At 42.0% G+C, this 544,241-nt stretch overlaps 5 protein-coding genes and 1 long non-coding RNA gene across 7 annotated transcripts; 3 read left to right on the top strand and 3 right to left on the bottom strand.

The window, feature by feature from the left end:
• Positions 1–126,509: 126,509 nt before the first annotated feature.
• igsf21a (immunoglobin superfamily, member 21a) lies at positions 126,510–393,017 on the top strand. 2 transcript variants are annotated; one of them, XM_014166637.3, is made up of 10 exons: positions 126,510–126,976; positions 235,577–235,689; positions 282,165–282,286; positions 312,155–312,273; positions 350,446–350,561; positions 363,313–363,808; positions 379,401–379,486; positions 382,565–382,757; positions 390,257–390,295; positions 391,655–393,017. In XM_014166637.3, the coding sequence occupies exons 1-10, from the start codon at positions 126,838–126,840 to the stop codon at positions 391,735–391,737; spliced, it is 1,506 nt and encodes a 501-aa protein (XP_014022112.1). In that variant the 5' UTR covers positions 126,510–126,837; the 3' UTR covers positions 391,738–393,017. The 2 variants fall into 2 exon arrangements, with proteins under 2 accessions (XP_014022112.1, XP_014022111.1); XM_014166636.3 differs by having other exon boundaries at positions 379,401–379,507.
• Positions 155,663–158,376, bottom strand: LOC106582979 (uncharacterized). Its single transcript, XR_014382250.1, has 2 exons — positions 157,760–158,376; positions 155,663–155,901 (listed from the first exon to the last, which is right to left on the bottom strand). It is a non-coding gene; the product is annotated as an uncharacterized LOC106582979 (long non-coding RNA).
• Positions 393,018–398,572: 5,555 nt separating the features above from the next.
• LOC106582980 (kelch domain-containing protein 7A-like) lies at positions 398,573–402,144 on the top strand. Its single transcript, XM_014166639.3, has one exon. The coding sequence runs from the start codon at positions 398,702–398,704 to the stop codon at positions 401,078–401,080; it is 2,379 nt and encodes a 792-aa protein (XP_014022114.1). The 5' UTR covers positions 398,573–398,701; the 3' UTR covers positions 401,081–402,144.
• A 4,787-nt stretch (positions 402,145–406,931) lies between these two features.
• Positions 406,932–417,494, bottom strand: aadacl4 (arylacetamide deacetylase-like 4). Its single transcript, XM_014166641.2, has 4 exons — positions 417,210–417,494; positions 413,189–413,414; positions 407,946–408,009; positions 406,932–407,819 (listed from the first exon to the last, which is right to left on the bottom strand). Exons 1-4 carry the CDS (start codon positions 417,384–417,386, stop codon positions 407,030–407,032), a joined length of 1,257 nt encoding a protein of 418 aa, XP_014022116.1. The 5' UTR covers positions 417,387–417,494; the 3' UTR covers positions 406,932–407,029.
• A 2,617-nt stretch (positions 417,495–420,111) lies between these two features.
• On the top strand, positions 420,112–433,549 carry LOC106582983 (short-chain dehydrogenase/reductase 3). The gene is made up of 6 exons (XM_014166643.3): positions 420,112–420,807; positions 425,821–425,964; positions 430,355–430,474; positions 430,870–431,108; positions 431,242–431,367; positions 433,061–433,549. The coding sequence occupies exons 1-6, from the start codon at positions 420,613–420,615 to the stop codon at positions 433,143–433,145; spliced, it is 909 nt and encodes a 302-aa protein (XP_014022118.1). The 5' UTR covers positions 420,112–420,612; the 3' UTR covers positions 433,146–433,549.
• Positions 433,550–491,158: 57,609 nt separating this feature from the next.
• Positions 491,159–522,132, bottom strand: LOC106582984 (leucine-rich repeat-containing protein 38-like). Its single transcript, XM_014166644.3, has 2 exons — positions 520,563–522,132; positions 491,159–495,036 (listed from the first exon to the last, which is right to left on the bottom strand). The coding sequence occupies exons 1-2, from the start codon at positions 521,188–521,190 to the stop codon at positions 494,789–494,791; spliced, it is 876 nt and encodes a 291-aa protein (XP_014022119.1). The 5' UTR covers positions 521,191–522,132; the 3' UTR covers positions 491,159–494,788.
• Positions 522,133–544,241: the final 22,109 nt, after the last annotated feature.

Raw genomic sequence — 544,241 nt, 5'->3', positions numbered from 1 at the left:
CGTACTTTTTGGAGTAATGTCCTCTGGTCTGATGAAACAAAAATAGAACTGTTTGGCCATAATGACCATCTTTATGTTTGGAGGAAAAAGGGGGAGCCTTGCAATTCGAAGAACACCATCCCAACTGTGGAGTCAGGAATTGTCAGGAATTGTGAAAAACTGAGTTTAAATGAATTTGGCTAAGGTGTATGTAAACTTCCGACTACAACTGTATTGCTGAAGATGTATTATTTCAAGAATTATCCTTTCTTCTAATGCTATCTTTTATCTATTTATATATGCTATAAATAGAAAGTCTAATACAAATTATTTTACAACATTCCTTATCTTGAATGGTAGTGTATTTGTAGTTTATTTCTTTATCAATTGTTGTATTTTATTGTTTTCCTATATATATATATTTTTTTAAAATATATTCATTTAACCTGTATTTAACTTTATTAAATGTTTTAATTCCAATCTCTACCATTGATAGTATTGAGTGTTACATTATTTTACTCTATGTGAACTGTAATATTTAGAATAGCCATGGAGTAGTCTTGGTGATATTGAAAAGTGGCTGGCACAGTACTCCTGTTGTCTTGAGAGATGTGGAGGGTTAAACACCTTTAGTTGACTCTCCCTATTTTATGTTAAAAAAACATTCCTTGGTGGAGGAGAAAATCCTTCTGGAGAGGAAGGTTTGTAAAAAGGGTCCTGTGGGTGGTAGAGTACACCCCATAGACATGCAACATCATTTTTGTTTTGCTCAACTTTTTGTTTTGCATCCTGTCTTTTAGTTTGGTGTGGGTTTTAATTTTGTTTGCCTGTTTGTGGGCAAATTTAGTGGGTGCTCATGGTGGGTGTCTTTTAGTTTCCAGTTGTTGTTGCTAGTCAACTTTCAGTGGACACCCCATGAGTGTCTTTCAGATCCCCTCCTAAACCCCACCTGTTTCATTTTGGTTATTCTTGCTGGGGAAGTGTAACATAATGGGGTGTCATCCGGGATATTGTTTCCCATGAGTATAGTATTCACTCTCGTCACCTTCTCTGAAGCTCTGCTGTGTCCAGATCTTTGAGTGTTCAAAATACACTTTTGCGGTAGAGTTTCTGTCACTGGCTTCCATTTCGAGGGGTTAAAAGATTGGTGGGATCATTTTGAAAGTTGCATAAACACACAGGCTGGAGAAGTATGAGTGTTTTTAAATCCTCAAGGTCCTTGACCACTTAAGAACCACGCCACCAATCAAAAAGACATGCTTGTTCCCTTGTGAACTCAACATGGCTTTGTCATAACTGGCCTGTTCCGGTCAGGTTACCATGGACCACACTCCTACAGATTATATCTCTCACACCCACCAGAGGGGGAGAAATCGAGAGGTACGGAGGTGGGGGGTTTATGACACCTTCCGCCCATTGTAAATCTTAAAGCAGCAGACAAAATCCTTTGTCCTCTCAGTATGGAGGAATGGAATGTATGATGGGCCTATGGAGAACCTACCTCAGAACAGTAACATGCAATAAATGGACTTTGGGACAATGATGATAGATGGAATATGTCAATTTATGTTGTTTTTGTTATCTTATTAGAAGTTAACGAAAACATTGTAACTTGAAGAGTTTTCACAATATGTTCCTGATATTTGCACACTGTACGTTGTGTGGAAAATTTTTGTTTTGTTGTTGTCTGGGGTTGTTTTTCTTAAGGTGCTTCCGGGGTTAGCACCTTTAAGGGGGGGGTACTGTCACGTCCTGGCCAGTATAAGGGTTAATTGTCATTTTAGTTTGGTCAGGACGTGGCAGAGGGTATTTGTTTTATGTGGTTCAGGGTGGTGTGTTAGTTAGGAGGGCGTTTGATTTATTATTTCCGGGTTTTGAGTTATGGTCTATGTTGATGTATTTCTATGTGTAGTCTGGTTGATCTGTTTCTATGTTGAGTTAATTGGGGTGGACTTCCAATTGAAGGCAGCTGTGTGGTGTTGCCTTTGATTGGAAGTCCTATATTAGTTGGGTGTGTTTGTCTGTGTATTTGTGGGAGATTGTTTCGTGTTAAGCGTGTGTAAGCCTAACAGGACTGTCTGTAAATCGTGAGTTCATTTTGTTATTTTTGTATGTTCGTTTTTTGAGTTTATTAAATGTTCAAAAAATGAACTATCACAACCCTGCTGCATTTTGGTCATCTTTTTCCGACGATGATTTCGCTATATCGTCCTCCGACGAAGAAATCCCTGACAACCGGTGCCTGTCTCAGTTGTTGAATCTTGTTATGTTCATACAAATATTTACACATGTTAAGTTTGCTGTGAGAGGACGTTTATTTTTTTGCTGAGTTTATTTAAAAAATGTATATTAAGGGAGAGAAGCTTAAGCCTAGCTCTAGAGACCGAGAATAAAATGTAGATATGCCAGCGCCATGGATTTCTTTATACTTGTAAGATAGGCTACTACTGCTAAACAGATATAGGCATACAGAAGGAGGTTAATTTGTTAATTTTCAATCAGTATATATTTTTTAAATATAAGCATTAGAATTGTTAGATTAAAGGAGTAACTCTGGTAGTCCTAAAACATTCTTCCTCACCTCAAGTTCCACTGTCAGAGTCCGTTGGAGTGCGTACTGTCTTCATAGGCCTGCAGTAGCTACGCCAAATAATAGCAATACCACACCAAACCTTCACAAAAGTTGCTTAACTTTATTAGGGTAATATCCATAGTATGTCAAGTCATTATTTATAGCACCCCAACAGATCCACAGATGACACAATCTCAATCACACTCCACACTGCCCTTTCCCACCTGGAAAAAAGGAACACCTATGTAAGAATGCTGTTCATTTACCACTGCTCAACATTCAACACCATAGTGGCCACGAACCTCATCACTAAGATAAGGACCCTGGGTCTAAACACCTCCCTCTGCAACTGGATCCTGCACTTCCTGACGGGCCGCCCGAAGAAGGTTAGGGTAGGCAACAACATGTCTGCCACGCTGATCCTCAACATTGGAGCCCTTCAGGGGTGTGTATTTATTTCCTTACTGTACTCTGAACTCTAACACCATCATTAAGTTTGCTGACAACACAAAAGTGGTAGGCCTGATCACCGACAACAATGAGACAGCCTTTAGGGAGGTCAGAGACCTGTCAGTGTGGTGCCAGGACAACAACCTCTCCCTCAATGTGAGCAAGACAAAGGAGCTGATCGTGGACTACAGGAAAAGGCGGGCCAAACAGGCTCCATTAACCTGTTATGGCTAGGGGGCAGTATTTTCACGGCTGGATAAAAAACGTACCCGATTTAATCTGGTTACTACTCCTGCCCAGTAACTAGAATATGCATATAATTATTGGCTTTGGATAGAAAACACTCCAAAGTTTCTAAAACTGTTTGAATGGTGTCTGTGAGTATAACAGAACTCAAATGGCAGGTCAAAACCTGAGAGATTCCTTTACAGGAAGTGGCCTGTCTGACCATTTATTGTCTTTCTTTGACATCTCATTCAATTACAAAGTATCTCTGCGGTAACGTGACACTTCCCACGGCTCCAATAGGCTCTCAGAGCCCGGGAAAAACCTGAATGTCGTCATTCCAGCCCCAGGCTGAAACACATTATCACCTTTCTCAAGTGGCCGATCAAGGGACTGTGGGCTTAGGCGCGTGCACTGGTCGCCCCCGTCTTTGTGTTTTTTCCTCTGTTTGCCGAAAAGGAGATTCCCGGTCGGAATATTATCGCTTTTTTACGAGATAAATTGCATAAAAATGTATTTTAAACAGCGGTTGACATGCTTCGAAGTACGGTAATGGAATATTTAGATTTTTTTGGTCACGAAATGCGCCATGCGCACGACCCTGATTTACCATTTCGGATAGTTTCTGGAACGCACGAACAAAACGCCGCTATTCGGATATAACGATGGATTATTTTGGACCAAACCAACATTTGTTATTGAAGTAGCAGTCCTGGGAGTGCATTCTGACGCAGACAACAAAAGGTAATCAAACTTTTGTAATAGTAAATCTGATTTTGGTGAAGGCTAAACTTGCCGGGTGTCTAAATAGCTAGCCCGTGATGGCTGTGCTATGTACTTAGAATATTGCAAAATGTGCTTTCACCAAAAAGCTATTTTAAAATCGGACATATCGAGTGCATAGAGGAGTTCTGTATCTATAATTCTTAAAATAATTGTTATGCTTTTTGTGAACGTTTATCGTGAGTAATTTAGTAAATTGTTAGTAAATTCCCCGGAAGTTTGCGGGGGGTATGCTAGTTCCCGAACATCACATGCTAATGTAAAAAGCAGTTTTTTGATATAAATATGAACTTCATTGAACAAAACATGCATGTATTGTATAACATAATGTCCTAGGTGTGTCATCTGATGAAGATCATCAAAGGTTAGTGCTGCATTTAGCTGTCTTCTGGGTTTTTGTGACATTATATGCTAGCTTGAAAAATGGGTGTCTGATTATTTCTGGCTGGGTACTCTGCTGACATAATCTAATGTTTTGCTTTCGCTGTAAAGCCTTTTTGAAATCGGACAGTGTGGTTAGATAAAGGAGAGTCTTGTCTTTAAAATGCTGTGAAATAGTCATATGTTTGAAAAATTGAAGTTTTTGTATTTTTGAGGAATTTGTAATTCGCCTATCATTGGATATTGGAGCAGGTGTTCCGCTAGCGGAACGTCTAGAATCGACGGGTGATAAGGGAATTTATATGTTTAAAGGTAATGATGAAATAATTCCACCTTGAAACCTAACTATTAGTGATTATTGGGTTATGTAGCATGTATAATGAATAATTAAAGTACTAAATGTAAGTCCAATAAGGTTTGGTAGAGATGTGAGGGATAGAAATGTGTGTGTGTGTGACAAAAAAAATACCGAGAACAATTCAACTGTGTTTGACCAGACCTGGCTAGAACTCTGAGAACCTTATGATAGGAGAGGGAGTCATTTTCAAGGTTCCTCTAATCTCGAGGGAATGGAACGGACAGCGCTGGGTAGTGATAAACAGTGGTGAGAACTCTGGGGAGGGATACAACCCACCTACTGTTCGTGTGTATGTATGTGCGTAGGATATCTACTGTTTGTGTGGATGTATGTACGTAAGTAAGGAATGAACTATAAAATGGATGTCTTTGTATTATGGACTTCAGAACGTTCTCTGAATAAACTGTACAGACCTTTTGCAGAAGCTGAGTCTTTGACTAATTATTATTAACCCAGTGTCTTACAAACCTTGGGGATTAGTCAAAGCTTATTGATTGTTAGTTATTATCATTGGGATCCAAAATTCTCATGACAACGGGGCTGTAGTGGAGCGGGTCGAGAGTTTCAAGTTCCTTGGTGTCCACACCACCAACGAACTATCATGGTCCAAACACACCAAAACAGTCGTGAAGAGGGTATGACAACACCTTTTCTTCCTCAGGAGACTGAAAAGATTTGACATGGGTCCCCTGATTCTCAAAAAGTTCTACAGCTGCACCATCGAGAGCAGCTTGACCGGTTGCATCACGGCCTGGTATGTCAACTGCTTGGCATCCGACCATAAGTCGCTACAGAGGGTAGTGCGTACGGACCAGTACATCACTGGGGCCAAGCTTCCTGTCATCCAGGACCTATATACTAGGCGGTGTCAGACGAAAGCCCCAAAAATTGTCAGAGACTCCAGTCACCCAAGTCTCTGCTACCTCATGGCAAGCGGTACTGGAGCGCCAAGTCTAGGAACAAAGGCTTCTTAACAGCTTCTACAATTAATAAAATGGCCACCGGACTATTTACATTGACACCCACTTCCCCCCTCCATTTGTTTTGTACACTGCTGCTACTCGCTGTGAATAGTCACTTCACCCCTACCTACATGTACAAATTACCTCAACTAACCTGTACCCCCGCACATTGACTCGGTACTGTTATTCTAAAATCTGCATAAAGAAAATATGTGCATTTTCCAACCATTTGTGTGTTCTCACCAATCGGACTTGTTGCGATAAAAATCAGTGTGTGATGACTTAGTGCACACAAAATGTACTTTTTCACTTATGTTTTCATGTACTGAATAAAAATCTCAAATCTAAATCTAAAATGAAATTCCATTGCATTTTTAACTCTACCGTTAGTAGAGAAAAAACTATGCCTACTCTGTTATTGGCACATGCGCTCTAGCTAAAGGCTCGCAGATCCAGTGCGGGTAGGCTGCACAGGTAGACTAGTTTACATGATGAGATGATTATGGAAGATTTAATTTTTATTTGTAAAACGACAGCCAAGCATCGATCATGTCACCAGAATAAGACCCTAAATATTTAATGAAAAGGTGCAACATCATAACTTACTTAATCTGTAGCCTAATAAACTGCAAATGAAATGCAACATGCAACAATTTCAAAAATGTTACTGAGTTACAGTTCATATAAGGAAATCAGTCCATTGAAATAAATTCATTAGGCCATAATCTATTGATTTCACATGACTGGGTAGGGGTGCAGCCATGGGGGGCCTGGGAGGGCATAGGTGCACACATTTGGAAGCCAGGCCCACTCACTGGGGAGCCAGACCCAGTCAATCAGAATGAGTATTACCCTAAAAAGGGCTTTATTACAAACAGAAATGTGACTCGTTTCAGGAAACTAGGCGTATGTCACACTTCACTAGTTCACAGGAGAGGCATTTGAACGTAAGCATAAATGTTTTTATCAAAATGCGTTTTTGGCAGAAATGCCATCTGGAACAATGTGAACTTTCATGTGCCTTAAAACCTCTTACATCTATATGTTCCGCTAGCGGAACGCCTCGCCAATATCCAATGATAGAGCGTGGCGCGAATTACAAACACCTCAAAAATCCCCAAACTTCAATTTTTCAAACATATGACTATTTTACACCATTTTAAAGACAAGACTCTCCTTTATCTAACCACATTGTCCGATTTCAAAAAGGCTTTACAACGAAAGCAAAACATTAGATTATGTCAGGAGAGTACCCAGCCAGAAATAATCACACACCCATTTTTCAAGCTAGCATATAATGTCACAAAAACCAAATCCACAGCTAAATGCAGCACTAACCTTTGATGCTCTTCATCAGATGACACTCCTAGGACATTATGTTATACAATACATGCATGTTTTGTTCAATCAAGTTCATATTTATATAAAAAAAAACAGCTTTTTACATTAGCATGTGACGTTCAGAACTAGCATACCCACCGAAAACTTCCGGTGAATTTACTAAATTACTCACGATAAACGTTCACAAAAAACATAACAATTATTTTAAGAATTATAGATACAGAACTCCTTTATGCAATCGCGGTGTCCGATTTTAAAATAGCTTTTCGGTGAAAGCACATTTTGCAATATTCTGAGTAGATAGCCCGGCCATCATGGCTAGCTATTTTGACACCCACCAAGTTTGGCACTCACCAAACTCAGATTTACTATAAGAAAAATTGGGTTACCTTTGCTGTTCTTTGTCAGAATGAACTCCCAGGACTTCTACTTCAACACCCAATGTTGTTTTGGTTCCAAATAATCCATAGTTATATCCAAATAGCTGCGTTTTGTTCTTGCGTTCAAGACACTATCCGAAGGGTGACGCGCCGGCGTGTATCGTGACAAAAAATGTCAAAATATTTCATTTTAGTCATTTAGCAGACGCTCTTATCCAGAGCGACTTACAGTAGTGAATGCATACATTTCATACATTTTTTCCCCATACTGGTCCCCCGTGGTAATCGAACCCACAACCCTGGCGTTGCAAACACCATGCTCTACCAACTGAGCCACAAGGGACACTTCGAAGCATGTCAAACGCTGTTTAAAATCAATTTTTATGCGATTTTTCTCGTAAAATAGCGATAATATTCCAACCTGGAGACCTTGTTTTCGTTCAAACACTGAAAATACAAAATGGAGTCTTCACATGCACGCGTGCGGCAGTGTCATTGTTCTCAGAACGACCACTTTCCAAAACCCCTACTGTTTTTCGCCCAGGGACTGCAGAGTTATCATTCAACGTTCTGGCGCCTTCTGAGAGTCTATGGGAGCCTTAGAAAATGTCACGTTACAGCAGAGATCCTCTATTTTCGATAAAGAGGCTACAGAAGGCCAAGAAATGGTCAGACAGGGTCCTTCCCATATAGAATCTTCTCAGGTTTTGGCCTGCCATATGAGTTCTGTTATACTCACAGACACCATTCAAACAGTTTTAGAAACTTTAGGGTGTTTTCTATCCAAATCAAATAATTATATGCATATTCTACTTTCTGGGCAGGAGTAATAACCAGATTAAATCGGGTACGTTTTTTATCCGGCCGTGAAAATACTGCCCCCTATCCTAAACAGGTTAATAACAAACTTGTATTCCATCCGTAAATATGAATAAAATTGTTAAATTACGAGTCTAGTTGGCTTAGCTACGGAAAAAATCAGGAACCTTCCCGCTAGCCATGATTGGCTGAGATATTGGATGGGCTGGACATGCTGGGAGATGAGCTTAAAATGGTCTGCCATGTAGCATGCTTCTGTCTATAATAACATGAGCTGCTTGGTTATGTGTTGATAGTCCTTTCTACCACACCATTTTTGTAAGATGTAACATTAGCCATTGAGAACTACAAAAGTTGTGCTACTTTTCTCAACAACCTTTAGCAGGCGCTATTGTATTGACAGATCTATTGGAAAATGTGATGGGCTACTTTCTGCACACGCCACAGTCAGTGTGAACCGGAGTGACTTGACACAACACTGGCCAAACAAGATGTAGCTACAAACAAAACTGAGTTAAATGGTTAATCTGTCATGAAGCGTTCATCCATGTAAGAGTCTAGCTACATTTTCAGATATTATACATTTTTATTTTGCCAGAAAGTCGTTTTCATTGCAAGTTAAAGTGTACTGTTAGCTAGCTAGCGAATGTTAGCTTGCTGGCTTGCTAGCTAACGTTACGTGTATGATCTATGTAGCAATATTATTCAAATCAGAAATCATTTGCATTGCTAGTTATAGCCTAATGTTAACTAGCTAACATTGAACCTAGCTGTTTGTTTATACCTACCTGCAGATTCATACTACAGCTATGACAATGTTTGTATTGGTAGTAGTATGAGTTGGGATTATGCCAGTTCATTGTTTAGCTAGCTAGCTACATGTCTAAACTAAAGACGTCACTTCACCAGATGATTACATGACCGATCAAGTTAGCCAGGTTTTTCTGGGGGTGATTACGGCCGTCTATTGTATTTCATAAACATGTGTACATGTCTAGACAACAGTGACCCATCCACTTAGCTAGATGTGGCTGGGGGGCTAGTTTTAGCATTTCCTTCACATTACCCATCAATTTAGATAAGAAATAATCTAATATTTATAAAATATTTTATCTGGACACTTTCTGTTTTTAATATTGCTACTATGCAAGTAACCATTTCACTGTACCGTTTACACCTTCTGTATCCTGTGCATGTGACAAATAAACATAGATTTTGTTTGATATAGTGTGAGACGGTAATGTGAAGTACAACATTATCTGCACTAATGTCAGACTAAGATATAGGCCAAGGACTAGATGAAGTGTATTTTTACCTGGAATTTTTCCTTATTGTAGGCTACTACTTTTACCATGATTAGTGGTGGGTGGGGCTGAGTGAGGCTAAAGCTTAAGAGGGTGTGTACAATGCTGAATGGGTGTAGACAAAGACGAGCTCTACAGTAGTTATACCAAATTATTCAAGAGCCATTTTCTCAAAAGTGGGCTTACAAGTTTATCAACTTTCAAAGCAAAATGACTTTCCCATTATTCCTCAACTGCATTGTACTTTTTCGAAAGTACTCCTCAGTTTCATCAGCAGACGGGACCAAGTGACTGGTCTCAGACGATCCCGCAGGTGAAGACGGATGTAGATGTCTTGGGCCGGCGTGTTTGCAAGTGGCCTGAGGTTGTGAGGCCAGTTGGTTGTACTCTAAACTGATGTTGGAGACAGCTTATGGTAAAGAAATTAAAAATAAATTATCTGGCAACAGCTCTGGTGGACATTCCGGCAGCCAGCATGCTAATTGCACGCACCCTCAAATCTTCAGACATCTGTGGCATTGTGTTGTGTGACAAAATTTCGCATTTTAGAGTGGCTTTTTATTGTTCCCAGCACAAGGTGCACCTGTGTAATGAACATGCTTCTTGATATACCACTCCTGTCAGGTGGTTGGATGATCTTGGCAAAGGAGAAAGGCTCACTAACAGGGATGTAAACAAATTCGTGCATAACATTTTTGTGAAAGAAGCTTTTTGTTCCTATGGAAAATTTCTGGAATCTTTCATTTCAGCTCATGAAACATGTGAGCAACACTTTACATGTTGCCTTTACATGTCACGGCTGTCAAAAGGAGAGGACCAAGGTGCAGCGTGTGTGTAGTTCCACATTTTATTTACTCTGTGAAACTAATGCAATACATCAAATAACTGAATAGACAAAAACAACAAACCGTGATGCAGAGGCGAAAACAAACACTAGTCAAAAATATAATAACCCACAAAACCCAGGAAGAAAAACCCCTACTTAAATATGATCTCCAATTAGAGACAACGAGGAACAGCTGCCTCCAATTGGAGATCAACCCAAAAACAACAACATAGAAATAGAAAAACTAGAATTTAAACATAGAAATACAAAACATAGAAAAACACAAAACACCCCCTGTCACACCCTGACCTACTCTACCATAGAAAATAACCTCTTTCTATGGTCAAGACGTGACATTACAGTATATTTTTGTTCAGTGTAAATCAATATTTGTGCATAATATTTTCCATCGCTAACACAAAAAGATCCCACCATGTCAAACAAAATGTTTTTCTGCAGTATGACTTTACGCCAATAAAAACAGTGGAATATCACATATCAAACTAGCGTGGGGGATAGCATGGTTGATTGAATCAAATAAGTGCTCCCAATATGTACATGTAGGTTGAGCTATTAAAGTGACTTTATATCCTCCAAACACCGGCTTCGAGGGCATTATCACTTTTATACAACGGGTTACCAACATATTCAAATAATGATTTATCCTCAAGATATAGTCCCGAAACAAATCTAGGGTTGCTACCCAAGCCGGCTGGTCGTTCTTTCTATTGGTTCGGTTGCCAGAGACACGATCCAGTCGTTCAGTCTTTTTGTTCTGTATCTATGGCTGCGACCCAGTCGTTCGTTTTAAATGTTCCATTGCCATACTGGCTGGCAACATTCTTATCCCTTGCTTGCTAGCTAGCCAACTACGGCTAACTTACAGTAGTAACAACAGTAGCTGTATTTGTTAATGAGGTTTTCTATTGACATTTATTTGGATACATCCATAACAATGAGCTAATGAGGCACGATTTTGCCTGGCTTAGAAAATGTGCTCTCTCTTTAGGACACTGTTGTTCAGAGAAGCTAGGCAACAACACATTGAACACAATAACTTCAAACCAAATCTGGAAAGACTACAAACTACATTTACATTTACATTTAAGTCATTTAGCAGACGCTCTTATCCAGAGTGACTTACAAATTGGTGCATTCACCTTATGATATCCAGTGGAACAACCACTTTACAATAGTGCATCTAAATCTTTTGGGGGGGGGGGGATTAGAAGGATTACTTTATCCTATCCTAGGTATTCCTTAAAGAGGTGGGGTTTCAGGTGTCTCCGGAAGGTGGTGATTGACTCCGCTGTCCTGGCGTCGTGAGGGAGCTTGTTCCACCATAGGGGTGCCAGAGCAGCGAACAGTTTTGACTGGGCTGAGCGGGAACTGTGCTTCTTCAGAGGTAGGGGGGCCAGCAGGCCAGCGGTGGATGAGCGCAGTGCCCTCGTTTGGGTGTAGGGACTGATCAGAGCCTGAAGGTACGGAGGTGCCGTTCCCCTCACGGCTCCGTAGGCAAGCACCATGGTCTTGTAGCGGAGGTGCCGTTCCCCTCACGGCTCCGTAGGCAAGCACCATGGTCTTGTAGCGGATGCGAGCTTCAATTGGAAGCCAGTGGAGAGAGCAGAGGAGCGGGGTGACGTGAGAGAACTTGGGAAGGTTGAACACCAGACGGGCTGCGGCATTCTGGATGAGTTGTAGGGGTTTAATGGCACAGGCAGGGAGCCCAGCCAACAGTGAGTTGCAGTAATCCAGACAGGAGATGACAAGTGCCTGGATTAGGACCTGCGCCGCTTCCTGTGTGAGGCAGGGTCGTACTCTGCGAATGTTGTAGAGCATGAACCTACAGGATCGGGTCACCGCCTTGATGTTAGTGGAGAACGACAGGGTGTTGTCCGGGGTCACGCCAAGGTTCTTAGCACTCAGGGGGGAGGACACAATGGAGTTGTCAACCGTGATGGCGAGATCATGGAACGGGCAGTCCTTCCCCGGGAGGAAGAGCAGCTCCGACTTGCCGAGGTTCAGCTTGAGGTGGTGATCCGTCATCCACACTGATATGTCTGCCAGACATGCAGAGATGCAATTCGCCACCTGGTTATCAGAAGGGGGAAAGGAGAAGATTAATTGTGTGTCGTCTGCATAGCAATGATAGGAGAGACCATGTGAGGATATGACAGAGCCAAGTGACTTGGTGTATAGCGAGAATAGGAGAGGGCCTAGAACAGAGCCCTGGGGGACACCAGTGGTGAGAGCACATGGTGCGGAGACAGATTCTCGCCACGCCACCTGGTAGGAGCGACCTGTCAGGTAGGACGCAATCCAAGCGTGGGCCGCGCCGGAGATGCCCAACTCAGAGAGGGTGGAGAGGAGGATCTGGTGGTTCACAGTATCAAAGGCAGCAGATAGGTCTAGAAGGATGAGAGAAGAGGAGAGAGAGTTAGCTTTAGCAGTGAGGAGAGCCTCCGTGACACAGAGAAGAGCAGTCTCAGTTGAGTGACCAGTCTTGAAACCTGACTGATTTGGATCAAGAAGGTCATTCTGAGAGAGATAGCAAGAGAGCTGGCCAAGGACGGCACGTTCAAGAGTTTTGGAGAGAAAAGAAAGAAGGGATACTGGTCTGTAGTTGTTGACATCGGAGGGATCGAGTGTAGGTTTTTTCAGAAGGGGTGCAACTCTCGCTCTCTTGAAGACGGAAGGGACGTAGCCAGCGGTCAAGGATGAGTTGATGAGCGAGGTGAGGTAAGGGAGAAGGTCTCCGGAAATGGTCTGGAGAAGAGAGGAGGGGATAGGGTCAAGCGGGCAGGTTGTTGGGCAGCCGGCCGTCACAAGACGCGAGATTTCATCTGGAGAGAGAGGGGAGAAAGAGGTCAAAGCACAGGGTAGGGCAGTGTGAGCAGGACCAGCGGTGTCGTTTGACTTAACAAACGAGGATCGGATGTTGTCGACCTTCTTTTCAAAATGGTTGACGAAGTCATCCGCAGAGAGGGAGGAGGGGGGGAGGGGGAGGAGGATTTAGGAGGGAGGAGAAGGTGGCAAAGAGCTTCCTAGGGTTAGAGGCAGATGCTTGGAATTTAGAGTGGTAGAAAGTGGCTTTAGCAGCAGAAACAGAAGAGGAAAATGTAGAGAGGAGGGAGTGAAAGGAAGCCAGGTCCGCAGGGAGGCGAGTTTTCCTCCATTTCCGCTCGGCTGCCCGGAGCCCTGTTCTGTGAGCTCGCAATGAGTCGTCGAGCCACGGAGCAGGAGGGGAGGACCGAGCCGGCCTGGAGGATAGGGGACATATAGAGTCAAAGGATGCAGAAAGGGAGGAGAGGAGGGTTGAGGAGGCAGAATCAGGGGATAGGTTGGAGAAGGTTTGAGCAGAGGGAAGAGATGATAGGATGGAAGAGGAGAGAGTAGCGGGAGAGAGAGAGCAAAGGTTGCGACGGCACAATACCATCCGAGTAGGGCAGGGTCGAAAATCTGATATCAACTTTGGAGGGGACAATTACATTACATTTTCTCAAGAGCAATTTCTGAGGGGGACACCAAAAGTAGTGCTGTAACACATAGCCTACGTTGTAATATGGTAAATGTATTTTGAGGAACCAAAGAAATAAGGTGTTTGCCGTACTCCTAACTACCGGTACCCAAAACTACACAACTAATCACAACAGCAATACCATTGCCTTTAACAAATCTTAGTTCAGTCACCAGTTTAAGTTGAGAGTGGGGGTATCCATGGCATTTTCCAATTATGTTCCTATTTTACAAGTAAAAAAAATGGAGAACCTTTCATAATGTTGCCAAACAAAGACTCAACAAACTTACCTGAGACTCCCTGTCTCTGCCAGTCTGTCCCTGCATATCTGTCCCCAACTCTGCTGTCTGTGTGCCATCTGTTGCCTGCTCTGCCTAATGATATCATTGTGAAACATTCCATTAGCATTTCACTTCTTTCTTATGAACATTTTATCAACTAGTCTGAGATATTAGGCTACTAGGGTTCTTACTTTGCGTTTTGGTGTACTGAAAAATACTCTGATGTCCGTCTTTTTTCTGCCATTTTTCTGCCATTTTTCTACCTGGCTGGCTACACACACACAGTATGTAGGTTATTTACAGTAGGAGATGGGCTTCTATCATCTTATCTTCTATCATTCTATATGGGCTTTGATCTAAAAGGTAGCTAGCAAATGTGAAACGGATTGCAGTGACAAGAGTTGACAGCTGTATGAGTTCACCATTTACACAACATATGCTGCAACCTTTTGTAATTTTAATCGTTTGTTTCATATTGGCTGGCTTCTAACAATAGCTGAATTTGCAAAGCTAGCGAGCACCAATTCAGTGGTGTTTGCTATAATCTTTTCTACCCGGGTTAAATAAAGGTGAAATAAAATATATAAAAGTTCCCTTGCGACAATTTAGCTTTTGCAACGAGACCATTAAATATATTTAAAACAATGGTAGAAGAGTGTGGTTCTGTTCAGTTTATCGCTAACCTTATCACAGGGACTTTGAAGCACTAACTTACATGCATGCTGATCTTGGAATAAATTGACGATAGCAAAGATTCCATCTTTGACGACGCCACATAAATGGAATAGGTACCTGCTAGCTTAATAGTTAATATTTGCGCGCTAGCTCTGCATATTCAGCTAGTGTGTGTGCGCGATTGACTGGATTAACCTCACGTCAGTTACGTGCATTGAGTGCCTTTCAGACAGTAGATACGACCTCTACGTTACCTAGCAAGCTAAGGAACAGGCAGTGGATCAAACCATTGTGAGGCAAAGGGTGGGGGGGTCGCAATCTTTTGAAACTTAAAAATGCGCTATTAAGTGTCTATAATCAGCACAATTGCTTTCATTGCGTATTATTAATATTATTTAAATTCCATAGTTATGTTTCAGTGATATATTGGGGGGGACAAATCATATTTTTCCCAGGATGGGGGGGTCGTGTCCCCCCCGTCCCCCCCGGGATTTCCGCCCCTGGAGTAGGGGCAGAGTGAGAAGTGTTGGAGGAGAGCGAGAGGGAAAAGGATACAAGGTAGTGGTCGGAGATTTGGAGGGGAGTTGCAATGAGATTAGTGGAAGAACAGCATCTAGTAAAGATGAGGTCAAGCGTATTGCCTGCCTTGTGAGTAGGGGGGGAAGGTGAGAGGGTGAGGTCAAAAGAAGAGAGGAGTGGAAAGAAGGAGGCAGAGAGGAATGAGTCAAAGGTAGACGTGGGGAGGTTAAAGTTGCCCAGAACTGTGAGAGGTGAGCCATCCTCAGGAAAGGAACTTATCAAGGCGTCAAGCTCATTGATGAACTCTCCAAGGGAACCTGGAGGGCGATAAATGATAAGGATGTTAAGCTTGAAAGGGCTGGTAACTGTGATAGCATGGAATTCAAAGGAGGCGATAGACAGATGGGTCAGGGGATAAAGAGAGAAAGTCCACTTGGGAGAGATGAGGATTCCAGTGCCACCACCCTGCTGGCCAGATGCTATCGGGGTATGCGAGAACACGTGGGCAGACGAGGAGAGAGCAGTAGGAGTAGCAGTGTTATCTGTGGTAATCCATGTTTCCGTCAGCGCCAAGAAGTCGAGGGACTGGAGGGTAGCATAGGCTGAGATGAACTCTGCCTTGTTGGCCGCAGACCGGCAGTTCCAGAGGCTGCCGGAGACCTGGAACTCCACGTGGGTCGTGCGCGCTGGGACCACCAGGTTAGAGTGGCAGCGGCCACGCGGTGTGAAGCGTTTGTATGGCCTGTGCAGAGGGGAGAGAACAGGGATAGACAGACAGGCTATAGAAGAGGCTACGCTAATGCAAAGGAGATTGGAATGACAAGTGGACTACACATCTCGAATGTTCAGAAAGTTAAGCTTACGTTGCAAAAACCTTAGACTAAAATGACTAAAATGATACAGTACTGCTGGCTGGTGAAGTAGGCTAGCTAGCAGTGGCTGCGTTGTTGACTTTGTTTGAAAGTGTAGCTGGCTAGGTAACCTCGATAATTACTCTAAACTACACAATTATCAAACTATGACAAAGACAACTATGTAGTTAGCTAACACTACGCTAATCAAATCGTTCCGTTGTAATGTGTTAGTTTCTACAGTGCTGCTAGTCGGTAGAAGTTGGCTAGCTAGCAGTGTTGACTAAGTTTTGGGGAACGGCGTCACGGGGGACGAAAATAGCTGGCTAGCTAACCTCGATAATTACTCTAAACTACACAATTATCTTAGATACAAAGACAGCAAAGACAACTATGTAGCTAGCTAACACTACACTAATCAAATCGTTCCGTTGGAATGTATTAATTTTTATAGTGCTGCATAGTCGGTAGAAGTTGGCTAGCTAGCAGTGTTGACTAAGTTTTGGGGAACGGCGTCACGGAGGATGAAAATAGCTGGCTAGCTAACCTCGATAATTACTCTAAATTACACAATTATCTTTGATACAAAGACAGCTATGTAGCTAGCTAAAAAATTGCTCAGATCAAACAAATCAAACCGTTGTAATGTAATGAAATATAATATTACCTGCGGAGCGAAGTGCAGCACGACTACTCGCTCCAAACCCGGAAGCATGAGCAAAAAAAATTGTTGCACTATGTTTTGTTTGACCTTTTTTCAATTTATATTTCTTTGTATATACCCATACAAATGATGCCAACTGATTCATGATTTCGACTAGCTGTCACGTCCTGACCATAGAAAGCTGTTATTTTCTATGGTAGAGTAGGTCAGGGCGTGACAGGGATGTGTTCTAGTTTAGTTTTTCTATGCTGTCATGTTCTAGTTTTGTATTTATATGTTGGCTTTTGTTTGGGATGATCTCCAATTAGAGGCAGCTGGTCATCGTTGTCTCTAATTGGAGATCATACTTAAGTAGGTGTTTTTTTCCACCTGGGTTTGTGGGAGATTGTCTTTGAGTTAGTGTTTGTTTCACCTCTGTGTCACGGTTTGTTGTTTTGTTATTCAGTTTATTTATATGTATTGCATAGTTTCACAGTTCAATAAAAATGTGGAACGATAATCATGCTGCACTTTGGTCCTCTCCTTCCTATGACAACCGTGACACTGGCTGAGAAACGCTGCCTGCCTCTCTCTCGTCCCGACTCCCGACCCCTACACGTTCATTACTATGGGACAGAAACAATGTTGCGAATGTCGGAGAGACAGACAGTAAGGTTTATACAAATCTCCTCTGTTGAAAACTAAATGTTAGTTTAAAAGCAATGTGAGATAATGTCTAGATGCTTTTTACAGTGGAGATCAAGTTTTTTAACTGCCCTGGCTGGGCTGATGAGACAGTGGATTGCACAGTCAGATGGAACAGAGTAAATAGGCATTTTAACGTCATAGATTTAGCCAGTGGTAACTTGTGGAATAGACACTGGCTGGAATGCGGTTTTAACCAATCAACATTCAGGATTAGAACTACCCATTGTATAACTGAACGTTTACAACGGATATGACAAAACTTTTATTTTGACTGTGCTAATTAAGTTGGTAACCAGTTTATAATAGCAATAAGACACCTGTGGGGTTTGTGGTATATGGCCAATATACCATGGATAAGGGCTATATCCAGGCACTCTGCATTGCGTCGTGCTTGAGAGTAGACCTTAACCTTGGTATATTGGCCATATACCACACCCCCTCGGGGCTTATTGCTTAATTATGTCACAATAGGTGTAAATATATGGGTCATGACATGGTTATGACCATCAACGTCAACAACACTGCTTTGGAAGAGATGGATGAGTTAATTTATCTTGTGAGCAAGATGACCAAGGATGGCGATTACATGAGCAATGTGACCAGCAGGCTCAGTCATGTTAAGACCAGTATGAACTGAGAAAATCAGCCAATCACTCAAAATCTGCATCTTCAAAAGCAATGTCCTCAGTGTTCTCCTATATGGGTCAGAATGTTGTAAAATCACAGCCACAATAGCATAAAAACTGGAAACATTTAAAAACAAAACACTCCGAAGGATAAAATGCAATCACAACTGAACTCAACAAAATCACAATAATTGAGAGTGAATAAAAGGAAGGCGATTGTAACGGCTGTCTTCGTGAAGAGAGGACCAAGGCGCAGCGGGTTGCGTGCTCATCATTATATTTATTGAATGTGAACACCAAAAAACAATAAACAACGACAGGAAACAGTTTTGCAGGCTACACCAACGCAATGCAAAAACAACTACCCACAATTAACAAACAAAACACATCCCTATATATAGGACTCTCAATCAAAGGCAACTACAAACACCTGCCTTCAATTGAGAGTCCAACACCCAATTACCTAAGATAGAAAATACTAAAACATAGAACATAACCCAAAACCGGAAATAATAAATCAAACACCCTTCTAAACAAACCACCACCCCGAACCACATAAAACAAATACCCTCTGCCACGTCCTGACCAAACTACAATCACAAATAACCCCTATACTGGTCAGGACGTGACAGCGATGGCTTGGACATGTATGTAGATTACCATGAGATGCACACCCTGCGAATGCTCTATGCTGGACATCCGATGTGAAGAGAAAGCCAAAAGAAACATGGAGAATGACGATTGAAAAGGAGATGAAGGAATGTGGCTTGACTTGGGGAACCCTCACCAAGAAGCCTGTGGATCGGAAGCAGTGGCACTCTCTTGTGGATGCCTTACGCGCCTAAAGGCACGAAGAGGATGAAGTAAGTAAGTATAGGGCATAAGGCAGGGTTCACTAACTGGCAAAATAGCCCGCAAGCTATTTGGCCCCCAAGTTTTTATTTTATTTTATTGTTGGATGAAAAATACTGTAAAAACACCAGCAAATCAACTCCAAGTGATTTTAATTTGGGAAATGTTTTTCAAAGTATTCCCATGCATAATAGAGAGATACAGTATATGTGATCGTACACAAATATCAATTTTACATTACAAATATAAGTAATGTTTGAAATTATTATGTTTTACTCATCTTATTATGTTTTACTCATCTGTTTTGGTGGTCAATTTGCAGTCTAGAAATTATTTGAAATTATGTTCCGGGCCACTGACCTTCGGCTCAAAAAAGAATTGTCCCTCGGCTGAATTTAGCTGATGATCCTTGGCATAAGGTCTAGGGGTCGATTTGGGATTGTCCCAAAATTAGAATCAATAAGGTGAGTGTGCAAATGTGTGTGTGTGTGTTTCTCTAGGCTGTCTGCATGCTTGAAGCTGAGTTTGGAGAGGGAGATTATGGGCCTGGGTTGTGTCTCTCTGCTTCCACTATTCATACCCACCTTACTGAACTTCGCCTATACACACATGCATGTGCACACTTGCTATCAGCATTTAGGTGCTGGTAACAAGGAACACACAGAGAACTTTCATGTAGTGGTGGAGTTGTCTGTTGTGCTAAAGAATACAAAAACATACAGATTACACTGCATTGAATCCATTATATTCCCACTAGGGTCCTGTGTTGAAAAGTGACTGCCGCTCAAGGTATTGGCCAACAGCTTCCTCCTTGTCGACCTACTGGTGTGATCTGTACAGGGGCTCTGGTGCGGAGGCGGTCAAACCGGCGATGCTATTGCTTAGAACAGTCTGGGAGGTGGTGTAGCTTTCTCTCAGAGACTCCAGTAGGGCTGATACATACGCAATAAAATAAAATATAACTCTTGGTTGAATCAAGTGAGGACAAGTGAGGAGAACATTACAGTAAAAGATCAGAGAATATGCTCTCCTTCTATGTTTTGAGTAAAAAGATACTAATCTGTTATGCATTCAAATTGCTTACCGTATGAAGGTTTCTCCATGACAAGGTGGACAGTACAACCTCCTTTGTGGATCCTTGGGTAGCGCACTGCAAAGAGAAACGTTCTCTTGTTGGTTGTAGCCACCTCTTTGATGCCATTGGTGTTGTAATGGAGGCCTGCCAGAAGGATCCTATAAAACAGAAATAGATGCAATGAGGAATGTAGATTATTAGTAACCCGTTTAGTTCATATCAACATTCTATTACCAATCACATGAATTTGTGTTAAATTACCTGCTGTGCATGCCATAGCACCCTTTGTGCTTTTGAGAAGCAAAGAGTCAAGGCAGTAGGTCTGATACTGTGGTGACAACTGGCGGACCCCCTTCAGGAACAGTGTCAATTATTTTTAAATCACCATAACATCTTATTAATTATGCACTAGATGTACTACATACAGTACAATATAGCTGTTACAAAAAAATACATACCTGGCTCCAGCCCCTCATTGTCTCATTCTTCTCCCTCCGGTGGCAGATGCAAACAACTGCGGAACGCATGGGTGTTGCGGTCATGATGTCCTGCACGTGTTTCATGAGGCTTATCCACTTGGCCTCCATCACATCCAGATTTCCACTTGGAGTTGAAGCCACCACCCAGTACAGATGACACACTATGGACAGCTTCCAGAGCCTCAGGTCAATGCACCCCTTTTCCCTTGACAAAGCATCAAGTTTTTTCTCCAGGACTGTTATGGTGGCAAAGGATTTTTTTAAAATCTATTTAACTAGGTAAGCCAGTTAAGAACACATTCTTATTTTCAATGACAGCCTAGGAATAGTGGGTTAGCTGCCTTGTTTAAAGGGCAGAACGACAGAGTTTTACCTTGTCAGCTCAGGGATTTGATCTTGCAACCTTTCGGTTACAAGTCCAAAACTCTAACCACTAGGCCACCTGCCACCCCAATACTGCCACTAAATCCTGTTTCCATTCTCATAGGAATTCAGCACACAATTAAACATGCCTTTAACATACACTACAAAACCAAAAGTATATAGACACCTGCTCGTAGAACATCTCATTCCATAATCATTGGCATCAATATGGAGTTGATCCCCTTTGCTGCTATAACAGCCTCAACTCTTCTGCGAAGGCTTTCCACTAGATGTTGGAACACTGTTGCGGGGACTTGTTTCCATTCAGACACAAGAGCATTAGTAAGTTCGGGCACTGATGTTGGGCGATTAGGCCTGGCTCACAGTCGGTGTCCCAAAGGTATTCGATGGGGTTGAGGTCAGGGCTCTGTGCAGGCCAGTCAAGTTCTTCCACACCGACCTCGACAAACCATTTCTGTATGGACCTCGCTTTGTGCACGGGGGCATTGTAATGCTGAAAGAGGAAAGGACCTTTCCCAATCTGTTGCCACAAAGTTGGAAGCACAGAATCCTCTAGAATGTCATTGTTTTCTGCAGCATTAAGATTTTCCTTCACTGGAACTAAGGGGCTTTGCCGAACCATGAAAAACAGCCCCAGACCATTTCTCCTCATCCACCCAACTTTACAGTTGGCACTATGCATTCGGGCAGGTAGCGCTCTCCTGGCATCCGCCAAACCTAGATTTGTCCGTAGAATTGCCAGATGGTGAAGGGTGATTCATCACACCAGAGAATGTGTTTCCAGTGCTCCAGAGTTGGAGGTGAGCTTAACACCACTCCAGCTGATGCTTGGCATTGCACATGGTAATCTTAGGCTTGTGTGCGGCTACTCTGCCATGGAAAACCATTTCATTAAGCTCCCAAAGAACAGTTCTTGTGCTGATGTTGCTTCCAGAGGCAGTTTGAAACTCGTTAGTGAGTGTTGCAACCGAGTATAATTTTTACGCGCTACGCGCAATTTCACTATAAGAGCACTTACAGTAGACCGGAGCAACTCTAGCAGGGCAGAAATTTGATGAACTGACTTGTTGGAAAGTTGACATCCTATGACGGTGCCATGTTGAAAGTCACTGAGCTCTTCAGTAAGGCCATTCTACTGTCAATGTTTGACTATGGAGATTGCATGGCTGTGTGCTCGATTTTATACACCTGTCAGCAATGGGTGTGGCTGAAATAGCTGAAACCACTAATTTGAAGGGGTGTCCACATACTTTTTCATATATAGTGTTCCATTTGCCACAGTGTCAACAATCATATAAATCTGTTGATCCATGGGGACACAATGTCTCTCACCCACTGGGCTACCTTCAGAAGGGGGGAAATTACAGAATTAGGCACTGATAAGCCACAGTAAGTAAATGCAACATGTCTACCACAAATCTATTTTACATTCTGAAAAGTCCTTATGAGGGATTTGACAGGAATTACTTTTGTATCACACAACCAAACCTTTTGTACTGACTACATTTAACCCTTTACTCTCGTGGGAATTGGAACATATATGAATAGTGCTAAATGTAAATGTTTCTTACAGAAGAAATATGAAAAGAATATGCATAACCATGGGTCTAATTGAAAGGGAAAAGTTTGAAGATCGTGGGAAAGTTATTAGACCAAATGTGAGGACACAACAGTTCACCTGACACAAGACTAAATCCAAACATTACACTGTTTTATGAACATTTTACATTTACTGTACTTTTAGCCGCATTTGTTGATAAAGAAACCTGAAAATACTCTGGATACATTCAGTAACATGGTAAGAATATTCCTGGTAAATGTGGGGTAGGTGTAACATAAGACAAAACAATGACAAGGGTTTAAAGACTAACTGGTGTTGCCAAGTGGCCACACACCTCTTCAAAGTCTGCACAGTTCCTAAGTAATTTCAATGTACTTTTATTACTCAAAGAAGAGTCTTCAACTATAACATACTTTTTTGAGCTTCTACTAGTGGTGCCTTTGAGGAACTAGAGCAACTACAGTTGTAGTTGTTTTTTTTGGAACACAACCCTCCATCCCCGCAATCACACAATTACTAGTGGTTGTTTACGCACGTCCATTATACATCGAAATCTAGGCCAGTTGGGCATCATTCGAAAGCTTGTTCTATTGCCAACATGGTTACCTAAGTTATAAAATACAATATTACATGTTAGGCTTTTACAATGCAATTCAGGGAAACTCATCGTAATTTAGGTGTGGATTTAAAAGAGTCATGAGTGCATTCAGGTACGTGTACCGTGGCGAAATATCTTTACAATAGACAAACACAGGCACATTCTATTCAGAACAACCCAGGTATGACTCCATGTCATCTTGCAACTGTACATAAAACATAGTGATCATAAATGTTGACACTGTATATGACATCAGTTTTATGATATGAAAATAGGTCCAAATGTAAGACATCAAAGCATTATTTTTTATAATCCTCAACGTCTCATCTTTCAAAATACATAGAGTCCTCTTAATTTACAGCATTTCCTTCACTCAGAAACAACAAAGCTATATGGAATTGTTTTAAGGCCATACCAAGGATAATTTTGCTATTTGATTTAGAACTATAAGACCCCTTGAAGAATCAAAATTATTATTATTATTTTATTTTTTTTCACCTTACTGCTTATTCGCCAATACAATCACATTGAATAACAGATTCACTACATGGAACAATAGATTATTTTTTTTAAATCTAAAGGGAGTTTGCTCTGAAGTGTCTGTCCTACAGTATATCTGAGAGATACAGTGCATTCGGAAAGTATTCAAACCCCTTGACTTCTTCCACATTTGATTACGTTACAGCCTTATTCTAAAATTGATTAAATCGTTTTTCCCCCTTATCAATCTACACACAATACCCCATAATGACAAAGCAAAAACAGTTTTAGAAATTTTTGCTAATTTATATTTAAAAAAACCTGAAATCACATTTACATAAGTATTCAGACCTTTTACTCAGTACTTTGTTGAAGCACCTTTCTCAGCGATTACAGCTTTGAGTCTTCTTGGTTATGACGCTACAAGCTAGGCACACCTGCATTTGGAAGGTTTCTCCTATTCTTCTCTGCCTATTCTCTCAAGCTCTGTCAGGTTGGATGGGGAGCGTCGCTGCACAGCTATTTTCAGGTCTCTCCAGAGATGTCTGAGGTCATGAGCAGTCTGGAGCATGTTTTCATCAAGGATCTCTCTGTACTTTACCTCAATCCTAACTAGTCTCCCAGTCCCAGCCGCTGAAAAACATCCCCACAGCATGATGCAGCCACCACCATGTTTCACCGTAGGGATGGTGCCACGTTTCCTCCAGACATGACGCTTGGCATTCAGGCCAAATCTTGGTTTCATTAGATAAGAGAATCTTGTTTCTCATGGTCGGAGAGTCCTTAAGGTGCATTTTAGCAAACTCCAAGCGGGCTGTCATGTGCCTTTTCCTGCGAAGTGGCTTCCATCTGGCCACTCTACCATAAAGGCCTGATTGGTGGAGTGCTGCAGAGATGGTTGTCCTTCTGGAAGATTCTCCCATCTCCACAGAGATGGAGCTCTGTCAGAGTGACCATCGGGTTCATGGTCACCTCCCTGACCTAGGCCCTTCTATCCCAATTGCTCAGTTTGGCTGGGCGGCCAGCTCTAGGAAGAGTCTTGGTGGTTCCAAACTTCTTCCATTTAAGAATGATTGAGGCCACTGTGTACTATGGGATCTTCAATGATGCAGACATTTTTTTGGTACCTTTCCCCAGAGCTGTGCCTTGACACAATCCTGTCTCGGAGCTCTACGGACAATTCCTTCGACCTCACGGCTTGGTTTTTGCTCTGACATGCACTGTCAACTGTGGGACCTTGTATAGACAGGTGTGTGCGTTTCCAAATCATGTCCAATCAATTGAATTTAGAACAGGTGGACTCCAATCAAGTTGTCAAAACATAGTTGTTAACATGATTTTTGAATGACTGCCTCATCTCTTTACCATACACATACAATTATCTGTAAGGTCCCTCAGTCGAGCAGTGATTTTCAATCACAGATTGAACCCCAAATACCAGGGAGGTTTTCCAATGCCTCGCAAAGAAGGGCACCTATTAGTAGATGGGTAAAACATTTAAAACATTACATATGCCTTTGAGCATGGTGAAGTTATTAATTCAACTTTGGATGGTGTATTAATACACCCAGTCATTACAAAGATACAGGCATCCTTCCTAACTCAGTTGCCAGAGAGGCCAATGGTGACTTTTAAACAGTTACAGAGTTTAATGGCTGTGATAGGAGAAAACTGAGGATGGATTAACAACATTGTAGTTACTCCACAATACTAACCTAATATACAGAGTGAAAAGATGGAAGCCTGTACAGAATAAAAATATTCCAAAGCTTTTTGTTGTGAATACAAAAGTGTTATGTTTCGGGAAAATCCAATACAACACATTACTGAGTACCAATCTCCATATTTTCAAGCATAATGGTGGCTGCATCATGTTATGGATATGCTTGTAATCGCTAACGACTGTGGAGTTTCTCAGGATTAAAAATAATTATGGAATGTAGCTAAGCACAGGTAGAATCCAAGTGGAAAACATAATTCAGTCTTCTTCCCACCAGACACTGAGAGATTAATTCACCTTTCAGCAGGACAATAACTTAAAACACAAGGCCACTGCTAAGGATCTCTACAGATCGGTGTCCCACCCTCGGGACGGTTGAGCTAATGTGCACTATTGTGATTTCATGACATTGTAAGTAAAAAGAACAGGACATAGACATATCTGATATTGGCAGAAAGCTTATCCTCTCTGGGCTAGGCGGGACGAATTCGTCCCACCTACGCAACAGCCAGTGTAATCCAGTGGCGCGATTTTCAAATACCTTAAAAATCCTATTACTTCAATTTCTCAAACATATTACTATTTTACAGCTATTTAAAGACAAGACTCTCGTTAATCTAACCACACTGTCCGATTTCAAAAAGGCTTTACAACGAAAGCAAAACATTAGATTATGTCAGCAGAGTACCCAGCCAGAAATAATCAGACACCCATTTTTCAAGCTAGCATATAATGTCACAAAAACCCAGAAGACAGCTAAATGCAGCACTAACCTTTGATGATCTTCATCAGATGACAACCCTAGGACATTATGTTATACAATACATGCATGTTTTGTTCAATCAAGTTCATATTTATATCAAAAACCAGCTTTTTACATTAGCATGTGACGTTCAGAACTAGCATACCCCCCGCAAACTTCCGGGGAATTTACTAACAATTTACTAAATTACTCACGATAAACGTTCACAAAAAGCATAACAATTATTTTAAGAATTATAGATACAGAACTCCTCTATGCACTCGATATGTCCGATTTTAAAATAGCTTTTTGGTGAAAGCACATTTTGCAATATTCTAAGTACAAAGCCCAGCCATCACGGGCTAGCTATTTAGACACCCAGCAAGTTTAGCCTTCACCAAAATCAGATTTACTATAACAAAAATGTTATTACATTTGTTTTCTTCGTCAGAATGCACTCCCAGGACTTCTACTTCAATAACAAATGTTGGTTTGGTCCCAAATAATCCATCGTTATATCCAAATAGCGGCGTTTTGTTCGTGCGTTCCAGACACTATCCGAAATGGTAAATCAGGGTTACGAGCATGGCGCAATTCGTGACAAAAAATGTCTAAATATTCCATTATCGTACTTCGAAGCATGTCAACCGCTGTTTAAAATCAATTTTTATGCAATTTATCTCGTAAAAAAGCGATAATATTCCGACCGGGAATCTGCTTTTCGGTAAACAGAGGAAAAAACAGAAAGACGGGGGCGGCCAGTGCACGCGCCTAAGCCCACTGTCCCTTGATCGGCCACTTGAGAAAGGCGATAATGTGTTTCAGCCTGGGGCTGGAATGACGACATTCAGGTTTTTCCCGGGCTCTGAGAGCCTATTGGAGCCGTGGGAAGTGTCACGTTACCGCAGAGATCCTAAGTTTTGGAAAGAGATGTCAAAGAAAGCCAATAAATGGTCAGACAGGCCACTTCCTGTAAAGGAATCTCTCAGGTTTTGACCTGCCATTTGAGTTCTGTTATACTCACAGACACCATTCAAACAGTTTTAGAAACGTTGGAGTGTTTTCTATCCAAAGCCAATAATTATATGCATATTGTAGTTACTGGGCAGGAGTAGTAACCAGATTAAATTGGGTACATTTTTTATCCAGCCGTGTCAATACTGCCCCCTAGCCCTAACAGGTTAACTTCTTAATCTAACTGAACTGTCCAATTTACAGTAGCTATTACAGTGAAATAATACCATGCTATTGTTTGAGGAGAGTGCAAAGTTATGAACTTGAACAGTTATTAATAAACCAATTAGGCACATTTGGGCAGTCTTGATACAACATTTTGAACAGAAATGCAATGGTTCATTGGATGAGTCTAAAACTTTGCACATGCCGCTGCTGTCATCTAGTGGCCAAAATCTAAATTTCACCTGGGCTGGATTAATACATTATGGCCTTTCTCTTGCATTTCAAAGACGATGATACAAAAAATACAAAAAAAAACGGTTGGGTTTTTCTTTGTATTATCTTTTACTAGATTCCTTTCACATTTCCACAACGTCAAAGTGTTTCCTTTCAAATGGTATCAAGAATATGCATATCCTTGCTTCAGGTCCTGAGCTACAGACAGCTAGATTTGTGTATGTCATTTTATGCAAAGATTTATAAAAAGGGGTGGATCCTTAAGAGACCAAATATACACTGCTTACCAATTTTACAGTGAATGTTTCTGAGTGGCCAAGTTACAGTTTTAACTTAAATCTATGGCAAGACTTGAAAATGGTTGTCTTGCAATGATCAACAATCAATTTGACAGAGCTTGAAGAATTTTGAAAAGAATAATGGGCGAATGTTGCGCAATCCAGGTGTGGAAAGCTCTTAGAGACTTACCAAGAAAGACTCACAGCTTTAATGTCTGCCAAAGGTGATTCTACAAAGTATTGACTCTGGAATATGATGTAAATTAGATATATCTGTATTTCACTTTCAATACGTTGGCAAAATTTTGTAAAAGCATGTTTTTACTTTGTCATTATGGAGTATTGTGTCTAGATTGCTGAGAACAATTATATTTAAAATCTAAATATTCATAAATTTTGAATTCAGGCTGTAACACAACAAAATGTGGAATAACTCAAGGGCTATGAATACTTTCTGAAGGCACTGTATACATATACTTCCATGTATGTTTTCAACTGATACTGGGGGACATTCAGTCTTGTGAGGCCTTTGGGCATCCTAGAGCAAAACATGTCCATGTTTGTGAGAGTATCACCTTTCCACAGAGGGATCATATATGACCGACAGCCTTGATATGTGACCGACCATTTTTTACATTGGATAAACGCAGAGACACATGGCTACAAAATTGTATAACATACACTGCATTTGAGGAACAGTGGGAAAGTAATTCTGCTTTGAAAGTTGATTAACCTGTAACCTCACTTTTGCAAAAATGGCCTTTGATTATTTTGGTACCTACTGGAGAGCTCTTCTTTGTCTACACCCATTCAGCATCGTTCATATCTTATTAAGCTTTAGCCACCACCCAAACTCACCCTAGCAGAGATTAGTTAGGCTGTTTTCATGTTATCCTGAGCATTGGTGACTGTAACTGTGCTGCTGGCAACAATTCAATTATGCTTTATTGCAAGAATTTACTGACACCAGCCATATTGAACGGGTGTTGAGCATTCATAAATTCATCAGTTATTCTGCGCTCTGGCACACCCAGAAGAGAGTGCTCTTAAATCAGAGTAGATGGCCTGACTGAATTTACGAACACACCCGGAATGGTTACTTGCATAGTGGTCTTTTGTTAAGACATGTAGCTAGCTAGTTAGCCAGCTAAACAATGAACCATAACCCAACTCATGATCTTACTACCATGCATGAATCTGCAGGAAGCTAACCAACCAGGTTCAATGTTAGCTAGCTAACATTAGGCTATAACTAGCCAAGCAAATGGCTCTGAGATACAAATAATAGGATCATACATGTAACGTTAGCTAGAGAGCCAGCCAGCAAACGTTAGCTAGCGAACAGTACACTTTAACTTGAAATGAAACCACGTTCTGTCAAAATTAGAAACAGGTAATATCTAGAAATGTAGCTAGCTAGACTATCTTACCCGTATATATCATAGATCAACGTGTCTTCTGTCACAGATGCCATGCTTGCCCTTAGTTTGAAGATGTAGTCTGGAGACAGGTGTTTTCTCCATGTCCTTAGCTATCATACTCGAATTCCACTGGACTTCAAAACTCAGTCCTCCAGAAAGTGGAGAGCCACACTTATGCAGTTTTAACACGCAATACATTAATGCAAAATGGAGAACACCATCGTTTGCAGGCCAAACCGTTCGGACACTACAGACAATTTTGTGAGAAGACCGATTTTCGGTATGTCTCATGGTCTGACATACACCGATCTAGCTTAGTCACACATAGGTGTGACATGTGGATGCAGTGGATTGAGTTACATCCAATGCAAAAAAACAGATATCTCTATCTTAAACTGACCGATTTTTATGGGGATTTTTTTATCATGCTAATTAAATTATTGTAGGATTAATTGAATGTAGAAATATTAGTGGATATATATAGTGGATATATATATATTTTTTTTTGAGCAGTATATATATATATATATATATATATATATATATATATATATATATATACTGCTCAAAAAAATAAAGGGAACACTTAAACAACACAATGTAACTCAAAGTCAATCACACTTCTGTGAAATCAAATTGTCCACTTAGGAAGCAACACTGATTGACAATAAATTTCACATGCTGTTGTGCAAATGGCATAGACAACAGGTGGAAATTATAGGCAATTAGCAAGACACCCCCAATAAAGGAGTGGTTCTGCAGGTGGTGACCACTTCTCAATTCCTCTGCTTCCTGGCTGATGTTTTGGTCACTTTTGAATGCTGGCGGTGCTTTCACTCTAGTGGTAGCATGAGACGGAGTCTACAACCCACACAAGTGGCTCAGGTAGTGCAGCTCATCCAGGATGGCACATCAATGCGAGCTGTGGCAAGAAGGTTTGCTGTGTCTGTCAGCGTAGTGTCCAGAGCATGGAGGCTCTACCAGGAGACAGGCCAGTACATCAGGAGACGTGGAGGAGGCCGTAGGAGGGCAACAACCCAGCAGCAGGACCGCTACCTCCGCTTTTGTGCAAGGAGGAGCAGGAGGAGCACTGCCAGAGCCCTGCAAAATGACCTCCAGTAGGCCACAAATGTGCATGTGTCTGCTCAAACGGTCAGAAACAGACTCCATGAGGGTGGTATGAGGGCCCGACATCCACAGGTGGGGGTTGTGCTAACAGCCCAACACCGTGTAGGATGTTTGGCATTTGCCAGAGAACACCAAGATTGGCAAATTCGCCACTGGCACCCTGTGCTCTTCACAGATGAAAGCAGGTTCACACTGAGCACATGTGACAGACGTGACAGTCTGGGGACGCCGTGGAGAACGTTCTGCTGCCTGCAACATCCTCCAGCATGACCGGTTTGGCGGTGGGTCAGTCATGGTGTGGGGTGGCATTTCTTTGGGAGGCCGCACAGCTCTCCATGTGCTCGCCAGAGGTAGCCTGACTGCCATTAGGTACCAAGATGAGATCCTCAGACCCCTTGTGAGACCATATGCTGGTGCGGTTGGCCCTGGGTTCCTCCTAATGCAAGACAATGCTAGACCTCATGTGGCTGGAGTGTGTCAGCAGTTCCTGCAAGAGTAAGGCATTGATGCTATGGACTGGCCCGCCCGTTCCCCAGACCTGAATCCAATTGAGCACATCTGGGATATCATGTCTCGCTCCATCCACCAACGCCACGTTGCACCACAGACTGTCCAGGAGTTGGCGGATGCTTTAGTCCAGGTCTGGGAGGACATCCCTCAGGAGACCATCCGCCACCTCATCAGGAGCATGCCCAGGCGTTGTAGGGAGGTCATATAGGCACGTGGAGGCCACACACACTACTGAGCCTCATTTTGACTTGTTTTAAGGACATTACATCAAAGTTGGATCAGCCTGTAGTGTGGTTTTCCACTTTAATTTTGAGTGTGACTCCAAATCCAGACCTCCATGGGTTGATAAATTGAATTTCCATTGATTATTTTTGTGTGATTTTGTTGTCAGCACATTCAACTATGTAAAGAAAAAAGTATTTAATAACATTATTTAATTCATTCAGATCTAGGATGTGTTATTTTAGTGTTCCCTTTATTTTTTTGAGCAGTGTATATTAAAGCAATAGTTATTTGTTTAGATTTAGTCAAGGAAATGTTTTGCATAATTCTACAGTGCTAGAAAAAAACAAAGGCTTCAAACCTATTTTCATTTACCTTATGACGTTACAGTGTAAGCATTTATCAACTTTATTTGTAGATTGGATTAGTAATAGAGTAATAGTAATTAATAGATTCCAGTTACAGCTTCTTTTGACAAAGTATAAACAAAAAAGATATTAATAATAATATAACCAGCCAGGTGCGCAGGTGAAAGTATTTGCCAAATTCCTAAACAAATTCACCAGTGCATGATCAATTGTGAACGATATATTCATGACAAGATATTAAAACAGTCATTTGTTGATCGTATTGTACATTGTATTGTGCCATTATACGCGTGCTTTTACGCATGAATCGTCTTCTCTTTATGATTTGGGTTCACAGTCAGCACAAGAAGTCGGTTGCACTGCACACAGTTTTCATGGGCCATGTTCCGTGTGCACCTGCTGCAGGTCCCGCACAATCTCTCTGAAGCGGTGGCGTGGCATGGTCTCTCTGAAAAAGTCCACCCCATATCTATCAGACCAAAATGACTCAACATCCATGTCTTTCTGCCATGTGCCCCGCGGATATACAAGAGTGCAATAAATGCTTTGAATTCATCCATAGACATTTCCAAAGTACTGTTTCCTTTTCAGTTCGCATGAGCAACAATACAATCTCTGATGTGTTGCAACATCTCCATGTTACATAAACTCATCACTCTTTTCTACCCAAACCATGCCATCCCTCCCAGACTCCTGTCTCACCGTGGCAGTTGGGATCACCATCTTAGTTGGCTCTGTTTTTGTTTTTCTGAGGTGTGGCTCAGGCATCGAAGTCAACATCCGAATCAGATGAAGACTCTTCATCAGCAATGTCGATTTCAAGCTCAATATCTGACCCTCCACCCAACTCCAACTCACCTAAATTCATGTGCCTATTCGGTTGGTTCGGCTTGCCATTGTGAACAACACACATTGTATGTTGTACTCAGTGTCTTATTTGACTCTCCAAGGAGAAATTATATACCATTTCCAGCCTTTCATAATAAAATAATTGGTCTAAATTCAATCATCCACTTCACCCTCATCATTCAGATCAATCAAGTTAAATTACCCTCTTCAACCTCCTCATCATTCAGTTCATTGAAGTCAAATGCACCATTATCAGTTCTATCTGGTTTCTATCGCCCATTCATCCATTGACGACAGAATAGCATATTTCAATTGTATTATGTTACTAGTTTTTGCTTTGTAGCAAGAGCAATGCTGTCGCGCGAGTGGTCATGTGATGAATGCATAGACAGCACCAATATTCTTGGAACAAATAAAATTTGGAAATAGAGCTGCACCTCTTGAAATTTGAGCATTATTTGACAAAGGTAAGTGTCATTGAAACTGCATAATATGCTCTTTCTGATACTACATAGACATCAAAATGTTTTACCTACATGTGACTCTGAAGGAGGATTTGATAAAGTGATGCTCCTTTCCCTGTATCTGTCAATTACAAGATGTGAACATCCCTTCATGTACAATATGACAACTGAAAGGCCTAATATTGTCACTCATCAGATTATTGTCAATTTAATATTGTCTATAGGCTAACTCCTATTATGTGTGAAATTAGTTTCGGTATTGTTTAGTTGTAGTTTCGATGGGCTGGCTGTGCAGGCTGACTGGCATCATTTGTTTCCTGCTTGTGAACTTGGATCGAGTCAAGGATATGTTTTACATTTTTCTAAAGGACTATAGCAACACGAATAATGTTTCCCTTATAATACATTTAATTAGTAATAGAGTTACAATACATAAAACAGTCAACGCTGATAAATTACCGTAGCACAAGCTCATCATTACACTAATGTTGTTCTAAATTAAATCAACCTCTTCACCCTCATTCAGTTTGGCCTAATTTAAATTAGATTGTGAAGTAACTTGCACAATTATCACCCATTCCATCCATTTGTCATTCATTCAGTGGGCTGGCATTGTTTGCTTCCCTGGATAGTCAAGGATATGTTTTGCATTATTCTAAAGGTCTACTGCAACATGTCACATGTTTTCATTTCACTTACAATAAATTTGATTAGTAATAGAGTTACAGTAAATAAAACGGTACCACAACAGTTTATTTTTTACAAAGTATTTTATGAAAGAGAGTGGTATCAATCTGCAAGGCGTGCGGGCAAATTATTCGCTTCTGATAAATAGGCATAACTGTCATGTCCTGACCAGTAAAGGGGTTATTTGTTATTGTAGTTTGGTCAGGACGTGGCAGGGGGGTGTTTGTTTTATGTGGTTCGGGGTTTGTTGGGATATGTGTTTATGTAGAGGGGTGTTTGTTTAAAGTGTTCCGGGGTTTTTGGTTATGTTCTATGTTTGTATTTCTCTGCTCTATCTATGTTGTGTATTTCTTTGTGTTGGCCTGGTATGGCTCTCAATCAGGAACAGCTGTACATCGTTGTTGCTGATTGGGAGTCATACTTAGGTAGCCTTGTTTTCACCTGTCCTTTGTGGGAAGTTGTTTTTGCACTGCTAGGGTTAGCCTGCAAAACTGTCTAGCGTTCGTTCATTTTCTTGTTTTGTTGTTACGTGTCTCAAATAAAGTTAAAATGAGCACTCAACCCGCTGCGCGTTGGTCCACTTCATACGATGCCCGTTACAGAACTTCCCACCACCAACGGACCAAGCAGCGGGGTAAGGAGCTAGAAAGGAGTTATTTTGAGTCGTGGACTTGGGAGGAGATTTCAGCTAGAGAGGGACCATGGAGGAAGACTGGAGAAGACCGGGACTGTCATATTGGAACACGACTGGCATGGAAGCCTGAGAGGCAGCCCCAATTATTTTTGTTTGGGGGGGCACACGGGTAGTTTGGCTGGGCCAGGGTTAAGCCCCAAGCCAAATCCCCGTGCTTACCGGAGGCAGCATGTTACTGGTCAGGCCCCGTGCTATGGGGTGATGCGCACGGCGTCGAGGCCGAGCATTCACAGGCCGGTGTGCACGGTGCCAGCGTCCCGCATTTGCCAGGGGGAAGCGGGCATCCAGCCAGTAAGGGTGGTGCCAGTACTGCGCTCGAGACCGCCAGTGCGTCTTCACGGCTCAGTGTATCCTGTTCCCGCTCTTCACACTAGCCCTGAGGTGCGTGTATCAAGTCTGGCGTCTTCAAAGCCAGCACCACGCACCAGGCCTTCAGTGCATCAGCCCAGTCCAGGATGTCCTGTTCCCACTCCTCGCACTAGCCTTGGGGTGCATGTCTCCAGTCTGGTACCTCCACTACCAGCACCACGCACCAGGCCTCCAGTGCGTCAGCCCAGTCCAACTCATCCTGTTCCTGCTCCTCGCACTAGCCCTGAGGTGCGTGTTTCCAGTCTGGCACCTCCAAAGCCAGCACCACGCACCAGGCCTCCAGTGTGTCAGCCCAGTTCAACACGTCCTGTTCCTGCTCCTCGCACTAGCCTTGGGGTGCGTGTCTCCAGTCTGGTACCTCCAGTACCAGCCCCATGCACCAGGCCTCCAGTGCGTCAGCCCAGTCCAGCTCGTCCTACTCCTGCTCCTTGCACTAGCCCTGAGGTGCGTGTTTCCAGTCTAGCACTTCCAAAGCCAGCACCACGCACCAGGCTTTCAGTGCGCAGTCCTTGTCCAGAGTGTCCGGCGACAGTGCCCCTTCCAGAGTGTCCGGCGACAGTGCCCCTTCCAGAGTGTCCGGCGACAGTGCCCCGTCCAGAGTGTCCGGCGACAGTGCCCCGTCCAGAGTGTCCAGCGACAGTGCCCCGTCCAGAGTGTCCGGCGACAGTGCCCCGTCCAGAGTGTCCGGCGACAGTGCCCCGTCCAGAGTGTCCGGCGACAGTGCCCCGTCCAGAGTGTCCGGCGACAGTGCCCCGTCCAGAGTGTCCGGCGACAGTGCCCCGTCCGGAGCTTCCGGCGACAGTGCCCCGTAGACAGACGGCCCACAGTCCGGAACCAAGTGAGACGGCCCACAGTCCGGAACCGAGTGAGACGGCCCACAGTCCGTAGCCGAGTGAGACGGCCCACAGTCCGTAGCCGAGTGAGACGGCCCACAGTCCGTAGCCGAGTGAGACGGCCCACAGTCCGTAGCCGAGTGAGACGGCCCACAGTCCGTAGCCGAGTGAGACGGCCTACAGTCCGGAGCCGAGTGAGAGGGCCTACAGTCCGTAGCTCCGGGAGTCGCCCTACAGTCCGTAGCTCCGGGAGTCGCCCTACAGTCCATAGCTCCGGGAGTCGCCCTACAGTCCGTAGCTCCGGGAGTCGCCCTACAGTCCGTAGCTCCGGGAGTCGCCCTACAGTCCGTAGCTCCCAGAGTCGCCCTACAGTCCAGAGCTCCCTAAGTCGCCCTTCAGCCCGAGGTCTACAGCAAAGCGCTTCAGCCCGAGGTATACAGCGACACGCTTCAGCCCGAGGTATTCAGTGGGGGTGGACAGGTTAGGTGGGGGACTAAGGCCAGAGCCTGAGCCACCTCCACAGTAGGAGGATTGGGGAGGGGGGTTGTAGCACGGGAACCACCGGTGACGGTAGCCACCCTCCCTTCCCTCCCTTTAGTTTGGGGGGATTATTTTTGTGTTTATTTTTTGTGTGAGGTGCATCCGGGGTCAGCACTTTTTTGGGGGGGGTACTGTCACGTCCTGACCAGTAAAGGGGTTATTTGTTATTGTAGTTTGGTCAGGACGTGGCAGGGGGGTGTTTGTTTTATCTGGTTCGGGGTTTGTTGGGATATGTGTTTATGTTGAGGGGTGTTTGTTTAGAGTATTCCGGGGTTTTTGGTTATGTTCTATGTTTTGTATTGCTTTGTGTTGGCCTGGTATGGCTCTCAATCAGGAACAGCTGTACATCGTTGTTGCTGATTGGGAGTCATACTTAGGTAGCCCTGTTTTCACCTGTCCTTTGTGGGAAGTTGTTTTTGCACTGCTAGGGTTAGCCTGCAAAACTGTTTAGCGTTCGTTCGTTTTCTTGTTTTGTTGTTACGTGTCTCAAATAAAGTTAAAATGAGCACTCAACCCGCTGCGCCTTGGTCCACTTCATACGACGCCTGTTACAATAACAAACTCAACATTATACTATTGTCTTCCTAAATTAAATCAACCTCTTCGCCCTTCTTATCCTGTTGGGGCTAGGGGGCAGTATTGAGAATTTTGAAAAAAATATGTGCCCATTTTTAACTGCCACCTACACCAACTCAGAAGCTAGGATATGCATATTATTACCAGATTTGGATAGAAAACACTCTGAATTTTCTAAAACTGTTTGAATGGTGTCTGTAAGTATAACAAAACTCATATGGCAGGCAAAAACCTGAGAGAAAAAAATAATTTTGTGGCTGTACTATTTTTTTTAATCATTGTTTAACCTCTTACATCTAGACGTTCCGCTAGCGGAACACCTGCTCCAACATCCAATGATGGGCGTGGCGGGAAATACAAACTCCTCAAAAATACAAAAACTTCAATTTTTCCAACATATGACTATTTCACAGCATTTTAAAGATAAGACTCTCCTTTATCTAACCACACTGTCCGATTTCAAAAAGGCTTTACAACGAAAGCAAAACATTAGATTATGTCAGCAGAGTACCAAGCCAGAAATAATCAGACACCCATTTTTCAAGCTAGCATATAATGTCACAAAAACCCAGAAGACAGCTAAATGCAGCACAAACCTTTTATGATCTTCATCAGATGACAACCCTAGGACATTATGTTATACAATACATGCATGTTTTGTTCAATCAAGTTCATATTTATATCAAAAACCAGCTTTTTACATTAGCATGTGACGTTCAGAACTAGCATACCCCCTGCAAACTTCCGGCGAATTCACTAAGAATTTACTAAATTACTCACGATAAACGTTCACAAAAAACCTAACAATTATTTAAAGATACAGAACTCCTCTATGCACTCGATATGTCCGATTTTAAAATAGCTTTTTGGTGAAAGCACATTTTGCAATATTCTAAGTACATAGCCCAGGCATCACGGGCTAGCTATTTAGACACCCGGCAAGTTTAGCACTCACCAATATCAGGTTTACTATTATAAAAGTTTGATTACCTTTTGTTGTCTTCGTCAGAATGCACTCCCAGGACTGCTACTTCAATAACAAATGTTGGTTTGGTCCAAAATAATCCATCGTTATATCCGAATAGCGGCGTTTTGTTCGTGCGTCCCAGACACTATCTGAAATGGTAAATCAGGGTCGTGCGCATGGCGCAATTCGTGACAAAAAAAAAATCGAAATATTCCATTACCGTACTTCGAAGCATGTCAACCGCTGTTTAAAATCCATTTTTATGCAATTTTTCTCGTAAAAAAGCGATAATATTCCGACCGGGAATCTCCTTTTAGCTAAACAGAGGAAAGAAAACAAAGCATTCGGTCGACGCGGGCACGAGCCTGAGTCTCACAGTACTGTAACCAGCCACTACCCAAACGCGCTACTTTGTTTCAGCCAGAGCCTGCAAAGCCACGATTCAGCTTTTTGCCGCCTTCTGAGACCCTATGGCAGCCGTAGGAAGTGTCACGGGACAGCTAAGATCCTCACTCTTCAATAAACAGAGACAAGAAGAACGACACCTTGTCAGACAGGCCACTTCCTGCCTGAAACCTTGTCAGGTTTTTGCCTGCCAAATGAGTTCTGTTATACTCACAGACACCATTCAAACAGTTTTAGAAACTTTAGGGTGTTTTCTATCCATATGTAATAAGTATATGCATATTCTAGTTACTGGGTAGGAGTGGTAACCAGATTAAATCGGGCACGTTTTTTATCCAGCCGTGAAAATACTGCCCCCTAGCCATAACAGGTTAATAGATACCACAGTGAGAAAGGATTCATTTCGCAACTCCTATGGCTTCCACTAGATGTCAGCGATCTTTATAAAGTTGTTTGAAGCGTCTATGATCAACAGAGACCGGATGACAAGGAAGGGAAGTTGACCTCCCTGGGATGTCGTCACTTCATTATTGGCTGCACCTGCGCAATCACGTGATGCGATACATTTTTCAAATACGTTTTTCAAGACACAGGAGAGGTCGGGTTGAAACATTACTGATGTTTCACGTTAAAAATGGCTCTAAAGATTGATGCTAAACAACGTTTGACATGTTTGAACGAACATAAATAGATTATTTTTTTGACTTTTCGCCGTGACTTCCCCCCCCGCGCTACTTTTTAGTAGCCTACCGAAGCGCTAACAACTTGGAGTTATTTGGACATCAATTATGAACTTTGTTGAAAGAAACCACATTTGTTGTGGACATGGGATTCCTGGAAGTGCCAATGGATGAAGATAATCAAAGGTAAGGGATTATTGACAATAGTAATTTTGATATTACATGGTTACAAGATGGTGCTAACCTGTATAGCCTAGCCTATTGTTCTTAGCACAGCACCTGGTTTATTGCAAATTGTGATTTCCCAGTAAAGTTATTTTGAAATCTGGCAATGCAGTAGCATTTACGAAATGTTAAACTATGAATATTTGAATGACAATATTATAATTTACCAATGTTTTCGAATAGTAATTTTGTAATTTGTAACGTTGTTCACCGGAAGCATTTCAGAGAAGAAAAAAATCTGAATTTCACCGCTACTGTAAAATGCTGTTTTTGGATATAAATATGAACTTGATGGAACAAAAAATGCATGTATTGTATAACATAATGTCCTAGGAGTGTCATCTGATGGAGATTGTGAAAGGTTAGTGCAGAATTTTAGCTGGTTTCTGCTTTTGGTGACGCCTGACCTTGAATTGAAAATGGATGTTTGTACTTTTGTGGCTATGTACTGTCCTAACATAATCTAACTTTATGCTATTGCCGTAAAGCCTCTTTGAAAATCGAACAATGTGGTTAGATTAAGGAGATGTTTATCTTTTAAATTGTGTAAAATAGTTGATTGTTTGAGAAATTGAAATTATTAGATTTTTGATGTTTTGAATTTCCAGCCTTGCTAGCAATCCCGTCTCAGGGTTCATTGCTAACCTGTAGCCCCAACAGGTTATCATTCAGTTAGGCCTAATTTAAATTTGATTGTGAAGTACGGTGCCCAATTATCTCCCATTCATCCATTTGTCATTCATTCAGTGAGGAGAGAGAGATGCATTAGTGCCTGGCTGGGTACCAACGTTCTACGACACATTGTCTTGGCAGGTTAAGTTGGAAATAGGTGTGAAGAAAACAGGTAAAAAGGCTCTAAATACTTTTCTGTTTGTGATTTCAAAGTTAGTGTGTAAAATAAAACGATTTAGGAAAAGTCAGGGAAGGAGCAAGACAGCTTTTTTGGGGGGCATATTTTTTTTATTTACAAAATCAAACTTCAGTGGCCGTTGGCCTATGGTAGTTCTAGTGTAAAATCAATCAATCAAATGTATTTATAAAGCCCTTTTTACATCAGCAGATGTCACAAATTGCTATACAGAAACCCAGCCTAAAACCCCAAACAGCAAGCAATGCAGATGTAGAAGCACGGTAGCTAGAAGAAACTCCCTAGAAAAGCAGGAACCTAGGAAGAAACCTAGAGTGGAACCAGGCTCTGAGGGGTTGCCAGTTCTCTTCTGGCTGTGCCGGGTGGAGATTATAACAGTACATGGCCATTAATGCCAGATTGTTCTCCAAGATGTTCAAACGTTCATAGATGACCAGCAGGGTCAAAAAATAATCTCAGTGGTTGTAGAGGGTGCATCAGGTCAGTACATCAGGAGTAAATGTCACTTGGCTTTTCATACCCGAGCATTCAGAGGTCGAACAGCAAGTGTTGTAGAGAGAGTGAGTTGAAAACAGCAGGTCTGGGACAAGTTAGCACATCCGGTGAACAGGTCAGGGTTCCATAGCTGCAGGCAGAACAGTTGAAACTGGTGCATCAGCACGAACTGTGTTGCACGCTGCTGTGTGGCTGGTGGTGAAACTTCTGCAGCCTCGAACTCAGCCTCATCTTCATCATCAGCTAGTGTTGAGACATGCACACCAGGCTCAGATCTGTGCACCTCTCTTAGGTCGTACAGAAAGATAAATGAATGTTAGAGGTGTCATATCATCTAGAGAAACATTCATATGTGCCCTCAAAGCAGCAAGGTTGTACAGATGTCCCTGGGGCAAAAGATGTTGAGCTATATAGAGAAATGTTTATAGGTACCCTCAAAGCAGCAAGGTTCTACAGTTTCCCACAGGGCAGAAGAAAGATGAGTTAGCAAGAGCAGGGGTGCCCAACCAGTCAATCGAGAAGTGCTTGCCAGCCGATCGTGAGATGATCATACATCTACTAAAATTCAGCCACACAAATAAATGCCTGTAATCTCTTTCTGTTTTAATGTTCGACGATCCTCAATTCACAGCAATGTCTGAAAAGTCACGTGATTTACATAAAATATGACCAGTCCCTGTCCACTTATTTACGTATGCCTAGTTAGCGCGGTCAGATGCCACCCGCCAACTCCAAGTTGAGGTAACGGTAACGCCAGGCAGGGGGCTAGCTAGCTAACTTTGTAGCCAGATTAATTCTTAAAACCTCTCTAGGGGGTGTGGGACGCAAGTGTCCCACCTGGCCAACATCCAGTAAAATTGCAGAGCGCCAAATTCAAAAACAGAAATACTCATTAGAAAAATTCATGAAACATATAAGTGTTATACATTGGTTGAAAGATTAACTTCTTGTTAATCCAACCACGGTGTCAGATTTCAAAAAGACTTTACAAACCATGCAATTATCTGAGAACAGCGCCCAGCAGACAAATCATTACAAACAGTTAGTAGCCAAGAAGAGGAGTAACAAAAGTCAGAAATAGCGATAAAATGTATGACTTACCTTTGATGATCTTCATATGGTTGCACTCCGAAGACTCCATGTTACACAATAAATGTGTCCACCCCCCCCCTTTGTCCAAAAACCTCCATTTTGTTGGTGCGCTTCGTTCAGTAATTCAATGGAACAAAGCGTGCTCTCAACAGACAGACAAAAAAATCTAAAAAGTACCATAAGAATTTGTAGAAACATGTCAAACGATGTTTAAAATCAATCCTCAGGTTGTTTTTGTCATAAATAATCAATCATATTTCAACCGGACAATAACTTCGTCAATAGAAAAAGAAAAACAAGAAAGGCACGCTCCTGGTCACGTGCTGGACTCATGTCTGGAAATTTCCACTGTCTTCTCATTGAAAGTGCTGTTTCTCCCTCATTTTTCAGAGTAAAAGCCTGAAACGATGCCTAAAGACTGTTCACATGCTGTGGAAGCCATAGAGATTGTGAACTGGGTCCTAAGTCTTTGTATCGTGGATAGGCTTTCAATGGAAAAAAAGCAATTTCAAAATAAAAGCATTTCCTGGATGGATTTTCCTCAGGTTTTTGCCTGCCATATCAGTTCTGTTATATTCACAGACATTATTCTAACAGTTTTGTAAACTTTAGAGTGTTTTCTATCCAAATCTACCAATTATATGCATATCCTAGCTTCTGGACCTGAGTAGCAGGCAGTTTACTTTGGGCACGCTTTTCATCCAAAATTCCGAATGCTGCCCCCTACCCTAGTGAAGTTAAATTGTTCTTACGTTGTGTGGTCGACAGCAGCAATAATGAGGGAGGGAAGGATGCAAAAAATCTGAGTGGAAGGAGGATAATTTTTTCGTCATGTCAAGCTCAAAATGTGTGCCTCATCTGCCATAATAGCATCGCTATCCCAAAGAAACAACATTTTAAAACCACACACAAAACCCAGGAAAGAGATGTTCCAGTAAAGACTGAATTACGAAGAAGAAAGGTACAAGAACAAAAAAATCAACTGGCAGAGCAGCAGTCAATTTTCACAAGGCCGGTGATCAAAGGGAAGGCGGCACCAATGGTATCTTATCGTGTGAGTCGTGTTTTTGCAAAGCATAAAACGTTGTTCAAAGAGGGGGAGATGATCAATGAAGCATTTATGGAGGTTGCAGACTCGCTGTTTGGGGATTTTAAGAATAAGACTGAAATTATTGCTGCCATCAATGACATTCAGTTGACCAGAAATACGGAGACAAGAAGATGAGGGAATAGCAGAGAACCTCGAGTATCAACTGAAGAAGGATATTGACAACTGTGAGTGTTATTCCCTCCAGTTTGATGAGTCCACAGATATGGTAGATGTGGCACAGGTATACATTTTCATCAGAATGGTATTTGACAACATGAGTACAAAGGAGGAACAACTAATCATTTTGACAATGAAAGGACATAAACTCAGCAAAAAAAGCAACGTCCCGTTTTCAGGACCCTGTCTTTTAAAGATAATTCGTAAAAATCCAAATAACTTCACAGATCTTCATTGTAAAGGGTTTAAACACTGTTTCCCATGCTTGTTCAATGAACCGTAAACAATTAATGAACATGCACCTGTGGAACGGTCGTTAAGACACTAACAGCATACAGACGGTAGGCAATTAAGGTCACAGTTATGAAAACTTAGGACAATAAAGATGCCTTTCTACTGACTCTGAAAAACACCAAAAGAAAGATGCCCAGTGTCCCTGCTCATCTGTGTGAATGTGCCTTAGGCATGCTGCAAGGAGGCATGAGGACTGCAGATGTGGCCAGGGCAATAAATTGCGATGTCCATACTGTGAGACACCTAAGACAGCGCTACAGGGAGACAGGACGTACAGCTGATCGTCCTTGCAGTGGCAGACCACGTGTAACAACACCCGCACAGGATCGGTACATCCGAACATCACACAGGATGGCAACAACAACTGCCCGAGTTACACCAGGAACGCACAATCCCTCCATCAGTGCTCAGACTGTCCGCAACAGGCTGAGAGAGGCTGGACTGAGGGCTTGTAGGCCTGTTGTAAGGCAGGTCCTCACCGGACATCACCGGCAACAACGCCGCCTATGGGCACAAACCCACTGTTGCTGGACCAGACAGGACTGGCAAAAAGTGCTCTTCACTGACGAGTCGTGGTTTTGTCTCACCAGGGGTGATGGTCAGATTCACATTTATCGTCGAAGGAATGAGCATTACACCGAGGCCTGTACTCTGGAGCGGGATCGATTTGGAGGTGGAGGGTCCGTCATGGTCTGGGGCGGTGTGTCTCACAGTATCATCAGACTGAGCTTGTTGTCATTGCAGGCACTCTCAATGCTGTGCGTTACAGGGAACACATCCTCCTCCCTCATGTGGTACCCTTCCTGCAGGATCATCCTGACATGACCCTCCAGCATGACAATGCCACCAGCCATACTGCTCGTTCTGTGCGTGATTTCCTGCAAGACAGGAATGTTAGTGTTCAGCCATGGCCAGCGAAGAGCCCAGATCTCAATCCCATTGAGCACGTCTGGGACCTGTTGGATCGGAGGGTGAGAGCTAGGGCCATTCCCCCCAGAAATGTCCAGGAGGGGGGGTAACATCTCACAGCAAGAACTGGCAAATCTGGTGCAGTCCATGCGGAGGAGGTGCACTGCAGTACATAATGCAGCTGGTGGCCACACCAGATACTGACTGTTCCTTTTGATTTTGACCCTCCCCCCTTGTTCAGGGACACATTATTCCATTTCTGTTCCACATGTCTGTGGAACTTGTTCAGTTTATGTCTCAGTTGTTGAATCTTGCTATGTTTATACAAATATTTACACATGTTGAGTTTACAATGGGCGAAGATATTTTTCAAGTTTTATGGAGTTTGCTAACAAATTTCAACTACCCTTTTGTAAGCTTGTCTCCATTACAGGCAATGGGGCACCCACTATCGTAGGCTTCATTGGTGGGTTTGTTGCATTGTGCAAACGGGATGATTCTTTCCCAGACTTTATTAGTTATCACTGGGTCATTTATCAGCAAGCTTTGTGCGGGAAGATGTTAAACATGAAAGAGGTGATGGATGTTGTGATGAAGATTGTGAGTTCTATTCGAGCAAGAAGCCTACAGCGGAGGTTATTGTGTGCTCACTTAGTCTCCTAAGGATATACCCCTTTTTTTTATTTTCACCTAAAATGACATACCCAAATCTAACTGCCTGTAGCTCAGGCCCTGAAGCAAGTATATGCATATTCTTGATACCATTTGAAAGGAAAAACTTTGAACTTGGTGGAAATGTGGAAGGAATGTAGGAGAATTTAACAGAATAGATCTAGTAAAAGAATACAAAGAAAAAACAACCGTACTTTTGTATTTTTTTGTACCATCATCTTTGAAATGCAAGAGAAAGGTCATAATGTATTATTCCAGCCCAGGTGCAATTTAGAGTTTGTCCACTAGATGGCAGCAGTGTGCAAAGTTTTAGACTGATCCAATGAACCGTTGCATATCTGTTCTAAATTTTGTATCAAGACTACCCAAATGTGACTAATATGTTTATTAGTTATTATCAAAATTATGCACTCTCCTCAAACAATAGAATGGTATTCTTTCACTGTAATAGCTAGTGTAAATTGGACAGTGCAGTTAGATTAACAAGAATTTAAGATTTCTGCCAATATCAGATATGTCTTTTTCTTGGTAATTACAACCTCATGCTAATCACATTAGCCTATGTTAGCTCAACCGTCCTGTGGAAGGGACACCGATCCCAAAGAAGTTTTAAAAGAGACTGAAGCGGAACACACAGACCTGCTGCTGCACAAGGATGTGCGGTGGCTAAGCCGAGGTACATTTCTGGGGAGATTAAGTGAGCTGTTGCCTGAAATCAAGGAGTTTCACAAGGTCTTCAAACATGCAGAATATGCACAGCTAGAGGACACAGTGGCTTCTGGATTTAGCTTTTCTCACTGACCTAACTTACATGCTTACATGTCAAGTTTATTTTCCGACCGGTCAGTCCCATTCGCCAGCGTCCTCTCCGTGTTGAACTCCTGCCTCTGCCCATTTTATTTGGACACCTGACTGAACCACTTTTAATAGCTTCTCCCCTTAGGGGTCTTACAATAACTAAAACTCCAACAAGCATATGGCTCGAGTCAAAATATTTAGTTCAAAGGGGGGGTCAATGCAGATAGTCCAAGTAGCTATTTGGTTAACTATTTAGCAGTTTTATGAGTTGGGGGGGTAGAAGCTGTTCAGGGTCTTGTTGGTTCCAGACTGCATCGGTATCACTTGCCATGCGGTAGCAGAGAGAACAGTCTATGACTTGGGTGGCTGGAGTCTTTGACAATTTTAGGGCCTTCCTCTGACACCGCCTGGTATAGGTCCTGGATGGCAGGGAGCTCGGCGCTAATGATGTAGTCTACAGCGCCTTGTGGTCGGATGCCAAGCAGTTGCCATACCATGCGTTGATGCAGCCAGTCAAGATGCTCTCAATGGTGCAGCTGTATAACATTTTGAAGATCTAAGGGCCCATGCCAAATCTTTTACGCCTCCTGAGAGGGTATAGGCAATGTCGTGCCTTCTTTACAACTGTGTTGATGATGGTGTTGGAGAGGCGTGCGGCCAGCCGTGGGTGAACAGGGAGTACAGAAGGGGATTAAGCACGCACCACTGAGGGGCCTCCATGTTGAGGGACAGTGTTGGCGGATGTGTTGTTGCCTACCCTGGGCGACGGCCCGTCAGGAAGTCCAGGATCCAGTTGCAGAGGGAGGTGTTCAGTCCCAGGATCCTAAGCTTAGTGATGAGCTTGGAGGGGCTATGGTGTTGAACGCTGAGCTGTCGTCAATGAACAACATTCTCACACAGGTGTTCCTCTTATCCAGGTGAAAAAGGGCAGTATGGAGTGTAATGGAGATTGCGTCATTTGTTAATCTGTTTGGGCGGTATGCAAATTGGAGTAGGTCCACGGTGTCGGCGATGATGGTGTTGATGTGAGCCATGACCATCCTTTCAAAGCATTTAATGGCTACAGATGTGAGTGCTACCAGGCTATAGTTATTTAGACAGGTTACCTGGGCGTTCTTGGGCAAAGGGACTATGGTGGTCTGCTTGAAACATGTAGGTATTACAGACAGTGTCAGGGAGAGGTTGAAAATGTCAGTGAATACACTTGCCAACTGATCAGTGCATGTTCTGAATGTTAACCTGTTTTAAGGTCTTACTCACATCGGCTACGGAGAGGAGAGTTAGTGTGGAATGATCAATGAATTTTCTAACATCTAGAACAAGCAATCCATGTTCCTTTATTGAAGCAAGAGATTTCTCGAGTCTGTAGAGCGTTGGCTGCGTTACATATACCAACCTCTATTAGTAATGGCCCACGAGACTGGTGATCCTACTGTAGTCGTTAGTCAGGTGATAGAACACAGGGCATATGGTGGGATAGATCTGGCCCTGGGCAGTAAATACATAGGCTTGGTGTCCGTACAGATCTGCTGTGTGGACCGTATTGACTCAGAGAAATGACTGTGCGGCCAAGGGAGCTAAAGCATGGTGCCTGCGAGATAAAATGAAACAGTTAAAAGGAAAAGGAAATCAATGAGTCAGTTGAGCCAGAGACGTGGCTCTCTCCCTCTGGGCATCGTCCCCTGTGTTTGTTTCCGTGACACATCTGTCAGAAGGAGTAAAAGTCACACAAATATTGTTTTAGTCACTGGATCAACTGAAATGAAGAAAACACTTCACTGCCATCTGTCATATGTCACCGTCATCTGTCACATGTTTCGTAGACAGAAGCATTTTATTTTATTTTAACATTAAACACTTGGATGAATATTAATTAAAAACCAACAATCATACTAGGTCATTACAGATTCAAGTTATGACTTGGTGGCTTGAAGAGAGTTCCATACAAAAGGAATGATTAATGATTCATTGAAGATTTAAATGCAGGAGCATCCCTTTGTACTAAGTTGTTTATGCCTGACTGAAGAAATTATCCCCATTCGGAAAGTTTAACTTCTCCGTTTCAAGACTGTCTGCTGGTGCTACAGCTGCTGATGCTAACATGGTGACACTGATTAAAGTGTCAACTGAGAGTGGAGAACAGTGAGAGGTAGTGGAGGTTAACCTGGGCCAGCCCGCTGGACCCACACTATAATGAGACGCAGCCATATACTGTTGGTCCTTCTGTTTCTACAGGCTACTCTGTGACAGTTCAATTGTTTAATGTTAGGGAATGTCGGAGTAGATTTCCATAGCCACTCTTGCTTGTCTAGATAGCACCTTTTTGTGTACAAATAAATACTACCTGGAGAGAAAGTTTGAATTAAGAAACATGCCCATTGGTAAGTACATGTTTTTTTAAAGTACAGCTTAAAACAATTAGAGAGTTCCTCTCTAATTGCACAAAATTTGTATTCCAAGTTGAAGACTACACATTGCATAGGAATTCATGCATTGAAATGTATTTAAAATGTTATGTTATGGATTTGCTAGAACCCCATCCTAGAGTACAATCCCATCATAAAATCTGTCAACCTAAAATAAATAAATACTGGAACTGAAGAACAGAAATAAATCAATGTTGAATTTCCTTTACATCAGCTGAGTATGTATTGTACATAATGGGTTGGTTTGAGATGTTCATAATAAAAAGAATAACAGTAAAAATTGCAGTGAATGTACTGAAAATACACTGAGTATACAAAACATAAGGAATAGCTAAATATTACGAAGGTGTTCCTAATGTTTGGTATGACTGAATAGAAGATGACTATGAGTAAGTATTTTACTTCAGAGAACTGTCTCCTTAGTGATTCTGAGTAATCTAATAGCAAATTTAGACCTTGGACAAGATATACACTGCCGCCAGAAAGTATTCTCACCCCTTGACTTTTTCCACATTATGTTGTGTTACAGCCTGAAATTTAAATGGATTAAATTGAGATTTTTTTTGTCTCTGGCCTACACACAATAACCCATCATGTCAAAGTGGAATTATGTTTTAAATGTTTACAAATGAAGAAAAAGGAAAGGTCTTGATTCAAAAAGTATTCACCACCTTTCTTATGGCAAGCCTAAATAAGTTCAGGTGTAATTATGTGACTTGTTATTAAGCACATTTTAAGGTGCATGGACTCACTCTTCAAGCAATACAAATGTTTAATAGGAGTTTTGAATGACTGCCTCATCTCTGTACCCAACACATACAATTATCTGTAAGATCCCTCAGTCGATCAGTGAATTTCAAACACAGATTCAACCACAAAAACCTGTGAGGTTTCCCAATAACTCGCAAAGAAGGGCACCTGTTGGTACAGTAGATGTGTAAAAATAAAAAAGCAGACATTGAATATCCTTTTGAGCATGGTGAAGTTATTAATTACACTTTGGATGTTGTATAAATACACCCAGTTACTACAAAAATACAGGCGTCCTTCCTACCTTGGTTAACAGAGAGGAAGGAAACCGCTCAATTATTTCACCATTAGGCCAATGGTAATTTTAACAGTTAGCATTTAACGGCTGTGATAGGTGAAAACTGAGGATGGATCAACAACATACTAACCTAAATGACAGAGTGAAAAGAAGGAAGCCTGTACAGAATACAAATATTCCAAAACATGCATTCTGTTTGCAATAAGGCAAAGTAAAGCTGCAAAAAATGGGGCAAATTAACTTTATGTCCTGAATACAAAGTATTATGTTTGGGGCACATCCAACACATCACAAGAGTACCACTCTTCATATTTTCAAGCATGGTGGTGGCTTCATTATGTTATGGGTATGCTTGTCATCGGCAAGTACTAGGAAGTTTTTTTTATGATAAAAAGAAACAGAATAGAGCTAAGCAGAGGCAAAAATTCTAGATGAAAACCTGGTTCAGTCTGCTTTTCAACAGGCAGTGGGAGACAAATTTCACATTTCATCAGGACACTAACCTAAAATTACAGTTAATTACGGCCTAATTACAGTTTTGACTTAAATCGAATAAACAACCAACTTGACAGAGCTTGAAGAATTTAAAAAAGAATAATGTGAAAATATTGTACAATCCAAATTTGCAAACCTCTTAAAGACTTAGCCACAAAGACTCACAGCTGTAATTGCTGTTAAAGGGGATTCTAACGTGTATTGACTCAGGGGTGCGAATACTTATGTAAATGAGATATTAGTGTACCTCGTTCTCAATAAATTAGCAAAAATATTTAAACACATGTTCTCACTTGGTCATTATGGGGTATTGTGTGTAGATGGGTGAGAAAACAAATCAATTTAATCCATTTTGAATTCAGGCTGTAACAACAAAATGTGAAATGAATCAATGGATATGAATACAGTCATGGCCAAACATTTTGAGAATGACACAGATATTAATTTCCACAAAGTTTTCTGTGTCTTTAGATATTTTTGTCAGATGTTACTATGGAATACTGAAGTATAATTACAAGCATTTCATAAGTGTCAAAGGCTTTTATTGACAATTACATGAAGTTGATGCAAAGAGTCAATATTTGCAGTGTTGACCCTTCTTTTTCAAGACCTCCGCAATCCACCCTGGCATGCTGTCAATTAACTTCTGGGCCACATCCTGACTGATGGCAGCCCATTCTTGCATAATCAATGCTTGGAGTTTGTCAGAATTTGTGGGTTTTTGTTTGTTCTCAATGGGATTAAGGTCTGGGGAGATTCCTGGCCAGGGACCCAAAATATTGATGTTTTGTTCCCCAAGCCACATAGTTATCACTTTTGCCTTATGGCAAGGTGCTCCATCATGCTGGAAAAGGCATTGTTCATCACCAAACTGTTCCTGGATGGTTGGGATAAGTTACTCTCGGAGGATGTGTTGGTACCATTCTTAGATTCATGGCAAAATTGTGAGTGAGCCCACTCCCTTGGCTGAGAAGCAACCCCACACATGAATGGTCTCAGGATGCTTTACTGTTGGCATGACACAGGACTGATGGTAGCGCTCACCTTGTCTTCTCCGGACAAGCTTTTTTCCGGATGCCCCAAACAATCGGAAAGGGATTCATCAGAGAAAATGACTTTACCCCAGTCCTCAGCAGTCTAATCCCTGTAACATTTGCAGAATATCAGTCTGTCCCTGAAGTTTTTCCTGGAGAGAAGTAGTTTCTTTGCTGCCCTTCTTGACACCAGGCCATCCAACAAAAGTCTTTGCCTCACTGTGCGTGCAGATGCACTCACACCTGCCTGCTGCCATTCCTGAGCAAGCTCTGTACTGGTGGTGCCCCGATCCCGCAGCTGAATCAACTTTAGGAGACGGTCCTGGCGCTTGCTGGACTTTCTTGGACGCCCTGAAGCCTTCTTCACAACAATTGAACCGCTCTCCTTGAAGTTCTTGATGATCAGATAAATAGTTGACTTAGGTGCAATCTTACTTGCAGCAATATCCTTGCCTGTGAAGCCCTTTTTGTGCAAAGCAATGATGACTGCACGTGTTTACTTGCAGGTAACCATGATTGACAGAGGAAGAACAATGATTCCAAGCACCACTGCATGAAGCTTCCAGTCTGTTATTCGAGCTCAATCAGCATGACAGAGTGATCTCCAGCCTTGTCCTCGTCAACACTCACACCGGTGTTAAAGAGAGAATCACTGACATGATGTCAGCTGGTCTTTTTGTGGCAGGGCTGAAATGCAGTGGAAATGTTTTTTGGGGATTCAGTTAATTTGCATGGCAAAGAGGGACTTTGTAATTAATTGCAATTCATCTGATCACTCTTCATAACATTCTGGAGTATATGCAAATTGCCATCATACAAACTGAGGTAGCAGACTTTGTGAAAATTAATATTTGTGTCATTCTCAAAACTTTTGGCCACGACTGTACTTTCCAAAGGCACTGTATCTGTTAAAAGATATAAGAGGGATAAAAAGATCTTTATTGTTATTAGTATGTATTATATGGGCAGGGCCAGCTCCAGGCATAAGCGTCATAAGCGGTCGCTTAGGGACCCAGGACGCTAGAGAGCCCAACCTCCCCCCAAAAAAGAATAGTAGAATACATAAGGTGCAAGTTCGAAATTTGGTAGTGCATCAGACATTTGTATCTTGTTATGTCAGTCACTGACAGTCACTCAATTAGCCATGCCAGCTAACAATTTTTCAAATGGTAAATGAGTCTAGCCAGCTATCAAAATTTGTAGTAATCATAGCCAAATACCGACCGGTCACGGAGGGCACGTGCCCAGGGGCCCCCATTTATTCTGTTAGTCACTCTCACTCAGATATCATTAACAAGGCATAAGTTATGGCAAAATGTGTAGTTGTGCAGGAAATTTCCTTAAACTGATTTTTTTTTTTATCTCCACCGCATGGCAAAATGGGTAGAATTGCAGGAAATTAGCTGTAAAATGACAAATATTTTCTTTCTGCCCCATGGCAAAATTAGTAGAATTATATGACATTTTTTATAAAATTGCTCAAATGTAACTCCACCCCATGGCAAAATGTGTAGAATTGCAGGAAATTCACTTTAAAACGTAAATGTCTCTCTGCCTTCAAGGGGTGGGGGGGGGGGGGGTGGTCACTAAAACGTTTTGCCCATGATGTGGGGAGGTGTCACAGCTGTTTGAAGGAGCGGACCAAAATGCACCGTGTTCGTAGTTCCGCATATTTATTAAACGTGAAACTGAATGCAATACACATAAATACTTGAAAACACAAAAACAACAAACCGTGACGCAGAGAGGACAACACACTACTCAAAAGATAATAACCCACAAACAGGAAGAGGAAAACCCCTACTTAAATATGATCTCTAATCAGAGGCAATGAGGATCAGCTGCCTCCAATTAGAGATCAACCCCAAACAATCACAGCATAGAAATAGAAAAACTAGAACTCTTCGGTCTCTTCGGACTGGGGAGACGCACTAAAGGCTGAGTGCTCACAGCAGGCACTGGCTGTACCGGGTTATGAATGCGCACTGAAGGGAGAGTGCGAGGAGCAGGAATCGGTCTCACCGGACTGGGGAGACGCACTAAAGGCCGAGTGCTCACAGCAGGCACTGGCTGTACCGGGTTATGGATGCGCACTGAAAGGAGAGTGCGAGGAGCAGGCACAGGACGTACTGGGCCGCGGATGCGCACTGGAGGTCTGGAGCGTATGGCTTGCACAACCCACCCTGGCTGGATGCTCAACTCAGCTCGACAACTGCAGGGTGCGGACACAGATCGCACCGGCCTGTGAATGCGCCCTGACGACACAGTGCGCATCACCACACAACACGGTGCCTGCCCCGTCACTTGCTCCCCACAGTAAGCACGGGGAGTTGGCTCAGGTCTCCACCCTAACTCTGCCAAACTTCCCATGTGCCCCCTCCCAAAAAATTGGGGGGAATGCCGCTCGTGCTTCCTTCGTTGTCTTGCCTGTTGATCTCGTCACTGTACTTCCCTCGCTGCTCCCACCTGTTCCCATGGGAGGCGATCCATTCCAGCCTGGATTTCCTCCCACGTCCAGGATCCTTTTCCCTCCAGTATGTCCTCCCATGTCCACGACTCCCGCTGCTCCATTCCACGCTGCTTGGTCCTTTGTTGGTGGGTTATTCTGTCACGGCTGTTTGAAGGAGCGGACCAAAATGCAGCGTGTTCGTAGTTCCACATATTTATTAAACGTGAAACTGAATGCAATACACATAAATACTTGAAAACACAAAAACAACAAACCGTGACGCAGAGAGGACAACACACTACTCAAAAGATAATAACCCACAAACAGGAAGAGGAAAACCCCTACTTAAATATGATCTCTAATCAGAGGCAATGAGGATCAGCTGCCTCCAATTAGAGATCAACCCCAAACAATCACAGCATAGAAATAGAAAAACTAGAACTTAAACATAGAAATAGAAAACATAGAACAACCCACAACACATCCTGTCACGCCCTGCCCTATTCTACTATAGAAAATGACATCATACTAAGGTCAGGACGTGACAGGAGGGGCCCCCAACCAAACCTTGCTTAGGGCCCCCTAAAGGGTAGAGCCGACCCTGTATAGGGGTATACCATTAACTTTATCCTCTATTGTTCCAGTGCTAAAGTGATGTACATTGCCAAGGGGAGGCTGAGCGCTAATAACACAGACCGTTGTTTGAGGGAAGAAGTATTCAACTTTCTTGTGGCATTTTAGACTCCTCGAATGTTGAGTCTCCTCTGCTGTGTGTGTTATGTAAACGTAACCTGGGACCTGGGTGGCAAAGTGATTGGGCATTGGCAATGACAGAAATAATGATTGAAAATGAAGTGCTGTTGGACCGGTAATTAAAACACTGATGGGCTTGGAATCAAGTGTGTTAGTGCTCATTAGGGGTACTGGCCAGCGGTTGCGTTTACAAATGAACAAGCAACCTTCTCCAGGGGCCCTTCAGCGGAAATATTCCCAGACGCTTCAAATCAAGTTTGCCTCTCCAAAAGAACAATCGCTTTTGGCACCTGCTCGATAGTTAAGCAATCCTTAGGTGTTGGCAATAAATGTGGCAATATTGTGGTGTAAAGTACACATATCTATATAATACTTTACTATTTATATTTTTGACAAATTTAACTCCATTACATTCCTAAAGAAAATAATGTACTTTTTACTACATACAATTTCCCTGACACCAAAAAGTACTCTTTACGTTTCGAATGCTTAGCAATTCACACACTTATCAAAAGAGCATCCCTACTCCCTCTTATCTGGTGGACTCACTAAACACAAATGCTTTATTTGTAAATGATGTCTGAGTGTTGGAGTGTGCCGCTGGTTATACATAAATAAAAAAATAAAAAATAAAATCATGCCATCTGGTTTGCATAAAGAGATACTTTAGGATTTTGGCAATGAAGACCTTTATCTACTTCCTCAGAGTCAGATTAACTCGTGGATACCATTTTTGTCTCTGTGTGCAGTTTGAAGGAAGTTGCTAACAAGCGTTACTACAATTACTAATCAACATTAGTGTAATGACTGGAAGCCTATGGTATCTATAGCACAATGACTGGAAGTCTATGATAACTGCTAGCATGCTAGTAGATACACTAAAAGTATGTGGACACCTCCTCGTAGAACATCCCATTCCAAAATCATGGGCATTAATATGGAGTTGGTTCCCCATTTGCTGCTACAACAGCCTCCACTCTTCTGGGAAGGCTTTCCACTAGATGTTGGAACATTGCTGTGGGGACTTGCCTCCATTCAGCCACAAGAGTATTAGTGAGGTCAGGCACTGATGTTCGGTGATTAGGCCTGGCTCACGGTCGGAGTTCCATTTCATCCCAAAGGTATCTTTGGGACAAACTATTTCTGTATGGACATTGTCATGCTAAAACATGAAAGGGCCTTCCCCAATCTGTTGCCACAAAGTTGGAAGCACAGAATCGTATGGAATGTCATTGTATGCTTAGCGTTAAGATTTCCCTTCAATGCAACTAAGGGGCCTAGCCAGAACCATGAAAAACAGCCCCAGACCAATATTCTTCCTCCATCAAACTTTACAGTTGGCACTATGCATTGGGGAAGGTACCGGTCTCCTGGCATCTGCCAAACCCAGATTGGTCCGTCGGACTGCCAGATGGTGAAGCATGATTCGACACTCCAGAGAACGCCTTTCCACTGCTCCAGAGTTCAATGGCGGCGAGCTTTACACCATTCCAGACAATGCTTGGCATTGCGCATGGTGATTTTAGGCTTCTGTGCAGCTGCTCGACCATGGAAACTCATTTCATGAAGCTCTCGACTAACAGTTCTTGTGCTGACGTTGCTTCCAGAGGCATTTTGGATCTCGGTAGTGAAGGTTGCAACCGAGGACAGACAATTATTATGCGCTACGCACTTCGGCGGCCAATTCTGTAAGCTTGTGTGGCCTAACACTTTGCGTTCGAGCCGTTGCGGCTCGTAGACATTTCAATTCACAATAACAGCACTTGTGTGTATTAGGTAGTTGTTGTGGAATTGTTAGATTACTTGTTAGATATTACTGCGCTGTTAGAACTAGAAGCACAAGCATTTCGTTACACTCAAATTAACATCTGCTAACCATGTATCTGCTAACCAATAAAATTTGATTTGATTAGACTTACAGTTGACCGGGGTAGTTGGTATCCTATAATACTGCCACTTTGAATGTCACTGAGCTCTTCTGTACAGGCCATTCTACTGCCAATGTTTGTCTTTGGAGATTGGATGGCTGTGTTCTCGATTTTACACACCTGTCAGCAATGGGTGTGGCTGAAATAGCAGAATCCACTCATTTGAAGGGGTGTACCATAGACTTCCAGTCATTGCGCTAGTTAGCATTGGCTTGCAAAACTACCTCTAACTTACTTCATACTGGATGCAGAGACATAAAAATGTTATCCATGAGTTCATATGACTCTGGGGAAATAGATTCATTTAGTTTAAGGAATTTGAAATTATTTATACTTTGATACTTAAGTATATTTTAGGAATTACATTTACTTTTGATACTTAAGTATATTTAACATCTAATTATTTCAGTCTTTTATCAAGTAGAATTTTACTGGGTTACTTTCACTTTTACTTGAGTTATTTTTTTTACTTAATTAAGTATGACAATTGGGTACTTTTTCCACCACTGGGCAAATGTTACTTATATGGGAAGGAACTACACAGATTGTATAACCTGCTGAGCTCTCATGTGCTTCTTAATAAATCATTGGGAGTCGCTGCTGTCATTTGGCTAGGCCGCTCATACACACTACACCATCTCAGAGCTGGAGTGGAGAGACTGCCTGAGCAGTGGTAGATTACATCACCTAGCTAATTTGATCAGGTTTAACCTCAAGCCCCTGGTCATCCATGCTGAACATATGGCTGCTCTGGGTACTCATTCGACACCTCTGCTTGTTACCCAGGGACCTTGCAATGCCTTATCTATTTAGATAATAATTAAATTCAAGTGGAAAGGACCATGCTGAATCCACACAAAATGTGCTTTCATATATCTCCGAGTGTAGACAGTTCATGGGAGGATATCTGTTATTTGGTGACTGTCAGTAAAAATGTAAATTCTCATTAAGCTCAATTATGGCACAGAGGCTAGCACATCCATTGAGACAACCTTCAAGCATATAATTTCCTCAGCTGACAGACACCTAATAACACAATATTTAGTTATTACTACTCAGATTATCCTTTATCCGTGTAGTTTTAGAATCATTGAGTACATGATTGACTAGCCATATTTTGAGAGAGAGGGAGCGAGATTGAATGATTTAATGAAACAGTTGTGTACCTCTGTAACTAGCCTCATTTCAGATATGCCAACCAAGGCCTCCATAGCAATTATAAATCATCAAGAACATGCAATTTGAACAGATGGCAAGGTAAAACACTGCTTACTTCCATGAAAACTGAAAGCATTGCTCCATCAATCACATTTCAGTTTGTTTTCATGTAGCTCAGTGCTGATTTACATAGGTACAGTAGGCTACCTACTTAATTAAACATAGTCCATCTGCATATTTTCAGTAACTTTGTTCTGTTTCTGACTCAGATTAAACCCACCATGTAGGCTATTGTGGGTATAACACTATAGTAACGGTAATAATAATACTTTAGGAATAACAGTAAAAATATAGTTTGCCAAAAAACTCCTGGTAGTTTGCCAAAAACCCACATCTGGCAAGGAACAAAGCTTAGACACAGACATCATTTAATGATGTAAAGTGGCCTGTCTTCCAGTAAGTAAAATTGTGCATATATGTCTTCTTCAACCTCGTGTTTCGTTTGGGTTTGCGACTACATCGGACCTTGGCTGCAGCTCGTTGTCACCTGTTCTGATATGCTAATTATTAACGCACATGTTTTATACCCTCAGGTCAGAAATGGGCGTTTCTCTGGGCGTAACTAGTTACGAATTTTACTCAGATACAATTTAGACAACTAACTTCACATTTCATCCTTACAAAACATTCTCTTTGATCTGGACATTTTTCACACAACGTACAGTATGCAACCATCAGTTACATATTGTGAAAACTTTTCATGTTACAATGTTTTCATTAACTTTTAATAACATACGAAACATTCATTTTCATATTCCATCTAGCGTCATTACTACCATTTTGGCTGACGAAACATATTGTCCCAAAATCCATTTATTGCATGCTTCTGTTCTGAGGTAGGTTCTCCATAGGCCCATCATACATTCCATTCCTCCATACTGAGAGGACAAAGGATTTTGTCTGCTGCCTAAAGATTTACAATGGGTGGAAGGTGTCATAAAACCCCCACCTCCATACCTCTCGATTTCTCCCCCTCTGGTGGGTGTGAGAGATATAATCTGTAGGAGTGTGGTCCATGGTAAGCTGACCTGAACAGGCCAGTCATGACAGTCCCCCTCTGGTGGGTTAAACTTGGAAGGATTCTGCATGTTGCAACCCACCATAAGAATGACCATCGGATGTCCTGGTTTGTGGATCATCGTAGCAGTCCACCCCTGGTGGTTTACCCCAGTAGGATTTCTGCAAGCTGCAGATCACCACCAGAATGGACATGGGAGGTCTGGCGGTGGCTCTGTGTTCCCGGACCGTCGTACGGTTGTCTCGGCTAGTGGATCTATGCAGTAACTTGGCAGGCGTTAATAACGCACAACACTCAGGCAATACATCATTACATTTCTTCCCCAAATGAACGGCGTTGTGGCTCTAACTGGTGATTGTATGGGGAACTTGTTTATGGCTCTATCACTTCCTAAGTGTCAAAGGAAATGAAACAAAAATGAATAAAAACATAATCAGAAGACATACAAAATATAGCTACCACATCTTAATCATCTAATTTGGACTATGTTCTATATATGTCCAAGGTCTTGGCTAAATGACTATCATGGCATTGTCTCTAATGTCATATCTAGGGCAATCCTACTTGAAGGTGGGTAGTTAAGGCACTTGGAACAATGGCACCCTGAATGACAACGCTCACATTGGGGACATTACCGGGCTGACCTAGCGAATTTGAGAGAGGAGGCTGGGGATGCTGTGGATGGACCCCCTGATGGGGTTTCAGGATCTATTGCTAACTTTCCGAAAATTGGGATTGCTTCCATCCCATGGGTGATCCTAGTATAAGACCTAATTAGGTCTTCCATTGCATGTGTGCCTGTGTATGTAGTAGGTGAACACGACCAAGGATCATGGTAACAGTCAGGATACTGTCCGGCACCGTCCAAGAGCTGATGACAGACCGATATTTTGGCTTGTAGTCAGTCGGGTCAACTAAAAGTGCCTCAACCAGTACACTAAGATCAACAGTCATTGGTCCCTCGTACTGGATTTGGTTTTGAATGACTTGTGGTAATTCAAGGGAACACTTAGCAAAAGGGTTAGGCGTTTCAATCTCTGTGTCTATCCTGTCATAGGGAAGTTGGTATAGAGCGAGGTCGTCTATGTGGATAATCGCCCCCTCTGGTACCTTAACAAAAACAGTCTGATTGGGGAGGTTCAATTGGGTGGTTGAGTCATGGCGTTCGTAAGTAAATAGTGGCGGACGCGAACCATCGATTCCCTACAACCTCCACTTGTGTGGTGGTGGCCCCATCCCTTGCTTTTAGTTTGGCTCTACAGCGTTCTTCGCTGGTGATAGGCTTAAGACCACAAAGACGCTCAGTGTTATCCCTGACAAACGGTTTGCTAGGACAGAGGTAGTGGATGTCTTTGGATAGAGTACACATTAACAGATTAGGGGTGAGATAGAAATCTGGATTGTTTTCCTGATAAGCTACGACTGGGGCTGTGGCAATTTTCACATGGGTACTGTCGCGCCAAAATCCTACATTTAGAACCATTTTCAATCTATCGATATTCTCCAGTTCAACAACTGGCAGCGTCAACTGGCACAGTCATGGTTCATGACCTCTACTAGCATTCCTGCAGACAGGAGGGTTCAGGAGAGTAGCGTGTGTGTTTACCACCAGAATAGTGTCCTGATTTTTCAGATTTTCATATTTGGGACAGCACAGCGCAAGACAATATCTATAGTGACAACACGCATATCTTGTAGCTGGGAAGAGAAGACAATATGTTAGGTGCAATGTACTGATCTCCTGGAAGGGATCAGCTGAGAGTACTTAAGGATTTTCTTAGTACCTCTGACTTGCTAGGTTTCTGTCTATTCGGTGCTGGCTAGCACCCCTTCTATTCCCATGGGGGGAGTGTACAACTTGATTTGGTTCCTGTGGACCCACTTTTACGTGGTGTTTTGTCGACCTTTGCTGATTCTGATTTGATAAGCTACAGGTGACAGCTTCACCACAATCTTGTGTGGCCCCATCCAGTGGGGCAGGAACTTTGTCGCTACGCCTGCAGGTTTGGTGTATATGTAGTACCACATCTTATCCCCGACCTCGAACACCTGGTGTGAGGCCTTTTTGTCTTAATAGGTCTTGTCACCTTCTGCACTTCTCTCCAACTTTCCTTGAGCATACGCAAAGGTAGTTTGGAGGTGGTTTCGCAAGTCCGTCACGTATTGATGAACTGTGTAGGCGGTGGCTGCAGCGACATCTCCCGGGTTGGTACAGGAGATGCAGTGGAAGTGTCATTTGCCAGCCCATCATCATCTCGAATGGTGTTATTTCTGTAGACCTGTTGCGTGTGGCTCTGATCACCATCAGTACCAGTGGGAGTTTGAGGTCCCAATCTTTGTGGTTGGCTGCCACATATTTCCTCAGGATTCTGATGATTGTCTGATTGCTCCTTTCTACCCTGCCGGAGCTCCTAGGGTTGTGAGCGATGTGGAGTTTAGCTTTGACTCCCAGGAGGAGCCACAGTTCAGCCATTATAGCTGCCGAAAAGTGGGTTCCTCTGTCACTGTCCATTGTTTCTCCTGGCAGGCCAAAACAACTGAAAACGTGGTTGAGCAAAAGAACGGCCGTGGTTTCCGCTGTGTCATTGGTTGTGGGCAGGCACTCCACCCACTTTGTGAATGCGCAAGTCACTGTGAGGAGATACTTGTTACCTCTGGCTGACCTGGCAACTGGGCCGACCCAGTCGATCTGGATCGAGCTCCATGGGTAAGACACATCCTTGTGTTGCAGGGGTGCTCTGTGAAGTGGCTTGGAGGGTTGAAACTGGTGGCAAACTAGACACCCCCTCACGTAATGTGCCACGTCTTGTTCCATGTGAGGCCAGTGGGCCACCTGTCGCAATGTTTCACATGTAGGCTTGACGCCCCGATGGCCTCCACATGGCTCGGCGTGGGCATTGGCTATCATTATCCTCCTCTGTGTTTTAGGAACCACCCACCTTCGTGTGGCGTCAGTTTCTAAAACATAAACCAGTAGGTTATCTACAAGTGTCAGGTATTGTTTAACCTGTTATGGATAGGGGGCAGTATTTTCACGGCCGGATAAAAAACGTACCCGATTTAATCTGATTATTACTCCTGCCCAGAAACTAGAATATGCATATAATTATTAGCTTTGGATAGAAAACACTTCAAAGTTTCTAAAACTGTTTGAATGGTGTCTGTGAGTATAACAGAACTCATTTGGCAGGCCAAAACCTGAGAAGATTCTGTACAGGAAGTACCCTGTCTGACCATTTCTTGGCCTTCTTGATCATCTCTATCCAAACCAAGGGATCTTTGCTGTTACGTGACACTTCCTACAGCTCCCATAGGCTCTCAGAAGGCGGCAAAAAGCTGAATCGTGGCTTTGCAGGCCCTGGCTGAAAAACAGTAGTGCATTTTGATAGTGGTCGATCAGAGTACAGAGACTGGCGCGCGCGTGCACAAGGTGACCCCGTGTTTTTATTCTTTCGTCTTTGAACGTAAACAACGACTCCTGGTCAGAATATTATCGCTTTTTTACGAGAAAAATAGCATAAAAATTGATTTTAAACAGCGGTTGACATAGTTCGAAGTACGGCAATGGAATATTTAGAATTTTTTTGTCATGAAACGCGTCGGGCGCGTAACCCTTCGTCACCCTTGGATAGTGTCTTGAACGCACGAACAAAACGCCGCTATTTGGATATAACAATGGATTATTTTGAACCAAACCAACATTTGTTATTGAAGTAGCAGTCCTGGGAGTGCATTCTGACGAAGAACAGGAAAGGTAATCAACCTTTTCTAATAGTAAATCGGAGTTTAGTGAGGGTCAAACTTGGTGGGTGTCAAAATACCTAGCCGTGATGGCTGGGCTATCTACTCAGAATATTGCAAAATGTGCTTTCACCGAAAAGCTATTTTAAAATCGGACATAGCGAGTGCATAAAGGAGTTCTGTATCTATAATTCTTAAAATAATTGTTATGTTTTTTGTGAACGTTTATCGTGAGTAATTTAGTAAATTCACCGGAAGTGTTCGGTGGGAATGCTAGTTCTGAACGTCACATGCTAATGTAAAAAGCTGTTTTTTGATATAAATATGAACTTGATTGAACAAAACATGCATGTATTGTATAACATAATGTCTGTTTGGATGCTCAAGATGCAAAAATCACAGAGGCGGCCATGGTGTCTGCGGTAACGCGTAGCCATGTAGAATCCTGGGAAATGTGGTACAGGGGGCAGTATTTTCACGGCCGGATGAAAAACGTACCCAAATTAAACGGCCTACTACTCAGGCCCAGGAACTGGAATATGCATATTATTAGTAAATTTGGATAGAAAACACTCTGACGTTTCTAAAACTGTTTGAATGATGTCTGTGAGTATAACCTCTCTGGGCTAGGTGGGACGAATTCGTCCCACCTACGTAACAGCCAGTTGAATCCTGTGGTGCGATTTTCAAAACGTTTGAAATGCTATTACTTCAATTTCTCAAACATATGACTATTTTACACCATTTTAAAGACAAGACTCTCGTTAATCTAACCACACTGTCCGATTTCAAAAAGGCTTTACAACAAAAGCAAAACATCAGATTATGTCAGCAGAGTACCCAGCCAGAAATAATCAGACACCCATTTTTCAAGCTAGCATATAATGTCACATAAACCCAAACCACAGCTAAATGCAGCACTAACCTTTGATGATCTTCATGAGATGACAACCCTAGGACATTATGTTATACAATACATGCATGTTTTGTTCAATCAAGTTCATATTTATATCAAAAACCAGCTTTTTACATTAGCATGTGACGTTCAGAACTAGCATACCCCCCGCAAACTTCCGGTGAATTTACTAAATTACTCACGATAAACGTTCACAAAAAACATAACAATTATTTTAAGAATTATAGATACAGAACTCCTCTATGCACTCGATATGTCCGATTTTAAAATAGCTTTTCGGTGAAAGCACATTTTGCAATATTCTCAGTAGATAGCCCGGCATCACAGGTCTAGCTATTTAGACACCCACCAAGTTTAGCACTCACCAAAATCAGATTTACTATAAGAAAAATGTTATTACCTTTGCTGTCTTCGTCAGAATGCACTCCCAGGACTTCTACTTCAATAACAAATGTTGGTTTGGTTCAAAATGCGTTCAAGACACTATCCGAAAGGGTAAATAAGGGTGACGAGCATGGCGCAATTCGTGACAAAAAAATTCTAAATATTCTATTACCGTACTTCGAAGCATGTCAACCGCTGTTTAAAATCAATTTTTATGCCATTTTTCTCATAAAAAAGCGATAATATTCCGACCGGGAATCTGCGTTTAGGTAAACAGAGGAAAGAAAATAAAGCATTCGGTCAACTCGGGCACGCGCCTAAGCCCACAGTACTCTGATCGGCCACTTGCCAAACGCAATAAAGTGTTTCAGCCAGAGCCTGCCTCGATATTGTTCAGCTTTTTCCCGGGCTCTGAGAGCCTATGGGAGCCGTAGGAAGTGTCACGTTAGAGCAAAGATCCTAAGTCTTCAATAAAAACAGCCTAGATGAAACACATCTTGTCAGACAGGCCACTTCCTGCATGGAATCTTCTCAGGTTTTGGCCTGCCATTTGAGTTCTGTTATACTCACAGACACCATTCAAACAGTTTTAGAAACGTTAGGGTGTTTTCTATCCAAAGCCAATAATTATATGCATATTCTAGTTACTGGGCAGGAGTAGTAACCAGATTAAATCGGGTACGTTTTTTATCCGGCCGTGTCAATACTGCCCCATAGCCCTAACAGGTTAAACAATTCTCTCAACTGATGTCGTTCAGTGTCATTGACAAGTGCATCAGCCTCCGACAGTTGTTGTACTACCTGTGCTTGGAAACTAGGATATGGTTTGGCAACATTGTACAGGTCTTCATTGGGTGGTGACGGCATGTCAATGGTGGGAGAATCATTGGTTGTTACCTCAAAAAGGGTGTACCTCACATGCAGGAGGAGATGCGATATCGTCCTCCATGACGATGGAGTATAATAACAGGTTGTTGTCAGAATCGACATCCAGCCTGAACGTCGATGTGTCGTCAAGTGGCAATACAGGAGTTATTGTATACAGCATACCATCCTCACCACCTAGGTCTAGGGAGGACGGAAGAGGCCAAATCACGGGAACAACAAGTTCAAAATCATGGAAGAAGTAATCAATCAATGTTCCTAGCTCAGTGTGCCGAGGAATGGAAATATCCGCTTGAGTCAGATTCTGTACCAGGAGGGAAGTGGATCTAGCGTTTAGTTCCAACAGCGGGTTGCCATTGATAGTTAGCTCCAAGTCGAATAGTCGCGGAGAGGGTTGGAAAAACGCAGTGGTGCCTTCCATCCGGTATCCGGGCGCCAGGTTCAGGTTCTTGCTGGAATCACCATGGCGGACTCAGTTATCCCCTTGCAGGCTTCAGGTATAGTCTGCCCAGATGCCATTCGCACCGGGTCGAAAGACCATGCATATTGGTTTGGCTGTGCCAAAGAACTTAGTGTATGGTATCGAGTTTAACACCCAATCTTACCAAAATGTCCACTCCCACATAGACTGTATGTAGGAGGTTGACGACAACCAGTAGGTAGTGAGATGCTTCCTTGGTTCCAATGTGGATTGATAGCGTACACACCCCTATAGCACTGAGTGTCGCCTGGGGAGTCGTTCCCAGTGGAAATCTGAACATTTTCGGAACAAGGGGGTGGCAGTTAGCCGTTTTTGAAATGAACATATCCAAACTGATTGTGGATTTTTCCGACCAGGTTGCCAGTATGGCATCCTCAACCATAGTGCAGTTTAGGCACACGCCACCTATCAGAGCAGGGTGGTAAGTGTCGGCTGGTGAATCACCCAAGCCACACAGGAAAACCTCATGTTTGGTTAAGTTCTGAGTTGAACTTGTCACCTTGTCATTTGCCACCAATGGCGGACTCATGACCAATTTCATCGGGGTCGAACCCATATCGTTGCGCAATGTATGGTATGTGGCCTTGGAAGAATGCGGTAAAGTCAATGGAGTTGGCATAGTTATTTGTGACCAGATACCAAACGGTCAATTAAATCTATCCCAATCAGCATCCGTTCGGTGTCAATGCTAGTCACGTACACAGGGTGGATCAGTGACACACATTCCAAGTTGAGTTTAAGTAGCCTCTTGACGGTCTCCGTCCCGTATGCGGGATCAACATCCAGCGAAAAATCCTATCGCCATATTCATAACAAAATGTAATATATATATTTTTTCAAATATAGGACTATTTTATATCGTTTTATAGATACACCTCTCCTGAATCGAACCACGTTGTCCGATTTCAAAAAGGCTTTACAGCAAAAGCAAAACATTAGATTATGTTAGAGGAGTATATCGTAAAAGTAGCCACATAGCCATTTTCCGACCAACCACATGCATCACAAATAACAAAAAAACAGCTAAATGCAGCACTAACCTCTGACAATCTTCATCAGATGACACTCCTAGCACATCATGTTACACAATACATGCATTCTTTTGTTCGATAAAGTTCATATTTATATATAAAAACAGCATTTTACATCGGCGCGTGACGTTGACTAACTATTTCCCCTCAAATGCATCCGGTGAAACAGCGCTACAATTTACTAAATTACTATTCGAAAACATTTTTAAAATGTAATATTGTTATTCTAAGATTTATAGATTAACATCTCTTGAAAGCACCTGCAATGCCAGATTTAAAAATAACTTTACTGGGTAATCACACTTTGCGATAAAAGGGGATGCGATACTCAGAAAAATAGGCTACCGTTACAGGTCAGCGCCATCTTGGAACAATCGCATATCAAATTTACTCTTGTATACTATTGTCAATAATCCCTTACCTTTGATTATCTTCATCAGAAGGCACTTCCAGGAATCCCAGGTCCACAACAAATGTATTTTCGTTCGAAAAAGTTAATCCTTTATGTCCCAATAGCTTGTTGTTGTCAGCGCGTTCTGAAGGCTGCACCAAAAGTACCGTCATCCGCGGGACTCCTCTCTTACCAAAATGGAAAAAATATATATTTAAGTTCGTTCAAACATGTCAAACGTTGTATAACATAAATCTTTAGGGCCTTTTTCAACCAGAGCTCCAATAATATTCAAGGGGGACGATTGCATTGTCTTTCAAAACGTTTCGAAAGGGGAGGGTAGCCAGGGGCGCCGGTGTCATAATGGTGATGGCCGTCCCCATGTGACCACGTTCCACAGACTCTCATTCTGTCAGTTTTCACAGTAAAAGACTCAAACCACTTTGTAAAGACTGGGGACATCTAGTGGAAGCAATAGGAAGTGCTCAATGAACCATAGCTCACGGTGTGATTTATAGGCAAAGTGATGAAGTTGAGTCCGCAATTCAGAATTCCACATCCTGTTACGATATGTCTCGGGGTTTTGACTGCCATATGAGTTCTGTTATACTCACAGACACCATTCAAACAGTTTTAGAAACTTTAGGGTGTTTTCTATCCAGAAGTATTAATTATATGCATATCCTAGCTTCTGAGTTTGAGTAGGAGGCCGTTTAATATGGGCACAATTCTTTTTCAAAAAGCGCAGTAGCGCCCCCTATCCTAGGCGAACTTCAAGAGGGTAGGAGACACTTGGTTGGAGGTGAGGTAGCTTGAGTGAAACCTCGAAGTTTCGTATCGCAACATTCCGTTTTCAACCAACGTTTTGCTGGGTCCACTGTCCTTTGAGTTCATCCAGCGAAGTTTCAGATATGAGGGAAATTGTTGAACCTGAATCTATCAGAGCATCAAAGGTCAAACAGTCCTCCAAGACTGCTCTAAGGTATGGCCTGTTCGAGTTGAATTTTCTCGTCATATCCCCAACAAAGTGGACTGGGTTGGAAGAACAGGGGCGGGGGGGGGGGGGGGGGGGGGTTGTTATCTGTGTCGATTTTCAAGACAGATACCCACCTTCGTGTCCCAGTGGGTCCTCCATCGGAATGGGAATCATCTGTTGCAACGCTGCTTACCTTGTGCGTCTCCACATCCGTATCAAAGTCTGTGGACAAAACCTGTGGGCTTGTGTCTAGAACGAGTGGTCCCTAGACAGGGTTTGAGGGAGGGCAGGCGGGGGTAATGGGAATGTTTTGCAACTTTCTCACTTGGTCTTTCTCATCCTTCATTAAATCAGCGACTTCGAGGAATTCTGCTGTTTTTTCATCCAGCTTGGTCATTGTGTTCATTAACTGATCATCTTTGGTCTGCAGCTTTTGGAATAGAACATTATTGCTTTGAGTGTTCCGTAGCATGGATTGTTAAAAGGTTCCTTTGTCTTATTTAGCCTCATGTTGCGTTTTGGGTTTACAACTAATTGGACCTTGGCTGCAGCTCGTGTTCCCTAGTCATCATGTTAATTTTTACCTCACATGTTTTATACTCTCGGGTCAGAAATAGGCGTTTCCGCCTTTAGGGCAAGTTCTCTGGGCGTAACTAGTTATGAGGCAAGGTGTGGATTTTACTCAGATCCAATTTAGACAACTAACTTCACATTTCATCTTTACAAAAACATTCTATTCGATCAGGACATTTTCCACAAAATGTACAATATGCAAACATCAGGTACATCTTGTGAAAACTCTTCAAGTTACAATGTTTTTGTTATAATGTCGTCATTTTACTTTTAATAACACAACAAAAACGACATTCATTTTCATATTCCATCTATCGTCATTACTGCCATTTTGGGTGACGAAACATATTGTCCCGAAGTCCATTTATTGCATGTTACTGTTCTGAGGTAGGTTCTCCATAGACCCATTATTCATTACATTCCTCCATAGTTAGAGGACAAATGGATTTCTTCTGCGGCCTTAAGATTTACAATGGGCGGGTGGTGTCATAAACTGCCCCCCCACCTCCATACCTCTCGATCTCTCCCCTGCTGGTGGGTGTGAGAGATATCTCTGTAGGATTATGATCCACAATAACCTGACCCGAACAGGTACATTGGCTAGCTAACATTATTTATTGCATTAACTAGCTAGCCAGCTAGTCACAATCCATATTTTGGCTGTCAAGTATTTAGCTAAGCCAACAAAATCATAGTTGGTTCATATAATGGCAGCTAGCTGATTTAGCTCAGTTACTAGTTACTGTACCATGATGTCTACCCAACTCGGCATTCATTATCCTCACACCACAGCTCCATCTCTCTCTGATCTCCATTTAACCTTCTCCTTCTTTCCTGCTAGTCTTTTTGTCTCCATCAAGGCTCAAAATTATAAGGCTGTGGTCCTGGTACTTGGTCTGGTCAACATTTTCTGCGAAACTGAATGTAGCTAGCTAGTGATGTACAGTGGGGGGGGAAAGTATTTGATCCCCTGCTGATTTTGTACATTTGCCCACTTACAAAGAAATGATCAGTCTATAATTTTAATAGTAGGTTTATTTGAACAGTGAGAGACAGAATAACAACTAAAAAAATCCAGGAAAACGCATGTCAAAAATGTTATAAAATGATTTGCATTTTAATGAGGGAAATAAGTATTTGACCCCTCTGCAAAACATGACTTAGTACTTGGTGGCAAAACCCTTGTTGGCAATCACAGAGGTCAGACGTTTCTTGTAGTTGGCCACCAGGTTTGCACACATCTCAGGAGTGATTTTGTCACACTCCTCTTTGCAGATCTTCTCCAAGTCATTAAGGTTTCGAGGCTGACGTTTTGCAACTCGAACCTTCAGCTCCCTCCACAGATTTTCTATGGGATTAAGGTCTGGAGACTGGCTAGGCCACTCCAGGACCTTAATGTGCTTCTTCTTGAGCCAGTGTGTTTTGGGTCATTGTCATGCTGGAATACCCATCCACGACCCATTTTCAATGCCCTGGCTGAGGGAAGGAGGTTCTCACCCAAGATTTGACGGTACATGGCCCCGTCCATCGTCCCTTTGATGCGGTGAAGTTGTCCTGTCCCCTTAGCAGAAAAACACCCCCAAAGCATAATGTTTCCACCTCCATGTTTGACGGTGGAGATGGTGTTCTTGGGGTATAAGGCAGCATTCCTCCTCCTCCAAACACGGTGAGTTGAGTTGATGTCAAAGAGCTCCATTTTGGTCTCATCTGACCACAACACTTTCACCAGTTGTCCTCTGAGTCATTCAGATGATCATTGGCAAACTTCAGACGGGCATGTATATGTATTCTTGAGCAGTGGGACTTTGCGGGCGCTGCAGGATTTCAGTCCTTCACGGCGTAGTGTTACCAATTGTTTTCTTGGTGACTATGGTCCCAGCTGCCTTGAGATCATTGACAAGATCCTCCCGTGTAGTTGTGGGCTGATTCCTCACCGTTCTCATGATCATTGCAACTCCACGAGGTGAGATCTTGCATGGAGCCCCAGGCCGAGGGATATTAACCTCTATGGGCTAGGTGGGACGCAAGCGTCCCACCCGTGGTGCACTCCATCAACAGCAGGTGCATTTCAAGAGCGGCAAATTTGAATCCAAATAAATGTCAAAATTCAAATTTTTCAAACATACAACTATTTTACACCCTTTGAAAGATAAACATCTCCTTAATCTAACCACGTTTTACGATTTCAAAAAGGTTTTACGGCGAAAGCATAAATTTAGAGTATGTTAGGACAGTACATTTACAAGAGTTGTGTGTAATGTTTTGTCAATTCAAAGACAGGGTCACCAAAACCATAAAACCAGCTAAAATGATGCACTAACCTTTTACAATCTCCATCAGATGACACTCCTAGGACATTATGTTAGACAATGCATGCATTTTTAGTTCTATCAAGTTCATATTTATATCCAAAAACAGCGTTTTACTATGGCATTGATGTTGAGGAAATCGTTTCCCTCCAATAACCGGCAGTCAAGTCAACACCACAAATTAAATAATTAAAATTAGAAAACATTGGTAAAATATTATATTGTCATTTAAAGAATTATAGATTTACATCTCTTGAACGCAATCAACTTGCCAGATTTAAAAATAACCTTACTGGGAAATCACACTTTGCAATAATCTGAGCACTGCGCCCAGAAAAATACGCGTTGCGATACAGACTAGACGTCATGTTGGGGAGATCTAAAATCGAAAATACTATGTAAATAATCCATTACCTTTGATTCTCTTCATCAGATGTCACTTCCAGGTATCACAGGTCCATAACGAATGTAGTTTTGTTCAAAAAAGCTCATCATTTATATCCAAAAATCTCTGTCTTGTTAGCACATGATCTAAGCCAGCCGGACTTCTCGTCATGAACGAGGGGAAAAAATATATTTACGTTCCTTCAAACATGTCAAACGTTGTATAGCATAAATCATTAGGGCCTTTTTTAACCAGAACATGAATAATATTCAAGGTGGACGAATGCATACTCTTTTATAACGTATTGGAACGAGGGTACCCAACATGAACTCGCGCGCCAGGTGTCTAATGGGCCATCATCGTTCCATGGCTCTTGTTCGGTCAGATCTCCCTCCAGAAGACTCAAAACACTTTGTAAAGGCTGGTGACATCTAGTGGAAGCAATAGGAAGTGCCAAAATATTCCTCAGCCCCTGTGTTTTTCAATGGGATAGGTTTAAAGGTAATACAACACATCAGGTATCCACTTCCTGTCAGAAAATGTCTCAGGGTTTTGCCTGCCAAATGAGTTCTGTTATACTCACAGACACCATTCAAACAGTTTTAGAAACTTTAGAGTGTTTTCTATCCATATATAATAAATATATGCATATTCTAGTTACTGGGTAGGATTAGTAACCAGATTAAATCGGGTACATTTTTTTTATCCAGCCGTGCAAATACTGCCCCCTAGCCCTAACAGGTTAACAGTTCTTTTGTGTTTCTTCCATTTGCGAATAATCGCACCAAATGTTGTCACCTTCTCACCAAGCTGCTTGGCGATGGTCTTGTAGCCCATTCCAGCCTTGTGTAGGTCTAGAATCTTGTCCCTGACATCCTTGGAGAGCTTTTTGGTCTTGGCCATGGTGGAGAGTTTGGAATCTGATTGATTGATTGCTTCTGTGGACAGGTGTCTTTTTTACAGGTAACAAGCTGCGGTTAGGAGCACTCCCTTTCAGAGTGTGCTCCTAATCTCAGCTCGTTTCCTGTATAAAAGACACCTGGGAGCCAGAAATCTTTCTGATTGAGAGGGGGTCAAATACGTATTTCCCTCATTAAAATGCAAATCAATTTATAACATTTTTGACATGCGTTTTTCTGGATTTTTTTGTTGTTATTCTGTCTCTCACTGTTCAAATAAACCTACCATTAAAATTATATACTAATCCTTTCTTTCTCAGTGGGCAAACGTACAAAATCAGCATGGGATCAAATACTCCCCCCACTGTAGTGGTGTGAAAATAGCTAAATAGGTGGGTAAACGCTGTTTAGCACTGCACAATACATTCCATATTTTTCTAGAAATCCTTGTTGGATTTTGCAACCCTAGTCAGCGGATACCACATGCAGTACATCTACCTCACTGTGCTATTAACAAGTTACGAATGCATGGGCATGAATGAAATTCAAAGACAATATACTAACATGCCAAGCAAACATATATTATGCATTTGTACTGCAAGAAGTAGTATGTACACATGTAATGTAGCCTACTCTATGTGTACCGCTCGTCAGCAATCCTTCAATGTTAAATATAGATATTTTAGCCACCCTGTCATTCATATTGGTAATTTCAGGGTTGCTCAAGGTGACCTGTGAACAAGTCAAACACTAATGAAATGAGGAAATCCATCTGCAAGCAGATAGATTACTCTGAAAGTCGGCAGGAATTCCATTAAATCCTGGCAAAGGAGACTGATACCCCATGTCTGAACCAAAGACAAGTGGCATGAATGTTGAATGTGTCACTGGGAAAAATGTAACGCATCAAGGTGTTTTTGCCTAGCAGGAGTTTTGACAGTCTGTATATCTGTGATTGAATAGAAATGCATTAGACATAGTAAGCCAAATAAATATCTGATTTTCACGTGTAATTAGATTTAGCAGCATTGGCTTTTTGTCTTCGCCCTTTTTGTTTATTTATCATTATTTTAGCACTTATTTGTGAATGTGCGCTTTGAACTGAAAAACTGAACTGAAAATCAATAGAATTTATTTTTAATTAATGTATTTACTGTTCTGTGAGTTCTCTGCTTATCTTCTTCTATTCGTGAATATATTTACTGAACAACTCTTTTTACAATATGATTGCTTCAAATAATAAAACGTTAGTTTCACTGTTTCAACTCTGGTTACTTTTTGCTCATCCAAGATGTGAAAAGACCATTAGGACATATAATTGCATATTATACAGAACAAGATTGTGTAATTATGTTGACAGTGTAGGTAAAAATAAATAAATAATTCTGAACATGCACTACAGTATAATGCAAATCGAATTTAATACCACTCACACTATGAAAGTATCCTTTGTGTATGAATGGTGCGTTTTAATTATGCTTTTTGCAGAAGGGCCACTTTAAACAAGGCCTCTCCTTATGACTGTTATTACTGTATAAATAGCTTTACCAAACTCATCAAATACACCATTTTACTGCTTCAATTCTTTGAAATGGAGAGAGGATAAAAAACACAATTCTCATCTTGTATAACTGTGATTTCTATAGACTTCTATAAACTTGCATTCAAATTACGTTGAAGTGTGTCCAATAGATTGTGTCCAATAATTTCATATTTAATAAACCTCAGTTATATCAATAAGATATCGCTACAGAAGGCCACCATGTCAAGTATGTCTGGACCACAACTAGGGCTGTTGCAGTGACTGTATTACCGCCACATGAGTCATGACCGCAGTAAAATTCCATGTGACAATTGAGTCACGGTAATCTCCTTTTATGCACTCTAGACATGCTTTGGTAGTACTGTACCCAACTTGTTAACTACCATTAGGTACTAATGGTCCGGTACTCAGGGCTCTATTGTCCCTCTAACCACTTATCATGCTTTTAAAACTCACCTGACTGTGATCATCAATTTGAAGAAAGAAGTTCAACAGCAGGTTGAAACTGAATGTAAAACATGGTTGTTGTGGATGTTGTTTCAAAGCCTAACACAACGAAAATGGATAGTGTTTTCTAAGGTGATGATTCATTCATTCAAATGCATATTAGAGTTTATGCATAGGCTTATGAGCCCAAGCCTGAAAACCTCCCTGATAAAATGATGTTTGTGCTGCTACTGTATACAATACATAGCCTACACATAAAAAAAAGAAAAGAAAAAAAAGATTTAAGATCACTTTGCTACCTAATTGGTCTAGCCTGTACTCCAAAATTAAACAAATTTGAGTAATTGCCAATGAGTGTGGACTGTATTTTTATTCATAATGGATGGACTGGTTACCTTATGCTACGCTCCAAAAATTCTATCTATGAGTCTGGGAGAGGGCGTAAAACCCTAGGCAATGTTTAATTGATTGTGCAAGGCGGCTTACAGGGTTAGCCTACCATTATAGTGAATTTGTATTTGAATAGTATAGTAATAGGGCATTTTTTATATTTTCATAATTAATTGGTGACACATGTGTTTCCATCTCCTCCTCTCTCTCCTCAGCACACAGAGGGGCTGTCAAAAGTTTATCAAAATATGTTTAGTTGCGAAAACATGTTACATGTTCCCGAACAGATTTGACTTGGTTTCCCAAATTAAGCACTGGGTAGCTGCAGGAACAAGGTTGGAGAGCCTATGGCATACAGGAGTTTGGGCAGAATATCACCTGTTGTGCAGCGAGAGCATGCTCCTCAAACAGTGGTTGATGCATGGAGTGAAATAAGTGTTGTTATATGTATTCATCAGCTGCTTATATTAAACACATGCTCCACTATAAAACCAAAGTAGCCTACCCGGCATAATTGAAAAACGGACCGGTGTGAATGCATGTGACCCCAATTCGCTATACAGGTATTTTTTCCCCTGCTCCTGCCCATTTAATAATGGGCCATTCTAAATCAAAACTAACTTTACATGTTAGTACAGACAAGATAAAATTGAGAATAGTCTGATGTGTGAAAATATGATCACTTGATGAGAGAATGGCTGTGCAGACTGAGGCAAGGAACAGAGTGCAAGCTTTTTTTGTGACTTTTTGCAGTCCATATAAATTATGTTTTGATTTCTAAGACATTCTAAAGGTTTGTATCATTCACAACGAACGTTGCCAAATAACTCTAAATCTAGCCCATAGGACCTGTTTCAAATGATCACTTTTACGCTCAATGTAGTCACTTCATATGAGCACTCGCTCCGGAATGGGAAACATATCCTTTCTATTTTATTCAGCTAAGTTCTATTCATCTTGTTATCGTTCCTGTACCCAAGAAAGCAAAGGTAACTGAACTAAGTGACTATCACCCTGTAGCACTCACTTCTGTCATCATGAAATGCTTCGAGAGACTAGTCAAGGATCATATCACCTCTACCTTACCTGTCACCCTAGACCCACTTCAATTTGCTTACTGCCCCAATAGAGTCACAGACGATGCATTCGCCATCACACTGCACACTGCCATATCCCCTGTGGTATAAAAAGTACCCAATTGTCATACTTGAGTAAAAGTAAAGATCCCTTAATAGAAAATGACTCAAGTAAAAGTCACCCAGTAAAATTCTACTTGAGTAAAAGTCTAAAAGTATTTTGTTTAAAATATACTTAACTATCAAAAGTAAATGCAATTACTAAAATATACTTAAGTATCAAAAGCAAAAGTATAAATCATTTCCAATTCCTTATATTAAGCAAACCCGACGGCAAAGTTTTTTAAATTTACAGATAGCCGGAGGCACACTCCAACATTCAGACATCATTTGCAAGCGAAGCATGTGTGTTTAGAGGGTCCGCCAGATTAGAGGCAGTAGGGATGACCAGGGATGTTCTCTTGATAAGTGTGTGAATTGGACCATTTTCTTGTCCTGCTAAGCACTCAAAATCCAACGAGTACTTTTGTGTGTCAAAGAAAATGTATGGAGTAAAAAGTACAATATTTTCTTAAGGAATGTTGTGAAATAAAAGTAAAAGTAGTAAAAAATATAAATAGTAAAGCAAAGTACAGATACCCCAAAAAACTACTTAACAGGTACTTTAAATTATTTTTACTTAAGTACACCACTGCCTATCCCATGTGGACAAGAGGAATACCTATGTAAGAATGCTGTTCATTCACTATAGCTCAGCATTCAACACCATAGTACTCTCCAAGCTCATCATCAAGCTCGAGGCCCTGGGTCTGAACCCTGCCCTGTGCAACTGGGTCCTGAACTTCCTGACGGGCCACCACTGTTGGTGAAGGTAGGAAACTACACCTCCACTTCGCTGATCCTCAACACTGGGGCCCCACAAGGGTGAGTGCTCAGCCACCTCCTGTACTCCCTGTTCTTCCATGACTGCATGGCCAAGCACGCCTCCAACTCAATCACCAAGTTTGCAGACAACACAACAGTAGTAGGCTTGATTACCAGCAATGATTAGACAGCCTACAGAGAGGAGGTGAGGGCTCTGGGAGTGTGGTGCCAGGAAAATAACCTCTTACTCAACTCAACAAAACAAAGGAGATGATCATGGACTTCAGGAAACAGCAGAGGGAGCATCCACATTGATGGAACCGCATTTGAGATGATGGAAAGCTTGAAGTTCCTTGGTGTTCACATCACAACATCACACATCACAACCTCAGGAGACAGAAGAAATTTGGCTTGATATGTAAAACCCTCTCAAACTTTTACAGATGCACAATTGAGAGCATCGTATCGGGCTGTATCCCCACTTGGTACGGCAACTGTACCGCCCGCAACCGCAGGGCTCTCTAGAAGGTGGTTCGGTTTGCCCATCGCATCACCGGGGGCAAACTACCTGCCCTCCAGGACACCCACAGCACCCGATGTCACAGGAAGGCCAAAAAGATCATCAAGGACAACAACCACCTGAGCCACTGCCTGTTCACCCCGCTATCATCCAGAAGGCAAGGTCAGTACAGGTGCATGAAAGCTGGGACCGAGAGACTGAAAAACAGCTTCTATCTCAAGGCCATCAGACTGTTAAATAGCCATCACTAGCACCTAGAGGCTGTTGCCTATATACATAGACTTGAAATAACTGGCCACTTTAATAAACTGAACACTAGTCACTTTAATAATGTTTACATATCTTGCAAAACTCATCTCATATGTATATGCTGTATTCTATACTATTCTACTCTAGCTTAGTTTATGCCGCTCTGACATTGCTCGTCCATATATTTATATATCTTTTAATTACATTCCTTTACTTAGATTTGTATGTATTGGGATATGTTGTGAAATTGTTTGATATCACTTGTTAGATATTACTGCACTGTCGGAGCTAGAAACACAAGCATTTCGCTACACCCGCATAGAAACACAAGCATTTCGCTACACCCGCAATAACGTCTGCTAAACACGTGTATGTGACCAATAAAACTGTATTTTATTTTATTTATGAATAGCCTCATCTCAGTATCTCCATTAATGGGAGATTTTAGAGCTGTACCCGTTCTTTCAGGCAGGTTGACATTTATTGTCATGAGTCTTGTCCTGGAGGCATAACTGAATGATTTCCCCTTAGATAGGCTAGCAGCAAAGTCTGTCCATAATAAAGTGTTACTCTGCCTTCTTAATTAACAACACTATAAAAAAGGCAGGTCCTACAGGCTCTAGTTTTGTTGCACCTGGACTACTGTTCAATGGTGTGGTCAGGTGCCACAAAGAGGGACTTAGGAAAATAGTAATTGGCTCAGAACAAGGCAGCACAGCTGGCCCTTAAAGGTACACGGGGAGCTAACATGTCAATCTCTCATGGCTCAAAGTGGAAGAGAGATTGACTTCATCACTACTTGTTTTTGTAAGAAGTGTTGACAAGCTGAATGTACCGAGCTGTCTGTTTAAACTACCAGCACATAGCTCGGACACCCATGCATACCCCACAAGACATGCCACCAGAGGTCTCTTCACAATCCCCAAGTCCAGAACAGACTATGGGAGGCGGCACAGTACTACATAGAGCCATGACTACACAGAACTCTATTCCACATCAGGTAACTGATGCAAGCAGTAGAATCAGATTATAAAAAAGGTAAAAATACACCTTATGGAAGTGGGGACTGTGAAGAGACACACACAAAGGTTCAGACACACGCATACGCACACAAGCGCTAGCACACACACTCTACAGACATCTACATTATAATATTGTTGTATGGTGGTATTATACGTTTTGTATTGTAGATATGTCCTGGTTTAATAATGTTATATGATGTACTCTTTCTCTTTTGTCTTATATGTAATGTAAGTGCCTTAATGTGTTTGGACTCCAGGAAGAGGGGTCCCCATTGGCAGCAGCTAATGGGGATCCCTAATAAATAAATATATAAATAAATAAATAAATATATATATAATATATTTTTTAGGCATATTGTAAATTTGTTTTAAAACATTTGGTTTTTGGTGTTAATTTAAGGTTAGGGTTTGGCATTAGGATTAGCAGTGTGGTTAAGGTTAGCGTTAAGTCTAGTTTTTTTTAGGATGTTATGTGTAAACTAGTGATCACTCTGCAGCGCTGCCTCGAGAACAAGATTCCATTTTATGTCCAAAACTGAGATTTACGGAAGCGTTACGTTTCTTGGATGAATTGGGTTTTAATTTAAATGCTGCTCACTTTCCCACTAACACAGGATGGTAACGCCTAGGGAGAATTGTCATGTACGGGGAAACAGCAGTGCTGATTGTGCTGTATCCTATCGTAGCAGCAGAAACTCCAGACAGTGAAACAGACCTGCCCATTAACCTCGGACTTGTTTACATAAGACAACATATCGCCAATGTTATGTTAAAAGAACACGTGGCCCCTAAGCCAAGTGTTTGATAGTGATCACTCCAGTCTGCCACTGTTTTGGGCAAAATGAGAATTGAGACGATGGGCACTTGCATCCCAACTGCAACTTGTCAATATTCCAACATTTGAAACCCATTTACGAGGATCTTGTGTCCCGCCACAATCTACTTTATAACATGATTAGCATGAATCACTGCCAGACATACGCACACTCCGGTAATTTATAGTGAGAAAGCTCGAAAAACTAAACGTACTGAAGCACACATCGCCACTCGCCAGTGACTTGATAAGCTGATTTAGCTAATGCAGGTTATCCTGTTCAGTGTGCCTGCTAGCTTCTAGTTAGTTTCATTGACAAAAACAGAGATTGAATTTAGTTATCTGGAAAGTGATTTTGGACTGGTTACCTTATGCTACGCTCCAAAAATTCTATCTATGAGTCTGGGAGAGGGCGTAAAACCCTAGGCAATGTTTAATTGATTGTGCAAGGCGGCTTACAGGGTTAGCCTACCATTATAGTGAATTTGTATTTGATTTTGAATAGTATAGTAATAGGGCATTTTTTATATTTTCATAATTAATTGGTGACACATGTGTTTCCATCTCCTCCTCTCTCTCCTCAGCACACAGAGGGGCTGTCAAAAGTTTATCGAAATATGTTTAGTTGCGAAAACATGTTACATGTTCCCAAACAGATTTGATAAACAGCATGTAGTTTGTGCTTTATTTACAATAGTTTGATAGCTTGCTGATTTTAAGTTGTAGACATGTTCTTAGATATCATAAATTGTCGGAGTAGAGGACCTTGTGCATTTCAGGTAAAATAACAACTCAACGTTTATATCCCAGGACAAATTAGCTAGCAACAGCAAGCTAGCTAAATAGGACAAATTAGCTAGCAACTGCAAGCTAGCTAGCTAAATTGCCATTAATGTTTAATGCTTTTCGATCTGTCCCCAAATTTATATAATTGATTCAGAGTTTGTTTTGATATTTTAACCTGTTTTGCACATATGGATTGTACAATAATTGTATATTATTCTCTTTTTAATTCTTCAAACTCTGTCAAGTTGGTTGTTGATCAATGCTAGACAGACATTTTCAAGTCTTGCCATAGACTTTCAAGCCCATTTAATTCAGAACTGTAACTAGCAACATTCTATGCCATCTTGGTAAGCAACTCCAGTGTATATTTAGCCTTGTGATTTAGGTTATTGTCCTGCTGAAAGGTGAATTTGTCTCTTGGAAAGCAGACTGAACCAGGTTTTCCTCTAGGATTTTGCCTGTGCTTAGCTCTATTACATATATTTGTATCCTAAAAAACTCCCTAGTTCTTGCCGATGACGAGCATACCCATAACATGATGCAGCCAACACCATCTTTTTTTAATAGATGCCCTTCTTTGTGAGGCACTGGAAAACGTCCCTGGTCTTTGTGGTTGAATCTGTGATTGAAATTCACTGCTCAACAGAGGGACCTTACATATCATTCATTTTAAGTGTGGGGTACAGAGATGAGGTGGTCATTCAAAAATAATGTTAAATACTAGTTTTGCACACAGTGTCAGTGTAAATTGTCATATCATATATTAAGCATTACTCGGATAAATTAGACATTGAACTTGAACCCTGTCGAGTTTCCTGGATCTAGCCGTAAGACTACCTTGAAAATCAGACATTTTGTCAATTTAGTGCTTGAAAAGTTATTTTAATTATTGTAGCCAATTGTATAAGTTCTCCTGCTCCCTTATAATTATCCATGATTTCATTTTTGATCTGTTTTTGTGCGAGATGTTGCCACTTTTGTTTGTTTCCAGCCGCTTCAATTGAAGAGCGTTGCGCTACTCTGTTGCGGAAAAACAATGTGCTGTTATTATTGGCTGGAACCAGTTTTTTGGTCACTTTCTCATTATAAAAACAGTGACGGTGTGATTCAAATGGTGAGATTAATGCTACCGCTATTCATGGCTTTATTATGTGTGCCTGCGTCGACCACATAGACTACAGTAAAATCGCAGTGCTTGCATCCAATCTATTTAGTCAAGCAATGTCCACATTATTCTCACATATCTTAAAATGTAATAATAATTTGAATATCAATGCATTGGCATTGATATATCAATGCATTATTCTTTGTGGTAATGGCCTCTTTTTTGTACACTTTTTGCATGCTTTTTTGGGGGAGGGGGGGTTCTATATTGGGCTCTATATGTACAATTATATAAATTATACAATTGCATAACATTCAGGTCTTTGAAAATTACAATTAAGTGCTTGAAAAAGTCCTTGAATTTGACTTGCCAATGTCTGTATGAACCCTACTTAAAGGATGTACAGCATAGTCCTAGGCCTATGTTGTTATATTGTTGGAGTTATGGGCCAATTTGAATATACTCACTTTTAGTCCTCTAAGTACATAGTACACAGATAATGTACTTTTTTGCTTAAACTTTCGTGTACCGAATAAAAATCTAAGGTTCAATGTGTCCATCACATTTCCAACACTCTTTCAACTTTTGCGTTGAATAGCAAATGACCTTACTCTGGTCTTGGCACTTGCCCAACAGCTCTCAGATACAGTGCAGGTAGGCTGTGCTGGTAGATCTACATGATCTGCATGATGAGATTATTATGGAAATCTTTATTTTTCAAAACGGCAGTCAAGCATCGATCATCATGTCACCAGAAAAAGACCCTCGATATTTACTGGAATGGAACATCTAGATCACCATGCACTTTCACCACCCTGTGAAGTTCATCATAACTTATTTAATCTGTAGCTTGATAAACTGCACTGCTTCCTGAGTCATAGTGGGAGGACAACACAACATATCATCGTGTGACTCCAAGTTTAGTTGTATTTGCGCATAAAGGCTTTTCCACCACCATTTCTTGCATAATTAATATTACAGACACAAAAAGATCCCATCATGTCCAACGAACAAATTATCTGTTGACATTTATAGAATTCAACTGAAATTACCTGTTTCCATCACAGGTGTTGTGATTTCTTTTTTATAGGGAACAACTTTACTCGCATAAAAACTGTGGATGGAAACATGGTTTATGAGAGCTCTTAAAGAGGCTTGTACCTAATAGGACTGTTGAGTACTACTATCTGAAGAAAGCCCCATGATTACTCATCAGAAGTCTGGCACACTCTCTATCATCCCAGGTTTGAAAAACTTCCTCTATGGGAAACTCTGTCTTCCACCAATCACAGTAGATCTCAGTGGAGACAGTGATACTCATGAAGATACCCTGGATGCGGACTGTACAATTGCTTGAAACAATTGACACCAAATCATACTGAGGGTGACTGTGTGTAGAAAGACTAATAGAGACCACCCATGAGATGAGTTTATGTAGCCTAAAGACTTTGGAGGATCTTGGACTGATCACATTACTACATAATACACTAAATATTTGCTCTTCTTTTTCATAGACATATGAGCACTGTCCAAAATGTCAATGCTGTATTTAAACTATTGTATAAAGGATGTATTTATAAACTAAGGAGCGAGAGCTATGCCTACTTGCTTCATCAGAACTTTTATTTCCTCTGCACCTCCTCTCATACAGTAAGGCTCTATTTTAACAAACCTAAGGCAATGGTAAATCTTAGCGCTGGCGGTAGGGCTATAGGTCTGGGTGTGTGTCAGAAATATTTTTACTGCTGGAATTATGAGCGCAATAGCTGGCGGTGGCGCAAAACAGCTAGGTTTTAGTTAATAAATACATTTTAGGTGTGAGGAGGGCTTGGCCACTTTTCATAGCTTAATACCGCATGGCATTGTCTCATGTTCTGTAGGTTATTGACCGTCTTTGTGTTCTCATCATCTCCAATTCAGCTGGGGACACCAAATATTATCTTCACAGTCCATTTTGGATCGATACAGTTTATTAAATAGCTTAGGCTATAGTAACAAGTAATTGCAACAATAAAAAAAACATCCAGTGTTTGCTCAATATGTTTGGAGTGTTGACAGTCAACATTGTTGTAATTGACTTCAACAAGTATGGGCCTTTACATATCGCACTTCTCCTCAAATAAAAAAGAACAGGCTTCGGTAAATTGTATTGTATGTGTGAGGCATGTTCTCAATAAGCAAGATATAGCCTAGGCCTACCGTTGATATGCTGTTCTTGGCTATATTAAGAGTGGCTGGCCCAGTGCTCCAGTTGTCTCGAGAGATGTGGAGGGTTAACACTTTTAGTTGTCTCTCGCTATTTAATTTCTAGAAAAAAAAATAATATCTGATCTTCCCTGTTTTCGTTTTGCTGCACTTTTTGGTTTGCTTCCTGTCTTCAAGTTTGGTTTGGGTTTTTCTTTTGTTTGCCTCTTCTTGGGCAAATTTAGTGGGCACTCATGGTGGATGTAATTTAGGTCCCAGTTGTTGTTGCTAGTCCAAATGTAAGTGGACACCCCTGTGAGTGTCTTTCAGAACCCCTCCTAAAAACCTCTCTATTTCGTTTTGGTTGTTGTCAGTGACGCTTTGTTAGTTCCCCCTTCTGTTTGAGTGACAATTTTTGGTTTTCTTGCTAAAGAACGTAACACATCACTAGCACACATTTCAATAGTCAGTCTACTGGATACTGTTAGAGAGAGAGAGACACATTTTGGCCCCTCAAACGGGGGAAGGTCATACTGGCCCATAAATCATTGTCCTTTGTGTCTTCCTGGGCCATTTGCCATGCAGCCCTACATACAGTGCATTTGGAAAGTATTCAGACACCTTGACTTGTTACGTTACAGCCTTATTCTAAAATTAATTAAATCATTTTTTTCCCTCATCAATATACACACAATACCCTATAATGACAAACAAAAAGCAGATTTTCAGAAAAGAAATTGAAATATCACATTTACATAAGTATTCAGACCCTTTACTCAGTACTTTGTTGAAGCACCTTTTGCAGCGATTACAGCCTTGAGTCTTCTTGGGTATGACAATACAAGCTTGGCACAACTGTATTTGGGGAGTTTCTCTCATTCTTCTCTGCAGATCCTCTCAAGCTCTGTCAGGTTGGATGTGGAGCATCGCTGCACAGCTATTTTCAGATCTCTCCAGAGATGTTCGATTGGGTTCAAGTCCAGGCTACAGATGGGCAACTCAAGGACATTCAGAGACTTGCCCCAAAGCCACTCCTGTCTTGGCTGTGTGCTTAGGGTTGTTGTCCTGTTGTAAGGTGAACTTTCACCCCAGTCAGAGGTCCAGAGCGCTTTGGAGCAGGTTTTCTTAAAGGATCTCTCTGTGCTTTGCTCTGTTCATCTTTCCCTTGATCCTGACTAGTCTCCCAGTCCGTGCTGCTGAAAAACATCCCAATGGCATGATGCTGTCACCACCATGCTTCATCGTAGAGATGGTGCCAGGTTTCCTCCAGACGTGATGCTTGGCATTCAGGCCAAAGAGTTCAATGTTGGTTTCATCAGATCAGAGAATCTTGTTTCTCATGGTCTGAGAGTCCTTTAGGTGCATTTTGGCAAGCTCCAAGAGGGCTGTCATGTGCCTGTTACTGAAGAGTGGCTTCCGCCTGATTAGTGGAGTGCTGCAGAGATGGTTGTCTTTCTGGAAGGTTCCCCAATCTCCACAGAGGAACTGTGGAGCTCTGTCAGAGTGACTATCAGGTTCTTGGTCACCTCCCTGACCAAGACCCTTCTCCCCTGATTGCTCAGTTTGGCTGGGTGGACAGCGCTAGGAAGAGTCTTGGTGGTTCCAAACTTCTTCTATTTAAGAATGATGGAGGCCACTGTGTTCTTGGGAGCCTTCAATGTGGCCGAAATGTTTTGGTACCCTTCCCCAGATCTGTGCCTCGACACAATCCTGTTTTTTGCTCTGGCATGAACTGTCAACTGTGTGACCTTATATAGACAGGTGTGTGCCTTTCCAAATCATGTCCAGTATCAGGAATCAAGATAAGACCCAGATTCAGACACGTCGAATTGACAATGGTTTAATATTCCAAACGTGGCAGGCAAAAGACAGGTCAAAGCAGGCAGGGATGAGTAAACCAGAGGTGGGGCAACGGTACCAGCCGGCAGGCAGGCTCAGGGTCAGGGTAGGCAGAGGTCAACAATCCAGAGGTGGGGCAAAGGTACAGGTCGGCAAGCAGGCGCAGGGTCAGTGGCAGGCAGAGTGGTCAGGCAGGCGGGCTCAGAGTCGCCCTCCTGCAAATCAGGAGGGCGAGAAAAAGAGAGACTGGGAAAAGCAGGAGCTGAGACACAAAAACGCTGGTTGACTTGACAAAGAAGATTAACTGGCCACAGACAGTGGCGTAATTTGTTTTGAAGAAAAAGACTAGGGGTCTGAATAATATCTGAATGCAGTGTATATTATGACCGAGCCTACATTCCCATTAAGACCAGCTTTCGGTTGGTCTTAAATATTCCCAACAGCACATACTGACATTGACACTTTGACGCACATTTTAAGATCACACCTCAGATATTGCTATCCCTCCCACCTCAGTTTAAGGAGCTCATACAAGACCGGTAAATTACAAATCCTTGCATTAGGGGTTTGCAAATGAGTGTGCATTTGACAATTGCTCTGGCTTAACGCCAGCCAAAAATAGAGCCCCCTGTGGCATTGCTGGGGTTGAAAACAAGGAGCCTGGAGGTCCCACTGCTGCTGCACTCTGACGAACACATTCCATTAATTATCTTTATAATTTATAAGCCAGGAGCTGTTTGATGTACCGTGACAGATTGTTATAATAAAGATGGAGCACAGTGGACGGAGCTGCGCTGTAAAGCCTGTTTTATTAAAACAATTCAGGCTCCTCTCCTTTACTGTGGTAACAGCCACTTCAAAGCAGGCTTCAGGAACTTTTAAATAATAAACTATTAGCTGCTGTTCCAGAACTTATTTCTCCTCAATCTGTCAAACACAGAGTGTTTTGCCAGAGAAACAATGGGCTCTGAGCAGAATGTAAAGAAATTGGGCTGAGAATGTATGGTAGTTCCTCAGGAAAGTAATGGCGAGGATTTTGAGACCTGATGCCACTTGACATTTTCTTGTCTCAGCACAGTTACACCACCTGGGGTTTAGTGACTAACGGGACCTTTTGAAGGGTAAAGAGCCCATTTTGACTATGGATAAAGTTCTTTTGGAAATCTGCATTGACTGGAATCACTTTCATACTTTCATCACATTTGCATTATTATCATACTCAGATGTGGCAAAATGAGACTACATTTCTATTTATTTATTTTAAACATCCTGCAAGGATATTTGTTGGCCAAGCTGCTGTCAGTGGTGCACATTGTCCACACTACATTATCTATTCTAGAGTATCTTTGTTCACTGAAACTTCAGACAAAACATTAGTACAATCTGTAAATAAAGTAGATTTTACAGCATGCTTTGCTTGCTGTTGGGTCTAGTAATAAAGACCACTCGGGCCCACCCCCACCACCTGATGAGCCTGCATCTCTACTAACCCTTATAACAGAGACTCACAAACACTGCTGGGCAGTGCCTCCTCCATCTCCTCCTGGCTATACGGCCAGTGCTGTCACTGGACTGAGAGATAACCAGCTTTACTAAGCCTGTCCTGGCTTTATGTGGATGTGAAAGTATCCATGCAGGGGCCATGACACATCTTTGGGAGCCATTGTAGTGTGCAAAAAACCCTGCTTCAGCAGCTAACTGCCTCGAAGAGGGCAAGCCTACACTCCTCAGCTCCATGGCCTGAGCTTGGCCACATGTCGGGTGTACAGTACATGCCTACAGGAGCAAAATAGAGACATATCAGAGTCTCCCAGACAATCAATCACATGAACATTTTAGGTTTCCCATGCCCTCAATGTCTTTATAACTTTATATGGAAGCTTCCATGGAGTTGAGGTTGGCACTTTATCATCCAGTCCAGACGGCACAGTGAAGACTCTATGCTCATCTATCACCGCTCTTATCAGGTTAAACTCAGGTTGTGGGTGTCAACCCAGACAGTTCTCTGCGTGCTGTCATGTGTCACTTCATCTCATTCCATTGTCACAGCCACAAGCCGGCCACCGGGGATTACATGTACAGTTGAAGTCGGAAGTTTACATACACCTTAGCCAAATACATTTAAACTCAGTTTTTCACAATTCCTGACATTTAATCCTAGTAAATGTTCGCAGTTTTAGGTAAGTTAGGATCACCACTTTATTTTAAGAATGTGAAATGACAGAATAATAGTAGAGAGAATGATTTATTTCAGCTTTAATTCCTTTAATCACATTCCCAGTGGGTCAGAAGTTTACATACACTCAATTAGTACTTGGTAGCATTGCCTTTAAATTGTTTAACTTGGGTCAAACGTTTTGGGTAGCCTTCCACAAGCTTTCCACAATAAGTTGGGTGAATTTTGGCCCATTACTCCTGACAGAGCTGGTGTAATTGAGTCAGGTTCGTAGGCCTCCTTGCTCGCACACTTTTTCAGTTCTGCCCACAAATGTTCTATAGGATTGAGGTCAGGGCTTTGTGATGGCCACTCCAATACCTTGACTTTGTTGTCCTTAATCCATTTTGCCACAACTTTGGAAGTATGCTTGGGGTCATTGTCCATTTGGAAGACCCATTTGCTACCAAGCTTTAACTTCCTGACTGATGTCTTCAGATGTTGCTTCAATATATCCACATCATTTTCCTACCTCATGATGCCATCTATTTTGTGAAGTGCACCAGTCCCTCCTGCAGCAAAGCACCCCAACAACATGATGCTGCCACCCCTGTGCTTCACGGTTGGGATGGTGTTCTTCGGCTTGCAAGCCTCCCCCTTTTTCCTCCAAACATAACGATGGTCATTATGGCCAGTTCTATTTTTGTTTCATCAGACCAGAGGAAATTTCTCCAAAAAGTACGCTCTTTGTCCCCAGTCTGGCTTTTTATGGAGGTTTTGGAGCAGTGGCTTATTCCTTGCTGAGCGGCCTTTCAGGTTATGTCAATATAGAACTCGTTTTACTGTGGATGTAGATACTTTTGTACCTGTTTCCTCCATCATCTTCACAAGGTACTTTGCTGTTGTTCTGGGATTGATTTGCACTTTTCGCAACAAATTACATTAATCTCTAGGAGACCGAACGCATCTCCTTCCTGAGTGGTATGACGGCTGCATGGTCCCATGTTGTATATACTTGCATATTATTGTTTATAGAGATGAACGTGGTACCTTCAGGCGTTTGGAAATTGCTCCCAAGGATGAACCAGACTTGTGGAGTTCTACATTTCTATTCTGAGGTCTTGATTTCTTTTGATTTTCCCATGATGTCAAGCATAGAGGCACTGAGTTTGTAGGTAGGCCTTGAAATACATCCACAGGTACACCTCCAATTGACTCAAATGATGTCAATTAGCCTATCAGAAGCTTCTAAAGACATGAATTTTCCAAGATGTTTGAAGACACAGTCAACTTAGTGTATGTAAACTTCTGACCCACTGGAATTGTGATACAGTGAATTATAAGTAAAATCATTTGTCTGTTAACAATTTTTGGAAAAAGTACTTGTGTCATGCACAAAGTAGATTTCCTAACCGACTAGCCAAATCTATAGTTTGTTAACAAGACATTTGTGGAGTGGTTGAAAAACGAGTTTTAATGACTCCAACCTAAGTGTATGTAAACTTCTGACTTCAACAGTATTTAACCCTCCTGTTGTGTTTGTTTCATTTGAATTCATTCTGTGTTCCCGGTCCAAAATGACCGCTCCATTTTAGCTGATTATAAATCCACAATAATACATATTATCACCTAATGTTGTGTTAGATCTTTTAATCAATAAGTTATTGTGAACATTACATGTTTTGAATTTCTACTTGCTATTTATGGCCTGTAGGCCTCATTGACCTGAGCTCATACAACTAGTTTTGAGTAAAGAAAAGCATAATGTATGGATTATTTTGACTATAACAAATACTCAGATGAAACATATTGTGCTCTTTATCACAGACTACTTTGTGTCAACGTTTAACAAGGACTCTCTCCTCCTCACCAGTGTCATGATCAAAGATATGATCAAAAGCCTCACATACAGTATATCGTTTGGTCATTGTGCTGCCACAGAATTAATTGTGTGCAAGGCCTCAAAAAAGCTTAATATACCAGAGCGGCTAGAAAAGTTATTTAAAATATTGAAACAATGTTGCGATTGTTTGTGACTATGCCAACAGGTGTGGTTCCCATGGGGGAAAGATTCTATTGGGGAAGGGGTTGCCTTGGAAGCCAAGAAGGGGAGTGAGGTGTGTGTGTGTGTGTGTGTGTGTGTGTGTGTGTGTGTGTGTGTGTGTGTGTGTGTGTGTGTGTGTGTGTGTGTGTGTGTGTGTGTGTGTGTGTGTGTGTGTGTGTGTGTGTGGGTGTGTGTGTGTGTTCAAACACACATGCATGTGGGGTCTGGGAGAGGAAGTGTGTCCATCTGATGAATGGACATGTGCCTGAACTCAATTGTATACACTAATTGTAGTCTCACCCATTCATTTCTAATGACCGGTCATTTTTGATCGGGGACTCCACAAGTGTACAAAAGTTAAATAAAACACCCAAAATGTAATGAAAAACATGTATTTTGTGTGTTCAGATGTCCTGTGTGGACAAAGTCATGGAACCTTATGACAATCAAATTGAATTAACTACATTTTTCAGAGAGAAAACGTGTACATCGTTACAATTCGGCCGAAACACAGCAGGAGGGTTAATCAGTTGCAGAAAAAATTTCACATTGGAAATTACTGGAAATTACTTATATCACCAATAGTTTTATCATACTTAACTGAAATAACTGCTTTGTTATATTGGCAACACTGTGGCCAAGTAGAACATATTAGGCTCTAGGTCCAATAATTCAAAAAGAATAAATCTAGGCGTATGCATTCACTGTGTCCAATAACTAGGTAAAGAATCACATATTAGCCATTCTGTAGAAGATTGTACTACCTAGCTTCCACTTGCTATGGAAATAATATTTAGTTAACAGCCCAAACTCCAAGGCTCATATGTTCCCATCCTTGAGCTTCATTACCTGCTGCTCTACCTAAAGATCCAATAATACCACTATAATGTATTCAGGTGCTGGGAATATGAATATGAAAGCAGCTCATCTCTCCAACAGTTGTAAATTAGCTAATGGTCCAAACCTACTCGGATGCAATTGCAGAGCTACTTTTAGTTAGAGCTGAGATGGATTCTCTGAGGGTAATATAAAACATGTGATCATTCAGACTACTGATTGAGGATACAGGTGGATGAGAAGAAACAATGACATACAATGCCTTTTGCTGTAGATTTGCAATGTACTGGAAGTTTTACTGTACAGTATACTCTCTGGAGGCAAGGCCTCCCCTGAGCTTGTCCGACCCTTGTGTCTTGCAATAAATATTTAAACGTTTGACAGAAAAGGTCTGTTTTAACTCGTGACTGAAATATGATGTAAATAAAATCTCTAAAGTACAGAGACACCACCAAAGGCTCCCCCTTGAGATTGAATTAAAGAATGGCGTGTCCCAAATATTTCATTCATCTATCAATTCAAAATGTAGTAATTCATTTACTTTATAAAATGTACTCTTACTTAATTGCTGTCACATTTTCTATGTAGTTACAAACTATACATAACAATCAGTTAATTTTCTAAACTACAGAAGGATAGGTAGTGGTCATTTTAAGTGGGTGGAGACATAAATCTATGTTCAATTGGCATCTTCTCTGGGCCCACCTTGAATTAAACCAATTGAAGGCTTTAGGTACACAGTATTCACTTAAGTGAATCCATACTCCACCCACTTCCACCCACTTCCACACACACACACACACACACACATACACACACACACACACACACACACACACACACACACACACACACACACACACACATGTGATTAATAATTAATGGACTTTGATGATGATCTCATGTGCTGGTCATACTTTATCTATGCCTGCTTCCTGTTTCTCATTTGCAGAGAGCTTTCTGGGCATTGCAACACCTATCAGTCTGATACATAAAATATTCCTTGCTCTCCTTGTAGTACAGCCCATGTATAGAATGTATCAATTAAGTTAATTGTATTTATTGCATTTAAGCCCAAATTACATCTACAATTTAGATTCTAGAAAATTGTGTCAAACTCTCAGGTCAGATCCATGATCCATCTGCTGGATTAGAAAATAAAATCATGCAAACGGATTGTTTTTTGGTCCATTGACTGTCCTAATGAATATTCAGTGGCTATCCTCAGCCACTGTGTTCTCTGATGGGGAACACAGGCGGATAAGGATCTTTACATAAAACACAAATGAATAAAAGTGTAGCATGATTGTCTCCTGGGCCCTATACCCCCATCTTCAGCGTCAACTCTGCCCAAGGGCAAAACAACTGACAACGGCACACTGAAGTGTGCAGAGGAAAATGTGAAACGACTGAGTACATATTCAATGTTAAATTTCATCCCATCTGGTAAACATGCATTACTATACAATATGGAGGGGGCGAGAGTTGTTCAAGCTAGATTCCCTGGCACTTATTGGCCTGAATTCTATGTTATGAACCTGAATGCTTCTCTCAAATGGCATTGCATTGAGTGGTTAAATGGATGCATACATTTCCAAGATTTCACACAATAATCTGTTGCAGGGATTGTGTCTCTTCTGTCAAGATGCTGTTTAATCCATCACTTGAGATGTGTTGTATGTCCAGTATGGGAGGAATATGATACCAAGCCAGCAAGATACTTCACAATGATTTAACAGCTGCAGATTTGCATTGTAACTCGCTTACCCTTGAGCCATGTTTGATTCACGAGTGATTTTAATTTATTGGACAAAATAATACATTTGGGCTTCAAGGGCACTGGGAAACTGCCTTGATTAATTCAGAATTGGTATTTTTCCCCTCAGTGTCACCTTCCATCATTCTGAAAACAGTGAACTCCTATCAACTTTCTGTTCACAGGAATGAATAATACACAATATACTGAATGTGGAGGATACTTTGTGGGTGTAATGGGAAATTATTTGATTAATTAATTTGAGTCTATAATTATCTGTTGTAACTAATTACTGATGTTCCTACCTTTTTGACCTGTTTAACTGCCATTATCAAATGTCTAAGAGTGTCGAATGTTATGGTTAAAGTTTGATGCCAGACTGAGCCGAGAACACGCTGATATCTGTGACACTGTGTGATTCTGTATCAGCTGATGTTGTGACTTCCTACAAGCCTCTCAGGCTGGTGTTTAAAAACAAATCAAATCAATATTTTTTTGTCACATGTTCCGAATACAACAGGTGTGGACCTTACCTTGTAATACTTAGTTATAAGCCCTTCACCAAAAATGCAGTTCAAGAAATAGAGTTAAAAAAATATTTACAAAATAAAATAAAGTAACAAATAAAGTAAAAAGTAACACAATAAAATAACAATAACGAAGCTATATACAGGGGTTACCGGTACCGAGTCAATGTGTGGGGGTACAGTTTAGTAGAGGCAATTTGTAATGTAGGTAGTGGTAAAGTGACTATGCATAGATAATTAACAGCGAGTAGCAGCAGTGTAAAAACAAAGGAGGTGGGAGGAGGTCTTTGTAAATAGTCCAGGTGGCCATTTTTTTTTATTGTTTAGCAGTCTTATGGCTTGGGGGTAGAAGCTGTTAAGGATCCTTTTGGACCTAGACTTGGTGCTCCGGCACTGCTTGCTGTGCGGTAGCAGAGAGAACAGTTTATGACTTGGGTGACTGGACAATCCTCTGACACCGCCTAGTATATATGGTGAGGGAAAAAAGTATTTGATCCCCTGCTGATTTTGTACGTTTGCCCACTGACAAAGAAATGATCAGTCTATAATTTTAATGGTAGGTTTATTTGAACAGTGAGAGACAGAATAACAACAATAAAATCCAGAAAAACGCATGTCAAAAATGTTGTAAATTGATTTGCATTTTAATGAGGGAAATAAGTATTTGAACACCTCTGCAAAACATGACTTACTACTTGGTGGCAAAACCCTTGTTGGCAATCACAGAGGTCAGACGTTTCTGGTAGTTAGCCACCAGGTTTGCACACATCTCAGGAGGGATTTTGTCCCACTCCTCTTTGCAGATCTTCTCCAAGTCATTAAGGTTTCGAGGCTGACGTTTGGCACCTCGAACCTTCAGCTCCCTCCACAGATTTTCTATGGGATTAAGGTCTGGAGACTGGCTAGGCCACTCCAGGACCTTAATGTGCTTCTTCTTGAGCCACTCCTTTGTTGCCTTGGCTGTGTGTTTTGGGTCATTTTCATGCTGGAATACCCATCCACGACCCATTTTCAATGCCCTGGCTGAGGGATGGAGGTTCTCACCCAAGATATGACGGTACATGGCCCCGTCCATCGTCCCTTTGATGCGGTGAAGTTGTCCTTAACAGAAAAACACCGTCCAAAGCATAATGTTTCCACCTCCATGTTTGACGGTGGGGATGGTATTCTTGGGGTCATAGGCAGCATTCCTCCTCCTCCAAACACGGCGAGTTGAGTTTATGCCAAATAGCTCCATTTTGGTCTCATCTGACCAGAACACTTTCACCCAATTTGTAAGTCGCTCTGGATAAGAGCGTCTGCTAAATGACTTAAATGTAAATGTTAAATGTTGTCCTCTGAATCATTCAGATGTTCATTGGCAAACTTCAGACGGGCATGTATATGTGCATTCTTGAGCAGGGGGACCTTGCGGGCGCTTCAGGATTTCAGTCCTTCACGGCGTAATGTGTTACCAATTGTTTTCTTGGTGACTATGGTCCCAGCTGCCTTGAGATCATTGACAAGATCCTCCTGTGTAGTTCTGGGCTGGTTCCTCACCGTTCTCATGATCATTGCAACTCCACGAGGTGAGATCTTGCATGGAGACCCAGGCCGAGGGAGATTGACAGTTCTTTTGTGTTTCTTCCATTTGCAAATAATCGCACCAACTGTTGTCAACTTTTCACCAAGTTGCTTGGCGATGGTCTTGTAGCCCATTCCAGCCTTGTGTAGGTCTACAATCTTGTCCCTGACATCCTTGGAGAGCTTTTTGGTCTTGGCCATGGTGGAGAGTTTGGAATCTGATTGATTGATTGCTTCTCCCTTTAACCTGTTATGGCTAGGGGGCAGTATTTTCACGTCTGGATAAAAAACGTACCCGATTTAATCTGGTTACTACTCCTGCCCAGTAACTAGAATATGCATATAATTATTGGCTTTGGATAGAAAACACCCTAAAGTTTCTAAAACTGTTTGAATGGTGTCTGTGAGTATAACAGAACTCATATGGCAGGTAAAAACCTGAGAAGATTTCATGCAGGAAGTGGCCTGTCTGACAAGGTGTCGTTCTTCTTCTCTCTGTTTATTGAATAGTGAGGATCTTAGCTGTCCCGTGACACTTCCTACGGCTGCCATAGGCTCTCAGAAGGCGGCAAAATACTGAATTGTGGTTTTGCAGGCTCTGGCTGAAACAAAGTAGCGCGTTTGGGTAGTGGCTGGTTACAGTACTGTGAGACTCAGGCTCGTGCCCGCGTCGACCGAAAGCTTTGTTTTCTTTCCTCTGTTTAGCTAAATGGACATTCCCGGTCGGAATATTATCGCTTTTTTACGAGAAAAATGGCATAAAAATGGATTTTAAACAGCGGTTGACATGCTTCGAAGTACGGTAATGGAATATTTAGATTTTTTTTGTCACGAATTGCGCCATGCGCGCGACCCTGATTTACCATTTCGGATAGTGTCTGGGACGCACGAACAAAACGCCGCTATTCGGATATAACGATGGATTATTTTGGACCAAACCAACATTTGTTATTGAAGTAGCAGTCCTGGGAGTGCATTCTGACGAAGACAACAAAAGGTAATCAAACTTTTATAATAGTAAATCTGATATTGGTGAGTGCTAAACTTGCCGGGTGTCTAAATAGCTAGCCCGTGATGGCTGGGCTATGTACTTAGAATATTGCAAAATGTGCTTTCACCAAAAAGCTATTTTAAAATCGGACATATCGAGTGCATAGAGGAGTTCTGTATCTATAATTCTTAAAATAATTGTTATGCTTTTTGTGAACGTTTATCCTGAGTAATTTAGTAAATTGTTAGCAAATTCCCTGGAAGTTTGCGGGGGGTATGCTAGTTCTGAACGTCACATGCTAATGTAAAAAGCTGTTTTTTGATATAAATATGAACTTGATTGAACAAAACATGCATGTATTGTATAACATAATGTCCTAGGTGTGTCATCTGATGAAGATCATCAAAGGTTAGTGCTGCATTTAGCTGTCTTCTGGGTTTTTGTGACATTATATGCTAGCTTGAAAAATGGGTGTCTGATTATTTCTGGCTTGGTACTCTGCTGACATAATCTAATGTTTTGCTTTCGCTGTAAAGCCTTTTTGAAATCGGACAGTGTGGTTAGATAAAGGAGAGTCTTGTCTTTAAAATGCTGTGAAATAGTCATATGTTTGAAAAATTGAAGTTTTTGTATTTTTGAGGAATTTGTAATTCGCGCCACGCCTATCATTGGATATTGGAGCAGGTGTTCCGCTAGCGGAACGTCTAGATGTTAGAGGTTAAGAGTGTGCTCCTAATCTCAGCTCATTACCTGTATAAAAGACACCTGGGAGCCAGAAATCTTTCTGATTGAGAGGGGGTCAAATACTTATTTCCCTCATTAAAATGCAAATCATTTTATAACATTTTTGACATGTGATTTTCTGTATTTTTTTGTTGTTATTCTGTCTCTCACTGTTCAAATAAACCTACCATTAAAATTATAGACTGATCATTTCTTTGTCAGTGGGCAAACGTACAAAATCAGCAGGGGATCAAATACTTTTTTTTCCTCACTGTATGTAGGTCCTGGATGGCAGGAAGATTGGCAGCAGTGAAGGACTGGGCCGTACGCACTACCTTCTGTAGTGCCTTACGGTTGGATGCCGAGCAGTTGCCATACCAGGCGGTGATGCAACCGGTCAGGATGCTCTGGATGGTGCATCTGTAGAACTTTTTGAGAATGTGGGACCCATGCCAAATCTTTTCAGTCTCCTAAGGGGGGGAAGGTGTTGATAGTTTGTTGGTGATGTGGACACCAAGGAACTTGAAAGTCTCAACCCGCTCCACTACAGCCCTGTAGATGATAATGCGGGCCTGTTTGGCCCTCCTTTTCCTGTAGTCCACGATCAGCTCTTTTGTCTTGCTCACATTGAGGGAAAGGTTGTTGTCCTGGCACCACACTGCCAGGTCTTTGACCTCCTCTCTAAAGGCTGTTTCATCGTTGTTGGTGATCAGGCCTACCACTGTTGTGTCGTCAACAAACTTAATGATGGTGTTGGAGTCGTTCTTGGCCACGCAGTCGTGGGTGAACAGGGAGTACAGGAGGGGACTAAGTACACAACCCTGAGGGGCCCCAGTGTTGAGGATCAGCATGGCAGATGTTTTGTTACCTACCCTTACCACCTGGGGGCAGCCTTTCAGGAAGTCCATGATCCAGTTACAGAGGGAGGTGTTTAGTCCCAGCGTCCTTAGCTTAGTGATGAGCTTTGTGGAGTGGGTCTAGGGTTTCCTGGATGAAGGTGTTGATGTGAACCATGACCAGCCTTTCAAAACACTTCATGGCTACCGACGTGATTGCTACTGGGAGGTAGTCATTTAGGCAGGTTACCTTCTCTTTATCGGCACGGGGACTATGGTAGTTTGCTTGAAACGTGAGGGTATTACAGACTCTGTAAGGGAGAGGTTGAAAATGTTAGTGAAGACACTTACCAGTTGGTCTGCGCATGCTCTGATCCTGGTAACCCGTCTGGCCCCGTGGTGAATGTTGACTTGTTTAAAGGTCTTGCTCACATCAGCTACAGAGAGCGTGAACACACTCTCATGCATGCTTTGGTGTTGCTTGCCTCAAAGCGAGCATAAAAGTAATTTAGCTTGTCTGGTAGGCTCGCATCATTGGGCAGCTTGTGGCTGGGTTTCCCTTTGTAGTCCGTAACAGTTTGTAAGCCCTGCCACATCCGACGAGTGTCAGTACCGGTGTAGTAGGATTAAATCTTAGTCCTGCATTGATGCTTTGCTTGTTTGATGGTTCGTCTGAGAGCATAGCTGAATTTCTTTTAAGTGTCTGGATTAGTGTCCTGCTCCTTGAAAGCGGCAGCTCTAGCCTTTAGCTTTTAGCTAGAGCGGATGTTGCCTGTAATCCAAGGCTTCTGGTTGGGATATGTACGCACAGTCACTGCGGAGACGACATCATCAATGCACTTATTGATGATGCCAGTGACTGAGGAGTATACCACATCAGTCACTGGCTTTATCAATAAGTGCATCGAGGACATCATCCCCACAATGACTGTACGTCCATACCCCAACCAGAAGCCATGGATTACAGGCAACATTCGCACTGAGTTAAAGGGTAGTGCTGCTGCTTTCAAGGTGCGGGACTCTAACCCGGAAGCTTATAAGAAATCCTGCTATGCCCTCCGACGAACCATAAAACAGGCAAAGCATCAATACAGGGCTAAGATTGAATCATACTACACCGGCTCCGACGTTGTCTTATGTGGCAGGGCTTGCAAACTATTACAGACTACAAAAGGAAGCACAGCCGCGAGCTGCACAGTGACACGAGCCTACAAGACGAGCTAAATCACTTCTATGCTCGCTTCGAGGCAAGCAACAGTGAGGGAATGCATGAGAGCATCAGCTGCTCCTGATGATTGTGTGATCACACTCTTCGTAGCCGACGTGAGTAAGACCTTTAAACTGGTCAACATTCACAAGGCTGCCGGGCCAGATTACCAGGACGTGTGCTCTGGGCATGTGCTGACCAACTGTCAGGTGTCTTCACTTACATTTTCAACCTCTCCCTGATTAAGTCTGTAATACCAACATGTTTCAAGAAGACCACCATAGTCCTTGTTCTCAAGAACACAAAGGAAACCTGCCTAAATTACTACAGACCAGAAGCACTCATGTCCATAGCCATGAAGTGCTTTGAAAGGTTGGTAATGGCTCACATCAAAACCATTATCCCAGAAACCCTATAGCCACTCCAATTTGCATACCCCCCAAACAGATACACAGATGATGCAATCTCTATTGCACTCCACACTGCCCTTTCCCACCTGGACAAAAGGAACACCTACGTGAGAATGCTATTCATTGAATACAGCTCAGCGTTCAACACCGTAGGGCACTCAAAGCTCATCACTAACCTAGGGATCCTGGGACTAAACTCTGCAACTGGATCCTGGACTTCCTGACGGGCCACGCCCAGGTGGTGAGGGTAGGTAGCAACACATCTGCCACGCTGATCCTCAACCCTCAGGGGTGTGTGCTCAGTTCCCTCCTGTACTCCCTGTCCACCCACGACTGCGTGGCCAGGCACAACTCCAACACCATCATTAAGTTTTCAGACGACACAAAAGTGGTAGGCCTGATCACCGACAATGATGAGACAGCCTATAGGGAGGAGGTCAGAGACCTGGAAGGGTGGTGCCAGAATAAAAATCTATCCCTCAACGTAACCAAGACTAAGGAGATGATTGTGGACTACAGGAAAAGGATGCTCCCATTCTACATGCCCCATTCTACATGCCCACATTCTCATCTATGGGGCTGTAGTGGAGCAGTTTGAAAGCTGCAAGTTCCTTTATGTCCACCAACAAACTAGTAGAGCGGTCCGGACAACAGGCCCTCCGATTTGACACACTGAACTCTATCTGAAAAGTAGTTTGTGAACCAGGAGAGGCAGTCATTTGAGAAGCCAAGGCTACTGAGTCTGCCAATAAGAATGCGGTGATTGACAGAGTCAAAAGCCTTGGCCAGGTTGATGAAGTACAACCTCAATTAGCCCGACTAACCGGTGCCCCCAAACATTGGCTACCCGGACTATCTGCATTGTGTCCCGCCACCCGCCACCCGTCAACCCCTCTTTAACGCTACTGCTACTCTCTGTTTATTATATATGCATAGTCACTTTAAACATACCTACATGTACATACTACCTCAATTAGCCCGACTAACCGGTGCCTGTATATAGCCTCTCTACTGTTGTAGCCTCACTACTGTATATAGCCTCGCTACTGTTATTTTTCACTGTCTTTTTACCGTTGTTTTTTATTTATTTACTTATCTATTGTTCACCTAATACCTATTTTCTACCTAAAAATTGCACTGTTGTTTAGGGCCTGTAAGTAAGCATTTCACTGTTGTATTCGGTGCATGTGACAAATAAACTTTGATTTGATTTAATGTGGTACACTACTCAGTGCCATTGGATGAATCCCAGAACATATTCCATTCTGTGCTAGCAAAACAGTCCTGTAGCGTAGAATTTGCATCATCTGACCACTTCTGTATTGAGCGAGTCACTGTTACAGTGAGGGAAAAAAGTATTTGATCCCCTGCTGATTTTGTACGTTTGCCCACTGACAAAGAAATGATCAGTCTATAATTTGAATGGTAGGTTTATTTGAACAGTGAAAGACCGAATAACAACAAAGAAATCCAGAAAAACGCATGTCAAAAATGTTATAACTTGATTAGCATTTTAATGAGGGAAATAAGTATTTATAGTGCTATGATTAAGAGACATAAAACTTCAGTTGACTAATTAATGAGGCTCATAATTAAGTGAACATGTCATAATCAAAAAATTTAATTGACCTCCCTCTCGACCATATTATACCAGTTTACTTATACCAAATATAACTATGCATGGTCTTAGTGCTTACTTAGTAATCATATATTGCATTCGGAAAGTATTTATAACCCTTGATTTATTCCACATTTTGTTGTGTTACAACCTGGATTAAAAATGTATTAAATAGATTTCTCTCAACCATCTACACACAATACCCCAAAATGACAAAGTGAAGACTTTCTTTTAGACATTATTGAAAATGTATTGAAAAATGAAATACAGAACTAAATCATTTATATAAGCATTCTCAACCCTGAGTCAATACATGTTAGAATCATCTTTGACAGCAATTACTGCTGTGAGTCTTTTTGGGAAAGTCTCTAAGAGCTTTGCACACCTGGATTGTACACTATTTGAACAGTATTCTTTAGAAAATTCTTCAAGCTCTGTTGATCATTGCTAGACAACCATTTTCAAGTCTTGCCATAGATTTTCAAGTCGATTTAAGTCAAAACTGTAACTAGGACACATTCAATGTAATTTTGGTAATCAACTCCAGTGTATATTTGGCCTCGTGTTTTAAGTTATTTTATTTCTGAAAGGTGGACTGTGTCTGTTGGAAAGCAGACTGAACCAGGTCTTCCTCTGGGATTTTGCCCATTCAAAACTCCCTAGTCCTTGCCGATGGCAAGCATACACATAACATGATGAAGCCGCCATCAAGTTAGAACATATGAAGAGTGGTAATCAGTGATGTGTTGGATTTGCCCCAAATATAACGCTTTGGATTCAGGACAAAGTTAATTTCCTTTGCCAAATCTTTTGCAGTTTTACTTTAGTGCATTATTGCAAACAGGTTGCATGTTTGGAAAATGTTAATTCTATACAGGCTTCCATCTTTTCACTCTGTCATTTAGGTTAATATTGTGTAGTAACTACAATGTTGTTGATCCATCCTCAGTTTTCTATCACGGCCAATAAACTGTTTTAAAGTCACCATTGGCCTCATGCTGAAATCCCTGAGCGTTTTCCTTCCTCTCCGGCAACTGAGTTAGGAAGGACGCCTGTAATTCTGTAGTGACTGGGAATGTTGATACACAATCCAACAGTGTAATTAATAATTTCACCAAGCTCAAAGGGATATTCAATGTCTGCTTTTCTTTTTCTTTTTTAACCATCTACCAATAGGTGCCTTTCTTTGCGAGGCATTGGAAAACCTCCCTGTCTTTGTGGTTGAATCTGTGTTTGAAATTCCCTGCTCGACTGAGGGACCTTACAGATAATTGTATGTGTGGGGTACAGAGATGATGTAGTCATTAAAAAATCATGTCAAACACTATTATTGCACACAGAGTAAGTCCATGCAACTTGTTAAGCAAATTTCCTACTACTGAACTTATTTAGGTTTGCCATAACAAAGGTGTTGAAAACTGACTGACTCAAGACATTTCAGCTTTTAATTAATAAAAAAAACATAATTCCAGTGGTGTAAAGTACTTACAGTTGAAGTCGGTAGTTTACATGCACCTTAGCCAAATACATTTGTACTCAATTTTTCACAATTCCTGACATTTAATTCAAGTAAAAAGTCCCTGTCTTAGGCCAGTTAGGATCACCACTTTATTTTAAGAATGTGAAATGACAGAATAATAGCAGAGAGAATTATTTATTTCAGCTTTTATTTCTTTCATCACATTCCCAGTGGGTCAGAAGTTTACATACACTCAATTAGTATTCGGTAGCATTGCCTTTAAAATGCTTAACTTGGGTCAAACATTTCGGGTAGCTTTCCAAAAGCTTCCCACAATAAGTTGGGTGAATTTTGGCCCATTCCTCCTGACAGAGCTGGTGTAACTGAATCAGGTTTGTAGGCCTCCTTGCTCGCACACACTTTTTCAGTTCTGCCCACACATTTTCTATAAGATTGAGGTCAGGGCTTTGTGATGGCCACTCCAATACCTTGACTGTGTTGTCCTTAAGCCATTTTGCAACAACTTTGGAAGTATGCTTGGGGTCATTGTCCATTTGGAAGACCCATTTGCGACCAAGCTTTCACTTTCTGACTGATGTCTTGAGATTTTGCTTCAATATCTCCACATAATTTTCTCCCTCATGATGCCATCTATTTTGTGAAGTGCACTAGTCCCTCCTGCAGCAAAGCACCCCCACAACATGATGCTGCCACCCCCATGCTTCATGGTTGGGATGGTGTTCTTCGGTTTGCAAGCCTCCCCCTTTTTCCTCCAAACATAACGATGGTCATTATGGCCAAACAGTTCTATTATTGTTTCATCAGACCAGAGGACATTACTCCAAAAAGTACAATCTTTGTCCCCATGTGCAGTTGCAAACCGTAGTCTGGCATTTTTATGGCGGTTTTGGAACAGTGGCTTCTTCCTTGCTGAGCGGCCTTTCAGGTTATGTCGATATAGGACTCATTTTACTGTGGATATAGATACATTTGTACCTGTTTCCTCCAGCATCTTCACACGGTCCTTTGCTGTTGTTCTGGGATTGATTTGCTCCTTTCGCACCAAAGTACGTTCATCTCTAGGAGACAGAACACGTCTCCTTCTTGAGCGGCATGATGGCTGTGTGGTCCCATGGTGTTTATACGTGCGTGCTATTGTTTGTACAGATGAACATGGTACCTTCAGGCATTTGGAAATTTCTCCCAAGGATTAACCAGACTTGTGGAGGTCTACATTTTTTTTCTGAGGTCTTGGCTGATTTCTTTTGATTTTCCCATGCTGTCAAGCAAAGAGGCACTGAGTTTGATGGTAGGCCTTGAAATACATCCACAGGCACAGCTCCAATTGACTAAAATGATGTCAATTAGCCTATCAGAAGTTTCTAAAACCATGACATCATTTTCTGGAATTTTCCAAGCTGTTTGAAGACACAGTCAACTTAGTGTATGTAAACTTCTGACTCACTGGAATTGTGATACAGTGAATTATAAGTGAAAAAGTCTGTCTGTAAACAATTGTTGGGAAAATTACTTGTGTCTTGCACAAAGTAGATGTCCTAACTGATTTGCCAAAACTATAGTTTGTTAACAAGAAATTTGAGGAGTGGTTGAAAAACGAGTTTTAATGACTCCAACCTAAGTGTATGTAAACTTCTGACTTCCACTGTAAGTAAAAATACTTTAAAGTACTACTTAAGTAGTTTTTTGGGGTATCTGTACTTTACTTTACTATTTATATTTTTGACTACTTTTACTTTTACTACACTACATTCTTAAAGAACATGATGTACCTTTTACGTCATACATTTTCCCTGACACCCAAAAGCAATAGTTACAATTTGAATACTTAGCACTACAGGAAAAAGGGTAAATTCATACACTTATCAAGAGAATGTCCCTGGTCATCCCTACTGCCTCTGATCTGGTGGACTCACTAAACATAAATGCTTCCTTTGTAAATGAGTGTTGGAGTTGGCGCTAGCTGTCCAAAAAAAAGTAAATATGTATTTTTTTGCAGCAATCTACACACAATACTGCATAATGAGAAAGTGAAAACAGGTTTTTAGAATTTTTTGCAAAGTTATTTTAAATAAAACCTTATTTACATAAGTATTCAGACCCTTTGCTATGAGTCTCGAAATTAAGCTCAGGTCAAATCAAATTGTATTTGTCACATGCGCCGAATACAACAGGTGTAGACCTTACAGTGAAATACTTACATACAAGGCCTTAACCAACAATGCCGTTTTAAGAAAAATACCTAAAAACAAGAAATTAAACTAACAAATAATTAAAGAGCAGCAGTAAAATAACAATAGCAAGGCTATATACAGGGGGTACCGGTACAGAGTCAATGTGCGGGACACCGGTTAGTCGAGGTGCCGGTTAATTCTGTTTCCATTTATCAACCTTGAGATATTTCTACAACTTGTTTGGAGTCCACCTGTGGTAAATTCACCTGATTGGACATGATTTGGAAAGGAACACACTTGTCTATATAAGGTCATACAGTTGACGGTGCATGTCAGAACAAAAACCAAGCCGTGAAGTCGAAGGAATTGTCCATGGAGCTCCGAGAAAGGATTGTGTCGAGGCACTAAGGGTATTGTGTGTAGATTGTTTTTTTAACCTCTATTTAAGAAGGCAAGTCAGTTAAGAACAAGTTCTTGTTTACAATGACGGCCTACCGGGGAACCGTGGGTTAACTACCTTGTTCAAGTGCAGAACAACAGATTTTTACCTTGTCAGCTCGGGGATTCGATCTAGCAACCTTTCAGTTACTGGCCCAATGCTCTAACCACTAGGCTACCTGCTGCCCTATTGATGAGTATTATTATTTTTTAAATCAATTTTAGAATACGCCTGTATTCTAAAAGTCAAGGGGTCTGAATACTTTCCGAATGCACTGTATATAAAAAGTCCTTTCCTTTAAGCTGAAGATTTAGTAATTCACACAACAATACTGTGATAACCGGAATTGTATGTTGGTCATTTATCATCACTGCATATAGCAAATTATTACATAGCCTGGCTATTTGAACAGCCTAGAGGACCTAAAACAGATTTGCTAGGAACATAATATAAACATATAGTATGAGCAGAATAGAAGCATTATAGAATAAAATCAAACACCAAGCTGAAAAGGATTTTACTTGGCCAGTGTAAGTAGTGACGTTATTATGGGACTTCAAGATGGACTCTGCGTTCTGGCAACATATGCCATTAGACTAACTGCTGCAATTGCAATGTTTATCATAGACACTCCTCTCTCCTAGAGTCAAAGTCCACGCCCTCGTGGAAATCTAATTAGCATAATAATTAAACATTCCCATCAAAATCTGTCTGTTTTAAGCTACAGAGAACTGGTTTTTTGCATGGGTTGCGCCTCAATCCACCCCATCAACCGACGTCGGCCTTCCACATCTGCGGTTGAAGGTGGCAGAGCTACAGTGGTGTTTGTCAGACCAGAATAATCAATGTTCTAACGAAAATGTCTGTAGCGTCTGAACGGTTTGACCTACAAACTGATATGACCCCTCTGTGGAAAGAACTACAGTACATATCGGTTGTTTTGATCCAGGATGCCTACAAGACTCATGTGAAGGTAGCCTGGTACCAGTTAAAAAAAAATATGAAAGTATACAGTAAATTAAGTACTTTTGTGCAAAAAAGGGGTTAAATATGGGTAAAAAAGAATATTATAATTCTTTTATCTCTCAAATATAGGACAGACACTTCAAAATATACTTCCTTTTGATAAATGTTTTGACTGTTTTGCCATGTATGAATATGTGGTCCTGCTTAAATGAAGTTCAGCTTGTAAAAGCTTCATAAAGCCTTCATAAACACTACAGAATATGTCACAAATCACCCATAACCATATGTCATGCTCATATGTCATAAATGTGGCATAACTGTGTGACATAACCACCAATGTAAAATGTGACATAACACACTATGTCAAATATGACATAAACCTGTGCTTTATAAAGTGTGGCATAAGCACTGCTTAATAAAAGCTTCATAAATCATATTAAATTGAGGCTTCACCAAACATTTATAACCTTGTACTGCATCTTGGTAGAGCATTGCAATGCCAGGATAGTGGGTTCGATTCCTGGGATCACCCATACGTAAAAATGTATGCACGCATGACTTTAAGGAGCTTGAGATGAAAGTGTCTGCTAAATTGTATGTATTATTTTAATCCCCAAGAATTGTAGGATGGCCCAACCTCTTTCCCTCTTGGGTACATAGCCAATATTGGATCTGACCTAAACTTTCTCCAAAATGCTGTGCTGCAGGGTGACACACATGCTAAAATGCAGTTATACACAGCAAAAGACGTTGGTAGGACCTTTTTATAATTAATTTATATTTTTGGCCCAATTCTGTTTTCTTCCCAAATCCTGTTTTCTCAGTTTTGTTTTTCCAGGTTTCTGATTTCCCCCAGCATCCCCCCACACTTCTTAATAGAAAAACTAAAAAAGAGGAAGACTTTTGATGTCTGGGAAAAATCTAAGAAAAGTTTAGTTGAGTGTAGTTGTCCTTTAATTCAGTGTACATGCCCAGCAATGTTGTTTGGTTAGCGGTGTTTCTGTAGCGCAGTAAAGCGCACATGTGATGAATTTGCAAATCAAATACCCACTTTTATTTATTGTAATATATATTTTTGTAGTAGTTTAGTATTACATTAGATTACATAGCTACCTCAATCAGTATTTCAAATAATTTTGTTGACTTCACAGCAACTGCTTGTTAGCTTGCTTATGAAATTTTGCGCGGCCCTGAAATTGTGGCTCGCAATGATTTTCCTATTTTTCATTCATAATACATAACAATGATACACTTTCAATTCAATCTGTTTAAAGTAGGCCTGAATCACTAAATTGAATATATATATATATATATATTGTTCCCTGGATGGCAGATAGATGGCAGTATAGCGCGACTTTTGAACCGAAAGGCCAAAATAGAACGTTTGCCAAAATAGAACGCAACTTCTCAGCTACAGCGACCGACACATATGAGTTTACTAGCTAATTTTGCAGTCTGGTAGACATGGATCAATTTATTGTAAAAAAAGGAAATATAAATCTTTTGACAATGAAAATAAGGGGGAAGAGCTGGAAAACAACGTGACAGCTATGACCAAACAACCACCGGAGAACCAGGATAATCAGGTAGATGGCGGCGGGGAAATGCAGCTCGCTAACGTAGTTAACGTGGCTCCGGTGGCTAAAAGAAGGATACGGTTGATTTAAGAAGAACACAGAAAGTTCCAAGAGGAATGGACAGACAAGTATTTTTTTGTACTGCATAAAGGAACTAGCTCACTTTGTCTTGTTTGCCAGAAGGCAGTCAATTGTTTTAAACGAGCAAATTTAGAGCAACATTTCCAGTAACACCATGCCCACTTTGACAAAACATATCCGCCACAAATCAACCTCAGAAACAACAAAATAGCGCAACTCAAAGGACAGCTCAAAGGACAACAGAGAAAATGACAGAGGCAACATATGAGATTGCTTGGATACTCACGAGAAACAAGAAGGCATTCACAGACGCGGAGATTGTCAAATAATATTTTTGGGCCTCAGCCGCAATATTGTATGCTGATTTCACAAACAAGGAAGCTATTTTAAAGCAAATTAAGGGACTGCAACTCTCAGACTCAACCATAACAAGACACATAGAAGACATCGGCGAGGACATCGGTAAGCAATTGATAACTGACATATCTGTCGCGCAGTGTTTTAGTATTGCGCTTGACGAAAGCACAGTAAGTGGCATTGGCCAATTATGTGTTTGGGTCCACTTCCCTCAAAACGGGTCATTCAGAGAGGAATTTTTATGTTTACTGTCCCTACAGGGACAAACACGAGCAGAGTATATTCTGAAAGCCCTTTTTTGCTGATAATAATATTGACTGGTCAAATCTGGCATCTGTGTACACTGACAGCGACCCAAACATGCGAGGGAAGGAGAAAGGATGAACAATCAACAATGAACATTGTGAAATAAAAACAGAGAAACAGACTGACCAATGCACACCTGGATTGCCTCACAAGGATAGCAACAACAGACTGTACATTTAGAATTAATTCAGTCAAGGAGCAGAAGGGACATTTTCACTCATCCAACTACTGAGAGTAACCCTTAATATGGGTCGTATACATGTGATGTAGCCTATTTGATGTGTGTATGTATATATTTGTGATGTGCTGGTCATCAAATCAATTGCATGTGCTCTATTGCTATGAATTTGCTTTCAAGTGATAACTGATAATATTGGAAGAAAAAGTACAACAAATTAAAGATCTGTGCGGACCTCTGTTTCAACCGAAAGTGGCCCCCTTACAAAAAATTGTGAGTAACACTGACCTAGATACAGCCACTTTTCATAATCATTTCATGAGATTTGTATTTGAAAGAGGAAAATAATAATACGAATCGAATGGAGTTTCCCATCTCCCCATTTACAGTATTTGTGGCGCAGTATAGAAATGACCTTATCCAGATGGTGTGACAAAGGCATTTCCTAACAGACCTGCTAACTTTCTTTGTTTTTACTTTTAAGGTTGTAACCAACATGCAGTACCTCCAGCGGGCAGAGAGGCAAGAACGATTAGTCCGACGGTGTAATGTACAATGTTATTGCATTGCTGGACATTTTAAAAGGTAATGTATTTGTATTGTTTTAAAAATGTAAAAATAAAAGGAAGTGTATGGTCTAAACATGTCTTTAATGTTTATTTTGTTTTAGCTGATAGCGATAATTCCTGAAGTGTTAATACATTTGTTTTTGTATCATTAAGCCTTTATGTATGTGCTATGAACGACCAAAGGTGTCTGACGTCATAGTAAGTACAGCTTCATATGATATAAGGCATTTATGTATGTGTTATAAATTACCGAAGGGGTCTAACCTTAAAGTAAGTACAGCGTCATCCGAGTCTTTATGGATGTGTTATGAATTACCGAAGGGGTCTAACTTTAAAGTAAGTACAGCGTCATCCGAGTCTTTATGGATGTGTTATGAATTACCGAAAGGTGTCTCACTTCAAACAAAGTATTACTGGACATTTCGTTTGTGTCAATGAATAGTTTATTAACATTCTGCTGATTTAAGAAAGACATCCACAAGTCATAATTATGGTAAAATCCTGCCCATTTCCACAATGAGTCTTGTTCAAATGTGATTTTAAACCTAACCCTAACTAATGAAGGACAAGTTTGATGCCTTGGTCCACCAGTTCTTCCGTGCATTCAGGCATAAGTCACAGTTAGGCCACATTTACGAATCATTTATAAAGCTTGACATATGGTTATAGATGCTTTGTAACACATTTATTTGGTACTTATGAAGGCATTTTGAAGGATTTATGAAGCCTTTTTGAGCTTAACGTCATTTAAAGTGGGACCGAATATGTTATTCAATGCATTTCGATGCGCAAATAGCATTAAAGCCAAATTCAATGTTTCATCAAATAATTATTTTCTATATGTTTTTATATGTACAGGGGTCCTACAATTCTAAATAAAAGAGCTAAATAATCTTTGGTATGACTTTCTTAAAACAATTCTGTGTGTTAGCTCAGTAGAAGCCCAGTCCCTGGCCCTTAGAAGATTGAAAAGTAAATAGGATGAAGGTATTGGCTGTGCTTAGCCTAGAATCAAGGCCTCAATAAGTGATGGTTACATGGCTTAAACACGAATTGAAGTAATTACCCCATTAAATTTGTTTTCGAGAAAGAATAAAAGGGAAGTGATTCAGACCATTACATTTACTTCTCAGTCAACCATGCAGAGTTTTCTCCCTGCATTACATACCTATTCCAACAGCTAATGGAATGTTTAAAAAAGTCCCATTTGAATTCCCTATCAGTTGTTGGCGTTTGAGGGAGTATATGCCCTGTCTGAATTCAGCAGAGAACAATGGGTGGTATTTTAAATCCAGCCTACATGAGTCTTCTATTCAGTAGGCGACGGCATGGGGTTCCTATGACTTTACACTCAGGTCAGGGGATGTCTGACGACCCTTATACGTGGATTAGGTATAAGGTAGGGAAGCAGGTTGAACCAATTAAATGGCAGTATTTTCAGACACACTCCATTTTCAACTCCACTCTTCTGCAGAAGAATGGCGCACTGTGAGACACAATTACTAATTGAGTGAACCTTGTGATAATAAAGGAATTTCATTGCACACTTAATATCTTTTCGGTGATATTCAATGTGCCATTATGAGAACCCAATTGGGGAGAGAAAACGGTAATAGGTCTGTGAAAAATGAGTAGTCATTAAAAACGTTCCCGGCAAACGTATTTCTCAACCACAACTTGTATTCTCAGATCAGCTTCATGTGAAGGTTTCATTGGCAGAACATTCAGCCTACATTAAATTATTCAAGGGTAACTATAAAAGGAATAACTGATGTAATGACCTTGTAACAGGTATGTACTGTATACATTCAGGTACTTGTTAATTCTGTTTTTCACAAACATAATTGTTTTACCATACAATTGTACTGCATGTACTAGCTACAGTGCTATTGCTTAATTTGTAACTGCTACTTATTTTGTTATACTTTGGACAATTTTTAACATCCTTGAGATGTTTCTATAACTTGATTGGAGTCACCTGTGGTTAATTCAATTGATTGGACATGATTTGGAAAGGCACACACCTGTCTATATAAGGTCCCACAGTTGACAGTGCATGTCAGAGCAAAAACCAAGCCTTGAGGTCCGAGACAGGATTGTGTTGAGGTACAAATCTGAAGAAGGGCATTGATCTGAAGAAGAGTTTGCCAAAAGGCATCTACAGGACTCTCAGACCATGAGAAGCAAGATTCTCTGGTCTGGTGAAACCAAGATTGACCTCTTTGGCCTGAAAATAGCTGTGCAGCAACGCTCCCCATCCAATCTGACAGAGCTTGAGAGGATCTGCAGAGAAGAATAGGAGAATTGCCCCAAATACAGGTGTGCCAAGCTTATAGCGTCATACCCAAGAAGACTCAATGCTCTAATCGCTACCAAAGGTGCTTCAACAAAGTACTGTGTAAAGGGTCTGAATACTTATGTAAAAGTAATATTTCATTTAGCAAAAATTTCAAGAAGCCTGTTTTTGCTTTGTCATTATTTGGTATTGTGTGTAGATTGATGAAGAAGAAAACAATTGAATCAGTTTTAGAATAAGGCTGTAACGTAACAAAATGTGGAAAAGGTCAAGGGGTCTGAATACTTTCCGAATTCACTGTAAAAACATTTTTGTTGTTGTATATGTGTGAGTATGGGTGGCTTTATGATAACTCATGATTCAGCTGTTCTGGAATCAGAGGGTTTAATTGCTGCAGATGGGGGAATTATCTATTAATTTGGTCCATATTAGATTGATTACCTACAGGTTCCTTGACGTATGTGCAGAAAGCATAGTTGTTAAAGGCAGTACAGGACCTCAGAGTTAGCTAAATCAATCAACCAACAAACTATTTTAAAGTGCGCAATTGGTAACTCCTATTAGGTTATACTGTACTCTGCCCCCCCACCTATTATTCAAATGCTGTTCTAGGCCCTTGCATTTCAACATGACCCTTGAAAGACTCCTTTTAAAAGGTTCCCAAGGAAGCCACAATCCATCTTCCTTAGCCAGTGCTACTGTATGTTCACCTCCCCATTCATGCTCTCTCAGACTTAAATTAGAATCTCTCAAGCTCTGGCCAGGGGCCTTGCAGAGAAAAAAGGAAAAACATTTTCACCACTAGACAGACTGAAAAAGCTTCTGGTCATGTGAGATACGAAAGGAAAGAGTGTAAAAAGATAAAAAAAAGAGAAATAATAGTTTTTACAGATATATTATTATCCTTACCAAATGCTTTATTAAAAATGTATCACTGAGCTTCAGGTGTAGCAATCCATTCTCCTAAGGAATGCTATGCTGGTCCATCCCCTGTCATATTATTCCAGGGGATCTGTGTCAAATTAAGTAGTACTGGGTCAATATATTTGAATGGCATTTTAACACTATAATACCATACAGTATATCCAAACCTGCAGATAGGTTGGTGAATATTTTTCCTGGAAACCTTGCCCATTGTGCTCATGATTGTTCCTGGAATGCCTGCCAACATTTTCCAGGGGAGCCCAATTTCCCCTTCTTACCACTGGTAAAAATTACCACTGATCTCAAACTGTGTTTTTAATACACAATGAAATTAAACACAGACTACCCCTTGCTAGTCAGGAGTCTCTCAGGTATGTTGTGGTGCACTGTCTGTCATTAAAATTGCTTCACGGGAACCTGGTAAAATATTGTGTGGCTAGCCACTGGATGGCATGCAGCCAAAGTTACTAACCACTTTTGTGGCTAACTAGTGCTCTCAAATTGTATCCTGATGTCGACAGCACATAATAATAATAATAATAATAATAGTAGTAATAATAATACATTACATTTTTATAAATAGCGCTTTTCATTACAAACAAGAATCTCAAAGTCGCTTGAAAACAAAAACAAATGTAGGGATCTGGGAGTTCATGGCTGATGGTCTTCCATAGTTTCAGGTGTAAAGGCAGTTCGGAAAGGCAGTCAGCAGCAGTAGCTTGAGCATAGGATCATTGATGAGACAGACAGGCAGGGAGAAAACTTCAGTCAGATACTGGTAGACAGGCCCGTAGCTCTTCATCAGGCACATCGTCTACTCCTCCTCCGTAAGTAGGCTGGATCATCCACTATCAAAGTGTAACACCTACCAGGATGATGCTTCGGCGACTGTAAGAGCGCCAGGAAAGACCACCACATCTCTACAGTAGTCTTGAACAGTCCCCTACAAGGCCTTTTCATACAAGATGAGAGTTTTATTCATAACATGGCTAACTTAGCTAGCTAACATACATTTAGAAAAAAAATGCTTAACTGGCTAGCTAACGTTAGCAACGTTGGGTTGTCTGAGATAACTATCTAAACAGCTGAGCTAGCAAACAATGTAACAAAAGTATAATTTTGGATTAGAAACATTTAAGCAGGAAACACCAGTGACTCAGTCTATAAAAAAGTAGTCAGATGAAGCAGATGATAAACTACAGGACTGTTTTGCTAGCACAGACGGGAATATGTTCCGGGATTCTTCCGATGGCATTGAGGAGTACACCACATCAGTCACTGGCTTTATCGATAAGTGCATCGAGGACATTGTCTCCCAGTGACTGTACAGTGGCTTGCAAAAGTATTCACACCCCTTGGCATTTTTCCTATTTTGTTGCCTTACAACCTGGAATTAAAATAGATTTTTTTTGTGGGTCTGTATCATTTTATTTACAAAACATTCCTGCCACTTTGAAGATGCAAAATGTTTTTTATTGTGAAACAAACAAGAAATAAGACAAAAAAACAACAGAAAACTTGAGCATGCATAACTGTTCAAACCCCCCCTCCCCCCACCCCAAAGTCAATACTTTGTAGAGCAACCTTTTGCAGCAATTACAGCTGCAAGTCTATGGGGTATGTCTCTATAAGCTTGGCACATCTAGCCACTGGGATTTTTGCCCAATCTTCAAGGCACAACTGCTCCAGCTCCTTCAAGTTGGATGGGTTCCGCTGGTGTACAGCAATCTTTAAGTCATACCACAGATTCTTAATTGGATTGAGGTCTGGGCTTTGACTAGGCCATTCCAAGACTTTTAAATGTTTCTACCTTAAACCACTCGAGTGTTGCTTTAGCAGTATCATTAGGGTCATTGTCCTGCTGGAAGCTGAACCTCCGTCCCATTCTCTAATCTCCAGAAGACTGAAACCGCTTACCCTCTAGAATTTCCCTGTATTTAGCACCATCATTTCTTCAATTCTAACCAGTTTCCCAGTCCCGGCTGATGAACAACATCCCACAGCATGATGCTGCCATCACCATGCTTCACTGTTGGGATGGTGTTCTCGGGGTGATGAGAGGAGTTGGGTTTGCGCCAAACATAGCATTTTCCTAAAGCTACATTTTAGTCTCATCTGACCAGAGTACCTTCTTCCATATGTTTGGGGAGTCTCCCACATGCCTTTTGGCGAACACCAAACGTGTTTGCTTATTTTTTTCTTTAAGCAATGGCTTTTTTCTGGCCACTCTTCTGTAAAGCCCAGCTCTGTGGAGTGTATGGCTTAAAGTGGTCAAATGGACAGATACTCCAATCTCCGATGTGGAGCTTTGCAGCTTCTTCAGGGTTATCTTTGGTCTCTTTGTTGCCTCTCTGATTAATGTCCTCCTTGCCTGGTCCGTGAGTTTTGGTGGGCGGCCCTCTCTTGGCAGGTTTGTTTTGGTGTCGGATTCTTTCCATTTTTTAATAATGGATTTAATGGTGCTCTGAAGGATGTTCAAAGTTTCGGATATTTTTTTATGAGCCAACCCTGATCTGTACATCTACACAACTTTGTTCCTGACCTGTTTGGAGAGCTCCTTGGTCTTCATGTTGCCGCTTGCTTGGTGGTGCCCCAGACTCTGGGCCTTTCAGAACAGGTGTATATATACTGAGATCATGTGACAGATCATGTGACACTTAGATTGCACACAGTTGGACTTTGTTTAACTAATTATATGACTTCAGAAGGTAATTGGTTGCACCAGATCTTATTTAGGGTCCTCATAGCAAAGGGGGTGAACACATATGCACGCACAACTTTTCAGTTTTTATATTTTTTAGATATTTCTTTAAACAAGTTATTATTTTCATTTCACTTCACCAATTTGGACTATTTTGTGTATGTCCATTACATGAAATCCAGACACTGTAATGGTTGTCGTCTGGAATGGAGGACCAAAACGCAACAGGAATGTGGATGCTCATCTTGTATTTTATTTTAAATAAAAGAGAACACCAAAAACAACAAAATGAAGAACGAACGATCAACAAAACAGTCTTGTCAGGCTCACACACACAAAACAAGAAACAATCTCCCACAAACACTAAACCAAACACATACCCATATATAGGACTCCCAATCAGAGGCAACGAGAAAACACCTGCCTCCAATTGAGAGTCCAACCCCAATAAAGCAGACATAGAAATATACTGCTCAAAAAAATAAAGGGAACACTTAAACAACACATCCTAGATCTGAATGAAAGAAATAATCTTATTAAATACTTTTTCTTTACATAGTTGAATGTGCTGACAACAAAATCACACAAAAATAATCAATGGAAATCCAATTTATCAACCCATGGAGGTCTGGATTTGGAGTCACACTCAAAATTAAAGTGGAAAACCACACTACAGGCTGATCCAACTTTGATGTAATGTGCTTTAAACAAGTCAAAATGAGGCTCAGTAGTGTGTGTGGCCTCCACGTGCCTGTATGACCTCCCTACAACGCCTGGGCATGCTCCTGATGAGGTGGCGGATGGTCTCCTGAGGGATCTCCTCCCAGACCTGGACTGTCACGTGCTCAGTGTGAACCTGCTTTCATCTGTGAAGAGCACAGGGCGCCAGTGGCGAATTTGCCAATCTTGGTGTTCTCTGGCAAATGCCAAACGTCCTGCACGGTGTTGGGCTGTAAGCACAACCACCACCTGTGGACGCCGGGCCCTCATACCACCCTCATGGAGTCTGTTTCTGACCGTTTGAGCAACACATGCACATTTGTGGCCTGCTGGAGGTCATTTTGCAGGGCTCTGGCAGTGCTTCTCCTGCTCCTCCTTGCACAAAGGCGGAGGTAGCGGTCCTGCTGCTGGGTTGATGCCCTCCTACGGCCTCCTCCACGTCTCCTGATGTACTGGCCTGTCTCCTGGTAGCGCCTCCATGCTCTGGACACTATGTTGACAGACACAGCAAACCTTCTTACCACAGCTCGCATTGATGTGCCATCCTGGATGAGCTGCACTACCTGAGCCACTTGTGTGGGTTGTAGACTCCGTCTCATTCTACCACTAGAGTGAAAGCACCGCCAGCATTCAAAAGTGACTAAAACATCAGCCAGGAAGCATAGGAACTGAGAAGTGGTCTGTGGTCCCCACCTGCAGAACCACTCCTTTATTGGGGGTGTCTTGCTAATTGCCTATAATTTCCACCTGTTGTCTATTCCATTTGCACAACAGCATGTGAAATGTATTGTCAATCAGTGTTGCTTCCTAAGTGGACAGTTTGATTTCACAGAAGTGTGATTGACTTGGAGTTACATTGTGTTGTTTAAGTGTTCCCTTTATTTTTTTGAGCAGTGTACAAAAGACCAGAGACCACATAGAAATACAAACATAGAACATTACCCAAAAACCCGGAAATAATAAATCAAGCGCCCTACTAAATAAACCACCACCCCGAACCACATGAAACAAATACCCTCTGCCACGTCCTGACCAAACTACAATAACAAATAACCCTTATACTGGTCAGGACTTGACAGTACCCCCCCCCCCCCCCCCCCCAAAGGTGCAGACCCCGGATGCACCTCATAAATAAAAATAAATAAAAAAACAACAACAAAAGAAAAATCCCCCTAAACTAAAGGGAGGGAAGGGAGGGTGGCTGCCGTCACCGACGGCACTTGTGCTACACCCCCCCTCCCCAACCCACCTATACAGGAGGTGGTTCTGGCTCCGGCCTACTGTCCTCCAGAATGCAGACAGACTTGATTAGTTTCGGGCCGTAGGCAGACTCCCCTTGTTCCGGATCGTAGGCAGACCTCTTCCTTTCCACACTGTAGGCAGACTCATTAAATACATAGTTAATAATTTTTTGTTCCGGATCGTCAACTGACTTACTTAGTTCCGGGTTGCTGATAGACTCCTTTGGTTCCGGGTCATAGGCAGACTCACCCGGTTCCGGGTTATAGGCAGACTCACCCGGTTCCGGGTCGCAGGCAGACCCCTTTGGTTCCGGGTCGCAGGCAGACCCCTTCGGTTCTGGGTCACAGGTAGATTCCCTCGGTCCCGGGTCGCAGGCCGACCCCCTCGGTTCCGGGTCACAGGCAGACCCCTTTGGTTCCGGGTCACAGGTAGACCCCCTCGGTTCCGGGTCACAGGCAGACTCCCTCGGGTCTGGGTCACAGGCAGACTCCCTCGGGTCCGGGTCTCAGGCAGACTCCCTCGGTTCCGGGTCGCAGGCAGACTCCCTCGGTTCCGGGTCGCAGGCAGACTCCCTCGGTTCCAGATCACAGGCAATCTCCCTCGGTTCCGGACTAGACACTGTTGCCGGATACTCTGGACTGCACACTGTTGCCGGATACTCTGGACTGCACACCGTTGCCGGATACTCTGGACGGCACACCGCTGCCGGATACTCTGGACGGCACACCGTTGCCGGATACTCTGGACTGCACACCGTTGCCGGATACTCTGGACTGCACACCGCTGCTGGATACTCTGGACGGCACACCGTTGCCGGATACTCTGGACTGCACACCGTTGCCGGATACTCTGGACTGCACACCGTTGCCGGATACTCTGGACTGCACACTGTTGCTGGATACTCTGGACTGCACACTATTGCCGAACTCTTGAGGCTGGGCTGACGCACTGGAAGCCTGATGCGTGGTACTGGTACTGGATGTGCCAGTCTGGGGACACGCACCTCAGGGCTAGTGCGGGGAGCAGGAACAGGCCGAGTCAGACTGGGTTGACGCACTGGAAGCCTGACGCGTGGTGCTGGTACTGGAGGTATCAGCCTGGGAACACGCACCTCAGGGCTAGTGCGGGGAGCGGGAACAGGCCGAGTCGGACTGGGTTGACGCACTGGAAGCCTGATGCGTGGTGCTGGTACTGGAGGTATCAGCCTGGGAACACGCACCTCAGGGCTAGTGCGGGGAGCAGGAACAGGATGTACCGGACTGGGCTGACGCGCTGGAAGCCAGGTGCGTGGTGCTGGTACTGGACGTGCCAGACTAGGGGTTCGCACTTCAGGGCTAGTGCGGGGAGCGGGAACAGGACGAGTTGGACTGGGCTGACGAACTGGAGGCCTGGTGCGAGGTGCTAGTACTATCCTCACCAGACAGCTAGCACGCACCTCAGGACTAGTAATAAACGCTAACTCAGGTGATATCATTAGGACACGCTCTGTAGGGCGAATGTCATGCCTAATACACCAACACAGTAGCTCTCTCATTCCTTTCTCCTCCAATTTTCCCATCAACTCCTTTATAGTCTCTTTCTCTCACCTCCAATTTTACCCCGACTAGCTCTGGTTCCATCCTCGGCTCCGCCGATCTGTCCGTGTGCCCCCCCCAAAAAAATTATTGGGGCTGCCTCTCCAGTTTCCTCGCCAGTCGTGTACCCCGGTAGCGTTCCCGGTCCTCACCGAATTCCCCTTGCTCCTTACTCCACTGCTTGGTCCATTTGTGGTGGGAGATTCTGTAACGGTTGTCGTCTGGAATGGAGGACCAAAACACAGCAGGAATGTGGATGCTCATCTTGTATTTTATTTTAAATAAAAGAGAACACCAAAAACAACAAAATGAAGAACGAACGATCAACAAAACAGTCTTGTCAGGCTCACACACACAAAACAAGAAACAATCTCCCACAAACACTAAACCAAACACATACCCATATATAGGACTCCCAATCAGAGGCAACGAGAAAACACCTGCCTCCAATTGAGAGTCCAACCCCAATAAACCAGACATAGAGATACAAAAGACCAGAGACCACATAGAAATACAAACATAGAACATTACCCAAAAACCCGGAAATAATAAATCAAACGCCCTACTAAATAAACCACCACCCCGAACCACATAAAACAAATACCCTCTGCCACGTCCTGACCAAACTTCAATAACAAATAACCCTTATACTGGTCAGGACGTGACAAATACAAAGCCATTTAAATTACAGGTTGTAAAGCAACAAAATAGGAAAAACGCCAAGAGGGATGAATAATTTTGCAAGGCACTGTATTTACATACCCCAACCAGAAGCCTTTGATTACAGGCAACATTCGCACTGAGCTAAAGGGTAGAGCTGCCGCTTTCAAGGAGCGGGACTCTAACCCGGAACCTTATAAATGATCCGGCTATGCCTTCCGACGAACCATCAAACAGGCAAAGCGTCAATACAGGACTAAGATCGAATCGTACTACACCGGCTCTGACGCTCGTCGGATGTGGCAGGGCTTGCAAACTATTACAGACTACAAAGGGAAGCACAGCCAAGAGCTGCCCAGTGACACGAGCTTACCAGATGAGCTAAATAACTTCTATGCTCGCTTCGAGGCAAGTAACACTGAAACATGCATGAGAACATCAGCTGTTCCGGACGACTGTGTGATCACGCTCTCCACAGCCAATGTGAGTTAGACCTTTAAACAGGTCAACATTCACAAGGCCGCAGGGCCAGATGGATTACCAGGATGTGTACTCCAGGCATGCGCTGACCAGCTGACAAGTTTCTTTATTGACATTTTCAACCTCTCCCTGTCTGAGTCTGTAAAACCAACATGTTTCAAGCAGACCATCATAGTCCCTGTGCCCAAGAACACTAACGTAACCTGCCTAAATGACTACCGACCCATAGCACTCACGTCTGTAGACAAGAAGTGCTTTGAAAGGCTGGTCATGGCTCACATCAACACCATTATCCCAGAAACCCTATATCCACTCCAATTTGTATACCGCACCAACAGATACACAGATAATGCAATCTCTATTGCACTCCACACTGCCCTTTCACACCTGGACAAAAGGAAAATCTATGTGAGAATGCGATTCATTGACTATAGCTCAGCGTTCAACACCATAGTGCTGTCAAAGCTCATCACTAAGCTAAGGACCCTGGGACTAAACACCTCCCTCTGCAACTGGATCCTGGACATCCTTACGGGATGCCCCCAGGTGGTAAGGGTAGGTAACAACATATCCTCCACGCTGATCCTCAACACGGGGACCCCTCAGGGTTGCGTGCTCAGTCCCCTCCTGTGCTCCCTATTCAGGCATGACTCCAACACCATTATTAAGTTTGCTGATGACACAAAAGTGGTAGGCCTGATCACCGACAACGATGAGACAGCCTATAGGGAGGAGGTCAGAAACCTGACTGTGTGGTGCAAAGACAACAACCTCTGCCTCAATGTGACCAAGACAAAGGAGATGATAGTGGACTACAGGAAAAGGAGGACCAAGCACGCCCCCATTCTCATTGACGGGGCTGTAGTGGAGCAGGTTGAGAGCTTCAAGTTCCTTGGCATCCACATCACGAACAAACTAACATGGACCAAGCACATGAAGACAGTCGTGAAGAGGGCACGACAAAACCTATTCCCCCTCAAAGATTTGGCATGTGTCCTCAGATCCTCAATAGGTTTTACAGCTGCACAATCGAGAACATCCTGACGGGTTGCATCAATGCCTGTTATGGCAACTGCTCGGCCTCCGACCGCAAGGCACTACAGAGGGTAGTGCGTACGGCCCAGTACATCACCGGGGCCAAGCTTCCTGACATCTAGAACCTCTATACCAGGCGGTGTCAGAGGAAGGCCCTAAAAATTGTCAAGCGGTACCGGAGTGCCAAGTCTAGGTCCAAGAGGCTTCTAAACAGCTTCTACCCCGAAGCCATCAGACTCCTGAACAGCTAATCAAATGTCTACCGAGACTATTTGCATTGCCCCCCTCCCCTTTTCTACGCTGCTGCTACTGTCTGTTATTATCTATGCATAGCCACTTTAATACCTTTACCTACATGTACATATTACCTCAATTACCTCGACTAACCGGTGCCTATGCACATTGACTCTGTAACGGTACCCCCTGTATATAACCCCGCTATTGTTATTTACTGCTGCTCTTTAATTGTTATTCTTCCCTAAAATAAAAGTAAGAGATATTTTCTTAAAAATGCACTGTTGGTTAAGGGCTTGTAAGTAAGCATTTCACTGTAAGGTCTACACCTGTTGTATTCGGAGCATGTGACAAATACAATTTGATTTGATACTCCAACAGGCTCTGTTTTTCAGAAAGTACCCCTGATGCACTGTTCAATTATTATTAAGCAATTTAAACTATTTGTTCTTTTTATGAAAACTTGTTTTGTAGTGCCCTCAATGGCTTTCATATGTTGTGAGCTTGTCCGAGGTGTTGGACTGGACTACAGTTGCTATCCATTGGAGTGCTAGGATTGGTTGTCCCAAATTCTGGGGAGAGGCTTAGCTAAGGGTCAATTGATTCCAGAGTTAAAATTCCAGAGAGGTGTGAAGAGATCAAACACAGTGAGGGGAGGAAATAAATCTAGATCTGAATTCCATTCATGGCCACTTTGTTACATTACATATTGTTGTTGTTTTTTTCTCCTTTTTTCCTTCTCTGTTTCTGATCAACACATTCACGGCAAACTCGGTAATTCCAGATGGGAGACCATTGTGTTCTCCAGACATGAAGATGATGCACGTTGTGTCAAGTGTCCTGATTGCCTATTGAGCGTAACATCCCCTGTAAAATATGGACACTGGAAAGAGGCATAATAGTATGAGTGCAAAATGAACATGACCACGTGTCCTGTTATCTGTAATCTGAGACCTTAAGGGTTCCCACTTATCCTCCCGTGTTTCCATGAGTAAATGACAAGTATGACACTCTCTTTTGAAATCTGTATCATTCCTTCAATCAATATGATGCTTTGGTTGTTAACATGGCCATCATAATATCTATTCAGGAAGACCATTTTACACTACACAATTAACACTCAAATTCTGAATCTGGAACAGCTCTATGTGCTTGGAGATGTCATTTTCTTGTTCCCTCTTTCTCTCCTGCAATGCATTATAATTTGTGTTGATTCGTATAATGTTCTGAGATTGCATAATGTTTTTGAAAAGTGATCCCTAAACGCATCACTTAGATACCTCTCATTCATCCCATTTACAATACAAGAATATCCTCTACAAAGTAATTTAGGCAAATAATAACAGTGATGCCAGGATCTTAACATGACTACGGTATTCCTTTATTTGGTTGTAATAACATTGCACAGTATGGGTGACCATTTAACGTGAAAATAAGCTTTAGGCCTATTATGGATGGCTTACTATTATCTCAATTTGTCAGTACTGGAAAATTCAAGAAGCATGCAGAATTTGCATAATGCTTTGTTTGGATTAATGGTGTTGAGGTCCAGTGCACACACATTCATGCGGTTATTGCTTACTATCAATAAGAAGATGAGGGGAGCGAGATGAGTGGGTCTGGTCCCTTCAGTGCATTTAGTCTGATAAAGTACGACGGAGACAGCGACAGAGGTATGGATAGAGATTCTATGACGGATAGCAGAGAAATATGAAAGCCAATGTAGATCTGTGATGCAGGCAAGCAACCGATGCAGACAAAAGGCATTGCCAAGTAATGTGTATAGTGAGCGGGGGATCTTCTCCTATAAGAGCTAACCAACTGCATTGTGTCTCAATTGTTGTTTTCAGCATAGTGATAGAACAATGGATGAATTGTCAGCCACAACCTCATCCCATGATCATTGACTAAAAACCATGGGTAGTCTGTACTTGGCAAGTGTCACGGTCATAAACATCGTGTAGCAACACAAGGGGAGTTTAAGGGGTCTGTGGCATTGAGACATACCCCATGGACTGTTCTCTGAAATGCAGTGTTACTGAAAAGATCTAAATTCAGCACCATGGACAGCGTCATGTAATGCATTGCTACTGAACAGATCCAGATTCAGCATCATAGGCAGTTGTAATCAATGCAGTGTTGCTGACTAGATATGGGCTCACCACCATGGACAGTTCAGTACAACACAATGTTGCTGAATAGAGACAAGACCAGCACCATGGACAGCACAGCTCATTGCAAGCACCACTCGGACACAAGACATCACTTCTTTCCAGGATTCCTAGAAGTCCACTCCTTTCCTTAGTCATAACATTCAAAGTATATTTTTTAAAATACATTTTAGAAGGTATGTTTTGTACATGTCTCTCATTCTATAGAATACACCAATCAATAACCATGTTTCTAACCACAGTTTTTATGCGAGTAAAGTCATAATGTATAAAAAAACCCAGCTGTAATGGAAACATGAATTTTATAAATGCCAACAATAATAATGTGTGTGTTCGACATCGTGGGATCTTTTTTTTCTGTAAAATTAATTATGCGAGAAATGGCAGTGGAATCTCCTTTATGCGCAAGCATTGATATAATAACCATCATATTGAAGTAAACTTGTAGTCACGAGATGATATGGTGTGTGGTCCTCCCACTATAACTTGGAAAACCATGCAGTTTATTAGGCTACAGATTAAATAAGTTATGATGAACTTCACAGGGTGGTGAAAGTGCAAAGCGATGAACTTGATACTCCCTTCCAATAAATATTGAGGGTCTTATTCTGGTGAAATGATGATCAATGCTTGACTGCTGTTTGACAAATAAAAATAGTATTGCTCTTGTCCATAATAATCTCATCATGATCATGTAGACTAGCAAACATTACAGCGTACCCACACTGTATCTGCGAGCAGTTGGCTAGAGCGCACGTGCCAAGACCAGAGTAGGCAAATTTGTTATCTAACGCAACAGTTTTTGTGAGAGCTGAAAATGCGATGGAAACACATTGAACTTCAGATTTTAATTTGGCACATAAAAATGTAAGTGAAAAAGACAATGTTGTGTGCACCACGTCATCACGCACTGATTTTTATCCGCAGAATTCTGTTTGATGGAAACACCACTGGTGGGGAAAATGTGCATGTTTTCTTTAAGCAGATGTTTGAATATTTGCATGAAAGTCTATCGCCAATTGGATGGAAACCTAGCAATTGACTGAGAAAATATTTGTACTGTTGTTCTGTCTGGTCCTGTCTTATGTCCTCTTGTCCTTGTCCAGTATGTTACACTCCAAGAATGTGACTGCATCACAAAGGTTGGCTAGGGACGCACAATTCTTGTTGTAGTTCTCAGAAATAGAGGACATATCCAACAAATACATATATTATTCTGAATTATGTTTAAGACAGGACACACATCTGAGAATACATATGAGCCATGACCTTGGGAGAACTAATAGGAATAAACATAAATCCCACTGTAGAGCTCAGCTCACTTTTCTTTGGTATTTGAATTTCTCAACCTCAAGGGTTTTTTCTGCCCAGTGCATTTTCATTTCTTGTACATTTCAGGATAATTCAATCAGTTTGATGTACAGTGGGCCCTGTTAAGGGGCACTCAGTGAGACTAATGTAAAGGTGACCCTCAGGAAAGCTGGTCCATTGGTCAATACTGCCTTGCTAGTATTATCTTGCAGTGCAGTGCCCACATATGGAAGACCTGTCCTAAAGTTATCTGCCTCTAATCTGTTCAGCATCCCACATTATGGAAACACCCCTCATGTTTTCAGTGGATTGCCACTAATCAACTATGACAGATTTTAAATTATTTTAATCACAACATGGATTGCCTGATGAAATGTCAGTTAGAACCTTGCAAAAATGCATTGGGAAGATCTGAAATCTGACCAAACACCCTTCAAGGGAGTAATGACCGTTAACATGGCTAAACACATTCAGTTGAAGATGAACAGATACCAATACACACACACACACACACTATATATATATAGTTGAAGACAGATGTTTACATACACCTTAGCCAAATACATTTAAACTCAGTTTTTCACAATTCCTGACATTTAATCCTAGTAACAATTCCCTGTTTTAGGTCAGTTAGGATCACCACTTTATTTTAAGAATGTGAAATATCAGAATAATAGTAGAGAGAATTATTTATTTCAGCTTTTACTTCTTTCATCACATTCCCAGTGGGTCAGAAGTTTACATACACTCAATTAGTACTTGGTAGCAGGACTCTGTTGTCCTGAAGCCATTTTGACACAACTTTGGAAGTATGCTTCGGGTCATTGTGCATTTGGAAGACCCATTTGCGACCAAGCTTTAACTTCCTGGCTGATGTCTTGAGATGTTGCTTCAATATCTCCACATAATTTTCCTCCCTCATGATGCCATCTATTTTGTGAAGTGCACCAGTCCCTCCTGCAGGAAACCACCCCCCACAACATGATGCTGCCACCACCGTGCTTCATGGTTGGGATGGTGTTCTTCGGCTTGCAAGCCTCCCCCTTTTTCCTGCAAACATAACGATGGTCATTATGGCCAAACAGTTCTATTATTGTTTCATCAGACCAGAGGACATTTCTCCAAAAAGTACGATCTTTGTCCCCATGTGCAGTTGCAAACCGTAGTCTGGCTTTTTTATGGCGGTTTTGGAGCAGTGGCTTCTTCCTTGCTGTGCGGCCTTGAAGTTAAAGCTTGGTCACAAATGGGTCTTCCAAATGGACAATGACCCCAAGCATACTCCAAAGTTGTGGCAAAATGGCTTAAGGACAACACAGTCAAGGTATTGGAGTGGCCATCACAAAGCCCTGACCTCAATCCTATAGAACATTTGTGTGCAGAACTGAAAAGGCTTGTGCGAGCAAGGAGGCCTACAAACCTGACTCAGTTACACCAGCTCTGTCAGGAGGAATGGGACAAAATTCACCCAACTATTGTGGGAAGCTTGTGGAAGGCTACCTGAAACGTTTTACCCAAGTTAAACAATTTAAATTACAATTTAAATTATATACACCAAGTACTAATTGAGTGTATGTAAACTTCTGGCCCACTGGGAATGTGATGAAAGTAATAAAAGCTGAAATAAATCATTCTCTCTACTATTATTCTGACATTTCACATTCTTAAAATTAAGTGGTGATCCTAACTGACCTAAGACAGGGTATTTTTACTAGGATTAAATGTCAGGAATTGTGAAAAACTGAGTTTAAATGTATTTGGCTAAGGTGTATGTAAACTTCTGACTTCAACTGTATGAAAAGCTTGTGATTTTTGATTTTAATTTACTATTAAGGTTTTGCATTTGAAAATGTCCTAACAAAATATGAATCATACACTATACTCTAGACTGTTACTTTTGCTTATCTGGTAACAAAAAAATATTTCATCAAATTCACTCTAAGAGCTCAGATGGCACTGTTATGCAAATCAGGAGCAATAACATACCTTTCCCAGTAAACAAATAAATTGCTTTTTTGTTTTTTGTTTTAGACACTGTAAATACAGTTGGTTGACTCCTCTCAAATACTGTTGAGACCTCCAGAGTAAGACGGATACTGTATGTGTGCCAGCAGCCAAAAAGGAACTGGGTAAAGATTGCTATAGCAGGAATGAATTGAATCTGGCCCTATAAAGCCATCCTCTGCACCCCAACCTAACATCACAAAGAGATACATGTGTTCTTGAGAGTTCTCATGTAGGCCAACCCAACCAGTGGGAGTGGGAGGCTTTTCCAGTGACACATCCTGTGATTTAGAACTTTAACATGTGATTAAGACCAGTTAAAGATATCCAGCTGGTTTGACAAAAGGGAAGAATGTACAGGAGAGTACAAAATGCCATTAGGGTACATTAGTACAGCATGTGGTCAAGTGCATCTGTAATGCTGACATGTAAATGCTCTATCTAGATCATCCTGTGATATTTCCAATTAATAGAGGTCTTACAAACTAATTCAGTTAGCAAAATAGCCACAGCTCAATCAAATTTACATAACTATCCCAAAAACAGTATAAAGCATATTACCTTTCTACAGGTCATGTGAGGTAGCATGTGAGGTAGCAGCTCTAGGAAAATACCTTAAGCTGACATCAAGGTTTTATTGTCTGTACCTACACAGGCTGCTTGACGTAAAATGTTGCAGCTCCAGCATGTCTACAGCTGGTTCTGACCTGGTCAACCCCTCAAGCCTGATCTCGTTCCATTTTCAGAAATCAGTCCTAATCTTAGGTGATGGTACGGGAACATTGCAATGTGTTTCCTGCTGGCAGGCTTCTGAGTCGTCCCCCATACATAATATCCATGCTATTCTGCCTCTCACATGTGCTTGAAAATGAGCATTTGCACCATGTAAGAGCCTCAAAGCTGTGAGTTTCAGTAGTAAGAGGGAGGAAAGGACAGAGGCATACTATACTGCACTGCACTCATTCCCTTGCTTTTGAGTATGGAATGTGTAGTTTGATGCAAATATCTACATCTTAGAGTTTAACCAGTTACATCACAGTTTATGTTATGACATTTTACTGCTGGTTGAAACTTACACATTTGAATAAAATGTGAACTTCACAAACACAATAGTTGAAAATACCCTATATGGGAGACTTTGAGCGGTTCTGGACTGGTTCCGACTGATATTTTGATGTACAAAGGGCTCTGTGATAGCCGTAGGGTCCCGTGCCTTTTAGTGCCAGGAAGCCCCATCTGTCTGCTCTCCTCTTCCACTCTCTCAACGGAGCTGACTTGAAGTGTCAGGTTTCACAGCCCACATTTGCATAGGGAGTGACTTGTCACATTTTCTGGCCTATCCAGACAAATAATCGATTTGCTTCTCCTCTGAATGACGACCAGCCTGGGAGACATGATATGGTGAAAAAGATGACAGTCTTGTGAAAGCAACCATTGTGGTTTCATCTCGCTGTGATATTCTCAGGTGGGAATATACTAAATCATTTCATAGAATTGAAACAAGACTACTTATCTTGGTTACAGACGGACAAAATCACTTTGTGCTTAAAGCTGAAGTTGTAACGAGTCTGCACACATTTTAATGGTGTCTCTGCATATCATTGGACGTATAGGAGAAAACTCTCTGTCGGCAGTTATATGAAATAGTGTTGTAGCTGACAGCGTAAAGTTATGCCTGTGGTATACAAGTGCATTTTTAGTACAGGTGTCAATGAAAACATGATATTGCCTTTTTTTATGACTAGGATATCTGGGACAAGAAAAAACAGGATTTGGACTCAAGTCTATTTATATATCTGCTGTCCTTCAGTCCACAAATAAAGGAATAAACACCATTTATGGTTTATCGAACCAAAGGCTTCCCTGTGTCCCCTAACTTAATATTGGTTGGTATGAAACCTGTGCTTGCAACACCATACATGACAACAATAGAAGATGTGTATACCCTCGAGACTGGAAACCCCTCTTTGTTCATGGGGCAGGTGCCATATAGACAGGAACACGTTTGGCTCTGTTGCCTCAATAATTTGCTGTTTACACTGCCCTCTAGAGATGTGTGATACTGCATTAGTACTGCAGAACTTATCCTAGACAGCCTTAGTGCATTAGTACTGCAGACCTTATCCCAGCAGCCTCTAGTTTTCTATTTTTATGTAACAGCTCTCCTTGCTAATTCATTTTGGGGAGAAGTGTTGTATAGGGAAGGTCATACAAGATGCAAATCTCTTTATAGAATACACTGACCAGAGAGGATAAATAAGCCACCATTTGTTGTTTATTCTACTGGTATATATCAAAGTGCATACTTTATACCACATAATATTGAAGGATTACAACCTGGTATGTGGGTGGAAGTGAACACCTTGTGTGGACCTTGATGCAGCTTCAGGTGTTTCTGTTTGTGTACAGTGTGAAAGCAGCAACCTGGTCCTTTTACACCAGGCTGGACTACCATGTCATCTTCATTTGATCTAGTGGAAATGCTGTCTCTGAGTTAAAAATCTAACTCTAACTCTTTTTGTGAGCACCTGCAGTGAGTGCATAACCCTAGAGAATTGCATGGTAATACTCATGCCTGAGTCACTCTATTGTGTACTATTTTACAGAAACGGACAATGGATCGCTTACAAATAATGTATTTGTGGACACAAAATCCACAATAACCTCAATGACTCATTTGTACTTGAAGGGACTCATGAAAAAGAGTAAAGGAGGGGACTGAAATTGACATCATTGAAATAGTAGCATGGCACACAGGCTACCAAAATACGAATAGTGGGGCAGGTACAAATCTGGGTAAAATAATACAGTTGTCCATGATGAGTGGCAGATAAAGATGTTGAAACTATCCACGTTCATTGCTGTTAACTGTAAATCATCACAGTATTTTGGAGGTTATAATAATCTTTAAAAAACCTTTTCACTAAGTAAAAACAAAATCCTGCAGAAATAAATCGGCTTAGTGGGCAGAATTAGAGGGGAAGGGTTTGGGGACAGGGTAGGATTAAGGAAAATTGTGCGAAATAAAGAGCGAGTGATCAAGAGTGACTGTGTGCGTGCGTCTGTGTCTGGAGGGCAGGAGGATAGAGCGCGCAGGAGAGAGAGAGAGAGAGAGTGAGAGAGAGAGAGAGTGAGTGAGAGAGAGGGAGATACGCATTGACTGAGAAACATAGATTTTCATCCAACCTATCTGTTTTTTTCTAATCCTCGACTGCACTGTTTAACGTTGATTGTCTAGCTGGACAATATTTTGTATTAGCCTATTACGCCGTTTCTTTTGACGAATATTGGCCCTCGTTGCTGTAATTTAAGTGTATTTGTGGCGAACTTCTCATATTTCCCATTTATACTTAAACTGCATCATGAATAGTTTGTGGGCACCTCTCGATCTCATACCTTTGGAATGGTGGGGATTACGCAGCCGAAAAACGGGGAGCATGTAAACGCGGATGGAGTTTGGGATTTATTGCAAAATAAGGGAAAGATGACTGTCTTCTCTTTGTGTCTCCTATTGTGCGCAGATCTACTGGATTTAGCTGTTGGTAAGTCATTATTTCTGCATAAAACAATCTGTGAGAGTAGGATACAAAAGCCTCTCACATATTTCATCATTCGTGAGGTCATAATTTTAGAGACGCGTGTGGAAAGCAGATGGCTCAGTCCGTGTACATTTTAAGCACTTTTAATGTTGGCCGCTCATATTATGAACCATAGCATTCGATATGTATCATATCCACATACAATTGTCTCAACTTTTCCCCCTTCTGATGGAGTGAATGGTTTCCTTAAGACCCTAAAATGCTATTCCTCCGCAGCTTCAGTTTTGACTGCAGGCATTCTCCGATATGGTACCCAACTAGGATTGTGTAAAGGAGGGGGCGGGGGGTTAAATACACACACATCAAGCTATTTATTTGTAATGGTCCATTAGCTTTACAGTGTAAAATTAAGTAATATTCTTCTTCTTGTTATTATTTTGTTATGATTATTATCATTATACTGTTATTACTTGTACCATACCACTAGCCTACTACTTTTGGTCTACCATATTTTGCAATGTGATATAAATCAGCAACAGATCGCTTTCTGTTGCTGCCTTTGAGTAATGGCAATCAGCTACAGTATAGGCTACCGGTATGTTTAGGGCTCTTGGGCGACTCACATTAACTGCAGCCTTAGCTCAACTGCTCTCCATAGTCAGGACCAGACTTCCATTAATAACAAACTAACAATAGCCTATTATCCGTGGTTAAAGTCAATTGGAACAGGTACATACCTCCCACATATAATAGTTAAAATGGTGAGTGGGAAACAGATTAATCACTGGATGCTGCAACTTTCTGATAAGATCGAGACGTTGTGTACTGCTGCATATTTTATCAACATAATCGAAGGTTGTACATGGGCTCCAGAGGGTTTGGCTTAAGCTTACATATAAGATATGGATCAATAGCATTGATTTATCCAAACAAGGCTACAGCACATTCACCATTAGAGTAGGTTTTGTTTATTTGCCTGACACTCAAAGATCTGGCAAGATTTTACAGCATTGAAGCTAGTAATGTGCAGTTCGCTAACAAATAGTTATTTTTGATAGACTCTTTTTACTGACTCATGATTCGTTGTTCTGAGTGACTCGTTCATTTTAGTCGTTCGTTTGGCCTGCTGTTCGCAATTAATTCCACAGCAGTAGGAATATGCGCTTCTCTGGTGACTCCGGAGACGTGCTTAGACCAACAACTGTCTGTCATATATGCACGCAGGCAAAATCGATCATGCTGCAGGCAGCAGGCAGCATAGAGAAGACAAATACATATTTAGAACAGATAATTGATCATATGGAGCAATAATGAATCGATTAATTTATTATTGAATGTTATGATGGGCACAGCTTTGTAGAACCAAAACATACACAGCCTCTGCTCAACAAACTCGAACTCGAGAACGAACCGTTTGGGGTGCTCTGGTCCCTCATGGCATATAAACAATGCATTTTGCCAAGAGTCGTTCACCATCTAGTCCGATTGTGGCCACAACTAGGCCTTGTTTCAAATGTAGGCTACCAATAAATTATGTTATTTGTATGCCTAGCAATCAACAAATATACATTGTTTAAAGCACGCTTTTACAAGTATCTGTCACAAATGACAGCTCAAATAGGCCCATTAAGGTGAACAACATGTGAACAAGGCTTGTAGAATCATGAATATTTCGAGTTTTCAGTGTATGTTTGCCAGTAGAGGGTCCTGCATGCTCTGGGCATTATCTACCACTTTGCATGTGCACAGTATTCCGGATAACGGTTAAGGCATTATACTGGAGAAGCAGTTTACATGCACCTTTCATATCCCGCTAACGAGCATTTCTGTATCCATGAATTAACAGAATATTCCTAATTTGCGGAAAGATTTTTTGACAGGCGGTGCGAATTCTAATAAATTTAAGCATCATTTTAGATATTGCTCTGCTTATAATTTTCCGACATTAGGTTGGCTATTTGTTAGGCAACTTGTCTAAAATTAGATGCATGCAGCTTCTCTTCTGTCATTACTTAACGCTCTAGAATACTAAATAAAGCCTTACTCACCAAAATAATGTTATAAATTGATTGAGTAAATCATCAACAATCCAGTTAACATCAGTAAAGTTTTGCCTTTCATTTCTGCTTTTCTCGCTGAACAATGGAGTTTAGGGACTGGGGAGATTTTTCCGTGCAAAATTTCCAAATGAAATCAGTTTGTTGACCGGTTTTAAGGAAATTAAAATCTGTGAAAATGACTTCAGTTCCTATTCCAACTATAGCTGTTCCTATCTGAACTGAGCCTGCGCAGACCGCGAAAAATAACATCAAATGTGATAAGGTATTTACATGCCACAGTATCCATTCTATGATCAACAAATCCCAGGCATCTTGTTCGGGTTTCTTAATTAAAATCGGGATAGGAACTATTAGGGTTATTGTAAAAGGGATATGATGTTTATATGCGTCAACTCAAAAACACATTACTTGAGTATCCCGAATAATGATGGGATATTGGTGTGCATGTAAATGTGGTCACTGACTCGAACGACATGAGTCGAAACATTCGCTCTTTTGACTGCACAAGTCAAAAAGTTCAGAGTCAGTAAAAAGAGCCGACCTTCCCATCATTTTTTGAAGCAAGCTACATTCACACGTTGGCCTTCACAGATGTAATCTATAGGCTGTCTCTTGACTGTCCCGTCCCATTCATACAATGTTAAAATAACTTTGCTGCTAAATAAGACGTTTGAAATACAGTGGCTGAGCAATCTAACCAACTGGTCACTGAAAGCAATAGATGGTGACAAAATATTATGTCATTCATTTTCAATGGAAGGATTGAGATGAAAAGTTTGAGGAAATTTGAATTTCACGCAAATCATCAATCATGCTGTTGCACAATAACCAATTGAGGGGGTGAAGACTTTGACACTTTCCTCCTGAACCGAGGGTGATACTCATTTTGAAGTCGCAGGCAGGGCTACATCATCTCGACACCATGAGCCAGATGTATATCTTCTACATTCACCCCCCTTTGACCTCCTCCCCCATGAGAGATCCTCCCACAGTTGGGCACCATTGTCATGGGCAGGAAATGAACCCTGGTCTCCCATGGGAAAAACCAACATGTTGACCATTTGACGAGGGCAACACTGATTTTGAAGTTGCAGTCAGGGATACCTCATCACAGCACCATGAGTCTGACTCATGTCCGCTACACAATGTCAGGGGAAGACGTTGTTTCTAGTGAAAGCATACAGTTAGGAATGTGAGGTTACTTGCCGTTAGATCTATGCTGCTCTGGAAATTGCACCAGCACATGATTAGGTTGCACCAACCTGAGGAGATAATGGCCTAACCTGGGTCCCATAATGTACCTGCATTCCATACAGAACCAGGCTAATAATGACTAGTCCTTTTTTAAACTAGCATGCCCCTATGTTCTTACATTGATTTGGATAGATTTTCTCAGGTTTCAATGTTAACTTTTTTTATCACTGTCAGTTTATAAATGCATTGGGGGCCTGTAATTTTATGATAAAAAAGTAAGCCATTTCATCTAACATATCCAGGGAATGCATAATTGATATTTTGATGTGCAACCTGTTGAAATAGGATCCAGAATTATTAGATTTATTTTTGGACATCTTTGTGCACATTGGCGTAGACAAGTGGTTGCCAACTGGTCGATCTTCAAGGCATTCCTAGTCGATCACCAAATATTTCTGTAGAAAAGCCAACAAACGATAAAGGCTTGCGCTCCTTTTTAAAAATCCTGTTGTGCTGTTGCCAGTAGGTGCACTTGATTCAAAAGTCCTGAGCATCAGGTAAGAAAAGTAAAACTGACCATCCTACCGATCCTCGACTTCGGCGATGTCATTTACAAAATAGCCTCTAACACTCTACTCAACAAATTGGATGCAGTCTATCACAGTGCCATCCGTTTTGTCACCATAGCCCCATATACTACCCACCACTGCGACCTGTACGCTCTCGTTGGCTGGCCCTCGCTTCATACTCGTCGCCAAACCCACTGGTTCCAGGTCATCTACAAGTCTTTGCTAGGTTAAGCCCGCCTTATCTCAGCTCACTGGTCACCATAGCAGCACCCACCCGTAGCACGCGCTCCAGCAGGTATATCTCACTGGTCACCCCAAAGCCAATTCCTGCTTTGGCCACCTTTCCTTCCAGTTCTCTGCTGCCAATGACTGGAACGAACTGCAAAAATCACTAAAGCTGGAGACTCACATCTCCCTCACTAACTTTAAGCACCAGCTGTCAGAGCAGCTCACAGATCACTGCACCTGTACATAGCCCATCTGAAAATAGCCCATCCAACTACCTCATCCCCATACTGTATTTATTTATTTATTTTGCTCCTTTGCACCTCCATGTTTAACTCTGTGTTGTTGTATGTGTCGAACTGCTTTGCTTTATCTTGGCCAGGTCACAGTTGTAAATGAGAACTTGTTCTCAACTAGCCTACCTGGTGAAATAAAGGTGAAAAAAAAGTGTCCCCATGGTCACGACTTCTACTGAAGTTGATGCCCCTCCTTGTTCGGGTGGTGTTTGGCGATCGACGTCACCGGCCTTCTAGCCACCATTGATCAGTTTTTCATTTTCCATTGGTTTTGTCTGGTCTCTTTACACACCTGTTTCATATCCCAGTAATTATATGTTGTGTATTTAACCCTCTGCTTCCCCTAATTTCTCTGTTGGTGATTGTTTGTTTGTTATGTACGTGTTGTTTCTGTATCGGTGTGCGACGGTTTATTGTTTTACCCGGATTCTTTTCTACGTTGGTTTTGGAAATAAATATTCCATTTTTAAACCACTCTGTTTTCTCCTGCGTCTGACTTCCCTGCCACCTACTTACGCGGACTATGACACCATGAGACAAACTTACCCGGCGGACCGGCAAATCTGTGACTATATCGAGTCCACCTACTGCGCTGCCCAATCAGATAGTTCAAATCTCCGTGGCTACAGAGATTCCATGACCCTGGCCACAGCCAAGTTTAATAGGCTAATAGCGTACGGAAGATTTAATAACCTTTGAAACCATGACCACAGAGAGACTCAACGAATACTGCAAAGAGCTGCTGTTTTTATGAGTGAGTTGCTTAAGTTTATATTCAGCACTGTCACTGTTTTATTCAAGACTATTACAAAACGCACTTCTCCCTACTTCCGCTCAGGCTGCAGCTGCAATGAATGAGTAGTCAAGTATCGATAGCCCTGCGTTTTATTATTATTAACAGCTTGTCATGTCGATTTTAATATTAAGGAATATTTCACTTTCTCTGGTCATTGGAACAACATGAATTTGTGCATGAAGCAGATGCGGGGCGACTTGCGTTTCGCCATCAGGTGGAAGTCGGTGTCCCCTCTCTCTGGTCAGTCTCACCGGAAGAAAGGAAGGAGAGAGCAGGGACTGTAAGAGGCAGTTGGAAAATGTTTTTTGAACAGTCATCCAACTTGGAATTCCAAGTCGGAAACTCGGGCATCTTTCTAGTGCTCCGACTTTTCGACCTGAAGATCACTGACGTTGTGATTTGACCTCGTTGACAATCAGTCCAGTAAAATAAAAAATAAAATTATTTCAATTCATGCTCCACAGTGCCTCACAAGTGCTAAACCAACTGATCAATTTTGTTATCAAAGCTCGAATTTTGAAATATAATATGGTCTGATTAACGATTTTGGCAGGCCAATCATATAGCCAATATGCTGTGATAATGTATTAGGCCTACTGCCAAAACCTCATTCATACAAAACTGTTTGTGTGAGGTTAATGTTAAAAATAAATCATCTGAGCAGTAGATCTCAGTTTGCTTTTTGACTGCGGAAGTGATCTTTACTCAGAAAAGGTTGGGGACTGCTGGCCTACGCTATATTATTCACCACCTGAGGAAGTACTAACTCTAAATATTATCATGTTGCTTAATAGATAGATTAATCAATTAGCCTACATGGCTATCAGTAAATGTTATGTCCTACAAAAACTTCCCAGCGCTAGGCCTGTACTGGCTACTTGATGTTGGCCTATTCACCACAAATGGGGTACTCCAATTGACTCCACTCTGCGGGCACATAAAAACCACATACTACATAGCCTACTCTGGATGTAAAGTGGTGCTATGAACTAGGGGAGAACGAGTGCCCCCTCTCATTGTAGCCACGGAAGAGCAAGGCCGACCACAGTACTGCAGGTAATGTTAGCAGGAAATAGGATCCCCCATTATGGTGAATGTAAGAATTGCAATATTACTGTAAATAAAAAACTATTTCCAAGACAATCATAATTGCTTCTAATACACCAGCTGTATGTCCTTGAAGTTATTATTTTAAAATCGCACACATAAGTTCTAAGGATAATTTAGTTGCTAATGGCAGCCTGCAGTACACTGGTCGACTTCAAATTGAGTTACAATGAGAGGGGGCAGCACTGAGCTAGCCTGTAACATCACTTCCTGGACTAGCTCAAACTGCGGATGTTGTGTTTCCATGATACGCTATCTTAACCGATTTCATTTGGCTTCAATGTGCTGTTGAATCTTCAGAGGTATGAATGAGAGGTATGAATGGTGTCACATGATTGATGGCTTAGTCCTTTAGTTCATTTAGTCATTGCTATGAACTCAATATTTAGAGGTGAGAAATACATGATATACTCCCAGAAAGCTGTAACTGTCCTCTCTGTAACTAGAACAACAGTAGTTGATTTGAAAGTGGTATTTTCCTCGCAATTTCATTTTGAGCAACAGTCATATGCTTGTGCTTATTACAATGCACCTATCACTCTTCAGTACACACAGTAGGGAGAGTGAGTGGCTCGCTCACACAGCAGCTTCATTAAATAATACCTGCAAAACACCAGTCTCAACGTCAACAGTGAAGAGGTGACTTCGGGATACTGGCCTTCTAGGCAGAGTTCCTCTGTCCAGTGTCTGTGTTCTTTTGCCCATCTTAATCTTTTCTTTTTATTGCCCAGTCTGAGATATGGCTTTTTCTTTGCATCTCTGCCTAGAAGGCCAGCATCCCATAGTCGCCTCTTCACTGTTGATGTTGAGACTGGTGTTTTGCAGTTTCTCAAACTAGACACTCTAATGTACTTGTCCTCTTGCTCAATTGTGCACTGGGGCCTCCCACTCGCTCTTTCTATTCTGGTTAGAGCTAGTTTGCGCTGTTCTATGAAGGGAGTAGTACACAGTGTTGTACGAGATCTTCAGTCTCTTGGCAATTTCTCGCATGGAATAGCCTTCATTTCTCAGAACAAGAATAGACTGACAAGTTTCAGAAGAAAGTTCTTTGTTTCTGGCCATTTTGAGCCTGTAATCCAACCCACAAATGCTGATGCTCCAGATATTCAACTAGTCTAAAGAAGGCCAGTTTTATTGCTTCTTTAATCAGGACAACAGTTTTCAGCTGTGCTAACATAATTACAAAAGGTTTTTCAATTAGCCTTTTAAAATGATAAACTTGGATTAGCTAACACAACTTGCCATTGGAACATAGGAGTGATGGTTGCTGATAATGGGCATCTGTACGCCTGTGTAGATATTCTTTTAAAAATCAGACGTTTCCAGGTACAATAGTCATTTACAACATTAACAATGTCTACACTGTATTTCTGATCAATTTGATGTTATTTTAATGGACAAAAAATTTGCTTTTCTTTCAAAAACAAGGACATTTCTAAGTGACCCCATACTTTTCAACGGTAGTGTATATAAATATCTATACAGATGATCCTAGATTGCATTTACAGTATATAGTACTTTTCAATTGCTCTCAAAACATTTTACATTGAGAAACTCACCACATCCAGCACCAATGTATAGCACCTATTTGGGTAATTAGATGGCCGTGATTGTCTGAGGGGCCAGGCTGGAAATCTTTCCCACAGATATACACATAAAAAGGCCATGGTATAGATACACAGCAATAGTTTGTAATGTTGTTCAGTATACTCCTTTTGCATTCCAATGCAGCTCTGTCTTCAATGTTTCCTGGCAGCGTTGTCCAACTGTGGGCATGTGTATTCTCACCTAAACGTCTTGCTCTCTTTTGTTTTCTGTGAGTCAACTCTGCCAGAGCAACTGAATGCCTAGTGGCTCTTTTTTTGTCTAGCTGGGCACTTTGTATAAGTACCCCACATGTGGAGAGACTTTTTTAGTCACCTATTTTTATGTGCACATTGTGGTAACACTCTATTGTCTATTATTGCTGAATCCCAAATGCTTGAGATGTATTTAATTGCTGTTCATGTCATGTGTGAGTCTGTGGAGAAGACACAAGCCAAAGGATATTTTGTATTGATTTGTAGCTTGCTCTAATGTATTCCATGTCAATTCTTCAGGTCATAGGGCAGAGTTTAACCTTCTACATTGAACTAGCCATAATCCTATTTACCCACGCCGCCCTCTCCTCCACAGGGTCAGGGTGTAAATGCAAACAGAATCAAAAATCGATTGGAAACACAATTCCAATGGAGAGGACACATTTTGTCAGCATACATTTTGCATGAGTGATTTTGTTATTTAATGCTTTATACAATTTACTAAATTGTTTGTAAATACCACAAAATACATGTATGAATTTGACTGGATTGATATTATTAGATCATTATTACGTGATCTTGGTAATTCGATATGAAACCAAACCAATTTGAAACCAAACCAATATGAAAAAGGAAATCAAGTTGAAGGGTGCATTCCTATGCCCAGGCGTTGCTGACGCATACCAGATCTTACAACACCTGGATAGGTATTTTACGTATAAGCTAACCACATCAAATGTTAAAGCAATCTCTCAGTCAATGACACAGTCGGTGAAGTGGCACACAACCATTGGTTGATGCATGCAACGTCTGAGCGATTTAACACAATGAAATTTAAACTCTGGGTTTAAAGGGCAACGTGGGGAGAACAAAGCCCTTTTTTAAATATTTGAATCAAGAAATGGGATGTGGTCACATGATGTGCTGCTGATTGGATCTGATAGGAACATCTCTCCATTACAGGGTTAAGTATAGTAATAATCATTGTTCAGGCACACCAGGGACAGAGGGCTCACGGATACTGAACATCATGTGTTATTGCAATTCCACAGACACAAATACTGTGTGGTGGCTACGCACTGTAGTTGCATCTCTGCTCTGTTATAGGCCAATGTACTGATTCAATTTTCTCAACCCACTTCTCGTTAAGAGTGATCAGATAGTGAAATATTTGAAATCATAGTTTTACATACAGCATTTTTGTTTGTTTTGGCTTATAGTCTGTTTAGTCTCTTTCTAATTCTTTCAGACTATAAGTCATCTTAGATGTTTACTTTGATGGCTTGATTCACTTCAGTGGATCATAACACAAGGGGCAGATTTAGTGGAGAATGAAAAAGCTGTGTGTTGGAGTTGATCTGAGGCTTTCCTGTGCACTGTCCACGTCTGCTAGTGACAGCTGGGCTTGACTCACAGGAAGTAAGAATAGATATTGGCAGGAATATGGGCTTTGGTGGTGCCTACATCCACCAATCACTTGGCTTTATTTCAGGGCCGCTTTCAGCAGTTATATAAAATGATTATGAACAAATCCGAAGCCTACCCTCTTTGTGGTTTAATTTGCATGTTACTTTGCTATTGTGTGGTCAGCGCAGCTACCTGATTTATCTGATATGTGTCTTTTTTACATGCAGGGTCATGTAATATGGCAACCATGCATTGTGATTCCGAAAACATGTTTGGTATTACAGTGGGCACTGTTACGAGCAATATACGAATGATATCCTGAACAAAGTGTTAGTAGAGGTGTTTTTGTTCCATCTAGATGGAGAACAATGATTGCCTGTTGAACTTTTTTAACCTTGCAATTTGGATCTTCTGAAGCCTTGTGACCCCTGTAAAAAGAGGGGTATAAGAAACCACAAAGACCACAGTTACTCACACATTACGACTTTTATTGAAGATTTTCAGCTTTTTACCTCTATGTAGACCAATGGAATGCAAGTAATTTGGCTGTTATAGAAAATCAAATTGACCTAACATTGCCTTTCTAGTATTGTGTAGCTCAATAAGCTGTCCCCCAGTGAAATAGTTTTGTGTTCTGTCAATGATAAGGAAAGGAAAGGAAATAACAGAGAAGAGGAGGCAGGGCTGGAGGCTTCTTCCTAATTAACTGTAATGTGTTGTTTAGATTCCACCAATACACAATGTTCCAAACTGCTGCTCAATAATGCTGCTCAGCTGTCATATAAAACAATTTTATAAACCGGTGTGGACCCATCTAGTTTACAATCATCAAATGTTTGGCCACACTCAATCATGTTTTACATTATTTTTGTTTACTCTCTTCTTCAGACAGTGCTATAGTTGGGAGTAATGGCCTTACTCTACTTTTTAGTACCCAATCACAGATTCTTTAAGATTCATGCCATGATATGGCAACATATGAATTTGTTTGATCTTTTATGACACAACATTGAGCCACATACAAAAAAATGAACTGTGGATACCACCAAAGCTCATAGGGTCTTTGCAGTGGAGGCTGCCCATTAGGGTGTTAGGGGCTGCGCCCCACTTGTGATTGGTAAAAAAGTATATATAAATCATATATATTATGTAATTCATGGATTATGTTTTAAATGCTCATAAAAGTGTGGTAAATGTGTACATTTTCCTGTTTCAAAATATATTGTTTAAAGCTAGCTGGCTGAGAGTCGGGGCACTCGGCTGAGAGTCAGACTCGGCCGACGTCATGTGGCCTGAGTCTGGGCCACATTCGTCAGTAGTACTTATGGCTAGGATGCGGGGATTGAGCTCGGGCTGATTCCGGTGTGAGTTATCTTGCCCAAATATATTACTTGGGGCTCGGGCCAATTCCGGTGTGAGTTATCTGACCCAAATGTATTACTTGGGGCTCAGGCCCATTGGGTGTCAAGGGATGACGCTGGAAAGGAGAAGCAAGTACAGGGAGTCAAACATTTAATAGGGAACAGACATAGAACAAGACCGGACAACGTCAGCACACGGGTAACAGACAAAATACAATCAATGCAGCAGAGCTGGGGAACTGACAAATATAGGGGAGGTAATAAACAGGTGATTGAGTGAGTCCAATATCGCTGATGCGTGTGACGAGGGAAGGCAAGTGTGCATAAATGATGGTGGCAGGAGTGTGTAATGCAGGGCAGCCTGGCTCCCTCGAGCGCCAGGGGGGAAGAGCGGGAGCAGGTGTGACAGTACTCCCCACTCTAGGGGCACCACCCCGCTTCCCACCTGGGCGAACCAGACGAGACATGGGCGCTGGGTAAGCCGGCTGGGGGTAAACTCCCCACGAACCAGCAGGGGCGTGGGAGCCTGGCGAGCTGGCTGAGGCATAGGAGCCTGACTATCCGGCTGAGACAAGGGCGCCTGTCGATCCCGCTGGGGCGTGGGAGCCCGATGATTCAGTGGAGCATGACGTGGGATGGAAACCTGCCGAGCTAACCAAGGCAAGAAAACCTCTCGAGCCAGCTAGGACGTGGAAGCCCGGCGAGCTGGCTTAGGCACCCCCGGTTCCATCGGCGGCGGAATCCAAACCCGACATCACTAACAAAACAAAATAACTCCTGTGCCGGCTGGGCGAACAAGACCTGACGATCCGGCTGAGGCCCGACGTGGGATGGGCGCCTTCCGAGCCAAACGGGGCAAGGAAACCTCTCGAGCCAGCTAGGGCGTGGAAGCCTGACGAGCTGGCTAGGCACCCCCGGTTCTATTGGCGGCGACCCAGGGCCGACGTCGCCACCAACCGGAACGGCAGTACTCCCCAATGCTTCGTGTGTTGGCTGCTGCATTCTGTCAAGGGATGACGCTGGAGAGAAGCAAGTACGGGGAGTCAAACATTTAATAGGAAACGGACATAGAACGAGACAGGACAGCGTCAGTACATGGGTAACACAGACAAAATGCAATCACTGCAGCAGCGGGGAACAGGGCTGGGGAACTGACAAATATAGGGGAGGTAATAAACAGGTGATTGAGTGAGTCCAGGTGAGTTCAATATCACTGATGTGCGTGACGAGGGAAGGTAGGTGTGCGTAAATGATGGTGGCAGGTGGCAGGAGTGCGTAATGCAGGGCAGCCTGGCGCCCTCGAGCGCCAGGGGGGAAGAGCGGGAGCAGGCGTGACATTGGGGCTACTCTCTGGCAGATGATTACAGAGGCTGCTTTATATAATTAACATTTCATTATTTATTTATTTTTTACATATTTTCCTAATTGTTTCTGTGATCAATAAATACAATTAACGTTATAAAGAAATTCTTAAAGAGTCCTGTGTAGTATTTTAGTATTTTGATACTTTGTGCAAGGCAATTGATAAGAATTAAAAACTTTGTGGATGGAACCTCCCGAGTGGCGCAGCGGTCTAAGACACTGCAACGGTTGCTACAGATGCTGGTTCGAGACCCGTGCCTGCCAGGACCGGGAGACCCATGAGATGACGCACAATTGGCCCAGCGTCGTCCAAGTTAAGGGAGGGTTTGGCTGGCCGGGATGTCCTTCTCGCATCGCGCTGTAGTAACTTCTGTGGCGGGCTAGGAGCATGCACTCTGACACAGTCACCAGGTGTATGGCGTTTCCTCCAACACAGAATGTTTTTTGTGGATGGGTATAATTTGTATGTATAAAATGTATAATAGTAATATTTAAAATGACTAAATTGGGTAATTTTGTATACAGTAATTTAAATTTTCATTGGGCCGCTTCTGAGGGGATTCGGCAAAGTCGGCTGTATTCCGGTAGACGGAAATGGCCCGATGTACTTGGGCCGATTCTGGGCAGTTATTCATTTGACTCCAGGCTGACTCTGACACCCGATTCCGGGCCGATTCAATCAATTCCGGCCCCCCGGAAGAGGGCCGCTTCTGGACCGATTCCTTATTGCTAGCTGGGTTACTACGCTGCCCCTCTGTGACCCTGCCAGCAGCTGCGAGGCCACATAGGTCGTGCGAACATTGCTTGGATTGTTTTTCCAGCTATTTGCTATGAGGGGGAACTGCCCCAATGAAATCGCAGGATTTTATAGCATAAATGATAATAGCACAAAGTAAATTGACCATCCTGTCACCTCCAGTCAGAACTTCTGGGTCTGCTCTAGTCTCTCTCTCAATAAGTATCTTCTGCCAGACGGCATAATTCCGGACGTGAGACTAGATCAGGTACAGATGGTGCTAAAGCAAAAATCTAATTGTAATTAACTTGTAAATAAATAATCATAACAGCCATTGGAGCTTGGTACCTGATAAATGCAACATCTACACTATGTATACAAAAGTATGTGGACACCCCTTCAAATTTGGTTATTTCAGCCACACCTGTTGCTGACAGGTGTATAAAATGGAGCATAAAATGGAGCACACAACCGGCCAATCTCAATAGACAAACATTGACAGTAGAATGGCCTTACTGAAGAGCTCAGGGACTTTCAACGTGGCACCATCATAGGACTCCACCTTTCCAACAAGTCAGTTCATCAAATTTCAGCCCTGCTAAAGCTGCCCCAGTCAGCTGTAAGTGCTGTTACTGTGAAGTGGAAATGTCTAGGAGCAACAACGGCTCAGCCGGGAAGTGGTAGGCCACACAAGCTCACAGAACGGGACTGCTGAGTGCTGAAGTGCGTAAAACTCCATGGTTGCGATACTCACTACGAATTCCAAACTGCCTCTGGAAGCAACGTCAGCACAAGAACTGTTAATCAGGAGCTTCATGAAATGGGTTTCTATGGCCGGGTAGCCGCACACAAGCCTAAGATCACCATGCGTAATGCCAAGCATTGGCTGGAGTGGTGTAAAGCTCGCCACCATTGGACTATGGAGCAGTGGAAACACGTTCTCTGGAGTGATGAATCACGCTTCACCATATGGCAGTCCGAAGGATGAATCTTGGTTTGGCGGATGCCAGGAGAACGCTACCTGCCCAAATGCATAGTGCCAACTGTACATTTTGGTGCAGGAGGAATAATGGTCTTGGGCTGTTTTTCATGGTTCGGGCTTGGGCCCTTAGTTCCAGTGAATTGAAATCATCACGCTATAGCATACAATGACATTCCAGCTGATTCTGTGCTTCCAACTTTGTGGCAACAGTTTGGGGAAGGCCATTTCCTGTTTCAGCATGACAATGCCGGGCGTTGAACGCTGGCTAGCGCATCATGCTTTGTGACATCATGTTAGCTAGCTACAGTATTTTCAGTTAGATAATCTACTTTCACTTATTGCATCTGCATGTTTGTTGCTTTCTCCCTGATGCACTCATTCGTTCATTAGCTGGCTGCTCATTCTAAATATGCTGAACAAAAATATGACTGGAACGAATTGCAAAAATCACTGAAGCTGGAGACTCATATCTCCCTCACTAACTAAGCATCAGCTGTCAGAGCAGCTTACAGATCATTGCACCTGTACATAGCCCATCTGTAAATAGCCCACCCAACTACCTCATCCCCATATTGTTATTTTTTATTTTTTGCTCCTTTGCACCTCAGTATCTCTACTTGCACATTCATCTTCTGCACATCTATCACTCCAGTGTTTAATTGCTAAATTGTAATTATTTCGCCACCATGGCCTATTTATTGCCTTACCTCCCTAATCTTACTACATTTGCACACACTGTATATAGATTTTTCTATTGTGTTATTGACTGTACGTTTGTTTATTCCATGTGAAGCCCTGTGTTGTTTGTGTCGCAATGCTTTGCTTTATCATGGCCAGGTTGCAGTTGTAAATGAGAACTTGTTCTCAACTGGCCTACCTGGTTAAGGAAAGGTGAAATACAAAAAATATATTTAAAAAAACGTAACATGTAAAGTGCTTGTCCCATGTTTCATGAGCTGAAAAAAAAGATCACAGAAGTTTTGCACAAATACACTCAAAAAACACATTTGTTTACATCCCTGTTAGTGAGATTTTCTCCTTTGCCAATACAATCCATCCACCTGACAGGTGTGGCATATCAAGAAGCTGATTAAACATCATGATCATTACACAGGTGCACCTTGTGCTGGGGACAATAAAAGGCCACTGTAAAATTTGCAGTTTTGTCACACAATACAATGCCACAGATGTCTACAGTTTTGAGGGAGTGTGCAATTGGCATGCTGACTGCAGGAACGTCCACCAGAGCTGTTGGCAGAGATTTTAATGTTAATTTCTCTACAATAAGCCCCTTTAATTTGGCAGTACATCCAACCGGCCTTACAACCACAGACTTCACAGTAACTTCACCTAGGGCTGTGGCGGTCATGAAATTTCATCAGCCGGTGATTGTCAAGCAAAGAACTGTCGGTCTCACGGCTTTCTCCTGGCTTCCACACATAGCCTACAAGCCAATGATGCAGACATTGGAAACATCTACATTTTAAAAAGTATAACGAATCCATGTAATATAGCTTACCCATCACAATAAATCCATTATTTATTTTAGATACAGTTGAAGTCAGAAGTTTACATACACTTAGGTTGGAGTCATTAAAACTCGTTTTCAACCACTCCACAAATTTCTTGTTAACAAACTATAGTTTTGGCAAGTTGGTTAGGACATCTACTTTGTGCAAGACACAAGTAATTTTTCCAACAATTGTTTACAGACAGATTATTTCACTTAGAATTCACTGTATCACAAATCCAGTGGGTCAGAAGTTTACATACACTAAGTTGACTGTATCTTTAAACAGCTTGGAAAATTCCAGAAAATGATGTCACGTTTTTAGAAGCTTCTGATAGGCTAATTGACATCATTTGAGTCAGTTGGAGGTGTACCTGTGGATGTATTTCAAGACCTACCTTCAAACTCAGTGCCTCTTTGCTTGACATCATGGGAAAATCAAAAGAAATCAACCAAGACCTCAGAATATAAATTGTAGACCTCCACAAGTCTGGTACATCCTTGGGAGCAATTTCCAAACGCCTGAAGGTACCACATTAATCTGTACACACAATAGTATGCAAGTATAAACACCATGGGACCATGCAGCCGTCACACCGCTCAGTTCTGTCTCCTAGAGATGAACGTACTTTGGTGCGAAAACTGCAAATCAATCCCAGAACAACAGAAAAGGACCTTGTGAAGATGCTGGAGGAAACAGGTCAAAGGTATCTATATCCACAGTAAAACGAGTCCTATATCGACATAACCTGAAAGGCCGCTCTGGTCTGATGAAACAAAAATAGAACTGTTTGCCATAATAACCATTGTTTTGTATGTAGGAAAAAGGGGGAGGCTTGCAAGCCGAACAACACCATCCCAACCGTGAAGCACAGGGGTGGCAGCATCATGTTGTAGGGTTGCTTTGCTGCAGGAGGGACTGGTGCACTTCACAAAATAGATGGCATCATGAGGGAGGAAAATGATGTGGATATATTGAAGCAACATCTCAAGACATCAGTCAGGAAGTTAAAGCTTGGTCGCAAATGGGTCTTCCAAATGGACAATGACCCCAAGCATACTTCCAAAGTTGTGGCAAAATGGCTTAAGGACAACAAAGTCGAGGTATTGGAGTGGCCATCACAAAGCCCTGACCTCAATCCTATAGAAAATGTGTGGGCAGAACTGAAAAAGTGTGTGCGAGCAAGGAGGCCTACGAACCAGACTCAGTTATACCAGCTCTGTCAGGAGGAATGGGACAAAATTCACCCAACTTATTGTGGGAAGCTTGTGGAAGGCATCTGACCCAAGTTAAACAATTTAAAGGCAATGCTACCAAATACTAATTGAGTGTATGTAAGCTTCTGACCCACTGGGAATGTGATGAAAGAAATAAAAGCTGAAATAAATCATTCCCTCTACTATTATTCTGACATTTCACATTCTTAAAATAACGTGGTGATCATAACTGACCTAAGACAGGGAACTTTTACTAGGATTAAACATCAGGAATTGTGAAAAACTGAGTTTAAATGTATTTGGCTAAGGTGTATGTAAACTTCCGACTTCAACTGTAGGTGTAAAGAAACATGATATGAAGAAATGTTCTATTTCAGAAAAACAGAATAGCATACTCTGAGTTGTCCTTATGTTAGGTCCAGATCTGGCTATGCCATATGGCTGTGGGCAACACTAGTTCATTTAGCAGACAAGATTTGCTTAGAATTCCGTGCCATTATTTTATATTATTTTATAGTATGAAGAATACAATTGAACAAAGCTGAATAAAATAGGAAGGATTTTGTCTCCAAACGATTTGAGAGAGTGTGTGCAGGCGGCTATTCTGTGTTGAGCGGTTAACAAAGAAATAGGCACACCTATTTGCTAAATTTAGAGTTATTAATGTAACTTTAGTTGTTCTACAAACGTTGGGCTATTTGTTTCGATTTTTGAAAAGTTGCTTGCTTGTTTTTTGCGCATGCTATACACACTTCATCTCTCATTCACAACTTGATAATGCCTCTAATTTGCCGGCGGCATCCCATTTTATTATACACCTTAAAAAAATCCATTCCTTTTGCAGCCCTTCTCCCTGAGTGCTGCCTGCTCCGAATCACATCTGATCTGACTCACAGGGCACTCCATCACGTGATCGGGTCATTTCGCACAGACTACAAGTGAAGACAGACACATCGGGGACGCAACACCGTGTGTCCTTATACAATTCTGAGGTGCATAATGAAGATATTGGAAGAACTGTCCATATTTATTTTTCGTCAGCCAACAAGATGAGTTGGCCTAACGAACAGAAAAAACCCTAGCCTATGTCAATCTACTATCCCCCATAGTACAAAAGTTGACCTATTCTATTCTGTGTGAGAAATAAATATTCCAAACATAGTCTGGGACAGTTGTGGGATGAGAGATCCCAAATTAATACAACTATTAGCATCAAAAAAACGTTTTTTACGAAATGAGGCTGACGCAACAGATCAGAACTTTTAGCTTAAAATGTTGCTAAACTATTTGGCTATTTCTTCACATTATGAGCACAGCAATGCGCACACGGCAGTAGGCTGTAAGTGCGAATGTTCCATTAGCGGGAAAACACCATTATCAAAAGTGACTACAAGTGCAATTATGTATGTAGTGCTTTTATTAGAAAGGTGCATTTTTGTAGTGAAAGTTACCTTCCCCAAACTTGAAATTCACACGCTGCATACAGTATGTATGCCAGTTAGGCTCTACATCTGTTGTAAAGCGGATTAACGTGCTTCATTTTAAGAAATTATTTGGGCACTTTAGTTGTGATACAAATCTTCTTAAAACATGTAGGCCTATGGGCTAGGCTACATTAGGTGTGCAATTATGATTAGAAAGACAAAAAAAAAAAGGCATTGTTTCTTGCCTTAAACTGGCCATCATTCACAGGTGATATTGTCTAACATTGTCATCTATCAGACTATTTTTGATTTAATCTTGTCTTTACATATACTAAATAATATGTGTGAGTTTTGATTTAGAATGGACCATTATCATGCACCTTTCTCGAAACAGCGGCAGGGGAAAAAATACATGTAATCTCTGCACTTAAACAGCGAATGGAGGACACTTTTCCTGTGGTTCATTGTCATGCCAGCCAGGTAGCCTATACTCCTGTTGTAAAGATAAGAAATGTGCTTAATATTTGCTTAATATTAGGAAAGTTGAGAAATCGATATAGTAGGCCTAGCCTGAATGGATCCTCCTCTTTTTAAAAGAGCCATCAATTTATTTTCTCTCGCAATTGCATAGCCTATAGAAATGTTGTGCAACATGAGCTCATGGAACATCATGAAGTGTTTGATTAGATTTTCTAGGAACAGTCTTGCTGTTTCCAAACTTCTTCCATTTAAGAATGATGGAGGCCACTGTGTTCTTGGGGACCTTCAATGCTTTGTACCCTTCCCTAGATCTGTTCCTCGACACAATCCTGCCTAGGAGCTCTACAGACAATTCCTTCAACCTCATGGCTTGGTTTTTGCTCTGACATGCACCATCAACTGTTGGACCTTATATAGACAACTGTGTCCCTTTCCAAATCATGTGAAATCAATTGAATTTACCACAGGTGGACTCCAATCAAGTTGTAGAAACATTTCAAGGATGATCAATGGAAACAGGATGCACCTGAGCTCTATTTCGAGTCTCATAGCAAAGGGTCTGAATAGTAAATAAGGTATTTATGTTTTTACATTTTTATAAATTTGCAAACATTTCTAAAAAAAACATTTTTTGGTTATTATGGGGTATTGTTTATTTTTAGATTAGGCTGTAACATAACAACATGTGGAAAAGGTAAAAGGGGTCTGACTACTTTCCGAAGGTACTGTGTCTTCTCAAAGAAACTACCGGTAGTTAGAAAACTTGCCATCATATTTCTGTCATGCTGCTTTGTTGACTACTCCAAACACCCCGAGCCCTGGGTATTCAGCCAATCAGCGTTCCCATGGGGTATTTGCATAAATGTCAGATCTATTTGCCTTTCAGATAATGGTAATCCCAAACCATACTTTTGCCATTTTGGGACCAGCTTTAAGTGCTCCATTTGTTGAAAACCAGTCATAGTAATTTAATTAGCATATTGTATTAACAGTGAATCCACTGAAATGAGTTCTGCATACAGGATCACTTGTTACTGAGTTGCCTTACATCCTAGGGGAACACCCGAGGACTTCCCATACTGCAAATAATGTAACAGAATCTGTAGCCATTATACCAAATCTGTCCTCCCTCACTGCCATCATACCCGCTTCTTGTGTAGGGTAGTGGGGGGAAATCAATGGGAAAGTCCTGGTAGATTAACTTTGCTTGACCTGTATTGCTGCAGTGCAGTCTCCCATCTCAAGTAAGGGCTTTGGATATGATAAAAACTATGATTAGTGGAGACTAGGGGCAAGAGAGTTCAAACAGCACTGTAACTTCCCCCTTTACCCAAAGTCCTGCACTGTGTGCTGTGTTGAAGAGAGCATGCTTGCTGCTGAGTTTAGCACCTGTGTGATTTTTAAGGAACTCTGATTCCTCTAGCAGCTGGTGGTGCAAATGAGTGGATCGGCTGTGCTCTCAGGGGGTCCAACAGTTAAGCACAAAATGTGTGGCTCCTGTTCATGATCTGTATAGGGCACATGGTGGAATTTAGAGGTAGGTTCCCTCCCTTGATAGAAAATGGCATAAATCTTTAGCAATTTACAATAAGCTTCACCCGTGATAACTTTGTATTTGTAAGTCGTGTACATCATGTACATGACAGCTTTGTGCATTGGTCAAAATAGCAGAATATCCTTATCTCTGCAGTTACTTTTAGTGAGATTAGTGACTGTCACAACCTGGGATGTCTTGATCAGCAGTTTCACTGAAATCTCTCCTCACTGTTTCCTACATCCTAATATGTATTATCTGGTCTTGTTTATTGTGTTCAAACATGGCTGCTGAGTAATAAGAATTGCTGTCCCACTGTGTCTCCACATTAGGCTTCTTATTAGAGGCTTGGTAAAGTACCTCAGCCTACAATACGGTGTGCCACTTATCTCTGTGTTCATGGTTCATCACAGGGGGCTTAAGCCTCTAGGAATAGCACTCCTAAGCACTGAGGATTTTTCATCTCTGTCAACACCTTAACTCATTCTTATCCTTTTCCCTTCTACCATTCATACAATAACATTCCCCAAGAGACTAGAACATCTGCCTACCAGGCAGCACTAGATTTATTCAGCGTCACCATGACCTCAGCTTTAAACAATATGCTTCTGCATTTCCTTGATGCATGCTATATCAAGAGTAGAAATGCACATAATAAAGTATCGACATGGAATCCATTAGCATTTATAAAGTATGTCAAATCTGAGATAATAAGACGGAAAATATGTCTTCACGCTGCGGTGCCTGTTCTAAAAAGGAAATATGTGTGTGGAAATTACATGGAGAAAAGAAAGGACTGGCAGATTTACAGGAAAAAATATTCTTCAAGGAACATCCTCAAAGATGTTTAGGTCTCCATGACAGGGAGTGTCTTAATGTGCTTGAGCATGCACATTCAAATATCTGACAAATACTGCTGGTACTATCACCATTGCAGGCTAAAGCCCTCCCTTGTAATGAACCCTACAGCACCCTATAAGTGTGTGTGACATCAGTATATTGAAACGATTTATCTTTCCATCTCTGTCTTCATCTTCTGCCCTGATAGAGTGATACCTGCCATATCTACCCTAACATTTGCTATGATTCCTGCCCCCTCCCAGAGCTGATGTTTCCTCAAGCATTCCTTAGCTACGTTACATTTGGGTATTATTCATTTGTCTGCAGTTCCATCAACATAGCATTGTTGTCTGCAATAGCCTGAGATTCTAACTGAAAATATTGTACATCAGTGCTTTTGGTTTGACATTATGTTTGCCTTAGTGAGGGAACCCAGTTACTTACATCTCCAGTTACAGTATCTAAAACCCATATTCCCTACAGTGAATGCACCATCTCTGGGTTTTTTTTAAGTCCTGCATTCAGATTAGGCGAGAAGGGGGAATAAGAGATAGAAAAAAGAGGAGTAGTATCCTAATTTGCACATTGACGTCAGTCTGGATGGGCAGGAGCTGCGCAGGACGGGATGGTTGAGGGGGGGATTGTGTAGGCAGTACGTCTTATGACCACAGGCTTTTTTTCTTTATGCATGGTGACTTCTTTCCTGTGAGCCATAGACAAGCTTTCTTTCTTGGGGATTGCAGTCCTGAGGCGTTTCTTCCCAGCGACGCATTACCAAAAATCGTAAAGACATAATTTAGCCAAATCCTCTGCCACTTGAGGTCTTAGCCACAGTATTTGGGTAGGGTTTTATTGAAGGGGTCTATATAAGCCCTACAGTATATAATCATCACATAACATCTGTCATTTAGTACAATGTTCACCTAGCTCACTAAAATCTTTGATCCATCGCTTGACCTGACACGCAAGTTCACTGAGTTAATTTCCCATGTGCAAATTAGATTTCTCATGGTGACAACTAGTGGAAATATGAATAAACGTTAACAAATGGCTCCTGCCACGTGATGGATAATGCTAATGTTGACACTTTCAAAACTGGCTTTACCTTGTACTGATGTGTCACTACTTGTACAGGTCTAGCAGTTGTTGTGGAAGTACATCTGGTATGGAACACTTTGTCACTTACTGTAAATAATGATGGGAAGATGTGTTATCATTGTGTCTCAATATGCAGGACCAAAGCATTTATTGTTCATTCTCAAGCATGATACTCATTTATATAAGAGGTTGAGCCCAATCTTTATTTTGTGGATCATTAGCGATGTGCAAACAGACTTTGCAGTTAACATTAAGTTATATACTAGTCTGCATGGTGTTTGTTGTAAACATCTTTACTTTTAAGAAAATCTATTGTGGTTTATGTGAGTATATGACAACATCGCAAAAACTGACCTAAACTGAGATTTAAAAGATGATCTTCATATTCCAAGCACAGCAACTCAAAAAACTGTCTCTGGGTAAGAGCATCAAGGGAAGTTAGGGAATGTTTTCACAATAAAAAAAATGTGAACCACCATCTCTTTTCAATACTATGCTCAAAATTTGAAATGATGTTTTTAACATTGTATAAAAATACAGACTCAGAGCTTGAAAAATGCATATCATACAATTTATTTTGAGGGAACATTGGTCAATTATACTGCTTTAAAAGTCTAATCCCATTTAGGAAAGAAAGACATTCGTTTTTTTTGCTGTGATTTGCACACTTTCACACTTTACATGAATCTTTGGGATACATACACTATGTATACAAAAGTATGTGGACACCCCTTCAAATTAGTGGATTCGGCTATTTAATTTGCACCTGTTGCTGACAGGTGTATAAAATCGAGCACACCGCCATGCAATCTCCATAGACAGACATTGACAGTAGAATGGCCTAACTGAAGAGCTCAGTGACTTTCAAATCAAATCAAACTTTATTGGTCACATATACATGGTTAGCAGATGTTAATGCGAGTGTTGCAAAATGCTTGTGCTTCTAGTTCCGACTGCAGTAAAATCTAAGAAACTATCTTATACACACAAATACACACATTTGTAAAGGGATGAATAAGAATATGTACTGTACATATAAATACATATAAATATATGGATGGTGCGGCATAGGCAAGATGCAGTAGATGGTGTAGAATACAATATATACATATGAGATGAGTAACATAGGATATGTATACATTATTAAAGTGATACCTTTATTAGGTCAATTTATTTAAGTGGCCAGAGATTTGAGTCTGTATGTTGGCAGCAGCCTCTCTATGTTAGTGATGGCTGTTTAATAGTCTGATGGCCTTAAAAAAAGAAGCTGTTTCTCAGCCTCTCGGTCCCAGCTTTGATGCACCTGTACTGACCTCGCCTTCTGGATGATAGCGGGGTGAACAGGCAGTGGCTCGGGTGGTTGTTGTCCTTGATGATCTTTTTAGTCTTCCTGTGACATCGGGTGCAGTAGGTGTCCTGGAGGACAGGTAGTTTGCCCCCGGTGATGCTTTGTGCAGACCGCACTACCCTCTGGAGGGCCTTGCGGTTGAGGGCGGTGCAATTGCCATACCAGGCGGTGATACAGCCCGATAGGATGCTCTTGATTGTGCATCTGTAAAAGTTTGTGAGTGTTTTAGATGATAAGCCAAATTTCTTCAGCCTCCTGAGGTTGAAGAGGCACTGTTGTGCCTTCTTCACCACGTTGTCTGTGTGGGTGGACCATTTCAGTTTGTCCGTGATGTGTACGCCGAGGAACTTAAAACGTTCCACCTTCTCCATTGCTGTCCCATCGATGTGGATGGGGGGGTGCTCCCTCTGCTGTTTCCTGAAGTCCACGATCATGTCCTTTGTTTTGATGACATTGAGTGAGAGGTTATTTTCCTGACACCACATTCTGAGGGCCCTCACCTCCTCGCTGTAGGCTGTCTCATTGTTGTTGGTAACCAGGCCTACCACTGTAGTGTCATCTGCAAACTTGATGATTGAGTTGGAAGCGTGCATGGCCACACAGTCATGGATGAACAGGGAGTACAGGAGAGGGCTGAGAACACACCCTTGTGGGGCCCCAGTGCTGAGGATCAGTGGGGTGGAGATGTTGTTTCCTACCTTCACCACCTGGGGGCAGCCCGTCAGAAAGTCCAGGACCCAGTTGCACAGGGCAGGGTCGAGACCCAGGGTCTCAAGCTTAATGAAGAGTTTGGAGGGTACTAGGGTGTTGAATGCTGAGTTGTAGTTAATAAACAGCATTCTTACATAGTATACACTGAGACGGTGACTGAGTTAATCAGGAAGTATATAGGGAATGTTGTTCCCACTGTGACGATTAAAACCTATTCAAACCAAAAACCATTTATAGATTACAGCATTTGCGCAAAACTGAATGCGCAAACCACCGCATTTAACCACGGCAAGGTGACTGGGAATATGGTTGAGTACAAACAGTTCAGTCGTAAGGCAGTCAAACAGGCAAAACATCAGTGCAGAGACAAAGTGGAGTCGCAATTCAATGGCTCAGACACGAGATGTACGTGGCAAGGTCTACAGACAATCATGGATTATAAAAGAAAACCAGAACAAGCTAAACACCTTCACCCGTTTAGAGGAAAACTGTCTGGTAGACTGTGAGCTCTCGTTCTCCGTGGTCAACATAAGACATTTAAGAATTTGAACCCTCACAAGGCTGCCGGCCCAGACGGCAACCCTAGCCGCGTCCTCTGAGCATGCGCAGACCACCTGGCTGGAGTGTTTACGGATTATTCAATCTCTCCCTATCCTAGTCTGTTGTCCCCACTTGCTTCAAGATGTCCTGTTCCTGTACACAAGAAAGCGAATGTCACTGAACTAAATTATTATGGCCCCGAAGTAGTCACTTCTGTCATTATGAAGTGTTTTGAAAGGCTATTTAAGGATCATATCACCTGCACCTTACTAGACACCCTAGCTAGACCCAATGCTATTTGCATACCGCACCAATAGATCCACAGATGCTGCAATCGCCATTGCACTGCACACTGCCCTATCCACCTGGACAAGAAGAATACCTACAGTGGCTTGCGAAAGTATTCACCCCCTTGGCATTTTTCCTATTTTCTTGCCTTACAACCTGGAATTAAAATAGATTTTTGGGGGGTTTGTATCATTTGATTTACACAATATACGCCTACCACTTTGAAGATGCAAAATAAACAAGAAATAAGACAAAATAACAGAAAATGTATAACTATTTGTGCATAACTATTCACCCCCTCAAAGTCAATACTTTGTAGAGCCACCTTTTGCAGCAATTACAGCTTCAAGTCTCTTGGGATATGTCTCTATAAGCTTGGCACTAGCCACTGGGATTTTTGCCTATTCTTCACGACAAAACTGCTCCAGCTCCTTCAAGTTGGATGGGTTCCGCTGGTGTACAGCAATCTTTAAGTCATACCACAGACTCTTAATTGGATTGAGGTCTGGGCTTTGACTAGGCCATACCAAGACATTTAAATGTTTCCCCTTAAACCAATCGAGTGTTACTTTAGCAGTATGCTTAGGGTAATTTTCCTGCTCGAAGGTGAACCTCCGTCCCAGTCTCAAATCTCTGGAAGACTGAAACAGGTTTCCCTCAAGAATTTCCGGTATTTAGCAGCATCCATCATTCCTTAATTTCTGAACAGTTTCCCAGTCCCTGCCGATGAAAAACATCCCCACAGCATGATGCTTCCACCACTGTGGAGATGGTGTTCTCAGCGTGATGAGAGGTGTTGGGTTTGCGCCAGATATAGCTTTTTCTTTGATGGCCAAAAAGCTACATTTTAGTCTCATCTGACCAGAGTACCTTCTTCCATATGTTTGGGGAGTCTCCCACATGCCTTTTTGGCGAACACCAAATGTGTTTGCTTATTTTTTCTTTAAGCAATGGCTTTTTTCTTGCCACTCTTCCATAAAGCCCAGCTCTGTGGAGTGTACTGCTTAAAGTGGTCAAATAGACAGATACTCCAATCTCCGCTGTGGAGCTTTGCAGCTCTTTCAGGGTTGTCTTAGGTCTCTTTGTTGCTTCTGTGATTAATGCCCTCCTTGCCTGGTCTGTGAGTTTTGGTGGGTGGCCCTCTCTTGGCAGGTTTGTTGTGGTGCCATATTCTTTCCATTTTTTATAATGGATTTAATGGGGCTCTGTGGGATGTTCAAAGTTTCAGATATGTTTTCTAACCCAACCCTGATCTTTACTTTCCACATCTTTGTCCCTGACCTGTTTGGAGAGCTCCTTGGTCTTCATGGTGCTGCTTACTTGGTGGTGCCCCTTGCTTAGTGGTGTTGCAGACTCTGGGGCTTTTCAGAACAGGTATATATATACACTGAGATCATGTGACAGATCATGTGACACTTAGATTGCACACAGGTGGACTTTATTTAACTATTTTTGTGACTTCTGAGGGTAATTGGTTGCACCAGATCTTATTTAGGGGCTTCATTGCAAAGGGGGTGAATACATATGCACGCACCACTTTCCGTTTATTATTTTTTGAATTTTTTGAAGCAAGTATTTTTTTTGGTTTCACTTCACCAATTTGGACTATTTTGTGTATGTCCATTACATGAAATCCAGATAAAAATCAATTTACATTACAGGTTGTAATGCAACAAATAGGAAAAATGCCAAGGGGATGAATACTTTTGCAATGCACTGTATTTAAGAATGTTGATCATTGACTACAGATCAGCCTTCAACACAATAGTACCCTCCAAGCTCATCATTAAGCTCAGGGCCCTGGATCTGAACCCTGCCCTGTGTAACTCGGTCCTGCCCTTCCTGGTGGCAAAGGTAGGCAACAACACCTCCACTACACTAATCCTCAACACAGGGGTTCCACAAGGGTGCGTTTTGAGCCCCCTGCTGTACTCCCTGTTCACCCATGACTGCGTGGCCTCGCACGTCTCCAACTCAATGATCAAGTTTGCTGAAGACACAACAGTGGTAAACCTGATTACCAACAATGATGAGAAAGCCTTCAGGGAGGAGGTGAGGGCCCTGGCAGAGTGGTGCCAGGAAAATATCCTCTCCCTCAACGTCAACAAAATGAAGTAGCTGATTGTGGACCAGGAGACAGCAGAGGGAGCTCACCCCCACCCACATCAATGGGCCGCAATGGAGAAGGTGAAAAGCTTCAAGTTCCTATGCGTACACATCACTAACATTCGGAACCACACAAACAGTGTGCCTCTACAACCTCAGGAGGGTGAAGAAATTTGGCTTGGCCCCTAAGACCCTCACACACTTTTACAGATTCATCCTGTCGGGCTGTTTCACTGCCCGGTAAGGCAACTGCACCGTCCGCAACTGCAGGGCTCTCCAGAGGGTGGTGTGATCTGCCCTCCAGGATATCTATAGCACCCGGTGCCACAGGAAAGCTAAGAAGATCATCAAGGCCTTCACAAACCCGAGTCAAATTGAATGCATAGAGATCCTGATGCCCATTGTCATGCCATTCATCTACCGCCATCACTTCATGTTTCAGCATGACAATCCACAGCCCCATCTCGCAAGGATCTGTACACAATTCCTGGAAGCTGAAAATGCCTGCATACTCAACAATCTTTACTAACGTCATGCCACTGGCTTTGAGTAAAGCCAGTGTGTCTATGTATGCGGATGACTCAACACTATACATGTCAGCTACTACAGAGTCTGAAATGCTACTACAGCGACTGAAATGACTGCAACACTTAACAAAGAGCTGCAGGTATTTTCAGAATGGGTGGTTGGGAAAAAGTTTGTCCTAAATATTTCAAAACCAAAAGCATTTTATTTGGGACAAATCATTCTATAAATCCTAAACCTCAACTAAATCTTGTAATGAATACTGTGGAAATTGAGCAAGTTGAGGTGACTTAACTTTTGAGTAACCCTAGATTGTAAATTGTCATGGTCAAAACATATTGTTACAACAGTAGCTAAGATGGAGAGAAGTCTGTCCATAATAAAGCGTTACTCTGCCTTAACAACGCTATCAAAAAGGCAGGTCCTATAGGCCCTAGTTTTATCACACCTGGACTAGTGTTCAGTTGTATGTTCAGGTGCCACAAAGAGGGACTTAGGAAAATTGCAATTGGCTCAGAATAGGGCAGCATGGCTGGCCCTTAAATGTACACGGGGAGCTAACATTAATGATATGCATATCAATCTCTCATGGCTCAAAGTGGATGAGAGATTGACTTCATTGCTACTTGTTTTTTTAAGAAGTGTTGACAAGCTGAATGCACTGAGCTGTCTGTTTAAACTAATGGCTCGCAGCTCAGACACCCCACAAGGCATGCCACCAAGAGGTCTCTTCCCTATCCCCAAGTCCAGAACAGACTATAAGATGCGCACATTACTACATAGAGCCATGACTACATGGAACTCGATTCCACATCAGGTAACTGATGCAAGCAGTGGAATCAGATTTTTTTAAAACGGATTAAAAAACAGGTACAGACACACGCATACGCTAGCACACGCACTCTACACACGCGTAAATTGGAATATTGTTTTATGGTGGTATTATACATTTTGTATTGTAGATATGTAGTGGTGTAATAATGTTATATGATGTAATGTTTTATCTTTTGTTTTATGTGTAATGTTAGTGCCTTAATGTGTTTGGACACCAGGAAGAGTAGCTGCTACCTTGGCATCAGCTAATGGGGGATCCCTAATAAATAGAGAAAAAAAAATTGTTATGCGGAGTGGAACAGGGAAACCCATGAGCAGACTCAGATGAGGAGACTGGGATGAAGTAACCAAGGTATTTATTGAAACACAGGGGGAAGATGGAGTGCAGGGCAGGGGAAGCTCGGGAGGGTTGCAGGAAACCAGGTGCGGAGGGTGAGGCTGGAGCGATAGGGGTTGGGACATGGTAAGCAGGTCCGGAGGGGAATCCAAGGGAGCAGTAGAGTGGGGAATCCAGGGCAGAGTAGCAGGATGAGGAGACGTGGGACTGGAGACAGGGACCAGAGTCAGAGCGGGCAGAACTGTAGCGGAGAGGAAAACTGTGTCAGGCAAGGAAAACAGTCACAACAGGATCCACATAGTAACGAACGGCTAGAAACGTAGACTGACTGAGCAGAGATTATGATCTGGCCATGTGGAAGTGGCAGGACTGAGTATTTGTAGAGGTCTTGATTACGGAACAGGTTGCTGCTGGTTGGGATCTGCTCTGACTCCAGCACACCTGTCTCCGCCCACACAATCACACACACAGAGAGAGAGGGAGAGGTAGAGAGCACTGGGGAAGTGGCGGCAGGTCAAGGAGACACAAGTTGAGCAGGAGAGGGCGTGGCAGGAGCAGATGTAACAAATGTCACCCATTGAGCATGTTTGGGATGCTCTGGATCGACGTGTAGGACAGCATCTTCCAGTTCCTGCCAATATCCAGAAACTTCGCACAGCAATTGAAGAGGAGTGGGACAACATTCCACAATCAACAGCCTGTTCAACTCTACAGTATGTGAAAGAGATGTGTCATGCTGCATGAGGCAAATGGTGTTCACACCAGATACTGACTGGTTTTCTGATCTCCACACCCCTACGTTTTTTTAAGGTACAGTTGAAGTCGGAAGTTTACATACACCTTAGCAAATACATTTAAACTCAATTTTTTCACAATTCCTGACATTTAATCCTAGTAAAAATTCCGTCTTAGGTCAGTTAGGATCACCACTTTGTTTTAAGAATGTGAAATGTCAGAATAATAGTAGAGAATTATTTATTTCAGGTTTTATTTCTTTCATCGCATTCCAAGTGAGTCAGAAGTTTACATACACTCCGTTAGTATTTGGTACTTTTGCCTTTAAATTATCTTACTTGGGTCAAATGTTTCAGGTAGCCTTCCACAAGCTTCCCACAATAAGTTGGGTGAATTCTGGCCCATTCCTCCTGACAGAGCTGGTGTAACTGAGTCAGGTTCGTAGGCCTCCTTGCTTGCACACGCTTTTACAGTTCTGACCACACATTTTCTATAGGATTGAGGTCAGGGCTTTGTGTTGGCCACTCCAATACCTTGACTTTGTTGTCCTTAAGCCATTTTACCACAACTTTGGAAGTATGCTTGGGGTCAATGTCCATTTGGAAGACCTATTTGCGACCAAGCTTTAGCTTCCTGACTGATGAACATTTTCCTACCTCATGATGCCATCTATTTTGTGCAGTGCACCAGTCCCTCCTGCAGCAAAGCACCCCCACAATATGATGCTGCCACCCTCGTGCTCCATGGTTGGGATGGTGTTCTTTGGCTTGCAAGCCTCCCTCTTTTTCCTCCAAGCATAACGATGGTTTTTATAGCCATATTTGTTTCATCAGACCAGAGGACATTTCTCCAAAAAGTACTATCTTTGTTCCCATGTGCAGTTGCAAACCGTAGTCTGGCTTTTTTATGGCGGTTTTTGAGCAGTGGCTTCTTCCTTGCTGAAATAATCAGTCTGTTAACAATTGTTAGAAAAATGACTTGTGTCATGCACAAAGTAGATGTCCTAACCAACTTTCCAAAACTACAGTTTGTTAACAAGAATTTCAACTGTATCTGTGACCAACAGATGATTATCTGTATTCCCAGTCATGTGAAATCTATAGATTGGGCCTAATGAATGTATTTAAATTGCATGATTTCCTTATATGAACTGTAACTCAGAAAAATCTTTGAAATTGTTGCATGTGCGTTTACATTTTTGTTTAGCGTATATTATACATTATAAAGACAAATATATAAAACCTGCTGAAATATAATGTAAATCCTGTGCCTGAGGTCACTCGGTGTCACTGTGTATCTTTTAAGTGGGAAAGTGTTAGTAATCCTCTCAGTTGGTTTACAGTAATTTCTTCAGTTAGACTGACCTATGTTTTCAGATGTGCAGTTTACCCGTGTGACTGCCTCTTTTCTAGGAGACTGGCACATGATGGAAGGCTCACATTAGTCCTGGTCACAGCTGACTGAACATCACATTCTGCAGGGTTCTGAGACCTCGGTCATGTTGCAGTAGCACGCTGGAATGTAAAATGGCAGTTAAAGTATGCGTTGGGATTGTAGATAAGCCCATTGGCCGTCCTGTTTACTATATTATCCATTCCCCCAGACCGGGCTCAGGAAAATGAATGCACACGTTTCACAGTAATAGGAATAAATAATGTATCATATTGTATATGTTTGTAGCTTTGATCAGATTTATGGTGATATGGGTGCCGTCAGTTGTTAGATATCTGATGCTACAACAACAATAAGACGACTGTCATATAATTAGAAATAACCTAGTTTAGTAATTTTATTCCATTCTACTAAAAAGGACGGGCAGCCCTGCACACAGGAGCAGCTAAACATGACTCACTGGGTTATGGGATTATCCTGTTAGGCTCACCCTGAGTCCTTTTCTGGATGGAAGGAAGGACCAAAGGTCAGTGCCCCAGATTCCTAGTGTGGCACAGGAGATAACGCTTTAGACGATATCAGAGAATTAACACCCAATTTGCTTGAATATTTGTACAGTGCCTTCTGAAAGTATTCATACACCTTGACTGCCTGAATTCAAAATGGATTAAATACACTGCTCAAAAAATAAAGGGAACACTAAAATAACACATCCTAGATCTGAATGAATGAAATAATCTTATTAAATACTTTTTTCTTTACATAGTTGAATGTGCTGACAACAAAATCACACAAAAATAATCAATGGAAATCCAATTTATCAACCCATGGAGGTCTGGATTTGGAGTCACACTCAAAATTAAAGTGGAAAACCACACTACAGGCTGATCCAACTTTGATGTAATGTCCTTAAAACAAGTCAAAATGAGGCTCAGTAGTGTGTGTGGCCTCCACGTGCCTGTATGACCTCCCTACAACGCCTGGGCATGCTCCTGATGAGGTGGCGGATGGTCTCTTGAGGGATCTCCTCCCAGACCAAAGCATCCGCCAACTCCTGGACAGTCTGTGGTGCAACGTGGCGTTGGTGGATGGAGCGAGACATGATGTCCCAGATGTGCTCAATTGGATTCAGGTTGGGGAACGGGCGGGCCAGTCCATAGCATCAATGCCTTCCTCTTGCAGGAACTGCTGACACACTCCAGCCACATGAGGTCTAGCATTGTCTTGCATTAGGAGGAACCCAGGGCCAACCGCACCAGCATATGGTCTCACAAGGGGTCTGAGTAGCTCATCTCGGTACCTAATGGCAGTCAGGCTACCTCTGTGCGGCCCCCCAAAGAAATGCCACCCCACACCATGACTGACCCACCGCCAAACTGGTCATGCTGGAGGATGTTTTTGGCAGCAGAATGTTCTCCACGGCGTCTGCAGACTCCGTCACGTCTGTCACATTTGCTCAGTGTGAACCTGCTTTCATCTGTGAAGAGCACAGGGCGCCAGTGGCGAATTTGCCAATCTTGGTGTTCTCTGGCAAATGCCAAACGTCCTGCACGGTGTTGGGCTGTAAGCACAACCCCCACCTGTGGACGTCGGGCCCCTCCACCCTCATGGAGTCTGTTTCTGACCGTTTGAGCAGACACATGCACATTTGTGGCCTGCTGGAGGTCATTTTGCAGGGCTCTGGCCGTGCTCCTCCTACTCCTCCTTGCACAAATGTTACGGAGGTAGCAGTCCTGCTGCTGGGTTGTTGCCCTCCTACGGCCTCCTCCACGTCTCCTGATGTACTGGCCTGTCTCCTGGTAGTGCCTCCATGCTCTGGACACTACGCTGACAGACACAGCAAACCTTCTTGCCACAGCTCGCATTGATGTGCCATCCTGGATGAGCTGCAATACCTGAGCCTCTTGTGTGGGTTGTAGACTCCGTCTCATGCTACCACTAGAGTGAAAGCACCGCCAGCATTCTAAAGTGACCGAAACATCAGCCAGGAAGCATAGGAACTGAGAAGTGGTCTGTGGTCACCACCTGCAGAACCACTCCTTTATTGGGGGTGTCTTGCTAATTGCCTATAATTTCCACCTGTTGTCTATTCCATTTGCACAACAGCATGTGAAATGTATTGTCAATCAGTGTTGCTTCCTAAGTGGACAGTTTGATTTCACAGAAGTGTGATTGACTTGGAGTTACATTGTGTTGTTTAAGTGTTCCCTTTATTTTTTTTGAGCAGTGTATAAAGTGAAAACATGTTTTTAGAAACTGTAGCAAATTTATTGAAAATGAAAGAGAGAAATATCTAATTTACATAAGTATTCACACCCCTGAGTCAATACATGTTATAATCACTTTTGACAGCTGCGAGTCTTTCTGAGTAAGTTTCTAAGAGCTTTGCACACCTGTATTGTACAATATAGGCACATTATCCTTTTAAACATTCTTCAAGCTCCGTCAAGTTGGTTGCTGATCATTGCTAGACAGCCATTTTCAAGCCGATTGAAGTCAAAACTGTAATTAGGCCATTCAGGAACATTCAATGTCATCTTGGTAAACAACTCCAGTGTATATTTGGCCTTGTGTGTTAGGTTATTGTCCTGTTGAAATGTGAATTTGTCTACCAGTGTTTGTTGGAAACTGAACCAGGTTTTCCTCTAGGATTTTGCCTGTGCTTAGGACTATTCCATTTCTTTTTTCGTAAAAACCTCCCTAGCGACAAGCATACCCATAACATTATGCAGCCACCACTACAGTATGCTTGAAAATATGAAGAGTGGTACTCAGTGATGTGTTGTGTACGATTTGCCCAAAACATAATGCTTTGTATTCAAGACATAAAGTTAATATCTGTGCCACACTCTTTGCAGTTTTACTTTAGTGCCTTATGGCAAAAAAGTTTTGGAATATTCTGTACAGGCTTCCTTCTTTTCACATTCACGTCATTTAAGTTATTAATGTAGAGTAACTACAATGTTGTTGATCCAGCCTCATTGTTCTCCTATCACAGCCATTAAACTCAAACTTTTTTTTTGTCACCATTGTCATCATAGTGAAAAATCGTATTGTTTTTTGTCTTCTCCGGCAACTGAGTTAGGAAGGATGTCTTTATCTTTGTAGTGACTGGGTGTATAGATCCAAGTGTAATTAATAACTTCACCATGCTCAAAGGGCCATTCATTGTCTGCTTTTTATTTTATTTTTACCCATCTGGTCTTTGTGGTTGAATCTGTTTGAAATTCACTGCTCAACTGAGGGAGCTTACAGATAATTGTATGTGTGGGGTACAGAGATGAGGTAGTCATTGACAAATCATGTTAAACACTATTATTCCACACAGGTCAGTCCATGCAACTTATTATGTGACTTGTTAAAGGAAAAATCCCCCCAAAACCACAAATTCCTTTACTTTACAGTGTTAAATATTTTGCCGTTATAATAAGGTTGGTAGCAACATGGTAAATCGTTGGGGAAATCTCTTGCAGCTCAAATCGACTACAAAATCCACAATACAATGCTCTCTCTATGGGCTGGCTGGCTAGCTAGCAAATGTATCTAGCTAGCAAACGTAGCTACAAACAATAATACCAAAGACAATATCAGCATGTAACGTAACTAGTTATATGTAAAATCTTCTAAACAAACTCCATTGTCAATTTAGGAGTCTAGAATCTCACCATATTCAACCTGCAGATCAATGTGCCTCAAAGAGTGGAGTCTAACGTTCACAACGGCAGATATACTTTTGAGGAGATGGGAAACGTTGCTCATACAACGTCAATGAGCCAAGTAGAGCATTCCGGGACAAGGAGCGCTCTCCTTCAAGGAGTGAATGGGAGTCTATTGTTTGCTATATCAAAAAAATTCAACATTAGCACAAATAATTTGCGCAATGTGAGACAATTACCTTGCTATCTGTAGTATCGAATAGCTTTGGAATCGTGACATTACATACCTTAGAGGAAAATAGGCACGTTTCTCGACATATACACTGACTTTGAGAAGGGATTGCATGACGATTAGATTACCAACCTTGTGACGCAGCACGACAACGTGCTGCTGGGACAGTCTGCAAGGTGGGCTGGTATTTGTTCCTTCATTGAATGCATTCCTATCTCCTTTATATAATATCTCTGGCAATGGTACCGTGCAATGCACCCTGGACTAAACAGGCAGACAAATAGGAAAAATGTGCTAGACCCGTCGTTAAATAAAAAAATTGGCGAGGAGGGAATATCGCAAAAATATGATAAATTGCTCATTCAAGAGAAGACATCCTCTCAGCCAGTATTGAAATCTGACATGTATTCCTATTAACTTCAAGTGTAGTGAGAGCAACTTTATCATTGTGCTACGTCATACCAGCCGGATTTCTGCCTGCTTGAATTCATTGTATTTATTTATTTAACCTTTATTTTATTTAACCCTGGGAATCGATAGAACATCACTCAGAGATGCACAAAAACAATATACAATTCGAAATGGGTGAACTTTTCCTTTAATCAAATGTTTACTTATTTCGGCTTGCCATAACAAATGGGTTGAATACTTATTAATATTTTGATTAATTCCAACATGCTCTTAGAAATCCTTGTCAGGAGCTTACAATTATGTGATTTTAAGCATATCTTATTTTTTCCATGAGCCTTGTCATACTTTTTGGCTAAAGAACCAGGATATTTATTTATATTTTGTAGGCCTACAGCAGCATTACATAATTCTGAAACTGTTTGAATTTGAGCAATTGGAAAACGTCCAATAAATATTCTGTAACTTTATTTTCAACTGAGAACAGTGCAATGTTTCTAGTACTTTTCTAAGTTGTCTTTGCATTCACAATGTAATTCAATTTAGGGACATGACTGTGATCTGAAAGCTTACTGTTGCGTAACTACACTTCAGTCAGACTTCTTTGCTCTCTTAAACAACATTTCTATAAGGATAGAAAGCACACTTTGACTGGGAGGCATTTTCTGTCTTTATTCTCCGTCTTTGAAGATGGCATTTGGAAATCACGTAATAATTCCTAAAGCTAAATGCTTTCCAGTGTCGTTGCTGAGTATGATGGAATCATTAATCTACTGATGTTAAGAGCTGCATTATTAACTGCTGGCGGCTAATTGCTGATGTCTGTGTTTACAGTGTGTGGCATTTACCATCGGTTTTGATGATATACGCACCAAAAGGCTTTTTTAAATGTCAGCTACATAGGTCTACCTCACATCTTTTATGTAGCTTAACAATATGACATCTCTGATGTAAATGAACATGGCTCATTCTATACTGTCAGCTAATTCCAAGCTACATCACAGAAAGAAAGACAATGTCATTTTTGTCAGAACAGAATGGTGACATAGATAATCTTTAGCACTGATAAGGAGAAGAGGCCATGGAGAAAGGAACTTGGAATCTGTGCGAAAATGTAACACATAAATGAGACTGAAAATGGAACACATAAAGGAGACTGATTATATCAACAATCAAGAGGTTGCCAAAGAAGTGGAGGACTGAGATGAGACAATATGTGGGTCTAATTAACCCCCTTACACTCTTGGGAATTGGCCTATATGGACACGGCTGAATTGAAATGTTTCTTACAGAAGACATATTGAAAGCATATGCATAACCATGGTAGCAATTAAAAGGGAACAGTTTGGAGATTATAGGAAAATTATTAGACTGAAGGTGAGGACACAACAGTTCACTTGACACAAGACTGAATCCAAACATTACACTGTTGATTTTATGCGCATTTTACATTCCCTGTACTTTTTACTGCATTTGTTGATAACAAAATCTGAAAATACTCTGGGTACATTCAGTTACATGTTAAGAATATTATATTGGAGTAGGTGCAACATGCACAGTTCCTAAGTAATTGCAATGCACTTTTTTGACTCAAAGAAGAGTCTTCAACTATGAGGTGCTTTTTTAAGCTCTCCGATCTGCCGTTGCAACCTCAGGGCATTTCGTATTATTCTGTATATGTAAATCCGAGACACTTCATTTAGTATGATATGCTACGTTTGGTATGGTTACATAAGACAGATAGTTGCTTAAGGCAACAACAAAGGAGGGTGGTTGGTTGGTTGGTTGGGTTGGGTTGGGTTGGGTTGGGGTGGACTGGTCAGCATATAATGTGAATGTCTAGCAATTCCAAGGTTGAGAGTTCGAATCTCATCACAGACAACTTAGCTAATTAGGAACCTTTCAACTACTTACTACTTTTTAGCTACATTGCAACTACTTAGAGTGCTAGCTAACCCTAACCTTAACTCTTTTAGTTAACCCTTCCCCTAACCCAAACCTTAACCCTTTTAACCTAACTTCTAAACTTAACCCTAACCCCTAACCCTAACCCTGAGCCTAGCTAATGTTAGCGAGCTAGCTAACGTTAGTCACCTAGCCACCTAGATAGAATTCGTAACATCATACATTTTACAAATTCATAGCATGATATTCATTTTGCAATACCTTTAGTAAATTGGTAACATATTGTACATTTAGAAATGTGCTAATTCATTACATATAATACGAATTGTAATAAAAAAAATGTATTCAACCTTTATTTAACCAGGTAGGCCAGTTGAGAATAAGTTCTCATTAACAACTGCGACCTGGCGAAGATAAAGCAAAGCAGTGCGACACAAACAACAACACAGAGTTACACATGGGATAAACAAACATACAGTCAATAACACAATACAAAAATCTATAAACAGTGTGTGCAAATGTAGTAAGATTAGGGAGGTAAGGCAATAAATAGGCCATAGTGGTGAAATAATACAAATTTAGCAATTAAACACTGGAGTGATAGATGTGCAGAAGATGAATGTGCAAGTAGAGATACTGGGGTGCAAAGGAGCAAAGAAATTAATAGCAATACGGGGATGAGGTAGTTGGGTGGGCTATTTACAGATGGGCTGTGTACAGGTGCAATGATCGGTAAGCTGCTCTGACAGCTGATGCTTAAAGTTAATGAAGGAGATATAAGACTCCAGCTTCAGCAATTTTTGCAATTCGTTCCAGTCATTGGCAGCAGAGAACTGAAAGGAAAGGCGACCAAAGGAGGGTTTGGCTTTGGGGATGACCAGTGAGATATACCTGCTTGAGCACGTGCTATGGGTGGGTGCTGCTATGGTGACCAGTGAGCTGAGAAAAGGCGGGGCTTTACCTAGCAAAGACTTATAGATGACCTGGAGCCAGTGGGTTTAGCGACGAATATGAAACGCGGGCCAGCCAACGAGAGCATACAGGTCGCAGTGGTGGGTAATATATGGGGCTTTGGTGACAAAACGGATGGCACTGTGATAGACTACATCCAATTTTCTGAGTAGAGTGTGGGAGGCTATTTTGTAAATGACATCGCCGAAGTCAAGGATCGGTAGGATGGTCAGTTTTACGAGTGTATGTTTGGCAGCATGAGTGAAGGATGCTTTGTTGCGAAATAGGATACCAATTCTAGATTTAATTTTGGATTGGAGATGCTTAATGTGAGTCTGGAAGGAGAGTTTACAGTCTAATCAGACACCTAGGTATTTGTAGTTGTCCACATATTCTATGTCCAGAGTAGTGATGTCCAGAGTAGTGATGCTAGATGGGCCGGTGCGGGTAGCAATCATTTGAAGAGCATGCATTTAGTTTTACTTGCATTTAAGAGCTGTTGGAGGCCACGGAAGGAGTGTTGTATGGCATTGAAGCTCGTCTGGAGGTTTGTTAACACAGTGTCCAAAGAAGGGCCAGAAGTATACAGAATGGTGTCGTCTGCGAAGAGGTGGAAAAGAAAATCACCAGCAGCAAGAGCATCATTGTTGTATACAGAGTAAAGAATCGGCCCGAGAATTGAACCCTGTGGCACCCCCATAGAGACTGCCACAGGACCGGACAACAGGCCCTCCGATTTGACACACTGAACTCTATATGATGAGTAGTTAAGGAACCAGGCAAAGAAGTCATTTGAGAAACCAAGGCTGTTGAGTCTGCCGATAAGAATGCGGTGATTGACAGAGTCTAAAGCCTTGCCAAGGTTGATGAATATGGCTAATTCATAACATATAATAAGAAATGGGTGATGGACATCCACAAATTAATACATACCATATGAAATTTAACATATCATCCTAAATGTGTTTTGGATTTACATACAGAATAATATGAAATGCTCTGAAACCAGGTTGGCCGTTCAGGAACTGGACCAAGCACACTTTTATTTGGACCTACATCCCTGCCTTTACAAAATTACTGTTGTTGTTTACGCAATCCAAAAATTGTCCATTATAAACCGTAATCTGGGTCAGGTGGGAATAATTTGAAAGTTTGTTCTATTGTCAACATAACTTGCTAAATTATCAAATATGACCTGACAGTGTTAGACTTTCACAAATTAATTCAGAGAAGCAGATTGTAATTTTGGTGCACATGGAATGAGTGCAATGAGATGCGTGGTCCGGGGCAAATTTTCTTCACAATACAACAAACATATACTCACTCTGTTCAGGACAACCCCGGGTATAACGCCATGTCATCTTGTAACTGTACATCAAACACAGTGATCATAAACCTTGACACTGTATATTACATCAGTTTTATTATATGGAGATGTGAAGTACATATTTGTACATTTTTGGTTCGCTTGTATGACATCAAAGTAGTATTTATTATAATCCTCAATGTCTCATCGTACAGCAAGTCCTATTAATTTACAGCATTTTCCTCACTCAGAATTATAGTTTTTTTCAAAAGTTGTCCAGTTAGCAGGAGGGGACGGGCAACTTCTTGTTACGTGCATGCGGTGCTCAAGTTCAGAACGTCTGTCAGTCAAAACCCTGTGAAGAGACACTGAGCTCTGATGTCATGTATTGCATGGTACTGTACAGCCACTGCGTTCCAATTTAGGTGATTATCAGTGTCCAAATCTGGCATTTTCAATGGGTACGAGTGTAAAGGGCTATGGAAAGAGTGGCAAGGAAAACCCAGAAAAGATACGTCACATTTTCTGCTCCTCCATGTTCTAATAAGGGACTGACAGCTTGCACGATGGTGGTGGTGCTATCCTTTAACAGTAACTTCTTTTTCTGATTTTGACCTTTTTTCTATCATAGGGTTATATATTTTGGGATATATTGTTTTTATTTCCAAAACGCTATATGTAGGTTTTCATCTGCAATTATTGTTTATGGGTACTTTCATGTGTGTGTAAAATATTACTGTTCTCATATTTTTTATTAATAGATTTTAGATGTGAATTCAAATTGTTTTTCTTTGCAAAATGCTATATAACCATTGTTTAACTGGAATGGAATGTTGGTATCCTGTATATTTGACTGTGATATGTGGTTGTCTCACCTAGGTATATTAAGATGAATGCACTAATTGCAAGTTGCTCTGTATAAGAACATCTGCTAAATGACTAAATGTTTTATTTACTGATCTAATATTACTGTATTGAATAAAAAATAATCTATATTTTTTAAAAATATTCAGGTCACAAATGTATAATTTGTAAAGTTCTTTATAATAAATGTAGTTATTCGTTAGATTTGACTAGCAGTGCTACTTATTTCTCTGAGTGAGGCAGAAATATAGCATTTATTATTTGTCTCTCTGAAATGAAAGCATCAAGTGATAGATTTTAAACTAATACATGTCTGTCATTGAACAACCCTGATTAGATAGTGAAAAACCCCACCAGTCTCTTTCATAAGTTTCTTAAACTTATGATATATAGCATTTTTGAAGTGTGAATGAATTCCCATTGCTTTTATCGAATAAGTTATATAATTTATTGGGACATATAGGCTATATGAGCTGTTGAATGTTGCACATTTAAAACAGGAAATTACATTGTGGTAGGGTGAAGGACTCAAATGAATCTCACAACCATCAATCCAGGATGACATTGTTATAAGGTTTTCATTTTAATTTTCTAGAATAACAAGATAGTCGATATAAGGAAAGCAATGTGATAGGTGACTGTGGCAATTGGTAATGAATATTGACGTGTTTCTCTGAGTGAGTCTACTCTGATTCATAACTTTCAGCGTGGAGTCAATAATTAGTCACTGACACAACATTGTTCCCTGAAATCTGAGCTTTAATAAGAAATAAAGAAACAGGACTGATGATGATGATGACGAACGGTGTGATATGGTATTGATTGGTCGTGATCAAATACAACACAACTGAACTAATGATCCTAACAGTAGTCTGTAGATATAACACAATAACTTAAACTGGAAAATATATACTGATTAAAACTGTATTTCAGGTTTGCTTTATTATAGATGTATTGTGTAATGACACTTAAAATGTAAGGAAATCAACTACTGCTTCAGACCTGTGATGAGAGCAGAAGCACTTCTTAGCCATAGTGGAACAAGCTGAGGAAATAGGGTGTTTTGCTCATACATTGGATGACATGTCATTTTATCTATGTCTATAGTACATTCACTTACATGACTTGAAATTGATTATATAGTATGTAACCTCACTACTGTAGCAGTATTTCTATTTCTAAATTAGATATGCGTGAACATGCAGTGTATACAGTATATAGGTTAAGTGAAAATGTCAGATATTTACAACCAAATTGCATTAACAATATGTAATGAAGCAGCTAAGATTTAATCTGCTCACACTGCCAAGGACATGCGCTCTGCAGAAATACATCTTGACTAATATTGAGACTGAGTTGACTGAGTAAGTCATCCTGATAAAATAAGTGGTGAGTCTAAGAAGTCCAAAATCCACATTTCTTTCATCAGGCCTACCTCTAATAAACTTCTAGGCACATAGTCTCCTCGGCAGAAACAAACTCTGTATTAATATGGTATGTCTGATTATGCCTGAAGTTCCCTCAACCTTTATATGTCTCACATAAATATTGCGAGTAAATACGATTGCCTTGTCCCCCACAACCACTGCATTAGTGGTTATTTTGTCAAAGCCCTGGCCTGGTGCCATAGGAATAATCGGAGACAGTTAAACTGTAATCTCATATAAATTCCATGTTCCAAGGGCTGTGGCCAGACAAGGCTGTGATATATGAAGTCAGTGGCATGGAAAAGGGCAGGTGACGAAGCTCAGACTGTTTGATATTCAGATGGATAGTTTTCCTCCAGATGACCTAAGTGGGCAGTAAAATGCCCTTGCAGTTGCAGGGAAAGGGACAATAACAACGTGATGAGACTTTAAAGTCTAAATGTCAGTCGTTCTGGCAATTTCAGACTTTTATTGTCTTGGAGTTTTTGTTATTGGGATGATAGGTATGTGGGGTGAGGTCATATCTGGTAGCATGCTATTATGATATTACATATGTATATTTTGATATGCTAATCTCTGAATGAGTATAGAGATTCCTTAGTCTGAGTTATATTAAAATGTTTGTGTGTTCTCTGCACCACACAGTAATATTAAAGTCTGCCTCCAGGTGTTCTCGACACCGTGATATATGACAGTGTTTCATGTGAATGCTAAAGTCAAACGGCCAGGGGCAAGGATGAGTGTATTGTTTGAAGCTGACCTTGGCTAGTCCTCTTGGCTAGGACTCAACATGTTTTTGTTCTGTTTGCACCATTTTCATTGTTTATGCCCACTGCACATATGAGGGTTTAATGCAGTTAGAGATGCTATGTAGATTATTTTGAATGTAATTTCTAACTTTAGGAAGGTTTATATATAAAACCATTTTGAGGTATTTAACTGTCTTAACCATTTAACACCATCATTGACTTGCAGTAAACGTAACTGTTCTTGTATCACGAGGCCAGTCGGACAGGTGCTTTCATGAATTGAGAGAGGAGGGGGACTAGAGTACATACATACTGAATGTGAGCCAGTCAAGTCTTCCCAATGAAGTTTATAGTCCTCCTCATCAGTGTGAAATGTCAGCCTATCTGGGCATCTCCAATAGGCGTTTTACCACATGTATTTCTTCTCTGAAGAGCACCCAGACAAAATCAACTTCCTGCCAACCTCTGCTGCAAAGTGTACGCGTTGGGCAATCGTTACACATTTACAGAGAACAGGAAAAACATTTCACAGCCATCAGCATGTGTTTTGTGTGCTTGTGCATCCTAACAGTCACTTAAAGGAACCCACTTCCTGTCTATCTTGAAAGTTTATCTCAAGCATCATTATGACATTGTTGTGCTTTTTTAGTTTCATATTTTACATTTATTCAGACAGTTGGAAAGAGAGGGAGACAGAAGGAAGTGGATGAAAAGTAGAGAAAGTGTCAGACCGGGGATTCGATCCTCCACCACAGTGACTAATTGGGGGTAGATATGTATGTCACTCACATGGAGAGTACAGATGTAGGATCTTAATTTGAACCAGATTTCTACAGCAGAAGAATAATCCTGCAGCAATAGGAAATGTGGATTATAATGAGTGGACATTTTTGTAGGGGTTGATACATTTTTTATTAGGGAAATCAAGTGTAAATTACAAACTTTAGAAGCTTTTTTAAACTCAAATACAGTACAAGTTTGCATTTCCTACTGTGCAGTGAAATTCTCAGCAACAAAAGAGTGATCAAATTAAGATCCTACATCTGTACAGTTGCAGAGCTAACCTTTGCTTTGTCTGAGTGTGAAACAGCAGTATAACATATGGGACTGGCTGTTGGTTAACAAGGACATATCTTTTTAAAGGGAGTCAAAAGCACTGAAATGTGTCAAGCAGGGAGTTCCTAAGCTGTGCGTTTCCTAAACACACGTCATACTCATTAAACTCCCTCCTCCACTATACCACTAAAGCCACTCCAACAACGAGTCTGATGCCAGCAGCCATATCAAATCCTCTGCATTCAAGTAAACACTGATAAATGTGGATTGTAAGGGCAATTACATTTCTCATGTATCCTGAATACATTAAATAGAAGATGTTGTAGCACCTTTTTTTGTTGCTCTGGATACTGTTATATGTGTTCAGGGGACAGTTCAGTGCATCGGTCTTGTTCAAAGACTTTGCCAGCTGTAAAAGAAAAGAACAGGTTGAATTACTCTTGCTCAATCTGCCCACATTATAAGAGACCGTTTGATCGCTCCCCCGTGTTCCAGACTCATAATTCTAACCAAAGCAGGGTTTTCCAATCGAGGGGCAGCTACTTGAAATATAAATCTTTCAGTGTTTGTCTGGTGTGTGAACACGACTTATTTTGTCAGACGAGGCAGTGTGAAAGAAATGAATAACATTAGAGGGGAATAGTATGGGAATTGTATTAGACAGCGAAGTCCGAGGAAATAGTTGCTCAATCTCGGCTGAAGGATGAAATAGAAAGACAAAACATTGTGGAGTAAAACCTTGAAAAGTAATGCAACTACGCTGAGATATTGGGTTTGGAGGGTGTTTGAATGTAAACCCAATGTAAGTGTTATGATACACTAAATATATATCAAAACAGAATTGAAGTACTCTGAAATACCCAAAGTGGTTCTACAATCTGAATAATTGTGTTTTTTTTTGTTGAGTTTTGTGAAAATACTTTTTGGTGTTTTGTAAAAGGCAGCATCAAAACAGACTGTCTCTCATTCAATCACATGGTTTTCAATTTCTAATTGGTTTATTGCATAAATATTGACTGAAAATCTTCAATCTATGTTTTGATTAACATTTTAAAGAAGAGACTGGGAAATTAGTAATTTCCCTTGGTTAAACTTTGACACCTATTATAGAGTACCGTTCCCTGGCTCATTGTGAGATTATAAATCATTTTACAATCATTTTACAACAGATTAGAAACAGGAGGAGACAGAGATGGAGTGAAAGATGGACAGGCGAAGGTGGGAAATGAACCCCCGACGTACTGTGTGAGGAACTTGGGCCACAATATCAGAAGCCAGTCTGTGGCATGGAGGTGGAGACAGGACATGCGTGGCAGGTGTGCCCTCTAGAAAACTCTACGGCTTTCCCCTAGTTACCACAGCCACAAAGTCAAAATTGGCTATATAGTAAAAATTCATGAAAACAAAAATGTGCTATTTGGTCTTTCATTTAAGGTTAGAATTCAGCATACGGTTAGAAGGGTTAAAGTTAGGTTTAAAATCAATTGAAGAAATAGGCAGGGTTTATGACTTTATGTCTGTGGTAACTATCGTCAACTATAAAAACAGGAACATTTGCGGGCGCCTCCCCTGTATTTGGGTCCTGCACGAACACAGACAGGTGAGAGCAGAGCAAACTCTCCAAAATAATCCAAGAAAGTATGTGTCAATGAAAATGTGAATACAAAATGTTATCACACAAGAATTTAGGTTTTCCAGACAATTTTGTCGAAAATAGGTTCATTACTGGAGGCAAGTATTTTGGGGGTTGGGGTGCTGCGATTCTTTTCACCAATGCGTTAGGGTTGGGCGGGTTTGGTGGCGATGCAGGAAAAAATGTATTGCCCGTGCTACAGAAGTAACAAAGACAAATAGAAACAAATTTGTGTTGATTCGGCACTCGAGCATCAATACATTACCCATCCCCCAACACTGTCAACCAAGAGTCAAGACTAAACCAATTCACCTTGGTGGTGTGCAGACTGGTTTTATATTATTCTTAATGATTTTGCACAAACCAGAAAAAAAATGCAACAATATGTCTGTGAAACTATATATTCAGGGTATTATGAATGAATTGTAGTTTATTTGGTAGAGTTTCATTGTTTGCACCTTTCATGCAATTGTTTTATATACAAATTGAGTCCTGCTTTTTAGTTAGTACTGCTGGCTTATTTGGATACTAACATTGTGAGCTTTATCTATTGTTTTATATGCTACACTAAATAGCTGCTGCCAATTTATCCTGCTCTAGCATTGGCCTACCACACCACATGTTATCACATCCACTTTTGACATTCATATTGTTTTATTGTTGCTATATTTGCATAGCTTAATCATGTATGCATTTTGCAATTGATATGTTTAATCATTTTTACATTTTAGTCATTTAGCAGACACTCTTATTCAGAGTGACTTACAGGAGCTATTAGGGTTAAGTGCCTTGCTTAAGGGCACATCAACAGATTTTTCACCTAGCGACCTTTCAGTTACTGGCACAACACTCTTAACCACTAGGCTACCTGCCACTCCTATAATTATGCACTCATGTACTATCATTATTGCTTTTTACTAGTTCCTATTTCTCTGTTTCCCTGCAGAAAAACATACATACAGTTTTTTACTTTTTCAAAATGTTGTTACGTTACAGCCTTATTCTAAAATGTATTCAATAAAAAAAACGTCCTCAGCATTCTACACACAACACCCCATAATGATGAAGCAAAAACAGGTTTTTAGAAATGTTTGCAAATGTATTAAAAATAAAAAACAGAAATACCTTATTTACATAAGTATTCAGACCCTATGAGACTCGAAATTGACCTCAGGTGCATCCTGTTTCCATTGATCATCCTTGAGATGTTTCTACAACTTGGAGTCCACCTGTGGCACATTCAATTGATTGGACATGATTTCGAAAGGCACACATCTGTCTATATAAGGTCCCACGGTTGACAGTGCATGTCAGAGCAAAAACCAAGCCATGAGGTCGAAGGAATTGCCCGTAGAGCTCCGTGACAGGATTGTGTTGAGGCACAGATCTGGGGAAGGATACCAAAGGTGCTTCAACAAAGTACTGAGTAAATGGTCTGAACACTTATGTAAATATGATATTTTAGTTGTTGTTTTTTTATAAACTTGAAAAATAAAATGTAAAAAACAGATTTTACTTTGTCATTATGGGATATTGTGTAGAGTGACGAAAAAACAACAACAATTGAGTCAATTTTAGAATAAAGCTGTAATGTAACAAAATGTGGAAAAAGTCAAGGGGTCTGAATACTTTCCGTATGCATTGTATACTACGTTACCCATTGGCTGGCCAATCCTAACCAAAGACAAAAATCACAGACTAATGCCAACTGAACTGTAAACTGTCAATCATATCATCTAACTCAACTGTACTGTGATTCAATCCATTTGAACAACCTTCCGTGCCATGTACCATCATCTGAATATAAAGACTCAGTTCAGATACACTAGTATAATGGATGACTGGTAGATCGTATTGAGCCCTGGGCTGAAATTTGTATAAGTTAACGCAGTATGGTGCGTTTTTCATGCAGAAAAGAAAAGATGAAACACAGAAAAAGTATTTTTACGCAGATATTCAATGCTTCTTATTGTAAATTCTGCTCCGCTTCAGTCAGGGTTCACTCCAAATCATGAATCATGAACAGTTCATTTGGCATTAGTCTGTGATTTTTGTCTTTGGTTAGGATTGGCCAGCCAAATTCATGAAAGGAAAAATGTTGCACTTCTCCACTCGGATAAAATATATTTGCTTTTGTCTGCACAGCCAGAAGAGGACTGGCCACCCCTCATAGCCTGGTTCCTCTCTAGGTTTCTTCCTAGGTTTTTGGCCTTTCTAGGGAGTTTTTCCTAGGGAGTTTTTCCTAGCCACCGTGCTTCTTTCACATGCTTTGCTTGCTGTTTGGGGTTTTAGGCTGGGTTTCTGTACAGCACTTTGAGAATATCAGCTGATGTACGAAGGGCTATATAAAAATAAATTTGATTTGATTGGATCACCAGACAGCGCTCTGACTGACGTATAGGCTACTTTTCCCCCGGTACTTTCTTTCTGTGTAGTTTTTCTCAGATAGCAAGATTAACTTAAAATTAAACATTAGGAAATGTAGCTCGCTACATTATTTCTTTAATAAACACAAAAAATATGATGGCCATGCATCGTTTTTGCAAAAAAATACTTAGCTTTTTCATTGTAAGCTAATTTACTTATGTGTGGCTGCTAGCCAAATAATAATAATTATATTATTATTCAGAAAGTGTTGTGCTGTTGTTGTCATCTGATGAAAATGATTTTCTGCTGAATGTGTTGCACTAATGTATTTTGTGGGGGAAAAAACTGCAGTTGCATGCCCCTTATCACTCTATTGAACGAAACAAACACTGGACTTTCAATTTGAAACACAGGTGAAATGGTTTAAAAAGCAGATTTTTTGATCGTCTGCATTCTGAAAATGACTTCTGACTTCTGAAAGGTAAATCAACCCCTGAGTGCTACTGATAACACGTTTTGTATAAGTGCTACTTCTGACATTAGCAGTCATTATGCTGGTTTCCATTGACACGTTTTTTTTTTTTACAAAATCAATGTTGGAAAAACAACAACATTGCGACGTGTAATGGAAATGGCAGCTATAAGAGACATGTTGTAAAAATTTCAGTTCGACGGGGAGATTATTTTGTCAATCTTTCATCATATTTCTTTATTCAACTTTGATGGAAACAATGTTTTCTGAATAAGTTATGATTGCCTAATCATTTTGAAGGTATATGGGGCACATGATGTCGTCACATATCTATAAAGCTCAACATTTATTTCTATACCTTACTGCTTGCTAAATCTATTTTTCAACTATTAAAATAATGTTTCATTGCAGAGCAATGATTGTCTCGACTTTCAAGAATGCCTGAATTGCTGCTCCTTGCTTTTCTTGTTCAAATCAAATAAAATTTTATTGGTCACATACACATGGTTAACAGATGTTAATGCGAGTGTAGCAAAATGCTTGTGCTTCTAGTTCCGACCGTGCAGTAATATCGAACAAGTAATCTAACAATTTCACAGAAACTACCTTATACACACAAGTGTAAAGGGATTAATAAGAATATGTACATATAAATATATGGATGAGCGATGGCCTAACAGCCATGCAAGTTGGCTGGATGCAAGTTTCACCATCCTAATTCTGCACTACAAAGGACTCGAAACACCATAATAGTGTTTTCAACCTTTTCCGAGTTAGTGCTCCCAGTCTCTGGCAAGGTGTTGAACAACTCTTGATTAGGTGATGTTACAACACACCATGTCATGTTTCAGAACACCTCAGGATGAACATTTCAGTACACCTTAAATCTGTCCCAATAATATCACAACCGTGTATTATAATACTACTGCAAATTTCAGGTTTCGGTTCTTATTTAAGGTCAATGTTGATGTTAGCTCAGTTGCCACTAGATTTAGTGTTACAAAGCATTTCATTTTAACAGTGTATTTCAACAACAAAGGAAACATAAAAATGATTCTAGTGTGGACTCTGACTATATTAAATGTATTTTTTTTTACAGTAATGAAAACAGTGGATTACTTTTTTAAACACTCATCATATCCCAGGATATGCTCATACTTACTGTGGCAATGTTTTGTTGTTGTTTATAATGCTTCATTTTGAATGCCCACTTCAGAACTATTTACCATACATGTTGGTGTGGTTAGCAGTGGAAGTTTACCTTAGGTTAATTTGATCAAATGCAGCTTCTCTCCGTCTCTATCGCGCACGCTTTCTAGTGACAGGGTCCCTAAAGAAGACCACCTGCCATTAAACATGGAGCTCTCCAGAAATTGACACAATTGATAAAATTAACATATCCATGTTAATATTAAAGCAATAATTAAGGTATCTGGGAATCATTATTAGCCATAATGGTATTTTTTTCTTAAATTGGGATTGAGTGGCTTTGTGAAGCCACCTGCATTGTAAGAGACACTTCACAAATTGTTAATTTGATTTGAATATTAATACAGGAATCCCTCTCAATTTTTTTTTTATTCAGCCTGGATTTAACCAAATATGTTCCAATATCAAAGCAAATATTGAATACCTACCATTGGTATCTCATCGATAGGATACTTTTTTTTATCTCTGATTGAATGAGCCAGGCTGTCAGGTTGCTGTGCTTGGCTGGGTTGAGTGAGAGAGGAGAGGCCTAGAAGAAGACCAAAACAGTGAAGCTCCACAGCTGTACATGGTGAATTGATTAAATGCTCGATTAAATGCTAGGCAGAGCAATCTGTTGGGCTAATTAAAAGGCACATGCAAATGATCTTGTTTTGTATATTATTGCCCTCTTGCAAACACTCACACACACCTAATGGTACATTTAAAAGAGGCTAAGGACAGTATGTTGTCGCGGAATACAACTTGGCAAGTGAGTTTCCACCCCAGGGATACATTTTTGTCAACTGTATTGTGTGCTACAGGGCTCAAATTGCAAAACAGCACTGAACTGTGAAAAATGCTGTAAAACTCACTAAATATATAAGAATGCATAAATTGCACATACAGTGCATTCAGAAATTATTCAGACCCCTTGACTTTTTGCACATTTTGTTACGTCACAGCCTTATTCTAAAATTGATGAAATAGTTTTTTTCCCTCATCAATCTACACACAATAGCCTATAATGACAAAGCAAAAACTGGTTATTAAACATTTTTGCAAATCTATCAAATAAAAAAAACTGAAATATCACATTTACATACTGTAAGTATTCAGACCCTTTACTCAGTACTTTGTTGAAGCACCATTGGCAGAAATTACAGCCTCAAGTCTTCTTGGATATCATGCTACAAGCTTTCTGTATTTGGGGAGTTTCTCCCATTCTTCTCTGCAGATCCTCTCAAGCTCTGTCTGGTTGGATGGGGAGCGACGATGTACAGCTATTTTAATGTCTCGCCAGAGATGTTTGATTATGTTCAAGTCTGGGCTCTGGCTGGGCCACTCAAATGTTACATATGCCCCTGCCACGCCCTCTACTTCTCATCCTGTGTCTCCCTAACCTGCCGCCACTCCCCCAGTGCTCTCTCCCTCTCTCTCTCTCTATGTGTGGGTGTATCTGACTGTGTGAGTGGAGACGTGCTGGAGTCAGAGCAGATCCCACCAGCTGCGACCTGTTCCATAATCAAGACCTCTACAAATACTGAGCCCTGCCACTTCCACACTGTCAGATCGTAGCCTCTCCTCAGTCAGTCTGCATTTCAAGCCGTTTGTTCCTGCGTAGATCTTGTTATCCTGTGGTGCCTGTTTTCCCTAGCCTGACGTTGCTTTTCTCTCTGCTACAGTTCCCTCCGCTCTGACTCTGGTCCCTGTCTCCAGTCCCTTGTCAGTCCTGCTTCCCAGCCCTGGACCACGCTCTACTGCTTCCTTGGATTCCGCTCCTGACCTGCTTACCCTGCCCCTACTCCCCTTGCCCCGGCCACAGCCGCAGCCTCAGTTCCTAGTTCCCTGCTACCCGCCCTAGCTCCCCCTGGCCTTCACCCCTCCGCTTTTCAATAAATACCTTGGTTACCTCATCCCTGTCTCCTCGTCTGAGTCTGCACTGCTCCACCCCACGTAACATCAAGGACATTCAGAGACTTGTCCCGAAGCCACTCCTGCATTGTCTTGGCTGTGTGCTTAGGGTTGTTGTTGAAAGGTCAACCTTCACCCCAGTCTGAGGTCCTGAGTACTCTGGAGCAGGTGTTCATTAAGGATCTCTCTGTACTTTTCTCCATTTGTCTTTCCCTCAAGCATGACTAGTCTTCGAGACCCTGCCGCTGAAATAAATCCCCACAGCACCATGCTTCACCGTAGGGATGATGCCAGGTTTCCTCCAGATGTGACGCTTGGCATTTAGGCCAAATAGTTCAATCTTGGTTCCGTCAGACCAGAGAATCTTGTTTGTCATGGCCAGAGTCCTTTAGGTGGCTTTTGGGAAACTCCAATCGGGCTGTCATGTGCCTTTTGCTGAGGAGTGGCTTCAGTCTTGCCACTCTACCATAAAGGCCTGATTGGTGGAGTGCTACAGAGATGGTTGTCCTTCTGGAAGGTTCTCCCATCTCCAGAGAGGAACTCTAAAGCTCTGTCAGAGTGACCATTGGGTTCTTGGTAACCTCCCTGACCAAGGCCCTTCTCCCCCAATTGCTCAGTTTGGATGGGCGGCCAGCTCTAGGAAGAGTCTTGGTAGTTCCAAACTTCTTCCATTTATGAACGATGGAGGCCACTGTGTTCTTGGGGACCTTCAATGCTGCAGAAATGTTTTAGTACCCTTCCCCTTCCTTTGACCTCATGGCTTGGTTTTTGCTCTGACATGCACTGTCAACTGTGTGGCCTTATATAGATAGGTGTGTGCCTTTCCAAAGGGACTCCAATCAAGTTGTAGAAACATCTCAAGGATGATCAATGGAAACAGGATGCACCTGAGCTCAATTTCGAATCTCATAGCAAAGGGTCTGAATACTTATGTAAATAAGGTATTTTTTTCTTTTTACTTTTTATACATTTCCACAAATTTCTAAACCAGGTTTATTACCTCAGGTCATAAATACTGGGTAGAAACTGCCATGCAGTATGGAGGTAGAGAGCCTAGAGAGAACAAATAAAGACTTGGCCAAACTCCTAAATCCTCAAAATTAGAGAATTAAACAATATTTCTACTTTTGAGAATGTGGGAATGGTCCGTGGACACTTAAGGGACAGTCATGTTGAGTGTGTTTCATTTGGTGATCTCATGAAGGACAGGAAACACACAACTGTACTTCTGATTGTGTACACTTCTCAATTATGGGGTTTGCATCTAATTCCTGTATAAAATGAATGAGTAAAGATGAAACTATTTGTGAAATTATGTAATGTGATGTTTACCTTCAAAATGAGAGAATTGTCTTCCATGTAAAGTTGAACTAGTCAGTGGCCACACCCCCGTGAGGCCAGCCATTACATCAGGCGTCATGGAACCGCCCTTTTCTCTGAAATTAATAAAACCACCCGTGACGAAATGTACATTTCATGCCAAAGAGACCCACGGTAAGCCGGACGTCTCAAATGGTTAAGACCACGCAAACCACAGTGTAAACTAAGTTTGGAAATGGTTGAATTTCTAAGACCAAAGCATGCCGGGTGACGCTGGTGTGTGAAGTGGTTTAAACTTCAACAAGCCAATATTACGCTAGAAATTACGTAAACCTAGAACGAGAATACCGACAACCGCTGAAGCATCTATTCTATTAGAACATTTCTGAATGGTACTCTGATGTATCCATTCTAACCACGAAAGACTTTGTGACTTCAATCAAAGTTAACCAGAGACTCTGATGAACCCTACAGGATGATCGAGCATTCCAACAGAGAAGAAAACAATGACACACGGACATAAATATATATATATTTTGCAATTATTCTCGAATGAGCGGCCGTTCATGTGCAAAGGATTAGCATTTAAATGAATATAATTATAGTCTGTGTGTGATGAAGCCATGTTGTCTTTCCCGCTCTTTCTCAGTCCACACCCCATTCCCTTTGTCTACCAAGCCATCATATAGGCTTAGCCCACTAGGGAATTTTCCACCATTGTTAGTAACCAATATCTACTGTTTGTTTGTTAGGTAATTCTGTGTGATTATTGAGTTAGTTAGTAAATAAATAATAAAGCCAATTTGTATATTGCTGATTCATTATGGAAACTAGGGATAGTGCAGATAACCAAGAATTTTACGACGTTTGGAATGAGAACTGATGAGGTAATAATTCATTAATAGAAGACTAATTGATCAGATATTAAAATATTTGAGAAGTTAATATTCGGAAAATTATAACTTTGTAATCTCAACATTTTTCGTGGTGTCCCGACTTCCTAGTTAACTAATATTTGTGATTAGTTTAATCACGTAATAATTAAACCTAGAGAACTGATTTGATATGTCTTCACATTTAATGATAGTCCAGACACGACAGTGTGAATACTTTCCAAATGCACTGTATGCTTAAACACTTGAGGCCATAGATGGCACCAGACAATGAAAACACCTTGTTGAAAAAAGCTAATAAAAGTTTATATTGGTACATTTATTCTAGTACGCTTGTTCAGGTGATTTGTTTTATATGAGCACATTAAATTTGGCTCTTTCATTTTGGCTGAGTTGTCTGATATAATGAAGCCAGTTTAGAAGTAGACAGACGTGTTCTCTGGAGATCCACCAGAGAATCCTTACCCCTTATCCTGCAGTCTTTACCCTTTGTATTTAAGGACATGCAAAACTGAAGAGATCAGCTCTCCCTGGAGCTGCTAAACCAATAGGAAATCCTTTCATTAACAAAATCAATACGCTCCCCAGTTTCTGGGTGGTCATAGATCTCACTATCCATCTCACTATCCTTATTTGCATATTAAGAGTGTGGAAACAGGGCCTCACTTTGGTTTTCGGTGCCTATCCCTTCACTTGTACTTTCATGTTTCCTCCTGTTTTCTGTACAGCATGTGAGCAGCTGTACGAGTCTTATGAAATGGTTTCTGTTGAGGTTAAGTTTGTGTCAAGGTCAAGAAAGATCAATGGAAGCAAATTATGTTACTCTGTGTTGTTGCAGCATCCTATACACTCTTCTGCTCAAGATCCCCTTTTACTTCGTCATCTGTTAATACACTTTCTCTCTACATTGTGTGAATGAGGCTCGCTAAACCAAAATGAGAGAAATTCCCTGCAAATTATCACTCCACATTGCATTATTGTCACATAGCTAATTCAATTAGACTAAGTAGCATTAACACATGCCTAACATACAACTTTGACAAAATGATAATATTTAATTAGCTAAAGAGCCTTATATTTAACAAATGCATGTCATGCTCTTGCTGGAGAACAGAGAGGGGAATTCAATGGGTCATTTTAATATTAAAGCCTCTTTTTTCTGCATGCGAGCTTTGAGAGTTTCTTACTGAGCAATGGTATAACAAATTCATTCTTATTATTGTATATCATTCAATGCACTCTTGAACCTTCTTGAATATATTAAAAACATCTGAATATGTAACAAATTATTGTTAGTTTCTACATCTCCATCTGAATACAGTTTTAACAAAATATTTATATTGCATCGTCATAATAAACATATTTGCTTAATAAAACAGTAACACAATAGCCTGAAACTCTTTCCAACATGGAATCAAGTGGATCTTCCATTTTGCAAGGCTAGTATAATAGTTACATTCTGCTGGAATAATGGAAATAGGTCTTCTCTGAAAATGATTTGACAAGCACAGGCATTACCGCCTTTCTCTGATTAGCCCCATAATGCATTTGTTTTATCTATATCTGCTAGGTCTATCTTCCACTGCAAACGTCTTTAAAATTATATATTCTGTTTTACTTTGGTTGAGAGAGGGGACTAATATGAATCTCAGAGAATTTTTGGGATAAGATGGGGATGGATTTCTCTGAAACACAATAGTTAATGACTCATTATTGAGGTCAGCCACTGAAAATAGATGAGATATACATTTTATCCTTATTAACGCCCCTAATGGGTTTGCCCATAAAACCAAACTGCTCCTTCAATGATGCGTGCTGAGCCTGTCTCTCTTGTAGTTTTAGGTCGATAATGCACATGCTAATCCATCAAAATTGACAGTGATGATTAGAATAATAAGGGAAGCAGACATTTGATATGAACCCTCCTGGTGGCTGTTTCCAGCAGAGTGAAATTGTCTGAGACAGTCCGGCTATCAGGAATCAAGGTAAGACCCAGGTGCAGACTGTCGAGGTAACAATGTTTATTGTAGCAACAGGGGCAGGCAAAGACAGGTCAAGGCAGGCAGGGATCGAAGATCCAGGGTAAGGCAAAGGTACAGGACGGCAGGCGGACTCAGGTTCAGGGACAGGCAGAGTTCAGTAATCCAGAGGTGGAGCAACGGTACAGGACGGCAGGCAGACTCAGGGTCAGGGACAGGCAGAGAGGTCAGGCGGGCGGGTACAAGGTCAGGACAAGCAGAGGTCAAAAACCAGGAGGACGAGGAAAGAGAGGCTGGGAAACGATAGGAGCTGACAGGAAACTGCTGGTTAGCTTGAAAGAAGAAGACGAACTGGCAACAAACAGACAGAGAACACAGGTATAAATACACAGGGGATAATTGGGAAGAGGGGCAACACCTGGAGGGGGGTGGAGACAAGCACAAAGACAGGTGAAACAGATCAGGGTGTGACACCGACAGTGTTGACAGGAGGAGACAATAATGTGGTAGAACTTTCCTCATCACTAAACTCACCTTGATTGAGTTCCCACTTTCAGTCATAAACTGAAGGACTTTTCTCAGGCCTGTGAGTGTGTAGTATATTTTGACTCAATATAATGTAGTCTACCTGTGCCTATGCTTCAGTAAAGATAAGCTCCACAGTAGAATCAGCAGATGTATATAAACACATTATTAACACAAATTATTATTCAAGTACTGTGTGGGACAACTACAAATATTTAAATCTGATTACTCTTGTCCAACACTTTGCAGATAGAATAATTAGGGACAAGGTTGATGTAAGGCCATTCCAGTTTAGTCGCAGTTACCCTTGATTGTAGAGTCATACCATCTTATGATTATAGAGTCATACCATCTTATGACTGGGATAAGTTCACCATTTTACATTGTTTTCATGGTAATTTATATGAAGGGGGTATACATAACACATCCCTAACATCTGACATAGCTACTTCATAGCACCTTAATAAATGTTGTCAGCCTTTATAAAGTATTTCTGTAACATCCATGTAATTTATGACATGAATGGGGAACAGTGTGTTAGATTGTTAGATATTATTTCAAAATAAAAGTCGCCATAAATCATACTGTTTTCTGTAAAAATGTTAACCATTTGCATTTGTCAGGTGTTCTTATCATAACAAACTTACAGTATGTTGTAATCAGTGGAGGGTGTTGGATATTTGCATAGATTCTTGAATAACACAATAACTTTTCAAAATAACATCATCAAGCTGCACACGTTCTAATAGTTTGTAATTGCACCCATGGTGATTTAACCTCACAAGGGGGTGTGGAACGCTAGCGTCCCACCTGGCCAACATCCAGTGAAATTGCACAGCGCCAAATTCAAAAACAGAAATACTCATTATAAAAATTCATGAAACATACAAGTGTTATACATCGTTTAAAGATAAACGTCTTGTTAATCCAACCACGGTGTCAGAATTCGAAAAGGCTTTATGGTGAAAGCATACCATGTGATTATCTGAGGACAGCACCCAGCAGACAAATCATTACAAACAGTAACAAGCCAAGTAGAGGAGTTGCACAAGTCAGAAGTAGTGATAAAATTAATCACTTACCTTTGATGATCTTCATATGTTTGCACTCACAAGACTCCCATTTACTCAATAAATGTTTGTTTTGATCGATAAAGTCCATGTTTACATCCAAAAACCTCCATTTTGTTAGCGCGTTTGTTCAATAGTCCACTGTCTCAAACAACATCCGGTGAAAAATGCAGAGCGTGAAACTCAACAAAACAGAAATTCTCATAATAAACATACATAAAAAGGTACAAATGTTATACACCAGCTTAAAGATAAACTTCTTGTTAATCCAACCGCTGTGTCAGATTTCAAAAGGGCTTAAAGCAAACCATGCGATTATCTGAGAACAGCGCCCAGCAGACAAATCATTACAAACAGTTAGCAGCCAAGAAGAGGAGTAACAAAAGTCAGAAACACCCTTATTGATGTCAGTTGTTAAATTCACTTCAATCAGTGTAGATGAAGGGTAAGAGATAGGGTAAAGAATAAGCCTCGAAACAATTGAGACAAGGATTGTGTACGTGTACCATTCAGAGTGTGGATGGGCAAGACAAAATATTAAAGTGCCTTTGAACGGGGTATCGTAGTAGGTACCAGGTGCACTGGTTTGTGTCAAGAACTGCTACGCTGCTGGGTTTTCACGCTCAATAGTTTCCCATGTGTATCAAGAATGGTCAACCACCCAAAGGACATCCAGACAACTTGACACAACTGTGGGAAGCATTGGAGTCAACATGGGATAGCATCCCTGTGGAACGCTTTCGACACCTTGTAGAGTCCATGCCCTGATCAATTGAGGCGCCACACATTTTCTGTATACATTTTTGCTCCACAATAAAGGCCTAGTGCACAAATTATTATATATTTTTTTATAATATATATTTTTGTTGTTGTTATATTAATTATATGTTTTATTGTGATTTATCAGGAGCTGCTGCAGCAGCCTCACCATCCCTACTTCCCGCAGCTATGCATTTATTTTAATTTAATGTAATATTTCTATTGGTGCCTGATATGAGAGCTATCCATTTTGCTTTCAAGGGCCACTTTGTAAGCTTAGTTCCGTGCATTGATATAGATACCTTCTTCTATCAGTAGGCAAAGCAAAATATGTTTTCCTCATGCTCAGGCAAAATCAGTATTTGAATTATAGCTCTTATACTTACCCTTCAACTCCACTTTAATTTAAAGTAGTAAAGCCATTTCAAATCGAATGAAAGTTTATTGGTCTCGAACACAGATTTGCAGATGTTATTGCAGGTGCAGCGAAATGCTTATGTTTCTAACTCCAACAGTGCAGTAATATCTAGCAATTACAATGATCAAACCGTAATATAAACTAGGGTACCAGTGAGGATGTCCTACACTGGACAACTTGTTACAACTGTTGTTAAGTCATTATTAATAATCTGCCGATTTTTAAGGGGATCATAGCTATATTCAATAAATGTAAAACCTATGTTTAACTTTATCATGGTCTTGATGAATTTGTCCAACATCATGTGTAACGACTGCCTTTAGAGAGAGTGGACCAAAACGCAGCGGAGTTAGTGTTCAACATATTTAATTATTCCCAGAACACTATTCAAACAAAAACAAGGAAACAGACAGCCGAACAGTCCTGTTGGAAATTACGCTAAACAGAAACAATTACCCACAAAACCCAAAGGAAAAACATGCTCCTTATGTGTGACTCCCAATCAGCAACAACGAGCTTCAGCTGTGCCTGATTGGGAGCCACACACGGCCCAAAACAAAGAAATACAAAAACCTAGAAAAAGGAACATAGAACGCCCACCCAATGTAACACCCTGGCCTAACCAAAATAAAGAACAAAAAAACCCTCTCTATGGCCAGGGCGTTACATCATGTGATAAAAAAAATATATTGCTTTTCTGTCCTTGCATTTATGACAAGGTGGTTGATAAATCATATATTAATCATTAATCAGTTAAATTGAACATTGAACTTGAACCCTGTAAGAATCCTGGATCTAGCTGTTGGACAGTTCTTTGTATAAAGATCTCAGAAATGCAGTGAATATCTACAGTTTCGGGTCTCCTTATGTTATGGGGTAAAAACAATTTTCATGGGCACACAAATCCAAAACAATACATGCAATTGCAAAATCAAATGGTTCTAACCAAAAGAGTCACCTTATCTTGATACTTAATCACAAATCGATACTGTCCAACGTGGTTCTTCAATTGTTATGCATAATACTTGTTGGATGCGCATTTGGTGACCAGATGATTAGTTACTCATCTAATCCAGGAAGGAATTTTCTGAATGACAGTCAAGTAGGATCAGCTGTTGTGAAAGTGCATGTGATGCAACGACAGCCCAAATGCTGGAAAAAAATGTGTTTGTCAGGAATGTCCAGAATACTTGTGTCTCATTCGTTATGCAGGTGAAGACAGTTGTGCCTGGATCCACATTGGCTCTAATATCCCTAGCGAATTGAAGGTGAATCATGAGTTAATGTTTTCATATGTTTTGTGTCTCGGATTAGACACAGAGTGTAATGTTTGCGGTTGTGTAGGATAGACTATTGCGCAACACCCAACGTTATTCCTATGAATTATTCTGGAAATAATGACAACAAATTACATAGCCTAGTGGGCTTATTCGCAATATGATCTGGTAATGAAATAACATGACAAATACATTTTGATTTCCATGTTACACCTGCAATTTTTAACAATTAAAGGGGCCTGAAGTAGCGTACTTTAACTTGAATTTGGAGCTCAGAAATTCAAATACTGAAATAGGCCTACCTACTGAATTTGGTGCTTGAAAAGTCCTTGTAATCTATATTAGGCCCTAATTGTGACCAACCACCTTGATTTGGATCTTAGGTAGTACAATTGGAAATTATGTTTTTAACATTGGATAAAGCAGAGACACAGAGCTACAAAAACGTTGATAAATTTGTCACCTCAATTTTGAGAAAATGGTCTTTGAATGTTTTGGTACTACTACTGGAGAGCTCTCCTTTGACTACAACCATTCAGCATTGTTCACACCCTCAAGCCAGCCCCACCCATCTCTTTAAGGATTCACATGTGAGGTCATGTACTAAACAGTGAGTAGTGTAGTAAAGATTAAGACTAAAAGTGTTGAAATGAGGAAAAATTCCAGGTAAACAGAAAGTTAAAAATATAATACATAAAAATATTTAATAAATATTAGATGATGCTTATCCAGACACACTAAATTTGTGGGTCATGTGAAAGAAATGCTATAACCCCCAGCCACATCTTGATAAGTGGATGGGTCTCTACAGAAGGTGTAAAGTAAATGGTACAGCCAAATGGTTACTTGCATAGTAGCAATATCAGAAATAGATAGTGTCAATATAAATAAAATAATATACAGTATGTAAAAGAACAATATCAATAATGATATCAGTGTTAGATGAGGTAGTTATATGCCTACAATCAGGGGTAAAGTGGCTGAGCAGCGGGATATATGTTTTTAATAGTATTAGCAACGTATGGCGTGTGTGTTGGGAGAGAGTCATGTGAATGGAGGCACTGCAGATAGTGCTGATGACTGGTCCATCTGAACCACGCATGAACAAGGGAATCGGAGAGCCTGTTTCTGTCATGCCCTTGACTTTGGTGCAGGGCATGTGATGTCCATAGCCTCTTTGTCGCAAAACTTCCTGATGTTCTCAAAAATAAATGTTTGTCTAGCTGTGTCCAGTCCAGGTGGTGCTTGTACAGGCAGACAATCTACGAGAAGAAGAATGTCAGAGTTGCGCAGCAACTGTAACCTGGTCCCGACTGAGTTTGAACGCTCCTTGGCGACAATAACACCAGGCTCCAGAGCATCGAAGCAGTAAAACAGGAAATAACAAAACAAATTGAGAAGATATTACAACCTTGCACAACATCCATTCACCTCCAAAGTTTAGATAAGAAAAATAACCTCATACAATGCAATGAAACTTATATTCACCTGAAGTGCTGGTACTGCTTGATCCGTGGCAGCGGCTGTTGTCAGGTGTTGTTGCCAGCCATAACTTTCCACCAGCACCATACTCCAGTCCAACCAGCTGTGGGATGTTGAACCGCAAAACACCAGTCTCAATGTCAACAATGAAGAGGCGACTTGGGGATGCTGTGTTCTTTTGCCCATCTTAATCTTTTATTTTTATTGGCCAGTCTAAGATATGGCTTTTTCTTTGCAACTCTGCCTAGAAGGCAGGCATCCCGGAGTCACCTCTTCACTGTTGATGTTGAGACTGCTGTTTTACGGTTACTATTTAATGAAGCTGCCAGTTGAGGACTTGTGAGGCATCTGTTTCTCAAACTAGACACTCTAATGTACTTGTCCTCTTGCTCAGTTGTGCACCGGGGCCTCCCACTCTTTCTAATCTGGTTAGAGCCAGTTTGCGCTGTTCTGTGAAGGGAGTAGTACACAGCATTGTATGAGATCTTCAGTTTCTTGGCAATTTCTCGCATGGAATAGCCTTAATTTCTCAGAAGAATAATAGACTGACAAGTTTCAGAAGAAAGTTCTTTGTTTTCTTGCCATTTTGAGCCTGTCATTGAACCCAGTAGTTATATAGGATAAGCCATGACTAGAATACAGTACGTGTATATAAAGTGGGTAAAACAGTATGTAAACATTATTAAAGTGACCAGTGCTCAATGAGTCTTCTCGGAAGTTTACATACACTTAGGTTGGAGTCATTAAAACTAGTTTTTCAACTACTCCACACATTTCTTGTTAACAAACTATAGTTTTGGCAAGTCTGTTAGGACATCTACTTTGTGCATGACACAAATCATTTTTCCAACAATAGTTTACAGACGGATTATTTCAATTATAATTCACTGTATCACAAGTGGGTCAGAAGTTTACATACACTAAGTTGACTGTGCCTTTAAACAGCTTGGAAAATTCCAGAAATGATATCATGGCTTTAGAAGCTTCTGATAGGCTAATTGGCATCATTTGAGTCAATTGGAGGTGTACCTGTGGATGATCTTTCAAGGCCTACCTTCAAACTCAGTGCCTCTTTGCTTGACATCATGGGAAAATAAAAATAAATCAGCCAAGACCTCAGAAAATAAATTGTAGACCTCCACAAGTCTGGTTCATCTTTGGGAGCAAGTATAAACACCATGGGACCACGCAGCCGTCAATCCGCTCAGGAAGGAGACGCGTTCTGTCTCCTAGAGATGAACGTACTTTGGTGCGAAAAGTGCAAATCAATCCCAGAACAACAGCAAAGGACCTTGTGAAGATGTTGGAGGAAACAGGTACAAAGGTATCTATATCCACAGAAAAACGAGTCCTATTTCAACAACCTGAAAGGCTGCTAAGCAAGGAAGAAGCCACTGCTCCAAAACCTCCATAAAAAAGCCAGACTACGGTTTGAAACTGCACATGGGGACAAAGATCATACTTTTGGAGAAATGTCCTCTGAAACAAAAATAGAACTGTTTGGCCTTAATGACCATCGTTATGTTTGGAGGAAAAAGGGGGAGGCTTGCAAGCCGAAGAACAACATACCTACCATGAAGCATGGGGGTGGCAGCATCATGTTGTGGGGGTGCTTTGCTGCAGCAGGAAAATTATGTGGATATATTAAAGCAACATCTCAAGACATCAGTCAGGAAGTTAATGCTTGGTCTCAAATGGGTCTTCCAAATGGACAATGACCCCAAGCATACTTCCAAAGTTGTGGCAAAATGGCTTAAGGACAACAAGTCAAGGTATTGGAGTGGCCATCACAAAGCCCTGACCTCAATCCTATAGAAAATTTGTGGCTGATAAACTGATAAAGCGTGTGTGAGCAAGGAGGCCTACAAACCTGACTAAGTTACACCAGCTCTGTCAGGAGGAATGGGACAAAATTCACCCAATTTATTGTGGGAAGCTTGTGGAAGGCTACCCGAAATGTTTGACCCAAGTTAAGCAATTTAAAGGCAATTCTACCAAATACTAATTGAGTGTATGTAAACTTCTGACCCACTGGGAATGTGATGAAAGAAATAAAAGCTGAAATAAATCATTCTCTCTACTATTATTCTGACATTTCACATTCTTAAAATAAAGTGGTGATGCTAACTGACCTAAGACAGGGAATTTTTACTAGGATTAAATGTCAGGAATTGTGAAAAACTGAGTTTAAATGTATTTGGCTAAGGTGTATGTAAACTTCCAACTTCATCTGTACACAAGGCAACAGTCTCTAAGGTGCAGGACAGGATACCGGGCGGAGGCTGGCTAGTGATGACTGTTTAACAGTCTGACTGCGTGGAAATAGCTGTTTTTCACTCTCTTGGTCCCATCTTTGATGCACCTGTACTGTCTCTGCCTTCTAGATGGTAAAAGGGTGAACAGGCCATGGCTCAGGTGGCTGAGATCCTTGATGATCTTCTTGTTCTTCCTGTGACATTAGGAACTATAGATGTCCTGAAGGGCAATGTGCCCCCGGAGATGCTTTAGGGCTGACCGCACCACACTCTGGATAACCCTGCGGTTGTGGGCAGTTCAGTTGCCGTACCAGGCGGTGATACAGCCCGACAGAAGGCTCTCGATGGTGCATCTGTAGAACTTTGTGAGGGTCTTTAGGGCCAAGCCAAATTTCTTCAGCCTCCTGAGGTTGAAGAGGCGCTGTTGCACTTTCTTCACCACACTGTCGGTGTCGAGGGACCATTTCAGGTACTCAGTGATGTGCACGCAGAGGAACTTGAAGCTTTTGACCCTCTCCACTGTGGCCCCGTCGATGTGGATGGAAGCGTGCTCTCTCTGCTGTCTCCTGCAGTCCAAAATCAGCTCCTTTTTTGACGTTGAGAGAGAGGTTATTTTCCTGGCACCACTACTCCAGGGCTCTCACCTCCTCCCTGTCACGTCGTTGTTGGTAATTAGGCCAACCACTGTTGTGTCGTCAGCAAAGTTGATGAATGAATTGGAGACGTGCGAAGCCACGCAATCATGGGTGAACAGGGACTACAGGAGGGGGCTGAGCACGCACCTCTGTGGGGCCCCCGTGTTGAGGATCAGCGTGGTTGAGGTGTTGTTGCCTACCATCAAGCTCATCACTAAGCTCAGGAGGTGGAGGGCACTATGGTGTTGAAGGCTGAGCTGAAGTCTACGAACAGCATTCTCACCTAGGTATTTCGTTTGTCCAGGTGGGATAGGGTAGTGTGCAGTCCAATGGCGATTGTGTAGGCAGTGGTTCTGTTGGGGTGGTATGTAGCTTTGTTGGTAGAGCATGGTGCTTGCAACACCAGTATTGTGGTTTTGATTCCCTGGACCACCCGTAAGTAGAATGTATGCATGCATGACTGTAAGTTACTTTGGATAAAAACGTCTGCTAAATGGCATTTTTCTCGCGGGGGCTGGTGTTGGGTAAGGTAGAGGTGATATGATCCTTCACTAGCCTCTCATAGCACTTCATGATGACACAAGTGAGTGCTTCGGGGCGATAGTCATTTAGTTCAGTTACCTTCACTTTCTTGCATACAGGAACAATGGTGGACATCTTGAAGCAAGTGGAGACAGCAGACTGGGATAGGGAGAGATTGAATATGTCTGTAAACACTCCATCCAGCTGGTCTGCACATGCTCTAAGGACGTGGCTTAGCATGCCGTCTGTGCCGGCAGCCTTCAAAGGTTAACATGCTTGAATGTCTTACGTCAGTCACGAAGATCAGGAGCACACAGTCCTCGTGAGCATCTTGTGTCCACGTCAGTGGCTCTATGTTTTTTTCCTCGAAACGGGCAAAGAATGTGTTTAAATTGTCTGGGAGTCAGGCATCGGTGTGCGCGACGTGGCTGGCTTTCACTTTATAGTCCGTGAGTGTCTGGAGTCCCTGCTACTTGCATCCCGTGTCTGAGCCATTGAAATGCAACTCCACTTTGTCCTTATACTGTTGTTTTGGCTCTTTGATTGCCTTACAGAGATCATAGCTGGTATGTTTGTACACAGTCCATGTTCCCAGTCACCTTGCAGCGGTTGAATGTGGTGGTTCGCGTCATCAGTTCTAATCGTCACTGTAGGACCAACATACTCTATGCACTTCCTGATGAACCAAGTCACTGACTCAGTGTATACTACGTTGATACTATTCACAGAGTTTACTCTTCTTAGATTAATATTTCATAATGCTATGAGTAAACATATAGTGCATTCAGAAAGTATTCAGACCCCTTGACTTTTTCCACATTTTGTTACGTTACAGCATTATTCTCATCAGTCAACACACAATACCCCATAATGACAAAGCCAAAACAGGTTTGTAGACATTTTTGCAAATGTATATACACAAAAAAGGAATCAGACCCTTTTGCTATCAGACTCGAATTTGACCTCAGGTGCATCCTGTTTTTAACATCCTTGAGATGTTTCTACAACTTGATTGGGGTCCATCTGTAGTTAACTGAATTGATTGGACATGATTTGGAAAGGCACACACCTGTCTATATAAGGTCCCACAGTTGACAGTGCACGTCAGAGCAAATACCAAGCCATGAGGTTGAAGGATTGTCAGTAGAGCTCCGAGACAGAATTGTGTCGAGGCACAGATCTGGGGAAGGGTAGCAAAAAATGTCTGCAGCACTGAAGGTCCCCAAGAACAGTGGCCTCCATCATTCTTAAATGGAAGAAATTAGGAACCACCAAGACTCTTCCTAGCGCTGTCCATCCAGCCAAACTGAGCAATCGGGGAGAAGGATATTGGACAGGGAGGTGAACAAGAACCCGATGGTTACTCTGAAAGAGCTCCAGAGTTCCTCTGTGGAGATGGGAAAACCTTCCAGAAGGACAACCGTCTCTGCAGCATTCCACCAATCAGGCCTTTATGGTAGAGTGGCCAGATGTAACCCACTCCTCAGTAAAAGGCACATGACATCCCGCTTGGAAATTGCCAAAAGGCAACTAAAGGACTCTCAGACCATAAGAAACAAGATTTTCTGGTCTGATGAATCCAAGACTGAACTTTTTGGCCTAAATGCCAACCTTCACATCTGGAAGAAACCTATCACCATCCCTATGGTGCATTATGTTGGTGACAGCATCTAGTCAGGATCAAGGGAAAGCTGAACAGAGCAAAGTACAGAGAGATCCTGAATAAAAACCTGCTCCAGAGAGCTCAGGATCTTAGACTGGGGGCGAAGGTTCACCTTCCAACAGGACAACAACCCTAAGCACACAGGCAAGACAATGCAGGAGTGGCTTCGGGACAAGTCTCTGAATGTCCTTGCGTGGCCCAGCCAGAGCCCGGACTTGAACCCGTTCTAACATCTCTGGAGAAAACTTAAAATAGCTGTGCAGTGACGCACCCCATCCAACCTGATAGAGCTTGAGAGGATCTGCAGAGAAGAATAGGAGAAACTACCCAAATACAGGTGTGCCAAGCTTGTAGTGTCATACCCAAGAAGATTCCAGGCTGTAATTGCTGCCAAAGGTGCTTTAAGAAAGTTCTGAGTAAAGGGTCTGAATACTTATGTAAATTTGATATTTCAGTTTAAATTTTTTTTATAAATTAGCAGGAAAATCTAAAAACCTGTTTTTGCTTTGTCATTATGGGGTATTGATGGGGGAAAAACAATTTAAAACATTTTAGAAAAAGGCTTTAACATAACAAGGGGTCTGAATACTTTAACGAATGCACTGTATGTAACACTTTCACCACAATGAGTTTTTAATATGCTATAATGAAGAGACCTCCATGCTAGTTTTAATAGCCTAGAGCTACAATACATCTGTACCATTTTCAGGCATGGCACATTATATCATGAGTTTATACCCATGATATATGAATTGACTCGTGTCCCTGTAAATTAAAATAACATAGGAATAGGACCATAAAGAGATCATGGTTATCTCAATTACACTATGCTCAAATTGTATGATTTATCAGTCCAAAAATTTGCTCTTCTCTGCTCTTCTGAATTGACAGTGAGTAATTTATAGAAAATCACAACCAATTTGTGACACTTGTCACATCTGGTTTGCTTGATGGAGGAGGAATTCTAGTCAGCAGTACTCCAATCATCACCCATGCCTCTATAGAATAGTATGCCTCATATTTCTGTCATGTCCGTTGTTTCCCTTAGGTCACAGTGGGGTGACACTCCTACTATTGTAAAATGTATTCGAGGAGGATGGAAGAAAAAATCTTATGCTGTGTTAATAACTGACTTGTGCAACGGTTTGCTCTACCATTTGGAATTGGGAAACAACATTCTAAAATACCAAATAAAACAGATTCATTTCAGCAGATAAGTCAAAAGTTTGTACTCAGAGCGCATCGTGAAACTGCAGACTAGCGACTAGAGACAGGAAGATTAAAATACTCTCGCATCAACGGAAGAATATTTTCAAAATGTACTTTTCAAGATAAAAATGTGTCTCCAAGCTCCCTTCCTTTTCCCACACAGACAAATGTTTTAATTTAGCTGTGCTTTGCAAATGTTCTTGTATGCAAAATAACACAATTTCAACTGAAGCTTGCTCGATCAGTTTATATCAAACAACACAATGTGAACTTGGTGCCAGAGGCAGGGGGTGCATACAAAACAGCCACCTTCCTTTGGAAGGAACATAAAGGATAGGGTACAGCAGAAGAGTACAAGGTGTCCCTTCAGTTGGGCCGACAAATCACTTGATTCAAAGTCCCCACTGGATAAAAACTGGTTGCATTAACGTTGTTTCCACGTTATTTCAACAAAGACATCTATCTGATGACATTGAATCACGGTGGAAAAACTGATTGGACTTGCAAAAAGTCATCAACGTAAGGGAATTTCATATTTTTTCACAACTTTTAACATAACTCCAATGGCATAGCGACATTTTTTTGTTGATTTCATGTTGAATACACGTTAGTTGACATCTCAACCAAATGTAAATCAAAACTAGATGTTGAAATGACATCTGTGCCCGGTGGGTCCTCTCCATGTAATGGATAATTTATCTGTTAGACAAAGTAGGGGGGAGTTGGGGATAACATTATTAAGGTGGGCAGAATATTACCAAACTGTGATTGTCTGATAAACTTTTCTGATTTATTTGACTTAGATCAGTGATACTTTGTGATACTTTTTAAACTGTTTTTGTAACTTTACAACCGGCCCTCTCCTACAGTCGTTGACACATAAATTACAGCCCTCAAGGAATTGCCTGAGAAATGCCAAGCCTTGCACCGTGGTCTCTTTCTCTGCAGAAATGTGTCACATTGTGCTGAACCACCTCATTAAACCATATAAGTGGAGTGGCTGTCATGGTTGACACAGGTGTGCCTGAGTCCAGGGCAGAATTGTGCTTGTGTTGGCACCCTGTCTTGAATCATCATGATGATGTAGCCGGTGACACTTTGCTTCTTGAAAGTCCAATATCTTGAAAACTTGACTATTGACATGCAAAACTTTTGGGACTGTGTCAACAGTGGACTATTGAGTGGATTTTCAGGTAGCCTAGCAGTTACGAACTTTGGGCCAGTAACTGAAAGGTTGTTGGCTAGAATCCCCTAGCCGGCAAGGTAGAAAAATCATCTGTTCTACCCTTGAGCAAGGCACTTAACCCCTATTAACAACTGCTTCCCAGACGCCGATTACGTGGACGTCGATTAAGGCAGTTTCAGTTGAATGCATTCAGTTGTGCAACTGACTAGGTATCCCTTTTCCCTTCCCCCTTTCCTCAGTCAAGCCAGGATTTGCCGACGTCTGTATTTCTGCGCTAAACTGTGTTCCTCTGTGGGGGATAGAGAGAGACGAGAGGATACAAGGAGATTGATTGGCAGATATTTATGTGTGGTCTCACACCACTGGCTCCCAAAGAGCAGAACCCTAATAGCTTAAGTTAAGTGTGATTTCCTTGGAGACATGGTAAAAAGTATATTTTGGCAAGTGAGTAGACATCAAATGACTCAATGAATCAATTCCTGTGCCAAATTGAAGGCATTTTGAATATGTTGTTTCATCATAGCTCTCCTGCTGTTGCTCATTACATTTATTTTTGCACCTTGAAATGCTCCCTGAATCTCAATTATTAGATGGTGTACTTCCCATTCATAACTAGATCAGGCATCATCCTATATACTGCAGTAATGTCTTTCGCAGTTATTGCTGCTTATTTTTTGACTAACTGTCCTATTCTTAAATGGGATAGTCAAATGGAGTGTTGTATCCATTTTGGATAAGCAGTTTGGTTTTTCAATGAATGTTGAGTGGCCAGTAATGTATTGCAACAATGTTTCCAAATTACTGCTCTGCAAACAGTGGGACTGCAGATGCTACGCTGCCTGGTGCCTTTCTCAGCTGAGTTTCAACGATCCATTATCTTCTCATTACATCCATTTGTCCATTTCAATGTAAATGTTCTGCTCGCCAGACCAGCCATGCCGGCCTTTGGAAATGTATTGAAAAATGAAATTATAGGGATTTCAACCATTGTGCCAGCCTCCATTGTTGCTGGTATATCTGTGAAGACCTTGAAAACAAAGTCTGAATGAATATATTCAGAGATTATAAGTACAAGCTGCACTTACTCTGAACAACAGACCACTTTCACTGAAATTGGCAGAAAATACATAATATGTTCAACTCTAATATTTTAGCAGTGCTGGAATTACAATATGAAATTAGTCCCACGTGCTGTAAACAATTAGGTTCATTAGCATGTGTTTGCGTCATTTTGTTAGAACATGCTTTCATATAGGAAACAAAGGAAGTTATAATGATTCTGAATCAGTCTACTAATAATTTCTCTGCAAGCAATTGCATTACACTATGCTCTCTAGCTCCGAACAATGATTATTCCAAATGAGTCATGAGAACCACAGGACAGCTCTATCCATCATTGAGTTCAGTATGCCACAGTCTTCCACTAGCCCCCTCTGTTAGGTCTGATGAATCTAGGTACCCTTTTTTTCTGAAAGAATTATGACATACTGGGTTATGTGATCCACTCTGGCCCTGCACTAGAACCACCGTATTTCATGACTAGGAAGCAAACTTGTAATGACAAAGATTTCTAAGGAAATCAGTCATAATAGTGAAAGTGCTGTTTGGTTAGTCACAATGCCCTACCTTATTACAATGGTATATTAGCCACTCATGATACAGTTTTCTGTATACAGTAACCAGGTATGAACAAGCTCTAACAATTTGTCATAACCAGGTATGAACAAGCTCTAACAATTTGTCAGTCAATTGCTTTTTCAAAACCCCTTCACTTTAAGCCAATATTTTCTATAGTGCATTGTATTCAATGGGAAATACAGCAGTAAGTATGATTGGATGTAGCACAGTTAGTCTACTACAAGGGATAGTCCAAGAGCATTATCTCCCCTCAGCCAAACTGTGTGTATTTTCAGGTTTCATAATTAATGCACAGCGCTACTGCGATGCTCTACTTTCCTGTGGTTGACCTAAAGTGGTTGAAAGGTCAGACCCAAGAAAATGTGTCTTGCTGTCTGACCGCTCTGCTAGGTTACATAAAAACACAGATACTATCAGATTGAACCAGGACAGCTCTGGACCTCCAAAGTCTCTCACAATACTCTAGTAGACCAATAAGGCCTTGCCCAGAAGTGAAGAGAGACACAGGAACAGAAATTAGTGACCATGTCGTTCCCCATCTGTAGACACGTCACTCAATACGCACTCCGTAGCATCATTACCTGCTCTTGATCCATGAAGAGGTTTCATCTGAATAGGTTTCCATGGTAATGCTTTTGTGAGTAATTTGTTAAATAATTTAATTACTGGCTCTTGGGGCCCTTTGGTATCAGACAGATGAGTGTGGAGACACTCCTCACATCCATTCATCTTGTCTGGAACACAGAGGTTTTTTCCTGCTCATTAGAGGTGTACTTACGCACTAATGAGGAGGCAGGAGGGACGCTGGCCATGGGGTGGAGACGTTCAGCGGTCACTTTATTTTTATTTGAAGGTGACCACCAGTTCTTAATGTGAGTTCACTGCTCATAGTGTGTGATCAGACTCCCCTGAGCTGTTTAACCCAGTACTCTGTCAGAAGGGTTGGGTGAAATGAGGAAGACACATTTCAGTTGAATGCTTTGTTGCTGTCTCTCCATTCCTCTCCTCCTCTCCCTACATCTGCTTCTCCTTCACCAGTGCTGAGGTGTGTGCGTGTGAAGGAGAATCTCCCTATCGTGAATAATGTGCATCAACAGCAGAGGTCGAATGGAATGGGTTTCTAGAGATAATGACTGGAGTGATGGTACCTGGGTGCCACCAGATTGCAGAGTGTCTGAGCCTGTCATAAAGCGACAGAGGAGGAGGGCTTTGGATGCTTACTGTGTCCTTTAGCCATTATGAATGTCAAGAGAGGACAATGTCAAAACAGTCCTGTTTTTCATCCCCTCCCTCCCTACCTCCACTACTCCATCCATCTCAAGAAATCCCTTTGTCATTTTGTCCTTCACCCAAGCAGAAAAAAATCCCCCAGTTCATGCAAGGGTCACGCATCTATATACAGCATTTACCTTACACACTCAATGAGTGATTGACGGCCAATTCGGGCAGCTCAGTGTCATCATCTTATGAGGAATATGTCTTCCTGAGCTAATGTTTATTGCATCTGTCTTCCTGTCATTGGCTGACATTGATGCTCCTTTCCTATGCCACAAAGTAAAAATTATCTCCTCAGTCTCCCCTGTAGTCTGGTAGGCCTCCCTTAACTGTTGTTCTTTATACCTCCTACTGCTACATGTTTACAAGCCTCAAAGGAGCCCATGTCAGTGGTGAGGAGGAACAGGAGCAACACTCCTCTCCACCTTTACCACCACACTGCTCTAAACACAGAAATGCTGCTCAAATTGCATCCTATTAAAAGTCAATGAGGCGTTGTCACATTATTACAGGCCCCAAACCTGACAGCTCGCAAAATAATCTATCAACAGACATGCCTATGAGTCACTTTGTTGCTTTTTCAGTGAACAAGATTAAACTTCATATTTGGGACAAGCAAACTAGTGTGTCATTTTGAGGTTGGGGACACCATGGAATGATTATTAGATACAAAATAAGGTAAATAAATGAAATGAGGGCAGATTTGAAACTGGAAGCCTATTTATTTATTTTTACCCAGGTAAATGTGTGTATAGTGACTTTGCAGGCAGATGGAATGGATAGTGGGAAGAACCAGAGAGAAAACAAAGCCTACGTATCTGTCAGGTCTCTGTCATCTCTCCTAGTATCCCATTGACCTTCACTGGATATGGCCTGTCTGGATGGCACTATCACAAGCTACCACAGACAATCATTATTATTTCCACCCAATGCTCCCATTCAGCTGTAAAGGTGTGTGTCCTCACCCGACAGGGCCTCAGGGAGGGGACGCCTTGCCATGGAGAGAACTAAATGATGTATTGATCTCTCAATTTTTCTGGTGACTTAACTAAGAATTACCTCATAAAGACAATTAAAGGACCAATTAGAAAATCTATGAAATGTGAACCTTGGATATCAGCCTCTTCTGCAAAATAACCAATTAGTAGAAGCATATCATGTAACCTATTGAGCTCCATCAAAGCAGTGTGTTTGTGTTAGAGTTTAGGAGTATTGGCTTAGCTCCCTCATCCCTTTTTCCACCCAGACCTTTGCTGGCCTCACCCAGCCTCTCTACCCTCACGACTGCCCAGTGGGCCCCTGGAGCTACAGCACCATGGAGCCCAGGGAAAGCTCTCTGAGAGCAGATGTTCACACCTGATTGCTCCAGACTTCCTGACAGTAGCCCAGGGCCCCTATGGGATGGCTGACCTTGTGGAGAAGTTCAGAGCCACGGCAATGATGCGTCCTGTGTTCCTTATTTAGGCTGCTTTTGTCGGCAAGAAGCAGAAAAAAAAGAGTATTCCCAGTGAACCTTCAGCAGGGATTTTCATACATTTTATCCCCTCTTGGAAATGCTTCTTACCTGCGCATATTTAGGCCTCTGTATCAGCTTTGCTCATGTAAAGTGCTATAACCATAAGCGCATGCTGCTTTTACCAAAGTTAACCTAACACCCTGCTTTCTGCTTTCTGAATGAGCAAGTCTAGGTGTAGATAAGAGATTGTGAGAGACCCCTGTTGTGTGCAGGGGCATGGGGCCTGTTTGTCATTGCAGTGGCTGATAGAAAGGGTAGCTGGAGCACACAGTGCTGCTGAGGGAGAGGCAGCTGCCATTCTAACCTGTCTCACTATTATAATATATACCATTGTGCAGACGCTTTTATACAAAACAACTTACAGTCATGTACATATTTTTGTAATATGGGTGCCCCCCAGGAATCAAACCCACAACCCTGGCAGTGCAAGTGCCATGCTCTACCAACTGAGCCATACAGGACCACGTATTTAAAATGTTCTCTGGACCTTAAATTGTTACTGTGCTCAGACTTTGGTTATTTAGAAGGGACATATTTTTCTGGCAGATATGTATTGTTTGAAACAAATTCAATTATTTATGACACGCTGAAAATAAATAAATAAGCACAAACACAAGCCAAAGAAAATAGTAGCAGTGTAACCATCAAAAGTAGCCAAGCGTTTAGCAGCCTCGATGTGACACATGTACCTGTCCTTTGCCGCTGAAATCCCCTCATCGCACACAATTATTGCCTTCTCAAAGGCGTGAAAGGAGCTGTCAAAAATAATATTGTGTTTGGATGTTGCTGTAAAGAAAACTTTTAACATGTTTTTATTGAACAGTTTACAGCTGCAGTCGCTGAAGTAAAAGACAAAAGTGTCAGTTCAAGACATCCAGACAAAACACTACTCATTTATATCAAAACCATCATGCAATTATTGCAGCTTAAAGTGGAACTTACAGCATTTGATCTACTTTGCAAATATGAAACAGACAATCATAATATCAGTAAAAAAATATACAATTCCCAGTTTATGCTACAAAACAAACTTTGAGGTTTTAAAAATAGGTTCTATTTGACTCAATTCCATGACGTACGGTAAAGCATTGGATGCAGTTGAATGCATGATTAATATAATTCACCAAGACATTTCTTGGTAGTCCAACAAATATTGTTATCAGGTTGTAAATCACAGCTGGCCTGGTACATTGTTTGCTGCCTCCATCCATTCAGGATGCACTGTTTTAGTTTCAATGACTCAATATGTTGGACAAAAACTGACTAATGTAACTAAGGCTGGGAATGTCAATAAACTACAAAAATTCAGGATGTGTCCTTGGGTGGGGCGCTTGACCCTGGTTGCTCTGGATGGGAGCGTCTGCTAGATGATTGAATGTTATGCAATTTTGAGCAGCTTCACTGCAGGTGAATAATATACTACTTCTAACCAGCTCTGCTAGGGTGAGTAAAATTATCAGAGTGAGGTATTCTCTCATTTGTGTCTGGAAGTAGCTAGCAAGCTAGCCAATTTTAACCAGTTATCTTGGGTGCTTGACTGCCACTGTGGAACGCTCTAAACAAATCTACTCCTCGGCCAGAGCGTCCAGTGTCAATAGTGCAGTGTGCGCAAGGACAGTGAACGCTCTAAATTTACAAACAGACAGTCTGACAATGTTATGATTTACGAACGCAGAACACACTGGAGGCAATTTACGAATGCACCCTTAGTTGTCAATCAAATGTATTTGGCATCGACCAAATCGGCAGGCAGGCAAGTTCCCATTCAATTGTCAAAACATGGGTTGGGAAAAGCATGCATTGGCAGACAAGATGCAGAAGGATGAGCAGGTGTAATGAATACTCAGGTAGAAAAAGGTGTAGATTCACTCGCAGAGCACAGCAGGTGTTTAGTTTGCCTTCGCAGAAGGCAGGAATCCTGGTCACAGACAGGCAATGGTCATACACCGGTAGACATACAGGTAGGTGAAACAAAACTATTACTGAAAGCTATAACTGGTTCTCACAAACAAGCTAGGAAAAGGCTTAGTAGAGTCAAAACAAACAATACCTCAAAGGCACAAACAGAATTAACTAAACTAAATAAAAGAGCTGATGAGATCAGGTGAGTAACTAACACAGGTGAAATCAATGAACTAAAATGAAAGACAGGGCTATGTTCAAGAACAAAGAAACAGGGATATGTTCAAAAACACAAAGAAACAGGGCTATGTTCAAGAACACAAAGAAACAGGGCTATGTTCAAGAACACAACAAAACAGAACACAAGATTGACTAAGAAAATACATAGAACCTTACAGCAGGCTACTATTCCACATCGTTTAGAATTGCAATTTTGATGGCCAACTAGCTGAAAAAGTTTGAGAGGGTTTATCTAATGTTGCCTATTTAGATATTAGCTTATCTCACTCTGGCTAGTATTAGCTGTTGATCTTGTTATTGTGCATAACAACCTTTTTCATGGTTGTTTGATCAATAGAGCCGTGAAGTTCCCAAATGTAAGAGGACTCCCGTGGTATTTACTGTATATATTTCCAGAAATATATTCAGGTGTATTTTGTGGCGTTCTGATTATCTAAAGTCAAGCTATTTCTATGGCCTGTAAACAAATTCACAGTCCAGTTCAAAGTGAATGATGGCAGGCCTGTGTGGCAAATGGCTTATTTGCATAAAGGCCTATTGTAGCTCTGATTGGCTATGGCGCACCTGTCTGATTGGCTATGGCGCACCGGTCTGACTGGCTATGGTGCACCGGTCTGCGTAGATGCCGGTCCTGGACGCGACAGGTTTTTTTATTCGGTTTTATTTACTGCGGTGTCTATTAATTGTCCAAATTGTTAAACCCCTACAACTCATCCAGAACGCCGCAGCCCGTCTGGTGTTCAACCTTCCCAAGTTCTCTCACGTCACCCCGCTCCTCCGCTCTCTCCACTGGCTTCCAGTCGAAGCTCGCATCCGCTACAAGACCATGGTGCTTGCCTACGGAGCTGTGAGGGGAACGGCACCTCCGTACCTTCAGGCTCTGATCAGGCCCTACACCCAAACAAGGGCACTCCGTTCATCCACCTCTGGCCTGCTCGCCTCCCTACCTCTGAGGAAGCACAGTTCCCGCTCAGCCCAGTCAAAACTGTTCGCTGCTCTGGCACCCCAATGGTGGAACAAGCTCCCTCACGACGCCAAGACAGCGGAGTCAATCACCACCTTCCGGAGACACCTGAAACCCCACCTCTTCAAGGAATACCTGGGATAGGATAAGGTAATCCTTCTAACCCCCCCCCCCCTTAAAAGATTTAGATGCACTATTGTAAAGTGGTTGTTCCACTGGATATTATAGGTGAATGCACCAATTTGTAAGTCGCTCTGGATAAGAGCGTCTGCTAAATGACTAAAATGTAAATGTAAATGCAAACGCACGGCTGATTTCCCGCTCTACATTGCTATAGAAGTTTCACAAATGCCTTACTCTACAGTACGTCATTCCCAAACATTCAATGAATTCATGAAAATGTGAAAATGACCATATTTAAGTGGTTGCTTGTCAGAAAATGTAAAATACGGTGTCATATTCTTCCTGGGGGTTTATATGAACAGATTTGAATAAGATTTCATGTTGCTAAAACACTGTCAGTTCCACTTAAAGTGCCTTGCTTGGTCTAAAAATCACCAGTCTTTGATATGTTTTGTGTTTGATTGCAACCAACACTGGCAGCAACCAACTACATGCTCTGCCTCCCTCTGTTTCTAATTATTTAAATAAGTACACAGGGAGTAGGAACTGTTGTTATTTTGGTCCAAGTATCCACTAAGAGAAAATGAATAATAATTAGATTTTCTTTTTTTGGCTCAAGGTGAATTTAATTAACCATTCATGTTAGTTGCTAGTACACGGTATGACTCAACAGGCTGATATGAACCAAATTGTGGAAGAATCTTGAAATATATCAAATAATGGTTGCGGAATGATCTATTTTTCAGCCATTGTTTTATTTCAAGATGCAGGATGCTTCAAGATGTTTTCTTCCATCAACATGTTGTGTGAAATGGTGTGCTTCCTACATACAGTGTGCCTCCTATAATATTTCACTAAAGGAGAGGGACTATAAGAATAAATAAATCATGTATATATGATAACAATTTAAGCCTAACTTCCTGGTTTAAACAGTTCCTACAGGATGAGATCTCCCAGTATCTTTGCCAATGCATCTTTTTTGTTTGAGTTGTGTTTGAAAATGTTGACTATCAGCTTGTGTTCAGTGCAACCATATTATCAGCCATAGGCATTTTATCTTGGCAGTGAGGCTCCACTAGGACATAGCTCAGGCTAGTGACAGGGTCCCTAGAGAAGACTACCTGCCATTAAACATGGAGATCTACAGAAATGTACACAATTAATTTAGAGAATTAACATATCCCATGTTAATATTAAAGAAATAATGAAGGTATCCGGGAACCATTATTAGCTATAATGGTAATTTGTTCTTTAGTTGGGATTGATTGGCTTTGTGAAGCCACCTGCATTGTAAGAGGCACTTCACAAATTGTTAATTTGATTTGAACATTGATACTCTCTCTCTCTCTCACACACACACTCATACACACACTGTCTCACACACACACACACACACAAACACACACACAACACACACACACACACACACACACACAAAGAGAGAGAGTGAGAGACACTTCAGCAGTTGAATCATGACGCTGGTTGCTTCAGCTTGAGGATTAGCGTGGTTTGATTTTACGGTTACATGGGAAATAAAGATGTCGCAACAGGGTTTCTCAGACATTGATTTGTGAGATGTACTGTAGAGATGGACATGGATGTTTACTGTCTGGGTGTCTCTGTAGATCTACTGTACATGATTACTCGAGTCACGACCATCAGATTGCTACAGTATAACATCACACGGTTCATGGTTGTTATAAGGGGGTAACTCATAAGCCAGACACTTGGAAATAAACGATGGCTTCTCTTTATGAAAGACCCAATACAACTGTGTTGTCACGCCTGCTCCCGCTCCTCCTCTCTGGCGCTCGAGGGCGCCAGGCGGCCCATCATTATGCACACCTGTCACCATCGTTACGCGCGTCAGCGCTTCATGGGACTCACCTGGACTCTATTACTTTATTGATTGCCTCCCCTAAATATGTCACTTCCTCAGTTTCTTCCCGGTGTCTGCATTATTGTATTTACTTTCTCCTATCCAGACACTGTCTGTGTTTGTATTATGTTGGTTATTTATAAAATCTTCACTCCCTGTACTTGCTTCTCGTCTACCAGCATCTGTCCTCACAGAATGCAGACACCAATATTGGAAGCATCGGGGTGCCTCAGCTGGCTCGTTGGGCTTCCATGCCAGCTGTCTCGAGAGGTTTTCTTGCCTCGGTTGGCTCGGCAGGCTCCCATCCCACGTCATGCCTCAGCCAGCTCATCGGGCTCCCACGCCTCAGCCGGCTCATCAGGCTCCCATCCCACGTCATACCTCAACCGGCTCGTCAGGCTCCCACGCCTCAGCAGGCTCGTCGGGCTCCCACGCCTCAGCAGGCTCGTCGGGCTCCCACGCCTCAGCAGGCTCGTCGGGCTCCCACGTCTCAGCCGGCTCGTCGGGCTTCCACGCTTCAGCCGGCTCGTCGGGCTTCCACACCTCAGCCATCTTGTCCGGCTCCTACGCCTCGGCAGGCCCGTCAGGCTCGCCCAGGTGGGACGCCGGGTGGCGCCCCTAGAGGGGGTACTGTCATGCCTGCTCCCGCTCTCCCTCTCTGGCGCTCGAGGCTCTGGCGCTCATTACACACACCTGTCACCATCGTTACGCGCATCAGCGCTTCATGGGTCTCACCTGGACTATATTACTTTATTGATTGCCTCCCCTATATCTGAGGCGTGGAAGCCTGACGTACCAGGTGGGTACGGCAATTGCACCGCCCTCAACCGCAAGGCTCTCCAGAGGGTAGTGCGGTCTGCACAAAGCATCACCGGGGGCAAACTACCTGCCCTCCAGGACACCTACTGCACCCGATGTCACAGGAAGACCAAAAAGATCATCAAGGACAACAACCACCCGAGCCACTGCCTGTTCACTCCGCTATCATCCAGAAGGCGAGGTCAGTACAGGTGCATCAAAGCTGGGACCGAGAGGCTGAGAAACAGCTTCTATCTCAAGGCCATCAGACTGTTAAACAGCCATCACAAACATAGAGAGGCTGCTGCCAACATACAGACTCAAATCTCTGGCCACTTAAATAAACGCACTTAATAAAGGTATCACTAGTCTCTTTAAATAACGTCACATTAATAATTTTCGCATAGAGTATCACTAGTCATTTTAAATAACGCCACTTTAATAATGTTTACATATCCTACATTTCTCTTCTCATATGTGTATATTGTATTCTACACCATCTACTGCATCTTGCCTATGCTGCACGCCATCGCTCATCCATATATTTTTATGTACATATTCTTATTCATCCCTTTACATTACTGTGTATTTGTGTGTATAAGGTAGTTGTGAATTTGTTAGATTACTTGTTAGATTTTACTGCATAGTCGGAACTAGAAGCACAAGCATTTCGCTACACTCGCATTAACATTTGCATGTGACCAATAAAATGTGATTTGATTTGATCTGTCACTTCCTCAGTTTCCTCTCCGTGTCTGCATTAATGTTGTTTTGTTTCCCCTGTCCAGATGCTGTTCTTGCTTTGTTATATGTCCGTTTATCCATTAAACGTTCACTCCCTATACTTGCTTCTCATCTCCCAGCGTCTGTCCTCACATGTATAAAATACCGACACACACTGTAGGATTTTCTATGTGGATATAGCACACATAGTGATTTAAATGTAGATTTTTTTCCATTAAGTAGAGCAAGCTGTCCAGTGCACCAGATACAAACAGAAAATAAAACGCTATAGACACACGCACTGTACGTCTTCTTTGATCTCATAAACCTGACAGATGTGATCCATCCATTCCTGCTTAGAGCCGTGCATTAATTTCCCCTTCCCTCCTAATGCAGTTTAGCCCAATTAACACAGTGGCTCTTTTACTAACAGTGTGAGGGAAGATGTGCATGTGTTAGGGCTGCAGTTGGCCGCGGCCAAGTGCTGAAGGAGATCCAAAATGGAGACACCTCTGTGAATACCAATGCTTCCCATTTCCCCTCACTAGAGGCAAGTGGTGATGGGGGAGTCATCTCTCTCTCTCTCTCTCTCTCTCTCTCTCTCTCTCTCTCTCTCTCTCTCTCTCTCTCTCTCTCTCTCTCTCTCTCTCTCTCTCTTTTTGCCACTGCTCCATCTTCGTGCTAAGTTTGTGAAGCAGCAGCTCTAAAAAATATAAACAAAAAGAGCTGCAGAAGCACTAGACTAGAGCTAGGATGGAGGAAGGTAATTGAGGTTCATAAGATTAGGAAAGTGGGTCTGACATAGTAAAATAAGTTTAGCCAATTCAGCCCTGCAGAAAAGCGAAAACTAGAACTGTCAGCCAGTGAGATTCCCCCTCTATCTTGAAACACACTGGTTGGTAATATAATGGAGCGATCTCTTTCAGCTGTTGTCAGATTGTCCACTCCTCAATTCTAAACCTCTGCACTTTGATCCCCAGGCTCTGACTAGACTGGCATCCACTATTACTGTTATCACTGTCAGTTCTCTGTATTTCTAATCCTGAGTAGGATCTCTACAGGATAAAGACAAAGTAGCTCATCTCACATTCATACCTGTGGATCAGGGGAAGGAGGGGGGGTAGATATGCAGGTGAAAGGACAGCAGAATTATACATGTGACCCCAAAGGTCATGCAGGCTGATTAATGTTAGGTATAAATGTAGACACAGAGTAAATGTGTTGAAAGATAATCACACCAGTGTCTGTCTAATCAGTGCTGATGCCCTTGGTTCAAGTCAAAGTAGGTAGGACAGCTGTAGGGATGGGATGCATTGACATCCGTCAGAACACTGGGACTCTAACGGTCAGTGAGTGGGGAAAGACGTGTAGTCGATTTGCATAACCAAGAAGCAGTAATCTCCTTGTTATTGTGACATGTTGATATTGTTGGGTTGCAGGGTTATGATACCTGACATGACTCCTATTTGTGACAAACATGTTTTGTTGTGTGTGAAAAGCATACAGTATTTATATATGACCTGCTAAAAATAATTCTGGTTTGGTTTCATCTCAGTTATATAGACATGCTAGATCCTCTGCAGATGTTCCTCACAAGTTTAGAACCTGTATCTATCATTTTAACCACAATGGCAATTCTTGCATACAAGAGCAACTTCGATTCATTGTAGGCTAATCATAAAACACATATAGGCTACTGAAGTGTACGATGATTTCAGTCCAATAACATCCTTTGTTTTCTGTCCTCTAACATTTCAGTGAACATTACCAACAAACGTGCAGTCATGAAAATTACTGTGTTGTAAAAATGCATTTTCAGCCATTCTCTGGAAGTTACATGGCTACAGTACCTTATACACATACGGTAATAAGACTTTAAAGATTTCTTACTTTCAATTCTTGCTATGTGACAATACTAGTTTCTGTCTTCACATGTAGCCCTCCCGCTCTGCCCCTGTTACTGAGGCCTGGAACTTGATGTGAAGGTCACAGTTTTGGCCACCAGGCAGGACCTTCTATTTCCTACAATGGAGAGCAGAGGAGCTGCAGTGGCAGGCTCTAATCCTCTTTAATTTGTTTTCAGATGGGGTTTTGGAAATACCAGCCTGCTCCCTAAGCAGAGATCACATAAGAACGTGGGCAGGGACAGCTGTCTCCTCTTCAGGCAAATTTTAATACAGGTCCGCTTGCCGCTGCCTTCCCCTCGTAATGAATAATTCCAGCCTGGGCTGAGTAGTTACTTTGGATTTTGCAACCGAATTGAATGATATTCTCCACAATACAAAAGCATGGCAGGACTGGTTGTAGTCTGCAGTGTAGGAGAAACACAGAAGAGGATGACGGTGGGATGGTGGGGGGTGGTTGTGATCTATCAGTATGCATGTGGGTCTCTGTTTGAATCAAAACAAACCCTGTAATTGGGTTTGGGTGTGCTCCTTTCTCCTTCATATGAAGGCAGAGGTTGAGTTATGAAAAAAGCTCTTTACTCTTCTCACCAGAATGCTTATGTACCTTGATAGAGGTGATTTGTATCAATGAGCAGAGCGTTCTATCTCTGCTCCGCCATGCAATTCTTTTTCTGCGATGTGGGTGAGAAGAAGGCATAATTCTACTGAAGTGATGAAGCACATCTTGAGAGACAGAGGGGGTTTAAAAGCTGCTGAAACAAAGCAAGCCGGCAGCAGGTTGGCAACGCAGGCAGGAGGCTGGCGGTCTTTTAATCCTTGCCGCAGTGCTGATAAATCGGCATGCGTGTTTCATTTTTATCCTCCTCACCAGTTTGCCTGGCCCTTGAGTGATGAACAAACCCCCACTCGCCTCTCAGGCCCTTTGATCAAATATCCAACCCCGGATTACCCCCACTGCCTCGCGACAGATTGGTGGAGGGGAGTGATGGGCCAGCAGGTGCATGGTCGTGTGGTTCACTGGATTACTGGGGAGCGGTGCAGCTTAAAACACAGCCGGAACGTTCCATCTCACTACCGGACACACCAAGATCACTCCTCCCTAGCTAACCAAGCACAGCCAATAAAAGCTACTTGGGATCTCTCCCTCCCTTCTCTCCCACTCTTTAAAACAATGAGAGACAGATTGCCTCAAGTGTTGCATCTGAACTCTGCTTGACCTGTTACCCGGGTGGCACAATTGGAGAGGTTAATCATGACTATGTTGTATGGCCACAAAGACTGTGGTCCAGAGGTATAATAATAACAACTCTCATTGTGGTTTGAATTGATGATTTAGCTGATTCTTTGAAACAGGTATGTTAGGCCTGGTCTGGAACTAAAGCCTCTCCAACCTGTAACCCTATAGAACAAGAATTGTCCACCTCTGTATGGACCAACATGGTGAACTTCCCCTCACTACCTTCAGGCTAAGAGCATCTGCTAAATTACTAAAATGTACAGAAAGTGTTGCTGTTTCACCAGACCTTAAACCAGATCTTTTCAGTCTTTGCTGTCCTTCTTTATTTTTTCTCCTTGTTGTATTTTGTAATAATCATAGCTGCACAGTTTAATTAGCCCACTGTTTGATGTCTTCCTGTGCAATATGTCAACCAAACCCTCAGAGTATTTTTGCATTTGGGAAGCACCTAAGGCCGTCATAGGGTATTTTTTTCCCTTAATCATATCACAATCAACTTTTACCAGTTGAATGTCGACACAAATAATACTTTTTTGTATATTTTTTTTCTTCCTGAAAGATTGTATTAACATATGCAAATGAGGACTGGACTTGTCCAGAGAAGATTGTTGATAAATACTTTTTCCGTCTTTGTATCTGTAAAATACTAAAGACGTATGCAAAACATATTTTTCCAAAGAAAATTTGATCTAGAATAAAAATGTACTAAATATCAACAATTCCCTCTGGGCAGGTCTGGAGAATATATCTTTGGATAACCACACACAATTTGGTGAATGCAGATCATCCTGAAGCTGAGTTGGCGTGCGGGAAGAGTTCGACTTTCGGGAAATGGCAGGTAGCACTTGTACCCACATACGGGTTGAAAATGGCAGATTTTGATAAATTGGAACGCCTAAAGTTGAACGCAGTGGCTGTACAGTAACATGCTATAGATGACTTCAGAGCTCTGGCTCTGCGCTTTTAAGCACTGTATGAGTCTTGACTGACAGCCGTTCTGAATTTGAGCATCTCGCATGATAAGAAGTTGCCTCCATCCCTCCCACTAATTGGGCAACTAATATGTACATGTAAAATGGAATGTCATACAAGCAAGCCAAACACCTGTGAGTAAAAATGTGCACTTCCATATTATAAAACTCATGTCATATACAATGTCAACATTTATGATCACTATGTTTGATGTACAGTTACAAAATGTCATGGCATCATACCCTGGGTTGTTCTGAACAGAATGAGCCTGTTTGTCTACAGTATGTGAAGAAAATTTGCAGCGGCACACGTGCCTGAATGCTTTCCTGACTTTCTATGCGCACCACAATTATCTGTTTCCCTGAATTGCATTGTGAAAGCTTAACGCTGTAATATCATCTTCTATGACTTTGCTAGTCATGTTGGCAATAGAACAAGCTTTCAAATGATGCCCATGTGACTCAGATTGTGATTTATAATGGGCCGTTTTTCGATTGCATGAAACAACAACAGTAATTGTGTGATGGCAGGGATGTAGAGTTGTGTTCCAAACAAAACAACTACAAGTTTGCATGCTCTAGTTCCTTGACGGCACAGCTAGGAGAGCTCAAAAAAGCACCCTATAGCTGAAGACTCTTCTTTGAGTCATAAAAGTGCATTGGAATTACTTAGGAACTGTGCACTTGGAGACACTAGTTAGTCCTCTCACTCAAACCCTTGTAAAACATTTTTTGTCTAATATTGCACCTGCCCCCAAATAATATTTGTATCATGTTACTGAATGTATCTAGAATATTTTCAGATTTCATTGTCAACAAATGCGTCAAAAAGTACAGCAAATATAAAATAGACATAAAATCAACAGTGTAATGTTTGGATTCAGTCTTGCGTCAGGTGAACTGTTGTGTCCTCACATTTGGTCTAATAATTTTCCCATAATCTCCAAACTGTTCCCTTTCAGCTGCTACCATGGCTATGCATTTCATATTTCTTCTGTAAGAAACATTTCAATTTAGCCCTGTCCATTTAGGCCAATTCCTACCAGTGTAAAAGGTTAAAGACAAGTACACTGAACTTAGACTGTCAAACGCCAGTATGCTTAGACCCAATCACTATCTCTTCAAAGTAAGTTACTAAATATAGTCCAGTGGTTAACAGTTTCTATGAATTCGTCTTTGCAATTATGTGTAATCTAATGTAGTGAGCTTTGAAATAATTGATGTATGTCAATTTTAAAGCAGTTAAAATTCATTACAATTTTGATAACGGTAATATGATAAACTAAAGAAAATATACATTTTCATCTAGTTTTTAACATGTTTATGTTTACTTTTTGAAAATACTAATATTAATGGAACAAAATACCATCAAATCTCAAACTTGATAGGTAGATGCAAAAAAATGTCATTTCAGCCTGACCTTATAGAAAATAATGTAAGTGGTTTTTTTTGTTGGTTTTTCCTGTGAAATAGTCGGCATCCTCTCTCTCTCTCATTTTATAAATTGATTCCAGCACCCCCTAAGCTGCATCATGATTGTGTAGGCGTAGATTGTAGATTATGCGATCCAGTTCTTCATTACGTCAGGCACAATGTGTCTTTTCTGTCCCCATTTAGATGGAGAGTGGATAGAGTTTTTTTCCGGTGGTGTCTTGTAGCATTGGTTCAGTATGAGAGGGAGGTACACATGCAGGGCCATAAGCAAAGAGACAAGGATACAACTTCAGGGAAGTTTGTTTTGGGGGCCAAGCGAGTTAATAGAAATACATTATACAGCACAAGGGAGATGAGCACTAGCAACACTGCAACCCGGCAAGGCTCACTCAGGCACACTCGAAAGGCGGTTTGATCTCTTAATTGAGGCCAGTCCCCGAACATTGGTTTTTCTATTTTTTGGACACATCAAGACAAGCTGGAAATACATTGTTTTCACCCTCAGTGTGTGGTTTTTAACTGTGAAAGACTACTTACTGCCTGTGGTCTTTGGATGTGACGAGTGTGGTACTTTATTTAGAGTGAGGCATGAAAGAGAAGGAAGTGAGAAGAGCACACCATTGGAGAGATTGCAAATGAACAGTGAAACAGGGTTCACTCTACTCAATGAAATGTAACAGCAGCAATTCCACTTTGATAGATGGACTCTGCAGTTTATGTTCCTGTATGCAGTATGCGTTCCTCGAATCTGCCCATTTGACAATTGAGAATGGCAGTTTCTCTACACTGCCCCCGTCTCCTCTTTCATTTCCTGCCATTGCTCATGACCTGTAGTGATGCAGAGGTCTCCAGATTGTTCAAGTTCAAGTTTTATTTGTCACATGCACAAGTACAGTGAAATGCTTAACTTGCAAGCCCTACCCAATGCAGTATTCAATATCAAAAAAGTATAACTATTAAGAAAAAAAATACAAGAGAAATAAGAAATAAGAGAGGAAGCTATATACAGGGTCAGTGCCAGTACCAAATACTGGAGTATTGAGGTAGATGCAGTATGTACATGTAGGCAGGGATTTGGAGAAAGTGGCTAGTAGCAGGATTAATAATAATAATAAACAGTATGGCAGCAGCATAAGTGGTGGGTGGGTGTGCATGGTGGTGAGTGTGTGTATGTACGTCTAAGTGTGTGTGTGTGTGTGTGTGTGTGTGTGTGTGTCTGTGTGTCTGTGTGTGTGTCTGTGTCTGTGTCTGTGTAGGTATGATAGGCGGATATACATGTAAACAAGGCTGAAAATTGACTGGTAGCAGGAATATATCATTATGACTACTGGTAATATATACATGTAAACAGGTAGCAGGATAAATAGGTAGATTATAATGGTAATGTAAATCAATAATCAATGAACAGCAGCGTAGTGGTAGTAATACATCTAATCAGTAATCATTTTAGCAGCAGCATAGGTGTGAGGGGGAGCAGATTGAATGCACAAACAGTGATTGATCTCTCTGGGTTACCGAGACAACATGCTCCCTGGGTAACTGTGGACTGGCTTGTCGTTAGGTAAGAGGACTGGATTTATCGTAAAGTGGGGTCCTTTTTACCTTATTTAAACAGATTGGAATGACTATTTGCCAGGCTCTTCCCAGGTTCCATGTTGGTTTTTATTTTATAAGAAATGTATTTTTTAGGGCTGTTCATTGAAAGATAAAAAATGTTCAGCACAAGTGTTAGGTTAGAGGTCAACATGGTGCTGTGAAATGCTATCGTTATGGTAAGGAAAACCTTGTATCCTCTATGTCTGAGCAAAAGGTTTTGATTGAGTGTAGTAGAACATCTTTATCTCTGGATGTTTAATCACAATTCTATTATGAGATGTTGTGACAGGTTTCTTTAGGCATGTTCACACCACACCTTAGCCCAGGGCTAAAACTTAACAAAAAAGGTTAACAAATGCTTGTGTGAACACAGGATAAGCTAGCTCCGGGCCAGTCTTAGCCTAGGGCTAAGATAGCCCGGGGCTAAGAACAATACCGTGTGAAAAGGAAGCCATTGCCATTGTAATCCATACATTATTTATTTTCTATTTCTTCAGCAGATACAGTGATCAAAATAGTAATTTTGTTTTCATACATTTTGTAATTCAGAAAATAATTGCCAAATAATTGCCATTGTCAAGTCAAAGAAGCAGCCTTTTTTCTCCCCTACCTTTATGAGTTTTGACTGTCTCATACACTGAGACAAAATTGCTTGGGAAAACCTTCTCCAAATCAATCTCGGTTTGCCTCAAACTGTCTATCTTTGATTTCCCTGGACTCTCATTTTTTGAAGGCAATCTGTTTTCTTTTTTCTTGTACTGTAGGTCCATAAATAGAAATATAACCATTTGCATAGCAAAAAAAAACTTCCATGCCACCCCAAAAAGGACCTCAACTTTCCACTTGCCTTAACAGATTATATCATCCATTAGAGTTGTGAGTGTTGTTTGCATTGGTACAATCTCCAGAAAAAGGCACACAAGCTTAGGGCTCATTTGTTTTGCACATGCAATACAATTTTTTACTCAGCAGTCTGAGATGGATTTGCACCTATTGGGAGAAAACGTGACTCTCACAGTCCCTAGGGAACTTTAGCACGCCATGCTAGTGGTCATCCGCGACCATACTCTGGGAGGCAGGCTTTTGCGAAAATTGAGGAAGAGAGGGGGAAAAAGGAAAAAAGAGAGACAGAGGGAGAGAGAGAGAGAGCTGTGGTTTCATTAGACTGTGCCTGGTCAGCTGTGCCATTGGCAGATATGCCAGTGCATCGAGGCACACGTGGCCAAGTAGCCTGCCTGGCTGCGTTTCCCTACTGCCCCAGACCCCTTGTGCTGGCGACGAAGAGATAATTCCACTCGCCCAGGGCTCTTCAGAATGAGGTCCTGGTGATATGAGTTCTTCCTGATTGCTATCCACTGTGGCAGCATGGGCCTGTGGGAGGGGGCTGGATTACAGCGGACGGCGCTGACACTCTCCAAGCTGAAGCGTGTCATTAAACAGTAAATCACTCTGATTGAAAAACGCATCATCTCCCAGCATCCTGTTTACAAAGCAAGACCTGCTCCACAGGCCCAGATTGTGTTCTTCTGCAGCATAAATCAAGAGCCAGTCATACTCCTGGTTCACCCCACTCAGAGCACTTCTCAACCAACCCCTTTGGAAATTGATTCAATGACAAATCATCGCATACTGAACCCTATTATTTGGGGGATAAAAATGTACTTTTCATGGACTCATACTAGTCATGGATTCATCATGATTCTCTTGGTGTTTGTAAGTTGTGACAAACATAACGCTCAGTCATGCAGCAATTATGTGTAGCATCATTGTGCTTCCAGATATCATTTGCTGTCAGGAATGCCATTTAGATTGTTAGTGCCACAGGAAATGAAGCATTTTGGAGCAAAAAGATGCACTCTACATTTAGGCTTCATAGAGACTGATGCTTAGAATGTTAGAATAACCACTTTGAGTTCTTTAAAATGGTTATGTCCACACAACAAACTGTTACAATAATGTTGCAAAGGACAACCACCTGAATAACTAAACTACTTTCTAAAATGTTATAGATTATAGGATTCAGTTACGATATCATGATAGCTGGATTGTGTTGGTGAAATGTTCTTCTTCTGATCTAATTTCTCACAATGTTTTTCTTTCTGAGTTGGAGTTGACCTTCATTGACCCACTCCGATGTGCAGATTGGGCTGAGAGACAAGAGGCAATGTTCCCAGCATCAGCTCAGCCGCCTCTCTACTCAACAGCTTTAATTGACACCAGCGAGTGTCTCATATTACACATTATCAGAGTGTGGAAAGTCTGCATCTACATTTTATATTTATAGATTCACATATTATATATTTTTTATATTCAGACTAAGGCCTTGGCTGAATGATGAAATAGTTTACCATTTAATGGAACATATTGATCAGAACTAGTATTTCTGCTCATTACATGTATGCCTTTCACCATAAGTGAAAAGGCAGGAGTGAACAAATTACCAGAAAAATACTTGCTGCTTAGAAGTCATTGAAGTGGTGAAAACATGCAGAGCCCTTTGGGCATTCTGTTGTATTAATAGAGTATTAATGCCGTATTATATAGTTGCTCAGTACCCATCCCTACTCCCTGTTTTTGGGGGCAAGCTTATGTTATACTGCAGTTCAAAAGAATGCAATGTAGGTGTCAGCTTAACCTCGACAGAAACAATAAATGAAACATGGACCAAATACATTTTCTGGTGTCCTGCTACTATGGTATCACCAGTCTTTGTTCTCAACAAGCATCATCTACATGAAACACTACATATTGTCATTACAGTTTCTGCTCTCACTCTCCCCCTCTTTTGACATGATATTGCTGAAACATGTCCTAGACACTACAAATCAGCTCTCTTTGTTTATGCAGCTTTCAAGGCAGGGAGAAGGAGACCCGGTGGAGCACTAACTCTGCCATACATTTTTCTCATACAGTCAGTTGCACTGACATCTATATAGTAGGACATTTTGGGCCGCACGATAGCGTGACATTTTGGGCCGGTTAATCATTGGGAATGGTTTTGTTTTCTCATTGCAGTTGAGCAAATTGCTGTTAATAATGGAAGAAAGCATAGTTTGCAGCCCTCATTAGATGTTGTTCTAACAACGTCTCTGATGGAGCGCCTCAGACGGAGGCCTCGTCTGCCTCTACAACCAGTTAACATGAGCCAATTAAAGCCATGCACTCTGCAGCCTCTCCACAGTGTTTTATGTTACCCAACAATGATAATGCAGTCTGCCGCTTTATTGCACAAAGATTTTGATGTTATGGAGGTGTACACTTACACTACTTTACACTTACTGTAGCTTATGTTTAGAGTTTTAGTAAGGGATCTGCGCTGATGGCAGCAGTTCGTATCAACCCAGCACCACACCAGTTCCATGGTATTATAACTACCGCAGTTGTTCATGTCAGTCTGGAGACAGTGTGCTTTAGTCAGTGCCTGAGGAGCCATGATGATGTATTCATTGTGCTTGGCTGTGTGACATCTGATGGTAGAATCAGTCCAACTGAACTACTGATTCATAAGGATAGGAACAGATGGTGGTGAGAAAGGATATAATTGTATCTGCTCAGCTTCCTCAGAATGTAGGGCTTATGGCACTTGAAGGATCAATATTGTGCAGTACTAGCATTAAAACAGAATGTAAGCCTCCCTGTTGAATTTAAGCCCAGCTAAACCTGAGGTGTTTCTACACAGACAGACAGACCTTGTCAGAGCTTACTGGAGATATCCACCACATGACACTAAAGATGGAATTTCTTCACTGAAACTTGGTATTATGAAGTAAATTCAAAAGCAGAGCTCATATTGAATAGTACCTTCCTAAAAAAATGTAATTGTCTCCAAAGGAAATTGATTTGCCCAGCTTCTGCCTGGCCTATGTCCAAATCCTGCAGCTGCCCCTCTTCAACTTGTACACAAGACAAAATTATATGCTTATCAGGAATGCAGTGATGGGGGAAATATCGACACAGTTACATATCACAATGTTATTTTAGACAATATTGCATCGATACTTTGAATCGAAACGTGTGTATATATACAGTACCAGTCAAAAGTTTGGACACACCTACTCATTCAAGGGTTTTTCTTTATTTTTACTATTTTCTACGTTATAGAATAATAGTGAAGACATCAAAACTATGAAATAACATATATGGAATCATGTAGTAACCAAAAAAGTGTTAAACAAATTAAAATATATTTTATGTTTGAGATTCTTCAAAGTAGCCACCCTGTGCCTTGATGACAGCTTTGCACACTCTTGGCATTCTCTCAACCAGCTTCACCTGGAATACTTTTCCAACATTCTTGAAGGAGTTCCCACATATTCTGAGCACTTGTTGACTGCTTTTCCTTTACTCTGTGGTCCAACTCATCCCAAACCATCTCAATTGGGTTGATGTTAGGTGATTGTGGAGACCAGGTCATCTGACGCAGCACTCCTTCTTGGTCAAATAGCCCTTACACCGCCTGGAGGTGTGTTGGGTCATTGTCCTGTTGAAAATCAAATGATAGTCCCACTAAGCACAAAACAGATGGGATAGCGTGTTGCTGCAGAATGGTGTGGTAGCCATGCTGGTTAAGTGTGCCTTGAATTATAAATAAATCACTGACAGTGTCACCAGCAAAGCACCACCATCACACCTCCTCCTCCATGCTTCACGTTGGGAACCACACATGTGGAGATGATACGTTCACCTACTCTGCGTCTCACAAAGACATGGCGGTTTGAACCAAAAATCTCAAATTTGGACTCATCAGACCAAAGGACAGATTTCCAAGTCAGCAAGTCTCTTCTTATTATTTGTGTCCTTTAGTTGTGGTTTCTTTGCAGCAATTCGACCATGAAGGCAGTCTCCTCTGAACAGTTGATTTTGAGATTTGTCTGTTACTTTAACTCTGTGAAGCATTGGGCTGGTAACTCTAATGAACTTATCCTCTGCAGCAGAGGTAACTCTGGGTCTTCCTTTCCTTTGGCAGTCCTCATGAGAGCCAGTTTCATCATAGCGCTTGATGGTTTTTTGCGACTGCACTTGAAACGTTCAAAGTTCTTGAAATTTTCCGGATTGACTGTCCTTCATGTCTTAAAGTAATGATGGACTGTCATTTCTCTTTGCTTATTTGAGCTGTTCTTGCCATAATATGGACTTGGTCTTTTACCAAATAGGGCAATCTTCTGTATACCACCCCTACCTTATCACAACACAACTGATTGGCTCAAATGCATTAAGAAGGAAAGAAATTCCGCAAATTAACTATTAACAAGGCACACATGTTAATTGAAATGCATTCCAGGTGACTACCTCATGAAGCTGGTTGAGAGAATGCCAAGAGTGTAAAAACCTATTGAGGGACAGCTATTGCGGAACTGTGGAGGGATCTTGGAGGTTTCGGGTTCACGTTTTTTGGCCTGGTGGTAGATCGGTGAACATGCCCTTGAGCAGGGCATTGATCCTGGATGCTTTTGTGTGTCGTTCCGAATGGGAACCTGTTGGATGACTGGTATGATGTAGTTGTTGAGTGGCTTCACTGCAAGTATATTGTATGTTTCAAATATTCAATGAATAAAAAAAATCTAATTTTTTAAAAATAGTGTAAAAAGCTGTCATCAAGACAAAGGGTGGATACTTTGAAGAATCTCAAATACAAAATATTTTTGGATTTGTTTAACACTTTTTTTGTTTCTACATGATTGTAGAAACAATGTAGAGAAAAAATTGAGAAAAACCCTTCAATGAGTAGGTGTGTCCAAACGTTAGACTGGTGCTGTATATACAGTGCATTCGGAAAGTATTCAGACCCCTTGACTTTTTTCACATTTTGTTACGATGCAGTCTTTTTCTAAAATGGATTATATCATTTTGTTTCCCTCATCAGTCTATACACAATACCCCATAATGACGAAGCAAAAACAGGATGTTCGATTTTTTTTACAAATGTATAAAAAACATCAACTGAAATATCACATTTACATAAGTATTCAGTCCCTTTACTCAGTACTTTGATGAACAACTTAGGCAGCTATTATATCCTTGAGTCTTCTTGGGTATGACGCTACAAGCTTGGCACACCTGCATTTGGGGAGATTCTCCCAATCTTCTTTGCAGATCCTCTCATGCTCTGTCAAGTTGGATGGGGAGCATCGCCGCACAGCTATTTTCAGGTCTCTCCAGAGATGTTCAAGGACATTCAGAGGCTTGTCCCGAAGCCACTCCTGCTTTGTCTTGGCTTGTGTGCTTAGGATCACTGTCCTGTTGGAAGGTGAACTTTCACTCCAGACTGAGGTCCTGAGGGCTCTGTAGCAGGTTGTCATCAAGGACCTCTATGTACTTTGCTCCGTTCATCTTTCCCTTAATCCTGACTAGTCTTCCAGTCCCTGTTGCTGAAAAACATCCCCACAGCATGATGCTGCCACCACCATGCTTCACCGTAGGGATGGTGCCAGGTTTCCTCCAGACGTGACGCTTGGCATTCAGGCCAAATAGTTCAATTTTGGTTTCATCAGACCAGATCTTGTTTCTCATGGTCTGATAGTCCTTTAGGTGCCTTTTGGCAAACTTTAATCTGGCAGTCATGTGCCTTTTACTGAAGTGTGGCTTCCAATACTAGCTTCCAATACTCTACTCAGCAAACTGGATGCAGTCTATCACAGTGCAATCCGTTTTGTTACCAAATCCCTTTATACCACCCACCACTGCGACCTGTATGCTCTAGTCGGCTGGCCCTCACTACATATTCGTCGTCAGACCCACTGGCTCCAGGTCATCTATAAGTCTATGCTAGGTAAAGCTCCTCCTTATCTCAGTTCACTGGTCTTCATAACAACACCCACCCGTAGCACATGTTCCAGCAGGTATATCTCACTGATCATCCCCAAAGCCAACACCTCATTTGGCCGCCTTTCCTTCCAGTTCTCTGCTGCCAGTGACTGGAACGAATTGCAAAAATAGCTGAAGCTGAAGACTTATATTTCTCTCACCAACTTTAAACATCTGCTATGTGAGCAGCTAACCGATCGCTGCAGCTGTACATAGTCCATCTGTAAATAGCCCACCCAATCTACCTACCTCATCCCCAAACTGTTTTTATTTACTTTTCTGCTCTTTTGCACAGTAACTCTACTTGCACATCATCATCTGCTCATTTATCACTCCAGTGTTCATCTGCTAAATTGTAATTCTTCGCTACTATGGCCTATTTATTACCTATTATCATGCCTTTTGCACACATTGTATATAGACTTTTTTTTCTACTGTGTCATTGACTTGTTTATTGTGTTATTGGCTTGTTTATTGTTTATTCCATGTTATTCCATGTGTAACTCTGTGTTGCTGTCTGTGTCACACTGCTTTGCTTTTTCTTGGCCAGGTCGCAGTTGTAAATGAGAACTTGTTCTCGACTAGCCTACCTGGTTAAATAAAGGTGAAATAAAAAAATAATAAAAATAGTTGGCTATACCTGTGCCAAAACTGGTATACACTGAGTGCACAAACCATTAGGAACACCTTTCAAATATTGAGCTGCAACCCCTTTTGCCCTCAGTACATCCTCAATTCATCGGAGCCTGGACTCTACAAGGTGTCGAAAGTGTTCCACAGGGATGCTGGCACATGTTTACTCCAATATTTCCCACAGAGTTGTGTCAAGTTGGCTGGTACTGGACCTCTACTCCGAATAGCTTGTTTCATCTCATCCCACTGATGCTCAATTGGATTGAGATCTGGTGACTTGGCAGGCCACTGTAGTAAGCTGAATTCACTGCCATGTTCATGGAACCATCCTAGCCTTGTGGCATGGGGCATTATTCTGCTGAAAAAATCAATTTGCAGATGGTTACACTGCTGCCATGAAGGGATGCACCTGATTGGCAATGATGTTCAGATATCCTGTGGCATTCAAACGTTGCTCCACTTTTATCAAGGGGCCCAATATGTGCCATGTAAACACACCCACACCCTCACATCACCAGCCTACAATGTTGATATGCGGCATGATGGATACATGTACTCGTGGTTTTCTCAAAAACTCTAGTCCTCCCATCAGCGTGAAACAGCAGGCACCGGGATTAATCAGACCAGGCAATGTTTTTTCCAATTCGCCAGTGTCCAGTGTTTTCATTCCATATCCCATAGCAACTGCTGTTTTTTGCTGAAAGAAGTGTAACTCCAGGGGGTGCTGAGGAGATTTTTGTCGACGTAGCACCCCCTGATAAATTTCTATTTATTAGTGGGGTGCTACTGCACCCTCAGCACCCCTACTTCTCATGGCTATGGCTTCATCTCCTTTCTTTTTATCCTGAAAAATTCCTCAGTCTTTGCTGATGTCAAGCATACCCTTAGCACGATACAGTCACCACCGTGCTTGAAAATAAGGAGGCAGTTACTAAGTGATGTGTTGTGTTGGATTTCCACCAAACCTAAAGCTTTGCCTTTAGGCCAAAAAGTCTATACCTTTGCTGTGTTTCTTTTTCAGCTAAGTTGTATTCTTCTTTTCACTCTTTCATTGAGGTCATTATTGTGGAGTCGCTACAATTTTGTTGAACCATCCTCATGATCACTAACTACAGTGCCATCAGAAAGTATTCACACACCTTGACTTTTTCCATGTTTCATTGTGTTACAGCCTGAATTTAAAATGGATTACATTGAGCTTGTGTCACTGGCCTACACACAATACCCCTACATACAATAACTTATTTAAAAGTGAAAAGCTGAAATGTCTTGAGTCAATAAGTATTCAACCCCTTTGTTATGGCAAGCCTAAATAAGTTCAGGAGTAAACATTTGCTTAACAAGTCACATAATAAGTTAAATGGACTGACTCTGTGTGCAGTAATAGTTTATAACATTATTTTTTTTATGACTACCTCATCTCTGTACCCCACAAATACAATTATCTGTAAGATCCCTCAGTCGAGCAGTGAATTTTCAAACACAGATTCAACCACAAAAACAAGGGAGGTTTACCAATGCCTCACAGAGAAGGACACCTATTGGTAGATGGGTAAAAAAAACTGACATTGAATATCCCTTTGACCATGGTGAAGTTATTAATTACACTGGATGGTGTATCAATACACCCAGTCACAACAAAGATACAGACGTCATTCCTAACTCTGTTTCCGAAGAGGAAGGAAACTGCTCAGGGATTTCAGCAAGAGGCCAATGGTGATTTTAAAACCGTCACAGAGCTTAATGACTGTGATAGTAGACACCTGAGGAAGGATCAACAACATTGTAGTTACGCCAGAATACTAACATTAATGACAGAGTGAAAAGAAGGAAGCCTCTACAGAATATAAACAATACAAAACATACATTCTGTTTGCAGTAAGGCACTAAAGTAAAACTTCAAATTATGTGGCAAAGAAATTATCTTAATGTCCTGAATACAACATGTTATATATTTGGGGCAAAAACAAGACTTTACTGAGTACCAGTGGCGGTCAGTGCCATTTATGATGAGGGCGTACATAAAAAAAAAATAATGAGCATGGCCTTATTTCTATTACAGCATATTGGATGACTGTCATTCATATTTCATTCACCCAGTTCAATGTAACATTGACAGGTTTAGGCTACATAATACTCAAATTGTACCTATACCCATCATGAGGTTTCTACAACCTAGCCTATGAATGAAAGTTTACAACGTAGATGCACACAGGTTGAGAGCAAAATTTGAGGCTAACATAGCATCCCTCTATGTGAGCCGGGTGTTTGAGTAGGCTAAACTAGACAGCTGCATTTGCTGGCTAAGTAAGTGAAACTGAAAGTGAAAATAAATGACCAAATCTCTCTTTCTCTCTCTCTTGCTTCTCCTTCATTTTTTAAGAAATTCATTTGTTGAAAACTGGTCAACTATTGTCTCTCTCTTTGAGTCAACTACTTACATTTTATGCACTGCAGTGCTAGCTAGCTGTAGCTTATGCTTTCAGTACTAGATTTATTTTCAGAACATTTGATTGGGTGGACACCATGTCAGTTCATGCTGCATGAGCTCTGACAGGTTGGATGACGTCCTCCGGAAGTTGTCATAATTACTGTGTAAGTCTATGGAAGAGGGTGAGAACCAAGAGCCTCCTAGGTTTTGTATTGAAGTAAAAGTACCAAGAGGAGGACTGAAGCTTGCTGTCATCCGGCTACAGCATGATTCTACCCTACAGAGTGCTGTTAAGGCTACAGTAGACCATTGCAAAACAGAGTTTTAATCAATTATTTGGTGACATGAATATGAGTCTGTCATACCAACATGTTTCAAGCAGACCACCATAGTCGCTGTGCCCAAGAACACTAAGGTCACCTGCTGTCACATCCTGACCAGTATAAGGGGTTATTTGTTATTCTAGTTTGGTCAGGACGTGGCAGGGGGTGTTTGTTTCATGTGGTTTGGGCTAGGTATTTAGGTAGAGGGGTATTTGTTTTATATGGTTCGGGGTGTGTGTGTACTTAGAGGGGTGTTGTATTTATGTGTTCCGGGGTTTTTGGTTTATGTTCTTGTTTTTGTATTCTAGGTTGTCTTTGCACTGCTGTTAGTTTAGCCTGCAAAACTGTCGTTCCTTGTTTATTGTTTTTCGTGTTCACTTATAAATAAATAATGATGAGCACGCAACCCGCTGCGCCTTGGTCTAATCTCTTCGACTACCGTGACAGAACTACCCACCAACCACGGACCAAGCAGCGGGGTAAGGAGCAGGAGGAAGAAGGATGGACATGGGCGGAGATGAGGATGAGCATTTCCAGGGCTATGGAGGAGTTAAGGGAGCCCGAGAGGCAGCCCCAATAATATTTTGGGGGGGGCACACTGGTAGTTTGGCTGGGCGAGGATTGAGCCCCAAGCCAAACCCCCGTGCCTTTTTTAGGCGACATATGACTGGATAGGTCCCGTGCTTAGGGGTGGTGCGTACTGTGGCGAGGCCAGGTATTTTCAGGCCGGTGTGCGCAGTGCCAGCGCCCCGCATTTGCCAGGGGGAAGTGGGCACCCAGCCCGTACGAGTGGTGCTAGTTCTGCACTCGAGACCGCCAGTGCGCCTCCACGGTCCAGTGTTTCCTGCTCGTCGTACTAGCCTTGAAGTGCGTGTCTCGAGTCTGATACCTCCAGTACCAGCACCACGCACTAGGCTTCCAGTGCATCAGCCCAGTCCAGTATGTCCTATTCCCGCTCCCCGCACTAGCCCTGAGGTGCGTGTCTCCAGGCTGGTACCTCCACTACTAGCCCCACGCATCAGGCTTCAAGTGCGTCAGCCCAGTCTCGAGCTTCTGAAGACGGTGCCCCGTCCAGAGTGTCTGACGACAGTGCCCCGTCCAGAGTATCCGGCGACAGTACCCCGTCCAGAGTGTTCGACGACAGTGCCCCGTCCAGAGTATCCGGCGACAGTACCCCGTCCAGAGTGTTCGACGACAGTGCCCCGTCCAGAGTATCCGACGACAGTGCCCCGTCCAGAGTATCCGACGACAGTGCCCCGTCCAGAGTATCCGGCGACAGTACCCCGTCCAGAGTATCCGGCGACAGTACCCCGTCCAGAGTATCCGGCGACAGTACCCCGTCCAGAGTGTTCGACGATAGTGTGCAGTCCAGGACCGAGTGAGACGGCCTACAGTCCGGGACCGAGTGAGACGGCCTGCAGTCCGGGACCGAGTGAGACGGCCTACAGTCCGGGACCGAGTGAGTTGGCCTACAGTCCGGGACCGAGTGAGTCGGCCTACAGTCCGGAACCGAGTGAGTCGGCCTACAGTCCGGAACCGAGTGAGTCGGCCTACAGTCCGGAACCGAGTGAGTCTGCCTACAGTCCGGAACCGAGTGAGTCTGCCTACAGTCTGGAGCTCCCAGAGTCAGCCTACAGTCTGGAGCTGACCAGTATAAGGGGTTATTTGTTATTTCAGTTTGGTCAGGACGAGGCAGGGGGTGTTTGTTTCATGTGGTTTGGGCTAGGTATTTAGGTAGAGGGGTATTTGTTTTATATGGTTCGGGGTGTGTGTGTACTTAGAGGGGTGTTGTATTTATGTGTTCCGGGGTTTTTGGTTTATGTTCTTGTTTTTGTATTCTAGGTTGTGTTTGCACTGCTGTTAGTCCTCCTCCCCCCCACCCCCCCCTCCTCCCTCTCTGCGGATGACTTCGTCAACCATTTTGAAAAGAAGGGTTGACGACATCCGATCCTCGTTTGCTAAGTCAAACGACACCGCTGGTCCTGCTCACACTGCCCTACCCTGTGCTTTGACCTCTTTCTCCCCTCTCTCTCCAGATGAAATCTCGCGTCTTGTGACGGCCGGCCGCCCAACAACCTGCCCACTTGACCCTATCCCCTCCTCTCTTCTCCAGACCATTTCCGGAGACCTTCTCCCCTACCTCACCTCGCTCATCAACTCATCCTTGACCGCTGGCTACGTCCCTTCCGTCTTCAAGAGAGCGAGAGTTGCACCCCTTCTGAAAAAACCTACACTCGATCCCTCCGATGTCAACAACTACAGACCAGTATCCCTTCTTTCCTTTCTCTCCAAAACTCTTGAACGTGCCGTCCTTGGCCAGCTCTCTTGCTATCTCTCTCAGAATGACCTTCTTGATCCTAATCAGTCAGGTTTCAAGACTGGGCATTCAACTGAGACTGCTCTTCTCTGTGTCACGGAGGCTCTCCGCACTGCTAAAGCTAACTCTCTCTCCTCTGCTCTCATCCTTCTAGACCTATCTGCTGCCTTTGATACTGTGAACCATCAGATCCTCCTCTCCACCCTCTCCGAGCTGGGCATCTCTGGCGCGGCCCACGCTTGGATTGCGTCCTACCTGACAGGTCGCTCCTACCAGGTGGTGTGGCGAGAATCTGTCTCCGCACCACGTGCTCTCACCACTGGTGTCCCCCAGGGCTCTGTTCTAGGCCCTCTCCTATTCTCGCTATACACCAAGTCACTTGGCTCTGTCATATCCTCACATGGTCTCTCATATCATTGCTATGCAGATGACACACAATTAATCTTCTCCTTTCCCCCTTCTGACAACCAGGTGGCGAATCGCATCTCTGCATGTCTGGCAGACATATCAGTGTGGATGACGGATCACCACCTCAAGCTGAACCTCGGCAAGACGGAGCTGCTCTTCCTCCCGGGGAAGGACTGCCCGTTCCATGATCTCGCCATCACGGTTGACAACTCCCTTGTGTCCTCCTCCCAGAGTGCTAAGAGCCTCGGCGTGACCCTGGACAACACCCTGTCGTTCTCCACTAACATCAAGGCGGTGACCCGATCCTGTAGGTTCATGCTCTACAACATTCGCAGAGTACGACCCTGCCTCACACAGGAAGCGGCGCAGGTCCTAATCCAGGCACTTGTCATCTCCCGTCTGGATTACTGCAACTCGTTGTTGGCTGGGCTCCCTGCCTGTGCCATTAAACCCCTACAACTCATCCAGAACGCCGCAGCCCGTCTGGTGTTCAACCTTCCCAAGTTCTCTCATGTCACCCCGCTCCTCCGCTCTCTCCACTGGCTTCCAGTCGAAGCTCGCATCCGCTACAAGACCATGGTGCTTGCCTATGGAGCTGTGAGGGGAACGGCACCTCCGTACCTTCAGGCTCTGATCAGGCCCTACACCCAAACAAGGGCACTGCGTTCATCCACCTCTGGCCTGCTCGCCTCCCTACCTCTGAGGAAGCACAGTTCCCGCTCAGCCCAGTCAAAACTGTTCGCTGCTCTGGCACCCCAATGGTGGAACAAGCTCCCTCACGACGCCAGGACAGCGGAGTCAATCACCACCTTCCGGAGTCACCTGAAACCCCACCTCTTTAAGGAATACCTGGGATAGGATAAAGTAATCCTTCTAACCCCCCCTTAAAGATTTAGATGCACTATTGTAAAGTGGTTGTTCCACTGGATATTATAAGGTGAATGCACCAATTTGTAAGTCGCTCTGGATAAGAGCGTCTGCTAAATGACTTAAATGTAAATGTAATGTAGCCTGCAAAACTGTCGTACTGTCGTTTCTTGTTTATTGTATTTGTGTTCACTTATAATTAAATAATGATGAGCACGCAACCCGCTGCGCCTTGGTCTAATCTCTTCGACTACCGTGACACCTGCCTAAATGACTACCGATCCGTAGCACTCACATCTGTAGCCATGAAGTGCTTTGAAAGGCCAGTCATGACTCCCATCAACACCATTATCCCAGAAACCCTAGACCCACTCCAATTTGCATACCGCCCCAACAGATCCACAGATGATGCAATCTCTATTACACTCCACACTGCCCTTTCCCACCTGGACAAAAGGAGCACCTATGTGAGAATGCTATTCATTGACTACAGCTGAGCGTTCAACATCATAGTCATAGCTCATCACTAAGCTAAGGACCCTGGGACTAAACACTTCCCTCTGCAATTGGATCCTGGACTTCCTGACGGGCCTCCCCCAGGTGGTAAGGGTAGGTAACAACACGTCTGCCACGCTGATCCTCAACATGGGGTCCCCTCAGGGGTGCATGCTCAGTCCCCTCCTGTACTCCCTGTTCACCCATGACTGCATGGCCAGGCACAACTCCAAAATCATCATGAAGTTTGCAGATGACACAACAGTGGTAGGCCTGATCACCGACAACAATGAGACAGCCTGTATGGAGGGGGTCAGAGACCTGGTGGTGTGGTTCCAGGATAACAACCTCTCCCTCAACGTGATCAAGACAAAGGAGATGATTGTGGACTACAGGAAAAGGAGGACCGAGCATGCCCCCATTCTCATCGATGAGGCTGTAGTGGAGCAGGTTGAGAGTTTCAAGTTCCTTGATGTCCACATCACCAACAAACTATCATGATCCAAACACACCAAGACAGTCGTGAAGAGGGCATGACCATGCCTATTCCCACTAAGGAGACTGAAAAGATTTGGCATGGGTCCTTAGACCCTCAAAACGTTCTACAGCTGCACCATGGAGAGTATCCTGACTGGTTGCTTCACTGCCTGGTATGGCAACTGCTCAGCCTCCGACCGCAAGGCACTACAGAGGGTACATCACTGGGGCCAAGCTTCCTGCCATCTAGGACTTCTATACCAGGCGGTGTCAGAGGAAGGCCCAAAAAATTGCCAGACTCCAGCCACCCTAGTCATAGACTGTTCTCTCTACTACCTCACGGCAAGCTGTACCGAAGCACCAAGTCTAGGTACAAAAGGCTTCTTAACAGCTTCTACCCCCAAGCCATAAGACTCCTGAACAGCTAATGAAATCGCTTCCCGGACTATTTGCATTTCCCCCAACCCCATTTTTATGCTGCTGCTACTCTCTGTTTATTATCCATGAATAGTCACTTTACCTCTACCTACATGTACATATTACCTCAATTACCTCAACTCACCGGTGCCCCTGCACATTGACTCTGTACTGCCACTCCCTGTGTATAGCCTCACTACTGTTATTTTATTGTTGCTCGTTAATTATTTTTTATTTGTATTATTTTTTATTTTATTGACTTATTTTTTACTTCAGTTTATTTTACAAAATACTTTCTTAAAATGTTTTTTTTTCTTCTTAAAACTGCATTGTTGCGTTTGTAAGTAAGCATTTCACTGTAAGGTCTACACATGCTGTATTCTGCACATGTGACAAATACAGATTGATTTGATTTGATTTGGATATATCTGTATCAGCTTTGTACATATGGATTTGGGGATTTTCTCCCATTCTTCCTTGCAGATTTTCTTAAGCTGTGTTAAGTTCAACGGGGAGCATCGATGAACAGCAATCTTCAAGTCTTTTCACAGATGTTTAATGGGATTCAAGTCTTGGCTTTTGCTGGGCCACTCAAGGACATTCACATTCTTGTTCTGAAGCTATTCCAGTGTTGCTTTGGCTGTATGCTTGGGGTCATTGTCCTGTTGAAACGTAAATATTTGCCCCAGTTTAAGGTAATTTGCACTCTGAAGCAGGTTCTCATCAAGGATTTTCCTGTATTTGGCTCCATTCATTGTTCCATCTATCCTTACCAGCCGCCCCGTCCCTGCTGCTGAAAAGCATCCCCATAGCATGATGTTGTCACGACAGTGCTTCACGGTAGGGATGGTGTTAGACGGGTGATGAACTGAGCCTGGTTTTATCCAGATATAGTGTTCTGAATTCAGGCCAAAGTGTAAAATGTTTGTCTCATCAGACCACAGAATCTTTTGCCTTATGCTCTCAGAATCATTCACGTGCCTTTTTGCGAACTCCTGGCGTGCTGTCATGTGCCTTTTTCTCAGGAGTGGCTTCTGTCTGGCCCCTCTCCCATAAATCCCAGATTGGTGAAGTGCTGTAGAGACTATTCTCCTTCTGGCAGGTTCTCCCATCTCTGCCAAGGAACTGTAGTTCTGTCAGAGTGGTCATTGGTTTCTTGGTCACCTCCCTGATCAAGGTCCTTCTTGCCCGGTTGCTCTGTTTGGTCGGATGGCCAGCTCTAGGCAAAGTCTAGGTAGTTCCATATGTTTTTAATTCCCAATGCTGGAGACCACAGCACTTTTGGAAACTTTCAAAACTCTAAGAATTGTTTTATACCCTTCCCCAGATATACAGTATGCCTCATTACAATTCTATCTTGGAGATCTATGGACAGTTCCTTGGACTTCATGGTATAGGTTCTGCTCTGACATGCACTGTCAACTGTAGGACCTTCTGTAGACAGGTGTATTTCTTTCTAAATAATGTCCAAACAATTGAATTGGTTGTAATGACATCAAGTTGTAGTGACATCTCAAGAATGATCAAGGGAAATTGGATGGACCTGAGCTCAATTTGGAGTGTCATTGCAAGGGGCGTGAATACTTACGTAAATTAGATATTTTTGTAAAACGTGTTTCACTTTGTCATTATGGGGTATTGTGTGTATATGGATGCAAAAAAAATCTATTTAATACATTTTTGATTCTGGCTGTAACACAACAAAATGTGGAATAAGTCAAGGGGTATGAATACTTTCTGAAGGCACTGTATGTGGAACTGCATTATTCATACAGTGATAAGTTTCCACAGCCTCTACTGTGACATTTGCCATTTAGACGAGGCATGATAGACTCTTTCCCCTGGTGAGTGACATTGCATCCCACTGACTCAGTTGACATTTCCATGGTTACATTTTTTATTTCCCTTCAACATGTGAGAGTTGCATCCATTTAAAGAGAACTCACAGGGAGGGATGCCAGTACTGTACGAGCCGTGGCTGGGCTCCTTATGTCTTAGAGAGCAATGTGGAGCGTCGGTACTAAGTGGTTGGGATTTGCTCGAAGAGCATCAGCTCGTGTTAATGACCTGTAGTCTTCAGCAGGGCTTATCCATTCAAATCAACGCCACAGAGAGGATTTCTCAAGTCTGATGATTAAAGTAAGATTCTGTATCATTGTATGGAGGTGCTTTAAAAAGTTGAGACCTTAGTCTTTCCTCAAGCTGTGGAGCTTTAAGGGCGTCACTTTAAGGGCCTGTCACTTTAAGGGCCTGTCACTTTAAGGGCCTGTCACTTTAAGGGCCTGTTGACTATGACAAGCAACACACTATCACAATTAATGTGTGTAGAATTATATTACAGCATGTCAGACTTATCACGTTTAATTGCATACAAGTTTGGATCCTTTTAAATAGTTTTCTAACATACATTAAGCAGTTGGCTTTCCATAGCAAACATACTGCTAGAGACGTTTGAAAACTGAGATTAGGGTTTTCTACACAAGTGCATTGGCATCACTCATTAAATCAAATCAAATGTATTTATGAAGCCCTTCTTACATCAGCTGATATCTCAAAGTGCTATACAGAAACCCAGCCTAAAATGCCAAATAGCAAGCAATGCAGGTGTAGAAGCAAGGTGGCTTGGAAAAACTCCCTAGAAATGCCAGAACCTAGGAAGAAACCTCGAGAGGAACCAGGCTATGAGGGGTGGCCAGTCCTTTTCTGGCTGTGCCGGGTGGAGATTATATCAGAACATGGCCAAGATGTTCAAATGTTCATAGATGACCAGCAGGGAGGGTCAAATAATAATGATCACTGTGGTTGTCGAGGGTGCAACAGGTCAACACCTCAGGAGTAAATGTCAGTTGGCTTTTCATAGCCGATCATTCAGAGTATCTCTGCTGTCTCTAGAGAGTTGAAAACAGCAGGTCTGGGACTGGTAGGACGTCCGGTGAACAGGTCAGGGTTCCATAGCCACAGGCTGAACAGTTGAAACTGGAGCAGCAGCACGGCCAGGTGGATGGGAGACAGCAAGGAGTCATCAGGCCAGGTAGTCCTGAGGCATGGTCCTAGGGCTCATGTCCTCCAAGAGAGAGAAAGAAAGAAAGAATTAGAGAGAGAATACTTAAATTCACACAGGACACAGGATAAGACAGGAGAAGTACTCCAGATATAACAGACTGACCCTAGCCCCCCGACACATAAACTACTGCAGCATAAATACTGGAGACTGAGACAGGAGGGGTCGGGAGACACTGTGGCCCCGTCCAACGATACCCCCGGACAGGGCCAAACAGGCAGAATATAACCCCACCCACTTTGCCAAAGCACAGCCCCCACACCACTAGAGGTATCTTCAACCACCAACTTACCATCCTGAGACAAGGCCGAGTATAGCCCACAAAGATCTCTACCACGGCACAACCCAAGGGGGGGTGCCAACCCAGACAGGAAGATCACGTCAGTGACTCAACCCACTCAAGTGACGCACGCCTCCTAGGGACGGCATGGAAGAGCACCAGTCAGCCAGTGACTCAGCCCCCGTAATAGGGTTGGAGGCAGAGAATCCCAGTGGTGAGAGGGGAACCGGCCAGGCAGAGACAGCAAGGGCGGTTCGTTGCTCCAGTGCTTTTCCGTTCACCTTCACCCTACTGGGCCAGACTACACTCAATCATAGGACCTACTGAAGAGATGAGTCTTCAATAAAGACTTAAAAGTTGAGACAGAGTCTGCGTCTCTCACATGGGTAGGCAGACCATTCCATAAAAACGGAGCTCTATAGGAGAAAGCCCTGCCTCCAGCTGTTTGCTTAGAGATTCTAGGGACAGTTAGGAGGCCTGCGTCTTGTGACCGTAGCGTACGTGTAGGTATGTACGGCAGGACCAAATCGGAAAGATAGGTAGCAGCAAGCCCATGTAATGCTTTGTAGGAAAGCAGTAAAACCTTGAAATCAGCCCTTGCCTTCACAGGAAGCCAGTGTAGAGAGGAGTTGAGGAGTATGATATGATCAAATGTTTTGGTTCAAGTCAAGATTCTAGCAGCCGTGTTTAGCACTAACTAAAGTTTATTTAGTGCTGTATCTGGGTAGCGGGAAAGTAGAGCATTGCATTAGTCTAACCTAGAAGTCACAAAAGAATGGATATGTTTTCCTGCATCATTTTTGGACAGAAAGTGTCAGATTTTTGCATTGTTACGTAGATGGAAAAAAGCTGTCTTGATATGTTCGTCAAAAAATAGATCAGGGTCCAGAGTAACACCGAGGTCCTACACAGTTTTATTTGAGGCGACTGTACAACCATCAAGATTAATTGTCAGATTCAACAGAAGATCTCTTTGTTTCTTGGGACCTAGAACAAGCATCTCTGTTTTGTCCGAGTTTAAAAGTAGAACATTTGCAGCCATCCACTTCCTTATGTCTGAAACACAGGCTTCCAGCGAGGGCAATTTTGGGGCTTCACCATGTTTCATCAAAATGTACAGCTGTGTGTCATCTGCATAGCAGTGAAAGTTAACATTATATTTCCGAATGACATCACCAAGAGGTAAAATATATAGTGAAAACAATATTGGTCCTAAAACTGAACCTTGAGGAACACCGACATTTACAGTCATGTCACTTGCTGTTAAAACATGTTTTACTTTGTCATTATGGGGTATTGTGTGTACATAGATGATACAAAAAAATATTGAATACATTTTTTTATTCTGGCTGTAACAAAACAACATGTGGAATAAGTAAATGGGTATGAATGCTTTCTGAAGGCACTGTATGTGCAAGTTGGTGCTGCTTGAGAGAGGAAGTTAATCCAATGTCAAACAGCCTGATCTATGTTTTTTTCTAATTTTACACAGATAAAGCTGTTATATATAAGAATGTTCAAAGTATAGCTGAGCAAGGTTTATGTTGTTTCAGTGACATTTGTTTCACTTTAGCTATTTCTTCTCTAGTTATCATAACATAAGCGAAATTGGAGGGGAGAGAGTCGCTGAAACAACATACAAAACATGCGGAGCTTTGCACAGACTGATTTTATTTTGTTCAAATTGGTTTTGAATCCATGTATTTGTCACTGTTTTTATCTATTGGGACCTCAACAATTTGAGAAAACTTTGAATAAATCATGTTGGGCATTCAATCAGAAATAAGAGATATTGGATTTGGATGTTTACTGTGGTGTAATCCAAATCTATTTAAAATACAGAAATAATACATGTGTATACAGTACCTTACACTGCTTTTGGTCCCTTTTCTAATTAATTTAAATAAAGTGTGCAATCCCCTGAAAATGTATTCCCCATACATAGTAATGAAAAAAAAACATGTCATACATTATATAATCTATTTCAGATCAAGTCAATATTTAGAAAGTCCCACTGAAATAGACTCTATAAGTATAATAATACAACATTTCGTCAAACTAGACACATTTCCATGTTTGAAACAATCATATCAAAATGGATCAAAATGGATCAAAATGGATCAAAATGCATGTGCTGATGTTCCACTAACAGGGACCAGAGTTGGATCTAACATTGAATTGTTGATAGCAAGCTTCCTATTACAGAGCCTTCAGAAGGTATTCCTACCCCTTATTCCACATTTGTTATTTCAGCCTGAATTCAAAATGGATGAAGTCTTTTTTTCTCACCAATCTACACACAATACCCCATAATGGCAAAGTGAAAACGTGTTTTTAGAAAATGTTGCTAATTTATAGAAACTTAAATTCAGAAATATCGCAAATACATAAGTATTCACACCCTTGAGTCATTATTTTGTAGAAGCACCTTTGGCAGCGATTAAACCTGTGAGTTTTTCTGGGTAACTCTCTAAGAGCTTTATCATTGCTAGACAACCATTTTCAGGTCTTGCTATACATTTTCAAGTAGATTTAAGTCAAAACTAACTCAGCCATTCAGGAACTTTCACTGTCTTCTTGGTAAGCAACTCCAGTGTAGATTTGGCCTTGTGCTTTAGGTTATTGACCTGCTGAAAGCTGAATTCATCTCCCAGTGTCTGGTAGAAAGCAGACTGAACCAGGTTTTCCTCTAGGATTATTATGCTTGTGCTTTGCTCCATTCTGTTTATTTTTTATCCTGAAAACTCCCCAGTCCTTAGTGATTACAATCATACCCATAACATGATACAGCTACCACTATCCTTAAAAATATGGAGAGTAGTACTCAGTAATGTGTTGTATTGGATTTTCCCAAAATATACTGTAACACATTGTATTCAGGACATGCAGTTAATCGCTTTCCCACATTTTTTGCAGAATTACTTTAGTGCCTAGTTGCAAACAGGATGCATATTTTGGAATATTTTTTATTCTGTATACGCTTCCTTCTTTTCCCTCTGTAATTATTTTCCCTCTGTTAGTATTGTGGAGTAACTACAATGATGTTGATCCATCCTCAGTTTGTAACTGTTTTAAAGGTACCATCAACCTAATTGTGAAATCCCTGCGCAGTTTCTTTCCTCTCTGGCAACAGAGTTAGGAAGGACACCTGCATCTTTGCAGTGACTGGGTCTATTGATACACCATCCAAAGTGTAATTAATAACTTCACCATGCTCAAAGGGATATTCAATGTCTCCTTTTTGAATTTTTACCCATCTACCAATAGATGCCATTCTTTGCGAGGCTTTGGAAAACCTCCCATGTCTTTGTGGTTGAATCTGTTTTTGAAATTCACTGCTCAACTGAGGGACCTTACAGATAATTGTATGTGTGGGGTACATAGATGGGGTAGTCATTAAAAAATCATATTAAACAATATTTTTGCACACAGAGTGAGTCCATGCAACTTATGTGACTTGTTGAGTACATTGTTACTCCTGAACGTATTTAGGATTGCCATAACAAAGGGGTTGAATACTTATTGACTCAAGACATTTCAGCTTTTCATTTTGTATTAATTTGTAAAAATGTAGAAAAACATAATTCCACTTTGACATTATGGGGTATTGTGTGCAGGCCATTTCAATTCAGGCTCTAACACAACAAAATGTGTAAAAAGTGAAGAGTTGTGAATACTTTCTGAAGGCACTGTATATATTCATGAAGTGACGTTACAAACCATACTCATTATTTCTGTCTTCTGCCCTATAGGATATTTGACAGTAACCATTGAGCCCCTTCCTCCTGTTGTTGTGGGAGAGACTGTCACCCTGAAGTGCAACTTCAAGACTGATGGAAGACTTCGAGAGATTGTGTGGTATAGGGTGAGTAAAGCTGCAAGTTCATACACTATACTGTATATGCATGCCATGTACACCAGCCTTACAATACTAATCAGTGTGACTTAATCCATTTTAGTTTTATTTCATATGTTTTATATGATGTAGGTATTTAACTCTTGACCAAATGCCAATTAGCCTCTCTTCCTCTAGTGGTATAGTGTGATAAATTCCAATGTTAAGAAATAATAAGGGCCAGGTAATTCATGCCAGGTGTGAAGGGTGTCACTCTGGCTTTTGGTTAGGAATATGATTTTCCTCTCAGTTATGCCTGGATATTTTGCATAAAATAGAAGCTAATGTGACATTAATAGCAGATGATTACAGTTCAGAGGCTGGGTTTTATCTATTGAAACAATGGTGTTCCAAAGTGGTCACACCGAACCACTTGGATGGATGTCAATGAAGCAACAGCTGTCAGCTCACGGCCTGATTATTTCATTTACCCAGAACTCCCCAATTATGCGCCGGTTAGAATTATACAAGTACGCAATATGAAATATGCTATATTTCTTCTGTGGAATTCTGCAGTCATAGACAGTACCCTGGCTGATACAGTTTGGCCAAATATACATATTTGCACCCTTGCACTTTTCTTCAATAATTCCCTATTTCTTGTAAACAAGTTGAACTGAAAATACATTTTATTGGATTTTCAACATAGCAAAGCCACATTTATTTTTGTAAACTTTAGCTTACAATTTTTATTTTTGAAAATAAAGAATCACGTGGACAAAATTATTGGCACCCTGTAGCTAGTACTTGGTTGCACAGCCAAGATAACTCCCAACAAATGCTTCTTGTAGCCATCAATGAGTTTGTTGCACATTTCTACTGGCAATTTTGCACAGTCTTCAGAAGCAAACTGCTCTAATTCTTCAGCGTGTGAGGGGGTGCCCTCCACCAACTGCTGATTTCAGCTCTCGCGATAGGATATGAATGTGATTCAGATCTGGACTCTTTGCTGGCCACTCCAGAACATACCAGTGGTTTTTCTTGAACCATTTCTTGTGGCTTTGATGTGTGTTTGGTGTCATTGTCCTGCTGGAAGATCCACCACCTTCAACAGAGACCCAGTTTTGGACACTGGGTTAAACATTCCACTCCAAAAAATCTTGATAATCTGCTGATTTCATGACGTTTTGCACACATTCAAGGCTCCCAGTACAAGAGGCAGCAAAGCAACCCCACAGCAGTATCGAACCTTCCCCATGTTAGATTGTTGGGAGGGTGTTCGTCCATTTGGTCGTTGGTAAACATAAGAAGACCACACTGCTGAACGAGACACAAGAAAGCCTTATTGAACTTCTTATAAACCTACCTAAACAAGTCTAAATCCTGGGGGAAATGTTATGTGGACACACCGCTGTTTCGCTAAAAAGCTCAGGGATAGTGCTGGATAAATGTAACCACTCTCAAGTTCATAGACATAGCTATGGATGCAAGGACTGACCGTCCATTATATTAAAAAAAAATAGTTTTAACCATGTTTTTAGGCTATACAATGTTTGCTACATTTAGCTAAAACAAGATAATATTTAGCAAATTTTGCAATCAATGGGTACATCTCATTAATTTATAAGTCCAAAAACAGATGTAGCTGCTGCAGATTGCCCATTTAACGCCTTATTTGTTATATCATTATTAATTCCTCACCTTTACATAATTTTCCAATATGAACATCCAACATTTTGAAAGACGGGTCATTGTTCTAAATGTAAATCTGTTTAAATAGAAGTGCATCAATGACCAAGTTTAAATAAAATGTCTACGATAAGTAGACTTGACGCTATCCCATTCACCTTTGTTCACTTAACTGTACTGCCTCAACATCGCTGATTGTTGAGTCAAACTACAGTGCATTCGGAAAGTATTCAGACCCCTTGACTTTTTCCACATTTTGTTACGTTACAACATTATCCTAAAATTGATTTAAAAAAATGTATAGTCAATCTACACAAAATACCCAATAATCACAAAGTGAAAACTGTTGCAAATATATTAACAATAAAATACAGAAATACCTTATTTACTTAAGTATTCAGACCCTTTGCTATGAGACTCTAAATTGAGCTCAGGTGCATCCTATTTCCATTGATCATCCTTGAGATGTTTTCTACATCTTGATTGTATTCAAATGATTGGACATGATTTGGAAAGACACACACATGTCTATATAAGGTCTCACAGTTGACAGTGCATGTCAGAGCAAAAACCAAGCCATCAGGTCGAAGGAATTGTCCATAGAGCTGCGAGACAGGATTGTGTCGAGGCACAGCTCTGGGGAAGGGTACCAAAAAATGTCTGCAGCATTGAAGGTCCCCAAGAACACAGTGGCCTCCATAACTCTTAAATTTAAGATGTTTGGAACCACCAAGACCCTCCCTAGAGCTGGCTGCCCGGCCAAGCTGTGCAATCGTGGGAGAAGGACCGGTGAAGCATGATGGCTGCAGCATCATGCTGTGGAGATGTTTTTCAGCGGCAGGGACTGGGAGACTAGTCAGGATCGAGGGAAAGTTGCTTCGGGACAAGTCTCTGAATGTCCTTAAGTCATGTCCTTGAGCCGGACTAGAAGCCGTTCAAACATCTCTAGAGAGACCTGAAAATAGCTGTGCATCGACACTCCCCATCCAACCTGACAGAGCTTGAGAGGATCAGCAGAGAAAAATGGGAAAAACTCCCCAAATACAGGTATTCCAAGCTTGTAGCTTGGCTGTAATTGCTGCCAAAGGTGCTTCAAGAAAGTACTGAGTAAAGGGTCTGAATACTTATGTAAATTTGATATCAGTATTTTTTTGTTGCAAAAATGTCTAAACACTTGTTTTTACTTTGTCATTATGGGGTCTTGTGTGTAGATTGATGAGGGGATTTTTTTTTTGAATAAGGCTGTAACAAAATTAAGTCAAGAGGTCTGAATACTTTCCGAATGCCCTGTATATGGCTGAGGCAGTGACACTTCTATTATGAGATTTACTGTTAGATTGTTTCTTTTATATAGCCTTTTCTTCTTGGAAGAAAACCTTTTCTCTAGGTTCATCTTTACAAATGCTGACATTTCAAGACAGGACACAAAAATACACTTTACATATCAACCTCAGTATCATACATAATGTTTTGCACTTTGAAAGTGTCATTGAATCAGGAAGGATTTTGAGGGTTTAGTTAAGTTTATATGGAGTCCTTACCTTGTTGGGCTTTTAAGCTTCTTGCTCTCAAGTGCTTTTCTACAATAATGTTTAAAATTGGTGCAGATATGAATACAGAGTATTTGAAGTAATTTAGTTTCTCTTGATCATTGCAATGCTTTTTACACAGTGAAAATGTCTGTTCTTTGGGGAAATGGGTTTGGAAGAGTAAAGTTAATAGAATGCACATTTACTCAAAAATAGATCATTTTTAATGGAGTCCTCACTATCATTTTTAATGGAGTCCTCACTATCATTTTTGCCAGGTAGGAACCAGACTGTCTTGGGATTTACAGCTGTAGTGTAAAACAAACTCCACTCACTGAGAGTGAGGTTGTCCACATCAACTATTGGTTAGTGAGGAAAATGCAGAGGTTGTAAAGAGAAACCAGCCTCATCTCTCTTGTGCCCACTACTCAATGCAACAGCTAATACATTATATATAAATTATCCACACTCGGCTGCCAAAGTTTCTTTAATCTCTGTCTTTATTTGACTAAACTGTCAACTTCTAATTTTCCCCCCACGTTCAAATGGAACTGGGGTTGACGCCCACCTTGGGAATCATCTTATCTAATCAAAGTCTGGCCAACGAGACAGAAGCTGAATGAACTAAAGACCTCAGCTAGCCTCATTCATTACCAGGGTGCCATTATCTTAACAGATTCTGTTTGAGGATTCTGTAATGCACACCAGTGCCAGCCTGCTCCTTGAAACCTTACAACATCCTTAGCATTGCTAAGACCTAGTGTAGCCACTCAAGATAATCAAGATTGCCATTGAGAAGCTTTCAGGCTGGCCTAATAGAGTACTACTGCGCAGTATTTTGGTACGTAGAAAGAAATAAAATATGAATCTCTTCTTGATTACATTGTTAAAAGCTCTGACTACTATTCAACACTTGTTAATTTGATTTTTTCCACAATTTATGTGTGGCATTTGACATTTGGCACGGACCTGATAACAAACATATTTGTGAACATCACATAGTCAGACAACCTGCATACACTGTTGGAAGTTCAATGTGCTTGTTTTTTTTGTACTGTTTTCTGCATGCCTCTTTTTATAGTTTGGGAATGTATTATTGTTTATTTGCACCTTATAAAGAAGCTATTCAGATCAGCACAATGCCAGATATCTCCCAGGAAGGTAGAGCAGATTTGCATCTTACTGTATGTCAACACAATGTTTATGTTAGGGATTTCTCTGTGAGAGGATATATAAGCCCCTGAATCACACAAAGCTCAGCTCACTTGGAAGAAACCCCATTTGGGGCTAAAAGTAATTTTGAGGTAAATATTGGAAAATGAATGACTACTCCAACATCCAAGATTTTTGTTTCAACAATACCAATAATGCAAAATGGCAATTTATACAATTTTTATCCAAAAGTAGAATCGGAAGAATCTTCAATTAAATATTTCTAGGGGTCTTGGTGCGGTAGACTAGTGAAGAGCAAAAAAGTCAAGAAAAAACAGGTGGGCTATAGTACATGAGAGGGCTCACTCAACATGAGTGTTTTCCCATTTATTGGATGTTTAAATGTATTAGTCAGACCGAAGCACTAATGCTCCTGAAGCAAACACATAAAAGCATCTTGAGTGTATGTTATATTCCACTGAGAGCCACATTCATGTATTGTGCAGTGGGTTCTGTCAGGCCATGGATTCGGCACTCAGGATATGTAATACCATCAAGCTGTCCTCAACATTGTAATAGCATTTCATACTGATGGGGCTACAGATAGAGTGGAGGAGAGAATATTTATCAGCTCTGAAACCATTCTTAACATGTGCAGTAGGAACATGGAAGGATAAGATGCTGGCTGCGGAGGCCTGTGGAGACTTCTCCCCAGTGAGACGCATGGCAGCTCACCTAATGCTGTGCTTGTTCTGATTATGTCACTCTAATGAAGAGATACCTATGACCCTCTCCCTATGGGGACCTCAGCAGTGCTGGCGGTGACAGTGCAGGGTTTCCGCTTGGCTGCCTGTTGAGTGCCATTCTGCATTACGCTTAATCTTCCCTAAGTTAACCTCTCTCTCTATATCCCTTATCCCCCTCTCCCTCGTCCCGTCTCATTACCACATCCCTCCACCCACTCTGACAGCACTCTTATGGGATCATCTCTCTGGCCAGCATAGCCGGCATAGCCTAGTGCTCTAAACGTGGGCCTTTTACCACTGACCTATCTGATAGGCTCATGCGTGTGAATGAATGCTATCTTACTCATATGGTCCACACGGTTCAGGCATTTTAACCTGTCTGTTCCTGTTATAATGACTCAGGTTAGGTCTTCAACATGCTCTTTGTCAATTTGAGCTCTATTCTTACCCTCATAGTTAATAATAGTAATTCTTACAGGGGAGAGAGAGAAGATGCTGTTAAGATACTGTTTTGCTTTCAACAGTGTGATTATAGACATGGCAAGCCATCTGTGATGTTTAAGTTCAAGTAAATTATATGAAAATAATTGATATCATTCATATGAGCCTTGTCTTGATTAAGTTGAATTCTAGTGTATTGCCGTGCGCATTTGGTTAGACACATGCTATTGTTCCACTTGAATAGATCACATGGACTCTCATGCAGAAATTACTGTTGATTGACAAGTACAGATTGCAAGGAGAGAGAGGAGATTTAAAGACAGACAAGGAGAGGTGTACAGTAAGTGCAGCTCTTCTAAATAGTGGTAGGCTATATTGAAAGTAAGCCTATCTCAGAATTTCCTTACTGAAAGGACTTTCATGTTTGCTGTCACTAGTTCAGTGCGCTGTAATGGGAGTAGCACTTATTTGGTGTGGAATCCATTTTCTTTTTCACTGATTTTGCTTTTCTTCTGTGTAATGCATTACAGTCTCCCACGAGTGCTTCACTTGGGACTATTAGACAATGAGAAACCATTTATTTGAGAGAGGTAGAATAAATTAGTAGGATATATGAGAAGAACATTGAATAATATTTATCTCTGCTAAATACAGTGCTATGAGCATGAGCAATGAACCTATAACTACCAAAGGAGTAAACAAAGGAACGCAAAGCCATCATTCTCTGAGAACTTATATTCAAATGTGCTATACTGATCAATACTGTACCTCCCCCTCAATAACCGTCCCCCTGATGACTCTATCCAACCTTTTGTTGATAAATGTTAGCTAACTGCTCACACATCTTTCAAAAATGGAAACATGGAAGTTTCCTGTAAATATATATTATTAAAATACATTGTTTCAGTCCTTCTGTTTGGTTTCCTTAGAGAATTAATTAAAAAAATAAGTGTTTCCTAACACACTGTGACCTGATTCCTGCAGTCTAAGCTGGAACATAAAAGCAATCGTGGCATGATGAGGAGACTGAGAGAGTTGCTGCTGCTGCCCACACAGACTCCCCCTGCACCTCATCCTATTCTAATATCTGCTATGTTTACACTGTCTTTGTTTGTGTATCAGACTTAACTTGTGGCCCACATTTCTGTACAAATCCCATTAAAGATATTGACACTGAAAAAGTACAAGATCATGGGTATGCAAATGACTTTTCACTTGGCAGTAGTACAACACCAAGAGGTGGAGGAGTGCATTGCCTAAGGGCAAAATCTATAGCTGGCTGGACTATTCAGTCCAGAGTTAAGTGGTTCTGTCCAGATACATGTACATTTGAACAGGGAGAGGATGGCTTATATGATACTTGACGCAGAAGTGGTGTGTTTCTCTCTCCGGTAATCCTGTTTCCTGACTGCGGAGAGACGAGGGAGGAGTCACATTCCAAATCCGAGTTGGAAAAACTCAGAGACTGGGTTGCCCAGGCAACAGGAATCTGCGAGCACAGTAAAGAGTTCTCTGACTGTGTACACACAGCACACTCCTGTGGGTTTTTTTGTGTGCCCAACTTCCTGCTGCTTTAAACCCCCAAGTGTAATTGTGTCATTGTGAAAATGGCTCAGTTAGTTGGAGTATCTCGATTGTATTCGGATTCATCCAAAACTATATAAATATATGTACAGTATATACAGCACCAGTCAAAAGTTTGGACACACCTACTCATTCAGTGGTTTTTCTTTATTTTTACTATTTTCTACATTATAGAATAAAAGTGAAAACATCAAAACAATGAAATAACACATGGTATCATGTAGTAACCAAGAAAGTGTTAAACAAATCTAAATATTTTAAGTTTTAGATTCTTCAAAGTAGCCACCCTTTGCCTTGATGACAGCTTTGCACATGCTTGGCATTCTTTCAACCAGCTTCATGATGTAGTCACCTAGAATGCATTTCAGTTAACAGGTGTGCCTAGTTAAACATTTACTTGTGGAATTTCTTAATACTTAACTTAATAAGTTTGAGCCAATCAGTTGTGTTGTGACAAGGTAGGGGTGGTATACAGAAGATAGTCCTATTTTGTAAAAGACCAAGTCCATATTATAGCAAGAGCAGCTCAAATAAGCAAAAATAAATGACAGTCCATCATTACTTGAAGACATGAAGGTCAGTCAATACAGAACATTTCAAGAACTTTGAAAGTTTCTTCAAGTGCAGTTGCAAGAAATATTAAGCGCTATGATGAAACTGGCTCTCATGAGGACCGCCACAGGAATGGAAGACCCAGAGTTACCTCTGCTGCAGAGGATAAGTTCATTAGAGTTACCAGCATCAGAAATTGCAGCCCAAATAAATGCTTCACAGAGTTCAAGTAACAGACACATCTCAACATTAACTGTTCAGAGGAGACTGCATGAATCAGGCCTTCATGGTCAAATTACTGCAAAGAAACCACAACTAAAGAACACCAATTAGAAGAAGAGACTTGCTTGGGCCAAGAAACATGAGCAATGGACATTAGACCGGTGGTGATGAGTCCAAATTTGACATTTTTGGTCCAACCACCGTGTCTTTGTGAGGCACAGAGTGGGTGAATGGATTATGTCCGCATGTGTGGTTCCTACCATGAAGCACGGAGGAGGAGGTGTGATGGTGTGGGGTGCTTTGCTGGTGACACTGTCAATGATTTATTTAGAATTCAAGACACACTTAACAAGCATGGCTATCACAGCATTCTGCAGCGATACTCCATCCCATCTAGTTTGTGCTTAGTGAGACTATCATTTGATTTTCAACAGGACAATGACCCAACACACCTCCAGGCTGTGTAAGAGCAATTTTACGTGAGAGAGGAGAGTGATGGAGTGCTGCATCAGATGACCTGGCCTCCACAATCACCTGACCTCAACCCAGTTGAGATGGTTTGGGATGAGTTGGACTGCAGAGTGAAGGAAAAGCAGCCAACAAGTGCACAGCATATGTGGGAACTCCTTCAAGACTGTTGGAAAAGCATTCCAGATAAACTGGTAGAGAGAATGCCAAGAGTGTGCAAAGCTGTCATCAAGGCAAAGGGTGGCAACTTTGAAGAATCTAAAATCTAAAATATATTTAGATTTATTTAACACTTTTTTGGTTATTACATGATTCCATAGTTGTTAACAAACTATAGTTCTGGCAAGTCGGTTTGGACATCTACTTTGAGCATGACACAAGTAATTTTTCCAACAATTGTTTACAGACAAATTGTTTCACTCATAATTCACTGAATCACAATTCCAGCGGGTCAGAAGTTTTCATACACTAAGTTGACTGTGCCTCTAAACAGCTTGGAAAATTCCAGACAACGATGTCATGGCTTTAGAAGCTTCTGATAGGTTAATAGACATAATTTGAGTCAATTGGAGGTGTACCTGTGGATTTATTTCAAGGCCTACCTTCAAACTCAGTGCCTCTTTGCTTGACATTATGGGAAAATCAAAAGAAAACAGCCAAGACCTCAGAAAAAAATTGGAGACCTCCACATGTCTGGTTCATCCTTGGGAGCAATTTCCAAACGCATGAACGTACCACATTCATCTGTACAAACAATAGTACACGAGTATAAACACCATGGGACCATGCAGCCATCACACCGCTCAGGAAGGAGACGTGTTCTGTCACCTGGAGATTAACGTACTTTGGTGCAAAAAAGTGAAAATCAATCCCAGAACCACAGCAAAGGATCATGTGAAGATGCTGGAGGATACAGGTAAAAAATATCTATATCCACAGTAAAACAAGTCCTATATCGACATATCCTGAAAGGCCGCTCAGCAAGGAAGAAGCCACTGCTACAAAACCCCAATAAAAAAGCCAGACTACGGTTTGAAATTGCACATCGGGACAAAGATCATTATTTTTGGAAAAATGTCATCCTGTCTGATGAAATAAAAATCGAACTGCTTGGCCATAATGACCATCGTTATGTTTGGAGGGAAAAGGGGGAGGCTTGCAAACCGAAGAACAGCCTCCCAACCGTGAAGCACGGGGGTGGCAGCATCATGTTGTGGGGGTGCTTTGCTGCAGGAGGGACTGGTGCACTTCACAAAATAGATGGCATCGTGAGGTAGGAAAATTATGTGGATATATTGAAGGAACATCTCAAGACATCAGTCAGGAAGTTAAAGCTTGGTTGCAAATCGGTCTTCCAAATGGACAATGACCCCAAGCATACTTCCAAAGTTGTGGCAAAATGGCTTAAAGACAACAAAGTCAAGGTATTGCAGTAGCCATCACAAAGCCCTGACCTCAATCCCATAGAACATTTGTGGGCAGAACTGAAAAAGCGTGTGCGAGCAAGGAGACCAACAAAACCTGACTCAGTTACACCAGCTGTCAGGAGGAATGGGCCAAAATTCACCCAACTATTGTGGGAAGCTTGTGGAAGGCTACCCGAAACATTTGACCCAAGTTAAACTATTTAAAGGCAATGCTACCAAATACATATTGAGTATATGTAGACTTCTGACCCACTGGGAATGTGATAAAAGAAATAAAAGCTGAAATAAATCATTCTCTCGAATATTTTTCTGACATTTCACATTCTTAAAATAAAGTGGTGATCCTAACTGACCTAAAACGGAATATTTACTCGGATCAAATGTCAGGAATTGTAAAAAACTGAGTTTAAATGTATTTGGCTAAGGTGTATGTAAACTTCTGACTTCAACTGAATATAGTTTTGGGTGAATCTGAATAATTTGTAGCAGCTTAAAAATATATCTGGATTCTTAACCCAACAGCTGATATACACTGAGGTATACACTGAGTATACAAACATTAAGAACACCTGTTTTTTACATGACATAGACTGACCAGGTGAATTCAGGTGAAAGCTATGATCACTTATTGATGTCACCTGTTAAATTCACTTCAATCAGTGTAGATGAAGGGGAGGAGACAGGTTAAAGAAGGATTTTTAAGCCTTGAGACAATTGAGACATTGATAGAGGGTGAATGTGCACGACAAAATACTAAAATGCCTTTGGAGAGGGGAATGGCAGTAGGTGCCAGGCGTACTGATTTCTGTCAAAACCTGCAGAACTGCTTGGTTTTTCACACTCAACAGTTTCCCGTGTGTATCAAGAATGGGTATACTCAGTGTAGATCATATGGTGCAAAGACACATTGCTGTATTAACAAGAATAGGACATATTCAGGCAGTGAATGTGATTTATTTGGATATTGTCTATAACTCTCCACATCAATGAGACCACTGAGTGAGAACTATTTTAGAAAGACCAATAGCCATTTGTTCCAGTTAGTAGTTCAGCTCAACATGTGGGCTGAAATCCATGTTGACTCTTTTGGTTGTTCACTGATCCATTTATGTTTGAAGCTGGCCCAGTGGAGTCGCATGCAGTGCTCTGATCATGAATCTTGCAATCAACGATCCAAATAATTGTTTGACATGCTCAGATGTTTAAAGACAGTTTAGCATTTGTTTAATAGACTTTAACTTTCAGAGATGCATTGTTGACCTATTATCCTCTACGGGATCGGTATCCCTAAACCGGCACATTTGTTGTGCAATAATGTGACTAGAATGACGTTGTAAAGAACAGCTAACTTTTCGGGACATAGACATGTCTTATATGGGCAGAAAACTTGAATTATTGTTAATCTAACTGCAGTGTCCAGTTTAAAGAAGCTACTACAGCAACAACAAAAAAAACACTATGCTATTATTTGAGGATAGTGCACAACAACAAAACACTTTTATCACAGAAACTGGTTTGAAACATTCACTTCTGAAGGTAAACAATGTACTTACATTCAGTAATCTTACTCTGATTTGTCATCCTTAGGGTCCCAGAGATAAAATGTAGCATAGTTTTGTTTGATAAAATCAATTTGTATATTCAAATGTAGGAACTGGGTTCTGCAGTTTGACCCCACTGCTGTCTCTGGCTCCACATCCACCCTGCACGCTCATCTAGATATGTGAAGGTTAGTGTATTTTCTGTAAGGAAGCGAATGATCCATCATGTATGACATTCCTGGGAGTGTGTAAACTTACATTTTTTATTACCATAGCATTTTTGTATGTTCTCCATAGCTTTGTATAAATTGACCAATTCGGCACATTTGGGTAAACTCCTGGCAGACTTGATACAAAATATTGCCTAGTGATGTAATTCTTCACTGGATCAGTCTGACATTTTGCATACACGCTGCTGCCATCTTGTGGACAACATCTAAATTACACCTAGAATCCTTCATCACTGTCTGGCCTTTCTCTTGCCTTTCAAAGATGATGCAAAAACATTATGGAATGTTATTGTTTGTTTTTTGTTTGTATTATCTTTTACCAGATCTAATGAGTTATATTCTCCAACATTAATTTCACGTTTCCACAAATGTCAAAGTATTTCCTTTCAAATGGTATCAAGACTATGCATATCATTGCTTCAGGGCCTGAGCTACAGGCTGTTAGATTTGGGTGTGTCATTTAGGCGGAAAATGTAAAAGTTAGTGTCCGATCCTTAAGTTTATGTTGATAATGGGGTCATTGTCCACTCAGATATTTGGGTCCTCAGCCACCTCTAATTTCATCCACTGAAGATCACACTATGTAGATGATCCCCCCCCCCCCAACATAATACTATTTATTAATGAGCACTATCCTTGTCAATATGTTGTGGAAATTGCAATTAGTTCTAGTTAGATAGGAATGATATGCATGATCTATGTTTCCAAAAGAAAAGGAAATCTTCGAAATACATTGGAAGTTTTATTATTACAGTCTGTTATAATGATTTTCCTGGTCTGGCTGGTAATTATATGAGCATGTACAATTTAAATAGAAACAGGGTATAATGGGACATATGAAACAGCACTGATTTCTAATCAGTTCCTTTGCTGTTGATTTTTATCCCTGGGAGTTGCAAAGTAGGAATACATTTGTCATCATATTTCTGCAGTGAAAATCATCCAGTCATGCTTTTGATCTGAGACTTTGGCAATGTTTATTTAAATAAAAATAACTATTGCAGTGTGTTCCTTTCCGATTTATACTTTACACGAAAATAGAAAACTTACTAAAACAATGATAAGAGTCCACAGCCTGTTCCTAACAATAGCCTCTGTCATCATCTCAACCAGTCTCTGGCTCTCTGGTGAATCTGGCCCCAAGGGGATAGTGGAGATAAGGTGATGATAGATCACTGCACCACAGCCTTCCCTTTTGAGGATGTCACCATGGCAAATAAGCCGCCTGTCCTATATTACATTATAATTACTCTGCTGTGTCAACAAACCGCAATAAGTAATTTTACACTCATGATGCTGGGACCGAAGGCATTACCTCTGTATGTTTCAAATGTAATTAGGGTAAAGCATGGTATTGTTGCACTGTTATCAGTGAATAAGCACCATCTCCTCACATTGATTTCCTTTAGATCGCCCAGCTATCTGACATAATCTAGTGCTACCACCATTTTACAAGTATACTTACAGTACTGTATATAATTCATTACGTTATACCTCTATGAGCATTAACCTAATTGGATGACTCATTGAAACATGCTTTACCTGTTTCCGACGTTCCCGTGTAATCTTACACTACTCTCCATCTCAATACTTACAATTTATATAATTCCTCCCATGATGCAATGCACCATATTCATGGATTATAGAAGTGCAGACGACAGGTCCAATTCTGTATTCCGTTCCTCAGTGGTTTGTGTTATCTAATGATGCTGAAGAAAAACATGACATACTCCTCCTCTCCACAGAAACATAAAGCTCTGCTAACTTTTAGAAAGCTTGGACATCGACAATCTCCAAAGTAAAACCACAGCAGATTTTCTAAATCCATTTTGCTATCACAGAATGATCAAACATGAAAGTGATTACTTAGCGATTAGGAGTGGATCAGGGGCTGATTGTGACATTTGCCTTAGAGGGGGAAGAGATTTCCATGCTTTTGAGTCTTAGCAGTAGCCTGTTTGTAAATACAACTAAGTGAGTTCCTTTGGGGACATTGGAAAGAGAGACTGGTTTTGGGAATGAATGCCAAACAGCAAAATAAAAAAGAGCGAAATACTGAACACAGGGATGTCATGGCAACCTCCAGCAATGGGAGTAGAGACATTTGAACCAGACAATATACGAGACAATTTACAGGATAACAGGATAAAAGCATTAGCTTATCTTTAGTGTGTGTGTGTTTGTTTGTGTGTGCATGCATCAGTAAGAGTCCACAAATGCTCCCCTTATTTACAGTAGATCAGCCACAAATATTAAGTTAGGAGAGGGAGCTTTCAGAGGACCACTTAATCTGGGTGAGGCCGAGGGAGACATGATGCCACTGCTTAAATCCTGCAATTTGCCATCAGAGGCTTTTGGACATAGTCGTTTGCACTTGTCATTTTAGAGGGATAGGGAGGTCAGCTGTGTCAGTGGTTTGGGCTCTTTGTTGTCTTTAAAGGCCGTTTAACATGGGTATCATGCTGAGACCTCCTTCTCTGCTTTCAGAAGGGCCAGCAGGGAAGAGCATGGTGAATAGCCCATATTTTTGTAAGGCATGATGTATGACGTTGTCCAGCTGTTGTAGAGGCACAGAATAACAACACTAAATGGTTTTTACCACAATTTAATCCACCCTTAGTAAAAACGTTTTGGGGGATTTGTTGTGTGTATTTCAGCAAGAAATTGGTTTGAAACTCCTTTTGATAGAAACTCAAGTGTTTGGTAACTCAAGTGAGTGGTTACGTCAAGTATTGGTGACTGACCGGAATCAATCATTGTAGCCGAGGTCCAAGCCTATAATTGGTGAGGTGAACAGTAATTTCCTCCTGGTTAGTCCTCTGGTCACTCCAGAAGTTACTCCTCTGCCCTGCACCACTCATGCACTGACTGTATCTACTGTATGACTTTATAACAGTTTCACTCTCTGGGGTTGTTAATTTCTCTTTTAATCTGGCCCTAACTTTAGCATGCCCTTCCCCAATGGGTGCATCTCTTGTGGCCTTTCTTTGAAATAATCCTGTGGCTGCCTTATCCGACCTTTACAGTTTCCTCAACTGTTTCTTTGATTCACTTTTTAATACCCCCTTATCAGCTCTACAGCCATGTGACTTTTAGAACCAACCAAAGTGCAAAATTACTCTATGTGCTATTGTGTAGTGTCATGAAGGCAAAATATACACTACCATTCAAAAGTTTGGGGTCACTTAGAAATGTCCTTGTTTTTGAAAGTAAAGCACATTTTTTGTCCATTCAAATAACATCAAATTGATCAGAAATACAGTGTAGACATTGTTAATGTTATAAATGACTATTGTAGCTGGAAACGGCTGATTTTATTATGGAATATCTACATACAGAGGGCGTAATGGGCGTACAGAGTCCCATTATCAGCAACCATCACTCCTGTGTTCCAATGGCACATTGTGTTAGCTAATCCATGTTTATTATTTTAAAAGGCTAATTGATCATTAGAAAACCCTTTCAAATTAAGTTAGCCCAGCTGAAAACTACTGTTCTGATTAACGAAGCAATAAAACTGGCCTTCTTTAGACTAGTTGAGTATCTGGAGCATCAGCAATTGTGGGTTTGATTACAGGTTCAAAATGTCCAGAATCAAAGACCTTTCTTCTGAAACTCGTCAGTCTATACATGTTCTGAAAAATGAAGGCTACTCCTGCATTCTACATATGCATTGCTTGCTGTTTGGGGTTTTAGGCTGGTATTCTGTACAGCACTTTGTGACACCAGCTGATGTAAGAAGGGCTTTATAAATAAATGTGATTGATTGATTGAAATTGCCAAGAAACTTAAGATCTCGTACAACGCTGTGTACTGCTCCCTTCACAGAACAGCGCAAACTGGCTATAACCAGAATATAAAGAGGAGTCGGAGGCCCCTGTGCACAACTGAGCAAGAGGATAAGTATATTAGAGTGTCTAGTTTGAGAAACAGATGTCTCACAAGTCCTCAACTGGCAGCTTCATTAAATAGTACCCGCAAACACCAGTCTCAATGTCAACAGTAAAGAGGCGACTCCGGGATGCTGGTCTTCCAGGCAGAGTTGCAAAGAAAAAGCCGCAGGACCCTGAACAGCTAAATAGCTATTCAAATAGCTACCCGGACTACCTGCATTGACCCTTTTTTGCACCAACTCCTCTTTCTATACACTGTATTTCTGATCAATTTTATGTTATTTTAATGGACAAAAAATGTGCTTTTCTTTCAAAAACAAGGACATTTCTAAGTGACCCCAAACTTTTGAACGGTAGTCTGTATATATAAAAAAATTATATTGTAATATTTTTCATATTATTTTGCTTTACACTGTTACCTTAGTGTTGCAACAAAAATCCAATTCCTCCTAATCTATGCACAAGAACCACAGCCGTTTAACACAGAAATGACCTCATCTACAGTGAGTAGGGATGATAAGTGAAAATGAGTCACATTAAGCACCAAAGCATGCGTGAAATGGACAGAGATGCATTGTTGTATTTAGCTTCTTTTTTTTATCAATGGACACTATTATAGTATAACGATTTTCTCAGAGATTGTGTCACTGGTTTTATAGTCTGATATGTTCATTAAGGATGGGGTAGGGCAGTGTGTGTGTGTGTGTGTGTGTGTGTGTGTGTGTGTGTGTGTGTGTGTGTGTGTGTGTGTGTGTGTGTGTGTGTGTGTGTGTGTGTGTGGTGTGTGTGTGTGTGTGTGTGTGTGTGTGGGGAATGTGAATCATTCTTCAGGCATTTTGAATCATTACATTTTTCTATACACTGTATGTCCATTGTTTTTATCATACTAGGACTGATCTGACTAGCTTTCAACTATTTATACAGATGGCTATTCTCTGTCCTGTTGTGTAAATGGTTTCTCGCTGGTTGCCATGAATCATTGTTGGTATTATAGCTTGCCTGGCAGACCCCTTTTGTAGTTAAAGGAATGAGGAAACAAGATGACAAATGCCATGACAATTATAAAAACTCCTTGACTGGGCTACCTGAAAACGTGCTATTTGTTTCCTGTGTTTGCTTTGTTCCAGCAACTTTCAGCCTGACAAATGGAGAGAGATAGATATCTCAGTCTCCCCATGAGCTAGACCAAAAGTAATATTACAAAGGTCAAATTGATCCATTGTTGGACTACCATTGATTCAATATTGTGTATGATAAAGAAGCAATATTCTATATTCAAGTACTATTTTGTGTAGATACATGCATCCGTTTAGTAAAACCAATATTTTTTCCTGGATTAGGTATACAAATACTTCCTGGTATGTGAGAATTATGTTATTCCCCTGTACTGATGTGATCCAGAAGATTAGCCTCACTTCCAAACAAAGATGTCTCTGTAATTTAGGCTTCCGTGGCCTCTCTTCCCTGCTGATGTAGCTTACGTTGACTCGTTTACGATCGATCATCCACTGAGACAAAGTGTTATGTTAGTTTTCCCATTACAACGGCACTGAAGTATTGACAAGCTGCTCGCCCGCTCTATATTTCTCACCCTGGTATTGGTGATTGGTGCAAGGGTCATCATGAACCTTTTAGGTAAAGTTAGAATCACGAAAAGGATTATTGCTAAATGTGACCTAATACTCTTTCATTAAAAATGACTTTGCATGTCTGAAAATACTATCACCTAAATTGGAGCTGGGGTGACTAAACTGCCATAACATACATCACAACACTTGTTCCACAAATAGAATACAAATGCAATTTGATATGCATGTACATACACAGTTCTATAGGGAGATGCGGGTAGTTTTACTTATCTTCACTTATCTCAAGTGTGGATTTTCCTGTTAGTGTATTAATGTATGCGGTAAGTAAAGGAGAACATTGATTTGTTGATAAAGGTGTTAACAGATTGTAATATATAAAGGCAAAGTTTTCTGCTGCTATTATTTAGTAAACAAGCACCCCCTCTGCAGAAAAAAAAGAATGAAATAGAGAAGTGTCCTAGTTAAGATGAAAGCTTGCTTTTAGCGCCAACAATTTTTTTTTATGAGCATGCCCTTATTTCTATTACAGCATATTGGATGACTGATTCATATTTCATTAACCCAGCTCAATGTAAATTTGATAGATTTAGGCTACTACATGATACTAAAATGATCCCTGTACCCTTCATTAGGTTGCTGCAACCTAGCCTGTTGTAAACTTTTATCGAAAGAATTTTGAGTAATCAAGGTGACAGACAGTGACACATTCAATACCACCTTGCACACTCTTGCCTGCATTTAGCTGATCTAGGTTTAATCATTACAGTTGCAAAAGAGAGTTTCTAGTGGTATGTTTAACGTTCTGGTATGTTTATCCTTGTTTTGTTAAATTTCAGACCAGAGAATCTTGTTTCTCATGTTCTGAGAGTCCTTTAGGTTCCTTTTGGCAAACACCAAGCGGGCTGTCATGTGCCTTTTACTGAGAAGTGGCTTCCGTCTGTCCACTCTACCATAAAGGCCTGATTGGTCAAGTGCTGCAGAGATGGTTGTCCTTCTGGAACGTTCTCACATCTCCACAGAGGAGCTCTGAGCTCTGTCAAAGTGACCATTGGGTTCTTGCTCACCTCCCCTGACCAAGGCCCTTGCTCAGTTTGGCCGGGAGGCCAGCTTTAGGAAGAGTCTTGGTGATTCCAAACTTCTTCCATTGAAGAATGATGGATGCCACTGTGTTCTTGGGAACCTGCAATGCTGCAGCATTGTTTTGGTACCCTTCCCCAGATCTTTGCCTCAACACAATCCTGTCTCGGAGCTCTACGGACAATTCCTTTGATGGCTTGATTTTTGCTCTGACATCCACTGTCAACTGTCGGACCTTATATAGACAGGTGTGTGTCTTTGAACACTCCAAAACTCCAAACACAAAGCAAATGCTTTATGATCTACTTTAAGGCATTTTGCCACTACTACCCAGATGTAATGATAGAAAACCCCACAGCTTTCATCTCTCCTTTCTCTTTATATGTCAATGGTATAGCCTTTGGAATCTACTAGAACCCCAAAAGCTCCCTTTCATCCATGGTCTTTGTCATAATTTTGGATAGAGACTGTGATTCCAGGCTTTCTTTGCGGACCGACATCTCAGCCGGGATTATCTATGGTCTGGTTAAACCCTTTTCCTTACGAAGCTAATGACTGAGCCATGCTGAGCCAAGTGGCACAACAAAAAATGTAATCCTTCCTCGTTTTTTTAAAGCAAAAATACACTGCCAAATGTATTCAGATTATTAGCATTTTTTATTTAAACACAGCCTTAATTTGTCAACAAGAAAGCTTACTGAGTTACGTACATTATGCTGTTTGTCGGAATCAAAATCAAATCAAATTTTATTTGTCATATGCTTTGTAAACAACAGGTGTAGATTAACAGTGCTTGATTCCACAACAATGCTTAATTCCACAATGCAGAGTTAAAGATAATTAAAAAAAATATGAACATTTAAATAGTGACACAAGGAATAAATAAAAAGTAAAAAAACGAATAACAAGAACGAGTAAAAATAACATGGCTACAGGGAGTACCAGTACTGAGTTTATGTGCAGGAGTACGAGATAATTAAGGTAGCTATGTATTGTACATAAGTGATTAGGCAAGGTAGTTAAGAGAGTAGCAGCAGTGTATGTGGTGAGTGTGTGTGTGTGGTGTCAGTATGCATGTGTCCGGATGTTTTGTGAGTGAGTGAGTGAGTGAGTGAGTGAGTGAGTGAGTGAGTGAGTGAGTGAGTGAGTGACTGTGTGTATATGTGTGTATATGTGTGTATATGTGTGCATATGTGTGTGTTGTGGTGGCAGTGTAAGTATGTGTGAGTGTGTGGGTAGAGCACAGTGTGTGTGCATAGAGTCAGTGCAAGAGAGTTAGTGCAAAAAAGGGTCAATGCAGGTAGTCCGGGTAGCTATTTGAATAGCTATTTAGCTGTTCAGGGTCCTGTTGGCTCCAGACTTGGTGCTTGCCTTGCGGTAGCAGAGAGAACAGTCTATGGCTTGGTTGGCTGGAGTCTTTGACATTTTTTTGGGCCTTCCTCTGACATCACTTGGTATAGAGGTCCTGGATGGCAGGGAGCTCAGCCCCAGTGATGTACTGGGTAGTATACACTGCCCTCTTAGCGCCTTGCGGTCGGGTGCCTTGCAGTTGCCGTACCAAGCAGTGATGCAGCCAGTCAAGTTGCTCTCAATGGTACAGCTGTAGAACTTTCAGAAGATTGAAATCCTGAAACCATTGCAGTGCTTTCCCAGATACCTTGTTTTGCTGACCATTGTCCTGGGCTACAGTGTGTGTGCTAGTTCCTGTAATGTTTTCATCTTTTCTAATGGCATCTTCATGCTTTTTCATACTCCTGAGTGTAGACTTGATCATCCAATTCCACCCACTCTGTGATTGCTAAAAATTGCTTCAAAATGATTGCTTCTTAAAGTATTGTAATGAATTCAGTCTAGCCATGCTTCAGGACATATGTACATGTAGATTAAAAACAGGAGACAATGTAATTAAATTCATGAAAACAAACCCATCAGATGTATAATGTTTCATCACCATGTGGCCCGCCCAAGATACAATATGTTTCACATTGGTGTGTGTATGTTGTATCCTTGATTTACCGTAGGTCCAAACATGCCCCGGAATTGAGTTTGTATTTGTATTTAATATGGATGCCCATTAGATGCTGCCAAGGCAGCAGCTACTCTTCCTGGGGTCCAGCAAAATTAAGGCAGTTGAACAATTTTAAAAACATTACAATACATTCACAGATTTAACAACACACTGTGTGCCCTCAGGCCCCTACTCCACCACATATCTACAATACATAATCCATGTGTACGTGTGTGTTTATGCATGGGTCTATGCCTATATTTGTGTTGCTTCACAATCTCCACTGTTCCATAAGGGGTATTTTTATCTGTTTTTAAAATAACATTTTACTGCTTCCATCAGTTACTTGATGTGGAATAGAGTTCCATGTAGTCATGGCTATATGTAGTACTGTGCGCCTCCCATAGTCTGTTCTGGACTTGGGGACTGTGAAGAGATCTCGTGGCATGTCTTGTAGGATATGCATGGGTGTCCGAGCTGTGCGCCAGTAGTTCAAACAGACAGCTTGGTGCACTCAACATGTCAATACCTCTCATAAATTCAAGTAGTGATGAAGTCAATCTCTCCTCCACTTTGAGCCAGGAGAGATTGACTGTGTACATCCAAGGCCCAGCCATGCTGCCCTTTTCTGAGTCAATTGCAATTTTCCTAAGTCTGTTTTTGTGGCACCTGACCACACGACTGAACAGTAGTCGAGGTGCGACAAAACTAGGGCCTGTAGGACCTGCCTTGTTGATAGTGCTGTTAAGAACGTAGAGCAGCACTTTATTATGGACAGACTGCTGTTGTATCAATGTGTTTTGACCATAGCAGTTTACAATCCAGGGTTACTCCAAGCAGTTTAGTCACCTCAACTTACTAAATTTCCACATTATTTATTACAAAATTTAGTTGAGGTTTAGGATTTAATGAATGATTTGTCCCAAATACAAAGCTTTTAGTTTTAGAAATATTTAGGACTAAATTATTCCTTGCCATCCACTCTGAAACTAACTGCAGCTCTTTGTTGAGTGTTGCAGTCATTTCAGTCGCTGTAGTAGCTGACATGTATAGTGTTGAGTCATCCGCATACATTTACTCAAAGCCAGTGGCATGTTGTTAGTAAACATTTTAAAAAGTAACGGACCTAGACAGCTGCCCTGGGGAATTCCTGATTCTACCTGGATTATGTTGTTGTCAGGAATCAAGGTAAGACCCAAGTGCAGACTGTGTGAAGTAACAATGTTTATTGTAACCACAGGGGCAGGCAAATGACAGGTCAAGGCAGGCAGGGGTCGATAATCCAGAGCAGAGGCCAAGGTACAGAACTGCAGGCAGGCCCAGGGTCTGGTCAGGCAGAGGTCAGTAATCCAGAGGTGGAGCAAAGGTACAGGACGGCAGGCAGGCTCAGGGTCAGAGACAGGCAGTTGTCAGGCCGGCGGGTAAAGGGTCAGGTCAGGCAAAGGTCAAAAACCAGGAGGACGAGAAAAGAGAGACTAGGGAAAACCAGGAGCTGAGACAAAACACTGGTAGGATTGAACAAACAAGACAAACTGGCAACAGACAGACAGAAAACACAGGAATAAATACACAGGGGTAATGGGGAAGATGGGCGACACCTGGAGGGGGGTGGAGACAAGCACAAGGACAGGTGAAACAGATCAGGGCATGACAGTTGTAATTTACAGAAAGGCTTGATATTTTTTATTAAATTGATACTTTTACTTTTAATAAAATGAATACTCATTTGACAAATACAGTTAAGGCATGTAGTATCAAAGTCCAGATAAATACAAACAATTCCTTTGAAGTAGCATCCTTAAAGCATCCCGGAAGCATAAAGAGGAGTAAAAATGAGCACAAGTCATGGCCACTGTTTTCATTTATCTCTAACAGCCAGCCTGTTACAGTAGTCTATCCAGTGGCAGTCGCTGCCATTTAAGATGAGGGAGTATTATAATTTTTTTATGAGCATGTCATTATTTCTATTACAGCAAATTGGATGACTGTCATTCATACTCCATTCACCGAGTTCAATGTAACAGCGATAGGTTTAGGCTACTACATGATACTCAAACTTTCCCTATACCTATCATGAAGTTTCTACAACCTAGCCTATGAAAGAAAGTTTACAACGTACAGTGCATTCAAAAGTATGCAGATCCCTTCCCTTTTTCAACATTTTGTTACGTTACAGCCTTATTCTAAAATTGATTAAATAAAAATATGTCCTCATCAATCTACACACAATACCCCATAATGACAAACTGAAAACAGGTTTTTAGAAATCTTTGCAAATATATTAAAAACAACAAACAGAAATACCTTATTTACATAAGTATTCAAACCCTTTGCTATGAGACTCGAAACTGAGCTCAAGAGCGTCCTGTTTCCATAGATTATCCTTGAGATGTTTCTACAACTTGATTGGAGTCCACCTGTGGTAAATTCAATTGATTGGACATGATTTGGAAAGGCACACACCAATCTCTTTAAGGTCCCACAGTTGACAGTGCATGTCAGAGCAAAAAAGCCATGAGGTCAAAGGAATTGTCTGTAGAGCTCCGAGACAGGATTGTGTTGAGGCACAGATTTGTGGAAGTGTACCAAATAAATTCTGCAGCATACTTCCTGCTTTTCCTTTCTGATTTGCTCCTATGGGTATTATGCTGTCAATGACTTGAAGGGGGATGCCTGTTCTATTCATTTTATTTATATGACAACACATGCAGAGGAGCAGAACATTTGCATCTTTTTTTTCATGAGACTTGCGACAGCAAATGTCCCACTTTAAATCTTGTAAGAATTATTTTGGACTTAATTAAAGCTAATATTATTTAATGGGTCCCTCTTCCGACTGATCCCCTCCAGCCCAGAGAGGACTTCATGAACATCCCACTGTTAATGTTATGTGGCATTGATATGAAGAACAACGTGCAACCACAGCTGATTTGAACTTTACAGATTCAGTACATCTATTCACTCTGATCATTTAATTTGAAATGTTCACCTCGCTTATGTGATGCAGGTAGAACAGATAAAGTGCCTATATGATATTGCGTTATGAATAATTGTGAAAAGTTTGACAATTATGGGACAATTATGTTTTCAAAGTATTTAAAAAAATGTTATCCCTGAATATGATCTCATTTGGAAGTGAGTTACTATTAAAATGGATACCATGCTCTAAAATAAGTCATTTTTTTGTGAGTAAACCTTATTTGGCTTGCATTTATTTCTCCTGTAATTGTAGTGAACATATCATTTTGATATAGAGTGCCTAGTCCATGTCGGGATTCCCATGCGGGAGGAAGAGCATCCTCAGGAGTGCAGTTAGTATTTAAAAATGCCTGTTGTTTACTGGTTCAATTACCCTATTAAAACAGTCTCATAAAAGGCAGAGATACATAAACATCAGTTGAAATTCATAGCATCAGATAAATCTGTCACTGGGTTTCTTCATGCATCTATTAAAGGTTGTTAAGATATCTCTAAGTCAAGCCATGTTCCTTCCTATCAGTAAAATTCAGTGAGTGAATGAATGGCTGCAGAGTAAAAGCCCTGATGAATTGAGTTGAGAACAATGACAGAAAGATAGACTGAGATGTAGAGCAGCTGTGATGCATTGATAGTGCTTTGACATCCCTAGTCCTTAGCTGACATCTCCAGTGGGCCGCTTTTGAATAAAACAAGACATTTGATTGGATATGTGGTTGTGTACTGTATGTAGTCTAACCACTGCCTCCCTCCCCTGGGGCCTCTTGGCAACATGGTTATTGCTCGGCAGATTCTGGTGTTGCGCTAGAATTGATATCTCTACATGCAAGCTCCACTATTGTAGTAAATAAATCCACATTGAAGCAACAACTGAAGAATATGGAGCTTAAGCTTGTTCCATCATTTATTTTTTAATTATCTATCATACATTTTTGCTTTTTTATGTTTCAGTCAAATCATGTCACTTGTAACCTTGGCCTTGGAGTTGCTAAAATATCTGAAAAACCACTCAATATCCTGCTGAATCATTTTTGTAAACACAAAGCCCTTGTGAGCCTTGTGAGCATAAACAAAAATGTCGTTTTGGGTTAATACAAATGTTTATTTTCAGATAGACTTTTTTTATATATAATCTTAGAAACATTTCACCATGTAGGTGTTTCTGTGTCTGATATTCACAAAAGATGCCAGCACCGTCAGGAGTATTTCTAAACCTTTCACATCTTTGTTTTGTCTTTTCTTCTCACCTTCTCATATTTTTCTAAGGGTTTCCTATGAGGACAAGGACATGATAAGCAGCTTATTCTTATTTCATTCTGTTGTGACTCAGTCTATTGAATGTGATGCAACTAACTGATGTAAGCATGTCTGGAAAGGTATGGGGCGAGTAAAAGGATAAGGTACATTTACTGGATCCTCCTCATTCCAGCTCAGTGTGACTGTATAAGCATCAGGCTTTGTGACACACTCACACAGATATCCCATGGCTATTTGTAGCCTTGTTTTAGATTTTCTCATCAAACCTAAACACTTATGTGGTTGTAAAAGACGGATAGCCAGTCAGTTACGGCGCGACACGGTTTTAGCCATGGCAGATTTATTAGACCTCTTCAATTGCCCGCCAACAAAACAAAGCATTTCTCCTTTAGCTTACAAAGGTCAGGAATCTGTGATGCGCGAAACAGTCATGCCGTTTGAGCATAATGTTTCCCACTGCCTCTCTTTGAACCCATTCAGCATTGTGGTCCGTCTACAAAATACATTATTTCCTTGCCTACTCAACCATAAAAACATAGTATAATTCAGAGGAGAAGGGTTACTGTTCATGGCAAAGCTGTTTATCACATTTTACTGTTGGAATGAATGGGTAATTTTTCCTCAGCCTGACCAGAGCTAGACCAACACTAATCCAGTTGCAGCAAGAGGAGAAAAACACAAACCCCAAGACCTCTTACAAGAACATCCATTTTGACAAAGACTTTAGAATCACATCAATGTCTGCAGAAAAAAATAGTTTATCAAGGACATTTTTTTTAAATATCTTTATTTAACCTTTATTTAACCAGGTAGGCTCGTTGAGAACAAGTTTTCATTTGCAACTGCGACCTGGCAAAGATAAAGCATAGCAATTCGACACATACAACAACACAGAGTTACACATGGAATAAACAAAACATACAGTCAATAATACAGTAGAAAAAAGAAACAAAAAGTCTATATATCGTGAGTGCAAATGAGGTAAGATATGGGAGTAAAGGCAATAAATAGGCCATGGTGGCGAAGTAATTACAATATAGCAGTTAAACACTGGAATGGTAGATGTGCAGAAGATGAATGTGCAAGTAGGGATACTGGGGTGCAAATGAGCAAGATAAATAAATAAATACAGTATGGGGATGAGGTAGATAGATGGTCTGTTTACAGATTGGCTATGTACAGGTGAAGTGATCTGTGAGCTGCTCTGACAGCTGGTGCTTAAAGCTAGTGAGGGAGATATGAGTCTCCAGCTTCAGTGATTTTTGCAGTTCGTTCCAGTCATTGGCAGCAGAGAACTGGAAGGAAAGGCGACCAAAGTAGGAATTGGCTTTGGGGGTGACCAGTGAGATATACCTACTGGAGCGTGTGCTATGAGTGGGTGCTGCTATGGTGACCAGTGAGCTGAGATAAGGCGGGGCTTTACCTAGCAGAGACTTGTAGATAACCTGTAGCCAGTGGGTTTGCGAGGGCAACCAACGAGAGCATACAGGTCGCAGTGGTGGGTAGTATATGGGGCTTTGGTGACAAAATGGATGGCACTGTGATAGACTGCATCCAATTTGTTGAGTAGAGTGTTGGAGGCAATTTTATAGATGACATCGCCGAAGTCGAGGATCGGTAGGATGGCCAGTTTTACGAGGGTATGTTTGGCAGCATGAGTGAAGGATGCTTTGTTGCGATATAGTAAGCCGATTCTAGATTTAATTTTGGATTGGAGATGCTTAATGTGAGTCTGGAAGGAGAGTTTGGATATCTCTCATCAGGTTGTTTATACAGTACAATGCTTTCGAAAAGTATTCAGAACTCTTGATTTTTTTATTTTTTTTTACATTACAGCCTTATTCTAAAATGGATTACATGTATTTTTAAATCCTCAGCAATATACACACAATACCCCATGATGACGAAGAAAAAAGTGTTAATTTACATAAGTATTCAGACCCTTTGCTATGAGAATCTAAATTGAGTTCAGGTGCATCCTGTTTCCATTGATCATCCTTGAGATGTTTCTACAACTTTATTGGAGTCCACCTGTGGTAAATTCAATTGATTGGACATGATTTGGAAAGGCACCCATCTGTCTATATAAGGTCCCACAGTTGACAGTGCATGTCAGAGCAAAATCCAAGCCATGAGGTTGAAGGAATTGTCCATAGAGCTCCGAGACAGGATTGTGTTGAGGCACAGATCTGGGGAAGGGTACCAAAAAATGTATGCAGCATTGAAGCTCCCCAAGAACACAGTGGCCTCCATTATTCTTAAATGGAAGAAGTTTGGAACCACTAAAGCTCTTCCTAAAGCTGGTCGCCCGGCCAAACTGAGCAATCGGGGGAGAAGGGTCTTGGTCAGGGAGGTGACCAAGAACCCGATGGTCACTCTGACAGAGCTCTAGAGTTCCTCTGTAGAGAAGGGAGAATCTTCCAGAAGGACAACCGTCTCTGCAGCACTCCACCAATCAGGCCTTTATGGTAGCATGGCCAGACAGAAACCACTCTTCAGTAAAAGGCACATGACAGCCTAAAGACTCTCAGACCATGAGAGACATTTACGTCATTTAGCAGACGCTCTTATCCAGAGCGACTTACAGTAGTGAATGCATACATTTCATACAATTTCATACATTTCATACATTTTTTATCTGTGCTGGCCCCCCGTGGGAATTGAACCCACAACCCTGGTGTTGCAAACACCATGCTCTACCAACTGAGCTACAGGGAAGGCCAGAGACAAGAGACAAGATTCTCTGGTCTGATGAAACCAATATTGAACTCTTTGGCCTGAATGCCGAGCATCACATCTGAAGGAAACCTGGCACCATCCCTACGGTGAAGCATGGTGGTGGCAGAATCATGCTATGGGGATGTTTTTCAGCAGCAGGGACTGGGAGACTAGTCAGGATTGAGGGGAAATATGAATGGCGCAAGGTACGATGGCCACAAGAGTGATCCTTGATGAATACCTAGTCCAGAGTGCTCAGGACCTGACTGGGGCGAAGGTTCACCTTCTAGCAGACAGTGAACCTAAGCACAAAGCCAAGACAAAGCAGTAGTGGCTTCGGGACAAGAGTCTGAATGTCCTTGAGTTGCCCAACCAGAACCTTCCAGAAGGACAACCATCTCTGCAGCTCTCCACCAATCAGGCCGTTATGGTAGTGGCCAGACGGAAGCCACTCCTCATTAAAAGGCACATGACAGCCCGCTTGGAGTATGCCAAAAGGCACCTAAAGACTCTCAGACCATGAAAAACACGATTCTCTGGTCTGATGAAACCAAGATTGAACTCTTTGGCCTGAATGCCGAGCATCACGTCTGGAGGAAACCTGGCATGGTGGTGGCATGGTTTTTCAGCAGCAGGGACTGGGAGACTAGTCAGCATTGAGGCAAAGATGAACGGAGCAAAGTACAGAGAGATACTTTATGAAAATCTGCTCCAGAGCGCTCAGGACCTCAGACTGGGGCGAAGGTTCAACCTTCAAACAGGACAACGACCCTAAGCACACATTCAAGACAACGCAGGAGTGGCTTCGGGACAAGTCTCTGAATGTCCTTGAGTGGCCCAGCCAGAGCCCGGACTTGACCCGATCGAACATCTCTGAAGAGACCTGAAAATAGCTGTGCAGCAATGCTCCCCATCCAACCTGACAGAGCTTGAGAGGATCTGCAGAGAAGAATGGGAGAAACTCCCAAAATACAGGTGTGCCAAGCTTGTAGCATCATACCCAAGAAGACTAAAGGTGCTTCAACAAAGTACTGAGTAAAGGGTCTGAATACTTATGTAAATGTCATATTTCCATTTTATTTATTTATAAATTAGCAAAAATGTCTAAAAACCTGTTTCTGCTTTGTCATTATGGGGTATTGTATGTAGATTTAGAAGCCTGTAACCTAACAAAATGTTGAAAAAATCAAGGGGTCTGAATACTTTCCGAATGCACTGTATAAGAATGATTCTCTGTATACAGGTGGCAGGTATGACTTTAATGTTTGTGGAGCTTTATTTATGGTAACATTTTATTATCTTGACTAGTAGTTTTCTTCCATGTTTAGTCTGTTAGACCTCCCATGGGAAATGTTTGGATGCTTTTAGCTTTCAGGCTTTCCCAAACCCACTGAAACATTGTTATAGCTACCTTTTATGCTTTGAAGATCAGTATGGAGAGGAAACCATCTATTCACAGACAAAAATCACTGCACCAAGTGTGGGCTCTACCTTGAGGACAGCTAACCTCATGTAATGGTTTTCTTCAGAAGACAGACACTGTTTTTCGCCTGCTACCTCATGTGCGTTTTACAGTTGCAGTGTGTGATTTGACTGCTCTGGAATCTTTTCCTAAGACCTCCCTCTAAGGAATCAATAGGTTTTTTTGACACTTTCATTTGACAGCTCTTGCTTGCAGCAGACTTGAAATGTTGTGCACAACACTAGGAAACAGACTAATGAGAGGAGATTTGTAAAGTAGAGAGAGGGAAAGAGAGAATGAGACAGAGAGAGAGACTTTTCCTCCATCCCATTTGCACCTTACACCCTCTCTGCCATGTGATGTGTCTCTCGCTTCATTAGCCAGTGCCGCTTGATCACAGGGCTTTGAAATCCCCCAGCCCTCGCCAGACGACCAAAATGCCTCTCAAACACGGTTCATATTTCTCTGGTCCCGAGACGGTATCAAGTCGTCCACCGCACTCTTTTGCTCCACCCCATCTCCCCTTAGCTGTGAGACTCATCTGAATCAAGGCCATGTTTAATGTTCTCATTGCCACAAGTAAACATTTCCGCCATGGGCACGCTCATCGTTTTCTCCCTGCTTCTTCTCTCACATTGGGAGCCATTACCACATGTCTTTACGGTGGATAGTAACACCAGTCCCTTTTAAAGATCCCTTTTGAATGAGCCTCCATAGACTGGAGGAGGGGGAGGGGGTAGTGACGTGGCTACTGGTGTGGTTAGGGGTCAACAGATCACACGTGTTGGATGCCCCAACTTATAAAGTTTGAATTGTGATCAGTGGAGAGGTTACTGCCTGCTGCTCATCATTAGAACAGCTGATGGCTCTTTGCAGTGAGAATGTGCCCTGCAGGGAGAGGGCAGAGATCAAATGGCTGCCCAGTCTTCTTCCCAGTCCTGTCGGATTAGCCGTCCTGTCCTGTCCAGACTCCTCTCACAGTGGGTCACAGAGGGGACCAGAGTCCCTGTCCATCACAGCAGACTGAATGATGCAAGGACAGACAGATCTGGTGCCCAGGGCACAGTTTTGATGCTGTTATCCCTCCACCCAGAGCCCTGAATTTTAACTATTTTGGACTACCATACCAGGGCTGTGCAAAATGTGTTGCCTCAGCAAAAGCATGGCTGCCGCTTCAGAAGCCCTTTAATGTCAACACAGCTGGAGGCCACATGACCCTGGGGGAATATTTTTTTATTTAGATATAAGCAATATCTTCTTCTAGTGGCCTGGGGGTGCTTAATTTATGGAGTAGCTTTGCGTGCGTGTATGTGTGTTTATGGAGGTTTACTATCTTTGTGCCACATAAGGAATAAGGAATATTTGCCTGTCCCCACAAGGAAAAAGGCACGGTTAGGGGTTAAGGGTAGGTTTAGGATTTAGGGAAAATAGGATTTTGAATGGGAATCAATTGTTTGGTCTCCACAAGGATAGTAAAACAAACGTGTGTGTGTGTGTGTGTGTGTGTGTGTGTGTGTGTGTGTGTGTGTGTGTGTGTGTGTGTGTGTGTGTGTGTGTGTGTGTGTGTGTGTGTCTGTGTGTGTCTTGCGTCAATGCTACGGATGTGCCATCTCCCACTGTACCTCAGTAACTCACACTGTGATTGTATGATGCTTTACTCCTCATACCAAGCTGGCCTACTGAGAATCCTTCACTTCAAATCACATACCATCCTGCAATATGTTCAATTCATTCACTTTGCAGTCAAATTGAATAATTCTCTATCTTCCTCTGTCTCCCTAGCCTGTGACATTTATTCCAGATAGGGGACAAAATCAGATCATTGAAGACAACCATTGTGTTTGCCATGTACTGAATGCAGTGTTAATGACACATTTTACTTACTGTTAAGAAGCTTTCAAGGCCTTGAAAAATCTCCCAGTGACATGAAAACAAGCCTATTATGTTACTGTTTTATGGGTCATTATAAACAGGGTTCTCCTGCTAATAATAATTTACCCCTTGACTTGGTTTACTTGTCATGTCATAGGCAATTAATATATTTTTGTAGCTGTCAGGTTTGTGTGCTCCAAATGGCTACTCTGACTACTCAGTGCCAACGTTGTTAATTAGCATCTTGTTATTTGAAAACCATCCTTTTAATTAAGAAATGCCGGTTAGCTGTTCTGGATTAAATGTGGAATGGAAAGCTGAGCTCTTTGGTGAAGTGCAATGTGATTGTTTCAAAGCAACACACCAAAAAACATTTTGGCATATTTTTCTCTCTGCTAGAGCAGATATAAACCAGGATGATTAAAGTCGTTGATTGCATTAAGGGAAGGTTCTCAGGGAATTGTCAGTGTTGTTGTTAATGAACTCTCTTGATATGTGATAACTCAACTTGCATCATGTACTGTACTGGAGGGATTATATAAATGGAACAAAGTTTACAGAGGAAAAACACAGAGACATTAGCGTTCATCAGTGCTGCATTATGGCAAGAAACACTAGGTAGCCTACTGTCTAGAAGTTGGTCTATGTTTAGATCACAGCATTAAATCTAATTTAAAGCACACGTCTCTTAGGTGTGCACTTAGCTGTCAGAGAATATCCCCAAAGCCCCAAAGCTCTTCAGTCAACACCACAAGACAAAAAGATAAACAGTGGAACATAAGATTAGACGTGTGGTGAAAATGAGAAAAATGTAACTATTTAATATTGAATGACGATTTTTGTTTCATAATTAAGTACTGCACTCAGTTCAACGGGGATGCAAAGTCACCCTGAAAACGTGCATTACTAGTACATAATGTTTACCACTGTCTGCTTCCTCAATTTAACTCAAGAATGTCTTATTAAACATGAAAAAAGGGCCTACGACACATTAGGGATTAGAAAGTTGATGTATTTAAGCATGAAATGAGCCCCTGTGCTGAACACATTGCAGATTGATTAATATTTCCCCCAACCCAGGAAGAATCCATATTCAGTGGTTGCACTGGGAATATGAAGGAGGATTGGTGCAAATATTTTTTGTTAATCCCTCGGTAACCTGCCTGACACCTCATCACAATTTAATAAAATAAAAAATCCTCCACTGGATTACTGATAAACTTCTCATATGGGGAGGCAATGCTGCCTTTTAATAGGTGGAACCCAAAATAGCTACAACAGATTAAATTCATCATTGATTTGGAAATTGTATATAAAATATATATTTTTACCATGCAGTAATGAATTATAGGCAGGATTTAGTTTTTTCATCTGCAGGTTAACATTGAAGAGCTGAAATTGTTATTTAGTCATTGGTAAAAAAAATAACAAAGTGTTAATTGAGCGTACAAGATGGTGCCGTACTGTATAGCTGCCGTCTTGAGAGCTCCGACCCAACTTTTCTATTTAGTGATTATTTTGGCATTTATCTTTACTATTTTTGCACAAAATGTCACTATAATTTCTTGTGATCGGAAAAAAAACTCATATCGGCACTTACTAACCTCAATTTCGACTTCTACTTCGATGAATCTGCTCTGAGCTCTTTATGTACCTCCGATCCAATAGGGTTACCCAAGAGGAAACGTAGACGAAAAAGAGGCAAGAGATCGGGCATCCTGTTGAGACTAAGGCAAAGGGGAAACCAGCCACTACTTCCCTCCATTCTATTGACCAATAGTGACTGGATGACCTCCGATCGCGGATTTGCTTTTACAGCTGCTTTTACAGCTGCACCGTTGAGAGCATCCTGACTGGTTGTTTCAATGTCTGGTATGGGAGCTGCAACACCCATGACCAGAATGTTTTGAATGAACTGTATAAAACGGTAGGTTAAGAATGAACATGTCAGACCAGAGAGACATTTAGCTGCAGCTCATGTCGAAAGTGGTTCGAACTCAATCTCAACATGAGGTAGAGACGATAACGTCACGTCCCGGACAATCACTGGTATGGCTGATTAGCTGTCCTAAGTAAAGTATCTAGAAAAGAGAATTTAAGCGGGACCATTCTACTACTCTTCAAACCATCATATTCTACTACTCTCATCACCCCACTGAGAACCATCGATACGTCTGGCTAGCCTATCTTCAAAGAATCATCTTCCATAGCGAGTGGAAGCAGAGTGAGCTCTGTAGTTCTGTTCAGGACTACACGACGGATTGCCGGATGCCGGGTGACGGAAGAGGAGAGCAACAGTAGAATAAACGGGTCGGGACCCCTTTTGGACAATCAGAGCATTACAAGCGTGCCGCGGAAAGGTCCAACCAAACCCCTTTCTAAGAAGGCTTGGTTCTGACAGAGATACCTGGCAAACCAAGGCATTTACATGTAAACATCTTGATGATTTCTTACTCCAATCGGGCGGCGGTTTGTGTTCAATGTATATGATTACTGTGAGAGTAGCTTCTAAATGTACCAAAGTATTCTCTCTCGCCCTCTCTCTCACCCTCCCTCTCGCCCTCTCCATCTAGCCCTCTCTATCTCCTTTGTAACAAGCTGTCATGTTCTGTCAGTCTGCTAGGGACCTGTTTTAATGTATTAAGTCTGTATGTTTCTCCTGTGTTACCATTTAGTTAGTTAGTAAATAAATAATTAAACCAATTTGTGTAGTACTGAATCATAAAGATGCAGGAGATTACAACTGTTCAGAATGATGATATGATACGAGGTTATGATTAATACATTGACTGTTTTATGGATGTGATATGTAAGATGGTAGCTCTTTAACAACTGCTCTCGTGGTGCCCCAAATTCCTAATGAGTTAATTGTTACATTATTAATTTAATCGGGTAACAATTAATCATAGTTGATTAGATAAATACAGTCATCAGATTAATGAAAGTAAAGTCACAACAATGATCTATATTATTATTATTATTATTATCACTGCATTGTTGAGAAAGAGCTCTCAAGGTAAGAGTTTCATTGTACTGTTTTACACCTGTTGTGTCCTGTGCACTTGGCGAATAAACTTTAAAACTTGAAACACGTTAAATACATAAGCATTACAATGAAGTATAGAACTGTGCAAACTAAGCAAACCTTCACAATTATTTAAACACCAAATCTGTTTCAGTCCTTTGTTCAGCCAACCTGCTCTTTTTCCATGTAATGAATAACACCATCTTAATATTGTGTTACCAACAGTTGCAGATGGGAAATGTAGCTATCTAGAGTGTATAAGGAATAGAGGGAGGTGGATAGGAACTGCATAGCTCCAAAATATATGCAGACTTGTCATGTCCACAGTGCCCCGATGTCTTTTAAACCATCTGTATTCCAGCTCGCACGCCTTTGTGAGCCCGCACCCATCTGCAGTGGTAGGGGGAAAATAGGAGAAATTGTATATAAAGACCTGAATAAAAGCTCATTGCTGAGATTAGGCTTGCAAAAGGAGGGTATATAACTAGAAACGTTCTAAGTCTAACAGTAAACTACCAGAAATGTCAAGGAATATATGGAATTTTACTGGATTACATCTAGTTTCCTTTTTGGGCACTACAGATTATCACAGGTGTCTATTTGTCACGCCCTGGCCATAGAGAGGGTTTTATTCTCTATTTTGGTTAGGCCAGGGTGTGACTAGGGTGGGCATTCTATGTCTTTTTTCTATGTTTTGTATTTGTTTGTTTTGGCCGGGTATATCGTTGTCTCTGATTGGGAGCCATACTTAGGCAGCCTGTTTTCCTTTGGGTTTTGTGGGTGGTTACTTTCTGTTTAGTTCATGTTCCTGACAGAACTGTTTGGCTGTTGTTCGTTTTCTTGTTTTGTTTAAAGTGTACTATTAAAAAGTCAATGATGAGCACTCACCACGCTGCGCCTTGGTCTACTCCTTTCGACGGCCGTTACACTATTAATATCTCTGGCCCTCTCTGTGGCCTTCTTACATGTAATATATATATATTTTTTACATTTACATTTACATTTACATTTAAGTCATTTAGCAGACGCTCTTATCCAGAGCGACTTACAAAATGGTGCATTCACCTTATGATATCCAGTGGAACAACCACTTTACAATAGTGCATCTAAATATTTTAAGGGGGGGGGGGGGGGGGTTAGAAGGATTACTTTATCCTATCCTAGGTATTCCTTAAAGAGGTGGGGTTTCAGGTGTCTCCGGAAGGTGGTGATTGACTCCGCTGTCCTGGCGTCGTGAGGGAGCTTGTTCCACCATTGGGGTGCCAGAGCAGCGAACAGTTTTGACTGGGCTGAGCGGGAACTGTGCTTCCTCAGAGGTAGGGGGGCCAGCAGGCCAGTGGTGGATGAACGCAGTGCCCTTGTTTGGGTGTAGGGCCTGATCAGAGCCTGAAGGTATGGAGGTGCCGTTCCCTTCACAGCTCCGTAGGCAATCACCATGGTCTTGTAGCGGATGCGAGCTTCAACTGGAAGCCAGTGGAGAGAGCGGAGGAGCGGGGTGACGTGAGAGAACTTGGGAAGGTTGAACACCAGACGGGCGTTAAATTTTTAATTTAATAAGGTGACTTCCAAAAAACAAATTGAATGACAAAGCTGTTAAACATTATCCTAAATATAAACCAGCAATTTAGTAAATACCCTTGGTAGATTTCAGAATCTAGATTTTTTACAAACTTTTATTTATGTTACTATGTCTTTGTTGTAAATGTTTTGGGGCCAAACTGTTGGTAGTTATGAAAAAATGCAATAGTTGGACAAGTTGCAGAAAAAAATGCCATTGTTAATTAGATGCTTTTTTTCATTAATTAGGCAATTTTCTTTTGAACCATATGGTTTATCTACTAGAAGCTCATGGACAATATGAACACAGTGTATAAAAAATGTATACTGCGCATATATTAATATATATTTTTTATCATTAAAGTATAAATCACCAAAATTACCATAGATTGCCATAGATTACCTGTTACTTTAGTAAATTACTGGTAGCTTTGCAAGCCTTGCTGTGATACTTAGTACAACTTAAATGGCTCCAGACTTCACGTAAGCCCAGTGGGGAACGTGCTACCTCCATAAGTCTAGTCCTCTGGTGTCATTGCTGCTGTACGTGGAGATGAGAGAGAGAAGATGTCCGCTGGATGTCTGATGATTAATTCCAAATTAGAGGAAGGTGTGAGTGTGTAGTCCTGGGTTCACTTAATTAGTGCTCATTGATTAAACAGATTAAAGTGGTAATATGTAACTTTTTTGGAGACCCGACCAAATTCACATAGAAATGTGAGTTATAGATCTATCATTCTACTTGAAAGCAAGTATAAGAAGCGGTGGATCTCTTCTATGTGAGCGACTTCTATGCTTCCGGTTCTTAAGTTTTGTTTTTGAGTCTTTTACCTTCGGTTTTGTACACCAGCTTCAAACAGCTGAAACAATATTTTTGGATATAGAAAAATATTTCACAGTGGATTAGATGGTACAATGATTCTCTACACCATCCTATCTTATTTTGTCACATAAATTGAAATTAGGCTAACTATTAGAGTTTTAGCAGTCAGGAAATGGCGGAGCGATTTCGGCTTAGTTCAAGTTTAATGACAAGTGCACAAAATTATGTTTTCACTTTGCCATGAAGCTGCATTTCATTATCCACCTGTCCTTGATCATCCCTTTTGTTTTCAGATAGAAGCACTGTATTACACAACACATCATTCACTTCTGCAGTTATGTAAAGCTTTCTTGTTTTTCCACTTTAATGTTATTATTTGTGACCTACTGGTGCTGCTTAATATGTGCTGTTTATGAGGCATTTGTAAAAATCCTTGGTCTAACTTGGTTCCCCAAGGACAGAAATTCATAATAATGTGATGTTAGTAATGCACCAAGGCTACATTTTCGGTCCGCTAAGTAGCACCAAGTCCTGTATTACTCACTGTATTTGCAGCAGTATACTGTATTTATTCAACCCTCTCTTTACGATATACTTGGGGTGGCAGAGTTAACTTTTTGATAGGTGTGGGAGCTATTGTAACAGCTGTCTTCAGGAATGGACCAAGGCGCAGCGGGAATGTGGATACTCATACTTTAATTTAAAAAAAAGAGTAAAGCATCCACGGTGAAAAAAACAATAAGCAAGACATCAACAGTTTTACAGGCTATACAAACGCAGTGCAAAAACAACTACCCACAATCCCAAAGAAAAACACACCCTTCTATATAGGACTCCCAATCAAAGGCAACTCAACACACCTGCCTTCAATTGGGAGTCCCATCCCCAACACAAACCCTTAACATACCAAAAAACCTGCCACATCCTGACCACAACTGATACAATACCTCCCTCTGCTGGTCAGGACGTGACAGCTATTTGGAACTCATTTTGTGTTAGGTGCCTTCCGTTCAACAGCTAAAGCACTGTTACTGCCAACTTTGGCTCGGATTTCATTTGAAAACAAAATGCTGTTTCTAGAGTGAGGGGTAGGGTTCATACTCTCTTTTTGTTAGGGGGTTAATATGTAGAGAGTCATGGCACAGGCATAATATCTGATCCAGACCAGCAGTACCCCCCCCCCCCCCCCTCAAGGTGCAGACCCCGGAATGCACCTAAAAAAAAGAAAACACAAAAAAATCCCCAATACCCCAACAAAACCAATAAACAATAACCCCTAAACAATAAGGGAGGGAAGGGAGGGTGGCTGCCGTCACCGACGGCACTGTGCTACACCCTCCCTCCCCGAACCCACCTATCCTGGAGGTGGCTCAGGTGCAGGACGTGAACCTCGCTCCACCTTCGGCGTCGCCCACTTCGGTGGCGCCGATAGCTGCGCCGGGCAGACGGACCACTCTGGCTGGGCCGGAGGACAGGCGGGCCACTCGGGCTGGGCCGGAGGATAGGCGGGCCACTCGGGCTGGGCCGGAGGACAGGCGGGCCACTCGGGCTGGGCCGGAGGGCAGTCGGGCCACTCTGGCAGACCCGGAGGGCAGTCGGGCCACTCTGGCAGACCCGGAGGGCAGTCGGGCCACTCTGGCATCTCCGGGCAGACGGGCCACTCTGGCATCTCCGGGCAGACGGGCCACTCTGGCGGCTCCTGACTGGCGGGCGGCTCTGGCGACTCCTGACTGGCGGGCGGCTCTGGCGACTCCTGACTGGCGGGCGGCTCTGGCGACTCCTGACTGGCGGGCGGCTCTGGCGACTCCTGACTGGCGGGCGGCTCTGGCGACTCCTGACTGGCGGGCAGCTCTGGCAGCTCCTGACTGGCGGGCAGCTCTGGCAGCTCCTGACTGGCGAGGCTGGGCTGACACACTAGACGCCTGATGCGTGGGGCAGGTACTGGACGTGCCAGCCTGGAGACACGCACCTCAGGGCTAGTGCGGGGAGCTGGCCTGGGGCTCCATTCCTGCCCCGCAAAACTGCCCTTGTGCCCCCCCCCCAAAAAAAAATATTGGGGCTGCCTCTCGAGTTTACTTAACTCTTCCATAGCCCTGGAAACGCTCATCCTTAACTCTGCCCATGTCCATCCTTCCTCCTCGTTCGTCCCCTGCTTGGTCCCTTGGTGGTGGGTAGTTCTGTAACAGCTGTCTTCAGGAATGGACCAAGGCGCAGCGGGAATGTGGATACTCATAGTTTAATTCAAAAAAAGAGTAAAGCATCCATGGTGAAAAAAACAATAAGCAAGACAGCAACAGTTTTACAGGCTATACAAACGCAGTGCAAAAACAACTACCCACAATCCCAAAGAAAAACACACCCTTCTATATAGGACTCCCAATCAAAGGCAACTCAACACACCTGCCTTCAATTGGGAGTCCCATCCCCAACACAAACCCTTAACATACAAAAAACCTGCCACATCCTGACCACAACTGATACAATACCTCCCTCTGCTGGTCAGGACGTGACAGCTATTTGGAACTCATTTTGTGTTAGGTGCCTTCCGTTCTACAGCTAAAGCACTGTTACTGCCAACTTTGGCTCGGATTTCATTTGAAAACAAAATGCTGTTTCTAGAGTGAGGGGTAGGGTTCATACTCTCTTTTTGTTAGGGGGTTAATATGTAGAGAGTCATGGCACAGGCATAATATCTGATCCAGACCAGCAGTCTCCTTCAGGTCTGGTTTGCTTTGATCTCATTGCACGCTAAATATCTGGCCGCAGTCAGGCTGTCTCCCTCTCACTGACAACATTAATAACCACTTCTCAATTGCCTTGTCTAATGGCTGTAGATGGGCACTTTTAGTAGGCCCTTGTGCATTGATTTTCAACCTGCATGTCATTCCCTGAAATAGCTTGGTTGACCTTCACGCTGCTTCCCCCAGCCTACCTCTGCCTCGCCCACACATGGTCGCAAACAAGGCTTGGTCCTCCCTGTTGGTGACACAGATTCATGAAGCCACAGCTTTAATCCCTGCATGCCAATCTGCCAAACCAAGCCTTAGGCAATCGCAAGCCAGTGCTACTCTGTTATATTGGGATGAAAATGAGTGATAGCATGCAGAGAGAATGTGACATAGATAACAGGCGAGCGAAAATATCCACCACGCTGATAGTCATCTCTGGCTGGTGTATTTGCTCACACTAAGGGATCCCAAGCAATCACGCTCATGTTTATTTACATTGCATTGAAAAACGTCAGTTGCAGTAGTTGGCTCTATATGGAATAAAGGACCGCAATGTGCATCAGATTCCCTGTTGCTTTCTGGTATAGACATAAAAGCAAAACTCCCCTTTCTTAGTTCACATGTGGCATGACTGAACTACCGCACCACCAAAGCCTCTTTATCTGTCAAAGCACAGACCGTCTTTGTCAGAATAATAGAGTAGGGTCACCAAGATCTATGTGAATGGAAGAATGTGTCTATGAAAAACCTGGTTTAATTAGCATATTTTCCTTCCTGCGGGGAGCAGAGACCGAGAGATGGAGGGAGGAGAGGAGGTAAGTAGGAGCGAAGCGTGCCATCTGGTCCGTGAAATCCCCTTAAACAGGTTGTGTGGCACTCAGGGCTCAGCAGGAGGCCACAGGCAGCAGACAGTCCAGTACATCTACAGGTTAACAGGGTGGAGCACTAACTAGGCTGGATGACTGTACAGCTGCACAATGTTTACTTACAGGATTCATTACCCAGCAGCACATGTACTGAGTAAAGCATTGCAGCACACCCCATCTTAACAGGATCAGTGGACAACCCACTGCAGCATTCTGTGTTGACAGCTGTCACCACTGACTGCCATTAAGGTGAAGCTCTTTCTGCTTTGTATAAGTGAAACGTTTTATCATTATCGCTGTGCCTTTACAAATGATTTCAGAGAATATAGCATGTCTTGTTATACTGGTTATTTTCTTTGTTTAGTGTAGCTTCCCATTTAGGCCTCCTTTGAGGCCTCAGTTGAACAGCTAAATGGAGCTCAAGAGTTGTTATGACTGCTCTGTGTCTTATCCCCATTCATTATTCACAACTAACTGCCGATTGATCCAGAAGCTTCTATTGCTCCGCCTCCCTGTAGATTTAAAAATACCAAGTGAGAATTTTTGCAAAAGTACAATTTCATGTGAAACGTTCCCAGAAAGTAAGTGATCCTTTCCATCTATCCTTTCAGCCCACACCTAAGCTATAGTAACAGCAGTAGAGGAGACTGCATGGTCAGAGATAGGACAATGAGACAGATTATTCACCAGATGTATAAATGTGAAGCATCCACTTGGCGTTTCCACTAACTACCAAATATGGTAGTGAGAGGAAGCCCTCTGGCTGGCAGTGGGAGAAGATGGAACGAGATGGATTTTGGCCGACATTCTGCAAATATTCTCATCGATGAAACATTTGATCTCAATACAGTTTTCTGTTCCCAAACTATAATCTGTTATGAACAGAATGGACTAAGTTTTGTAGAATTTACTCTTTTAAAAAATTGCATTGCACAAGCGAATTAAGTTATTGCACACGCACACTTCACAGAGGAGGTGTTTCCTAACGGAAATATGCAGATGTATGCTAGAACGCACCAAAAGGATCTCGCTGGCTCGTGCTTGGCTCTGCCCACCTCCTTGCTTCTTCTGCCCACTATGACTCATTTGTTCCCATTGGAAATGACAGGCTGTGGTCTATCTTGGTTTAGTTATGAAAGTCTTTGGCATGGTTGTGATGTGAAATAATGCCAGATTGACCTGAAGTGTTCTGGTTTATACTCCTCAAGTTAGACGGCAGTGTTACTGTAGCTAGTTCGCTGTATTCTCTCCTGTGACTGATGATTCAGCTGCAGCCTATAAATAAGCACATCTCTGATGAGCTGAGGAGAAGGGGTTAACCCCAGAGACCTGGGCCTCCCTCGCCTGACCTCAATAACGGAGCAGCATCCTAACAACAGGGAGCACAGCAGAGAGAGCAGGTAGGATATGGTTCACTCTCCATCTTGAGAGATCACTGCATATCTCTAGGTCACTGTAGGACCCTCTGTAGCACTCTCTACTGTGTGTGCCCAAACCTCAACCCCTGTCAGCTACCTTTCCCCCTCTCCTCTTTTGGTCACTTGGTCATTCCTGGTCACAGAGGGAGGAAGAGAAGTGGCGTGCCCACCCATGCCTATCTTTTATATATCCAGATGGCAGAGGTGTTGGGATAGGCCTTGATGCCTTTGTTCGTGCCTCGGTAAATCATGGCCTGGAATCAGCAAAGCAGCTGAAGGAAACCTTTGCTTCCTCAAACAGTGTTTTTCTACCATCAAAAAGTGTTCATCTACCTCTCGCCTTCACCCCTCACTCTTGCACAGCATTTGTTTGTCTCCATATGTCTCTTTCTCTCACTCTCTCTCTCTCACCACACAAAGCTGTCCCTTCTCTGGGAACAGGGTCTGTCCACTGATGAGTCCATTGTGAGACAGGTGTTGTTTTGTCTATTGGATTAGATGGACTGTGAAAAGAGAGATGGGCTGAAAATGTAAATTTAACACAACTCTGTACAGTACTTCAGGGCCCAGAGAGCATTATCATTAGGCTTTTTGAAAGCCTCATATGACTCAGCACCAGGGACAGTGTTACTGTAGTACTGGGAGTGCAGTGAGTCTGTTATATTATTATATGATAGCTAACTTTTATATCTGAAACTAACCACATTTCCCTGAGATTAACCTGTTAGGGCTAGGGGGCAGTATTGACACAGCCGGATAAAAAACGTACCCGATTTAATCTGGTTACTACTCCTGCCCAGTAACTAGAATATGCATATAATTATTGGCTTTGGATAGAAAACACCCTAAAGTTTCTAAAACTGTTTGAATGGTGTCTGTGAGTATAACAGAACTCATATGGCAGGCCAAAACCTGAGAAGATTTAATGCAGGAAGTGGCCTGTCTGACAAGTAGTGTTTCATCTTGGCTCTTTTTATTGAAGACTGAGGATCTGTGCAATAACGTGACACTTCCTACGGCTCCCATAGGCTCTCAGAGCCCGGGAAAAAGCTGAACGATATCGAGGCAGGCTCTGGCTGAAACACTTTATCGCTTTTGGCAAGTGGCCGCTCAGAGTACTATGGGCTTAGGCGCGTGCCCGAGTCGACCTAATGCTTTCTTTTCTTTTGTCTGTTTACCTAAACGCAGATTCCCGGTCGGAATATTATCGCTTTTTTATGAGAAAAATGGCATAAAAATGTATTTTAAACAGTGGTTGACATGCTTCGAAGTACGGTAATGGAATATTTAGAATTTTTTTGTCACGAATTGCGCCATGCTCACCACCCTTATTTACCCTTTCGGATAGTGTCTTGAACGCACGAACAAAACGCCGCTGTTTGGATATAACGATGGATTATTTTGGACCAAACCAACATTTGTTATTGAAGTAGAAGTCCTGGGAGTGCATTCTGACAAAGACAGCAAAGGTAATAACATTTTTCTTATAGTAAATCTGACTTTGATGAGTGCTAAACTTGCTGGGTGTCTAAATAGCTAGCCCTGTGATGCCGGGCTATCTACTGAGAATATTGCAAAATGTGCTTTCACCGAAAAGCTATTTTAAAATCGGACATATCGAGTGCATAGAGGAGTTCTGTATCTATAATTCTTAAAATAATTGTTATGCTTTTTGTGAACGTTTATCGTGAGTAATTTAGTAAATTCACCGGCAGTGTTCGGTGGGAATGCTAGTCACATGCTAGTCACATGCTAATGTAAAAAGCTGTTTTTTTATATAAATATGAACTTGATTGAACAAAACATGCATGTATTGTATAACATAATGTCCTAGGTTTGTCATCTGATGAAGATCATCAAAGGTTAGTGCTACATTTAGCTGTGGTTTGGGTTTATGTGACATTATATGCTAGCTTGAAAAATGGGTGTCTGATTATTTCTGGCTGGGTACTCTGCTGACATAATCTAATGTTTTTCTTTCGTTGTAAAGCCTTTTTGAAATCGGACAGTGTGGTTAGATTAACGAAAGTCTTATCTTTAAAATGGTGTAAAATAGTCATATTTTTGAAAAATGTAAGGTTTTGCATTTCTAAGGTATTTGAATAACGCGCCACGGGATTACACTGGCTGTTGAATAGGTAGGGCCGCAAGGATCTAGCCCATAGAGGTTAACCTCTATGAGCTAGGTGGGACGCTTGCTTCCCACCTACTCAACAGCCAGTTGAATCCTGTGGCGCGTTATTCAAATCCCTAGATATGCTATTACTTCAATTTTTCAAAAATATGACTATTTTACACCATTTTAAAGATAAGACTCTCGTTAATCTAACCACACTGTCCGATTTCAAAAAGGCTTTACAATGAAAGCAAAACATTAGATTATGTCAGCAGAATACCCAGCCAGAAATAATCAGACACCCATTTTTCAAGCTAGCATATAATGTCACATAAACCCAAACCACAGCTAAATGTAGCACTAACCTTTGATGATCTTCATCAGATGACAACCCTAGGACATTATGTTATACAATACATGCATGTTTTGTTCAATCAAGTTCATATTTATATCAAAAACCAGCTTTTTACATTAGCATGTGACTAGCATGTGACTAGCATTCCCACCGAACACTGCCGGTGAATTTACTAAATTACTCACGATAAACGTTCACAAAAAGCATAACAATTATTTTAAGAATTATAGAGACAGAACTCCTCTATGCACTCGATATGTCCGATTTTAAAATAGCTTTTCGGTGAAAGCACATTTTGCAATATTCTCAGTAGATAGCCCGGCATCACAGGGCTAGCTATTTAGACACCCAGCAGGTTTAGCACTCATCAAAGTCAGATTTACTATAAGAAAAATGTTCTTACCTTTGTTGTCTTCGTCAGAATGCACTCCCAGGACTTCTACTTCAATAACAAATGTTGGTTTGGTCCAAAATAATCCATCGTTATATCCAAACAGCGGCGTTTTGTTCGTGCGTTCTAGACACTATCCTAAAGGCTAAATAAGGGTGACGAGCATGGCGCAATTCGTGACAAAAGAATTCTAAATATTCCATTACCGTACTTCGAAGCATGTCAACCGCTGTTTAAAATCAATTTTTATGCCATTTTTCTCATAAAAAAACGATAATATTCCGACCGGGAATCTGCGTTTAGATAAACAGACAAAGGAAAAGAAAGCATTAGGTCGAAGCGGGCATGCGCCTAAGCCCATAGTACTCTGAGTGGCCACTTGCCAAAAGCAATAAAGTGTTTCAGCCAGAGCCTGCCTCGATATCGTTCAACTTTTTCCCGGGCTCTGAGACCCTATGGAAGACGTAGGAAGTGTCACGTTATTGCACAGATCCTGAGTCTTCAATAAAAAGAGCCAAGATGAAACACTACTTCTCAGACAGGCCACTTCCTGCTTGAAATCTTCTCAGGCTTTGGCCTGCCATAGGAGTTCTGTTATACTCACAGACACCATTCAAACAGTTTTATAAACTTTAGGGTGTTTTCAATCTAAAGCCAATAATTATATGCATATTCTAGTTACTGGGCAGGAGTAGTAACCAGATTAAATCGGGTACGTTTTTTATCCAGCCGTGTCAATACTGCCCCCTAGCCCTAACAGGTTAACTTACCATCGTCATGTTTCTGTCCACTCACTCAGAATGGATATATTTGTGTTCAGTTGCACAGAGCACTTGTACTTTTTCCATGCTTTGTTGTACAGTGATGTCAGACAGAAATGCCTCTTACAGTATTTCTACAATCGCAACAATCCAGGCACAGAGCAGGTTGGTGGGAAAGCACAGTTTTCCAACATGGCTTTGCTTTTAACGGCAGACCTTTTGCTGTTGCCTCTCCCTGTAAACCTCGGAAGGATGCCACTTTGCCGGTGTGCCTCTACATCACTGAATTGACATTTAAAAGAGGAACAGATGGCTATAATAATCTTGGGGCCTTGAGTGTGGTGCCAAAGCATTCATTAGGAGAAGGAAGGAAATTCTGTTTGTGGCCAAGCCAAGTGAACACTTTTTACCTGTGGAGGGTCATGGTCCCTAGCTCCACCAGTGGGTCCTGGTGACTTTCCCTGATTACACCTCCCTACAATTCATCTTCCATAGCGATGAACATGTGATGTCACACACCCCACTGGTCACACACTGGTCAAATAAACATTGTTTCCATGTCATTTCAATGAAAATATGTTGAACCAACATGGCATAGATGTTGAATTAGGGTTAGAGTTAGGGTTCTGAACAGGCTCCTGAACAGCTTCTATCACCATGCCATAAGATTGCTAAATAGCTAACTAAATAGCTAACAGAATGGCTACATGGACTATCTGAGTTGCCTTTGTATTTTCTTCTTATTTTTGTCTCTATACACACTCACAGGGCCCTACACACTACACACACTGATACTCCAAAACACAAACACTCACACCATCGTTTGCTTACACACACACATAATATGCACATACATTTATACTGAGTCTACACACACCCACTCAGATACAATCCTCATATATGCTGTTGCTAGCAAGACAGCCATTTCACTATGCTTGTACATGTGACATTAAAACTTCAACTGACGTCTGTGCCCAGTGGGTCATTTGTTACAGGAGAGAAAAGTAAATGTTATCCACTAATGTCACCTACATGCGTGTAACTGTTCTGCATACCCTAAAACCCTCCCACAGTATTTGTTGTTCCAGCACGTTTACCTCTCAGCATTTCTACCTCTGTGTACCCCATCATTTAGCAACAGCCTGAGGTATTTAGCTCCCTTCCCTAGAGGCAGAGAGGTGATGAGTTGTCCCACAGTCATTTATGGGGCACGGGGAATTATTCACTCAAATAAAGTAATTACCCAGTACTGTCCCCTCGTGAGGTGTTGTGTACATTATGCAGGAACTAATCACATAGGCCTTATTTACCTCTGAGGAGATTGGATTAGGAAGCGGGCGATGGCATTTTCAGTGGCGAAGGGAAGAAAGATCCCTAGCCCACCAACAATTTCCTCCTTCAAAGCGGCATTAGGGCCTCCATTAAAATCCTGTCACCCTTTTTCTTTACGTCTGTCTGTGGCGCTGAGGAGAAGAGAAATCAGTCATTCAAATGCTAAGTGACTTTCTCTCCCCTGTGAATATTAGAAAGGAGAGTATTGCTCCATCATTTACCATGCAGCCCACAAAAAAAGAGAAGTGGATGCAAAATGAGACTATGGTGTTTTGAATATATCCCCACCTTCGCAATATCTCGTCACAAGCCAATACCTCCGACTCCTTGACACCTACAGAACGCTGCAGAGCATCACTCTTTATTAAGACTTGGCTGTATACATGGGTACATACCTAAAGCCATATAAGTGAGTGTCACACTGATTTCATATGTTGGCAGTTTTTAGAATTAGCTTGAAAGGCTCTTCCTCACTCCCCCTTTAAGATAGAAAAAAACACCTTATCATGGCATTAAATGGATAAATTAGATAATTGATGGCCTGGGTACTAAGTTTGCCTCTGAGCAAAGTTTTATAATATATTTAACTGGAGCAGAACATAGGCTTATGCATAGGGTAGGTCCGTGGGTATAGAAATATCTGTTCCATGTATTATAGACCATATTATTTTATTAATTCTTTCTCTTTTCACTTGACAGGTCACAGACGGGGGCACCATTAAGCAGAAGATCTTCACCTACGATGCTATGTTTAATACCAATTACTCTCATATGGAGGACTACCGCAAACGGGAAGACCTTGTCTACCAATCTACAGTCCGGTAAGCATCACAACTAATTACTGTTAGTTTGGCCCTTACAGTTTATCATGAGAGTGCATGCTGAACTCGGAACAATGTTGTTTTGAACGTTCAAAAAAAAAAGTTTTTCCTTGACAACATGTTTGTTTACTAGCCTACCTGTTTCATTTGCAACACGGTTAGCCTCAGTTGCTGGGACTGCTTCTATCTGTCCCAGGATACCTCCAAACCCTAAAGTCTGAAGAGCTGCTGCTTGGTGAAGCATCTAGCCTTGCTGCTAGCTATCAAGCTAGCCAGGTTTTCTTGACAGTTTGAACACAGCCCGCGACGTGGTTAGGCCTTGTGGCTGGGACCACGGATAGTCCAGGGCTTGTTGCTGTTTAAATCCCTGCTGTTTGTTGCTGTTTCCATCGGCCATTGATACCATCATGCAACCCAAAGTTAAAGTAGGTTGGAGTAATGGAGAGGACAGTGTTTCGCTATCACAGGTGCATGATTTTTTAAATAAACAAAAGATGTCTACAGGCAGTTGTTACAGCAACAGGAAAATAGCTTCAAGAGCTTTGTCCAAATACTGATGGACTCAACTACCAAAATAATGGATGATCTGACCAGAAATGTCCAAGACCATAAGAACCATTTGCAGTTCTCCCAGGGAGAGGTGGATGTCCTGAAAGAGACTTGCAGCAAGATGACAACAAACTGTAAGTCCATGCAAGATGACATCAGCAATGTCTGTGAATCATTACAACAGGTGACTGGGAAAACAGCAGTGGTGTTAGTAAAAGCACTTTAAAATACTACTTAAGTAGTTTTGGGGGGTATTTTTGACTACTTTTACTTTTACTTCACTACATTCCTAAAGAAGATAATGCACTTTTTACTTCATACATTTTCCCTGATACCCAAAAGTACTCGTTACATTAGCAGGATATGAAAATGGTCCAAATCACGCAATTATCAAGTGAACACCCTGGTGTGCCCCTGGCTATTCGTAAATGTAAAACAACTGAAGATTGTGCCGTCTGATTTGGTTAATATAAGGATTTTGAAATTATTTATACTTTTACTTTTGATAATAAGTATATATTACCAAATACATTTACTTTTGATAATTAACTATATATTACCAAATACATTTACTTTTGATACTTAAGTATATTTAAAACCACATAATTTTAGACTTTTACTCACGCTGTTCCATAGATCTTTAAACCTAATATTGCGATGAAAATTAATGGCTGCAGTCATTTTTGTTTGTTTTTGCTGTTGTCCAAATAGCATTTTATAGTTTATAAATTCTGTAGAAATGCAGTATGCCTTACCCAAGATTTAGCTATGGTACTGCTGTGAAGGGTTGCTAGTTCCTTCCTACTGTACCATCTGCTGCGGGTGATACTGGGCCTGGATGTGATGACCCCGATGAAGGGTCAACACATCATCGTCTTGGCAGGAAGAGGGAGGGGATAGGAAGTGGCGAGGCTCTACTCAGCCAATCTGCTGTTCAGGATGTACATTTCAGTGTTGAGCTCTGACTGAACAGCTGGCCAGACCAATCGTTATTCCCACCACAGAGCTGCATATTTTCCAGGTAGTGTGGTTCACTTTAGGCACAGCTTGGGGCAGCACTACTGCATGGAGGCCTATGCTGCATGCATCACACCTCCTTCACCATCTTCCTTCCCCTCACACGCATACTGTACATATACAGTCCTGCCAATACCAGAATAAAGAGCCCTGCTGTTTATGCATGAGCAAGTTTTACAGAGTGCGAGAGGGATGGAGCGTTAGAAATCATCTGGCTCTTGTTGGGTAGATTACACGTTTGAGGAGTCCTGGGGACTGTCTTCCTATACCTTAGGCCTCAACAATATGGCTGGCATCTGCTCCCCTCCTTCTCCCTCTCCCTCTCTTCCCTGTCTTGCTTTCTCCCCTCTTGCTTTCCTTCCCTCCATCCCTCTCTCATATTGGCACTCATTCTTTGTATAAAGAAGTAAAATAAGCCCACACTGCATTGGTCTATTACCTTCTCTCTGTAATGTGTGTATGACCCATGCTGATTATAATGCAATTTTTAGTCTTTCCCTGTCATTATTCCAATAACTTTCTATCTCTCTCCTTCCCTGCCTTTCATTTGCTCCCCATCTCATTCCTTTCCTCTTCTTCCCAGTCTTTCATCACTCCTTAGTTTCATATTTTTTTCCTTCACTGTCTTTTAGGGCTACACGATACAATGTTCACGATACGTACATAGGTGCCAATATGATATGTTTTGAGATTCGATGCTGTGATTTTATTGCGATTCGATGTTCCAAACATATTGCTCAAAATGTGTCGATTGCAGAGGGACAAGAGAGAGCCATGAGAAAACAAGTTTTTTGTATATACATTTTTTGTATTATTTATTTTTTACCCCCTGTTTCTCCCCAATTTCATGATAACCAATTGTTTTGATCAGTCATGGAAATAAAAGTGCTGAAACAAAATTGAGTTTTTGTGCAGGTACAGCCAACTAGTGCAAAAATAGTATTGCGATATTGTCAAAACGATACGGTATATAGTCAAAAATAATATCCCGATATGTAACTATCGATTTTTTCCCCCCATCACTACTCTTTCCTCCACTCCTCCCCTCCCCACTTTTCCCGTCCTCTCTCAAATGTATCCTTTATTTCTGAGCTACTGAGCATTTCCCGACTGAGTATGATGTGCTCAGAAAATCCCATAGTACCTTCAGGGGAGTAGTCATCATCGGAATGGACTATTTTACACATGTACTCACACAAGAATACAGACACAACTGTGCACACACACACTGATGCACTCAGTAGGATTTGAATCGGCGGACCCAGCATGAGAAACAGTTCGACGGTACCTGCTCTGACCTGTCTGTTTGGCGGTGTGCTTAGCCGGTGTTCATCAAGCAGAGAGGTAAAGGGGGCTACTGCAACAGTCACACAAGACCAGTCAGGAGGAATCTGAACCCTCCCATGCCTTCCTCTATGGCAGAACACAGAGCTCAACAGCAGAGAGGGATGCAGAACATAATCTCCCATTTCCACCTGAGAGGGGTAAATCTTCTCTTCAAAGCCCTGGCATTCTGACAAATCCAACCTTATGACCACAAATGAAAGCTGTAATATTATGAATTTTACAGAAAGCCCTAGATTCTCATAGAAGTCTGTCTTTTCCAGAATACAGTGTTAAATATCAGGAATATGCTGTGATTGTTGTATCTATATTACTGGTGTAGATTCATAAACAGAAAGGGAGGTCCCAGCTAGAATATAATGTTCTGAAAGCCATATGGTTTTTTAGAGCTGGGCGAGAGCGCAGTTAATTATTTTTATTTTTATTCAACCAGGTTTCCTCACGGTTCTTTTTAAAGTCATGTTCTCCGAACATTATGAAACATTTCAATAAAGACCACAAGAAAACATTAGTAACGTTCAAAGAACGTAATAAGAATGTTCTTTAAAAACATATGCATTCCATTCTCAGCGTTGACAAAACTCTCTCTGGTTAGCTGACAACATCACAAAAACAATGCATGCACTTCAATGGGGCAGAAGTCTGTGTGTTGTTGTCATTCTGGATGGCCAGATAGCTAGCAACAATGACAAGAAGCTACCATGTGAGGAATCGTAGGTGGCTCGTTTCAGCTCAATGCATCTTGTTATTGATACAATGTCTTGTTTTGAGGTGTTTTACTGATGTTACAGCTATACTAATATGGCAAAAATTAGCAGGCTAGGTAACCAACAACTGTAACAATGTATTTGAGATACAACAAGTGCTCATTGTCACGGATTGCCCGCTCATTAGGCATGATTAGGCCGGGCAAATTAACAATTATGGCGTCAGATTGACGAGGGCAGCATTTTCTGAGCTAAACTGACCAAGATGCACCTCCAATACCAACATATAATACCTCACATAATTCTGCCCAAAAAACAATGACAATTTCTCTCAACCAGTGGCATATGGGATTTTAGGTGAGTGCTGATCCCACCCTGTGATAAACAGTGCCCACTTGGTCAAAGGCATGGTAGAGGAGCAAAATATTTTGCTTGTCCATTACTAGCGCCGCTCTCCAGAGTCCTGCTAGAGAGACACATTGCTGCTGTGCTCCACCAACATTCCGTCCAAAAAAGAATCTAACATAAATCATGTAGCAGATATAGGAAATGGTAGAAAGTACGTGGCTTTTTTGTGTAGCCTACAGGTTGGAGATAAAATGTATGACTATGTAATGAGACAGACACTTTTTACATCATGCAGGCTTCTCCAGTCAAATAAAAAAATGTGCTGTCATGTTAACAAACAACATATCCTAAAAACAGGACAGGTCAGTATAAAATGGACAATATGGAATGAACAATCACAACTGTTGTCCAGGAGTTTCACCTCATTGTCATAATCAGTGGTTTCAAGTTTGTATCAGTACATTTTTTGACAAGCTGATCATAGCGAAAAAGAAAATACTTCTGCATTTCCCACTCTGTAAACACATTGCAAACAACTCATGATAAAGTTGGGTAGCTGATATTCAGAGCTTAAATAGCCAAATTGATTATTCACAGAAATCAGGACTAATAAAGCCAATAAAATGGCTTGTTTTACAAATGGTGGACATACCATATGGATGGGTATTCATAAAATTCCATTGTGGCCGCCATAGTAGGCTACATAGTAGGCTACGCGCCAAGAAGCACGAGCAGGCGTCTTTTGGACGTCTTTTTTTGGTGCAGTCCTGACCGGCCTTGGTTTCCACATACACAGACATTGGTTTTTGGTCCAGTCTGGACAAATTCTGAATCAATTATAGACGTCTATGTTTGGTTCAGATTTTGTCCGGTCTGGATCAGCCTTGATTTGGCTCAAACATAGATGTGTATAAAATACTTATTTTCAACTTTCATTCAGAACCAAAAATGAACCTGATTTCAACATCTGGAAAATAAGTATTTTTCAACATCCGGAAAATACGCCTTTTCAAAGTCATGGAAAATATGGATTTTAAACCTACGGAAAATACATATTTTCATCTTTCATTCAGAAATTTTACCTAACTTCAACGTCTGGAAAATATGTATTTTACACGTCTTTTCAATGTCATTTTGCTTACTGGGACTATTCTAGTGTTAGAACGGCAAGGACTGGCCACGGTCATTGTGCAAATGTATTTGTGTTCTCAATAAACATTGGAGCCTGAATATAGTTTACATGTAGTCAACAATCGAAACCAACCTCATCTGTTTTTCCCCATAGTTCCACATGCATCGATTTTGTTGCTAAACAACCAACCCATCTATCCTTTATCTTTTTAAGCGTGTTCAAGTGTGTTGGCCATGCTCACTAATTGGCCAAACCTGATCTTTATCTTAATTTCCTTTGAAATGGGGTCTGTTTGAATAGACTAAAATGCACAGCTTTGTATAGGTAAAAGAACATGGTATGCTGTGTTCATCCTGGTGGCGCAGTGGACTAAACCATGAATAGAGAACAAAAGATCATATGACGCCTTGCCAGAATTAAAAATAAATGTTAATTCATGCTTAAGGAAATTCATATCCATGTGTCCTATCTGTGCTTGGAGTTGAAAACAGTTAACCCAAACTAAGAAAGCACTGTTATTAAAAGTCTTAACCTTAATATCCCTTTAATTTCTGTTCTCAGAACACTAATAAAACCTCCTACGAAAACTTTTATGGAACCATAGTAAACCATAGTATGGTTTCCTGAACCATAGTAAAATGAACATTGCCAGAACAGGCAAAATTTTCACTTCCATTCTCAGAACGTTTAAAAAAACGTCAGTTTTACCGGTTAGGAAACGTATGGCTTCATTCCCAGAACTAATGGGAAACCAAAAATGTGCATTCTCACAATATTCAGGGAACCAAATGTGCTAGCTGTAGTGATTTTTTTCAGTTTTTTCTATTTTCATCAACTGCCACTGTGCTTAGAATTAGACAGCTACTGTAGCTGCTTGACAAAATGGCAGTGATAAAGACCATAAGGTAAGGACGAGTTGACTGCTTTTTGATAAAAAACAAAACCTTGTGCAAAAAGATGAATGACAATTAATATGTACAAAATAAATAATAAAACTACATTCAAAATGGCAATTTAAAGATTGTTTCTTCGTGTGCACAGCCTTTGACTGTTTATGTAACACTGTCATGGAAAAATAAGTTGATGATGTTTGAAATGTAAATCCATCAGTCTGAATATTTAATAGGAATTATAATATTATGCATCATACTCATTCTGTATATCTTTTTCCCTTTTTCCCCATTCCTAAATCTGAAGAGCAAGACCCGCTGTTATTCTTCAAGAGGCTTCACAGACAGGCTCTTACTCAGGAAAATAACTTTGTGTTGTGAGGTTTCTCTGTGACCCTTTGCCACTGTTTCACCTATCTCTCCATGCCTTGCACCATCTTGTCTAAGAGCTGTCTTTTCAGAATATTCCTCTGTTCTTGTGTGAGTTAGGCTCCATTCAGCATCCAGGCTTGTGGACAACAACAATATACAGCTTTGTGTATATACACAGACATGGGCCAGATCTGCATATATGTTACACATAGTAGCCTGCAAAGCCATCTCCCTCTCCCAGCACAAAGACTCAGTGTTCACATCAATGGCACTGTGTTTATAATAGGACTTTCCCCTTTCATGATTATCTCCAGAAGAAACAATGTCAGAGACACAGTGTGCCTCTGCCTTACTACCTTACACACCTCTCTATTCTCTTCATATCTCTGTCCTCTAGGCTAACAGTTTGTGTTTCTCATATACTTAAATCAGCCAATCCTCTCACTAGTCAGCCTTAATGCAGGGATACAGGGTGCCTACACTTAAGGCTAAGAAGAGCAGAGTGAAGCAGAAGCCCAGTTCCTGACACCACGATAGCTGATTTGCTGAAGAGATTGTCTGGCTGAGCTAACAGGGCCTGCTCTGTGCAGTGTTCTGTCAGGACGACTCTCTCTCTCCCTCCCTGTCCCTGTAACACGGCACAGCTGGCAGGCATGGACAGCACAGAGAGGGCCACAAGAAGAAAACACAGAGTTAAATTTAGAGGCTAAAGTTAGAGCATTGATCTCTCCCTCTCTTTCCCACTCCCTCTCTTTTGTTTTTGCTGCTCTTCTGAGAGGCCATCGACCCTGTGTGTGTGTGTGTGTGTGTGTGTGTGTGTGTGTGTGTGTGTGTGTGGGGGGGGCGGGGGGGGGGGGTATATAGTTTTTCGCCTGTACATGCGAACACACACACACACACACACAAAAATACAAAAATATAGATAAATATCAAGGCATAAGGCGAGACCCAAATGCAGACACAGGAGGCAGATGGTTGGAGTCTTACAATTTCTATTATTTCAAAGGGGTAGGCAAGAGAATGGTCATGGACAGGAAAAAAGATCAAAACAAGATCAGAGTCCAGGAGGTACAGGGTGGCCGACAGGCTCGTGGTAAAGGCAGGCAGAATGGTCAGGCAGGCAGGTACAAAGTCCAGAAACAGGCAAGGGTCAAAACCGGGAGGACTAGAAAAAGAAGAATGCAAAAAGCAGGAGAACGGGAAAAACGCTGGTTGACTTGGAAACATACAAGACGAACTGGCACAGAGAGACAGGAAACACAGGGATAAATACACTGGGTAAAACAAGCGACACCTGGAGGGGGTGCAGACAATCACAAGGACATGTGAAACAGATCAGGGCGTGACAGATAAACTTGGATTTTATACAGGATACTACCCTCCATAACATAACCTTCACTCCAAATTAAAACTCCAAACCAACAACCTGATTTTGGACAAAATTACCTGGAAGGATTCCTACTACCAAAAATTATTATTTCCAAGCTTTACAGCAAATGCTCTGGCAAACAAACAACAGAAACCTGAAAACAGCATCCAACCTGGAACTAAGTGAGTAATGTTCAGTCTGAAACTATTTTAAAGCCAAGAAGAAAAATATATTAAAGTTATATGTTTTACTTTATAAGGACTGAATGCTAAGTTAAGGCTACCAAGCCTGCAAGGACAGAACAGATATAACTTCAATTAGCACTGACGTGTGAAGAGGGAGGTGTCAAAGCCCTTGAGCCCAACAATGGCAGGAGAGTCTTAAAGCCTAACCCACCCAAATGCAGAGGCCTTTGAAGCCCCCTCCCGCTGTTTAGAGGTAATTACAATACAGTACCCTCTGGATGTAAAAAAATGATAAGGTACGAAAAGAGTACAAAAAGAAGGTCCTTATGGAAAGTCCAGAGATACTTTTGCTGACTTTTATAAAAATGGGAACATAAGCAACTGTTACCGATGGGTGCAAACTAAAGATACTAGACAACGAGGACTCTGAGTCAGCCAGTGTGAACGTGTACAAATCTGGAACAGTAATGCTATTGGGCAATCCCATACAGTTTCAGCTGGACTTTCACATTATCAAAGAGAGAGCTCAGCAGGATAAGCTCTCTCTTGAGAAAGATACCCCCACCCAGAGCGTGTCAGACCAGACCTCTTCATTACACAACACCACAGATGAGCAACCCTAAGCAGAAAGTCAACCTCCCAGCACAGAGTACTACTCCTTCATTGAAGTGATGGATAAATTCACCCAGCTGGAGGTAAGGCAGGTGGAGCTGGAACAGCAGGTGAACACACTCCAGTCAGCACAAAAAATAGTCCAGCTCAACAACACCCTCTCAACCAGACCCGGAGAGCTGGAGGTGGAGAGAGACATATCTGCACTCTGGACTGTGGTGAGACAACATCAACAGGAGAAAGAGCAGGAGCAGGAGAAGAATAAAGCGCTTGAGGAGAGGATCAGACCGCTGGAGGAGAGGGTGAGGGGGATGGAGGAGAAGGTGAGGGGGATGGAGGGAGAGGATCAGAGTGCTGGAGGAGAGGGTGAGGGGGATGGATGGAGAGGATCAGAGTGCTGGAGGAGAGGGTGAGAGGGATGGCGTGTGACAGAACAACACAGAGAGCTGGCCACCCCCACATAGAAGCCAGCAGAACAGCCCACCTCAGCCCCATACCAAAGTCTTGACACCACAGCAGAACAGTCCACCCAGACACTGACCATATCCTCAACATCACAGCAGGTCAGACAAAGAACCCCAAGCCCAGGGGATCCCACCCCCTCTGAGCACCCCCGTCAGCCACCCTGATAGCCCTCCTGACAACCCCCCCACACCCACTGAGGACATACACAAGCCACAGATTGTACTCCTTATGGACTCAAATGGAAATATATACAAGAAAATAAACTTTTTCCCAAACACACAGTGTCTACACTCTGGTGTCCAAACACTCAGCACGCCCTTGACCTTCTGTCTGAGGACCAACTAGGGTCACCCAGCTACATAACAATACACAAAGGCACAAATGACCTGAGAGCACAGCAGGAAAGGGTGGCCACAGAAGTCAATGGAGTGATTGAAAGTGTATTATACTTTCCCCAATGCACAAGTGGTTATCTCCACCATGCTACCACAAAAAGATTTCCACCCTGCTACCATACAGTGGGTAAACACAAGTATTTCCCGTGACTGTGCCTCAAAACCAAAGGTTTACCTGGCCCTCCACTCCACCCTGGACTTCAACAGCCTTTATGACCAAGTCCACCTATACAATCAATCAAATGTATCAATCAAATGTATTTATAAAGCCCTTCTTACATCAGCTGATGTCACAAAGTGTTGTACAGAAACCCAGCCTAAAACCCCAAACAGCAAGCAATGCAGGTATAGAAGCACGGAGAGCAGTGCCCACCTTCGCCCGGACCCTAAAGGACATCGCCCTCAACCGCAACCCCAACACCTCACACAGGAGCAACAGATCAATAAACACCCCGTCCAGACCAGCGAGACACTCACCTAGACATGCGGGACCCCCCCTCCTCGGACCTACACATAGAGGACTCATGCCGAGAGGACCCTACGTCCAGACCACAGCACCCACAGCCACATCCACACCCCCACCCCAACAAATCAACCCCCCCCCCACATTAGCCCAAGCCAAACCACACAACTAACAACATTGGACACTTTATGGAACACAAAGCCTTCACTTTCTCATCCTGAAATATCCAAGGTCTGAGGTCATCTTGGCCTAAAGCATCAAAGAAATCTGAAATACAGACATTGTCATCCTACAAGAAACATTGTATAGAGGAGATGGACCCACTGGTTGCCCCCTAGGTTACAGAGAGCAGGTAGTCCCATCCACCAAACTACCAGGTGTGAAACAGGGAAGAGACTTAGGGTGTATGCTAATTTGATATAGAACAGCCCTAACTCACTCTATTAAATTAATCAAAACAAGAACATTTTACATTTGGCTAGAAATTCAAAAGGAAATTATCTCAACCGAGAAAAATGTCCTCCTGTATGCTACCTATATCCCCACACTAGAATCGCCATACTTTAATGAAGACAGCTTCTCCATCCTGCAGGGGGAAATCAATCATTTCCCGGCCCAGGGACATGTAATAGTCTGTGGCGACCTAAATGCCAGAACTGAACAAGAACCTGACACCCTCAGCACACAGGGGGACAAACACCTAACTTGAGGTGACAGCATTCCCTCCACCATATGCCCCCCTAGGCACAACTACGACAACATAACCAACAAAAACGGGTCACAACTCCTGCAGGTCTGTCACACGCTGGGTATATCCAGGCTGTATCACATCCGGCCGTGATTGAGAGTCCCATAGGGATGGCCTACCCCGGGTTTGGCCGGGGTAGGCCATCATTGTAAATAAGAATTTGTTCTTAACTTACTAGGCTTTTTTTAACCTTTATTTGGCGGCCTAACCCAGCCAAACCTGGGTGGACTGTTCTGCTGTGGTGTCAAGACTTTGGTATGAGGCTGAGTTGGGCTGTTCTGCTGGCTTCTCTGTGGGGGTGGCCAGCTCTCTAATGGGTTGTTCTCTGTCACACGCCATCCCATCCCACCTCACCCTCTCCTCCAGCACTTTGATCCTCTCCTCTAGTGCTCTGTTCTTCTCCTGCTCTTTCTCCTGTTGATGTTGTCTCATCACATTCCAGTGTCCAGATATGCCAATGGTAGGCTTCGAGGGCACTCCTATGGTTGGTACACCTATAGCTCATCTCTTGGCAGTAATCCTGTAGACTACTTCATCACTGACCTTAACCCAGAGTCTCTCAGAGCATTCACAGTCAGCCCACTAACACCCCTATCAGATCACAGCAAAATCACAGTCTACTTGAACACAGCAACACTCAATCATGAGGCATCAAAGACAAAGGAACTGAATAATATGAAGAAATGCTATAGATGGAAGGAAAGTAGTGTGGAAACCTGCCAAAAACAATTAGGCAACAACAAATTCAATCCCATTTAGACAACTTCCTGGACCAAACGTTCCACTGTAATAGTGAAGGTGTAAACTTGGCAGTAGAAAACCTAAACAGTGTATTTGACCTCTCAGCTTCCATATCAAATTAAAAAAAATCCAAATGAAAACCGAAGAAAATGAACAACAATGACAAATTGTTTGATGAAGAATGCAAAATCCAAGGAAAGATATTGAGAAACCTATCTAACCAAAAACATAGAGAGCCAGAAAACCTGAGCCTACGCCTTCACTATGGTGAATCACTAAAACAATACAGAAATACACTACAGAAAAAGAGGGAACAGCACATCAAAAACCAGCTCAATGTAATTGAAGAATCCATAGACTCTAACCACTTCTGGGAAAACACTAAACAAAAAACAACATGAAGAGTTATCTATCCAAAATGGAGATGTATGGGTAAACCACTTCTCCAATCTTTTTGTCCCTTTAAAAGAACAAACAGCCAAAAAATATACATGATCAAATACAAATCTTGGAATCAACTATTAAAGACTACCAGAACCAACTGGATTCTCCAATTACATTGAATGAACTACAGGACAAAATACAAACTCTTCAACCCAAAAAGGCCTGTGCTTTTGATAGTATCCTTAATAATGAAATGATAAACTATACAGACCACAAATTACAATTGGCTATACTTAAACTCTTTAACATCATCCTTAGCACTGGCATATTCCCCAACATTTGGAACCAAGGACTGATCACCCCAATCCATGAAAGTGGAGACAAATTTGACCCTAATAGCAGCCTTGGGAAAATCCTCTGCATTATCATTAACAGCACACTAGTTAATTTCCTCAGTAAAAACAATGTACTGAGCAAATGTCAAATTGGCTTTTTACAAAATTACGGTATGACAGACAACATATTCACCTTGCACACCCTAATTGATAAACAAACAAACAAAAACAAAAGGCAAAGTCTTCTCATGCTTTGCTGATTTCAAAAAACGTTTGACTCAATTTGGCATGAGGGTCTGCTATACAAATTGGTGGAATGTGGTGTTGGGGGAAAAACATACAACATTATTAAAATCCATGTACACAAACATGTGGATAGCGATGTGGATAGCGGGGTGCTCCCTCTGCTGTTTCCTGAAGTCCACAATCAGCTCCTATGTTTTGTTGATGTTGGTTGAGAGGTTATTTTCCTGGCACCGCACTCCCAGGGCCCCCACCTTCTCCCTGTAGGCTGTCTCGTCATTGTTGGAAGTCAGGATTACTACTGTTGTGTCGTCTGCAAACTTGATGATTGAGTTGGAGGCGTGCGTGGCCATGCAGTCATGGGTGAACAGGGAGGGGGCTGAGCACACACCCTTGTGGGGCCCCAGCGTTGAGGATCAGCAAAGTGGAGGTGTTGTTTCCTACCTTTATCACCTGGGGGTGGCTCTTCAGGACTCAGTTGCACAGGGCGACATTCAGACCCAGGGCCTCGAGCTTAATGATGAGCTTTGAGGGTACTATGGTGTTGAATGCTGGGCTATAGTCAATGAACAGCATTCTTACATAGGTATTCCTCTTGTCCAGATGGGAGAGGGCAGTGTGCAGTGCGATGGCAATTACATCATCTGTGGATCTATTGGGGCGGTAAACAAATTGAAGTGGGTCTATGTCACGCCTGCTCCCACTCTTCCCTTCGCGCCAGGCTCCCCAGCATTGCGCACTACTGCCATCATCATTACGTACACCTGCCTTGCCCCCATCACGCGCATCACCGATTATTGGACTCACCTGGACTCAGTCATCTCTGTCATGACCTTCCCTATATCTGTCTGGTTCCCTGCTCTGTTCCCTGCTTTCTGCATTAATGTTTGTATGTCTTTGTATACCCATGTGCTGACGCTGTTCCTGTCCTGTTACCTGTCTGTTCCTCATTAAATGTTGACTCCCCGTACCTGCTTCTCATCTCCAGTGTCGGTCCTTACAGAATTCTTCATACGAAGCATCAGGGAGTGCTGACGTTCCGGTTGGTGGTGACGTCGGGTCCGGGGCCCGACACTAATAGAACCAGGGGTGCCTAAGCCAGCTCGTTGGGCTGTCATGCCCTAGCAGGCTCGAGAGGTTCCTTTCCCCGCTGTGCTCGGAAAGGTGCCCTTCCCACTTCCGGCCTTAGCCGAATCATCAGGGTTTTACGCCCAGCCGGCTCGTCAGGCTGCTACGCCTCTGCCGGATCATCAGGCTCCCATGCCTCAGCGGGATCAACAGGCCTTCTTTCCTCAGCCGGATTGTCAGGCTCCTAAGTCTCAGCCGGTTCGTCAGGGTTTCACGCCCAGCCGGCTTGTCCAGCACCCGTGCCTCGGCCGGCCTGTCAGGCTCGCCCAGGTGGGACGCCGGGTGGCGCCCCTAGAGGGGGGGGGGGTACTGTCAAGCCTGCTCCCCCTCTCTCCCCTGGCGCTCGAGGGCACCAGGCTCCCCAGCATCACGCAGACCTGCCTTCCCCCCGTCAAGCGCATCAGCGATTATTGGACTCACCTGGCCTCAATCATTTATGTCATTACCTTCCCCAAATCTGTCTTGTTCCCTGCTCTGTTCCCTACTTCTGCATTAATGTTCGTATGTCTTTGTATACCCGTGTGCTGACACTTTTCCTGTTCTGTTACTCATTCAAATGTTGACTCCCCATACATGCTTCTCATCTCCAGCGTCGGTCCTTACAGTCTAGGGTGTCAGGTAAGGTAGAGGTGATATGCTCCTTGACCAGTCTCTCAAAGCACTTCATGATGACAGAAGTGAGTGCTACGGAGCGATAGTCATTTATCTCAGTTACCTTTGTTTTCTTGGGTACAGGAACAATGGTGGACATCTTGAAGCATGTGGGGACAGCAGACTGGGATAGGGAGAGATTGAATAGTTCCGTAAACACACCAGCCAGCTGGTCTGTGCATGCCCTGAGGACGCAGCTAGGGATGTCGTCTGGGCCGGCAGCCTTGCAAAGGTTAACACGTTTAAATGTCTTACTCACATTGGCCACGGAGAAGGAGAGACCACAGTCCTTGGTTGAGGGCCGCGTCGGTGGCACTGTGTTATCCTCAAAGCGGGCTGTACGGACTCAGACAGTATATCCCGAGAGAGCCTTGTTTCAGTGAAACAGAGTATGTTATAATCCCTGATGTCTCTCTGGAAGGAAATACTCGTGCTGAGCTCGTCAACTTTATTATCCAGACACTAAACATTAGCGAGTAATATACTCAGAAGCAGTGGGTGGTGTGCGCACCTCCTGAGTCGGAAGTCCACTCCGAGTACCTCTCCTCCGCTGGCGTGTTTTTGATCAGCCTCAGGAATCAGTTCAATTGCCCTGGGGGGTACGAACAAAGGAACTGATTTGGGAAAGTTGTATTCCTGGTCATAATGCTGGTAATGCTGATGAGTTACCGCTGCTCTGATATCCAAAAGTTCTTCCTGGATGCAAAACATTTCTGGGCTAATAATGTAAGAAATAACACATAATTTAACAAAATACTGCAAAGTATCCTAAGAGCTAGTAGCACGGCAGCCCTATTTGTCTATGCCATTTTGTTGCAAGGCTGACCCACAAAGACCCAGAGAGAATTAAAAAACAAATCCAATTATTATTAACTCTCATATCTATTGGGTGAAATGCCACAGTGTGCAATCACAGCAGAAAGATTTGTGACCTGTTGTCACAAGAAAAGGGCAACCAGTGAAGAACAAACACCATTGGTAAATACAACCTATATTTATGTTTATTTATTTGCATTCATTACTTTAACTATTTTCACATCGTTACAACACTGTGTTGACGTGACTATCATGAATGTGATGAATCAACTAACTATGTTTAATTGTTACTCAATTAAATGAATCATGTAACAATTAACTCATTAGGAATTTGGGGCACCACAGAAGAAGTTGTTTAATGAGTTACCATCTCCCTAATTAAACTCAAAGATATATATATAAATCATAAATCGATAACAGTCACTTATTAATCATTACCTCATATCAGTCTCATTATGAACGTCGCATAATCCTTGGATCCGCAAGAACCCCAGCCTATCTGAATATTCAGTAATACACATATTGATTTAATCATTTACAACACTGTTGAACGCTGAAAGCTAAACGAGAGACCTCGGTTTATAGTTTTTGTAAAACAGTTTTTTATATGCATTTATTTTATTTGGAATTCTGTGGCTCTGTTGGGCTTAGTTGCTGTGAGCGCTGCTGTCTGTCTCGGAATCCCTCCAGATTCCGCAGAGGGGGCGAGACACGGAAGCCCAGCTAGCCTAGCTGACTCAGCGGTCTCAAATGGAGGTCGCTATTGAATGTTTCAAGCGCTGCAGGAGCTGTGTTTACTTTGTTTTGTTCCGGGACAATGTGGACCGCGCTGACTTTCAATGTAGCAACTGCTTGCTTGCGGAGTACTACAGGGGTGAAGTGGCTACTCTTAGCAAGCAAGTAGCAAACCTACACAAGCTACTGGGGAATCCACGCCCGCTTACTTTTTGTTTCGCCCCAGTAGCCAGATGCCGCTCTGGTGGAAGCGTCACCGCCGTGTCGGCTCTCCACAGTCACTTTTATAGATAACTTTGACTCCTCCTTCTCAACAGGAATGACAGAGTCCATCCAAATTATCTTGGTTCCTGGACTCCTGTCCACCCATTTCAAGGCTGCATTGAAACAATGACTTATCAGTGACCCAAGACCAGCTCAGCTAATCCCTACCATTGTGACAATGAGTCAACATAATGCTGCATTAAATGTACATTATCCTAGGGGTGTTGGCAGACACAACGTAAGTGACTTCATTTATGTCCCCCTAATTGCACTTAATACCGTTGTTAATCCTACAGCTATTGGATGCAGTAACCATGAGCCTATTAGCACTGAGGCGGTGTGCCCTAGTAGGAAGACCACTTTGTGCAGCTCACCCTGCACTATCAAGTCTACTTCTGATAAGCTTCCCAGTAAAGCATTTAACTGTCACGACTTCCTCCGAAGTCGGTCCCTCTCCTTGTTCGGGCGACGTTCGGCGGTCGACGTCACCGGTCTACTAGCCATCGCTGATCCACCTTTCATTTTCCATTTGTTTTGTCTTGTCTTCCCACACACCTGGTTTCAATTCCATCATTACATGTTGTGTATTTAACCCTCTGTTCCCCCCATGTCCTTGTCCGGAATTGTTTGTTGTAAGTGCTTGTGCACGTTATGCTGGTGCGTGTCGGGTTTTGTACCCATTTGATTTATTGTTCTGTTATCGGTGGTTTTTATTATTAAACTGCGCCGTTGTAAATCTGTTTTTTCCTCTCCTGCGCCTGACTTCTCTACCGCCAGTGCGCACCCCTTAAACAACCCAGAATAGTGCCATATTAACATATTAACATAGTAACCCATATTAACATATGCAGCCTGAGAAACAAAGTCCATGAAGTCAATAACTTGCATGTAACTCATATTCTGACTATCTCTGAAACTCACTTAGATAATACCTTTGATGATACAGTGATAGCAATACATGGTTATTTAATTTACCGAAAAGACAGAAATGCCAACGGGGGTGGTGTTGCGGTCCATATAAATAACCACATTCCTGTAAAGCTTTGAGAATATCTAATGCTAAATACTGTTGAAATAATATGGCTACAGGTTCATCTTCCTCACCTAAAGCCCATTCTTGTGGGAAGCTGCTATAGACCACCAAGTGCTAACAGTCAGTATCTGGATAATATGTGTGAAATGCTTGATAATGTATGTGATATCAACGGAGAAGTATTTTCTGGGTGATTTAAATATTGATTGGCTCTCATCAACCTGCCCACTAAAGAAGAAACTTCAAACTGTAACCAGTGCCAGCTACCTACCAGAGTATTTACAAAGACCACAGGAATGAAATCATCAACATGTATTGATCACTTCTTTACTAATGCTGCAAAAAAGTTGCTTTAAAGCAGTATCCAAATCCATAGGATGTAGTGATCACAGTATCATAGCCATATCTAGGAAATCCAAAGTTCAAAAGGCTCAGCCTAATATAGTGTACAAGAGGTCATACAATAAGTTTTGTAGTGATGCATGTGTTGATGATGTAAAGAATATTTGCTGGCCTGTGTTGTGTAATGAGGAGCAACCAGATGTTGCGCTTGACACATTTATGAAATTGCTTATTCCAGTTACTAATAAGCACACATAAATAATAAAGGAGAGCCGCACACTCTAGGAGCTCAGACGCAAAAATATTTATGTCCAACGTTTCGACAGACAAGCGATCTTCATCAGGGTATAATGACAAACACTACGGGATGACTCATTTATATAGTGTCAAAAGACAGGGTGACATGTTCGATACCAAAATAACGTAGAGTCATCCCACAGGGTTTGTCATTATACCCGCAAAGTTGGACATAAATATTTTTGCATCTGAGCTGCTAGAGTGTGCGGCTCTCCTTTATTTTTTAAGTGTTCTACTCCGCTAACCAGCACCTCGCCGAAATAGGTGTGCGTTTCTTACGCCTCTAGACTAATAAGCACAAACCCATTAAGAAAATGACTAAAAACTGTTAAATCCCCTTGGGTTGATGAGGAATTGAAAAATTGTATGGTTGAGAGGGATGAGGCAAAAGGTATGTGTGATGTTCATCGTAATGAGGAGACCAAGGTGCAGCGTGTTGAGTGCTCATGATAAATATTTATTTAAACTCAGAACACTAAAGCAAAACAACAAATAACGGAACACGAACGTCACATTCTGCAGGCTTTACAGAGCTGTGCAAAAACAAGATCCCACAACACCAGGTGGACAAAACCCTACTTAAGTATGATCTCCAATTAGAGACAACGAGGACCAGCTGCCCCTAATTGGAGATCCCAAACAAAACCAACATAGAAATACCAAACTAGAACATGAACATAGAAATACAAAACATAGAAAAACACCTCCTGTCACGCCCTGACCTACTCTACCATAGAAAATAACATCTGACAGTATGGCAAATAAGTCTGGCAGCACAGCTGATTGGCAAACATACTGCAAATTAAGAAATTATGTGACTAAGCTAAATAAAAATACAAATAAACTATACCGTGAAAGAAAGATAAAGAATGATAGTAAAAAGATTTGGAGCACCTTAAATGACATTTTGGGGAAAAAAGCCAACTTGGCTCCATCATTCATTGAATCAGATGGCTCATTTATCACAAAACCCACTGATATTGGCAACTACTTGAATTACTTTTTCATTGACTAGATAAACAAACATTGGGATGACATGCCAGCAACAAACGCTGACACTACACCAGTGGAGGCTGGTGACTTGAAAAATTAAGGAGGATGGGTGACCCACGTATAGGTGCGTAACGCACGGAGACGACAAAGTGTGTTACAAAAATCATCAAAAACGAATTATTTGAACCTAAAATATTTAATGAAAACATTTATAGTACATTAGTATGGGGAAATGGAAGGAGAGGGATTCTTACACCGTGTGGAAAAGGGATCACAGCAGTGATTGAATGAGGGTATGAGGCATGAGTTGAGCTGTTCGGAGACTTGACCAGTGCAGGACAGGATTTGACTGGGAAGACAAAAAACAATAACACAACACACTACACAGTAAGCCTAAAGAGCTAAGAATGAGTTGGTCCAAGCAAAGAGTAAAATTATTGATGTGTAATAATGTGATTGTGTATGTGATTGACTCTACATACAGGAATGAGAGAAAATGTATAGGGGTACTCACAGTGCTTGGAGTGGAAACATTCAATGTGCCAGAGGATGAGTAGGCACATGAGAAGTGGCTTCAGTTCATGTCAGGAGAAAGTTGACAAAGGTAGTGGAGTGGAGTAGTAATCACCTCTTAACCTCTCTAGGATAGGTGGCACCAAATCGTCCTACCTACGTAACAGCCAGTGTAATCCCGTGGAGCGTTATTCAAAAACCTAAAAAATGCAAAAACATAAATTTTTCAAACATATGACTATTTTACACCATTTTAAAGACAAGACTTTCGTTAACCTGTTAGGGCTAGGGGGCAGTATTGACACAGCCGGATAAAAAACATACCCGATTTAAACTGGTTACTACTCCTGCCCAGTAACTAGAATATGCATATAATTATTGGCTTTGGATAGAAAACACCCTAACGTTTCTAAAAATGTTTGAATGGTGTCTGTGAGTATAACAGAACAGCTCGCAATAAAGTGTTTCAGCCAGAGCTTGCCTCGATATCGTTCAGCTTTTTCCCGGGCTCTGAGAGCCTATGGGAGCTGTAGGAAGTGTCACCTTAGAGCAAAGATCCTAAATCTTCAATAAAAACAGCCTAGATGAAACATATCTTGTCAGACAGGCCACTTCCTGCATGGAATCTTCTCAGGTTTTGGCCTGCCATTTGAGTTTTGTTATACTCACAGACACCATTCAAACAGTTTTAGAAACTTTAGGGTGTTTTCTATCCAAAGCCAATAATTATATGCATATTCTAGTTACTGGGCAGGAGTAGTAACCAGATTAAATCGGGTAGGTTTTTTATCCGGCCGTGTCAATACTGCCCCCTAGACCTAACAGGTTAATCAGGGAACAGGAGGGGACTTAGCTGTAAATATACAGTGAGCACCATAATTCATTGGACAGTGACCATTGTTATGTTATTTTGGTTCTGTACTCTAGCACTTTGAGTTTGAAAGGATACAATGACAATGAGGGTGAAGTGCAGACTGTCAGCTTTAATTTGAGGGTATTTTCATACATATCGGATGAACCGTTTAGAAATGACAGCACCTTTTGTACATGGTCCCCCCATTTTAAGGTACTACAAGTATTTGTTGAATTGGCTTCACTGATGTGTCGTCAGGCAGGTGTATTCATTTGTGTCGTTAGTGAATGCAGGAGAGCTGTTGATGAATAGTATTGATTCTAGACTTTGCTATTGCCTTTGGAGGTTGTTGTTGGGGTGTGACAACATGAGGAAGACAGCAGTGTCGATGCAAATGTGGCTGGCCGTCATAAGGCTCAGAAATGAAAATCAATCAATCAGGAACATTGCAAAAATCCTGGGCATGCCCAAGTCAACAGTTTGGTTCATCATTAACAAGATAAAAACAACCGGTGAACTCAATTATGTCAAAAGACCCGGTAGACTGAGGAAGACCACTGTAGTGGATGACCGGAGAATACTCTCTATGGTGAAGAAAACGCCCCTGACAACAGCCCAACAGATCAAAAACACTCTCCTGGATGCAGATGTAGATGTGTCAAAGTCTACAATACGTAGAAGACTACACCAGCAGGACTACAGAGGATACACTACAAGATGCAAACCACTGATAAGCCTGAAGAACAGAAAGGCGAGATTACCGTTTGCTAAAAAGCACCTAAATAGCCCCAAGAGTTCTGGAAAAAAAGTATTGTGGACAGATGAGACAAAGATTAACATGTACCAGAGTGATGGAAAGAGGAAAGTGTAGAGAAAAAAAAGACATGCCCATGATCCAAAGCATATCACCTCATCCGTGAAAGATGGTGGAGGGGGTGTTATGGCTTGGGCCTGTATGGCTGCCAGTGGAACAGGCTCACTTGTCTTCATTGTTGATGTGACTGCAGACAGAAGTAGAACAATGAATTCTGAAGTCTACAGAAATATTTTATCTGCTCAGATTAAACCAAATGCCTCCAAACTCATTGGACGGCACTTCATCATGCAACAAGACAATGACCCTAAACATACTGCTAGAGCAACGAAGGAGTTTTTCATGGCCAAAAAGAGGAAAATCCTTGACTGGCCCGAGTCAATCACCCGATCTGAATCCAATTGAACATGCATTTTACATGCTGAAGAGGAGACTGAAGGTAATAAGTCCCCGGAACAAGCAGGAACTGAAGATGGCTGCAGTACAGGACTGGCAGAGCATCACCAGGGAAGATACACAACATCTGGTGATGTCAATGCATCGCAGACTTCAAGCAGTCATTGCATGCAAAGGATATGCAGCCAAAGTATTAACAATTATTACTTTATTCTACATTGTTAAACTGTCCAATGTTTTTTGATGCCCGAAAATAGGGGGGGACTATGTACAAAAGCTTCTATAATTTCTAAACGGTTCATCCGATATGTATGAAAATACCCTCAAATTAAAGCTGACAGTCTGCACTTCACCCTCATTGTATCCTTTTAAACTCAAAGTGCTAGAGTACAGAATCAAAATAACAAAAAAATGGTCACTGTCCAATGAATTATGGTGCTCACTGTAAATAGCAGATACATTCCATTACAGCTGCGCCATCGTAGGTTTGGACAACGAGTTTCTCTATGAACTTAAACTCAGACATCTCAACATTCATAAAGTCAAACACAGACTGCGCGTCTCGCCCACTTGACACATCAAAGTATCCCAAGAAACGTTCCTGAATAAAGCCCTGATTATCCACATACCTGACGATAACTGACAACTGCAAGCAGACTGGTGCCACCATAGGTCACAGAGCGGTGGGGCAATTTTTACCACCTGGGGCCTGGAGTTTTTCGTTAAATGTTAACCTAACTAGGAAAACTCTGGACCCTATAAGGTATGACAGTGATTCATCAGTTGTAAAAAAGGTTTTATATGGGCTATGATGGGACCAGTTTTACCTAATCAGGTCACATGATTTTTTTTAATTCCTGAAAAAAACTCCTGGCCCTGGGGGGGGATGAAAATTCTGTCAAACTGCAGCTACCTTATATTTGTTCATATAAAATTATATTTAGACTAGGAGGGGGATTTCCTCTACCCAGACACATAGACAACAACTGATACACAATATAACTCACAGGGCTGAGCTTGCTTCATCCATGTTTGCATCATGCATGCCTATGCAACTGTAGGCAAAAGATTTACTCACATCCGTCATCACTATTATGTTGACTAATTCATTCCAGTTTATCATTATGGGTTAAAAACGTATATAAATTTGATCACATTCACATTTTCTCCTGACACACAAATGGACTATAAATTCATAACGTTCATAACCAATTAGTTTACCCTGACCAAATGGACAGGGTACAAGGCTGTATGCAGCTGCTCTTAAAAGTAGCCTACAGTTGATCAGACTGAAAAATAGTTTTGTTTTCATCCCATACATCATGTCAGATTTCTAATGTTTAGGTGTTGCCTAGGCTGCTGCAACATTTAGATCAGTAGTTTTTGCTTGCTTCTGTCCGGAGTGATGTGTTATCATCTTTGCTAAATAAATACCGGAGGAAAGTGGAAAGCCTACTTGAGCGCACGCAAAATATTTTGCTGCGTCAAACTCACTCTTTAATATTTTATCTCTATCCAACAATGTCACCAAGTTTCTCAACACATAGAAATGCATAGAATGCTCTGTAGCATAATCCCAATACAACTCAATAGGTTCCTTCTCTGATTCTAATTCTATGATTGGAGGGACAACATGTCAGTTCATACTGCAAAAGATTTGATTGGTTGGAGGACGTCCTCTGGAAGTGGTCATAATTGCCATGCATGTGTAACGGTTGTCGTCGGATAAAGCGGACCAAGACGCAGCGGGGAAATGTGCACTCATCTTCTTTTTTATTTAGTTGGCAAAGAAGGTGAACCAGAAATAAACACGTACACAAAAAGAAACAACGACGAATAACAGTCCTGTAAGGCTTGAAGCTATACACAGAAACAATCTCCCACAAAACACTAATACAAACACATACCTATATATAGGACCCTCAATCAGAGGCAACTAAAAACACCTGCCTCCAATTGAGAGTCCAACACCCAATTACCTAGACATAGAAATACTAAACTGGAGAGAACATAGAAATACAAAAAACATAGAACATAACCCAACACCCGGGAATAATAAATCAAACACCCTTCTAAACAAACCACCACCCCGAACCACATAAAACAAATACCCCCTGACACGTCCTGACCAAACTACAATACAAATAACCCCTATTACTGGTCAGGACGTGACAGCATGTCTATGGAAGGGGGTGTGGCCTATGAGCCTCCTATGTTTTGTATTGAAGTCAATGTAGCCAGAGGAGGACGGAAGCTAGCTGTTCTCCGGCTGCACCATGGTGCTACCCCAGAGAGTGCTGTTGAAATTACTGTAGACCTTCATTACAAAAAAGTTATTTAATCAATTATTTGGTGATTATTTGAATTATTTGAAAAAGGATAACTTTTTATTGTTTCACTATTTTTATTTTTATGAAATTTCACAGAGGAGGATGGTCCTCCCCTTCCTCCTCTGTGGAGCCTCCACTTCACTACACATCCAAGTATATCTGACCAAATTATGAAAGACAATAATTGTTCTTTTGAATTCCATAAAGTCAGTGTGGAAGACGTGAAAAAAATATTGTTGTCTATCAACAATGACAAGACACCGGGGTCTGACAATCTGGATGGAAAATTACTGAGGATAATAGCGGACAATATTGCCACTCCTGTTTGCCACATCTTCAATTTAAGCCTACTAGATAGTGTGTGCCCTCAGGCCTTGAGGGAAGCTGAAGTCATTCCGCTACCCAAGAATAGTAAAGCCCCCCTTACTGGCTTAAATAGCAGACCAATCAGCCTGTTACCAACCCTTAGTAAACTTCTGGGTAAAAATTGTGTTTGACCAGATACAGTGCTATTTCACTGTAAACAAATTGACGACAGACTTTCACCACGCGTATAGAGAAGGACACTGAACAAGCACAGCACTTACACAAATGACTGATGATTGGCTGAGAGAAATTGATGATAAAATGATTGTGGGGGCTGTCTTGTTAGACTTCAATGCAGCTTTTGACATTATCGATCATAGTCTGCTGCTGGAAAATGTGTGTGTTATGGCTTTACACCCCTTTCTATAATGTGGCTAAAGAGTTACTTGTCTAACAGAACACAGAGGGTGTTCTTTAATGGAAGCCTCTCAAACATAATCCATGTAGAAGCAGGAATTCTCCAGGGTAGTTGTTTAGGTCCCTTGCTTTTTTCAATCATTACTAACGACATGCCACTGGCTTTGAGAAAGGCCAGTGTGCCTATGTATGCAGATGACTCAACACTATATAGGTCAGCTACTACAGCAACTGAAATGACTGCAACACTTAACAAAGAGCTGCAGTTAGTTTCGGAATGAGTAGCAAGGAATTACTTAGTCCTAAATATTCCCAAAACTAAAAGCATTGTATTTGAGACAAATCATTCACGAAACCCTAAACCTCATCTACATCTCCTAATGAATAATGTGGAAATTGAGCAAGTTGAGGTGACTAAACTACTTGGAGTAACCCTGGATTGTAAACTGTCATGGTCAAAACATATTGATACAAAAGTAGCTAAGATGGGGAGAAGTCTGTCCATAATAAATCACTGCTCTACCTTCTTAACAACACTATCAACAAGGCAGGTCCTACAGGCCCTGGTTTTGTCGCACCTGGACTACTGTTCAGTCGTGTGCCACAAAGAGGGGAAATTGCAGTTGGCTCAGAACAGGGCAGCACGGCTGGCCCTTAAGGTACACGGAGAGCTAATATTATTGACATGCATGTCAATCTCTCATGGCTCAAAGTGGAAGAGAGATTGACTTCCACATTACTTGTTTTTGTACGAGGTGTTGACAAGCTGAAGGTACCTAGCTGTCTGTTTAAAATACTAGCACACAGCTCAGACACCCATGCATACCCCACAAGACATGCCAGCAGAGGTCTCTTCACGGTCCCCAAGTCCAGAACAGACTATGGGAGGCGCACAGTACTACATAGAGCCATAACTACATGGAACTCTATTCCACGTCAGGTTACTGATGCAAGCAGTATAATCAGATTTAAAAAGCAGGTAAAATACACCTTATGGAACAGCGGGAACTGTGAAGTAACACAAACATAGGCACAGACACATGCATACACGCTATACACACACGTACACATGGATTTTGCATTGTAGATATGTGGTAGTGGAGTATGGGCCTGAGGGCACACATTTAGTGTGTTGTGAATTCTGTAATTCATGCATTGTGATGTTTTTAAAATTGTATAACTGCCTTAATTTTGCCGGACCCCAGGAAGAGTAGTTGCTGCCTTGGCAGCAGCTTATGGGGATCCATAATAAATACAAATATAAATGCAAAACTAACTAAATAATAACACAGAACACACATACACACTTACATGAGATAAAAGTCCCTAGTGGACTGACAAGATATGATTGCTTGTTACATGTATGGAGAGGGAGGTATAGAGAGGGAGAGACAAAGAGAGACAACACTTGGATACATTTGGAACCTAAGCTCAAAGGCATAGTAATACTTTGCACATGAACCACAGTTCATTCGGATAAGAAATGCGATGTATATATTTACATGTAGATGTCTTTCTCCGTCGTCTCTCTGTTGAAACCAATCGATTCGTCTCTGGGGAGTGGCTCAATGTAAGACTCTGGTTGTCCACCAGAGGTCACAATGTCCTTCTTATTTGTTGAGCTTCTTTAATAATGAAGTGTTTGTTTGACAGATACTTCAGATGCACCAGTGATAGTCTGAGATGAGGTATCTTGCTTCCAACCTCGTGCCTTAGTCAAAGTTCTAGGTCCCTTTACATGCACAGCTGCAGACTGTCAAATGTTCTGGTCTAGTCTTTATCTTATTCTCTAGTGTTGCAAGTTTCAGAGATTCTAACCATTTCAACGTGTAACCACTGATCCACTCTTTCTGGTCTGGTAGTTTCAGCCATTCATAATGTCCGGCTCTCACCGTCCGTCTGCTTGGTCTAATGTACATTTTGTTACCAAGGCTTTTATCCTCGTGTAAAAAGGGGGTGTTCCATCACGCCGACACAATGTCCGTGCTCACTTGGGCGTGGTTACTGACTGAGCAAAAGTTTTGAAGAATAAAATCGCATTGCTATCTTCACAAAAGTGCTCTCATACTTAATCATATATTCTATACAACACTTAGATGTAAACTTGATAAATAGAATGTACACTTTCAGAGTTGCAGTTATTTCGTTATACCATCCTTAATGACATCACAAAATAATAAACAATATGACATTATTATTCTTTAGATTCCCACTAACCATTCCAAACACTTGGATGTCAGGGATAATGTTCTTTAGTTTACCTTTTTTGGCGGCAAGAGTATTTCTGTAACAAAGGGGATTTCAGTCTTCCAAAATTATTATTAAGAATCATACAACCGGCCCAACTCACCCCGCTCTCCTCTCCTGTTGGAGAGAGGGGGGGGATCTGGCACCTTTGATCCTCACCAGGGAGAGAGAGTCATGACATCTGTATAGACAACTGTACATAGACATAATGACAGTTGAACTTGTGTGAGTGTAATATTTACTGTTCACTTTTTATTGTTTATTTCACTTTTGTTTACCCATTTCACTTGCTTTGACAATGTACACATACAGTGCCTTCAGAAAGTATGCAGACCTCTTGACGCTTTCCCCCCGAAAATGTTGTTACGATGCAGCATTATTCTGAAAAAATTTAGAAATTTTTGCAAATGTATTCAAAATAAAAACTGAAATATCACATTTACATAAGAATTCAGACCCTTTACTTAGTATGTTGTTGAAGCACCTTTGGCAGTGATTACAGCATCGAGCATTCTTGGGTATGAAGCTACAAGCTTGGCACACCTGTATTTGGGGAGTTTCTCCCATTCTTCTCTGCAGATCCTCTCAAGAATTGTCAGTTTGGATGGGGAGCATTGCTGCTCAGCTTTTTTCAGATCTCGCCAGAGATGTTCGATCAGGTTCAGGGCTCTGGCTGGGCCACTCAAGGACATTCAGAGACTTGTCCTGAAGCCACACCTGTGTTATCTTGGCTGTGTGCTTAGGGTCGTTGTCCTGTTGGAAGGTGAACCTTCGCCCCAGTCTGATGTCCTGAGCGCTCTGGAGCAGGTTTTCATCAAGGATATCTCTGTACTTTGCTCCGTTCATCTTTCCCTCGATCCTGACTAATCTCTTAGTCCCTGCTGCTAAAAAACATCCACACAGCATGATGCTGTCACCACCATGCTTCACCGTAGGGATGCTGCCAGGTTTCCTCCAGACGTGATCTTGGTTTCATCAGAACAAATAATCTTGTTTCTCATGGTCTGGGAGTCTTTAGGTCCCTTTTGGCAAACTCCAAGCAGGCTGTCATGTGCCTTTTACTGAGGAGTGGCTTCCATCTGGCCACTCTACCATAACGGCCTGATCGGTGGAGTGCTGCAGAGGTGGTTGTACTTCTGGAAGTTTCTCCCATCTCCACAGATAAACTCTGGAGCTCTGTCAGAGAGACCATCGGGTTCTTGGTCACCTCTCTGACCAAGGCCCTTGTCCCCGATTGCTCAGTTTGGCTGGGCGGCAAGCTCTAGTAAGAGTCTTGGTGGTTCCAAACTTCTTCCATTTAAGAATGATGGAGGCCACTCGTGTTCTTGGGAACCTTCAATGCTACAGACATTTTTTCGTACCTTCCTCAGATCAGTGCCTCAACACAATCCTATCTCGGAGCTCTACGAACAATTCCTTCGACTTCATGGCTTGGTTTTTGCTCTGACATGCACTGTCAACTGTGGAACCTTACACAGACAGGTGTTTGCCTTTCCACATCATGTCCAGTCAATTGAATTTACCACAGGTGGACTCCAACCAAGTTGTAGAAATGTCTCCAGGATAATCAATGGAAACTGGATGCAGCTGAGCTCAACTTCGAGTCTCATAGCAAAGGGTCTGAATACTGTAATGTAAATAAGGTGTTTCTGGGATTTTTTCATTTTATACATTTGTAAACATTTCAAACAAACTATTTTCGCTCTTTCATTATGGGGGATTGTGTGTAGATTGCTGAGGGAAAAAAATGTAATTGATCAATTTTATAATAAGGCTGTAACGTAACAAAATGTGGAAAAAGTCGAAGGGTCTGAATACTTTCCGAAGGCACTGTATGTTTCCCATGCCAATAAAGCCCCTTGAATTGAAATTGAATTGAGAGAGCAAGAGAGAGCGAGAGCAAGTCAGAGAAAGACAGAGAGCGCAAGAGAGAGAGACAGAGAGTGAGAGAGGGCAAGAGAGAGCAAGAGAAAGCAAGAGAGAGTGAGCAAGAGAGAGAGACAGCGAGAGCAAGAGAGAGAGAGAGAGCAAGAGAGAGAGCGAGACAAAGAGAGAGAGACAAAGAGAAGAGATGTGCTGGACTGGAGTCACATGGCAGTTGGTGGGCACAGCTCGTGGAGCCAAATGCGAGGGTAATGACAGCACAGGTATCACCGGTGCCAGAGCTCATCACATCATAATAATCACAGTTTGACAAAGTGCCCTCAAACTAGAATTAGTGGGGTGAAATTACATGCTACTCCTAAAGGAAAACTTTGTTATTATTCATTTGTGAAAAAAATTCCAGTGCAATGCACATCTGGTCAAGATTCATAGCATGTGATCTGACATGATTAAGAAAATGAGCGGCTGAATCAGAGCAATGTTTATGAGATGCACAGTGGAGTCCCCTGTTGCCCCCTTTCAATACAAATCAGCCTACTGTCGATCAATCATCACGTGACTATCATCTTGGTGAAGTATTTTAAAGCTGGAGGCCTTTGTTGAAGGCAGCATTAACACAGCCCTGTCATGTAGTAGTAGTAGGTTTTATTGGTTTCTTGCAATCATAGACTGAATTGTACACCAATTTACAATCATAACATCAATCATATACTGTCAACTGTAATTATCAAATAGTAAAATCTTAATCTGGCAAAACACTTAATAAAATACAATGTTAATGTGACTGCCACTGAGGATCTATCAGTCAGCATCTGCAGCCGTGACCCAATGGGGCCTCTTCAAAGTGACTGTGGACATGTTCTCTATATGGGCTGGGGGTGGGAAGGCTGCATGATTGCCCCACACAGGGTTGACTGTTCACCAACAAAATCATCACCTCTTACCCCCCACACTCTTACACACTACACACACACACTCCCCACTGCTGAACTCATTAGAGTTCCGGTGCTCTGAGTGCCCTGCCGTTGTTCCAACAGAGGTCTCCACCTGAAACAGCTGGACAGGAAGGACAATTGTTCCCGTTTTGTGGAAATAAATCACAGGGCCTTAATGCTACTGGTAGTGTCTCACTTTGATTATCGCTGTTGACACATTAGTTGGGCACAGAATACAGATTGAGCTCCCGGGCCTTTCAAAAATGGTCGTATCGTATCTGCTGGCTGGCTGAATAATTGTTTGGTTTCATTTGTTTCTCCACACAAACATGGAGGCTTTGCTCCTGAAAAAGAATGAGGTTTTGGTAAAATTATTTATTCCTGAATTCAAACAAATTGAGAATTCTGAGTATGTCTGCTGTTCACCTCCTTTCGACATCATTCAATAGGGACATTTGGAGGTAAAGCAGGAACACAATAAAGGACAGTGTCATGCAATTTGCAAGTGGATTGAATTATCTGAAAATGTCCAAACTATTTCCTGTAAAAATTATATATTATGAAAAAATGTCTATGTATTTCATTTTTATTCAAATGTTTGCCTCATCTCTGCAGGCTCCCGGAGGTACGGATCTCGGACAATGGACCGTATGAATGCCACGTGGGCATCTACGACCGAGCAACGAGAGAAAAGGTGGTCTTGGCATCAGGAAACGTCTTTCTCACCGTTATGTGTGAGTCATTTTTACTCTGTAGTCAGCCTGTGACTGTGAATATGCAAAAATCGCTAGCTCTGCTCTACTCTGACATCCTGCAACATTAATCAGTTCTATCTCTTGGGTGTTCTGCTGTCTTTCTAACGGGATTGACTTTAGATAGCTAGAAATTTAACAAATCACACATCATATAAGATAAATGTAAAGGGAAAATACCTTAAAGCAGAAACAAATGACAAGAAATCTACCTTGGCACTCCTTGTGAGTGAAGGTAAGAGACATCCATGATGATAGTGGGACTGCTAGAGGAATATCTAAGAGGTTCAAGAGTAGACAGAGGCAGTGTTTTTTGGAGATTGTACTATATCATGCTGTAACACAATTTCACTCTCCCTTATTCAATCCCAAGTTCCACATGGCAAACGTGACTGGAGCAACAACAACAAAAAATACAAAAAAACAACCTGAACCATTCCCCTCTCTAATGCCGTCTAATGCTGCCTCTGAGACCACTACTCGACAGGGATTTGAACCAGTCTCTATCTGTATAATTGCAAACCTACCCTATTTTGGAGAATTACTTGATTCTTTGTTCCCATGTTTCTGCCAGTGACCTGAGGAGCTGCTTCTCTCGCTCCCTCTTTGTCGTAATTGTTGGTGCAACTTTCTCTAATGACAGCTGGCTCACTTCTCTCTGGTGTTTGAAGTCCAGCAGTAAGGCTTTCTATGTACAGCCTATCGCTAATTACCAACAGTAATATTTCTCCCAAAACATGAGAGAGAGAAACACAAGGACATAATTAGTCCATTTGCTCATTTTGTTCCTTCACCGTATTGCCTGCCAATGGCTCTTGACATTAGGCTGCAGGTGTACCCAAAGACTAGTTTTGGTTCTCAGAGCTCCTCCACTGACCTTCACTTTCCCATAATAACATAAACCATACAATATACAAGAAATACCAAACCGGATGAACTCTTCACAGACCTAAGCGAACAGAGCTTTATCAGTGGGAGAGGATTCACCCAAGTTAACCCCTTAATCATTAAGTGGTGGTGGTCAAGATATAAGAATGATATAGCCAGGGGAAAATGTGGGCACTCTCTCTCAGCTGGGTGTTAAATCTCCCCTGGTGGAGGAGAAGAAGAATGGCCTCTGGCATTGTGGCTAATTGCCGTCTAAGCTGAAACAGAATTATTCATAACCTATTAGTGTGCCAAGTTCACTGGGAAGTGAGAAAAAAAGGAAAAGGGAGAAAGAAAGAAAATGAGAGAAAAAAGTAAATTAATAGGAAGCAGTTTTTTTAAAGGGCTTCATAAATAAGAATTATAATTTTAATGAATCCCCTGCCAAGAAATTCAATCACTCAGTTTCAGAAGGCCAAACCTCGAACTCTTGGTACTTCTGCCTCGAGGAACTTCTGCCACACTCCTTCACTCAAGGAAAGTTTATGTTCTTTACTTTTATCCTCAACTGTTTAAATTCACAATGGTTTGGTGATGCCTCAAGGCATGGGAGACTTTTGCCTTGAGGATTATTAAGGCAATACTAGAGGATTATTAAGGCAATGCTATTATAACCAATGGTTATTGACAGTTATCCACTGAAACTATATCTCAAAGGTTTACTAAAGATAACAAAAAACTTGTTCTTCTGATGTCTCTTTTCTCCATTGGAGTAAAATAGTTAATGGGTTAGAGAGTGCTGGAGAAAACATTTGAGTCATCTTATGGTTAAAGCAATGTTGAAAAAACATATACATTTGACAGGGCATGTCCAACCATGATGAAATATCAGAAAATTAACATAATCTCCTATTCACCAGTTCATCTGTAGTTTAACATGGCCATGCAGTTACTTCTATATGCTTTGATCTCGCCAAACTTATTGTAGGGTGACAATGCATCATATTCATTGCTACAGCTGCTTCCTCTTTGTCCTCTTTACTGGTTGGCTTGTGCTCTGTCACATACAGTATTGGGCGTAAAGATTTGATGTGCATGTGTTTCACACATCTCTCTACTGAGCCCATAGTTCCAGTGGAAATGTAGCCAGACAGGGAACATTTTAATACCAATACAAGTGATCTTAAAACAACTACTAGTTCTTTTTTAGCTCTCTTGAGCAAATTATGACATCAATTAAATCCAAGAGGTGTGTTTTGAAATGGAAATCAGAGAACCCTTGGGTACTGTAGATCTTAAACTGTGTGACCTCCAGTCATTTTCAATTCATTTATTTTGTCCATATTTGAATAACTAATGAATCATGAGGTATAGAAAAGTCATTTAGTAGACGTGTGAAATGAAAGGGAAGTTTCAGATACAGTGATTGGGTTGGTTTGATGTTTTCACAGCACCTGAGGTGCAGTTACTGACTGCTACTAACCACAAAAGATTAAGGAATTTCATTTTACTAGAATTCCAGCGACATATCAATCTCCTGTAAATCACATGCAAAGGTCATAATTCCAGACATTGCTAAATGAAAAAAATCAATAGCTCTTTTCCCAATGGTAGAAATAGTCATTATTTGTTATTACCTCTGTGACATTTCAATATATTAGGAGTAGTAATTTATATCTTAGAGATCAGACTGACCTTGGCTCGGCACGGCAATGCCGCTATTGTTTATCCAGTATGTACATGTGGTTGTCCAGCACCTCAGAGGAACCTTGAGAGCCATAATAAGACAACTGTCTGTTGATCTATTGACCTCCAGTGTTTCAAGTGTCGGCTATAAAACACATCAGCTGACTGAATGTCAGGCGTAGATTCACCTTCTTGATGAAGAGCATCTCGGGCGACACGTGCTGCGTTTAAATGGCATGTCAAGTAATCCCTTGTTGTAACCTTTGCAGGGCACAAATATGGAATTTAGAGGATACCCTTAATGAGGCAGCTGGGCTGTTATTTACAGTTGAAGTCAGGAGTTTACATACACTTAGGTTGGAATCACTAAAACTAGTTTTTCAACCACTCCATAAAATTCTGTAAACAAACTATAGTTTTGGCAAGTCGGTTAGGACATCTACTTTGTAATTTTTCCAACAATTGTTTACAGACATATTATTTCACTTATAATTCACTGTATCACAATTCCAGTTGGACATAGGTTTACATGCACTAAGTTGACTGTGCTTTTAAACAGCTTGGAAAATTCCAGAAAATGATGTCATGGCTTTAGAAGCTTTCCAAACACCTGAAGGTACCACGTTCATCTGCACAAACAATAGTACGCAAGTATAAACACCATGGGACCACGAAGTTGTCATACCGCTCAGGAAGGAGACGCATTCTGTCTCCTAGAGATGAACGTACTTTGGTGCGAAAAGTGCAAATCAATCCCAGAACAACAGCAAAGGACCTTGTGAAGATGCTGGAGGAAACAGGTACAAAAGTATCTATATTCACAGTCAAACGCGTCCTATATCGACATAACCTGAAAGGCCGCTCAGCATGGAAGAAGCCACTGCTCCAAAACCCCAATAAAAAAGCCAGACTACGGTTTGCAACTGCACACGGGGACAAAGATTGTACTTTTTGGAGAAATGTCCTCTGGTCTGATGAAACAAAAATAGAACTGTTTGACCATAATGACCATCGTTATGTTTGGAGGAAAAAGGGGGATGCTTGCAAGCCGATGAACACCATCCCAACCGTGAATAACGGGGGTGGCAGCATCATGTTGTGGGGGTGCTTTGCTGCAGGAGGGACTGGTGCACTTCACAAAATAGATGGCATCATGAGGTAGGAAAATTATATGGATATATTGAAGCAACATCTCAAGACATCAGTCACGAAGTTAAAGCTTGGTTGCAAATGGGTCTTGCGAATGGACAATGACCCCAAGCATACTTCCAAAGTTGTGGCAAAATGGCTTAAGGGCAACAAAGTCAAGGTATTGGAGTGGCCATCACAAAGCCCTGACCTCAATCCTATGGAAAATGTGTTGGCAGAACTGAAAAAGCGTGTGCGAGCAAGGAGGCCTACAAACCTGACTTAGTTACACCATCTCTGTCAGGAGGAATGGGCCAAAATTCACCCAACTTATTGTGGGAAGCTTGTGGAAGGCTACCCGAAACGTTTGACCCAAGTTAAACAATTTAAAGGCAATGCTACCAAATACTAATTGAGTGTATGTAAACCTGTGATCCACTGGGAATGTGTAGAAATAAAAGCGGAAATAAATCGTTCTCTCTACTACTATTCTGACATTTCACATTCTTAAAATAAAGTGGTGATCCTAACTAACCTAAGACAGGGACATTTTACTAGGATTAAATGTCAGGAATTGTATTTGGCTAAGGTGCATGCAAACTTCCGACTTCAACTGAATATACCCATGAACAGTGAGATGAGCTCTAAGGTGTATAGGACTAATTACTCTCTCATCCTATAAAACTGGGATACCTTCTTTAATTAAGCACTGTAATTAAGCACTGTATATATTTAGCTACTCGTTTATAAACTGCTTGGATTAATGACCTTCCAGTCATTCCCAAACACAGCAACGCCTGCAGACACAGCAGTAAGGGTTAAAGCTCAGACACACCGGTAGAATTGTCAAACATTTGCTTGTCGACAGTATTTAGCACCTCTGAACAGTCAGCAATCGATCTCTTTTGTGTTCACATAGCAAAGACCATGGAAGTCGTCAGCCATGCAGCCTTGTTTAAATACTCCAAACCACAAGGTGGCAGTAGCATTGTTTGGCAATGCATATCCGTGCATATTTCTTATGGTCTGGATTCGAAGCTATCTGCGATAATGTTGCTATTCTGTAGAAAGCCGTTGTCGATACTAGCCAGATGGCCACAGCCAGCCCAAAAACCAGCACCAAGGGGGGGCCCCAGGACCGAGTTTGGGAAACCCTGCCATAGCCTACATTGCATATGAAGTGTGACTGGCTCATCCATGGATGTACGGAGAAAAGGCCTCTTTTTCCCTTTTATTTTTGGCTCCCTCAAGTGGGGGTTTGATCTCACTGATTGGCTCAAAGTCACTGACGAGCATTGCGATTTTATAAGTATACTCTGTAGGTTCGTTGCTATCGGGTTGTCAAGCAGCAGGTACAGCTTTTGTTCTAGCAAGAGAAGGAACAGCCTCCTACTGTGATAAGTACCTATTGGCAGTCTATCGGCAGTGAGATTCTTGGTATGTTTCATGCTTTAGCGGTCAGAGTTTAGGGATAGGGGGGCAGTGGGGTTTTGATGGATGGCTATGGGGCAGCTATTCCCCCTGTGCCCTGGGCTTTTTAAGAGATGAGAGAGGACCTCTATCCCATGCCTGATGTAAGGAAGGACTCGAACACAATGGGCTAATCATCATCCGCTCCTGAGAAAGACTCAGTTTATGCCAGATTCATCACACGCATTAGGAAGTGTATGCCACCACACTATGCATTAATGTGCCTATGGTCAGCAGCACACAGTGTCCTTGATGTATTTATCCATTACTGTCTCTCTGATCCACCCTCTTTCCCTACATAATACATACACCTCTCAACCCATTTAACTAATCATGTACTAACGTTCCTCGGGCTGTTTTGTCTGTATCATATTTTAATGAGTCACACTAATGCACAAAAAAAATCTAACTTTATTGTATTCACTAGTAAGAAAAATAATACAAACAAATGTGGGGGTACAAATACAGTAAAAGAAAATTGTTGAAAAGAGCCAGAATCTCAATTGGTGGGAATGAAATAGAACATGTCACATCCACTAGATTCCTCAGAGTTCTAATTGATGAAAAGTTATCCTGGAAAGATCATATTCAATTTGTCTGTTGCAAAGTGACGAAATCTGTTGGTACAGTATCATCAGAAAGATTAGTGGTTTGGTTCATCAGGCTTGCTAACTCTATACTATAGCTTAATTTACCCATATATAATTCACTATAATATTGTCTGGGTAAGTACATATGCCTCCTACCTACACAAATTACTCATCATGCAAAATACATTTGCAAGACTAGCCACCTCGTCTAATTAGCTGCCTCCATCTGCACCTTTGTGAAATTCAATATTTTGTCTATTTACAACATGTACACCAATTATGCACTTTCATCTACAAATTCTTATACTTCCCAAACAGTTTACCTAAACCCTTCAGTGAATTCTTCCAGATTCATTCAGAAATCCATCTATATAACACAATACACTGCAATGACCTTTACCCTCCCTGCTGCCGCACCTCAGACAGTACATTCTCTATCAGATACAGAGGTACCGTACTCTGGAATTCTTATCTTCACATTGCCAAAACCTCATCATCCCTCAATAACTTCAAGCGAAGACTGGGGGTCAGCCTGATGAACCAAACTACCCAATAATCCCCTCCATGTAGCCTTACTCTCACACACACACACACATAATCAAAAGTGGTTTACTTGTTTTTCTTGTCTACTGAGTATATTATGTACAATTAAAATTAATATGATTTCTCTAACTGATTGAACAAACTTTTTTGTACTTATATTTGTGGTGTGGTTTTCATATAAGCCCCTTTGGGCTTCCAACCTCACCTCCACACCGTTTTTACCAGTTTGTTATCTGTACTGTTTTCTCTTTCACAAATTTTCTTTAGTGCGAATAAATTAAACCTAAAGTTAAAAGATGTTATAGCGGGTGCAGCAAAATGCTTGTCTTACTAGCTCCTAACAGTGCAGTAAAATGTCAAAGAAGTACACAAATAATCAAAAAACTAAAATCCAGAAATCAAGAAATGTCAGAATGAATCGAATTAACAACCCAAATAGCTCTGCATCAGTAATTCAAATGAAATCTGTCTGTATACAGCGCATTTGGAAAGTATTCAGACCCCTAGACTTTTTCCACATTTTGTAACCTCAGTCTTTTTTAAAAGACTTGATTAAAATAATGACAAAGTGAAAACCAGTTTTCACTTTGTCATTATGGGGTATTGTGTGTTGATTGATGAGGGAAAGAAAATATTTTATCAATTTTAGAATAAGGCTGTAACGGAACAAAATTTGGAAAAAGTCAAGGGGTCTGAATACTTTCCGAAGGCACTGTATACACCGAAAATATATATTAAATAGTGTTGATCGGTGTGTACAGTGCCTTTGGAAAGTATTCAGACCCCTTGACTTTTTCCGCATTTTGTTACATTATAATAGGTTGGCTTGGAGCTCTCATTGAAAATAAAGACTGAAATGTATTCAAAATGTATTGAATTATTAAACATCTATCTATCAAGGCACAAGGCGAGACCCAGATGCAGACACAGGAGGCAGATGGTTGGAGTTTTACAGTGTTTATCAAGAGAAAGGCCGTGGACAGGCAAAAAGGTCAAAACCAGATCAGAGTCCAGGAGGTACAGAGAGGCAGACAGGCTCGTGGTCAAGGCAGGCAGAATGGTCAGGCAGGCGGGTACAAAGTCCAGAAACAGGCAAGGGTCAAAACCGGGAGGACTAGAAAAAGGAAAATGCAAAAAGCACGAGAACGTTAAAATTGATGGTTGACTTGGAAACATACAAGACGAACTGGCACAGAGCGACAGGAAACGTAGGGATAAATACACTTTGGAAAACAAGCGACCCCTGGAGGGTTTGGAGACAATAACGAGGACAGGTGAAACAAATCAGGGTGTGACACTATCGCTGAGCAAACTCTGGGGTGATAGTTGAGGGGAAAATAAACAACCCATTGACTTCCTCAAGGATTTCCTCTCCAACATTGAACAGTATGCACATCACATAGGAAAAATGAAATAGGTTTAGTATTTTTATTATTTTTAATGTGTTTTGCTTCTTGAAGTTTTGAGACATAAAACCATGTTGGTTATCTGTTGATTTGAAGCCTCAAAATGTTTAAGTGACTTTGTTAAAAAGTCGTTTTTTTTACCTTTATCTAAAAAAGTGTGGACTGATGTGTGTTTTTTGGCAAATTAACACATACAGTAATTACCCACAAGAACAAATCTGAAATTGTTTGTATTGTCAAGGAGCACTTACATACACATTCATATTTGTACAAGTGCCTTTTGACTTGATTCCTAAACTAGCTGTGACTAGTTTTGAAGGGTATACTTACATAATGTTTTGCTATCCCTGGTTAGATGTCCTTGTAGTTTTTACTTCCTTGCTAAGCATTTACATGTACATTTTAGTCATTTAGCAGACACTCTTATCCAGAGTGACTTACAGTTAGGCGAAATTGTACGTTGACTCAAGATTTTACTCCTCAGGTCTTACTTTCTATGTTGATGATTTGCAGACCTGTGCTGTTGTTGCAGTTGATAACCAACCCGACTTTCTGTCCATAGGACTGACGTCTCTTTCTTCTCTTCAGTATGTGTTGGTATGTCTGTTGGTGTATGAGAAACGGGCAAGGGCATCGGCTCTTCATCTGCTTTCTATTCCTCATGCTTTGTCTTGTATGTTGCATGGCCAAGTCTATTGAAAACAAAAAGAAAGATAAGCTGAACTAACATACTGTATTTGTCTATCAAAGTTTGTCTAGTTGTGAAATAACATTGCTGTTGAACCACTGAATTATGTTACAATACGGGCAGATGAGCTACCACTTATTACCATGTGCTGCAATGCTCAGTGGTGCTCATTGACACTGGTTAGAATGCCCCCAAGAGCAAAAACCTGGTATTTTCAGCTCCTTCCTTTACTGAAATCAGCTTGTTTATTGCTGGTCAATGGTTGATAACATGGCCTGTATATTGTTTTCTTCTGGGTATAGATCAAAGTGTGATGTTCCGTGGGGCGGCCGGTAGCCTAGTGGTTAGAGCGTTGGACTAGTAACCAAAAGGTTACAAGATTGAATCCCTGAGCTGACAAGGTAAAAATCAGTCATTCTGCCCCTGAACAAGGCACTTACCCCACTGTTCCTAGGCCGTCATTGAAAATAAGAATTTGTTCTTAACTGACTTGCCTATAACACCTTTTTTTAAGTGGTGTAAACCAAAGTGTGATGTTCCACGTGTTGTTGCAGTTTGATAGTGAACCCTTCTGCGGTTGATTTGCAGCTACATGTCTATGTTTGAATATAATGCATTTGAATAGTTCTGCATGAAGGTTGAAAGCAGCTTTCCCATTCTTTAATATTGGCAGTGAAGGCAGTTATAATTTGTTGTTGTTGATGGGTTTGTGCTGATGTCAGGACTGTATAGGAAGTCTTGACACATTGCCATTGTGAATAATATGCATTGAAACCAATGTCAATCTTTTTTAACTAGTAAGCAGTAGCATTGACAATCATATGAAAACAAAGAAAATAGGGTACATGTTTGTACATAGTAATTGATGAACCCAACCGCTCAATCCAGCACCCGTCTGTGAAAGTGTATGTGTACTTCTCCGTACTAAGTGTAGTTATCTACAGACAAGGGATCCTGCAGGCACATAAATGGTTCACTTGACTTTTCAGTGCAGTGAGTAGGACCTGCTGTGTGTTCTCTCCCATGCAGGGCTATTGTTTAACAGCATGCATTTAGATTGGGCAGCCCTGTGGAAAAAAACTATTATTTTCACAGCATGAGCCCAACGACTCTTTATTAAAGGCTGTAGGATGCAGAATCCTCAAACTACCCAGTGTTAATCTCAGATAATCTCTCTAACCTCCCTTGTATAGAGTTCATTTATATGTTTATGAGTCGTTATCATGGGTGTGCACTAAATGCTTTCAAACAAAAGGATCTGAATCACAATATCAACATGACCCTTATTAATTATTCACACTTGGGTGATAACTGGTGTTATTCATATTCATGCAGACATAGAGCCACTCTTGACAGAAAGTAACTTTCAGCAAAGTTTTAGGAGGAATACAGTTTAAAACCTCTGAAAGTATTTATCTTCAAATAGTTCCCATACTCCTTTAAAAAAAAATACAAAAATCTTTTGCTTAAAACATAACCTTGTGATGTCTTTTATGATGCATCTCTTTTTTCCTGAGTAGCATTCCTCCCTTCATCCTGCTGTCTGTATCTGGTGTGTGTCTGATATTGTGAACAATCCTCTCCTGACGTCTCATCACTGTGAGGTTTGGGTTTCATTCCTGGTGTAGAAGTGTGTCTATCTCACTCCCATCCCAGGATGTCTCTACCACTGCCTCGACTCTGCTCCCAGCACCCTATCTACTCCCGCTCCCCGCCACGGTCACCTCTGTTGAGCAGGGGGGTGACAGTAGAGATACAGCTCCTCCCCAGAGAGACACTGATTGTACCCGAGGATGAGAAAACAGATCTATTTTTCCATGTTACCTTTTCCCTCTGTGTGACAAGCCATTTTATTGGAAGCCTGAATATCACTGTGCATAATAACTTTCCCTTTCCTCTAAACTACCTCCTCTTAAAATAGTCCCTGAATTTATAAGTTCAACAAAAGTTTACTGTGTCAGAAAATGTTTTAATTTATAATTGAAATATACCAGAAATAAAACCAACCATGTGATATTATTGACATAACCATGGGGTGTTGTAGCTTTCAGTTGGAGGTCTTTACATAAAGCCAATGTTCTGTGGCACTGCCAGCACAACTATACAATAGTATGGGTATAGTTGATGGCATAGCTGTTACCAACTAGTAAGGTTCAAATCCTAGTCCTTTTCAAACATCCTGAGCTTATACTCTACATGACACTTGGTATGGCCAACCTTTAACAGGCCATAGTCTGAGAGGGACAAGTGGCAGACATTTTGGAGCATTGCTGAGCACCCCTTGACAGTGGTCTTAGATATTCCACACACATCTCTGGCGGCTGCACAAAAGGCAATAGGACAGGCGATACATTTGTGGGGATGGAAGAAATACAGGTTTAGGAGCTCCTGAAAGCAGCCTATGGGCATGCATCTAATGGATTTCTTTCCACTATGCCCATTTTTCTAAACTTGAATACAAATTAGATGAAGGGAGCGAAAAGGGAGAAATTAGAAAGGGAAGTTCAGCCTGAATTTGGGACCTTACGTTTCAACTGCGGAATCCATCAAGTTAGACCATGAGGGTGGGAGAGTATTTTAATTGACTAAATGGAAAAGCCATGTACAAGATGTCTGGAATGTAACTACGAGGCTGCACTGGAGTGAGAGATGTGTAATGACTCCTCATGGGAGAACAACACTACTGGCTTTTATCTATCACATATTCATGTAGTTTATGTGTGGCCTCTCACTGTAACTTGAACAAACTGTCACAAATGGCAAGCTCCTCAGGCAATGTCAATGACACGGAGCAACTATTTCTGTGTACTTATGAAGTACCATTACTGTTATTGAATTATTCATGTACTGTATGGCACATTCCAACCATAAGAACATGAGGTAGTGGTTGAAAAGAGTTGTGTCTGTATGCCACATATCCACACATGACCAACTATTGAATAACAGAGGGATGCTAATGTCATCTGCAATGCTCTCGCATAACTTGTGCTGAACACACTAAAATCCTGTCACGCCTGCTCCCGCTCCCTCTCCCTCTCCCTGGCGCTCAAGGGCGCCAGGCTGACCATAACTACGCACACCTGTCACCATCATTACGCGCATCAGCGCAATATTGGACTCAGTAGATGGTATAGAATACAGTATATTCATATGAGATGAGTAATGTAGGGTATGTAAACATTATATAGAGTGGCATTGTTATATATAAAGTGACTAGTGATACATTTATTACATCCAATTTTTAATTATTAAAGTGGCTTGAGATTTGTGAGAATGTGAGAATGTTCACCGACTACAGCTCAGCGTTCAACACCATAGTGCCCACGAAGCTCATCACTAAGCTGAGGACTCTGGGACTAAACACCTCCCTCTGCAACTGGATCCTGGACTTCCTGACGGGCCACCCCCAGGTGGTAAGAATAAGCAACAACACGTCTGCCACGCTGATCCTTAACACTGGGGCCCCTCAAGGGTGTGTACTTAGTCCCCTCCTGTATTCCCTGTTCACCCATGACAGCGTGACCAAACACGACTCCAACACCATCATTAAGTTTGCTGATGACACAACCCTGGTAGGCCTGATCACCAACAACTATGAGACGGCCTATAGGGAGGTCAGAGACCTGGCAGTGTGGTGCCAGGAAAACAACCTCTCCCTCAATGTGAGCAAGATAAAGGAGCGGATCGTGGACTACAGGAAAAGACGGGCTAAACAGGCCCCCATTAACATCGACGGGGCTATAGTGTAGCGGGTTGAGAGTTTCAAGTTCCTTGGTGTCCACATCATCAACGGACTATGGTCCAAACATACCAAGACAGTCGTGAAGAGGGCACGACAAAACCTTCTCCCCCTCAGGAGACCTAAAAGATTTGGCATGGGCCCCCAGATTCTCAAAAGGTTCTACTGCTGCACCATCGAGAGCATCCTGACCGGTTGCATCACCACCTGGTATGGCAACTGCTCGGCATTTGACTGTAAGGCGCTACAGAGGGTAATGCTAACGGCCCAGGACATCACTGAGGCTCCCGCGTCTCCTTGGGCTCATCAGGCTCCCACGCCTCAGCCGGCTCGTCCGGCTCCCATGTCTCAGCCGGCCCGTCAGGTTCGCCTAGGAGGGATGCCGGGTGGTGCCCTAGAGGGGGGGTACTGTCACGGCTGCTCCCGCTCCCCCTCCCTGGCCCTCGAGGGCACTAGGCTGCCAATAATTACACAACTGTCACCATCATTACGCGCATCAGCGCAATACTGGACTCACCTGGACTCCTTCACTTTGTTGATTGCCCCTTCTATAGCTGTCTGTTCCTCAGTTTGTTCCCTGTGTCAGCATTATTGTCATTATGTTTTCTCTGTTCAGACACTGTCCTTGTTAGTTTTTTGTCAGTTATTTATTAAATGTTCACTCCCTGTACTTGCTTCTCGTCTCCCAGCATCTGTTCTTAAAAATCCCTGAGTCGGAAAATCCAAATATTTTATTATACCATATTCTAGTCAATTGATGTAGTTGTATTATACATTTCATTTCTGTTTCTTTTGAGACTTGAAATACCTTCATTGTAATGTTGACACCCAAAATGGTATGAGGTGCAGAATTGAAGGTATCTTTCTACTGAGCCAAGGTACCTCCGAAATCATATTAGGGCATAATGGAAACGAGGTGCAGAAATATCTGCAGCCTCAAATGGTGTCAAAGTCAATATGTTTGTCAGATTGCCCCTGAACAGAGTAGCCCGGCTCCATAAATGATACCTTGTTCCATATAATGAAGACTCTTTCACTTGGCACTTGCTGTTGGCTGTGACTTTGCCCGAGAGCATATTCTCACTTGTTCTAACCTATTGTGACTGAATGACTGTCGAATAGAAATGGGCTCACAACCTGACTTACAATTATAGCCAGGCTATTCCTGTTAGGACGTGAGAGGTTGTCTCTGCCCTGGCTTTATGCTCTACTGATCTGAAGAGAAATACATGGAGAGATTTATAATGGTGGTGTTTTTCTTCTTTCTCCAAACAGTATATAATGAATTTAACTGACCCTGGTCAAGGTCAATGAAATCAAGGAGAGGTGAAGATTACCATCTATCATGTCTTTAATGCATAATTACATTCAAACCAGAGGAGCTAATATTATGCATTTTGCCTTTAAAGTTTTAGATGACAATTCAAAAAGTGAATTTCATTTCCACACTGAAATTCTCTTCATATTTCCATGATTTATTGTCATTATCTTTTGACAGGTAATTACCTAGCAGATTTATATCTAGTAGCTTGATTTCACAGAAACTTATGAGAATCATCCATCCATTATTAATGATATGACTGCAGCCCCACTGCCAGGTGACAGATGACACAATGGTAATGTATCAGCCAGGCATTAGTGTCATTCATTAAGAGGTATTATATGGACATACCAAGATTCGTAATCCACACTGTTGTCCTTCAACACAACATGTTACATCAGCATGCAAGGATTTTCACTGTGGTGGGTGAATTAGGGATGTCCTTGGATTCAATGACCAGCAGTGTGAAGTTCACTTTCAGCCTTGTGTGACAGTGTGTTAGTGTTGATGTGACCTGACCTAAGAGGCTGGGCTGAACCTTCAGAGAATGAACTTGACTACATCAGTGACCAAACATAATAATGAAAGTGGCTCATTGTCTAAAGAAAGCAGAACACAAATTACCCATCTTCTGAAGCTCTCCTCTGATGACTATACTCATGTCAACTTATCATTTCCATGTTCCATTTGTAATATGAGAAGAGGATGATAATTATTCCTTTGATATATTTTCCCCATTGAAACGTACAAACGAAGCGGATTGCGTGAGAAAGTTTGGCCCTGTAGTTACAGTGCATAGAGGAGTAGCGTCTAAGAGTGACAAATGACTATGTTTAGAGGACACCCCCCCCCCCCCCCAACAACTCTACAGCCCCCAGGGTGAATCAGAGCAATCTGGTCATCCTAATTATTGCATGTTGTATCAGAGACAGGCAGGGGATTAAAGCCAGCCTTTAATCACAGTCACAGACAGACATACAGGAGAGTTCAGGGAGCGCTCTGCTGATGATCAACATAAGGTTCATACGGAGGCATTTCTATGCACATTCATGACCTTCTGATCAAAGACAGTGTGTGCAGTAGGCATGTACTCTATACTGTAAATGTACATTCAGTGTCAACCTATTGTCACTAGGAAGTAGAGGGGGCCTTTTTATTTAGGCTAAATCTATACTTTGAAAGTGACAGCTTATAGTCATATGGTTTTCTATGTCCTTTTGGTTTGTTCTGTCCTCATACTGCTGTACTGTAGGTTGTCTGCTTTAGGAGTAAGGGGTGGAAACATCCATTTGTGTGTCTGACAAGCTTAGATACCAAACTCCAATGTGAGTTTTTTAAGAGAGAATATTTAGCACCAACTGGGGGTGGGGTTTGGATATAAAGTGGTAATCTCACAGAGAATACATTAATGTGCTGCTGTCCCCTGTTCCTGATATTACACTGATACTTTATTATTGAAATGATGTCAGTACTGCCTACAAGAAAAAGACATGCTGGGGCTCATAATATAAGCCCAGAGTCATGTAATTAAGCTTTTGCTCTGGCTCAGAATACATCAAAGAACCTTTATCATGCTTTACACACACACACACACACACACACACACACACACACACACACACACACACACACACACACACACAGACAGACAGACAGACAGACAGACAGACAGACAGACAGACAGACAGACAGACAGACAGACAGACAGACAGACAGACAGACAGACAGACAGACAGACAGACAGACAGACAGACAGACAGACAGACAGACAGACAGACAGACAGACAGACAGACAGACAGACAGACAGACAGACAGACAGACAGACAGACAGACAGACAGACAGACAGACAGACAGACAGACAGACAGACAGGTGCAGGCACACACATGTACATGCGCACAGAGCACAGAGGAATGCACTTTAGTGAGATATTCCTGTTATTTTCATTCACAGCACATTTCTACCTGCTCAACATATAATTACTTTTCCTCTCCATTGCTCTTTTACTATTATAGCATTGCCAATACTACCATAGCCACTGGGTTTATGACAATAAAAGGCTCACTTGGGAGATGAAATTCTGAAGTATTTGAGTAATGAAAGGCACCCTTGAAACCAAGTATCTCATGTCCAGAGGAAAATGTTACAGATTCAATTTAGGATGTTTGGCAATCTGCTGAGAGTGAAATATCTCAGGTGGAAAATTGAATTTTTTTGTTCTTCGGATTGAGGAGGGGTTGATGACAAATTCCCAGTGCTGCAGACTTATATACAGTTATCCCTACGGAATACCCTATTTTTGCAACTAAATGGACACTACAAATAGATAGTGGATACAGAGGTTTACAAATGTATTTAAATATTACAAACTCCCTTAATTTGTTTTCTTTCATTAATTCCCCTGTGTTGGCTTCTTCTAAAACATATCAGCAACAAAGATACTTGGGGATAATTCTTAATTGTACCTTCCTTGTTTTATGCTCTGCTAAGAGGTCCAGCTTTTCAGTTTTAGGCTTAAATTAACAGAGCTGTTCTCAGTCCCCAACACAATGTGCTATTTATGATATAAGAGACAATCCCAACACCTTTACAGCATCCATGTGAGATTCTCTGGATGCAGATGGAAAATATCCCCATGAAGAATTCATGAATGGATTTCCTTGCTTATGAATTAATTCCCAGTCCGATTTTATGTCGTAACCACCATCCCTCCCTAGAATAGATCTAGGCAACATTTCCCTTTGCTTAACACAGGAAATGAGCAGATCTAGCAAGAAATAGAGCTTTTCAGGGTGGAATGGGTATTTTGTCAAAGCAGGACATGTACCTATTCAGGAAGTAAGAATAAGACGTTGGATGGACGTTGGATGGAAAAAATATACAAAATAACTACCATTATTAGCGATACTACTGTATTTCCATATCCTGATGACAACATTTAGGTAACATCTAGGCTGACCAGTTGTGTTATGCAAGAGGGGGAGTGCTGGATATAAAGTGAACAGTTGATTTGCAGGCAGATCGGCACATTCTGGGTCGAACTACATCAGTGGATTCTCAAGTGTAAATATTTTATATGCCATTTATTTCAACAGCCTCTGAAGTTGTTTCACAGAGCTCTTTGGTTATTGTGGGCAACCAGTGAGAGGTAATATTGGCAGAGTTTCCAATCAGTGCTGCCAACACCACCTAGGGTGACTTCACCCCTTTATATGCTTTAGCACACACACACACACACACACACACACACACACACACACACACACACACACACACACACACACACACACACACACACACACACACACACACACACACACACACACACACACACACACACACACACACACACACACACACACACACACACACACACACACACATACACACACACACACACACAGCGGTTAGAGCATTGGGCCAGTAACCGAAAGGTTGTTAGTTCAAATCGCCAAGCCTACCAGGTGAAAAATCTGTTGATCTGCCCTTGAGCAAGGCACTTAACTCTAATTTGCTTTGCTAATGCTGATTGTAATATGTTCCGCCGATAACGTCGACGAGCTAACCACCATCCTTAGTAAGGAAATGCATCGCCGACGTTGTCCCCACAGTGAAGGTTTGCTGCTTCCCCAGTCAAAAGCCCTGGATTAACACCGAGCTTGTTGCAAAGCTAAATGACAGGGCTACCACACACAGGGCTATCACAGACAACCCTGAAGCTACGGCTGAGGACAGGAACAAGTACAAGAAGTCCCACTATGTCCTCCACAGAGTCATCAAAAGAGCAATAGGACATTATAGGAATAAAGTGTAATCATATTACACAGGCTTACACAGGCTCTGCACACAGTCGTGAAGAAGGCACGACAGCGCCTCTTTCCCCTCAGGAGGTTGAAAAGGTTTGGCATGGGCCCTCAAATCCTGAAAGAGTTCTACAGCTGCACCATTGAGAGCATCTTGACTGGCTGCATCACTGCTTGGTATGGCAACAGCACCCCCCTCAATTGCATTGCGCTACAGAGGGTGGTGCGGACAGCCCAGTACATCACTGGGAACGAGCTCCCTCCTGTCCAGGACCTCTATATCCCGGAAAATCTTTAAAGACTCCTGCCACCTAAACCATAGACTGTTCTCTATGCTTTCACACGGCAAGCGGTACCGGTGCATCAAGTCTGACACCAATAGGCTCCTGAACAGCTTCTGTCCCTAAGCCATAAGACTCCTTGACATACACAATCAGAAATGGGAAAATGTAACAGGCAGTGCCATTTTGCCATAATCATTTCATTAATTATCGGTTTACAGAGGTGAAACAAAGTTTGCGTTCCATGGTACCACTGAGGCAGATACACAGACATCCACTCAAAATGTGCTATTGTTCCTTTCTAATATTACCTGCCGCCTATTTCCTTCACTACACTACCAAAGGAATTCTTTAAACAGGTTCTGGGGGTACAGAATTTCTAGTTTTGAAAATAACTCTTGGGTGCATTGTCATCCATCTGTCTTGGTTATGAGTTCATGACTGTTCCCCATCAAACCCCCAGGCATTGTCAGTTTGAAATATGAATTCCTCTGCCTGTCTGTCCTCGAAAGCGGAGTATACTACTTGCCGACTGTTGGGTAGCTCGTGGCCATCTAGCTGAGGGCATTTGATGTAAACTCTTTCAAAGACTTCTTTAGGGATTGCTCAAAATATGGTCAAGGGCCAACGTGGAGAATTGAATGATAGATACTCCACTGCATCGTCTGACTGTCTTTGGCCTCATATAATTTTATGGCCCTATTTCCCCACCCCCCACCCCCTGTATTGTAAATTAGGTGTCATAAAGAAAGCATCTGAACCAGGCCTTACAACCACACTGATCAACTAATTTGTCTGTGGGACCGTGGGCACCAGGGAACCCTAAAGGAGCCGGCAGGCCTGGGCCCTGTAAATAACCAAGCTGCCGAAGAGAAGGGGACTGGGCCAGATGTAAAAGGGGGCCAAGTCAGAGCAGATTGCATAGCTTCTCCCAACCCTCCCTTTCCTCTCCATCTGAAAAGGAAAAAATACTTCATGGATGAAGGTGCCAGTCGAGGCAGTACTGATACTGTGCCATGTACTGGGTGCCCATCTGCCACTCTCTCTTCTTTACACAAAATATCCTTCCCTTTTGTCCCTTCTGAACCAGGCCTTATTCACAGAGTTCTAAGTCCACAGCTGGTTTTTACCCTCAGAGAGCTGCAGGCACAGGAGAGTGGAGTGACAGTAAAGCTGTACACATCGTATGAGAACAGAGGGCAAAAACAGATAATCTCACAATTGAGCTTAAATGTGCAAATCGCTCCCTAGTAAAAGAAAGCCATCCTTTGTAAAAGTGTGTGCTCCTATTTGAATGGAAACTTTGAGAGGTTTTGCTCTGAAAGACTAGGAATTATCAGTCCAAGGTGGCATATTTAAGAAACAACGGATTTAAAAAAAGGAGTCAATAGAGCTTTCTTTATCTGACAGAGACATAGCCACCGCGATACATCCAAACACTGCAGACAGCAGGTAGGACTGGGCTTTTGGTATTTTTGGTAAAAAGCATCAGCTACTCTTCCTGGGGTCCACATGAAATTAGTCAAGGACAAAAAAAATACATATATTTTGAAACTTCACACAAAGCCTACATATCAGAACATACACACAATATCTAGGTCTAATACATGGTTCAGTGCAAATCACAATACAAGATATAGAAAATGGCTGTGTCTCTTCACAATACCCTTTGTGCAGTAAGGTGTTCTTTCATCTGTTTTTTTTAACTGGTTTTATTGCTAGATTGAGTTACCTGGGGTGGCAGAGAGTCATGTAGTCATGGCTCCATTTAATAGTGTGTGTTTCCCAGCCTCTGTTCTAGACCTGGGGACTGTGAAGAGACCTCTGGTTGCATGTCTTGTGTTGTACAGATGAGTGTCCGAACTGTGTGCCAACTGCTTGAACAGACAGTTTGGTACCTTCAATAGATCAATACCTCGCACAAAGACCAATAGTGATGCAGTCATTATCTCCTCAACTTTGAACCAGGAGAGACTAACATGCATGTTACTGACACTTTCCCTCTGTGTATATCTAATTGCGATACGTGCTGCTTTGTTCTGGACCAACTGCAATTTACCTACAGTTGAAGTCAGAGGTTTACATACACCTTAGACAACTACATTTAAACTCCGTTTTTTACAATTCCTGACATTTAATTCTGGTAATAAGTCGCTGTTTTAGGTCAGTTAGGATCACCACTTTATTTTAAGAATGTGAAATGTCAGAATAATAGTAGAGAGAATAATTTATTTCAGCTTTTATTTCTTTCATCACATTCCCAGTGGGTCAGAAGTTTACATGCACTCAATTAGTATTTGGTAGCATTGCCTTTAAATTGTTTAACTTGGGTCAAACATTTCGGGTAGCCTTCCACAAGCTTCCCACAATAAGTTGGGTGAATTTTGGCCCATTCCTCCTGACAGCTGCTGTAACTGAGACAGGTTTGTAGGCCTCCTTGCTCACGCACGCTTTTTCAGTTCTGCCCACACATTTTCTATGGGATTGAGGTCAGGGCTTTGTGATGGCCACTCCAATACCTTGACTATGTTGTCCATTAGCCATTTTGCCACAACTTTGGAAGTATGCTTGGGGTCACTGTCCATTTGGAAGACCCATTTGCCACCAAGCTTTAACTTCGTGACTGATGTCTTGAGATGTTGCTTCAATATATCCATGTAATTTTCCATCCTCATGATGCCATCTATTTTATAAAGTGCACCAGTCCTTCCTGCAGCAAAGCACCCCCACAACATGATGCTGCCACCCCGGTGCTTCACGGTTGGGATGGTGTTCTTCGGCTTGCAAGCATCCCCCTTTATCCTCCAAACATAACGATGGTCATTATGGCCAAACAGTTCTATTTATGTTTCATCAGACCAGAGGACATTTGTCCAAAAAGTACAATCTTTGTCCCCATGTGCAGTTGCATACCATAGTCTGGCTTTTTTTATGGCGGTTTTGAAGCAGTGGCTTCTTCCTTGCTGAGCGGCCTTTCAGGTTATGTCGATATAGGACTCATTTTACTGTGGATATAGATACTTTTGTACCTATTTCCTCCAGCGTCTTCACAAGGTCCTTTGCTGTTGTTCTGGGATTGATTTGCACTTTTCACACCAAAGTACGTTCACCTCTAGGAGACAGAACGCACCTCCTTCCTGAGTGGTATGACGGTTGCGTGGTTCCATGGTGTATATACTTGCGTACTATTGTTTGTACAGATGAATGTGGTACCTTCAGGTGTTTGGAAATTGCTCCCAAGGATGAACCAGACTTGTGGAGGTCTACAATTTTTTTTCTGAGGTCTTGGCTGATTTATTTTGATTTGCCCATGATGTCAAGCAAAGAGGCACTGAGTTTGAAGGTAGGTTTTGAAATACATCCACAGGTACACCTCCAATTGACTCAAATGATGCCAATTAGCCTATCAGAGGCTTCTAAAGCCATGACATCGTTTTCTGGAATTTTCCAAGCTGTTTAAATGCACAGTCAACTTAGTGTATGTAAACTTCTGACCCGCTGGAATTGTGATCCAGTGAATTATAAGTGAAATATAGATATAGATACTTTTGTACCTGTTTCCTCCAGCATCTTCACAAGGTCCTTTGCTGTTGTTCTGGGAAATAATCTGTCTGTAAACAATTGTTGGAAAAATTACTTGTGTCATGCACAAAGTAGATGTCCCAACTGACTTGCCAAAACTATAGTTTGTGGTTGAAAAACGAGTTTTAACTCCAACCTAAGTGTATGTAAACATCCGACTTCAACTGTATGTCCTTATTTGCCACACATGACCACACAGCTGGGCAGTAGTCCAGGTGTGACAAAACTAGAGCCTGTAGGACCTGTCTGGTCGACTAAGATGTCAAGAAGGCAGAGCAATGCCCATCATTTACAGTACAGATCTCTTCCCATTTTAGCAACCACTGAGTCTAAATGTTTTGACCATGAAAGCTTACTATCTAGGGTTACATCCAGCAGTTTAGTCTCCTCAACTCGCTCAATTGCCACATTATTCAATATTAGATCTAAACGAGGTTTAGGTTTGAGCAAGTGATTTGTCTGAAAAATTATGCCTTTAGTTTCTGAGATATTTAGCACCAGCCTATTGCAAGTTACCCATTCTAAATCTGGCTGGAGCTCTATGTTAAGTGACTCAGTTATTTATTTTAATGTTGCAGCCAACGTGTATACTGTTGAGTAGTCAGCATACATAGACACACTGGCTTTATTTAAGGTCAGTGGAAGGCTTCCATTAACAAAAACCCTGTGTTGTATTAGATAGGTAACTCTCAATCGATAATAAGGCAGAGGATGCAAACCCATAACACCAAAACATTTTCAGCAGTAGATTTTGATCAATTACATCAAAAGCTGCACTGAAGTCTTAAAAAACAGCTCCCACAATCTTCTTACTATCAATTTCTTTCAGCCAATCATCAGTAATTAGTGTCAGTGGCGAGCATGTTGTGTGTCCTTCTCTATAAGCATGCTGAAAGTCTGTTGTTAATTTGTTTTCTGTAAAATAACTTTGTATTTGATCAAGCAACATTTTTTCCAAAAGTTTGCTAAGCACTTGTAACAGGCTGATTGATCGGCATTTTGAACCAGTAAAGGGTGCTCTGCTATTCTTGGGTAGCAGAATGACCTTTGCCTCCCTCCATGTCTGAGGGCGCACATCGTCTTCTAGGCTTAAATTGAAGATGTGGCAAACAGGAGTCACAATATATTCCGCTACCAACCTCTGCAATTTACCATCCAGGTTGTCGGTACCAGGTGGTTGGCCTAATTTATAGATAGCAACAAAGAAAGTCACCTCTTCCACATCCACTTTGTGGAACTCAAAACTACAGTACTTCATTATTTGTTCCATTATGCATGCATTTGAATGTAAGGTTCTGCTTTTCTTTTCTTAGTCAACCTTGTGTTCTTTTGTTGTGTTCTTGAACGTAGCCCTGTTTCTTTGAGTTCTGGAACGTAGCTCTGCCTTTCATTTTTGTTCATTGATTTCACCTGTGTTTGGTTCTAACCTGGTCTCATCAGCTCCCTGTTTAGTTCAGTTCTTTCTGTTTGTATGGTTGTGAGGTATTGTTTGTTTTTGACTGCCTACTTGTGTTTGATCTTTGCCTGCCTGTGACCACAATTCCTGCCTTCTGCGAAGGTGTAATAAACATCTGCCACGCTCTGCGCGTGAATCCACACCTTTTTATTCATTACAATGAAGGCTCAGCATTTGTGGTTTGCATGTCAAACCTACATTTGCTAATCTTGTCAACAAAAAAGTTATTAAAGTGGTTGGCAATAGCAAAGGGTTTTGTTATGCACCAGCCATCTGCCTCAATGAAAGATGGAGCCGAGTTGGCTTTCTTACCTAGAATTTCATTTAAAGTACTCCAGAGCTTTTTACTAATATTCTTTATATAATTTATCTTTGTTCCAGAGTGTAGTTTCTTCATCTTTTTGTTGAGTTTAGTTACGTGATTTCTCAATTTACTGTACGTTTTCCAGTCTGCTGTGTTGTCAGACTTATTTACTATTCCCTTTGCCTCTACCCTCTCAACCATACAGTCAAGACATGGAACTATGAAATAGCACAAATGTAATCATGTACTAACCAAAAACGTGTTCAACAAATCAAAATATATTTTACATTTTTGATTCTTCAAAGATGCCACCCTTTGCCTTGATGACAGCTTTGCACACTCTTGGCATTCTCTCAACTAGCTTCACCTGGAATGCTTTTCCAACAGTCTTAAAGTAGTTCCCACATATGCTGGGCACTTGTTGGCTGCTTTTGCTTCACGCTGTGTTCCAACTCATCCCAAACTATCTCAATTGGGTTGAGGTCAGGTGATTGTGGAGGCCAAGTCATCTGATGCAGCACTCCATCAATCTCCTTCTTGTACAAATAACCCTTGCACAGCTTGGAGGTGTGTTGGGTCATAATCCTGTTGAAAACCAAATGATAGTCCCACTAAGCGCAAACCAGATGGGATGGCGTATCGCTGCAGAATGCTGTGGTAGCCTTGCTGGTTAATTGTGCCTTGAATTCTAAATAAATCTGACATTGTCACCAGAAAAGCACCCCCACACCATCACACCTGCTCCTCCATGCTTCACGGTGGGAACCACACATGTGGAGATCATCCGTTCACCTACTCTGCGTCTCACAAAGACACGGCGGTTGGAAACAAAAATCTCAAATATGGACTTGTCAGACCAAAAGACAGATTTCCACCATCTAATGTCCATTGCTCATGTTTCCTGGCCCAAGCAAGTCTCTACTTCTTATTGGTTGCCTTTAGTAGTGGTTTCTTTGCTGCAATTCGACCATGAAGGCCTGATTCACACACTCCTCTGAACAGTTGATGTTGAGATGTGTCTGTTACTTGAAGTCTGTGAAGCATTTATTTGGGCTGCAATTTCTGAGGCTGGTAATTCTAATGAACTAATCCTCTGCAGCAAGGGTAACTCTGGGTATTCCTTTCCTCATGAGTGCCAGTTTCATCATAGCGCTTGATGGTTTTTGCGACTGCATTTGAAGAAACGTTGAGAGTTCTTTAAATTTTCCGTATTGACTGACCTTCATGTCTTAAAGTAATGATGGACTGCCGTTTCTCTTTGCTTACTTGAGCTGTTCTTAACCATAATATGGACTTGGTCTTTTATTAAATAGGGCAATCTTCTGTATATCACCCCTACCTTGTCACAACACAACTGATTGGCTCAAATCCATTAAGAAGGAAAGAAATTCCACAAATTAACTTTTAACAAGGCACAACTGTTAATTGAAATGCATTCCAGGTGACTACCACATGAAGCTGGTTGAGAGAATGCCAAGAGTGTGCAAAGCTGTCATCAAGGCAAAGGGTGGCTACTTGAAGAATCTCAAATATAAAATATATGTTGATTTGTTTAACACTTTTTTGATTACAACATGATTCCATATCTGTTATTTTGTAGTTCTGATGTCTTCACTATTATTGCAGAAAATAGTAAAAATAAAGAAAAACCCTTTAATGAGTGACTGTGTCCACACTTGACTGGTACTGTATATTATCCAACATCTTATACATACAGTAGCAAGAAAAAGTATTTGAACCCTTTGGAATTACCTGGATTTCTGCATAAATTAGTCATAACATTTGATCTGATCTTCATCTTAGTCACAACAATAGACAAACACAGTGTGCTTAAACTAATAACACACACATTGTTGTATTTGTCTTGTCTATATTGAATACACAATTTAAACATTCAAAGTGTAGGTTGGAAAAAGTTTGTGAACCCCTAATGACAGCCTTTCCAGCTAGGTGATACAGTATATCAATGAAACCATGTGTTTACAAAGACACAAACACACACAGTCACACATGCACTCACAGAAGCTCTCCAACACATAGTATGTGTACGTCATTGGAGGCTCCTCAGAGAAGGAAGGGGAGGACCATCCTCCTCAGTAAATTAAATAAAACAATATATTTTTTAATTTAAAAAGTATCATTTTTAGATAAAACTATGCTAAGTATATTTATGTCACCAAATAATTGATTAAAAAACTATTTTTCATTGAAGGACCATGGTTTACTAGAGGACAGCTAGTTTCCATCCTCCTCTGGGTACATTGACTTTAATACAAAACCTATGAAGCTCATGGTTCTCATACCCTTCCATAGACTTACACAGTAATTATGACAACTTCAAAAGCTAATTGGAGTCAGGAGTCAGCTAACCTGGATTCCAATCAATGAGATGGGATTGGAGATGTTGGGTAGAGCTGCCTTGCCCAATAAAAAACACTCACAAAATTTGAGTTTGCTATTCACAAGAAGCATTGCCTGATGTGAACCATGCCTGGAACTAAAGAGATCTCAGAAGACCTAAGATTAAGAATTGTTGACTTGCATAAAGCTGGAAAGGGTTACAAAAATATCTCTAAAAGCCTTGATGTTCATCAGTCCACGGTAAGACAAATTGTCTATAACTGGAGAAAGTTCAGCACTGTTGCTACTTTCCCTATGAGTGGCCATCCTGCAAAGATGACTGCAAGAGCACAGTGCAGAATGCTGAATGAGGTTAAGAAGAATCCAAAATGTCAGCTAAAGACTTACAGTAATCTATGGAACATGCTAACACCTCTCTTGACGAGTCTATGATACGTAAAACACTAAACAAGAATGGTGTTCATGGGAGGACACCACGGAAGAAGCCACTGCTGTCCAAAAAAAACCATTGCTGCACGTCCGAAGTTTGCAAAAGTGCACCTGGATGTTCCACAGCGCTACTGGCAAAATATTCTGTGGACAGATTAAACTACAGTTGAGTTGTTTGGAAGGAACACACAACACTGTGTGGAGAAAAAAAGGCACAGCACACCAACATCAAAACCTCATCCCAACTGTAAAGTATGGTGGAAGGAGCATCATGGTTTGGGGCTGCTTTGCTGCCTCAGGGCCTGGACAGCTTGCTATCATCAACGGAGAAATCAATTCCCAAGTTTATCAAGACATTTTGCAGGAGAATATTAGGCTATCTGTCCGCCAATTGAAGCTCAACAGAAGTTGGGTGATGCAACACGACAACGACCCAAAACACAGAAGTAAATCAACAACAATGGCTTCAACAGAAGAAAATACGCCTTCTGGAGTGGCCCAGTCAGAGTCCTGACCTCAACCCGATTGAGATGCTGTGGCATGACCTCATGAGAGCAGTTCACACATGACATCCCAAGAATATTGCTGAACTGAAACAGTTTTGTAGAGAGGAATGGTCCAAAATTCCTCCTGAATGTTGTGCAGGTCTGATCCGCAACTACAAAAAATGTTTGGTTGAGGTTATTGATGCCAAAGGAGGGTCAACCAGTTAAGAAATCCAAGGGTTCACATACTTTTTCCACCCTGCGCTGTGAACGTTTACACCGTGTGTTCAATAAAGACATGAAAACATGTCATTGTTTGTGTGTTATTAGTTTAAGCAGACTGTGTGTATTGTTATGACCTAGATGAAGATCAGATCAAATGTTTTAACCAATTTATGCAGAAATCCAGGTATTTCCAAAGGGTTCACATACTTTTTCTTGCCACTGTATAGTCCAAATACTGCCTTTTTGCACTTGGTGGTCTATAGCAACTTCCTACGAGAATAGGCTTTAGGTAAGGCAGATGAACCTGTAGCCATATTACTTCCACATCATCTGACATGAGATCCTCTCTCAGCCTAACATAAATATGACTCTGGACATACAGTGCAACACCTTCAACATTTGTATTTCTCTCTTTCCTGTATATTATTTGGCCATGTATAGCTACTACTTGATTATCAAATTAATTATCTAAGTGTGTTTCAGAGATGAATAGAATATGAATGTTTCCTGATGTTAAAAAGTTGTCAATTTCTCAGTTGACATATGTCAATATGGGCTATTTTTAGTCCTTTTCTGGGTTGCTTTTTTACTTTTAGAGCTATTCTGAGAGGTTGATCCGAGGTAGACGTGTCAGTGACAATTAGATTTGAGTCAATGGTACTGAGTGGGCTGCCAACAGTGGGCTTCTTCCTAAGGCAGACAGTTTTAGTGAAAAAAGTGGGATTAAATTCTATGTGCATATGATTATTGCAGACAATACCCTTGGGGCTAACAGTTAAAATAACATAGATTAGGTTACTTACATTTACTGCACTTTTATTTCTCTGGGACAGCCCTTCCAGCTAGGTGATACAGTATATCAATGAAACCAAATGTTTACAAAGACACAAACACACACACTCACACATGCACTCACAGAAGCTCTCCAACACATAGTATGTGTACATCATTGGAGGCTCCTCAGAAGAGGAAGGGGAGGACCATCCTCCTCATTAACTTTCATTAAAAAATATATTTTTACTATCAACACAACACTGGAGTCAAGGTAAGCTTTTGGTTTTACTAATTTACTGTAACTGGGGCCCACCGGTGTAACAGCTTAACTCTACTCTTCTACTGACTCTGAAAAACACCAAAAGAAAGATGCCCAGGGTCCCTGCTCATCTGCGTGAGGCATGCTGCAAGGAGGCATGAGGACTGCAGATGTGACCAGGGAAATAAATTGTAATGTCCGTACTGTGAAACACCTAAGACAGCGCTACAGGGAGACAGGACGGACAGCTCATCATCATCGCAGTGACAGCCCACGTGTAACAACACCTGCACAGAATCGGTACATCCGAACATCACACCTGCGGGACAGGTACAGGATGGCAACAACAACTGCCCGAGTTACACCAGGAACACACAATCCCTCCATCAGTGCTCAGACTGTCCACAATAGGCTGAGAGAGACTGGACCGAGGGCTTGTAGACCTGTTGTAAGGCAGGTCCCCACCAGACATCACTGGCAACAACGTCGCCTATGGACACAAACCCACCGTCGCTGGACCAGACAGGACGCGGTTTTGTCTCACCAGGGGTGATGGTCGGATTCGCGTTTATCGTTGAAGGAATGAGCATTACACCGAGGCCTATACTCTGGAGCGGGATTGATTTGGAGGTGGAGGGTCCGTCATGGTCTGGGGCGGTGTGTCACAGCATCATCGGACTGAGCTTGTTGTCATTGTAGGCAATCTCAACGCTGTGCGCTACAGGGAAGACAACCTCCTCCCTCATGTGGTACCCTTCTTGCAGGCTCTTCCTGACATGACCCTCCAGTATGACAATGCCACCAGCCATACTGTTTGTTCTGTGCGTGATTTCCTGCAAACAGGAATGTCAGTGTTCTGCCATGGCCAGCGAAGAGCCTGGATCTCAAACCCATTGAGCACGTCTGGGACCTGTTGGATCGGAGGGTGAGGGCTAGGGCCATTCCCCCCCAGAAATGTCTGGGAACTTGCAGGTGCCTTGGTGGAAGAGTGGGGTAACATCTCACAGCAAGAACTGGCAAATCTGGTGCAGTCCACGTGGAGGAGATGCACTGCAATACTTAATGCAGCTGGTACCCACACCAGATACTGACTGTTACTTTTGATTTTGACCCCCCTTCGTTCAGGGACACATTATTCAATTTCTGTTATTCACATGTCTGTGGAACTTGTTCAGTTTATGTCTCAGTTGTTGAATCTTGTTATGTTCATACAAATATTTACACATGTTAAGTTTGCTGAAAATAAACGCAGTTGACAGTGAGAGGACGTTTCTTTTTTTGCTGAGTTTAGTACACCAAACCTATCGATGTTATATTGAACAGGGTGAATGCAATATGAATGACAGTCATCCAATACTCTGTAATAGAAATAAGGCCATGATCATGAAACAAAAAAATTTCCTCCCTCATCTTAAACATCACCGACCGCCACTGGTGTACATGCTGCATTTTCAACAGCTTTTGGTTTGATTAATGGGCTTCCTAACTAGGAAATTAGTTCAAAGTGACACAAACTTTTGTCTGTGTGTGTCATCCTCTTCCTCTTCCTGACAGTCACCAGAGTTGAAGGAGCCCCCTCTTACCCTCCCTCCTGCTCCATGTTCCTGGTTCGTTAGCGGTGAGAGAACTCGATAAGAGCTGACAGCACAGTTATGATGAATGCAAATGAAGGGGCGGAGGTAAATGCAAATGCTGAAAGCACAATGGAAAAGTGATTAAAAATCATTTCAGTGTCTTTTATCTCCTGGTACTGTTCGTCCTAGGAAGGGGATTTCAAAGGCACAGACTTAGGTCTTGGAGCCTTTCACCAGCACTCATTTCAATGTGTCCCCCCCATCCCAGAGAGGACTTACTGTAGCTTGTTTTTTAGGCTGCCTTCCATCGTCTGCCTTCTATCGTATCCCTTCCAAGTGCAGGACTTCTCAAACCTCTATATGCAAGCAGTTTGGCAAAGTTGTCTCATGTCATTGTCTCACTTAGCCCCACTCTAGTTTCATCTGACTGTCTTTGTGGAGGTGTAACTACTGTATACAAGTTTTCTTAGCTCTCAAGTAAGTCCCATCTGAAGAGCTAGTGTCAGTTATTAGAAAAGAGCTTCTGCTGTTTGTTGGTTGGTTACAATGGTAAATTCCCTGTAACATTAACATCTGTCTATGCTTCGTCTGCTATAGTGATGCTCTCATCATCTTAGCATCTCCCACACACACAGTGCTGTGAGAATTTATACATTTCTATAGAGCGAATCAGACATTGGAATATGTGCAACAGCAAAATGCCTTCCCTGGACCTCTGACTCAGAAGTCAGGGACTAATATCTCCTAAATCTGCATGAAAGTATGGAGACATTTCATTTTTCATTATGCCTAAGCTCGTTTCTGAGTCAGAGGAGGGTCTGACTCCAAATGCAAGTGTTATGTTGTGTCATTTTACAACATGAATAATGGATACAGTCTTTATTTTGGGGTCTAAGGTGTTCTCATTCCAGTGGGTGGGCTTTGTCTTTGCTTGTCTCACTCCACTCTCACTCTCTCTGTTTCCTTTTCATGGCTTCATGTTGTGGTTATATTTAAACCTGAAAGAACAGCTCAATGTTCCTATTGCAGTTTGTTCTGTAGAGTAGGATGGTCTTAGAGGGCAGGGCGCAGGGGGAATGAAGTGCCTCTCCTCCATGCTCTTTATGGTTCACCTTTAGATCTCTCAAATGATCAGACACCTGGAGGGGGGTTGCAGTGAGATTAGTAGGCGAACAGCCTCTAGTAAAGATGAGGTCAAGCGTATTGCCTGCCTTGTGAGTGGGAGGGGACTGGGAAAGGGTAGGTAAAAAGAGGCAAGGAGGGGAAAGTGAGAGTTGGAAAGAAATGAATCGAAGGCAGATGTCGGGAGGTTGAAGTCACCACATTCTTGTTCTGAAAGCATGCGCAGACCAGTTGGCAAGTGTCTTCACAGACATTTTCAATCTATCCTTGTCCCAGTCTGTTACAAGCTGACCACCATTGTCCCTGTTTACAAGCACTCCAAGGTAACCTACCTAAATGACTATTGCCCTGTAGCACTAACATCTGTAGTTATAAAGTGCTTTGAAAGGCTCGTCATGACACACATTAACACCATCATCCCAGACACCCTAGACCCAGTTCAATTTGCATACCGCCCCAACAGATCCACAGATGATGCCATCTCAATTGCACTTCACACTGCCGTCTACCATCTGGACAAGAGGGAACAAAACTATGTAAGAATGCTGTTCATAGACTACAGCTCAGCGTTCAACACCATAGTCCCCTCCAAGCTCATCACTAAGCTAGGGACCCTTGGACTGAACTCCTCCCTCTCCAACTGGATCCTGGACTACCTGACGGGCTTGCCCCAGGCAGTGAGGGTAGGCAATAACACCTCCATCACACTGACCCTCAACACAGGGGCCCCTCAACACGGGTGCCCCTCAGGGCTGTGTGCTTAGTCCCCTCCTGTACTCCCTGTTCACACATGACTGCATGGCTATGCACGACTCCAACACTATCATCAAGTTTGCTGACGACATGACAATGGTAGGTATGATCACCAATGGTGATGAGTCAGCCTACAGGGAGGAGATCAGAGACTTAGCAGTATGGTGCCAGAACAGCAACCTCTCCCTCACTGTCAGTAAGACCAAGGAGCTGATCGTGTACTATAGGAGAAAGAGTGGAGAGCACGCCCCCATCCATATCGACAGGACTGTTGTGGAGTAGGTCGATTGCTTCAAGTTCCTTGTCGTCCACATCACTAAGGACCTAACATGGTCCACATACACCCGCACAGTCATGAAGAGGGCACGGCAGTGCCTCTTCCCCAATCAGGAGGCTGAAAAGATTTGGCATGGGCCCTCAGATCCTCAAAAGGTTCTACAGCAAGACCATTGTGAGCATCTTGATTGGCTGCATCACCACTTGGTATGGCAAATTCACCGCCCTTGACCACAAAGTGCTACAGAGGATGGAGCAACCCAGTACAATCTTCAGAGGAAGACCAGAAAAAGTGCCAAAGAATCCAGCCACCCAAGCCATAGACTGTTCACTGCTACCATCCGGCAAATGGTACTGTAGCATTGGCTCTCGGACCAACAGTCTCCGAGACAGCTTCTACCCCCAAGCCATAGGATTGCTAAATAGCCAGACTGCTAAACAGTTAATTAATAGCCAAACTATTTGCATTGACTTTATCTTGCACTGACCCTACGTACCCTCACTAAACTATATACTGTATACAAACCATATAAAAACTCACACACATTACACTGACACTCAACTGCCGAGCAGTTGCCATACCAGGCAGTGATGCAATCAGTCAGGATGCTCTTGATGGTGCAGCTGTAAAACCTTTTGAGGATCTGAGGACTCTTTTCAATCTCCTGAGGGGGAATATGTTGTCGTGCCCTCTTCAACAACTATTTTGGTGTGCTTGGACCATGATAGTTTGTTGGTGATGTAGACGCCAACGAACTTGAAGCTCTCAACCTGCTCCACTACAGCCCCGTAGATGAGAATGGGGGCGTGCTCGGTCCTGCTTTTCCTGTAGTCTGCAATCATCTCCTTTGTCTTGATCACGTTGAGGGAGAGGTTGTTGTACTTGCACCACAGTCAGGTCTCTGACCTCCTCCCTATAGGCTGCCTCATCGTTGTCGGTGATCAGGCCCACCACTGTTGTGTCATCAGCAAACTTAATGATGGTGTTGGAGTCGTTCCTGGCCATGCAGTCATGAGTGAACAGGGAGTACTGGAGGGGACTGAGCACGCACGTCTGAGGAGCCCCCATATTGAGGATCAGCGTGGCGGATGTGTTGTTACCTACCCTTACCACCTGGGGCGGCCCATCACGATGTCCAGGATCCAGTTGCAGAGGCAGGTGTTTAGTCCCAGGGTCCTTAGCTTGGTGATGAGCTTTGAGGGCACTATGGTGTTGAACGCTGAGCTGTAGTCAATGAATAGCATTCTCACATTGGTGTTCCTTTTGTCCAGGTGGGAAAGGGCAGTGTGGAGTGCAATACAGATTGCATCATCTGTGGATCTGTTTGTGTGGTATGCAAATTGGAGCGGGTCTAGGGTTTCTGGCATGATGGTGTTGATGTGAGCCATGACCAGCCTTTCAAAGCATTTCATGGCTACATACATGAGTGCTACAGGTCGGTAGTCATTTAGGCAGGTTACCTTAGTGTTCTTGGGCACAGGGACTATGGTGGTCTGCTTGAAACATGTTAGTATTACAGACTCAGACAGGGAGAGGTTGAAAATGTCAGTGAAGACACATGCCAGTTGGTCAGTGCATGCTCAGAGTACATGTCCTGGTAATACGTCTGGCCCAGCGGCCTTGTGAATGTTGACCTGTTTAAAGGTCTTACTCACATCGGCTGTGGAGAGCGTGATCACACAGTCGTCCAGAACAGCTGATGCTCTCATGCATGTTTCAGTGTTACTTGCCTCGAAGCGAGCATAGCAGTTATTCAGCTCATCTGGTAGGCTCATGTCACTGGGCAGCTCTCGGCTGTGCTTCCCTTTGTAGTCTGTAATAGTTTGCAAGCCCGGCCACATCCGACGAGTATCGGAGCTGGTGTAGTACGATTCGATCTTAGTCCTGTATTGTTGCTTTGCCTGTTTGATGGTTCATCGGAGGCGCATAGTGTGATTTCTTATAAGCTTCCGGGTTAGAGTCCCACTCCTTTAAAGCGGCAGCTCTACCCTTTAGCTCAGTGCGGATGTTGCCTATAATCCATGGCTTCTGGTTGGGGTATGTTCGTACAGTCACTGTGGGGACTACGTCCTCAATGCACTTATAGATAAAGCCAGTGACTGATGTGGTGTACTCCTCAATGACATTGGAAGAATCCCGGAACATATTCCGGTCTGTGCTAGCAAAACAGTCCTGTAGTTTAGCATCTGCTTCATCTGACCACTTTTTTATAGACCGAGTCACTGGTGCTTCCTGCTTTAATTTTTGCTTGTAAGCAGGAATCAGGAGGATAGAGTTATGGTCAGATTTGCCAAATGGAGGGCAAGGGAGAGCTTGGTACGCATCTCTGTGTGTGGAGTGAAGGTGGTCTAGAATTTTTTTCCCTCTGGTTGCACATTTAACATGCTGATAGAAATTAGGTCAAACTGATTTAATTTTCCCTGCATTAAAGTCCCCGGCCACTAGGAGCACCACCTCTGGATGAGCGTTTGAGTGCGGCTTTAGTGCCAACCTCGGTCTGTGGTGGTATGTAGACAGCTACGAAAAATACAGATGAAAACTCTCTAGGTAGATAGTGTGGTCTACAGCTTATCATGAGATATTATACCTCAGGCGAGCAAAACCTTGAGAATTCCTTAGATATCATGCATCAGCTATTGTTTACAAATATGCATGGGCCCCTGCTCCGTGTCTTTGTCCTGCCAATAGAGTGTATAACCCGCCAGCTGTATGTTCTTGATGTCGTTGTTCAGCCACGACTCGGTGAAACATAAGATATTACAGTTTTTAATGTCCCGTTGGTAGGATATACGTGCTTTCAGTTCATCCCATCTATTTTCCAGTAATTAAACGTTAGCTAGCAGAACGGAAGGCAAGGGCAGATTAGCCTCTCGTCACCTGATCTCTTTCCTCAAAACCTACATTTCCTTTTCCGGCAAATCACGGGGATCTGGGCCTGGTCGGGTGTCTGTAGTATATCCCTCGCGTCCAACTCATTGAAGAAGAACTCCTCGTCTAATTTCGGGTGAGAAATCCCAGTTTGGATGTCCAGAAGCTCTTTTTGGTCATAAGAGACGGTAGCAGCAACATTATGTACAATACAAGTTACAAACAAAGCAAATAAACTAACAAAATAGCATGGTTGGTTAAGGCAGCCCTCCCCTCCGCCCTCCCTGCCATTTCACGGTAAAGTCTACACCAGTTGTATTTGGAGCTTGTGACAAATAATATTTTATTTGATATGATTTGATCTGTGGGCACCTGTACGTTGTTCACCATTGTTGTTGCTACAAGGTGGAACTGGTTCTGAAGTAATCACGTGATCATCGAAGGATCATCTAGTGGCCTACATAGATCCACCTCCACATCCGTGTTCTTCAAAAACATTATGCAGAAAGTGGTACCACTTAGATAGGCATTTTTGGTGGGGGGTTTCCTTTACTATGGGCATTGGTTTATTTCTGAATGGTTGTATTTAATTGCTTACTTGAGATTGCTGTTTATCTAAATTCTTGAAAGAAATTACTCAATAATAATATAATAATATATTAATAATAATTTGTCTCTGAAAATACTGGTGCATATTCATTTCTGTCACGTTCTGACCAGTAAAGGGGTCATTTGTTATTGTAGTTTGGTCAGGACGTGGCAGGGGGTATTTGTTTTATGTGGTTCGGGGTGTGTGTTTATGTAGAGGGGTGTTTGTTTAGAGTTTCCGGGGTTTTGGTCTATGTTCTATGTTAGTGTATTTCTATGTTCAGTCTAGTCTGTTTAGTTTATTGGGATTGGGCCTTCAATTGGAGGCAGCTGTTCCTCGTTGCCTCTGATTGAAGGTCCTATGTATAGGGGTGTGTTTGTTATGGGAATTGTGGGAGGTTGTTTGTGCACTGCTATGTTTAGCCTGCATTACTGTTTAGCTGTCGTTCGTTTTTTTCGTTTTGTTGTTTTTGTATAGTGTGCGTCAATAAAGATGAGCAATCACGTACCCGCTGCATTTTTGATCCACTTCCTACGACGGCCGTTACAATTTCTGGATAAGCACCCAGCTTTATTTGATTATATACACCATTTTTGTATTTAACCTTTATTTAACTAGGCAAGTCAGTTAAGAACAAATTCTTATTAACAATGACGGCCAAAGAACAATGGGTTAACTGCCTTGTTTCAGGGTAGAACGACAGATAATTAATTTGTCAACTCGGGGATTCGATCTAGCAACCTTTTGGTTACTGTTCGGTTAATGCTCTAACCACTAGGCTACCTGCCACCCTGTAAATCTATGGTTACAAATGCATGATTTATTAACAAGCCTGAGTAATGTGCACGTATCCAGTTTAAATATTCATAGGAATATTAATGTATGTTTCCCACTCCTCAATAATAACTTTATACAAAGGTTACATTGTAGCACCAATTGCCACTTACAGGGAGGAGATACAGTATGTTACTCAAATTAGATCATATGGACACTTCGAGTCAGAACGCCCTACAGTCTGATAAGTAGCTTATCACCATCAATGGCAGAGAGCTGTTATGGATATTATTGAGTCCAATTTTACACAGGAGGTTCATTTGTCAAGAAGGTAATTTGTCTGTGATTTTGAGCAAGCCAAAGGACAACACCTCTAACAATCTCTTGGGAGACTGAAACAAACGAGAGGCCATGCATACATTTGGACTGATTACTTTGGGACCCCTTAGCACATGATTAAAAACGTACAAATCCATTAAATAGTTATCACTAAATTACTTTCAGTGAAGAGAAGCCAAGAATGACCTAGGTGACCTTCTCCTTTTGTCCTTTCTCCCTCGAACCCTGGAGATGTGGACTTGAGACCTGCACGCTGAGTAAAAGGGGATGTTGGGAGTATGCCTTGTTCACACACTGTCTACAGAGCACTAAATCCCTTAATTAGCAGGCCTGGGAGAGCAGTCCCCAGGGAGCTCTGTTAAACGTGGTCCTGCTCCACACACTCTCCAATCCCATTTGCAGTTATTTTTTTTAAGACATCAGGATAATGGTGCTTGAGGGTGTGTAGAGGAAGCGGTAGGAGGGAGAGGGGGGGTTGGACAGTTAGTGGTATAAACCGTTCTGTAGAGTTGACTGAGAAGGGAAAATAAATTGTTTTCCACTTTAATGTTATATTTCTTTAGAGTTGATAGATTTAGGAGATGGGGCTGTATCTTTGAAGACTGACCTTGTCCTAGCCAATAAGTTCAGAGCAGAGTTTTTTTCATACACTCTTTCAAATGTAGTGGTTGATAAGATTAATATCCTGGATTTGAGAGCCTTTGTCCTTTTGATTCTCCTCCCAGGCCTTCTCTCAAATGTCCTTTCAAACACGCTTTGCCTTTGTATTTAATGCAGTGATAAATATTGCTACTGAGGCTGTAGCAGTCAGGATGCACAGCCACAAAGTTAAGCAGCATGTGCACAACACTAGAATGTGAAGCTTTACATGTACAGAGAATAGGCAGAAATGTTCAATATTATTTGTGTTTAACAGCATTGAGGCCTGGTCTCTCTGGCTGGTCTATCCAGTTGTGCTCAGGTTTTTCATTTCTTTTGACAAACCTCAGCTGTCATTGACATCCTCTTCAAAGTGTAAAAGATTACTCTGCCCTGGATTTCTTACACAAGGGGATATTGTTTCTTAATTAATATGAAATGAGTTGGTCACTGTTCTCGTGTGTCTAGAAAACTTAGCTGCTATAGCTTTTCCGCTTACCACATTTTACAAGTGTTTTTACACGCAGAAGAAATTCTAGTTTCAATCTGGAAATGGAATGAAGATTAAGAGGAATTGTGAAATGCAGAAAGAGGAAAAAAGCCAATTGAGAACTGATTAGATAAATGTATGGCTACTGTACATTTAATGTTAGGCTCTACTGTTAGCCCTGGCCATCTACACCTGTGATGCCTCTAACAACTAATCATGCTCCTGTTTGAGACTCTGTTAGACAGCTAATAGAGTTTTCTAATATTAATTTCCAGCCATACGTCCTGCATCAATAAGCAATTAAGAGGTGTGGAAACGAAAGGCACTCCGGCCAGCAGACGTTTTCCCCCTTCGTTTTAATCAATTAATCGCTTTGGCATCTTTGTTTGAAACCCCCAAATGGATTTAGACGTAAAAGTGACACATGAAACGGCTCTATTCCCAGGCCAGCCCTACTGATGTGGGATCTTATCAATTGAGAGATTCATGGTGGAACTCCCACTGGGCTCTCTTTTAACCCTCTCCCCTGGTTTCACACACTGTTTCTATTTCCTATAAAGGCTCAGAGAAGTCAAACGGACCAGAACAGTGCTACTGCCGCATTCTGCTTCCTTTACACCGGGTGTGAAGGGAAATTCACAGGAAGTGTTTCATGTGATAATATAGCAGACAGAATATCTAATGCCACCCACGAGAATGCAGCAACTGGGAAAGCATTAAACATTCAGAGTAGCAAGGAAATGCAGATGTCGTAGACTTAGACATCCTCCTCAACTGATGTTGTCACTGTGACAGCCATCTGAATTTACATAGTGTTTCATTCGTCCATTTATTCAACTCAACCCCTTTTCACATGCCTGGTCATCCACTTCTATATCAGCCTTGATTGATTTGTTATTGATTTACACATTCAGTGAAAGGTTGCTATCTTAGGAACTTGCATTCAAAAAAGCATCACCAGTGTATTGTAACATGTATCACATGTTAAGCATCTAATTTGATGTGGGGTCTATTTCCTTTTTCCTCAGGTTAACTCCCATTGCTCCACTCTGCTGTGAAGTCGTGTTCACATGTTTTCCTTTTGCAGTGACAAGCTTGTAGGTTTCCCCTAAGACAGCCAGACGATAGACTGCTGATACTGTATGATATGCATGAGCTCCGCTCCACATCTTCAACCAGCCCCATTGGACCACAGGATCCCCACAGGATCCCCTGTGTGCATAGGGCCCTAGCCAACAGCCCTGCTTTATGACACAAAAAATCCTGAGCACAGTGTCAATGCGTTTAGCTGTCATGAGTTGTTGGCTAACCTGTCCTTTTCTCTTTCCACAGCACCTCCAAACAACATCTCAGTTTCGGCAGAGAACTGTCCAGCTCCATTCAGCCGGTACCAGGCCCAGAACTTCACTCTGCTGTGCACTGCAAAGGGAGGCAAACCTGCACCTTCGGTGAGTCACACATTTAGGCACTTGAACATGCTATACAGTGCACATACAGTGCAGTATATATAGGGCCAGACACACATATGACTTGGAGCCAATTCACTGTTAACAATCATTCTGAAAGGTTCCAGTCATGTGTACCCCACTGCATTGAGCCATGACCACAGTCACGGTTGAAGCATACAGTATGAGGAAAAGTAGTTGTAGAGGGGGATGTTTGAAGAGATACATTTCTTTGGAAGAGTTTGACTTGTGAATCATAATTACTACAAATACACCAGGCAACGTAATCATTAGAGATTATTTGAAAAAATATCATCCAGAGACAGATGTGTCGTCTGAGTTAGGATCATTAATCTTATCACAAAGTGAATCATTAATAATGATTGTACCAGGAATTGCCATTAGACATCGTAATGTCCCCCAATGCTATTCCCTCAACTTTTTGAGATGGCAGACAGGGTATTAGAGATAGCTGAATCCTCATGCTCCTCTGACTTCTAGCATATGAGCTGCTTGAGTGACGCCACTCGCTGTTCATCCCTACTGGTCTATTAATCATGGTCCACGGGTGTATCATAATGTATTCCAGATCCATCTCACAGCTTATCTCCTGCAATTATGAACCCAGTGAGAGGTGAATACAAGGTGAACATGATTTCCGTCTCTCAGGTACTGACTGACTGGTTATATAAAGCCACATGAGTACATTCCATGGTCTTCCTAGCACTCTGGTATAAGGATCCCACAGTCATTACACTCCTGCACTGCTGGACTTCTCTACCAACCTTGTTGGAGGAAATGAGATAGATCTGAAAGGCCATCTCTCCAAATATTTCTGTACTCTGTTCATTAGACTCCCTGAGTAGCCCTGGTAATAGGGAGAATCAACTCATGTGTCACGGCTGTTTGAAGGAGCGGACCAAGATGCAGCGTTTTCGTAATTCCACATATTTATTAAAAGTGAAACTGAATGCAATACAATAACTTGAAAATCCAAAACAAACCGTGACACAGAGAGGACGACATACTACTCAAAAGACAATAACCCACAAACAACATGCCGAAACACCCCTACTAAATATGACCTCCAATCAGAGGCAACGAGGACCAGCTGCCTCCAATTGAAGGTCAACCCAATAAACCCCAACCTAGAAATAGACAAACTAGAACTACAACATAGAAATAGAAAACATAGAACAAACACAAAAACACCCCCGTCACGCCCTGACCACTCTATCATAGAAAGTAACAACTTATATTGGTCAGGACGTGACATCATGCAATCGGTTAGAAATTTGCTTTCAGAGATGGCGATGACTCATCAAATCACTGATGCTTCTACAGATTTGGTCAGACTGTAATCTTCTGTCTAAATACATAGAGAAGGTAGTATAAAGGGTAAATGCTGACTATGCGTGGCCATTATTTGCTCTTCCTGCTCAGTAGCAAATATCAAATATCAAATCAAATGTTATTGGTCAAATGCACATGGTTAGCAGATGTTACTGCGAGTGTAGCGAAATGTTTATGCTTCTAGATCCGACAGTGCAGCAGTATCTAACAGGTATTATCTAACAATTTCCACAACAAAACCTAATACGCACAATCTAGTAAAGGAATGGGATAAGAATATATAAGTATAAAATATACAGATGAGCAGTGACAGAGCGGCTAAGATGTAATAGATAGTAAATAATAGATATTGAAGGATACAGTATACATGATATACTAATGAGATGAGTAATACGAGATATGTAAACATTCTTAAAGTGGCATTATTAAAGTTGTAACGGGCATCGTAAGGATTGGACCAAGGTGCAGCGGGAACATGTATACTCATCTTCTTTATTAAATTAAAAGAAGGAAAAACAAACAAATCACGTATACAAAACAACAAACGACACTAACAGTCCTGTCAGGTGCACAGACACAAAACAGGAGACAACTACCCACAAATCCCATAGGAAAAACACCCCTCTTAAATAAGACCTTCAATTAGAAGCAACGAGGAGCAGCTGCTTCCAATTGAAGGTCAACCCCATTAACTAAACATAGACATAGAAAGACTAGAACTAACATAGAAAAACATAACATAGAACATACACCAAAAACCCCGGAACACTCTAAACAAACACCCCTCTTACATAAGAACATAGCCCACATCCCCCGAAACACTCTAAACAAACACCCCCTGCCACGTCCTGACCAAACTACAATAACAAATAACTCCTTATACTGGTCAGAACGTGACAAAAGTGACTAGTGTTCCGTTTATTAACCTGTTGAGGACAGACGTTCCGCTAGCGGAACCCTGTTCCGCCTGCGGAACCCCTAGCCAACAGCCAATGGCATCGCACGGTGCTAAATACAAAACCAACTAAAATACCACAATTCAATTTTCTCAAACAATCAACTATTTTACACCATTTTAAAGATAAGACTCTCGTTAATCTAACCACATTGTCCGATTTCAAAAAGGCTTTACAGTGAAAGCAAAACATTAGATTATGTTAGGAGAGTACATAGACACAAATAATCACACAGCTGTTTTCCAAGCAAGCATATATGTCACATAAACCCAAACCACAGCTAAATGCAGCACTAACCTTTGATGATCTTCATCAGATGACACTCCTAGGACATTATGTTATACAATACATGCATGCATGTTTTGTTCAATCAAGTTCATATTTATATCAAAAACCAGCTTTTTACATTAGCATGTGACGTTCAGAACTAGCATACCCACCGAAAACTTCCGGTGAATTTACTAAATTACTCATGATAAACGTTGACAAAATACATAACAATTATTTTAAGAATTATAGATACAGAACTCCTTTATGCAATCGCTATGTCCGATTTTAAAATAGCTTTTTCGGCGAAAGCACATTTTGCAATATTCTGAGTACATAGCTCAGCAATCACGGCTAGCTATTTTGACATCCGCCAACTTCGGGGTCACCTAAACTCAGAATTACTGTTAGAAAAATTGGATTACCTTTGCTGTTCTTTGTCAGAATGCACTCCCAGGACTTCTACTTCAACAACAAATGTTGTTTTGGTTCCAAATAATCCATAGTTATATACAAATACCTCCATTTTGTTTGTGCGTTCAGGTCACTATCCGAAGGGTGACGCGCGAGCGCATTTCGTGACAAAAAATTCAAAATATTCCATTACGATACATAGAAGCATGTCAAACACTGTTTAAAATCTATTTTTATGCTATTTTTCTCGTAAAATAGCGCTAATATTCCAAACGGACAACGTTGTATTCATTCAAAGGCTGAAAGAAAAAAATGGAGAAGTCTCGTGACCGTGCATCTCCAGTCTCACTGTCCCCAGGCTGACGACTTACAAACTCTGCTGCTGTACTTTGCCCAGAGACAGCAGACACCCCATTCCACTTTCTGGCGGCTTTAGAGAGCCAATGGAAGCCTTAGAAAGTGTCACGTTACAGCACAGATGCTGTAATGTTGATAGAGATGCAACAGAAGGACAACAAATTGTCAGACAGGGCACTTCCTGTATGGAATCTTCTCAGGTTTTGGCCTGCCATATGAGTTCTGTTATACTCACAGACACCATTCAAACAGTTTTAGAAACTTTAGAGTGTTTCTATCCAAATCTACTAATTATATGCATATTCTAGTTTCTGGGCAGGAGTAGTAACCAGATTAAATCGGGTACATTTTTTTATCCGGCCGTGAAAATACTGCCCCCTATCCCAAAGAAGTTAAAGTGGCCAATGATATCAAGTCTATAGGTAGGCAGCCGCGTCTCTGTGCAAGTGGTGGCTGTTTAACAATCTGATGGCTTTGAGATAAAAGCTATTTTTCAATCTCTCTGTCTCAGCATTCATGCACTTGTACTGACCACGCCTTCTGGATGGAAACGTGGTGAACAGGCAGTGGCTCGGGGGGGGGGGTTATTGTCCTTGATGATCTTTTTTGCCTTCCTGTGACATCGGGTGCTGTGGGTGTCCTGGATAACAGGTAGTTTGCCCCCGGTGATGCGTTGTGCAGACAGCACCACCCACTGGAGAGCCCTGCGGTTGTGGGCAGTGCAGTTGCCGTACCAGGCGGTGATACAGCCCGACAGGATGCTCTCAATTGTGCACCTGTAAAAGTTAGTGAGGGTTTTCGGTGACAAGCCACATTTTTTCAGCCTCCTGAGTCATTTACATTTACAGTCATTTACAACACTAACACTGTTTTTCTGATCAATTTGATGTTATTTTAGTGGACAAAAAATGTGCTTTTCTTTCAAAAACAAGGACATCTCGAAGTGACCACAAACTTTTGAACGGTAGTCTCGTGTTTAAGCCGTTGAATTGCGGCTCCACTTGGTCTCTGTACTGACACTTTGCTTGTTTTATTGCCTTACGGAGGGAATAACAACACTGTTTGTATTCGGCCATGTTTCCAGTCGCTTTGCCATGGTTAAATGCAGTGGTACGTGCTTTCAGATTTACAATATGCTAATCATTATAGAAGGCTACTAGATTAATCACAGAGATTGATTCGATTGGGCTTGTTAATTTACTTTATGCCCTAACATATCCCGTTAAAACCTACTGAGGTCATTTTTACCCTTCAGTTTACATACACCTTAGACAACTACATTTAAACTCAGTTTTTCACAATTCCTGACATTTAATCTTAGTAAAATGTCCCTGTCTTAAGTCAGTTAGGATCACCACTTTATTTTAAGAATGTGAAATGTCAGAATAATAGTAGAGAGAATGATTTATTTCAGCTTTTATTTCTTTCATCACATTCACAGTGGGTCAGAAGTTTACATACACTCAATTTGTATTTGGTAGCATTGCCTTTAAATTGTTTAACTTGGGTCAAACGTTTCGGGTAGCCTTCCACAAGCTTTGCACAATAAGTTGGGTGAATTTTGGCCCATTCCTCCTGACACAGCTGGTGTAAATGAGTCTGGTTTGTAGGCCTCCTTGCTCGCACACACTTGTTCAGTTCTGCCCACAAATTTTCTATAGGATTGAGGTCAGGGCTTTGTGATGGCCACTCCAAAACCATGACTATGTTGTCCTTAAGCCATTTTGCCACAAATTTGGAAGTATGCTTGGGGTCATTGTCCATTTGGAAGACCAAGCTTTAACTTCGTGACTGATGTCTTGAGATGTTGCTTCAATATATCCACATAATTTTCCTCCCTCATGATGCCATCTCTTTTGTGAAGTGCACCAGTTCCTCCTGCAGCAAAGCACCCCCACAACATGATGCTGCCACCCCCGTGCTTCACGGTTGGGATGGTGTTCTTCGGCTTGCAAACACCCCCTTTTTCCTCCAAACATAACGATGGTCATTATGGCCAAACTGTTCTATTTTTGCTTCATCAGACGAGAGGACATTTCTCCAAAAAGTACAATCTTTGTCCCCGTGTGCAGTTGCAAACCGTAGTCTGGCTTTTTTATTGGCGTTTTGGAGCAGTGGCTTCTTCCTTGCTGAGCGGCCTTTCAGGTTATGTCGATATAGGACTTGTTTTACTGTGGATATAGATACTTTTGTACCTGTTTCCTCCAGCACCTTCACAAGGTCCTTTGCTGTTGTTCTGGGATTGATTTGCACTTTTCACATTAAAGTACGTTCATCTCTAGGAGACAGAACGTGTCTCCTTCTTGAGCGGTATGACGGCTGTGTCCTCCCATGGTGTATATACTTGTGTACTATTGTTTGTACAAATGAACATGGTACCTTCAGGCGTTTGGAAATTGCTCCCAAGGATGAACCAGACTTGTGAAGGTCTTCACATTCTTTTCTGAGGTCTTGGCTGATTTCTTTTGATTTTCACATGATGTCAAGAAAAGAGGCACTGAGTTTGAAGGTAGGCCTTGAAAACATCCACAGGTACACCTCCAATTGATTCAAATGATGTCAATTAGCCTATCAGAAGCTTCTAAAGCCATGACATCATTTTCTGGAATTTTCCAAGCTGTTTAAAGGCACAGTCGACTTAGTGTATGTAAACTTCTGACCCACTGGAATTGTGATACAGTGAATTATGAATGAAATAATCTGTCTGTAAACAATTTTTGGAAAAATTACTTGTGGCATTCACAAAGTAGATGTCCTAACCGACTTGCCAAAACTATAGTTTGTTAACAAGAAATTTGTGGAGTGGTTGAACAATGAGTTTTAATGACTCCAACCTAAGTGTATGTAAACTTCCGAATTCAACTGTATGTATCATTCAACCGATTCATTAAATAACCTTTGAACTTTTGTTTAACTGTTAGGCTGTGGGAAATTAGACAAGAATCCTGCCTTTTTATACTGAGTATTATTTAATCCCATCTCTTTAAAAATAAATAATCACTAAGCCAGCCCAAGCATAGATCAGGGACTCAATACAAAAGCACTCAGAGGTTCAAGCATTAAGAGGAGGCAAGTAACATTCATGTTACGTTTTTCTGGATAACGATCGAGAGGTATGAGTGGGCAGATAGAGTTATGAGGCGGAAACTGGTTGACCAGGAGAGTCGTCTCCAAGGAAATGTAACCATTTCAGTCAAAGCAACTGTGCTTGAAATACTGTATGAATAATGTGTCTGGGTTTGTAACATGGCTAAGCTATGATTCTAAGTAGTGGAGAAGAATTGTGTTGACTCCAGAAGACGTTGTAATGCCTCTGTGGAGAGTTAATCACCCTGCCAGAATTGCCCAGTGCTGTAGGACTAAATCAAAACTCAATAAACAAATTTTGACAGTGTTCAGAGATAGATTTTATAACAGGAGTGTCTCTCGACTCCTCAATCCTGCACATGTCTCTTTTTAATCTCCTTAAAGATCTAGTGCTGTGGTCCAGTGGATGAAAGCATTAATAATAATAAAAGTCAAATAAGAAGAAATCACCAGCATAGTATTTCCAATGTTTGCATACTTTTTATGTGCACATTAGAAACTAACCAGAGGAAAACATAAGGATCTCACATGGTACTGTCCAGTACCTTTTAGGGCACATGTGTGGATAAAGAGAGTAATGGTACATTTTTGTACCCAACATTTTGAATATGAAGGTACAATAATCACACTCTCAAGAAAGGGGTAAGGTGTGAAGCTACATTTCTGTTTCCAAGGGTACAAATGTATTTTGTTTACCCCCAGTACCCACCATAAGGTACAGTGGCACATGTTTTGCCACATACAAGAAACGGCTTTGTCACTGAGTTGGTACCCTTTGTACCATAATCATTATCATATTTCCTAGAATGCTCTACTGCACGTAGATGTTTTATAATTGTTTTTAATATCTGCGTTTTTACATGTACATTGATTGATTGATTAATCTTATGCTACACAAAGATAAACAACTTACATTTTTCTAAACTAATCTAAACTAATCTAATCAGATTTTATGCACCCATTACTGAAATAGTTGTTCCAGTTTAAATGGTTTAAGTAGTCTCCTCACAATGTTCCTAATCCCGGCAGTCATTATGAATGAGGGTTGCAGGTGAATAAAAATTCCAACTGTTGGATATCCTAATTCTGGCTGGATTCCAGTAGGAATTACATATCACTTTGCAAGCAGTATAATGCAACTTGCAAGCAGGGTTGCAAAATGCTGGTAACTTTCTCAAATTTCCCAGGTTTTCCAGAATTCCCTTTTGGAAGATTCCTGAAATTGAGAGGGAATAAGCAGGAAATCCATCAACCAGGATTTCTTGAAAATCGGGGTATCTTGCAACCCCACTTGTAGGCCTGATGTGCCTGAAATGGAATGAATTCAACAACTCTACAATTCACTCAAAGGCAAGGCACACTGGGAAACTATATTGGAGGCATGGCTTAGTGTGGCCGTGGCAGTTCATTATTTTTGTGTTGTACCTGTTTAAGTGGTCTATGGTGGAGGTACATTTTGTCACTTACTAGGAACATCCCACTGGGCACACGCTGGTTGAATCAGCGTTGTTTCCATCTCATGTTGAACCAACGTGGAATATATGTTGAATTGACATCTGTGCCCAGTGGGATATGGCTTTGTCACTGTGGGGGTTGACCAGTTCCTACCTCAGATATGAACTGGGGGAAATGATGTTCCTATAACTAAAGGTACAAAGGATGACCATACAGGATACAAACCAAGTGACAAGCAGTTATTCTCCTTTAAGAACAAATCTAAACCTTTTTTTCTGAGAGAATACTGAATTGGCCTGGGTTTTGTGACTGCAACTTCAAACGCCTTTCTGCCTTTTGATGACACTAATTTGCTCTTTGTCAGTGCTGTTGCCTGGCATCTTATTACAAAACTAGCTGTTGTCAGCTCTATTTTCTGTCATATCTTTGCAAGCCCAGTCTTAGATGCTTTTCTAAATGTTTATCAAAGCATGTTCTGTGTTTATACAAACGCCATTTAACTGGTCAACAGTTTTGGTTAGCCTACATCCTTTCACATTGCAGCTTATGTGCTCAGCCACCATTTGTTTCTAGGCAGGAGTTTTTTAGGTTGAGGCCAGTGGTGTAGTGGAGGGTAAATGCAAGTAAACAGTTTACCCATAATTTGCAGAAAACACATGTATTCTTTCACTGCAACCAACGATCGTTTTACCCACATATTTCTGTACCACTACATCACTGGTTGAGACAAAATGTAACACGTAAGCGTAATCAATGGCTGTATACAAAGAGCTGTGCACTGACTGTGCATTCCTTTCTTTCACCAGTTATTCACCAGAACGCTTCATTTGTCTGCTTGTAGCTTATTATACAAGGAACAAGCGTGTTGTTGTCACTAGGTACTGTAGAAGGTGCATCATCTTCCGTTTTAGATACTTTTAACAAGCTATTCACATAATAGTAATAGTTCTCATGACATCCATTACAGAATCCTCAGAGCACAAGTAACCATTGATTGAAAACGGGAAGGATAATGACGGCTAATAATGAGAGATGATTAAGCTTCTTTCTCTTTCACTGTCTCACTCTCATGTGCTCTCTCTCTCTATCTCTCACCTTCTGACAGCACAATGATTCATTGTGGCAACATTAAGGTATATTTGAGCCATTGAGTGAAGAGAACGGGTTATTGTTACTAGGGTTGCAAAGGGAGGGTATATTACTGGAAACCTTCAGTTTGCCAGTTAATTACCAGAATTTGGGTATTTTTCAAGGATTGTATGTAATCTATAACAATACATCTAGCGGCCCTTTTGGGTACTTATTATTTTTACAGGTGTCTGTAATTCCATCTTTTTATTTAACTAGGCAAGTCAGTTAAGAACAAATTCTCATTTACCATGACAGCCTACCCCAACCAAACCCTAACGTGCGCCGTCCTATGGGACTCCAAACACAGCCGGTTCTGATACAGCCCAGGATTGAACCAGGGTCTGTAGTGACGCCTTTAGCACTGAGATGCAGTGCTTTAGACCGCTGCGCCACTCAGGAGCCCTTTCTGGCCCTCTTTGTGGCCTCATCACATGCAAAATATATGAAATAGTTAAATAAGATGACTTTCAAATAAAAAATAGAATGACAGAGCTGTAAAACAATATCCTAAATATAAAGCATCAACTTAGTGAATACCATTGGTGTTTAATATGAGGGTTTCAGCATGAAATATTTATATATATTTTTTTACACTTTTATTTATTTTAGTATGTATTTGTAGTAAATGTTTTGGCATCAAACTGGTAGCAGTTGTGAAAAAAGTAAAATGTTGGAAGAGTTCAGAGTTAATTGAAAATAAAAGTTTTTTTCATTAATTAGGCTATTTTCTCTTGAACCATATGGTCTATCTACAGACACTCATGTACAATATGGACACAGATATACAAAATTAATACTATGTATATATATATATATATTTTTTTTTAAAGTTATTAAAGTATAAATTACCAAAGTTATGATAGATTGCCATAGATTGTCTGTTAATTACCAAAATTACTGAAGATTCCAGTAACTTTGGTAAGGTACCGGTAGCTTTGCAACGCTAATTGTTATGTTTCAAATGAGCTTTGGAGTCGAGGTGTTAGGGCCAAGGGGTTAAGGCTGGCACTATCTGAAGTGCAGGTGCTTTTCATCAATGTCTATTCACAGGCGGAATGCAGAGCCTACCTCATGTCGCACGCACCAGCTTAATTTCACCACCACCAATGCATTGTGCTTTGGCGGGCGTTCAGAATGACTTCCTTGTTTGTTTGTCGAAGCTCTCTCGAATCCGACTGAAGCAGGTGGTGTGCTCTGGCTCTATTGTCTGAAGCATTTGGGGATGTAGAACAGAGGCGTGATTGATAATCACTTAATTCCACTGTGAAGGACCATGCATAAAGACCATTGAAAACCACAAACAGCTTCTCATTACAGCACAGCTACCACTGCCCACTGTCTAAATTACAGCCAGCAACAAGACTCATATGCTGACCCCCAAAAAAGTAGCCTGCTCAAGACATCTCTATAACAGTGGGGTTTTCATTGCCTTGAGCATGCTGATTAGGCCTAACCTAAAGTAAGTGAAAACTGGACGGTTAGGTATTTTAGGTAGGTGGATCAGTTTGACTTGTGAATATGAAGATATCAATTCCAATTTCTTCTACCTAAGGTGTATTTACAAATTTAAAGAAACGTTAAGATTAATCAGTGTATTTCTTTCATAATGTGACCGAGGATTTCATAAAAGGGAATGCATGAAATGTAACAAAAGGTATTTTTCCCACCACTATGTAGTAATCCATTCTCCATTGTAAGCTATGGGTATAGTAAACCAATAAAATACAGAATAATTCCTATTCAATCATTGAAACTATTTTTAAAGCCTTCTATCTCCCAGAGAGTACCGTCTATCACGTATATACAGTACGTGTGTGTGAATAATCCTGAATTATTGAACCACTTCAAGATAACATATATAAGAAAAGAAAATAATAATGGGATTGTATAGACATCTGTAATGATGCTCTCTCCCTGGCACCTGAGGTTCATATGATGCAAACCTCCAGGCCTTACACAAGGTATCCTCACTCTTACTATCTTGGAGTACATGCAGGGAAATTAGGGCATGCCAATGATTCCTTCGGTACAAAACAACCTTGAGAACAACAGTTTTCTCTGTCAAAATGTATAGTATTGTAATTAAAGAAAGTAGAAATAAACTGAATGTACAGTAGTATTAACCTTGGAGATCACTACACTTAGTTTTTACAGCATTGGCTGAGTCCTTGTGACTTACAATGGGTACAGCACTCACTTCATTGTTTGGGAAAGTAGGAGAGATAGTGCCCCACACTGGTCAGGAGTAGATACATAAGATGGGACTGCATCAAATGTGCCATTGCTTCTGCAAATCTTGATCATATTTCCCCTCTCTGAATAGGAATGACACATCATAGAGCTTGTCTTTGTTGTATGTTCTGGATCAAATCAAGGTGATTTATAGATTCAACTTCTTAAATGTCAATGCAGTCAGCCATTCCATCACCAGTGACATAATTAAATGCTTACAGCCCACACAATTTTTTCCGAAGAGCAAACAAGCACAAGTTCATTACACTATCCTGTTTCTCCACATTTCTTAGCAATTTGGTTTTCTACAGTACCCAAACAAAATGATGATTTATTGTGCAGGTAGGTAGTACAGAAGGTAATGGTGGGAGTAAGGTCGATGATTAGCTGATACTCTAGAGTTGTGAAAGTTGTTAAACGGAGTCAGTTTAGGAGGCGTTGAGGTCAGTACATACCAGAACCTATAGTGCTCTTAATCTCCCTTGATGTTTCAGGTATAGGCCTACACAGTGCAGTCAACACAGCACTGATTAGTTGGTTTATATTCAAGGCTCTGTATTTTTATTTGTGTTACTACTGTACAATATACACTGTAGTACTACTGTATTATCTTGTTACTTGCATGGATACTGTACATGCATTGTTGTGCTACACAAGGAGATATAGTACACCATATGGAGGAGTCAGTTTAATCCCTTGATCGTTGTTTAACCAATGGCTGTGGACTGTCTATGATGTGCTGTAGCTGAAGGCCTATAAACCTGAAAGTGTTGTGTTCATGTTAGGAAGAGTGTTGGTTGTCTGTTTTCTCCCTATTGTTCACATGGAGCCATGCAGAGTCAATCCCCAGGAGCATGGCCTTACGTCACAGTTGTTTACACAAATTACTGCTATTTACACAGCAGAGTGAAAAGCCCCTGAGGTGGCGCCAAATCAAAGCATGCCTCAACAATCCCCTTTTACAGAAAATCGAAACATTGGCGTAAAATGTACAATATAGGGTAACGATACTTTGTTCTCGTGCAAATTGGTTCCAAATGTCCAAAGGTCCTGTAACTGACTGCGGATGACATTTTTCTCTTCAAATAAAGAAAAGTGAAAATCAAAAATCACGGTATGAGTAGGGAGCTTCACAACTAGCGATGCCAAGGGCAGTAGCTCTGCATCCTGATTTTAAAGCTAATATCTGGAGGTTATGTGTTAAAATAGGAGCTTGAATTTCCTGTCAAGAGATTAACCAGCCGGAGATCATTATATCCTCATGATGTAAGGAAACTCCTGTAATATCATTGAAAATCCCTGCTGAACACCAGCACCGAGCAAACCCCTGACACATCTCCTCTTCACCAGCTCACTGGTGACTGAATAACCACATCCCATTATCACAACTTGAAGTTGTAATACGACAATTGGAAAGGATATACTGTAATTCAACCCTCTTTCCGCTTTTTTGTTTGTCTCTCGATCTCTCCCCCTCTCCCCTCGGTCTCTCTCTCTCTCAGGTGTACTTTAAGCGGGATGGAGAGTTGATAGAGGTGATATCCTACATCCACCCCTCAGCCGAGGACGGCGGTGGCTCAGCAGGGGTGCGGGGTGCCAGGCCACTCATCAGCAGAGACCTGGACGACACCAAGCTGCAGAGGTCCCTCTCCCTGTTGGACCCCGAGGGCCGGCCAGCCCGCATGTTCACCGAGAGCCCTGAGCATCGTTGGACCCCGGGCCAGCACACCCAGGGTCGGCAGCAGAAGGAGCAGCCCAGCCCTGCCACGGAGATCATTCCAGAGACAGTTGTGAGCCGGGAGTTCCCTCGCTGGGTCCAGAGCACTGACCCACTCTACTACTTCAGCCACACTCACATCTCCCAGAGTGATGGCTCTGTGCTGGTGCAGGCCAGACTCACCTGGACCCTTAACCCCCAGCTGGACAATGACGCCATGTTCAGCTGTGAGGTCAAGCACCCAGCACTGTCCATGCCCATGCAGACAGAGGTCACACTGGGTGAGTACAACAGAAATATCGCACCCCTAACCCACTCCTCTCTCCTTGTTTCCCCATCGCCGTACTCAATCTCTGAGCCTCCTTATGTGTCCCTCACAAATCTACTCAGAACAACACTGATTTCCATTTGATGCTTAATTGTGTAGTGACTGACAAGGCAATTAATCGAGCTGTCTGTTGCTAAATTGAGTTAACTCACAACCGTTATTGAAGAAGTCAACCTGAATTAAGGAAGTCAAATGAGAATTTATACACAATCAGCCACGTGATGTCCTGTATTGGAGGAGGTTCTTGGAGGAGGCGATGCAGTGCTGATATGATAAACAGAAACATTACGTTTACTGAGAAAAGATTAAATGGTAGAGGGCGGAGTGTGGTGCAGTAAGGAGAAGCTGCTGCTGGTACAGGTACAATTTACACTCTGTGTGCACACTTAATTTCCTCAGAGCGCCAGATTTTCTCCTTCACACCTTTAGAGGGGCCTTCTCCTCCTGCTAGTTTCCCTTTCTCACCGTGGTGTGTTGATAGACATGGGGAGGCTCTAACCGCTCACCCTTTAACTGTGTGAAGCTTTTGGAGTTTTGCTGTTAGAACAACAACAACAGCGGAGCTAGAAAAACACTCAACCAACACAGAAGGACCAGTGTTTAGGGTCTATAAAGGATTTACAAATCATGGCTAACAAGTGCCTATGTGTCAGCCTGCATACTGCAAATAATACACATTCAATCTGTTTATAATTCTACCCTTGTATATTAAGTAACTTCCCAGTGAAAATCTCACATAAATTGTAGAAGAAGAAAAAAACACACAGACCATTTAAAAATGCTTGCTATATCCTCATAGAACATGATGTCATCTCCTTGTGGAGGATGAGCTGGCAAATCAGCAGTTTAGAGAAGGATGACCTGGTCAATTAGAGGTCTATTTACATGATTATATTTAATGACCGGTATTCACCCACACCATTCTGTTGTTGGGACGCACCCACACAATTCCATCACAAAAAAGCTGCTTGTTAACATACTTAATTGCAATTTTTTTGGAAGGAAAACTATTTCATAAGGATATACTGATATTATCTGTCTTGTCAAGACAGATTGCTGAAATTATGATTTCAACAGCCTCCTCTTTACTGTTGTTACATGTTGATGGTAAAAATACTCTGGACCCAGAGGGGTGTAGGCCCAGAGAAAGCCTTGCTAACAGTCAATGGCTTTCATATTTTGACAAGGTTTTTCTATGCTGTGATTCAAGCCATTAATTTACCAGTAGCTTTGTTCTTTATAGGGATGAAAACAGCTTCTCCAGACATTCCTCCTCACCACCCTGAGAGTCGAGAACAGAAATTGTGCATTTGTTGATTTTAATTGGAGTACACTTGAAATTCAAAGCATTCATAAACCTGCTTGGAGCAGACTGAACCTGGGGTAGTATGAGTGAGAGCTGCTGTTATAGAGTAGTAATAATAGCCAGTACATGTGTTGATAAACTGTAATAAATGTCACGTATGGTTAGAATTATGTCAACACTTCAAAACATTATCTCTAATATACGTATATCCTGGTTGGATGTAATAATCTAAAACTGGACACATTTTAAGTATTTCCCCCAGAACCTATCTTTTGATTATACAGTTTAATCCAGCTAATTGCTCCTGGGACCTGTCATCCACTCCTGTCCCTTGGCCCTGGCTTTCAGAGCTGTGTTTGGTGAGGAAATGAAAAGGAACCCTCTGGGCACGGACGTCAATTCAACGTCTATTCCACGTTTGTTCAATATAATTTCATAGCAATTACGTGGAAAGAACGTTGATTCAACCAGTGTGTGCTCAGAGGGAAGTTTTTGCACTGTCCATAGGTAATACATATTTAACTGATTTAATATCAAATCAAAGCTTATTGGTCACATACACAGATTTGAAGAAACTATCGCAGCTGCAGCAAAATGTTTGTTTCGAGCTCCAACAATGTGGTAGTATCAAGCAATAATAAAAATGTAAAAAAGAATACACACATAATCCAGAAAAATGTATTAATTAATTAACAAATATCAGAACGAGCAATGCCAGAGACCGGTGTGACGATCGTCATAAGGAGTAGACCAAGGTGCAGCGTGTTGAGTGCTCATGATAAATATTTATTTTTACTCAGAACACTAAAGCAAAAACAATAAACAAAGAAACACGAGCATCACGTTCTGCAGGCTTCACTGAGCAATACAAAAACAAGATCCCACAAATCCAGGTGGAAAAAAAACCCTTACGAGGACCAGCTGCCTCTAATTGGAGATCATCCCAAACAAACCCAACATAGAAATAGAAAACTAGAACCTAAACATAGAAATACAAAACATAGAAAAACACCCCCTGTCACACCCTGACCTACTCTACCATAAAAAATAACAGCTTATCATGGTCAGGACGTGACAGTACCCCCCCCAAAGGTGCAGACTCCGAATGCAACTAAAAAAACAAAAAACAAAAAAAACAAAAAGGGAGGGTAAGGAGGGTAACAAGTGTCTATGGCGGCTCTGGTGCAGTACCCAGAACCTTATCATCCAGCGAATCCTCCAGTAGAGGAGGCGGCTCTGGTTCGGGGCGTAACCCCGCTCCGCCCGCTGATCCCTCTGCTTCTGTGCCACCGGACCGTGCATCATCGCCGGAGGTTCCGGGCTGCGGGCTGCCGCTGGAGGTTCCGGGCTGCTGGCCGCCGCTGGAGGTTCCGGGCTGCGGGCCGCCGCTGGAGGTTCCGGGCTGCCGCTGGATGCTCCGGGCCGCGGGCCGCCGCAGGAGGCTCCGGGCCGCGGGCCGTCTCATGAGGCTCCGGACCATCTCAGGAGGCTCCGGGCCGGGGACCATCTCAGAAGGCTCCGGGCCGGGGACCTTCTCAGGAGGCTCCGGGCCGGGGACCGTCTCAGGAGGCTCCGGGCTGGGGACTGTCTCAGGGAGCTCTGGACTGGGAATGTGCACTGGAGGCCTGATGCGTGGAGCCGGGACAGGTGGCACCAGACTGGTGACACACATTTTAGGGCGAATGCGAGGAGCAGGCATAGGACGTACCGGGTTGTTGAGACGTACTGGAGACCTGGTGTGTATAGCCGGTATCAATTGTTCCGGAACTTCCACACACTTCTCAGGATGAGTACGGGGAGCTGACTCAGGTGGCACCAAACTGACAACACGTTCCTTTGGGAAAAACTTGTGCATCCTCCACCAACTCAACAACTCTCCCATTTCTCTCTTCTCCAAATTCTCTCTCTTCTCCCGGATTGGCTCTGGTTCACTCCTCGGCTCCGCCGACTGCTCCATGTGCCCCCCCCCCAAAATGTTCTTGGGATTTCTGTAGCCTTCCTTCCCGACTTTGTAGCTGTCCCTCTCCTTCGCTGCTTCCACCTGCTTCCCTGGCAGGCTCTTTTCTCCTGACACTATTTTATCCCAAGCCCCGGATATACTCCTCCTGATCTCCTCATAAGACCAGGATGCCATTACATCCTGGGTACACTGCTTGGTCCTGTGTTGGTTGGATCTTCTGTGATGATCATCGTAAGGAGTAGACCAAGGTGCAGCGTGTTGAGTGCTCATGATAAATATTTATTTAAACTCAGAACACTAAAGCAAAAACAATAAACAAAGAAACACGAACGTCACATTCTGCAGGCTTCACTGAGCAATACAAAAACAAGATCCCACAAATCCAGGTGGAAATAAACCCTACTTAATTATGATCTCCAATTAGAGACAACGAGGACCAGCTGCCTCTAATTGGAGATCAACCCAAACAAACCCAACATAGAAATAGAAAACTAGAACCTAAACATAGAAATACAAAACATAGAAAAACACTCACTGTCACACCCTGACCTACTCTACCATAGAAAATAACAGCTTACCATGGTCAGGACATGACAACCGGAATATAAATATATATATATATACATATAATGGTGTGTAAAGACAGTATGGACAGTATATGAATAGAAAATGTGTGTACAGTGGTAGTTATATATGATGAACCATGATTGGAATACAGTATATATAAAGCGGGTAAAACGGTATGTAAACATTATTAAAGTGACCAGTGTTCAATTACTATTTACATAGGGCAGCAGTCTCTAAGGTGCAGGGTAGATTACCAGTTGATAGCCGGCTATAACAGTGACTAAGGTTCAGGGCAGGGTACTGGGCGGAGGCCGGCTAGTTGTGAGTGTTTGATGGCCTGAAAATACAGTAGAAGCTGTTTCTCAGTCTCTCGTTCCCAGCCTTGATGCACCTGTACTGTCTCCAGCCTTCTAGATGGTCCTTGATGATCTTCTTCTTGTCCTTCCCATCTACACCGGCTGCTGTAGATGTCCTGGAAGGCAGTCAGTGTGCCCACGGTGATGCGTTGGGCAGACCGCACCACCCTCTGGAGAGCCCTGCGGTTGCAGACGGTGCAATTGCCATACCAGGCGGTGATACAACATGACAGGATACTCTCAATTGTACATCTGTAAAAGTTTGTGATGGTCTTAGGGACCAAGCTGAATGTATTCAGTTTCCTGAGGTCAAAGAGGCGGTGGTGTGACTTCTTCAACACGCTGTCTGTGTGAAGGGACCAATTCAGCTTGTCAGTGATGATATTTTCCTGGCACCGCTACACCAGGGCCATCACCTCCTCACTGTAGGCTGTCTTGTCGTTGTTGGTAATCAGGCCTACCACTCTTGTGTTGTCAGCAAACTTGATAATTGAGTTGGAGACATGGGGGCCAACCAGACATGGATGAACAGGGAGTACAGGAAGGGGCTGAGTATGTACCCCTGTGGGCCCCATGTGCTGAGGATCAGCGTGACGGAGAGTTGTTGCCTACCTTCACCACTTGGGGCAGCCCATTAGGAAGTCCCAGTTACACAGGAAGGGGTTCAGACCCAGGGCCTTGAGCTTAGTGATGAGCTTGGAGGGAACTATGGTGTTGAAGGCTGAGCTGTAGTCGATGAACAGGATTCTTACATAGGTATTTCTCATGTGCAAGTGGGATAGGGCAGTGTGCAGTGCAATGGCGATTATGTCTTCCATGGATCTTATGGAGAGATATGTTTAGGGTGTTGGCTAAGGTGGAAGTGACAGTCCTTAACTAGCCTCGCAAAGCACCTTATGATGACCAAAGTCAGTGCTACGCGGCTATAGCCATTTAGTTAAGTTACCTTCACTATCTTGGGTACAGGAACAACGGTGGACATCTTGAAGCAAGTGGGTACAAAAGACTGTGATATTGAAAGGTGAATATGTCTGTAATTAGGCTGGGGTGGTATCCAGATTATCATATTGTCATATTGGTCTTCTTTCATCCCAGGATTTACGGTATTACCGGCTAGCACAGAAGGTGGTGCTAAAAACATAAGAAAATCCCATTGGGCATCTATTCCCAGAATGCTAATAAAATTAGCACAGACCAATAGCAGAATCACATAGACGCTGTTAGCTAAATGCTAATGAGCGAAAACTAACAAACTAATTGCAAAGACAAGCAAATACAGCTCATAAAGTAATACAAGCATAGCTAATTGCTACCGATTGGCGTTTTCGTTGAGTGTGGACATTTACAAGTGAAAGGGAACTAGAGAAATTGTGCAAATTAACTAAGTTGTGATGCATGCTTTTCAGAAGGAAAGGAGCAGAGGGGAAAAGCTAGCAGGAATAAATTACAACTGTACAAATAACTCATCCAGAGCTCTTTGACTTCTGGCAGAAATCCATTATAAGATATCTGATGGCAAATATTTAGTAGTGAATTGCATACAAGTGTAACTTCATCACCTCATGTGTGCCGCACAACAGAAATTCATCGATAGATACATAACGATATGGACTCACCATCTCCCGCTTTCTCTCATTGTGCTTTAACAAACAAACACGTGACTGGCTCATCTGTTCTGGGGAACTACAGTAAGCTTTATAATGTAGTGTATTGCACAAGTTGACTGCAGGTATTTACTTATGAAGTAGCTACTAATATTGTAATTTATGGAAAATCTTTGAAGAAATAGTTTTGACTGTATTGAAAAACCATCCCGTGTTTTTTTCCAAATACCCCGGTATACGGTATATACTGTATACCGCTCAAGCATATCCGTAAACACTCCAGCCAGCTGGTCTGCAAATGCTTTTAGGACAAGGCTTGGGTTAACATGCTTAAATTACTTACTCACATCTGACATGGAAAATGAGAGCACACAGTCCTAGTGACCGTCGGGGGACCGCGTTGACGGCTCTATGTTGTTTTTCTCAATGCGGGTGAAGGTGTTTAGCACATCCGGGAGCAAGGCGTCAGTGTGGCTGGCTTTCCATTTATAACCGTGAATGTCTGGAGTCCCTGTCACATACAGTACCAGTCAAAAGTTTGGACACACCTACTCATTCAAGAGTTTTTCTTTATTTTTTGAACATTTTGTAGAATAATAGTGAAGAGATAAAAAACGATTATATAACGCATATGGAATCATGTAGTAACCAAAAAAGTGTTAAACAAAGTAGCCACCCTTTGCCTTGATGACAGCTTTGCACACTCTTGGCATTCTCTTATCAAGCTTCATGAGGTTGTCACCTGGAATGCATTTCAATTAACAGGTGTGCTTTTTTTAACAGTGAATATGTGGAAAGTGAATTTCTTTCCTTCTTAATGTGTATGAGCCAATCAGTTGTGCTGTGACAAGGTAGGGGTGGTATACAGAAGATAACCCGATTTGGTAAAACACTAAGTCAATATTGTTGCAAGAACAGCTCAAATAAGCAAAGAGAAACGACAGTCCAACATTACTTTAAGACATGAAGGTCTGTCAATACGGAAAATGTCAAGAACTTTTGCAGTCTCAAAAACTATCAAGCCCTATGATGAAACTGGCTCTCATGAGGACTGCCACATGAAAGGAATACCCAGAGTTTCCTCTGCTGCAGAGGATAAGTTCATTAGAGTTAACCTGTTAGGGCTAGGGGGCAGTATTGACACGGCCGGATAAAAAACGTACCCGATTTAATCTGGTTACTACTCCTGCCCAGTAACTAGAATATGCATATAATTATTGGCTTTGGATAGAAAACACCCTAAAGTTTCTAAAACTGTTTGAATGGTGTCTGTAAGTATAACAGAACTCATATGGCAGGCCAAAACCTGAGAAGATTCCATGCAGGAAGTGGCCTGTCTGACAAATTGTGTTTCATCTTGGCTCTTTTTATTGAAGACTGAGGATCTTTGCAATAACGTGACACTTCCTACGGCTCCCATAGGCTCTCAGAGCCCGGGAAAAAGCTGAACGATATCGAGGCAGGCTCTGGCTGAAACACATTATCGCTTTTGGCAAGTGGCCGATCAGAGTACTATGGGCTTAGGCGCGTGCCCGCGTCGACCGAAAGCTTTGTTTTCTTTCCTCTGTTTAGCTAAATGGACATTCCCGGTCGGAATATTATCGCTTTTTTACGAGAAAAATGGCATAAAAATGGATTTTAAACAGCGGTTGACATGCTTCGAAGTACGGTAATGGAATATTTAGATTTTTTTTGTCACGAATTGCGCCATGCGCGCGACCCTTCTTTACCATTCGGATAGTGTCTGGGACGCACGAACAAAACGCCGCTATTCGGATATAACGATGGATTATTTTGGACCAAACCAACATTTGTTATTGAAGTAGCAGTCCTGGGAGTGCATTCTGACGAAGACAACAAAAGGTAATCAAACTTTTATAATAGTAAATCTGATATTGGTGAGTGCTAAACTTGCCGGGTGTCTAAATAGCTAGCCCGTGATGTCTGGGCTATGTACTTAGAATATTGCAAAATGTGCTTTCACCAAAAAGCTATTTTAAAATCGGACATATCGAGTGCATAGAGGAGTTCTGTATGTATAATTCTTAAAATAATTGTTATGCTTTTTGTGAACGTTTATCGTGAGTAATTTAGTAAATTGTTAGCAAATTCCCCGGAAGTTTGCGGGGGGTATGCTAGTTCTGAACATCAAATGCTAATGTAAAAAGCTGTTTTTTGATATAAATATGAACTTGATTGAACAAAACATGCATGTATTGTATAACATAATGTCCTAGGGTTGTCATCTGATGAAGATCATCAAAGGTTAGTGCTGCATTTAGCTGTCTTCTGGGTTTTTGTGACATTATATGCTAGCTTGAAAAATGGGTGTCTGATTATTTCTGGCTTGGTACTCTGCTGACATAATCTAATGTTTTGCTTTCGCTGTAAAGCCTTTTTGAAATCGGACAATGTGGTTAGATAAAGGAGAGTCTTGTCTTTAAAATGCTGTGAAATAGTCATATGTTTGAAAAATTGAAGTTTTTGTATTTTTGAGGAATTTGTAATTCGCGCCACGCCCATCATTGGATATTGGAGCAGGTGTTCCGCTAGCGGAACGTCTAGATGTAAGAGGTTAACCGAACCACATTGTCCGATTTCAAAGAGGCTTTACGGCGAAAGCATAAAGTTAGATTATGTTAGGAGAGTACATAGCCAAAAAAGTACACACATCCATTTTCAATTCAAGGACAGGCGTCACCAAAAGCAGAAAACCAGCTAAAATGATGCACTAACCTTTGACAATCTTCATCAGATGACACTCGTAGAACATTATGTTAGACAATACATGCATTTTTTGTTCTATCAAGTTCATATTTATATCCAAAAACAGCATTTTACATCGGCGCGTGTCGTTGAGAAAATGTGTCTCCCCCAAAACTGCCAGTGAATTTACAAAAAATACTCATTATAAAACGTGGTTAAAGTATTAAACTGTTATTCAAAGAATTATAGATTAACATCTCCTGAATGCAACCGCATTGACAGATTTCAAAATAACTTTACTGGGAAAGCACACTTTGCAATAATCTGAGTACTCTGCTCAGAAAAATACACTACGCAATACAGATAGCCGCCATGTTGGAATCATCTAAAATCATAAATAACATTAGAAATATTCCCTTACCTTTAATAATCTTCATCAGAAGGCACTTCCAGGCATCCCAGGTCCACAACAAATGTTGTTTTTTTCGATGAAGTTCATAATTTATGTCCAAATAACTCCATGTTGTTCCGTGTTGTTAGCGCGTTCGGTAGGCTACTCAAAATGTAGGGCGCAGGAGGGAAAAGTCACGATGAAAAGCCAAAAAAATAATCTATTTACGTTCGTTCAAACATGTCAAACGTTGTTTAGCATCAATCTTTAGGGCCATTTTTAACGTGAAACATCAGTAATATTTCAACCGGACCTTTCCTGTGTCTTGAAAAACGTTTTGAAAAAGGTCTCATCTCCATGAACGCGCATGAGTGCGCAATAATGAAGTGACGACATCCCAGGGACATCAACTTCCCTTCCTTTTCATCCGGTCTCTGTTCATCATAGACGCTTCAAACAACTTTATAAAGACTGTTGACATCTAGTGGAAGCCATAGGAAGTGCAAAATGAATCCTTTGTCACTGTGTGTTTTATTGGCAATGACTTGAAAATAGTACAGCCACAAGATTTTCATTTCCTGCTTGTATTTTTTCTCAGGTTTTTGCCTGCCATATGAGTTCTGTTATACTTAGAGACACCATTCAAACAGTTTTAGAAACTTCAGAGTGTTTTCTATCCAAATCTATTAATATGCATATTCTATTTTCTGGGCCGGAGTAGTAACCTGTTTAAATTGGGTACGTTTTTCATCCGGCCGTGAAAATACTGCCCCCTAGCCCCAACAGGTTTTAAGAACAAATTCTTATTTTCAATGACCTTGTAGGAACAGTGGGTTAACTGCCTTGTTCAGAATGACAGATTTTTACCTTGTCAGCTCGGGGATTCAGTCTTGCAACCTTTCAGTTACAAGTCCAACGCTCTAACCACTAGGCTACCTGACACCCCAAATCAGGCTTTCATGGTCGAATTTCTGCAAAGAAACCACTACTAAAGGCCACCAATAAGAAGAAGAGACTTGTTTGGGCCAAGAAACACAAGCAATGGACATTAGACCGGTGGAAATCTGTCCTTTGGTCTGATGAGTTCAAATTTCTGTCAAATGTGTGTCTTTGTGTGACGCAGAGTAGGTGAACAGATGATCTCTGCATGTGTGATTCCCCCCATGAAGCGTGGAGGAGGAGGTGTGATGGTGTGTGGGTGATTTGCTGATGACGCTGTCTGTGATTTATTTAGATTTCAAGGCATACTTAACCAGCATGGCTACAACAGCATTCTGCAGTGATATGCCTTCCCATCTGGTTTGCACTTAGTGGGACTATCATTTGTTTTTCAACAGGACAATGACCCAAAACACACCTCCAGGCTGTGTAAGGGCTATTTGACCAAGGAGAGTGATGGAGTGCTGCATCAGATGACCTGGCCTCCACAATCACCCGACCTCAACCCAATTGAGATGGTTTGGGATGAGTTGGACTGCAGAGTGAAGGAAAAGCAGACAAAAAGTTCTCAGCATATGTGGGAACTCCTTCAAGACTGTTGGAAAAGCATTCCTCATTAAGCAATTTGAGAGAATGCCAAGAGTGTGCAAAGCTGTTATCAAGGCAAAGGGTGACTACTTTGAAGAATCGAAAATATTAAATCTATTTTGATTTGTTTAAACACTTTTTGGGTTCCTACATGATTCCATATGTGTTATTTCATAGTTTTGACGTCTTCACTATTATTCTACAATGTAGAAAATAGTAAAAATAAAGAAAAACCCTTGAATGAGTAGGTGTGTCCAAACTTTTGACTGGTTCTGTACTTCTCAAGTCTAAGCCGTTGAAATGCGACTCCACTTTGTCCTTGTACTGTCATTATGCCTCTTTGATTGTCTTACAGAGATTGTAGCTGGTCTGTTTGTCTGTTTGTACACATCCATGCTCCCAGTTACCTGTCTATGGTTAAATGCGCTTTCAGTTTTGCGGAAATGCTGCCATCTATCCACGGTTTTTGGTTTGGATGAGTTCTAATCATCACAGTGTGAACAACATCCTCTATGCACTTCCTGATGAACCCCATCACCAAGTCAGTTTATATGTCGATCCTATTCTCAGAGGCGACCTGGAACATTTTCCCAGTCCGTGTGATTAAAACAATCTTGAAGGATAGATTCCGATTGGTCAGCACAGTCCCCCAAAACGCTCTTGTACGTTCTTAAACAGACTTTGAGGTACCTTTGCTCCGGTTTTGTGGGTGTGGCGAGGTGTGGCTTGAAGCAATGAATGACATAAAGGGCATCGGAGTCAGTTTGCAAATTCGATGACGCCCCACTCTTTGTGAAAGACTTGGAAAGCATTCCAAGTAGCAATACAGTGAAAGTACACACTTCAAATTGCTAACATTCTGCAATGTATGAGAAATACAAATTACGTACTAAATGTCTCATGACAAGAGTTGTGAATAAAGATTCCCTATCATTAATATAGAAAATAGCCAACAAAATTATCCCATCAACTATCTGACCCAAACGAAGGACGAGTTAGTGAACACAAGATCTGGATGGACAAAAGGAAACAAGCAAAAAACAAGCACAACAAAAAACCATACCATCCAGCATCATTGCAAATAAAAATTCAAACAATATATGGTGATGAACAATTATTCCTCCCCCCCTTTGAGAGGAATGAGTTTGGAACAAATGAGAACACTCTAAAACAATCCGTATAGTGTTGAGCAAATAGTAACATACATTTTGTAAGTTCAACTTTTCATCAGTCGCCACACCTCTCCTGGCATCAGTGACCCCAGAGTACTTCCGTGCTAATGTTTCGTCCTGGACATTGCCACGGCGAAGGTGTGAGATGCAGATATACAGCCATCCATACGGATAATGCCAAATTGAATCAACACGCCAAGCTATTCGCATCTTTATCACTGACTTTTATAATCATTCACATTTCTTCACTCACTATTTTTCGACTACAACTCAACCAGACAGTGCTGCAGGTTCTCTGTCTATTTCTGAGTTATCAACAGTCATCCAAATCTGTAGAGTCAGAGGCTAGGCCTGCTGATGTTTGGCTGAATCACAAAGCACACCCGATGCAGAGAGTGCTGTTGTTTACTGAGAGCACTGTGTGTCCACTGACCCATCCCACAGTGCTAACAGTTCCAGGCTGTCCAGTGAGGAGGTTGGGTTGCTGGTCAACATCTTGGGAGACTAGGGCTTATTTTCCTGTGAGGCCAGGGCCATCCCAGGTGCCACAGTATGTCAGTCACATTGCATGCTGTTCTAATCAAAGGTGATGACGTTGGCCGCCAACTGTCATTGTTGGAGTGTGTCCCAGAAATTAGACATCATCCTCTCAACGGTGCCAGCAAGCACTGTGACGCCATGACACCAGTACTGAAAATACCTTTCGGACGGTAAGTGGGAGGAGGGAAGCAGGCAGTGTAGCAATCACACTCCCCAGGTAACAGGACAAATGACATCTTCATCATGGACTTCAGACCACTTATAGTGTAATACTGTAATTTTGATGTGTATGATGAGCTTGATTCAATGTCAAATCTTTCATTTAGGGCTGATAATTGATATGTCTACTTTAGGCCTAACTCAATACAAGTGCTGGACTATAGTTTCCCCAGTTCTGTCCAGTTCTTTCAGATAATTGTTTTTCCACATTTAGGTAGCCTGACTTAATGCATTTCATTTCAACATAGTAACTATAGGGAGTCGTTGTTGTCCTTGAGTTATGTATTGACAAGCTTCAATCTTGTCTTGCATCTATCTCACCACTCTGTGCTCTACACGGTAATGCCATTATCTGATTCACATCTCTGGAGAGAGTAACAGAAGTAGAAGGAAGGAGATCCTGTTATCTAAAAGGGTCACCTGACTTGATATACTGTACATTGAACAAAAATATAAATGTAACTTGCAACCATTTCAATTATTTTACTGAGTTACAGTTCATATAAGGAAATCAGTCAATTGAAATAAATTCATTAGCCACTAATTTATGGATTTCACATGACCGGGAATACAGATATGCATCTGTTGGTCACAGATACCTTAAAAAAAGTAGGGGTGTGGATCAGAAAACCAGTCAGTATTTGGTGTGACGACCATTTGCCTCATGCTCATCTCCTTTGCATAGAGTTGATCAGGCTGTTGATTGTGGCCTGTGGAGTGTTGTCACACTCCTCTTCAATGGTTGTGAGAAGTTGCTGGATATTGGCGGGAACTGGAACACACGTCAATCCAGGGCATCCCAAACGTGCTCAATGGCTGAAATGTCTGAGTATGCAGGCCAGAACTTGGACATTTTCAGCTTCCAGGAATTGTGTACAGATCCTTGCGACATAGTGACATGCATTACCGTGTAGAAACATGAGGTGATGACTGCGGATGAATGGCACAACAATGGGTCTCAGGATCTCGTCACTGTATCTCTGTGCATTCAAATTGCCTTTGATAAAATGCAATTGCGTTCGTTGTCTGTAGCTTATGCCTGCACATACCATAACCCAACCGCCACCATGGGGAACTCTGTTCACAACATTGACTTCAGAAAACCACTCGCCCACACGATGCCATACACGCTGTCTGCCATCGGCCCGTAACAGTTGAAACCGGGATTCATCTGTGAAGAGCACTTCAGTGAGCATTTGGCCACTGAAGTCAGTTACAATGCCGAAATGCAGTCAGGTCAAGACCCTGTTGAGGACAACAAACAAGCAGATTAGTTTCCCTGAGACAGTTTCTGACAGTTTGTGCAGAAATTCTTTGGTTGTGCAAACCCACAGTTCCGTCAGGTCTCAGACAATCCCGCAGGTGAAGAAGCCAGATGTGGAGGTCCTTGGCTGGCGTTGTTACACCTGGTCTGCGGTTGTGAGGCTGGTTGGACGTACTGCCAAATTCTCTAAAACGACGTTGGAAGCGACTAATGGTAGAGAAATGAACATTAACATTGAATCCCCGCACTCAGCATGCCAATTGCATGCTCACTCAAAACTTGAGACATCTGTGGCATTATGTTGTGTGACAAAACTGCACATTTTAGAGTGCCATTTTATTTTTCCCAGCACAAGGTTTCTTGGCAAAGGAGAAATGCTCACAAACAGGGATGTAAATACATTTGTGCCAAAAAATGTAGAGAAATAAGCTTTTTGTTCGTTTTTCTGGGATCCTTCGTTTCAGCTCATGAAACATGGGACCAACACTTTACATATTGTGTTTATATTTTTGTTCAGATATTTTCAAATGTGATGGAGGATCTCCTAATCCATTAGCCAGATGCAGGGTAAGAAACAGTGTCTGCCCAAGAAAAGGCATGCTCCATTAGTTTCGGCCGACGCTTTGTGACGTGATTTATGGGTGGAATTTAGGTCATTTATCTGTTTATTTATTTATTTTAGTTTCACTCATCAATTGAAACAAACACATTGTGATTTATATTGAGAAGAGTGAATTTGATTCATTGTAAGGTTCCTGAATAACTAGATGTTGGCGTGCATATCTGACCTATTTAGGATTCCCCTCGTCCAACCAAATCTCATTACTTGTATTTGGTTCATTGTCTAACATACGGGGTCAGAAAGCGTGCTATATGGTTATCTAGAGGGAAATTGTCAGTCAACTGAAGCGATGCAGAACCAGTTTATGCAGGCCCAATTTAAGCCCCTACGACTACCACATCACCACAGAATTACAATTTGTCCTCCTGCTACAATGCTGTATAGTAAATCACTAAAGTTGCATAGTTTAATCTTAGATGGATGATACTCAATCTTAAAGCTGCGATATGTACATTTTTGGGAGACCTGATCAAATTCACATAGAAATGGGAGGTATAGATCTTACTGAAAGCAAGTCTAAGAAGTGGTAGATATGTTCTATGTACGCTATTTCTATGCTTCCTGTTCTTAAGTTTTGTTTTTGAGTCTTTTACTCTCAGTTTTGTACTCCAGCTTCAAACAGCTGAAAATACAACATCTTCGGTTATTGAACAGATATTTCACAGCAGTTTAGATGGTACAATGAGTCTCTACAAGCATTTCCCAAACTCGGTCCTGGGGACCCCAAGGGGTGCACGTTTAGTTTTTTTTCCCTAGCACTACACATCTGACTAAAATCATCAAAGCTTGATTATTTCTGCATATTGCACCTTTAAATCCTATGCAAATCATTCAATGTCTTCATTCAATCTCTGCTCCATACATAATCCATATAGGCCCCTCTGAAAGTGAAAAATATGAAAGCTTCCCTGTCCCTTCTCCTGAAACTCCAATTGTTTCACTAGTAACCTAATGGATACCATCTGGGGGCTCCGTCTGTGCTAAGACAAGGGAATTAGTTATCTCGCTGCCACCACACTCCTACTGGTGCGCTCCCATTCTCCTCCAGTAATGACTGTCTATCCAATTTAATCTCCTCTCTCTCCAAGGGGGAATAAATCTGCAGTGGCCCTAGCTGTGGATGAAAGGACATGGAGGTCCCGACCCTCTCGCACCATGACCTTAATTGACAGGAAATTGTATTCGCCTCGCTCTCCCCTTCTTCCCTCCAAACAAAATAGGTGCCTCCTGTATTTACTTGACATGCCACTGGGTTGACACTTCTTTTCTCTTCTTTTCTCTTTTCTTTCTCTTTCTCTCTCTCTCTTCCAGCGGCTCCTAAGGGCCCCAAGCTTTTGATGACCCCCACCAGGGCAAAGGTAGGGGATACGGTGCGCATCACCGTGCAAGGATTCCAGGTAGGCGCTGGGGTTCCTGGGGTAAGTGCATGGGGGTTTATGAAACCGGAGGGCCATGTTCAGTTTGGGATAGGAGGGGACAGGGGAGATGTGCAGTTAAGCCTGTCGAGCTTTCTGATATAGTGGCCATTCTTACAGGGTGAGTGATATACCATACGTCTTCTCGGTCTAAAGCTAGCATACTGTTTCTTGTTTGGAAATAATCATAAGTGCACTATTGGAAAAAGTGACGTGTTAGAATTTTTTGGGAATTGTTTTATATTTTCACATTTATTTTTTCACTGTTGGGTTCTGACTATGCCTCAAGGCAATAAACTATTTCAATGAAAAATAAATAACCCATTCAAAATCTGTTTGTTTATGGATAGCTCCAATTCTCTGATGTTCTTTTATTTTCTTAAGTATACCTTCTTAAGGCATGCATCTCAAGCTAGCTGTTAGAGGATTGCTCAGCAGAGCAGAGTTCGGGTTTGTACCTGCTAGAGCATTCCAGTCAGGAGATTGTCCTTGTGTAACTATCATCCTCTGCCCCCCAAAATGATATGTTTCCAGTAGTAGCTGATCCCCATCTCAGTGACAGGAATAGGGATGACAGTGTTGGCGCTGCCTGCTAGAGCCAACCAGGTGGAGAGTACAAGGAAAATTCTGATAGGCCATGCTAATGGACCAGCACACCAATCACCTTTGTTACTTTTCATTCACTGCTTCATGAATTTCTGGGCATGATAGCACTGTGTGTTTTTATAAAGTGTTTGTTTTTCATTGCTTTATTCTGGTTTGCTGCTTTCAATCTAATAATGGCACTTATTCGGTGCCTTAGGTTTAGTGTAGCAGTTTAGAGCCTGGGCAGATGTATACGACTATCTCCACCCACTAATGTCATATTATTTGAAGATCTCCTTTGAATAGTGTTAAGAATGGTCACTATAAACAGGCTTGACTGGGACATACAGCCAATTGGGCCCTTCGGAAACAAACATCCGTGCATGGAGATTCATCCCAAAGAAAATCTCCCTTATCCTTCACTGGACCAAGGCTCTAGGGTTTCACTAGTAGATAAGATTTAGTGCTAAGACATATACCTATCTTGCCTTCTCATAGTGTGATAAAAAAAGATATCAGTATCCCCTACAGTTTATAATATCAGAATTATACATAATCACACAGGGTGGGCTTTTAGTTTTCTTTCCACTTGATATGCTTTGTCCCCACTCTGTATTAAGCCATATGAAGATAAGAAAGGCCCTGATGCTTTTATTGGATCTGTCTTTTTAATTTAGGCTCTGTAATGCCGTTGGGGATATGTGATAGGACCTTTCATGTTTTTTATCTTAATGTAACCTTATGCCATGACTGCCCCTGATCAACAAACTACTTTCACTTCTGTCACCATGTGAATTCTTTGGTTTCAGAACTCTTATCAGGGCAGTCATTTTTAAAGGTTACAGAAATCACACTAGCTTAGTCAGAATGATGACACACCAGCTCCTTAAGGCGTACATTCAGTTCATTAAAGCATTTCTACAGTATGGGTCACACAGTGACAAGAGTCAAGTCGTGGTATTTTCTTTAAGGCCCTGTGCAGTCGTAAACGTGATTTATCTGTGTTTATATACATTTTCAATTGTGAAATGTTGATAATGCCCTTGTAGTGTGCGAGCTGTTTAAAAAGACTATCTGAAATGTCAGCCTGTTGTGGTGGGATGGAGTTTTGGCCTGCCTGGTGACGTCACAAGGCGGTAAATTAGTTAATAGACCAATAAGAAGGAGAGTTTCAAACCTCTGCCTATAACAGCTAGTTTTCAGTTTTCCACTCCCCACTCAGACCACTTTCAAACAGTCCTAGCTAAATTCTTGCTTGAGAAACTGCTCTTGCTAATAAGCAATTTTTTGTTTGTTTTTGACCATTTTGATACAAAATAATCACAGTAATGTACTTAATTGTTACCCTGAAATTATTTGATATTGAGATAAAAACGGTTGCATTGGGCCTTTAAAAGGGCTGGGAGAACACATTTCAAAATGGTAAAAGAAAATCTAATCAGATTATCAATAGTTTAACTCAATGGAATTTCATTCTGTTGCATCACAAATCAGGAATAGACATCTATCTTTTTCTGGCCTTTCGCTCAGGATGTATGACAGAAACATATTTGGCCCTCAGCCCTGCAGTATAAACTAGATGAAACTGGGTTCCCTAGCTGGATTCACAGAAACAGAAGAAACACCTGTCCTTCTTTGACAATATGTGAAGTGATCATAATTCCTGATGGTGTGTTGTTCCCTTTGAATAACATTTGAGCGCCACAACCCCTCATTGCACTTTAGTACTAAACACCCTCTCCTCCCCTACTGACATGTTCTCCAGCTGTCTTGATTTTAATAACATGTCTGTATCCAGCAGATGGCAGAAAAGACATCCAGAGGAGTACAGAAGGAAGGCTTCTTCCCTCAGAGGGAGAATTATATTACATTTTGAAAAGGGGAATATTTTGAAACTGGGAAATTTCTTGAGAGGCATGAGAATCTGAAAACATTTGTAAATGTAAATCAAATCATATTTTATTTGTCACAAGCTTCGTAGGTGTAGACTTACAGTGAAATGCTTACTTAGGGGTCCTTTTCCCAACAATGCAGAGCAAAAGATAAAGATTTAAAAAAAATTAAAAATGGTAACACAGGAATAAATACATAGTAAATAACGAATAACAATAAGGAGTAAAAATAACAAGGCTATATACAGAGAGTACCAGTACTGAGTCGATGTGCAGGGGAATGAGGTAATTGAGGTAGCTACTGTATGTACATATAGTAGTAGTAAGTGACTATGCAACAGGATAGATAATAGGCAGCAGCAGCGTATGTGGTGATTTCAAAAGTGTGTTTGTGTGAGTGTGTGTGTGGCGTCAGTATGTAGTGTTGATTATTAATTCATACTGCTAACGTACCATTGCATTAGGGGGGAATTGAGCTTGTATTATTCATGTAGCCTTTGCTCTTAATCTCTTGACTGGGACTTAAACTTTTTCCCCTCTTGTCCAACCCTCCCTCACACACACTGGGGTGGTCTGTTGATAGAATGAGGTGTTCCCTGAGCCCCTCTTCACCTGGACCCGGGTCGGGGGCCGTCTGCTTGACGGGAGTGCCGAGCGGGATGGGAAGGAGCTGATTCTGGAGCGAGTGCCAGCCGAACTCAACGGCTCCATGTACCGCTGCACGGCCCAGAATCCTCTGGGCTCTACGGACACGCACACTCGCCTCATCGTCTTTGGTATGTGTCCAAACTCATTACCATATTCTGTAATCCTAGAGGGCATTGCAGAGAATCACAAATGTAATACTTGTTCTTGTTCATGGTATGTTTTATTCCCACTATTCAAAGGAATATCCTCATTCAAATTTCAAACACCATTAAAATTGTGTTTCAACTGTTAATATTATGCATCCACATACACTGAAGTATTAAGCAATGCATTTATGTAAAAAAATATATATTTATGTGCCCAGTTTTAGATATGAATTATCAATGCGAACTAAGTGTATGAGTAATAAGTGATTGTATCACTAAATGACTCAGCAATGCCTCTAGTACAAAGGCTGATTTATGCAAGTGAGTAATGCTCCTCATCTGAGTGAGTAGAAATCCAACAGCCATGGGAATCCCACAAGCAGCATGTAATGTACCCATTCTCTCCAACACTGACTACTAATAATCACATGAAAGGCCCGTAATAGAATAAATGATCTTTGTTGTTGACAGTGTCATCTCTTTGTTCAACGACCCACCTTGAGCAAGCTAGATCAGTCTTTTCATGATGTGCTGCGATTTATCGCAGTTCCAAAGTCCTGAGTTTGCTTCAGTTGATGTGGGAGTTGGCTTGCTGACTCTATTACTGCTGTATGTCCTGCTGCCCTGGTGTGTGTACCCTTGGGCCCTGCGGAATGACAGCATCCTGCGTGAGAACTTGATCAGAGGCCTGTCAATCATGGCTGCTCTGTTTTAATCAAAACCGCTGCACGGAGGATGAAGGTCTTCTCTCCTGTATTATATATTGTCTACTCTCATGTTAGAGATAACTGCCATGCAAGAGTTGGAATTTTATATATATATATATATATATATATATATATATATATATATATATATATATATATATATATATACATATATATATATATACATATATACACTAAATATATATATATATATACACTAAATATATATATATATACTGCTCAAAAAAATAAAGGGAACACTTAAACAACACATCTTAGATCTGAATGAAAGAAATAATCTTATTAAATACTTTTTTCTTTACATAGTTGAATGTGCTGACAACAAAATCACACAAAAATTATCAATGGAAATCCAATTTATCAACCCATGGAGGTCTGGATTTGGAGTCACACTCAAAATTAAAGTGGAAAACCACACTACAGGCTGATCCAACTTTGATGTAATGTCCTTAAAACAAGTAAAAATGAGGCTCAGTAGTGTGTGTGGCCTCCACGTGCCTGTATGACCTCCCTACAACGCCTGGGCATGCTCCTGATGAGGTTGCAGATGGTCTCCTGACAGATCTCTTCCCAGACCTGGACTAAAGCATCTGCCAACTCCTGGACAGTCTGTGGTGCAACGTGGCGTTGGTGGATGGAGCGAGACATGATGTCCCAGATATGCTCAATTGGATTCAGGTCTGGGGAACGGGCGGGCCAGTCCATAGCATCAATGCCTTCCTCTTGCAGGAACTGCTGACACACTCCAGCCACATGAGGTCTAGCATTGTCTTGCATTAGGAGGAACCCAGAGCCAACCGCACCAGCATATGGTCTCACAGGGGGTCTGAGGATCTCATCTCGGTACTTAATGGCAGTCAGGCTACCTCTGGCGAGCACATGGAGGGCTGTGCGGCCCCCCAAAGAAATGCCACCCCACACCATGACTGACCCACCGCCAAACCGGTCATGCTGGAGGATGTTGCAGGCAGCAGAACGTTCTCCACGGCGTCTCCAGACTCTGTCACTTCTGTCACGTGCTCAGTGTGAACCTGCTTTCATCTGTGAAGAGCACAGGGCGCCAGTGGCGAATTTGCCAATCTTGGTGTTCTCTGGCAAATGCCAAAGTCCTGCACGGTGTTGGGCTGTAAGCACAACCCCCACCTGTGGACGTCGGGCCCTCATACCACCCTCATGGAGTCTGTTTCTGACCGTTTGAGCAGACACATGGACATTTGTGGCCTGCTGGAGGTCATTTTGCAGGGCTCTGGCAGTGCTTCTCCTGCTCCTTCTTGCACAAAGGCGGAGGTAGCGGTCCTGCTGCTGGGTTGTTGCCCTCCTACGGCCTCCTCCACGTCTCCTGATGTACTGGCCTGTCTCCTGGTAGCGCCTCCATGCTCTGGACACTACGCTGACAGACACAGCAAACCTTCTTGCCACAGCTCGCATTGATGTGCCATCCTGGATGAGCTGCACTACCTGAGCCACTTGTGTGGGTTGTAGACTCCGTCTCATGCTACCACTAGAGTGAAAGCACCGCCAGCATTCAAAAGTGACCAAAACATCAGCCAGGAAGCATAGGAACTGAGAAGTGGTCTGTGGTCCCCACCTGCAGAACCACTCCTTTATTGGGGGTGTCTTGCTAATTGCCTATAATTTTCACCTGTTGTCTATTCCATTTGCACAACAGCATGTGAAATTTATTGTCAATCAGTGTTGCTTCCTAAGTGGACAGTTTGATTTCACAGAAGTGTGATTGACTTGGAGTTACATTGTGTTGTTTAAGTGTTCCCTTTATTTTTTTGAGCAGTGTATATATACTGCTCCAAAAAATTAATATATATATATAAATATATATATATATATATATATATATATATATATATATATATATAGGAGCCTAACTGTGTTGCTATGTTCCAGGGCTAGTTTCCAGGGTTAACATATGCACAGGACATGTGTGTAGCTGCTGCAGGACAATCAGAGGGTAAATCAGCTCAGGTCCATTCAGCAGAGAAAGCCATTCCGCACAGTAATCTGCCTGCACTGCCATTAAGAAATTCTCTGTCCATCATTTGATAAATCCGCACCCTGACATCCTCTAGTGAGCAATGTTTAAAAAATATGGTAGGGAAACTGCCACTTTGGGAAGGTGTTACCTTTGGGAGCGTTTTGGTAGAAAGAACACTAATGCCTATTTAACACCCTGATGCTACGTGCAGAATATTGGCTGTCTGTGTGTCTATGTCTCTGTCCTACTGTAGATGGCTTCCACTCATGTTTAGAGGATCAGAATGGTGATTGAGTGACCTTGAAACCGTCCCCCGCGGCCTTGAAATGGGACACTTCCCACTGGGCAGAGATGTCAATTCAACATCTATTCCACATTACTTCGGTGTAACTTCATTTAACAATGACATGGAAACAACGTTCATTCAACCAGTGTGTGCCCAGTGTGTTCTCTCTCCAGGGTCAAAGTGGATATTTGGAGCTCTGCTCTCTTGGCAAACTGTTCATTATACATCTTCAGGTATAACAGAGTATAAGGATGGCATGCTATTGAGACTCTCCACTGGCAGAAAGCAGTTCTCATCTTGATCATGAACATATCCACGCACCCTAGGTGATTACACTGAAGTGACTCATCAAATCAAATGTTATTTGTCACGTGCTTCGTAAACAACAGGTGTAGACTAACAGTCAAATGCTTACTTATAGGCCTTTCCCAACAATGCAGAGCGAAAGAAAATTGCTAAATAATACAAAAAGTAATAACATGTAATAATAATAGTAATAATAAATACACAGTAATGATAACTTGGCTATATACATGGGGCTCCAGTATCGAGTTTATGTGCAGGGGTATGATGTAATTGAGGAAGATATGTACATACAGTGTCTTCAGAAAGTATTCATACCACTTGACGTATTCCACATTTTGTTGTGTTACAGCCTGAATTCAAAATGTATTAAATAAAATAAAAAATCGTACCCATCTACACAAAATATCTCATAATGACAAAGTCAAAACATGGTTTTAGAAATGTTTGCAAATGTATTGAAATTGAAAAACAGAAATATCTAATATCCATAATTATCCACACCCCTGAGTCAATACTTTGGCAACGATTACAGCTGTGAGTCTTCCTAGGTAAGTCTCTAAGAGCTTTCCACATCTGGATTGCGCAACATTTGCCAATTATTATTTTAAAAAGTATTCAAGCTCTGTCAAATTGGTTGTTGTTCATTGCTAGACAACCATTATCAGGTTTTGCCATAGATTTTCAAGTAGAGTTAAGTCAAAACTGTAACTTGGCCACTCAGGAACATTCACTGTCTTTTTGGTAAGCAACTCCAGTGTAGATCTGGCCTTGTGTTATTGCCCTGCTGAAAGGTGAATTAATTTGCCAGTGTCTATGCTTGAATGCTTCACTATATGGAGAGTGGTACTCAGTAATGTGTTGTATTGGATTTGCCACAAACATAACACTTTTGTATTCAGGACAAAAAGTGAATAGCTTTTTGCAGTATTTCTTTAGTGCCTTGTTGCAAACAGGATGCATGTTTTGGAATAGTTTTATACTGTACACGCTTACTTATTTCACTCTGTCAATTATGTTAGTATTGTGCAGTAACTACGATGTTGTTGATCCATCCTCAGGTTTCTCCTATCACACTCATTAAACTCTGTAACTGTTTTAAAGTCGCCATTGGCCTCATGGTGAAATCCCTGAGCGGTCTCCTTCCTCTCCGGCAACTGAGTTAGGAAGACGCCTGTATCTTTGTACTGACTGGGTGTATTGATACACCATCCAAAGTGTAATTAATAACTACACCATGCTCCAAGGGATATTCAGTGTCTGCTTTTTTTATTTTCTACCAATAGATGCCCTTCTTTGCGAGGCATTGGAAAACCTCCCTGGTCTCTGTGGTTGAATCTGCTTGAAATTCATTGCTAGACAAAGGGACCTTTCAGATAATTGTATGTGTGGGGTACAGAGATGAGGTAGTCATTAAAAAAATAATGTTAAACACTAGTACTGCACACAAAGTCCATACAACGTATGTGACTTGTTAACTAGCTATTTAGCAGTGATATGGCTTGGGGTAGAAGCTGTTCGGGGTCCTGTTGGTTCCAGACTTGCATCTGTACCACTTGCTGTTCGGTAGCAGAGAGAGCAGTCTATGACTTGGGTGGCTGGAGTCTTTGACAATTGTTAGGGCCTTCTTCTGACATCGCCTGGTATAAAGGTCCTGGATGGCAGGGAGCTCGGCCCCAGTGATGTACTGAGCCGTACGCACAACCCTCTGTTTGGCCTTGCGGTCAGATGCCAAGCAGTTGCCATACCAAGCGGTGATACAGCCAGTCAAGATGGTCCCAATGGTGAAGCTGTAAAACGTTTTGAGGATCTGAGTACCCATCTTGAGGGAGAAAAGACGTTGTTGTGCCCTCTTCACGACTGTGTTGGTGTGTCTGAACATGATACACTATATATGTGACCGGTTTCAGGAAACTAGGCGTTTCCTAGTATGTCACAAATCACGACTTCACAGGAGAGCAGTTTGAATGTAAAAAAACGTTTTTTTTTTATCAAAACGCGTTTACAAGTTTATCAACCTTCAAAGCAGAATTACTTCCCCATTGTTCTTCAAAAATGCAGTGTATGATATACCATTTTGTAGATCTGAGTCACTACTTTTTGACAATGTAAAAAACCCAATTTCAAATTTTGCTACATAAGATGAAATCCAGGTGGTGAGTCACATATGTGACCGACCGCCTCGATTCGGTCTTATGTAGAAAAATTTGAAATAGTATCCAAATATCCTACATTACAGTATGTCTGCCATTTTGGAGACGTTTGACATTCAGCATCGTTCACACCCTCTTAAGCCTTAACGCTACAGAATACAATGACATTCTAGGTGATTCTGTGCTTCCAACTTTGTGGCAACAGTTTTGGGAAGGCACATTCCTGTTTCAGCATGATAATTCCCCTGTGCACAAAGCGAGGTCCATACAGAAATAGTTTGTCAAGATCGGTGTGTAAGAACTTGACTGGCCTGCACAGAGCCCTGACCTCAACTCCATCGAACACCTTCGGGATGAATTGAAACGCTGACTGCGAGCTAGGCCTAATCGCCCAACATCAGTGCCCAACCTCACTAATGCTCTTGTGGTTGTTTGGAAGAAAGCTCTCGACCCGCTGCACTACAGCCCCGTCGATGTGAATGGGGGTGTGTTCGGCACCCCGTTTCCTGTAGTCCATGATCAGCTCCTTTGTCTTCCTGATGTTGAGGGAGAGGTTGTTGTCCTGGCACCACACTGCCAGGTCTCTGACCTCCTCCCTGTAGGCCATTTTATCTTTCCGCTGATCAGGCCTACCACCATTGTGTCGCCAGCAAACGTAATAATGGTGTTGAAGTTTTCGCCTCAACGCAGACGTGGGTGAACAGGGAATACAGGAGCGGACTAAGCACACACCCCTGAGGGGCCCTCGTGTTGGTGGATGTGTTGTTGCATACCCTCACCACTTGGCCCCTCTGGAAGTCCAGGATCCAGTTGCAGAGGGAGGTGTTCAGTCCCAAGTTTCTTAGCTTAGTGATGAACTTGGAGGGAACTATGGTGTTGAACACTGAGCTGTAGTCAATGAACAGCATTCTCACATAGGTGTTCCTCTTGTCCAGGTGGGAGAGGGCTGTGTGGAGTGCAATAGAGATTGCATAATCTGTGGATCTGTTGGGGCAGTATGTGAATTGGAGTGGGTCCAGGGTGTCTGGGATGATGATGTTTATGTGAGCCATGACCAGCGTTTCAAAGCATTTCGTAGTTACAGATGTGAGTGCTAAGGGGCGATAGTCACTTAGACAGGTTACCTTGGAGTTCTTGGACACAAGGACTATGGTGTTCTGCTTGAAACATGTAGATATTGCAGACTAGGTCAGGGAGAGGTTGAAAATGTCAGTGAAGACACTTGCCAGCTGGTCAGTGCATGCTCTAAATACGCGTCCTGGTAATCCGTCTGACCCTGCAGCCTTGTAAATGTTAACCTGTTTAAAGGTCTTCCTCAGCAGTAAAGAGGCTGGCTGTCACAAACACACTGATTTCTCTCTGTCTTTGTGGACTGAGTAGGGAAATCGCATGTGGATGCTAATAGATCAGCAGTTTCTTTTCTGCTATTGCCCTCTTGCCCCACCTAACTGCTGCTCTAACTTACCAGAGAGCCCAATGTCCACAGCTCTATTAATACAGGCTCACCAGGGGGATGTTATTTAACATGAGCTTAAGGAACATAGGGTTCAGCTTCATTAGACCCCCTACCCATACTTACTATTTTCTCATCATCTCTTCACTTCTTTTCCCTTTCTCTGTCTCTCTGTCTCTGTCTCTATCGCTATCTGTCTCTCTCTCTGTCTCTATTGCTATCTGTCTCTCTGTCTCTCTCTCTGTCTCTATCGCTATCTGTCTCTCTCTCTCTATCGCTATCTGTCTCTCTCTCTATCGCTATCTGTCTCTCTCGCTCTCTCGCTCTCTCAATTCAATTCAATTCAAAGGGCATTATTGGCATGGGAAACATATGTTTACATTGCCAAAGCAAGTGAAATAGATAATAAACAAAAGTAAAATAAACAATAAAAAATGAACGGTAAACATTACACTCTCAAAGGTTTTAGTGGAATAGTATCATATTATGGCTGTACAGTGTTAAAACAATATCTCTCTCTCTCATTCTGTTTACCCTCTCTCTGTTTTCCCTTCATCTCTTTCAACAGAAAATCCTGCCATGATGAAAAACACTCAGAATCCGAACAGTAAGTATGGCACCCATGAAGACCACTCACAGAGAAAGTTTATATTTTAGTCTTTTAAAGAGCATTTCTCCTTTCTGTTTGTTTGAAAGTCGTTTTTCTCACACATTTTTGAAGATGTATTTGAATACATTTGAGATGACAAGCATGCAATCTGTATCCAAAATGGGACAGTAACAAATGACTAGCTACTAGCTACTTCTCGGTTAGGGTTTGATGGATAGACAAACTGACGACAGGTGAACACGTCTGTCATTCTATCATCAACACAATTCCGCCAAAAAGATAAGAACAGTTGAACCAGAAATCTCTCCCCCCTATGTTCAGATACAATACTCCTTCAGTCACTATCCACTTTTATACATTTGTGAGAACTGTGAGATTAGGGTTGTTTCTTTTCACACTGTGGGGCCTCATTTGCAGCGCCTCCAATTATCATATGTTAGAATGAGGGATTGTCAGAAAAAAGCGCAGAGGGATATGAGGGTTCTCTTTCTCAGTCTCTCTCTCTCTGCTGCTTTGCTTGCCATATCTTACGGATGTAAATTTGAATATGCAAATGATCCGGCAGGAGCAGGTTTGCCACAGCAAGGACAGAATCAGGTCAGCGTGGAAGGCACCGATCGCGGAGTGAGGCGCAGATATGCCTCGCATGCAAGTCAAATCGGTGTAGAACATGGCCCCGAGAGGTCGCCGCACACGTGTCTGATCGCTCAGTGGCTGATCTGCCAACTCCTCCCTCTGTGTGTGTGGGAAGTCCACCCTATCTGTCAGTCAGCACAGAGGCCACAGCAGAGAACAGCAACAAACCACATACCTTTTAAGGGACGCCATCCATCTCTGTCAGAGTTTCAACCCTCTCGCTGTCCTAACAAATGTTTTAGAATATTGATGATAATGGAAATTAACTGAGGTATAGAGACGCAAGGGAAGTGGGGCAGTGGCCCGTAGTAGTTGTTTATTGCAATCCTACTTAAACAAGCGGAAAGCGTAAGGCTATTACAATTGTAGTTCTAGAAGGAAAATCATGTTTAGCATCATTAACATCAGTGGAGAATGTGGTTAAGTTGACATAAAAGCAAAGAGCCTGGATTTCCAATTGCCCTTGATTTGAAAGGCTTTACCGGGACATAATATCTGACCTGATCTTCTCTGGCAGTACATGATTTGGTTGCATTCATTTTTATTACGTAGAAAGGAAATTATGACCTGACCAAAAACTAACTGACCAATCAGTGTTTTTATTGAGATTAAAGTCTGTTTTGTCTTCTTTTTTTAAAAAGTTTTTTTGTGTGTGTGTGTGACTGGCAATTATAAATAGTGATTGTATCTGACTCTTCTCTCTTTTTCTGGCCCTTGCAGATGGAGCCCCTCGCGTGGATGTAGTCGGACTAATATGGATGGTGCTGTCCCTGGCCCTCACAGTGACTGTGGAACTGACGTGAACCCTCCCAGCCAACACACACTCTGTACACACACACAATACACACACAACACACAGTAGACCCACAGAGACACACACACACACACAAACAATCCCAAGCCTTTCCAACACACATACACACACCGCATACACATACCACAAGCCCAAAACACCACAACACCACAAACAAACACACATACAACCACACCACACAGTCCTGCAAGCCTTTTCCAGTCATCCAACTGGCCCTCCATGCATCAGTCTTTCAGGAACCAGTGCCACCACCCGATGGGCCTCCACTCTGTTTTTGAAATGAAATAATAACAAAGATTATAATATAAAGAAAACAACTTACTGAACATGAGAATAACCACTTCCAGTATACCCCTCCCCCGACCACACCTTCTTTTTGTTTCTTGTCACACCTCTGCCTGTTGATCAATAAAATGAGTTGTTAAAAAAGGAAAATAAAAAGCATTTGGGTTTGTTTTGATATGTTCAAATGTTGCAACGGTGAAGAGAAAGACACTGAACCGATCAGTGGGAGGGCCAACCAGTTGTCCCATTCACTGGGCTGCGTTGTACCCAGTCTTTAAGCTACACATAAACAACTGGGAACAAATGTGAACGCTCAATGAGCACATTCTTTTTTATCACTATACAGGTATTTCTTTTCTGTATGGCTTGGAATGTACAAGAGGACTAAACGCAAAGAGAAAATGGAAAATCTCCTTTTTGAGTGTATTTTGTGTACATCTGTGTAAATATTGAAGATAATCAAAGAGGTTTTATGGGTTCAGGTTAGGATTGGTTGGTGAAGAGCTGGGAGGGTTTGCAGCAGCTCACAGCCTTTGTTTGTATTTTCTCATCCTTTATCGCTGTTTCAAGAGATAATCCTATAGGCTGTCAGGACAGAATAGTTTACAGCCTTCTGATTCCATTCATTCAGTCTCTACATCTGTGTGACAAGTTTGAAAATGAGGACAGAAAAAACAATGCAAATATCCTACATTATGTCTGCCGTTTTGGATTTGTAGTGCATGTGACGTTTGACAATTCTTTCTCCTTTTCGTGTTTTGCAGTGGTCAACACTGCATCTCATTGTCACTGGCCTGTAAATCCAGTTATTTACTTGTTACATACTTAAGTGACATTGCATTATGTACAATATGTAACTCTTCCCCCTGACATCTAGTAGGATCATGTTAGCCACCATTTCAGGAAGATGCTCACCTGAAGCAGAGTGCTAACAGGGTTGTTGCATTTGTTTCATATCACCTGTATTAAAATGGAGAGATTATCAAATAATCTGGCTTGACTTTACTTCTACAACCTAAGGGTGTTTTAAATGGCATACATTAAAACTACCTTACTCTCTTTACTATGGAAGATAGATAGGCCTACTTAATAATGCATTTGATCACATCTTGGATAACAGGTTAATATACATACATGACCTTTAGAATAATCTTATTCCAATATATGAGGAAGAATGAAGAATCTATGCAAATGTTCTCTCAACACATCAACTATGAGTTTCTCTACTTTGGGGCCATGGCAAAGTGTATATGGAGGTATTTGGCAGGAATATTTGATGATCTTTCCAGAGGTCATTCCCCCCCCCCCCCCCCCCCCAGATTATCCCTTGGGCCTTTTCTTTACAGAAGATCTACAATAAAACTGCCAAATATTTCAAGATTTGGATGCCCTTCACAATAACTTTTCAACTATGGCCTCTGAATAAGTCCAGTTTCTGGAAATAATTAGGTTGGAATATACAGTATTCTGACACTGACATTAACCGCTTTATGCTGATCTGGATACAGTGGGGTCCACAATTATTGACACCCTCATAAAAATGAGCCAAAAATGACTGTATAAAATAAATAATTCATATACAGAGCTAATCTATATATACCAAAGTATGACCAAAAATCGAGCACACGGCCAAGACAAAGACAAACATTGGCAGTAGAATGGCCTTACTGAAGAGCTCAGTAACTTTCAATCGTCTGTCCTCGGTTGCAACATTCACAACTGAGTTTCGAACTGCCTCCGGAAGCAACGTCAGCACAAGAACTGTTTGGCGGGAGCTTCATGAAATGGGTTTCTATGGCCGAGCAGCCGCACACAAGCCTAAGATCGCCATGCACAATGTCAAGCGTTGGCTGGGGTGGTGTAAAGCTTGCCGCCATTGGACTCTGGAGCAGTGGAAACGTGTTCTCTGGAGTTATGAATCACAGTTCACCATCTGGCAGTCTGACAGACGAATCTGGGTTTGGCAGATGCTAGGAGAACGCTACCTGCCCAAATGTATAGTGCCAACTGTCAGGTTTGGTGGAGGAGGAATACTGATCTGGTGCTGTTTTTCATGGGTCGGGCTAGGCCTCTTAGTTCCAGTGAAGGGAAATCTTAAAGCTACAGCATACAATGACATTCTAGATGATTCTGTGCTTGGGGAAGGCCCTTTCCTGTTTCAGCATGACAAAGCCCCATGTAACAAAGCGAGGTCCATACACATTTTTTATGTTTTTATTTTTTTATTTCACCTTTATTTAACCAGGTAGGCAAGTTGAGAACAAGTTCTCATTTACAATTGCGACCAAGATAAAGCAAAGCAGTTCGACACATACAACAACACAGAGTTACACATGGAGTAAAACAAATATACAGTCAATAATACAGTAGAAAAATAAGTCTATATACAATGTGAGCAAATGAGGTGAGATAAGGGAGGTAAAGGCAAAAAAGGCCATGGTGGCAAAGTAAATACAATATAGCAAGTAAAACACCGGAATGGTAGATTTGTAGTGGAAGAAAGTGCAAAGTAGAGATAGAAATAATGGGGTGCAAAGGAGCTAAATAAATAAAGAAATAAATACAGTAGGGGAAGTGGTAGTTGTTTAGGCTAAATTATAGATGGGCTATGTACAGGTGCAGTGATCGGTGAGCTGCTCTGACAGCTGGTGCTTAAAGATAGTAAGGGAAATAAGTGTTTCCAGTTTCAGAGATTTTTTGTAGTTCATTCCAGTCATTGGCAGCAGAGAACTGGAAGGAGAGACGGCCAAAGGAGGAATTGGCTTTGGGGGTGACCAGAGAGATATACCTGCTGGAGCGCGTGCTACAGGAGGGTGCTGCTATGGTGACCAGTGAGCTGAGATATGGGGGGACTTTACCTAGCAGGGTCTTGTAGATGACCTGGAGCCAGTGGGTTTGGCGATGAGTATGAAGCAAGGGCCAGCCAACAGGTCGCAGTGGTGGGTAGTATATGGGGCTTTGGTGACAAAACGGATGGCACTGTGATAGACTGCATCCAGTTTATTGAGTAGGGTATTGGAGGCTATTTTGTAAATGACATCGCCGAAGTCGAGGATCGGTAGGATGGTCAGTTTTACGAGGGTATGTTTGGCAGCATGAGTGAAGGATGCTTTGTTGCGAAAGAGGAAGCCAATTCTAGATTCAACTTTGGATTGGAGATGTTTGATGTGAGTCTGGAAGGAGAGTTTACAGTCTAACCAGACACCTAGGTATTTGTAGTTGTCCACATATTCTAAGTCAGAACCGTCCAGAGTAGTGATGCTGGACGGGCGGCCAGGTGCGGGCAGCGATCGGTTGAAGAGCATGCATTTAGTTTTACTTGTATTTGTATGAATTTGTACTTGTATGAACTGGAATGCCGACTGCGAGCCAGGCCTAGTCGCCCAACACCATGCCTGACCTCACTAATGCTCTTGTGGCTTAATAGAAGCAAGTCCCGCAGCAATGTTTTAACATCTAGTGGAAATCTTTCCCAGAAGAGTGGAGGCTGTTATAGCAGCAAAAGGGGGACCAACTCCATGTTAATGCCCATGATTTTGGCACGAGATGTTTAAAAGCAGGTGTCCACATACTTTTGGTCATGTAGTCTATACTGTTTTCTCAAAATAATTGTGAAATTATATTATTTTATAGCGATAGAATTGCTCAGAGAAAGATATTTTGTTTAACAAGTTAAACGTATTTTTCTCAAGAAAAGCCTTCCTTGTAGCTCAGTTGGTAGAGCATGGTGTTTGCAACGCCAGGGTTGTGGTTTTGATTCCCATGGGGGGGCCAGCACAGAAAAAAGAAAAGAAAAGGTATGAAATTAAATGTATGCATTCACTACTGTAAGTTGCTCTGGATAAGAGTGTCTGCTAAATGACAAAAATGTAAATGTAAGGTAGGGGTCAAAATTATTGAACACCCCTGTTTTCAATACCTTTCATTACCTCACCTTGCACTGAGCCTTTTTCTAAAATATTTTATGAGTTGGAGAACACATTGGGAGGGATCTTACACCATTCCTCCATACAGAAACATTCCAGTTCTGTGATATCCTTTGTCTGCGCTTATGGAAAGCACTCTTCAATGCAAACCACAGGTTTTCAATGGGTTTCAAGTCTGGAGACTGAGATGCAAATTATTTTGTGACCAATTAACCATTTCTTTGTGGATTTTGATGTGTGATTGGGGTTATTGTCTTGCTGGAAGATCCACTGGCAGAAGCAACCAGGTTTATGGCTAACTTACAAAAAGTACGGCCTTCAATGAAAAAGGATCTTCATTGAAGGCCATCCATGATAAAAGAGACAGTAGACCAAATTAAAGCACATCACATTGAATTATGAAAACTGTTTCACATCCCAGCTCTGTAGTATGTAGTTGTGCTGTGTTCACATTATTTGAAGGGCATGCATATCTGGTTGCCAATGTAATCATGCTTGTGAAGTATGCAATAAAAGTTTTTCATGAGTACATCATAGTGCTTTTTCAAAGGGGTTCAGACCAAATGAAATGAGTATGGTAAATATATTTGCTTGAATTACATATACACATCAATTGCTTTGTTTGTTCATACTTCAGTGCTAAACTTGTAATCAGAATTACCTTAAGGTTATTTCGTCCTCTGCTAGTCATGTAGCCACAGAGTTCACTTCCCCATATCCTCCCTTTCATGATCTTAATCTATTACACAATTCACCCATCCTCCAAGAATAACGCTTGCAGTAGTATGGTTCACCTCAAATAGTTACGGCTGTTTAAACTGTTTACATTTCCCATTTCCTGTCCACATGATATCACAGGAGGGGTAGAGGTGAAAGTGTCTCCGCACAACACTGCACATGCTGGCAATCATTTTGTTCTGCAGTGGTCCTGAATGGTACACCTGAGACAGCGGAGGCAGTGAGGAGACGGAGCTGCTTTTGTGGCACACCAGTGAATTATTCACGACTAACCGTGCCTGCTGAATCCAGATCCCTTTACGGGCCTCTGGAAACTATGCTATCAGATGGCCAAATAGTGTCTATGTCACCGAGGACACTGTTCAAATGGCTACCTGAGTGACACATCTCCCTGAGTGTCACTGCATCGCTGCTGGACCAGCTCTTTGTTGTGACCCTGGCCTCAGTCAAGCGTTATCAGCAACACAAATTCAAATTTGACAGCTCAACTGCAGTGACTGAGCGACAGGACTCCAGCGTGACAGAGATGTATGTGTGTATGCCCATTCAGTCTATAAATATGAATGATATTGTCAGACTCATGCAGTCAACACTCCTTTTTGGCATGGAGGCTCAGACGGTTGTCTGACTGCATCCCTCTTCCATGATACAATACGCGTTCATCGGAGTGTGATAGAAATTACAACATCATTAATACTTTAACACAGTCATTTTGTTCTAAACTAAAAGTCTATGCTTAAATTAACAAAGTATGGTCACACTTTATTTGGATAGTCCGAATTTTCCATATGTAGATGCTCTACAGATTGTCTTACTATCAACAAACTATCTGTTGATAAGCAACTGTTTGCTAAGGTTACGGTTAGGGTTAGGTTTAGAATAAAAGTTAGGGTTAGGGTAAAGTTTAGGGTTAGGATAAGGGTTAGTAGATAGTTATTTGAAATGTTGCTGATACTCTGTAGAGCATCTACACTCTTAGAAAAAAGGGTTCCAAAAGGGTTCTTCGGCTGTCCCCATAGGAGAACCCTTCATGGTTCCAAGGAGAAACCTTTTTGGTTCCAGGTAGAACCATTTTTGGTTCCATGTAGAACCTTCTCTAGAAAGGGTTCTACATGGAACCCAGAAGTGTTCTACCTGGAACCAAAAGTGTTCTACCTGCAACCAAAAAGTGTTCTTTGAAGAGATATCCTGTGGGGAGAGCAGAAGAACCCTTTTAGGTTCTAGATAGCACCTTTATTTCTAAGAGTGTACAGATGGACTATCCAAATAAAGTGTTACCAAATGTATAGTTACATTTTATATGAACACCACCCCTGGTCTCTTTTCCCTCTGTAGCTGAGCCAAAACCAATGTGTTGTATAGTGTGTGTTGCATAGTGAGAGACATTTGCTATTGGCTTTTGCTATTGGCCTTTGCCTGTGCAAACAACTGTATCCTGGTAATTATGGCCTCAAATGCCTCCAATCAGCCTTTCGCACGCCTTAGTCAAACCCTGTTCTCAGCAGATAGCAACCAGCCATGTGTTTAACTGGAGAGGGAGTGTGATATATCAATAGAGACATATGATCCAGGCCACTTCTACACATAATGCAAACATTAGGCTAAACAGCACAAATAGTCTGAATCCATGTGGTGATATACAGTAGTTTCCAAGTTGTTAAAACACTTAAATACTCACTCAGTAAACAACATCATAAACTCATCTTGTGTTGAGTCAAAAAATATCCTGGTATGAATATGTTATTTTCTACATAGTGAAAGACAAAGCAAACATGATCACCTGCTGCAAGTAGAACGTGACCGCTGCCCCACCCCTCCAGTGAGGGATGCAAATAGTGTTGCTGCAGGTATCAGTTTACATGTTGTCCAGAGAGAGGAGAGAGAACAGACATAGTCATCAGATCTCTGCAGCACGCAGGGTGCCGGCTACCATTGGCTAAGATGCACTGAAAAGAAATACCCAGACAAAAAGGTTGTTAAACTTGGCAACTCGTCCGTTTATATATGCCCTTAGCAGACCTGCTGGGTGTCCAGTTTGACATGCACCTGCTGGGGAGGCTGACGTGTTCCGTGGCCGCTGTGCTGCTCATCTCCTGGGTTTACAGATTCTACAGCTCCAGGGGTACAGCAGCTAAACCCCAGCTCTGTGTGAGGCCTCCTTCAGACTTGCCCACTGAAGCACCCAATGGAATCTGTCGGAACTGCAAGATGGAACTGCGGCCTCAAAGCACAGCCAAACATGACTCCAGCAACGATGGGGACAAACAGCCTGGCCACTCACAGATTAGCCCTGTGAGCGATGACCTGACACCTGACAACACCAATACAGGGACAGGGGAAGGAGAATTGCCCCAGACTAAAGATGTTTGCCGGCTCGCAAACACTGAAAAAATGGTTACGCCGCAGGATGGATCAAATGTAGAAGACAACAGATTGGAGTTGGAGGGAGAAGTCCCTGTGTTTGTTGAGGAGGCTGAGATAGATATCCCCATGTTTGTTGAAGAGGCTGAGATTAAGATCAGAAATTGTAAGTTTGGATCCACCTTGAAACTCCCTTATCGTAATAACAGTGGTCTGGCCAGCCAATCAGGCCGTCTGTCCCCTTGCTTTCTGCAGAGGCTGGACGGGAGTGTGGGGGTGGGTGTGGGCAGGGAACTGAGGCAAGACCTGGGGCTGCATGGGGCCTACTCCACCTTCCTCTCAAAGGCTGAGATCACAGTGGAGGATGCCAACCTCGTGATGGAGGGACCTGGGAAGCAGAGCGTTGTGCGAGGAAAGATTTATGAATACTATGTGGAATCTTCCTCGCACTCCATCACAGACCCCATATTAGGTCTGTTTGAGGGGAATTCACTGGACTCACAGTCGGTGGAGTTTGGAAGATGTGGCAGCAGCCTCACTGAGCTTCCCTTGTCCCTGAGCCCCATCATCATGCGTGAACTGGTTCAGAGGCCGTTCTCCCCAGTTAGTTCAGAGCCCACATCTCCCAATAAGCAAGCACTCATACGCAAGGACAGCTACCTCACAGCATCTGAAAATTCAGAGCTCCAGATCCCCTCTCTGACACACAGAGCCTCAACCCCACTGAGGCCCCACTCTCGGTCCTCTTCATCAGGGGATCCCAGCCCTGTCAGCCCACTCAGTCCTACCACAGACAACAGGCACCCCAGTGCATGGGAGGAGCACAGCCTAGAAACCATAGCTGGGGCCAAATGTATAAATCTGCCTCCAGAAAACATGGGAAGCTCAGAGTTGGAGATCTTTAAGGCCAAGTTTGATTTGGACAACTGCATGGAGGTGGAGCTGTCTAAGAAGCATGGACAGGCCCCTCTGCAGCAGTCAGCTCTTAGAGTGATGTCTGACAACTACCTCCAGATCCTCAGGGACCCAGGTCTGTATGGGAGGCTGAGAGCAGGCGATCAGGATGAGATCCAGAAACAGCGTATGAGAGGAAGGCAGTTCCTAATGGCAGGCAACATGGGCCCTCAGGACTGGGTGGGGAGTAGTCCTCAAGGGACAAAAAGGGAGCAGGGAGTCACCAACATACCATGTAGTGGTCTCTACTATTATGATGATTATAAAGACAGCTGGCACCCACTGTGTCCCATCCCTCAGGAAGTAATCTCCAAAGGCTGTGCCATGTGCACTATGGACAACTACTTATTTGTAGCAGTGGGGGGCTGCCAGCAGGGCGCAGATAGAGAGATGAAACCTTCCAAGAGAGTGTTCTGCTACAACCCCGTAACATCAATTTGGAAAGAGATCAGTCCTATGAACGAGTCCAGGCCCCACTGCAAACTGGCAGCCCTGCAGGGCTACATCTATGCAATCGGAGGGGAGTGTCTGTCTACCGTAGAGCGCTATGACCCCCGCTCTGACAGATGGACTTTTGTGGCCCCACTGCCCAATGACACATTTGCTGTGGTCCATCATGTCACAGTGTGCAATGGGGAGCTCTTTGTTCTAGGAGGAACACTGCGATACACAATGTTGCGTTACAACCCAAATATCAACGTGTGGAGGAAAAGCTCAATAACGGGCAGTAAAGAGAGGACCACCGAGATAGTGGGAGTGAGGAACTTCCTATATCGCTTTGATGTCAGCCCGCAGCTAGGCATCAGTGTGTACCGCTACCACACTGTGGCACGACTATGGTACGAGTGCTGCACCAAACGCCTTGACCAATGCCCTGCCTTCCAGTGTGTCGCCTTGGATGACACCATCTACTGCATGAGCCACCAGTTCACCATGAGCTTCTTGGCTGATGAGATCTCTCCAAGATTTGTAGCAGATGATTTGAGTGTCCTCTCTGGAGCCAAGGGCATCCTTTTCCCGTTTGTCCTCTCACTTCCTGATACGAAGGCTCTCCAGACTAATGTGTAACCAGGAATGCTTCTCCTCAGCACAGACAAGGACAGAGCAGTGAGGGAGTATCTAATTTACTTATGCACCAAGGCCATTTTTCAGAGCTGAGTGTATGCTACTGAGAAGCACAGCTGTCTTAATCAGAGGCAATGAAAGTAAAATATTAACGTCATTAATGGTAATTCGATTACTGCTTGTTTAGATATATTCAGGGTACACTGCCATAGAAATTCTATGTATTTGTGAAGGTGTTTTGTTCTTTTAATTTTCCTCCTGCCTTGCACTACATTACTCCTAAATCATGCAAGATGTGCACTTTCTCCCCTGTAATAATTCATAAAAAATTCTTAAGTTAATTCACTCTAGCCATAATGCTTTGGAGCAGTGGGGTAATATAGTAATAATCAATCACAGTTGGTTACTGTATAGGGAACAAATATTACTCACACAGAGGACTGGACTCAATACAATTATCCACATGTGATCTATAAATATGACATGATGTAAAAGGTTGTGACTTACAGCATAATGTATGTGAGCTTCAATAAACAAAAGTAATTGCTACTTTTGAATCTCTTCCAAGATTGGAGCATAGTATACGCCTGATTTCTGCTGTTGTTTTCAACATTGTTGATATAAGGATAGCACTGAACCATGTTCAGTTATTCATGTACCAAAATAACGAATGACTGTAATGAAAGTACAAATATTTATCCTTACATTTGTACAGTATTAATCAACAGAAGAAAGAAATATGCAGATTTCAATGAAGGTTACTTATCTAAGCAGTCATACAACTCTGTTGAAAAAAAAAGAACTGAAAGCATTTTGCGCAACAATGTGCTAGCTATTATGTCATGTGGTTAAACATTATTAAAATGAAATTCATTTTCTTTCCAAACAGTGAAGATTTCCAATGATAAGTCATCAACAATCTAACAAACAGAGCTCTGCTGTGTGATGTGTCGTTTCTGACAGCAGACTTCATCAATGCATTTGTAGGATAGATGTGACTGTTAATGGATGTGTTGCGTAATTTCATCGACAATATACATATTTGAATTAAAGTATAATTCTTTGTTCATTTTTTATCAAGCTGTTTGTTCTTACAAAGAGCAATCATAGACTAAGAACAACAGTAAGTGATACAGCACCCTCGTCTGGAATTTCAGTTTGTGACATGCCGCTATAGCGCCATCATGTGGTTTGGTCTATATATATATATATATATATATATATATATATATATATATATATATATATATATATATATATATATATATATATATATATATATATATATATATATATATAGTGTGTATATATATATATATATATGTGTGTGTGTGTGTGTGTGTGTGTGTGTGTGTGTGTGTACACTGTATATATAGACTGTATATATAGACTCTGTGTCTGAATAACTAAACATGAAAGTGTAATTTGCACTGTGTATAGCATAACCAATAACACATAACCTACCCTTCTTCTGACTCACACAAAATCAGCAGTGCACTTAAGTATTGAGATGAGTAACAGAGAGGCAGGCAAAGGGCTTCAGCTGCACTGGCTGAGGCAGCAGCAGAAGAGAGACGCAGATGGTTGACCATCAAACATAAGCATCTTTGATTCCTCCTAATTAAACACTTTGATTCCCTGTAATTAAACACCTAATGGAATGGTCCCCTTAGAGTTCCCCTTACATGACTCATGGCTCCTGATTTGAATGAATACCCAAGTCAGCTCTGACATCAACACTTTCTTTGATTTCAAAGTACCTAGGGTAGGGCACTACTAACAGCCCTTTGAGTAGCAAATATTAGATAAGTGTGAAGAAAAATAATTTACATGTGATTATCCTAAATTATCAGATGATTTGCGGACTCTCCATCCCTCCCTCTCCTGCATATACACACACACACACACACACACACACACACACACACACACACACACACACACACACACACACACACACACACACACACACACACACACACACACACACACACCCACACACACACACACACACACACACACACACACACACACACACAGAGGAAGAGAGAGCCTAGACTTTAAGAGATTATAATGAGACTCCTGTTTAATTTTTACGTCTTTTGATTTCCCAAATGTTCTGCTCCATTAAATGTTTCATGCCTCAGACTAATAAAAAATGTAACTCTCAAACAGCACCACATTGAGTTTGGCCCCTGAGTATCTAAACAGCTTGTGAGCCTGAGCTCTGTGTCTACACCCAAGAGAGGGGAGGGAAGAGGCTGGCGGAGACCGAGCTGTCTTGGACCTGTCTACAGGACTGCTGTTTCATTTCCAGGTCCTTGTTGTTCAGATTGGCAGGATGGAGCTTGCTGGAAAGGTCACGTGGCACCCTGGCTAAGCGGGGCTGGCAGAAAGCACTTAGTGGGTGCCTCTGGTACGCTGTCCTGTACACACTTAGCGTTGAGAATGGGGACTACTGCTGGTCCAGATGAACCTGTCTATACTCCACCAGGCCAAAGTTAGTTGGAGGTAGGAGGGAGAAGGAAGGGAAGGAGAGAGAGCTCAGCTGTTACAGTGATGCAGTCATTAGTTACAATATATCTGTGACATATTTGGAATAATCAAAGGCCATTTGTTCTGCCTAAACTTTAACTGTGGAACACTACTTATTTTTTTCTTGACTTCTTTTATTTACTTGACACCAGTTTGTAATTACAGCTGACAGGATTGGATAACGGTGGTGGTCAGACTTCTCTGGCATCCTCGCCAGCCTGTCTGGATGCCAGGAGCACAATGTGGGCAGGGTGGAGGAGCCCTGGCGCCTGTACATCTCATCATAGAGGGTGACCAGGTAATGGGAGGGCAGCGTGCCGTGGTGGGAGAGAAGCAGCTTGGCAGCAACGCCCTGGAACACACCACAACACACTATTATTCTGGTCATCATGGCTTTAAAACAATAACAAGAGGGCACACTGTTTCTTTGATTGATTAGCTCATTATCTCGGGGGATGCGAATGGTCTAGGTTTGGATTTTGCTCTAACAGACTTTTAGACCCAACTTCACTAGCTTTTTGCTAATGCTAATAACATCATGATCCTGCTGTGTAAGGCTGACCTCAGCTTTCCACAGCGCCATTCGTCTCACGATGACATCTGGCCCTCTGTGGCTGGTAGTCTGCACAGTTGGTGCTGTTGGCTGTCTTACACTCTCGAGTGAACTGTCTTGGACAGACAAGGTAAATTGACAGGAAGAGGAGGAGGAGAGAGAGAGAGGAGGATGAGAAGAAGAGGGAATGCTCAGCCACTTAAGCTTGAGCCCAGCATGAGCTCAGCAAAACTCACACTTCACCATCGATCCATGGTGTTGTAAAGTATTTCTAAAGTTATCCCTCTAGTCAGATCCTGAAGCAGCAGCCCATGGCCCTGCTTGGCATCAATGCAATTAGATTGACTCTCAAGTCTCTCACACTGGGAGTCTGTGCTGATGTAGATAGCTTAAATGAAGCCCTCTAATCATTTTTGTATAGATTTGCAAACCAACTGAGAAGCAGCAGAACCCTTGGAAACCAGCCATTGAACTAGTTTGTTGAAGATCTTTGGCTACAGAAAGCAGGAGATACAGCACATTCTCACATTCAGTGCAGGTTTTTCTTGGGAGAATCTCATTTGGATAGAAAGGAAAGGCTGCTGTGCCCACACTTTGCTGTAATTAAAACTCTTGATAATGACTGTTGATGACTCTTGCCAAATGTTGCATTATTTGATGAATAATCAACATTCATCACAGGCAATGCATAATACCAACAGCAATTAATTGAAATTCGCTGAAAATCCCCAAATAAACGTTGATTATAGTAGTAGTTTATTTTAAAGGGACCATTTGCAATTTTTAAACAAATTTCAGACAGCGAATGTTTGCAACAGAGTTAGCTAAGCATAACTAATTTGCATCGGCAGTCCTAAGTTAAGTTAACTAAATAAATAAAACACATCACTCACACAGTAGTATAGTGAGATATTTAAGTGATAAATACCCAAGAAGCTGGGGTTTGGAAGATATATTGGCACGGGTGTTGTTAAGCCCTAGACGAAGTGCCGATATATCCTCCAAACACCGGCTTCAAGGGCATTATCACTTTTATACAATGGGTTACCAACCAACATATTCAAATAATGATTGACATATTTTCATTAAAAACATTATTCTGATGAATTTATTTATATTCCACAAGATTTAGTCCTGACACAAATCTAGGGTTGCTACCCAAGCCGGCAAGTCATTCATTCTATTGGTTCTGTTGCTAGAGACGCGACTCAGTCATTCAGTCTTTTTGTTCTGTATCTATGGTCGCGACCCAGTTGTTCGTTCTTAATGTTCCATTGCCATACTGGCTGTTCTTATCCCTTGCTTGCTAGCTAGCCAACTACGACTAACTTACAATCACGTCAAAAAGTGCAGCCTGAATAACAGCAAAGTAGCTGCATTTGCAATTGTTTAAGATGTTTTCTAGTAACAGATTTCACCTGGCATAGAAAATTTGCTCACTCGTCAGGACACTGTTGTTCAGAGGAGATAGACAAAAACACAGCTAACACAATCACTTCAAACTGAAGCTGGAAAGACTGCAAACTGGCTGCACTTCGTATTGCTTAACGTTTTTTCAATTCATGATTTCGACTGTCTGAGAAACACTGCCTGCCTGTCTGTCTCGCCGCGACTCCGGACAGGTTCATTGCTATGGGACAGCTGGAGATCAAATTTGAATATTGAAACAATGTTGCAAATGTCGGAGGGACAGACAGCAAGGTTTATTCAAATCTCCGCTGTTGAAAACAAAATGTTAGTCTAAAAGAAATGTGAGATAATATCTAGATGTTTTTTTATAGTGGATATCAAGTTTATAAATTGCTTGGCTAAACTGATGAGACAGTGGATTGTGCACGTCATAGATTTAGCTGGTGGTAACTTGTGGAATAGACACCATCTGGAATGTGGTTTTAACCAATCAGCATTCAGGATTAAACCCACATGCATAAAACAGATTAAAACAAATACAGGAAACATAAAATAGAACAAATAATACCATATATACAGGACACTTGAAACTTGAGCGCAATAAGAATTAGTCAAAGTGTGCTGGATTGATACTCCTTGATCCACACTTTGATCTCCATGGAGAAGGATCTAAGTCACTAGTGCATAAGGTAGTGGGGAGGGAATTCCATTTCCTGATGCCTAGGGTGGAGAATGCTGACTCCCAAAAGTGTTTTTCTTCTTGAGGCATGACAGTTTCCTCTGAAAATGTAACATGTAATAGATTATAAACCCTACCTGCAGTTTCTCTTCCACCCAGTTTCCAATTTGAACTTTGTTTGCATGCCTCTGCTCTATTCTCCAGCCAGGTTGGGTCCATTTTCCTGTTTGCCCATACTGTACATGGTACTGAACATGGTGTCACATACAGCTGATCATGAACTGGTTTGGTCCTAATATCAGAGCATAGTTAGATCAAACAGAACGGATGATGGTGCATTCCTCCTGATCTTATTGTGACATAGGCACCAGACAGGAAGAGGAAGCTCTGTTGCTATGGATACAGCAAGCATTCTGTGACTGACAGACAGAATACGGGAGCAGTATTGGAGGCAAACAGAAGGCACAGGACCTGCATTATAATAAGACTTGCATGCAATACTTTAGAATGGTTCCGTATTATTAAATGTCAGAGAATTATGCAGCAGTTAGTCTATAGCTCATACATGCTATACATACTGTATATGTCTTAATTTAAAAAATAATGAATATTATTATATTTTGTGTAGAAATGAAAATGAATGCCTTAATTGATTAAAATAAGAGTAAAACATGTACTAAGCTGTGTAGGTGTTTATTTGCTTTCCCTTACTGTAAACAGAACAAAGTCACTTGCCAGATACATGAAAGAGAGATCAAACTTCAACATCCATTTCTCAAAGTGTTTTTACATAGCTTACAATACTATTTATAGCTTGTGTTGCAGACGGGAAGGTTAGCCAGCCCTTTTTGAAAAAATCCAAAAGTCCATGGAAGCCATCTGGAACATGATGCCATGTGACGTCCAGTCCCAGGTCCAACAGCCTCTTCCTGTATAGGATCCCATCATCCCTCAGCACGTCGTACTCACAGGTCAGGATAAAGGCCGGTGGGGTCAGACGGATAACAGCATCCTCCGCTAGGAGCGGCGAGACCTCCGGATCCAAACCGTCTTTGATTATGTGGTACACCTCTCCGTTGTAGTCTAAGGCTGAGTGTACCTGCTGGAGTTCGCCCCGCACCTTGCACTCAGGAGGGAGGTGTTCTGGGGAGAGCCACTCCTTGAAGGCTAGCCTCATCTCAGCAGGGATGTGGTTCCCCTCCAGCAGGTCCTGGCACACTGACGTGTCCCCGTTGAGATACTGCAGGAAGTAGAATGCCACCCGGCCACGGAACAATATGGGCACAGCATGATTCTGCTGGTACGAGGGCAGGTTGAAATCTGCCATCTGCAGAGCTGGGTAAATGAGGACCTGGGCACAGGGAGACAGCAGATGTCCATCTTTTCTCTTGGCCAGACGTTGGCATAGTGCAGCTGCCAGGTTTCCCCCAGCACTATCACCCCCGACAGCCACTCTGCCTGGGTCCACCCCGAACTCTGCCTCTGCCACAGACAGGAAGTGGCACGTTGCAGCGTCACAGTCATCCAGCTGAGTGGGGTACCGATGTTCAGGGGCAAGCCGATATCTAAAAGGCATGAGGGTAGAGAAAGGAGCAACATGTCAAGTCTTTGACAGCTTCACAGCCCTTTTCACTGCATTAATCTGCTTTGGAATCACATTTTGAGGCAGTGAGTCAGAAAGTAAAAGTTACCCAACAGAAATCACAGTGGTTTCAGCCTCCTTGGCAATGTGCCTGCAGACATCATCTGCAGTATCTAATCACAAGAAACAGAAAATGAGTTTTAGACTTAGTAAACAGAGGATGAACATTTCGCAAGACAAGCAATACTCCCAATCAGTAAGCCACGCCCGCCTGTCGGGAAAACAACATGTGGTTACCTAGGTTACCCCATTTGCTCACAGCAAAATCTTTACCTTTTTCAAACACAATTTTCTTGTTGTCTGCTTGTTTTAGTCAATTGCAAAACTACAGTTAAGAAAAGTACATGTCTAAAGATTACTTTTCCATATTGCCTACTCCCAAGCTTTCTCACTACTTCGAAGAAAGAAAAAAAAAAACTTTTCATGATGGTGCTAGCAACCATGTGAGTGAGTGCTAGCTAGCTACCAACCAGAAAATTAAGCTAGGCAAGACCAACACAAACAAACGGACTATACAGCTACAAGTAGTGAATAGAGTTACAAACCGACTAGACCAAACAAGTTAAATGTCTTACATGTCACTAAATGTTTGACACATACTTAGCTACAGTGCATTAGGAAAATATTCAGACCCTTTGACTTGTTCCACATTTTGTTACGTTACAGCCTACAGTGAGGGAAAAAAGTATTTGATCCCCTGCTAATTTTGCACATTTACCCACTGACAAAGAAATGATCAGTCAATCATTTTAATGGTAGGTTTATTTGAACAGTGAGAGACAGAATAACAACAACAAAATCCAGAAAAAACGCATGTCAAAAATGTTATAAAATGATTTGCATTTTAATGAGGGAAATAAGTATTTGACCCCTCTGCAAAACATGACTTAGTACTTGGTGGCAAAACCCAAAACAGAGGTCAGACGTTTCTTGTAGTTGGCCACCAGGTTTGCACACATCTCAAGAGGGATTTTTGTCCCACTCCTCTTTGCAGATCTTCTCCAAGTCATTAAGGTTTCAAGGCTGACATTTGGCAACTCGAACCTTCAGCTCCCTCCACAGATTTTCTATGGGATTAAGGTCTGGAGACTGGCTAGGCCACTCCAGCACCTTAATGTGCTTCTTCTTGAGCCACTTCTTTGTTGCCTTGGCCGTGTGTTTTGGGTCATTGTCATGCTGGAATATCCATCCATCCACGACCCATTTTCAATGCCCTGGCTGAGGGAAGGAGGTTCTCACCCAAGATTTGACGGTACATGGCCCTGTCCATCGTCCCTTTGATGCGGTGAAGTTGTCCTGTCCCCTTAGCAGAAAAACACCTCCAAAGCATAATGTTTCCACCTCCATGTTTGACAGTGGGGATGGTGTTCTTGGGGTCATAGGCAGCATTCCTCCTCCTCCAAACACTGCGAGTTGAGTTGATGCCAAAGAGCTCCATTTTGGTCTCATCTGACCACAACACTTTCACCCAGTTGTCCTCTGAACCATTCAGATGTTCATTGGCAAACTTCAGACGGGCATGTATATATGCTTTCTTGAGCAGGGGGATCTTGCGGGCGCTGCAGGATTTCAGTCCTTCACGGCGTAGTGTGTTACCAATTATTTTCTTGGTGACTATGGTCCCAGCTGCCTTGAGATCAGATCATTGACAAGATCCTCCCGTGTTGTTCTGAGCTGATTCCTCACCGTTCTCATGATCATTGCAACTCCACGGGGTGAGATCTTGCATGGAGCCCCAGGCCGAGGGAGATTGACAGTTCTTTTGTGTTTCTTCCATTTGCGAATAATCGCACCAACTGTTGTCACCTTCTCACCAAGCTGCTTGGCGATGGTCTTGTAGCCCATTCCAGCCTTGTGTAGGTGTACAATCTTGTCCCTGACATCCTTGGAGAGCTCTTTGGTCTTGGCCATGGTGGAGAGTTTGGAATCTGATTGATTGCTTCTGTGGACAGGAGTCTTTTATACAGGTAACAAGCTGAGATTAGGAGCACTCCCTTTAAGAGTGTGCTCCTAATCTCAGCTCGTTACCTGTATAAAAGACAACTGGGAGCCAGAAATCTTTCTGATTGAGAGGGGGTCAAATACTTATTTCCCTCATTAAAATGCAAACCAATTTATAACATGATTTTCTGGATTTTTTTGTTGTTATTCTGTCTCTCACTGTTCAAATAAACCTACCATTAAAATTATAGACTGATCATTTCCTTGTCAGTGGGCAAACGTACATGTCCCGGCTGTTTAAAGGATCGGACCAAAGCGCAGAATGGTTGTAGTTCCACATATTTATTATTAGAGAGAGAAATAACACTACTCAAAAATTAACAACCCACAAACACAACTTGAAAACCCCCTACTTAAACATGATCTCCAATTAGAGACAACGAGGACCGGCTGCCTCTAATTGGAGATCATCCCAACAACCCCAAAAAAGACATAGAAACCTAGAAAACCCACATAGAAACAGATAAAAAAGAAAACCACCCAAATACACCCCCCTGTCACGCCCTGACCCCTCTACTCTAGAAAATGACATCTTACAAGGGTCAGGACGTGACAGTACCCCCCCAAAGGTGCAGACTCCGAATGCAAAAAAAACAACAACAAAAAACAACCACAAAACACAAAGGGAGGGTAGGGAGGTTGACAAATGTCTATGACGGCTCTAGTGCTAAACCCAGAACCTTACTATCCCGCCGATCCTCCAGCAGCGGAGGTGGCTCCGGTTCAGGGCGTAACCCCCATTCCGCCCGCAGATCCCTCCGCTTCTGTAACACCGGACCGTGGATCGTTATCGGAGGAATCGGACTGTAGATCATTACCGGAAGCTCTGTGCTGCAGACTGCCACTGGAGGATCTGGGCTACAGACCGCAGCTGGAGGTTCTGGGCTGCAGGCCGCCGCTGGAAGGTCTGGGCTGCAGGCCGCCGCTGGAGGTTCTGGGCTGCAGGCCGCCACTGGAGGTTCTGGGCTGCAGGCCTCCGCTGGAGGTTCTGGGCTGCAAGGCCGCCGCTGAAGTCTCTGGGCTGCAGACCGCCGCTGAAGGCTCTGGGCTGCAGACCGCCGATGAAGGCTCTGGGCTGTAGACCGCCGCTGAAGGCTCCGGGCTGCAGACCGCCGCTGAAGGCTCCGGGCTGCAGACCGTCGCTGAAAACTCCGGATTGGGGAGCGTCGCTGGAGGCTCCAGACTGGGGAGCGTCGCTGGAGGCTCCGGACTGGGGAGCGTCGCTGAAGGATCCGAACTGGGGAGCGTGGATGGAGGCTCCGGACTGGGATGCGTCGCTGGAGGCTCCGGAATGAGGAGCGTCGCTGGAGGCTCCGGACTGAGGAGCGTTGCTGGAGGCTCCGGACTGGGGAGCGTCGCTGGAGGCTCCGGACTGGGGAGTGTCGCTGGAGGCTCCGGACTGGGATCCGTCTCAGTAGGTTCCGGACTGTAGGCCGTCTCAGTAGGTTCCGGACTGTAGGCCGTCTCAGTAGGTTCTGGACTGTAGGCCGTCTCAGTAGGTTCCGGACTGAAAAATGTCGCCGGAAGCTCTGGATGGGGACTATCGCCGGAAGCTCTGGATGGGGAACTGTCACCGGAAGCTCTGGACGGGGAACTGTTGCCGGAAGCTCTGGACGGGGAACTGTCGCCAGAAGCTCTGGACTGTGAATGCGCACTGGAATCCTGATGCGTGGGACTGGCAAGGCTGGCGCCAGACTGGTAACACACACCTCAGGACGAGTGCAGGGGGCAGGAACAGGACACTCTGGACTGGGCATGCGCACTGGAGGTCTGATGCGTGAGACTGGCCTAGGGGGCGCCAGACTGGTAACACGCACCTCAGGACGAGTGCAGGGAGCAGGAACAGGACACTCCGGACTGGGCATGCGCACTGGAGGTCTGATGCGTGGGACTGGCCTAGGTGGCGCCAGACTGGTAACACGCACCTCAGGGCGAGTGCGGGAAGGAGGCACAGGACATACTGGGCTATGGAGGCGAACTGGAGACCAGGAATGCTGAGCAGGCCTACTCCTTCCTGGCTGAATGCCAATCTTAGCCCGACACCAGTGAGGAGCTTGCACCGAGCGCACCGGGCTGTGAGTGCGTATGGGCGATATAGTGCACATCACACCATAACCCAGTGCTCGTTCAGTCACTCGCTCCTCAGCACGCCCACGCCGCAGCGCTCTCAACGCCAGCACCTCTCTCCGGAATCTTGCGTCAAACTCTGTGCTCGACTCCCTGACTGGCTCCGGTTCACTCCTCAGCTCTCCACGGTAAGCACGGGAAGTTGGCTCAGGTCTCACCCCTGACATTGCCAAACTCCCCGTATGCCCCCCCAAAAAAATGTTTTGGGGGGCTGCCTCTCACTCTTGCCTCTTGGTGGATATAGCGCCTCGTAGTATCGTCGCTCCATTTTTGCTGCCTCAATTTCCTCCCTCGGGAGGCGATACTCCCCAGCCTGACTCCAAGGTCCTTTCCCATCCAAAATCTCCTCCCAAGTCCATTCTTCCAGCTGATCCGTACCACGCTGCTTGGTCCTTTTGTGGTGGGTTGTTCTGTCACGGCTGTTTAAAGGATCGGATCAAAGCGCAGAATGGTTGTAGTTCCACATATTTATTATTACCGTGAAACGTTTGCAATACACCAATAACTTGAAACAACAAAACAACAAACCGTGACGCAGAGAGAAATAACACTACTCAAAAATGAACAACCCACAAACACAAGTGGAAAAACCCCCTACTTAAATATGATCTCCAATTAGAGACAACGAGGACCGGCTGCCTCTAATTGGAGATCATCCCAACAACCCCAACAAAGAAATAGAAACCTCGAAAACCCACATAGAAACAGATAACAAGAAAACCAGCCAAAAACACCCCCTGTCACGCCCTGACCACTCTACTCTAGAAAATTACATCTTACAAGGGTCAGGACGTGACAGTACAAAATCAGCAGGGGATCAAATACTTTTTTCCCTCACTGTAGCCTACTTGGACACCGGCTCCCCACAATTTCCCACAACACAGGGCTCTTCTCACAGGCTTTATTTCCGTATGTGGGAGCATTGCGAACCAGATGTTGGGATTATTGACCCGATTACATGTAAATTGCATAACACAGCAGCTTTTCGTCATCTTTTGGTACAGTATTTCTTTATAACAAAACAATCAACAACGAAGTTGGCTCTTTTACACTGGGGTCAATGGGAAATAATGTGTGGGCGTGGTCGAGGGGAATTCCTTATTATTACGTGAATATCGACTTGGAGTATATCATCTAGACATTATTTTTGTCTTATCATATTACCCAAACTGCCCAACACCCATCCTCCTCCATGGAAATACACCAGGCCCCTCCTCAGGCCCAGTGAGCCAGTCGTGGGCTCATACACTCTGACTGGCACCTCAGAGAAGGTCAGGTCTTTCACACGTAGGCCTGGGGGAACTGGTCTTATATGGACCAGGAACCGTCTTCTGAACCACCTGGTGAACCTGACCTGATGACACAGACCCAGACGGTCCAGGATGCGGCCCTGACAAGACAGAGAAGGGGGGGTGGCATATCTTATTAAAGGACTAACACATTGTATGCAGCTTTATTCAGGTGGCTTAGCCTATAGCCTATCTTAGAAATAGGGTCAACACGAACCATTGTGAGCTGGAATATTTTTCAATTTCAACAATATAGCTTTTCTTGTTACTTGCACATTAAACTACAATGAATGCAACAGCTCAGTTAATTTTAAGGAGCCTCTTCACACTTACTAAACGTTGGAGAAATACGGTCTGTGACTCAAATGTAAACTTGGATACTTGCTACGTCTCGACCACTACCCCCAGAGGTTGCGCACAACACTCATCCGACAGTTGCCCACCTTGATGCAGTGCAGTGTATACAGAATTGTCTCGATGAGACAACACTCCTACTGTATATACAGTACTTTTTCCTAATATTTTAGACTTATTTTGAGTTTTTACCTGAAATTGCAGTAACAGCCTGTTACTTTCTGAAATATTGACAGTAGCTGCCGGCTGCACTGAGCCACGAAAAAAATGGAAGCCCATCCCCAACATATATATAACTGTGTTGGATCATACAAATAGGATATGTTTTTTCATTTGTAACGTTGTGTGGTGATTTCAGAGGTGGCATCACAGGTCCCAGAGTAGTGGGGGGGGGGGGGGGGGGTTGTTTTCATGGGTCACAGATTTTTCTTCTGATTTGGTAGTAGGCTAATTTAACCAACTCCGGACCATAGTTGTAGAGTATGACATAGTCATAAGAATGTTTTTAAAGTTTCATATGGGCAATGATGGGACCAGATCATTGTTCTAATCAGGTCATACAGTAAAAAAAATCCTGGCTCTCGGGAGGATGAAAACATTCACATTTTCTCAGAACACAAATAAGTGGGCCTATTTTAGGCTATAAATACATAGTTTAGGCTATAAAAACATGATGTTACATTTCAGGTCCAGATGGGATCAGAGCGCATAGGCTTCTCTAGGCTACCTGCAGCTGTGGTTATCAGTAGGCTATCGCTGATCAGACTGAAGCACAGACTAATTGTGCATGTTGACAAATCATGCGGCATGATATGTCAACAATCATATGGCTTCCATATAAAACAGCTCTTCACAGTGAATTCACTTATACCCACATTTTCAGTTGCAAATGGATTTCACCACGTAAGGATTTGCATGATGTTGATAAAAATTAAGCCTGGTTTACGTTTAGATTACATTTTAGTAATTTTGTTGTAACATTGTAAGGTAGGTCTACTGTACTTTTACATTCTCATGAGCGGGTTAATTGTTCATTTTTGATAAGTTAACGGTACTGAAGACATCCATTATAGCAATTCTGTGCTTTTGTCTTGAAGCTAAAGTGTAGCCTACAGACAAGAAAATAAATCCTGTAATTGTCTGCACATACATGCTTGTGAATTGTTGCATTATTCAAGAGTGTAATATGTTTTGGTTGCATTATTCAATAGTGTAATATGTTATAAAAGAAAAGTTTCTGTCAATGTTGAATTGTGCTTACTGTGATATTTGCGGTCAATTTGAGCTGAGGACTAAGAATGTCTGTTGCCAGCCACAATGAAACGTAAGGCAAGGATGTAATGTGAATTGAAAAGTAGAATTCTCTTTCGCCACCCCGCTCCTCAGGCTCGCCTTCATATCTCGTAGTGGGAATAGGGCCATAATGACACCATGACACAGTTAAGGTTTTACCAGTAGGTGGACTTTGTATTGACTCCAATAGAGTGGCAAGGAGGAGGAGGAGCTCTGTGGACCATTAGTGTCCGGAAGTAATTTAGCCATTCATTGTAGCTATTGGCACTCTGTAGAGTTGCTATGAGAATATGAAGGTTCAGAACTTTTGTGAAACATCACAGCACAGTGGAAAAATATAGGGCAGCTAGAGATAGATTGGAGGGGTTGAGAGTAGCTGAAGGATGGGACTAAAAACAAACAAAAACGAACTAATGTATACTGTGTCTGTATTATTGTTGTCCATTAGCTACTCCAATTTGGGTAGGGGTGGTAGGGTTAGGGGAAAATAATAAAGAACGAAAATATTTGAAATACATATATACCGAACAAAAATATAAACACAACATGCAGCAATTTCAAAGAAGATAACTGAGTTACAGTTCATAGAAGGAAATCAATCAATTTAAATAAATTAATTAGGCCCTAATTTATGGATTTCACATGACTGGTCAGGGGCACAGCCATGGGTGGGCCTGGGAGGGCATAGGCCCACCCACTGGGGAGACTGGCCAAGCCAATCAGAATGAGTTATTCCCCACAAAAGGGCTTTATTACATACATAAATACTCCTGAGCACCCCCACCCCCCGATATATGATCCCGCAGGTGAAGAAGCCATGAAGGTCTTGGGCTTGCATGGTTACTCATGGTCTGCAGTTATGAGGCTGGTTGGATGTACTGCCAAATGTTCTAAAACGACGTTGGAGGTGGCTTATTCAATTGTCTGGCAACAGCTCTGTTGGACATTCTTGCAGTCAGCATGCCAATTGCATGCTCACTCAAAACTTGAGAAATCTTTGTCATTGTGTTGTGTGACAAAACTGCACATTGTCCTCAGCACAAGGTGCACCTGTGTAATGATCATGCTGTTTAATCAGCTTCTTGATATGCCACACCTGTCAGGTGGATGGATTATCTTGGCAAAAGAGAAATGCTCATTAACAGGGATGAAACCAAATTTCTGCACAATTTGAGAGAAATATGGAACATTTCTGGGATCTTTTATTTCAGCTCATGAAAAATGGGACAAAGACTTTACATGTTGCATTTATATTTTTGTTCAGTATATATACATATTTACCCCAAAAATATATGGGGGATTGGAAATTATGCAGACAATTACATTGATACAAGCCACAATCTATTTGCAATATTGAAGCTGATCTACCCACTAAAAAAATGATATAACAATAATAATACTAATTAAGTCAGATTTAATCAATAGTCAGTTTAGAAAGGGTTAACGGCACAAGACTGTGTACATATGTGGCTGTGATGGCAAACTCACTAAATATCCTGTGTGGCTCAGTTGGTAGAGCATGGCATTTGTAGAGCATGGCATTTGCAAAGCCAGGGTTGTGGGTTTGATTCTCATGGGGGACAACTATGAAAATGTATGCACTCACTACTATATGAGTGTCTGCTAAATTACTAAAAATCCCATTGAGGAGAGAGGCTGTCACAGTTCCAAAATCTCGAATCTGCATTTAGATGTAAGTTTTATTCCCTGATATCAGGAGCTGGAGGTGAAAAGTTTGATTAAACAATTCAGAGACTGAAAATAATAAATCAGTGACAAATATTTAAAGAGACCGAATCGATATACAGTTCCGAAATCAGACAGCTGTAACTGTCAATAGTAAATCGAAGCTTAAAACGATGTTTGAGTGAACCTGAATCCCGAAAATGAATTGTGAAGTTGCTTCCGGACACGGTAGACTCCTCCTCCTCACCAGTCCAAGCTAATACTGTGAAACTCTGCTGGTATGTCCTTACCAAAACAATGGAACGCCTGAATGACTTTGGCTTTTCATCATTTACTCAGACCTGTTCTCTTATCTACACACTTGAAGCTTTATCAGTGTTTAGATTACAGAGAAAGGACAAGCATCTTTTAAAAGAGCAGAGTTCTCTTTTAGTGTTCAAGTACAAGCATGTTTTTCTTTTCACCAAAGAGTAAGAATAATTCATTATTTCTACAGACTTGAACATGATTTGACTTGCATAAAACATAAAATAATAAGCAATAACAATTCCATAGATACTCACCACAATTGATATGCCAACAAACAAGCCATGAACTACATGCAGTTTCCCTCGATTTGCAACCCCTTGAGGAATGTCTGAATTCATCATCTCAGAGTACACTAGACCAATTACCAGAAGGAAGAAGGCTGCAATCACTGCAGCAAAGCCAATTATTAAAATTGCAGTGCTGATGTCCATGGTGCTGTAGTGCGATCCCAAGTAGGCTACAGTAGAAGTAAGTCATTAAGTGTGAATATGTTATCCAGCTGCTTGGGTTTCCTTGCCCCTCCTACAACTTTGTGTACACCCTGCTCTGACCTTGTTATATCTAGATGACTTTGAGTGCCAGTAACAAAGGAACATTCATCATTTTATTCAATGTATTTTATGGACTAAAGCAATTACACATTAAACACATATTTCACAATTAGATATTTTTATGAATATAGATTTGTATAAATACAATAGTAATAATTCCTTTTAAATGTCCTTTTAAATCAATCGTATAATTTATTGTGAAGCAGACACTGGTATCTGAACTTTTAATGTTAATCTGTAGATGGCAGTGATGCTTAGTGTTAGCAGACCATGTTCTCTGTCAGATAAGGTAGTCTAGACACATTTGTAATCAAAATGCATGGTATTTCGAATTGAAACAGTATAATGTGGTGTTGTTTACAAAACAATTTATGTTCATTATAATTCAGAATGAAATTTCTGAAAATACTTTGATGGCGTATTTCAATGCATTATGATTTGTAGCTCTGTGAAATGTGCACGAAAATGACAGCAACTGGAGCTGTTTTCTAGGACTAGTCAACCTTTTAGCCGTCCCAGAGAGTCTCTCAGCCTTTTTTCTGAGAAGCTGAGCCCAGCACAAAGCCGCCATTGTCAAGCTGCTGTCTTAAACCCATCCCAGTTTCTGAAAAAGCCCTCCATTCATCAGCTATACCGAGCAAAAATCACAGGGCCTGGCCCAAAAATCACAGACTGGAATCTTGTCTGCAGCCCATGAATTTACTGGATTTGTTTAGGAGGTATTTATGCAGGTCCCTAATTCTTACCTTGCCAAGTTTCTGGGACTGACCCATTTCTGTATTGTCACAGAGAGAGAGATGTGTTTCAAGTGACAGATCACTAGATCAGGGGTCTTTATGTCTAGTCTTCACAGCGCCCCATCTTCTCATGCATTGAAATGAACTTTTATCACATGAAGTAGTGTGTAATTATGTATGCCACCATTATATATGCCAAAAGCACCCCTTTTTCATGTCAGCTAGATTGACCAACTTTTACATCACACAGTAAAACCTGTGTATTTACCTGTAATAGGTAGGTCAATGCAGATAGTAAAACCTGTGTATTTACCTGTAATAGGTAGGTCAATGCAGATAGTAAAACCTGTGTATTTACCTGTAATAGGTAGGCCAATGCAGATAGTAAAACCTGTGTATTTACCTGTAATAGGTAGGTCAATGCAGATAGTAAAACCTGTGTATTTACCTGTAATAGGTAGGTCAGTGCAGATAGTAAAACCTGTGTATTTACCTGTAATAGGTAGGTCAATGCAGATAGTAAAACCTGTGTATTTACCTGTAATAGGTAGGCCAATGCAGATAGTAAAACCTGTGTATTTACTTGTAATAGATAGGTCAATGAAGATGTGGCCAACTGGGTTTGAACTCGGGTTACCTGGTCACCACTGTGTTAGCCCACTGAGATCAAGTCTAGACATTAGCTCAGGGAGCCCATGCAAGACTTAAGGTCTCAGGCAAGGTTACTCATCACGTGGGGGTGGTTCTCCAAAAAATCTATAGAGTATTCAGCACTTTATCTCCCACCGTATACACTTAAAAAAAAAGTGTATCAATATATTTTTTTACAAGCAGCAAAACACTCAGTCATAACAAATATCTGATACATTGTGATTATAGACAGAGAGATAGAAAGATACATGTAGATACATGTAGAGAGAGAGAGAGAGAGAGAGAGAGAGAGAGAGAGAGAGAGGCAAGAGAGAGAGATAGTGTGTGTGTGTGTGTGTGTGTGTGTGTGTGTGTGTGTGTGTGTGTGTGTGTGTGTGTGTGTGTGTGTGTGTGTGTGTGTGTGTGTGTGTGTGTGTGTGTGTGTGTGTGTGCGTGTGTGCGCACGTGTGCATGTAAAATCAAATAAAAATGTATTGGTCACATGCACCGAATACAACAGGTGTAGACTTTATTGTGAAATGCTTACTTATGAGCCCATTCACAACAATGCAGAGTTAAAAAGTAAGAAAAAGACTTGCTAAATACATTTTAAAAATAAGGAAATAGTAACGTAATAAAATAACAATGAGGTTATATACAAGGAGTACCAGTACCAAGTCATTGTGCAGGGGTACAAGGTAGTTGACGTAATTGAGGTAATACAGTATGTAGGTAGAGGTAAAAGTGACTAGGCAATCAGGATATATAATAAACAGAGTAGCAGCAGCATCTTGTGTGAAAATGTGTGTGTGTTTTTTTTTACTTTGATACTAGTACTGTGGATACATGTGATGTAACCAAGTCCAACCAGTTTGGGTGAATGTTGTCTCATCAAACTATTCAAAGTAAGCTATCAAAGTAGGTTATGGCACTTCTCAAGTGCATGAGAAACTTATCCAACTATTATTTCCCAGAGAGTGTGACAGCTTGAAGGAGAATTGAGAAACATTGGCACATCTCAAAAACCGTAAAACCAAGCATTTAGCTCACTGTAAACAACTTAGGGAGGAAGAAAATTCTTGATTTTAATAGAGGACTGAAATAGTGAAATATGAGTTCACGGCATCACAGCAGTTGTGGCAGACGCGTCTCGGGGCTGGGTAGAGATAAAACCAGTCACAGTCGACACACAGTAAAGCAACATATTCCTCACCATTCAACCTGTCAATCAGGATTAATGGTCTTTGAAAAAACTCCCTTCAGATCGCAGGTCTTTTTTTCAACACTGCGGGGACGGGTAGTCAGTGCGCTATAAAGTAAGCTATCGGAGTCAGAGGCGGTAACGTCCAAGGATAAGAACACAACACACTTGTTGTGTGGACGATTCAGTAGCGCATGCCTTCGGAGACACTCTCGCCTTCTTTAGGTTACTTGAAAAGTAACCGCGGACTACCGGTGTAATATGGTCATTAGTCAAAAATAATAGTTTGCCAATAACCTGAATAATCGATAAACATGCCAGAGCTCCGTATATTGACGCATTTCTGAGCTTGGGACATAATAGCCTAAATGTAATGAAACATTGACTTCAAGTGCTGCAGTTGGCTAGTTTGAGTTTGGTTTTAACCAGCTATTTACCTAAAAACCGCTCTGCCAAGGACATCACGATTGGAGGATATCGAACTTGTGTTTGTGTTCGAAAAATTTAGAGAATTTAGATTACTGTAAGAAGAAGTAACATGGATTTTAAGTGTTTGAGCTGTATAGTGTTTTTCCCCATACACATTGTCTACTACATATTGAAAGCAAGTGTGTACTTACTGCTACCAAGTAGACGAAGAACGCTGATCAAGGAGGTGGTTCTGATCACAGGCGGGGGACGAGGTATTGGTCGTCACCTGGCTCAGGAGTTTGCCAAGCAGGGGGCTAAAAAGGTAAATAAAACACATGCATGCGTTTTGTTTCTGCACTTTATTAATTGTATTATGCAACTTGTTGAGCATCAAACGTGATTGGGTTCACTTAATCTTGAGCAATATGAGCACTCCTAAAATAGCCTATAGTTCCCCAGACCTGTGCATATTTTCATATCTTTTGAATTAGTACACTCATTGATTAGGCTACATGGTTATAACGATAACTGAGTTGATACCCTGAAGCCAACCTCTGAACACCTTCTGTGCGATACCTAGTCTTTTTTATGCACACTTCTTTCCATAACTATTATTTGTATTGACGTACTACCCCCCCCCCCCCCCCCCCTTAACCAAAAGCGCCATAGGTTTACATCAGGTAGCCTACATTGCAAGGGCAAAGACATTAGTTTGTCCACTTGTTCCTCCAATCTATTGTTTCCTCTGTAACATGAATAGGTCATGACCTTAGGAGTAGATCAGCCAATCAGATTCCAGGACAGGGCTCTAAATTTTGGCACAACAGGCTATTTAAATTGTTTTACCGTTATTTAACTAGGCAAGTCAGTTAAGAACAAATTCTTATTTACAATGACAGCCCTACACTGGCCAAACCCTGACAACGCTAGGCCAATTGTGCAGCGCCCTATGGGACTCCCAATCACAGCCGGTTGTGATACAGCCAGGATTTGAACCAGGGTGTCTGTAGTAACACCTCTAAGCACAGAGATGCAGTGCCTTAGACCGCTGCGGCACTCAGGAGTAGGGCTGCAGAAGGGCAAAAGTCTCCCTCTGACCATTTGACTGCTGACGTATTATAGTGACTCACGGAATGATTTCTGTTCAGCCAAAGCTCAGAAAAAGGAGTTATGGCTTAACATTGATATTGGATGAGATCAAGCATCATTAATGTCCAGAATAAAGTTTTATTGTTGCTGACAGCCAACAGGAGTTACCTTGATCAAGTGATATCACTTCTATGGAATTGGGATGAACTTTTTCAACTTTCTGAAGAAACATGTTTAAAAGCTAGTCACATAATCCTCACAGGAGAAATGTTGTAGTCCTACTGGGACTAGCAGAAAAACACTAACTGTGCCAAGTGCCTACACAAGACATCACATTGCCATAATAAAACACTGATTCAGATGTGTTTTTCAAGCAAACCAGCAAGGCAGAAACTAAACTTAACCTTAACCACACTGCTAACCATAATGCCTAACCCTAAACTTAATTTAAGACCAAAAGCACATTTTTGTTTTCATGAATTTCTACAATATAGCCAATTTTGACTTAGCAGCTGGCCTATCAAAGGAGAAATTGCCCAGTTCTGCCTCCAGGACAAGACTCATGACAATAAACGTCAACCTGCTACCTTACACTGAGTTTATTATTGAGGTGAAATGAAGCCCACAGAGGAAGATGGCATGTTTCAGCTGCCTCACCCATCCAAAATATGTATCCGTCAGCCAAAGCTCTTATAAATAGCCTGTCCCCACCCTCCTCCTTAACAAGAAACAGTCACTTATGCTTGAAATGCCCCAGTGACTACATTTACAGTCCCCGCCAGGCCGCCACTACTGGTCAGACTACCCACTATTCCAATTACAATCCAAACAGTACACAGCTGAGTGCATAGTGAGCCACCATAGTGTTCTGTTAGCTCTGAATTGTAATGGACAGAGCCTCAGACACACAGATGGAGACATAAGCGTTTCACAATGATTCCATATGAATACTACCCCCCCCATCCCACTTTATTTATTATTATTTTTTTTTTTTACAAATGAATAGCTAGTTGTATTTTCACCCATGCAACTTAGAGGAATAATTATAGCTTTATGAATTGTCATATGGAGCACCACATGTTGCAGTTTTTGCTTATCCTTACATTATGTGTCCAAGCTAAAAAAAAACATTTTAACTTTGAGTGCTTTGGCCTTGCTCTTCATCCTTCCATCAACATCTCCTCAGGGAACAACCCACAAAAGACCTGTGGCTTTTAAAAGTTATAATTTGCAGCTGCACAACAAAGGAAGTCACCATTCTTGTCAGGGCCCCATTGTTGGGTATTATCAAGGTGTGAAGGCTTTGAAAACAACACCTGCACTAATGTGCCTCACAATCACTCCCTGCCTAAGATATGCTAAAAGAAGTAGGACATTCATCACAAATAACCTCTAGGAAAGACTACCCCAGTTTGAGGTCCATTGTGATTGGCAGACGCAATTTCTCTATTCTCTCTAGTAGCTTTGGTGCTTTCACGGTAGGGAGTGCACTAGCCACAGCATTGATGAAAGAATGATGTGAGGTGAAAAGGAGAGACTGGTGAGAGGGGGATAGAGGAAGGTGAGGGGGGGTGAGGCCTTGTGTGTGTCGTCAAAAGAGCCGTTACAGAGTGAAGCACTAAAACAATAAACCACAGCAACTTTACAAAAGCTGAGCACCCAAGTTCAGAGAACAGAGAAAGAGGGAGGGGGCCTCCAGCACAACCACAATAAATGTTTCAGAGGTTGAAGCAACATATTCACATATGCTCTCAATGTACCCTATGCAATTCAAATATATTCCACTGGCATCCCAAACCAGAAATCCAAAATCCCCTTGGTTAAAAATGTCAGCATGTAGAATTTAATAAGGTACTTAGTGTGGCATTTTGTTTTTGCGACTCAATTTGTGGATCATAATATTTTGAACATGTGGAAGAAGAAAGTACAATTGAAGATAGTAAGAGATATTGGCATCTTTCTCAGCCCCGGCTACTCATTAGGAGAACTGGGAACATATGCCTCTACCCAGGTTGATAGTGGCTTTATACATTGGCAAGCTCTATATTGTGTGTGTGTGTGTGTGTGTGTGTGTGTGTGTGTGTGTGTGTGTGTGTGTGTGTGTGTGTGTGTGTGTGTGTGTGTGTGTGTGTGTGTGTGTGTGTGTGTGTGTGTGTGTGTGTGTGTGTGTGTGTGTGTGTGTGTGTGTGTGTGTGTTGGAGGCGGGAAGCACACTGCTCCCAGCTGGGTATTGCCCTGCAACTGACCCTGTTGTCTCCGCACTAATTAGACAGCGGTAGGGCAGGCGACTGCCTCCTGAACTCCCTATTTCCCCTCCCCGTGCCCCCTCCCTGTTAGCCCCTATCCCCTACAACTGGTGTGAAGAAGAGGGCTCATGCCCATCCTTGAATCCATTTTTTCCCTTGTGAAATATTATTGCGTTCTGGTGTAGGGATGTGGATGAGGCCCACCACATCGCCAGTTCATCATCATTGCACCCTGATACACCAACACTTGGTGATTTGCAAGACTTACTGTCTTTGAATAAATCATGTCCTTGAACAGACCATCAATTTTACACAATTGGTGAATGTTGTTTAATCTTGTCAGATATGGCACCTCAGACAGAGTAATCACTGGTTTATCAGAGATACTTAGTCACTCGATGTGAGGGAATTTAGAATTAGTTTTCCGCAGCACTTAGGCATTCTAAGCTGATAGCTCTAGATTTGGCCGGCCATTGTTTATCCTGAAGCCCCAGTGTGTTGGGACTGGCAGATAAGCATAATGAATTAAATAACAGGAGAGCACAGTGTGAGTGGTGATTTTTAATGAGAAATGTCAGGTTTGTTTGTTAGGATGAAATCCTATTAAAGGCTTTCAGTAATTTACCTAGACCCATCCATTCACCTCTGCTGATTACTCAAACTGGCTGGCAAACGAAGCAAACAAAAAAGCAATCTAAAGAAACTCAAACAAAGACCCATCCAGTGGAAAGCCAAACATTTTTTACTCTTGGAACTTGATCAAAACTGCATATCATGCAGATTGTGACCCTCCCGTATCTCCCCCAAAGCAAACATTTCACTTTACAGTCTTAATGCTCCCATTATGCAAGTAAACATAAGCCCATAGGGACTAGCTTCATTAAAACATTGGTGGGATCTGAATACACTGTCACAGACAGCTGCTCAGATTGCCCTAGATGTCGTGTTGCAGTAAAACAAGAAAGATAGCGGCAAAACCTTCGGCAAGCTAGCTATGCATGTTTGAGATGTTGAAATATGCATTTACTATCCTCCTATTCATTCCTAAAGAGATGAGTGGCTATAGCCTGGCTGTCTCTGAACTCTTCTCTATCAGGACAAGGATGTCACTGTGACCTCTGCTTGTGATTTATCTTCCTTATCTACATGTAGAATTAAGATTTTGTATTCACACAATATTGATATCATACTGTAAGGGTGGATGAAAGACACACACACACACACACACACACACACACACACACACACAGGATCACTTTCCAGAAGACTTTCTGCAAAAATATTAACCTTGGTCACTGGCAACCAGCCAAGCCCTACACTGGCCCCATCAGCACTTCACACACAAACTGTTTTCAGACTCCCTGACCAGAAATGACTGGGTTCATCTGCCCAACAGGCCGTGTAATCTCTTTGAGAATGTGTGTTTGAGAGATGAGGAGGGCTCACCCCCTGATTTCATTACCTTTCCCTGACCCCAAAGACTGACGGATCTAATTGCCCAATCGCTGCCCCCCACCTCCATCCTAGCCCATGTTCCCTGCTCAAATGACTGAGCTTAATTTACCCTCTCCAGGCTGATGAAGAGACGCTTCATTCACACTGCAACCCCACCCCCTTAATCTCGCTCTGAAACTATTTGTTGCTTCTAAACATGGCCTCTCTGTTCTCTGAATGAAAGGAACATTTTAACCAAATTATCTCATCTCATCCTAGGGCCAAATGCTGCAAACATGAAATGTCTGTATACTTGTTGAGAGCATGTGTCATTGGCATAGTTGTTTGGCTTTGGCTACCCATTGAATGTATTTTAGCCATGTTTTTCTCAGGATTTCGACAACAATACGTGTACAGATAGCTGATTGTTGACGGATTGTTGAAAAGCAAAATATCACTATTCATTCAGCTGAGCTAATTGCTCATATTTTATTCAGAGCATATTACACTATTATGCAATTTTATAAGCCTATTTTATAACCCTTGCTAATGTTTACCCTCTACAGGTGATCCTGTGGGGTCGCACAGAGAAGTGTCTGAAAGAGACATGTGAAGAGATCTCCCAATTTGGAACAGAGTGCCACTACTTCTTGTGCGACGTGGCTAATCGGGAGGACGTTTACAAGCAGGCCAAGGTGGTCAGGGAGAAGGTATGCTATTTAGATCTATTATAAATCCACATTTAATTTTTTACACAAATACAAAATATTGTTTGGAGCCAGTGAAACGCTCATGGGTCAAGGTTTCTCTCACTGCTGTTACTCCTGTCTACAGAACTGGCAGGGCTTCATCGTTTTTGAATTCCTCTCCCCATCTGACATACACTACCAGTCAAAAGTTTGGACACACCTACTCATTCCAGGGTTTTTCTTTATTTGTACTATTTTCTACATTGTAGAATAATAGTGAAGACATCAGAACTATGAAATAACACATATGGAATCATGTAGCAACGAAAAATGTGCTAAAGAAATCAAAATAAATTTTATATTTTTCAAAGTAGCCTTGATGACAGCTTTACACACTCTTGGCATTCTCTCATGCCTTTCAATTAACAGTTGTGCCATACAGGTTACAAACTAAATGGGAAGAGATTTCTGATGTACCAATTCCATGGCACATGGTTTATCAACTGGTACAAAAAAATACACTTGATTCAACACATTGAGTTTTTAATGTAAATTATTATATAAAATTCTTGCCACCAACAGAATGCTATATATATGGGGCATACAACAATCTCAGCGCTGTAGATTTTGCTGCGAAGAGACAGAATCAATAGATCATTTATTCTGGTATTGCCCCTATGTAGCTTGTTTCTGGTCACAGGTTCAGGAATGGTTAAAAAAATCACAACATGCACTTAAAATTAACCTTACAAATAGCAGTGTTGGGCGATTTGGAAAGCCATAGTCAGTCAATAAATAATATAATAATACTCGTAGGAAAGGTTTTCATCATTTACCCCTTTTCTCCCCAATTTCGTGGTATCCAATTGGTAGTTACAGCCTTGTCTCATCGCTGCAACTCCCGTACGAACTCGGGAGAGGTGAAGGTCAAGAGCCATGCGTCCTCTGAAACACGACCCAACCAAGCCGCACTGCTTCTTGACACAATGCCCGCTTAACCTGGAAGCCAGCCACACCAATGTGTCGGAGGAAACACCGTACACCCGGCGACCATGTCAGCTTGCGTGTGCCCGGCCCATCCACAGGAGTCGCTAGAGTGCAATGGGACAAGGACATCCCTGCCAGCTAAACCCTCCCCTAACCCGGACGACACTGGGCCAATTGTGTGCCGCCCCATGGGTCTCCTGGTCGCGGCCGACTGCGACAGAGCCTGGACTCGAACCAGGATCTCTAGCGGCACAGCTAGCAACTGCAATGCAGTGTCTTAGACCACTGTGTCACTCAGGAAGCCAAGGTTTTCAGCTTTAGCTCACAATCTGTGGATACTATATGATTAGACAGGTTAAAAAATTATATAAAACATCACAGCACAATTGAAAAATATATGGCACATGGAAACCAAACGCGGGTGGTCTATGGTGATAGGTAGGATTGGCTGAGAGTGGCTGAGGGGTAAATTAAAGAGCTTATGTTTGGTAATGTATTATTGTTATTTGACTGCTTTATATAAAAGTACCATGTATGTAAAATGTGTATTCAAAATGTGCATGCAAAATAAATGTAAAATGTATGTACAGTTGAAGTCGGAAGTTTACATAACCTTAGCCAAATACATTTAAACTCAGTTTTTCACAATTCCTAACATTTCATCCAAGTAAACATGCCCTGTCTTAGGTCAGTTAGACTCACCACTTTATTTTAAGAATGTGAAATGTCAGAATAATAGTAGAGAGAATTATTTATTTCAGCTTTTATTTCTTTCATCACATTCCCATTGGGTCAGAAGTTTACATACACTCAATTAGTGTTTGGTAGCATTGCCTTTAAATTGTTTAATTTGGGTCAAACGTTTCAGGTAGCCTTCCACAAGCTTCCCACAATAAGTTGGGGGAATCTTTTCCCATTCTTCCTGACAGAGCTGGTGTAACTGAGTCAGGATGTAGGCCTCCTTGCTCACACTCGCTTTTTTTCAGTTCTGCCCACACATTTTCTATAGGATTGAGGTCAGGGCTTTGTGATGGCCACTCCAATACCTTGACTTTGTTGTCCTTATGCCATTTTGCCACAACTTTGGAAGTATGCTTGTGGTCATTGTCCATTTGGAAGACCCATTTGCAACCAAGCTTTAACTTCGTGACTGATGTCTTGAGATGTTGCTTCAATATATTCCACATCATTTTCCTACCTCATGATGCCATCTATTTTGTGAAGTGCACCAGTCCCTCCTGCAGCAAAGCACCCCCGTGCTTCACGGTTGGGATGGTGTTCTTCGGCTTGCAAGCCTCCCCCTTTTTCCTCCAAACATAACGATGGTCATTATGACCATTTTTGTTTCATCAGGCCAGAGGACATTTGTCAAAAAATTTAGATCTTTGTCCCCATGTGCAGTTGCAATCCGTAGTCTGGCTGTTTTATGGAGGTTTTGAAGCAATGGCTTCTTCCTTGCTGAGCGGCCTTTCAGGTTACATCGATATAGGACTCATTTTACTGTGGATACTATAGATACTTTTGTACCTGTTTCCTCCAGCAACTTCACAAGGTCCTTTTCTGTTGTTCTGGGATTGATTTGCACTTTTCGCATTTGTCTCTAGGAGACCGAACGTGTCTCCTTCCTGAGCGGTATGACGGCTGTGTGGTCCCATGGTGTTTATACTTACGTAATATTGTTTGTACAGATGAACGTGGTACATTCAGGCATTTGGAAATTGCTCCCAAGGATGAACCAGACTTGTGGAGGTCTACTATTTTTGTGTCTGATTTCTATTGATTTTCCCATAATGTCAAGCAAAGAAGCCCTGAGTTTGAAGGTAGGCCTTGAAATACATCCACAGGTATACCTCCAATTGACTCAAATTATGTCAATTAGCCTATCAGAAGCTTCTAAAGCCATGACATCGATGTCCTAACCGACTTGCCAAAACTATAGTTTGTTAACAAGAAATTTGTGGAGTGGTTGAAAAACGAGTTTTAATGTCTCCAACCTAAGTGTATCTAAACTTCCGACTTCAACTGTATATGTAGCAGAAAAGCTGTAAAAAAACAACTAAAAGATATTTGTCCTCCAAAGAGGAGTACATTTTTTTTTTTAAATAAGGTGTGCCTTGTTAAAAGTTCATTTGTGGAATTTCTTTCCTTCTTAATGCATTTGAGCCAATCAGTTGTGTTGTGACAAGGTATGGGGGGTATACAGAAGATAGCCCTATTTGGTAAAAGACGAAGTCCATATTATGGCAAGAACAGTTCAAATAAGCAAAAAAAACAACAGTCCATTATTACTTTAAGACATTAAGGTCAGTCAATCCGAAAAATGTCAATAACTTTGAAAGTTTCTTCATGTGCAGTCGCCAAAACCATCAAGCGCTATGATGAATCTGGCTCTCATGAGGACCGCCACAGGAAAATAGGATTGCTGCAAAGAAACCACTACTAAAGGACACCAATAAGAAGAAAAGATGTGCTTTGGCCAAGAAACACGAGCAATGGACATTAAATGGTGGAAATCTGTCCTTTGGACTGATGAATCCAAATTTGAGATTCTTGGTTCCAACCGCCGTGTCTTTGTGAGACGCAGAGTAGGTGAACGGATGATCTCCGAATGTGTAGTTCCCACCGTTAAAGAGGTGGTGTGATTGTGTGGGGGTGCTTTGCTGTTGACACTGTCTGTGATTTATTTAGAATTCAAGGCACACTTAACCAGCATGGCTACCACAGCATTTTTAAGCGATACGCCATCCAATCTGGTTTGTGCATAGTGGGACTATCATTTGTTTTTTGACAGGACAATGACCCAAAATACACCTCCAGGCTGTGTAAGGGCTATTTGACCAAGAAGGAGAGTGATGGAGTGCTGCATCAGATGACCTGGCCTCCGCAATCACCCGACCTCAACCCAATTGAGATGGTTTGGGATGAGTTGGATCGCAGAGCGAAGGAAAAGCAGCCAACAAGTGCTCAGCATATGTGGGATCTCCTTCCAGGCTTTTGGAAAAGCATTCCTCATGAAACTGATTGAGAGAATGCCAAGAGTGTGCAAAGCTGTCATCAAGGCAAAGGGTGGCCACTTTGAGAATCTCAAATATAAAATATATTTTGATTTGTTTAGGACGTTTTTGCTTACTACATGATTCCATATGTGTTTTTTCATAGTTTTGATATCTTCACTATTATTCTACAATGTAGAAATAAAGAAAAACCCTTGAGAATGAGTAGGCGTGTCCAAACTTTTGACTGGTACTGTATAGATTACACCTAAATTGCAATGTCAAGATAAGATAAGCGTGTTGAGTATGACTGTCAGCTCTATCACATAACTTCACATGAAAAGAAAGTAGGTAGAAAAAAGTGGATAAATCCTCTTAATATAAAAACGTCAGTTTTGTTTCTAACATTAGTTTTGTTATTATTTTTCCAGGTGGGAGATGTTACGATCCTGGTGAATAATGCTGCAGTGGTCCATGGGAAAAGTCTGATGGACAGCGACGATGACTGTCTTTTGAAGTCTCAACATATCAACACAATGGGACAGTTCTGGGTAAGTGTTGTTGAGGTTTAGGAAGAGAGGTGTGTGTGCTTCCTTACAGTTATATCAATCTTATCATTCTCCAAAAGTGCTTTTATTGGCCAATGCCCCTTCATGTCAGTCTCAGCTTAATTTACAGGAGTGTTGGGGTATTTCCAAATTATAGGCTTACTGCTTTAGCCCGTAGGTAGAACATCAGAGGGCCTCTTTGTGTAAACCTATAGCAGTCTCTGTTTGAATAGAGATCAAACTTTCAGGTTGCATAAATGCAATCATCAGCAAAAAAAAAATGAAACTCAATCTGTGGCTCCACTTGGGCCTGCTTCCTCTGTGTGTCTCTTTTTCATGTGTATAACTGTACATTTTCCCCAATGCCCTCCCCCCTTCCTTTCTTCTCCCTCATCCAGACTACAAAGGCCTTCCTGCCACGGATGCTGGAGCTCCAGCACGGCCACGTGGTCTGTATAAACTCCATCCTGTCCCAGTCACCCATCCCTGGGGCCATCGACTACTGCACCTCCAAGGCCTCCTCCCTGGCCTTCATGGAGAGCCTGACTCTGGGCCTGCTGGATTGTCCCGGGGTGGGCTGCACCACCGTGCTCCCCTTCCACACCAACACTGAGATGTTCCAGGGCATGAGAGTCAGGTGAGCAAGCCTACAACATGGTTCTTCACAATCTAGTTTAGATTACACCACCACTACTGCCATGCACCATTTTCTTCATGCATGTATTGTAGTTACTGGAAAGCTAATCTCTCTGGGTTTTCTGGTCCTGTAGGTTTCCAGCGCTCTTCCCTCCCCTCAAGCCAGAGACAGTTGCTGAAAGGACTGTGGATGCAGTCAGGACTAACACAGCCTACGTTTACATGCCCTGGACCATGCATGCTCTCGTTATCCTCAAAAGGTAATGTCTCATATCATTTTGGCCTATTTAAAGTACATACAGTTGAAGTCGGAAGTTTACATACACTTAGGTTTGAGTCCTTAAAACTCGTTTTACAACCACTCCACAAATTTATTGTTAACCAGCTATAGTTTTGGCAAGTCTGTTAGGACATCTACTTTGTGCATGACACAAGTAATTTTTCCAACAATTGTTTACAGACAGATTATTTCACTTATAACTCACTGTATCACAATTCCAGTGGGTCAGAAGTTTACATACACTAAGTTGACTGTGCCTTTAAACAGCTTGGAAAATTCCAGAAAATGATGTTATGGCTTTAGAAGCTTCTGATAAGCTAATAGACATCATTTGAGTCAATTGGAGGTGTACCTGTGGATGTATTTCAAGGCTTACCTTCAAACTCAGTGCCTCAGACATCATGGGAAAATCAAAAGAAATCAGCCAAGACCTCAGAAAAAAAACTCCACAAGTCTGGTTTATCCTTGGGAGCAATTTCCAAATGCCTGAAAGTACCACGTTCATCTGTACAAACAATAGTACGCAAGTATAAACACTATGGGACCACGCAGCCGACATACCGCTCAGGAAGGAGACGCTTTCTGTGTCCTAGAGATGAATGTACTTTGGTGCGAAAGGTGCAAATCAATCCCAGAACAACAGCAAAGGACCTTGTGAAGATGCTGGAGGAAACAGGTATCAAAAGTATCTATATCCACAGTAAAATGAGTCCTTTTTCGACAGCAAGGAAGAAGCCACTGCTCCAAAACCGCCATAAAACAGCCAGACTACGGTTTGCAACTGCCCATGGACAAAGATCGTACTTTTTGGAGAAATGTCCTCTGGTCCGATGAAACAAAAATACAACGGTTTGGCCATAATGACCATTGTTATGTTTGGAGGAAAAACGGGGAGGCTTGCAAGCCGAAGAACACCATCCCAACTGTGAAGCACGGGGGTGGCAGCATCATGTTGTGGGGGTGCTTTGCCGCAGGAGGGACTGGTGCACTTCACAAAATAGATGGCATCTTGAGGAAGAAAAATGATGTGGATATATTGAAGCAACATCTCAAGACATCAGTCAGGAAGTTAAAGCTTGGTCGCAAATGGGTCTTCCAAATGGACAATGACCCCAAGCGTACTTCCAAAGTTGTGGCAAAATGGCATAAGGACAACATAGTCAAGGTATTGGAGTGGCTATCACAAAACCCTGACCTCAATCCTATAGAAAATGTGTGGGCAGAACTGAAAAAGCGTGTGCGAGCAAGGATGCCTACAAACCTGACTCAGTTACACCAGCTCTGTCAGGAGGAATGGGCCAAAATTCACCCATCTTGTTGTGGGAAGCTTGTGGAAGGCTACCCGTAACGTTTGACCCAAGTTAAACAATTTAAAGGCAATGGTACCAAACACTAATTGAGTGTATGTAAACTACTGACCCACTGGGAATGTGATGAAATAAAAGCTGAAATAAATAATTCTCTCTACTATTATTCTGACATTTCACATTCTTAAAATAAAGTGGTGATCCTCACTGACCGAAGACAGGGAATTTTTACTAGGGTTAAATGTCAGGAATTGTGAAAAACTGAGTTTAAATGTATTTTGTAAGGTGTATGTAAACTTCCGTCTTCAACTGTACATATCTTTCACTCATATGTAACCTCCTATCTCTACTTTCTCCACACCCTAGCTTCATGCCACAAGCTGCTCTTGAAGAGATCCACAAGTTTTCTGGAAGCTATACCTGCATGAATACATTCAAGGGGAGGACATAAAAACAAATTGTCCTGAATGTCAATACATATCAGAGGAACCTCACTAAGTCCGGAGGATGTTGAAGGGAAGTATCCATGGGCTACAGGACATTGGGAAACAATGGAAGCCTTTTGAAAGTATGCAGGAAAGTGTCTTGGAGACTTTAGCATACTGTATATTGTTGCTCCGACGGGGTAGATTTCACTTACACGCTGCTGGAACTTATCCTGGTCTCATTCTTGATCTCCTGTGTGTAGTTGGACGGACTAAATACCATTCACACATTGAGCAGAAGCCATGCGAAACTAGTCTGGATAAACAGCAGTTTTTTTTTCAAGTCTGTTTTTTATTATCCTTTGTTTTCTACCAATCATGTGTCTTTGAATGGAATCACATTAATAAATTGATGTTACAGACAACCAAAGTGTCTCTTTGTTCACATAGACTGGCGAATATCTAGTGAGTCGTCAACACAGCAGACCTAACCAGATGACATGATAGAGAATGATAACACAGTTATGCCAACCATGAGATCTCTGCACATGCCAGGCTGTGAAACAGCAAATGAGCAACATTAATTGGAAACGGAGCCATACACTGTTAACTTATACATTGTAAAGTAGGTTAGGGCTGGAATTCAATCCAAAACAATGCTATAGTGCGCTTGACATTTTAAATTGCATTTAAAAGCTGCATTTGTCAACTAGCCCCTTGGATTGAATCACGGCTGAAGTTGTTACATGCTGGAAAAAGGTTAATCATGAAACCATTAGATGTTTTATTGAGTAATCTAAAACAAGGTTCAAAAAGGCCTTGCAACATGTATCCCTGAGATCATCAAAGATAACCTGTCCAAATTACAGTACATGTGGTGTGGGGGAATACCTGATTTAGAAGAATGACTTTAATGATTAATGAATGGGCCTTGCTTCTGACTTTCACATACTGTACCATAGCATCAGAGGAAGAATGTACAGTTAGGTTTCCACTCCTTGATATGAGAGATAAACTTCACCCACTTAATGAAGTGATCTATAGTGCACAGATCTAGAGACCCAGAGCTGTGTTGTTGTGACATACTCTATGTCTGAGCACAAGTCAAGGCAAGCACACACACACACACAGCCCCGGGCCAACCAATAAGAGATGACTGTAAAAACGGGAATAGTGTCTGCCCTTTGGCTGCCAGACAAAGCTCATAAACATTCATTTGAATCCAAGCGAACCATAAATGCCCTCCTGTGCGCTCACGATAGGGCTGCTCATTGTGATCACTAGGTGACCCACACCAGGCTGGACAGAGGGAGAAAGGATGTGCTCTGCTGGGAGAGAACCTTAGCCTCTGTTAAGGGCCTGTTTTTCATTCCCTGAGTGGGCTATAGCTGTTGCGAAAGAGGAGGGAGAAGATAGAGGCATGTTGAGACAGAACTAGGTCGATGAGGGAGCCATGTAGTGCAAGTATGGTGGAAGAGGAGGGCTGAAATGGCTTGAGTCTCACGGGGCAGGTTCAGAGCAAGGTTAGCCAAATAGTGGATAAATCAGGGGGGGGGGGGGGGGGGGCTTGGAAAGACACACACTCTCTCTGAGCTTGATGGACCAGGTGGAAGAAGAGGGGTGACTAGGGTTGGGGTGTTGATGCATAGAGAGAGATTGAGAGAATTACAGTACAAGTTACACTATTTGATTGACCTCATCCAGAAAAACTCTACACTTATGACATTCTGGCATGAAGTAACCAAAGAAATAGGATGCAGAGCTTTGTAAAGTTACTAAAGTTTCAGTAATAGAAAGGGATTTGAGCTGATGAAGAATTCAGCACAGCTATTGTCTTAGATTCAAATCAAGACAATAGCTGTTTTGTGTTATTGGCTGTATGTTTGTTTATCCCATGTGTAACTCTGTGTTGTTTTTGTCTCACTGCTTTGCTTTATCTTGGCCAGGCCAGTTGTACATGAGAACTTGTTCTCAACTGGCCTACCTGGTTAACTAAAGGTGAAATTAAAAATTAAAAGTTTCAATCGAAGACAGATATAGTCCACTGTCCTCTAAACTCTCTTTCACAGCCTTCTCCTCCATCAGCAATCAGGAACTATTGTTGTATTTATCTTAAATTAACTGTAATAATCTGCCACATTTGTGCTTCACTTTAAAGCTGCAAGCCTAAGTGTATTTTCCTATATGATTTCCAAGCATTTGGAATTCCAACAGAAGGGCTCGGAAAGTCCCCCTCCAGTGATCCATTAAATATGTTATATGGATCTGGAGTCTATTTAGCTGGTTTTGCAGTGATGCCGAACGCATGCAAAATTCTGGGCAGTGGAGGATTCTGTCGTCTCTCACTTCTCATAATCCCATGGATCCCCTGACTCTGACTTTCCTGGCTGTAGGTTCCTCACAGCCCCCCCAAAAAACTCCTGATAAGTGCAAGGAGTACAATGAGGAATGGAATTATCCTGCAATAAATATTCTGACTCAATGCAGTCATTGTATTCCAATGAGAGAAACAAATGTCTCAGATATGTCCCAAAATAGGAGGACCAAGAGTTTGTATTACTTACTTGCTGCACTGCCTTATCCTATTTCTCTGTTCGTTTTTGTTAGCATTCTTGCCAGAATGATGCTATGTTCATCCATCAAGAGGCAGGTTGGTTGTGTGATAAAAGGTTCAGTACTAACCCCCAGCAAGGGGCCAACCTCCAGCCTCGGTTGGCCTGTCAAACAACAAGAAATATTGAGCAGCGGGTTAGAGGTCAAAGGACCAGTGAGCTCCGAGGGTGTCGAAGGCCAGTAAATGCCTTTGGTTATAGCTGTGGCCGAACACACACACTGTGGCCAAACTGTGTACACTGAAGGTGACCTGGCCAGCCACTCTGACAGTAATCAAGCAACTATACAGCTCCATGATGGCCAAATGTGAGTGCTTTCATTGCTTTACTACTTCATATACTACCTAACATTGATTGTTATTTGCAATTACTGCGTTTTTAATAAAAAGATTCAAGTTATCAAAGAATTTTCTTGATACTACTAAGTGACTGAAAAGTGGACCAATTCAATACTAAAAGACGTACTGAGTACACTCTTAGAAACAAAGTGGTATCTAGAACCTAAAAGGGTTCTTTGGCTGTCCCCATAGGAGAACCCTGTGAACAACCCTTTTTGGTTCCAGTCATAACTATTTTGGTTCCAGGTAAACCATTTTGGGTTCCATGTAGAGCCCTTTCCCCCGAGGGTTCTACTGTACATGGAACCCAAAAGAGTTCTACCTGGAACAAAAAATGGTTCTTCTTGGAACCAAAAAGGGTTCTCCTATGGGGACAGCTGAAAAATGCTTTTGGAACCATTTTTTCTAAGAGTGTAGTGTAATTCATTATTGGCTGTTGGCCACACAAAGCCCTACTGGTCTCCTAACAAACTGTGCAGAACACCATATCTTCATATGATCTTGTGGGGGTGGGGGGTGTGGGGGGGGGAGTTTGGAGCCACACTGCAAACTTCCTCTCCTCTTATCTCTTGTTTTTCATTAAGGTTTATTTCTGGAACAGCTTATCACGTGGGCATATCTGATCAGGAACAGCAACATTGTCACAGAGATCACAGAGAGTGCCGTGCCCAGCTGACAAGGAATTGCATAACGGAGTCTCGACTCTCGTGAAAGAAACTTGATCACTTTCAAGCGTCTCTGTGTTGAAACAGTCTGGCATAAAAGACCTGGGTTCGGTCAATCAACAATGTTTGCCATTTGTTTCAGTTTTTCTACCCTAACTTTGGATGGGATTTATTAATCTTTCCTGATATTAGCTAAAGGCATGATCTTCTAAAGGTCAACCTGAGAGGGGACTGGTGTGCGTGTGACTTTGAATGTTATGCTTTTGAACATTGACAGTTAACTGGAGAAAGTGGGAGGTAAACGCTCAGGGGCAAACAAAGCAAAGCCTTGGCAAACTGTTGGAGGGAAGGGTGTGTGTAGGTGAAACACAGTTCACACTGTGTGAATGGGCCGGGGATATTTATAAAGCCCACCAGGCATCACGTCAGGAGGCTAGGCTGAAAAATGTTGTTCCCAGATGGAGCGTCTCAGGCAGATTCTTTATTACTGAACTGCTTCCTTATATACTGAAACAACAATATAAACTCAACATGTAAAGTGTTGGTCCCATGTTTCATGAGGCAAAATAAAAGATCCCTTAAATGTTCCATACGCACTAAAAGCCTATTTCTCTCAAATTTTATGCAGAAATGTGTAAACGTCCCTGTCAGTGAGCATTTCTCCTTTGCCAAGATAATCCACCTGATGTGGATAGATTCTTGATATGTGGCATATCAAGAAGCTAATGAAACAGCATGATCGTTACACAGGTGCACTTTGTGCTGGGGACAATAAAAGGTCACTCTAAAATGTGCAGTTTTGTCACACAACACAATGCCACAAGTAGCTGACTGCAGGAATGTCGAACAGAGCTATTGCCAGAGAATTTAAAGTTCATTTCTATACCATAAGCCACATCCAACATCACTTTAGAGAATTTGGCTGTACATTTGACCGGCCTCAAAACCGCAGACCACGTGTAACCACGCCAGCCCAGGACCTCCTCATCTGGCTTCTTCACATGAAGATTCATCTGAGGAGGGGGAAAAGCCATTTTGTGGTGAAAAACGAATTCTTATTTGCTGGGCCTGACTCCCCAGTAGGTGGGCCTTTGCCCTCCCAAGCCCACCTATGGCTGCACCCCTGCCCAGTCATGTGAAATCCATAGATTAGGGTCTAATTAATTTATTTCAATGGACTGATTTCCTTCTATGAACTGTAACTCAGTAAAATCTTTGAAATTGTTGCATGTTGCATTTATATTTTTGTTCAGTATAGGTTACGCAAAGGTGCACAGAATCAGTGAACTCTACTGTCAGATCAGCCTCAGATCAGCTTCTCCCTGCTCTCCTGCTAGCAGCCTGCCTTGATCAAGGTGAATCACAAGTGGGTCAAGGGGAGGAGGATACAGTCTTTACCACAGGGCTCTGGGCAAAAGCAGGGACCATCTTAAAAAGCTTATGCACTCTCTCTCTCCAAATCACGCCAGCCAAGTCACGACTGAGTGAGACAGCAGATGTGAACTTTTGTGTGGACTTTTTTGGCCATTTGTTACTATTAACAGGAACGTTTGATGGAATAAATATCTCATTTTCTGGACTTACATAAAAAGGTGGTATAGTCAAACTGCACTTTTATTGCTGGCTTGGCATGGAAAACCTGTTAATCCATGCCAAGGCAATATTCCATAAACAAGGGCCTCTCACGTCCACGGCCTAAGCACTAGTCATGTGACCAGGGTTTGGAGGCGGCCTCTGTGAACTACACCTGAACCCAGTTAAATGGAAACAGCCCAAATACACAGAGTGCGTCATGATGAAAGCATTTCCCCAGAGAGCTGTTTGCTGGTGTTTTGAGGAGTGGATGTGGGTTATCAAGCAGTGCAGGACAGAAGAATAGCTCTTTCCCAGAGGAGTGAGTAGCTAAGATAGCTGTCTCGGCAGCAACATCACTGTGGAAAAAAACAGTAATTATAGAGGTGATAATCAAACCACTCTGGTACATAACCTGAGCTTCCCTCCGTTTTTCACCATTGGCTCTGGACTTCTCAAATTGTTGGATTTGGACAGTCCACGTTGTTGCACATGGCAGCAGCTACTACTTCACATTGGTTAGGCTAGCATTTCCACATCCCCTTTAAATATTTATTTTCTTTATTTAACTAGGCAAGTCAGTTAAGAACAAATTCTTATTTTCAATGATGCCCTAGGAACAGTGGGTTAACTGCCTTGTTCAGGGGTAGAATGACAGATTTTTACCTTGTCAGCTCGGAGATTCAATCTTGCAACCTTTTAATTACTAGTCCAACGCTCTAACCACTAGGCTACCTGCCGCCCCAAATACTGACAGAGAGGATAGGGTAGGAGAACGAGAACAGCTGAGCATGTATCGGGCATCAAACAGGAAAATGGAATCCAAACGTGGATATAAATTGATATAAATTGCACTAACAAATGTACTAAACGTATAAGTTTGTGCATTAAAGAACACCCACACAAAGACTGAGAGCTTACAAAGTGTGGGTGGTGTAAACAGAGCATCCTCCTACACATGATGGTCCACTGACAATGGAGGTGGTACAATCATTTGTGAAAGTGCGTGTGAACACATACTGTACATGTACATGCACGCCCGCACACGGATCTACACACACACACACACACACACACACACACACAAACACACATGGGTCTTTCCAACAATTCGGTGCCTTTTGAGAAATGTAACTTGGTAAAAAATAACTTTTCATTTCACCTAATTCTGTCTTAAAGACTTTCTGTGTTAAAGAGCACATTTTTAACTTCATAAAAAAACATGTATTCCAAGTTAATTACTATATTAAGTGCCTATTAAGTATCAAATAAAGTAACAGGGTTGACTGTAACAGGATGGACAATTTCATCTTAAATCAGCCATAGGGGGAACGTTAGCTTGTTGTGTGCAACAGGGAGTGGCATTTGAATGCATGCTTCAGAAAAAATCTAAAAGGCTTAATTAAAATATCTATGGGCAACAGGGCTGACGTGTTATTCTTGAACCACTCCGTTTTCCAACAACCACCAGAACATGACCAAAATGAGTAAATAAAATGAAAAATACAATTTTATTTGTGACATATGCAGAATACAACAGGTGTAAACCTTAATGTGAAATGCTTACTTACAAGCCCTTTACTAAATAAACTAAAGTAAAAAATGAAATGAAAAGTAACACAATAAAATAACAATAATTTATATAAGTCTATATACAGGGGCTACCGGTACCGAGTCAATCAGTGGGGGTACAGGTTAGTCGAGGTAATTTGTACTTGTAGGGGTAAAGTGACTGTGCATAGATAATAAGAGTAGCAGCGGTGTAAAAACAAAAGGGGGAGGTGTCAATGTAAATAGTCCGGGTAGCCATTTGATTAATACTAGTGAAGACATCAAAACTATGAAATAGCACATATGGAATCATGTAGTAACCAAAAAAGTGTAAAACAAATTGAGACTGACATGAACGGACATTGGCCAATAAAAGCACTTTTGGAGAATGATAAGATTGATCTAACTGTAAGGAAGCACACACCTCTCTTCCTAAACCTCAACAACACTTACCCCATTGTGTTGATATGTTGAGATTTCAAAAGACAGTCATCGTCGCTGTCCATCATACTTTTCCCATGGACCACTGCACCAGGATCGTTACATCTCCCACCTGGAAAAATAACAAAACAAATGTCAGAAACAAGAATGGCATTTTTTTATTAATATGATTTATCCACTTTTTTTCTACCTACAATCTTTTCATGTGAAGTCATGTGGTAGAGCTGACAGTCATACTCAACACGCTTATCTTATCTTATCCTGACATTGCAATTGAGGTGTAATCTATACAGTACCTGTCAAAAGTTTGGACACGCCTACTCATTTAAGAGTTTTTCTTTATTTCTACTAAACTCAGCAAAAAATAAATGTTCTCGCACTGTCAACTGCGTTTATTTTCAGCAAACTTAACATGTGTAAATATTTGTATCAACATAACAAGATTCAACAACTGAGACATAAACTGAACAAGTTCCACAGACATGTGACTAACAGAAATTTAATAATGTGTCCCTGAACAAAGGGGTGGGGGTCAAAATCAAAAGTAACAGTCAGTATCTGGTGTGGCCACTAGCTGCATTAAGTACTGCAGTGCATCTCCTCCTCATGGACTGCACCAGAGTTTCCAGTTCTTGCTGTGAGATGTTACCCCACTCTTCCACCACGGCAACTGCAAGTTCCCGGACATTTCTGGGGGGAATGGCCCTAGCCCTCACCCTCCGATCCAATAGGTCCCAGACGTGCTCAATGGGATTGAGATCCGGGCTCTTCGCTGGCCATGGCAGAACACTGACATTCCTGTCTTGCAGGAAATCACGCACAGAACGAGCAGTATGGCTGGTGGCATTGTCATGCTGAAGGGTCATGTCCGGATGAGCCTGCAGGAAGGGTATCACATGAGGGAGGAGGATGTCTTCCCTGTAAAGCACAGCGTTGAGATTGCCTGCAATGACAGCAACCTCAGTCCGATGATGCTGTGACACACCGTCCCAGACCATGACGACCTCCACCTCCAAATCGATCCCGCTCCAGAGTACAGGCCTCGGTGTAACGCTCATTCCTTCGACGATAAACGCAAATCCGACCATCACCCCTGGTGAGACAAAACCGCGACTCATCAGTGAAGAGCACTTTTTGCCAGTCCCGTCAGGTCCAGCGACAGTGGGTTTGTGCCCATAGGCGACGTTGTTGCCGGTGATGTCTGGTGAGGACCTGCCTTACAACAGGCCTACAAGCCCTCAGTCCAGCCTCTCTCAGCCTATTGCGGACAGTCTGAGCACTGATGCAGCGATTGTGCATTTCTGGTGTAACTCGGGCAGTTGTTGTTGTCATCCTGTATCTGTCCCGCAGGTGTGATGTTCGGATGTACTGATCCTGTGCAGGTGTTGTTGCACGTGGTCTGCCACTGCGAGGACGATCAGCTGTCCGCCCTGTCTCCCTGTAGCGCTGTCTTAGGCGTCTCACAGTACGGACATTACAATTTATTGCCCTGGCCACATCTGCAGTCATCATGCCTCCTTGCAGCATGCCTAAGCCATGTTCACGCAGATGAGCAGGGACCCTGGGCATCTTTCTTTTGGTGTTTTCAGAGTCAGTAGAAAGGCCTCTTTAGTGTCGTAAGTTTTCATAACTGTGACCTTAATTGCCTACAGTCTGTAAGCTGTTAGTGTCTTAACCTGTTATGGCTAGGGGGCAGTATTTTCACGGCCGGATAAAAAACGTACCCGATTTAATCTGATTATTACTCCTGCCCAGAAACTAGAATATGCATATAATTATTGGCTTTGGATAGAAAACACCCAAAAGTTTCTAAAACTGTTTGAATGGTGTCTGTGAGTATAACAGAACTCATATGGCAGGCAAAAACCTGAAAAGATTCCAAACAGGAAGTACCCTCTCTGACCATTCCTTGAGCTTCTTGGCTCTGTTTAAAGAAAATTTAGGATCTTTGCTGTAACGTGACACTTCCTACGGCTCCCATAGGCTCTCAGAACCCGGGAAAAAGCTGAATGATGTAATTCCAGCCGCTGGCTGAAAAACTTTAGCGCGTTTGGATAGTGGCCGGTCAGAGTACTATGAGACTCAGGCGCGTGCACAAGGGGATCCCATGCTTTTACTTTCTCTCTCTTTGAACGTAAACACGCTTTCCCGGTCGGAATATTATCGCTTTTTTACGAGAAAAATTGCATAAAAATTGATTTTAAACAGCGGTTGACATGCTTCGAAGTACGGTAATGGAATATTTAGAAATGTTTTGTCACGAAACGCGTCGGGCGCGTAACCCTTATTTACCCTTTCGGATAGTGTCTTGAACGCACGAACAAAACGCCGCTGTTTGGATATAACTATGGATTATTTGGGACCAAACCAACATTTGTTATTGAAGTAGAAGTCCTGGGAGTGCATTCTGACGAAGAACAGCAAAGGTAATAACATTTTTCTTATAGTAAATCTGACATTGGTGAGTGCTAAACTTGGTGGGTGTCTAAATAGCTAGCCGTGATGGCTGGGCTATCTACTGAAAATATTGCAAAATGTGCTTTCCACCGAAAAGCTATTTTAAAATCGAACATTGCGAGTGCATAGAGGAGTTCTGTATCTATAATTCTTAAAATAATTGTTATGTTTTTTGTGAACGTTTATCGTGAGTAATTTAGTAAATTCACCGGAAGTTTTCGGTGGGTATGCTAGTTCTGAACATCACATGCTAATGTAAAAAGCTGGTTTTTGATATAAATATGAACTTGATTGAACAAAACATGCATGTATTGTATAACATAATGTCCTAGGAGTGTCATCTGATGAAGATCATCAAAGGTTATTGCTGCATTTAGCTGTGGTTTTGGTTTTTGTGACATTATATGCTAGCTTGAAAAATGGGTGTGTGATTATTTCTGGCTGGGTACTCTCCTGACATAATCTAATGTTTTGCTTTCGTTGTAAAGCCTTTTTGAAATCGGACAATGTGGTTAGATAAAGGAGAGTCTTGTCTTTAAAATTGTGTAAAATAGTCATATGTTTGAAAAATGGAAGTTTTTGGATTTCTGAGGTGTTTGTAATTCGCGCCACGCTCTATCATTGGATATTGGCGAGGCGTTCCGCTAGCGGCACATCTAGATGTAAGAGGTTTTAAGACATGAGGGTGAGTCAATTTAAAACATTTCAAGAACTTTGAAAGTTTCAAGTGCAGTCACAAAAACCATCAAGTGCTATGATGAATCTGGCTCTCATGAGGAACGCTACAGGAAAGGAAGAACCCAGAGTTACCTCTGCTGCAGAGGATAAGTTCATTAGAGTTACCAGCTTCAGAAATTGCAGCCCCAGTAAATGGTTTCACAGAGTTCAAGTAACAGACACATCTCAACATCAACTGTTCAGAGGAGACTGTGTGAATCAGGCCTTCATGTTCTAGTTGCTGCAACGAAACCCCTACTAAAGGACACCAATAAGAAGAAGAACTTGCTTGGTCCAAGAAACACGAGCAATGGACGTTAGACTGCTGGAAGTCCAAATTTGAGATTTTTGGTTCCAACCACCGTGTCTTTGTGAGACGCAGAGTAGCTGAACGGATGATCTCTGCATGTGTGGTTCCCACCGTGAACAATGGAGAAGGAGGTGTGATGGTGTGGGGGTGCTTTGCTGGTGACGCTGTCTGTGATTTATTTAAAATTCAAGGCACACTTAACCAGCATAGCTACCACAGCATTTTACGGCGATTCGCCATCCCATCTGGTTTGCACTTAGTGGGACTATGGGACTATTTGTTTTTTGACAGGACAATGATGCCAAACACACCTCCAGGCTGTGTAAGGGCTATTTGACCAAGGAGAGTGATGGAGTGCTGCATCAGATGACCTGGCCTCCACAATCACCCGACCTGGGATGAGTTGGACTGCAGAGTGAAGGAAAAGCAGCCGACAAGTGCTCGGCATATGTGGAAACTCCTTCAAGACTGTTGGAAAACCATTCCACATGAAGCTGGATGAGAGAATGTCAAGAGTGTGCAAAACTGTCATCAGGGCAAAGGGTGGCTACTTTGAATAATCTAAAATATATTTTGATTTGATTCATACTTTTTTGGTTACTACATGATTCCTTGTGTGTTATTTCATAGTTTTGATGTCCTCACTATTATTCTACAATGTAGAAAATAGTAAAAGTAAAGAAAAACCCTTGAATGTGTCCAAACTTTTGTCTGGTACTGTATATATATTTTAAAATGAATAGTTTCAACATATTAAAACTAGAGTTCAGTTCACGTAACAGGGTTGACTTTAAAATGAGGGAAAGATGTAAATGAATGCCTAATCACATGAAATAAATAATAATCTTCAGAAATGAGTTTGTCAAAGCAATAAAATAACTATTGCTTTACAATGATTGTTTGATTTAATTTATTAGGATCCCCGACGTCAATGGTGACAGCTAGTCTTACTGTGGTCCGACACAAAACCAAAAAGACATTACAGACAAAATACTTTACAATTTGCATACATTTAAAAACATTAATATGTAGTGTGTGTGTGTGCATCTATCAGTTACACATACTGTACATGCCAGTACATACACACAACAAGTAGGTCACATGGGCTTTACAATAATGTTGAAAACTTGGAGAAATGTTGGGGTTAAGTGCGTTAAAAGAAGTCACACAGGATGCACAGATGCTTAATTTTGCCATTAGCAAGTCTTTATTCACATTCAAAATCTGATTTATAAAATGTTCCATGTGGTCTATATTAAATGGCATTTCAATTTTAAAATTCAATGTTGGTGCACAATTTCTACTTAAAATACCAAAAGGACACAAAAGGTACTCTTTTCGTGGAACGACCCACACACACGCACGCACACACACACACGCACGCACGCACGCACGCACGCACGCACGCACGCACGCACGCACGCACGCACGCACACACGCACACACACACACACACACACACACACACACACACACACACACACACACACACACACACACACACACACACACACACACACACACACACACACACACACACACACACACACAAAAACAGTCTGTGCCTCACACAGAAGCCGAAATGAATAATTGTCTGCTCAACACCTCTGAGGTGAAAGATCGACTGTGAAGGCAGGGGGTCTCACTATTTGTTGTAATTATCCTGCAGAGGAAAAAATGAGTCTTTTAACAACCAGCTTTAGGCATGTCTGAATTGGGCCCTGGAAGACCTTACAAGATGTCATCCCGTCATCCTGAACATTCTGTTTATAGGTTAGTCCGTACCACTAATGAAAAGACAGTCTAATGGGAGAAAGACTCCCACAGTTTAGCCAGTGTGATTTGGTACTTGGAGCACTTATTATTTCACTTATTTTATTTTTTTGCCATTTAATTTAGTGACATTCTACACTATAATTTCAATGATCTTAATGTAGTTGATATCTCTGAGGTCAGATAATACACCAAGCGCAATAGAAGAATAAGGCACAAATGAATGATAGACATCCCTGTAATATACTGTAGGTTCAAACTATTTGAAGAAAACGTATCAGTGCAGATCTGGATTTGAGATTCACTCAAATCCGAACAAATGATCCTCAACTCTCTGTGACACAGTAATCAATCAGTTGTACTGTATGGCAAACTAAGAATTTCCGCCCATGTGGACATCCCAATCTAACTTGCCAGTGGAATGAGTTTGTGTCTTCCATTGCTCCATAACTACCCTGACTGCCACTGCTTTACTGAGCCAGGCCGGGATGAGCCGGACTGGACTGGGATTGAACTGAGCCATGGAATTCCAACATCTGGCTTGTATCTGCAGCTTACGGTCATTTGGATGCAGTTGATGGTTTCCAGTAGATCCACAAAGGCTGAATTGTTCTGGGTTATGGGCTCTGTCTGCCTCAGGCTCCGAGGGCGCGGTGCTCTGGCGCCTGACAGCCACAGCTGGGCCTGCCTGTCAAATACTCATGTGACAGAGGAGAGGAACGACTTATCCTTCGCCTGAGAATGAAGAGGGCAGGCCATCAGACGGATAGGCCTCTGAGGCACATAGAATATCCAACATATTTCACACCAACAGTACTGTGAATGTAGAAGAATGGTGTGCCAATGGTTTTGTCCTGAAATTGTGCCTTTTCCAACAATAGAAACATATTTGGCTGATTGTGTATATTGAGCACAGCCAAATAAAATCACAAGGGACTCATAATGATTATAACTTCCTGTACTCAATTTAGCCACACTCTTGCCCCTCCTCCCTCACCAAAGTCCCACACTACACTGCCAGTTTGACAATTGGGTTCAGCACCAGGTCAAGCTCTGGGTTTGACAATGGGCCAACCAGTCTTCAATGGGAGTAAAGCAGACAGCTTCCCACAAAGAGCTCATTAACACAGAGGGGATGCTGGCTTAGTGGCCTTTCCTATTTAAACCATACTGACTGGAAATTAGTGCAATCTTTCTCACAGTTCAAACCATGCGGCTCTTTTTACAGGCTACGGACACAAATATCAGTTACAGTATTAGTTTCACAGAAGTACCTTTTTTCCTGGAGCAAACAGTTCTGTTTACTTACTTTGCAGAGTTCATCAGATCATGTTGTTGTGTGCGTATTTATCATGTGTCATCATCCGTATGATGCGTTGAGATGGTAGCAGCATGTTCTCTGTATGATTTGTTGGACAATGTGGGGCAATGTGTTATGTTTGCATGTGTGTATTTAGGTCTGCATCTTTCAAAGTTAACCAGATTGATAAGGTTTTATGTTCGTATCTGTGTTTGCCTGTCTGTGTTGAGCTCATGTTTGTGTGAGTGTGTGCTATGTGGCTGTGTTTCTGTGTATGTGCTGGTGTGCAGTGTGGCTGGGCTGGCTGGCGAGCGCTGACTGAAGGACATGGATCCTGCACATTGAGTGTGTGAACTCTGGCTGAACCCCTGGGTGTACTGTTTCAGGCACGCTCTCACAACCTCGCCCCGATGACCCGGCTCGCGACTGCACAGTTCACGGGGAGGTCCTCTCCTCACGCACAGCCCCCCTTCTCCCCCTCTCCCTCCCACTCCTCACCCCTTTTCAGCTCCCTCAACACCCTCCTTCACCTCTTTACCCTCCCTCTCCCCTCAACCTCTCTCAATCTTTCCCTCTGTGCTCTGTTCTATTCCTCACTCCCTTTCTTTCTTTTCCCTCTTTCTCTCTCCACCATGCCGTAGTCAACAAGACAGGAACAGCCTCTATGTTGGCACCTCAGGAAGACGGCTCCTACAGACATGCAAATGTAAAACACATTTCTTTACATACAAGACACCTTGTGTTATACCTCAACCACACAGATCAGACTCATAAAACACATTTCAATAAGTTCATCCCTTATAGAAAAACCACATGATTTCAAAGTGTTATTTCATGTGGAACACTTCACATGTGATGATATTTCACATGAAGATTCCAGTGCGATCACCTAACCTTTCACATGTGGTTAAAACATGTGAATATTTTTTACATGAGATTTCACATGTGATGCCTTGCAAACAAAAATGAGTTGTTAGGATGTCCCCAGAATGTCACCAACCAGTCGCCGTGTTTTCAATTTATATATTTAATTTGACATACGTGATTACATTGTCCTCACTTGGGATTTGGGACTCAGAACCTCTTGGTTCATGGCATTCTGATCTTCCTGTTGCACCACCATGGCTGTGTCAATGACTGATTTCACCCATATTCCTACATTTGACTTCAAAGTAAATCTCAGTGTTGTAAAAAATGCAATTAAGAAAAACTATTATATTTATCATAGTGATTCAGAAGTAACATTAAAACAGAATAATATGCCCCACCAACATTAGACAACTATACAGAAAACCCTTAAATTGCTGAAATAAGTCAATTAAATCGATGATAAGAGAACTAAAAAAGCAGTGCAGATGGCACTCTTTTGCTAAATGCAGAGATGTATTATAGGTAATGAATTTGTATGGGATTTCTGAGAATGCTCCAGACTTCTGGCGAAGCAGAAATATTGCCGTTCTCCAAGTTAAAATCCCAGTTGGAGTCATATTGAAAAGTCGGTGCTAATTAAGTGTTAGTGTAAAAGGTCATTATCTTTGATTAAAGATTTTAAAGCGTACTACTTACCTTAAAACCCCCCATACCATTTAATTACTTCCCTTACAAAAATATAATGTGAAATTTGCAGTTTCAAATAAGAATTTCACATGGAAAATAGCTGTTTTCACATTTTGAACTGAAACCATATCTTCACATGGATTACATTTTGAGTTTACATGTTAACACCACCTTTTCACATGAGGAGAATAACATGTTTTCACCTCACGTGAATTGCAGAAACTTTCACATGAAAATCAAATTAGAATTTTCACGTGAAAATTGAATTCTCACGTGTGGAATTGAATTTTCAGATGTGAAAAACAATCACATGTGGAATTGCAAGTTCACATATGAAAAACAAACATGTGAAAATCTCATTTGCAATTCCACATGTAAGAAACATTTACATGTGAAAATCTAACTCTCACACGTGGAACTGCATTTGTAGGTGTAGTTTCAAAGTATCACATATTGAAATTTTGCATCCCCATGTTGTCACATTTATTTCACATGATATCATGTTTTCACATGTGCTCAAATGTTTTCACGTGTAGTTCTCACATGCCGTAGTCAACAAGACAGGAACAGCCTCTACACAGTATGTTGGCACTTCAGGAAGACGGCTCCTACAGACATGCACATCCGGAACAAATTGCTTTACATACAAGACACCTTGTGTTATAACTTAACCACACAGATCACACTCATAAAACATGTTTCAGCATGTTCATCCCTTACTGAAAAAACACATGATTTCACATGTGAAATTTTCACGTTTTCGACATGTAAAATGTTATTTCATGTGGAATTTCACATGTGAAATCATGTGAAACCATGTGGTTTTGGAACACTTCACATGATATCATGTTTTCACATGAGATCAAATGTTTTCAAATGTGTAGTTTCATGTTATCTATCATGTTGCTTTGACATGTTATCACATTAACTTCACATAAGACCACATGTCAAATGCATGTGGTTTTTCCCGTAAGGCATGTTAGTGACACAGGCAAAATTACTTTTAGTTTTGATTGCATTTTTTTAAATTGAGAAATGTTATGATGCATACCAAGGTCAGAATTACTGTAATATACTGTAGATATGCCTAAACTACTGTATGACCTGGTGAATGTGGAACTTCCTGCTGCCTGGAAGTTGTGCCTGCAGGTTTATATATGAAGGCTCAGTAGACACATCTCACTGGCACCACCCACATACAGTAAGCTCGACTGTTGGTGTTTGCATCAAGAGAAACTGAACTCCTACCGGCAAAAAGCCAATTTGACTATTGTTGCAGAAAGCCCCGCCTACACCTTCATCATGTTTAGGCTATGTCAAACTGCTGAATACAGTATTGTACACTGCTCAAAAAAATAAAGGGAACACTTAAACAACACAATGTAACTCCAAGTCAATCACACTTCTGTGAAATCAAACTGTCCACTTAGGAAGCAACACTGATTGACAATAAATTTCACATGCTGTTGTGAAAATGGAATAGACAACAGGTGGAAATTATAGGCAATTAGCAAGACACCCCCAATAAAGGAGTGGTTCTGCAGGTGGGGACCACAGACCACTTCTCAGTTCCTATGCTTCCTGGCTGATGTTTTGGTCACTTTTGAATGCTGGCGGTGCTTTCACTCTAGTGGTAGCATGAGAGGGAGTCTACAACCCACACAAGTGGCTCAGGTAGTGCAGCTCATCCAGGATGGCACATCAATGCGAATTGTGGCAAGACGGTTTGCTGTGTCTGTCAGCGTAGTGTGTGTCTGTGTCTGTCAGCGTAGTGTCAGGAGACGTGGAGGAGGCCGTAGGAGGGCAACAACCCAGCAGCAGGACCGCTACCTCCGCCTTTGTGCAAGGAGGAGCAGGAGAAGCACTGCCAGAGCCCTGCAAAATGACCTCCAGCAGGCCACAAATGTGCATGTGTCTGCTCAAACGGCCAGAAACAAACTCCATGAGGGTGGTATGAGGGCCCGACGTCCACAGGTGGGGGTTGTGCTTACAGCCCAACGCCACGTTGCACCACAGACTGTCCAGGAGTTGGCGGATGCTTTAGTCCAGGTCTGGGAGGAGATCCCTCAGGAGGCCATCCGCCACCTCATCAGGAGCATGCCCAGGCGTTGTAGGGAGGTCATACAGGCACGTGGAGGCCACACACACTACTGACCCTCATTTTGACTTGTTTTAAGGACATTACATCAAAGTTGGATCAGCCTGTAGTGTGGTTTTCCACTTTAATTTTGAGTGTGACTCCAAATCCAGACCTCCATGGGTTGATAAATTGGATTTCCATTGATTTTTTTTGTGTGATTTTGTTGTCAGCACATTCAACTATGTAAAGAAAAAAGTATTTAATAAGATTTTTTCTTTCATTCAGATCTAGGATGTGTTGTTTAAGTGTTCCCTTCATTTTTTTGAGCAGTATATTTAAAAAAGCAACTTACAACCTATAGATTTTTGAAAGAGACTGAAGATTAGAGGAAAATTCAATGCAATTAAATGTATTCAACAATGCAGCGTAATCACATCTTTGAATGATACAACTGACCCAGAGGATAGGGTAGCGATGCTCTGTTTCCTAAGATGGAGCTTGAATGCTTACATTAGTCGTGATAGACGTAACAAAATATATATGCTCATTCTGCAGGGAAAGAACAGGTCTGAACAGAAAGGTCAGAGTCCTCACGCATGTTGAGTGCTCTGGATAAGATTTTTCTCTTGGTCTATAGATGGGTTGGAAGTTTTGCAACAAAACTGAATCGTGCATAACTATTAGGCAAAACAGACAGGGTTGGCTTAGATTGTTGCCAACATGTAAACTATATTTCATCACCAATGTTTATTGAAAACATAAAGAAATCTTCACAATGAGAGCTTGTTGTCACTAAAATACAGCGTTACAGTTGTTGGTTAGCTAGCAATTTTTTTGCCGTGTTAGCATAGATGTGACATCAGACAAAACACCTCCAAATAAGACATGGTATCAAGAACAAGATACAACTGGCTGGAACGAGCCACCTACGATTCCCCACAAAGCAGCTTCTTGTCATGGTGGCTAGCTATCTGGCCATTAAGAATCACAACAACACATGGTCTTTGCCCCATTGAAATGCGTGCATCATTTTCGTTACGTTGTCAGCTAATCCATGTATGAGTTATATGTGATTTCAACATCACAGCCCTTGGGTGGTTTTGGTTTTGGTTTTGCTTGATAAGCTAGACTACGGTAAGGATACCAATAAGGCAGGCGGTAAGGATACAAATGGCAGTAGTTGTAAAATAGTTACTGCTGAGAAAACGTTCTGACAAGTTGAAGCATTTTATTATGCAGTTATAGAGCTGAACCCTCCCATTCCTGATCAGCCCACCACTCAACTCATTAACTCCCTGCCAACCTCTCCCCACCATCCTGGTACAGCCTTTACTCTTGACATAATGGGAGGGACCACTTATCCACTCAAAGGACCCATGCTGGGCTGTCTGTGCAAACTGCCTGATTAGTTGGCCACCCCTGACTCACTGTTGGTTCTGTGAGTGCCGAATAATAGATTGTCTCTCATTTGTCTCCATCAAAGACCGCTGGAGTCTCTGTGTCCATCTGTACCAGTCATGTCTCCACCTGGACCTCCTGTCATTCCCTTTCAATCATACGTGTGTGAGTATTTATGACTATTCATTTGAAAAATTAATATCATTGATCAAGTATTTTTTGGGATAGAACTTCAAGTAAACTTATTCTATTATCAAATCATCATTGCAGCCATAACAAACTTAACCCCCAAAAAACGGACTGTTTTAGATTCTACTCTTCCCATGTCAGTGTGGCTCCTCTATAAGGACTTTTCTACTGAGCCACAGCTTTTCAATCGAGAGTAACTGGAACCTTTACAGAGTGGGAAACAGAGATGGGCGCTTTAAAAAAACAGACCCTTATCTGTGAAGCAGATATTTATTGGTCGTGGTGGCTCCCCACCCTCTCGCCCCTCAGCGTGACCTTCCCTAACCCATGGTGAGCCCACATCCCCCACACAGCCCAGAGGACTGCTGGAAATGGGTTTGTGTTACAGGGACCCTGGGGGGCTCCCTGCGGGGGCTGGAGGCCGTCAGCCACGGACAGCTCCTCCACTCACGTGGAGTCAGCGAGGGAAAGACCTGAACTTGGGATGACCCCACCAAGCAAAGTCCCTGTTGAGTTCATCCACAGGCCACAGCTCCGGTTCCCCTCACCCCTACATTTTCCTGCTCTTCTCTTTTTTTGGCATGTTTTCCAACTAGGCCAATACATTTTCCAGAACAGAATCAACCCCCCCCCGCCCCCCCCCCCCCCCCCCCCCCCACACTCCATGTCACCTAGTTAGCTTTCTTTACTTCTCTTTCAGGAAGACGAGAGCCCTTTCAACTGTATAGCCCCTCCACTCCACTTACTTACCCCTACATCCTGATGGGGTAAGGATTGTGAGTGCATGTGGAGTGCATGTGGAGTGTGTGTGTGTCTGTGCATGCTTGCATGTGTACGTGCAAAAGAGGGAAGAGAATATAGAGAGAGCTGGATGTTAAACAGTGAGGGGTGAGGAATGTGGTATTAGTCCGTTCTAGTTCTGTCTAACATAGATCTCAAATAAGTGATGCATTGTAACGTAGACGCAGGGAGTCAGGAAGCAGGTGCAGTTAGTGAGTTTAATAACAACGAACATGGAATGATACAAAACAAGCAAAGCGCCTGACATGGAACACAAACAATACTACGTGCTGACTGAACAAAAAGACTGCTAAATAAAGGGTACAGTGCCTTGCAGAATTATTCATCCCCCTTGGCGTTTTTCCTATTTTGTTACATTACAACCTGTAATTTAAATGGATTTTTATTTGAATTTCATGTGATGGACATACACAAAATAGTCCAAATTGGTGAAGTGAAAAGAAAAAAATAACTAATATTCTAAAAAATTAAAACGGAAAAGTAGTGTGTGCATATGTATTCACCCCTTTTGCTATGAAGCCCCTAAATAAGATCTGGTGCAACCAATTACCTTCAGAAGTCACATCATTAGTTAAATAAAGTCCACCTGTCTGCAATCGAAGTGTCACATGATCTCAGTATATATACACCTGTTCCGAAAGGCCCCAGAGTCTGCAACACCACTAAGCAAGGGGCACCACCAAGCATGTGGCACCATGAAGACCAAGAAGGTCTCCAAACAGGTCAGGGACAAGGTTGTGGAGAAGTACAGATCAAGGTTGGGTTATAAAAAAATATCTAAAACTTTGAACATACCACAGAGCACCATTAAATCCATTATTAAATAATGGCAAAGAATATGGCACCACAGCAAACTGCCAAGAGTGGGCCACCCACCAACACTCACGGACCAGGCAAGGAGAGCATTAATCAGAGAGGCAACAAAGAGACCAAACATAACCCTGAAGGAGCTGCAAAGCTCCACAACGGAGATTGGAGTATCTGTCCATAGGACCACTTTAAGCCGTAGACTCCACAGAGTTGGGATTTACGGAAGAGTGGCCAGAAAAAAAGCCATTACTTAAGAAAAAAGGGAGCAAATACGTTTGGTGTTCGCCAAAAGGCATGTGGGAGAGTCCCCAACCATATGGAAGAAGGTACTCTGGTCAGAAGAGACTAAAATTTAGCTTTTTGGCCATCAAGGAAAATGCTATGTCTGGCGCAAACCCAACACCTCTCATCACTCAGAGAAAACCATCCCCACAGTGAAGCATGGTGGTGGCAGCATCATGCTGTGGGGATGTTTTTCATTGGCAGGGACAGGGAAACTGGTTAGAATTGAAGGATGATGGATGGCGCTAAATACAGAGAAATTCTTGAGGGAAACCTGTTTCAGTCTTCCAGAGATTTGAGACTGGGACAGAGGTTCACCTTCCAGCAGGACAATGACCCTAAGCATACTGCTAAAGCAACACTCAAGTGGTTTAAGGGGAAACATTTAAATGTCTTGGAATGGCCTAGTCAAAGCCCAGACCTCAATCCAATTGAGAATCTATGGTATGACTTAGAGATTGCTGAACACCAGCTGAACCCATCCAACTTGAAGGAGCTGGAGCAGTTTTGCCTTGAAGAATGGACAAAAATCCCAATGGCTAGATGTGTCAAGCTTATAGAGACATACCCCAAGAGACTTGCAGCTGTAATTGCAGCAAAAGGTGGCTCTTAAAAGGCTTTGGAGGGGTGAATAGTTATGCACGCTCAAGTTCTGTTTTTTGTGTTATGTCTTGTTAGTTTCACCACAAAATATATTTTGCATCTTCAAAGTGGTAGGCATGTTGTGTAAATCAAATGATACAAACCCCCCCAAAAATCTATTTGAATTCCAGGTTGTAAGGCAAGAAAATAGGAAAAATGCCAGGGTGTGTGAATACTTTCGCAAGCCACTGTAGTTAATTAAGGGAATAAGGAAGTCCATGGGTGACTGATGATGAGACACATGTGTTCTTAATGATGGTTGCCAGCTGTGCGTAAAGATGGGTTGTCAGGACCGGTGGTTAGTAGACCTGTGAAGTCGAGCACCGGAGCGGGAAGGTGGGAGTGGACATGACAAGCATCATGGAGTAGTTTTTGTCCTGCTATCAAAGGTGATGCAATATTATCAGGTATGAAGGTAAGACCCAGATGCAGACCACGTAGAATAAACAGTAGTTTAATATTCCAACAGGGGCTGGCAATAGACAGGTCAAGGCAGGCAGGAGTCAGTAAACCAGAGGTGGGGCAAAGGTACAAGTTGACAGGCAGGCTCAGGGTCAGGGGCAGGCAGAGTGGTTAGGCAGGTGGGCTCGGAGTCAGGACAGGCAAAGGTCAAAACCAGGATGACGCAAGCGGGGACCAAGCACCTCTCCTCCGGGCCATAACCCTCCCAGTCAACCAGGTACTGGAAACCCCTGCCCCGTGGTTGAACACTCAGGAGACGTCTCACCGTGTACACAAGATGGCCATTGATGACATGGGGAGGAGGGGTGGGCCTGGAAACAGAAGACAAAGGGCTGTGGGACACGGGTTTAACACAGGACACATGAAAGGTGGGGTGTATAAGAAGGGTATGGGACAAAAGAAGACGAACAGCAGAGGGACTAATAATTATAGAGTTGGGAAATGGGCCAATAAACCGGGGGGAGAGTTTGCGGGATTCCACCCTGTGGGGCCATTCCTTCTGCCCGAGACGATACCGGGGAGCCAAGGTCCAATGGCGATACGCTTGTCGGCGATACCTGGAGGTGGTCTTGAGGAGGGCCGCCCGGGCTCTCCTCCAGGTACGACGACAGCTGCGGACAAACTTCCTGCTCGGGGAAGAGCGGGAGATGATTTTTTTTCTACTGTATCACTGATTGTATGTTGTTTTACTCCATGTGTAACTCAGTGTTTTTGTATGTTGTCGAACTGCTTTGCTTTATCTTGGCCAGGTCGCAATTGTAAATGAGAACTTGTTCTCAACTTGCCTACCTGGTTAAATAAAGGTGAAATAAAATAAAAATAAAAATGATAACCCAGGGAACATTCAAAGAGCAGGGAAGGGTGTTGCGTGCATATTCCACCCAAACCAGCTGCTGGCTCTAGGTGGTGGGGTTGGCAGAGACCATGCAGCGCAGGGTGGTCTCAAGGTCCTGGTTGGCTTGCTCGAATGGCCGTTAGACTAGGGGTGGAACCCGGAGGTCAGGCTGGCTGACGATCCAATGAGGGTGCAGAATGCCTTCCAGAACCAGGACAAGAACTGAGGGCCGCTGTCAGAGACCATGTCCACGGGCAGTCCATGGATCCGGAAGACATGCTGCACCATGAACTGGGCCGCCTCCTTGGCAGATGGTAACTTGGGGAGAGGAATGAAGTGGGTGACCTTGGAAAAGCCATCCACCACGGTCAGGATGGCGATATTGCCATCAGACGTGGGAGACCCGTGACAAAGTCCAGGGAGATGTGAAACCAAGGGCAATGAGGGATGGGCAGAGGTTGGAGGAGGCCAGCCGGAGCTTGTCGAGGGTTCTTGTTCCATGTACAGACTGAGCAGGCGGCGACAAAGTCGGCTACGTCCGGAACCATGGTAGGCCACCAAAAGCATTGTCGCACGAAGGCCAGGGTCCGCTGGGAGCCCAGGTGGCAGGAAAGCCTGGAGGAACGGCCCACTCCAGAACCACGGAGCGGACAGCGTCAGGCACAAACATCCGGTTATCTGCCCCCCCAGGGTTCGGCTGGGAGAGCTGCATCTCCCGGACCTGTTTCCCGATACCCAGCTGAGTGCCGTCACTAGGCACGAGGAGGGAAGGATGGTCTCTGGCTTCGGGGTGGTAGCCGTGGGGTTATAGCGGTGAAACAGAGCATAAGGCTTGACATTCTTGGATCCCAGCCAGTAGGAGAGGGAAAAGTTGAACCGGGGATACAGCAGGGCCCATCTCGCCGGCTTGGAGTTGAGGCGCTTGGCTGTGCGGAGATACTCCAGGTTTCTGTGGTCGGTCCACACAATGAACGGATGTTCCACCCCTTTGAGCCAGTGCCTCCATTCCTCCAATACAATCTTAACTATAAGAATCTCCCGATCCCCCACATCGTAATTCCTCTCCGTGGCGGTGAGGCGGTGGGAGAAAAAGGTCCAGGGATGCAGCTTAAGGTCCAGGGCAGAACGTTGGGACAGAACAGCCCCCACTCTGACATCAGAAGCATCAGCCTCCACCACGAACTGACTGGAAGGGTCCGGATGAACCAGGATCGGAGCCGAAGCGGTGTTTAGGGTTCCGGAACATCCGGTTTGCAGACGTGGACCACGTGAACGGAACCTTAGTAGAGCTGAGGGCAGACAGGGGGGAGGCCAGGGTGCTGTAACCCCGGATAAAGCGGAGATAAAAGTGGGAGAACTGCAGGAAGCGTTGCAGCTGGACGTAGGCTGAGACCAATCCACCCCGCTTTCACCTTCTCAGGATAAATCTTGACGCTCCCAGCAGAGATAATGTAGCCCAGAAAGGGAATGGTGGAGCGATGGAACTCGCACTTTTCTGCCATAACGAACAACTGGTTCTCCAGAAGGTGCTGGAAAAACCTGCCGGACATGGACCACGTGATCTTGGGGGGAGAGGGAGGAGACGAGGATGTCATCAATGTAGACAAAGACGAACCAGTTCAGCATGTCATGGAGAACGTCATTCACCAGAGCCTGGAACACGGCATGGGCGTTGATGAGGCCAAAGGGCATGACCAGATTTTCGTAGTGGCCGCTGGCCGTGTTGAAGGCGGTCTTCCACTCGTCCCCCTCTCCTATCCGCACCAGGTGGTAGGCGTTATGTAGATCCAGCTTGGAGGAGAACACAGCGGCCCCCTGGAGCAGCTTGAAGGCAGAGGAAATGAGTGGTAGCGGATAACGGTTCTCAAGCGTTCCCACCCTAGTCAACAGCCAGTGGAATCGCGTGGCGCGAAATACAAATACCTAAAAAATGCAAAAACTTCAATTTATCAAACATATGACAATTTTACACCATTTTAAAGACAAGACTCTCGTTAATCTAACCACATTGTCCGATTTCAAAAAGGCTTTACAACGAAAGCAAAACATTAGATTATGTCAGGAGAGTACCCAGCCAGAAATAATCACACACCCATTTTCAAAGCAAGCATATATGTCACAAAAACCAAAACCACAGCTAAATGCAACACTAACCTTTGATGATCTTCATCAGATGACACTCCTAGGACATTATGTTATACAATACATGCATGTTTTGTTCAATCAAGTTCATATTTATATCAAAAACCAGCTTTTTACATTAGCATGTGATGTTCAGAACTAGCATACCCACCGAAAACTTCCGGTGAATTTACTAAATGACTCACGATAAACGTTGACAAAAAACATAACAATTATTTTAAGAATTATAGATACAGAACTCCTTTATACAATCGCGGTGTCCAATTTTAAAATAGCTTTTCGGTGAAAGCACATTTTGCAATATTCTGAGTAGATAGCCCGGCCATCATGGCTAGCTATTTTGACACCCACCAAGTTTGGCACACACCAAACTCGGATTTACTATAAGAAAAATTGGATTACCTTTGCTGTTCTTCGTCAGAATGCACTCCCAGGACCCAATGTTGTTTTGGTTCCAAATAATCCATAGTTATCTCCAAATAGCTGCGTGTTGTTCGTGCGTTCAAATCACTATCCGAAGGGTGACGCGCCGGCGCGTTTCGTGACAGAAAATGTCAAAATATTCCATTACCGTACTTCGAAGCATGTCAAACGCTGTTTAAAATCAATTTTTCTGCGATTTTTCTCGTAAAATAGCGATAATATTCCAACCGGGAGAAGTTGTATCCGTTCAAACACTGAAAGAGAAAAATGGAGTCGTCACATGCACGCGCGCTCCAGTGTCATTGTTCTCAGAAGTACCACTCTCCAAAACCCCTACTGTTTTTCGCCCAGAGACTGTAGAGTCATCATTCCACGTTCTGGCACCTTCTGAGAGCCAATTAAAGCCTTAGAAAAAGTCACGTTACAGCAGAGATCCTGTATTTTCGATAAAGAGGCTACAGAAGGCCAAGAAATGGTCAGACAGGGCACTTCCCATATAGAAACTTCTCAGGTTTTGGCCTGCCATATGAGTTCTGTTATACTCACAGACACCATTCAAACAGTTTTAGAAACTTTAGGGTGTTTTCTATCCAAGTCTACTAATTATATGCATATTCTAGTTTCTGGGCAGGAGTAATAACCAGATTAAATCGGGTATGTTTTTTATCCGGCCGATTTCAAAAAGGCTTTACAGCGAAAGCAAAACATTAGATTATGTCAGCAGAGTACTCAGCCAGAAATAATCACACACCCATTTTTCAAGCTAGCATAGAATGTCACATAAACCCAAATCACAGCTAAATGCAGCACTAACCTTTGATGATCTTCATCAGATGACAATCTTAGGACATTATGTTATACAATACATGCATGTTTTGTTCAATCAAGTTCATATTTATATCCAAAAAACAGCTTTTTACATTAGCATGTGACGTTCAGAACTAGCATACCCCCCGCAAACTTCCGGTGAATTTACTAAATTACTCATGATAAACGTTGACAAAATACATAACAATTATTTTAAGAATTATAGATACAGAACTCCTTTGTGCAATCGAGGTGTCCGATTTTAAAAAAGCTTTTCGGTGAAAGCACATTTTGCAATATTCTGAGTAGATAGCCCAGCCATCACGGCTAGCTATTTTGACACCCAGCAAGTTTAGCCCTGACCAAACTCCGATTTACTATTAGAAAAGTTTGATTACCTTTGGTGTTCTTCGTCAGAATGCACTCCCAGGACTGCTACTTCAATAACAAATGTTCGTTTGGTTCAAAATAATCCATAGTTATATCCAAATAGCGGCGTTTTGTTCGTGCGTTCAAGACACTATCCAAGGGTGACGAAGGGTTACGCGCCCGACGCGTTTCGTGACAAAACATTTCTAAATATTCCATTACCGTACTTCGAAGCATGTCAACCGCTGTTTAAAATAAATTTTTATGCCATTTTTCTCGTAAAAAAGCGATAATATTCCGACCGGGAGTGGTGGTTTTCGTTCAAAGAGAGAGAAAGTAAACATGGAGTCGACTCGTGCACGAGCCTCAGTCTCATAGTACTCTGACCGGCCACTATCCAAACGCGCTAATGTTTTTCAGCCAGGGCCTGCAAAGCCACGATTCAGCGTTTTGCCGCCTTCTGAGAGCCCATGGGAGCCGTAGGAAGTGTCACGTTACAGCAGAGATCCCCTGTTTTGGATAGAGATAATCAAGAAGGCCAAGAAATGGTCAGACAGGGTACTTCCTGTACAGAATCTTCTCAGGTTTTGGCCTGCCAAATGAGTTCTGTTATACTCACAGACACCATTCAAACAGTTTTAGAAACTTTGGAGTGTTTTTTATCCAAAGTTAATAATTAAATGCATATTCTAGTTTCTGGGCAGGAGTAATAATCAGATTAAACCGGGTACGTTTTTTATCCGGACGTGTAAATACTGCCCCCTATCCATAACAGGTTAATGAGAGTCTTGTCTTTAAAATGGTGTAAAATAGTCATATGTTTGAGAAATTGAAGTAATAGCATTTCTAAGGTATTTGAATATCGCGCCACGGGATTCCACTGGCTGTTGACTAGGGTGGGAAGCAAACGTCCCACCTAGCCCAGAGAGGTTAACAAAGCAAATCTTAGGACTAGGCTGCCAAAGTTCTATCAACATATCGACTGTCCTATTCCTGCTACTAAGACTCTCGGCCATTGCTATTTAAACTTCCGCAATGCTTACAAGGCCCTCCCCCGCCCTCCTTTTGGCAATTCTGACCACGACTCTATCTTGCTCCTCCCGTCCTATAGGCAGAAACTCAAACAGGAAGTGCTCGTGCTTCGTACTATTCAACGCTGGGTCTGACCAATCGGAATCCAGGCTTCAGGATTGTTTTGATCACGTGGACTGGGATATGTTCTGGGTAGCTTGCAAAAACAATCTAGACATATCTGTATAGGAGATGTGCAACCCACTGTGACTATTAAAACCTACCCTAAACAGAAACTATGGATAGATGCTAGCATTCCCGCAAAACTGAAAGCGCGAACCATCACATTTAACCATGGCAAGGCGACTGGTAATATGGCAGAACACAAAAAGTGTAGTTATTCACTCCGCAAGGCAATCAAACAAGCTAAACGTCAGTATAGAGATAAAGTGGAGTCGCAATTCAACGGCTCAGACACGAGACGTATGTGGCAGGGACTACAGACAATCACGGACTACAAAAGGAAAACCAGCCACGTCGCCGAAACCGAAGTCTTGCTTCCGGACAGGCTAAACACATTCTTTGCATGCTTTGACGATAACACAGTGCCACCAACGCGGCCCACTACCAAGGACTTTGGGCTCTCCTTCTCTGTGGCCGATGTGAGTAAAACATTTAAATGTGTTAACCTGTTGGGTCTAGGGGGCAGCATTTGCACGTCTGGATAAAAAAAATGTACCCGATTTAATCTGGTTACTAATCCTACCCAGTAACTAGAATATGCATATACTTATTATATATGGATAGAAAACACTCTAAAGTTTCCAAAACTGTTTGAATGGTGTCTGTGAGTATAACAGAACTCATTTGGCAGGCAAAACCCTGAGACATTTTCTGACAGGAAGTGGATACCTGATGTGTTGTATTGACTTTAAACCTATCCCATTGAAAAACACAGGGGTTTAGGAATATTTTGGCACTTCCTATTGCTTCCACTAGATGTCACCAGCCTTTACAAAGTGTTTTGAGTCTTCTGGAGGGAGATCTGACCGAACAAGAGCCATGGAACGATGATGTCCCATTAGACACCTGGCGCGCTAGTTCATGTTGGGTACCCTCGTTCCAATACGTTATAAAAGAGTATGCATTCGTCCACCTTGAATATTATTCATGTTCTGGTTAAAAAAGGCCCTAATGATTTATGCTATACAACGTTTGACATGTTTGAACGAACGGAAATATATTTTTTCCCCTCGTTCATGACGAGAAGTCCGGCTGGCTTACATCATGTGCTAACGAGACGGAGATTTTTGGACATAAATGATGAGCTTTTTTGAACAAAACTACATTCGTTATGGACCTGTGATACCTGGAAGTGACATCTGATGAAGAGAATCAAAGGTAATGGATTATTTACATAGTATTTTCGATTTTAGATCTCCCCAACATGACGTCTAGTCTGTATCGCAACGCGTATTTTTCTGGGCGCAGTGCTCAGATTATTGCAAAGTGTGATTTCCCAGTAAGGTTATTTTTAAATCTGGCAAGTTGATTGCGTTCAAGAGATGTAAATCTATAATTCTTTAAATGACAATATAATATTTTACCAATGTTTTCTAATTTTAATTATTTAATTTGTTACGCTGACTTGACTGCCGGTTATTGGAGGGAAACGATTTCCTCAACATCAATGCCATAGTAAAACGCTGTTTTTGGATATAAATATGAACTTGATAGAACTAAAAATGCATGCATTGTCTAACATAATGTCCTAGGAGTGTCATCTGATGGAGATTGTAAAAGGTTAGTGCATCATTTTAGCTGGTTTAAAGGTTTTGGTGACCCTGTCTTTGACTTGACAAAACATTACACACAACTCTTGTAAATGTACTGTCCTAACATACTCTAAATTTATGCTTTCGCCGTAAAACCTTTTTGAAATCGTAAAACGTGGTTAGATTAAGGAGATGTTTATCTTTCAAATGGTGTAAAATAGTTGTATTTTTGAAAAATTTGAATTTTGACATTTATTTGGATTCAAATTTGCCGCTCTTGAAATGCACCTGCTGTTGATGGAGTGCACCACGGGTGGCACGCTAGCGTCCCACCTAGCCCCAAGAGGTTAACCCTCGCAAGGCTGCAGGCCCAGACGTCATCCATAGCCGCGTCCTCAGAGCATGCACAGACCAGCTGGCTGGTGTGTTTACGGGCATATTCAGTCTCTCCTTATCCCAGTCTGCTGTCCCCACATGCTTCTAGATGGCCACCATTGTTCCAGTACCCAAGAAGACAAAGGTAACTGAACTTAATGACTATATTCCCGTAGCACTAACCTCTGTCATCATGAAGTGCTTTGAGAGACTAGTCAAGGATCATATCACCTCTACCTTACCTGCCACCCAAGACGCACTTCAATTTGTTTACCGCCCCAATAGGTCCACAGACGATGCAATCACCATCACTCTGCACACTGTCCTATCCCATCTGGACAAGAGGAATACCTATGTAAGAATGATGTTTATTGACTATAGCTCAGCATTCAACACCATAGTACCCTCCAAGCTCATCATTAAGCTCGAGGCCCTGGGTCTGAACCCCGCCCTGTGCAACTGGGTCCTGGACTGCCTGACAGGCTGCCCCCAGGTGGTGAAGATAAGAAACATCACCTCCACTCCGCTGATCCTCAACACTGGGGCCCCACAAGGGTGCATGCTCAGCCCTCTCCTGTACTCCCTGTTCACCCAAGACTGCGTGGCCAAGCACGCCTCCAACTCAATCAACAAGTTTGCAGACGACACAACAGTAGTTGGCTTGATTACCAACTATGACAAAAAATCCTACAGGGAGGAGGTGAGGGCTCTGTGAGTGTGGTGCCTGGAAAACAACCTCTTACTCAACGTCAACAAAACAAAGGAGATGATCGTGGACTTCAGGAAACAGTAGAGGATGCACCCCCCTATCTACATCGATGGGACCGCAGTGAAGAAGGTGGAAAGCTTCAAGGTCCTTGGCGTACACATAACTGACAAACAGAAATGGTCCACCCACACAGACAGTGTGGTGAAGAAGGTGCAACAGAGCCTCTTCAACCTCAGGAGGCTAACGGAATTTGGATTGTCACCTAAAGCCCCTCTCAAACATTTACAGATGCACAATTGAACGCATCCTGTCGGGCTGTATCACCGCCTGGTACGGCAACTGCACCGCCCGCAAGGCTCTCCTGAGGATGGTGTGGTCTGCCCAACGCATTACCGGGGGCAAACTACCCGCCCTCCAGGACACCTACAGCACCCGATGTCACAGGAAGGCCAAAAATATCATCAAGGACATCAACCACCCGAGCCACTGCCTGTTCTTCCCGCTATCATCCAGAAGCCGAGGTCAGTACAGGTGCATCAACGCTGGGACCGAGAGACTGAAAAACAGCTTCTATCCCAAAGCCATCAGACTGTTAAGCAGCCATCATTAGCACATTAGAGGCTGCTACCTATAGGCATAGCCTAGAAATCAATGGCCACTTTAAGGAATGGAACACTAGTCACTTTAATAATGTTTACATATCTGTCATTACTCTTCTCATATGTATATACTGTATTCTATACTATTCTACGGTATCTTAGCCACTTAATGTTTACATATCTGGCATTACTCATCTCATATGTATATAATGTTTTCTATACTATTCTATGGTATCTCATTCACTTAATAATGTTTACATTTCTTGCATTACTCATCTCATATGTATATACTGTACTCTAAACAGACGCCTCACTAGTCCTCAACTGGCAGCTTCATTAAATAGTACCTGCAAAACACCAGTCTCAACGTCAACAGTGAAGAGACGACTCCGGGATGCTGGCCTCTAATCTCTGCCTTAACCTTTGGGTCAAAATTTTCACGTTGGTATATGTTTTTGATAAATGTAATTCAAATTGCGACAATAGAAGTGTATAATTTCTTTATCAATCAATTTTTGCATAAAAAACTTTTAGATGTAATATAATAAATCTACTTTGTTGGATTTCTGGAATATATATCGTGCAACCTTTCCTTTAAAATGCCTTCCAGGAAATGTGATTTCCATCAAATACTATTGTAAGGAATTTTAACAAGGTGACCAATTTCTTGTCAGGAAGTTTTATTTTATCCCTTGGAAAAGTAGGGATCACTTGGGGAGCAAGGAGGAAATTTGTTCATTTCCACCAATATTACAGTTTTTTTATCGCTTTGGTACTATAGGCAAAACACTTGCACTACCCATTGAACATTACACTTTCATCATTACTAATTTCTGTCTGATCAAAGGTGATTATTGAAGACATTTTTCAGAATGTAATAGAATTAAAGAAATGAAAGACAATGTTTCGCAGGCACTAGTTTGAATCTTGGCAGTATTCTCAATTGAGTTATTTCAACAACCAATTTATCCAATAGCAAAAAATGTAAGATACATGTTTCAAAATTGCCCATTGAATGTATTCTGCTGCAATACTGTAAATTACAGTACATTACACTGTTTTCAAATTAAGCAAAACACTTGCACTACCTATTGAACATCACATTTCCAGAATTTCTATCCCATGTCTGATCAAAGGTGTGATTATTGAAGACATCTTTCAGAATGTAATATAATTAAAGAAATTAAAGTCAAAATGTTTAGCAGGCCCTAGTTTGAATCAAGCCTGCCTTGAGCATTTGGCCACTGGTTCTCATCTAAATCGCAGTACAGTGCCTTCAGAAAGTACCCATTGACTTATTCGACATTTTGTTGTGTTACAGCCTGAATCCAAAATTGATTAAATTGATTTTCTTCTCACCCATCTACACACAAAACCCCATGACATAGTGAAAACGTTTTTCACATTTTTTGCAAATGTATTGAAAATGAAATACAGAAATATAGCATTTACATACAGTACCAATCAAAAGTTTGGACACAACTACTCATTCAAGGGTTTTTCTTTATTTTTACTATTTTCTATATTGTAGGAAAATAGTGAAGACATCAAAACTATGAAATAACACATATGGAATCATGTAGCAACCAAAAAAGTGTTAAACAAATCAAAATATATTTTATATTTGAGATTCTTCAAATATAGACCCTTTGCCTTGCTGACAGCTTTGCACACTCTTGGCATTATCTCAACCAGCTTCATGAGGTAGTCACCTGGAATGCCTTTCAATTAACAGGTGTGCCTTCTTAAAAGTTCATTTTGGGAATTTCTTTCCTCTTGAGGATACCCTAGGATACGATAGGGGGCGCCACAGCGCATTTTGAAAAAAAATCGTTCCCATTTTCAACGGCCTACTAATCAAACTCAGAAGCTAGGGCATGCATATACTTATTATATATGGATAGAAAACACCCTAAAGTTTCTAAAACTGTTTGAATGGTGTCTGTGAGTATAACAGAACTCAAATGGCAGTCAAAACCCCGAGACCGATTGAAACAGGAAGTGGAATTCAGAATTGTGGACTCGACTTCTCATCTTTCCCTATAAATCACACCGTTAACCATGGTTCAGTGAGCACTTCCTATTGCTTCCACTAGATGTCGCCAGTCTTTTCACAGTGGTTTGAGCCTTATACAGTCGAAACTCAGTGAATGAGAGTCATTGGAAATTGGTCACAGGGGATGGGCCATCACCATTATGACGCCGGCGGCCATGTCTACCCCCACCTTTGGAAACGGTTTTAAAGGCAATGAAATCATCCCCCTCGAATCTTATTGGCTCTCTTGGTGTTACAGGCCCTGAAGATTAATGTTTTACAACGTTTGACATGTTTGAACGAACCTACAGGCGGGAGAATCTCATTTTATCCGGAACTTCAGCCCTGCGCTTTGAGAGAGCCCTAGGACGCGCTACCAACAGCAGGCTAATGGAACGTGAAGTATGGACTTTTTCGACCGAAAATACATCTGTTGTGGACCTGGGATGCTTTCTGATGAAGACAACTAAAGGTAGGCGATTATTGACAATATTATACAAGATGAGATGTGACATGCGATTGTTCCAAGATGGCGCCGAGCTCTGTATATTAGCTCATTTTCTGAGTATCGCATCTCCTTTTATCGCAAAGTGTGATTACCCAGTAAAGTTAATTTAAAATCTGGTATGACAGGTGTTATCAAGAGATATTCATCTATAAATGTTAGATTGACAATATAAATTAAAAAAATCGTTATCGGATAGTAATTTAGGGAATTGTAGCATTGTTTACCGGGACGCATTTGAGGGGAAATTATTTAGTCAACGTCAGACGCCGATGTAAAATGCTGTTTTTATATATAAATATGACCTTTATTGAACAAAAGAATGCATGCATTGTATAACATGATGTCCTAGGTGTGTCATCTGATGAAGTTTGTAAAAGGTTAGTGCTGCATTTAGCTGTTTTTTGATTATTTGTGATGCAAGTGGTTGGTCGGAAAATGGCTCTGTTGCTGCTTTTTACGATGGACTCATCTAACATAATCTAATGATTTGCTTTTCCTGTAAAACCTTTTTGAAATCGGACGACGTGGGTCGATTCAGGAGAGGTGTATCTATAAAAAAAAAATATATATATTATTATTATTTTTTTTTAATTATTATTTTTTTTTATGCTAATTGGCGATATGATTTTTCGCTGGATTTTGATCCCGCTGACGGGATGAGACGCTGAAGAGGTTGTGTTTGAGCCAATCAGTTGTGTTGTGACAAGGTAGGGGTGGGATACAGAAGATAGCCCTATTTGATAAAATACCAAGTCCATATTATGGCCAGAACAGCTCAAATAAGCAAAGAGAAATAACAGTCAAGGTCAGTCAATTCGGGAAATTTCAAGAACTTTGAAAGTTTCTTCAAATGCAGTCACAAAAACCATCAAGCTCTATGATGAAACTGGCTCTCATGAGGACCGCCACAGGAATGGAAGACCCAGAGTTACCCCTGCTGTAGAGGGAAAGTTCATTAGAGTTACCAGCCTCAGAAATTGCAGCTAAAAAAAATGCTACACGGAGTTCAAGTAACAGACACATCTCAACATCAACTGTTCAGATGAGACTGTGTGAATCAGGCCTTCATGGTCGAATTTCTGCAAAGAAAACACTACTAAAGGACACCAATAAGAAGAAGAGACTTGCTTGGGCCAAGAAACACGAACAATGGACATTAGACTGGTGGAAATGTTTCCTTTGGTCTGGAGTTCAAATTGGAGATTTTTGGTTCCAACCGTCGTGTCTTTGTGAGACCCAGCACACCTCCTGGCTGCGTAAGGGCTATATTTACACTTAACCAGCATGGCTGCCACAGTATTCTGCAGCGATACACCATCCCATCTGTTTTGGGCTTAGTGGGACTATCATTTGTTTTTCAACAGGACAATGACCCAGCATACCTCCTGGCTGCGTAATGCTATTTTACCAAGAAGGAGAGTGATGGAGTGCTGCATCAAATGACCTGGCCTCCACAATCCCCCAGCGTCAACCAAATTGAGATGGTTTGGGATGAGTCGAACCGCAGAGTGAAGGAAGATCAGCCAACAAGTGCTCAGCATATCTGGGAACTCATTCAAGACTGTTGGAAAAGCATTTCAGGTAAAGCTGGTTGAGAGAATGCCAAGAGTGTGTTTAACACTTTTTTGGTTACTATATGATTCCATGTGTTATTTCATAGTTTTGATGTCTTCACTATTATTATAAATTGTAGAAAATGTTAAAAATAAAGAAAAGCCCTTGAATGAGTCATTGGTAATGTATGTAGTGTTTGTATTTTAATTTTCAAATAATGTTGCAAAAATGTCTAAATGTGTTTACTTTGTCATTATGTGTAGATGGGTGAGAAAAATAATACATTTAATCCATCTTGAATTCAGGCTATAACACAACAAAATGTGAAATAAGTCAAGTGGTATGAATTCTTTCTGAAGGCACTGCAAATATCCTCATTGTTCATGCACCTGGGGAAAAACATTTTGGCATGGCTAATCCAAGCCTGACATACCGTAAGTCTGGATTGAAATCATTGCATGCCTCATCTATGGCCTGAAGGAGGTTGGTACGCTCATGGGGATGGAAATCATACATCTTCCGTCTATATCGTAATCATGTATTGTATTTTACAGTGTCGTATTGTAGTTATGTATTGTAGTGGTCCTGTACGTGGCTCAGTTCATAAGGGCATTGCACTATTAACACCAGAGTTATGTGTTCGATTTCCACTCGGGTCACATACCAGAATGTGTGGACTGTTGTTACTTTTGATGAATGTGTCTGCTTTGTAAATGGAATATATCACGATATTACAGTAATGTTTTGGCCAAAGCAATTTTTGTAAAATAGTGTGAACCCCCCCCCCATCGAAAAGAACCCAGCAACTTCATTTTGGATACATGTTTACTCTATGGGCGATGCATTTCTTTCTTGTTTCGGACTTTCTTGATTATTTGCATATTGGTATTGTATTGATATTGCTGTAGGAGATAGAAACACAAGCATTTCATTGCACTTGCTGTAACTTCTGCTTAGCTTTTTTACAGGACCAAAAAAAATTGATTTGGTTTGTTACGTACAATACATCTATGATCTTGTCAACATCATGTTTTTTTAAAAACATGCTGTGAAGTAGAATCATAAGTCATCATTATAGGAGTACATTTGAGTATATATCATACTTTTTATGTTTCTACTTCACAGACATACACAATCATTATGTAGTTCTCAAAATCTGTTGTAGACAAACCAGTTTACTGTACATGTACAATCTATAGGTTTCAATTAAGAGTATTTGGATTACGTAATAGTAAAATGTATTTTAACAAAAGAGAAGATAATCATATCAAAAGTTATGTGAGCATTGCATTGTGAAAGGCAATTTTATATGAACATGTATTGGAATGTGAAACATGTATTTCTAGATGAAACACTGATTAAGTTTAGTGAAAAAGTGACAATATGATTGTGTGTTGTACTTAGTCAATTGAAAATGTTCTTAGAGTTTTGAAACAACTGCCTTTTACGTTATCTGTTTGGAGTTGTGTACTAAGAGTTGTGAAAATCTGACACATACTTGTAAAAATTGTACCAAAGTGATAAAAAAAAACTGTAAACAGATGGCTATATTGTTTTGGAAACACACGAAATCAAGGTTTATCCTGTAAAAGCAGTCATATCTCACCTATGTTGATTAATGGCGCCGAAGGAGATGGCCACCGTTTTCGATCCCGTAACCAATTGTGCAGGTTTTTTTGCGTTATTGTAACTTATTTTGTACATAATGTTTCTACCACCATGTCTTATGACCGAAAAGAGCTTCTTGATATCAGGTCAGCGATTACTCACCCCGTACTGGAGGAATTCTTCTTCTTCAACAAGTCAGACTGGAAGGATTTACTCCAGACACCCGACAAGGACCTCATCCCCGTCATTTACAGGAGAAAAAGACGGAGATACCTTTACCATCTGTCCTATTAGCCAATCAATCGATAATAAAATAGACAAACTACGAGCATGTATATCCTACCAAACTGTAATATCTTATGTTTCACAGAGTCGTGGCTGAACGACGACATGATTAACATACAGCTGGCGTGTTTTAAGCTTTTTTGTCAGGATAGAACAGCGGCCTCTTGTAAGACAAGGGGCAGCGAACCTAGGTATATTTGTAAACAACAGCTGGTGCACGAATTCTAAGGAAGTCTCGAGGTTTTGCTCACCTGAGGTAGAGTATCTCATGATAAGCTGTAGACCACACTATTTATCAAGAGAGTATACATCTCTATTTTTCATAGCTGTCTATATACCACCGTAGACTGATGCTGGCACTAAGACCGCAATCAATGAGCTGTCTACGGCGCTCCTAGTGGCCGGGCAATTTAATGCAGGGAAACTCAAATCAGTTTTACCTCATTTCTATCAGCATGTCAAATATGCAACGAGATTGAAAAAACTCAAGACCACCTTTACTCCACACACAGAGATGTGTACAAAGCTCTCTCTCGCCCTCCATTTGGCAAATCTGACCATAATTCTATCCTTCTGATTCCTGCTTACAAACAAAATCTAAAGCAGGAAGCACCAGTGACTCGGTCAATAAGAACATGGTCAGATGGACCAGATGCTAAGCTGCAGGACTGTTTTGCTAGCACAGACTGGAATATTTTCTGTGATTCTTCCGATGGTATTGAGGAGTACACCACATCAGTCACTGGCTTCATTAATAAGTGCATTGAGGATGTCGTCCCCATAGTGACCGTACGTACATACCCCATCCAGAAGCCATGGATTACAGGCAACATCCGCACTGGGCTAAAGGATAGAGCTGCCGCTTTCAAGGAATGGGACTCTAACCCAGAAGCATATAAGAAATCCCGCTATGCCCTCTGACGAACCATCAAACAGGCAAAGCGTCAATACAGGACTAAGATTGAATCATACTACACTGGCTCCGATGCTTGTTGGATGTGGCAGGGCTTGCAATCTATTACAGATTACAAAGGGAAGCACAGCCACGAGCTGCTCAGTGACACGAACCTACCAGATGAGCTAAATTACTTCTATACTCACTTCGAGGCAAGTAACACTGAGGCATGCATGAGAGCACCAGCTGTTCCAGACGACTGTGAGACACACTCTCCGTAGCCGGTGTGAGTAAGACCTTTAAACAGGTCAACATTCACAAGGCCGCAGGGCCAGACAGATTACCAGGACGTGTACTCTGAGCATGTGCTGACCAACTGGCAAGTGGCTTCACTGACGTTCTCAAACTGTCCCTAACAGAGTCTGTAATACCAACATGTTTCAAGCAGACCACCATAGTCCCTGTGCCCAAGAACACTAAGGTAACCTGCCTAAATGACTACCGACCAGTAGCACTCACATCTGTAGCCATGAAGGGCTTTGAAAGGCTGGTCATGGCTCACATCAACACCATTATCCCAGAAACCCTAGACCCACTGCAATTTGTGTACCGCCCCAACAGATCCACAGATGATGCAATATCTATTGCACTCCACACTGCCCTTTCCAACCTGGACAAAAGGAACACCTATGTGAGAATGCTATTCATTGACTACAGCTCAGCGTTCAACACCATAGTACCCTCAAAGCTCATCACTTAGCAAAGGACCCTGGGACTAAACACCTCCCTTTGCAACTGGATCCTGGACTTCCTGATGGGCCGCCCCAAGGTGGTAAGGGTAGGGAACAACACATCCGCCTTGCTGATCCTCAACACCCCCCCCCCCCCCCCCCCGGAGTGCCAAGTCGAGGTCCAAAAGGCTTCTTAACAGCTTCTACCCCAAGCCATATGACTCCTGAACAGCTAGTTAAAGGGCTACCCAGACCCTTCTTTTACACCGCTGCTATTCTCTGTTTATAATCTATGCATACTCACTTTAACTCTACCTACATGTACATATTACCTCAATTACCTTGACTAACTGGTGCCCCTCACATTGACTCTGTACCGGTACCCCCTGTATATATCCTCACTTGTTATTTTACTGCTGCAGTTTTATTATTTGTTAATTTTATTTTAAATTTTTTACTTAACACTGTATTTTTTTCTTAACTTCTTAAGGCATTGTTGGTTAAGGTCTTGTAAGTAAGCATTTCACTGTAAGGTCTATGTAAGGGCTGTCTTCAGGAATGGACCAAAATGCAGCAGAGTTAGTATTCATCCTTCAATTTAATTGGAAAGAACACTATACAAAACAAAAACAAGGAAACTGACAGCCAATAGTCCTGTCAGGTGCAACCACACTAAACAAGAAACAATTACCCACAAACCCCAGTGACAAACAACTCCTACATATGTGACTCCCAATCAGGAACAACGATTCCCAGCTGTTCCTGATCAGGAGTCACAAGACACACACCAGACTGCCACGTCCTGACCCCCAAACTACTACACCAGCTCCATCTGCTGGTCAGGACGTGACAGTACCCCCCCCCTCAAGGTGCAGACCCCGGAATGCACCTAAAAAAGAAAAACAAGAAAAATCCCCAATACCCCAACAAAAACCCAACAAACAATAACCCCTAAACCATAAGGGAGGGAAGGGAGGGTGGCTGCCGTCAACGATGGCACTGTGCTACACCCTCCCTCCCCAACCCACCTATCCTGGAGGTGGCTCAGGTGCAGGCCGTTCAAGGCTGTCGGGGCAGTCTGGCAACTCGGGGCAGTCTGGCAACTCGGGACAGTCGGGGCAGTCTGGCAACTCGGGACAGTCGGGGCAGTCTGGCAACTCGGGACAGTCGGGGCAGTCTGGCAACTCGGGACAGTCTGGCAACTCGGGGCAGTCTGGCCACGCCGGCAACTCGGGGCAGTCTGGCCACGCCGGCAGTTCAGGGCAGTCTGGCCACGCCGGCAGTTCAGGGCAGTCTGGCCACGCCGGCAGTTCAGGGCAGTCTGGCCACGCCGGCAGTTCAGGGCAGTCTGGCCACGCCGGCAGTTCAGGGCAGTCTGGCCACGCCGGCAGTTCAGGGCAGTCTGGCCACTCCGGCAGTTCAGCGCAGTCTGGCCACTCCGGCAGTTCAGCGCAGTCTGGCCACTCCGGCAGTTCAGCGCAGTCTGACCTCTCTGGCGACTGTTGACTGGCGGGCAGCTCTGGCGACTGTTGACTGGCGGGCAGCTCTGACGACTGTTGACTGGCGGGCAGCTCTGATGACGACTGTTGACTGGCGGGCAGCTCTGATGACGACTGTTGACTGGCGGGCAGCTCTGATGACGACTGTTGACTGGCGGGCAGCTCTGATGACGACTGTTGACTGGCGGGCAGCTCTGATGACGACTGTTGACTGGCGGGCAGCTCTGATGATGACTGTTGACTGGCGGGCAGCTCTGATGACGACTGTTGACTGGCGGGCAGCTCTGATGACTGTTGACTGGCGGGCAGCTCTGATGACTGTTGACTGGCGGGCAGCTCTGATGACTGGCGAGGCTGGGTTGACACACTAGACTCCTGATGCGCGGGGCTGGTATAGGACGTGCCAGCCCGGAGACACGCACCTCCATGCTAGTGCGTCTGGCGGGAAACACCGGACCGAAAGGGCGCACTGGCGGTCTTGAGTGCAGGGTTGGCATCACCCCTTCCGGCTCGATGCTCCCCTTGCCCTGGCACCTGCGGGGCGCTGGTACTGGGCGAACTGGGCTGTGCGTCCGTATAGGCGAGATGGTGCGCACCTCAGCGTAACATGGCGCCCTCCACCTCGTACGCACCTCCCTGTAGTCACGGGTAGCTGGCTTACGGCTCTTCCCTGGCCTGGCCAAGCTACCCGTGTGCCCCCCCCAAAAAAAATCTTGGGGCTGCCTCTCGGGTTTCCTAACCAACCGTGTTCCAGCGTAACTTTCCCGATGGTTCCTCTGTCTAGCTGCCTCCACTCTCCTGAGTGCCTCCACCTGTTCCCATGGGAGGCGATCCCTTCCGGCCAGGATCTCTTCCCAGGTGTAGACTCCCTTGCCGTCCAGGACGTCCTCCCATGTCCATTCCTCCCTTTTTCTCTCCTGTCGCTGCTCCTTCCTCTTCCGCTGCTTGGTCCTTGTTTGGTGGGTAATTCTGTAAGGGCTGTCTTCAGGAATGGACCAAAATGCAGCAGAGTTAGTATTCATCCTTCAATTTAATTGGAAAGAACACTATACAAAACAAAAACAAGGAAACTGACAGCCAATAGTCCTGTCAGGTGCAACCACACTAAACAAGAAACAATTACCCACAAACCCCAGTGACAAACAACTCCTACATATGTGACTCCCAATCAGGAACAACGATTCCCAGCTGTTCCTGATCAGGAGTCACAAGACACACACCAGACTGCCACGTCCTGACCCCCAAACTACTACACCAGCTCCATCTGCTGGTCAGGACGTGACAGTCTACACCTGTTGTACTCGGGCGCATGTGACAAATAACATTTGATTTATCTCTGAGTGACAGACTATTCTTAAAATTATCAACATTATTTAATGACTAAACAGCCTACATATTTAGGATCTTAATTTGACCTTATAATTCTGCAGCAACAACATTGAACGCTTAAATCTACAATATGTCACGTTTCGGGCGACCCGACCAAATTCACATAGAATGTGAGTTATAGATCTGTCATTCACATTGAAAGAAGTCTAAGAAGTGGTAGATCTGTTCTATATACAATATTTCTATGCTACTCATTCTTAAGTTTTGCTTATGCGTCTTTTACTTTTGGATTTGGACGCCAACTTGAAACAGGTGAAAATACAATATTGTGGGTTATGGAAAATATATTTCACAGCGGTTTAGATGGTAGAATGATTATCTACACAATGACTGCTTGTGTTGTCATATAAACTGAAATTATGCGAACTTGCAACCAGGAAATGGCGCAGCAATTTCTGCATATTGCACCTTTAATCCAGAATGTTGCTTGATCAGTGGTTAGGCTATCAGCTGGCCAAAAGTAGACTGCATGAAAAGTGCAATACTGTTAACATAACTGTGTGTTGGTGTGGGTTTTCAGTGAAAAAGACTGATCAAATTAAGTTAACCTGTTAACCTGTAGACTCGATAAAACGTCAGCTGCACAGCTGACACGAGTGAAAAAATATGTTTTTGCACCCCCTTGCGGTACAGTGGTGATGGCACAACTGTTTGAGTTGATAGTTAAAGGACAGGTTCACTTTTTTTTTAGATATTGTAAACATGAAATTGTGTCATTCTGAACTTTATTTGCAACTCTATATTCCATTTAGTTGGACTCAAGCGATACTTTTCCATGTGTGCATGCACGGGCTACACGGAAGTACACAGAAGAAGTATTGCCACTTCTAAAATGATGTATTTGGGTGTTTTATCTGCAACTGCAGAACGAGCATGAGGAAGTCCATCGGCGGTAGGGTAAGTTTCTCAAAACCAAGAGAAATCGCAAAAAAAGTGTCTGGACACTTTTATAACAAGAAAAAAATGAACCTGTCCTTTAACCTGACTTGCATTACAAATATAAGGACATGACAAGGCATGTCATTGACAGGACTACAACAAAATGGCTGCATCTTAAAAATAAATTGCAGTAGGATTATTATTTTTCACAGATAGTAATAATAGCCATGAATAGTACCCTGTTCATACTATAATCAGATAATAGCCATGAACAGATCTAGTGTGTTGGTGGAGTGGATAATAGTTTAATCTCAGCCAAATCGAGGAGTCCAATAAAGAAAGTTAAGGATTATACACATCATTAGAATGACAATATAATACTGTAAAATCTCCCTCATTGTGTCATTATAGGGGTGGGGATGACACATGACGACTCAAAGGCAAACCAAGTCTCCACAAACTAAAATGGTAGATAAAACATAGATTTTAAGGTGAGCTGGCCAATTCTGCTTTTAAATTATGTTTGAAATGTGTTCCTTTGGAGGGACTGAATACAAACCTGTATTCTGATCCAACTGGAGCTGTAACTGTTCTATGATCATTTTGTCAACAATTGATATAATGTGGATTTGTGGATTTTTCTTTTTTTCTTTATTTCTTTGTGGAATCCCTCTGGCTGTTATGTATATGTTTTGCATGTTACTGTTTAATAAAAAAATAATAATAATAATAAAAAAAGGACTGTATCATAATACCGTTCCTGCCATTCCTACATTGTTACAGTGCCCTCTAGTGGTGGGAAAGAACCCTCTCCTTGTTCAACCAAACTCCAGGCTATAGCCAGCCTCTTATTTCTAATGAAATATTATCTACATGAATCAAGCAAGCAAACATGCTTTCATAATTTTGTATAATTTGCCTGGGCATTTAATTCTCCAAATTGCAGTGCATCAGTGTTGGGGAGTATACATCACCCATATTTTAACTACTAGTTTACTATCTTTTTCAAGTAACTTGATGGTATAGTTTACCTAATTTCAAAATAATTTTCCTAATTCAGTTGTACCTACCTGAAGGATATCTGTATCTTTGCTGTAGCTAAGTAGGTTCAGAGTAGTGCAGTGTAGTCACAGAACCACATCACTAGATGGCAATCTTCTACCTATTACTGTACATCACCATTGTCATGCAAAATTGAAAAGAGATGGCATTAAGTATAGTATGATTAGGAATCATGTTTCATTTCTCAATGTCATCATAATACATTTCATATCACAGCCTATAATAAAAAATCTCATCAGAGTATGAACAACACATTCTGCAGATTATGTGTATGCAGTGGCGACCGGTCATTCAGGGCAGGTGCAGAGCCCCAGTTGTTTTGAGCCCCACATGTTAAGCTAAAGAAATGGCAACATCATACTTTCAAAACCTTAGCTAGCAAGCTAGCAGTCATCATCACGAATCAAGTCAACAATCTACTGGCAAATCATTTTCAATCCTTGTCATATGAACAGAAATGATAGATAAAGCATATCGGTGCTCATCGGCCATTGGACATAAACGTTGCACAACAAGTTGGAAATCGCAAATTCAACAATGAGTGGGATGGAAGGAATCAGTGGCCAACTGCAAGCATTGCAAAGCAATCACTAGACTGCTATTCAGTGGATGTGTGTAGTCCAAGTCTAGGTTTAAGGGTATCCTTTCCAAGCTTAAAAGGATAAACATTTTACATTGGCCAAGCTGTCAATCCAACATGTCTTCTGCCGCGCTCAAAACAACTGGAAACTCAGAACTGGGAAATTTCAGACTTCAGTGAGTTCAAGACAACTGGGAAATTGAAATGAGTGAGCTCCGACTGGGAAAATACATTTTGAGCAGTCATCCAACTCGGAATTGCAAGGTGGGAACTCGGGCCTCTTTCTAGAGCTCCAACCTGAAGATCACTGATGTCATCATGATTCGACCTTGTTTTTTCCAGAGTTCCCAGTTGTCTTGAAAGCACCATAAATCCAGAGAATGCCAGACTTTGATGACAAAGTTTGATGACACAATTTGCCCATGAAGGACCGCCACGCCACCTTCCTTTTCAACTGAGCACAGCACAACAAGATTAGTGTAAAAATGTATTGTACGCTGCTGCATAGATTATTTCATATGTCAGGGAGATATGTATGCTGTAGCTAAGAAAGTATTATTAAGTGTATGTTGCGTAGTAAGCTGTTAGTAGCCCAAGTGTCTCAGCCTAATAATTTGGTCCCTTTTCCCCTCATAATTTAGCCTACTGTTCTGACTTGGTAGTGCACATGTAGCCTTTAGCCTGTTTTAGAGAAATGTCATCATCGAATATTGTAAGAGCTTTCATTGTCTGCCCTTTTTTTATCCTACGGTTATGACTTTGTATCTGTAATACTGTAAGAACGATCCATGTAAAATGGGTTAAAGTTAAGTATAGTAAACCTAGGTGTAAAATAGTAAATAATGGCTACATCTCAGAAAGTTTTTAACTGTCAAGAGGAGTAAAACAAGGTTGTCCACTATCGGCATATCTATTTGTTATTGCCATCAAAATGTTAGCTGTTAAAATCATACCCAACAATAATATTAAGGGATTAGAAAATAAGGGCTTAAAAACAAAGGTGTCATTGTACAGTGATGAGTCATGTTTTCTTTTAAATCCACAATTATAATCCCTCCACAGACTCATAGAGGATCTAGATACTTTTTCAAACCTCTCTGGATTAAAACCAAATTATGATAGTTATTATGATACAATATTACGTATTGTATCACTAAAAAATACAACTTTTACATTACTGTGTAGTTTACCAATAAAATGGTCTGACGGGGATGTGGACATACTCGGTATACATATACCGAAAGAAAGAAATTATCTCATTCCAATATATTTTAAAAGAATGTTAGCAAAAATAGATAAGATCTTGCTACCATGGAAAGGAAAATACCCGTCTATTTGTGGAAAAATCACCCTGATTAACAGTTTAGTCATATTACAGTTGACCTATTTGCTTATGGTTTTGCCTACACCTAGCAACCTGTTTTTTAAATTATATGAGCAAAAAAGATTCCATTTTATTTGGAATGGCAAGCCAGACAAAATTAAAAGGGCTTATTTTTATAATGAATATGAATTCATTATAGAAATTATTATATATTAAAGCATTAGACCTCTCACTAAAGGTGTCAGTCATACAAAAGTTATACTTAAATCTGAACTTGTTCTCTAGAAAATTTGTAAGAATGTCTCTCCCCATGTTCAAGAATTACCTTTTTCTCTTTATTCAGAATACAACCCCTCACTTTCTGTTATTTGAAAACAAAATCATCTCCAAAATATTGTTATTTTTTAAATAAGCCATAGAAAGTTGGTTGCAATTTCAATTTAATCCACCAGAAAAGACAGAACAAATAAGTCAACAAATACTGTGGTTAAACTCAAATATACTAATTGAAAAAAACTTTTATTTAAAAAAAAGAAAAAGGTATAACCTTTGTAAAACGATATCATAAATAGGACAGGTGGAGTTATGTCACAGATGCAGCTAACACAAATATATGGAAATGTCTGTTCTACCCAAAATGACAACCAACTAATTGCAGCATTACTGCAAAAATGGAAGAGGCAAGTGGAAGGGGAAAAAGGTAAGGAACTTGTCTGTTGGCCATGCATTAAAGACCAAAATTGGTTAAAGAAAATCAGGATGACTCAAAATATATACCAGTTTCATTTAAGGATAAAAAAAAAATGGACAGCTGTGCCATATTGCTAAATAGTTGGGAAGAGATTTTCGATGTACTGATTCCATGGCACATGGTTTATGAATTGACACGCAAGACGATGCCAGATTCAAAACTTATAATTTTTTAATTGAAAGTATTATACAAAATTCTTTGCAACCAATAGAATGTTATGTATGTGGGGGATACAACCTTCCCAGCTCTGCAGATTTTGCTGCAAGGAGGCAAAGTCATTAGATCATTTATTTTGGTACTGTACATACATAGATAGTCTTGGTCACAGGTCCAGGAATGGCTGAAGAATTGCAACATTTACCTGGAGCTAACGCTGCAGATAGCAATACTGGGTGATTTGAAAAGTCATCGTCAATCCATCATTCCTTCAATTCTGACCAGTTTCCCTGTCAATTAAAAACATCCCCACAGCATGATGCTGCCACCATAATGCTTCACTGTGGGGATGGTTTTCTCGGGATGAATAGAGGTGTTGGGTTTGTGCCAGACATAGCATTTTCCTTGATGGCCAAAAAGCAACATTTTAGTCTCATCTGACCAGAGTACCTTCTTCCATAAGTTTGGGGAGTCTCCCACATGCCTTTTGGCAAACACCAAACGTGTTTGCTTATTTTTTTCTTTTAGCAATGGCTTTTTTCTGGCCACTTTTCCGTAAAGCCCAACTCTGTGGAATGTACGGCTTAAAGTAGTCCTATGGACGGATACTCCAATCTCCGCTGTGGAGCTTTGCAGCTCCTTCAAGGTTAACTTTGAATATCTTGGTCTCTTTGGTCTCTTTGTTGAGGGAACAAAGAGACCAACCCTGATCTGTACCCAACCCTGATCTGTACTTCTCCAGAGCTCTGTCCCTGACCTGTTTGGAGACCTCCTTAGTCTTCATGGTGCCACTTGCTTGGTGGTGCCCCTTGCTTAGTGGTGTTGCAGACTCTGGGGCCTTTCGGAACAGGTACAGTGAGGGGAAAAAAGTATTTGATCCCCTGCTGATTTTTATATGATTTTATAACATTTTTGAAATGCGTTTTTCTGGATTTCTTTGTTGTTATTCTGTCTCTCACTGTTCAAATAAACCTACCATTAAAATTATAGACTGATCATTTCTTTGACAGTGGGCAAACGTACAAAATCAGCAGGGGATCAAATACTTTTTTCCCTCACTGTAAATATATACTGAGATCATGTGACACTTAGATTGCACACAGGTCGACTTTATTTAACTAATTATTTGACTTCTGAAGGTAATTAGTTGCACCAGATCTTATTTTGGGGCTTCATAGCAAAGGGGGTGAATACCGATGCACGCACCACTTTTCCGTTTTTTATTTTTTAGAATTCTATGAAACAAGTAATATTTTTCATTTCACTTCACCAATTTTCACTATTTTGTGTATGTCCAGTACATGAATTCCAAATAAAAATCGATATAAATTACAGGTTGTAATGCAACAAAATAGGAAACATGCCAAGGGGTGTGAATACTTTTGCAAGGCACTGTATACAGTATATATAAATATATATATTTACCCAAAAAATATATGGAGGATTAGAAATTATGCAGACAATTACATTGATTGGAAGCTACAATTTATCCACAATATTAAAGCTGATCTACCCCCTAAGAAATATATATTATTAAAAAAAGAACAACCTATGTTCTGTATTCGGTCGCTGAACATTTCAAAAGTTCTGAACAAATAGTTATATTGACTATCTCTGTCCTAGCTCACTCATTAATGTCTTAATCGAAATTACAGATTGCCTCTTATCTGCTCGTCGTCCTCTTATGCCATAGTTTGTACATCTCAATTTGTCAGTAGAAACCATATTAGTTTAAGCAAGTCAGTCATATCCGCTATGTTTTTTTAAAGGACAGCAAATGAGGCTGAATGAACTGATTCGCTGCCAAACAAGGCTCCGCTGATAGCCAGGTGTAGCAGTGGTAAGGTGTTGGGACTGCTGTTGGGACATTTACATTTGACATTTTAGTCATTTAGCAGACGCTCTTATCCAGAGCGACTTACAGTAGTGAATGCATACATTTCATTTCATGCTTTATTTTTTTTGTACTCTGCTGTTGGGACAGCTTTATGTAAGCCCTAACAGTTTGTGGTCCCCGTCATAGTGCAATTAATGTATTGTTTAGTGTTGTGTTGTGTAGTGGCTTTGTGGGCATGCCTCCAACTTTTTTTGTTTTTTGTTGTCCCACCAAGATTTACATTCTAAAATTGCCACTGTGTTTATGTAATATTTACATAATGCTAATATCTAAATTCTTACATATCAATTTTATTCACTTATGGTAGATTTATGGCTGGACATAAGATATTACTCTGTGTATGTATTTGATTTATTTTACAGTAGGGGAGAGTGGGGTACGTTGAGACATTTTTGACATTTAGCATCACTCTGTCAAGTGAAATACGTCTTTCTCTGAACAATAGACAGCCATTTCATCTACAATCAATGCCCTCACCTTGTTCAATTCCTATGTTGTTATCAATGAACATGACAGCTCAAGATTTACGTAACTTATCATAACCTTATGCTCACCACTCAATGACGTTGCACCATTGTGATGGTTTGAAACTACATTTACTTCACCAGTATTTGCAGACCTATCCATGAGCTTCAGCACAGTCACTTTGATAATATTCCTTTCTCCTCCTCTGCACAAGTCAAGACATCTTGACATCTTGAGGCACGCGCTTCTCAAGTTAAAATTCAACCCATAGTTTTTCTTCCAATAAGCCCACACACTCACAGGGGATTTGCCATTCTGCATTATTCTCTGGTTAGAGTGGACAGTCCAGGAGAGGGAGCCGAGTTGCTCTGTTACGGAGCAGGGCCAGAGACTGTGTGCCACTGTGTGAAGTCCTTCCTAAATACATGAATGAATAATTGAATACATCTGCACAAAGAGCATCTGAAGGATGCTAAAAGCCGGTGAGGAGGATAGAAAGTGAGAAAAGAGGGAAAGAGTAGAAAGACTGTGAGAGACGAACAGAAAGAATCACTGGGTAGATCCAGTTACTTCTACCTTCTGCCTCTTTAGATATTCTTGAAATATTAACTCTTAATGAACTCTTAAACATTCTGTGTCTCAAACTTTACACAGAGTGTGAATTAAGGGGGGCCCGCAAAGTCTCAGACTGAATTAGTCATGAGTCCCCCTAAACACAACAAAGTCAAACTTTGATAATTTAACCATTGTCCTATTTGTTTGAAATGCACTTTGACCTACTACAGTGGTACATATACAAATGAAAGCTTATTCCAAATTAAACAAACAACCACACCTCTGTGTCATGCTTTAAACCATGTTTTTTTTCCATGTGGCTACAATTGTCATCCCAGGACAGTCTCATATCTCAGCCCCTTTTCAGGTGTCACAACTTTTCTTTCTACAAAAAAGGTCAATTTGTCAGCAAGACGCATCAATTAATTCAGGCAATAAGAGTGTAGAGCCAATGACAATCACCAAATGTCATTTCACTTTTTGGTGTTTTGTAACAGATGTCTCTTTCCATTCATCAATGGTGCAAGATTCTTTAAGTAATTGTTTTTACAATAAGATGAAAACATCATTACTTTTTTACCATTAAATGACATGTCTTTACTATGCCATCACAAAAATTGTAAAACATAAAAAAAAGAGACCCCCTGAACGTCACAGTAAAATTCGCAATCTGACTTCACAGCTGCAGCACGCAAACTCTCCAACTAGTGCAAAATGTAAAGATTAACATAGTCTGATAGATGTAATTATTCAGGATGGATGGTGGCGAGTGGTGTGGAGGTGGATATCAGAGCAAAACAAAACAACCTATAGCAGCACAACACTCTGTCAATCCTCATTCCAAGGCCAGTCAGAAAAGAGAACCATTGTGCTTAGTGACAACCTGTGTGTCTCCTTCTGAAAGGACACCACGTCCTGTCTGCCTAAGGGCAGCAGGCTGGGAATGCTGAGCAAGCATCCAGTGTCTCTCACATGTATACCTTGTATTTAGTCTTATTTTTGGTTCTAAGCTATAATTAACCCCCTGATAAAACTTTATCATTTGATAGTGTCCTCCCTCATGCTGACCAGTGAACCCTTAGGGAAAGTATTGCTCTCTATGTCCCAAGGTTTCAATGTTAAACTTCCGTATAATTGCTGTTCTTCCCTCTCTCTGACCACTCTTGATTGCATTTAACAACCATGCGAGTCCTACAACTATTTAATAGATCATACAGAAAGTCATTATTCACCTCATAACATTCTCATAATACCACAGCAGCTAAAGTTAGTAAACAGCTTTGCGTAATGTTTTCCCTGAGACAGCAGTAGGAGACAGCAGTAGGAGTTGCTGCCATTGCTTTTGTGGTCACAGAGCTAATTTCTGTTACGCAGAAACATGCTATCCGCTTTTTCAGTGAAAAGTCTACACAATTGGTAAAAACTCCTATTCTTTGTCTGGATCTTCTCTGGTCTCTGAGCCCCTTCACCTGACGTCTCTTGAGGCCCTCCCAGATGGATGAGGATCAATCCAGACAGATGTGGAACACCCTCATGCCCAACGACCAGTCCTGTGTTGGCACTTCTGCTAGCCAATCCCAGCCATGCCTGTGGCCATGGTGATGGAGACTACCATCTGCTCCAACCCTGCACATCTGGAGTCCTGGAGCCCCTCCCCTACACCCCCTCTACACCCTCCCCTCCACCCCATCTATAGGCTGGAGCCCCTCCCCTACACCCACTCTATAGGCTCCTATAGGCTCCATCAGCACAGGACAGGAGAGACAAATTCATGAACATATATATTTACAGTTTTAATACTGTAATATTTATTGAGGGCATGTTTAACCTGCAGTGAAAGCATAAGCCAAATTGATTGATAAAAACAACACGAATACATAATTTCACTGTAATTGATTCTTTATGTAAATCACATTGATTGTGGTTTGAGAAAGACAGACTTCAGTTCTGACATAACTGTTGTCTTCGGTGGCGTACTTCGGTACATTATTCTAGACCCTTGTGTCCTCCACCCCCAACAGTACTTTCCATGAGCACGTACCAAGCATGACTTGCCCTTTACTCATGGACTCAGTGAAGTAGCACAAACAAGGGTGACCTTTTTCAGGTGACAACTGCTAACTGATTCATTCTTCGCCCCAATATGGGTGAATCCCAGGGCTGGAGTGCAGACACACAGTGAGGGTGTGCTTCAGAGAGGCTAGAGGGATCCACATGTCCATCAATAACAATTAATACAGTACCATCCTCCCTTCTTTATGTGACCGCTGTAGTATAACTACATAAGGTATCATATCTTAGCAGTGTAATCACATAGCCTTTACCTTGACATTTACAGAGAAGCAAGAGAGAGCTGGCTAAACAGAAGGGGCGGTCCAGTGATTGAAGCGTAAACACAGTAAAATATACTCTGGCTCCAATCTCATATCGCTCATATGGTTCAGATTTACTTTGCACTTTATTGCTGGCTCAATACAATGTCTCTGAAAAGTTTAAGTAGGCCATATGGAAACCTATATATTTATTGAATGTCACTAAAACAGTGTCGCTGTTCAGTTTGATGTATCTTGTTGGGTAATTCATATGATACCATCTTTTTCCAGGACAAAGGACTACGCAAATAATAAATGTTTAATGGGGATAAATCTATAAAATAACGTTTTTATGTCATATACCTTGCTCCCCTCACTCCCCTTGTTTACTTTAGATGCGCTTAACTACAGACTAATAGCACTTGTATTATTACTGTCTTGGTGGTATGTTGTATAATAGCATTCCCGCCAGCCATGTTACTTCACAGTCTGCACTTGGTTCTTACCTTGATTCCTGATAGTATCTGAACATCAATGAATTCTAGAAAAATCTATTTGTTGTTTAATACTGCAGCTGCATATCATCAGGAAGGCCTATATGCACTTGTAACTTTTTTTTCATTTGGGAACCTATCATTTTCTAATTTATTCTATTTTATTCCATGATATTGTTGTTACAAAATAGATTTGTGTTGACTGTGATTAGGGCATGGGAATAGAAGAGCATCTCCTAGGCTAAATAAAAAAACTAGGCATGCATGGCTAACCACATGATCCTCAAACCAAAGACTGACCAAACTCATATTTCTAAAAGTGAATTCAAAGGCACTGTAGATTGACTGTATAGCCTAATAAGGCATTTTTTGTTTCATTATTTAATTCTAAGTCATTATTTGTATTTATTTTATTTGTATACAGCCTAAATGCGACATTTATAGGCATGTAGTTGATGTGCTGTTGAAATGGTGAGCACTCCTGCCAGCCTGTAGCATGTCACAAATGCTTCACAATTAATTTCTTAAATGGCAGACTATAGCCTTAAAATAAAATAATGTAGCCTAAATAATTCATTTTCATTCCTGCTTAGGAGTCCTGGCTGATTTTAGTGTTTAGTATGTTTTTTAATAGCCTTTTTGAAATATTGAACGTCAATTGATAGTGAAAGAGTCATACATTACATCCCAAGCAAAGTAATTTTTTTGTCTCCTTGGCTATATATAGGTTGTAGAGCAGTGTCTGAATATCATCGACAATCCAAAGATATCCCATATACATTGGAGTTGCGTCTTTTTGCATTTTACAGCATTGTGGACTAAAGCGTTGTTATAGATCGCACTATATAATCAGGTCCATTTAACTTTTTTCTAAATCTTAAGATAACAAGGAGTAGGCCTATGCTTTTATCCATTTTATTTAACAAAAGCCACAATATCCTCACATCCTGTAACATAGACACTGGGAGTCGGGAAGCAAGTGCAGGTGGTGAGTTTAACAATACAAGATACAATACAAGATACAATACAAGAAACAATACAAGAAACAATACAAGAAACAAGCGTGGCGTACGGACATGAAACAACATCAATACTGCCAGGGGAATAAGTGAGTGCCAGATATAGGGGAGGTAATGAGTGAGGAAATGTCCAGGTGTGCCTCATCATGAGGAGCAGGTGCGCGTAATGATGGTTGCCAGGACCGGTGGTTTAGTAAACCGGCGGAGATGGGGAGCAGGGGTAGACGTGACACATCCTCACATGCAATCGCGTGTGAACAATTTTGGTGTAAGATAAAAAAGAGCTACTATTTTTATTTCTCAACTGGTAATTGAAGCATGGGTATTGTGTGTAAATTACTGGACATATTGTTTTATTTAATTCACTTTAGAATAAGGCTGTAATGTAGCAACATGTGGAAAAAGTCAAGGGATCTGAATACTTTCTGAAGGCACTGTATGTAAAATCTGACAATGGAAATGTGGAGGCAGTTATTTTTATAAAGGCTTCATAGGTGGCGTGTGAGTTTCGAGTTTGGGCAAGCTTACAATTTATTCTACCGTTCTGAGTGCCAGTGATGATTTTCATATGTGCATTTTCATGGAACAGTTTCCTTTCAACAATAATGTTTTTGTTTCTCAAAATCATTATCACGTTGTTTAGCATAAAATATAAATTAAAATTATAATCTAAAAGTTAAGTCTCTGCGATATGGACACATTGAGATGCCATGATCCATTGGCGGCTCAAGAAATGAGCGCACGGAACTCATGGCCTATAGGCCAACGCATCAGTAGACCTATAACTTCCATTGCTCATTCACACCGAGGATTGGTGATTATCGAGTGGGAGATTGTGTAAAGATTTTTCAAATAGCTTACTGTGAGGAACTATAATTTTTGTATATTATCATTCGCAATGGATGTTAAAAAACACTTTCCTATATTTCCACACAGCAGGCCAGGTACGTCTATGCGTGCTCAGGCACGCATGCTCCCTCAACATTATCAGGACAGAGAAACCAGACACATGCTCATTGTTCACATGGAGCACTCCAAACAAAAGACAATAAAAAATTGACAAATCTCGTAAATGATGGTTATGAAATAAACCAAAACTTGTTTTTTCACATCTGTAGCAGGTTGTGAACTCCGCAAACAACGTTTCCATTCCAAGAATGAGAGCGTTAAGTGACTGTAATTAGCCTACTACATGCATCAGCAGAAATAAATGTAACCTAATGACGGGGATTAACAGGACATTTACTACTGGTGACATATGTAATGGGGAATTGGAGAGAGGCTCGCATGTATCTTCGATACATATCACTCCCTTTGTCTCAGCATTTGAAATTATACTCAAGACTCATTATCTTCACACATATTTTAGATGCTTTTCACTGACAGCTGCAACTCAATAATCAGCTAGACCTATTGCCACTCGCTCTGCCCAAATTGCGGGCTTCGCAAATAGTCATAAGCCTACAAACGTGTGATTTGAAACAATCCACAGCTATTTTTAAAAGAAGCTAATGATCCTCAAATCCTCTGTGGCTATGTCAGGCTTTCTGGTGAAGTATTTTGAAGTATTTTATTTCTTTCTGTATAGACAGAAATCTGCCCAGCAGAGAATCAGGGATTAGGGGCACACATGAGATACAATAATAAGAAACTAATTCTCAAACTCTGAGCATTATGACATTTAATCGATTACAAATTATATGACCCTCCCCTGGACTAAATAAAAAAAATGCTGAAATTGAAAAAGCATGACCCTTCCCCATTTTGCTCCAGGTAAAAATTGTGTAAATTCTGGCTGCTCCCTTAGCCAACTGAATGCTTGGATGTCCATGCTACTGTAGGTATTCCTCCCAAAGCTTTGCAGTGTTTTTTGTATATCCGATTCGAATTTGTTGTTTTTCCTGCAGTCTGAACAGCCAAAAAGAACATGGAATTGGATATTTTAAGCCACATTTCAAACCACCTTTGTAGAGGGTTTTGAAATCAGATACAAATCTGATTCCTGGCCATGTGTCTGAACGGTCAAATCTGATTTATTTGTGTTTTTTAGACTGTTATTTGGCATACAGCATCTTGTTGCCAGCTACTCCGTTGACAATTTGACAAGAACATGGGGCAACACAAAAAGGGCTTGTTTTGAAAGTTGGATAATCTTATCCTTTGAGGCTTTAATTGTTCTTACACTACGATTTTGACCATTCAAAGCAACTGGGAAACGTCCATGGCAGGCATTATTGTCATCTTAGCTTGCTACAGTACATAACTTCTGTGTGATATGAAGCATGAGCACCACCACCAATCAGCCTACACCACTGCGGACACACCCATCATTACTATGACAATTTATGTCGCCATGTCAGCAAATTACTGCTGTCTGAACACACATATATCCGATTTGGTCACTTGTAAATTGCTGTTTTTGGACAGACACTATTCCAAAACAGATTTGAGCAGTAAGGTCTGCAGGGTGAACAAGGCTTTAGAAACTGACAATCATTGTATGGTCATATATAGACCTCAGGATTTACCCACACTTTAGCTTCATGAAGCTCTAGAGTTGAAACCACCCGTGTCCCTGTGCACTCAGGCCAGTCCTGGGTAAGCTAGTGTGAGGAGACGCTCCTGTTACCGGTGGCAACGTGACCCTCCTCCCTCACCTCCAATCCCATTGTGGGCCAGCATGCCATTATTCATTCAAACCTTCCTTTCACAGTGCCGGCTTACTTCCTCCTTAAGCTGCAGAGTTTCCTGACATGGTTTCCAGGTCATAGCATGGATGACAATGACTCGGACTGGTGGCAGCTTAGTCACTTACAGTACATATATAAGGGGGTGGAAACATGTAGTAGTATTTATACGGAATTTAATCAACTGCAATCTTTTTCCATTTGAGACACAGTTTTCAAGGTCATACAGAGAATGTGTGCTGGGCATGTACTTGCAGGGACGATATAATGTGTATGATGTTGCAATCTTGTGTAAAAAGACAAAACACAGAGATGATTGGATGTAATATCTGTAATCTGAAATGATTAGTGTAGGAGTATCTACTGATATGTGTAGCAGGATACATTTCTCTAATGCCAATATGGCACCAAAAAGGCTGATGCCAAAAACTAGGCAATGAAAAAAATGACCTTAGGAAGCCTATTAGATGTCATATTGTAGAGGAGTCAGAGATTTGCAGGAGGTATATTAGTCGGATGCAGGAGTCAGAGACCAGCTCACAGAGGCATAGTGATTTATGTGGAATTTTTTAAAATGCCAGGTCCAGTTAGATCCGTGGGAGAGGGAAAGGCAAAGCAGACATGCTGAGGGCCATGCTTCTCCACATCTCTCCCTCTCCCCTCTCCATTCCCACCTTGCATTCCAAGAGCACCAGCCTCTGGCTGTGTAGCCATGACAACCAAATGAGGTAAATAGTTGCAGGAGAATCCTCATCACCACCACCCTCCCTGGGCTCTGTTCATTGGCTCACACTCGGGTGATATGCACACTCCATACTATTAATGCCCCTTCCTCGCTTTTTGGAATTCTCCAGAGATATTCTTCCCATTAATAGACACACCCCCTGCTATGTCTCTGGTTGGGTTTGTGTCCTCTTTGCCTATAGGGTAATCTTGCTTTAGTCAGATCACTCTCCAGCCCTGTTCTTTTGTAAAGACAACCTCTGACAAACACTATAGGACATAATAGTGAGATAACTGTGTACGTGCCAGACACATGGTAAACTCTTCAAGGGAAAAAACACAAGCCTGATTTCAGCCAACTGCCATGCCCTTACGACTTATATTTACCTGAGCAATCTGCAAAAGCAGCCCCACTGTCAGATGTGAAAGTGAACAATTTACGTGTGGCATTCATTTGGAACTGTGCATTTCCTTTAGTGTGTTAAACTTGGCCTCATAATACGTTTTATAATAACAGTACATCAACCTTTGTCATCATAAATGACTTAAATCCTTTTGGAAGATTATATCTGGACCAACCAGCTCAAATACAGAACGGAGAGAGGGAAACAATGGTTTGGTAAAATATCTTACTTCTCTGTATCACAATTGCCAAAAATAGAGTAGCGTTTGCATACCCACTGTGCGATAACAGTTACTACAGAGATGTTTACCGCTGTCACGCCCTGACCATAGAGAGCCCTCGGTTCTCGATGGTGTTTAGGTCAGAGCGTGACAAGGGGGGTGTTCTAGTCATTCATTTTCTATGTTGCTGGTTTGTATGGTTCCCAGTTAGAGGCAGCTGGTAATCGTTGCCTCTAATTGGGGATCATATTTAGGAAGCCCTTTCTCCCACCTGCTTTGTGGGATATTGGTTTGGTGTGTGCTCTGTGTGCTGCATGTTTGTTATATTCTTTGTTGTTTTGTTGTAAGTTTCACTATTAAATATAAATGAGGAACTCTACGCATGCTGTGCCTTGGTCCACTCATTTCAACAAGCGTGACAACCGGAGAACACAGCAGGGCTCAGTGAATGGCTGAGCCCATACAACAAACCATTATTGGTATTCTTGACTGGTATAAGGAAATTGACCCCGTACTAGCCCGTTATCATCACAAGTTTAGTCCGTGAAAGTTAAGATGGAGCAGTGAGTTGAGAGTGGATTTAGTTGACCAAAGTCAGATGCTGCCTCTTCCTTCACCTCTCTGTGGAGTGTGGGATGCCGCATTCAATCTATTTTTGTATATTGCTGTGTACGATGATCGCAACAGGGGAAGAGTGTGCACCTAATTTAGGGTGTTATAGAAGAGTGTGTGAGATTGTGTGCATGTATGCCTGTGAGTGTGTGTGTATGCCTACTGAAAAAGGGAAAAAACAAGACATAATTGTAAAAAAAAATCACTTTTTCAAGTGTTTTTCTTTTATTAAACATTGACACACATGTACATTATACATCCTGCTTTGACAATGACGTTCATAGCTTTTGCTGTTGGAATTGCAAACTTAGCAAAAACAATATTCTGGGAATATCATTTTCCTAAATGCTGCCAACTGAAACAATCCGATTGCATATAGCCTACCATCAGATGTACAGCTGTATTACACATTTTATTGCATATGCCATTTGAAGAGTGACTAATTACCAGGTAACAATGTATTGATGCATGTAAAAGATTAAGAGGATGTCCAGGCAATGCAAATGCTAATGATTTATGTACGTAACACAAGATTACACAGCCCGAGAGAAAAATGTAATGACATGATCAAAACAGTACGCCCCTATGTGTGAAGGCTTACCGGTCTGGTAACATTACAAATACAGAAGAAGCCTAACTGACTTTCACTCATATGGTTTTAGACTGTTTTCATGCTGACAAACCAATGATACAATCTTTATGACATGGATTCAAACAACTCACACCTTTCAAATATGTTTCCAAACATGCAAATGGTTTCAACAGCCTTGAACCCTCTTTCGACTTTTGCAACATTACGTGGAGAGACATTTCATTTTATGTCGAGACAAACACATAGGAGAGTATCCATTGATTACGTGTTCTTCAAGGTTATGAAACCATTGTTAAGGTGAACTGGCACAGACAGCCAGGAGACCTCCCATGTCAAATGTGAAAACACAAAAGAGTTGCATCCCATAAACTTTAATAGAAAAATATACATATGAATCTGGAAAGCAGAATTAAAAACTAGGGTTACATGCTTCTTTGTTTGTATCTAATGATAAATTCATTAACTTACAAATAATCAAACTAATTAAATAAACGACATGCTGAAAATTGCTCCAAGCTAACAAAAATATTTGAAATGAATTTCACTGTAACTACATAGTAGTTAGAAGTAATCTGCTGTACTTACAAGGTGTATTTCTGTGGCTCTTAGGACCTCAACTTCCAATATTCTAACGATTCATGTAAGATATATCTGTTATTGCACATTGTTGCTTATTCAAGGTAAAAGAAATGTTTTATACCTTTCACATTGCCCAAAGTGGTGGTGGTGGATGATTCGTCAGGATAATTAATTGCCTTTAAATTGAATATGTTGAATGACAAACATGCTTGAAAATTAACAGATTGCTATTATCGTTACTACATACACCAGGCTATGTTCATAGGAAACTGCCTAAACAGACATATTGGTAACACATATCTATGTTATGCTACATGACATATGATGGACTTATAACAGGTTATCAGAAACTAACTATAATAAGCAATTAATGTAGCTGTCCATCCTATGCCGTGTTGCCCAAAAAATATATGAACTTCATCTTCCCTGCAGTCCTTGGCAACCAACACTAATGATAGTTTTTCATCCTCTGAATATGATGTCTACTATCATCTGTGGTCTTTAATATAAACTAGAATCTTCCTAGAATATATTCTACTGATCAACTTATCCCATTGAAAAAAAACAATATCCAGTACATAATCAACAACCAACAGCAGTATCTGAGAGCTCTTAAGTATATATTTTATATCACTTCTCTGTGCTTAAACTGTATGGGGCACATTGATTCCAATCAGTGTGCAAAGCTGTTCATTTTTATTTATTTTACCTTTTATTTAACTAGGCAGATCAGTTAAGAACAAATTCAAATTTTCAATGATAGCCTAGAACAGTGGGTTAACTGCCTTGTTCAGGGGCAGAACGACAGATTTTGTACCTTGTAAGCTCAGGGATTTGATCTTGCAACCTTTCGGTTACTAGTCCAACACGTGAACCACTAGGCTACGCTGCTGCCAAATATCAAGTCAAAGGGTGGCTACTTTGAAAAATTGAAAATATATTTTGACTTGTTTAACACTTTTTTGGTTACTACATGATTCCATATGTTATTTCATAGTTTTGATGTCTTCCCTATTATTCTACAATGTAGAAAATAGTAAAAATAAAGAAAAACCCTTGAATGAGTACATGTGTCCAAACTTTTTACTGGTACTGTATATAATGTAATTTTTCTTGGCATTTGCGGGAACACCAATAGCTGGAATGATAATTTTGAATAAGCAAGCTATCCAAGGTTTGAGGCAATTTGCAATCTGCATGGAGACCATATATAAGTGATTTTACAATTACATTGATAAAATGTAATTTGGTTATACTGCAGATTCCTTTTAAGGACCAACTCTACTACACTGTACACAACATAATCCACATAGAAGTTCCTAATACCAATTTCCTCTACACCTAATCTTTGGCAGATATAGGTAACACTAGTCCACTCTGTGAAGTTAGGGGCCAAACTCAGGTACAATGGTCACCATTTAAAGTGCAGTATTTGACACATCGATCCTATTTAATACTCATTGTTTATGAGAATATATGCATGGAATTTTACACAATTCACAAATCTCAATCTAGGAAACATTTATCTTCTGCTTACTATATTTCCATCGACACAGACATTTGTGGATATATACTGTATACAAAACCATTTGTAGACCTATACATCGGAGTCTATCTGCATGTGTCAGATTCATTATATTGTCCATCACAGCACACCCCTCTTACCCAGGCTGCTGCCCTGAATCAGTATTGCATGCTGCAACAGCAAAGCCATTTTTGTAGAACGCTAGCTAACTTGTGAAGCAATCTCAGAATAAAACATGTTGAAAACCTCCTTGAGAAGGTAGGACACTCCATATCATGTGTTTTACATGGCTGGCAGTCTAAGTACTAAGGCCCTGGTTCAATATGACACATACAGTATCCTCCTACAAACATTTTCACTTGCTCAGTGCATTCATTTTGGGCTTTAAGAGCCTGCTGCTACTTATAGCTAGCGCTGTTAATACATTTCACAATTATTCACAGTTTGATGACTCTGTATAAACATCTTTAAGATGTAAAAATGTCAAACCTAAAATGTAAATAGTTTTCCTGTAAAGTCTGTATTATTTGCTTTTCTGTTCTGTTCATCCACTGTTGATTGGAGATGTTTCGTCAAAAAATGCAAGTCTTTGTTTGAGTCTGGGCAGCGAAAAGCTAACTGCAAAGTATGCAATTCTTTGTAAACGTTGTTTTGATATTTTTTCTACATCTTGGTGCTCCTATGGAATCATCAGCCACAAGTGAATTTGTGTGTATAACAGAGCTATACAGTATGTTTTCAAATAGCAACCACAGTACACTCTTAGAATTAGTGGAGACTTGAGTAACCCTGGAGATCCCTAAGGAATGCTTGGAGTTCCTCAGGGAACCATTGACGGTCAATGGTTCATATTTGCACCTTTGGTTAGTTGAGACGTTCTTGGAGGAACCTTTAATGTTTTAATGTAGCAAAGGGTTCTTCAAATAATATTTTCAGAGGGGTTCCTCAAGGAACCTTTTTGAACTGGAAAGGTTCCCCCTATGCGGCAATTTTTAGAACACCAAAAAGTTATTCCAGACTTTTTTACTTCTAAGAGTGTATACTGTCAACAGCACAGACAGAGAGCATTGTATATTCTGTCTGTGACTATAACTCATACTGGGATATATTTATATATTTTTACCACCTAGAGAGAACAATATCTCCTGCAGTATCAGGGCTCTTATAAAACCCCACAATCCACTGCAAAATGTGCCACTAAAACAGTCGATCCCTCTCCCAGTTCTCCACCAGTGTGAGGCGGCAAGTTGTTGTTGGGTAGCAGCCTGGTCTCACGGTTGAACCAGATGAAGTGTCAGTTCAGGCATGCTCTGGGGCTAAGTCAGTCTCACTCCTCACTCTCCTCCTCATCTCCCTTAGAGGTTTTGCTTGTGCGCTGGAAACAGTGGACCATGGAGGCCAGGAAAAAGCTGGTCATGATGGCCACTACAGACACAGAGATGCCAGAGAAGATGATGATAAGTAAGTCTGTTAAGGTAAGGGTGATCTGGCACTCCCGGAAGCTGTCCTGTGAGAGCTGGCTCAGGGACACCTGTCTGCCGTCCATGGGTAGTGAACACTCTATGCCCTCCACTCCTACAAGGGGACAAAGAAGAGAGATATGTTTAGGACCAGACAGAAAACCCAACAATATAGTCCCCATTATCATTATCATCATGTAAAACAAACTGTCCTTCCGGCAGAAATATTATATTAACCTTAACAAATAACATCAACTCTCGAGATTTTGACCTCTAGATGCAATAACTTTTGTTATTCCAAGACACGTTTTTTTACATCTTCTTTACTAAATGGAATGTCTGGATTCTTTTCAAATTCTATGAATTATGATCCTTGAGGTTAAATAGAAGTCAATTAACCAGATAAATCACTTGGCATAACCTCTGGTTTTTATTTACGGCATTGCTGGAACAGCCGGAAGGCAAGGAGCACCTTCACTGAACTCATCTCAAGATGTAAGCATTATATATAAATTGCTCTGTCATGCTCGCCAGTGTCCCAGTCACTATGAAAACTTCAATGACAACCATAGCTGAGGGAAGTAGGGGTGCTGGGGGTGCATAATTTGGGCAGCACGTGCGCCACATATAGAACAGCTTGTTGCGTTGTAGTCATAGTTATTAGTCATTCCACAGAAGGTTTTTGGAACCTCTAACCCTGGCACTTTGGCATTTAAACTCATGGGTAGACTAACAATGGCTGCCAGTCCTGACTATTATTGGTTGTGGCTGTCAGTTTGCTTTTCACAAATGTAGGCCTACTGTTCGGAAAGCAAATGCCTACTGCTGAAAAGAGAAGACTAATCTGTCTGTAGAAGCTAACAAAAAAATTCCCAACAACTTTTGTACAATTCTGAGCAAACAGTTTTTCAAAGTAGCTTATCTTGAGCACATCAGACATCACGGGTGAGTAGCCTATGCTTCATCTTCATCATTGGGTGAGTCAATGTCACTGGAAAGTTTATTTTGTAGCCAGGGTTTCCGTTAGGTGCTGGATAAGTGACTGGGAAGATTGAAATTGATCAGACATTTGAGAAATGTATCGGTCATCTATGACCTATAAGGGAGTCAACCCACACAGCCAGCACCATCAGTAAACGAGGGCTACAGGCCAAATGTCTTTAAAACAGCCTATAACATATTACAAAAACATAAGCAAAACTTTATAGCCTATTGTTTTATTGGTTTATAATTTACTAAAACAATGTGTCCACTTTACGGTTCAGCTGTCAGAGATTTGAGCACTAATTGCATCAGGGCATTGCATGCATAGGTATAGGAATATAATATTAATACAAACAAATATATATATATATAAAGGAAGTGAAGCAAGTTTAGGCCTAGCCCCAGAGGGAGAGATAGAGGAGAGAGATAGAGATATGCATAATGCTAAAATACCAAGATGCATTTCTTTATCCTTGTCAGATAGGCTATTGTGTCTGCTGTACAGATATAGGTGTACAAAGGAGACTAATTTGTTCATTTCTGATCAGAATGTTTTTATAAAGATAAGCACTATATTGTTTAGAATATAGGAGCAATTCTGGCAGGCCTAATGCATTCTTTGTAACGGTTGTCCAAAGGAGTAGACCAAGGTGCAGCGTGGTAAGTGTTCATCTTGATATTTATTTTTACTCAGAACACATAAACAAAATAATAAACAATGGTAAACGACCGTCACGTCTTGCAGGCTTTACCGAGCAGTACAAAAATAAGATGCCACAACTCAAGGAGGGAAAAAGGGCTGCCTAAGCATGGTTCCCAATCAGGGACAACGATAGGCAGCTGCCTCTGATTGGAAACCATACCTGGCCAAAACATAGAAATTTTTTACATTTTAGTCATTTAGCAGACACTCTTATCCAGAGCGACTTAGTAGTGAATGCATACATTTCATTTACTTTTCCTGTGCTGGCCCCCTGTGGGAATCGAACCCACACCCCTGGCGTTGCAAACACCATGCTCTACCAACTGAGCTACAGGGAAGGCTAAAACATAGAATGCCCACCCTGACCTAGCAAAATAGAGAAATAAACCGTCTCTCTCAGGTCAGGGCATGACATTCTTCCTCACCTCAAATTCAACTGTCAGAGTCAGTTGGAGCGCTGGTGCTGATCCAACGCTCTTAACCACTAGCCATTGTTTATAGGAAAATATGAGCACAATATTATATCGTGGCAAACACCACATTACAGTTGGAGCTTAATTTGCCCAAAGAAAATGGCTCGACAGAATAAAACAAAACACGTGAAATGGTTCAAACCTTTTTAACAGGCTATATTGCAGCAATTAATAAAGGCTAGCAGTACAAAACAAATTAAAGCAATAGGCTAATAACATTTATTTGACCAAAGGCCTACTTATAATCTTAAACTAATTACAGAGCACACAATTAAAAAAACAGATCAAATTAATTTAGCCAACAAAAATGTCTCAACAGAGTGAAACAAAACACATTTAGATTATTTAAAGAACTGGCAAGATTAATACATATACAGTGGCAAGAAAAAGTATGTGAACCCTTTGGAATTACCTGGATTTCTGCATACATTAGTCATAACATTTGATCTGATCTTCATCTTAGTCACAACAATAGACAAACACAGTGTGCTTAAACTAATAACACACAAATTATTGTATTTTTCTTGTTTATATTGAATACATCATTTAAACATTCACAGTGTAGGTTGGAAAAAGTATGTGAACCCCTAGGCTAATGACTTTTCCAAAAGTTAATTGGAGTCAGGAGTCAGATAATCTGGAGTCCAATCAATGAAATGAGATTGAAGATGTTGGTTAGAGCAGCCCTGTCCTATAAAAAGCACTCACAAAATTTGAGTTTGCTATTCACAAGAAGCATTGTCTGATGTGAACCATGCCTCAAACAAAAGCGATCTCAGAAGACCTAAGATTAAGAATTGTTGACTTGCATAAAGCTGGAAAGAGTTACAAAAGTATTTCTTAAAGCCTTGATGTTCATCAGTCCACGCTAAGACAAATTGTCTATAAATATCGAAAGTTCAGCACTGTTGCTACTCTCCCTAGGAGTGGCCGTCCTGCAAAGATGACTGCAAGAGCACAGTGCAGAATGTTCAATGAGGTTAAGAAGAATCCTAAAGTGTTAGCTAAAGACTTACAGAAATATCTGGAACATGCTAACATCTCTGTTGACGAGTCTACGATACATAAAACACTAAACAAGAATGGTGTTCATGGGGGTACACCACGGAAGAAGCCACTGCTGTCCAAAAAAAACATTGCTGCACGTCTGAAGTTCTCAAAATAGTACCTGGATGTTCCAAAATATTCTGTGGACAGATTAAACTAAAGTTGAGTTGTTTGGAAGGAACACACAACACTATGTGTGGAGAAAAAAAGGCACAGAACACCAACATCAACCTCATCCCAACTGTAAAGTATGGTGGAGGGAGCATCATGGTTTGGGGCTTCTTTGCTGCCTCAGGGCCTGGACAGCTTGCTATCATCGACAGAAAAATGTATTCCTAAGTTTATCAAGACATTTTGCAGAAGAATGTAAGGCTATCTGTCCGCCAATTGAAGCTCAACAGAAGTTGGGTGACGTGACAGGACAACGACCCAAAACACAGAAGTAAATCAACAACAGAATGGCTTCAACAGAAGAAAATACACCTTCTGGAGTGGCCCAGTAAGAGTCCTGACCTCAAATCGATTTAAAATGCTGTGTCATGACCTTGAGAGTGGTTCACAAAAGATATCCTAAGAATATTGCTGAACTGAAACAGTTTTGTAAAGAGGAATGTCCAAAATTCCTCCTGACCGTTGTGCAGGTCTGATCCGCAACTACAGAAAACATTTGGTTGAGATTATTGCTGCCAAAGGAGGGTCAACCAGTTATTAAATCCAAGGATTCACATACGTTTTCCACCATACACTGTGAATGTTTACACGGTGTGTTCAATAAAGACATGAAACCGTATAATTGTTTGTGTGTTATTAGTTTAAGCAGACTGTGTTTGTCTATTGTTGTGACTTAGATGAAGATCAGATCAAATTTTATTACCAATTTATGCAGAAATCCAGATAATTCCAAAGGGTTCACATACTTTTTCTTGCCACTGTACCTACTATAATAGCAATGATATACAATAAGAATAATGCTAAAACAAGTTCCAAAATTGCATCCTACCTGAATAGCGAGTTGCACAGTAGCCTGCATTTGGTAACTTGTGTGTGTCACGACTTCCGCTGAAGTTGGTCCCTCTCCTTCTTCAGGCGGCATTCGGCGGTCGACGTCACTGGTTTTCTAGTCGCCACCGGTCCACGTTTCATTTTCCATTTGTTTTGTGTTCATTGTACACACCTGGTTTCCATTCCATAATTATTGTTCCTTATTTAACCCTCTGGTTTCCCCCTTGGTTTTGTGCATGATTGTTCGTGTCAAGTTGTCTCGTTTATGTGAACTGGATTATTTGTCTCCTTTGTGGAAAATAGTTTTTGAGGAAAGTTACGGTTATTACTCATCTCTGTGTCCTGCGCCTGACTCCGCATTACCTGCATCACCTATACATTTGACAGAATCACACACCTACAACCAATGGAGTCAGCAGATGCACACAGCCCTCCTCTACCTGCGGAGGAGCGAGTCCAGCAGCACGCGACTGTTGCAAAGTCTCGGCACAGCCATAGATCGCGTGCTGCAAACCATGGAGCGATGGGAGAGAGGGTTTTTTCCAGCAACCCCATCATCATCACCCCAGCTCCCACAACAACTCACACCACTGTTCACCCCTCCTTCACCTGGACCCAGTGGGATTTGGCTCGCGCTCCCGAGGGAATATGATGGGACGGCTGCTGGGTGCCAGGGGTTCCTACTCCAGCTAGAGCTCTACCTGGCGACCGTCCACCTGGCTCTTTCGGGACGCGAGAGTGTGAACGCCCTCATCTCCTGTCTATCTGGGAAAGAACTTGAATTGGCCAACGCCGTCTGTGGAAGGGAAGGAGCGGCGTTGGACAACTATGAGGATTTCACCCGATGCTTCCGGGCGGTTTTCGATCATCCACCTGAGGGGAGAGCGGCATGGGAATGCTTGTTTCATCTTATACAGGTGATGAGGAGTGCACAAGACTTTGCACTGGAGTTCCGAACTCTGGCCGCCGGCACGGGATGGAATGAGCGGGCCCTGATTCGACCACTACTGGTGTAGTCTACGTGAGGACGTTCGTCGGGAGCTAGCCTGCAGGGACACCACCCTTACACTTGACCAGCTGGTGGACCTATCTATCCGGCTGGATAACCTGATGGCCTCCCGCAGACGTCCGGATCGGGGTCCGTCAGTTCCATCCCCCAGCACCTCCAATCCGACACCTATGAAGCTAGGAGGTGCTGCTCTGAGGGGGACCGGAGGGGGAGCCATTCCCTGCACCACCTGTGGCCGCAGAGGGCACACTGCTGGTCGGTGCTGGGGAGGTTCCCCAGGGAGTCGAGGTAGCAGGCACTGTCGGATCATCCCAGGTGAGTAGGCACCCGACTCACCCAGAGCTCCCTGTTGCTCACATGTTTGTGTTCATAGAATTTCCAGAGTTTTCCGCGCATTCCCAGCATAAGGCACTAGTAGATTCAGGCGCAGCTGGGAACTTTATTGATCGTTCATTTGTACATAGTTTAGGGATCCCTATTGTTCCTGTTGATATGCCCTTCCCTGTGCACGCCTTAGATAGTTGACCATTAGGGTCAGGGCTGATTAGGGAGGCCACCGCTCCCCTATGCATGATACCGCAGGAGTGTCATGAGGAGAGAATTAATCTCTTCCTTATTGATTCTCCTGCATTTCCCGGGGTGCTGGGTTCTACCCTGGTTGGCCTCTCATGACCCCACTATTTCGTGGCAACAGGGGGCTCTCAAGGGATGGTCACGTAAGGGCTCGGGGAGGTGTGTAGGTGTTTCCATAGGTGCAACTACGGTGGAAAGTCCGAACCAGGTCTCCACCGTGCACATCCCCTCTGAATATGCTGATTTGGCTCTCACCTTCTGTAAGAAGAAGGCGACTCAACTACCACCCCATTGATGGGGGGATTGTGCGATAAATCTCCTGGTAAACGCAGCACTTCCCAGGAGTCACGTGTATCCTCTGTCACAGGTGGAGATGGCGGCTATGGAAACATATGTCTCCGAATCTCTGAGGCAGGGATACATTTGGCCTTCCACTTCACCTAACTCCTTAAGTTTCTTTTTTGTGAAGAAGAAGGATGGAGGTTTACGCCCATGTATTGATTATTGAGGTATCAATGCGATCACTGTGAGGTACAGTTACCTGCTGCCTCTCATAGCCAGTGCGATAGAGTCAATGCACAGGGTGCGCTTCTTCACAAAATTGGATCTCAGGAGCACTTACAATCTGGTTCGTATCCGGGAGGGGGATGAGTGGAAGATGGCATTTAGTACCACCTCTTGGCACTATGAGTACCTCGTCAGGCCGTACGGGTTGATGAATGCTCCATCAGTCTTCCAATCCTGTGTAGATGAGATTTTCAGGGACCTGCACGGGCAGGGTGTAGTGGTGTATATTGATGACATTCTGATATACTCTGCTACACGCGCAGAGCATGTGTCCCTGGTGCGCAGGGTGCTTGGTCGACTGTTGGAGCATGACCTCTACGTCAAGGCTGAGAAATGTCTGTTTTTCCAACAGTCCGTCTCTTTCCTAGGGTACCGCCTTTCCGCGTCAGGGGTGGAGATGGAAAGTGACCACATTTCAGTCATGCGTAATTGGCCGACTCCAACCACGGTAAAGGAGGTGCAGCAGTTCTTAGGGTTTGCCAACTACTACCGGAATTTTATCCGGGGCTTTGGTCAGGTAGCGGCTCCCATTACCTAATTGCTGAAGGGGGGACCGGTGCGACTGCAGTGGTCAGCTGGGGCGGACAGGGCTTTTGGTCACCTGAAGGCTCTGTTTACCTCGGCTCCCGTGCTGGCTCATCCTGATCCCTCCTTGGCATTTATAGTGGAGGTGGACGCGTCTGAGGCTGGGATAGGAGCTGTGATGTCTCAGAGCTCGGGTACGCCACCAAAGCTCCGCCCCTGTGCTTTCTTTTCAAAGAAGCTCAGCTCGGCGGAACATAACTATGATGTGGGGGACCGGGAGCTGTTAGCTGTCGTCAGGGCTCTGAAGGCGTGGAGGCATTGGCTTGAGGGGGCTAAACACCCTTTTCTCATTTGGACTGACCACCGCAATCTGGAGTACATCCGGGCGGCGAGGAGACTGAACCCTCGCCAGGCAAGGTGGGCCATGTTTTTCACCCGTTTTGTTTTCACCCTATCCTACAGACCAGGTTCCCAGAACGCTAAGGCAGATGCACTTTCCCGGATGTATGACACAGAGGAGCGGTCCACGGATCCCACTCCCATACTTCCGGCTTCTTGCCTGGTGGCACCGGTGGTGTGGGAGGTGGACGCGGACATCGAGCGGGCATTACGCACAGAGCCCACTCCCACCCAGTGTCCAGTTGGGCGTCTGTACATTCCGTCTGCTGTCCGCGACCGTTTGATCTGTTGGGCCCACAGGTCACCCTCCTCTGGTCATCCTGGCATCGGTCGGACAGTGCGCTGTCTTACTGGGAAGTACTGGTGGTCTACCCTGGCTAAGGACGTGAGGGTTTATGTTTCCTCCTGCTCAGTGTGCGCCCAGTGCAAGGCACCTAGACACCTGCCCCGAGGGAAATTACAACCCCTACTCGTTCCACAGCGGCCGTGATCACACCGATCGGTGGATTTCTTGACGGATCTTCCTCCGTCACAGGGAAACACCACGATCCTGGTCGTTGTGGATCGGTTTTCTAAGTCCTGCCGTCTCCTTCCTTTGCCCGGTCTCCCTACGACCCTACAGACTGCGGAGGCCCTGTTCACCCACGTCTTCCGGCACTACGGGGTGCCTGAGGATATAGTCTCTGATTGGGGTCCCCAGTTCACGTCCAGTTTGGAAGGCGTTTATGGAATGTCTGAGGGTCTTGGTCAGCCTCACCTCAGGTTTTCACCCCGAGAGTAACGGGCAGGTGGAGAGAGTAAACCAGGATGTGGGTAGGTTTCTGCGGTCCTATTGCCAGGACAAGGCCGGGGGAGTGTGCGGCTTTCATCCCCTGGGCAGAGATGGCCCAGAACTCACTCCGCCACACCTCCACTAACCTATCTCCTTTCCAGTGCGTACTAGGTTATCCGCCGGTTCTGGCACCGTGGCATCAGAGCCAGATCTAGGCACCTGCGGTGGATGAATGGTTTCGGCACTCGGAGGAGACATGGGACGCTGCCCATGTACACCTGCAACGGGCCATTAGGCGGCAGAAGGCGAGCACCGACCGCCACCGCAGTGAGGTGTTCGTGCCGGGGGACTGGGTCCGGCTCTCGACCCGAAACCTGCCCCTCCGCTTGCCCTGCCGGAAGCTGGGTCCGCGGTTTGTGGGGACATTTAAAGTCCCGAGGAGGCTGAACGACGTTTGTTATAGATTACAGCTCCCCCCTGAATACCGTATTAACCCCTCGTTCCATATGTCTCTCCTCAGGCCGGTGGTGGCTGGTCCGCTCCAGGAATCTGAGGGGCGGGAGGTTCCTCCGCCCCCTCTGGACATCGAGGGGCCCCGGTGTATGCTGTTCGAGCCATCATGGACTCAAGGCGTCGGGCGAGGGGCCTTCAGTACCTCATGGAGTGGGAGGGGTACAGTTCGGAGGAGAGATGCTGGGTGCCGGTGGAGGACACTCTGGACCCTTCGTTACTGCCGGAGTTTCACCGTCTCCACACGGATCGTCCTGCGCCTCGTCCTCCGGGTCGTCCCTGAGGCCGGTGTCGGCGCGCTGCTGGAGCCGCGCATCAAGGGGGGTGCTGTCACGACTTCCGCCGAAGTTGGCCCCTCTTATTGTTCCTTATTTAACCCTCTGGTTTCCCCCTTGGTTTTGTGCATGATTGTTCGTGTCAAGTTGTCTCGTTTATGTGAACTGGATTATTTGTCTTCTTCGTGGAATATTGTTTTTGAGGAAAGTTACGGTTATTACTCATCTCTGTGTCCTGCGCCTGACTCCGCATTACCTGCATCACCTAGACATTTGACAGTGTGGTATTAAAAAATATTCTGCTAATGTCTTCTATCATTTAAATGATGTAGAATTGCATGAAAGGCTTTTATAAAAGGCACATTTTTTTACCAGCCAACAATTTTTTTTCCCCATGTGTGGAATTCCGAAAAACTTGTCTGCTCAACTATATGCCACTATGCAAATGCACCCCCAACTCAAAACATCTTCCTGTGGCTGTGATGACAACACAACACATTGTTGATTTCAAGGTTAGTTTTCACTCATCCCTTTCATTTTAAGGGAAGAACAAACCATTGCTCTTTTTCCATTGTAACGTCATTAGTCTTAAGTCTGAGTCCCAAGGTTACATGAGCTGGGGATCATCGCCTCACTGAACCAATTTGAGTAAATATTTAAAGTGCCATTGACATGCCCTGTGCTGTGCTGATGGGATAACATTACGTGAGACGAGAGAGCTGGCTAGTTTACAGGCTGTAGTAGTTCCACTGATTCTACCTCCGCAAATGGAAGGCTTTTAGCTATGCGCTATGTGAGAGAGATTTTCAGGTGGCTTGGCTGCACAACTCCCAAAACTGAATAGATTAAAATGCTATAATGTATTTTGGCAACTTCAAACAACCTTATCATACTACAGTATGCACTTACAATCCAGGATTTCATTGCCAGCTGAGCTAATACTGCCTTCGTTTTTCTTATGCTGTCTAGAATAGCAATGCAAAGTAATGAACAAACAAGCCTCTTGACAATTGTTGCTGCAATAATGTTGGTTGACAAAACTTGTTGTTAAACAGCTGATTAATTGGTCTAATTAGCTCATGTATTGTGTGCTAAATTACAATCATGGCTGTTTATGAAGGAGCTGATCGTGGACTATAGGAGACTGCAGAGAGAGCACGCCCCCATCCACACTGACAGGCCGCAGTGAAGAAGGTCAAAAGCTTCAAGTTTCTCAACGTGCATGTCAGCCTCAGGAGGCTGAAGAAATTTGGCTTGGCTCCTAAGACCGTCTCAAACTTCTACAGATGTACCATCGATAGCATTCTGTCGGGCTGTATCACCGCCTGGTATGGCAACCGCACCGCCTGCAACCACAGGGCTCTCCAGAGGGAAATCTACAGCACCCGGTGTCACAGGAAGGCCAAGACAATCATCAAGGACCTCAGCCACCTAAGCCACAGCCTGTTCACCCCGTTACAATCTAGAAGGCAGAGACAGTACATGTGCATCAAAGCTGGGACTGAGAGACTGATAAACAGCTTCTACTTCCATCAGAATGTTAAACATTCATCACTAGCCGGCCTCCACCCAGTACCCTGCCCTGAACCTTAGTTTACTAGCCGGCTACCACCCGGTACTCTACCCTGCACCTTACCTGCTGCCCCATGTACATAGAGTCATTGAACACTGGTCACTTCAATAGTGTTTACATTCTGTTTTACCCACTTTATATCTCTATACTCTATTCTAGTCAGGGCTCATCCTATATACAGAGAGGGGAAAAAAGTATTTGATCCCCTGCTGATTTTGTACGTTTGCCCACTGACAAAGAAATGATCAGTCTATAATTTTAATGGTAGGTTTATTTGAACAGTGAGAGACAGAATAACAACAAAAAAATCCAGAAAAACCCATGTCAAAAATGTTATAAATTGATTTGCATTTTAATGAGGGAAATAAGTATTTGACCCCTCTGCAAAACATAACTTGGTACTTGGTGGCAAAACCCTTGTTGGCAATCACAGAGGTCAGACGTTTCTTGTAGTTGGCCACCAGGTTTGTAGTTGGCCAACCTTCAGCTCCCTCCACAGATTTTCTATGGGATTAAGATCTGGAGACTGGCTAGGCCACTCCAGGACCTTAAATCAGCAGGGGATCAAATACTTTTTTCCCTCACCGAATCTACTGCTATACACAACTTTTCTATTCATATACTGTCCATACTGTCTATAACCACCATTACATATACAGTATATATATTTATATTCCGGACTCTCAAATTGCTCGATCTGATAGGTATTCATTTCTTGTTTTGTTTTTAAATGTTTGGATTATGTGTGTATTGTTATTGTATTGCTAGATATTGCTGCACTGTTGGAGATACAAACATAAGCATTTTGCTGCTTCTGCGATAACTTCTGCAAAACTGTGTACACGACCAATAAACTTTGATTTGATTTGTTTAGCTTATAGGGAAACATATCTGACTAACGTACACATGTTTGATACAGAGTGTCTTTTTTGCTTGAAATGCATTTTTATAGTTGTCTAAAACAAGCTCTGTAGGGCACTGGTTATTCACCGACACTGACACACTTATTGACCTCTGACCTCTACACTGTCATCGCTGTATAGTTGACCATATCCCTTTCTCCCCTCAACATTGTTGCACAGCACAGGCTATTATCAACACTGTTTAATAATGAGAACCCCTAGCAAAGGTTTAAAATGAGATAACAGCATTTTCCTACTCAAACATGGTTGGCCGCTTGAGAGGAGAACCGTATGTACAGTAAATGAATTGCCTCTTCACACTGGGATGAAAAATCTAGACATATCGATGCATATGTTAACTCCCAGGTGGGCAGAAAAGAAGCCTAGAGGAGGTGGGTGCATACTTACCATTGCCCCAGGCCAAAGCATGCATGCACAAACGCTTTTCCACGTTCTCTCACACACACACACACGTGCTGTCACACAGATAGCCCAGATTGTAGCAGCATGTTCTGCTGTCAACATTACAATCCACTCTGCTTTAGAACTTGCAATCTCTATGCAGTGTGGCATAATGCTGTTTCTTTTATATGTTTCATAAACTTAAGGCTCAAACGACTATGTTACATCATCCACCATTTGCTCCACCCATTTAAAAGTGTCACAATGCTGTTCTGCACAACACTTTGAAGTGCATGACCCCAGTAAAACTAGCTGTCACCATTGGCGTCGGCTAATGGGGATCCTAATAAATCAAATAAAATCAAATGACAACTTACACCTAACCATTTTGTAAGCTTTTTCACTCCAGTATACATGTGCACCGTCTATACATTATAGGCTTTTAAAATGGTATTACATGGTCAGATGGAAAGTTCACATGGACAGCCAAAGAAAGTTTATAAAGAGGCTACATATCAATTCAACTCAAAGTTGAGAGGAGTTGGGTATAGTTTTGGGATCGTAAACATTGTTTATGCCAGCTGTGTTGTCCACTTAAGTAAGAGATTAATGGCCTCTGTTTATATTCACACCACATTTTAAATGGCAAACTCATCACCCAGGAGACCCAGCCTTAGGCTCTGAGATGGGCTTGTCTCTCTGGCCACTCTGCCCCAGCATCACCCTACACATTGATTCATGAGATTGGAGATCAAAGTTTGCCTGTTTAACAGGGTCCTGTTAGAGTTACTGATATTAACTTTATCCTGCTCCCTGTGGGGCAAGACAACAGGCCCCATTTACCCCAGCACTAAATGAATCCCTGCTCAGCTGACAGTGGATATTTTTAACCTGTACTGATTATCCAGTTGTTAACATGTTATTTTATACATTATGCAGGAAGCCACAGACACTTTTTCGATATGTGGAAATTACTGAAAATGGGTGAAATAAGTTTAAACCGAAAATGATAGGCCTTAATTATTTTGCAAATGGAGCAGTATTATGGTATTACCATTTATTTAAAGCAGCAATCAGCAGTTGAAACAATAACAAAACGTAATGTTTTGGTAAATGCTAAAGGATTGAGCTGGAGAAATGTAACAACTATCAATAGTTTTAACAACGTTTTGAGGCTATATAGTGTTTGTTAACATTTACTTTGTTTACAAATACTGGAGTAAATAAAACATGCTTATATTTTGGGTTATCATTTTATATTTACATTTTAGTCATTTAGCAGACGCTCTTATCCAGAGCGACTTACAGTAGTGAATGCATACATTTCATTCATTTTTTTCCCCCGTACTGGTCCCCTGTGGGAATCGAACCCACATCCCTGGCGTTGCAAACACCATGCTCTACCAACTGAGCCACACGGGACTTGATGGGGGAAGAGATTTTAACTAAGTTCATGAGGCATTTCGAAGTTATATTCTTCAAGAATCAATGGGTACATATTATACATTTATCAGTCCAAAAATGGATGTAGCAACTGCAGGTTGCCGCTTTAATAGAAAAAAATGCCAATATTTGAACACTGTGCCCCAAATATTTGTGCAATTTACTGTACATACACTAAGCTTCAGTGGACACCAGTTACACAAATCTTCTTTATTATAAAATTCAGACACGATAATTCTGACTGGGACGATCTCGAAAATACTGTCTGTGTCTGAGACAAACATCCTAGTTTGATTTCCTATAGATGACAGACAGCTCCTTTAGTTCCTGTCTCCCACAGGCTCTGTAGTTTCTTGTGACAGACTGAAATGATTTGGTTCTGCGTGCTGGGATTACAGTCTCTGTAACTGGCCTCTATACCTTAAGCCACAATGGTATTATGTGCAGATGTTACAAGACAGAACATCTAGCCTCTTGAGCTGACATCCGTTTTCCACTGTTCTGATATGGCTGTATTCATCAATCTAGCAAGAAGGCTTATGTAGATTGGCTTTCACCTGAAAAAAACACTTTCAACTCATATTATGTAGTACAGAATAAAAGTATAATAAACCATATACAAATATGATGACATCATAGTGAATTCTTGACATGCGACTGAACAAGCCGTTTCATACGTTATAATATGTCTACATGTAGATCAAATCAAACGTTATTCGTGACGTGCGCCGAATACAAGTGTAGACCTTATCGTGAAATGCTAACTTACAAGCCCTTAACCAACAGCGCAGTTCAAGAAGAGTTAAGAAAATATTTAACAAATAAATTAAAGTAAAAAATAATAAAAAGTAACATAACATAAACGAGGCTATATACAGGGTACCGGTACCGAGTTAGTGTGCGGAGGTACAGGTTAGAGGTAATTTGTACATGTAGGTAGGGGTGAAGTGACTATGCATAGATAATAAACAGCGAGTAGCAGCAGTGTACAAAACAAATGGAGGGGGGGGGGGTCAGTCAATGTAATAGTCCGGTGGCCATTTGATTAATTGTTCAGCAGTCTTATTGCTTGGAGGTCGACTTTTGGTCCTAGACTTGGCGCTCCAGTACCGCTTGCCGTGTGCTAGCAGAGAAAACCGTCTATGACTTGGGTGACTGGAGTCTCTGACAATTTTATGGGCTTTCCTCTGACACCACCTATTATATAGGTCCTGGATTGCAGGAAGCTTAGCCCCAGTGATGTACTCGGCCGTATGCACTACCCTCTGTAGCACCTTACGTTCAGATGCCGAGTAGTTGCCATACCAGGCGTTGATGCAACCGGTCAGGATGCTCTTGATTGTGCAGCTGTAGAACTTTTTGAGGATCTGGGGACCCATGCCAAATCTTTTCAGTCTCCTGAGGAGGAAAAGGTTTTGTTATGCCCTCTTCACAACTGACTTGGTGTGTTTGGACCATGATAGTTCGTTGGTGATGTGGACACCAAGGAACTTGAACCTCTCGACCCACTCCACTACAGCCCCGCTGATGTGAATGGGGGCCCGCTTTTTCTGTAGTCCATGATCACCTCCTTTGTCTTGCTCACATTGAGGGAGAGGTTGTTGTCCTGGCACCACACTGCCAGTTCTCTAACCTCCTCCCTATACGCTGTCGTCAGCAAACTTAATGATGGTGTTGGAGTCGTGTTTGGCCACGCAGTCGTGGGTGAACAGGAAGTACAGGAGGGGACTAAGTACACACCCCTGAGGAGCCCCAGTGTTGAGGATCAGCATGGCAGACGTGTTGTTGCCTACCCTTACCACCTGGGGGTGGCCCGTCAGGAAGTCCAGGATCCAGTTGCAGAGGGAGGTGTTTAGTCCCAGGGTCCTTAGCTTAGTGATGAGCTTCATGGGCGCTATGGTGTTGAACGCTGAGCTGTAGTCAATGAACAGCATTCTCACATAGGTGTTCCTTTTGTCCAGGTGGGAAAAGGCAGTGTGGAGTGCGATTGAGATTGCGTCATCTGTGGATCTGTTGGGGCGATATGCGAATTGGAGTGGGTCTAGGGTATCTGGGAGGATGCTGTTGATGTGAGTTACAATCAGTTTTAGGCACATCTACCCCAAATATTTGACCTTTTTATTACTTTACCGAAAATATCATGACATTAGTGCAAGTCAAAATGTAGGACATTTGTGAACATCTAAATCAACATTTTGGCCATTTATTCAGCGTGTCCACCCTATCGACAAGGAGACGTTATTTTTGACAAAATTACTTTTGTAATTTGTATTTTTTTTAACGTATTTTAGGAAGTGTGTAGGTCGCATTCTTTATTGTACAGCTATGAAAGTTATATATTTAGAACTGCCTGTTCCGTAGGAATCCAGTGTCATGTCTGTGTAGTGAGCAAGTCAACCTAAAGAGCTGCTTTTCTAAGGACTGCCCCTTTGATGTGAAGTAGCAGAGATGACAAAATTGATTGTAATGATACAGCCAACCACTAGAGGGGGCCATAGACACGTTTGTTCAACAGAGAGGCCTCTGAGTGTCCTTGAACTGTCACATTTTTATTGTTCTGACTTATAAAACTGTGGGAAATTAATCAAATAAGTAATGTAAACATACTATCAGTAATTACCAGTAAATCTAGTGCCTGAAATCGGCCACTGTAGTCTTAAGAGTCAACTGCACCAAATTCTCAATCATTGCCAGAACTATATCTTATTTCCGCCAATTCTTTTAATTCTTTTTTTATTTCACCTTAATTTAACCAGATAGGCTAGTTGTGAACAAGTTCTCATTTACAACTGCGACCTGGCCAAGATAAAGCAAAGCAGTGCGGCACAAACAACAACACAGAGTTACACATGGAATAAACAAACATACAGTCAATAATACAATAGAAAAAGTCTATAGTGTGTGCAAATGAGGTAGGATAGGGAGGTAAGGCAATAAATAGGCCATAGTGGCGAAATAATTACTATGTAGCAATTAGACACTAGAGTGATAGATGTGCAGAAGATGAGTGTGCAAGTAGAGATACTGGGGTGCAAAGAAGCAAAATGAATAAAATAAATAACAGTATGGGGATGAGGTAGTTGGATGGGCTATTTTCAGATGTGCTATGTACAGGTGCAGTGATCTGTGAGCTGCTCTGACAGCTGGTCCTTAAAGCTAGTGACGGAGATATGAGTCTCCAGCTTCAGTGATTTTTGCAGTTCGTTCCAGTCATTGGTAGCAGAGAACTGGAAGGAAAGGCGGCCAAAGTAGGAATTGGCTTTGGGGGTGACCAATGAAATATACCTGCTGGAGCGCGTGCTACGGGTGGGTGCTGCTATGGTGACCAGTGAGCTGAGATAAGGCGGAGCTTTACCTAGAAAAGACTTATAGATGACCTGGAGCCAGTTCGTTTGGCGACAAATATGAAGCGAGGGCCAGCCAACGAGAGCATACAGGTCGCAGTGGTGGGTAGTATAAGGGGCTTTGGTGACAAAACAGATGCCACTGTGATAGACTGCATCCAATTTGCTGAGTAGAGTGTTGGAGGCTATTTTGTAAATGACATCGCCGAAGTCAAGGATCGGTAGGATAGTCAGTTTTACGAGGGTATGTTTGGCAGCATGAGTGAAGGATGCTTTGTTGCGAAATAGCAAGCCAATTGTAGATATCATTTGGGATTGGAGATGCTTATTGTGAGTCTGGAAGGAGAGCTTACAGTCTAACCAGACACCTAGGTATTTGTAGTTGTCCACATATTCTAAGTTAGAACCGTCCAGAGTAGTGATGCTGGACGGTCGGGCGGGTGTGGCAGTGATTGGTTGAAGAGCATGCATTTAGTTTTACTTGCATTTAAGAGCAGTTGGAGGCCACGGAAGGAGAGTTGTATGGCATTGAAGCTCGTCTGGAAGTTAGTTAACACAGTGTCCAAAGAAGGGCCAGAAGTATACAGAATGGTGTTGTCTGCGTAGAGGTGGATCAGATATTAGTGAGTAATAGCCATAGTCTATTACTGCTATCGCCATAAATACAGTATGGGCCACAAGAGTAAGGTGCACCAATATAGAGTCATCCAGAATATGATACAGCTAGAAACCAATCCGGTTGGCCAGCACGCAGAGGTATGGGCAACCACATGGTTATGTTACAGCTAGTGCTGCCTCGTGATGGATTACAGTCAGGATTACAGCCAGCCTTGGGGATAGTGGTGTCCATTTGTATCCCACTTCCTGTCTCCTGGGTGATTGATCTAGCTGGCTGTCGTTAGGCTGATTTCGGAGGATTGTCTCTCCTCCCACTTCAACACAACAGTGGCTGTTGTGATTTATTCCAACGTCGATAGCAGAAGAGTGAGAATCATAAAGGCAATTATCTCATAATTCCTAATTAAACTGTGGAATGGGTATACATGTATTTTCTATTACTCAAAGACAATCACAGAGAAGAAATCAAAGAAAAATAAGAACAGAGAGTCAGAGGGAGATATAGAGTGGGAACAGACAAATAGGGATGGAGTAGAGTGTCTGAATGAACAAAGTGACAACCCTTCATGTGACAGTGAGGCCAAGTGTGAGTCATTCAAATCAGGAGGGGTTTACCTTATGCACAGGGACTCAGTGATCTCATAGTCACATGGGGATATTCTCAGCACAAACATTTAGCATGGCTCATTCAACACACATGCACACATAAAAACAGACACAAAATCCGCAGCTGTATAAAGCACTAGCTTGATCTTTCTTTTCCCAGAATGATATACTTGCCATTTAGACATCTATTACTCATAACGTAGCACTTTTTTGATTGCTTGCTAAGCTATACACTTCAATGTCAGCTTGAATTCATTCAACGTTAAATAAATATTAAATGGCCAAGGTCAAAAACACTCTCTTCTCAAGTAAGTGAAATAATACATTTTCCCTGACATCCATGCCCGAGGCAAAGACAGTTGATGATTTTGTAATGTAATGCAATGTTAACTCCGAACTGAATATAATATGAGACAGTGATGTGGAAGGCCAGTGAATTCACAGTGACGTCATATTTACAGAGCTGCTCATGCAGTGTGGTAACAGCTCTCTGTGGAGTAACCTGATAGGCTGTGAAGGAACATTTTGACATTGACCCTGTCACATGAGCTGTGGATCATGAACAGTGTTGATAGCTGTGTCTTATTCGGCCTCAGACACTGGCCCATGGGACCCATGGGAGCTAGGCCGCCCTGCCCTGCTATGCCCTGCTTTGGCCTGCCCTGTGGATGACTGTGGCTCCTGTTACCCAGCTAGTCACTGTGATATCAGCCTGGTCTTATAGACTAGACGTAACATAGTAAATATAAATCCAGGGCACTCAAATTGTGTGATATGTTACGTTTGGTATGGTTACATAAGACAGAAGGTTACTTAAAAATGATACTTCTGGATTTTGGCAAGTCGGAGTCAGATGAACTCGTGGATACCATTTTTATGTCTCTGTGGCCAATAAGAAGGAAGTCAGAGGTAGTTTTGCGAGCCAATGCTAACTAGCGTTAGCGCAATGACTGGAAGTCTATGGTATCTACTAGCACTAGTTAACAACTTCCTTCAAACTGCACGCAGAGACATAAAAATGATATCCATGAGTTCATCTGAGTCTGGGGAAGTAGATAAAGGGTATCATTTCCAAAATCCCAAAGTATACCTTTACCTTTAAAGCAAAAACGAAGGTAGGGTGGCTGGTTGAGGTGGATGGGTAGACATATAATGCGAACATCTAGCAACCAAAAGGTTGCGTGTTCGATTCTCACCTTGGACAACTTTAGTATTTTAGCAATTTTGCAACAACTTACAAATGTTTTTCTACTTTGCAACTACTTGGAATGTTAGCTAACCCTTCCCATAACCCTAAACTTAACCTACCTTAACCTTAACCTGAACCTAACCCTTTCCCCAAGCCATAAGACTGCTAAATAGCTAACAGAATGGCTACATGGTCTATCGGAGTTGATCCTTGTATATTATTTTTGTTTTTGCACTGTCTTTATGCACCCTCACAGGACTCTACACACTCACGCACACTGACACTCCAACACGCACATACATGCGTGCACATTTGCACTGACTCTGCACATACGCAAACACAAACACATACAATCATCATTTACGCTGCTGCTACTCTGTTTATCATATATCCTGATCCCTAGTCACCTTACCCCATACATACAGTGGCTTGCGAAAATCCTCACCCCACTTGGCCTTTTTCTTATTTTGTTGCCTTACAACCTGGAATTAAAATTACTCTTTTGGGGTTTGTAGCATTTGATTCACACAACATGCCTACCATTTTGAAGACCAAAATATTTTTTCATGTGAATGAAAACAAAAAATAAGACAAAATTAACTTGAGCGTGCATAACTATTCACCCCCCACCCCCCCACCCCCCAAAGTCAAGACTTACAGCTGCAAGTCTCTTGGGGTATGTTTCTATAAGCTTGGCATAACTAGCCACTAGGATTTTTGCTCATTCTTCAAGGCAAAACAGCTGCTTCAAGTTGGATGGGTTCCGCTGGTGTACAGCAATCTTTAAGTCATACCAAAGATTCTCAATTGGATTGAGGTCTGGACTTTGACTAGGCCATTCCAAGACATTTAAATGTTTCCCCTTAAACCACTCGTGTGTTGCTTTAGCAGTATGCTTAGGGTCATTGTCCTGCTGGAAGGTGAACCTCCATCCCAGTCTTAAATCTCTGGAAGACTGAAACAGGCTTCTCTCAAGAATTTCCCTGTATTTAGCACCATTCATCATTCCTTCAATTCTGACCAGTTTCTCAGTCTCTGCCGATGAAAAACATCCCCACAGCATGATGCTGCCACCACCATTCTTCACTGTGGGGATGGTGGTCTCGGGGGGATGAGAAGTGTTGGGTTTGCGCCAGACGTAGCATTTTCCTTTATGGCTAAAAAGCTCAATTTTAGTCTCATCTGATCAGAGTACGTTCTTCCATATGTTTGGGGACTTTCCCACATGCATTTTGGCGAACAACAAACGTGTATGCTTATTTTGTTCTTTAAGCAATGGCTTTTTTCTGGCCACTCTTCCGTAAAGCCCAGCTCTGTGGAGTATATGGCTTAATGTGGTCCTATGGACAGATACTCCAATCTCCGCTGTGGAGCTTTGCAGCTCCTTCAGGGTTATCTTTGGTCTCTTTGTTGCCTCTCTGATTAATGCCCTCCTTACCTGGTCCGTGAGTTTTGGTGGGCGGTCCTCTCTTGGCATGTTTGTTGTGGTGCCATATTCTTTCCATTTTTTAATAATGGATTTAATGGTGCTCCGTGGGATGTTCAAAGTTTGGGATATTTTTTTATAACCCAACCCTGATCAGTACTCCACAACTTTGTCCCTGACCTGTTTGGAGAGCTCCTTGGTGGTGCCGCTTGCTTGGTGGTGCCCCTTGCTTTGTGGTGTTGCAGACTCTGGGGCCTTTCAGAACAGGTGTATATATATACTGAGATCATGTGACAGATCATGTGACACTTAGATTGCACACAGGTGGACTTTATTTAACAAAGTATGTGACTTCTGAAGGTAATTGGTTGCACCATATCTTATTCATGGGCTTCATAGCGAAGGGGGTGAATACATATGCACGCATCACTTTTCCGTTTTTTATTTGTGTTTTTTTTAAACAAGTTATTTTTTCATTTCACTTCACCAATTGGGACTATTTTGTTTATGTTCATTACATGAAATCCAAATTAAAATCATTTAAAATATAGGTTGTAATGCAACAAAATAGGAAAAACGCCAAGGGGGATAAATACTTTTGCAGGGCACTGTATCTACCTCTAACAGTCCAGTATCCCTGCACATTGTAAATGTCGTATTAGAACTGACCTGTTTGGAGAGCCTAGCTAACGTTCGCCACTTAGCTTACTTTAGCATTAGCGTTAGCCACCTTCACCACCTAGCTAACATTAGCCACAATAAATTGGAATTCGTATCATATCATACGTTTTGCGATTTTGTTAATATATTTTTGCAATTTGTAACATATCATACGAAATGGATCATACAAAACAAATTAATACTTACCATACAAAACCGAACTTATCATGCTAATTGAGTATCCCGGATTTACATTTACTATGTTACGTCTCCCCTGAGTCCTGGTTGGTGCTATAGAATGGTGTTGCTCTAAATGATACATGTTCCTCCTTAACCCAAGAGCTCTGGAGACAGCAGTGGATCATGTTGACACTCATTCCCTGATAAAACATTTAGGCACCTGATTGGTGGCAGACAGGCAGACCTGCACAAAGGAACGGCCCCTCAGATGAGTGGACTGATAGACATCTGATTACAAAGCCTGTATCCTTGACAGGTCTATGGAGAGAGGTTGTCAATTGATATGCAAGGTTGGTAATCTTTACATATTATGCAGATGAATATCCGTTATTACTCATTTTACAACAGTTACATTATCTACTGACTGTCTATGGGGATCCACAGTCAATTGGGACTCTGAAAGAATACATCAATAGGTATAATTAGATAATATGTGTCTTGGACATGTGTTAATTTGGTTAAAAAAAAGTCATCTGGACAGTGACCCTTTTAATCCATAAAAGCCCAACATATTTGGCATTTACAACACAGTTACTCAATCAGAGTTATGCAAACAGAGTATGCACAACTTATTCTGTGTGCAGTGCAGTGGACTGGTACAGTACAGTATGTTTATCACATGGGATATCAGCATGTGAGAACAGGCACAAACAGGTCCAGAGCATGTCTACACTGCTGCTGCTAAAGTAATGCTAAACAGGGTCTAATCCATAATAACAGGATTAGGACAGAAGGGGAGATTCATGGGTGGTGAGTTGGGAATGATTTGATGGGTGGAGGAATTTGTCTATATTTTCATTACTCCATGCTAAAATGGTAATGGTTAGGATTAATGCACAAACAGCATCAACAGTCAGTTTATATTACCATAGAGTGGTCATGGAAGCTCTGGATTCAAGGGTACCATTATTCTCGGACAAATCATGCACCCAAGGAGGATGCTGATGATGGTTCTGTGAAGTGTTGATACATGTTGAAGAGCTTATCAAGTCAGCCTTGTTCTATAAATTACTGTCCATCCTTTACTGTAGGAATAGTGGTGGTCAACAGACCTACCCCCAAACACATGCACACATACACACATGCACTCAAGCGTACACGCACGCACACACACAAACACACACAAACTCACACAGACACACACACTCACCACTCATGAATCAGGTCCTGTCATAATACTCAAGAATATTTTGGGTGGTTTGAAGTTTTCACACCAACACATCTGTTCAGCAAGAGATACTTGGTATTGTTAGCAGTGTGTAGGTGTGTCTGACTCTAATCTATCCTTTGGAACAGTTTCTGTATGTGTGGTTCACAACAATTCCTACACAATGTGAGCAGTTGAGAAGAGACTGGTTGAATCATACACAGATTTTCAGATACCCTGGACCCATGAGAAATTACATTTACTTGAAAATGCATTTGGAGCTGCAGCCAGGGACTTGAAATCATAAGTTCTCCTTTGATTTCAAATATACAGCTTTCTTAATTTTACCCATATGCATCAGCAACATTTCCTATTTTTAATGAGCACAGAGGCAGTCCCAGAATAATACTGTACCCCTGTGCTCTACGAATTTCCTACTTGCAAATGCATTCATCAATATGTACTGTATCACGCATATGCCCAGTGCTGATGCAAACTGCATAGTGTTCTTCAGGTCTACTGCTAAATAAAGTTATAAAGACTGTGTGTGAGTGTGTGTATGTTTGGTTGATGACGCTAAATAGAAAAGGTCACTATGGTTTATTAATGGTTAGCAGGTGGTTTTGCCTCCTAGCCAGGCAGTAAACACTGATTTGAATGTAAATACATTACATGAGGTGAGACGCTGCACTGCTAACTGAATATGAGAGTGCATCTCGGGGCCCAGTTGGCAGGTATGCCACAGGGGTTGGCTGACTGGGCCAATGGCCTGTTGTTTGTTGCTGCTGATGTGTGCTTTTCCAGCATATCTAATAGAATTCATTACAGCCTGCAGTAGATAACACTGAGGACAAGTGATGAATGCATTTGCAGCTTCTTACCATGGGGAATGAGGTATTCCTGCCAATTTATCAACTTCTCTTTCTCACACAGACCCAACTTTTTGCGGATGCTTTCTTATTGAGGAGTAGGAGGGAGAGGAACAAGGTTGGCAATTGCATGGTACAGCACTAACTAAATGTGTGAGGATGTTTTTGTTAGTTGTCAGCAGTTTGCAATGTCCACCCACTGCTTGTGTCCACACAAGCCTCTACAAAACATAACTACTTCCATTCCTATGATTTAAAAAGAAGATAGAAGTAAAGCTACGGGAGCTTCCTGAATGGCGCAGGGGTCTAAGGCACTGCATTGCAGTGTTGCGGCGTCACTACCGGCCGTGACCGGGAGTCCCATAGGGCGGCACACAATTTGCCCAGCGTTGTCTGGGTTAGGGGAGCGTTTGACTGGGGGGGGGCTTTACTTGGTTTATTGCGCTCTAGCAAGTCCTTGTGGAGGGCCGGGCGCCTGCAGGCTGACTTCGGTCGTCAGTTGAACAGTGTTTCCTCCAACACATTGGCGCGACTGGCTTCTGGGTTAAGTAAACAAGTGTTAAGAAGCGAGTGTTGAGAAGCGCGGTTTGGTAGATCATGTTTCGGGGGACTCGTACTCGACTTTCGCCTCCCCTGAGCCCGATGAGACAAGATAGTTATCATGAAATTGTGGAGAAAAATGGTGTAAAAAAATAAAGAAGTAAGGTTATGTGAACATGATGTCCATATCCACAGGGTAATATTTACAGTATCTTAGCACACAGACATAATGGACAGGATCCCTGGGCTGTTAGCAGCTTTACCCACTTTGCCTGAATTATAGATTGTATTAGTTTATCTTAGTAATACTTTCTCCATCAAACACCGGAGGAAATCATATTTTTAAAAGGATAAAAGCCTATTTAGGCTTTTATGGGACGATCTTTGTCCTTACATTGTGTTGATGTCCCATGTTTATGTAGATCATCATGTAATGTCCCCCGTGGAACGACCTTGGCAGCTGTGCCCGCTTATTTATGTACTATGTCTATTGGTTCATATGCCCACTTATGTATTCATGATGTTTATGCTGTGAATCTTGGAATTGAATACTGTACACTGTACATCCACAGATGTCATCACAGTGTATTACCACATTCATCAGGGGTTATTTTAGCAGACCTGAACTATTTGACCCTTCGTGCAAATATTCAAACATAGTGTGCTGTATGTTAGTGGATTCTATATATTAACTGGTGGTCTATACACAGTCTTGCTAAAATGATTATCACGAATAAATGTCCTCTGCGTTTTCAAGGACAATATCTAAATAATATTAAAATGGGATGTCAAGCAAACAACATGTGGCTGTCCTATTGTTAGCAGCTCCAAATACAACGATTGGTGATTGGAGTAATGTGGAGTAAATTCTGAAAGTGAAGAGGTTGTAAAATGTGAAACTATTGAATTACTACAGAGTAGGCTACTGTGAATCCCGTAGTCTGGGATTTGTTATGTTTCTATCTTGAAAGAGTGGAAGAAATGAGCATCTCCACAATTGGGCTTTGTTTCCTTCTGCATTACTAACACATGAATCCCAGAACAATAACCTCTGGGTTTGGATGTTCAGTCTAATAATCTCCATGTAAGCAGATGTTACCCTTTGTGGGATACACACTCCTGTGGGAGAATTATCATCCCCTTTGTCTTTTGTTGTTTTCCAGATTTGCGTGCCTGAGACACAGAGGGAGAGATAGAGAAAGAGAGAGATGGGGCCCACACCAACACATCAATGCCGTAACTTCACCTAACTCACCCAGGCAGAAACACAATGGTGAAGGACCCGATGGCCTCCAGCCTCCACCAACAGGAAGGAGAGAGGAAGGGCTTGGTTACATTGGTCATACAAACAGCACTCACTAATTGATTGATTTAGCACAACGTTAATAGACCACCAGCCTGAGGAGAGAGGCAGGTGTTTGGCATGGACGGTACACTATGCACACAGCCATGGCAACATCTCATGCTCAAGCAGAATTGAAAACGTGAGGTGTTGGTTTTCTGTTGTTGTGTTTGTTTTGCTGCTGTAGATGAAGCTGCAGACAGTCTGTGGTGTAATAAATCTGAGACCATCCCCCTGAAGGTCTCCCCCCAGAGCTCGTCTCTCATTCTCTTTCATTACTCTCCCTGGCACTGTGGATTTAGCCAGGAAAGAAGGAGGAAACCAAAATTAGAACAGACGAAGAGGTTCCTCTTTCTACTTGGAAAATATAAATAGAACACACAGCAATAGCATGGCAGAAGATTTGCTAAGATAATATTATCTTAGTGTTGCACGGCTTTCCTTTTTTTTAGGTCAAGCAAGCTGTAAGCAAAGTAGCATCCCCCTGACAAAGCCACTTACCATTTGGAAGCTTGTGACTGTTTTCCTCCAGCCATGCAAACAGGTTGGCAAAGTTGCAGTTGCACACCCAAGGGTTGCCCTCCAGCCTCACCACCCGTAAAGAGGGCAACTGGCTCAGCGCACCCACCTGAAGGCCAGACAGGGCGTTACGCTCCAGCTCCAGTTCACGCAGCGAGGTGAGGCCCAGGAACGCGTCCTCGTTGACCATGCTCAGATAGGGGTTGTTACCCAGGCGGAGTTTGATCAGGCTACGGGACTGCCCAAAGGTGCCCGAGGGGATGTCAGTCAGGTTGTTGCTGCCCAAGTCCAGAAACACCAGCCTGGAAGAGGTGCTGAGGGTTCCCGGCTCGATGTGGGACAGAGAGTTGTTCCGCAGGTCCAGGTAGACCAGGTCACTGTAGAGCACTAGGAAGTCAGAGGGAATGCGGGGGATCCAGTTGTCAGACAGAAGGAGTCTGCGGACGTCCAAGGGGATTTCATCAGGAAGACGGATGAGTCCACGGCCGCTGCAGTCCACAGTGTGGGGATCCGGGCACAGGCAGCTCGCTGGGCAGTTTTCCCCCTGAGCCCGTAAGACAGAGGACAGCAAGACGAGGAGAGGCTGTAGCCAGCAGACACATGGCAACATGGTCAACAGGGTAAGCGCAGAGAGGAGGAGTGGAGGCTTGGGGTGAGGAAGAATAGGAAGGGGTGTCGGGAAAGAGAAGGGGGCGTGAGGGTCAGAGGTCAGGAGATTAGGAAAGGGGAGGGGAAGGGGAGAACGAGAGGGGAAAAGGGGGGATCAATCCCTCTGCAGGAGCATCTTGACGTTCTTGAGATGAAAATCTGAGAAAGCTCCGGCATCGAGCAGCGAGAGAGCAGCGTCGAGCGCTGTTTTCCAAGAGATCATGTAGCAAGCTGCCTGGAGAGAATAGCAAGCTGCTGGCTTTGAAGAAGCTAGGGTAGGGAGATAGCAAGCAGTGAGAGGGAGACAGCGAGAGTGAGGGCGAGAGCTTTGCAGAAAGAGGAAGGTTGCTTAGCTGGGGTAAATAGAAACTGTCAAAGCAGGAACAGAGCAACATTAGAGGCACAGACAGGGAGAGGGAGGCTGAGGAGGGGGCTCTGTCCGCCGGGTTAACCCACAGTCGATCTTGTGGGATTGATTGAGGAGGACACATGGGTCTCTGACACAAAAGGATACGCGCTGGGGTGATTCAGTCTCAGGCAGATCAAGTGAAGAGTGAAATTGTTGCATCTCTCCATTTGTCTCTGGTATCTGCGTGGGAATGCTTGTCGATCTGCCTGCTGATCTAAGAGAGACAATCGCACAGTAACACAGCTGAAGTGAATGCAAGTTTTTTTAATTCTGTCTCTACCTCCCTGTGCTCTGCTCTGCCATTCGCCGGCAGAGCAGAGCTAGATAAAACACTCCCCAGCTGGGTCCCGACGCTCTGTTGCTATGGAGAGAGAATCCAAATATCCGGGAAGGAGTCATATTCACGCGGATGACAATCCTGAATTTAGCACAGTAGCAGTCAATCGAATGTCTGTCTGTCTCAGAATGTGCTACCAGGGTTTATCTCATGCCCTCCTCCTCATTGCTATGAAGGAGGTGTGCCTTTACAATGTTGACAACACGTGATGTCACTTCCTACTGTTAAAATATGAGGGTCCATTCCCTCTGAAAAATGATACCAGTTTTTCCCAATAATTTATGTTACTTATGAAAATAAATGCATAATTAAATTATCTGGATTATTTGGGCGAATTAAACAATTCAACATTTATTTCAAGAAAAAAAATCACTTATTGTTTATATTTCAGTAATGGATCTGTAATGAATGTAATATTTTTTTATTTGTCCTAACACAAACACAATCTTACTTCTCTCTCCTTACAGTCTTATAATCCCTGAGTCTCTCACAATGACGAGAAAATGCTTTGATAGACAGCCTCACAGTTACATCACCATTGCCACGAAGATCTTGTCCTGGAGTGACAGACAGACAGACACCATTACACAACCTGCCCACGGCACAGTCAGACAGAGGCTTCATTAGTTATCACTGCAAATGGAAATTACCTGCACATAAAAACCTTTGCCCTTGTTTGTACTGTGAGCCAAACATCAGCACTTTTAGTCAGCTCAGGTTATACAATTATAATTTTGATGCACTGGCACTGAAGATTAGGCTAAAACTGCCTCATACAGCCATCAATCCCCTGTGTGTCTAGAGTCTATATCCTTAATGGTAAAAAACAAAGGGACCAGTGACTGCCTCTCAAACCACAACTGTGGAACAGATTTGAATTCAGACTCTAAATTAGATTTCCCCAATGGGATCTGTAGCAAAAGGGAAATGGAATTAGACCAAGGTTGTAGCACAGGGAAGAGTGGAGTGGAGGAGCGGGGTCCTGAGAGACGTGGAGGGAGTTGGAATAGTAGCAAGCTCGGTCTGATGGGATGTAATGGGAGAATGTGCCGTATACTGTATATCAATGGGTAAATAGAAAAACTGCCTGAGCCATTATTACCAGTAGTGACCCATAACATGCATAATGTTTGGCAATGCAAACAGCTCCAGGTGTCAGTGAATAACAGCAACTCATATACGGTGTACAGGACCTCGTCATCTTTAAATCAATATCTTACATCCCTGCATTACGGTGTGAGCTGAAGTTTGTTTTACCTATTCCAGCGCCATGATGTAGCGTTTCATTCACTGGTGATTTGTGTGAAGACTTGCCAGGCAGAGTATCTATGAGCAGTGTTACCCAGACTGTGGTCGGCAAACCATCTCTGTATTCATGTCCAAGCCACAGATTGCTTATTAATAGTGCTTTGTGTTCTATTTAGGATTTAGCGCCGCTGTTATGAAAATTAAATAATAACACTGACAGGTTTTATATCAAAGACACTGAATGAGCTGACTTTTGTTGCATGGTGTTTTTGGACCAGGGATTTTGTATTAGACAGACCCAGGACTCTAAATGATTTACAGTGCATATGGAAAGTATTCAAACACCTTAACTTTTTCCACAGTTTAGCAAAAACCAAGCCATGAGGTCGAAGGAATTGTCCATAGAGGTTCGAGACAGGAGTGTGTTGAGGCACAGATCTGGGGAAGGATACCAAAACATTTCTGAAGCTTTGAAGGTCGCCAAGAACACAGTGCATCCATCAATCTTAAATAAAATAAGTTTGGAACCACCAAGACCCTTCCTAATGTTGGCCGCCCGGCCAAACTGAGGCCTTTATGGTAGAGTGGCCAGTCGGAAGCCACTCCTCAGTAATAGGCACATGACAGCCTGCTTGGAGTTTGCCAAAAGGCACCTAAAGGACTCAGACCATGAGAAACAATATTCTCTGGTCTGATGAAACCCGAATCTTGGCCTGAATGCCAAGAGTCACATCTGGAGGAGATGTGGCACCATCCCTACAGTGAAGCATGGTGGTGGCATCATCATGCTGTGTGGATGTTTTTGAGCGGCAGGGACTGGGAGACGGGTCAGGGTTGAGGGAACGATTAACGGAGCAAAGTACAGAGAGATCCTTGATGAAAACCTGCTCAAAGTGCTCAGGACCTCAGACTGGGATGAAGGTTCACCTTCCAACAGGACAACGACCCTAAGCATACAGCCAAGACAGTGCAGGAGTGGCTTCTGGACAAGTCTCTGAATGTCCTTGAGTGACCCAGCCAGAGCCCAGACTTGAACCTGATCGAACATCTCTAGAGAGACCTGAAAATAGCTGTCCAGCGACGCTCCCCATCCAACCTGACAGAGCTTGAGAGGATCTGCAGAGAAGAATGTGAGAAACTCATCAAATACAGGTGTGCCAAGCTTGTAGTGACATACCCAAGAAGTCTTGAGTCTGTAATCGCTGCTGAAGGTGATTCATCAAAGGACTTAGTAAACTGTCTGAATACTTCTGTAAATGTGCTATTTCTGTTTTTTTTTTTTTATAAATTTGTACAAATTTAGAAAAACTGTTTTTGCTTCATCATTATGGGTTATTGTGTGTAGATTGATGATGGAAAAAAACAATTAAATTATTCTTAGAACAAGGCTGTAACGTAACAAAATGTGGAAAAAGTCGATGGGTCTGTATACTTTCCGAATGCACTTTTTCTAAATTGACGAATCCAAAGACCATAGGCTATATGACTGTCATTTCCAAGTGTATTTTTTTTTTATCAACATTTTTTATTACTATATTCATGAAAGTGTTTAGGATATTCCTTCCTCTCATCCTGTTGTGGCCTGTTTGTGCCAGTTGAGTAATTACCAAGCAGCTAAGAATAAAATGGACTTAGAGTTGAGAGGGATTTAATGCTCTATTCAATCTGTATCGCTGAAGCGTTACAGGTTGTGCAATAGAAATGTGAAGGTCATTTTCTAACTGGCCTGACATATGCAGTGTTTACCTTTAAAATTTCAATCACACTGTAACGCTGAACTTCAGAAATATAGATTGAATAGCATCCTTAGTTAAAAGGGAGAGGTTTCCACATTGAAATGCATCTGGAGCACCACTCCTAGCAGGTATAATGGCCTCTATCTCCCTGAGGACAGCCATACTGTTTATGGTCAATCATAAAATGTTATCTTGTGTGTCGGAGGTGGACTGGACATCTGGCATTTCGTGCAAATGCCAGATGGGCTGATTCATTTAGAGCCTATTGGGCCTGTCTAACTTTTTTAGTTTATTAGCTTTATAATTATTATTTTGCCAATAATGGGGGAATAAAATGGGCCGTTGTGGGGGCCTCGAAGACAAAAATGGGTGTATTTGAAATGCCAGAGAGGATTTCTGGTCCCAATCCGCCCCTGTTGTGCGTACATTCTCATGGCTGTCTAATGCAGTGTAAGAGCCAGGCTGAGTAATAGGAACCTTTGAAGCATCCTTGATTTTGGTTTTAAATTAGGCCTGATTACCATAAGATGTCAGTACAATTAGCACTAGGCATAAACAACACCATCAAAGTTTTTGTTGAGGCTCATTCCTCCATGACCCCAGGAACAGTGGCCTCTTTTTCTCAGTGTGATAATGGTGGTGCAGTGTGGTAACTAGAGAGTGATGGGACAGGGCTTCAAGATCTTCATAATGGCTGCCAGAGACAGGGAGATGCTGGGGTGTATTTTAGACAAGTCTACACATGTGGGCTGTTCAGAACTCTTCTACTAAGGCACAAATAGGCCATTCATATTCTGCAGATAATATTTGTCAAAGTCCGTACTTATCTTTCACACTATACGTTTATTGCTATTACAACTCCACTGTATGTCTGTATTATGCAGTGTGTACCGAGAGTACAGAACAGGATGATTTATGTAAGACTTTTTATCTAAAAACTGTGAGAAGCTATTTAGTGTGTCAAAAGCAAGGCTGTACGAAACATCACTTTCCTGACAGCTACTAGCACAAATTGATCCCTCGGTATTTAGACCAATGTCAAATCACTGAGGTGTTCAAGGTAGTGTAAATGCAACATGACAGAGAAATATCAGCCTGTGTTTCAGCGGTCACTGACCTTGTCTGCTGAGCACCAGCATTGATCCAGGTTTACCTCGCTCCTCATTCTGGGGGATTCATTTAGAAGAAGAACAATCAGTGTGGCTATCAATGACCTTGCCGTTAATGTAGCAGCCACAGTTGCGCTACTTAAGCCTCAATGCTCAATATATCATTGCTATTGCTGCTTATACAGATAAATCAATCCCAGTCCAGATATAGATTAAAAACAGAAAAGCCATATTGGTGTGTTTATGAGTCAAACAATGTGTAGCTGTCTGTACTGAATACAGCACAAACTGTGAAAAGCAAATCTTTCCCATACTTGATCAAGATTGCGTTTTCACATTGACAATCTGTGTATCTCTATGCTCTTGTAGTGCAGCATCTCCCACAATGAGATCTCACTATAGATCTCACTATCCAAGGATTAGACCAGAGGTTGTGTTTGAGGGGGATCTTCAATCAGTCGTACACCAGTCAAAGCCCTCTTCCACCCTACTCCAAGTTAGTGGATAATGACTGCACATTCTCCCCCTCAGCCTATAGAGCAGATAGCAGAGAGTAGAGAGTAGTAAGTAGGGAGTAACAAGTAGGGAGTAAAGAGTAGGGAGTATTAAGTAGGGAGTAGAGAGCATTAAGTTGGGAGTATTAAATAGAGAGTAGTGAGTAGGGAGTGATGAGTAGGTAGTAATAAGTAGGGAATAGTGAGTAGGGAGTGGTGAATAGGGTGTGGTAAGTAGGGAGTGGTAAGTAGGGAGTGGTGAGTAGGGAGTGGTGAGTAGGGAGTAGTGAATAGGGAGAAGTAAATTGGGAGTAGTAAGTAGAGTGTTAAGTAGGGGGTGGTAAGTAGGGGATGGAGAGTAGGGGGTGGTAAGTAGGGCGTGGTAAGTAGGGGGTGGTAAGTAGGGAGTAGTGAGTAGGGAGTAGGGAGTAGTCAGCAGGGAGTTGTAAATTAGGAGTAGTGAATAGGGAGTAGTCAGTAGGGAGTGGGAAGTAGGGAGTAATAAGTAAGGAGTATTGAGTTGGGAGTATTAAGTAGTGAGTAGGGAGTAGTAAGTAGGGAGTAGTGAGTAGGGAGTAGTCAGTAGGGAGTTGTAAGTAGGGAGTGGTAAGAAGGGGGTGGTAAGTAGGGAGTTGTGAGTAGGGAGTAGTGAGTAGGGAGTAGTCAGTAGGGAGTTGTAAATTGGGAGTAGTGAGTAGGGAGTAGTCAGTAGGGAGTGGTAAGTAGGGAGTGGTAAGAAGGGGGTGGTAAGTAGGGAGTTGTGAGTAGGGAGTAGTGAGTAGGGAGTAGTGAGTAGGGAGTAGTGAGTAGGGAGTTGTAAATTGGGAGTAGTGAGTAGGGAGTAGTCAGTAGGGAGTGGTAAGTAGGGAGTGGTAAGTAGGGGGTGGTAAGTAGGGAGTTGTGAGTAGGGAGTGGTGAGTAGGGAGAAGTAAATTGGGAGTAGTCAATACGAAGTGGTAAGTAGGGAGTAATAAATAAGGAGTATTGAGTTGGGAGTATAAAGTAGTGAGTAGGGAGTGGTAAGTACGGAGTAGTAAGTAGGGAGTTGTGAGTAGGGAGTAGTGAGTAGGGAGTTGTAAATTGGGAGTAGTGAGTAGTCAGTAGGGAGTGGTAAGTAGGGAGTGGTAAGAATGGGGTGGTAAGTAGGGAGTTGTGAGTAGGGAGTAGTGAGTAGGGAGTAGTCAGTAGGGAGTTGTAAATTGGGAGTAGTGAGTAGGGAGTAGTCAGTAGGGAGTGGTAAGTAGGGAGTGGTAAGAAGGGGGTGGTAAGTAGGGAGTAGTGAGTAGGGAGTAGTGAGTAGGGAGTAGTGAGTAGGGAGTAGTGAGTAGGGAGTTGTAAATTGGGAGTAGTGAGTAGTCAGTAGGGAGTGGTAAGTAGGGAGTGGTAAGTAGGGGGTGGTAAGTAGGGAGTTGTGAGTAGGGAGTGGTGAGTAGGGAGAAGTAAATTGGGAGTAGTCAATACGAAGTGGTAAGTAGGGAGTAATAAATAAGGAGTATTGAGTTGGGAGTATAAAGTAGTGAGTAGGGAGTGGTAAGTACGGAGTAGTAAGTAGGGAGTTGTGAGTAGGGAGTAGTGAGTAGGGAGTTGTAAATTGGGAGTAGTGAGTAGTCAGTAGGGAGTGGTAAGTAGGGAGTGGTAAGAATGGGGTGGTAAGTAGGGAGTTGTGAGTAGGGAGTAGTGAGTAGGGAGTTGTAAATTGGGGGTAGTGAGTAGGGAGTAGTCAGTAGGGAGTGGTACATAGGGAGTGGTAAGTAGGGGGTTGTGAGTAGGGAGTGGTGAGTAGGGAGAAGTAAATTGGGAGTAGTCAATACGAAGTGGTAAGTAGGGAGTAATAAATAAGGAGTATTGAGTTGGGAGTATAAAGTAGTGAGTAGGGAGTGGTAAGTACGGAGTAGTAAGTAGGGAGTTGTGAGTAGGGAGTAGTGAGTAGGGAGTTGTAAATTGGGAGTAGTGAGTAGTCAGTAGGGAGTGGTAAGTAGGGAGTGGTAAGAATGGGGTGGTAAGTAGGGAGTTGTGAGTAGGGAGTAGTGAGTAGGGAGTAGTCAGTAGGGAGTTGTAAATTGGGAGTAGTGAGTAGGGAGTGGTACATAGGGAGTGGTAAGTAGGGGGTGGTAAGTAGGGAGTTGTGAGTAGGGAGTGGTGAGTTGGGAGTATTAAGTAGTGAGTAGGGAGTAGTAAGTAAGGAGTACTGTAAGTTATGAGTAGTAAGTAGGGAGTAGTGAGTAGTAAGTAGGGAGTAGTAAGTAGGGAGTAGTAAGTAGGGAGTAGCGTGTGGAGAGGGAAATTATAGAACACCCCAGCAAGGCGTTAGGCAGGCAGCTGCGTGTCACCAGAGTTGTATAACCCCGGCATTGAGCAGAGGCCAGTGTGCTGGGTGTGGGGCCAAGGCAGGAGGGCCTTCCTTCCTCACGGTTCAGCCACTATGTGAGGCTCTCCAGCTACAATTAAAGCAGGGCATATCAATAAATGATGAATGTCAAGTGCAGCGTGTTATTTGGCTTGGCTGGTGCCCCATGTTGGGTCTTTGCCATTGCAGGGCAGGGGGACAGGGGAAACAAGGACAGGAGGTAGGGGGTTTATAGGGGCCACACGCCAAATGTCACCGCCCTTTGAACACTTCTGGGAATGTAATATACGTACACTCAAGATGCAGAGGGCAACTGTCACGTCTTAAGCTATCCGTTGGCATTTGGGAATCTGGGACGCTTGCCCTGTGCCAGGCCAGGAAGGAAAGGGATCTGGGAGAGAACGGTGGTCTGTCAGGCAAGGGCACAGTGGACAGGGAGGCCCGGGTATTTCTGACTCCCCATCATGGTGTTATGAGCCAGAATCACCCAGACATAACATTTGTCCTCAACAGTGTCCACACAAGCTACCCCTGGTCTGCTGTCTGTCACTGTCATAAAGACCTCACAAAACCTGGGGCAGAATACAACACAGAGCATCACCTCAACTAACAGGCACTAAGAGATTATGAGCAAGCACGTGCACAGATGGAGGTCTTTTGGCCTCCTATGAGAAAAGTGTCCTTTCACATAGGTGGCATTGTAATGATTATGAGCTATGGACATACCAAAGTCTCATACAGTAAACAAAGTGTTTTGGCTTATCTAGACTGCACTGTATGCCTGCCAAAGGAAAAGTGATTTTAAGTATTTGACTGGACCCTGCGTGACTGGTGATCCTTGTGGCTGTGTGGTTCCTTCTTTAGACACATTACCCGGCCAGCCCCAGTTATTAAGCTGATTGTTTCAGGCTCTTTATGATGAGCTCAGTCAAAGACTCTGGGTCTTGATCTGCTCTTTCAGATTGGTGGTAGAATAATATCCAGTCCAGTGCATCCCAGAATTTAACATCTGATTAGTGTATGCATACCAGCATCTCCAATCAGATTGCTCAATGACTTAACAAATGCTTTCCAATGTTACTTTTCCCTGAAATCTTGAGCTGTAGATAGGAAGTAAAAACGTGTTACGTACTAGTGTTACATTTCATTGGTGCCTTGAATCTGTTTTGTAACATGCATAAAATATTCTATATTGTACATTGAGTTTTAAAAAGGTTTCTAAAGTTTGTCATTTCCCTTTTGGAAAATTGTTTCATATTAAGATCCTACATCTGTATAATGAATGAGAATATGGTAAAAAAAAAGGCACACCATCTAATACATTCAGTATTTCTAGACTCCTGTCAAGTGGAAGCAGGATGATATGTTTACTGTAAGTGCCAGTTTGACACACACTGTACATAGGGGCGTAGGAGCAACTCTGACATTGGGGGGGGGGAACATTTTGCTACGCTTTTTTGTTGTTGGTGAAAATGTATTTTTAAATACTAATTTCTAGTGATAGACAAAGCTTGACTTACAAATGGACAAATTTACAAGACTAAGGGGGGACTTGCAGTGGGGCACCTACTCTGGTACAGTCCAAACAGTCTTAGGGCCATGGCGATTTATATTGTAGTGAATACCTTTGTAACTGTTGATGGGGATATATTCAGTTAACAACCATTTTGTACTCTTTCTCTGCTACTGTATGATTCATTACCTAGTATTTTTCTCACTTCCACTGTCAGGTTGTTAGTACTGCTTCCCTACATACACAATTAACAAAATGTTTTTAAAGTAGGCATGAATGATAAACTGGATTTAATCAATCTCCACTCTACACAATGATCAAAAATAAAATATAATCATGGCTGCTTCTCTCCTGCATGAAGTGAACACATGCAATACACCCTCTGGACTTAAGCTGCTATCCTTTTCAGAGATCATATGATAATTCAGATGGATCCACACTATAACAGATCACCACTATATGAACTCTATTAGCTTGGAAAGGCACTTCTCACTATCTTACATGTTGGTTTGTGGCCTCTTTCTCCCTCTCTGCCTGTCTCTGTCCATGACTGTCACTCTCCTGCCATGATTATGATAGTACAAAACAAAGTCTTAAGTCTTAACACATGGAACACACCTTCATGACCCATAATCACTATGATTATATTAAAGACTTTTAAGCTAAAGCGCTCAAATTTGCCAACTAGTTTGCCAGTGGTGGTGTGCAGGCAGTTATCAAGAACCTTGCATTCCTTCGAGAAAAAAAACTGTTATGTCCTCTTTTTTCTCTCTTCTTGACTGGTGGCACATCCATTGCTAACTTGCTGACCCTATGATGAAGACTAAGACAATGATAGTGCAATTAATTCTGTAGCTAGCACGTATTGTTGGCTTCAAACATTCACTATCAGTTTTTTACACAGCCAGAACTACCCAGCACTAGCTAGTTAGAGCAAACCTGACACAGTTAAAAATTACTAAACTGTAAATGTAAAGCTAATTAGCTACTAGCCAGGAGAAAGCCAGTAGTTGCTCACGTTCATTCTAACATATCAAAGTGTATTCCCAGGTATACCATTTTTACTTAAACTTACTTTGTTGTTGCCAGTGGCGAACCATCATTCAGGGCAGGTGGGGCAGAGCATGTAATTATGGCATTAATTTGTGTCACATATCAGTTTAGCAAACTTTTTTTTAAATCCTTGAGTTAATAAAGCAGCATACAAACATGGTCTCTTCCTTTGAGTAGGTGTAACCGCTGTCTGAGGAAGAAGTGGACCAAAATGCGGCGGAGTTAGGGTTCGTCATATTTAATTCAACGAACACTATGCAATTCACAAAAACAACAAAACTGACAGCCAACACAGTCCTGTCAGGTGCAACCACAATGACAAGAACAATTACCCACGAAACACAAAGGAAACGTAGGCAACTTATGTGTGACTCCCAATCAACCACAACCCTCTACAGCTGTGCCTGATTGGAAGTCACACGGCCAAAATCAATGAAACAATAAAAAAACACACACTCCCTTCTGCCACATCCTGACCCAACTACACCCTCAACTGGTCAGGACGTGATAGTACCTCCCCCTCAAAGGTGCATACCCCGAAATGCACCTACACAAAACACAGAAAAAAAAAAAAAAAACGACAACAAACCAAAAAAAATCCCCTAAACAAAAAAAAGGGAGGGTGGCTGCCGTCATCGACGGCACTGTGCTACACCCTCCCTCCCCAACCCACTTATCCTGGAGGTGGCTCAGGTGCAGGACGTGGACCTCGCTCCACCTTCGGCGTCGCCCACTTCGGTGGCGCCGATAGCTGCGCCGGGCAGACGGGCCACTCGGGCTGACCCTGGCAGACGGACCACTCTGGCTGGGCCGGAGGACAGACGGGCCACTCGGGCTGACCCTGGCAGACGGACCACTCGGGCTGGGCCGGAGGACAGGAGGGCCACTCGGGCTGGGCCGGAGGACAGACGGGCCACTCGGGCTGACCCTGGCAGACGGACCACTCGGGCTGGGCCGGAGGACAGGAGGGCCACTCGGGCTGGGCCGGAGGACAGGAGGGGCAGTCTGGCCACTCTGGCAGCTCCGGGCAGTCTGGCCACTCTGGCAGCTCCGGGCAGTCTGGCCACTCTGGCAGCTCCGGGCAGTCTGGCCACTCTGGCAGCTCCGGGCAGTCAGGCCACTCTGGCAGCTCCGGCTCAGGATTCACCAGGCTGGGGAGACATAACGGAGGCCTGGCTCTGGGCGCAGGCCCTGGACTCACCAGTCTGGGAAGACCTGCTGGAGGCCTGGTTTGAGGAGGTGGCACAGGAGGGACCAGGGTGGAGAGACCCACTGGAGGACTGGTCCGTGGAGGAGACACGGGCTTGACCAGGATAGGGAGACCCACTGGAGGACTGGTCCGTGGAGGAGGCACGAGCTTGACCAGGATAGGGAGACCCACTGGAGGACTGGTCCGTGGAGGAGACACGGGCCTGACCAGGATAGGGAGACCCACTGGAGGACTGGTCCGTGGAGGAGGCACGGGCTTGACCAGGATGGGAAGACATGCAGGAGGCCTGGTTCTGGGCTTAGGCACAGGACGTGCAGGGCTGGGAAGACATGCAGGAGGCCTGTTTCTGGGCGCAGGCACAGTCTTTACCAGACAACCAGCACGCACCTCAGGACGAGTATGGAGAGCTGCCTCAGGTGACATCATTCCCACGACACGCTCATTAGGGCGAATGCCGTACTTTATGCACCACACTAGCAGCTCTCTCATCTCTCTCTCTCTTAATTTCCCCATCAACCCCGTCACAGTCTCTGCCTCGTATCCCTCGCTCACCTCCAATGTCATCCCGACTGGCTCTGGTTCCGACCTCAGTTCCACCGACTGTCCCGTGTGCCCCCCCCCAAAAAAATTATTGGGGCTGCCTCTCGCGCTCGTTGCGCTCTCTCTCCTCATAATAGCGCCTCTCCGCTCTCGCCGCTTCAATCTCCCACTGCGGGAGGCGATAATCCCCAGCCTGAGTCCATGGTCCCTCTCCGTCCAGGATCTGTTCCCAAGTCCATTGGTCCATCACGCTGTACTCCTGCTGCTCCTTCCTCTTCCGCCGCTTGGTCCTGGTTTGGTGGATAATTCTGTAACGGCTGTCTGAGGAAGAAGTGGACCAAAATGCGGCGGAGTTAGGGTTCGTCATATTTAATTCAACGAACACTATGCAATTCACAAAAACAACAAAACTGACAGCCAACACAGTCCTGTCAGGTGCAACCACAATGACAAGAACAATTACCCACGAAACACAAAGGAAACGTAGGCAACTTATGTGTGACTCCCAATCAACCACAACCCTCTACAGCTGTGCCTGATTGGAAGTCACACGGCCAAAATCAATGAAACAATAAAAAAACACACACTCCCTTCTGCCACATCCTGACCCAACTACACCCTCAACTGGTCAGGACGTGACAGTAGGGCAGCTCCAAAATGCAGCTGTTTCAGCCTAGTGCAGTACTTTCTGTGGTGGAGGTGTAGCCTTCTTCTCTGGTTGTGCCTTGACTGGATCAAGGTTCTGTCACTCATGCGGACACTAAGTCACAACAGAATCTACCAGAGAGCTAGACAGTTCAAGTCCCCTTGGATGCTGCCATAGCTTTAGAGTAGTAGTGCCCATCCAAGAAGGCTCAAGCTCATTGGCCACAGATAAAATTTGGTCAAATCACGTTATATCTCCCGTAGCTTTGATTAGACTGATCATGTCAACATCATACATCCAAAATCTTCGCTAGCAAGCCAGCTAGCTAGATAAACAGTCATCATCATGAACCACATAGAAAATCTACCGGCAAATCCTTTTCAATCCTTGTCACCTGAAGAGATATTAGAGATAAAATGTCTTGGTGCTCTTCAGTCATAAACAAGTTGGAAATTCAAACTGAAAGGGGGATACCTAGTCAGTTGTACAACTGAATTCCTTCAACCAAAATGTGTCTTCTACATTTAACCCAACCCCTCTGAATCAGAGAGGTGCATGAGATGCTTTAAATTGACATGTGCCTTAACTGCCTTGCTCAGGGTCAAAACAACAGATGTTTCCCTTGTCAGGTCAGGGATGTGATCCAGGAACCTTTGCCATTACTAGCCCAATGCTCTAACCACTAGGTTACCATTGAGTGGTTGGGAAGGAAGCAGCATCTAACTGCAAGCGTCACCAAAATAATAACTACTTTGCTTCCCCTGCCTGCAATTCGGTGGAGATAGTGTGTGGTCGAAGTCTAGGTTTAAGGATTTAAAACATTTATCTGAAAGGGTCAAAACATGAGAATTGTGCATCACATTTAGACAACGCTGTTAAACTGATTTAACAGGGGAAATCAAACGTTCTGGCTCAGCTAGACACCGCACATAGACAAGTCATGACCTTCACAACCAACAAATAACATAATTAGCTCATGTGGTTTTCTCCATGAGGAGGGGGATACTATATAATGTTGTTGGGTCTGTAACCATGTTTGCCAGTCACACTCTTTTCCCATTCAAATATATTTGTTAAACAAAAAGTAAATTAATAGAACAATGTAATTCCAGTTCATATTGCGAGGGTTGTTTTGTTTCTGCAATGCGCTTTCCGTGCATTGGTGTATTGTCTTTAAAAGTGGATCCTAGTGATTGTATTTTCCTTCCTTTTTTGACCACATAATAAAATACTTCGATAGGCTAACCGCTGAGGCCACATCCCTCTCTCTCTCTCTCTCTCTCCCTCTGTGTGTGTGTGTGCCATGACTTAAAGATGAGTAAAGTTAAGGCCTCAACATCTTGCTAAATGTATCTGAACTAACATCTATCTTCATTTCTGTCGGTGTCCATTTCGAAAATGCTGAACGAATAGGCCTACCTTGTCGCAGCTCGTTTGCTTGCACTTGCTTATACTTAGAGATAAGTGTTAATGATATACTGTAAGAACAAGCATTATGAATTTACTGAACATAAATGTAATAATGTTTGTGTATGGTTCAAAATTCAAAACTCATGTCAACATTTGTTATTATTGAAGGAGAACGCTGTTCTTATCGAGTTCCACAAATCCACAAGGAGTCAGTAGAAACCATATTTATTTAAACAAGTCAGCCATATCGTCTATCGTTGTTAAAAAGGCAGTAAATGAGACTGAATTAACTGTTCAACTGTTTCGCTGCCAGACGAGGCTCCGTAAGGATTCCCTCCATGGTGCTGACAGGAAAGCTCCGCTGTTGGGACAGCTTTATGTAGGCCCTAACAGTTTGTGGGCACCGTTTGTCACCTTTATAGTGCATTTAATGTATTGTTTAGTGTTATGTAGTGGCTTCACTGGCATGCATCTAAAGAAATTGGTTGAGTTTGCCCCACCAAGATTTACATGATAAAATCGCTTTAGTAATGATGGCGCGCATGGTGCTGCACAGTGCTTTTCTCTCACTCACACACTGCCACACTGCTTTTAACAACCGAGATGGAGAACAAAGCCGTCAGTGGAGATGAGGGAAGTGACTCACGTTCCAGAAGTGGAGGCATTTTCAAAATAAAAGCCCTCAATAAATTAGGAGGTGACACGTTTTTCAGAATAAAAGTTTCGTAGATGTATTTTTATTTAACCTTTTCACATGTGAGTTCCAAATATCTCTAACGGTCACCCCAACGTGAGTTGTTTTATGCACGTGATGTCAAAATGCACTCCCTGTTGCAAAATGTGATTATTACGAACAGGACAGTTAACATGAGCTGCCTGCAAATTATCTATAGGCCATATTTCAACTTGTCAATTTTAATTTATTTTCTAACAAGTTGTATATTCTAACAACAGTTTGAATTCAGGTGTGTTCCGCCTCCTCATTAATTTACATAGAAGTAGCCGATTTCAGCGTTGCGGACAATTTACGTTTGAGGCTTTACTGAGCCAGATAAACTTCGAGGAGAGCCCACCACACTTCACTCATGTTTGCACAGATCAAGTATGCATATATTTGCGCTGTCTTGCAAGAATTGGAACATTTTCTTGCTGTCGCTCACTTTGCCTTCCTTGTTGTTTTCCTTACAAATAACAACTTTGGACATGTGTGTGTTACTTTGATAGCAAGTTCCTGATTTTCTGTATATCGTGTTGTCGTTTTTACTGTAGGCGCATACGGCATCTATGTATGTATGAATGTATATATGGAGCATAATGTATTTACAGTTTTATTCACGTTTTCAAGTACTTGTGACAAATAATGCATTCCGATTATTGCATCTATTGTAATAGACACCTATAATGTGTAAAATACTTTTTTGAAGGTTGTACTAATGATAATGAGCTAAGCTATTTGCCAGCTATGTGTGGCGCCATGTTTGTTGACATTATACAATGCATTCTGGGTGTCAGGTAAATGTCTGTCAGACCAAAGATGTTATAATGAGGTGAAGGAATGGTTCACTCATCTTTTGGGTGAACTTCCAGAAGTGAATGAAGGGAAGTGGATGATCGTAGACGACACACCCCATTCAACATGCATACTATAGACCAAACTCATCTTGTCTCCTCTTATTATCTTTGGTTGATTCGAAAAAATAAACATTCTGGCGCACACAAACTACCCAGCGTCGGATTACTTTCGATTTCTAGAAAGTGTTTTACTCAATTATTTTAATCAATGGTGAGCTCACCCATGATGTGATTGATTATACATAGTAATTGCTATTAGCTAATATATATTGTAGGTCCGTCAGCCATGAGTTTGGGCGGCAGGTAGTCTAGTGGTTAGAGCGTTGGGCCAGTAACCGAAAGGTTGCTAGATTGAATCCCTGAGCTGACAGGTAAAGCATCTGTTGTTCTGCCCCTGAACAAGGTATGCCATCATTGTAAATAAGAATTTGTTCTTAACTAACTTGCCTAGTAAAACAAAGAAGTTATGAAAATGTTACCGCTTGTGTTATGTCAATCTTTCCTCAGTTAGCGCTAGGACAAATGTAGCCTACATTTTCCAGTTTGGATGATTGTGTTATGCTGTAGCTACTTTTGTGAATGTCTGAACATTGCATACAAAAATAAACTGGTCACATTCTGGACATAACTTTGTAAGGACTGTGTTTGTGCAAAATGTTTCTGTGAAAAAAAGTGTGGCCTGCTCAAATGCTGATTATTGCGTCAGTCGAAAATGGACGTTCTAAATAAGCATTCTAATCAAGCATTCTAATCACACCGGTTTGATCGTACGCAGCAGAGACCACTATAGAACAATCACAACCATTTGTTGGTACGTGTGAAAAGGTTAAAACATTTTATATAAAGAAAACATCAGCCAGGAAGCATAGGAACTGAGAAGTGGTCTGTGGTCCCCACCTGCAGAACCACTCCTTTATTGGGGGTGTCTTGCTAATTGCCTATAATTTCCACCTGTTGTCTATTCCATTTGCACAACAGCATGTGAAATTTATTGTCAATCAGTGTTGCTTCCTAAGTGGACAGTTTGATTTCACAGAAGTGTGATTGACTTGGAGTTACATTGGGTTGTTTAAGTGTTCCCTTTATTTTTTTGAGCAGTGTATATACTTATTTCAACCTGCTGAACTATGACTTAAGCTGCATTCATGAATCATTAATTAGATTAGCCCTGAGTTAAGTGTCATACTGTCTATACATATTCCTGTTCATCCAAGTGAACAAAAGGGAACAGGAAATTACGTTTCAAAGGAGAAACTATAAAGGGATGCAAACATGCCAACACGCGCGCACATGCACACACACAGACAAAGAAAGTGAGGGAGAGAGAGAGAGAGAGAGGGAGAGAGAGAAACAACATTGGCAAAAGGGTCAAGAGGTCCAGCCGAGAGATGGCTTAAAATGATGACATCTTTAGCATTATGCCACAAGTGATTCAGTCGAGCAGAGGGCACGAAGGTCCACTCTGTCTCACTGACCTTCCCCAACAGACAGAACACACTGCTCCTTGGGCATTATAATGGAGACGTGATCGGCAGCATATGATATATAAGCATGTTCCTGTTTCAGATTTCTGTGAACAAAGAAAGCATTAGAGAGGGCTCAATATATCTCACTCAGACAGAATTAATCATTCCTCTTTTCAAAGGCACATTAACGTTGAAGCAGCTGATGGAAAAAAACATGTTCTCAACCATGGCAAGTTGAAGCAGGGAGATAGTTGCTACGGAGATAAGTCCTATGAGCGCGAGGTGTGACCTACATGTCACAGATTTTTTCATTTATGTAGTATTCCTCCCTCTATCCCCATTCCGCCTCATTCCCTCTTTCCACCGGTCTTAAAGCTAGTTGATGCTGAGGTCACATGACTGGGCAATACCAGCCACACTCCTCCTTTACTGCCCGTCAAAAAGGACGGAGACCTTGACATTGCTTTTTTTTCCTTCTGAGCTCTGTCAAAGTCATCGCTTCACATATGACGAGTGGGAGACTATTTGTGAGTGACACCAAAGAAGTGTCCCTCCTGTTCTCAGCTAGTTAGCACGTTTAAGGACGTTCTGTCAGCACATGCCGTGGCCAGCATCCTTCCAGACACTTGTGGAGAAATGTGATGACATTTAAGCTGTGTATGGCATGTTACAACTTCTCCAACAGGGCCTGAAAGCCACATCCGAGCAGTGATGGATAGATTCAGTCCAGGGTGAAATTCAGATAGACTACATCTCTGAGTGGTTCAAACACACACACACACACACACACACACACACACACACACTCACTCACTCACTCACACAGTAATTGTCTTTATCAGATGACTTAAAGTTAGTTGATGTCTTATATATTCTCTCTCACTCTCTTTCTCAACATGGTCTCTCTACACCTGCTCAATCAGTCTGCTGTTCTTCTCACTGGGAAGGCCTGATGGAGATGTGTGGAACAGATCAGGATTTTAGCTATAAGCAAACTGCAGAAATCCTGAACTCTACATATTTGGATTTTTAAGGTAAAGTTACTCCATGTGTTTGAACCCCATCCCACCTTCACAACACAAACCCATCCCACCTCCCGTAACCTAACGTCGTCACAAAGTTGCCTGGGCTGTGAACCTTCTTTTTGGAGAGGCTCCATGAATAAGACAAAATGTCCTCATCAATTCCCTTCTGATCTAATGAATGTCTCCAATGCATGAAGCACTCAGCAGTCGTTCATGCACCTCATCATCTCTCATACCACCAACCTTCCAGACAAAAGTCACCAAGAGATAACCTGCAACAGCTTCTCGCTAACAGAATCAAGTGAGGTGTCTGTTTGGGTGTGTGTATCTACAGCATGTGGGTGTCTTCAGGGTCAGCTCTAGCCTGACCACCACCACCATATCTTTTAGTGGCCCCCCTTTTGATGGCGGAGAGAAAAATGTAGTTTTCTAAGTTAATTTCCTGCAATTCTACACATTTTGCAATGGGGCAGATATTTTGGGGGGCAGTTTTAAAGTAACATTTCTGCAGTTCTACACATTTTCCAATTAGGAGGAGAATTTTTTTGGCTGTTTTCTAAAACATTTCATGCAATTATACACATTTTGCCATGACTGATGCCATGTTAATGATATCTTAGTGAGAGTGACTAACAAAATGCATGCCCGGTTGATATTCAGCCATGATAACTATACGTTTAGATAACTGGTTAGACTAATTTACCAATCTAAGAATTGTTAGTTGACATGGCTAATTGAGTGACTGTCAGTGACTGACAGAACAAGAGAAAAACTGCTGATGTAACAACCACATTTAAAACTTGCACCGTGTGTATTCTACTATTCAAGTTGAGACCCAACCCGACTCAATTTAAGGCTTATGTCGCTTATGCCTGGAGCATGCCCTGGTTGTCTTTCTGAAAGAAGGGGGATTGAGGTGTATGAGTATGAGGTAGATTGCAGCTGTGAAATAGAGGCAGCAGGATAGCAACAGCAGAGAGGAGGAGTTCCCTGGAAACTTCTCCCTCTGCCTGGATCAGTCAAAGCAATTCAATCCATCACATTCTCCTCCCCTCATCCCCTCCTCTCCATCGCTTCTCTCTCTCCATTCTGTCCTTAGGGTGTGATGGATGGCGCAGGCTAGACATGCTGTTCATTCCTGCTCAACACAGGCAGGAAAAGAGGGAGGAAGACCCCCCGCCCACCACCCCCATGGTTCTTGGTCTGACTCTGTCCTCATCACATCCCCCTCCCCTCCTGCTGCCAATTATGCATGCTGGGAAGATCCTTTGGGCCAACAGCCTTTCCTCATCAACCTTCCTTCTTCTTGTTTGTTCTTTTTAGTATTGTAGGAGAAACATGGTTACTTTTTCATACAGCAATTATTAAGGTACCATGTTTTTAGGTATTATTCTGTTGTTCTGTCCATGTTCTGGTTTCACAGAGTTAACCTAACATGTATCATCTGTTTCTTGAGCTTGATACTACTAGAGATTGGCTGGTCCATGGACCATTGCTGATCAAATACATGATTATCTGCTGGCTAGTTTGAAGCTTGAGATAATGAATCACCTGATAGTCTGATATCCACCTGATATAACCTTACAACACTTGTGGTCAATGATGCTCAGATGGGTTGCTTGAAGTGACTGTCCTATCTCTAATATTCTCCAATCAATCATTTCACTGTAGTCAGTAATAAACATCCAGCCCATGTCACATCGGATGAAATTAAATCTGACCTGTGATGTGACCTGTGACCTTTGACAAATAATGGACAGGAACAGTAATCTACTGGGACTTCAAAATACACCTCAGTGCCTGCCAAAAGATTTGACCAGTGTCAGCGCATGTCCAGGGGGAATAGGAGTTGACATTTATTGCAATGTTCGATGGATATCCACCCATGACTCTCCACATTTCCTTACAGCCCAATTGTTGACAAATCTCATCAGATCAAACTTGACAATAGCGGCTAAGCTGTTCTGGATAAGCAAGTCAAGCACAAATGGCTGTCTGCAGAGAGAGAGAGAGAGAGAGAGAGAGAGAGAGAGAGAGAGAGAGAGAGAGAGAGAGAGAGAGAGAGAGAGGAGAGAGAGAGAGAGAGAGAGAGAGAGAGAGACCTTGGGATATACTGCCCCCTTGTGCTCTATCAATCACTGTACGGTTTCTTGTTTCTTGGCTACCCCACCTTAAATCCTTCATTTAACCCCTGGGTATCCCATATTCAGGTGCAAGGTGGGTAAACCATGGTTTGAGGTTTTCATTGATTTATTTGTCTCACTTAAGGCATGCCATCAGCACAGGAGTTTGCATTCTGTCTCCAGAAAATCAAATGCCGGTTCACCAAAATAAACTAATGTAAAAAAAATATTAGCCCCTTTTCGGAGGAAAAAAGTTACTTTGTTTAAAAAAAAATGTACATATACATTTTACATGCATGGTACTTTTATGCACAGTGATTAAATAAATAAAAATATATTGTTTTTGGACAACAGATCATGAACTTTTAATATAGCCCCCCGCACCTCTCTGATTCAGAGGGGTTGGGTTAAATGTGTAAGACACATTTCAGTTGAAAGTATTCAGTTGACTAGGTATCCCCCTTTCCCTTTCCCTAATCCCACCCCTCAGCTAGTATTATGTTGGTTAAAAAGGAATTTGGGTGTTAGTAATTACCAGACTAGCAATGCTGAATCTCTGCCACTAGAGGGCAAACAAGTCTTTCTTTTCAGATTGAGCAGCCTTACCCAGTATTCTTGCAGTGATTGATTGGATACAACATTATATTCCTTACCACCAGCATGGATCTGACCTTGCATTTCACACACAATAAAATATAATTCTTCCACTCTTCCTTATTATTCATATTCAACCAAAGAGAGTGTGCAGAAAATGGTTTTGGTCTGTGAGTAAGCTAAACTGAGGCTGAGCTTGGCCAGGCTGTGTCTGTGTGCTACCAGTGAGGTGTCTGGGGTTTGAGAGTTCACAGTGTTATATAGGTCACACCCAGCAGATCAGACTCCCTTCATCCTGTCATCTCCAGAGGGCCTCACTTTCAATTATGCACATAGCCTCCTCAGGCATCTTCCTTAACACACCCCCAACCCCGCTGTGCTTTAGCAAGACTGTGTCCTCTTCCCTTTCCTCTCATACTGGAGAAATCTACAACAAGACTAATGATTCAGTGCTACGGTAGAGATAGTCCCTTTACTCCATGCAGCCCATGACCCAACATAACAGCATCTGTATTTTACTGTACAAGATGAAAGTATGGTACACATAAAACAGAGGCCAGATGTTTCTTGGTGTATTTGGAGGTTTGAATTTAAGGGTGAAATGTTAGCAGCACTAAGTGCTGAGCTCCCGGCTCTAACACGAACCCTCTCCGTCCTCTGTACCTGCTGGGACCGATTTACAGTTGTTCACCGCTGTCATTCCCTATGAGAATGAGCCCCCCCCCCCCCCCCCCCAAGTCAGGTCATACAGAACTATCCAACCCCTTGCTACCTCAGATGTCCGTAATCCTTGGACACATGAATTCATTATTTCAAAACACACATTTTTTGGGCAGCCTGTACTGCATTAGCCACTCTATCATAACTCAGGGAGTTTAGTTTGTTGTTGATTAGGAGCAGTTGTGTGGTAATCAGACCCAGCTCTCCTTAGCCCAGTGGAACCTTGATGTCCTATTTCATTTTAATGCCACATTCTATCATTCTAACATGTGCTCAGGTGGGCCTGGGTTCACAACTCCTCCCCCTTCCACACAGCCGACTTTTGAACTTTACGCTATAGACTCAGAATGACCTGGTGATCTGAGAAGAGCTTATTATCTGCACAAGGCTGTGATCTCTTAGACATCGTTATGGAAACCATGCACTACGTGATCCCCTGGGACCGCCTCTGGAGTAGTGACATTTGCAGCAAGGCAGGTACAGCGGTAACAAACAAACTGATGATGAATGATCATTAAGCTACACACAGAGAGAGAGAGAGAGAGAGGGGAAGGGGAGAGTTAGAGAGAGAGGAGGAGAGTTAGAAAGAGAGAGAGATTTAGAGAGAAAGAAAGAGAGAGAGGGAGAGAGAGAGAGAGGCTGGGTTGGAAGGATATTTGGCTTGTTTTGATTCATTGATCCCTATACAGCTGCTGCTGTTTCAACTTATAACACACAACAAACTCAAGAAGAAAAAAAAGGTTGCTATTGTTAGGCAGTGGTAGTGAGGAACAATACCACCCCACACATACTCTCCCCATTTTTCTGCTGCACGATTCTGTCCATACATCTGCACAAGCCTGTGCCTAGTCACTTATACCCCTACCTACATGTACATATTACCTCTATTAGCTCAACTACCTTGTACCCCTGCACATTGACTTGGTACCGTACTCTGGTATATAGCCTCTTTATTGTTATTTTATTGTGTTACTATTTCCTTTTTTTATTTAGCAAATTTTTCTTGCTTTTTAACTCCGCATTGTTGGGAAAGGGTTCATAAATAAACATTACGTGGTAAAGTCTCCACCGGTTGTATTCGGCACACGTGTCAAATAACATTTGATTTGACATCTGAGATGACAGGCATTTCCCAACCTGCGCTCATGGTCGGCCCTACTGGGCCCAAAGTCATCATAGTTAACGGTGTGTAAAGAGAGACTCGCGGGTGGTCGAGATTAGAGGGAGAACGGGTTTGGTGTGCCAGCGGGGTCTCACCACTGAACTCCTGAACTCCGTCTCCTACTCACGGGGTAAACCCTTTAGCACACACGCCAGTCTCAGCGAGGTCACACCGAGGTCTCTAGCCTTTCACACGTCAACTGCTAATGAGGCCTCTAAAACTGAGAGGAAGGTGAAGAGAGTCTGACCTCCATTCAGGAACCTCAGCTTGGGGGGAAACTGTACAGTACTTTGTCCAAA

Source organism: Salmo salar, chromosome 22 (genome assembly GCF_965601325.2).
Source record: "Salmo salar chromosome 22, fSalSal1, whole genome shotgun sequence".
NCBI classification, from domain to species: domain Eukaryota; kingdom Metazoa; phylum Chordata; class Actinopteri; order Salmoniformes; family Salmonidae; genus Salmo; species Salmo salar.
The sequence above is the reverse complement of the archived record's forward strand: the minus strand, read 5'-3'. Positions and strand labels throughout refer to the sequence as shown.

Bases quoted from the DNA above. Each gene is read 5' to 3' on its own strand.
- LOC106582980 (XM_014166639.3), top strand. From the start codon at position 398,702: ATGCCCTTAGCAGACCTGCTGGGTGTCCAGTTTGACATGCACCTGCTG.
- LOC106582983 (XM_014166643.3), top strand. From the start codon at position 420,613: ATGGATTTTAAGTGTTTGAGCTGTATAGTGTTTTTCCCCATACACATT. The intron at 420,808-425,820 runs GTAAATAAAACA...TACCCTCTACAG, and splicing joins CCAAGCAGGGGGCTAAAAAG to GTGATCCTGTGGGGTCGCAC. The intron at 431,109-431,241 runs GTGAGCAAGCCT...CTGGTCCTGTAG, and splicing joins TTCCAGGGCATGAGAGTCAG to GTTTCCAGCGCTCTTCCCTC.
- LOC106582984 (XM_014166644.3), bottom strand. From the start codon at position 521,190: ATGTTGCCATGTGTCTGCTGGCTACAGCCTCTCCTCGTCTTGCTGTCC. The intron at 495,037-520,562 runs GTAAGTGGCTTT...GTCCCCTTGTAG, and splicing joins CAGTCACAAGCTTCCAAATG to GAGTGGAGGGCATAGAGTGT.
- igsf21a (XM_014166636.3), top strand. From the start codon at position 126,838: ATGGTGGGGATTACGCAGCCGAAAAACGGGGAGCATGTAAACGCGGAT. The intron at 282,287-312,154 runs GTAAGCATCACA...TCATCTCTGCAG, and splicing joins GTCTACCAATCTACAGTCCG to GCTCCCGGAGGTACGGATCT. The intron at 312,274-350,445 runs GTGAGTCATTTT...CTCTTTCCACAG, and splicing joins CGTCTTTCTCACCGTTATGT to CACCTCCAAACAACATCTCA.
- aadacl4 (XM_014166641.2), bottom strand. From the start codon at position 417,386: ATGGACATCAGCACTGCAATTTTAATAATTGGCTTTGCTGCAGTGATT. The intron at 413,415-417,209 runs GTGAGTATCTAT...CTGTCTTGTCAG, and splicing joins TTGTTGGCATATCAATTGTG to GGCCGCATCCTGGACCGTCT. The intron at 407,820-407,945 runs GTAACTTTTACT...CATGCCTTTTAG, and splicing joins ACCACTGTGATTTCTGTTGG to ATATCGGCTTGCCCCTGAAC.